The 576,716-nt window shown below is 42.5% G+C and overlaps 4 protein-coding genes across 6 annotated transcripts in view; 2 read left to right on the top strand and 2 right to left on the bottom strand.

Moving 5' to 3' along the window:
* Positions 1-50,430: 50,430 nt before the first annotated feature.
* Positions 50,431-121,205, bottom strand: fam219aa (family with sequence similarity 219 member Aa). Of its 2 annotated transcripts, none has more exons than XM_080215890.1 (6): positions 121,034-121,205; positions 110,088-110,187; positions 78,452-78,554; positions 62,550-62,630; positions 57,884-57,938; positions 50,431-56,089 (listed from the first exon to the last, which is right to left on the bottom strand). In XM_080215890.1, exons 1-6 carry the CDS (start codon positions 121,091-121,093, stop codon positions 55,937-55,939), a joined length of 552 nt encoding a protein of 183 aa, XP_080072016.1. In that variant the 5' UTR covers positions 121,094-121,205; the 3' UTR covers positions 50,431-55,936. The 2 variants fall into 2 exon arrangements, with proteins under 2 accessions (XP_080072016.1, XP_080071928.1); XM_080215802.1 differs by having other exon boundaries at positions 50,431-56,092.
* A 648-nt stretch (positions 121,206-121,853) lies between these two features.
* On the top strand, positions 121,854-380,196 carry dnai1.2 (dynein, axonemal, intermediate chain 1, paralog 2). The gene is made up of 20 exons (XM_080215680.1): positions 121,854-122,316; positions 130,904-130,960; positions 138,850-138,945; positions 147,559-147,639; positions 158,369-158,495; positions 164,621-164,718; positions 168,766-168,879; positions 176,355-176,414; positions 181,457-181,582; positions 185,064-185,148; positions 188,417-188,534; positions 194,172-194,215; positions 228,672-228,919; positions 240,988-241,077; positions 248,995-249,082; positions 255,377-255,456; positions 267,997-268,145; positions 295,684-295,783; positions 352,380-352,565; positions 379,775-380,196. Exons 1-20 carry the CDS (start codon positions 122,290-122,292, stop codon positions 379,874-379,876), a joined length of 2,076 nt encoding a protein of 691 aa, XP_080071806.1. The 5' UTR covers positions 121,854-122,289; the 3' UTR covers positions 379,877-380,196.
* Positions 380,197-556,046: 175,850 nt separating this feature from the next.
* rpp25l (ribonuclease P/MRP 25 subunit-like) lies at positions 556,047-559,405 on the bottom strand. Of its 2 annotated transcripts, none has more exons than XM_080197690.1 (2): positions 559,313-559,405; positions 556,047-556,701 (listed from the first exon to the last, which is right to left on the bottom strand). In XM_080197690.1, exon 2 carries the CDS (start codon positions 556,656-556,658, stop codon positions 556,104-556,106), a length of 555 nt encoding a protein of 184 aa, XP_080053816.1. In that variant the 5' UTR covers positions 556,659-556,701; positions 559,313-559,405; the 3' UTR covers positions 556,047-556,103. The 2 variants fall into 2 exon arrangements, with proteins under 2 accessions (XP_080053816.1, XP_080053825.1); XM_080197699.1 differs by having other exon boundaries at positions 559,370-559,385.
* A 102-nt stretch (positions 559,406-559,507) lies between these two features.
* dctn3 (dynactin 3 (p22)) overlaps positions 559,508-576,716 on the top strand; it is a 17,306-nt gene continuing 97 nt past the window's right edge. The window contains exons 1-7 of the mRNA XM_080215999.1: positions 559,508-559,614; positions 564,706-564,790; positions 567,914-568,000; positions 573,559-573,642; positions 573,977-574,035; positions 574,303-574,362; positions 575,016-576,716. The exon at positions 575,016-576,716 is cut by the window's right edge and continues 97 nt beyond it. Of these exons, the coding sequence (XP_080072125.1) occupies positions 559,531-559,614; positions 564,706-564,790; positions 567,914-568,000; positions 573,559-573,642; positions 573,977-574,035; positions 574,303-574,362; positions 575,016-575,105 (549 nt within the window). The 5' untranslated portion in view covers positions 559,508-559,530 and the 3' untranslated portion in view covers positions 575,106-576,716. The remainder of the gene's footprint in view (positions 559,615-564,705; positions 564,791-567,913; positions 568,001-573,558; positions 573,643-573,976; positions 574,036-574,302; positions 574,363-575,015) is intronic.

Consider the following 576,716-nt stretch of genomic DNA (forward strand, 5'->3'; position numbering starts at 1 on the left):
AGGAGATCATAACAAGACCAGAGAGATTGGTTGAGACACCTCAGAGATTGAGCATGTGAAGTCTGAGACTGTGCAGGGGAAATATAGGAGGATGTAAATATAATAGGGATAGAGACTTGAGGGATGATGTAGAGTGAAGAGTTAACATCAAAAGCACACATGAAGCCAATTGAATATGCTTTTCTTCATTTTCTCACAGGATGTGAGCATCCCTGGCAAGGCTGGTATTTTTTGCCCATCGCTAATTGCCCTTGAATGGAGCAACTTGCTAGGCTATTTCAGAGGAAAGTTAAGAGCCAACCACCAATATTGTGAATTTGGAGCCATATGTAGGCCAGGCCAGATAAGGAAGTCAGATTTCCTCCCTTAAAGGGCATTAGAGAAGCAGGTAAGCCTACAACAATCAATGATAGTTTCATGGTCACTATTAAAACCATAGAACTGTAGAACAATGCAGAAGGAGGCCATTTGGCCCATTGAGCCTGCACCGACTCATTGAAAGAGCATCTTACCCAGCTCCAACCTTGTGTGGAGGTCCAAATGTGAAAATAGTCACTGTAAATAAAGAGTCGTGAGTTTGAGAAACTTCAGACTCAAAGAGCATACTTTAGAAGAACAGACAATCCCCAAATTGTCTGTCTAAACCCTGATTACACAACAAAACAATTACCGTCTCCTGAGCAACCTCTCAAAAAGGTTTGAAAGTCTTAGGTTTCTCTCATGGCAAACCTGATTCAAGACACCCAGTATCTCTGTTTACTGTGATGTTAACTTTGGCTCCATCAGGTAAGCTGGTGTGGCTTTCCCAGCAGCTGAGGAGTGATGTGAAGAGGATCAGAAGTTTGAAAAGGCCCTTCAGATATGCTTGTTTCTTTTGTGTGTGGATCAGGAGGACACCTCAAGGAAGATTTAAGCCTTGCCAGTCCTGGACTTCCTTCCCTCCAACTCTGCCAGTCTCCCTCTGGTGAAAACCTCCAGATTCCCTTCCACTATATTTGCCTGAGAGCCATTTAATGTGGGTCTTAAATCCCTTGTTGAGCGCAATTCTGCAACTGAAAGTGCAGCAGGTCAGGATTTCCTCTAGCCAACCTGCCCAGCGCTGGCCAATGCCAAATTTTAAGGTTGGGCTCAGTAGTATGAAGCAGGCTGATACCCATATTATGCAGGAAGGGGGCTGGAATTTTTCACTGGCACTTTTGTTGCCATGTATGTGAGGGGGCATAGATTGATCTACTACTGTTGATCTCTTAAAATAAATGCTGCTCTTTCCTCACATTAGAAAACTAGCAGGGTGGGTATGGCATGTAACTACATCTGCAATAAGCTGGAGCTCGCAGGAGCTATTCTCCCAGATCAGGACTTACCCAACTTCGTGATCCTGGCCTGGGAAAAAGATGCCAGGAAGGTTAAATTTTCATTCCAAGTTGTGCGTCGGGGAGAGAAGCAGGGAGCCAAGCTGATATAAAGTCAAATTGCCTATTGATGACAAAAAGGGAAATGTTGGGTGGCATAGTGGCATACAGTGGTTAGCACTGCTGACTGAGAGCATCAGGGTCCCAGGTTCGAATTCAGGCTTGGGTCACTGTCTGTGTGGAGTTTGCACATTCTCCCGGTGTCTGCGTGGGCTTCCTCCGGTTGCTCCAGTTTCCTCCCACAGTTCAAAGATGTGCGGGTTAGGTTGATTGATCACGCTGAATTGACCCTCAGTGTCAGGGGGTCTAGCTAGGGTAAATATATGGGGTTATGGGAAAAGGGTCTGGGTTTGTGGCCGGTGCAGACTTGATGGGCCAAATGGCCTCCTTCTGCACTGCAGGGTTCTATGATTCTACGATTCTGTGACATCACTACTAAATAACAAACCAAAAGAGAAAATGCTGGAAAATCTCAGCAGGTCTGGCAGCATCTGCAAGGAGAGAAAAGAACTGACGTTTCGAGACCAGATGACCCTTTGTCAAAGCTTTGAAGGGTGTGAACAATGAGAAAACCATTGGCTGCTGTGGAACTGGAAGATCCCACTGCTGGTCAATGATGGGCCAACTCTGCCACAGCAAGACACGCCAAAGTGAGCGGCAGATTACGCAATGGACAGAAACTTGAACACTAACTTCACTTCAGAAACTTGAACATTTGGTGGGATTTTCCAGTGCTCGCCCCCAAAGCCGGAAAAGCCCACCTGAAGTCAACGGACTATTGCATTGTCTGCACTGACCCCGCCCACTAAGATTCCTGTGGCGTCTGGGATGGGAAAATGTCCCCCAATAACTTCGCTCCAAAAAACTAGCACAGTTGTGAGCACAATTTGTGCTTAGAATGCTGAATGCATTCAAAGTGCCCCGGCTTAACCTTAAATTGTTGAGTGCTCCAGCGAATCTTGTGATGTAGTGATTGCCCTTTTTCAGTGTAAACAGCGTGCAAATGAAAATCCCTCAATCTCCTATTTTATATTAATGCTACTAAGTAAAGAATGAGAAAAGGAATGAGATGCTAAAAAAAAAATTGGCCATCAAACCCAGTCCTCCCACAGATGATATAGGATCTGTCCTCCAAGTAAAATAGTTTTGCTAAGGAACATAGATAATATTTGCAACTTCAGTTGCACTAAAAATAGACAATATTTTGAGTACCATCCTTGCTTATCTGAGTCAGGAAGTTACAATTTCAGGATCCACTTCAGGATTCGAGTGCATAAACCAAACTCTCAGTTCAGTGCAGTGGTAAAAATACTGCAAGGATTAAAGAGGTTTCCTGAGGATAAGATATTAAACAGAAGTCACAATCTGACTGCAATGGTGGACGTGACCAATCTCCTGTCAGTATTTAAAGACCAGGGGGTTTTGGTGTTCTGCTTTGATGTCTTGAAAAATTTTCTCATTGCAAAATTTACAATTGCTGTAACCTGGGTGGACAAGGGAAGAGATCTGTAGAAGCTTCCCAACTTCATGTGCCTTCAGGAATCAATTAGGTAGTTGAGAAGAAATAGAGGAGTCATAGAGGTTTATAGCATGGAAGCAGGCCCTTCAGCCCAATTTGTCCATGCCATCCCTTTTTTAAAATCACTAAGCTAGTCCCAATTGCCTGCATTTAGCCCCTATCCCGATTACCATCTAACCCATGGAACGCTTTTTAAAAGACAAAATTGTACCCGCCTCTATTACTACCTCTGACAGCTTGTTCCAGATGCCCACCAACCTCTGTGTGAAAAAGCTGCTCTTCTGGATCCTATTGTATCTCTCCCTTCTCACCTTAAACCTATTCCCTCTGGATAGGAGGAGGCATGAACAGAGCATAAAGCTAACATGGACCAGTACCCGCCCTACGACAACGGATGAATGAACAACGCTCGACAAACACCAGGCAAGACTGTACCTTTCCTGTTGGGGAGCACTTCAGCGGTCATGGGTGTTTGGCCACTGATCTTCAGGTAAACATTCTTCAAGGCGGCCTTCACGACACACGACAGTGCAGAGTCGCTGAGCAGAGACTGATAGCCAGGTTCCGCACACTTGAGGATGGCCTCAACCAGGATCTTGGATTCATGTCACACTATCTGTAACCCCCATGACTTGCCTGGGCTTGCAACATCTCACTCACTGTCCTGTCTGGAGACAATACACATCTCTTTAACCTATGCTTAATACTGTCTCCACTCGTGTTGTCTGCACTTTTAAGAATTGATTACCTGTAAAGACTCGCATTCTAATCAGTAATCTGTAAACTCTGTGTGCCTTTATACGCTCTGTTTGAGACCAGAATTCTCCATTCACCTGACGAAGGGGCAAACCCCGAAAGCTTGTGGGTTTACTATCAGATAAACTGGTTGGACTCTAACCTGGTGTTGTGAGACTTCTTACTGTGTTTACCCCAGTCCAACGCCGGCATCTCCACATCAAGGGGCATGGACAGGATGGATAGGGAGCTGCAGTTCCCCTCAAAACTGAAGGGTCAGTTACGAGGGGACAGAAGTTAAATGTGAGGGGTGGGAGGTTTAAGGAGATTTAAGGAAAAACATTTTTACTCAGAAGATGCTAATGGTCTGGAATGCATTCCCTGGGAGGGTGATGGAGGCAACACCTCACATCCTTTAAAAAGTACCTGGACGAGATTTTGGCATGCTATAACATTCAAGGCTATGGACCAAGTGCTGGCAAATGGGATTAGGTGGGCTGGTCAGGGCCTTTCATGTATTAGTGATGACTTGTTGGGCTGAAGGACCTCTTCTGCACTGTAGTATTATGTGATTCTGTGCTTTGTGATATGATAAAGTATTAGCCCAAATATGGATGAGTGCATTATAAATAGAAGCAAATGATAAAAGTTGGCATACCACACATTTTTACTGTAGAAATGCTGGTCATAAGGAACACCTATGTATTCCTGATATCCAGTAATTCTAAGGGCTACAGTGCAGGTTACATTTTAAGTGACTACTTTCTCCTTATGAATTTCTACAATCAATTGTGTTGACTAAACTCTGAAATCTAAATGTTCTTCAGAGGGCTGTAACTTCCCCTGTGCCACCTGGCTCTGGAAATGTATACTTTGGAGCTATTAATGGGGTGGCATGATGGCACAGTGGTCAGCAGAGCTGCCTCACAGCACCTGCATCAGGTTCAATTCCCAGCTTGGGTCACTGTCTGCACGAGTCTGTGTGGGTTTCCTCCGGATGCTCTTGTTTTCTCCCACAGTCCAAAAGATGTGCTGGTTAAATGCATTGGCCTTGCTAAATTCTCCCTCGGTGTACCAGAGTGTGGTGACTAGGGGATTTTCACAATAACTCCATTGCAGTGTTAATGTAAGCCTACTTGTGATCTTTATGTTTTACACCAAAAAAAAGAGCTAATGTTTCTTGTGAGGTCCTATATCAATTGTCATTTCCAATCTCCTCTATCATGGATTCCACCTTATTTGTTTAATCATCCATTAATTATTGTACAGTTAGGATGCAAAACATTTTGCTATCCGTATTTGTGTATTCCAGTAAGAACTTTAATGTAAACCTGCACTTAAGGGATTCCAATTGTAAAAGTATCCACATTTCCTTCCAGTTAGCCATTACACTGGTGGGTGGCACCACAAAATCATGTCCTGCCAGTAACTTCGTTTTACAAGTGGAAGTTGAGGGGAAGAGCCTCAAGATAAAGGGGGGGCGGTTCAGAACGGAGTTGAGGAGGAACTTCTTCACTCAAAGGGTGGTGAATCTCTGGAATTCTCTGCCCGTTGAAGTGGTGGAGGCTGCCTCGCTAAATATTTTTAAGAAGCGGGTTGATGGGTTTTTGATAAGAGAGGGGATTAAGGGTTATGGGGAGAGGGCGGGAAAGTGGAACTGAGCCACGACAGATCAGCCATGATCTTATTGAATGGCGGGGCAGGCTCGAAGGGCCAGATGGCCTACTCCTGCTCCTATTTCTTATGTTCTTATGTACTTTCAGTTTGCATGCAATTGCAGACTAAGGTCACATGGTGGCGCTGCAAGTATAAGGAATCAGAAACACATTGCGGGTCGCAGAGATTCTTGAAGGACAAGTAAACAGACTCTTCAGCCAAGATTCTCCAAAGGGGAATTAAAGCTTCTCTCTAAATGCGTGGATACTCAGGTGCCCTTGTGCATCAGTCACTCAAAGTAAGATGCAAGTACAGCACGTAATAAAGAAGGCAAATCTTATGTTGGCCTTCACAGCAAGAGGATTTAAGTATAGGGATAGGGATGTTTTGCTGCAATTGTATATGGTGTGTGCAGTTTTGGTGTTCTTATTTGAGGAAAGATATCCTTGCTATGATGGGGATAGAGCAAAGGTTTACTAGGCTGATTCCTGGGGTGGCAGGTCTGTCATATGAGGAGAGACTAAGTCGGCTAGGATTATATTATATTAGAAGAGTGTGAGGGGATCTCATTGAAGCTTATAAAATTCTAACAGGATTAGACAGAGTAGATTCAGAAAGAATGTTCCTGATGGTGGGGGCGTCCAGAACTATGGGTCATAGTTTGAGGATACGGGGTAAATCTTTTAGAACTGAGGTGAAGAGAAATTTCTTCACCCAGAGGGTGGTGAATGTGTGGAATTCACTACCACAGAAAGTAGTTGAGGCCAAAATGCTGCATGATTTCAATAAGTAGTTAGATGTAGCTCTTGGGGCTAAAGGGATCAAGGATTATGGGGAGTATGCAGGATCAGGATGTTGAATTTGATGATCAGCCATGATCAAAATGGCCTAGTCCTGCTTCCAGTTTCTATTTTTCAACTCTCCCACCAGTCTTGGTGCTAACTTGCAACACAGGGCAGGCTTCCATGAGTATGCCTGCTGACAAGAAACAGTCCACAAGTGGGCATGTGGAAAATCCTGAGGCATCCCACAGCATATGGTAGCTGGTGACATTACCAGAAGGGGCAGTGAGAGACCTTAAAAAAAGCAAAGCTTCAACAAAAATTACAGCCTGCTGAGGCTCAATTTGGGTTCCACTAGAACCACTCACCTCTCGACAATATCACAGCCTTGGTTCATACATGGACAAAACAGCTGAACCCCCGGGGTGAGGTGAGCATGATTGCCCTTGACATCAAGGCAGCACTTGCTCGCATGTGCATCAAGGAGCCCTAGCAAAACTGGAGTCAGTGGGAATCAGGGGAAAACTCACCACTGGTTGGAGTCATATCTACTACAAAGGAAGATACTTGTGGTTATTGGAGGCCAATCATTTTTGTTCCAGGACATTGCAGCAGGAGTTCCTCCCCGCTCCAACCAGACAACGGTCGGCTATCCCCACACCAGACAACGATCGCCCCTTCCCTCCCCCACCACCAACAGACAACAATTGGCCCTCCCCCCAACCAGACAGCGATTTGACCTCACTGCCCTCCACCCCCCCCCGCAACCAGAGAATGATCTGACCTGCCTCCGCCTCCCCCCCACCACTGATCTGAGTCAGAGGACCATTGGAAGCTCTGAACGCTCTCTCCAGCAGCTGGAGCGCCCGATTCAGACATTTATTCAGCTGGTTCATTTTGCGATTCTGGATTGGTAAACGCGACGGTAAAGGGGGAAATGCTGATAGAGTTGGGCGGGCAGTTCATTAATTCAATTTAAATGCATGCAAATGCATTTAAATTGCCGTTGCGCCCGTTTCGGGCGCGAATCGGATCGTAGACATTTTCAGGCCTTGGTAAAGTCTGCACGGACACGGATAGCCTCACACCCAACTTTACCATGTTTTCGCACCTCAAAATGGGCACGGGCAATGGTAAAATAAGCTCCTGGTCTACAGATTGAGTTGTAACTGTTGCAATGAAGCAGAAGCAGTAAAGTAAAAGATTCATGGAATAGGAAGCCTTGGTCAATTATTTTCACAACCAAAAAGCACAAAAGGCTGTGAAGTACTGAGCGAAATTAGCACCCGCAGTAACTGTGACATATCTGATTTGTATGGCTCCATGTAATAACAGATATGCCATTGGTCTATTGAGCATCGAGAAGCTTAGAAATAAGTAAAAGTTAAATAAAGTTTATTCATTAGTCACAAATAAGGCTTACATTAACACTGCAATGAAGTTACAGTGAAATTCCTCTGGTTGCCACAGTCCGGCACCTGTTCAGGTCAGTGCACCTAACCAGCACATCTTTTAGATTGTGGAAGGAGACCGGAGCATCCGGAGGAAATCTACACAGATATGCGGGGATTGTGTGAATTCCACACATACAGTGACCCAAGCCAGGAACTGAACCCAAGTCCCTGGCGTGCCAATCACTGTGCTACTGTGCTGTCCCCACATATGTGTATGTGTAAATGACACATACTGCTTTTTGATTTGATTTGATTTATAATTGTCACATGTGTTAGTAAACAGTGAAATATATTGGGGGGAATTCTCCCAAAAAATTCAAAGTGTCGAATCGGCCTGATAATTGGAGCAATTCGTGGTGTTTTTTTCAGTGGGAGTTCAGAGAAGAATCTCCCACACTCTGTGCACTGCAAAGGCCACCAGCATGAATATCATTAATTTGTTCACACAGAGAGTGCTGAGTGTCTGGAACAAGCTCCAGAGGTAGTAGTAGAGGCGGGTACAATTTTGTCTTTTAAAAAGCATTTAGACAGTTACATGTGTAAGACGGCTATAGAGGGATATGGGCCAAATGCGGGCAATTGGGATTAGCCTAAGGGTTTAAAAAAAAGGCGGCCTGGACAAGTTGGGCCGAAGGGCCTGTTTCCATGCTGTAAACGTTTATGACTCTGTTTCAGGGGGTGAGGCCTATCCACACTGAAGAGGGTGAAATCAGTGTGCTGAGCAGGCCATTGAGCTGTGCCAATCTGTCAGTGCTGAGATCGGCGCATGTGCAGTGGTCCTGCATTGATGGCCTCGCTGTTTGCTCGATCACTGGCCAGTCCTGCAACCCCCACAATGTCAGCTGTCTGCCCCCACCACAGCCTGATTGCCCCCTCCCTCCCGGCCCACCCTGATCTCTAGCCTTCCCCACCCACCGATTCGTCCCCCCTGACAGTTACCCCACCCCCCCCCCCCCCCCCCAACACACACACACAGAGTCCCAGCCTCTCCCCCATCGCAGTGCCGTTTCCTCCAGCAGGCTGACTGTAACCACAGCCTCCCCACCCCGGCCCCCTCCCACCGCCCCCCTACCTGGGCTGACCACCTCCCAAACACATCCAATTGCTGTCCTCCCTCTTTCCCCCACTGATCCCAATGCAGAAGGGCAGCGGGTCTTCCCCACCCCCATCGATCACCCCCTGGGCCTCACCCCATCAGGCCCTGCCCCCCGAGGCCACACCCCCATATGCCCCATCCCCTTGACACCGTCACATGTCCGATAGGCAGTGCCAAGGTGTCCCCTTGGCGTTGGCACTGTGCCTCTTGGGCAGTGCTGGGAGCACAGGCTGGCCGACCTTCTACCTCGTCATTGTTTGAGATGCGATCCACTCTGGTGGTATCTATGTTGAAAATTAAGTTGGACGGGTATTTGACCTCACAGTCATACATTTTTGCCAAAGACCGCAAGAAACTACAAAAGGTTGCGAATGCAGCCCAAACCATTAGGCAAACCAGCCTCCCATCCATTAACTCTGTCCATACTTGCCGTTGCCTCGGCGAAACAGCCAGAATAACAACTGCACGCACACCAGGCATTCTCTCTTCCACCTTTTCTGTCAGGAAGAAAATACAGAAGTCTGAGATCACAGACTCAAGAACAGCTTCCTCCCTGCTGCCATCAGACTTTTGAACGGACCTATCTCGCATTAAATTGATCTTTCTCCACACCCTGGCTATGACTGTAGCACCACATTCTGCACTCTCTCCTTTCCTTCTCCATGAACGGTATGCTCTATCTGTCGAGCTGTAGATCTGTAGAAGCAATTTGTATGCTAATACGTGTGACAATAATAAATCAAATCAAATCAAATTAAAAGAGCCTGTTACACAGGAAAAGCAGCTGTGAGGAGAGGCCAGAAAGCGCAAGGTTGTGAGGAATGGTTTCCATGATGCAATGGAAACATTTCTAAATCCAGAGAAGTGATATGAGAGGAGTGGCGATGCCGAAGGAACTGATTGATTTTAGTTATAATTTAACCAAGTGTATAATTTATCATACAATTACATGAAGTGTTTCATTAATCAAATCTAGGGGGATTTATTTAAAATTAACCAAATAGGGTGTCGCAACATTAAAGGATTTGGAATTTCCATTAAATTAATGTCTGACAGAAGCAGACGGTAAGAATTAAATAATTATTGAAGCTGACGCACAAAAGAAAGAGCAGAGCAATATAAAAGAATGGATTACAAAGCAGTTTCAAACGAGTCCCTGATTTAATTTTAATTTTAATTAAATAATGCATTAACTAAATAGATAAAACAGGATACACAGGGATGCCAGTGCAGGTGGGGGGGCGGGGGGGGGAGGCTGCTGCTGTGACTGCAGTATGTGTGAAGTTGTGAGAAGTATTAAGATCCCACAGTACCACATCTGCAATGTCTGTATCTTAAGAAACTTTAGCACAGACCTGCTGAGCTTGTGTTTGAGATGCAGATATTGGAGGGCATCGTGGAGAGGGAAATTTACCTAGAAAGTCAGGAGAGGATTTTTCAGGTGGCAGGACTGCCATCCTCCAATGCCCCCACTACCTGAAGAGGCTACGTGGAATGCACCCAACCACCAGTCACAGTAGCCCCGTCTCTTACTCAGGCACAAGGACCACGGCGGAGAGGGGCCAGTCAGCAGCTTTGAAGTCCCAGTACTGCCAGTGATAGCAGTGACCAGACAAGCAATCTTGGAGTCCTGGACCAGATAAGTGCAGGGGGTCTGATGGTGGGGAAGGGTTGCGATGCATGTCAGGAGATAGGGATAGGGGCATGTGGGTCTTTGTGGGAGAAGGAGCACCCATAACAGGCAGGCCTTGTGGGAAGGAGATGCTTGATGTGGAAAGGTGGCCCTTGAAGGAGCTACACTAATACTTCTCACTCGAGGTCCGAGTAGGGTGACTCCACCCCTGAATTTCTCCCACCGGACTCAAAAATGGGACCCACTAAAAAGTGGATCTTAAGTAGCCGTTCATTGGCCACTCATGGACCTCAGATGAGACAAGGGCCTATCCTCTATAAAATTTGGAGAGGCGATGTCCTAGTGGCTAGACTATTAATGCACAAACTCAGCTAATATTCTGGGGACCTGGGTTTCAATCCTATCACGACAGGTAGTAGAATGTAAATTCAATAAAAAAAATCTAAGATTAAGAATCTACTCATGACCATGAAACCATTGTAGACTGCTACATAAGATAAAGGTGCACAGTGGTATGGGTAATGTGATAGCATGGATAGAGGATTGGTTAACTAACAGAAAGGAAAGAGTGGGGGTAAATGGGTGTTTTTCTGGTTGGTGATCAGTGACTAGTGGTGTGCCTCAGGGATCAGTGTTGGGACCGCAATTGTTTATGATTTACATAGATGATTTGGAGTTGGGGACCAAGTATAGTGTGTCATAATTTGTAAATGACACTAAGATGGGTGACAGAGCAAAGTGTGCAGAGGACACTGAAAGTCTAGATATAGATAGTCTAAGTGAGTGGGCGAGGGTCTGGCAGATGAAGTACAATGTTGGGAAATGTGAGGTCATCCATTCTGGTAGGAATAACAGCAAAATGGACTATTATTTAAATGGTAAATAATTGCAGCATGCTGCTGTGCAGAGGGAACTGGGTGTCCTTGTGCAGGAATCTCAAGGAGTTGGTTTGCAGGTACAGCAGAGAATTAAGAAGGCAAATGGAATTTTGTCCTTCATTGCTAGACGGATGGAGTTTAAAAACAGCGAGGTTATGTTGCAGCTGTATAAGGTGCTGGTGAGGCCACACCTGGAGTACTGTGTACAGTTTTGGTCTCCTTACTTGAGAAAGGATATACTGGCACTGGAGGGTGCAGAGGAGATTCACTAGGTTGATTTGGGAGTTGAGAGAGTTGGCTTATGAGGAGAGACTGAGTAGACTGGAGCTATACTCATTGGAATTCAGAGGAATGAGGGGAAATCTTGTAGAAACATATAAGATTGTGAAGGGAATAGATAAGATAGAAGCAGGGAAGTTGTTTCCACTGGCAGGTGAAACTAGAACTAGGGGCATAGCCTCAAAATAAGGGGAAGCAGATTTAGGACTGAGTTGAGAAGGAACTTCTTCACACAAAGGATTGTGAATCTGTGGAATTCCCTGCCCAGTGAAGCAGTTGAGGCTACCTCATTGAATGGTTTTAAGGCAAGGATAGATACATTTTGAACAGTAAAGGAATTAAGGGTTATGGTGAGCGGGTGGATAAGTGGAGCTGAATCCACAAAAAGATTAGCCATGATCTTATTGAATGGTGGAGCAGGCTTGAAGAGCCAGGTGGCCTACTCCTGCTTCTAGTTCTTATGTTCTCATGTTCTTAAAGCCCATCTCAGGGCGCTAGGGACCCGCTTCAGTTCCGGCCTCTAGTCATGGTGCAGAGTTTGCACTTTCACCCTGTGGCTGCAAGGGTTTCCCCCGGGTGCTCCGGTTTCTTCCCACAGTCCAAAGATGTGCGGGTTACGTTGATTAGCCATGCTGAATTGATCCTAGTTTCAGGGGATTAGCAGGGTAAGTGTGTGGGATTAAGGGAAACATGGCCTGGGTGGGCTTGGTGGGCCATCTTCTGTATTATTGGGATTCTATGATAATGTTGTTTGGGGATGGAAATCTGTTGACCTTAACTGGTCTGGCCTAATGTGACTCTAGAACCACAGTAATGTGTTTGACTCCCAACTGCCCTCCAAGGGCAACAATGGATAGGCAATGAATGCTGGCCAGCCAGCAACATCCTTGCCCCACATCTGAATTTTAAAAAATAAGACAAGTTTTGGGTAAGCAGGGTCATCTGGAGAATTCTATGGGCTAATCCACCTGCAAATGCAGGAGACAATAAAATTCTGCCTTTTGACCTAGGAAGCAGCCACAATCCTTAGATTAAGCAATGGCGCAACTCAAGTTGGTGATCAAGCTAAGGAGTGTGTGACTGCATGTCAAGCAGGTAAAGGGACTCCAAGTGCAGTGCTGGAGACATGTGAGCCTTTTAGCTTATCCAGCAGGTATGAGTTTCTTGCTGCCTGTGTGGAAAAGGGTATAGTCTGTAGGGTAGCTTAGCAAACTGTCCATGATATTATAGTACAGGAGGCCATTCAAGTGCAAAGGATGAAACGTTGGGGACAGAACGGTCAAGAAGTTAGATATTTTTCTCTGCAGCAGCGATCAGGTGTTCTGAAGCTTTTGTCCTATTTTGCATCTCCATTGGGTAAAGCTAATCATCTAATTTACCTTTAAATGGTGGGTATCCATAAAGACAAAGTGAAGATACTGGCAAAGCTTGACAGTTAAAAGGGCTAACTCTGTATCAGGCTAGAAACTGTGGAAGCAGCAAAGAACAGGATGTGCAGCTATGGAACAAACATGGGAATTTATTGAACAGTGGCTGTTGCTAAGCCTTGAACAGACAGTGATTGAACACAAATCCCTGTGTGCCATATTCCTGAAAGAATTTTTGCCTCCTGACAGAGGCACAGCTCTCAGTATTTGAGTAAAAAGACAGTGAATGATTTATGCTTCTCCTTGAAACACGGACTGGAAGCATGATCAGTGCCAATAGGATCTCGATAAGGAGAGGAAATAAAAAGACAGCAGTAACCCAGGATTCACCACTGTAGAAGGAGCAACAAGACCTGAGTCTGAGAATCGGAGACATCGGAAGAAATCCATTAGCAGGGAATCTGGTCAGTTCACCTGACCACAGGTCATATCTCTCTACGTCAAACTCATGAGTTTGGAGATTTTGTTAAGTTTTGATACATTTTGAATACTTGTGTGTAACAGAGGTCAGTTCTTTGTATGCAGTGAAGTAAGTTAGATGTTAAATACTTTGTGTACAACAAAGTTTGATGCCTGTCATAATTTTGTGGTAACTTGGTACAATATTATCAAGGAGATTTGTTGTACAATAATTCAAAAGTTTGAGTATCTTTCTTCACGGCATCAGTTGACCAAGTTTGAGGGCAACATACCCTAATGAGTAAGCAACTGCAGTTTGTACTCTGCCTATTACAAACACCAAAGAAACATGCCATTTGTTTTGATTAGTCAGTAACTGGGATATACAACCTACGCGCCTGGCATCTGTCATTGGGAATACGTTAGAGTCCATTACCAAGGATGTAATGGCAAAGCTCTGAGAAATACATAATGTAATCAAGCAGAGTCAGCATATCTTCATGGAGAGGAAATTATGTCTGACAAATTTGGTAGAATTCTTTGAGGTGGTAATGAGCAATGCAGATAAAGGAGAACCAGTAGATGTAAGGTATTTAGATTTCCAAAAAGTACTTAAGAGTTTACCGCTAAGCTAGTCCCAATTGCCCACATGTGGCCTATGTCCCGCTATATCCATGCTTTTTAAAAGACTAAATTATACCCACATCTACTACTGCTCTGGCAGCTCGTTTAGGGCACTCACCGCCCTCTAGTAAAAAAATTGCCCCTCTGGACCTTTTTTATCTCTCCCCTCTCATCTTAAACCTAGTAAATAGTCTCACAACACCAGGTTAAAATCCAACAAGTTTATTTGGTTGCACGAGCTTTTGGAGCACCACTCCTTCATCAGGTGAGTGCCACTCCTTCATCAGTACTCACCTGATGAAGGAGCAGCGCTCCAAAAGTTTGTGCTACCAAATAAACCTATTGGACTTTAACTGGTGTTGTGCCTACCCCAGTCCAACACCGGCAACTCCACATCACCTTAAACCTATATCCTCTAGTTTCAGACTCCCCTATCTTTGGGAAAAGATGTTGACTATCAAACTGTTTTGTGCTCCTAATTATTTTATAGATCCTACAAGATCGCCCCAAGCCTTCTACAGTTCAGGGAAAAAAGTCCTAGTCTATTCAGCCTCTCCTTAATAATATAAGCGTCCATGGTGCTGGGGGCAGCATATTAGCATGGATAGAGGATTGGTTAACTGATAGAAGACAGAGAATTGGGGTAATAGGGGCATTTTCAGGATGCCAACATGTAACTAGTGGAGTGGCACAGGGATCAGAGCCATAATTATTTACAGTATATATTAATGAACAGCTACTACCAAAAAGTGTATTTTGAACCCTTTTCGTCTGTCTAGCACTTGCATCTTATTCATATCAGAGTCAATGGGCTGAACGTTAATACAAAAACTGTGGATCAGTTGTGTCACTGGCATACTATTGAGTTAAAACTCACCAGTTTGTGGGGGGATCCCGAATTGTGGGTTTCCCATCATTTTCTGACTGGTCCATTCCTATGGGTCAACCAAAAATTCTCATCATTTGTTCTACCAAGATTATTGTTATTTTGGGAGCATGTGTAGTTCATGTTTTGCCTTGGAAATGCTCGTTAAATGAAGTACTCATTCCTTTTGTTAACTGTCTTTTGTTCATCCTCTGTTTGAACTCTATTTCACCTTCATAGTGCTTATGGCTTCTCTGTTCTGTACTCATATGGTGAAAGTACTGAATCAATTTTTTTGCTGTTATGATTTGTTTTGGAGCTATACAATATTCTACTTCCAGACCTTGCCAAAGACTTTAGCCATGATCTTACCATTTTGTCTTACTGACTGATGGGCGGCGGGAGCCAGTAAGATCTGGAGATAGCCAAGAAATCAGGTTCACGGCTGATTTCTCATCTTCATGATCTTACTGGCACTGGATATGTGGCAAGATCAGCCTTTTTGGGCGTGAGGGTGATTGTAATAGTAATGTTTAAATCCAATATTCCAATTACTCATAATTTAAATGTTACAATTGCACTTGTCTCCACGGCCTCGCCGGTGTAGGTTCTCTGTGGTGAGAATTACATATGGTCCCCGTCAATGGGTTGCTCATTAAATAGCATTTAGATAATATTCCTTTTAGTTCATTTCAGACAAGCCATAAAGCTTGAAATTTTCTCATGTGAACCAGTTCGTCACCGAAGATTCAAATATCTTTTCCAAAGCAGTTGGTCTTTACAGAGATTATAAGAACGTGTAGAACCTGGATCTGTGCTTGCAGGTATGTCATCAAGGAGGAGCATACAGATTGTGAAGAGGCAACATTTCTTCCCAGATATCTTACTCTGCTTTGAAATATGAAAGGAAATTGCATGTCCCAGTTATCACAAACTTTGTATACCCTAGGGATGTCTTCAGTGTGCTTCAGCTGTGCACTTTTCCCCTTGTGAAACCACCTTCCCTGCATCTTCTCCTTCCCGACCATTCTTTGTGTTTTCCAAGTGATGTAAAGAAACAGCCAGAATGACTGTTTCTTGGATTGGAGGTGACCCAGGCCCTCTTTGCATTGAGTCAGCAAATGACTGTAGAGCTAAAGGCTCTGCAGTAGTCGATACAGTTGTTCTCTGAGACTTACCTGTGGTTATTTGTTGCTCAGGCATTTGCTAACATCCAGCCAATAACAATACACATCATGACCTAATGGGATTTCACCTGTTATTAATTGTAGAACATTCAACAGTGAAAATAATTCCCACCAAATTGAACCCACGTGACACTTGTCCAAATCTGAGAAATCCCTTATGTCTGCTTACCACCTGCATTATCAACTTACATAAGAACATAAGAAATAGGAGCAGGAGTAGGCCATCTAGCCCTTCGAGCCTGCCCCACCATTCAATAAGATCATGGCTGATCTGAAGTGGATCAGTTCCACTTTCCCACTTTCTCCCCATAACCCTTAATTCCCTTGTCTATCAAAAACCTATCTACCCGTGCCTTAAATATATTCAGCGAGGTAGCCTCCACCACTTCAATGGGCAGAGAATTCCAGAGATTCACCACCCTTTGAGTAAAGAAGTTCCTCCTCAACTCCGATCTAAACTGCACCCCCCCCCCCCCCGCCCCCCCCACTTATCTTGAGGCTGTGCCCTCTAGTTCTGCTATCCTTTCTAAGCAGGAAGAATCTCTCTACCTCTACCCTATCTATCCCCTTCATTATCTTATACGTCTCTATAAGATCCTCCCCTCAGCCTTCTAAACTCCAACGAGTACAGACCCAGTCTATTCAATCTCTCCTCATAGGCTAACTCCCTCATCAACTTGGAGCTGTATAGCCCTATTCATCAAATTGGCATTAGTCACCATCTTGTTCCTGACAACTGCTGATAATGTGGCCTGCTTTCAATACAACTATTGTTTCTTGAATACCTCTCTCACCAAGCCCTGCTGCTTATTGTCATTGACTGAAGCTTCACAAAATGTCACTAAAAGCAAACCACATCCATTTTATAAATTCAAAATACATGTTTTAAATGAGAAATACTCATTATTCATATACAGCTATTCATGTAGACCCAAAAGTTAAAATTCTAAATTGGGGCAAGGCCAATTTTGATGGTTTCAGGCAGGAACTTTCAAAAGTTAATTGGGGGAGTCTGTAGGAAGGCAAATGGACATCTAATAAGTGGGAAGCTTTCAAAAGTGTGTTAACCAGAGTTCAGGATAAGCACATTTCTCCTAGAGTGAAGGGCAAGGTTAGTAGAAGTAGGGAACCCGGATGACTCAGGGTTTTGGGATCCTGGTCAAAAAGAAGAAGGAGGCACATGACATGCATAGGCAGCTGGGATCAAATGAATCCCCTGAAGAGTATAGGGGGTGTAGGAGTAGAGTTAAGAGAGAAATCAGGAGGGCAAAAAGGGGACACAAGATTGTTTTGGCAGATAAGGCAAAGGAGAATCCAAAGAGCTTCTACAAATACATAGAAGCCAAAAGAGTAACCAGGGAGAGGTAGAGCTGTTAAAGATCAACAAGGTCATCTATGTGTGGATCCAGAAGAGATGGGTGAGATCCTAAATGAATATTTCTCATCAGTATTTCCTGTTGAGAAAAGCATGGATATTAGGGAACTTGGAGAAATAAATAGTGATGTCTTGAGGACTGTACATATTACAGAGAAGGAGGTGCTGGAAGTCTTAAAGCGCATCAAGGTTGATAAATCCCTGGGACCTGATGAAGTGTATCCCAGGACATTGTGGGTTCCCCAGCAGAGATATTTGCATCATTGATAGTCACAGGTGAGGTGCCTGAAGATTGGAGAGTGGCAAATGTTGTGCCTTTGTTTAAAAAGGGCTGCAGGGAAAAGCCTGGGAATTATAGGCCAGTGAGCCTCATATCTGTGGTGGGTAAGTTGCTGGAAAGTATTTTGAGAGACAGGATCTATAAGCATTTCGTGATGCAAGAACTGATTAGGAATAGTCAGCATGGCTTTGTGAGCAGAAAATCATTTCTCACAAATTTGAGTTTTTTGAAGGGGTAACCAAGAAGGTAGATGAGGGCAGTGCAGTTGATGTTGTCTACATGGACTTTAGCAAGGCCCTTGACAAGGTACCACGTGGTAGGTTGTTGCATAAGGTTAAATCTCACAGGGTCCAGGATGAGGTAGATGAATGGGTACAAAATTGGCTTACTGACAGAAGCCAGAGGGCGGTTATAGAGGTTTTTTTCCAAACTGGAGAACTGTGACCAGCAGGGTGCCTTAGGGATCAGTGCTGGGTCCACTGTTATTTGTCATTTATATTAATAATTTGGATGAGAATATAGAAGGCATGGTTTGTAAGTTTGCAGATGACACCAAAATTGGTGGCATAGTGGACAGTGAAGAAGGTTATCTTGGATTGCAACGGAATCTTGATCAATTGGGCCAGTGGGCTGACGAATGGCGGATGGAATTTAATTTAGATAAATAAGAGGTGATGCATTTTGGTAAATTGAACCAGGGCAGTTAATGGTAGGGCACTGGGGAGAGTTACAGAACAAAGAGATCGAGGGTACAGGTACATAGCTCCTTGAAATTGGAGTCATAGGTGGACAGAGTGGTGAAGAAAGCATTCAGCATGCTTGGATTCATTGGTCAGAACATTGAATACAGGAGTTGGGGCATTTTATTGAAGTTATACAAGGCCACACTTGTAAGGCCACACTTGGAATACTGTGTGCAGTTCTGGTTCTCCTGTTATAGAAAGGATATTATTAAACTAGAAAGAGTGCAGAAGAGATTTACTAGGATGTTACCAGAACTTGATGGTTTGAGTTATAAGACTGGAACTTTTTTCTCTGGAGCATAGGCGGCTAAGGGGTGATTTATAGAGGTCTATAAAATAATGAGGGGCATTGATCAGCTAGATAGTCAATATCTTTTCCCAAATGTAGGGGAGTCTAAAAGTAGAGGGCATATGTTTAAGGTGAGAGGAGAGAGATACAAAAGGGTCCAGAGGGACAATTTTTTCACACAGACAGTGGTGAGTGTTTGGAACAAGCTGCCAGAGGTAGTAGTAGAGGTGGGTACAACCTTGTCTTTTAAAAAGCGTTTAGACAATTACATGGGTAAGATGTGTATAGAGGGATATGGGCCAAATTTGGGCAATTGGGATTAGCTTAGGGGTTTAAAAAAAAGGGCAGCATGGACAAGTTGGGCCGAAGGGCCTGTTTTCCCTTCTGTAAACCTCTATGAGAGAACATAAGAAATAGGAGCAGGAGTAGGCCATCTAGCCCCTCGAGCCTGCCCCACCATTCAATAAGATCATGGCTGATCTGTCATGGCTCAGTTCCACATTCCCGCCTTCTCCCCATAACCCTTAATCCCCCCTCTTATCAAAAACCCATCAACCTGCGTCTTAAAAATATTTAGCGAGGTAGCCTCCACCACCTCAACCACTTCAACGGGCAGAGAATTCCAGAGATTCACCACCCTTGGAGAGCTGTCTTCTATAGCAGCAGCCCTTGATCAAGATCATTCACTCTTAAGTCAATATTATGTTCGCGTTCCTAAACATGGTTATGTTTTTATTAGCCTAATTAGCCCCCACACATCACTATACTGCTATGTTGAGATGCTGATGATCCAGAATGACTTCACGGATCATGGCTTCTCATGACAACTCTCATAAGACGGAGCAGATTCAAGCTTCCCTGAGTATATTCATAATGAATTTGAGTGAGAAACACAAAGTGATTCACAATATTACAGGAAATCAACTGGAGGTGACCGGAACAGGTGAAGCTAGCAGCCCACAATAGTTGTTTTCTCTTGGGGGTGAGGGATGGGAACTCTAATTGACCTGTGCTCTGATCAGAGGAAGTCCTTAAGATACTTGAGTGAAGTATAGCAGAATACACTCTACTGCACTGCAAGCCTGGCTGGCTGGATCCAACAGGCTATGTGATCACTTGGAATGAGTGTTGACAGCAGGCTTTACTGACATGGGAGAAATCTTAGTGTCTCTCCTGCTGGTTGCTGATTATCCAGCAGCAACGAGGTAGGGTTCTCGCGTCCACCCACTCCAACCAATCCCCTCTAGAAATGATGAGGTGCCAGTGAGGCAAACACAATGGCAGCAGAGTTGATGCAGAGCATGTACTGCGGCAAAACGTTTAGTTGCTCTTTCATTAAATTGACATCCTCTCAGCAGGTGAGCCAATTATTAACTGGTCTTTTGGATTCTCTCAAGTGGAAAATTGAGGCATCATTCTCTAAAAGCTCATTAACAAAGATTTATGCCGGAATTCCACTGTGTCACCACCCGAAGCTCATAAGATCCCGCCTGAGGCCAACAGAGAATGCCACTCTGCCAGCCTCGCCCACCCCGATTCTGGGCCGAACATGGTGGTAAAATTTGGGCCCTAATACCTCAGTTTTTGGGCAGTACCTGGAAGCAGGAGAGAAGAGGATAAAAAGTGCTGGTTTTAGCTGACCCTATCAAGTCCTGTCTGTTTTAATGCTCATCTCTGTGGCATTTAATAACAGCAGAAAGTACCCTGATTGTATATTTCTGTGTTTCATTCAGTTTGTATTTTCTTACCACTTTGAACTGGATTTTGGGAGACTTTAACTTATCAGAGATCAGTACAAAGAGATTTTAGATGACGTCACAAAAAAGTTTTTTAAAACTTTTAAAACTGACTGGAAATTCTGCATTTTAAAATGAGTCAGCACCAATTGTTTTAGCATGTGATGTCACCCACCTAGGTGAAGGTGAGCAAAGCAAACAAGAACCCTGCAACAATGACTACAGCCGCCACATTAATCAAATTCCTTTGGAATATACAGACAGCAGGACTGTACAACTGGTTTTGCCAAGCCGAATTCAGTAGTCGTCAAAGGAGTTCATCTGAAGTTGCCAGTAGAGCAGTAGGCAATCTTTCTCTTTCTCCTGGAATAAGAAATCAGCATATTGAAATCTACCAATGAACCAATATCTCATAGGATTTGCAACATTTCCTATATCTGACCACATCCAAGGAACCAGTTAATTTAAAACAGCCGCAACATTCAACAATCTACATCTCAAAGGCAAGCAAAGAACATAACTGTATATTCTTTTGATGTTTTATTTAGAAACATAGAACCTAGAAGCAGGCATAGGCCATTTGACCCTTCGAGCCTGCTCCACCATTCATTGTGATCTTGGCTGATCATCAATTTCAATATTCTGATTTGGTCTCTAATTTTTCTTACTCCTGATAATCTTGTATATGTAGTGTTACGTCTTTTATTATTTTCTCCCTCCGGTTCTGTAGCTAATAAACTTACTCTTTCTTTGACTCAAAAAACCCTCCTGACGAGTCTTGTTGTTGTTCCCTAGATAGTAAAAACCACATGTGGAAAAAGCAGCTGGAGGGGTTTGTGGGGAGGTGGGGGGGGGGGTGGAAACACACATTAAAAAACCTTTGTTGTGATCAATCGGGGAGAACAAATGCAGGGGAGTTAGTTCACTGCTCACCTGGAGAAACAATGAACAGTTTTATTCAATTGAAGCCAATAACTTCATATAAACAAGTGCCTTTGAGAATGTCAGGGGAATGTGTTTATATAGTAGATTTGACTGTGAAGTTTTTCAGTGTATATCCCAATGCTGATAATTCAGTGATCAGATAAGATGATGAATGGGATGGATAGGATAGAGGTGGAGAGACTCTTCCCGCTCAAAAAGGACAGTAGGACTGGGGGGCACAGCCTCAAGATAAAGGGGGGGCAGTTTAGAACGGAGTTGAGGAGGAACTTCTTCACTCAAAGGGTGGTGAATCTCTGGAATTCTCTGCCCGTTGAAGTGGTGGAGGCCGCCTCGCTAAATATTTTTAAGACGCGGGTTGATGGGTTTTTGATAAGCGAGGGGATTAAGGGTTATGGGGAGAGGGCGGGAAAGTGGAACTGAGCCACGACAGATCAGCCATGATCTTATTGAATGGCGGGGCAGGCTCGAAGGGCTAGATGGCCTACTCCTGCTCCTATTTCTTATGTTCTTATGTTCTTAGATCGAATTTGAGCTGCAACCGGGATTTTCCACTTGGGTAAAATTCTGAAGGAAGAGAACAATTTGTACCTGGCTGATTCATTGTAGATTTTGGGCTCAGCATGAGTGCAGTGCTCAGGGTGAACTCCCAGCATTATGAATGAGAAAATGCTGTTTGAAGGTTGGGGACCAGCAGGCTGCTATAAAATTTAAAGGCCTGTAGCAATTGAGAGATCTGCAGGAGAGCAGATTCAATGGTGGAGCTGTGGAATTGTTTCTGAGAGAAGTTAAAAGGAGGGTGACAAAAATTTGGTCATAACAGCATGAATCACTTAAAAGATGCAGCTCTGTAACAGTGACAGGAGATGACCAAGACCTTATACATCAATTTCATGCTGAATAAAAGTTTTATGACCCTATCACAGCAGACAAGGTACAAGGAGTGTTACAAACCCTGCTGATGTTATAGTATAGCAAGAGTACCCCAACCTGAAACACTGAATCGTAGTGGTGTATATTCATTTGGATCAATATGAGGAAACCCATGCGGCAGGCAACCCAGTGAGACAACAGTTCAGATTTTATGTAAGCAATTAATAAAGAGTATTTATTCAGGTAAAATAAAGCAAGAAAAACACATGACAGGAAAGGTCTATAATACACTATGGCACTTAAATGTACGAATAGTTAAATGCACACCATTTCTGTGAGATTATTTCTCCTATGTTCCCTGAACTCACTGAGACCCCCTTCCAAACAATATCCAGTATTGTAATTCTATAAATAGTCAAATCCAATTAATAGTTACCACACAATATAACTTAGATGACCATGTCTGGGAAGCTGTCTTTTGTTGGTTCAGTGAAGGTACAAAACTGCCTTGTAGAGGAGAATATCTGCACCGTGTCTTGGCTCTGAATCTTAGATAGAGCAGGTCTCACTGAGGATTTTGGCCTGTTTGGCTGCTGAATGGAATCTAGCCTCTCGGGCTGTTGGATGTAACAAGCCTTTCTCAGGCATTCAGATTATTGATCTTTCAGGCTCTGAGGTGCTGGCCATTATACCACTGAGCTTCTTTGATTCCATCTGTGGATTTGGCTGTCTGTATCTTTCAAATTCCTTAACTCTAGAAATTAGTATATGTATACCTTCACTGATCTCTCAATTGTCTAAATAAGCTCTTTCTACTGATAGATTTTGTCCTGATGCCTGCTAATTTTGTTACTGAGCAAATTGCATCTCATCATGTCTTTGGAAAGCTGGATACTGCTATCACCAGGCAGATGTCTACTTGTTGCTGGGCAAATCACATCCTACCATACTTCTCATGGGGAAGGCGAAAGCCTAATGGTATTATTGTTAGGCTATTAATCCAGAAACTCAGCTAATGTTCTGGGGACCTGGGTTTAAATCCCACCATGGCAGCTGGTGGAATTTGAATTTCATAGAAACATAGAAGAAACATAGAAAAACTACAGCACAATGCAGGCCCTTCGGCCCACAAAGTTGTGCCGACATGTCCTACCTTAGAGATTACTAGGCTTAGCTATAACCCTCTATCTTACTAAGTTCCATGTACTTATCTAAAAGTCTCTTAAAAGACCCTATCGAATCCGCCTCTACCACATTGCTGGCAGCCCATTCCACTCACCCACCACCCTCTGAGTGAAAAACTTACCTCTGACATCTCCTCTGTACCTACTCCCCAGCACCTTAAATCTGTGTTCTCTTGTGGCAACCATTTCAGCCCTGGGAAAAAACCTCTGACTATCCACTCGATCAGTACCTCTCAACATCTTATACACCTCTATCAGGTCACCCCCCATCCTTCGTCTCTCCAAGGAGAAAAGGCCAAGCTCCCTCAACCTATCCTCATAAGGCATGCTCCCTAATCAGGCAACATCCTTGTAAATCTCCTCTGCATCCTTTCTATGGCTTCCACATCTTTCCTGTAATGAGGTGACTAGAACTGAGCACACCACTCCAAGTGGGGTCTGACCAGGGTCCTGCAACATTATTTCTCGACTCCTAAACTCAGTTCCTTGATTGATGAAGGCTAGTACACCAGATGCCTTCTTAACCACAGCTTCAACCTGCGCAGCTGTTTTGAGCATCCTATGAACTCGGACCCCAAGATCCTTCTGATCTTCCACACTGCCAAGAGTCCTACTATTAATATTATATTCTGCCATCCTATTTGACCTGCCAAAATGAACCACTTCACACTTATCTGGGTTGAACTCCATCTGCCAGTTCTCTGCCCAGTCTTGCATCCTATCAATGTATTGCTGCAACTTCTGACATCCCTCCACACTATCCACAACACCTCCAACCTTTGTGTCATCGGCAAACTTACCAACCCATCCCTCCACTTCCTTATCCAAGTCATTTATAAAAATCACAAAGAGTAAGGGTCCCAGAACACTCCACTGCATATGAGACTTATTAATAAGATTAAAGAACATTTTAAACATTTCATAAAACTATATGGAATTAAGAATGTACTGATGACAATGAAACCACTGTCAATTGCCTGAAAAACCTATCTGGTTCACTAATGTCCTTAGGGAAGGAAATCTGTTGTCCTTATCTGGTCTGGCCTACATGTGACACCAGACCCACAGCAATGTGGTTGACTCTGAGTTGCCATCTGAAGAAGGGCAACTAGGGATGGGCAATAAATGCTGGCCAGCCAGCAAGTCTATGTTCCATGAATGACCAAAAAAAAAATGTTGGCTACTGCTGTCACTAGGCACATCCCAGACAGGAGTCAGCTGGACATCCTAATCATACATGATATTAAACTTACAGTAGCCCCCCTCACTTAGTTTTAAAATACTTGGCAAATTATTCATGTCTTTGAGATGACACAAAGCCCTGAAAATGTTCTTTAATTTTATTAATTAGTCTCATATGCAACAATTTTGCTTGCATGCATCTTGCGTTCATGCTGACAGTTCATTTCATTGGGTCCTATGGCAACTAAAGTAATTTTCACATTTAACAGCCTTTTAAAAGGACATGACAAACTGTAACAGCAGAAAGAACTTGAACAGATGGTGAACCCCCAAACCTACACCATCTAGCCTCCTGTGAGCAGGCAACAGATGGAGCTTTGAAATGACATTTTGCTTCTCTTCGTTCTCACCCAATTATATCCCACATTAATATATCATGACACTGAAAAGTCAGTTTATTTACTAAATGTCACAGGTGTATTCTTCTCCTCAGCAGCTCATTCTGCCTTCCTCCTCCAGACGTGCCGTGAGGGAAAAAAGGAGGGGGAAAGAAACAAATCTCATTGCATCTTGCCCTGCCAACTCATCACTGCAAACGCTGTCACTCACCCGATCCTTGCCAAGGAACAATCCAGAGATACAAACCTCCTGGGGAATTGGGATGAGTGTGCCAGAATGGAGTGGGAACAGAACATGTGGAAAAAGACATTGCCAGACAAAGGGCTGAGAGAACTGGGGTCTCGGCAGAATAATAAGAAGCTCAAAATCTCATGCCTCCTCCTTTTTAAAAGAATCTTGTGGAACATCAAAGGTAGATGCCAGCAATAGTGAATGTGTCAAACACTGTGTTGTAAATGTCACTGTGAATATGTCCACGCTCAGATTTAATGGTTCTCTGTGTGGCAGCTCCAGTAAAGAGCAGACAGATTTCCTCCACAGAGACCCAGACTATTAAAGAAAGGTCCGTGCTGCCTGTTTGGAGAGGATTTCTTTGACTGTCTTGGAGTCAGAAAATGTTTTAAGGTCAAAGTTTATTTATTTAGCAGTCACATTAAAACTGCAAAGAAGTTATTGTTAAATTCCCCTAATCGCCATGCTCCGGCGCCTGTTCAGGTCACCTAACCAGCACATCTTTCATGTGGGAGGGAACCAGAGCACTTGGAGGAAACCCACACAAACACAGGAGAATGTGCAAACTCTACATAGACAGTAACCCAAGGCGGGAATTGAACCTGGCGCTGTGAGGCAGCAGTGCTAACCACTGTGCCACAGTGCTGCCAATTGAGCAAATGTTTCAGATTTTAGTCCAGCAACTTTTATTTATATAGGCCACTTAGCGTATCACAACATCTCTAAGTGCTTCACAGAAGTAATACAAAACAAAGTTGACACCGAAACACAGGAAATATTCAGCCAGGTGACCAAAAGCTTGGTCAAAGAGACAGGATTTAGGGAGTATCCTAAAGGAGAAAGTGAGGTAGGGAGGTAGAAAGGTGTAGGGAGGAAATTCCAAAGCTTGGGGTCAAGGCAACTGAAGGTCTCACCACCAATGGTGGACAGTTAAATTGTGGAAACTCGAGAGGCCTGAATTAATGAGCTTAGATATTTGATTTGATTTGTTATTTTCACATGCATTAGTATAATGTGAAAAGTATTGTTTCTTGCATGCTGTATAGACAAAGCATACCATACAAAGATAAGGAAAGGAGAGGGTGCAGAATATAGTGTTAGAGCCATAGCTAGGATGTAGAGAAAGATCAACTTAGTGCAAGGTAGGTCCATTCAAAAGTCTGAAGGCAGCAGGGAAGAAGCTGTTCTTGAGTCAATCGGTACATAATCTCAGACTTTTGTATCATTTTCCCGATGGAAGAAGATAGAAGAGAGAATCTCAAAGGGCTTTGGGGTTGGGGAAGACAATGTCTCACAACACCAGGTTAAAGTCCAACCAGTTTATTTGATAGTAAACCCACAAGCTTTCAGGGTTTGCCCCTTTGTCAGGTGAGTGGAGGGTTCTGGTCTCTGACAGAGCATTTAACAGCACAGACAGTTTACAGAATACTGATTAGAATGTGAGTCTTTACAGCTAACCTGCTGTTCCATTCTTAAAGACGCAGACAGTGTGAGTGGAAAGAGCATTAGGCATAGGTTAAAGAGATGTGTATTGTCTCCAGACAGTACAGTAAGTGAGGTTTTGCAAACCCAGGCAAGTCACAGGGGTTACAGATAGTGTGACATGAACCCAAGATCCTGGTTGAGACCGTCCTCATGTGTGTGGAACTTGGCTATCAGTCTCTGCTCAGCAACTCTGCGCTTTCGTGTGTCGTGAAGGCCGCCCTTGGAGAACGCTTACGCGAAGATCAGAGGCTGAATGCCCATGATCGCTGAAGTGTTCGCCAACAGGAAGGGAACGGTCTTGCCCGGTGATTGTCAAATGATGTTTTTTCATCCGTTGTCATAGCGTCTGCATGGTCTCCCCAGTGCACCATGCTTCGGGACATCCTTTCCTGCAGCGTATTAGGTAGACAACGTTCGCCGAGTTGCAAGAGTATTTACCGTGTACCTGGTGGATGGTGTTCTCACGTGAGATGATGTCATCCATGTCAATGATCCAGCATGTCTTGCAGAGGTTGCTGTGGCAGGGTTGCATGGTGTTGTGGTCACTGTTCTCCTGAAGGCTGGATGGTTTGTTGCGGACAATGGTCTGTTTGAAGGCAAGAAGCGGGGGTGTGGAGGATGGCCCTGACGAGATGTTCGTCTTCATCAATGATATGTTGGAGACTCCGGAGAAGATGTCATAGCTTCTCCACTCCAGGAAAGTACTGGACGACGAAGGGTACTCTGTCCACCGTGTCCCGTGTTTGTCTTCTGAGGAGGTCAGTGCGGTTTTTCACTGTGGCGCGTCAGAACTGTCGATCTATGAGTCGAGCGCCATATCCTGAAAGAGGGCATCTTTCAGCGTCTGGAGGTGTCTGTCACGATCCTCCTCATCTGAGCAGATCCTGTGTATGCAGAGGACTTGTCCATAGGGGATGGCTTCTTTAACATGTTTAGGGTGGAAGCTGGAGAAGTGGAGCATTGTGAGATTGTCTGTGGGCTTGCGGTACAGTGAGGTGCTGAGGTGACCGTCCTTAATGGAGATGCGTGTGTCCAAGAATGCAACCAATTCCGGAGAATAGTCCATGGTGAGCTGGGATGGAACTTGTTGATGTCATCATATAGTTGTTTCAGTGATTGTTCACCATGAGTCCAAAGGAAGAAAATGGCATTGATGTATCTAGTGTATAGCATCGGCTGAAGGTTCTGTGCAGTGAAGAAGTCTTGTTTGAGCCTATGCATGAAGATGTTGGCATATTGAGGTGCGAATTTGGTCCCCATGGCTGTCCCGTGTGTCTGGGTGAAGAACTGCTTGTTGAAGGTGAAGACATTGTGGTTCAGGATAAAGCGGATGAGTTGTAAAATTGTATCTGGAAACTGGCAATTATCGGCATTGAGTACTGAGGCAATTGCAGCAATGCCATCATTGTGGGGGATGTTGGTGTAGAGCGCCGAGACATCCATTGTGACGAGGAATGTCCCTGGTTCAACTGCTCCATGTGTGCTGAGCTTCCGTTGGAGAAGATAGACAGGCACAAGGCCATGGAGGGATTCAAAAATAAGATTGAAAATTTTAAGACTATGATGTTGTTTGACTGAACACAGCATGGGGTGGATGGGACTTGGTGTGAATTAGAACACAGGCGACAGATCTTTTGATGACTTCATGTTTAAGAGGTAGAATGAGGAAGACCAGCCAGAAGTGCACAAGAATGATCAAGTCTAGAGGTAATAAAAGCATGAATGAGGGTTTTGACAGCGGAGGAGCTAAGGCAGAGATTAAGTTGGACAAGGTTACAGTGGTGAAAATAGGTGATCTTTGTAATGATGCAAATATGTGGTCAGAAGTTCATATCAGGGTCAAATAGAATATCAAAGTGATGCAAAGTTTGGTTTAGTCTCAGAAAATTGCCAGGGAGAGAGATTGAATTAGTAGCTAGGGAAGTTGAACAATAAGCCTAGGATCTTTTTTTTTATTTAGTTGTTCATGGTTTGTGACTAATGCTGGCTAGAAGAGCATTTATTGCACATTCCAATTGCCCTTGAGAAGGCAGTGGTGTGAATTGTTTTCTTGAACCGTTGTTGTCCACGTGATGCCAATACACCCACAGTGCTGTGAGGAAGGGAGTTCCATCGTTTTGACCCTGCAAAAGTGAAGGAACAGCAATATATTTCTAAATCAGGATGGTGAGTGGCTTGGAAGGAATCTTTTGGGTGATGGCGTTCCCATGCATCAGTTGCCTTTGTCCTTCCAGATGGTAATAGTTGTGGGTTTGGGAGATGCAGCCTAAGGAGTGTTGGTGACTTCCTGCAGTGTATCTTTTAGATGGAACATATACAGCTGCCACTGTGCATTAGTGGTGAAGGGAGTGAACGCTTATGGATTGGGTGCCAATCCAACAGCTTGCTTTGTCCTGAGTGGTGTCAAACTTCATGAGTGTTGTCGCAGCTGCAACCATCCAGGTAAGTGGAATTATTCCATCACACTTCTCACTTGTGGACAGGCTTTGGGGAGTCAGGAGGTGTGTTACTTGCTCTAGAATTATAGAATTCCCTATTATGTAGAATTCCCTATTATTTCCTCCCACAAGAAAGATGTGTTGGCATTCCCTATTATGATGAAGGCATGTAAAATCGCTGGCTCCAATGCACCCCTACCTGATGAGTCAATGCATTCTATGCCTGCTTTGAGCAAAAGGTCAGCAAGAGCATGCCCTCCATCCTGGAAGCCCTGGATATACCTATATCCGGGATCACCGTTGCAGATGTCAGGGCAGCTTTCTCAAAGGTTAACCCATGGAAAGTGACTAGCGTGGATGGGGTACCCAGACGAGCACTCAGATCCTGCGTGGATCAGCTGGCAGGGGATTCACAGTCATCTTCAACCTCTCTTTACAACAATCTGAGGCCCTTATCTGCTTCAAGAAGATGGCAATCATCCTGGTACCTAAGAAAAACCAAGAAGTGTGCCTTAATGACTATTGGCCGATGGTTCTGACATCCATCATTATGAAGTGATTCGAAAGGTTAGTCATGGCATGAATCAATTCCAGCCTCCTGGACTATCTGGATCCATTACAGTTTGTCTACTGCCACAACAGGTCCACAGCAGACGCCATCTCCCTGGCCCTGCACTCAACTCTGGAATGTGTAGATAATAAGGACACAATGTCAGACTCTTATTTATTGACTACAGCTCAGTCTTCAACATCATTATTCCTACAAAACTCATCTCCAAGAGATTCCGTGGCCTGGGCCTCGGCACCTCTCTCTGTGACTAGATCCTGAACTTCCTAACTCACAGACCATAATCAGTAAGGATATGCAAAAACACCTCCTCCACGATCATCCTCAACACCTATGCCCCACAAGGCTATGTTCTCAGCCCCTTACTATACTCCTTATACACCTATTACTATGTGGCCAAATTCCCTTCCAATTCGATTTTCAAGTTTGTTGACGACACCACCTTTTCCCTCCACCCAACAGCCTCACTCAATAGCTTGGGATTCATTTCATTCAGCCCTGGAGATTTATCTACTTTTAAGCCTGTCAGAGCAGTCAGAATATCCTCTTTATCCATGAAAATTTCTTCAATTGTATCACAGTCCTTCTCCCTGATTTCTATTCCCACATCGTCCTTCTTACTGGTGAGCACTGATAAAGTAACCATTTAGCACTCCACCACTCTACATCCCAGTTACCATTGTGGTCCTTAATGGGCCTACTCTTTCCTTAGTTAACCCTTTACCCTTAATGTACTTGTACAATAATTTAGGATTTTCCTTTATTCTATCTGTCAATATGCTGTCATGTCCTCTTTTTGCTCTTCTGATTTCCTTTCTAATTTCCTTCTTGCATATTCGATACTCCTCTGAGCCTTGGTACCTGCCATTAACATCTCTTTTTCTCTTTATCCAATGCCATATATCCCCCAGGGTTCACTGGATTTGTTGGTTCCACCCCTTTTCTTTATTGGAAAATGTTATTCCTGTTCTCTCCCTATTTCCTTTCGAATGCATCCCACTGCTCTGTCACAGATTTACCTAAAAGTGTCTGCTCCCAATCCACTCTGGCCAAATCAAATCTGACCTTATTAAAATCAGCCTTCCCCCAGTTAAGAACTTTGATTTCAGGCCCAACCTTATCCTTTCCCATAATAATCTTAAATCTGACAGAGTTATGATCACTGTCTGCAAAATGCTCCCTCACAAATGCCTCAACCACTTGCCTGGATTCATTACCTAAACTTAAATCCAGGACAATCCCCACTTCTGTATGATCTTTTACGTACTGGCTTAAAAAATTCTCCTAGATGCACTTTAAGAATTCTATTCTCTCTAACATTTTCACACTCTGACTACCCCAGTTAATGTTGTGGAAGTTGAAATGCCCCGCTATCACTACCCTATTACTTTTAACTTCTCTGAAATTTGCCTCCATATCTGCTCTTCTTTTTCTTTTGGACTGTTTGCACAGTGGTTAGCACTGCTGCCTCAGAGCACAAGGACCTGGGTTTGATTCCCGGCTTGAACCCTGGGAATTGTCTGTGGAGTTTGTACGTTCTTCCTGCGTCTGGCGGGTTTCCTCCTGGTACTCTGCTTTCCTCCCACAGTCTGAAAGACATGCTAGTTAGGTGCATTATCCTCATTATATTATTTGGTTGAGGACTCTGGAGGACTCCTCATTGGGGTTTAGAAGGATGAGGGGGCATCTTATTGAAACTTACAGGGTACTGCGAGGCCTAGATAGAATGGACTTGGAGAGGATGTTTCCACTAGTGGGAAAAACTAGAACCAGAGGACATAACCTTAGACTAAAGGGACGATCCTTTAAAACAGTGGTGAGGAGGAATTTATTCGGCCAGAGAATGGTGAGTCTGTGGAACTCTTTGCCGCAAAAGGCTGTGGAGACCAGGTCATTGAGTGTTTTAAAGACAGAGATAGATAGGTTCTTGATTGATAAAGGGATCAGGGGTGATGGGGAAAAAGAGGATGAGGATGTGAAAAGAAAATCAGCCATGACTGAATGCCAGAGCAGACTCTATGGGCCGAATGGCTCCTATGTCTTATGGTTTTATTAGCCCGAACAGGTGCCGGAGTGTGGCGACTAGGGGAATTTCATACTAACTTCATTGCAGTGTCAATGTAAGTCTTACTTGTGACTAATAAATAAACTACTTTTTACTTTACTGTTAGGGACCCTATAGAACATCCCCAGCAATGTGATTGCTCCTGTTTGGTTTTTTAAGTTCTACTCTAATGGCTTCATTTGAGTAGCCTTCTAAGATGCCATTCCTCCTCACTGCTATAATTGATGCCCTGATTAAAATTGCGACACCAACCATTGCTCCCACTCCCCCTACCCCTCACCCCCACCTCTTTAACATCCTTCCTTGTCTAGCTTGAAGATCCGATATCCTGGAATATTGAGCAGCCAACCTTGTTCCTTTCTCAACCATGGCTCAGTGACACCAATCAACATCATATCCCCATGTTTTAAGTTGTGCCCTCAATTTATCTGTCAGACCCCTTGCATTAAAATAAATACTATCCAATCTTGCCAATCTCCATTGTGCCTTAACTGGCTTGCAACTTCTATTTCCTCCAGACTCACTCGCTATCTCTTCTAATTTTGGCTGTTCATCTCCTCTGTTGAACCTTGTCTCAGGATCCCACCCCCTCGCCATGTTCATTTTAACTCTCCCTAACAGCACTCGTAAACCTCCCTTCAAGAATACTGGTCCCATTTCGGTTCAGGTACAGGTCCCAATGTTCCAGAAATCTAACTCATGCTCTCCCTCATGCACCATCTCTTCAGCCACACGTTCATCTAGACTAACCTCCTATTTCTAAACGTACTAGCTCATGGCTGTAGTACGTGATTACCTGAGGTAATTCAGAGATTTCTACCTTCAGGCTAAATCTATGTCTTATCTCCCTACGTTCTGCTTGCAGGATCTCATCACCTTTCCTGCCTATATCGTTGGTACCAATATATACCACAATCACAATCTGTTTGCACTCAATGTTCTAAATGCCCTGCAGCTGTTCAGTGACATCCCTGACCTTGGAAGCAGAGAGATAACCGGACTCTCTTTTGCAGCTGCAGAAATGCCCGCATTTCAGTGTTGAACTGCAGTTCTTTGAAACCCATTACTGCATCCACTCTGTCATTTTAGGACTAAATCCTACTGGAATGGGAAATTGTAACGCTTTGAATACATAATAAGCAATTGCTCAGTCGTTGAGGTGGTGTGATGCAACTACACATTGGAATGCAAATACTTGCTGCAAAAAAGAAGCAGAATGTGATATTGAACATTTAAATTTTTCACCACTGCGCCCTATGCCCTAATTTATATTTGCCTCTGTAACCCTACAACCCACTGTGTGTGCCTCCAACTTGGCCATCCTCTATATCCCTCACTCCCTTTGCCCCACCATTGGCAACCACACATTTAGCCATGGATGGTCAAACCTCTGGATTTCCCATTCTCCGCCTCTGTTTGTCGCCCCTTTGACTTCTCCCTTAAAACCTATCTCTTGTCAAGTTTTTCATGAACCCTTTGGATATTTCCTGCAATAATTCAGTGTCAATTTTTGGCTAATCAAATACCTGTGATGTCTCTTGCGACACTTTGCGATGTCAAAGCTGCTGTAGAATTTAAGCTGTTGATTTTGGTATCATCAAAAGCTCTCAAGCTGGGTGCATTTTAACCAGATATAGAATAAAGCTGGGGCAGCACAATAACACAGTAGTTAGCATTCTGCTTCACAGTGCCAGAGGTCGTCGTTCGATTCCCAGCTTGGGTCACTGTGTGTGTGTGTGTGTGTGTGTGTGTGTGGAGTTTGCACGTTCTCCCTGTGGCTGCAAGGGTTTCCGCCAGGTGTTCTGGTTTTCTCCCACATTCTGAAAGACATGCTGGTTAGGTGCATTGACCTGAACAGGTGCCGGACTGTGACAACTCAGGAAATTTCACAGTAACTTCATTGCAGTAGTAATGTAAGCCTTACATGTGACTAATAAATAAGCTTTACTTTTACTTTACCTTTTAGCTGGTAAAAGCAAATTTCTGTGATAGCGGAATCAGAAAAACAAAAACAGAATTCTAGAAAATCTCAGCAGCTCTGAAAGCATCTGTGAAGAGACAACAGAGTTAATGTTTCAAGTCTGGATGGAGAGAGTCGTCCAGACTTAAGTTCATAAGATATAGGAGCAGAATTAAGCCATCTGGCCCATTGATTCCGCTCCACCATTCGATAATGATTGATGGGCCTTCTCCCCATAACCCTTCAACCCATTATCAATTAAAAATGTTTCTAACTCATCCTTCAATTTACTCACTGTTCCAGCATCCAACGCACTTTGGGGTAGCAAATTCTCAGATTCACAACCCTTTGGGAGAAGTAATTTCTCCTTAAATCTGTTTTAAATTTGCTACCCCTTATCCTAAGCCTATGACCTCTCATCCTAGAATGCTCCTCCAGCAGAAGCATCCACTCCACATCTACTTTATCAATACATTTCATCATCTTGTATACTTCAATTTGATCTCCCCTCATTCTTCTAAATTCCAGATAGCATAGGCCTAAACTGTTCAATCTCTCTTTATATGACAAACCCCTCATCTCTGGAATCAATCTAGTGAACCTCCTCTGAACTGTCTCCAATGCCATTACACCTTTCCTCAAATGAGGGCACCAAAACTGCATAATACTCCAGGTGCAATTTCACCCATGCTTTATATAGTTGCAACAATACTTCCTTATCTTTATATTCTATTCCTTTAGCTATAAATGCCAATATTCCATTCATTTTCTTTATTATCTGCTGTACCTGCATGCTAGTTTTCTCTGTCTCATGAACGAGAACACCCAGATCCCTCTGCACTGAAGTACTCCAAGGTCTCTCCCCATTTAGAAAATAAGTTGCCTTCCCATTTTTCCAACCAAACTGCATGAACCAACCAAACTAACCTCCCATCCATTGACTCTGTCTACACTTCCCACTGCCTTGGCAAAGCAGCCAGCATAATGAGGGACCCCAACCCGGATATTCTGCCTTCCACCTTCTTCCTTTGGGAAAAGTCTGAGGTCATGTACCAACTGACTCAAGAACAGCTTCTTCCTTGCTGCTGTCAGACTTTTGAATGGACCTACCTTGCATTAAGTTGATCTTTCTCTACACCCTATGACCATAACACTACATTTTGCACTCTCTTGTTTCCTTCTCTCCAAATGGCATTTTTTTTTTGTATAGCACGCAAGAAACAATACTTTTCACGTGTTAATACATGTGACAATAATAAATCAAATTAAAAATCTCACACTTGTAGCTTGTAACATTAACACAGAATAAAGCTGTTTCTATTCTGTCTCAGACCCAAACTCAGGAAAGGAATCATTATTGTATCACTGTGACTTTTTACCATTTTGCAGACCAATTATCCTGTGGTCTTGTTGATTGAGATTACCTATTAGTGTCAAATTAAGGACTGTTTCATGTTTGAGGTCCAGGTGATTGGAAACTGGATTAAGATGTGTTGAACTCAATGCACCACAAATCCTCAAGTCAGCAGATAAGGAAATGTTAATGCAGTCAGTCTGGATTTGCACAAAGATCCTAGAGGCTAAAAGCCCTAACCCATGCGTCAATTCCCTTGGAGTCTTTCTTCAATAAAAGTACCACCTAGAAAGCAATTTGGCATCAAACATAATATGATATTTTACTCAAGAATGTCAAGTCTTCATTAGTTAAAATGTGAATAATTGAAAGCCATCTGCTGCTTCTTAACATTTCCGCAACCAAGTTACAGATCATATAATTAGGTTAACAGTGCTCCCCATCTTTATAAAACTTGCATCACCATCATCATGAAACACTTGTGCTTCTATTTTAACGAAGGGTCAAATTTTGTAATTTCAGAAGCACTCAGCTGGTGAGCTTGGTGTACTTTCACTCTTTTATTTTCAGACATCACTAATTAGGATATCTTGCAGTAAAAATTGAAAATCAGAGATAAACTCCCTGACAAACAACAGCATGGCAAATGATTTACCTGTTGAAACTTAAGACCTTGCTTCACACCAATACACTCCATACTTAAATCATTTTCATTAGTTTTTCCATATATCCTACTTGGCCTTATTGGGAGGCTTCTCCCCAGTCTGTTGTCTTTTTACTTTATTCTGTCAGGGGATGTCAGCATCACTGACAGGGATAGCATTTGTTGCCCATCCCCACATGTCCTTGAAATGAATGCTTACTCAGCTGTTTCAGAGGGCAATTAAGTGTCAATCACACAATCATGGATCTGGAGTTACATAATAGACCATGTTGTATACAGTCCAAAGATGTGCAAGTTAGGTTGGTTGGCCATGCTAAATTGCCCTTTAAGATCGGGGGCGGGGGCTAGCAGGATAAATACATGGGGTTATGGGCATAGAGCCTGGGTAGAATTGTTGTTGGTGTAGGCTCTATGGGCCGAATGGCCTCCTTCTGCACATAGAACATAGAATCATAGAATCCTAGAAGATGCTATGTTCTGACATGAGGCCATTGTTCAACAGCTATAGATCTGAGATCAATGCTCCCGTATAGTGTGATGTATGGCTAGCAGATCTGGACTGAGCTGTTGTTTTCATATTGCACTCCTCTTAGGGTACAAACACAGACATACAAACATATGAATTAGGAGCAGCAGGCGGCCACATGGCCCTTTGAGCCTGCTCCTCCATTCAATAAGATCATGGCTGATCTGATTGTGATCATCATCCTACTCCTTTCATCCTCTTGTTTATTGAGAATCTATCTACCTTTCCCTTAAAAATGTTCAAAGACTTTGCTTCTACTGACCTTAAGGACTTCTAAAGACTCACTAACCTCAGAGTAAAATGTACTCTGTACATCTTGTAAAATGTACATCTTGGGCTTAAATGACCGACCCTCGATTCTGTCACAAATGAAAGCATCACAAAAACCCTACAGTGCAGAAGGAGGCCATTCAGCCCATTGAGTCTGCAACAATCCCACCCAGGCACTATCCCTGTAATCGCACATATTTACCCCACTAATTCCTCTCACCTATTCACCTTAGACACTAAGAGGCAATTTAGCTTGCCCAATGCACCTAACCTACACACCTTTGGATTGTGGGAGGAATCCGGAGGGAATTCACACAGACATGGGGAGAACATGTAGACTCTACACAGACAATGACCCAAGTCGGGAATTGGACCCGGGTCCCTGGAGCTGTGAGGCAGCAGTGCTAACCACTGTGCACAGCATCCTCTCCACATCCACCATATCAAAAACCCTCAGGATCTTAAAGGTTTTAGTCGAGTTGTCTCTTACTCTTCTAAATAAGGGCAACCATGTGGAAGCTGAGCTAGTTGAAGTGAGCTGGGATACGAGACTAGAAAATAGACCATAGAGAAGCAATGGCAGACTTTGAAAGAAATATTTCAGAATCTAAGCCATGATCCCCAAAGCTTCCAATTAGATAACCCATATTCTGGTTGTACTCAATAATTGTTATATACAATATGCCAACCATTTCAGAACATGATGACACAGGAACTTACTGGGGGTTGGGAGTATCTCTGCCTTCTGCTACACATTTGGCATTGCTTGGGATGGGCAAAGGCCCCAAAGAGATAACAGATTTTCAGCCCATTTGGTTGCTGTCTCTGGCCTATTTCCATTCAGTACAATAAAAATGTGAATTTATATACTGCAGTTAATGCAAAAAGATCCAAACAAACAAGTAAGGAAAGTGGATGCCTTGCAACAAGGGAGGTTTGGAGGAAGTATTGACATTGTCTGGAGGCTTTTAAATGTGGAGAAATGTATGTCAAGTCTTTCAATCAGGCATTGAGTGAACAATTAATCCTTCAAATGAAGCAGATTATCTGGTATTTATTACATTGCTGTTTACTGTGTGCAAATTGGCTGTTGCATTCTCTACTTTAGAATGGTGATTCTGCTTCAAAACTACTTTAGCAAAGCATTTTAGAAGATCCTGCAATGTGCTGCATAAGTGATTTATTTCCTTCGTTCTAATTCCACTGCTGGAAAATTCATTCTAACTTTGAAAACTTCAAGAAGCAATCATTTTGGGACAAAATTAACAGTCACATGGACAAATATGGAGTAATTGAAGACAGCTAATACAGGTTTCTTAAGGGAAAGTCACATTTAATTTGCTGGGGTTTTTTGAAGACAGAACAGAGAGGGTTGATTAGGGTAATGCCGTTGACATGGTCTACCTGGTTCTCCAAGAGTCATTTAGTACAGTGCCAGACTTGAGCAAAGTTAAATATCACAGGATAAAGGGACAGTAGCAACAGAATCACAGAATTGTTTCGGCACAGGAACTGGCCATTTGGTCCTTCATGGCTGCATGAACTCTCCAAACAAGCATCATGACTTAGTGTCCTTCCCCAGCCTTTTCTGTTCTCCTGCACTCTGTTTCTATTCAAATATTATCTAATGCTCTCTTGAATGCCTCCATTGAACCTGCCTCAACCACACTTCCATACAATGCAATCTAGGCCCAAACTATTCATTCGGTGAAAACATTTGTTCTTGTATCACATTTGCTTATTTTGCAAATCACCTTAAATCTGTGCCCTCTCATTCTTGATCCTTTTATGTGTAGGAAAAGTTTCTTCCTGTCTACTCTGTCCAGCCCCTCATGATTTTGAGCATCCATATCAAATCTCCTCTGAACCTTCTGGCCAAGGAGAACAGTCCCAACTTCTCAAATCTATTCTCATAACTGACGCTTCTCATCCCTAGAGCCATTCTTGTAGATGTCTTCTGCATTCTTTCCATTGCATTCATATCTTTCCTGTAGTACAGCACCCAGAAATGTACAATATTCCAGCTGAGGTCTAACTAATGTTCCATATAAATTCAGCATATTCTCCTTCCTCTTGTAGCTTTTGCCCCTGTTATTAACTCCTGAAATATTAAATACTTTATTAGCTGCTCTCTCCACCTGTCCTGCCACTTTCAATGATCTATGCACATGTAAACCCAGGTTCATTCCTTTCTGCATCCCTTTAAAAATTTTACCCCTTATTTCACATTGTCCAAGTTCTTTTGATCAAAATGCATTCTCATACTTCTTCTCGTTGAAGTTTGTCAGTCACCTACCTGGTCACTAATCAACTTGCTTAGAAGAACAGAAAATGCTGGAAAATCTCAGCAAGTCTGACAACATCTGTGGAGAAAGAATAGAGCCAATGTTGAGTCTTGATGACCTGAGCTCCAAACATTCGCTCTATTCTCTTTCCACAGATGCTGTCAGATCTGCTGAGATTTTCCCACATTTTCTGTTTTTGTTTCAGCAGTATATTGCTTTCACCAACTTGTTCGTCTTTCTGAAGTTTGACGCTGTCAACTTCACAGTTTACAATGCTTTCATACCAACAGTCTATTCAACACTTCCTCATCAATTTTGGTTGCTCCTAGGGACAGACTTTTCTCATCCTGGGTAGCATCTACCTCCTTGGTAAAGACAGCTGCAAAGTATTCATTTAATACCTCAGCTATGCCCCCCGCCTCCATTTGTAAATTCCCTTCTTGGTTCTTAATTGGCCCAACTCCTTTTACCACTCTTTTACTATTTATCTGCTGAAAGATGATTTTGTGATTACGCTTTATGTTGGTTGCCAGTCTCTTCTCATAATCCCAAATAGCCAGCTTCTCCTGCAAGCAGGGCAAGACCACTGTCTTAAGCGTGAAATAGAAAGCAAAATAAGCACCTCTTTCCCCGTGCACTCAATTCCCACTGGGATTCAAATTCCCAAGCACACTCAGTCACATTGCATCTCACTCAGGATGAGGTCTGTCTCATTGCTGTTGCACCACTTCATGATCATGTGCTTGAAAAGTGTGTTCTTTATAAATATATCTGAGAAGAACTTCCTGAAATTGGCTGAGTGACTGAGATGAATGGATGTAGTCAAGTTTTCCTGAAGTCAGTGTTGAGATCCTGGCTTTTCCTGATGTACAAGGCACAATTTCAAAACTTGCACATGAAATGAAATTTGGAAGTGGTGTGAACGCTCAGGATGACAGTGCAGAACTTCAAAGCACATAGATAATGTGGTGGAATGGATGGCAGATGAAGTTTAATGTAAAGTTAAAGTTTATTTATTCAAACAAAGAGCAGTACAGTACAGGAACAGGCCTTGTGGCCCTCCAAGCCTGTGCCTGTTAGGTTGTCCTATCTGGACCAACTGCTTATATCACCTCAATTTCCCATTTATTCATATGCCTGTCTTAAAGTCTTAAATGTTGCTAACATAACTGCATCAACCACCTCGCTTGGCAGTGCATTCCAGGCCCCCACCACCCTGTGTAAAACATCCCCCCCCCCCACGTCTCTACTGAACCATTCTGCCCTTACTTTGACGTTGTGCCCCCTTGTAATTGTAATTTCTTCCCTGGGAAAAAGCTTCCAACTGTTCACCCTATCTATACCTCTAATAATTGTATAAACTTCTATCAGGTTGGCCCTCAGTCTCCATCTTTCCAGAGAGAACAATCTCAGTTTATTCAATTACTCCTCATAGCTAGTACCGGGCAACATCTTGGTAAACCTTTTCTGTACTTCCTCCAAAGCCTTCACATCCTTCTGAAAGTGTCGTGTCCAGAATTGGACGCAGTATTCCAAATGTGGTCCAACCAATCATTTATATAATTAACAATTTACCAATTTTTATATGTGATGCCCCATCTGATAAAGGCAAGCATACCATATGCTTTCTTCACCAACTTTTCCACCTGTGCTGCCACTTTTAAGGATCTGTGGACCTGTATCCCAGATCTGTGTGTCTATGCTCTTAATGGTTCTGCCATTTATTTAATAGCACCCACCTGAATTGGATCCACCAAAAAGCATCACCTCATATTTGTCTGAATTAAATTCCATCTGTCATTTCTCCACCCAATTTTCTAGCCTATATCCTGCTGTATTCTCTGACAATCTTCATCCGCAACTCAGCCAATCTTAACATTGTCTGCAAACTTGCTAATCAGACCAGCTATGTTTTCTTCCAAGTCATTTGTATATATTACAAACAGAGGGGTCCCAGCACTGGAACATCACTAGTTGCAGACCTCCTTTCAGAGAAACACCCTTCCACCACTACCCTCTGTCTTCTTTAGCCAAGCCAGTTCTGAACCCATCTAGCTACTTCACCCCAATTACAAGATTTAATCTTTTGCCCCAGCCTCTCACGAGGGACCTTGTTGAATGTTTTACTAAAGTCCATGTAGATAACATCTGCAGCCCTTGCCTCAATCAATTTTGTCACCTCCTAAAAAACTCAATTAAATTAGTGACACACGACCCCCTTCATACAATGTTGTCTATCACTAACAATACTATTCAATTCTAAATGTATATAGATCCCATTCCTAAGAATCTTCTCCAACAATTTCACTACCACTGACAGCAAACTCACTAGCCTATACTCAGGTTATCCTTGTTACTGTTCTCAACAGGACAACATTGGCTATCCTCCAATCCTCTGGGACCTTTGAGATTCAGTATTACAGGCCTGGCTGGATTCACTCTGTCCTTTGGGACTCAGTGTCACAGATCCAGTGATTAGTGGTCAACAAAGAAGCAAATATTTGTGTTAGAGGCTGAGCAATTTCAGTTCTTGTCGCCCTTTGTAATCTGGGATAGATACCATCTAGCCCTGGGGATTTGTCTACCTTACTGCTTTTTAATTCACCTAAAACTTCCTCCCACATAATGACGACTTGTTCCTGAGGGTTCACACACCCCTCCAAGACAACATCAATTGACATGTCCATCTCCTTTGTGAGAATACTTATGCAAAGGACTCATTAAGGATCTCACCCACTTGCTTTGGTTCTATACATAATTTCTCTCCTTTGTCCTTAAGTGGGCAAAGTATTCATCACAAGTAGGCTTACATTAACATTGCAATGCAGTTATTGCAAAAATCCTCTCATCACCACAGTTCAGATGCACTGAGGGAGAATGTAGCATGGCCAATGCACCTAATCAGCACGTCTTTCAGACTATGGGAAGAAACTGAAGCACTCGGAGGAAACCCATGCAGACTCAGAACATGCAGGTTCAGACAGTGACCCAAGCCGGGCATAGAACATGGGTCCCTGGTGCTATGAAGTAGCAGTGCTAATCACTGTGCCAGCATGCAAAGAAGTGCAAAATGATTCACCTTTGTAGGGCAAGCACAGATAACATAAAATAAAGAGTACAATTCTTAAAGAGGGTGCAGGAGCAGAGGTGTATACATTGAAGGTGGCAGGACAGGTTGAGAGAAAGTTAATTAAGCGTACAATATCTTGGGTTTTAATAGGCATAGAGTATAAGAGCAAGAAAACTGTTAAACTTGTATGAAACACCCCTTTGCTGTCAAGAGTAGTATGTGCAGTTCTGACTATCACAATTTAGGAAAGATGTGAAGGCACTGGAGCAAGTGCAGAAAAGATTCATGAGAATGGTTCCACAAATGAGAAACTTTAATTATAGAACATATAGAACATTACAGCGCCGTACAGGCCCTTCGGCCCTTGATGTTGCACCGACCAGTGGAACCAATCTAATGACCCTCTAACCTAAACTATTCCAATGTTATCCATATGCCTATCCACTGACCATTTGAACGCCCTTAAAGTTGGCGAGTCCACAACTGCTGCAGGCAGGGCATTCCATGCCCTTACTACCCTGAGTAAAGAACCTACCTCTGACATCCGCCCTATAATTACCATCCCTTAATTTAAAGCTATGTCCCCTCGTGTTAGCCATCACCATCCGAGGAAAAAGGCTCTCACTATCCACCCTATCTAACCCTCTGATCATCTTGTATGCCTCAATTAGGTCACCTCGTAACCTTCTTCTCTCTAATGAAAATAACCTCAAGTCCCTCAGCCTTTCCTCATAAGACCTTCCCACCATACCAGGCAACATCCTGGTAAACCTCCCCTGCACCCTTTCCAATGCCTCCACATCTTTCTTATAATGCGGCGACCAGAACTGTACGCTATACTCCAAATGCAGCCGCACCAGAGTTTTGTACAGTTGCAACATGACCTCACGGCTCTGAAATTCAATCCCTCTACCAATAAAAGCTAACACACCGTACGCCTTCTTAACAACCTTATCAACCTGGGTGCCAACTTTCAGGGAGCTATGCACATGTGCACTTATGAAGATAGATTGGAGAAGATAAGACTTTCCTTGGAGAAAAGAAGGTTGAGAGAGATTTGATAGAGCTGTTCAAAACCATAATGACTCCAAACAGAGTAGATAGGGAGACATTGCACCCACTCATGAAATGATCAAGAGCACGAAGGAACAGATTTAAAATAATTGGTAAAAGAAAAAGAGACACGGGACATTTTTACACAGCAAGTGGTTGCCTGAGAAACTGGTGGAGGCAGGTTCAAAAGGAATTAGACTGTTACCTGAAAAGGAAGAACATGCAGGGTTACGGAGAGAAGGTGAGAGAATGGTGTGAATTGTTTATATGGAGAGGCAGTGCTGGAGTAAATAGCCTCTTGTGCTGCAACAATTGTGTGAAGTGATATGACTCAGCTGTTGCTGTAACCGTATCAATTGATTACATAATAGAAAATCATTATGGTAAAACTTCAATTATTTTGTCATTGCTTACTTCAAAAAAGCAGACCGATCTTGATTAGTGTAATAAATCTTGATTACTTCAACAATAAATTTTGATTACTTCAGGGCTTCAGTTTCCTAATATTGATGAAAAGCCAGTGAGAGTGTAGGGTAGGGAAACATACATGAATGGTAGCAAATAAATGCATCAAGAAAGCATGTGTTTGTATATTATGTCTTTCCACCCGCAATGTCCCTAAAGCACTTTATAGATATTGTTTTGCACAGATTAGCTGTAAAGATAAATGACCAGTTATTTTACGGTGGAGAGATATATTCTGGTCTTTTCTTTGCCGCTGCTTCTGCAAAGCAGCCAGCATAATTAAGGACCCCAAGCATCCTGGACATTCCCTCCATTGGGAAAAAGGTACAAAAGTCTGAGGGTCACGTACCAACCAACTCAAGAACAGCTTCTTCCCTGCTGCTGTCAGACTTTTGACTAGACGTACCTTGCATTAAGTAGATCTTTTTCTACACCCTAGCTATAACTGTAGCACTACATTCTACACACATTTCCTTCTCTATGAATGGTATGCTCTGTCTGTACAGCACGCAAGAAATAATACTTTTCACTGTACACTAATAGTTGTGACAATAATAAATCAAGTACAAAGGGATTCCGTGCATTGACCTGAACAGGTAGGAACAATTGAATGGGCATGCACTTGAAGAGTGCTCTATATCCCAAGTGTGCAGGGGTAAATCAGCCTAGATTTAAGTAGTAAGGATCTAAAGTGAGGCTCGAACCGATGATCTTTTGATGCATTCCCATCAGGTTTAGCTATCACTTAAGTCGCGCCGTTCAATTTACCTTAACTTATTGCTTTAGCCTATTTGTCCAAAAACAGCTAAGTTTCAGTGCTTGTATAGGTGGAACCAAATGGCATTTGCTGTTAGATTTGCACCCACATGATTGAACTGCAAAGCAATCTACAGTGGCCAGCACTAGATAGGTGCTAACCTTAGTAAGATACAATCTGTGACAATTGCAGTGTGTGTGTTTGCAGAGTTTAGTAAACCTTCTCTGAATTGTGTCCAATGCTTTTACATCCTCACTTTCAGGTCTAAATGAATCTTGTGCAGAACTCTCCACAGATGCTGCTAGACCTGTTGAATTTATGCAGTAGTTTATTTTTATTTCAAATTTGCAGCATCCACAAAATCTAACTTGATGTCACATATTAGTAGAAGTGAAAAGTATTGTTTCTTGTACGCTATACAGACAAGGCATACCATTTAAAGTGAAGGAGAGAGTGCAGAATTTAGTGTTACAGTCGTAGTAGGGTGTAGAGGAAGATCAACTCAGTGCAAGGTAAGTCCATTCAAAAGTCTGATGGCAACGGGAAGAAGCTGTTGTTGAGTGGGTTGGTACGTGACTTCAGACTTTGTACTTGCTTGCCTGGATGAGTGCAGTGCCACGAACACTCAAGAAGTTTAATGCCATTGAGGACCAAGTAGCCCAATTGATTGCTACCTTATCTACATTCATCCCTTCAACACCAGCAAACATGCCTATGGGCACATTCCATTTACAAGATGCACTGCAGAAACACACCAAGGCAGCGTCTTCCAAACCCACAAGTGCTGTCGTCTAAATGAACAGGGGCAGCAGGCATCTGGAAATTCCCCTCCAAGTCACTCACCATTCTGCCACGGAAATATATCACCGTTCCTTCATTGTCACTGGGTCAAAATCCTGGAACTTACTCCTTAACAGCAATGTGGGTGTATCTACAGTACAGCGGTTCAAGGGGCCAACTCACCATCACTACTTCAAGGGCAGTTAGGGATGGACAATAATGATGGCTCAGCCAGCAATGCTCTCGTTTTGTAAATGAATTTTAAAAATTATCTTAAGTTTGACAAATGTCAATTTATGAATTTACCCAATTAGAGAAAGATAACATTTTGAAAAGATGTTGGGCATAAAGCCACTTAGTGTTTGAGAATTGCTTTATTCTTTATGTGGTGACGAGTCACTTCATTGATTTGTTGCAGTCTGCGAGGGGAGGGTAATCCCAAAGTGCTGGTAGGCATGGAGTTGCAGGACTTTGATTCACGGAGATTTAATAAACAGAATAGACTTGGACAAGGCAAAATGTTTCCAATTAACTAGCAGTACAAGGGTGAGGGAGTACAAGTTTAAAACTTAAAGGCTTTAGGGGAAGAGAGTTAGTACCATTGCACGTCAAAGGCAATTGATTAGAATTGCTCTTGGTGAAGATCACTTCTCCACATATGTGGAGATGAGTCATACTTTCTCTTACTTACCCAAAACTGAATATAGCACAGAAGGGTGACATTTGGCCTGAAGATATGGTACTCTGCAAGATTATCACAGCAAATCCCACTACCACCACCCCCCAACCCCTTCCCTGTAGACTTGCATTTATTCAAATAATTATCCAATTCTCTTTTGAAAGCCACAATTGTCTTCATCATACTTTCAAGTGGTGCATTTTAGATCCTAACCACAATACAAAAAAAAAGTTAATTTGCAATTGATGTTTTTGTCTCCTTAAATCTGGGTACCAAATCTTCTAATAGGAAGTTTCCATCTAATCTGTCCAAACTATTCTATCAAATCACTTCTCAATTTTATCTTGTCCATGAACAGCTTCAACGTCGCCACTCTATCCACATTACTGACATCCCTCATTCCATTTATACATATATTTTACAAAGTTTGCTGGACATAATTTGCTTTGATGTGTAATTATCAGCAAACATACTCACTTCTGACCATTTTATGGTGGGAAGATCATTCACGAAGCAGCTGAAAATGTTTGGACCGAGAGCACTGCTTCTAGTGATTGTCCTGCAGCTGAGATGATTGGTTTCCATCAAAGTACAATTCTATTCTGTGCTAGTTACAACTCCAGCTAGTGGAGAGGTTTGCCCACACTTCCAACTGTTTTATAGTCTCTCAGGAAGCAGCTATCTTAACTTGCAAAGGTGATTTTTCTAATCGGTTACAACTTGTATTTAGAAAATTGCTTAAAGTCTGAAATGGGGTTGGCAGAAACCCTGCTGCCAGCAACTGTGATCATTAATCTCTAAATAATCCTGTTGATTACATAGAAAGCGTTGGGGGTAAAAAACCTTGGGCAAATGGGTTTCTTGCATTCATATTACACCTTCTTCTTTTCCACTCAAAGTAGGAAATGGGGGAGACAGATAGAAACGCATTTTGCCATGTAGCTGCTGAGCTGGGTTACTTGAAGGAACTTAGTATTAGAATCTTGCATCAAGTTCACTGTCAGCTTCAGTGAACTTGACATCTGAGATTTTATTAAGTTCCTTAGGTCTTAGAATCTGGATTCTTGACCAACGAGCTCTTGCCACAGAATAAGTAATTGCGTTATCCGCACACACCAAAAGCACCCATCCAAGGACCCCAGTTTAATTGTATTACATTGTATCCTTTTTACTAGAGTCTGGGATTCTATGGGAATAGTTAAGACAAGAATGACTGCTGCATGTCAGAATAAAAAGAAACTTTTTAGAGTTGGAAAGTAAACAATTTTCAGGGAAGTGGGTGTGTACTTGAAGAGTGAAACATCTATTGAAGCAGGTGTTCAATTCAGGAGCGTAAATAATGGCTTTGACAGGGAAGAGGAGGAACATCTTATTATCAGGCTGTGTGGCAAGGCAGAGAGCAGAAGATAGTAGAAGTAGCATGGAGTGGGGCAGGGCCTTAGGGAGAAAAAAAATTATCCATATCTGGGAGAATCATGTTGTAAAGCTACATATCTGCCAATTCATAAGTACTTTTTAAAAAATTATACAAAAATATATTCTCACTTTAGGTTTGCAGGTTAAAAGTATATTTCAGATAATGAACGAATATTCCCACAGTCCAAAGATGTGAAGGTTAGGAGAAATTATAAGGGTAAATGCAGTGCTAGGGCCTGGGTAAGATGCTCTGTCAGAGTCAGTGCAGACATGGGCTGAATGGCCTCCTTCTGCACTGTAGTGATTCTATGATTGTTGTAATAATTAGACAACATACTGGGTTTCACATGTATATTTTTATTGATGAGTTACACTACAATGATCAAATACTGCATTGTAAATGTTAAAAAAAGGCTATACACATTCCTATTTCCAAAAATGTTAGAAATAAATTACACTTGGTAATAAATAAAAATCATATTGAACTAAACACTTAAGGCATTATCTACTTGCAAAACAAGTCAATGCAAAAGAATGATGAGTTTCAAAAAATACTTGGAAAGCAGAAGTTAAGTGTTCTCCCTTCCAAACAGTTTTTGAAGCAAATGTAAACAGACAATGGCCACCATATGTGGGATTCATAGCTTCCACTTGTGATGCTGCCAATATTGACTACAAAACATCCTTAAAGAATGCATAGTACAGGAGCTGCTCAATGTGGTACAGACATTTAAAATAAAATTGTTTAATGTAACACCCACCAAGGGACTTCAAATTTAATCCCTCCCCATCTTTTTTAAATATGAGAAATGTGTCACGTCTTAATTGGATAAAGCTGGTAGGAAGAGACAACCAATGTGATCACCGTCCAAAGAAAAAAAACATTCACGCAAAACACCGCTACTGAATTAACTGGCTAAATTCTTTAAATTAATTGTTAATTCCCAATCAGAGAAGATCAGACAATGAAGAATCCCCTAGTCTTAGCACAAACTGCAGCAATCCTTCACAAACTTTCAGCTCATGCACTAAATGGTTATAATAAATTGACTATTTGGTATGTTACAAGAGTATAGATTGGACAAACGTTGAAACTAAAATTTTGGGTCAGTTTGCATACACAGCTGTATTTTCAGGTTCTAAGAATGAAACTGCTGAAGCACACTAGGTAAAGTACTGTTTAGCCTTGAAATCATGGCTTCATTTTTATCATTTAAATCTAAGTACCTTACATATTTTTAGTTTCATGTAAGTCAAAACATTCTATAGAGACAAATTTTACTGTTAGGTGCAAAATTGTTCATACAGAACTAACTAAATAGCTCATTTTCTTTTATACACACTAGCAATTTTAAATATTCATGTTCAACGTGATGTTGATAGTATATACCTTATCCACGACACAATGATAACCAAAAGAAAAGTGTGAATGGTGAAAAATGAAAAAAAACAGAACACCCTGCCAATGCATAAAACATTCATCAATTCCTGAAGGGCAAAAGACAGGTTAATGTTTTGGATTGCAGCCTTCACCTGAAACATTAACCTTTTCTTTCAGACATTGGTGCATTACTGTATGTCTACTATTATGAAACAGAAAATGTGCTGTGGAGATCATAAATTTAATGTTACTGCATCTTCTATAGTAAACTTGAATTTTGGCACAATAATTAATTATGCTGTCTATACCAAATTGGCAACTAACATTTCTACAAGTCACAAATGAGAACATTATTGTGCCAGTTTCAACGTGGTATAGTTTTGTAGACCATTTTTTTTGTCTGGAAGGTGTTGCTTTGTAAAAGGATCACACATATTATAGTTAAAGACAACAACCAATCTCCCACATACATTAATAACCATGATAGATCTAGATCTCCCTTTTCGGTACTCGTAAAATGTTTTGCTTTTTCCTAACAATGCTATCTTTGTTCACAAACAGTAGAAATCATGTAACTAACAAGTCATAATAGGGGAATTTCACAGTAACTTCATTTCAGTGTTAACGTAAGCCTTACTTTTGACTGATGAATAAACTTTAAACTTCAAATGTCCAGAAATTCAGGTACAAAGTTTGTGTAATCACCCCAATGTTTCTTAAAATTGCAAATTTTAATGGAATAATTTAGATGACTTGAATATTGCACTGTTGATAATAAATTTACCCAAGGAAAAAAAAGTCAGTGGCCAATAACTTGATGGGCGCATTTCAACTTTCTAGTCTTCAGATTCAAGGGTCCATATCCCATTCCTGTAATGTGCAATTTATTTGCCATCAACCGTTAGCTTTCAAACAATTAAAGTAAAAGATGTTGGAAATACACAAGCAGTGTGGGTGGCAGTTACAGCTCAATGCTGAGTAATGTTAAGCAGGACATTTTTGGAAACCAGAAAAGCTATTAATAGAGAAATGGATGAGCAAGATCCAGGGGTACAGCGTTCTTTTAAAAATGAAATGCAGAAAACATCACAAACAGGATTTTGGGTTTTATACATAAATATAAATGCAAAGAGCCTTGCATTTGCGAGTTTGAACAAAACAATTACAACTTGCATTTATGTAAGGACTTAAAGTGGAATAAAAATGTTAAGGTGCTCCAGTGAAGTATGAAAAAAACTAAGTCATAAGATATTAAAAGGGCTTACTAAAACCTTGGTCAAACTGGGGGATTTTATGGAAGGTCTTAAAGGAGAGAGAGATGGTGTAGTATATATAAATGACTTGGAAGAGGGAGTAAGTGGTGTGATCAGCAAATTTGCAGATGACACTAAGATGGCTGGATTGGCGGGCAGTGAGGAGCAGTGTCTGGCAATACAATGGGATATAGATAGGCTGGTATATTGGGCAGATATATGGCAAATGGAGTTTAATCCTGATAAATGTGAGGTGATGTATTTTGGCCAGAATAATGTAGGGGGGAGTTATATGATAAAGGGAAAACCTATAAAGAGTATAGAAACACTGAGACCTGGGGGTGCAAGTGCACAAGTCTTTGAAGGTGGCAGTACAAGTGGAGAAGGTTGTGAAGAAAGCTTATGGTACGTTAGCCTTTATAGGAAGGGGTATAGAGTATAAGAGCTGGAGTCTAATGTTGCAGTTGTATAGAACATTGGTTAGGTCGCATTTGGAGTACTGCGTCCAGTTCTGGTCGCCTTACTATCGGAAGGACGTGGAGACGCTGGACAGAGTGCAGAGGAGGTTTACCAGGATGTTGCCTGGTATGGAAGGACTGGGTTATGAGGAAAGATTGAGCAAATTGGGGCTGTTTTCCCTTGAAAGACGGCAACTGAGGTGGGATCTAATAGAGGTATGTAAGATTATGAAGGGTATAGAGTGAATAGTGATAAGCTATTTCCTGTGTTAGAGGCACACAGTACGAGGGGCCACAGGCTTAGGGTGAGGGAGGGGGGGGGGGGGGGGGAGAGGTATAACACGGATATCAGAGGGAAGTTTTTCACAGAGGGTAGTGGGGGTATGGAATGCTCTGCCGAGCAAGGTGGTGGAGGCAGGCACGCTGGAGTTGTTTGAGTGTAACTTAGACAGGCACGAGTGGGTTGGAGATGGAGGATATAGGAGATTGTTTTAAATAAGGTTCATTAGCATTGGGACATCCCTGGTAATGTATAAGGATGTGGAATGATAATGTTTTTCTCTTTTAATTCACAGGTTTTAAGTCGGTCCACCTTGTTGTCCGAGGGGCATACACGCGATGGGTCGTATTAGGGCTGCTCTTGGATGTTTGAGAATAGCCTAGTACTTCACGTCGTTAGTGTGCGGTTAAACTGGACCAGATGCTGGGCAACACGACAGCTCAGTGACTATCACTGTTCGCTGTGCAGACATGGATTTGGGCCAGTGTCTGTGGGAGTTTGCGCATTCTCCCCGTGCTTGCGTGGGTTTTCTCCAGGTGCTCTGGTTTCCTCCCACACCCCAAAGATGTGCTATTAGGCTGACTGGAGGTAATAAATTGTCCCTAAATTAGTTTTCCCTCAATGTGGAATGCCATAAGCATAAATAAGGGTCATGGGTGGAGGGGGGACTGGTAATGTTAAAATGGCAGTGTGGGCTCATTGGGCCGAAGGGCCTGTTTCCCAGGCTGTTTTTGTTCTTTGTGAGGCAGAGGGTTAAGGACAGAATTCCACAGAAGCTAGGCAGCTGGACTGACTGTCATCCACGGAGAAGTGAAGTGGGCAGGAGGAGTGGGGTGCAATACACGTCACAAATCAGTTAGACAGTTTGGGTTTCTTTTTTAAAGTTTATTAGTGTCACAAGTAGGCTTACATTAACAAGGCAGTGAAGTTACTGAGAAATCTGCACTCCGACACCTGTCGGGTACATTTGAAGGAGAATTTAACATGGCCAAAACACCTAACCAGCACATCTTTTGGACTGTGGGAAGAAACCCACACAGGCACAGGGAGAACATGCAAACTCCATAAAGGCAGCGGACCCAAGCTGTGAACTGAACCTAGGTCCCGGTCACTAACAGTGCTGCCTCTAATTGGTTATATCGGAGAGACTAGGCCACGATGGGATTAAAACACAAGGATGAGAAATTAAAATTTGAGACACAGTGGGGGATCAATATTGACCAACAAGCACAGGCAAGATGGGAGAGCAAGACTGTGGATATAAATGGACAGCTGAGTTTTGGGCAGGTTAAAATTGATGAAAAATGGAAGTACTGAGGTTGGATGGGACATAAGTAGTGGTGATGCGAGTTTCATTAGAAATGGACTGGGGACGTTGGATCAGTGTTGTAGTGGGCTGTGATGTAATGAAGATCAAAGCAGACAGACTTTGATGGACACATACATGGGATCAGACTTCAGCTTGAAATTCAGTAGGGTCACCTCAATGGGTTGGTCGTTTTTTTAAAAATACTTTCTGCTTTGTTATTCAAATCAAAGTTCCAACAATGGCCTGATTTTCAAAGATGATTTTGTGGACCTTTAGAAATGCAAGCAGGACCCAAATATGGAGTCCTGCCCCATTTGCGACTGATCTCAATTATAGTAGTTGCAGAATAAGGTGGAACATGACTCATGAGGGAAACCTGAACTCAGCAGAGCTAATATGAACTCAGTTCTGGGCCAAGGGCCTTAACCCACAGTGTGGGAGTTATGAATATTTGGAGTCGATGCAACTCGTCTTGAAGTGAGAAAAAATTTGTAGAACTATCAAGTCTTGAGATTATTTAAATCGCAAAATTAAAAAGTACAAACTGTTAGTGCAAAGTAAAACAAAACTCTGTTCCAGTAGTTTTAATAACTAGACTGAAATAATTATTTAGATCTTTTTTTTATCTCAGCATGTCTCCTAAAGCCTGCCTATGGTGGCTATGGGGGAGTTGACATGGAGGGTGCAAGGGCGAAGGGGTGGTGGGATCAGCATGAGTTGGCATATGAGGCATCACTGGGGTAAGTGGAGTTGTGAGTTGGTATAGATTGGGCATTAAGGTTCGAGGATTATAGGGCCTAAAACATAAGCAAACTAGAACCAAGTCCCACTTTTAAACGGTCTGCCTTGGCACTTGGCAGCCTGTGGTCACCTTCGATCGACATCCTGGGCTCAGGGTCTAACTCTATTCTGGATATGGCCCTTTTCCTGGACCAGAGATCTTAAACTGGGTGTGGCAAGTCTGGAAATTCCCTGATTTGAGCTACATGCTTTGAAAATACGGGTCAGATGGGAAAAAGCTTGTTGAGCTTGAAACATTAGCCAAGGAGGAGGCAGAATAAATGGTGATGATGTACAATTTGTGCCAGGGCTCAAAGACAATGCTTTCATTTATTTTGACAATTCTAGTTTAACTAGAATAGTGCCTCATTTAAGACCAGATATCAGACAAGCAGTCAAAAACAGTGGGAATTCACATTACTTAAGCATAGCAAAGGTTAGGAGAATGTTGCAGTGGAATAAAAGTTGAGGGAATTAGTTAAAAAAGTTGAGGGGAACATGCAGCATGGATAGGATTTTGAATAAAGTGCACAAAAAAGTTTTTTTTAAATGAAGTCTGTGGTGAAGCAGTGGCCGTAATACCTTTTTTAAAGAAAGAAAAAGATATGGAAAGGTATCGAGAAGGTCAGGGAAATAAGATTTACATCAAATAGCACCTCCTGAGAGTTGGCACAAGCTACAGATTATCACAACAAAATGCTTCACTGCAACTGGCTATTGGGATTGAGACCTATAAATTAAAAGGAATTGGGAGGATAAAACAGGACATGAAAAAAGGGTAAGGAAATGGTTTTAGATTAAAACCACAGCCAAATGCTCTATGCTATAATTTTTATGAATTGAAATGGAAAAACAGGTAGGTTTTAAGACAAGGCCTCTAATTCATGCAAAAACATTGACATGTTTTCTTATTCAGACGCTAGATTTGGGATTCGTCAGAATTTGCTGTTTTATTCCAGATTTCCAATATTTAGTTTTGATTTTTGAATGCAGAGAATTGAGAATATTTCTAGAAGCTGATATTAACTTGAATTGGTCCAAATAAGGTTGGTTAAATAGGCAAGAAGCACCTCAAACATTTTAATATTTCAATAAGGTTGCAAGACAAAAATCCGACACATGGTGAACATTTTTGTATTGAAATGATCGTAGTGCAACGGTTTCACATGTATTGGAATAGGGTATTTTGTTAACTGGAAGCTTTAACAAAGAGCAGCATCAACCTGGAAGGCAAAGACTGAGTAATTCAGACAAGTCACTGTTTGCGTGGAGTGTTAGCGCAGGACACGTGCATACCAGAACATACACAATACAACATTGTAATATTGAAACAACAATTAGCAATAATTAATTTCTCAAAGATCGTGAAGGAGGGGTGGGAGTAAGAGATTAGTAACTTCTGCGCTGGATTTATTGACGCTTTGGTGGCAACACACTGAGCATATAATTGACTCCTTTAATTACTGCTTAAATTACACAACTTGAATCGAGTCTTGCACCAGCAAATTTTTAGTTTGATGTCAAAAATTCTTCACTTTAGTGTTATCACAAACTCAGACTTCTTATTCATACTAATACCCACCAAAGCTGGGTAGAAATACATTATTGTTCTCTTAATTTTTGACCACAGGCGCCATATGGATAAAATATATTAATGCCTTATTTTTCTTTATAAATACATATACATACATATACAAACTAAAGTAAACAACAACCATTAGCTTTTAAATCAGACAGCAAGTTATTTAGACTAGATTCCCTGATCAAATATGAATTTGTTATTCTGATTGAAATATTTCCACTGAAATATGATATTTAATTGGCTGAATTAAGAATTTTCACTCATTAAGCTTCTGGCTCAAAGATGCTGTTCAAGGTAACCATCTAATTTTTGTGATAGCAGTATTAGATCATCTCCGAAGGGCCAGATTTGAATCTGTCTTTTTATATTTGTACTTTCCTAACAATTGGCTTGGTTATTTTATAGGCTTCAGTGTTTTGTTTTGGAAGGTGTATATGGAATGAAAGATAGATTATGAAATGTATGGAAACCTTTTTTTAACCAAATAAATCAGCCAAGTTACACTTCCATATCCCACTAAATTGCCTGGAACTTTCACCCCCTTCCTGCTTAATGAGGGCCTCTAGTGACAGCATACTGGGAGAATTTAAAATAACAATTTCTACTCAATTGGCACATATTTCATAATGATTATAACTTATTTGGACAAGAGCATGCATTGATTTTTACTAATTAAAAATGAAATGTGTAGTGCTGAGAATGACCAGAACAAAGACTTCAACCAAGTTTCCTTAAGTTAAACTTCCTAAAATTTGAAGACATAAATTAAATGAATTTTAAATATTGCCATATTATAGCTACAACTATCCCTATAGTTTTAGCAATTGCTAAATGCTTCAAGTGCAGGACAGTAAATACACATTTCAGCTCCATTTCACATGTGTTGTCCATACAACACCCTTTTTGCACCTCTGCTCGTTTCTGATGCCAAATTTGAAATGAATTATTCACTTGTATCATGGTTTTCATTTTGTCAATTCTCCAACATTCCTTTAACTGAGGAAGCACACATTAACCATCTTTAGGCAGAGTTATACAACCTCCCTTCCTCTCAAACAAATGGAACATCAATCTGCCCACAAAAACCCTACAAAGTTTTTTATATTTCCATGATTTCTTTTTAAATCAAAAAAGACAAAACAAAAATATTTTTCCTTTTTCAAAACAATAACTTCAAGGGGGAAATAACCTTGAATGTAAGACCTTGTGTTTACAAGAATAGTCCAAAACTTGTGTATAGCACAACAGTATGAAGTGTACTTTGGCTTCACTCAGCAGAGTGATATGTAAAATCAAAAGGTTGATATATGAAAAATCTTTAACAAAAAGCTATGTTAGTGTTATCAAATTCTGAATGGTAGTGAAGTTAGAAACCTCTAACAAATTATTAACCTGATATACATTAGAAAGACAATGAGATTTTCATGCTTTAAAACCTCAATCACTTTTAGGTCAAATATCATTGTCTCTAAATGCAATAGTAAACATGTATATAAAGATAAACTAGTACCCTTCAAATACAAACAGCCAAATATTGGTAGACAGAAAAACTGCTGGATTTTGCTTTCAGTTCATGATAGTGGAGCTTTGAATCATGCCTGAAATAGTATTCCATTTCGTCCCTTTCCCCCCCACCCCACCCCAAAAAGCAGATGGGGAAAAAAAAAATCAGGATTACACAATACAACCACTGCTAAGCAGTAGGATTAATTGTCACCTTCTATCACACACAAATTCAGCACTGCATTCACATCCACTTATGAATGCCACAATGATGGTCTGCTTTTTGTTTGAAACACGGACACTAAGTGCATGTCCTACCATAGGAGGAAGCAATGGCTGTTAGTTTTACAATTACAGTGGAAAGCATCAGTCACATTATTGAACATTGCAAGTGGTGGAGGTGGCCTGGCAACACATGCAGGTGGGATTTACTGATTTGGGGGGAATAAGATCCAGGTCTTCATCATCTGGAATTTCATCTAACCGATAGCCATCCTTCAAGAGCTGGATATTCAAGTCTTGATTAATCTGCTATAAAGAGGAAAAATGTCAGTAACTCAGGTGGGATTTTCTTGGTCATGTGGAAATGCTATTGTTAATACCTTGTAGCATTGTCAGATAAAAACAAGAAAAAAGGATCAGGATGCTAACCATCTTCCCCAAATCTTCCAAGTTAATTTGCAAAAATAAAAGTAATTTTTCTAAGCTTAGATTTATTCAAAACATCTATTTCACATCAAGAAAAGCAAGCAAAGCTCACAAAATATCTTCTATATTCACAATACTTAAGAAAAGATTAATGGGAGAACAGGGTAATAGTCTGCAAATTAAACTCTGTTAAAGACAAGGATGACAGATTAGAAAGGTTGCTTTAAGTACAGAAAGGAGGACTTCCACATTAAGGTGGTGTGATCCGATAGCCGAGTACAAAAAGTAGTTACACCTACATATCAACATCTATCCACAAACTGAAACCATGTCTGTGGTGGTGGGAAGTTCAGAATTTTACACGAAGACTAAAGTCAGTTTATCTTTCCCTACTGCAGAGGTTTTCAAACAGGGCACACTGCAGATGCAATATTGTACTATAAATCATGATCACAATGCAGGTCACAAAAAAGTAGCAATACTACTTTGTGTTAGATGGCTTGTTTGGATTAGAACATTTAACTTTTAACAAAATTAAGACGACAATGATCTTTTATACACCACATAAGAGGCCACTCAGTTTGTTGTCTCATTGAGTTTTGAGGAGCAATTATCAATTAGTTTCAATTTCCTGCTCTTTTTCCACTATCTCAATTCTCTCACTTAAGATCTATCCAATATCCCTTTGAAAGTTAATGAATCTTCTCTCATTTCACTGTGATGGAACATAACCTAACACTGTTTTTATAAAAATATATCCTTATTACTATTTCTTAACTTTAAACTCTTGATGGAACAAAGTCCATCAAGATGGCTGTGGTCTGAGTCACCAGAACAAGATAAAACGTTTTGTAGGTTCAGAAATGTCACACTATTATTTCTAAGGAGCGACTAACAGACCAGCTAGGCACTGCAAAGCCAACTTCAAACAGACCTACATTAAGGCCATCTGTATTTGATAGACTAGCAAAGTGCTGCTTTGGAGACAATGTCTTCTCAAACACCAGACCCTGAACAATAGTACTTTTGTCAACAGTGACTGAAATGTCCTAAGTTTGGACCACATAACATCCAAACAGCAGATAAACTGTTTTGTAAAAATATTGTGAAGGGAAGGTCATATGACCTAAAACTCTGGCTTGACGAACAGGTTAATATGATCACCTCTGCTGAAAGTTTTGCATAAAATAATCCTCAACTCACCGCTAGCTCCTTTGCCGATTTTAAAATCTATGTCCTCTGGTTAGCAACCATTCTACCACGGGAATCAATTTATCCTATTCTGCTATGGGCATGAACTTATCAAATTTTTTTTAAACATTAAGTGCATTGTCATAGCACTTTGCATATTCAACTTGGATGCTACATTTTCAGAGGAATTTAGAAGGTTGGTTAGACATGATCAGAGGATCATCCAGTGCTGCGAGGTCATGCTCTGGCTCAATATCAGAACCATGGACATCCTAAACAGGCTGAGGACTTAAAACACGAGTGCTAAAATAAACTAGATTTATGAACTCATGACAACCTGTTAGCCAATGAATCTGGAGATAGCAGTAGAATGGAAACAGACCATTGAGGCTCCTTATATATTAAAGGATATTTTACACCAGTCTCAACTCTGCTCCATGTGAAATAATAAAATCAATTCTGTCATTGGTACATATAACTCACCTCAGCTGAAGAATAACCTGATGAAGAGTACCTTGACATGTCAAAATCATCATCACTGCAAGGAAATAAAAAGTTTCACTTTTCAATAACAATTGCAGATCTTGAGAGGCCTCTCTGCAATATGTGTTCTACTATAGATTTAATGTCATGCAGGATTTTATCTTTAAAGTAACAGGTAATTAGAACAAAGAAAATTACAGCAAAGGAACAGGCCTTTCAGCCCTCCAAGCCTACACCAACTATTGCCCCACAGAACTAAACTAGTTGGAAATCAGTTTGATTTTGTAGAAGTAGCTACATTTTTTAGAAAACAGATGCATGACTTACAATGGTGAGATAATATCTTAAGTGATGAAATAGGTTTTACAAAGAAATTGATTTCATAAAACCAGCTAAGGCTAACTTTTTTATTTTGTAGAGAAAATAGAACACCACTCAGTGGCCTTTTAAAATTTTACCAGTTAAAAACATACCTTGGCTTGCATCCCCTGCAGAGAAACTCTGTCCAGTTAGAATTAAAATTTGTAGTTAAAACAATAAAATTTTCATGGGTATAATTATAAATGTCTATAAAGTTAAACCTATACAACTTTAGAAAAGGTAATGTGTTAGGAACATTGCTTTATCACCAATGGAAGGATTAGACATTTTTATTAGCTGCTACCATGGTAATCAGCTGAGCAGACAGAAGGATTAGTCAGCTATGATGCTGTGATATGGCAAACACCACAATGTTGGAGCGTTTTTTCAATTAAAACAGACTCCTTCCAATTTTATGCTCCAAAACAACATTCACAAACCATTTTAAGTCTAATGGTTTCCTCTCACAGTCCGGAAGATGTGCTGGTTAGGTGCATTGGCCATGCTAAATTCCCTCTCAGTGTAGTCGAACAGTGTGGCGACAAGGGGATTTTCACAGTAATTTCATTGCAATGTTAATGTAAGCTTCCTTGAGGCACAACAATAAACTGTAAAAAATAATTAGATATGCTGGAATGGAAAGCAAGCAATGGGTAGCTACCATTTACTTTACTAGACAAGTGCGACAGCAAGACAGACAGGCATTCTGTGGTATGCAACTTTTGACTTCCAGAACCTTTCCACCATTTATGGTGCACAGTCAGGAATGTGATGGAATACTTTCCATTTGCCCGGATGAGCGAGTTTCCAATAATTTCAAAATTCAACACCATCAAGGACAATACAGAGGCAACTCTTCCACTACCTCAAATATTTATTCCCTCCACACTGTCTCCAGAGTGTACTATCTACAGGATGCTCTGCGACAACTTGCCCAAATTCCTTCTCAGCAGCAGCTCCCAAACCTGTGACTTCAACTGCCGACAAGAACAGGTGAACGTGAACACCACCACTTCCAAGTTTCTTTCCAAACTCCACACCGTACTGACTTGGAAAGTAGAAATTTAAACGTAGGGCCAAACAGGTAGATGCAAGATGGGACACTGGTTTTGAATTCAACCTTACACAAGAACCGTGGAAAGGAGAAAAAAGCAGTGGAGTGATTAGTAAGGATAGTGGGATTGAGAGTGGGTTTTTTTTTGGAGACGGTAGCAAAAACAGTTTTAGAAACATAGAACAGTACAGCACAGTACAGGCCCTCATTGTTGTGCCAAGCTATGTCCAAACCCAAGATCAAGCTATCCCACTCCCCATCATTCTGGTGTGCTCCATGTGCCTATCCAAAAACCACTTGAAAGTTCCTGAAGTGTCCAACTCTATCACAGCAAGCAGTGTATTCCACACCCCAACCACTCAGTGAAGAATCGACCTCAGACATCCCTTCTATACCTGCCACCATAAACCTTATAGTTATGCGCCCTACTAACAGCTACATCCACCCGAGGAAATAGTCTCTGCACATCCACTCTATCTATCCCCCTCGTCATCTTATAAACTTCTATTAAATCATCTCATCCTCCTCCGCTCTAAAGAGAAAAGACCCAGCTCCCTCAACCTTTTCTCATAAGACCTATCCTCCAAACCAGACAGCATCCTGGTAAATCTCCTCTGCACTCTCTCCAATGCTTCCACAACCTTCTTATAGTGAGGTGACCAGAACTGCACACAATATTCCAAATGTGACCTCAACAAGGTCAGGTATAGTTGCAGCATAACTCCACAGCTCAAACTCAAACTCCCTCTTAATAAACGCTAACACACTTCTAAGAGCCTTCTTCATGGCTCTATCCATTTGAATGGCAACCTTCAGAGATCTGTGGATATGAACCCCAAGATCTCTGTTCCTCCACACTCCTCAGAACCCTGCCATTAACCCTGTAATCCGCATTCAAGTTTGTCCTACCAAAATGAATCAACTCGCACTTATCAGGGTTAATTTAAACTCCATCTGCCCCTTTTCTGCCCAGCTCTGCATCCTATCAATGTCTCTTTGCAGCCTACAAGAGCCCTCCACCTCATCCACTACTCCACCAATCTTAGTCTCATCAGCAAATTTACTAACCCACTCTTCAACCCCCTCTCCCAAGTCATTGACAAAAATCACAAATAAGTTTTTTTCAGTTTTAAAAAGGAAATGCCCAAGAAGGAACTATTTACAAGATCTGCTGGTATGGGTGTGAGGTAGAGCAGTTGGATTGACTGGAATTCTATAGGAAAGAGGTTGAAGAAAGCAGGTGGGTCTTACAGATTAGATGAGTTTGGAGAGAATGGAGAGAGATAAGTAAGAAAACAGGATTCACGCAAGGTGTAGTTCAATAATAAAGGAGGCAGAAAGATGCTGAACTAAATCTCCAATATGGAGGCAAAAAAATTCATGAACTTCTTGTTGAGTGGAGGGGGTAGATCTCAGATGTTTAAGGAAATGGTTGGTAGCAGATATATGAGACCATGATTATCTTTGTCCATAGGATGATCCTATAGTTGTGCATGATTTTTGCAAGGAAAGCTAAGTCTAATAGAACTTGACATGGTTGAGTCAGATTTGGTGACAAATGGCTGTGTTCTTAACTTTAATCATGTGGAGATGCTGGCATTGGACTGGGCTGGGCACATGAAGTCTCACATCAAGTTAAAGTGCAAGTTTATTTGGTATCAAAAGCTTTTGGAGTGCTGCTCCTTCATCAGGTGAATGGAGTTGGGTTCACAACTCAGCATATATACACACAGATTCACTTGCAAGATAATGATTGGAATGAGAGTCTTTATAGGTAATCAAGTCGCAAAAGGTACAGACAGTACAAGTGGAGAGAGGGATAATAAGTTATAAAGAGGTGTGAATTGTCTCGAGCCAGGGCAGTTAGGATTTTGCAAGCCCAGTCCAAATGGTGGGGGACATGAACCCAAGATCCCAGGTGAGGCCACCCTCATGCGTTATGGAACTTGGTTATCAGTTTCTGCTCAGCTATTCCGCGTTGAGATGTGTCTTGAAGGCTGCCCTAGAGAACACATCCGAAGATAGAGGTCAAATGCCCTTGACTGAAGTGTTCCCCAACTGGAAGCGAACACTCCTGCCTGGTGATCATCATGCAATGTTCATTCATTCATTATTGTAGTGTCTCCACACTCTTACTGATGTACCTCGGGACATTCTTTCCTGCAAAGTATCAGGTAGACAACGTTGGCTGAGGCGCATGACTACGTACTGTGTACCTGGTAGATGGTGTTCTCACGTGATGGTGGCATCCATGTCGATGATCCGGCATATCTTGCAGAGACTGCTACGGCAAAGTTGTGTGTTCTCCTGAAGGCTAGGTAGTTTGCTGCAAACAATGGTTTGTTTGCATGGTTGTTTAAAGGCAAGTAGTGGGGGAAGCCTTGACGAGATGCCCGCCTTCATGATGACATGTTGAAGGCTCCGCAGGTGGTGTTATAGTTTTTCCGCTCCAGGGAAGTATGGACGACGAAGGGTACCCTGTCGGTTGTGTCCTGCATTTGTCTTCTGAGGTCATCGGTGCATTTTGCTGTGGCACGATGGAACTGTCAATTGATAAGTCAAGTGCCACAGTCTGTTCTTACGAGGGCGATGAACAGATACATGAACAATTACCAGGCAGGAGTGCTTCCTTCCCATCGGGGAAGACTTCAGCAGTCAAGACATTCAACCTCCAAGCTTCGGGTCAGTGTTCTCCAAGACGGCCTTCAAGACACGTGACAACACAGAATTTACAGCCTCAACTGGGATCTTGGATTCATGTTATACTAAAATCCTACTAACTGTCCTGGCTTGAGACAGATCATAGCTCTTTAACCTGTGAGTATCTTGCTCTCCACTCATTGTTTGTATCTGTAAAGACTTGATTAACTTAAGAGTTGCATGCCAACCATTATGCTACAACTGAGCCTCTGTCTATACATGCCATGTTTGCGAACCCAACTCTCCACTCACCTGATGGAAGGGGCACACTTCAAAAGCTTGTGTAACCAAATAAACCTGTTTGACTTTAACCTGGTGTTGAGACTTCTTACTGCATTGGATTAAAGCAGTGGTCTATGACTATCTCAAGTATAGCTGGGGTTAGACAAATAAATACTGGCCTTATCATCGATTTAACAATTAAAAATGGTACAGCAATTCAGTAAAATCAAACGTCTTTCCAGTGAAAATTTACTTTTGCAGATGTCAAAGACCATTGCCCTGAAGTTGATTTTTTTCTTAAATTTAAAGACAACTGGTGAACGAACATACCTGTCGGTATCCAGCGCAACCAAAGGTTTTTCATCTGGGCTTTGATCTAGGGAGGAATATCCTTTGTTTGGTACAACCAGCCTGCCAAAATAATACAAATTAGAATTTAACTTATTTTTGAACACTTTGTCAAACTTGTTTTTCCAATAGTAAATGACAAGGTACCACATGGAAGGCTGACTGAGAATTCAGGGAAACTTAGCAAGACGAATAAGAAACTGGCTTAATAATAAGAGTCATGATGTGGAGATGCTGGCGTTGGACTGGGGTAAACACAGTAAGAAATCTGACAACACCTGACGAAGGGAGAAACCCCGAAAGCTTGAGAGTTTACTATCAAATAAATCAGTTGGACTTAACCTGGTGTTGTCAGATTTCTTACTTAAGACAGAGGGCAACTTTCTTAAAAAGCTTCTAAGTGTTGAATTCATAGGAAAACTGAAGTAATTCATGCTTTTTCCAGTGGGAGTTCACACTAGAATCTTCATGCAATGCAGGGACCACCAATCTGAATATTAAATTTCAGGAGAAGGGGCTATTCCCACCTGGGAGGCAGAAACCAGCAGGCCTCTGCACATGCGCAAATTGCCCTGAACGGTCAGCCTCCCATTTTCTGGCAGTTCAATCAGCCCAGGATACCCACAGTGCTCCACCCACCCCGAACCACCTCAATCTCCAGCCCCACATGCCCACAGCAGTGCCAAACCCTCCCCCACCCCTTGCATACAGACATAGCCCCCAGTTAACTGCAATGGGCAGTGCCAAGGTGGCCCCAGACATGCGCACTTTGGTCTTTGGGCTGTGCCAGGGCAGAGGTTGGCACTGCCAGGGTGCCCATGCCTGGGGGCACACCACCCACCACTCAACCCTCTGGGACTTTCCATCGCCCTCCTTTCACTACAGCAGGATCAGGCCAATAGCTCCCTGAAAGTGGGGAGCGACTGTAATGCCCGCTAGAGTGAAACACTCTGGTGCAGTGGGAGAGGCTAGCGGACCCAGAGAATTCAGTCCCGGGCCCGCAAATCACATTAAAATGACATTAAAAATAGATATAAATTACTTACCTAGTGTTCCCACTGGCTTCCAACACAGACCTGAGAGCACCAGAAATCTGACACTGGGAGATGTGTGTGAAGCGAGAACATGCACAAATCCCATGCATGCCTGAATGCAAGATTTTCTCACCACTCCCACTAGAAAACTAGCTTGGCAGGGTGGGAGAACTGCTCCCAAAGGTAGTGGCAGAAGGCTGTTTGAGTGACTGTTGGCTAGTGTCTAGTGGTTTACCACAAGGATCAGCACTCAAACCCTTGTTTGTTATACACAAATGATATAGATGAAAATGTGGCAGGTGGGGAGGTTTGCAGAGGACATCAAGATTGGTAATAGTGAAGATGCTTGCAGGTTAAAGGAAGTTATAGTAGGTTGGTCAGAAGGGCAGAACAGTGGCAGAGGCAGATGGTATTTAACCCTAATAAATGTGAGATTATACATTTTGGAAGAAAAACAAGGGAGTACTTAATGATCGGCAGGACACAGGGAAGCTCAGGGGAACAGATGGACCTTGGGGTACTTATTCCCTGAAGGCAGAACAGGTTAAAAAGGCATATGAGACACTTGTTTTTATCAGTCGTGGTATAGAGTACAAGAACAAGGTGGTGATGTTGGAGTTGTAGAGAGCATTGGGTAGGCTGCAGCTAAAGTACTGTATGCATTTCTGGTCACCTCACTATAGAAAGGATGTGATTACACTAGAGGGGATACAGAGGTTCACCAAGATTTTGGCTGGAGTGGAGCTATAAGGGGAGTTTAAATAAACTTGGAATGTTTTCTTTAGAGCAGAGAAGGCTAAGGGGGGACATTATTGAGAAGTACAAGATTAAGAGCGGTATGGATAGGGTGAGGACAGAGCAGCTTTTGCTCTTGGTTGAGGGGTCAATCACGATGGGCATAGGATAAGGGGCAGAAGATTAAGAGGGGATTTAAGAAAACTTCTCACTTGCTCAGAGGGTGGTGGGAATCTGGAATGTACAGCCTGGGAAGATAACTGAGGCCAGAACCTTACAACTGTTAACAAAATATTTGGCTGAGCACTCGAAATATCATACCTTTCAAGCATATGGGACAAGTGCAGGAAAATGGGATTTGCCTGACTTTAGTAGTTGCCACTGCAAACCTGATGGGCCAAAGGGCCTTTTCTGCATTGTATGACTCTGGCTCAATGTCTCCACAAACATCAGATTGCACACTCATGCATCAGTTTCCAGTCCTCAATTACAATCCTTTTGATTTTATTGCAAAGCCATTGCATATTAAAGAAATAAACGCAACATTTGATCAGTGACTTGTAACATATAATGCATGTTTGGGGTTATAATGCTTGAGATGGGTCTGATTGTTGCTATATACCACAAATATTAATTTAATCGATAGCATGCTATAAAAACTAGATAATACATTAGCCACTAAAACCACAATTTGGCATAGATACTTTGATTATACTATATAAATTGTGCATTGAATATAATTTAGTAGTATAGGGATGCAACATTGCTTCAATAACCTAATTGCCCAAAGAACATTTAAACTACGCTTTTCAAACTCATTTTTCAATTTCAGTGTTTACGCTACATTTTGCTATCCATTACCTCTGTCGCATTCTCCACTTGGCTCATATTCTGTGGGTAACTCCTTTTCAAAATGCATTTTTAAATTTTTTTTTAAAAACATCTTTAAGAAACAATTCAAAGAGGCAAGGAAATTCAAAACAAGCAAAGACAATTCAATCCAAGTTTGTCCCAGCCACAGTCCATGTATGGATTATTCCTGTATATTTTTTGCCCACAGCAGTGACTGATCCTTTAGCAACTGTACTTCAACAACCTCCCTGAAAATCTTCAAGCAGCCCTCAATTTTTTTTAGAACAAATATTGATTTGGTTTCTTAAACAATGGAGTTAACTGGAATTGACTCAATTACTGACTTTGAGAATTTTGTTCCATGTATCATTGTCCTATAGGAAAAGAAAGTTTGATTCCCTAATAGCTAACCTTACGTAAGGCATCTATTGTATAGTATCCTCTAGTTTTTGTTGCTGATTGTCTGAGTAACTTATTTAGTCTCATATAAATCATTGATTTGTACCATCAGGTTATTTTTCTCCTGAATAAATACATTTAACTCAAACATTTTATTCTAATTCATACTTAAACTTGGAACCGTATTTTGAGAATTCCATATTCTTTGAGGTAATCAGAATTGATGGCCTATTACTATCACTGCAAAATAGATCCATGTGAAACACCACATTTTTTTTCCCCAAGACTGGTAATAATATGCCAAGCTGTGTTACTGTTACAAATATGGGTCTATTTCAGGTGAATACATTTTTGGGTTCAGCAGGGCCAGTCACCTGAGCATCTTCCATTCATGGGAGTGAGCTCACATTGTTCTCACTCAATTATACAGGAGTATGGATCCAGGAGTGTAATAATTCTGCGCCCATGCCCTGAACGATCATCAGTAGATTTGGCTAATGTATTTCTACAAATGCTTGTTCTACTTTGGAGAGATTGGTGATTTGACGCTGGAATGAAATATTAAATTGCTGAGCATGTGAAACTGTCACCCAATTAAACTTGTCTTTGGGTATTAACGTAATGAACATGTTATGCTCAGTTGGTTGCCTCACTGATCCTTTGCCAGTTTCCTGACAACTCAGGGCACAACTTCTTTACTCCAGAGTTTCTGGGACTAACTGGATTACTCCAGAATCTGTGCAGACTTGATATCAAGAGGCTTCCTCCGATGCTGTCATAACTGTAATTACGTGAAATTTAGGATGGAGGTGAGGAGACATTTCGTCACCCAAAGTGGTGAGCCTGTGGAATTCATCACTACAGGAAGTAGTTGGTGCCAAAACATTGAATGTATTCAAGGAGCAGTTGGATATAGCACTTGAGGCGATTGGGATCAAAGGTTACGGGGAAAAAACAGGATTAGGCTATTGAGTTGGACATTCAACCAAGATCATATTGAATGGCAGAGCAGACTCGAAGGGTCAAATGGCCTCCTCCTGCTGCTATCTTCTATGTTTCTATAATTAATGACCAATTGATTGCATCTTATAGACGAATCTTAAAGTTCCAAGACAAGTCAAACAACATAAAATAATCATAGAATCCCACAGTGCAGAAAGAGGCCCTTCGACCCATCAGTTCTGCACCGAACACAATCCCACACAGGCCCTTCCCCCATATCCCTACATATTATACACACTAATCCCTCTAACCTATGCATCCCTAGACACTAAGGGGCAATTTCTGAGCGTGGCCAATCAACCTAACCTGCACATCTTTGGACTGTGGGAGAAAATTAGACTACCCAGAGGAAACTCATGCAGGCACAAGGACAACATGCAAACTCCACACAGACAATGACCTGAGCCAGGAATCGAACCCAGGACTCTGAAGCTGTGAAGTAGCTGTGCTACATGCGACTAAAAAATTAAACTATTTCTTGTCCTTCTTGACATGCCTGCAACCTTTGACGGTGCTGATCCACCATCATCTTCTGATACCTCTACACTGTCATTCAGCTGCATGGAACTGAACTCATTTTTTTTAAATCAGATAAGAATGGAGACAATATCATTTGTTCCGTTGGAGCAGAGTCGAGAGGCAGCGATTTTAGCGAGTAAGGAGGCAGTAAAAAGGTGCGTTTTTTTTTCTGTTTATTTTGCTTAACTGTTTAATTCTAGTTTCAGTTGCGAGTTTTTTCGGCGGTTTTACCGGAAGTCGTCACTAGGGCGTTGACCGGTAGTTGTAGTTTTTTTTTCGGGTTTAAAAGCACTCACCACTGCGAATCGGCCTCATTGTTCCGTTGGAGCAGAGTCGAGAGGCAGCGATTTTAGCGAGTAAGGAGGCAGTAAAAAGGTGCGTTTTTTTTTTCTGTTTATTTTGCTTAACTGTTTAATTCTAGTTTCAGTTGCGAGTTTTTTCGGCGGTTTTTTTTAAAATTAGTTAGAAACCGGAAGTCGTCACTAGGGCGTCGACCGGTAGTTGTAGTTTTTTTTTCGGGTTTAAAAGCACTCACCACTGCGAATCGGCCTCATTGTTCCGTTGGAGCAGAGTCGAGAGGCAGCGATTTTAGCGAGTAAGGAGGCAGTAAAAAGGTGCGTTTTTTTTTTCTGTTTATTTTGCTTAACTGTTTAATTCTAGTTTCAGTTGCGAGTTTTTTCGGCGGTTTTTTTTTAAATTAGTTAGAAACCGGAAGTCGTCACTAGGGCGTCGACCGGTAGTTGTAGTTTTTTTTTCGGGTTTAAAAGCACTCACCACTGCGAATCGGCCTCATTGTTCCGTTGGAGCAGAGTCGAGAGGCAGCGATTTTAGCGAGTAAGGAGGCAGTAAAAAGGTGCGTTTTTTTTTTCTGTTTATTTTGCTTAACTGTTTAATTCTAGTTTCAGTTGCGAGTTTTTTCGGCGGTTTTTTTTAAAATTAGTTAGAAACCGGAAGTCGTTACTAGGGCGTCGACCGGTAGTTGTAGTTTTTTTTTTCGGGTTTAAAAGCACTCACCACTGCGAATCGGCCTCATTGTTCCGTTGGAGCAGAGTCGAGAGGCAGCGATTTTAGCGAGTAAGGAGGCAGTAAAAAGGTGCGTTTTTTTTTCTGTTTATTTTGCTTAACTGTTTAATTCTAGTTTCAGTTGCGAGTTTTTTCGGCGGTTTTTTTTTAAATTAGTTAGAAACCGGAAGTCGTCACTAGGGCGTCGACCGGTAGTTGTAGTTTTTTTTTTGGCTAGGAGGGAGTTGAAGAGGGAGTTAAGAAGGGCTAGAAGAGGGCATGAGATGACTAGGAGGGATTGGCTAGGAGGGAGTTGAAGAGGGAGTTAAGAAGGGCTAGAAGAGGGCATGAGATGACTTTGGCTGATAGGATTAAGGAGAATCCTAAGGCGTTCTATAGGTATGTCAAGAATAGAAGGTTGGTCAGGGCAAGATTAGGGCCAGTTACAGACAGTAGGGGGAAGTTGTGTGTGGAACCGGAAGAGATTGGAGAGGCATTGAACCATTATTTCTCTTCGGTGTTCACACAGGACGATATGAATGTAGCTGAGGAGGTCACTGGGGTGAAGGGGTGTAAAATAGAAAGTATTGTAGTTGATACAGAGGATGTGTTGGATATTCTAGAAGGGTTGAAAATAGATAAGTCCCCTGGTCATGACGGGATTTACCCTAGGATTCTATGGGAGGCAAGAGAGGTGATTGCAGAGCCACTGGCTCTGATCTTCAGGTCGTCGTTGGTCTCTGGTATAGTACCGGATGATTGGAGGACAGCGAATGTTGTCCCATTGTTTAAGAAGGGGAGCAGAGACTTCCCTGGGAATTATAGACCAGTGAGTCTTACTTCTGTAGTGGGCAAGGTTTTAGAAAGAATTATTAGGGATAGGATTTATAGTTATTTGGAGAGTAATGAATTGATTAGAGATAGTCAGCATGGTTTTGTAGCGGGAAGGTCGTGCCTTACTAACCTTATTGAGTTCTTTGAGAAGGTGACCAAAGAGGTGGATAGGGGTAAGGCAGTAGATGTGGTATATATGGATTTTAGTAAGGCGTTTGATAAGGTTCACCATGGTATGCTTCTGCAGAAAATGCAGATGTATGGGATTGGTGGTAATTTAGGTACTTGGATCAGGAATTGGTTAGCAGATAGGAGACAGAGGGTGGTGGTTGATGGTAATTATTCATCATGGAGTTCGGTTACGAGTGGTGTGCCTCAGGGATCTGTTTTGGGGCCACTGCTGTTCGTAATCTTTATTAATGATCTGGATGAGGGTATAGTTGGGTGGATTAGTAAGTTTGCTGATGACACCAAAGTCGGAGGTGTGGTAGATTGTGAGGAAGGGTGTCGAAGTTTGCAGGGTGACTTGGACATGTTGCAGAGCTGGGCCGCGAGGTGGCGGATGGAGTTTAATGCGGAGAAGTGTGAGGTAATCCATTTCGGTAGGAATAACAGATGTGTTGAGTATAGGGCTAACGGGAGGACTTTGAATAGAGTGGAGGAGCAGAGGGATCTAGGTGTATGTGTACATAGATCCCTGAAAGTTGGGAATCAAGTAGATAAGGTTGTTAAGAAGGCATACGGTGTCTTGGCGTTTATTGGTAGGGGGATTGAATTTAGGAGTCGCAGCGTCATGTTGCAACTGTACACAACTCTGGTGCGGCCGCACTTGGAGTACTGTGTGCAGTTCTGGTCCCCACATTACAGGAAGGATGTGGAGGCTTTGGAGAGGGTGCAGAGGAGGTTTACCAGGATGTTGCCTGGTATGCAGGGGAGGTCCTATGAGGAGAGACTGAGGGATTTGGGGTTGTTTTCACTGGAAAGAAGGCGGCTAAGAGGGGATCTTATAGAAACATATAAGATGATTAGAGGTTTAGATAGGGTGGATGGTGATAGCCTGTTTCCTCGGATGGAGAAATCTAGCACGAGGGGGCATGGCTTTAAATTAAGGGGGGGTAGTTATAGGACGGATGTCAGGGGCAGGTTCTTTACCCAGAGGGTGGTGAGGGACTGGAATGCCCTGCCTGCTGCAGTTGTAAATGCGCCTAGTTTGGGGGCGTTTAAGAGATTGGTGGATAGGTTTATGGACGAAAAAGGAGTGGTTTAGATTAGTGGGTCAATGTTTTTTTTTAAAAATAAGACTGGTCGGCGCAACATTGTGGGCCGAAGGGCCTGTTCCGCGCTGTAATGTTCTATGTTCAATGGCTTCTATTTCTATACCTACACCAGTACCCCTGGTGTCCCCCAAGGGTACCTTCTTAATCTCCTCCCATTTCTCATCTACAAGCTGCCTCTCGGCAACAAGTTTTACTTTTCACATGTACACTGATAGCAATCAGCTCTGGTTCATCACCACCTCTCAGCTCTCCCACTTGTGCTAAATCAGACTGCTGGTCTGATATCCAGTACTGGTTGGCAGTAATTTCCTCTAATTAAATATTGGAAATCCCAAAGACAGCAGCACAATGGTTAGCACTGTTGCCTCTCAGCACCAGGGAGCTAGGTTTGATTCCAGCCTCATAGTTTGAGCGTTCACCCCATGTTTGTGTGGGTTTCCTCTAGGTGCTCCGGCTTCCTCCCACAGTCCAAAGGTGTGTAGGTTAGGTAGATTAGCCATAGCAAATGCGTGGGGTTATGGAGATAAGGTGAGGGAGCATGCCAGGGTAAGATGCTCTTTTAGGGAGTTGAAGACTTCTGCACTGTAGAGATTTTATGGCAAGGCACGGCTTTTGATTCCCAGGTGAATGCCATTTCCTAGTTGTTTACTCAATCCCTCTCCCTGGTAATCGTATGAGGCTAAATCCATCTACCTACAAACTTGGTATTATTTTGGATTTTGTGTTGAAACTCTGACCATATATCAGTGCCATCACTAAGATCATTTATTTCAAACTCCACAACATCACTTAACTCTGCTTCTCACCTAGTCTATGTGACTTCAGATCTACAGCAATGTGGGTGATTGTCTGAAATGGCCCAGCAGGTTATTCAGTTCAATGGCAGGCATGGTAAAATTCTGTCCTGTGTGGGCTCACCAAAAGTACATACACAGGCAAAATAGAAGTTGCCCAATTTCAGCCTCAGGGGCTACTCTGCCAATAAATATTATGGATTATCTGATTGTGTTGAATTCCACAAATCCATCCACCCAGATAACCTTTCATTTCCTTGGGTAATAATCTACCTCTCCCTTAAAAATATTCCGTTTTTCCTTCTGAGGCAGTATTCCAAAGTCCAATAACCTCAAAACATTTCTTCTTGTCTCTGCACTCTAAAGGGTGACTCCTAATTTTAGAACTGTGCCCCCTAGTTCTAGACTCCCCCACAAGAGGCTTTCACGTCCACGTCCATCTTTTCAAGACAACTCAGGATTTTATATACTTCAAGTCACCCCTCATACAGAAAACAAACCCAGCCATGTCCAACATATCCTCATAGGACAACCCACTCATTCTAGTTACCAATCTAGTAAACCTTCTTTGAATGACCTCCAAGGCATTTGCATTCTCCTTTAAATGGAGGCCAAAACTATACACACCATTCGAGATGCAGTCCCACCAATGCCCTGTATAACTAAAGCACATCACCCTTACATTGATGTTCAATTATTTATGTAAGGATAGCATTCCATTTGCCTTTTTGATTACATACTCACCTGCTAACTAACACGTGAACACCTAGATCCCTCTGCACATCAGAATTCTGCTATCATTCTCTGTAATACTCTGCTTTTTTATTTTCTGCCAAAGTGAACAACTAAACACTTATCCACATGATACTTCATCTGCCTGATATTTGCACACAAAAACATAAGAAATAGGAACAGGAGTAGGCCATCTAGCCCTTCAAACCTGCTCCGCCATTCAATAAGATCATGGCTGATCTGAAGTGGATCAGTTTCACTTTCCTGGCTGCTCCCCATAACCCTTAATTCCCTTGTCTATCAGAAATCTATTTACCCGTGACTTAAATATATTCAACGAGGTAGCCTCCACCACTTCAACGGGCAGAGAATTCTAGAGATTCACCACCCTTTGAGTGAAGAAGTTCCTCCTCAACTCTCCTAACCTGCACCCCCACACCCCCTCTAGTTCTGGTTTCCTTTCTAAGCAGAAAGAATCTCTCTACCTCTACCCTCTTCATTATCTTGTAAGTCTCTATAAGATCCCCCCTCAGCCATCTAAACTCCGAGTTCTAAACACTCACTCAACCTACTTATATCCATTCTTGTGTCTTCTTTACAACATTCTTTTGTACCTATGTTGTGTTGTCTGCCAATTTAGCTGCCATGCCTTCATTCTCCTCACCTAAATCATGGATGTAAATTACAAACAGTCGAGGCCCAAGCACAGACCTTCAGGGCTGCCAATAAGACCAAGACCCAGTTATGCATAAATGGATTTCTGCCAGCCAATCTTCTATCCAGGCTAATATGTTACCCCCATAACATGAGTTTTACTTTCCATGATAACCTATGATGTGGCATCTTATCAAATGTTTTCTGGAAATTTGCCTACAGGGTCCCCTCTAACTTCAATACATATTACTCCTTCAAATAATTCAAAAAAGTGAAACATAATTTCCCTTTCACAGAATCATGCTGATCCTTTGAGTGCCCAGCTATAACCTCCTTAATGATGGGCTTCAACACCTTCCCCACAACAGATGTCAAGCTAACTGGCCTATATTTTGTGTCCCCCTCCCTTCTTCAATACCAACAGGAGAGTAAGAACCAACTCCTACAGGATGAAAACGATAGAGAAAAGAAACCAACACCTCTTTCCCCCCAGCAATCTATTCACCAAGCCTGCACTCAGCTTCCTCAGCTGTACTCTGTTCGCCTTGGCTACATTAAAGAATCCTGAACTTGGAGTAAACTGAACTGGGATACAGTAGCCAGATTAAACCAAGCAGCTAATTAACTGCTCAGCTCCTACAACTGAGTGAGTCTAAACTGCAAGAATGAATGAATTTAGCCTGCTTACAAAGTACTTTCCAGTTACTGCCAATTATAAACTAGATTAGATCTTAATTAGATTAGTAAAATTGCAGAAAAAAACTTTTGTTCTTGGATTCAAAAGCCCCAAAGGTGACATAATATTTGCCTTCCTAATTACTTGCTGTACCTGCATGTAACTTTAGAACACCCAAATCGCTCTTCAGATCAACATAATAGTTTCTTGCCATTTCAAAAATATTCTTTTCCTATGCTTTCCACTTGTGAATAATCTCATTTCCTAACATTATACACCAGCAACTGCCAATTTCTTGCCCATGCAGTTAACCTATTTACATCCATTTGCAGACTTGTTATACCATCCTCACATTACTTTCCTCCCTAGCTTTGTCTCACCAGCAAACCTGAATACACCACTTAGATTTAGATAAAGGGACTAAGTTATTAATATAGGTAGCAAATTGCCTCAACATTGATTTTTATGCCTTTTCATTCTAACAGTCTGCAAAGATGAAAATGATATGTATGTTCCTATTTTACTTTTTGACTTTGACACTGGTGTAACTAGCTCTCCCTTGTCATTGATTCCATCTTTTCCTCATTCACTCGGGCTGAACCAGACCATTTTTAATATTTAATCCCAAACTAATTTTCAAAACCCATGCCAGATTTATCACTAAAATTGCCAACTCCTTCCTATTAGCCCAGGTGTACAAGTTTACGTGTTCCTAAAATCCCCATTTCATCTTCAGAATCCCAATGGCTTGTTTATCCTATCTCCACAAGCTCCTCCAACTTTACAATCCCTTTGCACATGATATTTTTCTGCTGCTAATCACGTTCACTTCCCTCCTTTCATCAAATGTGACACCACTGTTACAACTGTGACGCCACTGTTTGAAAAAGGAGGTAGACGAATGGCGGATAACTATTGACCAGTTAGCTTAACTTTTGTCTGGAATTGCCAACATTGGACTAGGGTGGGCACAGTAAGTAGCCTCACAACACGAGGTTAAAGTCCAACAGGTTTATTTGGAATCATGGGCTTTCACAGCACTGCTCCATCAGGTGAGTGCTCCAAAAGCTCAAGCTACCAAATAAACCTGTTTAACTTCTGTAGTAGGAAAAATGCTTGAATCTATCAAGGAAGAAATAGCGAGACATCTGGATATAAATTGTTCCATTGGGAAAACGGAGTATGTGTTCATGAAGGACAGGTCATGTTTGACTAGTTTGGTAGAATTCTTTGAGAACATTACGTGTGCAGTGGACAATGGGGAACCTGTTGATGTGGCGTATCTGGATTTCCAGAAAGCACTTGACAACATGCCATACCAAAGGCTGCTGCATAAGATAAAGGTGCACAGTGTTATGAGTAATGTATTAGCATGGCTAGAGGATTGGTTAACTAACAGAATGCAAAGACTGGGAGTAAACAGGTGTTTTTCAGGTTGGCAATCAGTAACTAGTGGTGTACCTCTGGGATCAGTATTGGGACCACAATTGTTTACGACTTTGGAGTTGAGGACCAAGTGTCAAAATTCGCAGATGACATTAAGATGAGTGGCAAAGTGTGCAAAGGATGCTGAAAGTTTGCAAAGGGATATAGATAGTCTAATTGAGTGGGCAAGGATCTGGCAGATGGAGTACAATGTTGGTAATATAAGAACATAAGTAGGAGGAGTAGGCCATCTAGCCCTTTGAGCCTGCCCTGCCCTGCCATTCAATAAGATCATGGCTGATCTGAAGTGGCTCAGTTCCACTTTCCTGCTTTCTCCCCATAACCCTTAATTCCCTTGCCTACCAAAAACCTATCTACCCGTGTCTTAAATATATTTAACGAGGTAGCCTCCACCACTTCAACGGGCAGCAAATTCCAGAGATTCACCACCCTTTGAGTGAAGAAGTTCCTCCTCAACTCCATTCTAAACTGCATTCCCCCCCGCCACCGGCCCTTATCTTGAGGCTATGCCCTCTAGTCCTGTTGTCCTTTTTGAGCGGGAAGAATCTCTCTACCTCTACCCTATCCATCCCTTTCATCATCTTATATGTCTCTATAAGATCCCCCCTCATCCTTCTAAACTCCAAGTACAGACTCAGTCTATTTAGTCTCTCTTCATAGTCCAACCCCCTCATCTCCGGTATCAGCCTAGTGAACCTCCTCTGCACCCCCTCCAAAGCCAAAATATCCTTGCGCAAGTGTGGCGACCAAAACTGCACACACTACTCCAGCTGCAGCCTCACCAGTGCCCTGTACAGTCGCAGCAAGACCTCCCTGCTTTTATATTCTATCCCCCTCGCTATAAAGGCCAGCATCCCATTCGCCTTCTTGATCACCTGCTGCACCTGCAGACTGGGTTTTTGCAACTCATGCACAAGGACCCCCAGGTCCCTCTGCACTGTAGCACGCTGCAGCTTTTCGCCCTTTAAATAGTAATCCCACTTATTATTCTTGCCGAAGTGGATAACCTCACACTTGCTAACATTGTACTCCATCTGCCAGGTCCTCGCCCACTCACTCAGCCTATCTAGATCCCTCTGCAGACTTTCCACACCCTCCGCACAATTTGCTTTTCCACTTATTTGTCTCATCAGCAAATTTCATCACACTACACTCAGCCCCCTCCTCCAGATCATCTATATAAATGGTAAATAGCTGAGGCCCCAGCACCAATCCCTGCAGCACTCCACTAGTCACCAACCGCCAATCAGAATAGCACCCATTGATACCAACACTCTGCCTCCTATTAGACAACCAGTCCTCTATCCACGCTAACACCTTACCCCCAACTCCATGCCCCCTAACCTTCTGAAGCAACCTTTTGTGCGGCACCTTATCAAACGCCTTTTGAAAATTGAGAAACACTACATCCACCGGTTCCCCTCTGTCTACCGCACTAATCACATCCTCATTGAATTCCAATACATTCATCAAACACGACTTCCCCTTAACGAATCTGTGCTGCGTCTGCTCTATCGTACAATTCTTCTCTAGGTGCCTTGCTATTTCTTCTTTGATGACAGATTCAAGCATTTTTCCAACAAGACGTTAAACTAACCGGCCTATAATTCCCTGCCTTTTGCCTGCTACCTTTTTTAAACAGCAGCGTAACATTAGCTGTTTTCCAATCTTCCGGCACTTCCCCGGAATCCAGCGAAGTTTGGTAAATAATTACTAAGGCATCCACTATCACCTCTGCCATTTCCTTCAGAACCCTGGGATGCATTCCATCTGGTCCTGGGTACTTGTCCACTATCAGTCCTGCTAGTTGATCAAGCACTACCTCTCTAGTGACAGTAATCGCATTCAGGCCCTCAACTCCTACCATCCTTCTATCTTTAATATCTGGCAAACTATTCGCGTCCTCCTCCGTGAAGACCAAGGCAAAAAACTTAAAAGCCTCAGCCATTTCCTCATCTCCCACCACTAAATCCCCCCTTCTCATCCTCTAAGGGTCCAAATTCACTAGCCAGCCTCCTCCTCTTTATATATTTGTAAAAACTCTTACTGTCCTTTTTTATATTTAGTGCTAGTTTAGCTTCATAGTCTATCCTTCCTTTCTTTATCAACTTCTTAGTCAATCTTTGTTGATTTTTAAATCTCTCCCAATCTTCTACTCGCCCACTACTTTTAGCCACTCTAAACGCATCAGCTTTTAATTTAATACTCTCCTTTATTTCCTTCGATAACCATGGCTGATTATCCCTTCTCCTACATTCCTTCTTTACCATTGGAATATATTTCTGCTGAGCACCAAAAAAGATCTCCTTAAAGATCCTCCACTGTTCCTCAGCAGTCCTATCGACCAATCTGCGCCCCCAATCTACATTTGCCAATTCCTCTCTCATCCTATCGTACTCCCCTCTGTTCAAACAGAGGACACAGGTTCGGGACCCTACTTTCTCATTCTCCATCTGCATCAAAAACTCTACCATACAATGATCGCTCGTCCCAAGACGATCCCTCACAACAAGAACCCTAATTCTTCCTGCCTCGTTACATAACACCAGATCTAAGATAGCTCGCTCCCTCATTGGTAAATATGAAATCTATTTTGGTAGGAACAACAGCAAATGGACTATTCCTTAAATGGTAAAAATTGCAGCATGCTGCTGCGCAACAATTAAAAAAGGCAAATGGAATTTTGTCTTTCATTACTACAGGGATGAAGTTTAAAAACAGCGATGTTATGTTGCAGCTGTGTAAGGTGCTGATGACACCACACCGAGTACCATGTACAGTTTTGGCCTCCTTACTTGAGGAAGGATATACTGGCACTGGTGGGGGTAGAGGAGATTCACTAGGTTGATTCCAGAGTTGGCTTATGAGAGACTGAGTAGACTGGGGCTATACTCATTGGAATTCAGAAGAATGAGCAGAGATCTTATACAAAGATAAGATTATGAAAGGAATAGATAAGATAGAAGGAAGTTGTTTCCACTGGCAGGTGAAAATAGAACTAAGGACATGGCCTCCAAAAAAGGCGGAGTAGATTTAGAACTGAATTGAGGGTGAACTTCTTCACAAAGGGTTGTGAATCTGTGGAATTCCCTGTCCAGTGAAGCAGCTGAGGCTATCCCATTGAATGTTTTTAAGGCAAGGACAGATACATTTTTGAACATTAAGTGCACAGACAGATAAGTGGAGCTGAGTCCACAAAAAGATCAGCCATGATCATATTGAATGGCCAGATGGCCTACTTCTAGCTCTTATGTTAAATCAATGGGACTGCATCTTCAGCCACGCAGCTTTGGACACTCTCTGCTAACCTCTACCCCATCTCGTTACCTTGATAAATTCTCAAAATACAACTCTTCAAGCGAACTTTTCAGCCTATCTCCTCACACCATTTTTTCCTGGCTTATTCCTAAAAGCTATTTGTAAGCAAAAACATTTGGTTATAGTGCAGGAGGCAGTCATTTGGCCCATTCTCTAAATAAGCATTATACCTTGGTGTCATTTCCCTGTAGCCCTGCACTTTTTTTATTCAAGCAATCTAATGCCCTCTTGAATGCCTTAATTTGAACCCATCTCTACCATATCAGCAGGCACGGGCAGCCATCCACACCTCAAACTGTTATCCATGTTAAAGTGATACAAACGCAAGTTGCTTGATGTTTGTACAGCACAAGAAAAGGTGCCTTCAACATGTCAACTGCTTACAGAAGTACCCAATTCTTTTAAAGTATATTAGTCCAAATATTTTTTCTTACTTTCAGCTCAGTCCTTACATTTAATTAATGAAATGGGCATTGATACGTGGTATCAGATTGTAGGATTACAGAATGTTCCATAGAACCATAAAAGATCAGCATTGGATCTTCTGTGCTAGGACATTCTACAAACTATTGCTATTGTATTCAAGAATTAAATAAATCTAACTCTGTACCTTGTTCTTGCCATCACATTGTTCTTTTTTGGCTGTTGATTGACAGGACTTCCAACAGTGCCATTCTTCAGTGACCCCTTCCTGGCTAGTTCTCGTTGCTTCTCTGTAAACAGTCAAATTAAGTATTTATTCCTTCGATGGCACTCAGCATTAATGATTTAACTTATCATAAATATTGGTTCAAACATTTCAAAAGCTCAAAGTCACTATTTGATTTGGCTAATACAAAAAATTACACTCAAATCAAGAATCTCACTTTGGAAAAAAAAATCAGATATGTTCTATAGGTTTGGGACGAGTTTTAATGGGAGCATTCTCTGTGTCCCTTGTTTCCCATTATATGCAATCCCCAATGCTGAGAAGACCACAGTGGGGATTCACTTTTGGTGGGACCAGAAAATTTTGGCAGTGAGAATCACTGGAAAATTCCAGCCGTAAAGTTAATCTAGAGGTAATAAGCCGTGGATAACGAAGGAGGTGAAGGAAAGTGTTAAATTAAAAGCGGAGGAATTTAGAGTAGCTAAGAGCAGTGGGCGAGAAGAGGATTGGGAAAGGTTTAAATGTCAACAAAGATTGACAAAAAAGTTGATAAAGGAGGGTAGAAGAAGCTATGAAGCTGGGCTAGCACTTAATATAAAAAAGGATAGCAAGAGTTTTTATAAATATATAAAAAGGAAGAGGCTGGCTAGGGTGAACGTTGGTCCCTTAGCGGATGAGAAAGGGGACCTAGTGGTAGGGGATGGGGATATGGCTAAGGTCTTGAATAACTTTTTTGTTTCTGTCTTCACGGAGGAGGACGTGAATAATTTGCCGGGTGTTAGCGATGGAAAGGTGGTAGGACTGGAGGGTCTTAATGACATTACTGTTACTAGAGAGGTGGTGCGCGACAGACTGGAGGGGCTGATTGTGGACAAGTCCCCAGGACCGGATGGAATGCATCCGAGGGTTCTGAAAGAAATGGCGGAGGTGATAGTGGATGCCTTGGTGGTTATTTTCCAGACGTCGCTGGATTCCGGGGAAGTGCCGGAGGATTGGAAAACGGCTAATGTTACGCCGTTGTTTAAGAAGGGTGCCAGGCAAAAGGCGGGGAATTACAGGCCGGTTAGTTTAACGTCTGTGGTAGGTAAAATGTTAGAATCCGTCATTAAGGAGGAAATTGCGAGGCATCTTGAAGGGAATTGCTTGATAGGGCAGACGCAACATGGTTTCATTAAAGGGAAGTCGTGTCTGACAAATTTACTGGAGTTCTATGAGGATGTGTCTAGGGCGGTGGATAGAGGAGAGCCGGTGGATGTGGTCTTTCTGGATTTTCAGAAGGCGTTTGATAAGGTACCTCACAAGAGGTTACTGCAGAAGGTCAGAGGACATGGAGTTGGGGGTAGGGTGTTAGCGTGGATAGAGGATTGGTTGTCAAATAGGAGGCAGAGAGTGGGGGTCAATGGGTGCTATTCGGATTGGCGGTTGGTGACTAGTGGGGTGCCCCAGGGGTCGGTGCTGGGGCCTCAGCTATTTACCATTTATATAGATGATCTGGAGGAGGGAACCGAGTGTAGGGTGTCGAAATTTGCTGATGACACCAAGATTGGGGGAAAGGCAAATTGTGCGGAGGGTGTGGAGAGTCTGCAGAAGGATCTAGATAGGCTGGGTGAATGGGCCAGGAAATGGCAAATGGAATTTAATGTTGGCAAGTGTGAGGTGGTCCACTTTGGTAGGAAGAATGGTAGGAAGGACTATTACTTACGTGGCGAAAAACTGCAGCAGGCGACGGTGCAGAGGGACCTCGGGGTCCTTGTGCATGAGTCGCAAAAACCCAGCCTGCAGGTGCAGCAGGTGGTCAGGAAGGCGAATGGGATGCTGGCCTTCATAGCGAGGGGGATTGAATATAAAAGTAGGGAGGTCTTGCTGCAGCTGTATAGGGCATTGGTGAGGCCGCAGCTGGAGTACTGTGTGCAGTTTTGGGCGCCGCACCTGCGCAAGGATATTTTGGCCTTGGAGGGAGTGCAGAGGAGGTTTACTAGGCTGATACCGGAGTTGAGGGGGTTGAGCTATGAGGAGAGGCTGAATAAACTAGGCTTGTACTCGTTAGAGTTTAGAAGAATGAGGGGAGATCTCATTGAGACGTATAAGATGATGAATGGGATGGATAGGATAGAGGTGGAAAGACTCTTCCCGCTCAAAAAAGACAGTAGGACTAGGGGGCACAGCCTCAAGATAAAGGGGGGGCAGTTCAGAACGGAGTTGAGGAGGAACTTCTTCACTCAAAGGGTGGTGAATCTCTGGAATTCTCTGCCCGTTGAAGTGGTGGAGGCTGCCTCGCTAAATATTTTTAAGAAGCGGGTTGATGGGTTTTTGATAAGAGAGGGGATTAAGGGTTATGGGGAGAGGGCGGGAAAGTGGAACTGAGCCACGACAGATCAGCCATGATCTTATTGAATGGCGGGGCAGGCTCGAAGGGCCAGATGGCCTACTCCTGCTCCTATTTCTTATGTTCTTATGTTCTTATGACTAGCATTAAAGCTGAAGCCAGAGCTTCAAGTACATCAAAATGATTTTTTTAAAAACATGAAGTACTTTTAATTAATATTCAAACCCTGGAAATAACAGGTATTGCACCTGCAATACCAATAGCCTGACTCAGCAAAATAGATGACAAAGGGTCATCTGGACTCGACATCAGCTCTCCTCTCCATATAGATGCTGTCAGACCTGAGATTTTTCAGCATTGTTTTCTTTAGGTTTCAGCAAAATATAATTTGGATTTTAGTGAGCAGCACTAGAAAATGATTATTTTTTAAGTGGAAATGTATTTCTGCAAACCAATTTTTTTTAAAAACATGGTAGTGCTTCAGTAAATGATCAGAGTAATGCACTAGATTGGTGACCCACATTGTGGGGGGTTACATGATATTAAAATACAAATTGCAGTCTACAATTTCCAATTACTTAAGCCTTGATTACAGAAAATCAATATTTTCCTACAGGAAGTGAAGAAAAAGTTTAGAACATTCCATTACCCTGAGGTTCAGGAGCAGCACTGACAAGCGCCAGGGGTTACTTGTCCTGACATCTCACCGACAAGGAACTTAAGTCAGTTAGGCATCCATTTACATCAAGGTGCTTAAGGGACTCCAACCCAAGCTATGGATAGCAAGAGTTTCCATAGGTATTTAAGAAGGTAAAAAGTAAAATGAGTGCAGGTCCGAGTGTAAGAATGGGGAGTTAATTGCAGATAAGGAAAAGGCAGATGAAATGAACAAATATTTTCTATCTTCACTACAGAGGCTACACAAAACATTTGAGTAACATTTGTAAATTAAGAGGTGGAAGGAAAAGGAGTCTCGTGAAATTAGAGGAGTACAGAGCAAACTGATGGAACCATAAGCTGACAAGTTTCAGTCCTGATGGACTCCACCCTAGGGTATTAAAAGGAGTGGCTAATGAGCTAGTAGGTGCATCAGTGTCAATTTTCCAAAATTAATTAGATTCTACAAGAGGTCCAATCAGACTGGAACAAAATATAAATTCTCTATTCAAGGAGGCAGGAAGGTAGTTAGCAGGAAACCACAGGCAAATTAGCTTGACATCTGTCATGGGAAGGTGATTAATAATTTTTTAGAAGTTTATTTTTCTGCAAAAATACACAATTGATCATTTATCAGGTTGACTGGACTGGTGACTGGAATGACAGCATTGTCTCATCAGGAAAGGCTATTCAGACAGCTTGCTTCCATTGAAGTTTGGAAGAGTGAGGGATGACTAGATTTATGTTTACAAGATCCAAAAGAAACTAAATAAAAGGCAACTGGAAGACACTGAGAAAGGTGTAAAACAAAACTGTTTAAAAAGTTATTTCTGAAATGGCTTTTTCAACTTTAAAAAAGGAATGCAGTTGTGGTATTGTGTCAAGAATGTACAAATTAATAACCTGGCTGTGTACTAACACTAAAACAACAGGTGGTTGACATTTAGGAGCTGACAAATCTGTTCACGTGCTAACAAGAGATATACAAGCAAAGAATGCTGGAAGAAAGTACTAATATGTTTTAATATTGCTCTAACCATTCTTTTCCTGTGAATACAATTTTACTTCTGTGCTCATTTGTGTTGTTATTGGGCTGAGATGTGAGATGTTAGCAATCTAACACAGAATAATAAACTGCAATCAATGGATACATCTGTGTGTATTTAGGCTATTTTAACTAGGAAAAGCACAATGTGGCTCAAATCAAGGCTAGGACTACAGCACTTAGGAAATTCAAGCGTTGAGGGGTGGGTAATATCAGGATACCAGAAAATGTACAATTACAGTTGCTTCTCAACTCATTCCCCACATCAACAAGAATTGGTTTGCAAATAGATCACCAAATGGTAGGCAAGCACAGTTTTTAATATCCGTCTACACTTATCCGGTCCATTGATTGACAAGCATCTGGTCAGGTTCACATAAAATCAGAAACCAGAGTAATTATCTATTCGATTGCAAAATTTAGAATATTACATTTGTCTAGTTTTAGGTATTCATCAGCACAACAATCTTCTCCAGGAAATTCACTTTCAATTGCAAAATTTGAAAACAATGTTAATTCTTCATAATTGTCATGTAACAGCAATGGTACTTTCCTTGAAACTCACACCCAATGATTTCTTAAACGAGATTGAGAATTAATATACAACTTAATGATTTTCCAAAATCAATAATCAGACTGCTGCAGTCCCTGGGTGTGAATCATTTATTGATTTCTAAGTTGTCTCTAGTGCACTGAAAATGCTGTATTTCTTGTAATGTTAAATTGCTCTACATAGGATGTTTGCAAATTTGTTTGTTGAGATGCTGGCATCTACTTCTTTCACCTTTCCCATTTTACTTGTGGTTGCCACATATCAATGTATTTGTTTCAATGCACCAAGGAGTAAATATATTAATTCTCTATCATATATATTTTGCCATTCATTATAGTTAAGTTTTCTGTATGCACTGATACCAAGTTTAAAAAAATATGTCCAGTTATATAATTTTGGGATAGAGAGAAAGTAATGAGTCAAAGGGTTTTTTCCAGTTCCTCAACAATACTGTAAACGCTCTGGCACTTATTTAACCAAAAACGTTCTGGAGTCTGGTAATATTCCCACGTAAGTCCTGGTCCTAACTAATTTGTTTTACTGGCAAAGCTGCATCACACAGACTATCACATGGCAAAAATACAGAAATTATGATGCAACTGGCTTGCACCACTTCTGATGCACAGCAAAGGTGAGAAGCTAAAGACCCATACTCCTTCCTACTAAACTGATTGAAAATTATAGTTTAACATAACTTGTGTCCTTGCTGTTGCTTAGACAGAAATAATGGCACAGGCCAGCTGCAAAAAATATTGATTTTAAACAGTCCACTGCTTCATTAGTTTAAACTGCTTGTTTTCACATGTTAGAACTGCAAGAAAGAAATGTGCATGCAATTTTTATGTTTTCAAATTGCTGTGTTATTAGACATTTAGTAATTAGCCTGTTATGGATGAATTTGATAGTGCTGTGGCTTTATTTCAATTTAATTACATTTATCTTTATCTGGCAATGTGTCCTAAGGCCAATTTCTTTAACATGAATTAGAAGTGTTTTATTTGTCAATAGCATAAACGACTGAAAACTACTGAGTTCTAAGCAGAGGAAATTAAGTGCTAATTGCTGGCTTGCATTATTTGAAAGTACAGGTCGTCAGGAAAAAGCCTGTGTTTACAGGATCAGCAAAATAACTGCGCAATTTTGTTTTAGTTTGCTTATGCTACATTAAAGCAACTAAAGTAAACTCAAAGCATCAAAACTTTGAAAAATTGTCAAATAAAGGATGATAGTGAAATAAATTTTGTGCAAAAACAACTGAGGTTTACACCTACGGGTTTAGTATGATCAGATTTAGCAGACAACTAATTCACTCTTCAAGCTTGTTCTGTGGCATTCTGAGCAAAACCAAATGCATGGACTAAAACCTGAGAGAGCTTCACTAAAGTATGTGCAGTTAAATTCATCTGTTATATTAACCAGTTGGCATTCTAATAGGCCCGATCCTGTAATAGGTAAAGAATGGACCTAATGAAACTAAGTTATCCAAAGCAACATTTGATTCCTATCATCCTGTCACTGACCTCCTACTAAACCCCTACTGGATGCCCTACAGATTTTACACTTAGCAGCTTTAAAATTTAAAAATATTTTACAACATTGCTATATTTTTCTGTTCAAATGAATTTGGATGATTAAACTTCAATTTCAAAATATGCAGTAAAGTTGATGAAACCAACACGAGAAACAACATTTTTCACTGTATATCAATCATAAGAACTGGACACTTTACAACATTTCGCTTCCAAATTTTGACTAGCACGACTGCAGAGACATGTGCCACAGCTGTAAGGTATTAAGCAGCCCCAGTCCTTTATGATTGAGCTTTCAGTGCTACTTCAATACCATGGTATTGAATTATTGATTTGCCAATTATTAAAGCAGCCAACATTATTTTACAATGACTTCTGCATTTGTTTTTTGTATCTTGGGAGAGTCTGCAAGCTCACTTTTCATTGTATCTGTGCATTATATAATGACAATAAAGTTGAATTGAATGTTCTGTCTAAGTTGGATGGAACTGAAACTATCAAAGAGCATTTACGTAACTTTAATTCCTCATATGTCACATTTTTGTGGTAGGTAAGTAATTACACTACAGAGTAACTGTGCTCATTTTCACAAGCAGTTGTCTAGCTGATATGAATTATCTTCACACCACTTTAGAGAAAACCTTTGTTATGCTTTGCATTACTGAGTTTGGTCTCAACATCTTGAAGATGGTGAGGAAAACGCAGCCTTTAAAGTACTCCAGATTTGTATGATTGTAATTCTGTTCTCATCACTTCAGCATGGTGCATCTGTATTTTTCAAAGCCATGGAAGTGATTGGAGTTGTCAGATTGCTCTACTAAATTAAAATATCGAATGGTGGGAGAGAATAGCACAGGCACTTATATCTAATCTATATTTTCACTTAATTTCATTTGGAATTCAGGCAGAAATGGTCATCATACTCAACTTATACAATCAGTAAGGTAACTACAGTGTATTCTCATGAGAACTTGAAGTTTGTAGATACAGCCTGGTGGTTTAGCAGCACGAAACAAGAATATCTGTCAGCATAGTGTTTTCAATTCCACTCCAGAACTTGAGCACATGGCAACTAGGTCAAAAACCCTCAGGAAAGTGGATGGCATGATAATTGAGTGAGGGGGCAAGACAGGGAGAGAGAGTAGACCATTTTCCATGCAGGCTTCTGAACCGAAGCCGATTTTTCTGGGATGCCCAATTAATAATTAAAGGTCATTCTCTATCCTGCCTTGCCCCTCATCCCTCTACTTCAAATTGTTTTGCTCTTCATTGCTACATTGCTTAAATAGGGCTACTGCAACTTCCACAAGTCCTTGCTTTAAATAGCTTAATTTTTCTCACTCAAGCTTTTTACTACTTTAGAACATCTTGCTTTGGGTATGACAATGCAGTTTAATGATAATCATAAATAATTTCAAAGAGTAGCCAAATCATTAGCAACTGTTACACTGTAATTATGTTGCACTGTACTTGAATTTGATGAGGTCACATTAAGTGGCCTTGGATCCCCGCAGTCAAGCAACAAAATCATAATTTTAACAGGAACCAGCCAGGCTGCAGTCACAGGTCATACTGTAGGCTGTCTGGTACTGTTGTAATTATTCCCTTAGCACTGCAAGTACAAATAGCTGCAATAAAACTAGCTTAGTCAGGTGGTTTTCTTGGAAGTAAAATATTGCAAGTTATATTCAGATAGATCTAGTGATATTTTCTTTGAAGTCACAAATACAACTGGTTCGAACAAAAAGCTGCACATTCAAATTTTTACTGAAATGTTAACTTCAAGGGTATATGCTGATTTTTTTTCAAGTAATGTTCTTCTATCTCCCCCTTTTCAATTAGATAAAGATAATCCAGGCTTTGTGATTCTCAGTGGCTATCAACATTGCTCAATATCAAAAAAGATATTGCACCTTTCTTTATTGAGTTTCCCCACCTTTTAAAGCTTCTACATCCATCATGATATTCAGAAAAATCAATAAACATTTTCATAATCTGCAATAGGCAGACATAAATCAAACTAAATCTTGCCATGTTGGTTTGATTCTAGAGTCACATGAGACTGGGCTAGGACAGCAGGTTTCTCTTACATCAGAAATAGGAGTAGACCATCTAGCCCCTTGAGCCTGCCCTGCCATTCAATAAGATCATGGCTGATCTGGAAGTGGTTCAGTTCCACTTATCCGCCTGCTCCCTATAACCCTTAATTCCCTTATTTGTCAAAAATCTGTCTTAAACACATTTAACGAGATGGCCTCCACTGCTTCAATGGGCAGAGAATTCCAAAGATTCACTTCCCTCTGGGAGAAGTTCCCCCTCATCAATCTTCTAAACTGACTCTGTTATTTTGAAGCTGTGCCCTCTAGTTCTTGTTTCCATTCTAAGTGGAAATAATCTCTCTGCTTCTACCCTGTCTAGCCCTTTCATTATCTGATGTCTCTATATAAGATCTCCCCTCAGCCTACTAAACTCCAATGAGTACAGGCCCAGTCTACTCAATCTCTCCTCATAAGCTAACCCCCTCATCTCCTGAATCAACCTGGTGAACCTTCTCTGCACTCCCTCCAAAGCTAATATATCCTTTCTCAAATAAGGGGACCAAAATTGCACACTCTAGGTGCGGCCTCACCAGTACCTGTACCTTGTACAATTGCAGCAAGACCTCCCTTCTTTTATACGCCATCCCTTTCGCGATAAAGGCCAACATTCCATTTGCCTTCTTGATCACCTGCTGCACCTGCAAACTGAGTTTGAGATTCATGCACAAGGACCCCCAGGTCCCTCTGCACAGCAGCATGTTGTAATGTATCACCATTTAAATAAGTCCATTTTACTATTATTCCTTCCAAAGTGGATAATCTCTCAGTTGCCAACGTTATATTCCATCTGCCAGATCCTTGCCCACTCACTTAGCCTATCCAAATCCCTCTGCAGACTTTGTGTCCTCCATGCAATTTGCTTTCTCACTCATCTTTGTGTCATCCACAAACTTTGTTACCCTACACTCGGTCCCCTTCTCCAGATCGTCTATGAAAATGGTAAACAGTTGAGGCCCCAGCACCAATCCCTGCGGCACACCACTAGTCACCAACTGCCAACTGGAAAAGCACCCATTTATTCTGACTTTCTGCTTTCTGTTAGATAGCTAATCCTCAATCCATGCTAATACTTTACCCTCAACTCCGTGTACCTTAATCTTACGCAGTAACCTTTTAAGGCACCTTATCGAATGCCTTCTGGAAATCTAAAAACACATCTACCGGTTCCCCTCTGTCAACCGCACTTGTTACACCTTCATAAAATCCAATAAACTCGTCAAACATGACTTTCCCTTCATGAATCCATGCTGCGTCTGCTTGATTGAATCATTCTTTTCCAGTTGTCCCGCTATTTCTTCCTTAATGATGATGCCAGCATTTTCCCAACTACAGATGTTAAGCTAACTGGCCTGTAGTTACCCGCCTTTTGTTGACTTTTTTTTAAAAAGGAGTGGAATACAGCTAATGTAATGCCAATCAGCTGGCACCTCCCCAGAACCCAGCGAATTTTGATAAATTACAACTAATGCATCTGCTATTACTTCTGCCGTTTCTTGAAAACAATTAACACAATTCAATAACTTTTCATTTCTTTTACTAATGCCTTTTTTTTAAAATTTATGGGCAAAAAATGAAATTCTTAATCCACCTGCCACAAGGACCACAGGGTGGAAAGCAGCAATGGAATGGCAAAATCTATTCATTCAGAAATTAGAAAGGTCTCTAGCAAAAACCAAGCTGCTTTTGTGGGAAAGTTTAATTTCCCATACAGATTGGGGAGAGCAGCATTCCTCAAGTTTGGAAAGTAGTGAATTTCTGGAATGCATCAGGAACAATTTGTTCCAGAAAAACAGGTTCCAACAGCGATCATAAAATGATTAAGCTCAAATGTTAAATGGAAAAAGGAGAAAGTTAGCATAGTTCCAAGATTCTAAATTTTGCTATGATTAACTTTAATGTGATGAGACATAGACGGACCATAGCAAACTGGCCAAAATTCATTGGGTAAAATTACTGATGAAAAGTGTTCAAAAAACTGTTGAATACAAATGTACGCTTAAAGGGGATAGACTTCTATCAAATAAAATAATTCAGGTTTGAGATAACACAGCTAACCAAATACATAAGAGTCCAAAGAATAGCATAAAGCCAGAGACTTGGAGATACAAAGCAAACAAAAATAGAAGCAGCAAAAGACAAGAAAACAAACATGCAAGGGATATCAAAATTAAGATCAAGATAGAAGACTTTTAGAATAACAGTCAAGGTAACACTCGCTCTTCAAAAACAAATACTGGGATAATGCATGCTTTCCCTTTATTCTTTGGCAAGATGTGGACATTACTGACAAGGCCAACATTTGTTGCCCTTTCCTAATTACCCTTGAATTGAGTGGCTTGCTTGGCCTTTTCAATGAACAGCTAAGAGTCAACCACATTGTTGAGAAATCTGGAACACATGTAGCCCTGACTGGGTAGGGTTGGTAGATTTCCTTCCATAAAAGGAAATCAGCATGACTGTGGAGCATCAAATCCCACTTGACTTCTGCTTTATTATTGCTGATAAACTTGGAGTTTGAAATGCACCACAGGTGTACAAAATGGAAATAATGATTGCAAGTTAAAACAAGCATGTTGGAAAGGCTTGGTGAAGGCAATGTCCAACAAGCTCAGTAATTTGATTCTTGATTTGATTATCACATGTACAATATATAGTGAAAAATACTGTTCCTTGTGCACTAAACAGAGTATACCATTCATAGAGAAGGAAGTGAGTGCAGAATGTAATGTTATTGTCATATCTAAGGTGTAGGGAAAGATCAACTTAATGCAGGGTAGGTCCACCCTTGGGTGGATGTGGCTGTTACAAGGGGGCGTAACTATAAGGTTCATGGTGGGAGATATAGGAGGGATGTCCGAGGTAGGTTCTTCACCGAGTGTGGTTGGGTGTGGAATAGACTGCCTGCTGAGATAGTGGAGTCAGACACTTTAGGAACTTTTAAACAGTTATTGAATAGGCACACAGAGCACTCCAGAATTATAGGGAGGGGAAGCTTGATCTTGGAATTGGACATAGCTCAACAACATTGAGGGCCTGTACTGTGCTGTTATGTTCTATGTTCTAAAAGTCTGATGGTAGCAGGGAAGAAGCTGTTAAGTTGGTGTGTGACCTCAGACTTTCGTATCTTTTTCCCGACAGAAAAAAGGGGAAGAAAGAATGTCTGGGGTCCTTAATTATGCTGGCTGCTTTGCCAAGGCAGCAAGAAGTGTAGTCAGAGTCAATGGATGGAAGGCTGGTTTGAGACACAGATTGGGCTACATTCACAATCTTTTATAGTTTCTAGTGGTCTTGGATAGAGCAAGAGCTATACCAAGCTGTAATACAACTAGAAAGAATGCTTTCTATGGTGCATCTGTACAAGTTGGAGTTGTAGCCAGCATGCCAAATGTCCATAGTTTTCTGAGAAAGTAGAGGCACTGTTGGGCTTTCTTAACTGTAGTGTTGGCATGGGGGGAACCAAGACAGGCTGTTGGTGTTTTGGACACCTAAAACCTGGAAGCTCTTGACCCTTTCTACTTTGCCCCGTTGATGTAGACAGGGACATGTTCTCCTTTACGCTTCCTGAAGTCAATGACAATCTCCTTCGTTTTGTTGACATCAAGGGAGAGATTGTCACCGCAACAGTAAGCCCAGAGTCACAGCATCAAACCTCACATTGCATGCTAATTTTTAAAACCCAATAATGTTGAATTTAATATTGTTTATTATTTAATGAGGAACATACCCATTTGATAGCATCAGCAAAAAGTCCTATTGAAAAAGCAATATAGGTAAAATTGATTGGAAATTTAATACAGACTGACAAATGAACATAATATTTTGGGGAACAGTAAATCCTGACAACTACGCTTTAGTTTACTCCCTGATGTCAGGTTTCAGTTTCCAACTTAAAACCTAATTTAGAGCATCTAAATGTAAATTATAAAGTCAGAGTGATGCACTGCAACTGTCAGTGCACCTGTGCATTTGTATGAAGTGCTCCCCCTAGCGTTGCAGCACAAATACAGTTATTCCAAAAAACTTAAGGGCTATTCCCAGTATCCTGGCCAATCTTTATCCCTGCCCACAGGTCTGCTACGAGAGAGGCTGAAACAACTCCAGCTTGTAAATGGATTTTCTTCCCCTTCATCTACTCCTTATACGCATGAGATTCTTAATATTGGTTCATGGGAGTCCAAGTGAATTGCTTTCACAGACTCTGCAGCCTCTGAACTGCTGTCGTAGCCAGTGTTTATATGACTGGTCCAGTTTAGTATCCAATCAATGCTTACCCCCAGGATGTTGGTAGGAGATTCAGCAATAATAATGCCATTAAACGTCAAGAGAAGATAGACAGATTCTCTTGTTGGTAATGCTCATTGCCTGGCACTTGGGGTGCAAAATCATTTGCCACTTCGCAGCCCAAGTCTGAACAATATTCCAAGTCTTGCTGCAAATGTTGAACAATCCCATTTGTGACCTTATGATGGACGGAACTTCATTAATGAAGCAGTTGAAGATGGTTGGGCCTGAGACACTACCCTGAGGAATTCATGCAGTGATGTCCTAGGACTGAGATTGCATGCAAGATAACTTGTGGAATTTTCCCATCCTGCCCACCATGGGAATCATAGGGGAATAGGACATGGACCATACAAAAGGTCCGTTGACCTTGCGTGAGATTTTCCAGCATTGGGTTTTCTAGCTGCGCATGACCCAATGTGTTTAGACTTCTGAGACAAATAGTGTGCCAATAAATAACGTTCTATATTTGTAAATTAACAAGGAACTAGCTGCTGAAATCATTTCAATTGGATAAACGGCTCCCAAGGGGAAGAAAACACATTAGAACACTTTAACCGCAGAACAACAATGCAGCATCCGTGACACTATACCGAAATGTCAACATTTTCCCAGATTTGCTTTTAGATGTTTGTGACAGATAGAATTAGGACAGGTAAAGTGAAATACACAAATATTTAGATTGCAAGTTTAAAACTAAAGCGCGAAGCAGCTGAATTATGGACATCGATATTGTCCTGACATATGAAATAATTTTTGAATTTTGTTCTCCCCATGCTCAAGGCATCTAGCTGAGTCTAAGACTGAGCCACAATATTTTTTCCATTGAAGATATTTGTGCATTTTGGGCAGCTTTTTTAAATACTTGGGTAAACAGTGGTCAATGTTACAAAAATTTCTGGTTTCTTTCATATACATCTGAGATGTGGCTTCATAGAAACATTCTCAGTATGTTCAGTATTTTATGTTTTTGATAAAACATCTATATCATCACTATGATATTGGTTTTGTTTATGGACACTGCAATGTAGTCACCAACTAGAAAGAGAGAGTTAAGGAAAAGCTAAAATGCAACGGTATGAGGTAAAAAGGCAAAAAACTGTCATAGCCCCAATTCACCATAGACTAGTGATAATTTAAGCTGAGGATCACCACATTCAGGCGATGGGCAAGATTGAAGTAAGCCTTCATGGGAATTGAACCTGTGCTGTTGGGGTTTCTCTGCATTGCAAACCAGTCATCCAGCCAACTGAGTTAACTGGATAAAGGCAATAAGACTGACAGGAGCATTTAATTACATCAGTGTCCACGAAGGAATTTTAAAACGCTTCTGTATAAATTACCAAGATAATCCAAACATCCTGCTCGCTGACTTCCAAGGCACTTTTGATAACTGAATGCACTAATATTTCTTCCACATAGAAGAAAGTTTCTTTGGCAGCAGGATGTTACAAGAGGGCAACCTCAAATCAGAATGAATGCACATCAGGAGAGTAACGAGTTTACAATATTCATGTGCATGCAGTGCTCAATGTAGTATGGTAAAGGATACCATAGCAGCCATTGCTTATTTGTTTATGGCACCTTTGATAAAGCCCAACTGTAAACCATTTTTATCTAAATAGATGGGTCAATGGTGCAAAATTAAGTCAACATCAAATAGTTGACAAGAGGCCTTTTGTGCAATTTCATTACCACAAATTATATTGGTTCATTTACAATCAGACCATGATTTAACCTCAGGCTATAACTCAATTCTGGTCATTTCCCATCATGTGTTCAATGCAAGTTAGTTGTCTCTAATCCTGTTCACTTTGTTCAGCATGACACAAAGTAAACTGACTGAAATGGGTCAATTTCAAGGCAATGTACCACCGCTTAAGACATCCAGATGAAGAAATAATGATCTTCTGCAATAACATTTATTACTGTATTGTAATTTTCAAAGTCTTCAGGGCTTTAGAGTTTCCCTGCAAATTACTGGCTTGGAAAGTAGTTGCAATTTCAATTTAGTGTTCTCTAGGATATAGTGCACCAGCATTACATCCAAGCAGTTCAAATAATTATCACTTGAATTTTCCCAAGTTTAAATGATACAAATAAAAGCTAAGTCAATTGGTTCTCCACTTTCATTTGAATACAGCTAGCAAAAAACAAAAAGTGTTGTGATTAAAATTTTCCACTTTGCTTGGTTGTAGCAGCTAATGTATTATTACAGAGACTCAAAGTTCATGCCTTTGCTTCAGAATCAAAAACAATATGAAACACGGTGTCACTGAAGGACAACTTAATTGCCCAGCCAACATAAAATATCCCCAAGGTATTTCCATGTAACACTAATAAATTAGACAATAAGTCATTTTGTCAGAGAACTTCTGACAAATGTTCCTATATGAGCACAATTCTCCAGAAACCAGAATGCTGGTTGGAAGTGATAGCAATGTAAGGACCACATGTAATTAATTATAAGAATATGTCTTTTAAAAAAGTTAAAGCTCAAAAATATGCAAGATTTTGGCAGGTATTGTGGTAATTCAAAATAGTTTAGTTTGGGGGGTTTAGTAGTAATTAAATATACTTTAGTTTAGGCTACTTCCTAATAATTTTATTTTGAACTTAGTGAAAAAGCTTCATCGGTGGCACAGTGGTTAGAACTGCTGCCTCAGCTCCAGAGACCTGGGTTCAATTCCCAGCTTGGGTCACTGTCTGTGCGGAGTTTGCACATTCTCCCCGTGTCTGCATGGGTTTCCTTCAGGTGCTTCAGTTTCCTCCCACAGTCTGAAAGACGTGCCAGTTGGGTGCATTAACCCAAACAGGAGCCAAAGTGTGGCGACTAGGGGAATTTCACTGTAGCTTCATTGCAGTGTTAATGTAGGCCTTACTTGTAACTAATAAATAAACTTCAACATAAGCAGGTCAAGTTTCTCATGAATTGAGATTTGTAACGGGATCACAGGCTGCACAATGAAAAATTCACCAATTTCATAGTTTGCATTGGAAATCACTGCTATATTCTTGTGCCTCTTTAGAAAAGGTAAATGTCGCCAGTGTCAGATCTGCAAATGTTAAAAAGGTGAAATTAACAGCATAATATATAACAGTGAAAAACAGATTTTACGTAGAAAATTGTCCACCCTTGCAACATTTTCTTACAGCTGAATATTCAGCAAGACTTTTTAAACAAAGTAATCTTTTGCAGACTTGTGCTGTAATATTGTAAAACGTAAAAGATAGAATTAAGAATCAACCATGATTACACTGAAGTGCCAAATGAGCTACGACTGCCTCTTGTGTCTCTATTATGCTTTTACAGATGTGGCTCCTAGCTGATCACAAGCATTCAGATTCTTTAGCAAACAGGGTCAAGGAGAATCAAAAGGCCTTTTATGCATATTAGGAGCAAGAGGGTAGGAGAAAGAGTAGGCCCACTCGAGGACAATAGAGGGAAGTTATAACAAAGCAATACAGCATAGGATCAGGCCCTTCGGCCCACCAACTTTGTGCTGACACAGATGCCACTAATATTTTCTTGTATCTACAGGGTCCATGTCCCTCTATTCCCTGCCTATTCATCTATCCAGATGCCCCTTGAACGTTATAGAACTTGCTCCACCACTTCATCCGGCAGTGCGTTCTAGACAATCAACACCCTCTAAAATTTGCTCTTTACATCTCTTTTAAACTTTTCCCCTCACTCTCAACCGATGCCCAAGTAATTGATCCTAGGGGAAAAAACTGACTGTCCACTCTATCCAAGTCTGTCATAATCTTGTAAACCTCGATAAGGTCCCTCCTCATCCTCCAATACCCCAAGAAAACAACCCAAGTTTGCTCAACTTTCTTCATATCCTCTAAACCAGAGCAACATCTTCTGCATCCTTTCGGTAGTGTGGCGATCTGAATTGTAAACAACACTCCAAATGCAACCTAATAGAGTCTTATACAGCTGCAATGTGATTTTCCAATTTCTATACTCGACATCCCGACCGATGAAGGCCAGCATACCATATGCCTTCTTGACTGCCTTGTCCACCCAAGTTGCCACCTTTAGGGAATGGTGAATCTGCATTCCTAGATCCTTCTCTGTGTGCCAATATTTCTAAGGGCTCTACCATTTACTTCATACTCTCCTTCTGCAGTAGACCCCCTAAATCACATCACCTCACATTGGTCCAAATTAAATTCATCTGCCATCTTTCGGCCCAGGTCTCCAGCTGATTTATATTCTGCTGTATCCTCTGACAATCCTCCTCCCTATCTGCTACTCCCCAATTTTTGTATCATCTGCAAATTTACTAATCAGACTTTCTGCATTTTCCCATACATCCTGCCCCTAACAATCTTCTCCAATAATGTCCCCACCACTGATGGAAGGCGCAAAAACCTGCAATTTCCTGGATTGTCTCTTCTGCCCTTCTTAAACGGAGGAACAATGTTAGCTACTCCCCCATCCTCTGGTACAGCTGACTTTTAATTGGATATGATTTACTCTTAAACAGCCACCCCCAGTCTACATTTCCTCAACTCCTGGAATTTAATCCAGATAAATGCGAGGTGATGTATTTTGGAAGAACTAATGTAAGGGGAGCTATACAATAAATGCAGGGCCATCAAGAGTATAGAAACAGAGGGACCTAGGTGTGCAAGTCCACAAATCCCTGAAGGTGGCAGCTTGCATTCTACACAGCATTGTTTGGAATTCATTTTTTGGTTTTAAACAAAAGGTGAGTTATTGAATAGAAACTCTGTTGGAACTTAAACTTTTATAGACCTCCTAAAAGTTCTAGAGAGGTTGAGGAAAGGATTGCGGAGACGATCCTGGTTAGGAGTGAAAGTAATAGCGTAATTGTTATGGGGGACTTTAACTTTACTAATATTGATTGGAATTGCTATAGCTCTAGCTCGTTAGAGGGGTCAGTTTTTGTACAAAGCGTGCAGGAAGGTTTTTTGACTCAGTATGTAGATAGGCCAACTAGAGGTGAGGCTATATTGGATTTGGTGCTGGGAAATGAGCCAGACCAGGTGCTAGACTTGGAAGTTGGTGTGCATTTTGGTGATAGTGACCACAATTCGGTTACGTTCACCTTAGTGACGGAAAGGGATAGGCATGAACCTTGGGTCAGTAGTTTTAGCTGGGGGAAGGGTAATTATGAGGCTATTAGGAGAGAATTAGGAAGCATAGGTTGGACTAGGAGACTACAGGGACTGGGAACGTCCGAAATGTGGAGTTTTTTCAAGGAGCAGCTACTGCGAGTCCTTGATATGTATGTCCCTGTCAGGCAAGGAGGAAATGGTCAAGCTAGGGAACCGTGGTGCACTAAAAAAGTTGATTCGCTGGTTAAAAAAAGGAGGCTTATGTTCGGATGAGACTTGAGGGCTCAGGTAGTGCACTAGAAAGCTTTAGATTGGCTAGGAGGGAGTTGAAGAGTGAGTTAAGAAGGGCTAAAAGAGGACATGAGAAGACTTTGGCTGATAGGATTAAGGAGAATCCTAAGGCATTCTATAGATATGTTAAGAACAGAAGGTTGGTTAGGGCAAGATTAGGGCCAGTTACAGACAGCAGAGGGAAGTTGTGTGTGGAACCGGAAGAGATTGGAGAGGCATTGAACCAATATTTCTCTTCGGTATTCACGCAGGGGGACATAAATGTAGCTGAGGAGAACACTGGGTTACAGGGGTGTAAACTAGACAGTTTTGCAGTTGATAAGGGGGATGTGCTGGGTATTCTTGAGGGTTTGAAAATAGATAAATCCCCTGGGCTGGACGGGATTTACCCTAGGATTCTCTGGGAGGCAAGAGAGGCGATTGCAGAGCCTCTGGCTCTGATCTTCAGGTCGTCGTTGGTCTCAGGTATAGTGCCGGAAGATTGGAGGTTAGCGAATGTTGTTCCATTGTTTAAGAAGGGGAACAGAGACTTCCCCGGGAATTATAGACCGGTGAGTCTTACTTCTGTTGTGGCAAGGTTTTAGAAAAAATTATTAGGGATAGGATTTATAGTTATTTGGAGGGTAATGAATTGATTGGAGATAGTCAGCATGGTTTTGTAGTGGGTAGGTCGTGCCTTACTAACCTTATTGAGTTTTTTGAGAAAGTGACCAAAGAGGTGGATGGGGGTAAGGCAGTTGATGTGGTATATATGGATTTTAGTAAGGTGTTTGATAAGGTTCACCATGGAAGGCTTCTGCAGAAAATGCAGATGTATGGGATTGGGGGTAATCTAGGTAATTGGATCAGGAATTGGCTAGCAGATAGGAGACAGAAGGTGGTGGTTGATGGTAAGTATTCGTCATGGAGTTCAGTTACGAGTGGTGTGCCTCAGGGATCTGTTTTGGGGCCACTGCTGTTTGTAATTTTTATGATCTGGATGAGGGTATAGTTGGGTGTATTAGTAAATTTGCTGATGACACCAAAGTCGGAGGTGTGGTAGATAGTGAGGAAGAGTGTCAGTTTGCAGGGAGACTTGGACAGGTTGCAGAGCTGGGCCGAGAAGTGGCAGATGGAGTTTAATGCGGAGAAGTGTGAGGTAATTCACTTTGGCAGGAATAACAGATGTGTCGAGTATAGGGCTAATGGGAGGACTTTGAATAGTGTGGATGAACAGAGGGATCTAGGTGTATGTGTACATGGATCCCTGAAGGTTGGGAATCAAGTAGATAAGGTTGTTAAGAAGGCATACGGTGTCTTGGCGTTTATTGGGTAGGGGGATTGAATTTAGGAGTCGCAGTCATGTTGCAACTGTACACAACTCTGGTGCGGCCGCACTTGGAGTATTGTGCGCAGTTCTGGTCCCCACATTATAGGAAGGATGTGGAGGCTTTGGAGAGGGTGCAGAGGAGGTTTACCAGGATGTTGCCTGGTATGGAGGAGAGGTCCTATGAGGAGAGACTGAGGGATTTGGGGTTGTTTTCGTTAGAAAGAAGGCAGCTAAGAGGAGATCATATTGAAACATATAAGATGACTAGAGGTTTAGATAGGGTGGACAGTGATAGCCTTTTTCCTTGGATGGAGAAAGCTAGCATGAGGGGGCATGGCTTTAAATTAAGGGGGGGGATAGTTATAGGACAGATGTCAGGGGTAGGTTCTTTACCCAGAGGGTGGTGAGGGATTGGAATGCCCTGCCTGCTGCAGTTGTAAATGCGCCTAGTTTGGGGGGGCGTTTAAGAGATCCGTGGATAGGTTTATGGATAGAAAAGGATTGGTTTAGGCTAGAGGGTCATTGTTTTTTAACTGGTCGGCGCAACATCGTGGGCCGAAGGGCCTGTTCTGCGCTGTAATGTTCTATGCTCTATTAAACTCTCAACTCATTAATGGTCCACGGCCTATCTTTTCTCCATTGGAGCCTAGTTTCAGATCTGGCTCAGAGTTTAAAGGTCTCCTTTCCTTGAATCCGACCCTGTTTTTCCTGTCAAATGAGTCCACTTGTTGAAAGGATATTCATTTTAAGTGTCCTAAGTGAAATTAGTTCCTAGTCGCAGCTAGGTGGGTATATCATGAGGCTATGTGAATTGTCTTCAAGTTGGAGATGTATAGGCAATATTCAAGTCAACCACATTCTTGTGGTTTTGGAGTCACATGGATGCCAGACCAGGTAAGGATGGCAGATTTCCTTCCTTGAAGAACATCAGGTGAACCATATGGGTCTTTACAACAATGAATGATAGTTTCATGGTCACCATTGCTGAGACTAATTTACTCTGCCACGGTAGGATTTGAATCTATATCCTCAGAGCTTTGGCCTGAGCCTCTGGACTGCTAATCTAGTGACACTTACATTGTTCCACTGCTTCCGCATGTGTAGTTGAACACCAGCTAAGTATCGAGTTAAAGGCAAGTATTATGTCATCCAGCACTGGTGGGTCTCACCTTGGTGATATTTCCCCTTCATTCTCTATTCCAACCGCTCACTCCCCCACCCACCCACCCAGTCGAGTCCCAGCTGAAGCATTTTGTCTATGTACAAAATTTAAGAAGTTTACAAATTGTCACTTGGTAGTACAGAACATGAGTATGGCTGAAAAAAGAGACGTTTTGTGAAGAGGGGTGTCATAGTTTACAGAGAGACTTGGACAAGTTGCAGAGCTGGACCGAGAGGTGGCAAATGGAGTTTAATGCAGAAAAGTGTGAGATAATTCACTTTGGCAGGAATAACAAATGTGTAGAGTATAGGGCTAACGGTAGGACTCAATAGTGTTGAACAGAGGGATCTAGGTGCATATGTGCATAGATCCCTGAAAGGTGGAAATCAAGTCGATAAGGCTGTTAGGAAGGCATACGGTGTCTTGGCGTTTATTGGTAGGGGGATTGAATTTCGGAGCCGCAACGTCATGTTGCAACTGTACAAAACTCTGGTGAGGCCGCACTTGGAGTATTGTGTACAGTTCTGGTCCCCACATTATAAGAAAGATGTGGAGGCATTGGAGAGGGTGTAGAGGAGGTTTACCAGGATGTTGCCTGGTAAGGAGGGAAGGTCCTATGAGGAGAGGCTGAGGGATTTGAGGTTGTTTTTGTTAGAAAGAAGGCGGCTAAGAGGAGACCTTATTGAAACGTACATGATTAGAGGTTTAGATAGGGTGGACAGTGATAGCCTTTTTCCTCGGATGGAGAAAGCTAGCACGAGGGGACATAGCTTTAAATTAAGGGGTGGCAGTTATAGGACGGATGTCAGAGGTAGGTTCTTTACCCAGAGGGTGGTAAGGGTATGGAATGCCCTGCCTGCTGCAGTTGTAGATGCGCCAAGTTTGGGGGCGTTTAAGAGGTCCGTGGATAGGTTTATGGATGGAAAGGGAATGGTTTAGGTTAGAGGGTCATTGCTTTTTTCTTAATTGGTCGGTGCAACACTGAGGGCCAAAGGGCCTGTTCTGCGCTGTAACGTTCTATGTTCTATGTTCTAAAAAGGTGGTGAAGGCGGCATATGGTATGCTTACCTTTATAGGACAGGGTATAGACTATAAAAGCTGGAGTCTGATGTTGCAGCTGTATAGAACACTGGTTAGGCCACATTTGGAGTACTGTGTCCAATTCTGGTCACCGCACTACCAGAAGGACGTGGAGGCTTTAGAGAGGCTGCAGAGAAGGTTTACCAGGATGTTGCCTGGTATGGAGGGTCTTAGCTATGAGAGATTGGGTAGACTGGGGTTGTTCTCCCTGGAAAGATGGAGAATGAGGGGAGACCCAAGGTGTACAGAATTATGAAGGGTCTAGATAGGGTGAATAGTGGGAAGCTTTTTCCCAGGTCAGAGGTGACGATCATGAGGGGTCACAGGCTCAAGGTGAGAGGAGCGAGGTATAACTCCGATATCAGAGGGACTTTTTTTTAAAAAGAGGATGGTGGGGGCCTGGAATGTGCTGCCAAGTAGGTGGTGGAGGCAGACACGCTGGCATCATTTAAGAATTACCTGGATAGTCACATGAGCAGCCTGGGAATGGAAGGATACAAACAAATGGTCTAGTTGGACCAATGCATGGCACAGGCATGGAGGGCTAAAGGGCCCGTTTCCTGTGCCGTACTATTTTTTATTCTTTAATACTGTTGTGGTTAGCTTTCCCCCAGTTTAGTACCTTAACTCTAGGACTACTTCTATCCTTTTATATATTTTGAAACTTAGAATTGTGATCACTGTTCCCAAAATGGTCCCTCACTGAGTTATTAATCACCTGTCCAGACTTGTTTCTCAGAACCAGGTCTAAAGATTGTCCAACTTGGGAAGCAGCTACCTACACACTGCGTCAAGAACAACTCTTGGACACTGGTCAAGCTCTGCCTCGTCCAAGCCCTTCGCACTAAAGGAATTCCAGACTATGTTGGGGAAGTTTAAAGCACCCATCACAATAACCCTGTTTTTACATCTTCCCATAATCTGCTGATATATCAGTTCCTCCACTTCAGCTGGCTACTGGAAGATCTGTAGTACAACACCAGCACTCCTGTTCCTGAGTTCTATCCACATGGCCTGACTACATGATACCAAGGTGTCCTCCCTCTGTATAGTTGTGATATTCTCCTTATTCAGTAAAACACCCCCCAATCTCTTCTGACACCTCTCTACCTGACCTGAAGCAGCTAAGTCCTGGAATGCTAAGCTGCCAGTCCTGGCCTTCTTTCATCCAGGTCCCCATAATTGCCATTTCATAGTTCCATGTAATAATCCAAGCTTTAAGTTCAGCCTTATCAGTCATGCTCTTTGCGTTAAAGCAAACACATCTCAGCTCTGTCCTGTCCTGTTTTGTACACACACGTTTTTTATTTCGCTTAACCTTACTGGACCCATTCACTAAGTTAGCCAGAGTCTTTGTACTGCAGTCCTGATTTTTACCTTTGGTTTCTCTACCTTCCACTTTTCGTCTTACTGCATTTTCTGTCCCCACCTTACTTCCTGCTTTGGTTTCTACCCCCCTGCCAAACTGGTTTAAACCCTCTCTAACCACACTATCAAAAACACACCCTAGGACACTGGTTCCAGTCCTGCCCAGATGTACACCGTTTGATTTGTATTTGTCCCATCCCCCTGGTGGGACAATCCTGCCCTTTCGCACCGTCCCTCAAGCCACATTCATCTTAGTTATCCCAACATTCCCACTCTGCCTAGCACCTGGTACTGAAAGCAATCCTGACAATACTACCTTGAGGTCCTTCTTCTTAGTCTAACTCTTAAGTTCCTAAATTTAGCTTGTAGGACCTCATCCCATTTTTATCTATACCACTGGTACCTAAATGCACCATGACAGCTGACTGTTCACCTTTCCCCTACAGAATGCCCTGCAGCTGCTCCGAAAACATCCTTGATCCTTGCACCAGACATACCATCCTGGAGTCTCATTTGCATCCACGGAAACTATCCTCCTTACGATTGAATGCCCTATCGCTATAGCTCTGTCACTCTTTTGCGTGGAGCCACAGGAAGTGGGGGAGATCCTTAATGAGTACTTTGTACCGGTATTCACCAAGATAAAGGACGTAAAGTCAGGGATAGGTGTGTGAACATGCTAGAGAATATCAATGTATCGAAGGAGGAAATGAGAGATATCCAATTTACTTTGCAGGGACCAGATGGGATCTATGTTAAGTTACTGCAAGAGACAAGGAGAGAAATAAAGGGGCCTTAACAGATATCTTCACATCCTCTCTGACCACAGGTGAGGTTCCAAATGACTGGAGGATAGCTAAAGTTGTTCCCTTGTTTAAGGAAGGTAGCAGGGATAATCCAGAAAATTATAGGCCAGTGAGCCTGATGTCAGTAGTGGGGAAGCTTTTGGAGAAGATATTGAGGATCAGGGTATGCACAAATTTGGAAGAAAACAGGCTAGTGACAGGCAGCATGGTTTTTGTACGGGAAGGTCTCATGCCTCACCAACGGGACCGAGTTTTGAAGAGATGACAAAGATAATTGATGTGGGACAGGCTGTGGATGTAGTTTATATGGGATTTACTAAGGCATTGATAAAGTCTCATATGGCAGACTAATATATGATGGGCAGCATGGTAGCACAGTGGTTAGCACTGCTGCTTCACAGCTCCAGGGACCTGGGTTCGATTCCTGGTTTGGGTCACTGTCTGTGTGGACTCTGCACATTCTCCTCGTGTCTGCGTGAGTTTCCTCCGAATGCTCCAGTTTCTTCCCACAGTCCAAAGATGTGCGGGTTTGATTGGCCATGCTAAAAATTGCTCTTGGAATTCTGAGATGCATAGGTTAGAGGGATTAGTGGGTAAACGTGTGGGGATATGGGAGGGATTGTGGTCCAGTGCAGACTCAATGGGCCAAATGGCCTCTTGCTGTACTATAGGATTTCTATGATACAAAAACTAAAATCACATGGAATTTGGGGTGGGGTGGCTAGACGGATACAGAATTGGCTTGGTTATAGACCGTAGCAGCGGAAGGGTGTTTTACAGAATGGAGATCCATAGCTAGTGGTGTTTCACAGTGCTAGGACCTCTATTTATGTAATATATAAATTTAGGTGTGACTTATACTGTAAATGGCAGAACCCTTAGGAATGTTAACAGAGGTTTGGGCATGCAGGCCCACAGTTCCCTAAAAGTGGCAACACAGGTGGCCAAGGTGATTGAGAAGGTATATGGCGTACTTGTCTTCATCAGCCAGGGTATTGAGTACAAGAGTTGGGAAATCATGTTGCAGCTATATGAAATCTTGATTAGGGTGCATTTGGAGTATTGTATGCAGTTCTGGTTACCACAACCAGAAGGACATGGAAGCTTTGGAGAGAGTGCAAAGAAGGTTCACCAGGATGTTGGCTATGAGGAGAGGTTGAATAAACTAGGATGGTTTTCATTGGAAAGACAGAGGCTGAGGGGAGACCTGATAGAGGTCTACAAAATTATGAGGGGCCTGGACAGCTGTATAGTCAGACTTCTTCCTAGGGTGGAAGTGTCAATTACAAGTTCAAAGTGGGAGGGGGGAAATTTAAGGGAGACGTGTGATGTTTTTCACGAAGGATGTGGGTGCCTGGAATTCGCTCGCAGAGGATGTGGTGGAAGCAGGCACATTAGCAACATTTAAGAGGTATCTGGATGGATACATGAGGGATGGAAGGGGGGATACGGACCGTCCGGTGGGGTGGCGGGGGGGGGGGGGTTTAAGTCTAGTTCAGGCATCGTGATTTGCGCAGGCTTGGAGAGCCGAAAGGCCTGGTCTTGTGCTGTAACTTTTGTTCTATAACAAAGAAAGACCATCTGCATTATGATTTATAGAACAGGATTGTGAAGTTGCTTTGTGCACCGTGGGAGGTGTATGTTAAATGTCTTGCTCAAACCATGCTTTAAGGCCTCAACAGTAGAGACATAATTAATATGAGAGATATCTGCAATTGTTGGAGGTTCAGTCTCAGGGCATTGTAGCAAGAGCTCAGAGGGTGCCCTAGGGCAACCTCCTTCAGCTGCTTCCTCAATGACCTTTCTTCCACTACAAGGTCAGAAGGGAGATGTTTCCTGAAGATTGCACAATATTGAGTACTACTTTCAAATTCTCAGATGTCTGTGCAAGCAAAGCACAAGCTAGGACAGGCAGGCTTAGGCTAACAAGTGGTAAGTAAAATTGAAGCCACTCAAGTATCAGATAATTAGCATCTCCAAAGAGAGAATCTAACAATCTTCCAGTGATATCCAACGGCATTACCACTGCAGAATTCTCCACTATCATCTTGGAGTTACCACTAACAGACACTGAACTGAATCTGCTCTATAAATATTTAGGCTGGAGGTCAGAGGCTGGGAATCCTGCAGCAAGTAGCTCACTTCCTGATTCCTCAAAGCCTAGTGCACCTAGTGATACCACAAGTCAGATGTGAGATGGAATACACTCCACTCGGTTGAGTGCGGCTTCAGCAACATTCAATAAGTTTGATACCATCCAGGATATAGCAGCCTCTTGGTCAGCATCCCATCCATCAAATTTAAACATTCAGATCATGTATCACTGATGCAGTGGCAGCATTGTGCATCATCTACAAGATGCATGGCTCCTTCAACAGCTAGATGGATAAAAGCAGCAGATGCATGGGAACACCACCACATTCATGTTTCCCTCCAAGTCACACACCATCCTGATGAGGAACTATATCACCATGTCTTTACTGGGTCAAAATCCTGGAACTCCTTTCTTACCAGCACCGTGGATGTTCCGACAACACATTAACTGCAGCAGTTTAAGCAAGCGGATCACCAGCACCTTCTTGAGGGCAATTACGAATGGACAATAAATGTTGGCTTTGCCAGTGACACACACATCCCATGAACAAAAAAATTCCAACGGATCAATGTGCATGTCCCACAGAAGTACTTTTCATTCCACTGCTCACTTGGTTACTTTATTCAATTTCTCCTTAATGCACCTATAAATGCAAAATAATCAATATCTGCAAATTAGTGTCAAGTGTTCAGAAAATACAAACAGGAAATTCAAGTGGTCTACAACTAGCATCTATAGCCTGAAATTTTACTATGCCCTTAACCACCTGAAATGCCTTAACATACATAGTCTCAGCTTTACATGAAATCTTATTTAGTACTCAAATGGGGTGCCAATGTGTTTTGTAGTCTGAGTATTCATCACAACTCAGGATACTAAGATGTAGTTGATTCAACTGTTGAACTGAAGTGGCTTTCATTATTTTGACAGCACTTAACTGTGTAGCAAGTAGACTAAAAAAAACTTGTTTCCAGATGTGATGGTAATGTCACATTTCCCTGGGCTGTTTTTAATTTTTACTCCATTCTTAAAGTTATAAAGTCAATGCTCAGAGCAGCCCGGACAAACCCAAATCCATCCTCGTTTCCTCCAAAAGCCAAATTCAAATTGAATGCAAATTAATGGTCCCCATAAGACATACAAGATCCAAGTTGACAATATACGACATTGCACCTCATCTTGGGGTTGATCTGGTGGAAGTTCAAAATACAGGCCGACTAGCTGCCATTGGAAAATTCTTCAGTGAGTCAGTTGGTTTTAATGGTGGCCAATATAGCAATTTGTTTTGCTCGTCACCTCACTGGATTTACTGAATTCTATTTTAAGTGGCATGATTTGAATTCAGACTCTAGATTGGCAACTTAGCATCATGACACAATGCTACCTACATTCAGTGCACAAATATGCCAGCAATCAGGGCAAGCAAACAAAAATATACAGCAGAAAAATCAAATTTTACACTCATGCCAATGTGTTTTTTATTTTTTAAATAGTCATAAGTAAGGCTTACATTAACACTGTGAAATTCCCCTAGTTGCTAAAGTCTGGTACCTGCTTGGGTCAACAATGTGATCATTAAGTGGGTTTATAGCCCATTTGGATTTATGGGTCCAGGAATCTGTCGTCTGGAAGCATGAAGTTCATCAACCAGCCACAAAAATGCAAGCAATACACCCAAGCAACAAGAACAGCTAATGAAGTCTTCTACACAAATCAAGGAATCCCACATAGTACAGCCAACTGATTTGACCTATAAAATAAACAATATTTTTCACTTAATACATGTGACAGTAATAAATTTTCTTGCACTCTAGACAGACAAAACATATTGTTCATTGAGAAGGAAACGAGAGAGTGCAGAATGTAATGTTACAGTTGTAGCTAGGGTGCAGCGCAAGATCAACTTAATGCAAGGTAGGTCCATTCAAAAGTCTGATGGCAGCAGGGAAGAAGCTGTTCTTGAGTCGATTGGTATGTGACCTCAGACTTCTGTATCTTTTTCCTGAAGGAAGAAAGTGGAAGAAAGCATATCCGGGCTGCGTGGGTCCTTAATTATGCTGACTGCTTTGCTGAGGCAGCAGGAAGTGTAGACAGAGTCAATGGATGGGAGGCTGGTTTGCATGCTGGATTGGGCTAGATTCACAATCCTCTGTAGTTCTGTGGTCTTGGGCACAGCAGGAGCCGTACCAAGCTGTAATACAACCAGAAAGAATGCTTTCTATGGTGCATCTGTAATAGTTGGAGAGAACCGTAGCTGACATGTCAAATTTCCTTAGTCTTCCGAGAAAGCAGAGGTATTGGTGAGTTTTAACTATAGTGTTGGTATGAAGAGGACTAGGTTGGTGGTGATCTGGACACCTAAAAACTTGAAGCTCTCGACGCTTTCTACTTCATCCCCATTGATCGAGACAGACATGTCCTCCTTTATGCTTCCTGAAGTCGATGACAATCTCCTTTGCTTAGTTGAGGGAGATTGCTGCCACACCCGTTCACCAAATTCTCTCTCATTCCTGTACTCTGTTTTGTCGCTGTTTGAGATCCCAAAGACTACAGTGGTGTTGTCAGCAACTTTGAAAATTGAATTGGAGGGGAATTTGGCTGCACAGTCATAGGTGTACAAGGAGTATAATAGGGGCTGAGAACAGAGCCTTGTGGGGCACCAGTGCTGAGGGTGATCATGGAGGTGTTGTTGCCTATTCTTACTGATTGTAGTTTGAGAGTTAGGAAATTCAGATCCAGTCACAGAGGGAGGTGCTGAAGTCCAGGCCATGGAGTTTGGAGATTAATTTTGTGGGAGAAAGTGTTGAAGGCTGAGCTGCAGTCAATAAATAGGAGTCTGACAAAGGTGTCCTTGTTATTTAGGTGTTTCAAGATTGAGTGCAGGGCCAGGAAAATGGCATCTGCTGTGTAGACGCCATTTTGCAGTGGTAGGCAAACTGTAGTGGATCCAGATAGTCCAGGAGGCTTGAATTGTTTCACGCCATGTCTAACCTTTCGAAGCACTTACAATGATGCATCTGAACATCAGTTGAGTGAACTACGGGAACAAGATACTGCAATCTATTCTGACACAAGTCCCTTGCGACATTAACTACTTGTTACTGGTGATATCCTTGAAACAGATTTAGTACTTAAGTGAAAGAGTGGTCCGAGTATGTATTGCTACATTATTGAAGCGGTTCAACAATCCAAGTCTCCATAATTGGATGGCAAAGGATTTGTTGCTTTAGTGAGCCGCATTTCAAATATTAGATTAGATAGTTACAGTAGAGTGCTCAGATGTAAGAATAGGCTTGAGTCTAAATACAGCATTTTGTACAGGTAGGGCCTAAGATGGCAGCCATTTTTGTCACTTGTTACAATCCCTCCAAATGATTGCATCCTAAGCTGCCATTATTGCTGATAAGTGGATCTCACCTTATCCAAAGAATCTGCTGCAACTGCACTGTGTAAGGTAGAACAGCTGCAGGTGTGCATAAATTGTGCATGTGACATAGTAATAGCTGCCTAAGCAGTACCAAAATATGGATGGGGTCATACGAGCTTTTGACTTTTAGAAATTGCACTGAAACTGCTCAAATACTATTTGGCTTGGAATGTTTGCAGCTGATAGAGAAACCTTTTAGAAGAATGAGAGAAACTATGAAATAGTCCATTTAACCTATCATTTTCACTTACTCCACAAAACAAAATATATGCTCTTTTCTGAAATCTATTTCATCTAAATTTGAGGGCTGTGACAGACAAGTAACAACTAAAAATTAAGCTCAGTGAAATTTCTCCCTGCCCCTATTACCACCCCCCCCTCAATCAAATGAATCTAGTAAATTTGATATCAGAATGAACTGATAATCAACAATTTGATCCTGGTCAATTTCATTCCATAGTTGCATCCAGGGTACCAGTTGTAAAAGGGCTAACATGTTCTCCAAAAACATTCACCTCATGAATCTGGATTGTATTTAGAACAAACACTTGCCTTAAAAACATTCAATGAGGCAGCCTCAACTGCTTCACTGTGCAGGAAACTTGAGATTCACAATCCTTAGGGTGAAGAGGTTCCACCTCAACTCAGTCCTAAATCTGCTCTCTTATTGAGGCTATACTCCCCTAATTCTCATTTCACCTGCCAGTGGAAACAACTTCCCTGCTTCTATCTTATGTATTTCCTTCATAATCTTACATGTTTCTATAATATCTCCAGCAAAGAACAAAATTCCTTCCTTCCAATGAGGGACAAAAGCAGAGAGCACATTTTTTCCTGTAAGAGGCAAGCTTGAAAAACATCACTCCATATCAAGCATGGCTGACATGGACACTCTCCTAGGCGAGATGGTGGCACAGTGATTAGCATTGCTGTTGCAGCGCCAAGGACCAGGGTTCAATTCCCGGCTTGGGTCACTGTCTGTGTGGAGTCTTCACTTTCTCCCCATGTCTGTGTGGGTTTCCTCCGAGTGCTCCGGTTTCCTCCCACAGTCTGAAAGATGTGCTGGTAAGGTGTACTGGCTATGCTAAATTCTCCCTCAGTATACTCAAACAAGCAATGGAGTGCAGTGGCTAGGGGATTTTCAGTAACTTCATCACAGTATTAATGTAAGCCTATTCGTGACATTAATAAACTTTAAACTACTTTTACCACCTAGCATAGGCATATTGAAAGGATTTACGGGTTGATAATCAACCTGTTTTAGCACACTTAGAACCTCCTTAGGCCATCAAGTCCTAAAGTGGGGAAGAACCTGGAACTTCTGGTTCAGAGGCAGGGGTGCTAACCACTATAACATAAACCCACCTCACTCTAGGTTACTTGGCGAGGAGGACGAGACAGGCAAAGTACTTGTACGTACTAAGAAAAGAAATTGCTTTAAGAATATAAAGGTTATCATAACCAGAAGACATTTACAAAAATGAACAAGTTTCTAAAATATTGACTGTAAAATAATTCTTGTATTGCACAACACAAAATTACTAGCTGAGGGGAGCAGGAGAGTATTCCAAATTCTGTCAGTTTTTAAGAAACAGTGAACAGATTATTTTTCATGTTTTGTGATCCACCTTTATCAACCAATTCTGTATGGGTTTGAAGACAATACATCCAAATGTTCAACATTTGTTTCCCATTCTTCCCTCTTCCATAATATTGTCCTCAAATGGGATGAAACACTTTGTAATTACAAAACAATCACATTCAGAAAATCTACAGCGCATTCTACAAAACTAACAATTCAAATATCATCAAGATTCAGAGATCGATCTAACCCTTAAGCACATGCTTGATTGCTTGGACTGTCAGGGATTTGTATCAACTTCTGTCATGTTAGAAAAATGGTCAAGAATGTTTTGTTGGACAAGGCAATCCTGATCCATCTATAATAGTTACAGAAAACGTCAGCACAAATACTCTATAAAATACATCATTTGGTAAAACACAAAATATAAGTGAAGTAAATATTTTGCCTGAATCAGCAAAACTCAAATGTTTATACTTAAGGTATTCTGTATTACATTAATTAAGCTGGATATTGTGTACTAAAAATCATAAATTTTGTATTTTACCATGTTGGATAAATAGAAGTGGAATTACAGAAAATTATTTAAATTTCTATAATCACACTTGGTAAAGCCACTTCAGGGCTGGGATTTTCTTTTTTATTCGGTCAACTAAATCTAGAGCCATTTTACAGCATTAAATGTGTGTACTGTGCCCTTGCAGATGAAACTAAAGCAAATCTGTGCCATAATAAAATATACTAACAAGCAGATTGTACTATGTTCAGTTCAACTGTTGAGTGTCATTATATTAATGACAGTTCAATATTGAACGTTAACAAGGAAGTAACCAATGATTTGCCAATAACAGAAAGAGTATTAAATAAAACGAATGCTGGACAATATAGCTCACCTATTTTCATCTGCAGTGGGGATGGCTTGTAATTCATTGTCACAGTCTCGCCCTCTCGGGTGTCACACTCACCTTCAGAGATGGCTGTGGCTGTGGGATCCTGTGTGGAATGACAAAGTGCATTATTATTACACTAAAAGTATGTCACGCAATATTTTAAAGTGTGTCAAGAGAAATTAGACAATCACACTGCTTATTCGGCTTGTGCTGCACAAACTAATTTTGAAGCTGAGTGAAGCTTGCATAAACTTAACCAGATCGAATTCCAGAGGAACTGGAATCAGGCATTCAGCTTTTGGAGCCTTGCTGCCATTCAGTTAGCTCTTGACTGATCTATACCTCAACCCAATTTACCTGTCTTTACTCTATATTCGAGAGCCTTAACTAAATAAAAACATTTGTTCTGACAAAGTCTTGATAAATGTTAACTCTGCTTTCTCCACAAATGCTGCTAGTCCTGAGTATTTCCAGGACTTTGTTTTTATTTCAGATATCCATCATCTGGAGTATTCCGTTTTTATGAAAATCTGGCCGTGTCTTGAAAGGTCCAGTGTCATATCCACTGCAGAATTTAGGGTAAAAAGCTGTCTACTCAAGTTGGTCTGAAGATATGCTTTCTGATTTTGCTCTAGAGTGGCCTAGCTTTAAAAGAAAGCTTATGCTCCCACTCCCTTTTTTGATTGCTTCAGCAAAAGAAATAGTTTATCTTCATTTTTGCGAATTCAACATGCTAATTAGAATATCCTTCAGTCTTCTATCTTCAAGGGAATAAAAGCCAATGCAACAATACAACGTGCCCTCATAACGTAATTCACAAACCATTGACGTCTGTCTAGTGAATCTGCAATCACCCTCCAAACCAGTGAATCCTTCAGGAGATGTGGCCCCAAGATCTGTGTTTGCACATGCCAGAGTTTCCCAAACTTTTGTCAGGTAACACCCCATTCTAATGTCTCAGAATCATTTGACCCAGGTTGAAAATTTGGTGGGTATGAATTGTTGGATGGGAGGTGGTGGACCTTCACTGGAGTGGGGGAGGGATGGATGCAGAAAAAGAGGAGGGGAACTGAGCATACTCTATCTCCCCTCTCCTCCAGCTCCCCCCTTTCTTTTCTTTCCTCTCCCTCGTTGCAGGGAATTGAAGACAGGGGTTCTCCAAAAATAAATTAACACCTACCTATCCACAGGTCTTTCTGCATAGCAAGCATCTCAGATTGCATTCCATTAGGTCATGCTCACCAAGTAACAAGGTTTTAAAAGTCGCAAAGACTTTAAGGAGCCTCAAATCAGTCTGAGCTCCACAGCTACTGTTGCTGCCTGAGCCCCCAACCTCCAATCTCATCTCACAACCCAAAGCTCTGCCATATGTGGTCTGTGCAAGGCTCTGTACAAATTGTGGCAAATAACTAGTTCATCGTTCATATTAACATGTAAAGTCATTTTTCATTCTTGAAAGATTAAAGGTTTAAGGTAATTAAAATGTTGGGCTTTATAGATTGCCAGAACACCTAAAGAAATGGAAGTTCAAAAGGTGACCCATGTTTGTTTAAAATTTTGGGGCATCCCAGGACAGCTACATTGTCATGGAGGTGGGTGGAAATTCTTTCATTCATTCATGGGACATGGGCATCGTTGGCTAGCCAGCATTTATTGCCCATCCCTAGTTGCCTGATGGCAGTTGAGAATAAACCACACTGCTATGGCTCTGCAGTCACATGTAGGCCAGACCAGGTAAGTATGACAGATTTCCTTCCTGAAAGGCCATTAGGGAATCAGATGGATTTTTCCAATCATCAATGGTTTCATGCTCATCAGTAGATTCTTAATTCCAGATTTTATTGAATTCAAACTCCACCACCTGTTGTGGTAGCTCTCTGGTTTCAATTCACCTGCGGTGTTTTTGCTCAGTTTACAGTTCACTAAGATAGCCAAAAGTAGACAACAGTTTAATATACTTGCACTGTAAACAGAGCAAAAACAAACTTCATAATTGACTACATTGAGCATGGATGAAGCATAACTTTAGTTATAACTTTCTGAAGAAACAAAGCTGCAAGATTATCAAACTTGAAATTAGTGGAAAAACTTAGTGTATTCTGAATCTCTACAGTAGTAGAGAAGTTTTTGTTATCTCCAGAGACTTGTGGCAGAGAAAGTAACAAACAGTTAGCTTGGAAGCGTTGGAAAAGCAACCAGAACAAGGGACTGAGGTATCCAGTCAAAACATGGTAACTGAAAATTTAATCTGAGAATAGCTGCAGCTGAAGAGAATTCTGAAGACTGGGCCATACTTCTGCAGGGACCAACCGTAAGTAAATGATTTTAGATTGAACTGTATTCTTTGGGATGACAGTAAGAAGTCTCAACACCATGTTAAAGTCCAACAGGTTTATCTGGTAGCAAGAGCTTTTGGAGCACTGCCCCTTCATCAGTTGAGTCATTTGGGATAATGCCATGGAATCTTTTACACCCACTTGAAGTGATACATAGGGTATGGTTTGACTGTACATCTGAGAGTCTTTTGATTGTCTTTTTTGTGCCATTCTAATAGCTTTCAATGATTTGTGAATTTGGACTCCCAAATTTCATTGCTTATTTACAGTTCTTGGTGAGATCATTTGGCAAAAAATCCTCCAATTTGTCTTCCGTGTTCAAATTCCTGACGCTTCTTCACATCACTATTTCCCTACTACTACAGCAGAGATTAAAATTGAGAGTGTACAAAAAGCTGGAAATGGAGGGAAGCAATAATTTTACCCACTCAATCAATTATTCTACATCAGGTTCTTGCATTTTTAAAGAATGATTTATCCACTCTTTCCCCACTGGTGGTGGTGGTGGGGAAAGGAGTCATCAAACTTGTTTAACATTGCAAAAACCCACATTAATTTAAATGCAACTCAGTCTACTTATGCAATCACAATTAAACTTCCAGAAGTTTATATTTTTAAAAGGAGGAATTTTGTTGCTTTCAGTGATCAAAACAGCATTTGAAGTGATGAAACAGTGATGAAATAGTTGCTTGGAAAATTCCTTACCAAAAGCATTCTAGATAATGTTTAGTTACACACTTGACTTGTATTCATCATTTTATTCAGTTATTTATAGAAACACAAATGAGCAGTTTAGGTCAGTGAAATTAAAAAACGACAAAATTGAAGTGAAAATATAATTGTAGCCTCACTGTTTTTTCTTTAAGCAACTTGCATTTAGTAAGCTTCTTGAAACATGGGAAAACATTCCAAGAGACCTGAGGTGCATTATCAGACAAAGGTCAACGCAAATCCAAAGGAGATGCTTGGATAGATGAAAAATCTGGTCAAAGAGGCTGTCCAATCTCCCATCTTCCACCTTCATGAACACAAGCTCATTCAAAACCCAGTTGCCCTTATCCTAATTCACAGTGGGTCTCATACCCATCCCCCCTGTGCTTGAGCTGTAATGGTTCCTGGTTAAGAAAGGTCTCAATTTAAAAATTCACATCCATGTCTTCAAATCTTTCCATGGACTTGCTCTTTACATCTGTAATCTATTCCAGCCTGATAACCATCCTCCAATTTTGGCCTTTTCAACATTTCCATTGTTAATCCCTCCTCCATTGGTAGCCATGCCTTTAACTGTTTGTGGTCTAAGCTTATGGAATTCCCTAAACCTCTCCTTCTTACCTCCTTTAATATGCACCTTAAAATTAATCCAATATGCAAGATAGCTTGTGTAGCTTGGTATAAAATTTTGGTTCATAATGCTTTTGTGATCTGCTTTATGACATTTCATAATATTAAACTGTAACAAAAGTTGTCATCTTAAAAGGAGAGGAGAGGCGCAGAGGACTTTACTCATTTCATTCCAGAGCTTAGGCCCTCAATATGGAAAAGCATGTGTATGGACAGTGATGCAAAGAGAGTGGGGGCTGCACAAGACCAGTACAAGGGGATCACAGCTTATGGTGGATTGTAAACCTGGAGGAGTGCACAGAGATAGGAAGCAGCAAAGCTGTGAATGGATTTGAATAAAAGAAAATCAAGTTTTTGTTTAAAAGACTTGATTCCTTCTCCCCACGTACACTCTAAACAGCATGCTTTGTCTGTCTAGTGTGCAAACAATACTTTTCATTATGTAATACATGTGACAAAATCAAAATGATGCATCTTAGTTTTTTTTCCTTTTTTTCAGGTAAATCTTTGCTCAAAGTTATTAAATACCTCAATAAAAGACTGCCACTTCACCTCTACAGTTTTTTTTTGTCCTAACTTCTATTGCACTTAAGCTACATCTGCTTTAATACCTGACAAATACTTTATTCAGGTTTAAAATCTGATAACAATAGCTTATGAATTGAAACACCTGATTTCTGTAAAACAAAGCAGCATCCATAATTAAGGCTGTACAAGTTAAACCACAACCAATATCGACTTAATTTCAGCATTTCAGCAAGTGGGGATTTTTAGCCATACTTAATACCTAGATGTCAGTTGGAAGCATACATCTCCTAGGGACAGAATGTGACTTTTTGCTCCCCACTGGGAAGATGGGTCCTAAAGAACAGTGTGCCATTGCATGCATCACCTGCTGAATGGGGCATAAATCCAAGGTCATTGCTCATTCACATTCACAGCATATACCTGACAGAACCCATTGGTCTGAACTCTATCACAAACGTTTAAACATTTTCTTGGAATTGGTATCTGAGGCAGATTTGGCTCACATTGAGTAGAGGCCAATGACCACAATGGTGAGTGCAGATTTAATCACTGTCTTCTTGAGACCATGCCCATTGTCAGTGGTGGTGGAGTTATTGAGGTTTGTCAGTTTCCCTAAATGTAAAACTTTTCAACAGTGGTGACAGCATGAACCATTTATTTGGCTCTCAAAATAAAAATGGCAAATAGAAGACTTAAAAACAATATTTTTAAAATCACAAATAAATCTGCAATAATGGCCGCAAAAGCAAAATACTGATGCTAGAAAATGAATAAAAAGGTATTTCCAGCATTTTCTGTTTGCAATAATGGTTATTGGCAACAGTGATCGTTGCATTTTGGCATTTCAATCCCAGGTACTTTCCTTAAGTTAGGCATCACTGGTATTTTTAAGTGGACTTTGCATCCTTGATAAATGATGTAGCTCTAGCTATTCAAAATCTAGGTAGGTGTTACAAAACCTATACATAGTAAATCCTTGTCATTGTATTCCACTAAGTATTCCAATGTAGTGAAACATTTTATGCGTCACTGCTTGATTGACATCAGTAGGTGGAGGAATACATGCGGCACTAATTTCACTAGAAGTTCAAATATTCATAAAAATTTTTAAACAGACTTTCCTGCACAAATAGTTAGCAAAAATACATGAATTGTAGAACAAACAGCCCAACATGATGGTTGTAACTGAAAGGAATGGCTTGACCCTAGGTCTATTCCAAACACTTGTAACAACCAAAATTGGCAGGGTATTAGCACATTTTCAGATAGTTGCTTGGAATTTTGTTGATCATAACTGCTCTAAACAGTTTATATTAGAATATTAAACAATGTTTTCTAGAACAGTCTATAGATGTATACTGGTACTAATGGTGCAGTCACATATTTCTTACAGCTGGATCTGCTTAAGCAAATCTACAGTTCAATGAGGAAAAAAGTGCTGATTTTTCTAATTACCGGATATTACAATTTATCAGCCAGCAGAATCACAATCCAAGCAGTCGGTATAGTCTGATCTGATAGCTGTTCACTTGGGAAACCGCAGAATAGCCCTCTGAGCAAGGAGGTAATCAGCAAATGTTATAACTTTGTTAAATTACAGTGACTTTGCTGGAAAGCATGCCTGTGGATAGTGGCAAAATGGCCAACCTCAGTGGTGATGTCTCAAAGTCATGGATGTGGGAGGTTAATTTTGTTTCTCTCTCAAAAAAGATTGCTGCTGGACTTGAGTTTTTCCAGCATTATGTTTTTGTTTTAGGATAATTATATATTTTGCTTCACAGAATCTGTAGTGCAGGAGGCTACCACTTGGCTAATCAAATCTGCACTGGCTCTCCAAAACAGCATTTGACCTAGTCTCACTACCCTGTCTTATTCCCATAACCCTGCACATTTTTAGATAGCAATCCAATTCACTTATGACTACTTCGAGTGAATCTGCCTCCACCACCATCAGCAGACTCCAGCCACCCTCAAAGTGAAGACCTTTTACCATACAACACTTCTACTACTGCTGCCAATTATTTTTTAATCTGTGACGTCAAGTAGACATTATGAACTACTGTCTCAACATGCCCTGCCATCTTCAATGACTCAAGTAAATATACAGCAAGGTCCCTCTGTTCTGCACCCCCTTTGGCATTTCTCTTCATTTTATATTGTTTCTTCACATTTTTCCTGCCAAAATGAACCACCTCAGCTCTGGGCATTGAACTTCATCTACCACTTGTCTGTCCAATCACCAACATGTCTATACCCTTTTGAAGTTCGAGACTATCCTCATCACAGCTGAATGTTTGCAATCTTCGTATCACCTGCAAATTTTGAAACCATGTCCTGGACATCGCAGTCTAGATTATTAACATACATCAGGAGGAGCAAGAATCCCAACATGATCCCTGGAGAACTCCACTACAAACCTGCCTATAATCTGAAAAATAAGCATGAGTACTGTTTCCTGTCAGTCACAAAATGTGTTGTGGGGCACTGTATCAAATCAATTTTGAAAATCCATATTCACATCAACAGTGTTGTCCTTACTTCCTGTTATCTCCTCAAAGAATCCCAGCAACTTTTCCCTTTAATTAATCCATGCTGGCTTGTCTTAATTATCCTGCATTTGCCTAAGTGTCTATTGATTTTGTCTTGAATTATAGTTTCCAGAAGTTTCCCTACCGTTGAAGTCAAACTGACCTGTGGTTGCTGGCTTTATCCTAGTATCCCCTTTTGAACACGGGTCTAGCATTTGTGATTCTCCAGTCTTCTACCACCACCACTGTCTAAGGAAGACTGATTATCACTAGCGTTGCTGCAATTGCCATTCTCACTTCCCTCAGCACCCCTAGATGTACCTCATCTAGTTCTGGTACTTTTTCAATGTTAAAGATAGCTTTCCAATACCTCTTCTAATGTACAGTTACCTCCTCTCACATCTCAGCCTGGCCTTCCTTTGTAAAGACGGATGCAAAGTACTTGTTTAATACCACCATTATTTCTCCTGCCACCATGTGCAAGCTCCCCCCCTCCCTCCTTTTCAATCCCTAATCAACCTTTATAATCTACAGATGATTTAGTACAGTAATTTCTTTAAAATATTTATCAATGGGTGAAGTGTTCCCAAGCAAAGTGAACTTTGAAAACCTAAAAAAAATGAGGTAATAAATCTCTGCTTCCACCTGAAAGTCACAGACTGAATTTGCAACAGTTTAAGTTTCTATTTTAAATTAATTATAGATCAGTTTTTCTCTAGGATAATTTACACACTGCAATATCCACAGACTGCTTTGAAATTGCCATATTGAAAATTATGAACATATGAATTAAATGGGGAAGGCTAACCAACTCACCCCTCAAATCTGCTCCACTGTTCAATCAGGCAGGCTGATCTGATTGTAACTTCAATCCCACATTCTTGCCTACCCAGATAACTTTTAACCTTCTTAATCATCAAGAATCTACTGATTTAAAAATAGTCAGAGACTCCATTTTGAGGAAGAGTTCCAGAGACTCAATAGAAAATTTATTATTTTTCTTAACTGAGCAGCCCCTTACTTTTAAGCAATGGACCCTAATTCTAGATTATCTGATACGAGGAAACATTCTGTCCACATCCACCCCTCAGGATCATAAAGTTTTCGCTCTTACTCTTCTGAACTTGAGTGGATACAAACCTAATCTTTCCACATAAGACAACCTGCCCATTTAGTACTAGTCTAGTAAACATTCTCTGATTTGCTTCTAATGCATTTACATCTTTCCCTAAAGAAAGGAGATATCATATATAATACTCCAGGGTCTCACCAGTTACCTGTACAAATGAAACATACCTCCTTATTTTTGTAATCAATTCCCCTTACAACAAATGACGACTTCTATTAGCCTTACTAATTACTTGCTACACCTGTACACTGGCCTTTTGTAATTCATGCACCTGAACACAGATCACTCTGCAATCTCTCACCATTTAGATAATATGCTTATTTTTATTCTTCCTGCCAAAATGGACAATTTCACAATTGCCTACATTATACTCCATTTGCCAGAGGCAGCACAGTGGCAGCGGTTAGCACTGCTGCCTCTCAGCACCAGGGACTTGGGATCAATTTCAGCCTCAGGTCACTGTCTGTGTGGAATGTGCACATTCTCCTTGGGTCTAAGTGGGTTTCCTCCTGGGTGCTCCAGTTTCCTCCCACAGTCCAAAGATGTGTCAATTAGGTTGACTAGCTATGCTAAATTAACCACAGTGTCAGGAGATTAGTTGGGTAAAAACGTGGGGTTGTGGGAATAGGGCCTGGGGAGGATTGTGGTTGGCACAGACTCAATGGGCCAAATAGCCTCCTTCTGCATTGTGGGGAATTCTATAATTTTTCCCCATTCAATTAAGCTATGCTGCTTTGAAGCATCATGTTCTCTTCACAATTTATTTTTCTGTCCATTTTTGTTTCACATTTGTGACCATACCATCAGTCCCTTCACCTAAGTCATATTTATAAATTGTAAAATGTTGAGACCCCAGCACTGATCTGTGACACATCACTCATCACATCCTAGCAAATAAAAATGGGCCCATTGCGTCAACTTTTTCTTGTTAGTTAGCCAATCTTGAATTGATGCAAATATGTTAGCCCCTAATTTATGCAATGTTGATCACTGTTTTATTAAAAGTAGTCAAGTGGATTTCAAATACACTAGGGGGAGGCAAAGTGTTGTGGTATTGTCACTGGACTAGTAATCCAGAGCCTCAGTGTAATGCTCTGGGGACCACAGTTTGAACCCCACCGTGGCAAATGATGCAGTTTGCATTCAGTAGATCTCTAGAATTAAAAGTCTAATGATGACCATGAAACAATTGCCAATTGATGTAAAAATCCATCTGGTTCACTAATGTTCTTTAAGGAAAGAAATCTGTCGTCTTTACCTAGTCCAGCCTCCATGCGACTCCAGATCCACAGCCACGTGGTTGACTCTTAAATGTCCTCAAGGATGGGCCAATAAATGCTGGCCTAGCTAGTGATACCCACATCCCATGAAAAAAATTAAAAAATAATAATTTGGCACAGCTTATAGCACACTCACCTCTCAAGTCAGAAGTTTTAATTCAGAAGGTCTTATGTGTTTGAATGCATAATCTCATACTTCAGTACAGCACTGAGGAAGTGCTGCATGGTCAGAAATATTGTGCTATAAGCAAGATCGATCTGTTCAAATGGACAAAGATCCAATAGGAGCAAAGAGCCTTGTAACATGACCAATATTTATCCAAGTAACATCACAAAATGGATTAACTATTCATCTCAATTATTACTTGTGGGACCTAGCTGACATGCTTGTTTGAACAGTGATTTCACTTCAAAAGTAATTCACTAGCTATGAAGTTTTTTGTAATACTGAGGATGTGATGAAGAATATAGAAATATTAAGCTTTTTTCCCTCAATCTTATAACTTTTATAGAAAAGGTATTCATCAAAGGAGGGCTTGAAGTGTTATCCATAATAGTAACTGACTATCACAAAAATATTTTTAAAAAGTAGTTTGGATTTAATAAAACACATTTGTGAAAACACTGCAAAGCAGGACTCTTGCCTGCAGCTGCACACTGTACCATTTCCATAAATTTATTGGGCCACCAGGACAGCTATTAATTAATTCACGCTGGTCAATTTTTGGATGTGCTGATCATAGCTCAATTTTGTGCCCTGGTAAAACTATGATATAATGATCAAGCAACCCAAATTCTTGTCAAGTCTATATTGTTATACATATAGAGAGTTTGAATATATTCAAGAGCTATGAAAACAATGGATTACACATGAACTAAATTACAAGTTTCTCATTCCCTGAAATATGTAAAATAGGCATGCATTCAGCATGGCTTACAGCTATAACATAAGGTTCCAGGGAATTAGAATTACAATATCTGCCCCGAAAGTTGATTACATAATTATTGTTCTATTTGAATGAAATTCATAAACGCCAAGTGTTTGGTGTCAAATGAAATAAACAGCACTGCTTAAAATTTTAACCCACAACTATTACAATGCGCCTGGTGTGGAAGGCAAGGTTTTGAAATATTAAGAACAAAATTAAGTAACTTTATTATTCATTAAAATTACACATCTTCTATAAAACTACCTAATTCTTCCTTCACTTTTAGGTGTACAAATAAAGAGAAAACAAACAAGTCATTTGGGATACACCACTACAATTTTCTGCACGTTTGGCTTCCCCACCCTGCAATTAATGGCTGGGAGAGGAGGCAAAAGTGAACGTGAATTCATGGGCCTAACCGGTCGCTGCATCACTTAAAACTTGTGCAGATACGTTAAAATGCGCATTTTTGCTGACTGAAAAGCAGGGAGTTCGCGCGTCAGAGCAAAGACAGTGGGATCAAAATGACGGAGCAATATTGAAAAGAGGGGAAATAAACAATAAAGGCTTTTGAATCCCCCACCCACTAAACAGATATATTAATAAAATCACCAGGGAATCGCCTGAAGCTGCAAACAGCTGGGAAGCCGGGAGTGGAAAGGAGGCTTACAGAAACTATTGAGAAATAAAACGACAGAGATAGAGATTATTATTGAAAGACAAATTCCACCCCCCCCCCCCGCGCCTTATACTAAGACAAACAGGGAGAGACAATTTTTTTTGGGGGAAAAAAAACAAAACCCTCCCTTACCAGCGGCTATAATAAGACAGAAATAGATCTTTTTTGAACAACAAAAAAAAACAAAATCCTCCCTTACCAGCGGCTGTATTTCTGAGCGGGCTGTGGGCACTTGAAACCGATCGATTTCTTCCATCATTTTGAATGAGGAAATCGAGGCGATTCTGCGGCCTTGTCCAGTGTGTTTTTATATATATATTGAAGTGATTCCCCCCACCCCTAGCACACAGTTGAGTATTGAGTCAGGCGATGATGACTAGCTGCCTGTCTCCCCCCCCGTCTCCCTCCCTCCCGAGCCACCGCTCTCATTAACTCATCCTCTCCCCGGACTGACTGAATGAGTAACCGCCTGCCGCGAGCACCAACCGCTCGCGCAACTCCCCGCAGCGACAGTGACTCAACCCCAGCTTCCGGCTCCGGAAGTGACGTCCACCAACCACCTCGCAGGACCTCCCCGTTCTCCTTCCTCCTGATCGCCAAAAACCCAACACACACATCCTCACGACCATTATCTCATTTTTCCTCGGTGGGAGAGCCTGTATAATAATTACTGGGGAATATATATGTATATATAATCGGGTCCACTGAAATTCTTCTTTTCAATTCCTCGGAATTTCAATTCCCCCATTCAGGCATCTCTGCAGGCAGCCCGGTTGCCCCCGGTTACCGCCGGCTGCTCATTCCCCACCCCCCCCCCCCCGCCCCCGGCGGATTTAACCATTGGGTATTTTGCCCCGATCATCCAGCGGATTGGTCTCATTGATACCCTTTCATTGTTTGCATTTGGAAAAAGGTATCGCTATCGCACTTTCTGAACTGGACATGGATTGTTTGGGCGGCGGATGGTGGAGGCTGCGGTTGCCAAGGTGACGAGATTCAACTTCCGGCTCTGCTGCAGCAGGGCGACAGATAGAGTTACTGATGAGAGTTAGAGAAACACTTAGTATTAGAGAGTTAGAGTTAGATTCACTTACTGTTCGGATTAGATTAACCTCTATTCACTGTTAGAGTAATCTCTGATCACACTTACTGTTAGAATAACTCTTGCTGTTAGAGACTGAGAGAAACCTCTATTCACTGTTAGAATTAGATTCGTTCTTACTGTTAGAGAGTTAGATTTAAATTCACTCTGTTCACTCTTACTGTCAAATGTAGACGAACCTCTGTTCGCTCCTACTGTTAGAGAGTTAGGGTTAGATTAATCTCTCTTCACTCTTACTGTTAGAGTTCGATTCACTTTCCTCACTGTTACTGTTACAGTTTGAGTTAGATTCATTCTCCTTAGTTTTATTGTTAGAGTTAAATTCTGCATTCTTATATTGGCCTGACATCAAGATGCCACCGAAAACGAAACCCAGATCGGTAATTGCAACAAACTTTTCTCATTATTTTTGTTGTACTTGTGAAATTTTTTTTGCTTTCTTTTATTTAAAATAATAATGACCTAATGTTAACTGGGATCCAGTATGATTTAAAGCTGTTAAGGGTGCAGGATCCAGGAGAATGTATTTTAGCCGGGATACAATGAGCTCTATATTTGGGGGAGGGGGGCATTGTGTGCTGGGGACAGGTGGTGGGTGATGGAAGTGTTTGTAAGGAATGAAGCTGGACAAGTGGGAGGGAGCACTTAGCTGGCAGTGATCTTAATTCAGATAGGATTAGAGAATTATGGAAAAGGATGAATGTAAACCCAGAATAAAAGTTTTCATTTGGGCAAATGCTGATTTTTATTAAACTGAGAGATGATCAATCTAAAGTGGGCTTTAGCTGAAAATAGTTACTTGAAGGTAAGTCAATATCAGAAAAAGAGGGTTCAGAACAAATTTCTTCCCAATAATCATGCAGGGTAACGGGGATTGAGTAAGGGAATGGGGCTGACTAGATTGATCTGCATAGAGCTGGCATGTATTCAAAGGGTTGAATGGCCTCTCTGCCTTAAATGATGTTGTGGATCTATATATTTACAGGACACTGATTTCATCTATGAGGGCTTTCTCCACAGTGTGGAAATGGGCAATTGTTTAACCTGAGTGGGCAACTTCCACAGAGTGGCAATCAGCATTGGAGTCAGAGCTCAGGTGGGGTGGAGTCTTGATGGGTTGAGGATGGGCAGTCAGTGGTGGAGGAGGAGGGTCAGGTCAGGCCTGAGGAAGATAGTCGGGGGTAGCTGTTGGCTTAGGGGGAGTTGCTTGGCGTTTGAAGTTTGGGGGCCCTCACATGGGGTTGGGAGCAGTCCCAGTAGGGAGGTTGGGGTTGTGCTAAAGGCTGTAGGAGTTTAAAGTTTATTTATTAGTATCACAAGTAGGCTTACATTAACACTGCAATGAAGTTACTGTGAAAATCCCCTAGTTGTCACACTCTGGCATCTGTTTGGTTACACTGAGGGAGAAATTAGCGTGGCCAATGCACCTAACCAGCACATCTTTCAGACTGTGGGAGGAAACTGGAGTGCCCAGAGGAAACCCACACAGATACGGGGAGAACATGCAAACTCCACATAGGCAGTGACCCAAGCCAAGAATCAAACCGGGATGCCTGATGCTGTGAGCCAGCAATGCTTATCACTGTGCCAACGTGCCATTCTCTAGGGACCTGGGATGGGGAAGGGGCAGGGTAGACTATCTTCCAGAAAATTCAACTTTGAAGGGCAGACTATATCTCCCACATGGCTGACTACATAATACCCAAGCAGATCTTCTATGGATAACCATTACATGGCAAACAGAATCAATGTCTCAGTGCAAAAGTTACAAGAACGCCATTAAAAAGGAAGCCTTTCAAACTTGTGCATTGCAGACCATTTCTTTTGAGAAAACTACAGCTGACTGGCTCAATGGAGGCAAATAGTGAAGTTTGGTGCAGCATGATTCAAGGACTATCTGTGCCAAACCTGCAATAGATATTGTGCCTGGATGAAGAGCATTGGTAGGACAATTTCAAAGGATCTCCCAAGTACCAACAGGGACAACTTGAATTGCCACTTCTGAGGACATTCATATCAATCTTGCATTAAACAGTTCAGTCATGATAGGGAGACCCACAGAAGACAAGACTACAGATTGGACATTCTTGAATACCAAAGAATCTACCACCACTGTTATCCTTCTGGAAACACTGAAATGTGAAGAAGGTAGCTCTGTTTTGGTAGGCCTAGCCTCTCTCTTTTGGAGATTCGATGCAGACTTGATGGTCCAAATGGCTTCCTTCTGCATTGTAAGAAGTCTCACAACACCAGTTAAAGTCCAACAGGTTTATTTGGTAGTAAACACCACTAGCTTTCAGAGCGGTGCTCCTTCATCAGGTGAGTGGGGGAGCAGCGCTCCCAAGGCTAGTGGCGTTCTTAATGTGGCGTTCTTACTGTTCTTACTTCTTTCTGTGTTTACTCCAGTCCAGTGCCGGCATCTCCACATCATTCCTTCTGTGTTGTCAGGGTTCTTTGATTCTATGACAATTTACTCTGCACAAGCATCAACTCCCTTTCCCAGTTTCCATTTTGACCATTAGCAGCCAATTACCTCATAGGCTTCAGTTCACAGTGCGTAGGAGCAACAAAACTGGGTAGCTGGAACTAACATACACACAAAGCTTGCAGCACATTCATAGCAGTTGGAGAGTTGCAATAATACACTGATTTAGAAAAGTTTGGAAAAGCAGAAGAATCATTAGAAAAGATTGTTGTGGAATATATTGTGAGTCATGCTGATTATCATTTATTGCAAAGGTAAGGAAAATTGGTGTGTGTACTGAGAAGGAAAGGATTCTTTGTTCACTATCATGATAGGAAAGAAAGACAAAAACAACTTCTTTCCTCTCATCAACAGTCCATAAGCAGAAGGTGCTTTTAAATTATTTTTTTAAGTGGACTGTGGTGTATTTTCCCAAACCCCAATTTTTGTGTTCAATTTACTAATAACTCTAATAATCCGACAAATGATAATTGCTGTGCAAACCAAATCCCAGATGGAACTTGATCCATGCATCAAAATAATGAGAAGATAAATTTACTGAATTCAGAAGCCACCAATTCCAGTAACATTTTGGGATTTTAAACATTAAATTAAAACATTTATTAACAAAAGAAAATAAAACTTAAATGTATAGGCTTATATTTACAGTTAAAATTCATCTCATAAAGCATTCCCCCAAGTAGACTTGCTACTTGGTTCGACTTACAAGTAAACACCTTTTAGGCAACAATCCCTTATAGATGTTTAATTGTAAAAATTCCAGTAATATTGCCACAAGGGAAATCTGCTGTTGCTGTATTTCAGGACTTCTTACTCACTCGCACTTTGCTGTGGAAACTCAAGAAATTTCAAAACAATACCCTGTTTTCTGAAAAATATGATGTGGCGATGCCAGCGTTGGACTGGGGTAAGCACAGTAGGAAGTCTCACAACACAAGATTAAAGTCCAACAGGTTTATTTGGCAGCACTAGCTTTCGGGGACTCAAGCTTCTTCATCAAGTGAGTGAGGACTTGTGTTCACAAACAGGGCATATAAAGACATTAACTCAATTTACAAGACAATGGTTGGAATGCGAGTCTTTACAGGTAATCAAATCTTAAAACGTACAGATAGGAGAGAGGGCCAAGCACACGTTAAAGAGGTGTGTATTGTCTCCAGCCAGGACAGTTAGTGAGAATTTGCAAACCCAGACAAGTTGTGGGGGTTACAGATAGTGTGACATGAACCTAAGATCCCATTTGAGGCCGTCCTCATGTGTGCGGAACTTGGCTATCAGTTTCTGCTCAGTGATTCTGCGTTGTCATGTTTCGTGGAGGCCATCTTGGAGAATGCTTACCCAAAGGTCAGAGGCTGAATGCCCGTGACTGCTGAGGTGTTCCACGACTGGGAAAGTGAACACTCCTGCCTGGTGATTGTCAAGCAGTGTTCATTCATTAGTTGTCATAGCGTCTGCACGGTCTCCCCATTCTTCGGGGTATCCTTTCCTGCAGCATATCAGGTAGATAACGTTGGCTGTGTACCTGGTGGATGGTGTTCTCAGGTGAGATGATGGCAACCATGTCAATGATCCGGCATGTCTTGCAGAGGTAGCAGTGGCAGGGTTGTGTGGTGTCATGTTCTCCTGAAGGCTAGGTAGTTTGCTGCGGACAATGGTCTGTTTGAGGTTGTCTTCAGGAGAACAGTGACCATGACACCATACAACTCTGCCACAGCAACCTCTTTAACCTGTGCTTGGCCCTTTCTCCACTCATATTGTCTGTACCTTTTAAGATTTGATTACCTGTAAAGACTTGCATTCCAACCATTATCTTGTAAATTGAATTTGTGGGTTTATATGCCCTGTTTGTGAACATAAGTCCTCACTCACCTGATGAAGGAGCTTGAGACTCCGAAAGCTAGTGCTGCCAAATAAACCCATTGGACTTTAACCTGATGTTGTGAGACTTCTTACTGTTCTGAAAAATAGACACTTTTCTGATTTGGCTGGGAAGCTTTTTCACTTTGCCCCTTCGCAACTCATTACCCAGCACAGAGTGACATCCCTGAAGGTCTCGCATCACAAGCCCCAAATACAGCTGTCTTCTGAAGTATTCTTTTTGCCTCTTTCACTTTGGTTCCACTATCCATGGCCCCTCCACGAAATTTAACTTCCCAGAATATAAAAACTTTCATGTTTTCCTTATTTTCCCTGACTTCTGCATCAAATATAATTTAGTAATCTTGCCTTATTTACTTGTGACCTTTTCCAGGTTGTAAACTCTTTTTCTCTGCTTTGAAATTCAACAATTAAAATTCCAAATCTCACTTCTCTCTTAACACAAATTTCTATGTACTGCTTATTTACATATAGAAAATTCACTCGTTATCCTACTTCAAACGCTTGCAGTTTAATTAAATCATTTTCACACACAGTCTTAGCAGTTTGTTTCGCAGAATAACAGAATAGATCCCCCTATATTAAATATAACGCCATCTTTAATCAAATAACCAGGAGTAATCTTGTCTTATGATCAACTCAGAAGACTGATTTATTTACCTGCAAACTCAGGGAGAAGTGTTCACAATATCCCACTCTATTACAGAGTAAGAGGGGAAGAATAGGAAAAATAAGAACATAAGAACATAAGAAATAGGAGCAGGAGTAGGCCATCTAGCCCTTCGAGCCTGCCCTGCCATTCGATAAGATCATGGCTGATCTGAAGTGGCTCAGTTCCACTTTCCCGCTTTCTCCCCATAACCCTTAATCCCCTTGCCTACCAAAAACCTATCTACCCGCGTCTTAAATATATTAAGCGAGGTAGCCTCCACCACTTCAACGGGCAGAGAATTCCAGAGATACACCACCCTATGAGTGAAGAAGTTCCTCCTCAACTCTGTTCTAAACTGCCCCCCCCTTTATCTTGAGGCTGTGCCCTCTAGTCCTGCTGTCCTTTCTGAGCGGGAAGAACCTCTCCACCTCTCCCCTATCCATCCCTTTCATCATCTTAAACGTCTCAATAAGATCCCCCCTCATCCTTCTAAACTCTAACGAGTACAAGCCCAGTCTATTCAGCCTCTCTTCATAGCTCAACCCCCTCAACTCCGGTATCAGCCTAATGAACCTCCTCTGCACTCCCTCCAAGGCCAAAATATCCTTGCACAAGTGCGGTGACCAAAACTGCACACAGTACTCCAGCTGTGGCCTCACCGGTGCCCTGTACAGTTGCAGCAAGACCTTCCTACTTTTATATTCAATCCCCCTCGCTATGAAGGCCAGCATCCCATTTGCCTTCCTGACTACCTGCTGCACCTGTAGGCTGGGTTTTTGCGACTCATGCACAAGGACCCCCAGGTCCCTCTGCACCGTAGCATGCTGCAGCCTTTCGCCCTGTAAGTAGTAGTCCTTCCTACTATTATGCCTGCCAAAGTGGATAACCTCACACTTGCCAACATTGTATTTCAACTGCCAGGTCCTTGCCCACTCGCTCAGCCTATCTAGATCCCTCTGCAGACTTTCTACACCCTCCGCACAATTTGCTGTTCCACTTACCTTTGTGTCATCAGCAAATTTTGACACCTTACACTCTGCTCCCTCCTCCAGATCATCTATATAAATGGTAAATAGCTGAGGCCCCAGCACCGATCCCTGGGGCACTCCACTAGTCACCAACCGCCAATCCGAATAGCACCCATTGACACCCACTCTCTGCGTCCTATTTGACAGCCAATCCCCTATCCACGCTAACACCTTACCCCCAACTCCATGCCCCCTAACCTTCTGTAACAACCTATTGTGTGGCACCTTATCAAACGCCTTCTAAAAATCGAGAAACACCACATCCACTGGTTCCCCTCCATCCACCGCACTAGACATATCCTCATAGAACTCCAATAAATTCGTTAGACACGATTTCCCCTTAACGAATCTGTGCTGCATCTGCTCTATCAAACAATTCTTCTCAAGATGCCTCGCTATTTCCTCTTTGATGATGGATTCAAGCATTTTTCCCACAACAGGCGTTAAACTAACCGGCCTATAATTCCCTGCCTTTTGCCTGCTACCCTTGCATTCCAACCATTATCTTGTAAATTGAATTTATGGGTTTATATGCCCTGTTTGTGAACATAAGTCCTCACTCACCTGATGAAGGAGATTGAGACTCCGAAAGCTAGTGCTGCCAAATAAACCCATTGGACTTTAACCTGATGTTGTGAGACATTAGCCGTTTTCCAATCTTCCGGCACTTCCCCGGAATCCAGCGAGGTTTGGAAAACAATCAGTAAGGCATCCACTATCACCTCCGCCATTTCATTCAGAACCCTGGGATGCATTCCATCCGGTCCTGGGGACTTGTCCACCATCAGTCCCACTAGTCTGTCGAGCACTACCTCTCTAGTAACAATGATCTCATTCAGGCCCTCCACTCCTACCATCTTTCCATCGTTAACACCCGGCAAACTATTCGCATCCTCCTTTGTGAAGACCGAAGCAAAAAACTTATTCAAGGCCTCAGCCATTTCCTCATCCCCCACCACTAAATCCCCGCTCTCATCCTCTAAGGGTCCAACATTCACCCTAGCCAGCCTCCTCCTTTTTATATATTTGTAAAAACTCTTACTATCCTTTTTTATATTTAGCGCTAGCCTAGATTCATAGTCTATCCTTCCTTTCTTTATCAACTTCTTTGTCATTCTTTGTTGATATTTGAACCTCTCCCAATCCTCTTCTCGCCCACTACTTTTAGCCACTCTAAACGCATCAGCTTTTAATTTAATACTCTATCTCCTTCGTTATCCATGGCTGATTATCTCTTCTCCTACGATCCTTCTTTACCATTGGAATAAATTTCTGCTGGGCACCAAGAAAGATCTCCTTAAAGATCCTCCACTGTTCCTCAGCAGACCTACCTCCTAATCTGCGCCCCCAATCTACATTCGCCAATTCCTCTCTCATCCTATCGTACTCCCCTCTGTTCAAACAAAAGACACAGGTCCGGGATCCTACTTTCTCATCCTCCATCTGCATCAAAAACTCCACCATACAATGATCACTCTTCCCAAGAGGATCCCTCACAACAAGGTCCCTAATTCTACCTGCCTCATTACATAACACCAGGTCTAAGATAGCTCGCTCCCTCGTCGGCTCCAGCATACATTGTTCAAGGAAACTATCCTGGCAGCATTCCAAGAACTCTTCCTCAAGCCCATCGCGTCCAACATGGGTCGACCAATCAATATGTAGATTGAAATCCCCCATAATTATTGCCGTTCCATTCCTGCACGCATCATTTATTTGCGCATTTATAGCCCGCCCCACCTCCAGGTCATTATTTGGGGGCCTATAGACCACACCCACCAGCGTCTTCCTCCCCTTGCTGTTCCTAATCTCCACCCACAATGATTCCACGTTCTGCTCTTTGGCGCCTATATCTTCCCTTACTACCACCCTGATACTATCCTTAATCAGCAGAGCTACCCCACCGCCCCCCCCCCCCCAACTTTTTCCTCCCGTCTATCCTTCCTAAACACTTGATACCCCGGGACATTCAGCTCCCAGTCCCTGTCACCTTGCAACCACGTCTCTGTAATGGCCACCAGATCATATCCATTTGTGCTGATCTGCGCCACCAGCTCATTCACTTTGTTCCGAATGCTTCGTTGAAAGCTTTACAACTATGATATTAAGAACAAATGAATATTAGTTCATGTGATTATCGGCATCAGAGTCCAATGAGGCGTTTAGTAGGAACTCAAATTTAGTTCACTGAAGACCAGAGTTAAAGAGTTTTCTTTACATTTGGTACTGCCACTGCAAGATGAAGTTGGTACACAGCGACAGGATCAGTTCTTTAGGCGACGGTAGGAAATCATAGTCAGGGTTTCCTCTGGGAGCTCCGGTTTCCTCCCACACTCCAAAAATGTGTGGGTTAGGTGGATTGGCCATGCTAAATTGCCCCTTAGTGTCCTGAGATGTGTAGATTAGAGGGATTAGTGGGTAAATATGTAGGAATATGGGGGTAGGGCCTGGGTGGGATTGTGGCCAGTGCAGACTCGATGGGCCAAATGGCCTCTTTCTGCACTGTAGGGTATCTATCTATGATTTCAGCTACTGAGTTGCGTAGAAGGTGTCAACCAAGATAGTAGTGGCCACTGGTGGCAATAAGAAACTTTTATTAACATGAGTGATAAAAGTTAGGTGTTATGGCAGACTGATGAGAAATAATGTTACGACTGCTGCCTGGGAATTTAGCTAATGTTTATATTATTCTGTGATAATTTTTGCACACTGGCCAGACATTAACTGATTAGTAGCCTTTGCAGTGCATTAGTTGTTCTCCTGCCAAGGTGTGAATGAAGGTCTACAGGTATCATATCCTATCTATTAGCATCTCCCTGTACTTAAGAAAATCTTTAATTTGAGTTCCTTAAGTAATTGCGATTTTACATTTTTGTGATATAATGTTACACTAATATCAATAATTTACAATATCTTCCCAACAGGTTAGTGTCCCACCTCCAGTTCAGTCTGCTAAAGCTATATCAAAGAAGTCCAAGAAGGTAAGGAAGTTTGATTGATAAGTTAATTTGAAAATGAACATTTTAATATCACCAGTGTAAATAATTAATCTCACATTAAAAGCACTATTATTCAGAAAAATATTATCCATCGAGAATGAGACTAGCTAAGAAACTAATTCAGAGATAACTTGTTAAAAGTGACAACCCAGAAATGAGATTATCTTGTACCCATTTTTTGTGTAGTAATAAGTGCTTCCAAAATGACAGGCAGGAAACTCATGTTTATTATGACTGGAGTTGTACTGCCAACATGTTGGATTGTGCTTGTATATAGGTCTTCAGTGCCCATGCTAAAACAATGGAAAATGCTGTATAATTTTATAAATAAAGGTGGTACACTTGTTGCAGGACTCAGCACTTGCTTCAGCATGTGTTAAAGTTGCGTAGCGATTTGTGGCATTAACAACTCTTATTATTTATTCATTAGTCACAAGTAGGCTTACATTCACTCTGCAATGAAGGTACTGGTGAAATCCCCTAGTCTCCACAACCCCAGGCCTGTTCGGGTACTCTGAGGGAGAATTTAGCATGCCCAATTCATCTAACCTGCGCATCTTTGGATTGTGGGAGGAAACTGGAGCACTGGGAGGAAACACACGCTGACTTGGGGCGAATGTGCAAACTCCACACGAGCAGTGACCCAAGCTGGGAATCAAACCTGGGTCCCTAGCGCTGTGAAACAGCAGTGCTAACCACGGTGCCTCCAAAGGACCATTGCACGGAATTACTTCAAAGGTTAAGAATTTAAAAAGATTTGTAATTTCAGGCTGCTGACTTACCTTCGTAGAAGTCATAGAAAATTTACACCACTGATGAAATTAAATAAGAAAAGAAAAAAAAATGAGGGGGCAGTAAACAGAAGGTTGTACTTATAGATTTTGATGAGGAAAAATGGGCATGCACAGCACTGTATGTGAGTATCCTGGTCACTATGGTCACTTTCAGGATACAAATTGATATCAGTGACATATTGCAGTTTGCAAAACACCTCTGCATCGGGGTGTAAATGAGCTACAATCAACCATCACCATTTCACCTTAATTTATGATTTGCGATCTTTTCTCTAGCTTCCTGGGGTCCAGGCTTTGACATTTTTTCCCTAATCTCCTCTTCCACATTTAAGTTTGACCTCAAAAAACTCAATTTTGTTTCAGCTTTTGTTCACTTCTTCTAAGAATTCCATTTTTGATTTGCTCCATTTAGTTTGGAAATTTGCTGGCTAAATAATGGTGTAATATTTAGAAGGAATTTTGTTATAACACCTAGGGCCCGATTCTTCCCCAAAAAATTCTAAGTGCTGGACTGGCGGGAAAAATGGTGTAACTTTTTCAGTGGTTTTTTTTCAGTGCTTCTTCAGACTCGACTCTCCCACACTCTGTGCAATGCAGAAGCAACAATCGTGAATATCATCAAAAGGGCCTATTCATGCCAAAGAGACTGAAATCAACAGGATGAGCGGGAAATCGTGCATGCGCACATCCTTGAGCGATCACTGAAAAACCTCACAGCATCAAGATCACTGCCCCCCCCCCAACCCATGCACAGACATCACTGCTCCCCTCCATGCTCCCCATACAGACATTGCTGCCCACCCGTGCCCTCCATACAGACATCGCTGACTCCCCCCCTCCCCATACAGACATCGCTGGGCACTCCCACACAGACATGGCTGCCCACTCACCTCGTGCCCCCACAGATCCGATAACATGGGTACCCCACTCTTCCATTTCTTGAAAATACTGACCTCACTGCTGTCCTGCAGAGAACTTGAGCTGTGCTGCCATGCACACCCCCAGCTTGCGAGCATCCCCACCGCCCCCGCCCGAGGGATACATGACACTCAACTGAAACCAGCCTTCAAAAATTCTCAAAGGATTTGTTGCCATCTGATCCTTGACTGGCTGAAGGCACTGCAACGCCACACGCCTAATAATCCAGAACTGTATATAAGCTGCAGAAATGGACACACAGCCAAACATGCCACAAAGATGTCTTTGAGGAAACCTTGAGGCACCGGCATCTACCACACAACCCAGCAACATAGAGACTGTCACTATCTGTGAGGGCAAGGACAGGATTCACAGTGAGGTATTTTCAATGTTGAGGCTTCTGACTCACTTACTGATGAGCACATGACAGACACTGATGCATATTGGGTGGAGTGGACACATCTGAGGACTCGGGCAATGGAGACCTGCCGGAAGTGAAAATTCAGCTATCCCCATGCCAGATGCTGGGCCTCGGGATTCATCCATCCCAAGGCTAGTGGAGTTACATCAGCAAACCCAGGGAGTTGTGGAAGGGCAGTCAGCAACCATGCTGTGACTTCAAGGCTGTTTAGGGGAGTTCAACAGAATGCTACTGCAGGAGGTGGTACCAACACAGCATGCAAACCAGGCCAACACTGCAAGGATGGTGACCGCAGTAGAAAGTCTGGCTCAGGGATCTGTCCTCATGGGTGACAGGGTCCAGGCCATCCAAAAGGCACATGGTTCCATGGCCATGGATATCAGGGGAATATGGGAGACACTGCCTGCCATGGCTGGGACTCTCGCTGGCATCCTGGAGGCACAGCAGGCCATGACTAGGACTCTTGCTGCATTCTGGAGACACAACAAGCTGTGGCTGTGAGCCTCAACAACTTAGCCCAGTCTCAGAGGGCTAATGCTGAAGGGTTCCAGAGCCTGGCTCGTTCACAGAATGCTGTAGCAGAGGGGCTTCAGAGCCTGGCCCAGTCTCAGAGGGCCAAGGCTAAGGGATCACAGAGCTTGGGTCAGAAACATCTGGGCCTCCAGGTCTGGCGGAGCCAGGTGAAGCCAGAGCTTCTGGAACTCAGTCCAACTATCCTGGAGTCCCATGGAGTGCCCCGGGGCCTCTAGGCATCCCAAGGGAGGAGGAGGGGCTCAACCCCTTGCTGAGATCTTCTAACCAGGAGATCTAGGACATCCCGAAACCTTCCGATTCTCCTCTTCCTCACTTCTGGAGCATTTCAGGGCCACCTTAACGTCCACAGGAGGCGAGGTGCCAGGTGTGCTCTTGGAGATCCGTAGCTGGCAATGGCACGTCATCTCCGAGAGGGCCTCAGATGAATTCCGGTGCTTGTTTTTTTTTGTTCATTTGTGGGTCATGAGTGTCACTGGCTGGCCAGCATTTATTGCCCATCCCTATTGCCCTTGAGAAGGTGCTGATGAGCTGCCTTCTTGAATTGCTGTAAGAAGTCTCACAACACCAGGTTAAAGTCCAACAGGTTTATTTGGTAGCTAAATCCACTAGCTTTCGGAGCACTGCCCCTTCATCAGGTGAGTGGGAGTTCTATTCACACCATGTCTATACATCATGACTACCATCGACGCTGCATTCTTGAATTGCTGCAGTCCATGCTGTTAGGGAGGGAATTTCAGGATTTTGACCCAGCAACTGCGAAGAAATAGTGATATATTTCCAAGTCAGGATGGTGAGAGGCTTGGAAGGGAACTTGCAGGTGGTGGTGTTACCATTTATCTGCTGCCCTTTCTAGATGGAAGTGGTCGTGGATCTGTAAGGTGCTGTCTAAGGATCTTTGGTGAATTGCTGCAGTGCATCCTGTAGATAGCACACACTGCTGCTGCTGAGCGTCAGTAGTGGAGGGATTGAATGTTTGTAGATGTGGTGCCAATCAAGCGGACTGCTTTGTCCTGGATGGTGTCAAACTTCTTGAGTGTTGTTGGAGCTGCATCCATTCCAGGTGAGTGGGGAGTATTCCATCACATTCCTGACTTGTGCCTTGTAGATGGTGGATAGGTTTTGAGAAGTCAGGAGGTGAGTTACACGCTGCTGTATCCCTAGTCACTGACCAGCTCTTGTAACCACTGTGTTTATGTGGTAAGTCCAGTTGAATTTCTGGTCAATGGTAACACCAAGGATGTTGACAGTGGGTGATTCAGTGAATGTCAAGGGGTGGTGGTTAGAGTGTTTCTTCTTGGTGATGAGCATTACCTGGCATTTGTGTGGCGCAAATGTTATTTGCCCCTTGTTAGCCTAAGCCTGGATATTGTCCAGATCTTGTTGCATTTGAACATGGACTGCCTCAGTATCTGAGGAGTCGCAAATGGTGCTGAGCATTGTGCAATCATCAGCGAATATCCCCACTTCTGACTTTATGACGGAGAGAAGGTCAAGTAGCTGAAGATTGCTGGGCCTAGGACACTACCCTCAAGGACTCCTGCAGAGATGGCCTGGAGCTGAGATGACTGACCCTCCTCAACTTACCCCCTGATACCCATTGATTCTAGTTTCACCAGGGCTCCTTGATGCCACACTCAGTCAAACGTGGCCTCGACGTCAAGGGCTGTCACTCTCACCTCACCTCTGGAATTCAACTCTTCTGTCCATGTTTGAACCAAGGCTGTAGTGAAGTCAGGAGCTGAGTGACCCTGGCGAAACCCAAACTGGGCGTCACCGAGCAGGTTATTGCTGAACTGGTGCTGCTTGATGACCCCTTCCATTACTTTACTGACAATTGAGAGTAGACTGACTGGGTGGTAATTGGCCGGGTTGGATTTGTCCCGCTTTTTGTGTACAGGACATACCTGGGCAATTTTCCACGTTGCTGGGTAGATGCTGGTGTTGTAACTGTTCTGGAAGAGCTTGGCTAGGGGAATGGCAAGTTCTGGAACACAAGTCTTCAGTACTATTGTCGGAGTCTTATCAGGGCCTTCCAACCGTTTCTTGATATCACGTGGAGTGAATTGAACTGGCTGGAGGCCGGCACCTGAGATTCTGCGGACTGCTGGGGGAGGCCGAGATGGATCATCCACTGGGCACTTCTGGCTGAAGATTGTTGCAAATAATTCAGCCTTACCTTTTGCACAGATGCGCTGGGCTCCTCCGTCATTTAGGCTGGGAATATTTGTGGAGCCTTCTCCTCCAATGTATTGTTTAATTGTCGACCACCATTCATGACTGGATGTGGAAGGACTGCAGATCGCTTAGCTCTGTCAATCACTTGCTGTTTTTGCCGGTTGGCATGCAAGTAGTCCTGTTTGGTAACTTCACCAGGTTGACACCTCATTTTTAGGTATGCCTGGTGCAGCTCCTGGCATGCCCTCCTGCACTCTGCATTTATTTGGGTCGATCCCCTGGCGTGATGATAATTTGTTGAGTGGGCAATATGCAGGGCCATGAGGTTGCATATTGTGCTGGGATACAATTTCACTGCTGCTGATGGCCCACAGTGCGTCATGGATGCCCAGACTTGATTTGTTAGATTGCTTCGAAATCTTTCCCATTTAGCATGATGATAGTGCCACACAACACGATGGAGGTTATTCTCAGTGTGAAGGCAAGACTTCATCTCCACAAGGACTGTGCAGTGGTCACTCTTACTGATACTATCATGGACAAATGCATCTGCAACCGGCAGATTTGTAAGGATGAGGTCCTCTTTTTGGTTCCTTCACCACTTGCTGCAGACCCAGTCTAGCAGTTATATTCTTTAGAACTCGACCAGCACGATCAGTGGTGTGGCTGCCGAGCCACTCATGGTGGTGGATAATGAAATACCACAAATGCTGTTTCATGTGGAGGAACGCTGATTCATCGGCCAAAGGAGGACAATATGTGGTAACCGGTAAGAGGTTTCCTTGCCCATATTTAACCTGAAGCTATGAGACTTCATGTGGCCCAGACTCGATGTTAAGGATTCCCAGGGCAACACCCTCCCGACTGTATACCACTGTGTCGCCATCTTTGTTGGGTCTGACCTGCTGGTGGGACAGGACATATCCTGGGATGGTAATGGAGTTGTCTGGGGTGTTATCTGTGAGGTATTATTCCGTAAGAATGACTATGTCACGGTGTTGCTTGACTCATCTGTGAGACAGCTCTCCCAATTTTGGCACTAGCCCCCAGGTGTCAGCAAGGGGGACTTTGCAGGATCGACAGAGCTGTTTGTTTTGTCATTGTCTTTTCCGGTGCTTAGGTCAATGCCAGGTGGTCTGTTTGGTTTCAATTCTTTTTTGAGACTTTGTTGCGATTGCTACAACTGAGTGGCTTGCTAGGCTATTTCAGAGAGCAGTATAATCAAAGCCATTGCTGTGGCTCTGGAGTCACATGTAGGTCATACGAGGTAAGGACATTAGTCAACCTCCTTGCCTTCGCATCCTCTGCCTCCTGTGCACCCTTTCAGGAGATTGCTCACCCACATCCTGGCCCTTAGTAGCAGCCCCTATCCTCCTTCCTAAGGGACTGTTATTGGCTGTTCCTGTGGTGGTCTCTCCACACCTACCAATCCTAAGTCGCCGCCTCCTCTGTCACTATAATGGCCAGCTCCAAATCGAACCAGCCTCCTATCCATTGACTCTGTCTACACTTCCCACTGCCTCCGCAAAGCATCTAGCATAATTTAGGATCCCGCATACCTTGGACATTCATTCTTCCACTTTCTTCAGTCAGGAAAAAAGATACAAAAGTCTGAGGTCACGTACCAACCAACTCAAGAACAGCTTCTTCTCTGCTGCCAAGAGACTTCAGAATGGACCTACCTTGCATTAAGTTGATCTTTCTTTACATCCTAGCTATGACTGTAACACTACATTCTGCACTCTTTTGTTTCCTTCTCTATGAACAGTATGCTTTGTCTCTATAGCATGCAAGAAACAATACTTTTTACTGTATACTAAACATGTGACAATGATAAATCAAATTAAATCAAAATCAAATCAGACCCATCTGAACAGTGAAATTTGGAAGGAGCAAAGAATGACAGATTAATGTCTTTGGCTGCATCGATTCAGCATCACTCCAATCCCTCATTGGGCTCATACCCCCACTTGGCAACACCACACAATCCATGGTGTCATGCGTGACCTGTTTAGGTTGTGTGAAATTCCCATCATGACAAATGTTGGCACAAATTACGCAGGTCAGTGTGCAGCCGTGGGCAAAGCGCACCCTTGACCCTTGCCATGTGTGCAGCTGTAACATCCATTACATGCGTGTGTTGCTGGTCTGTGTCACAGGGCAGGGACAGACTGCAATTAATTGCCAGATGGTGACTGCAGATTCCATGTCTGAAACTCGGCACCCTGGCCCAGAGCAGCAGTTGCTTCATCTGGTTAGTCCTCAGTCACGACATGGTGCACTCCTCCATTGCCCCGCCCCCCCAAACCTGAACCCCTGCACTCAGTGCTGTCCCTGACCACAGCCCCTTGCCAGGCAATGCCACCGGACAGTACCTAGAAGGGAAAGGCTGAGCAGGACTCCTGTGAGGATGCTCCCCCACAGAGCTCTGAGAAAATAGAAGTTCCTGCCACCACCACCACCACCACCACCACCACCACCTCCCCCCAATCCCACCCCAGATATCACTGCTCCACTGCCAGCACCTGAAGATAGCCAGGAGGAAACCCAGCAAGCTTCTCCAGGGTCCGCCTGCAACATCCTCCACACTCCACTTGCAGCACTTACCTCCTCCCGCAAGTTCAAGGCTACCAAGCAAGGTTGAGACCTTTGTATACGTACTCTGATTCGCACCAAAGTGATATCATGCCAAAGAGGTTGGAGGCGCTAATGCGTGTGGAGATTGCTGCGTCAATCCTGATAATGGCATGCTAAAGTATGGTAAGTGATGCAAATCAGCAATATGCTGGTTTTCAGCGCAGTCCCAATGGTGCCATTTTCTTCCAGTTGGGAGATGCGTGTGGGTCACAGATGCCCGCAGGGATCCCACAAAATGGCTGTCATACAAAAATTTGCACATCGCGATGGAAGAATCAGGCCCCTTGTTTATTCTCAAGAGATTTTGATTATGCCCATTAAGCCATGTCACTTTGTGTTTTTTGCATGAATATTTCTCAAAGAATTAAAGCTATGCCATTTTGTTATTATAGGATGATGATGATGGAACTGATATGGGAGATGCGGATGACTGGAATTTGGGGAAGTCACTTATTAAACCTCCTGATCAGCTGGAGCTTACTGAACAAGTAAGTACATTGTATGATTTAAGTATATATTTCATGGAAAATTGGAGCCTATGGTGATCTAAAATTGTGCAGGAAACTTCCTTTAAGATATAGGAATTAAATATGTTCTAATAACTCATTTGCTACAGCTTTTAAATCTTTGCTGGGAACTGTAATTCTTGTTGGGTTTAGATGTTTAAGTTGAAATTGGTAGGGGGATTGAATTTAGGAGTCGCAGCGTCATGTTGCAATTGTACACAACTCTGGTGCGGCCGCACTTGGAGTTCTGTGTGCAGTTCTGGTCCCCACATTACAGGAAGGATGTGGAGGCTTTGGAGAGGGTGCAGAGGAGGTTTACCAGGATGTTGCCTGGTATGGAGGGGAGGTCCTATGAGGAGAGACTGAGGGATTTGGGGTTGTTTTCGCTAGAAAGAAGGCGGCTAAGAGGGAATCTTATTGAAACATATAAGATGATTAGAGATTTAGATAGGGTGGATAGTGATAGCCTTTTTCCTCGGATGGAGAAAGCTAGCATGAGGGGGCATGGCTTTAAATTAAGGGGGGGTAGTTATAGGATGGATGTCAGGGGTAGGTTCTTTACCCAGAGGGTGGTGAGGGATTGGAATGCCCTGCCTGCTGCAGTTGTAAATGCGCCTAGTTTGGGAGCGTTGAAGAGATCCGTGGATAGGTTTATGGACGAAAAGGGATTGGTTTAGACTAGTGGGTCATTGTTTTTTTTTTAACTGGTCGGCGCAACATCGTGGGCCGAAGGGCCTGTTCTGCGCTGTAATGTTCTATGTTCTATGTTCTAAAGGTACGCAGGGTATATTTCTAGCATCTCCCCCCACCCCAGCCGCATCTATCTGTTTGTTGTCCATTATCTCTCTATTTTCAGAATGTCAACTCTTGCTAGGGTAAAATTCCATTGTCATTAACAGTATATTGGTACCTCTCTAAATAGACATTCTTTATTTAGAAATTTAGAAAACTGCAATTACCACAGTTATCAGATTGGCTAATTCAGCATCAGCCAGTATTTGAACTTCTTTTAACTTTTCCAAGTCACTGTTTTCCATCTATGATTGAGAGCCATTTAATCAGAGCTGAAAAGCTACAGCGTTCTCTGCTAGAGGACAAAGTATAAGGCAACAGAAAGACGGATTGAACAAGATGTAATTGGATGACGGATGTTACAGAGTCGTTGCAGACGAACTATGGATGTATGAGGAAGATGCAAGATAGACAAGCATTATGCACCATGACAGCAAATATCCTGATCTACAAGCAGTAGAGAGAGAGAGAGAGAGGGTTAAAGGTAACTATTACAGGCTTTCAAAGATTTATAAATGACTTCGTTTGGAAATTTAGAAATGGAAGAAGCAATATTGAAAAAAGACACAATTACAGCGGTGGAAACATGGGATTTCAATAAGGGTAATCAAGTAGTCGAAAATTTACGCACAAAGTTAAAGAACAGCAAAGGATGCTAGTCTCTAGTGGGAGTTGTCTATAGACAGTGATGAAACAGAAGATTGTTTAAAATATGGATGGCAAGGAAGTATGCTACAACAATAATATGCTATAGTTGGAGATTTAATTTTGTTGTAGATTGGGAGAAGCAGAGTAACTCAGTGGGGAAATTAATATATTTCTAGAATGCACATAGGAAAGTTTATCTAGAATAATGTTTTGAGTTAAAATGCAGTCATGCTAGATTTAGTGATGGATAAGGAAGCAGAATGTGTAGTGGAAGTAGTGTTATATTATGATTGAATTTCATGTTAAGCTTTGAGGAAGAAGCTAGTATCCTAAGTCAGGTAAACTAAATTAGGTTGAACTTCTGATAGGCAAACATACAAATAAGAATTCAGCAAAACATTTGGTGCAATTTATTTATTTATTTCGCAAATGCAAATCCCCAAAGCTAAACAGTAACCTTCTCATTTGCTGACTTCAATACAAAATAATACATAACCTTAACAGTTAAAGACTGCACTCAAGTTTAGCAAATGAGAAAGACATTGTATCATTGTAAAATTAAAGGCTTGCACAAGTACAAGGAAAAATGATAATCCAACAGACGGAAGAAGGTTTCCTTTCATTCCATTCCTTTCCTAGCCTAGCAATGGACTGGGTGAGATGCATCCAAGGATACTAAGGGAATTGAGAATGGAAGTTGCAGAGACACAGACCATGATCTTTCAATCTTTCTTAGACTCAGGTGTGGTGCCAGAGGACTGGAGAATTGAAAATTTTACACTCTTCAGAAAACCGGTCCAATCATGGCTTTAAAAAGAAATGAAGGATAGTGTTTGATCACTCAGTCTCACTGGAACAAGGGAGGTTGAGGGGCAACCTGATAGAAGTTTACAAGATTATGAGGGGCCTGCGCAGAGTGGATAGTCAGAAGCTTTTTCCCAGAGTGGAAGATTCAGTTACTAGGGGGGCATAGACTTAATGTGCGAGGGGCAAGGTTTAAAGGAGATGTACGAGGTAACTTTTTTACACAGAGGGTGGTGGTTGCCTGGAATTCGCACTGGGGGAGGTGGTGGACGCAGATATGATATTGAGTTTTAAGGGGCATCTGAACAAATACATGAATAGGATGGGAATAGAGGAATATGATCTCCAGAAGTGTCGGGGGTTCTAGTTCAGTCAGGTAGCATGGTCGGCGCAGGCTTAGAGGGCCAAAGGGCCTGTTCCATTGCTGTAATTTTTTTTGTTCTTTGTTCTTTGAAGACACATATAACTTCCCAGAAATGCTAAGGAATTGGGGATCTAATGTGTAGGAGGAATTGAAGGAAATTAATATTATTAGGAAAATAGTGTTGGGGAAATAAATGGGACTGAAAGCCAATAAATCCCCAGACCCTGATGAACTACATCCCAGGGTACGAAAGGAGGTGGTCATGGAAATAGTGGATGCATTGGCTGTCACCTTCCAGAATTCTGTAGATTCTGAAATGTTCTTGGCAGCTTGGAGGGTGGCAAATGTAACCCTGCCATTTAAAACAGGAGGGAGGGAGAAAACAGGGAATTGCAGAGTGGTTATCTGAACATCAGTAGTGGGCAAAATCCTTGATTCCATTATTAAGGATGCAATAACAGGATACCTAGAAAACATCAATGGGATTAGATAAAGTCAACATGGACTTATGAAAGGCAAATCATGTTTGATAAATTCAGAGGTTTTTGAGGATGTAACAAGTAGAATGGATAAAGGAGAATCAGAGAATGTGGTCTATTTGAATTTTCAAGAAACTTTTGATAAAGTGCCCCATAAGAGGTTAGTTTACAAAATTAAATTTCATGGGATTGGGGGTGCTATATTGGCATGGATTGACAATTGGTTAGACAGGAAACAGAGAGTAGGAATAAATGAGTCTTTTTTGAAGTGGCAGTTGGTGACTAGTGGGGTCCTGCAGAAATCAGTGTTTGGGCCTCAACTGTTCACAATATGCATCAATGATTTGGATGATGGAACCAAAAATAACATTTCCAAGTTTGCTGATGACAGGAAACTTGGTGGGAATATGAGTGCTGAGGAGGATATTAAAAGGATTTCAAAATGATTTAGATAATTTCAGTGAGTGGGCAAATATTTTGCAGATGCAACATAATGTGAAGTTATCCACTTTGGGTAGAGAAACAGAATGGCAGAGTAGTGTTTAAATGGTCACTGATTAGGAAATGTCGACATACAAAGGAACCTGGGTGTCCTTGTACTCCATTCACTGAAAGCAAGCAAAGCATTTAGGAAGGCAAATGGTATATTCACCTTCACTGCAAGAAGATTGGAGTAAAGGAGTAAGGATGACTACTGAAGCTGTACTGGGCCTTGGTAAGATCACATGTAAAGTATTTAGTGCAGTTTGGGTTGCTGTATCAAAGAAAAGATATACTTGACATTGAGAGAGTGCAGCGAAGGTTCATTAGACTGATTCCTGGATTGGCAGGATTGTCGTATGAAGAGAAATTGTGTCAACTGAGCCTATATTCACTATAATTTAGAAAAATGAGAGGGGATCTCATTGAAATGCGGAACATTGTGACAGGGCTGGATGGACTGGATGCATGAAGTTGTTTCTTCCTGCTGGGGGCATCTAGAACTACGGGTCACACTTTTAGGATGCGAGGTAGGCCATGTAGGACTGAGATGAAAACCTTTTTCAATCAATCGGTGGTGTACCTTGGAATTCTCCACCACAGAAGGCTATGGAGGCCAAATCACTGAATACACTTAAGAAGGAAACCAGCATGCCACGGGAATTGTAACAGGCAGGATAGGATCATGCAAAGGCCCTTTGACCTCAGACAGAATTTTTCAGTCTTGGGTGAGCACGGCCAGAAGATCCCACTCCTAGTATATGCAAACTGAAATTGCACAATATGGGTATAAAAAAAAGATTTGACGACAATGGGAGAGAATTTCCCATGACCCCCTCCCTTTTGCAGACTTAATGGGTTGGGGTGGGGATGGGAAGAGGGGAGTTGAATGTAGCAAGAGGTACAAATATTTGTTTTATACTGTGTAAAATGTGAGCAGGATCTGCCACTACTGCTCAGCATGGCGTGAAATCAATTTGTATCCTGGTGCTGAGATGCACTTAAATGCCCGACTGGACTCACTCCCCACATACTCAATCATCCATGACCCAAGACTTGAAAATTATGCTTTAAGCCTTGGAAGTAACTGTACCTTTGTTTCTGTGGGCAATTAGACAATCGGAACAATTAACTCCAGAAGAAAGATCTGTTGCGCTCTAATGTCTGTTCAAAGTAATATATCAGAAACGTTGTTTAGATTTTAATACCCTAACCAGACAAGCAGGCTAATTCCAGCACTGGACAGTTTCATATATTTGCAGACAAAGGGACAAGCTCACCTGACATTATCTTGACTTGATCTTGTGTTAAGGAAAATGGTCAATTTATATTTTCTTTTAGTGTTTCGTAAATTGGTGGGCATAACTATGTAAAACCCTCATCAACTCCTCTGTTACCTCATTAAAAACTTCCAGCAAAACAGTTACAGAAGATTTTCCCTTAACAAATCTATACTAGCTTTCCTTAATTAAACAACATTTGACGAAGTAGTGTTATCTCCACCCTGAATTATTATTTCTAGAAGGATTTCTAGCAAAAATCAAGCTGACATGACATGTAAAAGTCTGTCCACAAGGGCAGCTTGTGGAGATCTTAAGTGAAGATGGAGGTCTCCGGCCTCTGGACCCTGGAACACAATGTTCACCACCATGTGAATGGAGTATCAATCAGATGGATCTTTCTCCATGCAGCAGCATCCAGGAGATGGTTGTTCTCAGCACAACAACTTTGCCCAGGAATCAAACCTTCATCCAGACACCTCATCCAGGAATCAGACTACATCCAGAGATTTTGCTCAAGGATTGGACTTTCATCCAAAGACTTCACCAGAAATCTCCTGCCCTCCACCTAGTCGATGAGAACATCCAGTGATGAGTCACTAAATGTTTGTGCTGCAGCTTCCTATCCTCTTGTGATCTCTATTCACTTGTTAATAAGTTGTGTCTGGAGGCCTTTCAAACATGGTGTCCAGATTTGGTGGCAGGGTGCATGCCATCTAGCCTGCCCCACCACTTGATACATTGAAAAATCCCTGACTGCAAAATTAATGAGGCTGGCATTGCATATTACCTTCTGAATTCCCAGCAGCCTCTGCGGAAGAAACCCCATATTGTCCCTGCCATGGGACCTCATCCTAGGAGTAATAATCCCACCCAATGAGATGCAAGTGGCTGAGATACAAACTCCATACTGTGTCTATGCCAACATTATCAGGATCTTTAAAGTGGACAATGTAAACAGTGTTACTGTGATCACATGACAAAAACTAGTTTATGCTAAGAAACACCTTAGTAATTCACAGCTTGAGGAGCCAATTTCAGTTAGGCTGGGAGACAAAGAACACAGAGGGCAGATGTCCTCTCTTGATAAAATATCCTGCCTGGCACCCCTTTCCTCACAGAGGGCTAGCTTTATTTTTTCTGCTGTGTTGCAAAAGTAAGCTAGAAATCTACAGTTGCCAGGTGTAAAGTACTATTAATAAATCGGCAGAAACTTCCAACCTCCAATACTTTCAATGAACAATGAAAGAATCCTCCATTCTGCAAGATTTCCAGCTATCATCTTGTTAAGAGAGAATTTGGTCAGAGTGAATTTTGGCCTCTTTGGACAACCTAAATGCTATCTCACTTGTAATCACTTTTTCTAATGTGTTTGCATTTTGTGTGATTGACTGAATGGGTGCTATTATGATTAGATTATAGGTATTGAGGTAATAACTGTATAGTCTTTCTTAAAAATTCAATCTTGATTTAAACTGGAATTTCAGTATGTGTGAAAGTATATTTGAATTTATGCAAGTTTCTTGACCATGAATGTAAAAAAGTATACCATAAATAAATGATGAGCTGACTCACTGTCCAGCTATTGATACCTGTTGAAGTGCAGGTGATTCTACATGAGATATTTATGTGTGAGCACACAAATAATATTGGACAGGAAAAGATCCCTTCAAACCTGTGCAACATAGCTGTAGCGTCTTATGCCTCTTATGGAGTAATCTTCATCGGTCACCATTGCAATGCATCTGGAAAGAGTAAGAGTCAAATTCTAAGTTATTACAAATGTTATTTTAATTGGATCAACTAATCCTATGGTGCCTGGGAACTGTGGTTGTTCTATATTCAATGGCACAACTTACACTAAGATCTGTCAAGATAGCTATACTAAGGCCAGCAGATAAGGTTGATGACTAAGATAGGGGACAAATGTGGGCAATTAGGACTAGCTTAATGGTAAAAGTGGCATTGACAAGTTGTGCTGAAGGACTTGTTTACATGCTGTAAACCTCTATGACTCTAAGTATTTTGTGTGATCACTCAGGTAGGTGATTACCCTGTTATGATCGCTTTATTGAAAGTATAACATACTTGATTAAGTTACTGCAAAAAAAGCACCCGAGGTTAATTAATTAGGTATTCATATATCTTATATAGCCTGCCACTCAACATTCAGATCGAAACAGTCCCTATCAAAAAATATAGATTTAGCCTTGGTTCAGTTGTAGTACTCTTACCTCTGAGTCAGTAGGCTGTTAAGTCAAGCCTCACTCCAGAAGCTTGACACATAATCAATACTTCAGCAGAGTACTGAGGAATTGCTGTGTTGTTGGAGATGTTGACTATCAGATGAGACATTAAATCAAGGCCCAAGTAAACATAAATCAATTTTTGAACAAAAGCAGATTGTTCTTCTGGTATCTAGACCATAATTTAAAACCTGATCACTTATATTACGCTTCTAGAAACTTGCTTTGTGAAATTTAGCTGCTACATTCCCCTACATTAAAACATGAGTACTCCATTATTTGTGAATCCATTAATTATGAAGCATTTTAGGATGGCTTGAAAGGCAAAACTTGAATAGAATAGAATCCTAACAGTGCAGAAGGAGGCTGCTCAGCTCATCGAAACTGCATTGGCTCTCTTCCGAAAGAGTATCTTACCCAGGTCCATCTTCCTGCCCTACGCCTGTAATCCAATTAGGTGGCTATTCCATCTAACTTACACATCATTGGACACTAAGGGAAAATTTAGCATGGCCAATTCTACGAACCTGTAAATTTTTGGACTGTGGGAAGAAACCGGAGCACTCAGAGCAAACTCATGCAGACCTGGGGAGAACATGTAGATTCCACATAGACAAACCATCCAAAACTGGAATGGAATCAAACCCAGGTCCCTGATGCTATGAGGCAGCAGTGCAAACCACTGTGCCACCATGCTGCTTCACTTTAATGCAAGCACTTACCTTCCTGATATCTCATTATCTCTTGGGAATGGAGCCTCCCTGTGCACTAATTGTGCAGAAGTAGAATGTAGCACCAGTTTTCTACAACATTGGTGCCTGAAATTAGAAAAGTAATCTCCGACTCTCTCAGCAAGAAGTACTGTAAGAAGTTTCCTTCTTCTAAATAGAAATGAATTCGAGTTGTACAATGGTTCTCAAGGTTCATGAGCACCTAAGTACCAGCGTAAAACAAATGACCAAAAACAGTTAGACACAGGACACACATTTCAGATTGGCATCCTTTAGAAGTAATGCCTTGCAAGCTTAAATGCAACGAAATGGTATGTTTGTCATTCCCATGTTAAATGTAGAAACTTTTTGAGATGAATGTTTCCAATGATGTGAAACCCTGCAGTCCCAGAAATAAACTGTTGATACTGGACATAGCTGTCCATCTTTTGCTCCTAGCTGCCCTATTTATGATGTAACTGGTGACTAGTAATGGGAAGTCTGGATGTAAATGTTCTTGTGTATGAGGTGAAGAACTTCCAAAATAAATACTGTGAATTGCCATAAATACCTGCAATTTTGTTACTATACGGGCAAATTTACCAAAGTTTTACTTGTGCACATCCAGAAAGATGTGCTTGTCCGCATGATTGATTTGGGAAGGAGTGAACACAGTACTGTGGATCCTGTGGGCGTTTTATTTGAACATTGCACATTTTCTCATTGAGAAGCAATCAGTGACTTTCACTCTGTATATAAGTCTTAACAACATACCATATGATCATCTTTTAGGAATTGAAGGAAGAAATTACTCGTGTTCTTACAGCCGACAACCCCCATGCTCCTCAGAACATCGTGAGATTCAGCTTTAAAGTGAGTAATATAATTATGTCAATGGCATCTTTTGAGGAAACGTATTCTGAAGTATTTGACAGAAAATCCCATCAAAAACTGACATCAGCTGTTAGGTTGGAACTCTGAAAGTACCATATGATTCAATATGTCACAAATTAAATAATCTAATTTATTTCCCAAAGTCAACACAAATGATGGGTGAGAAGTTGACCTTAATGATACCTGTTTTGGGCACTCTAAGTGCTGCTAGAGATCCAACATGGTATGTATATGCATTGTGCACAAACACTTTGGATGTGAAATGTGCTGCATACCATCTTGGCACTGGCATTAATGCTCGTGCAGTGACTGTCTGCTCAAAGAATGCAGAACAGGGAGATCATGAAGTGCTGATTTGATTCCAGCACTGCCATTTTGGATCTCCACACTCAAGCTGACACATGTGACCTGATGTCAAGCAGCAAGAAGGACCTCCCCCCACCACCTATGTAAAATATCATAAAGTACTTACAGGTTTGATGTTTGTTGATTTGTTCTAGTTGTTGCTACACTTTTATAAGTGTTTCTTGCTTTCTTCAGTTCTTTCAAGTTGCAAAAGTCTACAAAGCGTGGTGTGGCAAATGCTGAATGACTTTTGGCTGACTTCAGCTCTTCTACACAGAAGAATTGCTTCCTACATGGATGCACTGTTAAGAGAATGAGCAGAGATCAAGCAGAACAGGACAAACTGCTAGAACAGAGAGCTGTAAGAAAGAGAGAACTGCCCTCTACAAGAGATCTCTTCCCAGAGTATTCAGGGAGCAATTATCCTACTTGAACCTCAATGAGGAATGATGAGTCTGATGTTTCTGCTTCATTAAGGCAAATAAGAACATCAATAGGCTATTTGTATTTATGGACCTGCTCCCCATTCATTAAAATCATGGCTACTCTTCAACCTAACCTCACGGCCCTGCCCCTGTTCCCCTGGAACTCAAAAATCTATCAATATCTCACTTGAATATACTCAATCACAGAGCATCCACTGCCCTGTGAGGAAGGATATTCCAAAGATTCACAAAAACATAAAAAATAGGAGCAGGAGTAGACCAAATGGCCCTTGAGACCCAGTAATCTCTGGACCTTCATTCCACCTTTCTTCTGAGTCCCCAATTTCCCCTTTTGTGACACCCCAGGCAATCCCAACCCTCCCTCCCTTGGAAGCTGTCCTTTGGTCCTGGGCCTTGGTTCCATGCAGCTCTGTGTGCTGTGCTGTGGCTGGAGGGACTTCCTCCTGAGTGAGGGCAGAATTCTGCTTTATGTCAATCAATGCTCCCCAGGGCATTATATGGATCAAGGCTATTGTTGGTAGGGATATGTTGTCTAAAAATTCAGGCCAGGTTCCAGTTGTGGTCTCACCAAAACTCCGTACAATTGTAGCAAGACTTCTTTACTCCTGTACTAAACCCACTTACAATAAAGACCAGCATGTTATTTGCTTTCCAAATTGTTAGTTGTACCTGCATGCTAATTTTCTGTTTTTTAGTATGGGCACAACCAAATCATTTTCAAGATCAATGTTTACAAATGTTACAACTTTTAAAAAATATTCTGGGCTCTATTCTTTTAACCAAATTGAATAGCTTCACATTTCCCCATTTGTCATTCTGTTGCCCACTCAGTTAACCTGTTTAGACCTCTTTGCAGTCTCTGGGACTGGTTTTACCATTTTGATTCTAAATGCTGAATTTGGGAGTGTTTCAGATCTGACTTTTAGACCCATTCTCCGGCACCCCCATACGCATTCTGCCTGAAAAAAAAGCAGCAATTTTGAATCGTGCTGCAGAAGCCTGTGGGTGGTGCTTATAAGAACATAAGAACATAAGAAATAGGAGCAGGAGTAGGCCATCTAGCCCTTCGAGCCTGCCCTGCCATTCAATAAGATCATGGCTGATCTGTCGTGGCTCAGCTCCACATTCCCGCCCTCTCCCCATAACCCTTAATCCCCTCGCTTATCAAAAACCCATCAACCCGCGTCTTAAAAATATTGAGCGAGGCAGCCTCCACCACTTCAACAGGCAGAGAATTCCAGAGATTCACCACCCTTTGAGTGAAGAAGTTCCTCCTCAACTCCGTTCTAAACCGCCCCCCCTTTATCTTGAGGTTTGCAGCTCCAATTGGAGCCTTCAACTGCGTATGCGCAGTAAAAATAAATAGGAGGACGCTCCCCTGCCACATCATTCCCAGCCTGATAATGCCTCCCCCCGGCTCCCACAGACATTGCCCCACCCTCACAATTCCCCCTTATCCGCGGTACTCAGACCGATCCTGGCCATCTGCCCTTCTTCCCGCCCACCAATTGCATGTAGAGTGGCAGCAGATCCTTCCCTGACCCCCCCACCAGAGAGCTATCTGACCAACCTCCCTCCCCCTCCCAACCAGAGAACCACCTGATCCACCTCTCTCCCCCAACTACCAGAGAGCGATCTGACCCACCTCCGTCCTGCCTCTACCAGAGAGCAATCTGACCCGCTCCCCTCCTCTCACAGAGAGCCATGTGACTTATCTCCCTCCTCCTCCTCCCCACCAGAGAACAATCTGACACCCCCTACCTCTCCAGCTTCCATCCCTTTCTACACCGCACCCCCCCCTCCCCGAGTTAGAGAGCCGCCGGAAACTCTGAACTTACCTCCTCAGAAGCTGGAGTATCCGAATCTGGACGGCCAAACGCAGTGGCAAAGGGAGAAGTGCCGGCAAGGTTGGGTGTGCAGCCCATTAAGTCGTGCCCGTTTTGGGCACTGTCTAGACAGCAGCCATTTATGGCAATTGGCAAAGGGGGAACGGGTGCAGAGGCGGATATAGATTGCACTACTTGTCTCACGCCCGACTTTTCAAAGTTTTCATGCCCGAAATCAGGTGCAACATGATGCTGAAATTGGGCCCCCTGTGTATCTTCTCCACAGTTTACCTTTCCACCTAGTCTTGTACCATAAACAAACTTAGAAATATTATTCTTTTCCTCTAATGTGTTAATATAGATTGTAAATCGCGAAGTCCCTAGCACTGATCCTTGCAGCACTACTTGTCGTTATCAGAGGCTGCCAATTTGAAAATGAATCTTTTATGTCCACTTTCTCTTCCTGTCTGTTAAGCAATCCTCTATCCATGCTAATATATTACATCAACTCCATGAACCCTCATCTTGCCTATTAACCTTCTGAGTTATTGTATCAGCCTTATCGAATGCCTTATGAAAATCTAGGTAAATTACATCTATTGTTCCCCTCTATCTATCCAACTAATTACAGCTTCAAAAAACTCCAATAAATTTGTCAGACAGGATTTGCCTTTCATAAAATCATACTGACCTGTTGCAGTCATATTATGTTTATCGAAGTGCATCTTTAAGGCTTTCCTTAGTAGATTACAGCACTTGTTTTTTATTCATTTGTGGAACGTGGGCATCACTGGCTGGCCAGCATTGATTGCCCATCCTAGTTGCCTTTGAGAAGGTGGCAGTGAGCTGCCTTCTTGAACAGCTGCAGTCCATGTTCTGTGGGTTGACCCACAATACCGTTTGGCAGTGAGTTCTAGGATTTTAACCTTGGGAGTGGTCGTGGGTTTCATAGGTACAGTCTAGGGATCTTTGGTGAATTGCTGCAATGCATCTTGTAGATAGTACACACTGCTGCTACTGAATGTCAGTGGTGAAGGGGTGGATGTTTGTGGATGTGGTGCCAATCAGCCCAAATTTAAGGGACCAAAATCCAACAAATCCCTCGGCCTAATGAGCCTCAACAAGGCTTTTTAGACAACACCCTCCAAACAAATAGTCATTACCACCTTGAAGAACAAGTTTAGTAGATAGATGAGAACACTACCAACTAAAATTCCCCTTCAAGCCACTCACCATCATTATTTGGAAATATATCATAGTTCCTTCCCTATCACTGAATCAAAATCCTGGAACTCCCTCTCTAACAGCACTGTGGGTGCGTTTATACCACATAGACTGCAGCTGTTCAAGAAGGCATCTCATCACCACCTTCTCAAGGACAATTTGGTATCACCAATAACTGCTGGCATTGTCATTGGAGCCCAAAAAGCGTGAATGTATAACCCTAGGATTTTAAAAGCTAGCCACAAAGATCATAGGTATACTAGCTATGACTTTCCAAAATTCCTTAGATCCAGGAACGGACCATTAGTTTGGACATTAGCAAGCTTAACATGTTTTTTTTAAAAAGGAGAGAGAGAGTGAATAAGAGGGAACTGCAGACCCATTAGTCTTGCACAGTTGTTGGCAAAATATCCAGGCTTGGGCTGACAAGTGACAAATAACATTCGCGTCACACAAATGCCAGGCAATGATTATCAGCAAAGAACAAAGAACAAAAGAACAAAGAACAACACAGCACAGGAAACAGGCCCTTCGGCCCAACGAGCCCGTGCCGCCATTTTAACATTGTGCTTTTCCTCTTCCACCTTGACCCATGTCTATGTTTATGGCACCCACATTGGAAACCAGATTGAGGGGAGAATAATTTAGGGATTGAGGGGAGATTAATTTAGCGATAACAGATACTCTAACATCTTGGTGTTAACATTGACCAACTCAACTGGACTCACCACATAAACACAGTAGTTACAAGAGCAAGTCAGAATCTAGGAATACTGCAGTGAGCTGCTTTGTCCTGAATAGTGTCAAGCTTCTTGAATGTTGTTGCACCCATCCAGGCAAGTGAGAATATTCCATCACACTCCTGACTTGTGCCTTGTAGATGGTGGGCCGTCAGGAGGTGAGTTACTCGATGCAGTATTCCTAGCTTTTTACCTGCTGTTATAACTACCATGTTAATGTGGTGAGTCCAGTTGAGTTTCTGGTCAATGTTAACCCCAAGATGTTGACAGTAGGGGGATTCAGTGATGGCAACACCATTGAATGTAAAAGGGCAGTGGTTAGAGTGTCTCTTGTTGGTGACAGGAGCTGCACTTATTCCAAGAGAGAGAGAGAGATTCCTTATTGCTCTATTAGCAGCTTTGTAGGTTCTTCTGCATTTATTTGGCAAATCCAGTTCTTGTAATCCTACACACTGTATATTCCAAAGGAATTTAATTACCATATGTGCTGTAGTCATTGTAGAATAAGTAATCAATTTTGATGTTCCGTCTCAGAAACTTCTGTCACATTTCTAGATAGTAGAATCCAACAGGAGATTGGGTACCTTTATTCTTCACAGATGGTTTAAATATCTGTTAGTTATATGTCTTGGCTGGCTAATAGTTCACCATTGTCTTTATAGTTAGCACTGTCTGGCTGGGAGTTGCTCCATTTGCTTTGTGGTTGCAGTATTGACTTCATCAGCAGTCGTTGGAGTTGGAGGTTGAGGCTGTTTTGGTTGTTAGTTATTCTCTTACCTGTGCTTCACTGGAGATGTTATGGTAACCGTCAGAGTAGTTGGTTGCTCTGACCACCGTGGGTCTTCTGTCGCCTGCAACGAAAATGGACAAACCACATTTGAGTGACCCTAGTGGAACCCAAATTAAGTGTTTCTGAACATTACCGCTGAGTAAATGCCACTTGATATGCTGTTAATGACCTCTTCCATCACTCTACAAATGTCTGTGCAGGTTGGCTGAAGACTGTGAGTACAGATACCTAAGAACTAAACTTATTGGGCGTAGAGTAGCAGATGACGCACTGTTAAGAGGGGCAATTGCACAGCAGAGCGCTTGCGCAATTCCCATGTTATTCGGGCAATGTTAGATCTTTTCAATAACAAAACGGGAACAACTTGTCCATCAAGCTTCTTCATACTCCGAATTACAATATCTTAGAATCATAGAATCCTCTCTGTGGAGTCTGCACCGACCACAATCCCGCCCAGGCACTATTCCCGTAACCCCATATATTTATCCTGCTAATCCCCTTTGACACTAGAGCCAATTTAGCATAGCCAGTCAATCTGACAGAACTCCAACTTACCTGACGAAGGAGCAGCATTCCGAAAGCTAGTGGCTTTTGCTAGCAAATAAGCCAGTTAGACTTTAACCTGGTGTGAGACTTCTTATTTTGAGGACAATCAGGGTTATACATTCATCTCTGTTCAAGAGGGAAAAAGACTAGTTACAGATGATGTACGTTGCTACTATACCTTAGTGGTTCCAGAACTATGCCTGGAAATTGGATTCCTCTGAACCCATAAAGTGTGTGTCTGTTGTTCAAAGTCAAAGGTCTGATTGGATCGTAACACTGTCTTTTGTGCCCAATTTAAAATTTGCAAAAAGGCTGTTAACTGAAATGTCTGCATTTCAATATGAAAAGCCAGGATTGTTAACCTCATCAAGAAGCATAGCTGTGTGTCATCTGAGTGAACAGTTTCAGCCTCATGAAACATCTTTGTGTTTCTGTGCATTTAGATGTTTAGATGCCTTGCACAGTATGATAAAATGCCCAGTTTTGTCACATTGAAAGCATTGAGCTGAAAATTGCAGGATATTTATCTCTCAGAGATGCTTTGCTCCAATGCGCTGAGATTAGACTGGTTGGTTCGGGTTTTTTTCTCTTGGCTGGAGTTTTCCTGTTTCTGGGCCATTTAACTAAATGAACTATGGGGTTTCCTTTGTGCCATTGTTTACTTTCTTCTCTTAGAAGGAACCAGGGTTACATCACAGTGTTCAAACTGCCCAACAACCTAGTTAATCAAGGGTTAGACTTTCCTTTGCTTACAGCATGTCTGACAACACATCATCAGTTTGGGGTTCTACTAGGTCACTCAGCTCCTAACCTCATCACAGCCTTGGTTCAAATGTGGACAAAAGAGTTGAATACCAGAGTTGTCGTGAGAGTGGCTGCCTTTGACACCAAGGCAACATTTGACTGAGTATGGCATCAAAGAGCAATAGTAAAACTAGAGTCTTACAGCATGGAAACAGGCCCTTTGCCCAACTTGTCCATGTTGCCCCCTTTTTTTAACTCCTAAGCTAATCCCATATGCCCATGTTTAGCCCATATCCCTCTACACCACTTTAGCCATGAAACTGTCTAAATGCTTTTTAAAAGACAAAATTGTACCCGCCTCTATTACTACCTCTAGTAGCTTGTTCCAGACACTCGCCACCCTTCATGTGAAAAAATTGCCCCTCTGGATCCTTTTGTATTTCTCCCCTCTCACCTTAAACCTATGCCCTCTAATTTTAGACTGCCCTACCGTTGGGAAAAAATGGTGACTATCTAACTGGTCTATGTCTCTCATTATTTTATAGATCTCTATAAGATCATCCTAAGTCTCCTACACTCCAGGGGAATAAAATCCCAGTCTATCCAGCCTCTCCTTATAACCCAAACCATCAAGTCACGGTAGCATCCTAATAAATCTTTTCTGCATTCTTTTTGTTTAATAATATCCTTTCTATAATATGGTGACCAGAACTGTACACAATATTCGAAGGGTAGTCTTATCAATGCCTTGTACAGCTTCAACAAGATGTCCCAATTCTTGTATTCAATCAACGGGAGTCAGTAGGAATCAGGGAAATACGTCTGTTGGTTGGAGTTATACCTGGCACAAAGGAAATTGTTTTGGTAGTGGAAGATCAATAATCTCGGCTTCAGGACATCTTTGTGGGAGTTCCATAGTGTAGTGTCCTAGGTCTTTAAATTCTTCAGCAGTAATCTTCTTTCCATCTTAGGGTCAGAAGTGGGGTTGTCTGCTGATGACTGCATAATGTTTGCCATTTGAAACTCCTCAGATATTGAAGCAATCCATGTCCAAATGCAGCAAGACCTAGACAATATCCAGTCTTGGGCTGACAAATAGCAAGTAATATTTGTGCCACACAAGTGCCAGCCAATGGTCATCTCTAACAAGATAGGATCTAACCATCACCCCTTGACATTCAGTGCTGAATCCCCCACTATTAACATCCTAGGGATTTTCATTGACCAGAAAGTGAACTGAACTTGCTATATAAACATGTGGTTGCTAGATCTAAGAATCTTGTGGCGAGTTACTCACCTGCTGACTTCCAAAGACTGTCAACTATTTACAGGGCACAGGTCAGGAGTGTATGGAATAGCAGCACAGTGGCACAGTGCCAGGGACCCGGGTTCGACTCCCGGCTTGGGCCACTGTCTGTGTGGAGTTTGCACGTTCTCCCAGTGCCTGCTTGGTTTCCTCCGGGTGCTCCGGTTTCCTCTCACAGTCCAAAGACATGCTGGTTAGATGAATTGGCCATGTTAAATTCTTCCTCAATGTACCTGAACAGATGCTAGAGTGTGGCGATGAGGGGATTCTCGCAGTAACTTCATAGCAGTGTTAATGTAAGACTACTTCTAACGAATAAAACTTTGTTCTCCATTTGTATGGATGAGTGCAGATCCAACAACACGCAAGAAGCTTGACGACATCCAGAACAAAGTGGTCTGCTTGTTTGCGACCCAACAGTGGCAACCATGAGTTCCATCTACAAGATGTGCTGCAGGAATTCACCAAGGTTCCTTCAGCAATACCTTCCAAACTCACACCATTACTATCCGTGAGGACAAGAGTAACAGATACTTGGGAACCACCTGGAGGTTCCCTTTCAAGTCACTCACCATCCTCATTTGGAAATGTATCGCTGCTGCTCCACTGTCATTGGGTCAACATATAGAAATGTAGAAACTAGAGGCAGGAGTAGGCCATCTGGCCCTTTGTACCTGTTCTGCCATTAATTTTGATCGTGGCTGATCATCAAAGTCGTCTCTTTAGCTATATCTAATTTCTTCTTGAAATCAGACAACATTTTGATTCTAGAATTCCCTCCCTATCAGTACTGTTGGTGTACCAACACGTCAGAGATTGTAGCAGTTTAAGAAGGCAGCTCACCACCATCTACTGAAAGACAACTAGGGATGGACAATAAATGCTGGCCTAGCCCACATCCCGTAAAATGAATTAAAAAAATGAATGAATTGACAAATTCTCTTTTTTGGTGGATGCACTTATTAAATTTAGCTTATTTGAGTATTTTGTTACTTCTTCAGTTAAAATAAACAACCAATGATTTTAATACTTGCCAAGCAATAATATTGTTTAGTATTGGGCGTACCAAATAAAGCAGTGTGTTTTTATTCAGATCTGAAAGTAATCATATCAATGGAATCTTTTTCCTCAAGTTTCCCAATTATGCAACTGATCTGGGCCTTGGATAAGTGCAAAACTGACCTGAAACATTGGATTTCTGATTTATGGTTAAAAATTCTGAAGTGTAAGTTCAGCTTGAAGAAGTTGTTGAAATTCATGATCGCACCCCTGTTTGTTTGAAGACAAAGGGTTTACCTGCCTCTGTCTTGAAAACATTTAAACAACATCTGTTTGGGTCAACTGATTGCCAACTTCTCTGTTTCAGTCTTTTGCTTTAGGGTGTCTAATCCTTACCTTTGCTGATCTTTCAAACTGATTCTTTAGTTGTGATTCTTCCAAATTAATTATTTTTCTTTTCTTTTCTGGAATGAGCACATATTACGGTACTTGGGAAGGTGTTTTTTCCCAATTTAATTTTTTAAACAACCCTTTCTTATCACTGAACTATTAAAAAAAAGGTGCTGAGGGCTTATTTTATCCTGGAATTTAAATGTTCTAGCTCATCCTTGCTAGGTCTGCTGACTCTGCACTCTGGTCCAGCATGCTGGACTTCCAAGAAATCTGATGGAGTTTTCTGCTGCAGTGAGGAATTTTAATTATCTGCCTTCAGCTTTCAGGCTTTTCTTTGGAGCTTTTCCTTGTCAATTTTCCTCTGTGTATCTACTTTTCATGCTTTTCTTCAGAACAGAATGTTTCTTCAAATTTTTCTTTAGTTTTGCAGGATTTTAGTTTTCCTCTCTGCAATTTTGTGAGGTTTTGAGTTTTTCCATTTGCTGCCACCATGTTAAAGGGTGTTGGTTACCATTCTTTAATTCTTAATGATGTTTTTGTTGTCATAAATAGATTAACTGTATGTATTTATTAGCTACGGTTTTGGGTTTTTCTATTTGCTGCTGTCATGTTGTAGGGTGTTGGTTTCTGTTTGGCAGTTGTTAATGATGTTTTTGTTATGAGTAGATTAACTGTATGTAGTTATCAACTACAAGTACTACAGTAAAGTGATATACAGTATATACAGTAAAGGGATCAGACTAGTTGCTATCTCCATGATTGCTTGTGCACAGGGCTCTGTCCAACATTAGACTGACCCCTAGTTGTGAGTCATATGTTCTCTTACCTCTTACCAGCACTGTACTTATTCCCATATTAATCCTATATGTGTCAGACAGCTAAACTACAGTCCAAGTCTCTAAAGCGTATAACAGTGCAGAGATCTGCTGCTTGTTAAACCATTATCTTAACGTTAGGTTTGAGATTCCGGTCCTCAAATACTCTTTTCCTCAGTCAGCTGAAGGCTGAATGATGGGAAAGTAATTTTAGACCATACATCTAGTCAAGAGTTGACTATTTAGATTTTTTTTCTTTCTACATCTGTGTTTTGAAAATGTTGATAAAGACTAGAATTTTTTTTATTTCTGTAATTGTGATTTTGTTTATGGTAGCATATTTTACATAATAAATGTATCTATTTTTCCTGGAAGTTCTACTGTTTAATTTTCATAGTGAAAAATCATGAATGCCTACTTTATAAATGCATTTTTGATTTTGCTACCATTTGTTCATAAAGGCATTATTCATCTTTATATTTTATTTTACCAATTAAGAAAATTCTTAACTCACCATTCTTTTATATATTAAAGGAAAGAGCTTACAAACCAGTCCAAATAATTAGCCAGATGGCCATTCATTTTTCACGGGATGGAAACTTATTGCACAAGGATTCAGATGAAGCAAAGCGTCAGCAATCTAGAGGGAAGTTTCCTGAAGGTATTTGATTTTTTTTCAGTTGAACACCAAAGAAAACCTCAAAATTTCTGGCTTCGAGGTCTGTGCAGTGGAGTGGTTTGGCATTGAGTCTTTTTAGCTAATGGTCATGTTATAGAACATAGAACATTACAGCGCAGAACAGGCCCTTCGGCCCACGATGTTGCACCGACCAGTTAAAAAAAAACAATGACCCACTAATCTAAACCAATCCCTTTTCGTCCATAAACCTATCCACGGATCTCTTCAACGCCCCCAAACTAGGCGCATTTACAACCGCAGCAGGCAGGGCATTCCAATCCCTCACCACCCTCTGGGTAAAGAACCTACCCCTGACATCCGTCCTATAACTACCCCCCCTTAATTTAAAGCCATGCCCCCTCGTGCTAGCTTTCTCCATCCGAGGAAAAAGGCTATCACTATCCACCCTATCTAAACCTCTAATCATCTTATATGTTTCAATAAGATCCCCTCTTAGCCGCCTTCTTTCTAGCGAAAACAACCCCAAATCCCTCAGTCTCTCCTCATAGGACCTCCCCTCCATACCAGACAACATCCTGGTAAACCTCCTCTGCACCCTCTCCAAAGCCTCCACATCCTTCCTGTAATGTGGGGATCAGAACTGCACACAGAACTCCAAGTGCGGCCGCACCAGAGTTGTGTACAGTTGCAACATGACGCTGCGACTCCTAAATTCAATCCCCCTACCAATAAACACCAAGACACCGTATGCCTTCTTAACAACCTTATCTACTTGATTCCCAACTTTCAGGGATCTATGTACACATACACCTAGATCCCTCTGTTCATCCACACTATTCAAAGTCCTCCCGTTAGCCCTATACTCAACACATCTGTTATTCCTACCAAAGTGAATCACCTCACACTTCTCCGCATTAAACTCCACCTGCCACCTCTCGGCCCAGCTCTGCAACCTGTCTAAGTCTCCCTGCAAACTATGACACCCTTCCTCAAAATCTACCACACCTCCAACTTCGGTGTCATCAGCAAATTTACTAATCCACCCAGCTATACCCTCATCCAGATCATTAATAAAAATTACAAACAGCAGTGGCCCCAAAACAGATCCCTGAGGCACACCACTCGTAACCGAACTCCATGACGAATATTTACCATCAACCACCACCCTCTGTCTCCTATCTGCTAGCCAATTCCTGATCCAATTTCCTAGACTACCCTCAATCCCATACATCTGCATTTTCTGCAGAAGCCTACCATGGTGAACCTTATCAAACGCCTTACTAAAATCCATATATACCACGTCAACTGCCTTACTCCCATCCACCTCTTTGGTCACTTTCTCAAAAAACTCAATAAGGTTAGTAAGGCACGACCTACCCACTACAAAACCATGCTGACTATCTCCAATCAATTCATTACTCTCCAAATAACTATAAATCCTATCCCTAATAATTTTTTCTAAAACCTTGCCCACAACAGAAGTAAGACTCACCGGTCTATAATTCCCGGGGAAGTCTCTGTTCCCCTTCTTAAACAATGGGACAACATTCGCTATCCTCCAATCTTCCGGTACTATACCAGAGGCCAACGACGACCTGAAGATCAGAGCCAGAGGCTCTGCAATCACCTCTCTTGCCTCCCAGAGAATCCTAGGGTAAATCCCATCCGGACCAGGGGACTTATCTATTTTCAAACCCTCTAGAATATCCAGCACATCCCCCTTATCAACTGCAATACTGTCTATTTTACACCCCTGCAACCCAGTGTCCTCCTCAGCTATATTCATGTCCCCCTGCGTGAACACCGAAGAGAAATATTGGTTCAATGCCTCACCAATCTCTTCCGGTTCCACACACAATTTCCCTCTACTGTCTGTAACTGGCCCTAATCTTGCCCTAACCAACCTTCTGTTCTTGACATACCTATAGAACGCCTTAGGATTCTCCTTAATCCTATCAGCCAAAGTCTTCTCATGTCCTCTTTTAGCCCTTCTTAACTCACTCTTCAACTCCCTCCTAGCCAATCTAAAGCTTTCTAATGCTAATCAAATTTATAGTAATCAAATTGTTACGACCATACAGGTCACAGGGGATCATCAATACATTTACCTTTGGGCTTCGTGAAGTACGAACTGCCTTACTGAGCGAGCAGAGACATTGGGAAGCAGCCAGTGGGGTTTTTAGGTCTGTAACTTTATCTGCATCAGTGTTGTAGGTCCCAAGGTAAAGACTGTAAGTTGTAGGAGCAGCCTTTTCCATCAGTGCACAATAAAGGGTGACGGGCAACTGGCAATTGGCTGAATTACCACACAGTTGAAAGTTTATCTTTTGCTTATACTAAGGATCTTAAATTAATGAGTTCTGGCAGCTTCAACCCAATACTTAGTAGGCTTGTGTTGATATAAAATGGATAACAATTCTCCATTGTAAAGCACCTAGCACTTGCATCTTCCATTATTCGGGTATTAATTATTACTGCCTTCTGGTGTTGTTTTCTCTGATGTCTTCTTTTTTGGTGTGTAGGAATGAGTAGAGTTCCTTTTCATCATTTGGGGTAATGTACTCAGTTTGCCTTAATACACCAGTTGCTAAAAGATTGGAAATGATTTAGAAAAGGACAATAAAGACAACACAGTTTGTTAAATAAACTAATTCCGATGACAGACTGAAATGACTATTTTGTTTGGAAACAAATTCTAAGGGACAAAAAACTACATGGTTTAAAATTATCTGTATAGCCAGAATTATGAATATCCTTCACACAGAATGACTCATTGAGAACAAGGGGACATGATTACAGTGTGAAATCAGTGTGCCTGTACGCTAAGCAGGGTACTGAACTCTAAGAGAAAAGTCTGTTGGATAACTAAAGTTTTTGCTTTGTAGTTCTACCTTCAAACTGTGCTTTCTCCCTTTCAGTGATAGGTCCTTATTGAGAGTTTTGGAGCACCAAATTTACTTTTACAAGGCAGCAGAGAACTTAGAGATGTGACTGCCATCTAGTGCTATATATGTGGATTTGGTTTAAGAATCCCACAATTAAACAAATCCCAGTTTAACGAGGAGAGGCAGACAGGTTTATTATATGTGGAAACAGGAGGTGGAGAGGATCTGAGTGGATTTTGAACAATGACTTAAACAGCAACATTAATGGAAAAATTGAATATTTTTCTAGCTCTTAGCAACTAATGTCCTTTTTTTTCAATAGTGAATTTGTTTAACGGAAACAACAATGACAAGATCTAACACCATTCACAGATTCAAATTTTTAGTGGAACCAATGATTTGATCTGGATTAATTTATTCTTAAATTAGCAATATTGGCTGAATGGCAAAAGTGGGAAATGGGTCAGTGGCATCACCTATTCAATCACAGGCCCTGACAAGACAGCTTCACCATCGATGGTTGATGTTGGAGAGAAATTAGTAATTTGGAATTTTTGCTGCAATTGTTCTTGTTAGTGCAAAGTTAGATTTTATGGTCTAGAAATTTGAGAACAATTTGCTTGTTAGCAAATTTGAAACAACCTCCTTTGCATCCAGCATTGTGTGCAGGAAATGTGTGGACATTTCCAGGTATAATTGTGCATCTGCAATATAATTTATTCCTTCATGGGATTTGGGCGTTGTTAGAGAGGACAACATTTGTTGCCCAGCTCTAATTGCCCTTGATCTGAGTGGTTTAGTGGGCCATTTCAGAGAGCAGTTAAGAATCAACCACATTGCTGTGGATCTGGGATCAGTAGGCCAGATCAGATAAGGGTGGCAGATTTTCTTCCCTAAAGGTGATTGGTGAACCAGTTGGGATTTTACAACAATCAATGATAGCTTCCTGGTCAACATTACTGAGACTAACTTTCAATTCCAGATCCAATATAGGCAAATCCTGTTTTTACGGAGTGGATCTGGGCCGATTAAAAAAAGATTTTCCTTAAAAACCAGTATTATTCACCCTGGATGGATCAGCAGCCACCAGCCTCCTGCTTTGCTACATGGATGGGGACAAAGAGGTTAACTGTAATCTAGCTGGGAAACACAAGGCTGGGAAATTAACCGATTTCTATTGCTCCCCTAAACAATAAAATGAGAAAGTATATTAGCTGAAAGGGAGGAGGTTGGATCTTAGGACACGACCAAAACTCAATATCATTGATTGTAGGCGCAGCGTCCTCCATTGCTGCTGCATCCTTGCACCCAGGCACAGCTGTCTCCAAGAGCTGAGCTATGCTGAGAAAAAGTTGAGAGGCGGCGGCTAAGGAGATGGGCAAGGAGGTGGTGGCTACAGCAGTAAGCCTCATGGGGATGCAGCTACAAACAGGGATGGGGAGACGACAGCTACAAAGGACACAGCTCGTACAGTTGCTCTGTTCATTCTCTAACCACCATAATCAAATTACGTTCAATACCTCCATTCCTACTTTACTATCTGCACCAGAACCTTAATGTCTCAGAAAACCAGGTGATATGAAATGCATGTCTAGCAGCTGGTTTTCAATTGTTTACCTGGTGAGTGCAGCCATAGTAAAAAAGGAACTAGTTGCCCTTAAGAGGCTACCTGAGTGAACACACAAACACATATTGTCCTTCAACCTTGCTCCACAATTAAATAAAGTTTATTTATTAGTCACAAGTAAGGCTTACTTACACTGCAATGAAGTTTCTGAGAAATTCCCCCAGCTGCCACAGTCCTGCTCCTGTTTGATCAATACACCTAACCAGCACATCTTTCAAAATTGGGAGGAAACCGGAGCACCTGGAGGAAACCCACGCAGACACAAGGGGCGCATACAAACTCCACACAGACGGTGACCCAAGCTGGGAATCAAACCCAGGTCCCTGGCGTTGTGAGGCAGCAGTGCTAACCACTGTGCCACTGTGCTGCCCCCAAATAATGGCTGATCTTGGACTTCTACTCCAATCCCCTGCCTTTTCTCCATAATGCCTTGATTCTTTGAGTTATTTGAGATCCAGATTTCCAGATGGACACAAGAATAACATGGACAGTACAGGCTGCACCCTGCTGTGATGATAATTAACAGACAACAGATATTATTTGCTGCTGTGACAGCACTAACAGATACATTTAAATTTATTTATACCCCTCCAGCACACCAGATATTGTCTGTTGCTGTGGCAGCACTAACAGATGCGATCAAATTTATAGGCCTATGACCATTGAGTTCCAAACCATAGTATGTATTTTAAGTTATTTTCTTTCATTTTGCCCAATTCCCTTCTCACTCCTATGTAGATGGATGAATCTACACCCAGGTTTCTGCTGTTTCAACTCTGCACCAGCTGCTGGGTGGTGTGAAAAGTCCCATCATGGCTCTTCCAGTAAACACAGTAAAGAGTCTCACAACATCAGGTTAAAGTCCAACAGGTTTATTTGGTTGCATAAGCCACAAGCTTTCAGAGTGCTGCCCCTTTGTCAGGTGGGTGGGAGTTCTATTCACAAACAAGGCATATAAAGTCACAAACTCAATTTACAAAATAATGGTTGGAATGTGAATCTTTGCAGGGAATCAAGTCTTAAAGCACAGACAATGTAAGTGGAGAGAGCATTAAGTACAGGTTAAAGAGATGTGTATTGTCTCCAGACAGGACAGTTAGTGATATTTTGCAAGCCCAAGTAAGTCATGGGGATTAGTGATAGTGTGACATGAATCCAAGATCATAGTTTGTGAATAGAATGCCCACTCACCTGACTAAGGGGCAGCACTCTGAAAGCCAGTAGCTTTTGCTACCAAATAAACCTGTTGGACTTTAACCTGATGTTGTGAGACTTCTTACTGTGTTTACCCCAGTCCAATGCCGGCATCTCTACTTCATGTCTTCCAATAAATCCACTGTAATGAAACTGAGTTCAGAAATGCAATATGGTGACCCTCAAATCCAAATGAGCACCTTGTGAGCCCACTAAATCATTACTATTAAAAACATACGTGCATTAATATAATTTCAAAAATACTTGCACAAGTAGTAGGGTTGTACGTTATCTATAATACAGCAGATTTTGAGTTTGAATTCTTGCCTTCACTGACATTTATATGTGACTAGACTGAGGCTGAGCATTGTGCCGCTTTTCTTCATGCATTTGAGAGAAGGCAAAGGTAACTTTAGTCCATTTTCTACTCTATCATCTAGAAAGCGAAACTGAAGAGATCGGTACACCCACTGAAACCCTTCCTTCTGAAAGTACAGAGAAAATAGATACAGAAGAAGAAGAACCCCCAGATGCAAAGGTACAAACATGTAATTTGAACAATCTCTTTGTACATATCCAAACAATGGATATAATAATGATCCGTCTCATTCATTGGCATTAAAACACACACTAAGGATTCAAAGAGCTGACGATCTTGGTGTTCTCCAGCAACAGATGTCTAAAAAAAAATGAAGTGAAAAGAAAAATGAACTGAAACATAGATATTCCTGGGAATTTCTTTGATTTTGAAGTGGGTGGAGGGAAGTTTTCCCCAATGTCCTGGCCAATAGTTATCCCTCAACAAACATCATAATAAACAGATTGACTAATCAAGAATCACATGGTTGTTTGTGAAACTAACTGAACGTAAAAATTGAGATAAACAAGATCTAATGGCTATTACAGAGACATGGCTGCAGGATGGCAGAGATAGGGACCTGAAGGGGATGTGCCATTTCAGAAAGACAGGAAGCTAGGCAAACATGGAGGGGTGGCCCTATGAATTGAAGATGACATTTGCACAAGAGAGAGGGATGACCTAAGTTCAAGAAACTAGGATTTAGAATGGTCCAGGTACAGATAACAAGTGGTAAAAACAAGAAGACACTTGCGAGGGTAGCATACAGGGCACCTAAAAGTACCCACACAGTAAAATAGGACATAGAGTCGTGGAGGTTTACAGCATGGAAACAGGCCCTTCGGCCCAACTTGTCCATCCCAATTGCCTGCATTTGGCCCATATCCCTCCATACCCTTCGTACCCCTGTTACTATCTAAATGCTTTTTAATATCAAAGAAGAAATAATGGGAGCTTGTCAGAAGGGTACAACAATTATCATGTGATTTTTATTAAGATGGGCAAAGGTAACCTAGATAAGGAATTCATAGAATGTTGTCAAGATAGTTTCTCAGAACAGCATGTTTTGACAACAATCAGAGAGCAGACTATTCTTGACTAGGTATTGTGCAACAAGTTGGGACGATTTAATGACTTCATTGTGAAGGCACCCCTAAGTGGCAGTGACTATAACATGATTGATTTTACATTCAGTTTGAGGGAGAGAAGAGTGTGCCCAAGAATAATATTTAACTTAAATAAGGGTACCGAACTGGCTACTTAAGTTTGGTTAAGGGATCGGTCAATAGAGATGCATACTGGGTATTTAAGGGAATATTTCAGAATATATAGAATAGATGCATTCCAACAAGAAAGAAAAGTTCCAAAGAATGACCCATCATCCATGGTTAAGTAAAAAAGTTAAATACAGTATCACACTTAAGAGAAAAAAACATATTACTTTGCAAAGATGAATGGAGGGTCAGAAGATGGGACAGCATATAAAAAACAATAAAGAATTACCAAAGTATTAATAAGGGGGAAAATTAGAGTACAAGAAAAAGCAAGATGGAAGTATAAAGAAAAATAGTAAGAGTTTCTATAGACATTGAAAGAAAGAAAAGTGTTAACAAAGTGAGCATTAATCCTATAGAAAACGAGCTTTGGGAATTAATAATAGAGAATAAGGAAATAGCAGATGAATTGAACAGGATTTTCAGTGTAACAGATACAAATGATATTCCAGAAGAGGTTGGAAATGAGGAAATGGAAGGGAGGGAGAAACTCAGGAAAATTACAATCACCAGAAAAGTGGTACTTAGCAAATTGTTGGAACTGCAGTCTGACAAGTTCCATGTCCTAATGGATTTAAAAGAAATTACTATTGAGGTATTTGATGCATTGATTTTAATTCTCTAGAATTGGGCAAGGTTCCATTAGATTAGAAAATAGTGAATGTAACTCCTTAATTCAAAAAGGGAGGGAAATGGAAAGCAGGAACTTATTGACTGATTAGCTTAACATGTGTCATAGGAAAATGTTGAAAGATATAGTGGGACTCATAGATGAATTTAAGATAATCAGGCCATGTCAACATGGTTTTGTGAAAGGGGATAAAGAGGAACTATTAGATGTTCTGCACTTGGATTTTCAGAGGGCAATTGATAAAATGCCACATCAAAGGTTATTTCACAAAATATAAGGGGTGACATATTGGAATGGATAGAAAATTAGTTAGGTAACAGCCAATTCAACAAATGCCCTTCAATGGCCTCTTACCAAGCCCTCTTAATATCAGCCCTCTTCAATGTCAATGCAGAAGCAATGATAAAGGAGTGTTTGAAGACACTGTGTCTGGCTTTAAGATTTGTGGTGTTGGTGTTAACATTGCGGATGCAGGGGGAAGAGAAGAGCAGCAGCAGCAAATGATAACAGTTTTGCTGATGAAAAAACACATAACAAGCACAAAAGAAAGATTGAAAAAAATGATAGATTAATAACATTTGGTATAAACTTTGGAATAAAAGCAAACATTAACAAAATAAAAATATGCATATCTGAAAATCACCAACATATGTTTGCTGTTCACAGAAGGAAAAGATGCACAAACTCAAGTATATAGGAAGCATAATATATGCAGGTGGAAAGTGCAAATGAAAGAGTTAAGAACAAGGATAGGAATAGGAGAGACAGTATTCAGTAAGAAGAGACAGTTATATACATAGGAACATTCATAGAAAATAGAATCAGGAGTAGGCCACTTGACCCTTCCGCCATGGCTGATCGTCAAATTTAATACCCTGATCCAGCCTTCTCCCATATGCCTTGATCCCAACAGTCAAATCTAATTTCTTCTTGAAATCAAACAACCTTTTGACCTCAAGTACTTTCTATGGTCGCGAATTCCACACATTCGCCAGCCTCTGGGTGAAGAAATTTCTCCTCACCTCAGTTTATCCCTTGTTCTCTAACTACGATTTCTAGTTCAGGACTTCCCAACCATTGGGTCAGTTGCTGACTTAAAAACTGAAAATACAACTTAAAGGGCATCTCGTGAAGAGCTTGATTTGGGTTTTGTTTTGTGTGGATTCGAGACTTGGATTTTATGGAAAGAGGAGACCAACTTATTTCCTTCAGAAAGAACTCTTCAAATGTAGACAATAAAAACATAACAACATTTACTCCAACTTATAAATCAAAGCAAAGATTTAATAAAGAAACTTCATTACTCTAAACTTGGGCCAATCCAAGTTGCCCACAATTCCAACAGGTTCTTACTTATGGTGAGTCAGCTGGTCAGCTGATCGTCACATCCTCCTGTAATTGGTTCCATGGTTGACTGGGTCAGTTGACCCTTATAGCTTGTTACCTTTTGTCACATTACGTCCAATACAAAATTGTCACCGGTTATATTCTAACTCAACTTGCTAAATAACTTTGAAATATGTGTCAGGAGGATAATAGAAAGGAACAGCAGGGAGAAAAAGTAACAAATTATGAAATCCAGAGGAGAGAGAACTAATAAAGAAATTTGCTGAATGCAATTCAGAAAAGGCAGAGAGACTGGGCAGTACACATTTTAAGAAGAATGTCTCTTTGGGGTGGGTATCCAACTCTTTTCATAGCCCAGTGCTGGGAAATTTCCCTGAGCCAGAATTGTGGCAGTTCACTGTCCTGAGATGGCTCTTCCCTTTTCTTCCTGGCCCCACCATCACCAACCTTGTCTCCATGGGGTTGGGAAAAATAAACTAACGACACTGTGCCCATGTGTGCCCATCATATGACAGAGCCACTCCATCAGGACCTGAATATTATCAACCTTTCAATGTGGAAGGACTTCAGAAGTTCAGTGGTGGAAGGCAAAAAACTCAAGCAAAACATCGCAGCAGCATCTGACGCTATCGCCTAAATAATTGTAATCTGAATATTATTGTAATTTGACAGGTATCTCAGACAAGTGACCTGTACTGCAGATGTGACAATCTGCAACAGTTTTACCGTCTATGAATATTGTCTGGGACAGTTAATATGCATTTCAGTATGCAGATATAGCCTTGGTTTAGTAGCTCATTGGTAAAATTGCTTCTTTGATAATACTTCACTTCCTCAGTATTATGTACTTTTCACTATTTTAGAAATTGCTTCTAACAAAATAAGTTCATTGAATTTTAATTTAAATCCTAATTAGGTGATTCTATTGTATAAATCTATGGCTGAAATGCATTTATTTTCTTTGTGATTTTGTAGGCGGCTGAAGAGGAAGAAGAGAAGGAAGTAATAATACCAAGACAGGAACGAAAGATTCCCAATCAGTTCAACTTCAGTGAAAGAGCTTCTCAGACTTTCAACAACCCTGTGAGGGTAAGCTAGTACAACTTGTTCGCAGAGCACCCAGCTTTAAGTCACTGCCAGCCACCCTGCCACCATCCTACCCACTCATCCCCCTAACCACCCCACTCCCCCACTCCACCCCACCCCAGTAATGTAACTACTTGCAGAAGCAGGCTAAACGTGTTGGGAACCAGACCATGTGCCAGAAGAGACCCAGTATGTAAGTTTGAAAAGTATAGGGGATGATTTTCTGCTCTTCCCGCCAATAGGATCTTCTGGTTCTGTTGACAGTGATCCCTGCTGATGGCAAACCCCGCTGTGGGTTTCGCAGTGGTGGGGGATGGAATCAATGGGAAATCCCACTAACAGCAGTGGGACCAGAAGATCCGGCCAATGGTGGGCTCCCTCTCGCCACTGGGAAACACACCATGGGGGCACTCTTATAGTGACACTGTCGCTTTATGGATAATAAGCAGAGAAAATAGAAGCAGGAGTAGGTCATTTGGCCCTTTGAGCTTGTGCCACCATTCATTATGAGCATGGCTGATCCACAATCTCAATACCATACTCCAGTGTTCTTGCCATACCCCTTGACACCTTTAAAGTGTAGAAATCTAACTATTTCTTTCTCAATTACATTCAGTGATTTGGCTTCCACAGCCTTCTGTGGTAGAGAATTCTACAGGTTCACCACCCTTTGAAAGAAGAGGTTTCCCCTCATCTCAGTCCTAAATGGTCTATCCCATATTCTCAAACTGTGAGCCCTTTCCTAGACACTACCGCCAGAGGGAATCACAGTAAGAAGTCTGAAAACACCAGGTTTAAGTCCAACCGATTTATTTGATAGTAAACTCACAAGCTTTCGGGGTTTCCCCCTTCGTCAGGTGAATGGAGGGTTCTCATTCACCTGACAAAGGGAGAAACCCCGAAAGCTTGTGAGTTTACTATCAAATAAATCGGTTGGACTTAAACCTGGTTTTGTCAGACTTCTTACTGTGTTTACCCCAGTCCAACGCCAGCATCTCCACATCATGGCCAGAGGGAATAACATCCCTGCATTCTGTCTGTCCAGTCCTGTCAGAATTTTAAATGTTTCAATTAGTTTCCCTCTTCTTCTAAACTCCAGTGCATAGAGGCTAAGTTGACCCAATCTCTCCTTATATGGCAACCCCGCCATCCCGGAATCAGTCTGGTGAATCGTCAGTGCATTCTGTCAATGGCAAGTATTCTTAAGTAAAGAGAACATAACAGCATAGAATGTTCCTGGTGTGATCTCATCAAGGTTCTATACAGCTACAGTAAGACATTCTTGCTGCTGAAGTAATCATTTTCTAGTAGGCTCATGAAGAAGGTAAGGAGGTGTGGGATTGAAGGAAATTTGGCCAATTGGATAAGTAACTGGCTATCTCATAGAAGACAGAGGGTGGTGGTGGAGGTAAAATTTTCAGACTGGAGGCCAGCTACCAGCGGTGTACCACAGGGATCAGTGATCTTTATTAATGACTTGGAAGAGGGGGCTGAAGGGTGGGTTAGTAAATTTGCTGATGACACCGAGATTGGTGGAGTAGTGGATGAGGTGAAGGACTCTTGCAGGCTGCAAAGAGACATTGATAGGATGCAGAGCTGGGCCAAAAAGTGGCAGATGGAGTTTAACCCTGATAAGTGCGAGGTGATTCATTTTGCTAGGACAAACTTGAATGTGGATTACAGGCTCAACGACAGGGCTCTGAGGAATGTGAAGGAACAGAGAGATCTTGGGGTTCATATTCACAGATCTCTGAAGGTTGCCACTCAAGTGGATAGAGCCATGAGGAAGGCTTATAGTGTGTTAGCATTTATTAACAGGGAGTTTGAGTTTAAGAGCCGTTGGGTTATGCTGCAACTATACAGGACCTTGGTGAGACCACATTTGGGTTATTGTGTGCGGCTCTGGTCACCTCACTAAAAGAAGGATATAGAAGCATTGGAGAGAGTGCAGAGGAGATTTACCAGGATTAAGGGTTATGGGGAGAGGGCGGGAAAGTGGAACTGAGCAGCGACAGATCAGCCATGATCTTATTGAATGGCGGGGCAGGCTCGAAGGGCTGGATGGCCTACTCCTGCTCCTATTTCTTATGTTCTTATGTTCTAATGCTGCCTGGTTTGCAGGGTAGGTCTTTTGTGGAAAGGTTGAGGGAGCTGGGGCTTTTCTCTTTAGAGCAGAGGAAGATGAGAGACAATTTAATAGAAGTTTATAAGATGATGAGGGGGATAGATAGAGTGGACATGCAGAGACTATTTCCTCGGGTGGCTGCAGCTGTTACTATGGGGCATAACTATAAGGTTCATGGTCGGAGCTATAGGAGGGATCTCCGAGGTAGGTTCTTTACTCAGAGAGTGGTTGGGGTGTGGAATGCACTGCCTGCTATGATAGTGGAGTCGGACACTTTAGGAACTTTCAAGCGGTTATTGGACAGGCACATGGAGCACACCAGAATGATAGGGAATGGGATAGCTTGATCTTGGGTTCGGACATAGCTCAGCACAATATCAAGGGCCGAAGGGCCTGTACTGTTCTATGTATGTTTCTGCACAAGGATATTTTGGCCCTGGAGGGAGTGCAGAGGAGGTTTACTAGGCTGATACCGGAGTTGAGGGGATTGAGCTATGAGGAGAGGCTGAATAAACTAGGCTTGTACTCGTTAGAGTTTAGAAGAATGAGGGGAGATCTCATTGAGACGTATAAGATGATGTATGGGATGGATAGGATAGAGGTGGAGAGACTCTTCCCGCTCAAAAAAGACAGTAGGACTAGGGGGCACAGCCTCAAGATAAAGGGGAGGCGGTTTAGAACGGAGTTGAGGAGGAACTTCTTCACTCAAAGGGTGGTGAATCTCTGGAATTCTCTGCCCGTTGAAGTGGTGGAGGCTGCCTCGCTAAATATTTTTAAGAAGCGGGTTGATGGGTTCTTGATAAGAGAGGGGATTAAGGGTTATGGGGAGAGGGCGGGAAAGTGGAACTGAGCCACAACAGATCAGCCATGATCTTATTGAATGGCGGGGCAGGCTCGAAGGGCTAGATGGCCTACTCCTGCTCCTATTTCTTATGTTCTTATGTTCTATAGACAGAATATCAGCTGCCAAGCGGTAGGGTCTTTTTGTGTGCTGATTATGTTGAAAGCCCTGAAATTTGCCAGTGGGGTTATTATGATCAATGGCTAACGAACAAAGAAAGGACTGTAGACCAATTGCTGCTTCCAACAAATGCAATGGATAGAAATAAGATCATTGTTATCATAAATATTTGAGTTCCAGTCAAATTAATATTTAACTAGTCATTTGGGACTACAGAGCTTGAGTATTACTGGAAAAAGTGACATGTTCAAGCTTTTTATCTTATTCTCATTAAGGCACTTTGCAAGAAGACTAAGGGAAAATAACAAATTATACTATATGAGAAGAAAGTGCTAATTGGTTGGCAAATAGACTCTGTGTTGCCATGAAGAATGCACCAGGTGCATTAATTAATAGAAGTGTTATGAGAGGTTTTCATAGAGTAGGTAGAGAGAAACTGTTTTCATTGGCAAGGACATTAGTAATGAGAGATTTAAGATAGTAAGATGAGAATTGTCTTTTTACCCTGTGAGTTTGTTATAGCAATTCCAGTTGTAATACACCTGGAATGTATTGTTTGGAAGAATGGTGACAGCAGATTCAAAGTTTAAGTTTAAAGTTTATTAATGTCACAAGTAAGGCTTACATTAACATTGCAATGAAGTTACTGTGAAATTCTCCTGCTCGCCATAGTACAGCGCCTGTTTGCATCAATGCACCTAACCAGCACATCTTTCGGAATGTGGGAGGAAATTGGAGCACCCAGAGGAAACCCATGCAGACACGGGAAGAATGTGCAAACTCCACATAGGCAGTGACCCAAGCCAGGAATTGAACCCGAATCCCTGGAGCTGTGAGGCAGCAGTGCTAATCACTGTGCTACCGTGCATTGCTAAATGGAAATTGTTTCAAATCCATTGAAGGGATGTGGGACAAAACAGGATAGTGGGATTAACTGATAGTTCTTTCAGAGAGCTGGAACAGGCACAATGGGCTGAGTGGCCTTCTTCTGTACTGTAGGATTCTATGATATTGATGAAAGAGCTCAGCACAAGAGTGCAAAAGGTAAGGCTAAAGCATTTGCAAACATCTTTAGCCGTAAATGCTGAGTGGATGATCCATCTGGACCTCACCATCATAATCTTCAATCAATTTGTTTCATGCCACATGATGTAAAGTTTATTTACTTATTAGTCACAAGTAGGCTTACATTAACACTGCAGTTAAGTTCCTGTGAAAATCCCCTAGTTGCCATACTCCGGCACCTATTCAGGTACACTGAGGGAGAATTTAGCTTGGCCAAAGCACGTGTTAAATTAAAAGCGGAGGCGTTTAGAGTAGCTAAGAGTAGTGGGCGAGAAGAGGATTGGGAGAGGTTTAAATGTCAACAAAGATTGACAAAGAAATTGATAAAGAAGGGTAGGAGAAACTATGAAGCTGGGCTAGCGCTTAATATAAAAAAGGATAGCAAGAGTTTTTATAAGTATATAAAAAGGAAGAGGCTGGCTAGGGTGAACATTGGACCCTTAGAGGATGAGAAAGGGGACTTAGTGGTAGGGGATGGGGAAATGGCTGAGGTCTTGAATAACTTTTTTGTTTCGGTCTTCACGGAGGAGGACGTGAATAATTTGCCGGGTGTTAGAGATGGAAAGGTGGTAGGACTGGAGGGTCTCAATGACATTACTGTTACTAGAGAGGCGGTGCTCGACAGACTGGAGGGGCTGATTGTGGACAAGTCCCCAGGACCGATGGAATGCATCCGAGGGTTCTGAAAGAAATGGCGGAGGTGATAGTGGATGCCTTGGTGGTTATTTTCCAGACGTCGCTGGATTCCGGGGAAGTGCCGGAAGATTGGAAAGTGGCTAATGTTACGCCGTTGTTTAAGAAGGGTGCCAGGCAAAAGGCGGGGAATTATAGGCCGGTTAGTTTGACGTCTGTTGTAGGTAAAATGTTAGAATCCGTCATCAAGGAGGAAATAGCGAGGCATCTTAAGGGGAATTGCTTGATAGAGCAGACGCAGCACGGTTTCGTTAAGGGGAAGTCGTGTCTGACAAATTTACTGGAGTTCTATGAGGATGTGTCTAGGGCGGTGGATAGAGGAGAGCCAGTGGATGTGGTCTTTCTTGATTTTCAGAAGGCGTTTGACAAGGTACCTCACAAGAGGTTATTGCAGAAGGTCAGGGGACGTGGAGTTGGGGCTAGGGTGTTAGCGTGGATAGAGGACTGGTTGTCAAATAGGAGGCAGAGAGTGGGGGTCAATGGGTGCTATTGGGATTGGCGGTTGGTGACTAGTGGAGTGCCCCAGGGGTCGGTGCTGGGGCCTCAGCTATTTACCATTTATATAGATGATCTGGAGGAGGGAACCGAGTGCATGGTGTCGAAATTTGCTGATGACACCAAGATTGGTGGAACGGCAAATTGCACGGAGGGTGTGGAGAGTCTGCAGAAGGATCTAGATAGGCTGGGCGAATGGGCCAGGAACTGGCAAATGGAATTTAATGTTGGCAAGTGCGAGGTGGTCCACTTTGGTAGGAATAAATACAAGGAGAAAAACTGCAGCAGGCGACGGTGCAGAGGGACCTCGGGGTCCTTGTGCATGAGTTGCAAAAACCCAGCTTGCAGGTGCAGCAGGTGGTCAGGAAGGCGAATGGGATGCTGGCCTTCATAGCGAGGGGGATTGAATATAAAAGTAGGGAGGTCTTGCTGCGGCTATATAGGGCATTGGTGAGGCCACAGCTGGAGTACTGTGTGCAGTTTTGGGCGCCGTACTTACGCAAGGATGTTTTGGCCTTGGAGGGAGTGCAGAGAAGGTTTACTAGGCTGATGCCGGAGTTGAGGGGGTTGAGCTATGAGGAGAGGCTGAATAAACTAGGCTTGTACTCGTTAGAGTTTAGAAGAATGAGGGGAGATCTCATTGAGACATATAAGATGATGAATGGGATGGATAGGATAGAGGTGGAGAGACTCTTCCCGCTCAGAAAGAACAGTAGGACTAGGGGGCACAGCCTCAAGATAAAGGGGGGGGGGGGGGCGGTTTAGAATGGAGTTGAGGAAGAACTTCTTCACTCAAAGGGTGGTGAATCTCTGGAATTCTCTGCCCGTTGAAGTGGTGGAGGCTACCTCGCTAAATATTTTTAAGATGGGTTGATGGGTTTTTGATAAGAGAGGGGATTAAGGGTTATGGGGAGAGGGCGGGAATGTGGAACTGAGCCACGACAGATCAGCCATGATCTTATTGAATGGTGGGGCAGGCTCGAAGGGCCAGATGGCCTACTGCTGCTCCTATTTCTTATGTTCTTATGTCTTTTGGAAATTCCAGAGGAAATCCACGCAGACACGGAAAGAACGTTAGACTCCACACAGACAGTGACCTAACCCAGGAATCGAACCCGGGAACCTGGCGCTGTGTGGCAGTACTGCAAACCATTGCCTCCCACCATGCTGCCCCTATCAAGACATGGCTGAAGACACTGGATACTGCAAAAGCTATGGGTCCTGACAATATTCTGGCAATAGTATTGAGGATTTGTATTCCAGAATCTGATGCATTCCGAGCCAAGCTATTCCAGTACAACTACAGCACCTCTTCTACCACAACATTTCTCTGATTAGCTGTTGAATGTCTCAATTTCAACCGAAACTTAATCCGTAACTTCTTCCAGTTTAGGGGAGAGTGGGTGGTGGGCGAGAGGCGGTTGACCTTTTTAAAATGTTGTCCAGCCTCTTCTGCTGCTGTGACATGATCCTACTATTCGCACCACTTGGATTTTTCTGACACCAGCAGGAACTTGACCAATGATTATATAATGTTCTCCAACCCAGGAAACGAAGCCTGAACATTGGTGATCATGGTGTTGGGCAGAGGTTTCATGCTGAAGTCCAGATGGATAAAGAAAAATTGGTTTAATATTCCAGTCAGTAGACAGTGCTCTACTCTCCTGGTGTTACATTGAGATGTCCAATCTATATGCTCAAGCCTCTGAACTTGGATTTAAAACCATGAGCTTCTGACTCAGAGATGAGAGTGCTATCACTAAGCCACAACTAACGAAGACATAACTGTTAAGGATATTATGGCACAGCAGGATGTACTGTTCAGGAGATCTAGGGGACACAGCACATGGCCAACCTTAAAGATATAGCACAGCCAACTCCACAATAAAAACTGAACCTGCCTTTCATCTGGGTCATTCTCTTGGCTACCGAATATTGCAAATTGCTAAGCTGCAGTCTCCATCCATTTGCTGCTTCCAGCTTTCCAATAGGATAATGATGGAACCTAATTCTCAAATAGATCAGGTCACCAGTGTACTGAATAAGGCAGAAAATAACAAAACATAATTATCTGTCAGAGAATAATCCACAATCAATAATGACAGTCTGTTTAATGTAACCATGCTATTATTCCCACAGGAAAATGGATGTCAAACAGAACCACCTCCAAGAGCAAGTTTTTCTGCTACAGCTAATCAGGTGATAATGCGCATGTATATTTTTTCCATAAGTTCTCAATGATAAACGTTGTGCAAATACTCATAAATACCATTGAGAGAAGACTTGGACAGCATTTTTACTATGTGGAAAGTATATCATTCAGCAGCTGTCTAATGTGTAGACTGTTATGATGCATGAATATACGATGACAACATTAATTTTATTGTCTATTTTGTTTTGCTGTCACGTCCTTATAGGGGTAAGATACCATGTTCAAAAGTCGGTAAAACATTTTGGGATCTTTCTTGCTTCATTGAGATACATCTTTATTTCTATCCTAATTAATCTGATTTGTTTAACTATCTTCAATTATTGTTTGTTGGAACTCCATTTCTTACTTAATGACAGGATTTTACAACCCATCCCACCTCGTGGGATATTGTGGTCCTGTCGAAGTGAATGGCAACTTAAACAGCCCGCCACATCTGCTGGGGATAGACGCGCGGTATAATCCTGGCCAATATTTCCTTACATCTTTTAAAGTATTTTTGCTTAGTCTTGTAGCCAACAGCTACAAGTCTAGGTCTTGCAGTGCTTTTCAAGGCAGAATTAAATCACTCATGCCATGCAATAACTGAACGTATTTACTTCTAGTTCTTTTTTTTTGTATTTCTGATTATTATTAAAACATTTCTTATGGTTCAAAGGTTAGATTTTTCAAATTCTTGTATAAGTCCTTGGTCTTTAAAAAAAATGCCCTTGAGATATGAATATTGTTACCTTTCCTTAATTGTCTTTGCAAACATACAAATTAGGGGCAGGAGTAGGCCACCCTAGACCTCGAGTCTGCTCCGCCATTCAACAAGATCATGGCTGATCTGATTTCCCCACATTCCACTCTACCCTCTATAACTTTTCATACACGGCTCCCCCATTGAGCTCCTTGAGTATTGTTGCACCTGCACTCATTTAGATGAGTGGAGTGTGTTAAATCATACTCCTGATTTGTACCTTGCAGACTTTGGAAGGTCAGGAAATGAGTTATTTGCTGTAGAATTCCCTGCTTCTGACCTGCTCTTACAAGGTAATGATAAATATGATTACAAGCAGGATATTGAGTCCATTCAGCCTGCTCTATGAGTTCCTCCCAGACTGAACCGATTTTCCTGATTTTGGAAGACACCATTTTTCCTTTATGTCAATGTGGCGTTCTTATATCTGTAGTACAGAATGGACCTTGATGCTCCCTCTTTCAATGTCCATGTGCCTCCTGTTACCTGGACTCTTACGGTGTACATCTCAGGTAGAGATGTCACTTATTATTCTCTGGCCTTCTCAGCTAATACTGAACCCTGGCATTGTGCTGGTAGATATAGTGCTGCTTCCTTCCCAATCTCATCACCTGCAAGGCACCCATGCCAAATGTGAACCTGTATCCACTACCTGGAGGCCATGCGCATTGTGACTTAGAGGGGTTCCTCCTCCCCATGCTAGCTTCACATACCTCCATATGTAATATAAAGACTGCAGATGTCCCTGTGACTATACCCTTTGTGGCCCAGTACAGAATTGGCCACACCCAGAAACGTTGACCAGAGGACAGTCTGGTATACCAAGTTATGCGTTTTTTTCTTTGGAGCACACAGTCTTTGCTTCTCCCTGAAGCTGGGGTACACCATGCTTCCAATGATTGCTCCTGCTGTTCTTTTGCACTGTCTCCTATCTCTGACTTCAGACTGTGAAGTCTGAATAGCTCCTGGGCTGTCTATCATCTATGACTCCTTTCCATTTCGCAGCAGGAATGTGTCTGCATTCTCTGATTTCTGTCTGCCAGCTCTAAACTTTAACAGGGGCCATTAGATAATTCCCATTTTCAAAGAAAGCCGTGGACAACGGTCACCTTCACAAACCATTGCAGCCCCGAACTGTTTAGTGTTCGTGCATCCCTAATGCACCACTCCATAATCTGCAGTTTGTATACATCTCCTTCCAGTAATACATGTACTAGCACTTTGACCCCCTTGTTTCTGTTTCATTCAGCCTTTTTGGTGTTGCGCTTCTCTCCCTTTGGTCTTGCCTATGCCTTCCATTCCTCATCTTCTTCATCCACCTTCTTGCTCCTCTGTCTGCAGTGATGAGCTCTCAACCCCACCTCATTGCACAGCCCTCCTTCCACATAGCCAGCCCCTATCCCTGGCCTCACCTCGCACCCCACCTACATAGAAACATAGCAGCAGGATAATCACTAACCTCAGTGAGCACTTCCCCAGAGACCAAAGCATCTTCCTGATATTAAAGGCTAGGTGTTTTGTCACAAATAATGTCCATTTCCTGATATTGCAGATGTTGAAATAAAGGCTACTCACTGTGGGGAGATCGTGAGAGAATTTATGCAACTGAAGAACTAAGGGAGTTCATTTGGGGGCTACATTTTTGACTCTTAAATGACCATGGGGCATTGAATCAAATTGAATATCAACTGAACCTTTGAGATTTGGAGTCTTGTTGCACTCCACTGGTTATGGTTTGCCAACCTGAAAATTCCCCATTTATCCCAACTCTGTTTCCTGTTAGTTAACCAATCCTCTATCTTTTGAATATATCACTTCCAACGCCATGAATTTTTTTTTTGTGCAGTAAGTTTTTATAGTTAAAAGTTTATTTATTAGTCACAAGTAAGGCTTACATTAACACTGCAATGAAGTTACTATGAAATGCCCCTAGTCACCACAATCCGGTGCCTGTTCAGGTCAATGAACCTAACCAGTAACCTTTCAGACTGTGGGAGGAAACTGGAGCGCCCGAAGGAAAGCCAGACACAGGGAGAACATGCAGACTCCACACAGACAGTGATCCAAGTCAGGAATCAAACCCAGGTTGCTGGTACTGTGAGGCAGCAGTACTAACCACTGTGTGCCATCTGTGGCACCTTACTGAATGCTTTTGGAGATCCAAATATCCTACAGCTACTGATCTCTCTTTATGCACCCTGCTTGCTACATCTTCAAAGAACTCTAAAAATTTATGTAGATTCTGCCTGCTTATATTATGATGATGTAAATGTCTTGACATTGCATTAATAATAATGGATTCTGCATTTTCCCTGTGACAAATGTTAGATTAACTGAAAGTTTTCTGCTTTCTGTTTTCTCTTTTCTTGAATCACAGTGTTTTATTTAAAGTTTTCCAATTCTCTGGGGCCTCTCCAGAATCTAGGGAAATTTGAAAATTACAACCAATACAACTATCTCTGCAGCCGCTTATTTAAGACCCTAGATTGGAGACAATTTTACTTTCTCTTTTCAATTACTATCTGCCCATCATAGTGTTTGGATCAAAGCTGTAATGAAGTCTGGAGTTGAGTGAACCTGGCTGAATCCAAACTGAGCATCAGGGAGAGATACTTGATAGCACTGTCAAAGTCCACACTGCTGATGACTGAGAGTAGACAAGTGTGGCAGTATTTGGTTGGATTGGATTTTTCTTGCTTTTGATGGACAGAACATAACTGGACAATTTTCTGCATTGTCTGGTAGATGCCAGTATTGTAGCTGTAATGGAGCAGTTAGCTAAGTATGCAGCTTGTTCAGGAGTTCCTGTCTTCAATATTATACTTGGGATATTGTCAGGGCCCATAGCGTTTCCAGTTATGCTTTCAGCTGTTTTTTGATCATTTGAATTAAATGTATTAGTTGAAAACTGGCATCAATTTGCCCAACACTTGTGGCTGAAGATAATTGGAAATATTTCAGCCTGGTCTGTTGTATTGGCATATGCTGGGCTTCCTCATCATTGAGGGTGTGGATCTTTTATGAAACTTTCTTCTCCAGCTAGTTGTTTAACTGTCTACCATCTTTCAAAACTAGATGTGGCAAGACTAGAGAGCTTTTGTGCGACAGTTGGTTATGAGATCACTTAGCTCTGTCCATTGTATGCAGCTTCTGATGTTTAGTATGCATGTATGCATGTGCTTTACCAGGTTAGCACCTTAATTTCAGGTTTCCCTGGTACTGCTCCTGACATGCTCTCCTACACTCCTCATTGAACCGGATTTGGCTCTGGTTTTATAGTAAGGATATGCTAGCCATGAAGTTGCAGACTGTAGTTGAATATAATTCTGTTGCTAGTCCATAGCACCTCATGGATGCTCAGTTTGATTGCTGGATTTGTTCTGATTCAACTGCTGAAATCCCCTGCTCCCTGTAATTCTGTTCACCTTATGTTGTTGGATATAGCATTTAGCAATTAATGATTTGCCGTCATTATTATTATCTGTTTCTATCCATTTTAATTTAAATGTTGAACTGATTTGATTCATTTAGCATGGTGGTATGCCACACAACACAACGGAGGGCGTCATCAATGTGAAGATATAACCTTTTCTCCACAAATGCTGTAAGATGACCATTCTCCTTCCAGTAGTGTCATTGGAAGATGCATCTGTGATAAATAGATCAGTGATGATGAAGTCAGGTAGTTTTATCCCCTTTATGGGTTCTCTTACCATCTGGTCAAATTGACAGATATTTCATACTGAAAATAGCCAGTTTAGTCAGTGGATGTGCTAATGAGCCACTTTTGGTGATGAACATTGCAGTACCACAACCCGATAATGATATCAAATCTGCCAATATGATCTTAAGGTCCAAAGTTCTCTGCAATGCTCACTTCACTATGGTGAATTGGAAACTACTAAATCCAACTTGATTCCTCTCATAATCTGTGTGGGACATCAATCCATGAATGCCTTTATATTCTTCCCCTTCCTTTCAAGTGGCTCCTGATTGCCCAACTGCTGAAATCCCCCGCTCCCTGTCATTCTATTCATCTTATGTTGCTGGATATAGCACAGAGCAATTAATGATTTGCTGTTTTTATCATTATCTGTTTCTGTCCATTTTATTTAAATGGTGTCCTGATCTATGACTATGTTCTATTTTTTGATGGCTGATAGACCTGACTTTATGAAATATTTTATACTTTTCAAACTCCACTTTTAGACATTGTCTGCTGTCAACAATGCTTCTAAGATGCCAATGATATTAATATTCTGAATACTTGACATATTTTATTAATCTTAGTGGGAAATCTTTGATGCCTACGAAGAAGTATTAGCAAAACAAGTGGTCAAGAAAGAGAAATCAAAACCACAAACTACAAAAAAAGATGAAGGATCTAAGAAAAAGTTTTCACTTGTTGAAAGCATGGTAAGTGTTCTGACATTCCAAAATCCTAATCAATGCTATCCATAAGCTCTGGTGCAATATTCAAAAATCAGCTGGAAAGCAGAAGTAATCACGGATTTGTTATTTTTCTATTATCAATCATTGACTTTAATTTCTGTTCCCTGCCCAATGTCTCGTTCCACAACAACAAGGAGCTGATGGACTCCTTTGCCACAAAGATTGAAATTAGGCTGGTGCATTTGCTGCCTTATTCCTTCCATTTGCAACCAAGCAAAATTTCCCTTAAGTATCTTCCTGTTAGGAAGACTTGTTCAAGCATACCTGGGATTTAAAAAATTTGCTCATGTTGTTGCAAAAAGTACAGGTGTAGCTGGGGCAACAAGACATTGGAATCTAAGTAAAAAACTGGGCAAACAGTATATCTTCTTAACCAATGAGATTTTAAAACTTTGCGTGTAGTTAAGATTGCTGAGGGAAGTAAGAGTAGAAATTGTGAAGGTTCTGGTCACAATCACCATGGGGCAGCATGGTGATATAGTGCTTAGCACCGCTGTCTCACAGTACCAGGGACCCGGGTTCAATTCCCAGCTTGGGCCACTGTTGGTGTAGAGTTTGCACATTCTTCGCGTGTCTGCGTGGGTTTCCCTCAGGTGCTCCAGTTTCCTCCCACAGTCCAAAGATGTGCAGGTTAGGTTGATTGACCATGCTAAATTGCTCCTTAGTATCAGGGGGACTAGTGAGAGTAAATATATGGGGTTAACACAGTCGGGCCTGGGTGGGATTGTGGTTGATGCATACCCATTGGATCAAATGGCCGCCTTCTGCACTATACAGATTGTATGATTCTTGCAATCCTTCCTCATAATGTTGGTGTCAGAGAATTGAAGGAATACAAATGTTGTTCCAAAAATTGGAGAAGATTTAACTTGGCAATTACAGGCCAGTCAGTTCAATGTTGGCAGTAGGGAAGCTTCTTCCCTCATAGAATCACAGGGGTGGATTTTATGGTTTGCAAATAGGATGTGCTGTGCCCCTCCCATTCCAAATCACATCCCAAAACCACAGACTGATGTAATATTCAGTGTGATAATGTCATGCTAGCAACCCAACTAATCATATCTATCTTCAATATATGGAAGTGTTAGGAAAATGAAGGTAGTTTTAAGGGATTTATGTTTGTATCAGTAAATATTAGAAACAAGATATAATTTTAAGTGTGTTTAATTGAAAGTTTCTGTGCCTGGAAAGCCTATTTTAGATTCATGCTGGACAAATACGTTTGCATGTCTGGACATTGATTTCAATTTCAACAGTGGCCAGAATTTTCTCATAATGTTTGAGAGTGTCAGGCCCTGACTGAAAACTGGCGTGTATCTCTCCAGACACACTGCAGAGTTTTCAGACCAGCTCTTGAGCCACTCTGACAAAAAGAATTGGGAGGATGTGGTTTATGTCGTCAGTCTGGCCTGACGACATAAGAGAGATCACAGTGCCATCTTTAAAGGGCACCTGCTCAGAAGTGAGATGAAAATCCCTCCAGCCACCCCTCACCACAAAGGTATCGGAGGCTCTCCACCCCCCATTCCACCACAGCACAATTATCAGCGGCTCTCCTGCTCCTCATGGCACAATTATCGGGGCATCCTCACTCTATTCCCCGCAACCTTCCTCATCACCAGGTTCCCCCCACTCAATACCAGGACCACCCATCATTGCCATGTCCACCTTTCAAAGGTCCTGGCACTCTCTTCACGCATCATTCACAATGGGAGCCCCACTCCTCCCCCATTGGGCTCCCAAATGTGCCTGCATCTGGAACTGCCCCCAAGTGTCTGCTGTGACTGCCAGCTCAGCACTGGTTGGCAATGCTAGTTGGCACTGCCAGATTGTCACTGCCTAGGTATGCCCTTTACTGGGCAGGAAAAGGGAGTTGAAGAGAGGCAGACTTTCCAAAGATCTAGATATAGTCTAAATAACCAGGGAATTGGGATAGAGAGAATACCTTAGGAAGACTGAAGTTAAGAAAACAGAGACAAAGGGGGCAATCTGAACAAAAACCTTTGAAGTGCTGAGCGACCGTGAAAACGCGAGAGAATCATGCGGTTTTTGCGGCGGATTCCCCATCAGTGCGACCAGCAAACGATGCAAGTGGCCATTGAATTTAGCAGGACCAGAAGATATCACCAGTGACCAATGGTGAGCCACCTCCATGTAACATGAGAGGGCTAGAAAACCCCAGTCCAAATAAAGCATGCATACGAGTCAGATTTGCCTTACGATCACGTATATTTTGCATGTAGACTTTTGCATTGCTATGGTAAAAATAATAGTCATAGTCCCAAGATAAGAAAACCAAAGCCACTATAGTTGGAAGAAAACCTTGATACTCAGCTCAAGCAACAGTTCCTGGAATATATTCCCCATAATCTGGCAAGTGAATGCATCATCAGCATTGTCAAAATTTGTTTGAAAGTCTTTATATCACAGATGATTTGGCTCCCTGTATCATCTATAAAGCATCCCTAAAGTGGTGCTACTTCTGCATGCAATGGTAAAACATATCCATATGTTGGTGCACTTTAATCATTGTATTCCTGATGGTTTTCAAGTCAAACTATGCATGCCAGTGTTATATCATGAGATTGCGAAAGCAAAACGCTACTGCACCTCCCATTTTGTCTTACTGACATCCCTCACAAAATGAATACAAGAGATTATTCTCATTTGTACTTAAAAACAAGGTCAAAAGAAATACACTTTGAAATGCAACAATTCAAATGGGTTTATTATTCACAACTCATCTGGTAAACATGTTCTTGACTCACTGCAAAAAAATTTGGTTTGCAACTATGTAAAATATTCACTTGTAGATAATTCTTTTAGCAATTTGTTAAATTATAATACATAACGTACAATGGCTGTGATTTTCCGACCATTCATGCTGGTGAGACCTTCCAGTTCCACTAATGGTGCACCCCCGCCACGGTTTCCAGGCAGCAAGGGGTGCATTCAATGAGAAACCTGTTGGCAATGACAGGACTAGAAGATCCTGCTGTCGGTCAGTGGCCGGCTACTACCATCGCCACAAAACATGTGTCGGGTTGCACGGAAAAACACACCCAGTTGGTCCCCTGTCTTTAATGCAACCAATGTATATATAACATTTTTAAAATATATATTTGTCATCTTTTGAAATGTTAAAATTCAAATGGCCTTTTCTTATATTTTCAGTCAAATATGTAATGAATGAATATAATTATTAACTTAGAATATAGGTATGAAGTTTTATTCACTTACAGATAGTGGAAACATATTCAATCTTTTCTTTTATGCTTTGCCTGTCTTTGTTACATTTTTCTATTTCCTAGTAATTTAAAATGATATGCATTGGAACAGGGTGCTTTGAAATTTGCTAATTATTGATAATTGTGTTAAATAATCATAACACTTCTTCTGATCACTATTTATTATTTAATTTATTTATTAATGTTTCATATTACAGGGTGATGATATTTCCAGGGTTGGTAAAGTTGCCAAAATAGTGGAACGAATGGTGAACCAGAACTCCTTTGATGACATTCTACAAGGTAACCTGGAAATTTTAAATTTAAAAATTATTAAAATTAAGGATAAAATATTGTTACCTTCGCCTAATCCAAAAAAATGTTTTTATTCAAAGAGAGCCCCTGATACAATAGTGGTGGGCAGGGAAGAGGGGAGTGCCCCTGATATGTTTGTGGTGGAAGAGTTTGGGGAGAGCCCTGGATACCTTTGTGCTGGGGGAGCAGGGATCACCACGATGATTGTGGATGGATTCTCTGTGTACCAGAAGTGGAGGAAGTATATTGGCAGACCTGATTGGGTGCCCTTTAAAGATGGCGCCTCAATCTCTATGGAACCGGGCTTGCCAGAGAGCATAACCACGTCCCCAGATTTGTTTTTTGCCACAGTAACTCAAGATCTGCTCTGAAAACTCAGCTGTGCAGCTGGAGAGATGTATGCAGATTTTCAGTCAGAGTATGACACTTTGATCAATTATGGGAAAATTTTGTCCAATATGAAAGGAAATTGAATGGAATTTATGGGCCTATGGTGATCGAGCAATGGAATGCAACTGACTAGATTGCTCTATAGAGAATCTGCTTTAGTGCTCAACAGGCAAAATAACCTTCTTCTGTGCCATGGTAATTCTTTGACTCTAAGTTGAAATATGACTTTATAGGTTAAATTCCTATTTTACATCCTGGGTATAGTGGGGAATTCTTTTTTGGTGACCGGATTATTTTAGAAGTTCTAAAAAGTAATTCTGATTAATAAATCTTGCAAAGGTAAATGAAGCTCAGTTTTAAAACGTAATGAATTTATTTTCAGAACTTGTTTTGTAATAAACACACAAAAATATTCAATGAGCAGAAAACGTACAATAGGTAAACAAAATATTTTGGCCTAAGGGGGAACCTGTGATGCAACAAAACTTTGAGTTGTCTCTGCAGATCTCCACTTTCGTGGCAGAAACTTGAGCAATTATACAATTTAGTTATCTTAGATACAACCCAGCAATTAACTTAACATGATCTCATTTAATATTTGACTTGTCAATCTATTCATTACAACATTCTTAAATCAAATTACAATCTGACACCTTAAATAGTAGTTTGCCATTTGTTCATTCAACTGTCGGAAGCATACTCCTCAAATGAAATAGTTTCCTGGTTACTTAGCAATACAAAACTATCATTTTAATTTACTCACCATTTTGTGGGGTAGCCAAAACTGGTTCCTCTGCTGGATGAAGGCTCAGACATCTGGCAGAATTCCCAAGTTGGACTTCTTGTTGCCAAATGTAAAATTATATTATTTCTTCCTTTAAACAATGCATGATTTCATAACTATATCAAATTCAAGTTACATTGTAGCAAAGTTTCATGTTTTAGCAAATTACTGACACAATCAGTCCTGGAGTTTTACAATTTAATATTGGCAGGCTAATTAGCTTTACATTTATTTTGAAAATATTATTTAAATGTTCATTTTATTCTAAAATATTATATTAAACTATTAGCTACTAGATATCCTTATGTGGAGTAATATATAAGTAAATATTCCCTTAATTACTGAGATTTAACAGAAATTTGCATCCTTCAAATGCAGAGCCTGGTCGCTCATTTCTCTGCTGCGACAGCTAAGATGCCCATGGTGTATATCCTCTGTGTTTTGAAACATGTGTGAACCTTGCTATAGACTGCCCGAGTTCACTCATGGCAGGGGCAGATCTGGTCATTGGGACAGTAAGAAGGATTTGGTGTTTGACTGAGGGAAGGGATATAAATAGGATCATGTTAAGCACTCCCATGTGCCCTTCTTCCATTTTCCTTCCAAGGCCCATCTCTATGACTCTGCTAGTCAAGAGCAGACTGGGGTAAACGCAGTAAAAAGTCTCACTAGCTTTTGAGGGGATTCCTTCTTCTTCAGGTGACTCTCCATTCACCTGAAGAAGAGGGAATCCCCTCGAAAGCTAGTGAGTTTACTATCAAATAAATCGGTTGGACTAAAACCTGGTGTTGTCAGACTTTTTACAGTCAAGAGCAGAACAGCAGTTTTAGTGCTCTGTAGGGCACTGATTGGCCAAGGTATGGCATTCTTCTGTTTTGTTTAAAATGTAAGATGCCAGCCATTGTTGAGGGCAAGGATGAACTTGCACTTGGTTGCCTGTTACATCTGATGCTCCGTGCCAGTAGTTACTCTTTCCTGGAAGTAAACATCAGCATATATGCCTAAGCTTTTCTAATTATGACAGATAATTCTCAAGTATATTTCATTTGCATTACCACTCTCAGCAATTTTACAATTTATTTGGAATGGAAATGGTCCAAGTCAGCAATTTGAAGTGGGCTTTTGTAAATTGGCAGTCTGTTATACACTGTGCAAGTTTTTGTTTTCCATTGTCATGGAAAATATTCCCAAGGTTTTATATGGAGTGCAGAGGAGGTTTACTAGGCTGATACCGGAGTTGAGGGGGTTGAGCTGTGAGGAGAGGCTGAATAAACTAGGCTTGTACTCGTTAGAGTTTAGAAGAATGAGGGGAGATCTCATTGAGACATATAAGATGACGAATAGGATGGATAGGATAGAGGTGGAGAGACTCTTCCTGCTCAGAAAGGACAGTAGGACTAGGGGGCACAGCCTCAAGATAAAGGAGGGGCGGTTTAGAACGGAGTTGAGGAGGAACTTCTTCACTCAAAGGGTGGTGAATCTCTGGAATTCTCTGCCCGTTGAAGTGGTGGAGGCTGCCTTGCTAAATATTTTTAAGACGCGGGTTGATGGGTTTTTGATAAGCAAGGGGATTAAGGGTTATGGGGAGAGGGCGGGGATGTGGAACTGAGCCACGACAGATCAGCCATGATCTTATTGAATGGTGGGGCAGGCTCGAAGGACTAGATGGCCTACTCCTGCTCCTATTTCTTATGTTCTTATGTTATGTTCTAATTGAACCTGACAATAAGACAAGAAAACAAATATCATATACAGGCTGAACTATTGTTCTGTGAACTTCAGTGAAAAGAAGACTGGATGCAGTGATAAATTGACTGCAAATTCGCTATGAGCCCATATGTAGCTGGCATAAACCACCTTCATTCCTAACAAGGAATGCAATATCTCCACTAAAAAAATAAAAACAAGGAAATATCAGTTTTTATTTATTAGACCATAAGACTATGTTCTATCTCAGTTGCCTGGCCTTGAATATTCAATGTACAAATAAGAATTCTGAATTTTTTAATGACAAACTATTATCTTTGAAGCATTATTTAAATATAATAATAATTGAATTCAATTTTCATTTTATTTATGTAGACTTTAAGTATTTTGAAGATCCCTCTGATGAATTTAGGGATCAAGAAGGCACTGTCTTGCCTCTGTGGAAATATTTTTATGAAAAAGCTAAGAAGTTGTCAGTTACTGGCATGTGCTGGTGAGTATTAAAATGTAAATGGAATATAAGTACAACAAGTGGCAGTGAAAGAAAAAAATTCAGGAAAAAAGACTAGAAGGGACATGAGGAAAATAGTTTACACCTAGAGGAAGATGAGAGCCAGGAGTTCACTGCTTGAATTGATGGTTCAAGCTTAAACCCTTTTGAAAGCTATCTGGATTTGCACATAAGTGCTGTAACCTACAAGACTATGGACCAGATGATGGGGAGTGGAGCTAAAATGAGCAGCTAGTTCTGAGGCGGGATTGGGAGAACATAAAATTGTGTAGCTGGGATTCCCTTATGGATCCCGCCTGTCCTGACCCAGATGTCATTTTATAATGTGGCAGGCAAGGTCTCGGATGTGAAGCATTCCCTTGCACCTACTAAGGTCCCTCTGGACTCCAAAGGGTACTTCTTACCTCCATTCCCCAAGGCCTTTGTGCTTATCTGAAATGCAGTCCTGGGACTCAAGAACAGTACCTCTTCTGGCAACCGCAGCGCTGTGCCTGGAGGGGCTGGAGAGCTGGCAGCCAATCTGACTGGCCAAAACAAAAAACAGAAAATGCTGGAAAATCTCAGCAGGTTTGACAGCATCTGTGGAGAGAGAACAGAGCTAACGTTTTGAGTCAGTAAAGATTCATTCTAACTTGAAACATTGACTCTACTCTCTCTCCACAGATGCTGTCAGACCTGTTGAGATCTTCTAGCATTTTCTGTTTTTGTTTCAGATTCCAGCATCCACAGTATTTTGCTTTTGTCTTGATTTGCCAAATAGCTCTTCAAGGCAGAACCTCCATTCAAAGATAACACCTTTAACAGTATTTTACTGATTGGCTATTGCCTGCATTATCAGCCTTGATTATGTACTCAAGTTCAGGAATGAGACTTGAAACCAATTCTTCTTCAGAGTGGTTCGACAGAAAGAAAGGGAAAGTCACTACATTGATTAAAGAAACAATATGAACAATGAGAAGGGGTGGTATTCTAGAAGGATCACCAAATTAAGCACTGGGTTGAACTGGAGAACCAAAGAAGGGCAATCAAGATCCTGGGACAACCCCAAAAAGTGAGAGGGACAGAGAATATAGAATACCAAATATATACTCAAATTGTTGGTTGATGCGGAAACAAAAGTCATGGATTTCAACTCATAGAGCCATTGATGTTTACAGTATGAAAACAGGCCCTTCAGCTCAACTTGTCAATGTTGCTCTTTTTTTTAAACCCTTAAGCTAATTCCAATTGCCCGCATTTGGCCCATATCCCTCCAGAACCATAGAAAATTACAGCTCAGAAACAGGCCTTTTGGCCCTTCTTGTCTGTGCCAATCCATTTTTTGCCTGGTCCCACCGACCTGCACTTGGAACATATCCCTCCACACCCCTCTCATCCATGAATCCATCCATGTTTCTCTTAAATGTTAAAAGTGACCCCACATTTACCACTTTATTTGGCAGCTCATTTCACACTCCTACCACTCTCTGCGTGAAGAATTCCTCCCTAATATTCCCTGCCTGTCCCGACCCTAATGTCATTTTATAATGTGGCAGGCAAGTCTCAGATGTAAAGCATCCCCTTGCGCCTACTAAGATCCCTTCTGGACTCCAAAGGGTACCTCTTACCTCCGTTCCCCAGGGCCTTTGTGCTTATCTGAAATGCAGTCCTGGGACTGCTTGTGCTTATCTGAAATGCGGTCCTGGGACTCTATACCCATCTTATCCGCGTAACTATCTAAATGCTTTTTAAAAGACAAAATTGTACCTGCCACTATCACAACCTCTGGCAGCTTGCTCCAGACTCTCACTACCCTCTGTGTGAAAAAAATGCCCCTTTGGACTCTTTTGAATCTCTCCCCTCTCACCTTAAACATATGTCCTCTAATTTTAGATTCCCCTACCTTTGGACAAAGATTTTGGCTACCTAGCTGATCTGTGCCCCTCATTATTTTATTGACCTATAAGATCAACCCTCAGCCTCCTACAGTCCAGAGAAAAAAGTCCCAATCTACCCAGCCTCTCCTTATAAGTCAAACTATCAAGTCCCGATAGGATCCTATTAAATCTTTTCTGCACTCTTTCTAGTTTAATAATATCCTTTCTATAATAGGGTGAACAGATTACACACAACATTCCAAGTGTGATCTTACCAATGTCTTGTACAACTTCAACAAGATGTACCAACTCCAGTATTCAATGTCCTGACTGATGGAACCAAGCATGCCGAATGCCTTCTTCACCACTCTGTCAACCTGTGACTCATAAGAACATAAGAAATAGGAGCAGGAGTAGGCCATCTAGCCCTTCAGGCCTGCCCCGCCATTCAATATGACTCCACTTTCAAGGAGCTATGAACATGTATCCCTAGACCTCTTTGTTCTGTAACTCTCCCCAGTGCCCTACCATTAATTGAGTAAGTCCTGCCGTGGTTTAATCTACCAAAATGCATTATCTTGCATTTGTCTAAATTAAACTCCATCTGTCATTCATCGGCCCACTGGCCCAATTGATCAAGATCCCGTTGCAATCGGAGATAGCTTTCTTCACTGTCCATTATGCCACCAATCTTGGTGTCATCTGTAAACTTACTAACCACGCTTTCTATATTCTCATCCAAATCATTAATATAAATGACAAGTAACTGAACATAGCTCAGATCCCTGAGGCACACTGCTGGTCACAGGCCTCCAGTTTGAGAAACAACCCTCTACAACCACCCTCTGGCTTCTATCAAGGAGCCAATTTTGTATCTATTTAGGTACCTCACACTAAACCCTGTGAAATTTAACCTTGTGCAACAACCTACCTTGCAATACCTTGTCAAAGGCCTTGCTAAAGTCCATGTCGACAACGTCAACTGCACTGCCCTCATCTGCCTGCTTGGTTATCCCTCCAAAAAATTCAATCAAATTTGTGAGACATGATTTTTCTTTCACAAAGCCATGCTGACTGTCCCTAATCAGCCCTTGCATCTCTTAATGCCTGTAGATCCTGTCTCTCAAAATACCTACCAACAACTGACCCACCATAGATGTAAGGCTCACTGGCCTGTAGTTGCCAGGTTTTTCCCTGCAGCACTTTTTAAATAAAGGCACAACATTTGCCACTCTCCAATCTTCAGGCGCCTCAGCTGTGACTATTGATGATCCAAATATCTCGGCTATGGGACCTGCAATATCCTCCCTGGACTCCCACAGTGTCCTGGGATACACCATTAGGTCCTGGGGATTTATTTACCTTGAACTACCCAAATATTAATTGGGATAAATTAATTATGAAAGGCACAGAGGGTGCAGAATTCTTAAAATATATTCAGGAATACATTGTTAGGCAGCACATGGCAAATTCAACAAGAGAAGGGACAATTCTGATTTTAGCTTTAGGAAATGAGTCTGAGTAGATGGAAAGGGTATCAGTGGGAGAACATTTTTGGGATGGCATAGTAGCACAGGGACCTGGGTTCAATTCTCGACTTGGGTCACAGACTATGCGGAGTCTGCACATTCTCTCCGAGTCTGCATGGGCTTCCTCTGGATGCTCCAGTTTCCTCCCACACTCTGAAAGGTGGGCTGGTTAGGTGCATTGGCCATGTTAAATTCTCCTCACTGTATCCGAACAGGCCCTGGAGTGTGGCGACTAGGGGATTTTCACAGTAACTTAATTGCCATGTGAATGTAAGTCTAATTGTGATAAATAAATAAATTAAACCAACCATTTTTAGAGGTCATGATCATAATTAGGTTAGATGCAGAGTAGTTATGCAAAAGAATAGAGGTAATCCAAGAGTTGAAGTTTTAAATTTTAATGAGCTAATATGTAAATTGACAAAAGTGGACTGTAAACAGTGACTTGAAGGTAAATTCATTTCTGAATTTCAATTCAGTGTTCCCACAAAAAAAGTTGAGACTCACAAATTCAACCCATCTGGATTTCAAAGTGCATACAGTGTAGGATAAGACAAAAAAGGAAAGGTGTATCAAATTCCAAGGGCTCAATACTGCAGAAAATCTGGAACAATGTTGAAAGTGGAGGGGTGAAATTAAAAAAGGAAATTTGGAAAACAAAGAAAGGGTGTGAAAAAATATAAATAAGTAAAAGCAAAGAGAGCCCAAAAATGTTTTAGAATATATGAAGAGCAAGAAGGAAACTAAGATGAGAGCAAGACCAATAAGAGCCCAAAAGATAATTTAATCAAGGCTTTAAAGCCAACTGCTCTCTCTGCCTGATTGGCCTGATCAATTTTGAACTTGATATACTGGCCAACCTGACTATACAAAGCATCCATGCCCTCTTTATGCAGTGATGATTCGCTGCTTGAGAGATGCCTCATAGATCTCCAGATGATTCCTGGAACGAATGACAGGTAAAACAGTTGTGTCAAATTCACTTTTAAGGTTACAGGCAGGTATTCAACACTCCCCATTGGCATCAGCTCTTGTTCCAGCATACCATATAGCTTCACCATCACCTGTTAATTGTATACCAATTGTGTAATCCTATGCAGATCAAGGACATTAATTTGAGTTTCAATTGAGCATGCAAAATGATACACTTTACTGAAACTGTGGTGTAGTTAAGTTAGGAAGTACATGCTTAAACTACTTAATTCTTAAATAAAAGACTAAATAAAGGTTGCCTCCAGTATTGTCCTTCACCAATTGCTTTTCATTATAGCCTGGAGAGATGCAATGCTCATAGACATTGATGATTGGTCATTTTGATGAAGCTGAACCTCTCATAATTTGAGTTCAATGGCTGCCATCGTGTCCCCACATTCAATAGCTTTCTAAGGTTGTTTTCACACACCTGGTTGCTGCAAAGCTGTTCCACTTGGCTGTACCTTACCTTTGTACCACTCCCCTGCTCACTGGAGGAGTCAGAGTCAATAGCCAGGCTGAAGCCTCCACTGTGAAGATCCTCTCAAGAACTTTGTGCTGCTTCCAGTTTTCCACTGGCAGGACTTCATTTTTGCCTCATCCCATACAATTCTTCTAAACACAATAATGTCACTTCAAGATACAGCCTGTAACAGATTCACAGTATGGTTAATAGCCCTCTCCGCATCATCTGCTGCTGAGATCTTATGTTGTTTAAGTAAACAAGACTCTGAGCTTCTGTATGTCACATGTGACATTGTTTAAATGGAAAATGGTCAGAAAATAGCTGATGATTGGCTGTTTATTGATTTCCTGTCCACCACCAATCTGTCAGTCACTGATCCATCCCATTTCCTATATCTGATAAAATTGGCCAACAATAAGAAAACCTTGAGGAGTCAATCTAATGTGGGCCCAGACCAGGGGACAAATGATGGCACATAATATTTTGACTTCTAATGTGCTGTGCTACGTAGTGATGCAATACAAGTTCATTTTCATAAAACTAAATTATCAATCAAACCACCTTGCCATGGAAACGCATAGAGCAAATGATATCCCATAGGAAGTAACGAAAAACAGGTGAAGCATTTACTCAGTGAAATACAAGAGGTTGGCCAGGAACAGCATTAGCAGTGACCAAAATGTCTCCACCCCGTATCTACAACTAGAGCAGCTATTTTGTAGCAGGATGTAACAAGAGTTGAAATAAAGAATAAAAAAAAGAAAAGTAATTTGTCATTTTTGTTTGTAATTTTCAGGAATCCAAGATACCATGACCTTTTTGCAATTGCACATGGCTCCTGTAAGTTGAAATTTAAGATGCCTTGTCCTACATGTGGTTAGAGTAATTTGTGGGTATTTTGTTTGTATAATGCAAATAATTTAGGTATGAGTTTTGAGATCAGTTGCAGGAAATTTTAATTCAAACATTTGCTACTATTCTAAACATTTATTCTAACCCTGATCTGAATCCCAATCCAGAAAAGGGGAAGGTTCCTAGTTCTACCTGGCTGGGGTTGGAAGTCAAAATCAGCATTGTGAGCTCCTTTTAATCAATAAAGGCCAGTACAATCTTAATTTCACAATATAATTTTTGGTAAATATTATTTGAGCTCAGTCATGGAATGATCTCAAAAAGATTTGACTAATTTGATTAATTATAATGTCCTATGTTAGGGGTTGAGAGTTTTCAACAACAAGAAAAAGATGTGGTTTGCACGTGTAGATTTAAAGTAACACACAACATGTTTATTGAAAAAAATATTCTCTGCACAGAACAGAAAACAAAATGTGAAGCACCCAATGACATCATGATCAAATCATGTGGCTGGCTCTTAATGCAATTATGCGACCACTTAAATATATAACTTTTCATAGAAATTTCCAGCCTTCCAACCTGCTCTGCCATTTATTTTGATCAAGCTGAGCATCAAGTTCAATATCCTAATCCCCCTTCAGAGACCACTGAAAGTCTGCAAAGGGATATAGATAGTCTAAGTGAGTAGCGAGGGTCTGGCAGATGGAGTATAATGTTGGTAAATGTGAAGTCATCCATTTTGGTAGGAATGACAGCAAATGGGCTATTATTTAAATGATAAAAAATTGCAGCATGCTGCTGTGCAAAGGGACCTGGGTGTCCTTGTGCAAAAGTCTCAAGGAGTTGGTTTGCAGGTGCAGCAGGTAATTAAGAAGGCAAATGGAATTTTGTCCTTCATTGCTAAAGGGATTAAGTTTAAAAACAACAAAGTTATGTTGCAGCTGTACAAGATACTGGTGAAGCCACACCTGGGGTACAATGTACAGCTTTGTCTCCTTACTTGAGAAAGAATATATTGGCACTGGAAGGGTGCAGAGGAGATTCACTAGGTTGATTCTAGAATTGAGAGGGTTGCCTTATGAGGAGAGACTGAGTAGAGTGGGGGCTATACTCAGTGGAATTCAGAAGAATGAGAGGAGATCTTATAGAAACATATAAGATTATGAAGGGAATAGATAAGATAGAAGCAGAGAAGTTGTTGTCCACTAGCGGGCAAAACTAGAACCATATGGTATTGTCTCAAAATAAGAGGGAGCAGCTTTAGGACTGAGTTGAGGAGTAACTTCTTCACACAAAAAGCTGTGAATCTGTGGAATTCCCTGCCCAATGAAGCAGTTGAGGCTACCTCATTGAATGTTTTAAGGCAAGGATGGATACATTTTTGAACAGTAAAGAAATTAAGGGCTATGATGAGCGGGTGGGTAAGCAGAGCTGAGTCCACAAAAAGATCAGCCATGATCTTAGTGAATGGTAGCGCAAGCTCGAGGAGCCAGATGGCCTACTCTTGCTCCTAGTTCTTATGTTCCCTCTATCTCTTGATCCCTTTAGCCCCTAGAGCTACATCTAATTTCTTCTTGAAATCAGACAACATTTTGGCCTCAATTACATTGCATGGTAGTGAATTCCACACATTCACCACCCTTTGGGTGAAGAAATTTCTCTTCACCTCAATTCTAAGAAGTTTACCCCTTATTCTCAAACTATGACCCCTAGTTCTGGACTCCCCCATCTTTGGAAACATACTTTCTGAATCTATTCTGTCCAACCCTGTTAGAATTTTATAAGTTTCTACAAGATCCCCTCTCACTCTTCTAAACTCCAGTGAATATAATCCTAACCAACTTAGTCTCTCCTTATATGACAGACCTGCCATACCAGGAATCAGCTTGGCACTCCCTGTATAGCAAGGATATTTTTCTTCAGATAAGGATACCAAAACACACAACAGTCCAGGTGTGGCTTCACCAACACCCTATACAATTGCAGTAAACATCCCTATCCCTATACTAAAATACTGTTGTTATAAAGGTCAACATACTATTTGCCTTCTTTACTGCCTGCTGTACTTGTGCACTTACTTTCAGCGACTGATGCACGAGGACACAAAGTCTCGCTGAGTATCCACTTCTCTCAATTTACATCCATTCAAGTAATAATCTGTCTTCCTATTATTGCTACCAAAGTGGATAACCTCACAATCATCCACATTATGCTGCATCTGCCATGCATATGCCCACATACTCAGCCTATCAAAATTATACTGAAGCATCTCTGCATCCTCCCCACAGCTCACTCTCCAATCCAACTTTGTTTCATCTGCAAACTTGAGAGATAACTCATCCAGTTCCATCTTCTAAATCATTAATATATGATGTGAACACATTAATCATGAATATATAATGTGGAGGGTTGGAGGGTGAGTTGTGGGGAGGATGCAGAGATCCCTGCGGAACCCCACTAGTCACTGAATGCCAATCAGAAAAAGGCCCAGTTGTTGCCAACTCTTTGTTTCCTATCTGCTAACCAGCTTTCTATCCATCTCAAGACATTACCTGCAATGCCATGTGCTTTGGGACAACAAATTACTACAATGCTACACATAGGAGCAATAATACTCTAGATACAGTACTATGTACCATTAATCATTACACACAAAGTCAATAAGAAACATGATCAGGAGGATGTCTGTTCTTCTTTGGCTATGTCAACGTTTTGGCATTTGGCTGTCCTTGTAGTTGTAGAATGTGGTTTGGAACTTTAGTCGGCATTTCTTCTCTTGGAACTAGTCTTGCGTGGTAATGTGGAATTTTGCCGCTGTCTAGCAAAATATGTACTTTGCATCCTAATAAACAATACAAGACAAAGCTTCTGGAGTTTTAAATCAACATTTATTCAAGTTATTGTGAGAAAGTCTGCCTCCCACAAGGTGGCGTACAGACTTCCTGAGTGATACATGGCATGGGTAGATATATTTATATAATGGAGCAGCACAGTGGCAGTGGTTAGCACTGCTGCCTCACAGCGCCAGGATTTTGGGTTCAATTCCTGGCTTGGGTCACTATCTGTGTGGAGTCTACATGTTCTGCCCGTGTCTGTGTGGGTTTCCTCTGGGTTCTCTGGTTTCCTTCCGCACTTTGAAAGACATGCTGGTTAGGTGCATTGCCCATGTTAAATTCTCCCTCTATTCATTGCAGTGTTAATGAAAGTCTATTTGTGACTAATAAACTAACTTTACTTCTTTTTTGCTTATTTTACAAGTGATTTGCATATGCCAGTTACAAGAATACCTTTGTTCTGAAGTCATTGATATCAAATTACAACTAATAGTTCAGATTACTTCATGACTGTAGTTAATCAGTTACAACCACTATACGGTTGTCTAATGATAGTGATTGATCATTAATGAAATACATCGACATCATCCAAATATGACACCTGCTGTTGGGGCTATTAGAGTTCTCAACCTCTCCCCCCACCACCTGATGTCCTTTGGTTAACTTATTTGTGCAGTCCATCTGTGAGTGTGAGAACATATTCATAGCAGCTTCCCAGGGAACAATGTGCTGTACTCAACTGTAGTCATGATGTGGAGACGCCGGTATTGGACTGGGCTAAACACAGTAAGAAGTCTCACAACACCAGGTTAAAGTCCAACAGGTTTATTTGGTAGCAAAGGCCACTAGTTTTTGGAGTGCTGCCCCTTCATCAGGTAAGTGGGAGTTCTGTTCATAAACAAGGCATATAAAGACACAAACTCAATTTACAAAATACTGATTGGAATGCAAATTTTTACAGGTAATCAAGTCTTCAAGGTACAGACAATGTGAGTGGAGAGAGCATTAAGCGCAGTTAAAGAGATGTGTATTGTCTCCAGACAGGACAGTTAGTGAGATTTTGCAAATCCAGGCAAGTCGTGGGAGTTACAAATAGTATGACATGAACCCAGGATCCCGGTTGAGGCTGTCCTCATGTGTGCAGAACTTGGCTACCAGTCTCTGCTCAGCGACTCTGCGATGTCGTGTGTCGTGAAGGCTGCCTTGGAGAATGCTTACCTGAAGATCAGAAGCTGATTGCCCATGACTGCTGAAGTGTTCCCCAACAGGAAGAGAACAATCACATGGCTAGATTGTCGAGCGGTGTTCTTTCATCCATTGTTGTAGCGTCTGCATGGTCTCCCCAATGTACCATGCCTCGGGACATCCTTTCCTGCAGAATTTTATGGACTCACTATGGAAAGGATGTCCCGAGGCATGGTACATTGGGGAGATGATGCAGATGCTATGACAACAGATGAATGAACGCCGCTTGACAATCACTAGGCAAGACTGTTCTCTTCATGTTCAGGAACACTTCAGCGATCATGGGCATTTGGCCTCTGATCTTCGGGTAAGCATCCCCCAAGGTGGCCTTTTCGACATACGACAGCGCAGAGTCGCTGAGTAGAGACTGATAGCCAAGTTCTGCACACATGAGGATGGCCTCAATCGGGATCTTGGGTTCATGTCACATTTTCTGTAACCCCCACAACTTGCCTGGACTTGCAAAATCTCATTAACTGTCCTGTCTGGAGACAATACACATCTCTCTAACCTTAATGCTTAATGCCCTCTCCACTCACATTGTCTGTACCTTTAAAACTTGATTAGCTGTTAAGATTTGCATTCCAATCAGTATTCTGTAAATTGAGTTTGTGTCTTTATATGCCCTGTTTGTGAACAGAACTCCCGCTTACCTGACGAAGGAGCAGCGCTCCGAAAGCTAGTGGCATTTGCTACCAAGTAAACCTGTTGGACTTTAACCTGGTGTTGTGAGTCTTCTTACTGTACTCAATTCATGGGGAACTCTGCAGCATTCAGTGACTTCTTTGTTTTTAACTCTTTCACATGATACAGTAGCATAAGCACAATCATTAGGCAACTCAGATTCAGCTAAGTCTTCCTTAGTAGTATTCGCAACATTAGGGCTAAAGAAGTTGGTACTTCTGGAGATGATTTGGAGAATTCAATTCAAGATGACAATAAATGGTCATGCATGGTGTCATTAAATTAGTTCATCTTTGGTTTGAAATGTGTAAAAAATTGAACCTTTTTTTGCTACAATTGTAGCTGGTACCCACTTCTCACTCGTAGCATAATTACGCTCTAACACTCAGTCTCCTTGTTGGAATTCATATTGTTTTGCCCTCACTTTTCATCTAGCAACTTGATATTGTTGTTGGCACTCTACTATCTCTGAAGTTTCTGGAGGTAATAACAAATCAAACTTAGTTCTCAACTTTCTCTTTAAGAGTAATAATGCAGATCAACTTTGAGTAATCTTTTTGTAACATGCCAAAAATCTATTCACATGACATGATATTGAACTTTTCTCTCTTGAAGCTTTTAAAGCTGTGGTCTAATCAAAATTTTGTACAACTCCAAAATAACCTCCCTGCTGTTATAATTTATGCCGCGACTGATAAAGGCAAGTATCCCATATGCTTTCTTAGCGACCCTATTAACCTGTCCTGCCACATTCAGAATATCCCCAGATGCTTCTGTTCCTTTGAGCTTCCTAGTGTTCAGTCATTGACTTAGTACTCCCTTGTCTTGTTGCTCCTTCCAAACTGTCACTCTTCAGGGTTAAATTCCATCTGCCACTGATCTGCCTCACCGACCGACCTGTCTATATCTTCTTGCAACCTAAGACCTCTTCCTCAATATTACTGCCCTGCCAATCATCTGAAACATGGAAATATGTGTTTCCCAAAGTCCTGCAGGATCTCTTTCTTTTGTAGGTTACCTGCCCATTGCCAGCCTGATTTACAGCTGCCCTTTGGACAGTAAATTCTGCAGCTGAGCTGACAACAGGCAGATCGAGTTGCGGGCAAAACAATTTGTGTGTGACCTTGTCTTCTATTGAGCTGGCACCTATGCAACCATTTCCCCCTGAACTGGCAGCAGGTCATTCGTGCCTGGTGTTTTAGCACATTAAGATCTCACCTTTAAGCTATCTTCTAAAGCATCTTCACTGTTAGCATCTGAGTTCATACACTTTTGAGAGCAAGTGGCATTGTTTCATCTTCATCATTGTCTTCCTGATCTTCCACTTCATTTTTTTCATCATTGTCTGATATGTGGCAGTTCTTGCATACCTAAAACGAGAAAGGCACATAAAGGTAGGGCTGTGATGAATAGAGATAGGGAAACTAAGAGAACTGTACTTCGATCTACATAACTCACCTTCATTGCTTCACCTCACTCTCTCACACACAAGATTACTGCTAGTCCACATCTCGTAGCTCAGTTAATATATGAGACCAGACAATGGAATAAGGGCTTGAGGAAAGGAGGAAAAGGTATGAGCCTACGTCATCTTTGATGATTTCAGCCCTGCTGTTGGCCATGACATTAATGATGGCTACTCCAGTGATGGTGAGCACCATCTCCTTCATCAATGTAAGGACATGCAACCATGCCTATCCTCTTCTGGTTATGTGCTGCTGCCCACTGTTGTTCATTATGGCAGGAAGGAAGAAGTGTGTCAGTGAGTATGATGTAATGTGTTTGGGTGGGTGTCAAATAGCTGACTGTGTTTAAGCAGCAATCCTGTGTGTGAGGGAGTGAGGTGAAGCAATGTAAGTGAGGTATATATCTTGATGGATGGAGATTGATGATAGGTGAATGAAGGAGTATGGTGCATTGAACAGTCTACATTGTTGATGGTACGTTGTTGGTTGTACAGTGACAAAACCACTTACTTACACCTCTGTCACATCATAGGAACAGATTAGTCTATTTAGTCCCTTAAAGCTGTTCGACCATTCAGTTCAATTGTGTCTGATATGTCTTTCAACTCTGCTTACTAGCCATTTTTCTAATCATACTTTACCCTGAAAAGAAGAATCAAGAGCACGCTATCCAATTACTTAGATTGCTTATTAAGCTTGTACTTCATTAACTGGGTTTTGTTGTGGAACCAAACATAGAAACAAGTTTAGTCCATTCAACCCCTTAAGCCACCATTCAATTAGATCATGGATGACCTGTACTCGAACTCTATTTGCCAGCTTTTGCTCTATACACTATTATACGTTTCCTCAGGGAAATCCATCAATCTTAGTCTTGAAAATTTCAATTTAAAACTACATTGATGCAATCCTGTTAGCCCTCATAATTCTGATACACAGGAACATAGGAGCAAGAAAACACTCTTTAGCCTATTGATCTTGCTCCACCATTCAGTTATATCATGGCTGATCATCTACCTCCACACAGTTTTCTCACACTATCCCCAAATCCCTTGATGTCATTCATGCCCAGAAATGTATTGATTTCTGTGTGGAACATGCTCAGTGAGCACAGTTCTTTGGGTAGAGAATTCCAAAGATTCACCACCCTTGAAGAGATTCCTCCTCATCTCAGTCAGAAATGGCCTGCCCCTTACTTTGAGACTGTGTACAGTGGTTGCAGACTCACCATTCAGGGAAAATATCCTAGAACCAGAGAAAATTATAGCCCTTGTTGTCTATGCCGAACCATTTTTTGCCTAGTCTCACTGACCTGCACTTGGACCATATCCCTCCACACCCCTCTCATCCATGAACCCGTCCAAGTTTTTCTTAAATGTTAAAAGTGACCCCGCATTTACCACTTTATCCGGCAGCTCATTCCACATCCCACCACTCTCTGTGTGAAGAAGCCCCCCCGTAATATTCCCTTTAAACTTTTCTCCTTTCACCCTTAACCCAAGCCCTCTGGTTTTTTTCTCCCCTAGCCTCAGTGGAAAAAGTCTGCTTGCATTCACTCTATCTTTACCCATCAAAATCTTACACACCTCTATCAAATCTCCCTTCATTCTTCTACGCTCCAGTGAATAAAGTCCTAACCTATTCAATCTCTCTCTGTAACTCAGCTTCTCAAGTCCCGGCAACATCCTCTGCACTCTTTCAACCTTATTTACATCCTTCCTGTAACTAGATGACCAAAACTGTACACAATACTCTAAATTTGGCCTCACCAATGCCTTATACAACTTACCATGACACTCCAACTTTTATACTCGATACTCCGATTTATAAAGGCCAATGTACCAAAAGCACTCTTTACAATCCTATCCACCTGTGATGCCACTTTTAGGGAATTCTGTACCTGTATTTCCAGATCCCTCTGTTCAACTGCACTCTTCAGAGTCCTACCATTTACCCTGTACATTCTACTTTGGTTTGTCCTTCCAAAGTGCAATAGCTCATACTTGTCTGCGTTAAATTCCATTTGCCATTTTTCAGCCCATTTTTTTAGTTGATCCAAATCCCTCTGCAAGTGTTGAAAACCTTCCTTACTGTCCACTACACCTCCAATCTTTGTCTCATCAGCAAATTTGCTGATCCAATTTACCACATTATCATCCAGACCATTGATATAGATGACAAACAACAATGGACCCAACATTGATCCCTGTGGCACACCACTAGTCACAGGCCCCTGGCTTCTTCCATTGAGCTGGTGCCTAATCCAATTTACTACCTCCCCATGTATACCTAGCGACTCAACCTTCCTAACTAATCTCCCATGAGGGACCTTGTCAAAGGCCTTGCTGAAATCCAGGTAGACAACATCCACCGCCTTCCATTCATCCACTTTCCTGGTAACCTCCTCGAAAAACTCTAATAGGTTGGTCAAACATGACCTACCACGCACAAAGCCATGTTGACTCTCCCTAATAAGTCCCTGTCCATCCAAATATTTGTAGATCCTATCCCTTATCACACCTTCCAATAACTTGCCTATCACCGACATCAAACTTACTGGCCTATAATTTCCCAGATTTCTTTTGGAACCTTTTTTAAACAACGGAACAACATGAGCCACCCTCCAATCATCCGGCACCTCCCCCATGGATACTGACATTTTAAATATGTCTGCCAGGGCCCCTGCAAGTTTAACACTAGCCTCCCTCAAGGTCCGTGGGAATACCCTGTCCGGTCTTGGGGATTTATCCAGTCTGATTTGCTTCAAGACAGCCAGCACCTCCTCTCCTTTAATCTGTAAAGGTTCCATGACCTTCCTGCCTGTTTGCTCTCTTTCTGTAGACTCCATGGCCGTTTTCTCAGTAAATATGAATGCAAAAAACCCATTTAGTATCTCCCCCATCTCTTTTGGTTCCATACACAGTCTCCCACTCTGGTCTTCAAGAGGACCAATTTTATCCCTTACTATCCTTTGGAGGGGGGAGGTAGGGCATATTCGCACTGGAGTTTGACATTCTGGGGTCTGACTCCACCTCCCCCAACCCCGCCAGAGGCCGACATACCACCCAATAGCCTCCCACACTCAATCGCTGCCCTCCCTCCATCCCAGACTGACCCTGTCTGCAGATTGGCAGCTGGATCCCCCATACCCCCACCGATCACCTTTAGGCTCCACCCACAATAGGTCCTGCCCCCTCAGCACTGTCCGATGCCTGATAGGCAGTGCCAAGGTGCCCCCTGGGCATGGACACTTTGCCCCTTGGACATTGCCAAGGGCACAGACTGGCACTGCCAAGGTGCCAATGCCCAGGGGCCATCTCCTTACTGCCTGACCCCAGGGGCCCCCGATTGCCCGACCTTCATTCCAGTGGGGTCTCCCGCTAGTTCCCTGAACATGGGGAGTTAGTCTAAACCCTTCCAGAACGAAGCACTCCTGGCGGGGTGGGAGATTCAATCAGGACCTGAAAATTCCCCTTTATGAACTGATAAACATATTTAAAATACATTTTAAAAAGATTCAAATTACTTACCTGCCTTCCCATCGGCTTCCAGCGTAGACTGACCGGCGACTGTTTGCCGGCTCTGGTAGATGCGCATGTGTTCCCGGCACGTGTGCAAATCCTGGTTCAAGGCCGGTGACCTGCATCTCCAACCTCGATCTGCCAGAAAAGTTGTGCGTCGCAGTAGGAGAATCGCGGCCTATGTATCAACACAGGCTTGGTGGATTGGAGGTCTTGTTCCTATGTTGTATTGTTCTTTGTTCTTTTTATTCTTTGTTCATGTTGCAACTGTGTCAAACTTGGGTTAGGCCACATTTAGAATTTTGTGTGCAGTTCTTGTTGCCACACTACGAGAAGGATGTGGAGACTGGAGAGGGTACAGTGAAGGTTTACCAGGATGTTGCCTGTTTTAGCAGGTATTAGCTATGAGGAGAGATTTGACAAATTTGGCTTGGTTTTGCTTAAACGTTGGAGCTCTGGGGCAACCTGGTAGAAGTTTACAAAATTATGACAGGCATGGATAGAATGGGTAGACAGAGTATTTTTCCCAGGGTAGAAATGTCAATTACTAGGGGACATATGTTTAAGGTAAAAGGAGGAAAATTTAAAAGAGATAAGTTTTTTACACGGAGAGATAGTAAGTGCCTGCAATGTGCTGCCAGAGGAGGTGGTAGAAGCAGCTGTTTAAGAGTCATCTTGACAGATACGTGAATAAGCAGGGAATAGAGGGATATGAACCATGTAGAGGCAAAAGGTCTTTAGGTTAGAAAGATGTCATGTGTTGGCACAGGCTTGGTGGGCTGAAGGGCCTGCTCGTGTGCCTTAGTGCTCTTTGTTCTACCTCACCAGGAACAGCCTGCCATCCTGAGAATGACTCGTTTATTCCAACTTTGTTTATTGTCTGTTCACAGTCAATACCAATATATTCCCCCCATCCCATGTGCTCTAATTTTGTTTCCTAACCTTCTGTTTGGGACCTAATGCGCTTCCTGAAAATCCAGATGTAATGCAATGGATTGCCTTTATCGATGTGACAGTTAAAATTGAAAATTTCAACAGGTTTGTCTAATGATTTCCCTTTCATAAATCCATGTTGACTTTGCTCAGTCATAACATTATTTCCCAAGTGTCTAGTTTTTTTTTGCATTCTTTACGAAAGCTTCTAATATTTTCCCACAACTGATGTCAAACAAACAGGCCTCTGTTTTCTCTCTTCCTCCCTTCTTACAGTGGTGTTACATTTGCTACTTTCCAGTCTGCAGGAACTTTTCCACAAAGTTAATGCATCTACTATCTCTATAGCCGTCATCAGGTCCATGGAATTCATTAACGTCAATCCAATTAATTTTTCAAATTCTGCCTCTTTATTAATACTAATTTCTGACAGTTCTTTATTTCTAGAAGCCCCTTGGTTCTCTATTATTTCTGGGAGATTTTCTGTAACTTCCTCTGTGAAGACAGGAACAAAGTAATTGTTTAGCTTCTCTGCTATTTCACTATTTTCCATTATAAATTCTTCTGGCTCTGTCAGATCTGTCAAATCAAGTAAGTACAATATTGGAAGTCAACTATTCAAGACGCGTTTTCTTTAAGTATGTCTCCAATATGTAGGTACTTTCCTTGTTGTTATGGAACTTTGAAAATTTTCAATCAAAGCATCATTACTTTTATTCTTTATTCCTTGCTAGTTCAAAGATGCAGCCCACCTAGCAAAGTTTCTTGTTGATAATTAACCCAGTTTCAGTGTAAAAGAAGTATACTTATGATGGATCATAAGTCTGGTGGGACCTGATGTCTGACCCCTCTGTATAAAAATTGAAAAAGCCAGCCAGTATGCTGCACAGATAGAACGACTTTATAAACCAGTTAAATAGGATGAAGTGGACACCATGCTGTGCCACCCACCTGACTATAAGACAGCAGACAGAGACTCTATTTATTCCCTATTTCATAAAAGTTGCTTTCATTGATCATTGTTGGGAGTTGAAAATGGCTGTATGCTTTCAAAAACTGCTTTTATGATGTGGTGTTATATTTTTGAGCAGGATTTTTTTGACACATTCATCCTCTTGGTGCTCCAGAGTGCAATCACGGAGGAGGAATTAAGTAAATCTTAAAGCTGCCAAACAGCCTACTCATCAATAACTCCAGTTGTAGCAGCAACCATAATGAATAGTGTGGACGTTCTTGGAATAAAAGTAACAGCTTAAATGTAAAAATAGAAATGGATAATTAAGATTCAGAGGCAAAGGTACATAACTAAAAAAGTACAGTGAAATAAGAGATATGACCCAAATTAACCAGACTCAAATATTTGCAAACAGAATAATAGACCATCAATGCAAAATCTTCAGCTATGAAACAGATTGTATGCAGAACGGGATTCCCATGAGGAAAATATCAGCTTGAGCAGAAGATGGAGTGCCTCGAATAAATGAGCTAAACAAAAAAAAATAAGGGGGAGGAATATGTTGAAAGCAAGCCTGAAATAAACTAAAGAAAGTCATGAAAAGGAGGTGGCAGTACTGATCAGGGTTGACAGGAGTAATCTAGTTGTGAAGACAAAAATATGAAATATTTTGCAAATGTTAGTGGGATTGGGAATGGAATTGTATGAGAGGAAGGAATGCTAACTGCAAAAAAGGATTTGGATCTGAAACAAAAAGCGAGCACAACTTAAATATGGACAGGGCATTAAGTCTATCCGGTATCACAAAGGAGATAACCAGGGCTCCAATCATAATTAATTATGCTTGTGTTATTGGGCTGGTGGTCAGTTAAGAGAAAAACAAATGAGATCACCATAGCCCAGTTTGGGTATGCACATGGAATTCATAATTTGAAATTGAATTAGTAAGTAGTAAAAGACTTACTACTTACAGGCATTATGTTATTATTATTTGACAATTTTAATAGGTTTTGTTCAGGTAATATGCTAAGTAGGACTAGTATTCTGATTGACCTGCTCAGCTAGTGAATGTCTAATGGAAGGGGGGGCATAGTGTGGATAGTTGTGGAAGCTCAGAACTCATCTCAAATAATTACGCAATTTGCAAACTCTAAGCATGCTGTACAGTAGTAAGGATGCTTCAATGATGCTCTCCTCTTTCCACCAACATTAGAGTTAAAACAGTGCCATAATTTTGCAGTGGAAAAGAGGAAGCTGAGAAGGGCCCAAGAAAATTGATATTTTGAAGTTTTCAGCTCCAAAGGGATCAATGGTGTTCCGTTTCAACAAATTGGATGTTTGGACAAAGGAAACTGTCATATACAGTTCATTCCAAAGAGCTTGTCTCAAAATCTAGGATCATTCATTATGTTCTGGTGTCCGTATAGTCTGATGTCTTTTGCTGTTCGAGTATTCCCTGTCAGGTTGGAATCCTTTGATTGAGTTGATAGTGTCTCTTGTGAATATTGTTGTTCAGTAAGATCATAAAAATATACAATATCACATTAATTGAAATCACTGATCTGTTCTTCGGTATGATTTACCAATGAAATGAATGGGAATCATGAAGTACCCTGTTACTTAAGTAAAGCTGCAATGTAACAACATCACTAACTATATTGTTCGCTTTTCTTGTTTTAAAAAATATTTTATTCTTTTTATTAAAACTTCATCAGCAAACTCCTATGAATTTGTTCAATAACTTATCTCTATGGTTTCTAAAAAATGCCCGACTTGGAACAATATGTGGAGATATCACAGTATCACAATATCACAGTCCCTTCACAGTCACTGGATCAATATCCTAGAACTCCTTTTCAATAACACTAATACAGTGTAGCTGTATCAAATGGACTACAACACTTCAAAAGGACAGCTCACTGCTACCTACTCATGAGCAATTAGCATCGTGGTTAGGTTGCTGGTCTGGTAATCCAGAAATCCAAAGTAATCCTTTGGATACTGTTACAATCGCAATTGCTGTTAATAGTGGACGAATTGGATCCCTGGGTAAAACCTGGCTTGATAGATCCTAACCTTTCTTTTTGAAACCATGCAGGTAAGTTACTGAACAAATTTGCAGGAGTCTGCTGATAAACTTTTAACGTAGAGAACAAAATACTTATTAAAACATATAGATAGTAAACTTGCAGATGACACAAAGATTGGTGGCAAAGTGAAGAGGATATCTCAGATTGCAAAGGAATCTTGATCATTTGGGCCAGTGGGCTGACGAGTGGCAGATGGAGTTTAATTTAGATAAATGCGAGGTGATGCATTTTGATAGATCAAACCAGGGCAGGACTTACTCAGTTATTGGTAGGGCACTGGGGAGAGTTACAGAACCAAGAGATCTAGGGGTACATGTTCATAATTCATTGAAAGTGGAGTCACAGGTGGACAGAGTAGTGAAGAAGGCGTTTGGCAAGTTTGGTTTCATTGGTTGGAATATTAAATACAGGAGTAGGGATGTCTTGTTGAAATTGTACATGACATTGGTAAGGTCACTCTTAGAATATTATGTACAGTCCTGGTCACCCTGTTCTTCAGAAGGAACTCTTCAAAAACGCAGATAACGAAAACTTACTCCAACTTATAAATCAAAGAAAGGGTTTAATAAAGGAATATCATTACTCCCAACTCGGGGCCTCACCCTGGCCCCTCCAAGCTCTCTACAATTCTACATAGTTTCTGATTTATAGTGAGCCAAGAATGCATCTTTCTGGTAAAACTTATCTAAGTGTCGTAGTAGGAGCGGTAGCCCTTTTTTATTCAGGGCATTTGCTGTCCAATAGGAAAATATTTTGCTTCTTACCTTGCTCCTAATTGGAAGCTAATGCCACGCCTTGCTTTTTTTTGTATTGTGATGACAAGGGTTTACATTTCTACCTCTGCCTTCCATTGCTGATATGGTTCAGCATCGGAAAAGACAGGGGGACAATCAAATCCCACTGGTTTACTTTTACTTTCTGCCTTTCTTCTAAAACAAACAGCAAGTTACGATGGGTTTTCTTCTGCTACTAGTGTTTCTTCAGAAAGAACTCTTCAAAAATGCAAACAACGAAAATATAACAAAACTTACTCCAACTTATAAATCAAAGAAAGGGTTTAATAAAGAAACATCATTACTCCAACCTTGGAGCCTCACCCTGGGCCACTCTAAGCTCTCTACAATTCTGCATAATTTCGTCTTTCTAGTGAGTCAGCTTGGTCAGCTGACTATTACATCACGCTAATTGGTTTACATGACATTGGTAAGGTCACTCTTAGAATATTGTGTACAGTCCTGGTCACCCTGTTCTTCAGAAGGAACTCTTCAAAAATGCAGATAACGAAAACTTACTCCAACTTATAAATCAAAGAAAGGGTTTAATAAAGGAATATCATTACTCCCAACTCGGGGCCTCACCCAAGCTCTCTACAATTCTACACAGTTTCTGATTTATAGTGAGCCAAGAACGCATCTTTCTGGTAAAACTTATCTAAGTATCGTAGTAGGAGCTGACCCTTCCACTTTGTTTCCGTTGTCACATGACATCCAATACAAAGTTGTCGCCAGTTACGTTCCAACAACCCTATTATAGAACGAATATTACTGAGCCAGAAAGAGTGCAGAAAAGATTTACTAGAATGTTACCGGGACTTGATGATTTGAGTTATAAGGAGAGACTGGATAGACTGGGACTTTTTTCTCTGGAGCGCAGGAAATTTAGGGGTGATCTTATGGAAGTCTATAAAATAATGAGGGGCATATATCACCTAGTTAGTCAATTTCTTTTCCCAAAGGGAGGGAAGTCTAAAACTAGAGGGCGTAGTTTAAGCTGAGAGGGGAGAGATACAAAAGAGATAGGAGGAGCAATTTTTTCACACGGAGAGTGGTGAGTGTCTGGAACAAGCTGCCAGAGGTAGTAGTAAAGGCAGGTACAATGTTGTCTTTTAAAAAGCATACATGAGTAAGATGGCTATTGAGGGATATGGACCAAGCATGGACAACAGGGCTTGCTTAGCGGTTAAAAAAAAAGGTGTGAACAAGTTGCTGAAGGGCCTGTTTCCATGCTGTAAATAAAAACTTGACAAGTGAACAGCAAAGGATGAATTCTCCAAAGAAAATTCAAAGTGCCAAATTCACGTAAAAACTGGAGTAAATCCCTCTGTTTTTTTCAGTGGTATTTTCAAAATGAATCTCTTGCACTCTGCATCACAGAAAGCTCTAGTGTGAATCATGCTACAAATCAGTGGGTGGCACCTATTCCCGCTGTAGAGGTCGGCAGCATAATGCTGAGCAGGCCACTGTGCATGTGCTATAGCCCTCACTGCTGGCTTCCTGATTGCTGCCCAGCCTGAGCGCTGGCCAACACAGCAACTCCGCATCGTTGGCTTATAGTCTCCTTCATGGTCTAATCGGTAGCCTTCTGGATGTGTTCGGGCCAGCCTCTCCCCACCGGCCTGCCTCGATCCCACTACTACCACCCCCTCCCCCTTGGCAGTCCTGATCTCCTGATTTCCCCACTCCCACCCTGCAGCCCCGACCACCCCCTCCAACAATCCCAACCCCACCCTGATGGCCAGCCCCGATGATTGACCTCCCTCCTTCTGTCATCCACTGAATGTAGAGTGGAAGTGGGACCACTCACCATTATTGATTTCCCTCCAGAGGCCCCATTTGCTCTGGCCCCATCTCCTTGGCACTGCCTGATGCCTGATGGGCAGTCCAAGTACCACCTGGACATTGTCACTTTGCCCTTTGGGCAGTGCCGGGAGCCAGGCTGGCATTGCCAAGGTATCAATGCCCAGGGGGCAGCCCCCTTTCCTTCAATTTCCTGGGGGAGCCCTCTATGCCCCCCCCCCCCCCCCCCCCCACCCTCCAGCAGGGTTAGGCCGCCAGCTCTCCACGAGTGAAACACTCCTAGCGGGGAAGCGGGGGGAGAGCACAATGGCAGATGGAGTACAATGTTAGCAAGTGTGAGGTTATCCACTTTGGCAGAAATAATAGTAGGAGGGATTATTATTTAAAGGGCAAAAAGCTGCAGCATGCTACAGTGCAGAGGGACCTGGGGGTCCTTGTGCATGAGTAGCAAAAACTCAGTCTGCAGGTGCAGCAGGTGATCACGAAGACGAATGGAATGCTGGCCTTTACAGTGAGGGGGATAGAATATAAAAGCAGGGAGGTCTTGCTGCAACTGTACAGGGCACTGGTGAGGCCGCAGCTGGAGTACAGTGTGCAGTTTTGGTTGCCGCACTTGTGCAAAGATATTTTGGCCTTGGAGGGAGTGCAGAGGAGGTTCACTAGGCTGATGCCGGAGATGAGGGGGTTGGACTATGAAGAGAGACTAAATAGACTGGGTCTGTACTCGTTGGAGTTTAGAAGGATGAGGGGGGATCTTATAGAGACGTATAAGATAATGACAGGGATGAATAGGGTAGAGGTAGAGAGATTCTTCACGCTCAGAAAGGACAGCAGGACTGGAGGGCACAGCCTCAAGAGAAGGGGGGGGGCGCAGTTTAGAACGGAGTTGAGGAGGAACTTCTTCACTCAAAGGGTGGTGAATCTCTGGTAATCTCTGCCCATTGAAGTGGTGGAAGCTACCTCGCTGAATATATTTATGTCATGGGTAGATAGGTTTTTGACAGACAAGGGAATTAAGGGTTATGGGGAGAAAGCGGGAAAGTGGAACTGATGTACTTCAGATCAGCCATGATCTTATTGAATGGCAGGGCAGGCTCGAAGGGCTAGATGGCCTACTCCTGCTCCTATTTCTTATGTTCTTATGAGAGGCTAGCTGGTCTGGAGACTTCAGATCCAGGCCTGCTAATCAAATGCAAATGAATATTAGCATAATTTATACAGTTCTGTGCCAATTTCTGGTGTGGAGCTGATGACGTCGGAAACGCACAGAGGCCATGGCGCCCAGAGGGAAGCCCACTACATGGCCTTCCCTTGAATCTCCTGGTCCAGGCTGGGAGAATTGCCCCCAAAAGGTTAAAAAAAACCTCAGCACAAATACAAATAGATGATTCAACTTCCCACTATTTCTTTACCCTCGCAATATCTTTACAGGCGCATCAACTAGTGAAGATTACTACTAGCTTCACACAAAGCTTCTTGCTTGGGGCTGACACAATTGCAAACAGTTTCCTTCTGATGAATTCCTGGGCATTCGCTTAGTGCTTTTCTTTCAACTCATATCTGTCCCCGAGGCCCCTAAAAATGAGCATTCTCAACCCAATGTTTCATCAACTGCAGGGCAAACAGATGATTCCCTTAATTCAGTTTTCAGCAGCACCTTTGCTGCACTTTACTGAGTCATGTAACTGATTATTCATTTGTCTACCATCCCGATACCTTTATAATTTTCTTCTCAAGAAGTTTAAAAGTCTTATCTTTTCTCTCTGACACACACTGAATACTCTTCCTATGAACTTCTGCCTTTACTGTGTCTGTGTCACTGAATCGCTGTAACTGGAACAGAAAAGTTTTTCTACTTTCTTTTGCTTTTTCCAGAATCACTGAACTTTCAAATTGCCTATTCCTGCTCACATTTCTTATGATGTTATGACTTTGTGAAAAAGCTGATCTAATTAATAATATCAATGAAGCTACTGGATTGTCATAAAAAAAACTTGTTCACTAATTTCTTACAGGGGAGGAAATCTGCCATCCTTACCCAAACTGGCCTACGTGTGACTCCAACCCACAACAATCGTCAGAGGCTTATCTCAGGGTCAAACATAAGGCTGAATATATGAGCAATCTTGCTCAACTTAAGACAGTTACCAGAGGTGGAAACAGTAGACTGGGAATGGAGCTTGTGGCAGGGGTCAAAGTCAACTGAAAAAATAATTCCAACCTAGTGGTTGATTGTGACAGAAATCTAATTTAACTGTTGAAATGCTGCGCAAAGTGATCTGGAATGAGAAATGTGAGATTTATATGTGTTTTCTTAGATACAGTAAAAAGTCTGACAACACCAGGTTTTAGTCCAACCTATTTATTTGATAATATTCTCACTAGCTTTCGAGGGGACAGCCTCTTCGTCAGGTGAATGGAGAGTTCTGGCCTCAGACAGAGCATATAAAGCACAGACAGTTTAGAGATTACTGATTAAAATGCGAATCCTTACACCTAACCTGCTGTTCAAGACCTGAAGTGGCTGACAATGTGAGTGGTAGGAGCACTGATCACAGTTTAAAGAGATGTGTATTGTCTCCAGACAGTACAGTAAGTGAGGTTTTGCAAACCCAGGCAAGTCACGGGGGTTACAGATAGTGCGACATGAACCCAAGATCCCTGTTGAGACCGTCCTCATGTGTGCGGAACTTGGCTATCAGTCTCTGCTCAGCGACTCTGCGCTGTCGTGTGTCGTGAAGGCCGCCTTGGAGAATGCTTACCCGAAGGTCAGAGGCTGAATGCCCGTGACCACTGAAGTGTTCGCCAACAGGAAGGGAACAGTCTTGCCTGGTGACTGTCGAGCGATGTTCATTCATCCGTTGTCGTAGCGTCTGCATGGTCTCCCCAATGTACCATGCTTCGGGACATCCTTTCTTGCAACGTATCAGGTAGACAATGTTGGCCGAGTTGCAAGAGTATTTACCATGTACCTGGTGGATGGTATTCTCACGTGTGATGATGGTGTCCATGTCGATGATCCGGCGTGTCTTGCAGAGGTTGCTGTGACAGGGTTGTGTGGTATTGTGGTCACTGTTCTCCTGAAGGCTGGGTAGTTTGCTGCGAACAATGGTCTGTTTGAGGTTGTGTGGTTGTCTGAAAGCAAGAAGTGGGGGTGTGGGGATGGCCCTGGCGAGATGTTCGTCTTCATCAATGATATGTTGATATCTTAGATATGCATGGGAAGATGAGGAATCAAATGTGTGGTGAATAATCTTTTAAGGAACTCTTCCTGTGTGGGAATATAACTAAGTGCTGAAAAGTATTGATGGTCTTTTGGTTATTCCCATGATTAAAACACCATATGTAATTTTATCACTGATAAAATATTTTGTCCTACTGCTGTGAAATCAGCAGTATATCTTCACAATTAAGCTGCTATTGATAAATTGATTTCCTTTTCTGTCTGTGAATTACAAAACATAATTTTCAAATTTGTTAAAATAAGTTTTGAATGTACTGAATTGATGAATTATTGTGATAGATTAATTAGTACAAAATTGCTTCCCAAGTGGTTAATCATCACAGATTATCCTGAAATATGATATCTGTTCCACAATGTTACTTTTTAAAAATAATTCAACTGGCAAAGAAATACCTGGGGTGATTTGAAATATTGCCTCAATTCACTAAACCTTATTGCTTGTGGATAATCTAATGAAGTGTAGAACAAAATAAATCTAAATCAAACATACCATTTGTTCTCTAGCACTGTGGGAATTCCGGCTGATGCCGGAAGGGAATGAGACAGCCAGTGAACTGGATTGTATCTAATAAGTGTCAACCCAGGCATCTCTAGTGAAAGGATTAATAAGTATTTTTGTAGATGCTGACAGCTTGATACTAGGGTTTTGACCCATTGAAATTTAAGTAACGTATGAAATATCCTCTCTGATGGTAGGCTTTACCACTTTCCATCAGATTTACAGCTGTCATGCAAAATCTTTTAGTTCAAAACGGTCATGTGAAAAGTGCTTATCTGTATAATTTACTTTTAATTCTTTCGTAAAATGTCAGCGTCATTGGCAAAGCCAGCATTTGTTTCTCATCCCTTATTTCCCTTGAGCTGAGTGGCTTGCTAAACCAGCTCAAAACATTATTACACGTCAACTACATTTTGCTAGTTCCAGAGTCACATATTGGCCAGGCCAGGTAAGGACTGTAGATTTCTTTAAAGACATCATCATGGAGGCAAATTTTCAATTACAGGTTTTATTAATTATTTAAACCACTAGCTAGCAGAGTCAGATTTGAACTTATTAGTCCAGTGACATTGCTACTATGCAACCATCTCCATATTATCAGCTGTTTAGAAGTCATGTGTGAAATTGATTAGGCAGGTTGAAGTAATGTCGTTTCAATTTCCCTCTGAAATACTGCCAATTTTGTGGCAAATTGGAGATAGTAAATTGGTAAAATGTATTCTGAAAGGCTATTACCACAAAATTCATCACAAAATATCAACCTGAATTAGCCTTTTCAAAAGTCCTTTACGGCATACTTGTGATGCCAGAAGCAATGCCAATCACTGGAGGGACCATGGTATATTTATGTCATGCAAACTCAACTATATGCTAGGTCTTGAGAAACCTAACCAGTATTCATTCACAAGTCCATTGGAGGCCACACAACATCTTTACATTTGTGGCATTTGAAGATTAGGAAGCGCTCGTCCTAAATTCACGGTTACACTGTGGACTCTGCTAGCTGGTGCAAAAAGAAATGACTGCTCCAGGACCGTATTGATAGGATATTACATATGCATATTGATGAAAATTAGCTGATGAATAAGCAAACTGATTTTTTAAGAAGTCTAGTTCTTTCTGAGACATCGGGTTGAAAATATGATCACAATTCTAATGATTAAACAGAGCTGTGTGGTTCAGAATATACACATGTGAATTACAATTCTGAGTAAAATTTGCACAATACATTGGCCACATTTTAAGGGTGCATTTGTGAAGCAGCTACAAATTTGACCTTCTGTTTAAGTTTCAGCCAGGAGGAACATAAGAACATAAGAAATAGGAACAGGAGTAGGCCAACTAGCCCTTCGAGCCTGCCCCGCCATTCAATAAGATCATGGCTGACCTGTCGTGGCTCAGTTCCACATTCCCGCCCTCTCCCCATAACCCTTAATCCCCTCTCTTATCAAAAACCCATCAACCCGCTTCTTAAAAATATTTAGCGAGGTAGCCTCCACCACTTCAACGGGCAGAGAATTCCAGAGATTCACCACCCTTTGAGTGAAGAAGTTCCTCCTCAACTCTGTTCTAAACCGTCCCCCCTTTATCTTGAGGCCGTGCCCCCTAGTCCTACTGTCCTTTCTGAGCGGGAAGAGTCTCTCCACCTCTATCCTATCCATCCCATTCATCATCTTATACGTCTCAATGAGATCTCCCCTCATTCTTCTAAACTCTAACGAGTACAAGCCTAGTTTATTCAGCCTCTCCTCATAGCTCAACCACCTCAACTCCGGCATCAGCCTAGTAAACCTCCTCTGCATTCCCTCCAAGGCCAAAATATCCTTGCATAAGTACGGCGCCCAAAACTGCACACAGTACTCCAGCTGCGGCCTCACCAATGCCCTATACAGCTGCAGCAAGACCTCCCTACTTTTATATTCAATCCCCCTCGCTATGAAGGCCAGCATCCCATTCGCCTTCCTGACCACCTGCTGCACCTGCAGGCTGGGTTTTTGCGACTCATGCACAAGGACCCCGAGGTCCCTCTGCACCGTCGCCTGCTGCAGTTTTTCTCCACGTAAGTAATAATGCTTCCTACCATTATTCCTACCAAAGTGGACCACCTCGCACTTGCCAACATTAAATTCCATTTGCCATTTCCTGGCCCATTCGCCCAGCCTATCTAGATCCTTCTGTAGACTCTCCCCACCCTCCGCACAATTTGCCTTTCCACCAATTTTGGTGTCATCAGCAAATTTCGACACCCTACACTCGGTTCCCTCCTCCAGATCATCTATATAAATGGTAAATAGCTGAGGCCCCAGCACCGACCCCTGGGGCACTCCACTAGTCACCATCCGCCAATCCGAATAGCACCCGTTGACCCCCACTCTCTGCCTCCTATTTGACAACCAGTCCTCTATCCACGCTAACACCCTACCCCCAACTCCATGCCCCCTGACCTTCTGCAATATCCTCTTGTGAGGTACTTTGTCAAACGCCTTCTGAAAATCAAGAAAGACCACATCCACCGGCTCTCCTCTATCCACCGCCCTAGACACATCCTCACAGAACTCCAGTAAATTTGTCAGACACGACTTCCCTTTAACAAAACCGTGCTGCGTCTGCTCTATCAAGCAGTTCCCCTCAAGATGCCTCGCTATTTCCTCCTTGATGACGGATTCTAACATTTTACCTACAGCAGACATTAAACTAACCGGCCTATAATTCCCCGCCTTTTGCCTGGCACCCTTCTTAAACAACGGCGTAACATTAGCCGTTTTCCAATCTTCCGGAACTCTGCTGCCTAGATGGACTCTCAACTGTCCTGTTTGGGATGGGACTCCTGCCATGCCTTCATTCTTGCATGAATTTATACTCTGTAATGTCAAACTATGGTACCACTATTTAAGAAGGGAGGAAGGGATAAACTAGGAAATTACAGTTTATCCTTAGTGGTAAGGAAACAATTGGAAGCAATTCTGAGAAACAGAATTAACCTGCATTTGGGGAGGCAGGTTAAGAACAGTCATCATGGTTCCGTTTGGGGGAGGTCATGACTCACTAACTTGATTGAATTTTTCGATAAGATGACCAGATGTGTAGATGAGGAGAATACATTTGACGTAGTCTACTTGGATTTCAGCAAGGTTTTTGATGATGCTCACAAGGTCCTTTACCTTCACTGTCAGATAGTGATAGTGAAGGTAAGGGCCCTTGGAATCCAAGGAAATTTGGCAAATTTGATCCAGAATTGGCTGAGTTGCAGGAAACAGAGGGTGATGATCGAGAGGTGTTTTCCTGACTGGAAGACTGTGTCCAGTGGGATCCCTCAGGAATCAGTGTTGGGACACTTGCTGTTTGTGGTTTATATAAATGATTTAGACTTGAATGTAGAAGGGTTGATCAGTAAGTTCGTGGATGATATGAAAATTGGTAGGGTAAATAGTGAGGATAGCCTTAGATTACAGGAGGATATAATCAGAAGGCCTGATCAGTGGCAAATTGAATTCAGTAAAAAGTCTGACAACACCAGGTTTTAGTCCAACCTATTTATTTGATAATATACTCGCAAGCTTTCGAGGGGTTACCCTCTTCGTCAGGTGAATTCACCTGACGAAGAGGGTAACCCCTCGAAAGCTTGCGAGTATATTATCAAATAAATAGGTTGGACTAAAACCTGGTGTTGTCAGACTTTTTACTGTGTTTACGCCAGTCCAACGCCGGCATACCCACAAATTGAATTCAATCAGGATGAGAGCAAGGTGATGCACTAGGGCAGACAACAAGGCAAGGGAATACATGATGAATGGCAGGACCATGGGAAGTACCAAGGATCAAAGAGGGGCCTTGGTGTGCATGTATACTGGCCCCTTAAGGTAGCAGGACAGATGAATAAAGCAGCTAAGAAGGCATATGATATACTTGCCTTATTAGCCGAGGCATAGAGTTTTTGAGCCAGGGAGGTTATGCTGGAACTATAAAACATTGGTAGGGCACAGCTAGAGTATTGTGTGCAGTTTCTAGAATCCACATTATAGGAGCGATAGCACTGAAAAGGGTGCAGTGAAGATTTATCAGGATGTTGCCTGGGCTGGAGGGTTTTGGTTATGATGAGAGATTGGGTAGACTGGGATTGTTTTCCTTGAAGCAGAGGAGACTGAAAGGGGACATGGTTGAGATGTATAAAATTATGAAGGACATTGATAAAGTAGGAAGAAATTTTGGTAGACTGTCAATGACTGGGAGGGCGTAGATTTAAGATAAGGGGCAGGAGGTTTAGGAGGGATGTGAGGAAAAACGTTTTAACACAAAGGGAGGTGAAAGTCTGAAACTCACTGCCTGAAAGGGTGGTGGAGGCAGAGACCCTCATAGCATTTAAAAAGTATTTAAATGTGCACTTGTGATGCCAAGACATTCAAGGCTATGGGCCAAGTGCTGGGAAATGGGATTAGAATAGTTAGGTAGCATCTCTTTGAAAGGTAGAGAAATGATGGGCCGAAGGATCTTTTTCTGTGCTGTAAAAATCTATGGCTGTATGGATGGGATTTTCTGGTTGCGTTCACTTCAAAACTGGGAAATCCTGCTCGAGTTCAATGGGCCTTCGTATGGTCCGCCCCCCATCGCTCCTGCTACGATTCCTGTGGTGGGTGGGATGGGAGAAATTCCCCCATGACTCAAATTACAGTGAGTACTAATGGGGAGTTTTCAACTTCACTCTGAAGCCAGGCAAAATACTGGACTCCAGATTTACACTGCCACTTTAACAGCCAACATTAAACTGTCAGGGGAATTGATCTCATGACTTCCCTGAAATCAAGTATACTTTTGGCTGTATAATCATTGAATGATTCTGCACTAAAGGACCCCATTGGCCCATTATAACCCCCCTACTCTTTCTGCTTCTGCAGAAAATGCAGATGTATGGGATTGGTGGTAATTTAGGTACTTGGATCAGGAATCGGTTAGCAGATAGGAGACAGAGGGTGGTGGTTGATGGTAATTATTCATCATGGAGTTCGGTTACGAGTGGTGTGCCTCAGGGATCTGTTTTGGGGCCACTGCTGTTTGTAATCTTTATTAATGATCTGGATGAGGGTATAGTTGGGTGGATTAGTAAGTTTGCTGATGACACCAAAGTCGGAGGTGTGGTAGATTGTGAGGAAGGGTGTCGAAGTTTGCAGGATGACTTGGACAGGTTGCAGAGCTGGGCCGCGAGGTGGCGGATGGAGTTTAATGCGGAGAAGTGTGAGGTAATCCATTTCGGTAGGAATAACAGATGTGTTGAGTATAGGGCTAACGGGAGGACTTTGAATAGAGTGGAGGAGCAGAGGGATCTAGGTGTATGTGTACATAGATCCCTGAAAGTTGGGAATCAAGTAGATAAGGTTGTTAAGAAGGCGTACGGTGTCTTGGCGTTTATTGGTAGGGGGATTGAATTTAGGAGTCGCAGCGTCATGTTGCAACTGTACACAACTCTGGTGCGGCCGCACTTGGAGTACTGTGTGCAGTTCTGGTCCCCACATTACAGGAAGGATGTGGAGGCTTTGGAGAGGGTGCAGAGGAGGTTTACCAGGATGTTGCCTGGTATGCAGGGGAGGTCCTATGAGGAGAGACAGAGGGATTTGGGGTTGTTTTCACTGGAAAGAAGGCGGCTAAGAGGGGATCTTATAGAAACATATAAGATGATTAGAGGTTTAGATAGGGTGGATGGTGATAGCCTGTTTCCTCGGATGGAGAAAGCTAGCACGAGGGGGCATGGCTTTAAATTAAGGGGGGGTAGTTATAGGACGGATGTCAGGGGCAGGTTCTTTACCCAGAGGGTGGTGAGGGACTGGAATGCCCTGCCTGCTGCAGTTGTAAATGCACCTAGTTTGGGGGCGTTTAAGAGATTGGTGGATAGGTTTATGGACGAAAAGGGATTGGTTTAGATTAGTGGGTCAATGTTTTTTTTAAAAATAAGACTGGTCGGCGCATCATTGTGGGCCGAAGGGCCTGTTCTGCGCTGTAATGTTCTATGTTCTATGTTCTACTCTTTTGATAGAATAATCCAGTTAATTTCACTACTTGCTCTTTTGCCATCTTTTGGCCTTCAGTTTCTTTTCTGAGAATTCTTTTTGCCCATCAAAATGAGGGGTGTTTATTATAGCAAGTGAAAACATTTCCTCTCTCAGGCATGCAATGTCAACCAGTACTGGTGTTCCACAAGGGGGAGCATGGCAGTGTACTACACTAATTCTGTTTTCTATTTTGCCTAAATGTGCAATTTTCTTTTGAATGTAACTATGGAACCTGTCGCTTTACAATTCATTGTGTAAAATAATGTTTCGTCATGGCTCTGGTTGATTTGCCAATTCCTTACACCTGTGTCCTCTTGCTGCTAACCCTTCCACTAATAAAAACAATTTCTCATCATTTACTCAATGAAAGCCATTTATGATTTTAAACATTTCTATCAGGAGCGGGGTGGTGGGGTGGTGGTGGGGGGTGGAATTCTCCCATCCTGCCTGCCATGGGAATCGTAATGGATGGGGGCAGGGGGGACTATTCAAAGGTCCATTGAGCTTGGGCAGGATTCTCTGGTTTTGGGGTGAGCACAGCCAGAGATTCCCACCCCAGATCTCTTGACATCTGATGTAAGAAAAGAAGGCTAGATTCTTCTGTGTCTCCATATGATTGAAATCCCTCAACCCTGTTACCATTCTCATAAATCTCTCTGACATCTTCCTTTCTTGATGTACTTATGAAAGATTGATGCCCAGAACTGAACACAGTATTCCAGCTGAGACCTAACAGTGTTCCAGAATATTTTAGTATAACCCGCTTGCTTTTGTACTCTATTTGTTTATAAATAATGCCATGCATTTTGAGTGCTTTTTAAAACCCTAACCTTCTCGATTTCTCTTACTGCCTTCAAAAATTTGTGTACGTGTACCCCAAATCTCGATGTTAAAATTGGACCATTTAGAAGCCTAACGTGAGACTTTTCGATCCTAAGACATCGTATTCCTGAGACAGAACGTGTACTCACTGCCTGTCATACACATCCCTTGCTTACAGGCAAAAATGCTTGAACAGGGTTCTATTTTTAAAACAGTTACAGCCAAGTCTAAAATCAGTTACCAATAGTACGCACATTTCAGAAGGGGACAATCTGACAATGGGACTTGACTTCAATAATTCTGTTTTCTAGTTTGCTTTCTATTTTGCCCCAACAGTCTACTCAATTATCAGAAAAGTGATGAAAGATGTCAACAACAATGCTATCAAGCAGCACCTACTCAACAATCACCTATTTTCATTTGAATTTTGTCAGGCACACATGGCTGCAGACATCATTACAGCCTTGGTCCAAACATAGTTTAAAGCTTATTTATTAATCACAAGTAGAGTTTACATTCATGCTGCGACAAAGTTACTATGAACATCCCCTTGCCTCTATACTTCGGCGCCTGTTCAGGTACACTGAGGGAGAATTTAGCATGGCCAATGCACCTGACCTTCATGTCTTTGGACTGTGGGAGGGAAATCGGAGCATCTGGAGAAAACCCATGCAGACATAGGGAGAATGTGCAAACCCGACACAGACAGTGATCCAAGCCAGGAATTGAACCCAGATCCCTAGCACTGTGAGGCAGCAGTGCTAACTGCTGCACCACCATGCGGCCCAGCATGATATGAACTAAAGAGCTGAATTCAGGTGATGAGGTGAGGGTGACCGCCTTTAGCATCAAGGTGGACTTTGACTAAGTATTTCATCAAGGAATCTGGGCAAAATTAAAGTCAATAGGAATTGGGAAAACATCCCCACGATTGGAGATGATTCATCCTTCATAAAGTCAGAAATGGGGATGTTCATTGAAGATTGCACAGTGTTCAGTACCATTTGCAATCCTTCCAATATTAAAGTAACCAATGCACATGCTGAAAGCCCTGAATCACTGTTGGGCTTAGACTGATTAGGGACAAGAAACATTCATTCCAGAGAAGTGCAAGCAATGGTCATCTCCAACTGGAGCATATCTAACCAAATGCCCTTGATGGTCAACAAAATTTCACCCCTCACCATCAACATCCTGGTAGTTACCTTTGACCAGAACTCTAAGTGGACCAGCCATGTAAATACTATGGCTCCAAGAGCAGTGAGCAGCTGGGAATTATGTGGTGAGTAACTCACTTCCTGACTCCCCAATGCTTTTCGCCATCTACAAGGATTAAGTGAATGATGGAATACATTTGCCTGGATGGGCGCAGCTCCAACAAAACTCAACAAATGTGATGCCATCCAGGGCAAAGCAACCCACTTCTTTTGTACCCCATCCTCTTTTTTCAGGTTGTCGGCAGCGGCTGTGGTGATCCCTCAAAATCAAAGATAATGTCCATCAGGCTTAGTGAGACTTCAGAGGACTGAAGAGCCAAATCTGGATCCAGAAGTTCATCCACAGTGTGGGCATGTTGTTCGTATGGGAGAGTGGAATTCACAACCCTAAATTGGCTTCTTTCTCTTTCCTCTGCGACTGCCATTCCTTCTCACTGTCAAGGCTTAAGGACCAGGTAGAGCCATGCTGAGCAATCCACAGCCTTTTCCTCCCATTCAGTGGTGTTAATGCCTTTGTATTTTAGGGTGCCATGGAGTGTTTCCTTCCATGTTTTCCTTTTGCTACCCATAGAGCTCTGGCATTGGAGAGCTGGGATTTGAGGACTTGCTGAGAGAGGGGGTTTCCAGGTATCTGGATGCAATGGTCTGTCCATTGGAGTTGATTGCACAGGAGCAGGGCTTCAATCCTGGTAGAAGCAGCTACATCATGGAGGCTGCTAGCATTAGTCTGGCAGTCCTCCCATTTGATCCTGAGAATTCAATGCAAGCACCACTGATAGGAAGCTCTCAACAATCTTAACATGGTATCAATGGACAGTCCAGTTTCACTACAATAGAAAGTGGTCAACACAATGACCTTATAAACCAGGACCCTTGTGGGCTTCCAAAGGTCCCCGTTGTCAAAGAAAGTTCGGCACAGCATGAAGAAGGTAGTACTTGGCGCTGGACATCCTTATCGATGGTGGTCCTTTGGCAAATGGTTGCCAAGATATAGGAAGTGCTGCACATTCTCCAGACCCAGCTATCTACATAGATTGTATGCCAGATGTTCATCTGGTCTGGGGAAATTTGGTGAAGGTCTTCATCTTGGCAATGTGTAAAGATAGTTGAAGAGATCAAGCACTCATTGCATGTCCTGTTCAGAATGAGCTATAATGTGGTGGTCATCTGCAAACTGAAGATCTTGGATGTCCATGGTGGTTAGTTTTGATTTTGCCCAGAAGTAACCAAGGCTGAAAAGTTTCTTGTACAGATGATACTGTCAGCACATTGGGTGGTATGTCATCTTGGATTTGGTGGACAATGATCGCCAAATAAATGATGAACAAGGTGAGAGTGATCGCATAATCCTGTTTAACCACAAGTTAAACACAGGAAGTCAGTTTCAGACCCTCCACTCAGGATAGTGGTGGTTATATTGTCATGCTTAAGTCTCAGGATGGTGACAAAGCATTGGAGGACATCCAAAACATTTCACAATTTAAAGAATCAATTGCCTTGATCAGATCAATGAAGGCAAGGAACAATTCTTGGTTTGGCTCCCAGCACTTTTCCTGGATCTGCCTAGTCACAAAGACTATGTCCCAGTATTCCGGGATGGTCAGAAGCCACACTGGATTTTTGGGAGGATCTCATCAGTAAAAGGACAAAGTTGATTCAGGAGGACATGGGCCAGGATTTTACCTGTGATCAACAGGAGGGGAATCCCCCCGTAGCTTTTCCAATTACATTTATTCTCCTTCTTGTGGATAGTAATGATGGTCACGTTCTTGAGATCCAGGAAAAAGTCATCTTTGTCAGAGGCAAAGGATAAACTGGTAGGGTTGGGACATGAGCAAATAGCATGGCAGATATCTGTAGGTATACAGCCTGGCCCGCAAACTTTAATGGCTTTCATGTGTTGGATGGCTTGCTTAAGCTCATTGATGGGGCAGCACAGTGCCTCACAGCATTGCTGCCTCACAGCGCCAGGGACCCAGGTTCAATTCTGGTGTCAGATCACTGTCTGTGTGAAGTTTGCACATTCTCCCCATTCTGAATGGGTTTTGTCCGGGTGTTGTGGCATCCACTCACAATCCAAAGATGTGTGGGTTAGGTGGATTGGCCATGCTAAATTGACCCTAGGGTTAGGGAGATTAGCAGGGTAAATAAGTGGGGTTACGGGAATAGGGCCTGGGTGGGATTGTGGTTGGTGCAGACTTGATGAGCTGAATGGCCCCCTTCTGCACTGTAGGGATTCTAAGAATAGGGATTCTATGATGGTTGAGAGATTGCCAAGGGAATCCTTCATAGGATGTTGTCGGACGGCTTGGATGGTCTCCAATATGGTGGACAATTGGTTGAGGAACAGTTCGAAGTGCTCCTTCCAACACTGGTGAACTGCATCATGTGCTTGAGGCACCAGGAGCTAGACTTGGCTAAAAGTGAATTTGCAAAAGCGCAAGTTACATTTTAGGCCATGCTTTGAACATAGTCATGTGGGCCCATGATATGCAAAAGTTAAAGCCATTGCCCACTACAAAATGGGAAGTTTTGAAATTTCTAGCATGTGGATTTTACTGGAAGTTTGTGGCAAATCTTAACAGTGTGATTTACTGAATTATTAAAAAGAACAGAACATTTGAATAGATCCAGGATTGTCAGGTGTACTTGACAGCATGATGATTGTACAAACCACTATGTCTGTTCTAGCAGTGCCTAATTATCCAACATAATTTAAATTGGCTATTGGCTCCAGTGGTGTGGATGCTGTGTTATTATAAGATGAACTAGGAAGTGAAAAGCCAGTAGAATGTTCCTCACAAAGTTGAATGTATATGAGAAGTGTTACGATATAGCTGGTAGTAATCGCCCAAATCCCAAAGGGATTCTTGGACATGCTATAATAACACTTGGCAACTGGTATTGTATTTTGAAATTGCACTGAAGTTGGAAGCAAAAACTAAAAACCAGTTCTGGAGATTTTAAATATTAAATTTAAACATTTATTTGAAAAAGACTTAGGCACACTAGATTACATTTACACCGTTATCAGTAGTTCTACCACCATTTCCCAAGAAACTTCTGTTTAGTTAAACACAGAGCTCAACAACCCTTTTGGCAACAGTTCTCCTAGATTTTAGCCCAGAAAGAATTCCAGTCAAATTCAAAACACCTGCTGTTATTACAGGGAAACATTTCACAGCCTTCTCTCTCTCTCAGTTGCTCCTGGAAAAAAACAAAACTTGCATCAAAACCTTGCAAAGATAACACTTGTCTTCTCTAAAGGTGGCTATAGGCTGCTTTCTTCACAGGTCTGCTTCAGCCCACCTGCACTTCAGGATCTCATAGCCACATCCACCTATACAGCATTCAAGCTCTCTTTAAATATGTTTTCCCCCTTTCATCTTTAAATGTATTGTTATTACATCCCTTTTGAAATTCCTTTTCCCAGAATATACAGATCTTTCGTGTTATTTCTATTGTCACCACTTCTAGGAAAAGCGAAACATAATATTTTATTAATTTATGATCTTTGTCAATTGTTCATTTGCATTCTGAAATACAATAGTGAAACTTCCATCCTCCATATCTTCCTGATGCAAATTTCCATTCATGCTGCTTGCTCACTGTTCCCATCTTAGACCTACTCATGTCCACTTCAACATACTTGCTTTTACACTTAATTTCTTTTTGGTGTTTTTTGCCTTGCAGTCTGTCTTTAGTCTAATTAAATTAATCACACCCATACTCACACACAAAAGCTTGTTTCACAGTGATATTGGGAAGATATTGAAAAATATGATATTTTGGTCACAGAAGAAATATTCAACTGTCAAAACATAGACTTTAAGTTTAGTTTTAGCCTTGCTGCATTTTGAAATTTATGTTGCAAGTAATTCTTCAGAAACAATTATATATGTACTGACCACAATCTTCTCAAATTTCTGGAAGAGTTTTCAAACCAGAGTGCCGGTATGTTCAGGTGGAGTTTATTTCTGCAACCGTTTAATTTACAAATTAGACATGTGGCTGGATGAGAAAATTTAATTACAGATGTGTTTAAAAATCAAAGGAACTTGGACACTTTGGAAAATGGAGAATGAACTGGAATGAGCTCTATTTTTACAAAATACTTGCATACATTTTCTTGATTGATGAATATACTCTATAATGTAATAGTTTTGTGTATATAGATAAATATACTAAGTAAGACAAAATAGGTTGAGAAAATGAAATCTTCTTTTTGGAATTATGATAATTCATTTTTCCATGAGGTTGGAAGTGTGAAGAAAAGGATATTACTTTTTAGATCATTTGTGTTCTATTGTGTTATGCAGGGAAACAGCTTGTGGTTGTGGTTATATGTCTGCATGTGTGACTAATTTAGTTATCTGGGGACTGGATGTCTGCAGGGTTGAGGACATCTGTTACGATGACCACAAAGGCCATGGGGATCGCAAATAGATTTACCCGTCAGCTTTGTGGAGGACAAGCTGCCTTATTGAGCGTGCAGAGATTCACTAATGGGAAATAGCCAGTGAAGGTTTTTAAACCTGTACCTTTACCCATACCAGAGTTGTAGGTCCCAAAGTGAAGACTACCTGATTAAGCTGCAGGAGTGGCCTTCTCTTTCAGCACAGAACAAAGGGTGTTGGTACAGAACTTGACCTCCACGAGGACTGTGTTGTGATCACTCTCACCAATCCTATCATGAAAAGATATATGAAAAGAGCAGGTTTAATAGATTTTCCCCTTGTGTTAGTTTACTCATCACCTACCCCAGGCCAATCTGGCAAAAATGTCTTTAATTACTCGAAGAAGTCAAAGTCCAACAGGTTTATTTGGTAGCAAAATAATTTTGATACCAAATAAATCTGTTGGACTTTAACCTGATGTTGTGAGACTTCTTACTGTGTTTACCCCAGTCCAGTGCCGGCATCTCCACATCTTAATTACTCAACCAGCTTGATCAGTAGTGGTGATATTGTGCCATCTTGGTAATGAACATTAATATTGGTAATGAACATTAATATTAGTTCCCCCAACCCACAGTTCATTCTGTGTTCCTGCTATCCTCAGTTTTTCTCAGCAGTGTTCAATGTGGATTGATACATTTATTCATAACTAAGGGAGGGAAGTAGGCAGTAATCAGTTGGAGATTTCCTTGGCTATTTTTGTTGCCATGAGACTTCATGGGGTTCAGAGTCAAATTTTGATTTGATTTGATTTATTATTATCACATGTATTAGCATACAGTGAAAAGTATTTTTTTGTATGCATTATGGACAAAGCATACCATTCATAGAGAAGGAAATGAGAAAGTGGATAATGTAGTGTTACAGTCATAGCTAGGGTGTAGAGTTACAGACTCCCCCGCCTCTATACCACAGTGTCACTGCCAACACTGTTTAATCTGTTCTGCTGGTGGGACAGCACAGATATCAGGAGCTTGGATCATAACAAGATATGATTCAGTGAATATTAATATGGAAGACTGTTACTCGTCTGTAGGGCACCTTTCCCAATGTGGCACAAGTCCCCAGATATCAGTGGGAAGACTTTTCAGGATCAACTGAGAAACATGTGCCTTTGTCATTTGTGGTGTCTAGATATTATTATTTTTGAATTTTTCATTAGTTATTTGATATAAGTGCTAAGCAATTTCAGCGGATAATTAAGAGTCAACCACATTGCTGTGGGTCTTGAGTCACAATTAGATCAGAGCAGATAAGGGCAGCTGCTTTCCTCTTCTGAATTATATTAAAACAGATGGGTTTTTATAACAAACCACCAATATTGTAAAGAAGTCCTACCTCTCCATTCGCCAATATTGTGGAGAAGTCCTGCCTCTCTCTCTGCCAATATCATGGGGAAGTTCTGCCTCCCTCTCCAGCAATATCATGGGGAATCTTTGCCTCTGCCAATATTGTGGGGAAGTCCCGTCTCTCTCTGCTAATATCATGGAAAAGTCCTGCCTTTCTAAACGGCAGTATTATGGAGGAATCCTGCCTCTTTATCTGCCAATTACATGGAAAGGTCCTGCCTCTCTATCCGGCAGTATTATGGAGGAATCCTGCCTCTTTAACTGCCAATAACATGGAAAGGTCCAGCCTCTCTATCTGCCAATATCATGGAGAGCTTCTGCCTCTCTATCCGCAATATCATGGAAAGGTCCTGTTTCTCTATCCATCAATATCATGGGTAAGTCCTGCCTCTCGTCCACTGAAGAGCAGGATCTCCCCCCTTTTGGCAAAATCTCACCCTACATCCATGTAATTAAGGTCATTTATTTGTTGCTTTTGTTAATGAGTTTTTTTTCCCTTTACCCTTAGATGATTTTATGAAACAGAACCGTGGCATGCTTCTAGTTCACTCGCTGAAAAATCCATCTTACCCTGAATACCAATATAGTACAGAATGCAGTGTCTTGTGCCTGGATATCCACAATATGTATCCACACCTGATAGCTGTTGGTTTGTATGATGGTTGTGTTGCTGTCTACAACATCATGGAACACAGTTCAAAACCTGCTTACAAGAGTTCCACTAAATCTGGAAAGCATACTGATCCTGTTTGGGAGGTGGGTTCTAGATCTTTCTAATAAGTTTCACAAATATGCAGAAGATTAATAATTATTATTTTTGCTACATTTCTAATAATTTGTTGACATATTCTTAAATGTAAATGTTTGTTTCCCACATAGTCTAAGAGCTGTATTAGTATTTGTTGGCCAACCAACCAGAGAACCTTAGTTAGCTGTATAAATGTCTATCCTTGCAAATGGCTCGACCAACAAATGCAGGAAAAAAATGACACATTCAGTAGAGAAGGAATCTGAATCGCGCTGTGGGTGGGGCTTATGTCTCACAGACATCCCCCCACCCCCACAACAGAACTGTCCCCCTCATCCACCCACAACCCCCCCCCACTACCCAGACCGATCACGACCCCCTGCCTCACTACCCCCTCACCCCCACAACGATCACCCACAGAGTGGCAGTGGACCTTCTCTTACCCCCATTGATCGCCTGCAGAGTGGCAGCGGATCTCTCCTGCCCTTGCCCCTCCCCACATGCTCCCCACCAGAGAATGATCTGACCTCCCTCCGCCTCCCCCTCCCACCATAGATGCATCTGACCTGCCTCTTTCTCCCCCACTATCCACCAGAGAATGATCTGACCCGCCTTTCCCCCATCAGAGAACAAGCTGGATTCCTTTCCCACCAACGCTCCCCTCCCCCTCTCCCACATCAGAGAGTGATCTGGCCTCCTTCCTCCCTTCCCCATCTCCCCCCCACCAGAGATACATCTGAACCATACCCCACGCCCCCCCCAACAGAGAATGATCTGGCCTGCCTCCCTCCTCCACTCCACCCACCACCATCGATCTGAGTCAGAGAGCCACTGGAAGCTCTGAACTTATTTCTTCAGAAGCTGGAGCACCCAAAACAGACTTTTGCTGAGCATGTCTGTTTTGCATCAAATCTGGATGGGCAAACACGATGGTAAAGAGGGAAATGCAGGTCAGTTTGGGCATCCAGCTCATTAAGTCAATTTAAATGCATACAAATGCATTTAAATTGACGTCACACCCATTTCAGGTGCAGTCCCCATTGCGTCCATTTTCAAATCTTGGTAAAGGGGGAATCGGTGCAAACTCAAGCGCGGATTACGCTATTTGCCTCACACCCGATTTTACCAAGTTTTCACGCCCACAAATGGGTACAACGCAATGGTAAAATCAGGTCCAATGAGTCTTGTTTATGGATCTTAATGCATTGGAAGCAGACAGGATTGTGGGCGATGAGGTTGGATGCTGTGAAGAGGTGAACTCCAGAGGAGATGGTCTCATTGACAATCCTGGAGACAATGACCTGGATTTTTGCAATGTAAGTGAGTTTCTCCATTGTTGTAAAAAAGACAGATAAGTCCAAAAATTGGATGTCCCATCCCTGACCCCAGCACCTACCATTTTTGCAGGGGCAGGAATGGGCCCAGGTGGGGTTCATGCATGCGCATTTCACCTAGGCAGCTGCCCTTTCAAATCGGCAGTCGCCTCCACTTGTGTGATTTTGGTGACTCAGTTGTGTGAAACACGATATACACTGGTTAGATCAAGTACGCATGATGTGGAGATGCCAGCGTTGGACTGGCGTAAACACAGTAAGAAGTCTGACGACACCAGGGTTAAGTCCAACCGATTTATTTATTTACTTGATCTAACCAATTGATATCAAATAAATCGGTTGGACTTAAACCTGGTGTTGTCAGACTTCTTACTAGATCAAGTAGGAGCAGGTTTGAACTTTGTGGAGTCCTTTGGAGAAGTCATAGAGTCATAGAGTCACAGAGGTTTACAGCATAGAAACAGCCCCTTTGGTCCAACTTCTTCATGCTGCCCTTTTTTTAAAACCCCTAAGCTAGTCCCAATTGCCCGCTTTTGGCCCATGGTAGACTATTCCATTGAATATTGTCCTTTGGCACAGATCTGGTTTCCTTTGAAGGAGGTTATGCGGCCTTTGGGAAAAATAAAATGTTCATTGGGATTGTTAAAAGTAGGCATGGATGTGTGTAAAAAGTGCATAACTTTCAAGCTCAGTGGAACTATCAAAAGAGTCAAAATGAATCATCAACTACAATTGTCAAAACTGCCAAAATGAATTCTCAAAGCCAGCTGCCAAAAGTATCAAAATGAGCTGAAAAAGACAACTGTCAAAATTGCCAAAATGAACAGTCAAAGGCAAACGTTAAGCTGTCTTGGCATTTAAAACTCCTGTCTGCTAAATCTTAGGAATAAAATGCCTGGAATGTTTCAATAAAATAATTACTTGCTATTTTACTGAAAAAGGAGGGTTAGTGTTCAGTTGGATAAAATATTGGCTTAAGAATAGAAAATAGTGAGTCATATAGGAAATGGGTACTTTTCAGACTGAAAGGTGGTAAACAATGATGTTTCCCTTGGGTCAGTGCTCGGATAACTGGGTTTTTGAGATAAGAATTTCAAAATTTGCCAATGATATCAAACTTGAAACAGGGATCAACAGTAAAGGTGATACAAATTGCAGGACTTAAATAAGCCAATAGAATGGGCAGACAAATTTTGACTGGGCCAAAATCCTGGAACCCTATTCCTAACAACACCCTTTGGAACTGTGCCATTAAAGTCTCTAACCCATCTGCCAAAATGCATCATTTCATACTGCTCTGTATTAATCTGGAGAATTTATCACACAGGAAGTTCTATGATCAAATAATACCATCATGTTAGCCAGCTTTGCAGGTAGAACTTGTAATGTCCTAAGTATGTCAGAGATTGAGTGTTATAACAAAAGGAAAATGACCTGGTTCGCACATGTAGATTCAAACTAGCACGTAACATTATTGAAAGTAATGTTCTCTACACTGCACAAAGTACAAGCTAAAATAAAACTGCAGCCTCCAGTACCCTAATGACGTCACCATCAAATCATGTGATCAGCTTTTAAAGCAATTTGTAACCCCTTTAAATATATCACAGAAATAAAGGGCAAAGTTTTCTAAAAATTGACAACATATCATTTTTGGCAAAAAAATCAATTCCTCCTGGCCCTGGTGACACAGTCTGGATCACAATTTTCAGGCACTCTGATTTTTTTTATCCTCTGTGACCAATGCCAGCCTGATTTGCCCTCCCTGGGGATCATCTGAACATTTCTAGCCTTCATTAATCGAAGGATTGAGTTTAGGAGTCGGGAGGTAGTGCTGTAACCTTGTCAGACACCACTTGGAGTACTATGCACAGTTCTGGTCACCTCACTACAAGAAGGATGTGGAAGCTATTGAAAGGGTGCAGAGGAGATTTACAAGGATGTTGCCTGGATTGGGTGGCATGCCTTATGAAGATAAGTTGAGGGAGCTAGGTCTTTTCTCCCTGGAGAGACGAAGGTTGAGAGACGACCCGATAGAGGTTTGTAAAATGTTGAGAGGTACAGATAGGGTGGATTCTCGGAGGCTATTTCCCAGGGCTGAAATGGTCGCTACGAGAGGACACAGGTTTAAGGTGCTAGGGAGCAGGCACAGAGAGGGATAAGCTTTTCACTCAGAGGGTGGTGAGTGATGGAATCGGCTGCCATCGGTAGTGGTAGAGGCGATCTCGTTAGGGTCTTTTAAGAGACTTCTGGATGAGTACATGGGATTTAATGGGATTGAGAGTTATAGATAGGCCTGGTAGGTATGGATATGATTGGCGCAACTTGTGGGCCGAAGGGCCTGTTTGTGCTGTAGTGTTCTATGTTCTATTTCAATATAGGGGGTGCTTAATTTAAACAGCTCCACAGCACTTGATCTGGTTCAAGACAAGAGGATGGCATCTAGAAAACCAGCTCCTTGATTTATGGAGGGGGCCCTCAGCCATTTTCCGAATGCTGTGAAGGACAGCTGGGCTATAATATACCCTCAGCTGGCAGGAGACCTTGCTGAAACGTAATGAATCCTGCCTGGAAGATGGTGGCAGCATTGGTCAGTGCCAATAACCTGACCAAGAGGATGGATGTGCAATGTCAGAAAAAGGTGAATGACTGACTAGAATCAGCAAGGACAAATGCTGCTGAACTCCTCCCTGCACTCCATCTTCTGTCAGACCTCCAAATGTCACCTGGAACTCACATGCTGCTACCTCACAGGTCCCCAGCACCAAATCTCCCACCAGCATCTTCAAAGCTTCCAGCAGTAACCTTCCCTGCTTAGATGCAGTGTCCATCAATCTGCCAGAACATTTGTGTTCCTGCAGGAGAAGACTGCTCACAACTGCCAAGAGCGAGAGAAAACTGGCAGTGGGATGTTCAAGCTAAGGATCCTGACTCCATATGAGGCATAACTGATAGGCACCCTTCTTAATCAGATTGCCTAATTCCAAATCTCATTGCTGTCAGGCCTTTACACTTAAACCTCCTGGACATCCATTCCATTTAATTTTACCCATGCACAGCCCCCCTACCATCATTTAAAAAATCAAGGGGCAATTAGGTTCAACTGAATTGTTTACTATTTTTCAATGAAATGAGGGTGCCACAACATAAGGTCTGCATTTATTGCCCATTCCTAAATGCTCTTGAGGAGCTCATGATGAGCTGTGCTGTTGGCTCGTTGCAGTCTTTGTGGTGACGACAATGCCACTGCATTGCTCGGTAACGAGTTCTAGGATTTTAACTCAGTGATGATGAAGAAGTGGTAGTATATTTCAAAGCCACAATGGTATGTTACATGAAGGGGATAGCAGGACTAGAGGGCACAGCCTCAAGATAAGGGGTTTAGATCGGAGTTGAGAAGGAACTTCTTCACTCAAAGGGTGGTGAATCTCTGGAATTCTTTGCCCGTTGAAGTGGTGGAGGCTACCTCGCTAAATGTATTTAAGTCATGGATAGATAGATTTTTGATAGACAAGGGAATTAAGGGTTATGGGGAGAAAGCGGGAAAGTGGAACTGATCCACTTCAGATCAGCCATGATCTCACTGAATGGCAGGGCTGGCTCGAAGGGCTAGATGGCCTACTCCTGCTCCTATTTCTTATGTTCTTATGTTCTTATGATCTGAAGTAAACTACAAATTGGAAAACCAAGGGATGTTGGGAATTAGATACTGACCTATCACAGATTTAACTTGCAATCAAATCCAGCTCAGAGTGATGCCATTAAAGCATACTTCACAATGAAATTAATGATCAATTAGAAATCCATGGGTTAATTAAGGACAGCTGGCATTGATTGTGAAAGACAGTCTTGTTTGATAAGATATTAATAACCATTTTGAAGTCATACCTGATAAAGCAGATAATGCAGAAGTGCAGGTTCTCTCTCGTTGGAAATGATTATCACCAGGCACTTGAATGATGTGACTGTTACTTGCCACTTATGAGCTGAAGCCTGAATGTTGTCCAGGTCTTGTTGCATGCAGAAATGAAATATCTTGTTACCTGAGGAGTTGTGAATAGAAATGGTAAATGTCAAATATCAGCAAACACCTCCATGTCTGATCTTTATGGAGTTAAAGTCATGGATGAAATAGCTGAAGATGGTTGGGGCAAGGACACGTCTCTGAGAAAATCCTGCAGCAAAGTTCTGGGCCAAGGATTGCCCACCAACAACAATTATTTTCCTTTGTGCTATGTACTGGAGAGTTTTACTCTTATTTACGTGGATAAAATATTGGTTGACAATGTGCACTAAGTTAAATGTGTATCATTTTTAATTGAGAAGGCTTGAAATTGGCCCACTCTGCTAATAGATCCATAGTTGTTCTTTGTGGACATAGATGATTTGTGCTTGAGTAGGTGGCATATACAGTGGATATGGATTAAGGGAACATGGAATTCATTTTCTGGAAGGAGTAACACCATGAAACAAAAGACCCTGAATTTACAATAAATATAAAAATTTGCTAATAACACTAAGCTTTGGACTAGGTAATACCCAAAAGGGAAATTTGATTTGATTTGATTTATTATTGTCACATATATTCGTATACACTGAAAAGTATTGTTTCTTGTGCACTATACAGACAAAGCATATCACACATAGGGAAGGAAAGGAGAGAGTGCAGAATGTACTGTTACAGTCATAGCTAGGGTGTGTAGAAAGATCAACTTAATGTGAGGTCCATTCAAAAGTCTGATGGCAGCAGGGAAGAAGCTATTTTTGAGTCGGTTGGTACATGGTACTTTTGTATTTTCTTCCCGACGGAAGAAGGGGTAAGAGAGTATGCCCAGGATCATTGATTATGCTGGCTGTTTTTCCAAGGCAGCGGGAAGTGTAGACAGTGTCAATGAATGGGAGGCTGATTTGAGTAATGGGCTTCATTCACGACCTTTTGTAGTTTCTCGTGGCCTTGACCAGAGCAGGAGCCATACAGCCATCAGAATGCTTTCTATGGTGCATCTGTAGAAGTTAATGAGAGTTGTAGCAGACATGCCAAATTTCCTTCGTCTGTTGAGAAAGTAGAGGCATTGGTAGGCTTTCTGAACTATAGTGTCCTCATGGAGGGACCAGGACAAGAAGCAGGATCAATTATGAGTGGCCAGTGGATTTTAATGATAAATTTAACACAGTGGGTGGAATTTTCCACTGTTGGGTTTTTTGCTCTGAGCAAAGATTTTTGAATGGTTTGCCATATTTTCCAGCCCCACCCCCTCTATGATGGGGCCATAAAATTGATATTGCAACAAGAAAAAGCAAACTTCTTGAATCAACAGACCAAGGGTGGACAAAAGAAAGAATCTTAATTAACAATAACAGCTAATCAAATAAAAAACTTCTCATGCATTATAAAATCCTGAGGGTTATTCAAATAGCTTTTCATCAATGAATTAGTATTGAATTTCTAAATGTAAACGTGGCAACCAATTTGTTAGTTTGTTACAAACACTTCCTGGTCCCCAGCATTGGATTTGGGGTGTACCCCAAAGATGCACTGAGGACTCCGACTTGGTAGTTCCCAGGGCAGGATTTACGCGGCAATTGTTCAAAAGTGTTAACTTCCCTTCGACAATTGCACTCAGTTGGGAACCATTTGAAAAAGTGATTTGAATTGCCAACTTAAGGTAGGTCTTTTTTACACCAACAGTCACTTGAAAGAGTTAGACAGAATCATCCTGCGCTCACATGCCTTAACAACTTCACCGGTGAAGATCATGTATAGTCCTCATCAAAGGGGACCTGACATAGTGGCTTTGCTGGTAGGAATGGAGGCCATGGAGGCCCCCCGGGTGGTCAGGGGCAGGGGGTAGTGCCCCTTGGCCACTGCTAGTCGGGGACCCTGGCACTGCCTACTGGACAGAGGCTAGGGGGGGTGGGGAGCGGAGGGGGTGAGAGGGGCATTTGACCAGGGAGAGTATCAAGGGCTAATCATGTAGGGGTGGGGAGGGTGGCGCTCTGTGCATGTGCATTAGCACCCTCTAGTGTGAGCAGCCGGCTTTCCGATTAGAATAGATTCTGCCATTCCCTCTACTGGCAGGAATCAGATCATGCATCATCTGCACTAAGTGATATAAGATTTCACTTGTGACCTCACTAAAAAATTGCATCTGAAACTCTCCTGTTTTCATGCTCGTTTGGTACTTAGAATTGTTTTGGTAAGATTACCTTCTATATCTTTTCTGAAGTTTGTTGTCCAAAACTGAAAGCAGTATTCAGATGACTTGGTACAACTGAATCATCATTTCTTCAGTTTAAATTTTTTGAGAGAAAGGCTTTTAGTCTTTTTAATTTATTTTATACATTTGTGTAGTAGTATTGGAGTGCTGCACCAGGTCCCCAACTTACACTTGAAAGCCAGCCTACAGCCGAACAATTTTTCTATTTTGGCATAAATGTGAGGATAGGACATATCACTCCAGCAGTAATTCCACTGACAAATTAGGGATCTTTTATAGTAAAACAAACTTCATTTAATTACACAGTTTAAATATAACTCTAATAAATGAATCAGCTTAACCCCTAACAGTTGAACAATATTTGAAAATGATAGTTTACTTTCTGGTTTATGACTGTCCCAGTACCAAATAAGCCAAATTAACGCATAACTCAAATCACTTTTAAAGAAATACAGCTAGCAAATCCAGATATACTTGCTTTCAAAGAGAGACAGTGTTCCAGAAGTCTAAAAAATCCTTCTAACTTCAATCAGGCTTCAGCTGCAACAACCTTTCTCCAAAAGCTTTTTTTTTGCTACAGACCCAGGTCTGCACATAAACTAAATCATCGAATGACCCTATCAGTCGCTCTAATCGGAAATCCCATTTAACTAATTTAACTAAACAGAATTCGGCCTGGTGGCACAGTGATTAGCACTCCACCTCACAGCGCCAGGGACCTGGGTTTGATTCCTGGCTTTGGTCACCATCTGTGCGGAGTCTGCACATTCTCCCCGTGTTTGCATGCATTTCCTCCATGTGCTGCAGTTTCCTTTAGCAGGTTGGAAGATGTGCTGGTTAGGTACATTGGTCATGCTAAATTCTCCCTCAGTGTACCCGAACAAGTGCCGCAATGTGGCGACTAGGGGACATTTGCAGTAACTTTGTTGCAGTGTTACTATTAAGTGGACCTGTGACAGTAGTAAATAATCTTTCAAAAAAAAACTTTCTATTAGCTCTACTTAAAATTAACAGTTGCAAGGCTGAAATGAGTAATTATCCTGCTCGCTGAACATCCTTTACGGGTACCCTTTGCCACTGAGGAGCAAACCCTGAATCTTGTATGTCCGAGCAAAGATGTGTGAGATCTACAGCTTACTCAAGAGGTAGAAATTATGTAGCTTCCTGGGTATTTGGTGCAAACCTGCACACTTTGTTTCTTGTGATTACGGAGGGAGTGAAATCCTTTCCTTTTGATACATTGCACTGCCTGTTGCCAGGGAGCTCTCATCGTCACATGAATGCAATCAGTAGCACCCTGCACTTGTGAGAATCCTGAGAAAGCAGTGCAGCTCACTGCTGTGTTTGCCTGGCTAGCTTAATCTCTGGCAAAGTGTATGTAATTGTGGGCATTGGTTGAAAGGAGGTCTGTTACCTCCTGCATGCACTTGAGAGTGGACATTTCAGAGATTCCGCAAAGCTCCCAGTGGAGCTCTGGAATGGGCCATTCATGTAGAAGTTAAGCTCAATAATTGACTGTCAACGGCTGTATTCCTGCAGAGTGTGGCAGATCTGAGACACCAGATCCCTGGACATGCAGAGGCACCAATGAAACTGATTGTCACGCATCCAGAGAAAAGACATGCCTCCTTCACGCATTCTCAGTCTTGACAGTTATCCGTGCAATGTTTCTGGGTCCGGAGCCCTTTGCTTATCGGGGTTAAGCTTCTTCCTGTGGCAAACCACTGCTGTAGCACTCTTCTATGCATTTGCTCCTGCCTGCAACGATGATGTAGGCAACATTAAATGCAGCTTCCACCTTCATCAAGTTGTCCTCCCTGTAAAATAATTGTAAAGAAAAATAGTGAACACTCGCCTCCAAAAATCTCCTTTCTGTCTCTACCTATTGTATCACTGTGAGTTCGAGGACTTGGTGAGAATCTAGGTACATATTCACTACTGCAATCCTGGACAGCACACCATAACACAGCATCCTTCACTGCTCTCCAACTTCCATTCTCCCACCATTTCACTAGAAATACTGCTATGATGTCAATTTGATGAGATTCTTGGATGCCCAGCAACTACTCCATGCCCTAGATTTCTCATCCAGTACCTCCTTTGGAAAACACCTTAGGCCCAATATTCAGTCAAGGAATGAAATTAATTTAGTGATTTTGGGGTTCCCATCTCTATATCTGCCAGTTGCAAGGTTTAGAGGTGCTGTTTTGAAATAGTATTTGCTATTTCTGCAGGTGCCCACTCCACACTGGAGAATTAGCATGATTGGGACAAGGGGTTATTGCAAACAGATCAATGATTGGAACTGATCAGGATTAATATCACATGAATGCTCTTTAAGATTTAAGTTCCCAGATTCCTTCTATAGATATTGAATTCTCCTGATATTCCTCAGCCATGCATTCCTCCTCATTTAGAAATACAAATGAAGATGGGTGCCCCTTTAATTGGCTCTTCAGCGCAATATTTCACTCCATCTAGAATCCCTTAAGATTGTCCCAAGCAACATTGCTTTTCAGTTTCATTTTCTATTGTGACAATCTACAGGTTGCAAAATGGTGGTTGTCAGACTTTATTACCAAACCAATTTTGACCCTCCCCAAGAAACTGTGCAAATCCCTCCTGTCATCTTGGAGGAGTATAATGTTCAGGTTTTCCTCCCCCTCCACTAACTTTAAGGCCAGGATTCCCCCTCCCCCACCCATGACATGTTTGCTGGCAGTGGAGGCAGCTAGCCGTCCTGCTGAAATCATTTTGAATGGCTCACATTCCCCGATGTCAGGGAACCCCATCTTAAGTCTTCCTCCTGTAATCCCTGATCCCATTCTAATTGTGATTGATATCCCTATGTTACCCCATGAGTTGCTTGAGGGGAATGTTGCTCATGTTGGCATTATCCAACCCCATTACTGTTCTGAAATATTTAGAGACTATCCCTGCCACCTCCCCTCCCTTCCCAAGAGAACATGGGGTGCCCACCCTACACTTCCTGTTCCCAATTTTTTTTTCAATTAATTCATGGATTTGGTCATGGCTGTGTGGGCCTGCATTTATTGCCCATTCCTAATTATCCCTGAAGGGTAGTTAAGAGTCGACCACATTGGTGTGGGTCTGGAATCACATGTAGGCCAGACCAGGTAAGGACAACAGATTTCCTTCCCTCAAGGACATTAGTGAACTAGAAAGGGTTTTTAAAATGAAAATTTACAGTGGTTTTATGATCATCATTAGACTTTTAATTCCATATTGATATTGAATTCAAATTTCACCATCTGCTGTAACGAGATTCAAACCCGGGTCCCCAGAGCATTACTCTGGGTCTCTGGATTTCTGGTCCAATGAGAATACCACCACACCACTGCCTCCCCTGACTATGACTACATTCTAGTACTATGCCAAAACCTACCAGGTCAATGTTCTTGAGATGATATCCATGCCCTAGGCACACCATGCTGGGTACAGACTGACATGCACTGTCTCCGCTCCCTGGACTGGGACAAAGACAGACTTTGTAAGCCCAGCTGTATAAACTGAAACTTCGCTTGTTTGGCTCCCTTGCCAATCAGACCACAAGGACTTTTATCTTCTCCTCCCCCTCTCGTGTCAATGTGCATCCTTCCCTAGTCCTCCCCCAACTCTCAGGCCTGTGACTATGTGCACATTCCTCAGTCTTGACCTTCCTGCCACCCAGACAAACCTTTCCTCTCCAATGCTTTCAACACATTCCCCACCCCACCTGACTTGCTTGTCGGATGCGTACTCCTTTATTTGTGAAATCCCCCTGAAATTGATGTACCTTTGCCTGCACAACCTGGGACGGAATTGGAGGAGCTCAAATTCAGCCATATCTCCAAGTGTAGTTTTCCTTGTGCATATTGCTCATATCCAATTGTGAACCAAACCAGTCTAATTAGATGCGAACATGGACTTTCAATCCTGTACGGGAGAGTGACTCCCGTGAGATGCCTTCATAATCAGCTTTCCTGACAATCTAAAGTATTCAAATGGTGTTCCCAACATGGCTCAATGTTAAACACACTCCACTAATGAAGTCTGCAAAACACAGTTGCACCTGTTTTCACGCCAACAGGAAAGTGACTTTTTCACTCCGATGACATTTTTTTGTCCCACCTGGTGTTACGTCCACTGCAACCGGAAAATCCAAGCCTTAGTGTCTCACCATTATGAAAGTACTTTGCTTTACCTTTAATAATCCATAATGAAAAATCTCGCACTTCGCCACATTGAACTTCATTTGAATACTGACTACTTCCTTTGTCTTTGTCCCATTAAAATTAAATAAACTAACTAATCTTAGATCAGCTTTCATTGCTTTGGATGTAAATTGCCTTGTCATTCAATGCACAAACAAAAAAATGCTTCCTGTTCTACAAGACAGCAAGTGCCCTGACTGATCTTTAATACTTAATAACAAGCAAAGCCTTGATGCTAAAGCAAATATTTTGCATGTCTGTTTCCATTTTTAACTGCTTTAAACTCTAAACAATTGTTTGCTTTTTGCAGGTGAAGTGGCAAAAAGATGATCTGGACAACAATGTCAACTTTTTTTCCGTCTCATCAGATGGACGAGTTGTTTGCTGGGCTTTAATTAAGGCAAGTATTTTCTTGTGGATCTTTTTATTGGTATTTACGTTGTTAAGCCTGATATCAAGGAGGCAGTTTGATTATTTGTTGCCAGTTTCACATCATCTACTGATTCAGGGTAAATTGGAAATTTGCAATCAACTCAGGTTTTTTTTACTCACTGCATATTGCCAGCCTTACTTACAAAGTGTAAATTATAACATAATTGATAATATTCATTGTGAGAATGTTACATCACTATTCATAATAAGTAGGTAAAGAAGGTGTGACTGCTCAAAATTGAAACAAAACAAAAAAATGCCCATACATAATTAGGAAAATGAAGAAAGGACGCTATAATCCAGTGAGCCAAATGTCAGTAGTGGGGAAGTTATTGGAAACTGTTGTCAGGGCAAAATAATCTTTTGTTCAGAAATGAGATATTAAGGAATCAAAGGCATACTGTATGTAACTATCACAAAATCACAGAATTTTTAGAGAAACATAGAATTATAGAAAAGTAGGAGCAGGAGTAGGCCATTCAACCCTTTGAGCCTGTTCACAATTAATTTTGATCATGGCTGATCATCAAATTCAATATCCTGATCCCGCCTTGCCCCCATATCCCTTGGGCCCCAAGAGCTATATTTAATATAGTGGTGCAGGAGGTCATTCAGCTTATCATGTCTACCTTGACTCTCCGAATGAGTATCATGACTAAGTGCCATTCTCCTGCCATTTCCCCATAACCCTTCACATTATTTGAATAGAAACAATCAGCTAATGCCTCAATTGAACCTGCTTCCACCACACTTCCAGGCAATGCATTCGAGATCTGAAGCAAGAAGTTTTTCTTTCATATTGCATTTGCTTCTTTTTACAATCAATTTAAAATCTTTCCTCTCATTCTCAATCCTTTTATGGTTTCTCCCCATTTATTATGTCCCTTTAAAATAGTATCCCTTATTACATTTTGTCTCTCCATGTTGTTCCTAACAAAAGGAATCACCTCACACTTCTCCATATTGAACTTTGCCTGCCACTTAACTGCTCACTCCTCCAACTTGTCAATATCTTTTCGAAGTTCTACATTGTACTCCACAGTTTACGATGCTTGCATGTTCTGTACATCCGCAAACTTTGAAAATGTCCTCTGCACACCAAGATCTAGATCATTAACATATATCAGGATAAGCAAGGCTCCTAATACTAACCTGAGTAATTCCACTGCAAAGCTTCCTCTGAAAAATATCCATTGACCATTTTACTCAGTGTTTTGGATTACTCGACCAATTCAATATCCACTTACCTACTGTCCCTTTTATTCCATGAGCTATAACTTTTCTCAGTGCTGAGTGGCACTGGATTGAATGCCTTTGAAAGTCCATGCATACTACATCAACAACTTTACCATCATCAAGTGCCTAAGGCCCAACCATCTTCTGCTGCTTCATCAAAGACCTTCTGTCCATCATTGGGTCAGCCAGTATATTCATTGTCAATTGCACCATGTTCACCATCATTCCTGAGTAGTCAAATGTTGAAGCAGTCATTGTCCATATGCAGCAAGACATGGAAAACATTCAGGCTCAGACATTGTTCGGGTTCCTGCCCCCTGCTGGAAAAATGCCAGAGACTTTGGAAACACTGTCATTCCCATTACTGGGAAACTTCACTCATGGCAGCACTCTGTCAGTTAACCATTCTGATGTAGCACTCTGGTATTTTACCAGCTCCCCACTCTCTTCTTCTGCTATCTGAAGGCAAGTAAAATGCTACTCTGCATTTCAAGATGCAGCAACCTATCTCGGTCATAGTAGAATCAGAGTCATACCAGTTTACAGCATGGAAACAGGCTCTGCGGCCCAACTTGTCCATGCTCCCCTTTTAGTTTAAACAACTAAGCTAGTCCCAATTGCCCGCACTTGGCCCATATCTCTCGATAGCCATCTTACTCATATAACTGTCTAAACACCTTTTAAAAGACCCGCCTCTACTACTACCTCTGGCAGGTTGTTCCAGATGCTCACCACCCTCTGTGTAAAAAAAGTTGCCCCTCTGTACCCTTTTGTATCTCTCCCCCCTCAACTTAAATCTATGCCTTGAAAGTTTTAGACTTCCCTACCTTTGGGAAAAGATATTGACTATCTAGCTGATCTATGCCCCTCATTATTTTATAGATCTCTACAAGATCAACCCTAAGCCTTCTACGCTCCAAGAAAAAAAATTCCTGTCTATCCAACCTCTCCTTATAACTCAAACTATCAAGTCTTGGTAGCATCCTTGTAAATCTTTTCTGCACTCTTTCTAGTTTAATAATATCCTTTCTATAATAGGATGCCCAGAACTGTACACAGTATTCCAAGTCTGGCCTTACCAATGTTTTGTAAAACTGCAACAAGACGCCTCAACTCCTGTATTCAGTGTTCTGGCCAACGAAACAAGCATGCCAAATACCTCCTTCACCACTCTGTCCACTTGTGACTCCACTTTGAAGGAGCTATGAACATGTACCCCGAGATAAATCTTCCCAACGCCCTACCATTAACTGAGTAAGTCCTGCCCTAATTCAATCTATCAAAATGCATCACCTTGCAATGACCTAAATTAAACTTTATCTGCCATTCGTCAGCTCACTGGCCCAAACTGATCAAGATCCCATTGCAATATGAGATAATCTTCTTCACTGTCCACTATGCCACCATCTTGGTGTCATCAGCAAACTTACTAACGATGCCTCTTAAATTCTCATCCCAATCATTAATATAAAAAACAAATAACGGTGGACCCAACAACAATCTTTGAGACTCACCGCTGGTCACAGGCCTCCAGTTTGAAAAACAACTCTCTACAACATGCCTCTGTCGCCAAACCAATTTTGTATTCATTTGGCTACATCACCCTGAATCCCATGAGATTTAACCTTATGCAACAATCTACCATGCAATACCTTGTCAAAAGCCTTTCTAAAGTCCATGGAGACAACATAAATTTGCACTGCCCTTATCTACCTCCTTGGTTACCTCTTCAAAAAACTCAAAATTGTGAGACCTGATTTTCCACTCACAAAGCCATGCTGACTGTCCCTAACCAGTCCTTGGCTCTCTAAATGTCTGTAGATCCTGCCTTTCAAAATACCTTCTAACAGCTTACACACTACAGATGTGAGGCTCATTGGCCTGCAGTTCCCAGTGCTTACCCTGAACCCTTGTTAACACACTTTTGAAAGTTCCCTACTTACCAGACGTCCCTTTGCCTGCCTATAGACTCCCCCTAATTAACTTTTGAAAGTTCTTGTCTGATACCATCAAAGTTGGCCTTTCCCCAATTTAGAATTTTAACTTTTGGGCCAGACCTATCATTCTCCATAGCTATCTTAAAACTAATGGATGAGTGATCACTGGCCCCAGAGTGATCCCTCCCTAACACTCCTGTCACCTGCCCTTCCTTATTTCCCAAGAGGAGGTCAAGTTTTGCCCCCTCTCTAGTTATACTGAATGTCTCATGTCCACATGAGAAATTCCTCCTGAATACATTCAACAAATTTCTCTCCGTCCAAGCCTCTGATACTATGGCTGTCCCAGTCACGTTGGGAAAGTTAAAATCCCCTGCTGTTACTACCCTATAGTTCTTGGGGTATCAGTATTCTCCTTACATGTTTGCTTCTCAATTTCTTGCTGACTATTTGGGGGCCTATAGTACAACCCTATCAAAGTGATTTCATCCTTCTTATTTCTCAGTTCTACCCATATATACTCAGAGGGCGAGCCCTCGGATATAACCCCTCTCAGAACTGCCGTGATGTTTTTCCTAATCAAAACAGCAGCTCCCCCTCCTCTCTTACCTCCTGTTCTATCTTTCCTATAGTATCTGTACCCTGGAACATTGAGCTGCCAGTCCTGCTGCTCCCTTAGCCATGTTTCAGTAATAGCTATAATATCCCAATCCCACGTAACCATCCATGCCTTGAATTCATCTGTCTTGCCCGTCTTGCCTCTTGCACTGAAATAAATGCATTTTAATCTGGACTTCTCTTGCTCTTTGCCTTGCTTTTGCCTGACCTGTCTAGTACTAGGATTAGTAACACTGCCTTTATTATTTTGAGAATACCACCACACCACTGCCTTCACAACCGCTTCGAGGGCAGTGGCAGTCATGTTGAGAGCTCGAGCGTGCTTAAAGGATCTGATGGGAAGTGCTGTTCTCACCACTAGCCAAGCCAGGTCTTGGTGCTTGTTTATGAGTTCTGGTGATGAGGCATTCTGCCAGATGACACTGACAGTCTGCTCAGGGAACCATCCGACAGGATCTTCCAACATTTCACCATCTCCGAAGTTAAGGAGTGGTGAGAGGAAGCCTCCTCGTAGCAGATGTCACTTACAAGAACTGCCCTCTCAGGCTGATTAATGTGTATGCCCCTGCTGTCAAGACCGAGCGGCTGGCAGTTTTTGAACAGCTGCCACTGTTGCTCACCACCTCCAGGCCAATCATTCTGAGTGAGAACTTTAACTGCATTATAGATACGGCCGGCCGATTCAGCAGGGCTGAAAACAAACTGGATGCAACGTCCAGACTCCTGCTGAAAACAGTCAAAGATGCCAAGCTGCACGATGGAGCGCAGTGTAGATACATGTGGTCACGGCCACACAGGTCTGTCCGCTCCAGGATTGACTTCATGTTTGTATCCCTCATGCTCACGATCAGGTCCACTGATGTCAAGCTGGTGTTCTTTTCTGCCTCCTGCTGGCTGACTATCAGCTGGAGGAAAACCAGAAAGTGGGCAGGGGGTCCTGGAAGCTAAATGTAGAGCTGTTGACCCCAGAGATCCTTGAGGAACTCAAAAGGGTTTACCACGGTTGGAGAACCGTGAAACCCTTCTTTGAGTCTCCATCGCTCTGGTGGGAAACCATCAAGGACAACATCAAGAGGTTCTTCATCCACAAAGGGGTTCAGAAAGCCAGGGAGAGATGAGGAGAAATGTCCTGACTCCAGAAAAGCACGCAGAATTTATTCCAACTGTAGTCGATGGGGATTGATTTCAAGGAGGATCTCCGGGAGGTGGAGAGCCAGCAAGCCCTGCTCTTTGCCTCGGAGGCCTCCAACGTCATCTTCCAATCCAGGGTCCGGTCCATGGAGCAGGATGAAACGTGCTTGCGTTTCTTCTTCCAAAAGGTGCACAGAGAAACCTCTGTGAACAGCAGCTTGAAGGGAGATGGCTCTGTAAGGTCATCGCATTCTGACATTCTGAGGATCTGCAAATCCTTCTATGCCACACTGTATGACGGAACCCAACAGACAGCACAGCCTCCCAGTCTTTCCTGTCATCTAACATGCAGGTCTTAGATGACAGCAAGCGGGACAGCCTGGACAGACCGTTATCTCTGAATGAGCTGACAAAGGCCATCAAGTCCTTTCAGAAGGATAAAATTCCTGGAAGCGACAGCTTACCAGTTGCATTTTACTCATCATTTTTGGAGTTGATGGGCCCGGACCTACTGGAAGTATATGAGAGTATGCTTCTGGAAAGCAGCATGTCAGAATCCTTGAGAAAAAGCATCATTATCCTCATCAACAAGCAGAAAGGGGAAAGGGAAGAAATTAGAAATTGGCGACCCATTTCACCATTGAACGTGGACTGTAAATTCTAGCCAAGGTCATTGCCAAACAGGTCAAGTCCGTTCTGGGGTCAGTGATCCATCTTAATCAAACCTGTGCTGTACCTGGCAAGAAGATCGCTGATAGTCTTGCGCTACTCAGGGATATGATCGCCTACGTGCAGGACAGGCAGGTGAATACCTGCCTCACCAGCCGATTTATTTGATAATAGACTCACAAGCTCTCCATTCACCTGACGAAGGGGCTAACCCCGAAAGCTTGTGAGTTTATTATCAAATAAATCGGTTGGACTAAAACCCGGTGTTGTCAGACTTTTTACTGTGTCACCAGCCAAGACCAGGAGAAGGCGTTTGACAGAATATCGCAAAGCTACATGATGGATGTGCTCTCCAAAATGGGCTTGGGGAGCGAATCTGCAATTGAATCCAACTGCGCTACACAGACATCAGTAACGCAGTTTCAAACAATGGGTGGGAATCAGATAGGTTTCAGATCAGGTCTGGAGTTAGGCAGGGCCACCATCTCTCCTCTGTCCTTTTTGTGTATTGCATTGAACCCTTTGCTGAGACTCTCAGAAGAGACCCAAGCATCAAAGGGGTTACAATCCCAGGCAGCTTGGACCTCTCGTTTGGCAACAGGCTCCTTCAAGTCTGTCAGCAGTTTGAGCTGGCCTCGGGAGCCAAAGTTAACCGGGGCAAGAGTCAGACCATGTTTTTTGGGAACTGGGCTGACAGATCCTTTGTTCCCATTCACCGTCAGGGTAGACTGCCTTAAGATGCTGGGTATATGGTTTGGAGCAGCAGGGGCATGCGCCAAAAACTGGGAAGAGCGCATCACCAAAGCGAGGCAAAAATTGGGCTTGTGGGAGCAATGCTCCCTCTCTATCACCGGAAAAAATCTGATGCGAGGTACTGTACGTGTTGTTGTATGTGGCACAGGTCTGGCCTAACCCCAAATCCTACACAGCAGCAGTGACCAGGCCATCTTTAAATTTATCTGGAGAACAAAGATGGATTGTGTCTGGAGGGAAGCAATGCATAAATCTTAGAAAAGATAAAAATGTCCCTAATGCCACCCTCATCCTGATGGCCACCTTTGTGTGTGGCTGCATCAAGCTGTGAATAGATCCTCGGTACGCTAACACCAAGTGCCACTACTTTTTGAGGTTCTACCTATCCGAAGTGTGGAGGATGCATCTGGCCACACTACTGCAGAATTCTCCAAGTAGTTGGACTGTACCGCAGCACCTGTCCTTTGTGGAGAAATTTTTCTGGAAACATATCTTTGACCACATGGTGATTAAGCAGTGGTCAGCACATAATGTCCTTGAGGCCCTGACAGAAAAGGAGATGGAGGATCCTGTCAGATTTTCCAGCACTTTTTCTTTTGGTTTCAGTAGCACCACTCTGCTGCCCTCTGCTGGACACTTGAACACAAAGAGTGTCTTCTGGAAGTCGACCTTCCAGTAGCAGTGACTGCACCTATGCAAATCTTCCCTGCAACAGCCAATCAGCATCACCACTCTGCTGCCCTCTGCCGATAGGTTACTTTGAAAATGTAAAATACTCTAGCAGCATCTTGATAAAATATAATTTGCCACAATAATATTGGGCTTGGGCTGATAAGTGGCAAGTAAAATTTCCACCATATAAGTTCCTGGCTATGAGCATCTATGGGAGAAAATCTCACCACGTACCCCTGATATTCAATGAAATTATGTGGGGAAAACATCTGCTACATGGAGCTGGCCTCCTAGAGGCTTTAGGGATAGGGAAAACAACAAGAGAGAAAGGGACATCACCATCAGAGGTTCAGGCTCAGAGAGGGGGCCACTGTCAGGAAAGGCTGTGTTAGAAGCCCCAATCATGCCATTGGAAGGATATGCCATCTGTTCTCTGTGCCTGTCTGCTGGCCCTATTTTAAAAATGTGCATAATGCTTACTTCTATGAGGGCACCTGCATTTTGAGGTACCCTCCTGTTCTCTCTCCCTCAGCAGCAGCCACTGCTCTCAGCAATGTTACTGTGGCTCCAGAACTGCCAGTCCTCTGGTTAGGCCAGCAATGTGGAAGGTCCTCCCACTGACCTCCATTGGCCATCTCTCCCATCTGCAAGTTGTTAATTGCTTCCTCCTGTCTATATCATAGGCGAAGTCCCATTTCCAGCTCAAGTTGACTGACAGTCCAGACACCCACCTTGGCAAATCTTGCCCATGGGGTTGAGGAGCCACAGAAAATTTTAGAAATATAATCTGTCGTTTTCCATCATAATGTGACAAGCATTTAGTTTGAATAATACAGTCACTGACGTGACTATATTTTTCCTATTTCCAGGATGAACTTGTTCGTACAGATATTATCAAACTTACAATGGAAGGAATTTGCAAAGATGCACTGGAAAATTTGCAGCTGCAAATTATGGGTAAGCCATAACATTCAATTATATCATCTATCAGACAACTAATTGCAAACAAACGGGTATTAATTATTTCTTTCCTTTCTAAGAATTTTAAAGCAGAACTAATGTAGAATTTCCTGCACTCAGTTTTCTTATTCAACTAAATTAGAACCTGAGAACAAATAATTATGTTTCTCACATGTCAGCTGTGGTATATAGAGTTATAGAGCGTATTAACAAGTTCTTCTCCAGTTAAATTTTATGATCCTCCACATTATAATCGCTGACAAGATGTTAAGTTTTTTTCAAATTTCTACCTGATAACATGTTATAAAAAATATTTTGGGTGTCGAAGGGGAGTAGAGACCATCCTGGGAATTATAGACCAGTGACCCTTACTTCTGTTGTGGGCAAAGTTTTGGAAAGAATTATAAGGGATAGGATTTATAAACATCTAGAGGGAAATAAATTGATTAGGGATAGTCAACACGGTTTTGTGAAGGGTAGGTCGTTAAACCTTTTTTGAAAAGGTGACCAAAGAGGTGGATAAGGGTAAGGCATGGTGTATATTCATTTTAGCAAAGTGTTTGATAAGGTTCCCCATGGTAGGCTATTGCAGAAAATGCAGATGCATGGGATTGAGGGTGATTTAGCAGTTTGGATCAGGAATTGGCTAGCTGATAGAAGACAGAGGGTGGTAGTTGATGGGAAATATTCAACCTGGAGTGCAGTTACAAGTGGTGTACCTCAAGGATCTGTTTTGGGGCCACTGCTGTTTGTCATTTTTATAAATGACCTAGATGAGGGTATAGAAGGATGGATTAGTAAATTTGCTGATGACACCAAAGTTGGAGGAGTTGTAGACAGTGAGGATGGATGTTACAGTTTGCAGAGGGACATAGATAAGCTGCAGAGCTGGGCCGAGAGGTGGCAGATGGAGTTTAATACGGAAAAGTGTGAGGGGATTCACTTTGGTAAGAATAACAGGAGTACAGAATATAGGGCTAATGGAAGGACTCTTAGTAGTGTTGACGAGCAGAGAGATCTCGGGGTACGTGTGCATAGCTCCCTGAAAGTTGGCACCCAGGTTGGTAAGGTTGTTAAGAAGGCATACGATGTGTTAGCTTTTATTGGTAGAGGGATTGAATTTCGGAGCCGTGAGGTCATGTTACAACTGTACAAAACTCTGGTGTGGCCGCACTTGGAGTATTGCGTACAGTTCTGGTCGCCGCATTGTAAGAAAGATGTGGAGGCATTGGAAAGGGCACAGAGGAGGTTTACCAGGATGTTGCCTGGTATGGTGGGAAGGTCTTATGAGGAAAGGCTGAGGGACTTGAGGTTATTTTCATTGGAGAGAAGAAGGTTACGAGGTGACCTGATTGAGGCATACAAGATGATCAAAGGATTGGGTAGGGTGGATAGTGAGAGCCTTTTACTTCGGATGGTGATGGCTAACACAAGGGGACATAGCTTTAAGTTAAGGGGTGGTAATTATAGGACGGATGTAAGATGTAGGTTCTTTACTCAGAGGGTAGTAAGGTCATGGAATGTCCTGTCTGCAGCAGTTGTGGACTCGCCAACTTTAAGGGCGTTCAAATGGTCAGTGGATAGGCATATGGATAACATTGGAATCGTTTAGGTTAGAGGGTCATTAGATTGGTTCCACTGGTCTGCGCAACATCGAGGGCTGAAGGGCCTGTACTGCGCTGTCATGTTCTATGTTCTATGTTCTAAAAAGAACTGGATACAGAAATGTAAAATGCTCACTGTTGTAAGGTAGGAAAATGTAGCAGCCAATTTGTGTACAGCAAGGTCCCATAAATAGAAATTATATAACGACTGGATCCTCTGTTTTTCACATTGGTTTATGAATAAGTGTTAGTCAAGATGGTGGCATGGAGGCTCAATGGTTAGCACTGCTGCCTCACAGTGCCAGGCTCCAGGGTTCACTTCCAGCCTTGGGTGAATGTCTGTGAAGAGTTTACATGTTCTGTCCGTGTCTGTGTGGATTTCCTTAGGAAGCTTTAGTTTCTCCCACACTCGGAAGAGGTGCAGGTTAGGTTGATTACAATGCTAAATCGACCCTTAATGTCAGGGGAATTAGCAGAATAAGGCCTGGGTAGAATTATTGTTGGTGCAAGCTCAATGGCCTTCTTCTGCATCGTAGGGATTATGTCATTCTATGAAGACACATAGGATATCAAAAAGGTCAGAAGATCAAAAAGGAGGAGGTATTGGGGTTCTTGAAAAATATTAGACAAGTCCCCAGGGCCTGATGGGATATACCCCAGAAAACTGAGCGAGGCAAGGGAGGAAATTGCTGGGGCCTTTAGAGAAATCTTTGTATCCTCACTGGCTACAGGGAAAGTCCCAGAGAATTGGAGAATAGCCAATGTTCTTCCTTTGTTTGAGAAGTAAAGCAAGAATAATGCAGGTAATTATAGGCCGGTGACCCTTATCAGTGGTAGGGAAATTATTGGAGAGGATTCTTTGAGGCAGGTTTTACTCCCACTTGGAAATAAGTGGTTGGATTAGTGAGAGACAACATGGTTTTGTGAAGGCGAGGTTGTGCCTCACTAACTTGATTGAGTTTTTTGAGGAAGTGACGAAGATGATTGATGAGGATAGGGCTGTGGATGCTATCTACATGGACTTCAGTAAGGTCTTTGACAAGATCCCTTATAGCAGACTGGTGCAGAAGGTGAAGTCGCATGGATTAGAGGTGAGCTGGTAAGGTGGATACAGAACTGCTCGGTCATAGAAAACAGAGGGTAATGGTAAAAGGGAGTGTTTCTGAATGAAGGGCTGTGATAAGTGGTGTTCCTCAGGGATCAGTGCTGGGACTTTTGCTGTTTGTAATATATATAAATGATTTGGAGGGATATAGATCGGTTGGAGACTTGGATGGAGAGATGGCAGATCAAGTTTAATCTGGACAACTGTGAAGTAATGCATTTTGGAAGGTCTAATACTGATCGGAAATATACAGCAAATGGCAAAACCCTTAACAGTATTGATAGGCAAAGGAATCTGGGTATACAGTTACACTGGTCACTAAAAGTGACAACTCAGTTGAAGAAGGTAGTTTAAAGGCATACCTTCATTGAGTTTAAAAATTGGCAAGTCATGTTACAGCTTTATTGAACCTTGGTTAGGCCGCATTTGGAATATAGTGTTCAATTCTGGTCACCACACTATCAGAAGGATGTGGAGGCTTTGGAGAGGGTACAGAAAAGATTGTTGCCTGGTATGGAGGGCATTAGCTATGAGGAGAGGTTGGAGAAACTTGGTTTGTTCTCACTGGAATGACAGGGTTTGAGGGATGACCTGATAGAAGTCTACAAGATTATGACGGGCATGGACAGAGTGGATAGTCAGAAGCTTTTTCCCAGGATGGAAGAGTCAATTACTAAGGGGCGTAGGAGTAAGCTGCAAGGGGCAAGGTTGAAAGGAAATGTACAAGACAAGTTTTTTACACAGAGGGTGGTGGGTGCCTGGAACTCAATGAAGGTAGCAGAAGCAGATATGATAATGACTTTCAAGTGGCATCTTGACAAATACAGGAAAAGGATGCGAAGGGAAGAATATGGCCCTCGGAATGGTAGGGGGTTTTAGTTCAGTCGAGCAACATGATTGGTGCAGGCTTGGAGGGCCGAAGGGACTGTTCCTGTACTGTAATTGTCTTTGTTCTTTGATAAAAGAGATAAAAGAAGGAATAGGTCATACAAATCCTCAAACCTCCTCTGCCATTCAATAAGGTCAGATTTCCCACTCTAGCCCCATATTGGAATGAACTTCTTCAAATAGTGTTGGTTTTTTACACCACCTGAGATGGCCTTGCTTTTACCTTCAAGCAAAAGATAGTACCTCAGTACTGCACTATGGTGTTAAACCAGATTGTGTGCTGAAGTCAATGGAGAGGGTCATGAACGCCCAAATTCATCTTTGGGTGGAAAACTGTCCAAGAGGCAAGGCTAGAAGTTATAAAATTCATCTAATCATGCCAATACAGTTTCTGTCTTAGTTTAACCTATAGTCACAGCTCCATGAGGTTGTTGAATCTAAATGGTCCATTCCTCATGAATAGTCAACACACTTAGGAAGGCAATTTTAGCTCTAGACCAAGTCCTTGTGATTGGAAAATAGTAAAATTGTTAGATGGGTTGTGTGCTGTGAGGCGATCTTTCCTTCATCATAAGGTCAGAAGTGATGATGTTCAAGATGATTGCATAGTCTTCAATTCCATTTGCAACTTGTTAGATAGTAAAGTAGTCTTTGTCCACCTGCAGCAAGACCTGGATAACATTCAGACTTACCCCGAAAAGAGGTAAGTAATATGCATACCATAAAAATGCCAGGCAATGTCCATCTCCAATGGTGGGAGTCTAACCATCTCTCCATTACATTCAGTGACTTTTCCATCTCTGAATTCCCCACCGTCACAATACTATGGGTCATGATTGCCTTGAAACTTAACTGCAGCATTCACATAAATGCAGTTGCTAAAATAACAAGTCTAAAATTTTGTGGCAAGTAACTCATCTCCTATCTCCCAAATACTTTTCACCATCTGAAAAGGCACAAAGAGTGAGGTGGAATTGTCCCCATTTTCGTGGATGAATGCAGCTACAACAATGCTCAAGGCCATTGAAATCATTCAGGATAAAGCAGCCTGCTTGGTTGGCACCCTATCCACAACCTTAAACATTTGCTCGCTCCACCACTGGTGTATAATGGTAGACACATGTCCATCATTTAAAAGATGCACTGCAGTAAGTCACCAAGGCTCATTCAATAGTAACTTACAAACCAGGAGCCAAACCATCCAGAAAAACAGGGTAGCAGATCCATGAAAACACCACCATCTCCAAATCCCTTCCAAGCCACACACCATTCTTACTTGGATATTACCATTTCTTTAAAACCCTGTCACCCTTTCTAGCAGTACTATGGATGTGACTATACCATATGGACTGTCGTAGATCAAAATTATGGCCCCACCATCTTCTCAAGGATAGTCAGGAATGAGCAATAAATGTTGACCTAGCCAGCGGTGCCCACATTCCATACAAATGTTTAGGTGACGGACATCATTTCTGACGTTGGAATATTTTCCTCAACAGAGACTGAAGCTCTCAAACTTTTTGGGCAGTTGACAAAAGCTGTGTGTCAGGGTCGCAAACTTCTTCTACTTAGTCACCTTTTAAGTTTATCCTTGTACAAACAAAAGAGTATTTCTTAGAAGCACCAAACCTTCCACTATGTACAAACAATGGACCACTGCTTAAGACAGTCTTACTAAACCAACAGAGAAATACGATAGATAGTTGAATTCACAATTGAAATCCAGAAAAAGCTTCCCTTTTCTGCTCTCACCAAGGACTTATACTTTTAGTTGAAACCATTCATCTTACACACATCATTTTACCCAACTCCAACTATGCTTGCATGAAGAAGGATCTGGAGGACTTCATTCCCAAAGTTTATCACATTTTCCCATCATCTTGTGACATTTCTCTGCAAATACTGTCAATTATCTTTTGCATCATTTATTAAGTGATTTTTAGCTTAAATTAATTTTTAAAGATTCATCAAAGGCAATTTCAGCAAATCACTAAACTGCTGATGCAATGTCTTAACCTTCACAATAGCATCTGTCTTCAGCCTTTTAGCATGCCACATGGTTGGTGTCTGGGACAAGCCATTGGTCATGCCATCTAGAAGGGCTCTGAATTATTACTGACTTCATTATGGCAATAATAGAGTTCATTATGCAACAAACAATTCCAGAATATTATTTATTTTGTTCCTTGTTTCTGTGCCATGATGATACATTGCTTAGAACTGCCACTTCACAGAGCCAGGGGCCCAGGTTTGATTGTGGCCTTGGTTGACTGTCAGTGTGAAGTTTGCATGTTCTCACTATATCTGCATGGGTTTCCTCTGGGTGCTTCGATTTCCACCCACAGTCCAAAGATGAGCAGGTTAGGTGGATTGACCATAATAAATTGCCCCTCAGTGTCCAAATATGTGTAGGTTAGATGAATTAGTCAAGGTAAATGCACAGAGTTATGGGGATAGGGTGGAGGGGAGAATAGGGTGGAGAGGGGATGTTCTTTTGGAGAGTCAGTGCAGACTGAATGGGCTTGAGTGGCTTCTTCTGTATTTTCGGGTTTTTATGGTTCTTTGACATTTAAATGATTGTTCTTAAGTGATCTATATTGCAGTGTGTTCCAGCTACACCAAGAGGAGCGATGGTATGAAAATAAAACTCTGGACTTTCAAACATGAATCTCTCATTTTGTATATCTTAACTAGGATGTGGAACTTCTTTTGACTTTCATAAAGAGAAGGACAACTTATTTCTTGTGGGTACAGAAGAAGGAAAAATACATAAGGTAGGATCAACATAAATACAATGTTCTAGATTGTTAAAACAGAACAGAACATTGGGATGAATAGCAAAGTGCAAAACATATAATCTGATGACATTTTAGAACCACACTTTGATTTAAAATTGTCACATGTATTAGTAGACAGTGAAAGGTATTGTTTCTTGCGCACATACAAACAAAGCATGCCGTACATAGGGAAGGAAAGGAGAGAGTGCAGAATGTAGCGTTACTGTCATGGCTAGGGTGTGGAGAAAGATTAACTTAGAACCATAGAAAATTACAGCTCAGAAACAGGCCTTTTGGCCCTTCTTGTCTGTGCCAAACCATTTTTTGCCTAGTCCCACTGACCTGCACTTGGACCATATCCCTCCACATCCCTCTCATCCATGAACCTGTCCAAGTTTTTCTTAAATGTTAAAAGTGACCCCGCATTTACCACTTTATCCGGCAGCTCATTCCACACTCCCACCACTCTCTGCGTGAAGAAGCCCCCCCTAATATTCCCTTTAAATTTTTCTCCTTTCACCCTTAACCGATGCCCTCTGGTTTTTTTCTCCCCTAGCCTCAGTGGAAAAAGCCTGCTTGCATTCACTCTATCTAAACCCATCAAAATCTCATACACCTCTATCAAATCTCCCCTCATTCTTCTACGCTCCAGGGAACAAAGTCCTACCCAATTCAATCTCTGTCTGTAACTCAGCTTCTCAAGTGCCGGTGTGAGCAATAGGTAAAGATGCTGTTAACACATATATCTGTAGAGCATAGAGAAATAGCTTAAAGTTAAATAGATTGGATATAGTCAGGCACATTGATAACCCACTTTATGGAAACAACTGTGAGTTTAGTCACAAACATAGGACATAAGGTTCGATGCTGCTAACACAGCAATAATTAGGGATAATAAAAAGACTGCCTGTAATGTAGAGATAACATCAGAGATGTGATGTGCAGTGAAGCATACACCACATCCTGCAGGAATGTAAGAGGCCCACGTTATAAAAAGCAAATGGTCTGCAAGATGTGTTGTTTCTACAACTAAGCATAAAAGGGGAAAAGGTCACTGAGATAGTTGGGACAGCAGTGATTAAATTGGCAAAGGATTGATTACCGCCAATCTGAACTGGACATGTAACAGTATTGGATAAGATGGATGAGTTTGCTAATGCACTCTTGTGATAACAGGAGACATTGTTGGATGGGGGTAGAGGGGATGACACCTCGAGCCAATAGGGGAATGACAACACATAGATGGGACAGGGACCACCAATTAGGGGAGAACAACATATTGCAAAGCCATTACAATGCTTGTAAAAAAAAAAGTATAAAATGTGCTGCCAATTTATGTAAAGTGTGCCTATTTCGCTAGACACCCGGTCTTGCAAGAACGTCAAATAAAATCTTGCTCCTTCAGAACTTGACTTGACTAAATTGTTTAACTGTGAGCTGTGTTTCTCACACCGGCAACATCCTTGTGAATCTTCTCTGTACTCTTTCAACAAAGAACAAAGAACAACCCAGCACGGGAAACAGGCCCTTCGGCCTAACGAGCCCGCGCCGCCGCATCACCCACACCTATTCTACCCTACATGTCTACGAATGGAACCCCTAACTTAGCCAGATTCAGGGGAGAATAGTGTCAATTTGGTAAAACCAATCAGCCTAAGAGCACATCTTTGGGGTGTGGGAGGAAACCGGAGCGCCTGGAGGAAACCCACGCAACCACAGGGAGAATGCGCAAACTCCCACAGACACAGGCCCAAATCCATGTATCTGCACAGCTAGCAGTGCTAGTCACCGAGCTGTTGCGGCGCCCGTCTACCGGTCCAGGATCAAGCACACACACTGACACGAAGTACTAGGCCACTCCCGGAACTTCCAAGAGCAGCCCTCGCACGACCCATTGTGTGCATGCCCCTCATTTGACACGAGGTGGACCTCCACCTGCGGAATAAAAAGACAAAAACGTTAATCTTACAAGCCTGCTTTTCCGGTGTCTCCCGAGGTTCTAACCTTATTTAATAGCCCCTACCATAACCCTCCATCCTCGTTTCACTCATGTGTCTATCTAACTGAACCTTAAACGAGTCCAACGTTCCTGCCTCCACCACCCTACTCGGTAGCGCGTTCCATACCCCCACAACTCACTTCGTAAAGAACCTTCCTCTCACTTCCAAATTATACCTCTCTCCCCTCACCCTTAAATCATAACCTCTCGTGTTTGTACCCAGTCTAGGGAGCAGTCTCTCAGTATTAACTCTATCTATTCCCTTCAGTATCTTATATACCTCTATCATGTCCCCCCTCAATCTCCGTCTTTCCAAGGAGAATAGTCCCAGTTTCTCCAACCTTTCCTCGTAACCCAGCCCCTCCATGCCAGGCAACATCCTGGTAAACCTCCTCTGCACCCTTTCCAGAGACTCCACGTCCTTCCGGTAGTAAGGTGACCAGAACTGGACGCAGTACTCCAAATGCGGTCTAACCAACGTTCTGTACAACTGAAGCATTAGACGGCAGCTTTTATACTCTATACCCCTTCCTATAAAGGCTAACATTCCATAAGCTTTCCTAACAACCTTCTCCACTTGTGACGCAACCTTCATGGATTTGTGAACCTGTACTCCCAGGTCCCTCTGTATGTCTATACTCCTAATCTGTCTACCTTTTATCACATAGCTCCTCTCTGCATTATTCCTTCCAAAATGCATCACCTCGCATTTGTCAGGATTAAATTCCATCTGCCACCTATCTGCCCAATGCACCAACCTATCTATATCCTGTTGTATCACCTGACAATCCAGTTCAGTACCTGCCAACCCTGCCATCTTGGTGTCATCAGCAAACTTGCTGATCACACCACCTACGCTCTCTTCCAAGTCATTTATGTATACTACAAAGAGGAGAGGTCCCAGTACTGAGCCCTGCGGCACACCACTGGTCACTGGCCTCCAGCCCGACAAGGTCCCCTCCACAACTACCCTCTGTCTCCTATTACCCAGCCAGTTCTCAATCCACCTAGCTACCTGGCCTCGTATCTCATGCGCCTTAACCTTTTCTACCAGCCTACCATGAGGGACTTTGTCAAACGCCTTACTGAAATCCATATAGATGACATCAACGGCTCTCCCATCGTCAACCGTTTTTGTCACCTCCTCAAAGAATTCCACCAGATCCGTAAGGCAAGACCTCCCTCTAACAAAGCCATGTTGCGTATCCCTAATCAGATCGCAACGCTCCAAATGCTCATACATCCTACCCCTAAGTATTTTTTCCATTAATTTCCCTACCACCGATGTCAAACTCACCGGTCTATAATTTCCAGGGTTATCCCTACTACCTTTTTTGAACAGCGGTACCACATTTGCTACCCTCCAGTCCTCTGGGACCTCACCTGTGTCCAAAGAAGAGACAAAGATTTGTGCCAGAGGCCCAGCAATTTCATCTTTCACCTCCCTAAGCAGCCTGGGATAAATACCATCAGGCCCCGGAGCTTTATCCGTCCTTACGCTACCTAAAAGCCCTAGCACTTCCTCCCTCGTAATAGATATCTCCTGCAACTGATCCTCAGCTCCCTTCAAGAGACCGCACGATTCCGAACCCCTCTCCTTCGTGAATACCGACGCAAAGTATTCATTCAGGAGCTCCCCCATTCCCTCCGACTCAATACATACCTTATTTACATCCTTCCTGTAACTAGATGACCAAAACTGTACACAATACTCTAAATTCAGCCTCACCATAACACTCCAACTTCTATACTCGATACTCCGATTTATAAAAGCCAGTGTACCAAAAGCACTCTTTACGACCCTATCCACCTATGACGTCACTTTGAGGGAATTCTGTACCTGTATTCCCAGATCCCTCTGTTCAACTGCACTCTTTAGAGCCTACCATTTACCCTGTACGTTCTACTTTGCTTTGTCCTTCCAAAGTGCAATACTTCACATTTGTCTGCATTAAATTCCATTTGCCATTTTTCAGTCCATTTTTCTAGGTGGTCCAAATCCCTCTGCAAGCTTTAAAAACCTTCCTTACTGTCCACTACACCTCTAATCTTTGTCTCATCAGCAAATTTGCTGATCCAATTTACCACATTATCATCCAGATCATTGATATTGATGGTAAACAACAATGGACCCAACACCGATCCCTGCAGCACACCACTAGTCACAGGCCTCCACTCAGAGAAGCAATCCTCCACAACCACTCTCCACCTTCTTCCATTGAGCCAGTGTCTAATCCAATTTACTACCTCCCCATATATACCTAGTGACTGAACCTTCCTAACTAACCTCCCATGAGGGACCCTAATACGAGAGAAGTCTGATGGCAGCAGGGAAAATGCTGTTTTTGATTTGGTTGTTACATGATCTCAGATTTTTGTAGCTTCTTCCCTTCAGAGGAAGGTAGAAGAGAGTTTGTCCAGAGTGTGGGGAGTCCTTGATTATGCTGGCTACTTTTCCGAGGCAGTGGGAAATGTAGACAATGTCAATGGATGGGGGGCTGGTTTGAGTAATGGACTCGACTTCATTCATGACCCTTTGTAGTTTCTTGTGGTCATGCACAGAGCAGGAGCATACCAACCTGTGATACAACCAGAAAGAATGCTTTCTATGGTGCATCTGTAGAATTTGGTAAGAGTTCTAGCAGGCATGCCAAATTTCCTCAGTCTCCACAGAAAGTAGAGACACTGATGGGCTTTCTTAACTATAGCATCAGCATGAGAGGATCAGGACAAGTTGGTGATCTGGACATCTAAAAATTTGAATCTCTTGACGTTTTGTAGTTCATCCACATTGGCGTAGACAAGTGCATACCCTCCCTTACACTTCCTGAAGTCTATGACTGTCTCCTTCATTTTGTTGACATTGAGAGATTATAGTCGTCGCATTAGTTCACCAGATTCTTTATCCCTTTCCAGTACTGTGTCTCATCATTGTTTGAGACCCAATCCACGACAATAGTGTCATCGGCAAACATGAAAATTGAGTTGGAGAGGAATTTGGCCATACAGTCAGAGATGTATAAGGAGTCTGGTAGGGGCTAGGACACAGCGTTACGGGGCACCAGTCTTGACGATGATCATGGAAGAGGTGTTGTGGCCTATCCTCACTGACTGTGGTCTGTAGATTAGAAAGTCTAGGATCCAGTTGCAGAGGGAGGAGCCGAGCCCCAGGCCATGAAGTTTGGAAATGAGTCTTTAGGAATAATGGTGTTAAAAGCTGTGCTATAATCGATGAATAGGAGTCTGAGATAAGTGTCTTTGTTATGTAGATGTTCCAGGGTTGAGTGCAGGGGCAGGGAAATGGCTTCTGCTTGGACCTGTTGTGGTAATAGGTGAAATGTAGTGGATCCAGGCAGTCTGGGAGGCAGGAATTGATTTGTGCCATGACTAACCTTTTGAAGCACATCATAATAGTGGATGTCAGAGCCATTGGACAATAAATAAAAAAAGAAGCATCTGGTCTTGACAATTTTCCCTATCTCAAAAAGGACATTCAGTAATTGGGGATGGTACAGAGAAAGGCTACACAGTTGACACAGAATTTGATTTTATTTTGATTTGATTTATTATTATCACATTTATTAGTATACAGTGAAAAGTATTGTTTTTTGCACGCTGTATAGAGAATATGAGGAAGTGAGGCCTTTGACAAGGTGCCACATCAAAGGCTATTGCAGAAAACAAAGGACATGATTTAGGGGGTAACCTATTGACGTTGATAAAAGATTGGCTCGTTAACAGGAAACAGAGGATAGGCATATGTATTTTTTCCCTGGTTGGCAAGATGTAATAAGTGGTACGTCACAGCGATCAGTGATGGGGCATCAACTTTTTACAGTTTGTATAATGACTTGGAAGGACCAAATGTAAATTGTTAAATTTACTGATGATGTGTTGAGCCTTCAACCAGGTTACAAAGGGATATTAATAGGTTAAGTGAGTGGCAAATGGGGTATAATGTGGAAAAGTGGGAAATTGTCCATTTTAATATGAAAACTAAAAAAAAAGAATATTATCTAAATTATAGAAGTTTTCAGAGTTCTGCGATGGAAAGGAATCTTGGTGTCCTGGTGCAAGAATTGCAAAAGACTAGTATGCAGGTACAGCAAGTAATTAGGAAAGATAACAACAGATTGCTATCGTTGATTGTGAGGGGCATTGAATACAAAGGCAAGGAGGTCATGCTTCAGTTATACAAGGCATTAGTGAGACCGCATCTGGAATACTGTGTACATTCTTGGTCTCCTAATTTAGGGAAGGATGTACATGCATTGGAAATAGTTCAGGGATTAGTTCAGTAATTTTTTTCTCGATTGGCCAGTTGTCCAATGAAAAAAGGTTGGACAGGCAGTCAGTGGGAGAATATTTAGCAGATAGTGATCATTATATTGTAAGGTTTAGGATTTATTTTATTTGTTCATGGAACGTGGGTGTCACTGGCTGGGTGAACATTTATTGCCCATCCATAATTGCCCTTGAAGGGGCAGTCAAGAGTCAACCACATTGTTTTGGGTTCAAAATCACATATAGGTCAGACCTGGTGAGGCTGGCAGACTTTCTTCCCTAAAGGACACTAGTGAACCAGATGGCTTTTTACAACAGTGGTTTCATGGTCATCATTAAACTTTTAATTTCAGATCTTATTGAATTCAAATTTCACCAATTGCAATGGCAGGATTTGAACCTGGGTCTCTGGATTGCTAATTACCAATTGCTACATTACCACTATATTACTGCCTCTCCCCAGGATGATGATTGGAAAGAAAAATAGATAATTCAGAGTTAAAATAATTAATGGGGAGAGAGCTGACTTCAATGGGGCAAGAACAAAGCTGGGCCGGTTAGACGGGAATGAAAGTTTGGTAGGAAAAACTGTGGCTGAAGAATGAATTACCTTCAAAATAGAAATGGTCCTGACACAGTCAAGGTATATTCCCTTAAAAAGAAAAGGTAGGGCAAACAAATTCAGAGCTCCCTGGGAGGAAAATGAAATAGAGGTTATGATAAGGAAATAAAAACAGTGCTAAAGACAAGTGTCAGGTAGAAAATACATTTGAGAACCAAAGGGAATACAGAAAGTACAGAAAAAGCACAATAGAGAAATGAAGCAGAGAAAAGACTGGCAGCCAAAATAAAGTGGAATCCCAAAGTCTTCTGCAGGCATATAAATAGTAAAAGGGTGATAAAAGGAGGATTAGGGCTGATTAGAGATCAAACAGGGAAGTTATACATGGAGGCTGAGGACATTGAACCATAGAATCCCTACTGTGCAGAAGGAGGCCATTTGGCCCATTAAGTCTGCACCAACTCTCTGATGTTGTCAGACTTTTTACTGTGCCAACTCTCTGACCCAGACCCTCTCAGCCGACTCCATCCCCGTAACCCTGCACAGTTACCGTGACTAATCTATCCAACCCATACATCTTGGGACACTGAGCGACCTTTTAGCATGGTCAATCCACCTAACCTGCATATCTTTGGACTGTAAGAGGAAACTGGAACATCTGGAGGAAACCCACATAGACACAGGGAGAATGTACAAACATCATATAGTCAATCACCCAAGGCAGGAATCGAACGCTTGTCCTAAGTGCTGTGAGGCAGCAGTGCTAACCACTATGCCACTGTGCCGCTGTAATAGATGAATTACACCCTCTTTACCGAAGAGGTAGATGCTGCCCAGGGCATAACATTCTATCCCTAGAAGGGTTCAAAATTGATAAAGAGGAAGTGTTGAATAGATTGTTGGTACTGAAAGTCGACAAGGAACCTGGACCAGATGAAATGCACACATGGTTATTGAAGGAAGTAAGAATTGAAATTGCAGGGACATAGGCAATAATCTTCTAGTCTTCACTAGACACAGGGGAGGTGCCAGATATTATTCCCAAAGATTCATCTCTTCTATATAAATATGTAATGGCAACTAAACATGAACATATATTATAAATAATTACAATTATTTGGAAGGGGAGAAAATATCTTTAAAAAGTAACAGGCATGTTGCAATGTGACATTAACAGGTAGTAGCATGACATCACTAGAAAGGAAATTATTACATGATCCAGTTTTACTTTCACTTTTGCTTTCAACACACATACAACTCTGCAGCCCTGATGTCTTCAAGCATATATATATGTTCACATGTGCCTAGTCTTTATAACTGAATCCACAATGTGTTACCTAATCTCTGGTGCCTATGTAGCATTATAAAAACATGACAATTGAGTGGTTGAAAGAATAGAAAAGCCAAATATTTTTTAAAAGCTGAGAAATGTCTCAGTGTTGATGTTCAAAGACTTGGGTGTCCTCATACAAGGAACATTGAAAGTTCAGATACAGTTACAGTTAGGAAGGCAGGTGGTACTTTGGCCTTTATAGGGGTTAGAGTACAGGAATAAAAAGTCTTGCTAGAGTTGTACAGGAATTTGGTGTCACCACATCTGGAGTATTGTGTGGAATTTTGGCCCTCAGATTTAAGAAAATGTGCACTTATATTAGAAGGCGGTACAGCAAAGGCAACTGAACTGGTCCATGGGATGGGGTTATTGGCCTCTGATGACAGGCTGAACAAATTGGTCCATTTTCTCTATAGTTTAGAAGAAGAAGAGACAACTTCATGGAAACCTACAAGATTTTGAAAGGTCGTGATGTGGATGCTGAGAGATGATTTCTGCTGGTGCTTCAGTAATCGGTTACAGTGCCTGCAGCGACATGTAAATCATGATAATCATTAATCTGCCTGAACATTGTACACTGAATCCACCCTTTCAAACAGGCATTTCTTATTAGCATAACAGCTATTTCACACCAATTTTTATCCTTCATCCTTCTAAAACCCCCTGCATTTTAGAATGTTGTTAAACTGACAAAAATGTGACTTGAGACAGTGGGCCAGATTTTACCAATCGGAGGCTAAGTGCTGGATCCGGACGTAAAATGGATCCAAGTGTGGAATCCTTGTTCCATCACGCCCATACACTTTTTGCTGGCTCCGGTCCGGTCCACGCTGTGGGCGGGGCTTAGCGCTGCTGGAACGATTGGAAAAAAAACTGAAACAACGCGCCTCGGCATGAAAGACAGACAGAACAGAGAAAGAGTGGGGGAGGGGTGGGGAGAATGAGCTGCAATCAGATCCCTCTGGGAGGCAGCCCCCCTCCACCCGGATCCAACTCCCTTGGGAGGCAGCCCCCACCCCCGCAACCAGACCACTCCGGGAGGCAGCCCCCCGGCAGACCCCACCCCCCTCAGTCAGACCCCCCCAAGCCCCACTCCCGGCAGAGCACACTCCCAACCTACCTGGATTGCTGCTGTCCCTGCACCATCCTTCTGACCTCCACTCGTTGATGTGGAGATGCAGTTGGACTGAGGTAAACACAGTAAGACGCCGGAAGGAGGGATGGACTCAGATGGATCTCTGGTTGGGGGGGTGGGGGGGCTGGTGGTGGAGGATGGGGAAGAATGGACTTGGGAGAACCACCACCACCACCCCCCCCACCCAGAGATCCATCTGAGCCCACCACCCCCCCTTCTGGAAGACATCAGTGGAAGGCCAGGAAGGTGCTGCAGGCTGTCCAATGACTGCAGTAAGAAGTCTCACAACACCAGGTTAAAGTCCAACAGGACTTTAACCTGGTGTTGTGAGACTTCTTACTGTGTTTACCCCAGTCCATCGCCGGCATCTCCACATCAACGAGTGCAGGTCAGAAGGATGGTGGAGGGACAGCAGCAATCCAGGTAGGTGCTCTGCCGAGGGGGGTGCCTGCTTCCTGGGAGGTTTGGATCGCTTGGGGACGGGTCTGCCGGGGTGGTTAGCGAAGGGTCTGCAAACAGTGTTCAAGGAGGATGGGCTTTGGAGGTTCCCCTGCAGAATAGGAATCCACTTCGGATTTTTATTCTGCAGGTGGATAGCAGCGCAGATCCGCAATGGATACAAAGACAGTAAAATAGGATTTGGCGGTAGAGTTGGGCATGCGGTTCATTAAGTAGATTTAAATGCATGCTAATACATTTAAATCATCGGGCCACCCGGTTGGGGCGCAGACCGGATCCGCGCCCAAATCAGGTGTCAGTAAAGGCGCAATCTGCTCGGTTTCAGGTGCAGATCACGTTACAGGCCCGACGCCCGAATTTACCATGATTTCATGCCCGAAAATGGGCGTAAATTTTTGGTAAAATTGGGCCCACTATGTAAAAATTCCAAAATTTAAGTAATGGGCTCATATTTTCCAGGGTAAAAGTAACAGTAATTTGGACACGTGTGGATTGACTGAGGAAAGCATGCATGAATTTGTTAAGGGAAAATGGTGTTTAATTTATTTTTCAGTGAAGTAACAGATGAGGGAATGTTGTTGACGTGGCATAAATAGACTTCCAAAAGGCTTTTAGTAAAGTACCACATAACAAGCTTCTCAGAAAAGTTGAAGACCATGCAGGAAAAGGGACAGTGGCAGTCTGAATTTGAAATTGACTGAATGAAAAGACTGTTGTCCAGACTGGAGCAAGATTTATCATGGGGTTCCCAGGGGTCACTATTAAGAGCATTATTTTCTTCGTCTTTATGAGTGACCTAGATTTGATATTTAGGGCATTGTTTCAAAACTTGCAGATAAAGCAATATTTGGAAAGATTGTGAACTGTGAAGAGGATAATGATAGCCTGCGAGAGGATAAAGGCTGGTGGAATGGGTAGATGAAATTTACTGTACTGAATTATGAATTGAAGCATTTTGGGAGGAGGAACAAGGAGAATAAAATTCTAAAAGGTACGCAAGAATAGAGTAACTTGGAAGTATATGTTCACCTATTGTTGTTGAAGGTTGAAAGACTGGTTGAAAAAATGGTTAAAAGGAATAGAGGATCCTGGGCTTTTTAAATAGGGGCACAAATTATAAAAGGAAGGAGGTTATGGTGAACCTTTATAGAATACTGCTTCTGCCACAGCTATAGCATTGTGTCTAATTCTGGGCACTACATTTTTGGAATGGTGTGCAGACATTAGACAGGGGGCTGAAAAGGTTTACAAGAATGGTTCTGGGAATTAGGGATTCAGTTATATTGATAAATTGGCAAAGCTGGGCTGTTCTCCTGAGAGAATTGAAGGTTGGAAGGAAATCTGAGGGAGGTGCTCAAAAGTAAGGGGCCAAGATAAAGTACTCAGAGAGTAACTGTTTGTATTGGTCACAAACCCGAGGACGCCAAATTAGGATGAATGGCAAAAGAAGCAACAACAACATAAGGATGGCCAGTTTTACACAGCGAACCATTGGGTTCTGGAATTCAATGCGTACAAGTTTAGTGGAGACAAATTAAATCAGGACTTTCAGTCAATTAGCTGAAGAGAATATTTGCATAAGAACATAAGAAATAGGAACAGGAGTAAGCCATCTAGCCCTTCAAGCCTGCCCCACCATTCAATAAGATCATGGCTGATCTGAAGTAGATGAGTTCCACTTTCCCGCTTTCTCCCCATAACCCTTAATTCCCTTGTCTGTCAAAAACCTATCTACCCGTGACTTAAATATATTTAGCGAGGTAGCCTCCACCACTTCAACAGGCAGAGAATTCCAGAGATTCACCACCCTTTGAGTGAAGAAGTTCCTCCTCAACTCCGTTCTAAACTGCGCCCCCCCCCCCCCCCCCCCCGCCTTATCTTGAGGCTGTGTCCTCTAGTCCTGCTGTCCTTTCTGAGCGGGAAGAATCTCTCTACATCTGCCCTATCCACCCCTTTCATTATCTTATATGTCTCTATAAGATCCCCCTTCATCCTTCTAAACTCCAACGAGTACAGACCCAGTCTATTTAGTCTCTCTTCATAGTCTAACCCCCTCATCTCTGGTATCAGCCTAGTGAACCTCCTCTGCACTCCCTCCAAGGCCAAAATATCCTTGTGCAAGTGCGGCGACCAAAACTGCACACTGTACTCTAGTTGCGGCCTCACCAGTGCCCTGTACAGTTGCAGCAAGACCTCCCTGCTTTTATATTCTATCCCCCTCGCTATAAAGGCCAACGTTCCATTCGCCTTCTTGATCACCTGCTGCACCTGCAGACTGGGTTTTTGCAACTCATGCACAAGGACCCCCAGGTCCCTCTGCACCGTAGCATGCTGCAGCTTTTTGCCCTTTAAATAGTAATCCCTCCCACTATTATTTCTGCCAAAGTGGATAACCTCACACTTGCTAACATTGTACTCCATCTGCCTAATTGCAGGCTATGAGGAAAAGGCAAAAGAATGAAAATGGCTGAGTAGCTCTTATAGAGAACCAGCAAGGACATAATGAGCTGACTGGCTTCCTTCTGTGCTGTAAACATTCTATGATTTTATGAGTTCCATATTCTTGTAACATCCACACTTCAATATAAAGAGAACTCAACAAAATTAACATAAATCACGTTCAGTGTTGTTTGTTTTCTGAATCAATTGCAAGTCACTAAAATACTTCAGAGCTAATAACTACTTAGGTTTGTATTATTATTTTGTTAGTTCGGGTATGTTGTCCAAACGTGTGTTAATTAATTCATTATTGTTGTATTCATCAGTGCTCCAAGGCCTATTCAAGTGAATTTTTGGATACTTATGAAGCCCATCATATGGCAGTAGATGCCTTACACTGGAATACCTTCCACCCAGATATCTTCATTTCCTGTAGTTCTGATTGGACAGTAAAGATTTGGGATCACAATTTGAAGTAAGTGAAAGTTAAGAAATGGAGTGCTGTAGCATTACTCAACTGCACCATTTAATATGTAGTCTTGTCTCACTGATTTAAAAGGCCTCTCAATCTGTTTGCTTCAAAGATTAAACCTTTCATTCTTGAAAATGAATATTAATTCAATTATTTGTAGAATTTGTCATTTATCCTGCTCTTTGTCATCATGGATTTCATTCTTAGGTTTGAATTCTCCTGGCCTTAGGTTGGCAGGCTATGAATTGAGGGAATTGGGGGTGGGGTACAGGAAGATAGCGGGAAGCCATGTCAGCATGCCTCCCAACATATTCCTGCTGCCAGGCGATTTTCTTAGATGTTGGCGGCACCGCAGATTGGCTGCCCATGAGGTAGGCCACCAAATGTATAAGGCCCAAAATAAGAACCAAGAACCATTTAGAGAACTCACTCGCCAGTGGCAAAGTGGCTGCCCTCCCCGCCACATCTGAAGACCGTTACTTTAATGATGACGGCCTTACTGTGGCAATGTCAGGGATGGGATGAGGGGTGGGGCCTGGGCATGAAGGGTGAGGCACTTGATTCAGACTCCAATCCCCAGAGAAGAGGCTACCAACAGGAATATGTTTAAGGTTTCATTAACAGAGAAGGCTGCCGACACGTAAGGCTACTCCCATGGCTCCAACATGATATGGAGGTGCCAGCGTTGGACTGGGGTAAACACAGTAAGAAGTCTCACAACACCAGGTTAAAGTCCAACAAGTTTATTTGATAGTAAACCCACAAGCTTTCGGGGTTTGCCCCTTCATCAGGTGAGTGGAGAGTTCTGGTCTCAAACAGAGCGTATAAAGGCACACAGAGTTTACAGAATACTGCACATTGGCTGCAGCTTTAAGAATTGATTAGCTGTAAAGATTCTTATTCTAATCAGTATTTTGTAAACTGTGTGTGCCTTTATATGCTTGGTTTGAGACCATTCCACTCTCCACTCATCTGACGAAGGGGCAAACCCCAAAATCTTGTGGGTTTACTATCAAATAAACTTGTTGGACTTTAACCTGGTGTTGTGAGACTTCTTATTGTGTCCAGCATGATATCCAGGGGAGCTTCCCCTCTAGTCAGAGAGGCCTATCTGGTTGATGCCTCAACAATATCATTTCAAGATTAACCTCTTGAATTACTATCTACTTCAGCAGTGAAAGTCGTATGTTAAAAATAAGAGATCTCCCAAATAAGGCAGATTTGAGGAGATTTATTTCTTCTCAGAAGACAGTGCATGTGTAGAATTCTCTTCCCTCCAGAGCAGTGGAGGATCGATCATTGAATATATTTAAGGCTGTATTAGATACATCTTTGACTGACAAGGAAATCAAAGGTTATGGGAGACTGGCATGAAAGTGGATTTAAGGCCACAATCGGGTCAACCATAATCCCATTCATTGGTTGAGCAGGCTTGATGGGCCGAACGGCCTCTTCCTGTTCCTATTTCTTATGATTTCATGTCCAGCTCTCCAGATGAGGCTGGCAAAGAGGCAAAAGCTGCTGGCCTTCTGATCATACCAGTAGCATCATGGCTCACCTGCTGTCCTTAATCAGTTGGCACACATGAAGGCTAATTAGGAGGTCACCTCTGGGACTATGTGTCAGCCTTGCTATTTGGCAGGTGCAGGCTCAGGACCCCTATTCAATCCTGGCATCGGGGTCTGAAGCCGATGGGAAAATCATGCACCTGATGTTTCTTTAGCTTTGACAGCTTGGCAATAATAAAGCAATGAACAATACAGAATACAAAAGTTCCAAGGTGTCAGTTTTGATTTTTGCTGGGTTAACTGTTTTTTAGAGTGCGTTTTTTTAAGCATTCATGGATTTGAGCATCACTGACAAGGCCATAATTTATTGTTCACTAATTCTCCTTGGGAAAATGATGGTAGCCTGCCTTCTTGAATAACTGTAATCCATGAGTTAAAGTTGGATATAGAACAAATTAAACAAAGCAAGTGGTAAGTTAACACTATAGCCAATAACTACGTATGCTGAGACTGAGCTTTATTCCCCTGAGGATTCTCTTATAAGGTACATCACTTCTATAGGGTCCACTCAGAAGTATGTCACAGTTCCATGGAGAATCCTCCTCAGCTTCAGCTGCACTCAGGAGTAAAACTTTCATTTTCCTTCTCTTGACTTTGGATGCCTCAGTTCCTTGTTCTGTTTTTTCTTAATACTTCCAAACTGATTATTTTCTTTGTAATGAGGCGCTGTGAAGCACGCCGTAGATTCTACCACGAGCAATCGGTAGAAGCTGGATGAGGCAATCTTCCAACTTCAGTTCCTTTACAACATTCAAACTGAGAGTCAGCCTCACCCGCATTCCACACAGTCGATGATGATATTTTTTACTCTGTTTATACTGCAAGGTTATCATTCCTTTTGATTAGCTTCTCCCTGTGAGCTGCAAACTGCATCAGATTCAAACTGCAAATAAACTCTCTCAGAAAAGCCCAGATAAGTTAAAACGAATAGGTTCCATAAGTTCCACTCTTCTCCATAATACCATAGCCTGTCCTCAAACCAACCTTTAGATTAACAATCCTTCATTTACGACTTCTTTGATTTGCTGAAGTTAATGGGTTTTGCAAATTTTCAGAGTTTTCTTAATGCTTTTCAAGTAATTTAGCTGTATCTCCCAACATAAAAAAGTCTTTCTTGAATGCCTTTCTTCGCAAGCATTGCAAAAATTATGAGGGCGATTCTCCCAAAAAAATTCAAAGTGCCAAATTCACATGAAAATTGGAGTAAATCGCGTTTGTTTTTTCAGTGGGAGTTTCAAAATGAATCTCCCATACTATGCACTGCAGAGTGCACGAGACTAATTTATACTGAAAATCAGTGGGCGGGGCCTATTCCCACTGGAGAGGCTGGCAGCAGCCAGTGCGCAAGTGTTGATCTGTCAGCACTACGATTGGTGCATGTGCAGAGACCTGTCTGCCAGACTGCCGATCGCTGGCTAACTTGATTGCTGGCCAGCCTCACAACTTGCGCATTGCTAGCCAGACGACCCCACATGACTGGATCACTGGCCTCCCAACCATGTCCAGGCTCAGCCACAAATACCTCCCTCCTGATCCAACCCTCCAACTGTGCAGTCCTGACTCCTCCCACCCAAGCCCCAACCCTGCCTCTCGCAGACCCGCCCCATCAGCCTGCCCCAATCGCTGGCCTCCCTCCTTCTCCCACCAGTGCCGTCTACATGCTAGTGTGAAACTCCCCAACCCCACTGATCATCCCACCGGGCCCCATCTCTTCGAACCACATCCCAGACCCTAGTCCTATTGGCCCCACCGCTTCCTTTGCCCTATGGGCAATGCCCCCTGGGCACCTGCACTTTGCCCTTTCAGCAGTGCCCCGGGGATCCTGAATGCCCTCCTTTCACTCCAGCAGGGACAGGCCGCTAGTTCACCGAAAATGAGGAGCTACTCTAAATCCCACTGGAGTGAACCATTCCTATTGGGGGGGAACGGGTGGATATGTGTGTGTGTGTGTGTGTATATGTGTGGAGGGGTGAGAGGCTAGCAGGCCCTGAGTCCCAGCCCGCTAATCATATTTAAATTATATTAAAATCCCCCCTGTATACCTAATGCAGCTCTGTGCCTATTTCCGGCATGGAACTGATAGCACCAGAAATCAGTTCCAAAAAATCAGTTCCAGAGGCGCTTAGGTCTGGAAGCTCAGCATGGATTGGGCTAATCTGGCCACGCTGAAATGTCCCAGCCCATTGCACTAATAAATTAGCGTTGCAGGATGGGAGAATTGACCCCCCCACCTTTCACTTCCAGCACTTTAGCTAAGTGAGCTTATTTGCTGTTTATATCTCCACAATGCTAACTTCAACTTTCCTGTTAATGCTATTGATTTAACCTTTGTTAATAATTGCAAATCACTCGAGGATAAATCTTCCTTCTCCTGAAAAGTTTTAGCAATTGACAATACCGTAACTGCTCTTCAATTAATTCAGTAAAAGTTCCTTGTCAAATCTTGTTATCTTAAACCTTAACCAATTTCCCAGATCACCTTGTAGTGGTTTGTGGATTTGAAGACCCAATAAGAGCCCCAATTTTCCATAAATATTAATTTGTTTACTTGTTTAGTTACAGGAGTAGAGAAAAACTTCTCCTTTGAAGACAAAAGGTCTGTAATCTTTATTAACCTGACTCCCCTTATTGGTATCTAAGGAAGAATCCCCTTCGTTACTCTGAGCCATATTCAGCGTTCACTGAGGGAACAATTTTCAGTTGTACTATTGTTACTATTTCATCACCATAAAACCATAAGACATAGGAGCAGAATTAGGCCACTCAGCCCATCGAGCCTGCTCTGCCATTCAATTATGGCTGATGTTTTTCTCATCCCCATTCTCCTGCCTTTTCCCCATAGCCCCTGATACCCTTATCAATCAAGAACCTATTTATCTCTGTCTTAAGGACACTCAATTACTTGGTCTCCACAGCCTTCTGCAGAAAAGAGTCCACAATTCACCACTCTCTGGCTGAAGAAAACTTTCCTACTCTGTTTTAAAGAATCGTCCCTTTAATCTGAGATTGTGTCCTCTGATTCTACTCTTTCCTACTAGTGGAAACATCCTCTCCAGTCCACTCTATCCAAACTTTGCAGTATCCTGTAAGTTTCAATAAGATCTTCCCTCATTCATCTAAACTCCAACGAGGTCAGACTCAGAGTCCTCAACCGTCCCTCATATGACAAGCTCTTCATTCCAGGGATTATTCTTGTGAACCTCCTCCAGACTCTTTCCAAGGCCAGCACATCCTTCCTAAACTATGGGGCCCAAAACTGCTCACAATAATTCAAATGAGCCTTATACAGACCAGAGCCTTATACAGTATCAGAGGTACATCCCTGCTCTTGTATTCTCACCCTCTCGGCATGAATGCTAACATTGCCTTTGCCTTCCTAACTGCTGACCAAACCCGCATGTTAACCTTAAGAGAGTCTTGAACAATGATTCCCAAGTCCCTTTGTGTTTCTGATTTCCTAAGCATTTTCCCATTTAGAAAATAGTCTATGCCTCCATTTCTCCTTCCAAAGTGCATAACCTCACACTTTTCTACACTGTATTACATCTGCCACTTCTTTGCCCACTTTCCTAGCCTGTCCAAGTCCTTCTGCAGCCTCCCTGCTTCCTCAATACTACCTGTCCCTCTACACATCTTTGTACCATCTGCAAACTTAGCAACAGTGCCTTCAGTTCCTTCCTCCAAATCATTAATGCATGCGGTGAAAAGTTGTGGTCCCAGCACTGACCTTTGAGATATACCACTTGTCACTGGCTGTCAACCTGAAAAAGACCCCTTTATCCCCACTTTCTGCCTTCTTCTCGTCAGCCAATCCTCTATCCATGCCAGGATCTTACCCGTAACACCATGGACACTTAACTTATTTAACAGTCTCTTATGTGCCACCTTGTCAAAGGCCTTCTGGAATTCTAAATAAATCACGTCAAACGTTTCCCCTTTATCTAACTTCCTTGTTACCTCCTCAAAGAACTCTAACAGATTTGTCAAACATGACCTCCCCTTGAAAAAGCCGTGTTGACTCAGTCCTACATTATCATGCACTGCCAAGTAATTTGCGATCTCATTTTAATCTTGCCAATGACTAAAGTCAGGCCAACCAACCTATAATTTCCAGTCTGCTGCCTCCCTCCCTTCTTAAATAGCAGTGTTACATTAGCTACTTTCCAGTCCTCCAGTACCCTCTCTGCCTCCAGTTATTCCTGAAAGATGAAGAAATTTCCTCAGCTAGCTCCTTTAGAACCCTGGGCTGTAGTCCATCCAGTCCAGGTGATTTATCCATCTTCAGACCTTTCAGTTTCCCCTCAGTGATGGCCACTATACTCACCTGTGCCCCCTGACTTTCCTGAAGCTCTGGCATCTCACTAGTGTCTTCCACCATGAAGACTGATGCAAAGTAATTATTCAATTCCTCTGCCATTTCTTTGTTTCCTATTATTATTTCTCCAGCCTCATTTTCCAATGGTCCAATGACTATTTTTGCCTCTCTCTTACCTTTTGTATATTGAAAAAAGCTCTTTCTATCTTCTTTTATATTGCTCGCTAACTTATGCTCATATTTCATCTTCTCCCCTCCCTATTGCCTTTTTAGTTGTCCTATGCTCGCTTTTAAAGGCCTCCCAATCCTCTTTCCTCCCACTAATCCTCGCCACTTTGTATGCTTTCTCTTTTGCTTTTTTGCTGTCCTTGATTTCCCTCATCAGCCATGGACATCTCATCCTCCCCTTAGCATGTTTCTCCTCCTTGGGATAAATTTTTGTTGTGCCTCCCGAATAACTCTTAAAGCCTCCTGCCATTGCTGTTCCACTGTCTTCCCTGCTAGGCTCCCTTTCCAATCAACTCTGGCCAGCTCCTCCCTCATGTCTTTGTAGTTATCTTTATCTAATTGTAATACTGTTACATCTGATCTCAGCTTCTCCCTCTCAAACTGCAGGATAAATTCTATTATATTGTGACCACTGTCCCTAAGGATTCCTTCACCTTAAATACGGGCGGCACGGTAGCATAGTGGTTAGCACTGCTACTTCACAGCTCCAGGGTCCTGGGTTTGATTCTCGGCTTGGGTCACTGTCTGTGTGGAGTTTGCACATTCTCCTCATGTCTGCATGGGTTTCCTCCGGGTGCTCCGGTTTCCTCCCACAGTCCAAAGATGTGCGGGTTAGGTTGATTGGCCATGCCAGGAAATTGCCCCTCAGTGTCCAGGGTAGCAGAGGTTAAAGGGATTAGTGGGTATAATATGTAGGGATATGGGGGTTAAATCTGGGGTGGGATTGTGTTTGGTGCAGACTTGATGGGCCGAAGGGCCTCTTTCTGCACTGTAGGGTTCTATGAAATTCCCTAATCAAGTCTGCCTCATTACACATCACAAAATCCAGAATTGCCTGTTTGCTAGTAAGCCCTGTTACAAACAGCTGCAAAAAAAACTTAGACATTCCACAAATTCCTTTTCTTGGCATCCACTACCTATCTGATTTTCCCGATCCACCTGCACATTGACGTCCCCCCATGATTATTGTAATATTACCTTTTTTATATGCCTTTTCTATCTCCTGATTTATTTTATGCCCCATACCTTACTACTGCTAGGGGGCCTGTACATAACTCCAATCAGGGTCTTTTTACCTTTGTGATTCCTCAACTATGCCCACAGAGATCCTATGCTTTCTGACCCTATATCACTATGCTATTGATTTAACTTCTTGCTATTGATTTAACTTCATTCCTTACTAACAATGCAACCTGCCCCTTTTGCCCACTTGCATGTCCTTCCCATGGGATACATATTCTTGGATATTTAGATCTCAGCCCTGATCCCCTTGCAGCCACGTATCTGTGATGCCCATAACATCGAATGAGCCAATTTCAGTGTGTGCATTTAGGTACAACACCCTTAGTCCTGCTTGACCACCTCCCTTCTCATACTTGTCATCTTTTTTGCTCTGCCTGCAGTTAGATTCCTGGCCCCTTCTATACTGTCTGTTCTATTACGTGGTCTGGAGACTTTACTAACTTCCCCTGAGCCCTCAGCTCCATTAACCTGTACTTCGACCCTCTCCTTTAACTTTGACTTTCTAATTCTCCATACAACTGAATTGTGTTCCCCCCCCCCGTCCCAGCACAATTCAGATGAAGACCAGATCCCATCGGAACAGGTCCCCTCGTTTCCAATACGTGCCAATGTCCCATGAATTCAAACCCATTCCTCCCACACCAATCTTTTAGCCATGCATTTCACCCATTTTCTTTACTTGTGCATCTTTTCTGAAGACTCTGCTATTGATTTAACTTTCAGATTCCAATAATTTTATTTTGCATGCCCCATTTTACAACAATGAAATCACCATTTTTTATGTCCCCTCTATACTCTATACTCTCATTGTTTTTGATTGGCACAGCTCCTCTCAAAAGCCAGAATCTTTTCTATTGTTCCATTTCCAATGAAATCCAAAGTCGATGAGTCACAATCTTTTTAAGATGGAAAAATGTTACCGGGCTCAGACGTTTTCATTTCTAAATCTAAATGCTGTGTTATTACCTCAATTATGCCTGCTTTTTTTGAAGCTTGCTTTTCTGTTTTCGCTTCTTTAAACAAACGTGGGTAACCTTTTGACCTGTAATTTCTTTAGCTGTTCTGGCAATCACCAAGGCCTATCACCATTTTATTTTTACACAAATAATTTTCCCAGAACTAAAGTTCACTTCTGAAATATTAATATAAAACGTGAGCCATATATTCGCTACAGCACCCACAGAACTGATAGGGAAGAGAGTTCCAGGATTTTGACCGAGCGACATTGATGGAGCAAAGACGTAGTTCCAAGTTAGGAACAGGACCTGCATCTGGCGGTGATTCTAAGCATGACTGTCCTTCTTGGTGGTACTGGTTGGGGCTTTGGAAGGTGCTATCAAAGGAACCTTGGCAATTTACTGCAGTGCGTCTTGTAGATGATACACACTGCTGCCACAGTGTGTCCCTGAAAGAGAGAGTGAATGCTTAAGAATACAGATCAAGCAGGTTGCTTTTTCCTGCATATGCCAAGCTTCTTGAATGTTGTTGGAGATAGATTCATCCAGGCAAGTGGAGAATATTCCTCCCATATCTGACTTGTGCCTTTTTATGATGAATAGGCTTTGAAGAGTGTGAAACTTAGTTACTCAGCACAGAATCCTCAGTGTCTGATCTGCTCTTGAAGCCGTAACAGTTACACGACTGGTCCAGATAAGTTTCTAGATGATGGTAACTCCTATGATGTTGACGCTGGTGGATTCGGTTGTGGTTGTGCTGTCGAACATCAAGGTTAGATAGTTTGATAGTAGCTAATGTTGTTCCTCTGTTCAAGAAAGAACAAAGGACTAATCCAGGAAATTATAGACTGTGAGTTCTATTCCAGACAACCAGGCAGTGAAGGATAAAGCTGTAATCTTTATACGCTTGATAAGCTTTTGGTTTAGGGATACATAGTACAAACAAGCAACTTCAACCCAAGGGACAGTTTCAATCTGCTGCTACGTATAGGAGCACAAATGAATCCCAAATTAATGTCCACGAAACGAATACAGTGAAAAACTGAATTAATTTCCAATTAAAGATTTGATCTAACTTCAACAAAGTTTTAGACAAAAAAAAGTCTTTGTGGCAAGATATTGCATCCAAATGTCTGCAATTGTGAGTTTGGCTGGGATTTTCCATTCCCATTCATGTTGGGTGGGTTTGGCAATGAGAGCAGAAAACATTGTGTGAAGTCGAAAGTCACATTTTACGTCGGCGTGAAAACTTGCTGTGATCATCCCCTCCCTCTGTCAGTGGCAGGCTTCGTTTCCTGCTGTTCATTGTCAGGAACATTATTGTAATATATTTGCATCTCATTATCGTGCAAGTGCATTGTAATCACACTAACCGACCATAAAAAATCTTTCCACGGGGGTGTGATGTCAGAATGGCGTAAATCACAACTGATTTTGAAAGGCATGCACCTGGCAAGCATACCATAGAGGGGAGTACCTCCACATAATGAGGGAGTTGACTTGGGATACCAGGTTTGACGCAGGCCATACCATACTTGACTCATGGGTACCAATGTTGACTCAGGGATAATGGGGTCTATCTCTGGGGTACTTGGGTTGACTCTGAAGAAGACTAGGCTAATATTAGAGGGAAACCTGGGGAACACTCAAAGGATTATGGGGTAACACTTGAGGGTACTGGGGTAAGACTCCAAGGGATCAGAATAACACTGAAAAGTTGGTAGGGTAACACTCGAAGGGTATTCAGGTAAGACTCCAAGGGAGACTGGAATAGCACTCAAGAGAGATCAGTATAACACTCAAGGGAGACTGGGGTTACATTCAAGGGGTACCATGATAACACTGGACAGGTACTTGGAGGTTTACTACAGGGTACCAGGGTACCATCAACTGCACTCACAAGGTACTCCAAGCTGTGAACTATATGATCTGCAAGGGCCTTCATTCACTGAATGTTTGGCTGGTCTGCACCACACCAAAGGCATCCTGTGGGTGTGTGCTCAGTTCCAGGGAGTGTGCATGACTGCTACATTCTGAGCCACTCTCAGATCTCAGGGTCCATAGAGGCTGCAGGCTTGGCCCCTCAGGGACAAGAGTTAAGCACTGAAGAGGCACTGGATGATGTCTGTGCAGAGGCCGTAGTGCAATTGAGGCAAGATATAATGAAACTCATGCCGCAACTTACACTTTGGTGGAGCAGACCATAGGGATCCTGAAGACGAAGTTCCAGTGTCTAGGTCAGTCTGGTGAAGCCCTGCAGTATAATCCATGGAGGGTGTCACACATCATGGTCGTCTGCTGCACCTTCATAACCTGGCACTGAAACCATGGGAACAATTGCCTCTGGGGGAGTGGCACATTTCCTCCAATGAGGAGGACGTCAAAAGGGTTGAGGTTGAGGAACACTTCAAGGGAGCGGATGTCAGTCATGAGGCAATGGCAATATCCAGATTAGGCAGATAAGCCTGGGACGTGCTCATTAGAACATAGAACACTACAGCACAAACAGGCCCTTCGGCCCACAAGTTGCGCCGATCACATCAACACCTACCAATCCATAGACCTATCTATAACCTCCAATCCCATTAAATCCCATATACTCATCCAGAAGTCTTTTAAAAGACCCCAGCGAGTTCGCCTCCACCACCACTGACGGCAGCCGATTCCATTCACTCACCACCCTCTGAGTGAAAAACTTACCCCTAACATCACCTCTGTACTTGCCTCCCCGCACCTTAAATCTGTGTCCTCTCGTAGCGACAATTTAAACCCGGGGAAATAGCCTCTGAGAATCCACCCTATCTATTCCTTTCAACATTTTATAAACCTCTATCAGGTTGCCTCTCAACCTACGCCTCTCCAGGGAGAAGAGTCCCAGCTCCCTCAACCTATCTTCATAAGGCATGCCTCCCAATCCAGGCAGCATCCTTGTAAATCTCCTCTGCACCCTTTCTATAGCTTCTACGTCCTTCCTATAGTGAGACGACCAGAACTGCGCACAGTACTCCAAGTGGGGCCTGACAAGGGACTTATAAAGTTGCAGCATTACCTCCCGACTCCTAAACTCAATCCCCCGATTAATGAAGGTCAGTACACCATACGCCTTCTTGACCACATCCTCCACCTGCGAGGCCGATTTAAGAGTCCTGTGGACCCGGACCCCAAGGTCCTTCTGCTCTTCAACACTGCTAAGACTCCTGCCCTTGATAGTGTACTCGTTCATCCCATTGGTCCTGCCAAAATGGACCACTACACATTTATCCGCATTGAAGTCCATCTGCCACTTCTCCGCCCGGTCTTGCATCCTATTTATGTCCTGCTGCAACTTCTGACATCCTTCCAGACCATCCACAACACCACCGACCTTCGTGTCATCGGCAAACTTACTAACCCATCCCTGCACTTCTTCATCTAGGTCATTTATGAAAATGACAAACAGCAAGGGTCCTAGAACAGATCCCTGGGGCACTCCACTGGTGACCGACCTCCATGCAGAAAAAGACCCATCCACAACCACTCTCTGCCTTCTGCAGGCAAGCCAGTTCTGGATCCACAAGGCCAAAGCCCCTTGGATCCCATGCCCTCTCACCTTCTCAAGAAGTCTTGCATGGGGGACCTTATCAAACGCCTTGCTGAAGTCCATGTACACCACGTCCACTGCTCTTCCTTCGTCAATGTGTTCAGTCACATTTTCGAAGAACTCAACTAGGCTCATAAGGCACGACCTGCCCTTGACAAAACCATGCTGACTATTTCTGATCATGCTAAACCTCTCCAAATGCTCACAAATCCTGTCCCTCAGAAGCCTTTCCATCAGCTTACCAACCACTGAGGTCAGACTCACCAGTCGGTAATTTCCCGGGCTATCCCTGTTCCCTTTCTTGAAAATAGGAACCACATCCGCAATCCTCCAATCCTCCGGAACCTCTCCCGTCTCCATCGACGACGCAAAGATCATCGCCAGGGGCTCTGCAATCACCTCCCTCATCTCCCACAGTAACCTGAGGTACATCCCATCTGGTCCCAGCGACTTGTCTATCTTGATAGAATTCAAAAGTTCTAACACATCCTCTTCCTTAATATCCACATACTCCATCTTTTCCATCTGATGCAAACCTGTAGCAAAATCTCCCAGATCAGTTTCCACCGTGAATACTGAGGCAAAGTACTCATTAAGCACCTCTGCCATTTCTTCTGGTTCCACACAGACCTTCCCCCCTTCACCTTTTATAGGTCCTATCCCTTCTCTCCTCATCCTTTTACTTTTCACATATTTGCAGAAGGCCTTGGGATTCTCCTTAATCTTACCCGCCAAGGCCTTCTCATGACCCCTTCTGGCTCTCCTAATTTCCCTTTTAAGCTCCTTTCTACAATCCTTATACTCCTCTAAATCCTTAACATCTCCTAGCTCCCTGAACCTTTTGTACACCTTCCTTTTCTTCCTGACTAGGTTCACCACAGCCTTTGTGCACCACGGTTCCCGCGACCTACTAAAACCTCCTTGTCTCATCGGAACGTTGTCGTGCAGAGCTCCAGACAAACATTCCTTGAATATCCGCCACCTTCCTTCTGTACTTTTCCCCAAGAATGCCTCCTTCCAGTTTATTTGTCCAATTAACTGCCTGATGTCTTCGTATTTCCCCTTACTCCAGACAAACACCTTCCTAGCCTGCCTGATCCTATCTCGTTCCAATGCAATTGTGAAGGAGGTAGAATTATGATCACCATTCCCAAGATGCTCTCCTACCGAGAGATCCATCACCTGTCCTGGTTCATTCGCCAGTACCAGGTCAAGTACAGCCTCTCCTCTCGTAGGCTTATCCACGTACTGTGTCAGGAAACCTTGCTGAACACACCTAACAAACTCCTCCCATCCAAACCCCTTACCCTTGGGATATTCCAATCGATGTTTGGGAAATTGAAGTCTCCCATCACGTTAACTCTGTTATTACTACATCTCTCTAGGATCTGTTTCCCTATCTGCATCTCAACTTCCCTGTCACTATTGGGCGGCCTATAGAATACGCCCAGCAAAGTTATCGACCCTTTGCTGTTCCTAACTTCCACCCACAGAGTCTCCGTAGACAGTCCCGCCACAGCATCCTCCTTCTCTGCAGCCATGACACTGTCCCTGATCAACAGTGCCACTCCGCCACCTCTTTTGCCCCCCTCCCTGTCCTTCCTGAAGCATCTGAATCCTGGCATCTGAAGTACCCAGTCCTGTCCCTGAGACATCCAAGTCTCTGTAATGGCCACCACATCACATTCCCAAGCAGCAATCCACACCCTAAGCTCATCTACCTTATTTACTACACTCCTGGCATTAAAATAGATACACTTCAGCCACTCAGTCTGGACATTTCCCTTCTCCGCCACCCGTCTAACCTCCCTCTCATACTGCCTGCAGTCCTTCCTTACCTGGGAGCTAACCTCCTCGGTCCCAGTCTCCCTATCACTATTCCCTCTCCCCATCCTTTCTAGTTTAAAGTCCCCCCAGTAGCCCTAGCCAGTCTTCCCACCAAGATATTAGTCCCCCTGGGATTCAAGTGCCACCCGTCTTTACTGTACAGGTCACACCTGCCCCTAAAGAGGTCCCAATGATCTAGGAACCGAAATCCCTGCCCCCTGCTCCAGTCCCTCAGCCACGCATTCAGCCTCCACCTCATTCCATTCCTGCCCTCATTCTCCCGTGGCACAGGCTGCAATCCTGAGATTACTACCTTCGCTTTCCTCTTCCTCAGCTGCCTACCCAGTTCCCTATAGTCCCTTTTCATGACTGCCTCCCTCTTCTTGCCTACGTCAGCAGTACCTATATGCACTACAACCTCTGGTTCCTCACCCTCCCCTTTCAGGATGTCTGGGACACGCCCAGAGACATCCCGGATCCCAGCCCCAGGGAGACAAACCACCATCCGCGACTCACGTCTACGTCCACAAAAACGCCTGTCCACCCCCCTCACTGTGGAGTCCCCTATTCGTACTACCTTTTTGCTCTCTTTTTTAATTTTTTGACATACTGGCTCAGCTCCAGAGACCGGGCCACTGCTGCCTCCCTCGGATGAGCTGTCCCCCCCAGTAGTACTCAGGCAGGAGTACTTATTTTGAAGGGGGACATCCACCGGCGTGCTCTCCATCACCTGAGGTTTCCCCTTCCTAATAGTTACCCACGTGCCTTCTTCTCGTTGCCCTGGTGTGACTACTTGCTGATAGCTCCTGTCAATTATCTCCTCACTCTCTCTAATGAGCTGATGGTCCTCGAGCTGCATTTGCAGCTCCTTAACCTGGTTCCGTAGGGACTGCAGCTCCACACACCGAGCACAGGTGTGGATGTCTGGTAGACCAGGAGCCTCCAAGACCTCCCACATGTTGCACTGGCAACAACATACTGGCCTCACACCCATACTTGCCCCTTTTTAGTAACCCAGAGGAAAAAGTGAAAAAAAAGTAAAAAAAGTAAAAAAAAGTAAAAAAAAACTTATAACTTACCTTGCCTCACCCTTATCTCTTTGGCCCTGTGAGCCAAAGCCCTTAGAGCACACTCAAAAACAAAAACAAACTTACCTGCTCTCAGTCAGAGCCCTTCTCTGTCTCTCTCTCTTTTTTAGGTTAGAGGAGGAGGGAGGGTTGGGATATTCTACCTATGTAGAGTATCGGGATTCCTCACCACTCTAATTTATAGTAAGGTTAAAAAAAAAACTCTACCCGAGTGTCTTTGCAACTGCTTCCGGTGTAAAATTTAAAGAAAAAACTAGTAAAAAGTTAGCTTTAAAAAATCGCTCTACTCACCCACAAGCTCTCCACTTGCAAATCGCTGCCTCTCTTCAGTGCTCCCAAGGAACAATGAGGTCGAATCCCCGAGGTGAGTAAACTTTTAAATGTAAAAAAAAATTCTACCCGAGTGTCTTTGCAACTGCTTCATTGATGCTAGATTGATGGAGGGTCATGAGGGCTTCCAGTGAGGATCTCCCAATTTCTTCAAATGGCTTCTATGAACATTGTTCTTCCATCTGACTGATGACAGTGCACAATCTCTGTGATAAGGCTCCTGTCATGGGGACATGGTGGTTGTTCATAATCCCCACATTGCAGAAGGGTGATGTCCATTTGCAGTAGGGGCAGTACATAAATCCTTACGGACCTTCTATGAATGTCTGCCTGTCTGGTTGAGGCAGTTTCCTTGCTGTCAATGACTAGGGTCATACTATGGTGACGCAGTGGCGAAAGTTACACTTCTCCTGATCCAATGAGGCTGAAGCAGATGGTTGGGGGGGGTGGGGGGTTGGGGGGAGGGGAGGCTGAAGCAGATGGTGGGGGCTAGGGGGGGTTGGGGGAGGGGAGGCTGAAGCAGATGGTTGGGGGGTGGGGGGGGGCGCAGTATGGGGCAGCCACACCTCAAATGTGCAAAGAGTACATATTGATATCAACTGGAATGAGGGATGCTAGCCCTGTACAATGTTGAAAACATCCTCATTCCCGATGAGATACATGCATGACTGATGTGTTTGGTTACTGTGGAGGGAGACCACTAATGTGCTGAGAATATTGAACAAAGCATGTGGAGAACTGGACTGAGCACCCTGCCTTTATCATGAGCATAAATCAGGTTTTCAGATTGGAAATACAGACACACAGTTCTTCAGGCAAGGAATCATAGAGAGGGTGCAGTGCAGGACAAATTCTTGCACCAAGGACCCACAGCAGCTGACACCCTTGCTGTGCTGAACTCTTTGTGTTGGTGAATCAGCATAACCATCTTAAACATAAGGCAGATGGACTCCTCCATGTGACCTTTCAATCCAAGGAGCATACCGGACATCCCTTCCTGACTTTCCCGAGTTTGCCTTTGGAGCTTCAGCAATTGAGCAATAACCAAGTTTAGAGGCTAAGGTCTTTGACTTTGCGCTGGTGGAGGGTGTGGGCAAGCTCTGTAATGGTTCTTCTATTTCTGGGTCCGTGAATCCCTCCTCTGTGTTGCTCCTGGGCTGGAGTCAGGGACCTCTCCACTGGACTCCTGTGGCTGCTTCCCAGATGTACCTGTGAAAGAAAGGAGAGTTCACTGGTACATGGCAGGGGCCCGGGAAACAGAGACATGACTCATCTTTTTCTGATGAATATTGCAGTGCAAGTTTATTGCCGCCACATCAGCACAGGAGGGGTTGGAATTCTGCCTGACCAGCTGGATGGTGCTCTCCTCAAAGTCTGAGGAACTTCAGATCCAGTATCCCTTTACCCATCTGAAGTCTATCCCTCTTGTTGTATGCCAGTTTGTTCTGCATGAAAAGAGATGGAGAGAATATAAACAGGGTAATGCCAGGACAGTTGCTAAGGATGCCTGGCATAAGAACATAAGAAATAGGAGCAGGAGTCCCCACCATTCAATAAGATCATGGCTGATCTGAAGTGGATCAGTTCCACTTTCCCGCTTTTACCCCATAACCCTTAATTCCCTTGTCTATCAAAAACCTATCTACCCGTGACTTAAATATATTCAGTGAGGTAGCCTCCACCACTTCAATGGGCAGAGAATTCCAGAGATTCACCACCCTTTGAGTGAAGAAGTTCCTTCTCAACTCTGATCTAAACTGCCCCCTCCTTATCTTGAGGCTGTGCCCTCTAGTCCTGCTATCCTTTCTAAGCGGGAAGAATCTCTCTACCTCCACCCTATCTATCCCCTTCATTATCTTATATGTATCTATAAGATCCCCCCTCAGCCTTCTAAACTCCAACGAGTACAGACCCAGTCTATTCAGTCTCTCTTCAGAGGCAAACCCCCTCATCTCCAGTATCAGCCGAGTGATCCTTCTCTGTACTCCCTCCAAGGCCAATATTTCCTTCCGCAAGTGCGGCGACCAAAACTGCACACAGTACTCCAGCTGCGGCCTTACCAGTACCCTGTACAGTTGCAGCAAGACCTCCCTGCTTTTATATTCTAACCCCCTCGCTATAAAGGCCAACATTCCATTCGCCTTCTTGATCACCTGCTGCACCTGCAGACTGGGTTTTTGCGATTCGTGCACAAGGACCCCCAGGTCCCTCTGCACCGTAGCATGCTGCAGCTTTTCGCCTTTTAAATAATAATCCCTTCTACTATTATTTCTACCAAAGTGGATAACCTCACACTTGTTAACATTATACTCCATCTGCCAGGTCCTTGCCCACTCACTCAGCCTATCCAGATCTCTGCAGACTTTCCACACCCTCCATGCAATTTGCTTTTCCACTCATCTTCGTGTCATCAGCAAATTTCATTACCCTACACTCAGCCCCCTTCTCCAGATCACCTATATAAATGGTAAACAGTTGAGGCCCCAGCACTGATCCCTGCGGCACTCCACTAGTCACCAACTGCCAACCAGAATAGCACCCATTGATTCCAACTCTCTGCTTCCTATTAGACAGCCAATCCTCTATCCACGCTAATACCTTACCCCCAACTCCATGCACCCCAACCTTTTGCAGCAACCTTTTGTGAGGCACCTTATCAAATGCCTTTTGGAAATCTAAAAACACCACATCCACCGGTTCCCCTCTGTCTACCACACTAGTCACATCCTCATAGAAATCCAATAAATTTGTTAAACACGACTTCCCCTTAATGAATCTGTGCTGCGTCTGCTAAATCAAACCATTCTTTTCTAGGTGCCTCGCTATTTCTTCTTTGATGACGGATTCTAACATTTTTCCAACTACAGACGTTAAACTAACTGGCCTATAATTCCCTGCCTTTTGTCTGCTACCTTTTTTAAACAGCGGCGTAACATTAGCCGTTTTCCAATCTTCCGGCACTTCCCCAGAGTCCAGCGAATTTTGATAAATAATTACTAAGGCATCCGCTATCACCTCTGCCATTTCTTTCAGAACCCTGGGATGCATTCCATCCGGTCCTGGGGACTTGTCTACCTTCAGTCCCGTTAGTCTATCAAGCACTACCTCTCTAGTGGCAGCAATTGCATTCAGGCCCTCATCTCCTACCATCCTTCTATCTTTAATATCCAGCAAACTATTTGTGTCCTCCTCCGTGAAGACCGAGGCAAAAAACTTATTTAAAGCCTCAGCCATTTCCTCATTGCCCACCGCTAAATCTCCCCTCTCATCCTCCAAGGGTCCAACATTCATTCTAACCAGTCTCTTCTTCTTTATATATTTGTAAAAACTTTTCCTGTCATTTTTTATATTTAGAGCTAGTTTAGCTTCACACTCTATCTTTCCTTTCTTTATCACCTTCTTAGTCATTCTTTGTTGATATTTAAACCTTTCCCAATCTTCTAATCGCCCACTATTTTTAGCCGCTCTGAACGCATCAGCTTTTAATTTAATACTCTCCTTTATTTCCTTAGGTAACCACGGCTTGTTATCCCTTCTCCTACAGTCCTTCTTTACCATCAGAATATATTTCTGCTGAGTACTGAGAAAGATCTCCTTAAAAATCCTCCACTGTTCCTCAGCCGTCCCACCAACCAATCTGTGCCCCCAGTCTACATTCGCCAATTCCGCTCTCATCCTATCATACTCCCCTCTGTTCAAACAGAGGACACAGGTTTGGGACCCTAATTTCTCATATTCCATCTGCATCAGAAATTCAATCATACTATGATCACTCGTCCCAAAAGGATCCCTCACTAGAAGATCCCTAATTCTACCTGCCTCGTTACACAGCACCAGATCTAAGATAGCTCGCTCTCTCGTAGGTTCCTTTACATACTGTTCAAGGAAACTATCCTGACAGCATTCCAAGAACTCTTCCTCAAGTCCACCGCGTCCGACTTGGGTCATCCAATCAATATACAGATTAAAATCCCCAATACTTATCACCGTTCCGTTTTTGCACACATCAATTATTTGCTTGTTTATAGCCCGCCCCACCGCAAAGTTATTATTTGGGGGCCTATAGACCACACCCACCATTGTCTTCCTCCCCTTAGTATTCCTTATCTCCACCCACAACGATTCCATGTTTTGCTCTTTGGAGCCTATATCTTCTCTTACTACCACCCTGATATTATCCTTAATTAACAGAGTCACCCCACCCCTTTTTTCCTCCTGTCTATCCTTCCTAAACACCTGATACCCCCGGACATTCAGCTCCCAGTCCCTGTAACCCTGCAACCACGTTTCCATAATGGCCAATAGATCATATCCATTTGTGCTGATTTGTGCCAACAGCTCATTCACTTTGTTCCGAATGCATTCAGGTAAAGTGTCTTTATACCAGCCTTTATCTGGACCTTATTTGTAGAAACGCTACTGACCTCTCTCATGCCCCCTTCTCCTTTCATTAGTGGGACATCCTCAACATTTACCTGCACACGTACCCTCTCCTTTACTTTAGATTTTGTAAGTTCCCCCACCCCTGCACACCGCCCCCCCCCCCCCCCCCCCACCCAATTAGATTAAAGCCCTATCTACTGTCCTAGTTATACGATTTGCCAGGACTCTGGTCCCGGCATGATTCAGCATGTGTGGGTGGTAAATAGGACCAGTGAGGTGATGAGGACTTGACTTGCAGGGGAGAAGATGTGTGTGGGTGAGTGTGTGTGTGGATACTGTCCCTTGAGCTGGCACTGAGTGAAGTCCCTGTGGATTATGATGGATGTGTGAGTTGAGAGGGATGAGAGTGACGTACCCTGGCAGAACTGAGGAGGTCATTCATCATCTTCTGGCACTGGATAGCTGTCCTCTGCAGCAGGGGGTGAGCTACCACCTCCCATGCTGGATTTGTCATCTTGCTGGCTGGTGTTTTTCCTGAGCATGGTACAGCACATCATGGTGAGCCTTTGAAGCATCAAGCAGTCTTCCCAGGGAAGCATCCAGAAACTTAGAAGTGGATTTCTTGGCTACCATCATTTCCCTGCAGCCACACTTCGCAGGTTGCCATGTCCTGGGGTGACCTTTAGATGTGGCGCCCCAACGATTGCAGCGCTGACATGATGGCAGATGAATGAATCAGGGGCCACCTGTCAGCGGTATGGCATGGAACCCGTGCATGAAAACATTTGGCACTAAGTGATGTGTTATATAATGGGTTCAACACCGCTTTTCCTGTCTATTATTGGCCTTTACTGATTTCCCCTAAAACCTCGTCTTTTGTGTGTTAAAGAATGCAATGTGGCTTGTGGGGACCCAGTTCAACTTTCAGGGTCTGCAAATTTGAACTTTGGTACCATTTGTTGTGGTATAGCATGAAGAAAGTGCAAACTGAAGCAAAAAATCATTTACAGAATCGCTCTGATCTATGCTACCCAGTGAAATAGAAAAGGTGACTATTTAACCTTTGCCGCTGTTCCATTGCCAGCCATCATCTTGACAATCTTGGCTGCCAGGATTGCAACATTATTACTATGATGTTAATGATAGGAAATCTGTCAGAAGATTCCTTCCAATCATCCTTACAAATTGTGTCAATCCATCCAAATGTAGAACGTAGAACATTACAGTGCAGTACACACCCTTCGGCCCTCAATGTTGCGCTGACCAGTGGAACGAATCTAATGACCCTCTAACTTAAACTATTCCAATGTTATCCATGTGCCGATCCACTGACCATTTGAACGCCCTTAAAGTTGGCGAGTCCACAACTGCTGCAAGCAGGGCATTCCACACCCTTACTACTCTCTGAGTAAAGAACCTACCTCTGACATCCATCCTATAATTATCACCCCTCAATTTAAAGCTTGTCCCCTCGTGTTAGCCATCACCGTCCGAGGAAAAAGGCTCTCACTGTCCACCCTATCTAATCCTCTGATCATCATGTATGCCTCAATTAGGTCACCTCTTAACCTTCTTTTCGCTAACGAAAACAACCTCAAGTCCCTTAGCCTTTCCTCATAAGACCTTTGCACCATACCAGGCAACATCCTGGTAAACCTCCTCTGCACCCTTTCCAGTGCTTCCACATCTTTCTTATAATGCAGCGACCAGAACTGTACGCTATACTCCAAGTGCAGCCGCACCAGAGTTTTGTACAGTTGCAACATGATCTCACAGCTCTGAAATTCAATCCCTCTACCAATAAAAGCAAACACATCGTACGCCTTCTTAACAACCTTATCAACCTGGATGCCAACTTTCAGGGCTCTATGCACGTGTACACCGAGATCTCTCTGCTCGTCGACACTACCAAGAGTCCTTCCATTAGCCCTATATTCTGTAATCCTGTTACTCTTTCCAAAGTGAATCACCTCACACTTTTCCGCATTAAACTCCATTTGCCACCTCTCAGCCCAGCTCTGCAGCTTATCTATGTCCCTCTGCAAACTGTAACACCCATCCTCACTGTCTACCACTCCTCTGACTTTAGTGTTGTCAGCAAATTTACTAACCCATCCTTCTATACCCTCACCTAGGTCATTTATAAAAATGACAAACAGCAGAGGTCCCAAAATAGATCCCTGCAGTACACCATTAGTAACTGAACTCCAGGTTGAATATTTCCCATCAACCACCACCCTCTGTCTTCTATCAGCTAGCCAATTCCTGATCCAAACTACTAAATCACCCTCAATCCCATGCATCCATATTTTCTGCAGTAGCTTACCATGGGGAACCTTATCAAATGCTTTGCTAAAATCCATATACACCACATCAACTGCTTTACCCTTAATCGCCTCTTTGGTCACCTTCTCAAAGAACTCAATAAGGTTTGTGAGGCACGACCTACCCTTCACAAAACTGTGTTGACTATCCTTAATCAAATTATTTCTCTCTAGATGATTATAAATCCTATCTCTTATAATCCTTTCCAAAACTTTGCCCACAACAGAAGTAAGGCTCACCGGTCTATAATTCCCAGGATGGTCTCTACTCCCCTTCTTGAACAAGGGGACAACATTTGCTATCCTCCAGTCTTCCGGCACTATACCTGTAGCCAATGACAACATAAAGATCAAAGCCAAAGGCTCTGCTATCTCCTCCCTAGTCTCCCAGAGAATCCTAGGATAAATCCCATCCGGCCCAGGGGACTTATCTATTTTCATACTCTCAAGAATTGCTAACACCTCCTCATTATGTACCTCAATCCCATCTAGTCTAAAAGCCTGTATCTCAGTATTCTCCTCGACTACATTGACATTTTCCTGCGTGAATACTGACGAAGAATATTCATTTAGTGCCTCTCCTATTTCTTCGGGCTCCACGCACAACTTCCCACTACTGTCCCTGACTGGCCCTAATCTTGCCCTAATCAATCTTTTATTCCTGACATACCTATAGAAAGCTTTAGGGTTCTCCTTGATCCTACCTGCCAAAGTCTTCTCATGTCCTCTTCTAGCTCTTCTTAACTCTCTCTTTAGCTCCTTCCTGGCGAATTTCTAACTTTCCAGTGCCCTAACTGAACCTTCACTTCTCATCTTTACATAAGCCGCCTCCTTCCACTTCACCAGAGGTTCAACTTCCTTAGTACACCACGGTTCCCTCACTCGACCACTTCCTCCCTGCCTGACAGGTACATATTTATCAAGGACTCACAGTAGCTGCTCCTTGAACAAGCTCCACATTTCAGTTATTCCCAGCCCCTGCAGTTTCCTACTCCAACCTATGTATCCTAAATCTCACCTAATCGTCTCATAATTTCCTTTCCCCCAGCTATAACTTCTGCCCTTCGGTATATACCTATCCCTTTCCATCACTAAGGTAAACGTAACCGAATTGTGGTCACTATCACCAAAGTGCTCACCTACCTCCAAGTCTAACACCTGGTCTGGTTCATTGCCCAGTACCAAATCCAATGTGGCCTCACCTCTTGTTGGCCTATCTACATACTGTGTCAGGAAACCTTCCTGCACACACTGGACAGAAACTGACTCCTCCAACGTACTTGAACTATAGCTTTTCCAATCAATATTTGTAAAGTTAAAGTTGCCCATATCAACTACTCTCTTACTTTCGCTGCTATCCAGGATCGTCTTTGTAATCCTTTCCTCTACATCTCTGGAACTTTTTGGAGGCCTATAAAAAACTCCCATCAGGGTGACCTCTCCTTTCCTGTTTCTAATCTCAGCCGAAAATCCCTCAATAGACGAGTCCACATCAAACGTCCTTTCTCCCACCGTAATACTGTCCTTGACTAACAATGCCACACCTCCCCCTCTTCTACCACCTTCTCTGCTCTGACTGAAACATCTGAATTCCGGAGCCTGCAACAACCATTCCTGTCCCTGCTCTATCCATGTCTCCAAAATGGCCACAACATCGAAGTCCCAGTTACCAATCCGGGCTGCAAGTTCATCCACCTTATTGCGTATGCTCCTAGCATTAAAGTATACACATTTCAAACCACCCTCCCGCCTGCCAATACACTGCTGTGACCTTGAAACCTTATTCATGACTTCCCTATTCTCAACCTCCTGTACATTGGAGCTACAATTCAGGTTCCCATCGCCCTTCTGAATCAGTTTAAACACCCCCGAATAGCATTGGCAAATTTTCCCCCCAAGATATTGGTACCCCTCTGGTTCAGGTGCAGACCATCCCTTTTGTAGAGGTCCCACCTACCCCAGAATGAGCCCCAATTGTCTAGGTATCTGAAACCCTCCCTCCTGCACCATCCCTTTAGCCACGAGTTCTTATGTTCTCTCTCTCTATTCTTCTCCATGCTATCCCGTGGCACGGGTAACAAACCAGAGATAATAACTCTGTTTGTTTTAGCCCTAAGCTTCCACCCTCACTCCCTGAATTTCTGTCTTACATCCCCATCCCTTTTCTTACCTATGTCATGGGTGCCTATGTGAACCACGACTTGGGGCTGGTTCCCCTCCCCCTTAAGGATCTCGAACACTCGATCAGAGACATCATGGACCCTGGCACCTGGGAGGCAACATACCAACCGCGAGTCTCGCTTGTTCCCACAGATTCTCCTATCTGTCCCCTTAACTATGGAATTCCCAATCACTAATCCTGTACTCTTCTTCCTCCTTCCCACCTGAGCATCAAGGACAGGCTCTGCTCCTGAGACCTGTACCCCATGACTTACCCCCGTTGAGTCGTCCTCCCCAGCAGCATCCAAACAGAGTACTTGTTTTGCAGAGGAACTGCCATGGCGGATCGCTGCTCTGACTGCTTCTTACCCCTTCTAGCAGTCACCCACGTATCACTTTTAGGAGTAACTATCTCTCTGTAGCTCTTATCAATAACTGCCTCTGCTTCCCGAATGATCCTTAGTTCCTGCAGTTCATGAAAGATATACACTTGGAAACAGTGGACATGTCTGAGTAATCTTTTTCTTATTGTTCGCTCATGGGTTGTGGACACTGCTGGCGAAGCCAGCATTTATTGATCACCCCTACTTGCCCTTGAAAAGTTTGTGATGAGCTGCTTTCTTGAATGTGATATCATCCTAATTCCTATGCAGTGGACAAATGTTTCCTTTACATATTCTCCTCTCCCATCTTATTGAGTTCTTTGAGAAAGTGACCAAAGAGGTGGATGGGAGTAAGGCAGTTGACGTGGTATATATGGACTTTAGTAAGGCGTTTGATAAGGTTCACCGTGGAAGGCTTCTGCAGAAAATGCAGATGTATGGGATTAAGGGTGATTTAAGTAATTGGATCAGGAATTGGCTAGCAGATAGGAGACAGAGGGTGGTGGTTGATGGTAAGTATTCATCATGGAGTTCAGTTACAAGTGGTGTGCCTCAGGGATCTGTTTTGGGGCCACTGCTGTTTGTAATTTTTATAAATGATCTGGATGAGGGTATAGTTGGGTGGATTAGTAAATTTGCTGATGACACCAAAGTCGGAGGTGTGGTAGATAGTGAGGAAGAGTGTCATAGTTTACAGGGAGACTTGGACAAGTTGCAGAGCTGGGCCGAGAGGTGGCGGATGGAGTTTAATGCGGAAAAGTGTGAGGTAATTCACTTTGGCAGGAATAACAGATGTGTAGAGTATAGGGCTAACGGTAGGACTCTGAATAGTGTGGATGAACAGAGGGATCTAGGTGTATGTGTACATAGATCCCTGAAAGTTGGGAATCAAGTAGATAGGGTTACATAAGAACATAAGAAATAGGAGCAGGAGTAGGCCATCTAGCCCTTCGAGCCTGCCCCGCCATCCAATAAGATCATGGCTGATCTGTCGTGGCTCAGTTCCACTTTTCCGCCCTCTCCCCATAACCCTTAATCCCCTCTCTTATCAAGAACCCATCAACCCGCTTCTTAAAAATATTTAGCGAGGCAGCCTCCACCACTTCAATGGGCAGAGAATTCCAGAGATTCACCACCCTTTGAGTGAAGAAGTTCCTCCTCAACTCCGTTCTAAACCGCCTCCCCTTTATCTTGAGGCTGTGCCCCCTAGTCCTACTGTCTTTTTTGAGCGGGAAGAGTCTCTCCACCTCTATCCTATCCATCCCATTCATCATCTTATACGTCTCAATGAGATCTCCCCTCATTCTTCTAAACTCTAACGAGTACAAGCCTAGTTTATTCAACCTCTCCTCATAGCTCAACCCCCTCAACTCCGGTATCAGCCTAGTAAACCTCCTCTGCACTCCCTCCAAGGCCAAAATATCCTTGCGCAGGTGCGGCGCCCAAAACTGCACACAGTACTCCAGCTGCGGCCTCACCAATGCCCTATACAGCTGCAGCAAGACCTCCCTACTTTTACATTCAATCCCCCTCGCTATGAAGGCCAGCATCCCATTCGCCTTCCTGACCACCTGCTGCACCTGCAAGCTGGGTTTTTGCGACTCATGCACAAGGACCCCGAGGTCCCTCTGCACCGTCGCCTGCTGCAGTTTTTCGCCACGTAAGTAATAGTCCTTCCTACCATTCTTCCTACCAAAGTGGACCACCTCACACTTGCCAACATTAAATTCCATTTGCCATTTCCTGGCCCATTCGCCCAGCCTAGCTAGATCCTTCTGCAGACTCTCCACACCCTCCGCACAATTTGCCTTTCCCCCAATCTTGGTGTCATCAGCAAATTTCAACACCCTACACTCGGTTCCCTCCTCCAGATCATCTATATAAATGGTAAATAGCTGAGGCCCCAGCACCGACCCCTGGGGCACCCCACTAGTCACCAACCGCCAATCCGAATAGCACCCATTGACCCCCACTCTCTGCCTCCTATTTGACAACCAATCCTCTATCCACGCTAACACCCTACCCCCAACTCCATGTCCCCTGACCTTCTGCAATAACCTCTTGTGAGGTACCTTGTCAAACGCCTTCTGAAAATCCAGAAAGACCACATCCACCGGCTCTCCTCTATCCACTGCCCTAGACACATCCTCATAGAACTCCAGTAAATTTGTCAGACACGACTTCCCTTTAATGAAACCTGTTAGGAAGGCATACGGTATCTTGGCGTTTATTGGTAGGGGGATTGAATTTAGGAGTCTCAGCGTCATGTTGCAACTGTACAAAACTCTGGTGCAGCCGCACTTGGAGTATTGTGTGCAGTTCTGGTCCCCACATTATAGGAAGGATGTGGAGGCTTTGGAGAGGGTGCAGAGGAGGTTTACCAGGATGTTGCCTGGTATGGAGGGGAGGTCCTATGAGGAGAGACTGAGGGATTTGAGGTTGTTTTCGTTAGAAAGAAGGCGGCTAAGAGGGGACCTTATTGAAACATATAAGATGATTAGAGGTTTAGATAGGGTGGACAGTGATAGCCTTTTTCCTCGGATGGAGAAAGCTAGCACGAGGGGGCGTAGCTTTAAATTAAGGGGTGGTTGTTATAGGACGGATGTCAGGGGTAGGTTCTTTACCCAGAGGGTGGTGAGGGATTGGAATGCCCTGCCTGCTGCAGTTATAAATGCGCCTAGTTTGGGGGGCGTTTAAGAGATCCGTGGATAGGTTTATGGGTGGAAAGGGATTGGTTTAGGTTAGAGGGTCATTGCTTTTTAACTGGTCGGCGCAACATCGTGGGCCGAAGGGCCTGTTCTGCGCTGTAATGTTCTATGTTCTATGTTCCATCTGCCCATGAGCTGACAATGTATTCTGTCTGTTGTATAAAATGGGCACAGAGACAAGAAAATTCATGTTACAAAATAAATGTAAGTCGATGAGGCAAACTTAATTTGGCCATGTCATTCAATTACCTGAAAAATAACAACATTTATAAATTAATCACTTTCATATATTGGATAAAATGGCAATTTTTTTTTGTAAATGTTACAAAATATGATCCAATTAAACTAACTAAGTGGAATAAATGTCTGTTACTATTTCGAAAACCACTTTTAAACAAACAGTAATTTAATTTGCGCAAATTCAGCAGAATGTATTCACATAATGCATCACAAATTCACTGTGCTAATACAATTCTGAATGAAATTTTAAAACGCTGGTGTTCTTACGAAACTTCAGTCTAGTTGTGTACAGTGACAGATATCGACTCTGCTAAGAAAGAGTTCTAGGAACAGATGAATTCAATAACTGAGACAACCCAAGAAATCTATAAATGTTTTTGTGTAAGTTTAAATTACTTTAATCATGGTTGATGTGTGCTTTCTTTCAGGAACCCAATGTTCACTTTTGATCTTAACTCACCAGTTGGAGATGTAAGTTGGTCACCGTACTCTTCAACTGTGTTTGCAGCAGTTACAACAAATGGAAAGGTAATTACCTTTTTTTGCATTTATATAAGGTCTTCCTTACTGTCAAATTTTTCAAGTTATTATACACGTACTGTGTTAAAAGTGCTATTTAAAACAAATTGTTATAGCAGGCTGATAATTCAGTAAACAATGCTGGAGAACAGATACATTTTTCTCTGTAATTTCAGTAACATAGGCAATCATTGTGGCATGATGTATGATGAGACATCTTGATCAAATTCAGGATATCCCAGAATTGGTGTAACAATCTAAATATCAATCTTCCAGCATCTTGCTTTGACTGAAGTCTACTGGAGACTACTGAGATCTATTGCATAATGAGGGGACTTCAACTATTTTAATTGAGATTGGGATTATAATAGTAGAAAGAGCAGAAAGTAGAAAAAATTCTGAAGTGTGTTCAATGATATGTTCTTGATCAATACATTTCTGGCCCAATAAGGAGGAAGACTTTGCTTGATCTGGAGAATGAGATGGATCACGTGATGGAAATAGCCATTGAACCATAGAATCCCTACAGTGCAGAAGAAGGCCATTTGGCTCATCGAGTCTGCACCGACTTTCTGGAAGTGCATTAGAAGATTTAGGGAACAGTGGTTATAGTATCATAAGGTTCAGATTAGCTATAGAAAAAAACAAGGAGAAAACTAAAGTAAAAATACTTAATTGAAGCAGGTTAATTTCAGTAAGTTGAGAATGTATCTGGCACAGATAGATTGGATTCAGATTTGAAGGCAGAAATATAATCAAATAATGACAGCCTTTAAAGAGGTATATTCCCATGTGGAAGAAAATAGGAAACTACAACCACTACGCTCTGTGTGATGGAAGAGATGGAGAATAAGATGAAACAGCAAAGAGAAGTGTATGACATGGTTGATAATACAAATCATTGTCATTGTCAGTTCCTCAGATCAAAGATGAGACTGTCTGGTTTCATGATTTGTGTGCCGTCAAGTAACTTAACAGAACAATTCTTTACATAGAGTGCGTATGAGTTGTCCTGAAGAAATGAGGTTCTCCATTTAGTGCTCTCTGTCTTTCTGCTTTATCACTTCTCTAAAGCAGAGTTTATGCAGTCAGTTTCCAACTGTGTGGTGGTTGCATGAGGTACATATGATACAGTTTGTAACAAGCTCCCCCTGTGCACAGCTGCATGTGAGAACCAGGCTGAGTCCAGACAGTTCAGAGGGAAAACCAAAAGGGAAGTAAAGAGGCAAAGATGGAGTATGAAAACAGATTAAAGCTAACATAAAAGAGAATTCAAAGTCCTCCAAATGCAATTAAACAGATGGATGGTGGAACCAATTAGGGGCTTAATGAAAGATATACACTTGGAAGCAGTGGACATGTCTGAGTAATCTTTTTCTTATTGTTCATTCATGGGTTGTGGATACTGCTGGCTAAGCCAACATTTATTGATCATCCCTAATAGCCCTTGAAAAGTTTGTGATGAGCTGCTTTCTTGAATTTCTGCAATCTATGTGGTATGGGTACATCCACAGTGCTGTTAGAGAAAAAATTCCAGGGTTTTGACTCACTAACAGTTAAGGAATAGTGATATATTTCCAAATCAAGATGTTGAGTGTCTTAGAGAGGATCTTTCAATCTGAGGTCCTTACCTGCTTCAAGAAGACGTCCATCATCTTTGTACCAAAGAAAAGCCAGGCAGTGTGCCTTAATGATTTTCACCCTGTGGCCCTGACATGCATCATTATGAAGTGCTTTGAAAGATTAGTCAAGGCATGGGTCATCTCCGGCCTCCAAGATTTCCTGGATCCACGACAATTTGATGATTGTCCCACAGCAGATACAATCTTCCTTGTCATCTTCTCAACCCTGGAACACCTGTATAACAAAGACTTTTATGTCAAACTCCTATTTATTGACTACAGGTTCAACATGATTAATCCTACAAAACTCATCTCCAAGTTCCATGGCCTATGGCTCAGCTCCTCCCTCTCCAACTGTATCCGAGACTTCCTAACCTACAAACCATAATCATTAAGGATAATCAACTACACCTCCTGCATGATTATCCAAAACACCGGTGCTGCACAAGGCTGTATCCTCCGCCCCTTCTATATTCCTTATACACTTATGATGGTATGGCCAAATTCCCCTTCAACTCCATTTTCAAGTTAGCTGATTACGCCACCGTTGTGGGTCAGATCTCAAACAATGATGAGACGGAGTACAGGAAAGAGACAGAGAATGTGGTGAAATGGTGCAATCACAATAATCTCTCCCTCAATGTCAGCAAAATGAAGGAGATAGTGACCAACTTCGGGAGATGTAGTGGAGGACATGCCCCTGTCTACATCAATGAGGATGAAGTGGAAATGGTCAAGAGCTTCACATTTCTATCACCAATAACCTGTCCTCGTCCTTCCATACCAAAGCTATGGTTAAGAAAGCCCACCAACGCCTCTACTTTCTCAGGGCGCTAAGGAAATTCGGCATGTCAAATTCGGCATGTCCACTATGACTTTCACCAATCTTTACCAATGCACCATAAAAAAAGTCCTTTCTGGATGTATCACAGCTTGGTGTGGCTCCTGCTCTGACCAAGATTGCAAGAAACTACAAAGGGTTGTGAATGTAGCCCAGTCCATCATGCATATGAGCCTCCCATCCATTGACTCTGCCTACACTTCCCACTGCCTCAGAAAAGCAGCCAGCATAATCAAGGACTCCTCACTCCAGGCATATTTTCTTCCACCTACTTCCATCGGGAAAAAGATACAAAAGTCTGAGGTCTCATACCAATCGACTGAAGAACAGCTTCTTTGCTGCTACCAACTTACCTCATATTAAGTCGATCTTTCTCCACACCCTAGCTATAACTGCAATGCTTTATTCTGCACCCTCTCCTTTCCTTCTCCTCTACTATATGAACAGTATGCTTTGTCTGTGTAACACACATGAAACAGTACTTTTTACTGTATACCAATACATGTGACAAAAAATCAAATCAAATAGATGGTAGCGGTCATGGGTTCAGAAGGGGCTGTCTAAGGAGGCTTGGTGAATTTGCACAGTGCATCTTGTAAATGGTATACACTCCTGTCACTGTGCATTGGTGGTAGAGGGTGTAAATGTTTGTGGATGGGGTGTCAATAATGTGATGAAAGCAAATTACTGTAGATGTTGGGATCTGAAATAAAAATGGAAAATCTCAGCAGGTCTGACGGCATCTGTGGAGAGAGAACCTCTTTGTGAGGTTGTCATTAACAAATAAAAAGCAAAGGGAAAATGGAAAGTTAATTGCATTGGAGTTGGGTGAGCCTGTGATTTCTGCTTAGAGGTTAAGAACACATTGAGAGTTCATACAAAAGAAGAAACAAGCAAAGCTCTCTCTAGAAAGAACCCCTTTTACTTGACAGCCTTTGAACAGATTCTGGTGTTGAAGTGGATCATTGAGAATAGAACAGAAACTGTGGTACTGTCTGTATTAAACAGTTAGAAAGAGCAGAGAGCTGAAGACAGAAAGAGTAATGAGTTGTGAATTGAACAAGGCCTATTGCTGTTGTTTCAGTGTTGCCAGAACTCACCAGACATTTAAATGTTCAGGGAAGGGAATCGCTAGGGAGTTTGTGCTGTCTGGACTATCATGACCCATTGCTGTGTAACTTGTCAATGGTAACCCTAGCCAAAGACTTTGGATGGTGAATCCGACTGAAGGGTTAAAATGATTGAGTGGGAAGTGAGAGATCTTACGTACCTGAGGCCGAGTTGGAAAGATTGAGAGACTGTTTTTTATTCATTCGTGGAACATGGGCATTGCTGGCTGGCCAGCATTTATTGCCCATCCCTAGTTGCCCGACAGCATTTGAGAGTCAACCACATTGCTGTGGCTTGGAGTCATGTGTAGGCCAGACCAGGTAAGGATAGCAGATTTCCTTCCCTAAAAGACATTCATGAGCCAGATGGTTTTTCCCAACAATCAACAATGTTTCACGATCATCAGTAGATTCTTAATTCCAGATAGTTTTTACAGAATTCAAATTCCACCATCTGCCGTGGCGGGATTCAAACCCAGGTCTCCAGAACTTTAGCTGAGTTTCTGGATTAATAGTCTTGTGATAGTACCACTAAGCCATCACATGGTCTTATGTTTGTCAAGAAGTGATTTGAGCGCCTGTAACTATGTGAGGTGTATCTTAGTTGTATCGGCTACTAGAAGAGAAATTTAATTTTTTATTTCAAATATCCTTCACCTTTTAATTAATGTTTGAATTGTGTTGATATTGTTGCTTTACAGTAAAAATTTTAAAAGATTCAACTGTATACAAAGGTTTTATTTCCATTTTCCTTCGTATTGGGGAATTCCTTTTTTATTTAAAAGTTCAATTTCAACAGGAACTGTAACAACTGCTGGAATTTTTGGAACCATTTTCTGCCTGTTTTGCCCAAGGCTTAGCAGTTTGTGCGATTACAGGTCTAATGGAGAGCTAACATTTGTTTGTAGCTGTATTGACTGTAATAGTATTTGGATTTATGTGGATGTATTGGAATTGCAACTGAGGCTGCAAAATAGGAAAGCACAACTCTCGAATCACAAAGGTGAGGCAAGGAAAGAGTCACCTAAGTGCAATTCTCTGTGCTTTGTCTCTCTCCTTATTTACTTATTCTGGTGCTTCTATGAAGTGGTTCCCCTGCCACTGAAGCCTGAGTGAGAAAAGGTTGCTGATCACACAATGAAATCACTTAAGAGGTATTGGATAACCCCAATAGCTCTGACTAATGAGAACCAAACTTCAGTGCTATGTTTCAGCCAACTAGGTTGACATGCTGCCATCCTGAGAAAGGACATCACAAGCCTGTGCAATGGAGTCAGCATCACTGTCATGGAAGTTGGGCCTCAGCACATTTTTTGCTATATGTAATAACAATGAAAGAGTATAATGCTACTCTGGAAGCCCCTGTCCATTTTCCCCCTACCTCCATGCATGTCCTTCATCACACTTTGAAAATGTGAGGAGCACAAAGCTGTTCAATTGTTGTAAGATCTCAGTTGATTCACTCTTGTCCTTCTGGGAAGTAAATATGTCTGCCAAAGTCTTGCTTTCATTCACACCGGCAGGATCTTACAATCCCACTGAAAGCACACTCTTGCCACAGTTTTCCTGGTGATGAGGGGTGCATTCAGTAGGAAACTCCACTGACAATGATGGGACTATAAGATCCCGCCGCCAGCAAGTGGCATGATGTCTCCTGCTGCCTCAAAACATACTACAGAGAGAAAATTCACATCCATCATTTTTATGCAGTCTGGTCCATTTGTGACTTCAGTTCCACATCAAAATAGTCGGCTCTCAATAGTCCTTTGAAAAGGCCCAGCAAGTTACTCAATTGTTTCAAACCATTAAAAACCCAGGAACAATTTTTCAGGACAACCTGGGATAAGTAATTATTATTTTTCTTGCCAGCAAAGCAAACATTCTGAAAATGGAAAAAAGCTCTTACTGAAGTGGTCTTCTTTCTTCTTTCAGGTAACTTCAGGAGCATAAGCTATTGCCACAGTTTTAGTGTCCAATTCCTTAACCAGCCCAGTGTCCTTCGAGAAAGGTCTTGCTCTCAAACTTGAGTTGAGGGCAAGACGTTATATGCTCCATGGTTTAATCAGGGTTTCCACAATCACAGCCACATGACTGTCATAAAAACCCATCTACCAGTTTAGCAAAAGATTGAGTTTAGGGCATTCATCTGTTTGCTCTAAAGTTGAAGAAACAGTGAGTTTAGTGCAGTTTCTGTGTCTCAAAAAGTGATATGGGTTTGGTGAGAAACATCAACCGAATGCTCCAGAGCTCACCAGGAGAAAACCATTTATAATGGTGTGAATGTCAAGCAAGAAACCTTTGTGTCAAGCTAGTGGTAACTCTTTACTGGTTGATATGTCTGTAAAGATTTTGCTGGGGTAAATGAACAGTAAATTTTTGAATCGTCTTCTTGTTTTTAGATGGAGATGTTTCTGATCATTTTATATGGTGTAAGCATTTTTCTTGTTTAATGTATATTTATTCTTTGTGTTAAAAGTTCATCAGCAGACTCCTGTGAATTTGTTCAATAACGTTCCTCCATGGTTTCTGAAAAACTGTTAGGATCAATCAAGCCAGGTTTTACTCTTGGTTCTGACTTGTCCACTATTTAATATCAGCTGGGATTGTAATAGTACAAAATGAACCCACTCACCAATTATCTCCCATCTTATTCCTCAATTCATTAAGTCTCACTCAATCTCATCACAGTGAATCACCATGGTTCCACATTCGAGACATGAACGAAGGCACTTTTTTGTGAAAACAATCACTGGACGATACACATGTAACCCTTGCATCTCAGGCAGACATTACTTGACCTCAGGAGAATTGTTTATCAAGGTTAGTGATAGTCCAGTGATAATCCAGGTGCTGTCGCATTGACATCTGTAGTTTGTAGATGGTTGATCAATGTTAGAATCCTTTCACCCTAGTGTATTTGGCAATGGAGTTTACTTTATGACTGAGTTTTTGAAAAGTTGTATTCATTAACAAGCACCTTTCATGCCTCCCTACAGCTATTTTCCCTCAGTGTATAAGGCTGGACATTATTCCTTCACTTTTTAAAATTCATTCCTGGGCATAAGCATCGTTGGCTGGCCAGCATTTATTGACCATCCTAGTTGCCCTTGAGAAGGTGGTGGTGAGCTGCATTCTTGAAATGCTGCAGTCCACATGCTGTGGGTTCACCCACAATGTCATTAGGGAGTGACTGTGAAAGAATGGTGATATATTTGCAAGTCGGCATGGTGAGTGGCTTGGAGAGGCACTTGCAGCTGGTGGTGTTTCCATGTATCTGCTGCCCTGTTCCCTCTAAATGGAAATGGTTGTGAGTTTGGATGGTGCTGTCTAAGGATCTTTGGTGAATTGCTGCAGTGCATCTTGTAGATTGTACATATTGCTGCTACTGAGCATTGGTTGTGGAGGGAGTTCCCACATTCCCCGTGCATGATGCTGGCCAGTTCAAGTTGTTTGATGTTTGAAATGTCTGTGAAAGGGGCATGAATGTGTGATGTCAGAGGTGCATGCTCATCCTGCTAAACCTGACGACTTACCCGTGTTGATGTTACTTTGCTTCTGAATGGCTGCCTAGTGATGGTTCATGGAATCCCTGTATAAATTCACAGAACATAAATCAGTATGTGTTGATGGGGATTTTCTCTTGAGGCTATGTATTGTTAAACTTAAGCTAATACAGAGACTCATGAAACACAGCATACTGATTTTAAGATGTGCCATTATTAACCAAATAACTGAATGGGAGAATGGTACAAAGTAGCCCAGCACAAGGTATAGAATGCGGCAGCCCAATATCACAATGAAAAGCAATGCCTCCATGAGGCAATTATACATTTCCAAAATCATATTGCCCTCTATTATCCAGTAATACACATCAGTCAATAATTAACTCCAACCAATAACAATATACTTCCTGACCTCATGGGATCTGATTTGTCATTAATTATGGAGGATACCTCCTTTCTGTTGCCCAACAACACAGAATGCTGGACAATGAGACGGGAGAATGATTCCCACCAACTCGAGCCTACATGACACTTGTCCGACCCTGAGAAATCCCTTATGTCTGCCTTGCACCTGTGTTATCATCTTGGAGCTTTATAGTTCTATTTGTCAAACTAGCATTGATAGCCATCTCGTTCCCAACAACTGCTGATGGCATAGCCGCATTCAGTATAACTATTGTCCCCTTGAATGCAGGCACTGTCTCCTGCCTCATCCCATTAAGCCTTGCTGTATTTTGCTGTTGTCACTAAAATTAAACTGCATCCATTTTATAAATTCAAAAGCATGTTTTAAATGAGAAATGTTTGTTATTCATATAGAGTTGTCTTCTATAACAGCAGCTCTTGTCAGCGGTCTCCATAGCCGAAGGTCATTCATTCTTAAGTCAGCAATGTGTTATGTATTTTGTTAGCCATATTTAGCCCCCTATATCAGTATGGCATTCATTGCATGACTGTGCATCATTGATTTCAGATTCAGAGAAAGGATTTACCTATGTCCATGTTGAGAACTATAATTCTATGAAACCAATGCTCCTAATTGTTCAATAAGATCATTGAAGGGAATAAGTTATCATTGTCTGCTTTGTCAAAACTGACTGGGCCACATTGCTCCCAAATTCCAAGGCAATGCAGGGTGCAAACTTGGCAGGCTTTCTATGAATGCATGGTAGTGAGTGCTTGTCAATAATCTAATGATGGCCCTGTGAACCACTCTGTGAGGACAGTGCTAACATAACTCCCAGCTTTGGTTGCACCCTGTCACAGAACAGATCACTGCTTCCTGATATCCTATGTCATGTCGGCGTCAGTATCAAGCTATGCTACACAAATCATGCATGAGAGCTGGCAGTTGGAGAGGTAGTGCTAACAGATGTAGCTCTCCCTTGAACTGATCCAGCACTAACCATTGATAATTTTTTTAATGTTAGAGCTGCTTTGTTAAGCTGCTGTCATACTTGCATGAGTGCATCCTTGTGTGCAACTGTGTTTCAGTCTCTTGAAGGATATAACTTGTTACTGTCATGGTTGAAACGTTTAAGGGTGTGCGCTAATAGAGTGCTGAACCTCCATAGCCCCTCTGGGACAGAGAATCCAAAGATTCAACACCCTCTGAGGGAAAAAATTCCTACTCATCTAAATCCTGAATGGCCTGCTCATTCTTTTGAGACTGTGTCCCTGGTTCTAGACCATATGATAGTGGCTCAGGCACATCTGTTACACCATACCTGTGCAATGACATCCACATATGGCTTGGACTAAATCATTGCTCTCTTCAGATTCATCCCCTTCCAAGTTTTCCTCAACACATCACATTCCTCCTTAAAGTGGGACATTGTGTAGGTGCAGCAAACAACAATGAATTTTAACACCTTCTATGGTGAGTATTTGAGAACCCCACCTGAATGCCTCACTTGACCAATCCAAATTTGTGAACTACAACTTCCAGAAACCAATAGTCTGCTTTATTAAGGATCTTGTGACCAAATGTGCATCATAGTATCTCTCCTCAAATGCATTCTGTGTCTGGGAATATGCATCTTCTGGTAGTATCCCTTATCACCGACAAACCAATTCTTTAAGACTGAACTCCTTCAAGTATCTTTGGTATCTGAAAATAGCTCAAGTTTTCAAGTCATGTGAGTTCCTTAGGTACCTAGCACAAACATGCTGGGTCTAGTTTCTCTGATCACATATTAGCTGAATGTTCAGAGAGTGAAGTCTCTTTCTAATAATGAATGTCACAGGCAGCTGCCAGAGAGCTCGCAAGGCCATGTGTGTCTAGTCAATGGAGCCCTGCATTTGTTGGAATCGGGAGATTGCAGTGAATCCCACAGCTTTGCCAGTTTAAGAGATCTGAATGATCTAAACAGAAGCTCTGAGCACCATTCTCAGCCTTTATCATCACCATTTACATTCCTTTGTCTATTTGTCTCTGCTATTCCTATCAATTACAGGCTCCCCCATTCCCCTTACTTTCACAGTATAAATCTTGTCTGACATTCCTTGTGTGCAATGTAAATGTGGTTCCCAACAAACATCAGTGGGAAACCTTTTAACCCATCATGTAAGGCAGAAGACAAAATTCTAAATTAATATCCTGACAATGGGAAAAACACTTTCTCCATCACCTCAACATTACCCCTCCCAAGTAGCATATAAATACATTTCTTAAAGGCACACTGTTATCATACTTCTGATTTTCAAGCTGGAATGCAGAGATGATGGGCTTGGCTGGGAGCGGTAAATGTGAGTGAGATCTTTCCATACACTGGTTTGTTTAAAGCCTATAAATTTTCTTACCAGAGTGAAAGTCTGCTTAAATATTAGACTGCAAAACATTGTAAAAATATTTGCAGTGACATGAAAAAAAATGGTTTACAAATGTTGGTTAGTATATTCCACCTAAAATGGTAATTAAAATAATAAAAACTGGAAAAATCATGCTGATTCACACTCATATGCTGCATCTTGATGAAAGATATGAACACAATGGGATGTTATTCCTGCATGCTGTTTCTGTGATCTGTTGTACAAAGGAAATAGAATTAAGTTAAGAGGTAAGGAATTGTTTATTTGTTTCATCAACTGCCAGCAGTAAGTGCTCTTAAGCATATCTTTTGCTGCCCACATATGTGGGTGGCAGGAAAGATTCAAGCAGATAAAGTAAAAGATTATCAATCTTTCAAGTTCTGGGTAAAACAGGGTGGGGATTCCACTGTGAATCTCTGTTGTGTTTGTAATGCAGCTTGAAACAACATATAATTACTTTTTTCACCACTATGTCAACGAAAGGTAGAAGTATTTTCTGGTTCCATCTTATCTATTTGAGTGGCAAAATGTTCTAGTTTTGTGTGATTTGCAAGAACTATCATTTCCTTCTTCAATAATTAATTTTTAAATCTCCACTTTCCTATCAGAATTTGGTTATTCTTTCTGATAAGAACAATAAGAACATAAGGAATAGGAACACAAGTGGACTTTGTGCCCTTTCGAACCATATCCGCCATTCAATAAGGTCAAAGCTGGTCATCTGCTTCAACTCAATTTTCCCACCCACTCTCCATATCGAGAGACTAGTGCTACTCTATGTTACTATGATGTGGAGTTGCCAGCTTTGGACTGGGGTAGGCATTTTAAGTAGTCTCACAATACCAGGTTAAAGTCCAACAGGTTTATTTGGTAGCACGAGGTTTTGGAGCATTGCACCTGATGAAGGAGCAGTGCTCCGAAAGCTCATGCTACCAAATAAACCTGTTGAACTTTAACCTGGTGTTGTGAGACGACTTACTACGTTATTATGCACATTATGTATATTGGACAAGGCATTATGTGTTATTGATATGTTGACATTATGTTGATTTCACAAAGGCTCTGTTTTATAAACAGTTGTGTATATTATGTTATTAATTTAATTAAGCCAATATTTATCTTCCGATGAGGGGTTCCAGAATAAAATCATAGAATGGTTACAGCATAAAAGGAGGCTGCTCAACTTGCTAAGCCCATGTCACCTGTCTGCAAGTGTCCTTTCCACATAGAACTGCAGTTTCTTTCCATCAGTTGCTTATGCCTTTGATGGCCACTATTGAATCTGCCTCCATCCCACTTTCAGAGATCCTAATCACTCACTGTGTGAAACAGTTTTTCCTCATGTCACATTTGGTTCTTTTGCCAATCAGCTTAAGTCTGTTTAAGGCTATAAATCGTTTAGTCATACAGCTCAGGGTGATCACAAGTGTGTTGAGTTAAATAATTTTAAACAAAAGTATATTGTATGCTACATTTAGAGTTTATGTATTATCTGAGCTGGAAGGGAGGGAAAAAGGGAGGTTTAAAAGCTGAAACAGAAATTATTGGAGTAGACTTTTGTCTTTATTGACAGCATTCATAATTGGTTAGGCAATATAAATAAAGGAAAAACTGCCAGGGAGAATCATACTTACTGATGCCAGGCTGTGTAACATCTCTGCCATTTCTTTATTCCCATCATAATTTCTCCTGTCTCTGCCTATCAGGGACCCATCCTTATTTTTGCAAGTCTCTTCCTTTTTACAATCTGATTTTATATTACTTGCTGGTTTACTCTTGGATTCTATTTTCTCTTAGTTTCTTGGTTATTCTTTGCTGATTTTTAAAACCCTCCAGAATCTTGAGCTTGTTACTCTTTCTGACAACATTGTAAGCTGCTTTTTAAAATAAAACTCTATCCTTAACTGTAGTTCACACTGATTGTATCACATTTTTGGTAAGCTTTCATGCTCCAAGGTAACCTGTTCGCATTTAAAGAAATAATTCATGATTTTCAATGTTTGTCTTTGCTTATCTACTGTCCTTTGTTTTATTTTCCAATTTACCATCACCAACTCTCTCCTCATATCCCTTTTAATTTAAAACCCTAGTTTCAGATCTAATTTGAAATTCTATAATTCTGTAATCATGAGTACACCCTGTCTCAGTACACATACTAGATCTAAAATAATCTATTCTCCAGTTGGTTTCATGACATATTATTTGAGAAAACTGCCTCAAGTACATTCCATTAACTCATCCCTCAATCTCATTTTGGGTTGTCCATTCTATATGAAAATTAAAGACCCCACAATTATGGCAATACCCTTGGTACACGCTCCCCTAAATTCCTAATTTAGAGCTGAATTTCCAGGCTTCACTGGAGGTGTGAACAGAGACAGACAGGGCCATAAAGTACCAGTGCCAACCAGCATTCTGGTTCTTTGATACTGTTCCAGGCTGCTGCTATGTCCACCAGGGTGGCTAGAGGGTAGGACAGTGATGCCACCTGAGCCCCATTTAAATACAGTTAAGGTGTTTGAAGAGAGCCCAAAGAATTCGTCAATAGAGTTTCATGAAGGCGGATGGGCAACCCATGCTATTTGTGGCAACAGTTGAAGATACATAGACAGTAGTTAGACAATCATGGCTGCACTCCAAATTACCCCATAGCAATAAAAGCTTTGATTGTGTAGTGGTGGATTTGGCATTTGGAACAGAGAGAGTGGGCATTCAGTGCCTAGGCATTGAACAATGTCAGTGCCCCCGGCATCATGCATATAGAAGGGCAGGGGACAATTAGGTGGCCACTTGTCCTGAAAGAAGGCTGCAGTAAGTAATGTGGGGAGGGCGATTCTCCCAAAAGTGCTGAATCGGCGAGAAAACTAGTCGCGATCATGACTAATTTTCAGAGTAACTTTGGACCCAAATCTCCGCACTCTGTGCAATGCAGAGGTCACAATTGTGAATCTTATTAAAAACCCAGAGGGGCGGGGCCTACTTGTGCCAGAGTCTGACAGCTCTGGAACTCGTGCAGGAATGGGACGGCCGTAGTTATGGGGGATTTCAATCTGCATATTGATTGGTCGACCCATGTTGGACGCGGGGGGCTCGAGGAAGAGTTCTTGGAATGCTGCCGGGATAGTTTCCTTGAACAGTGTGTGTTGGAGCCGATGAGGGAGCGAGCTATCTTGGATCTGGTGCTATGTAATGAGGTGGGTAGAATTAGGGACCTTGTGGTGAAGGATCCTCTTGGGGAGAGTGATCATTGTATGGTGGAGTTTCTGGTGCAGATGGAGGAGGAGAAAGTGGGTTCCCGGACACGCGTCCTTTGTTTGAATAGAGGGGAGTACGGTAGGATGAGAGAAGAATTGGCGAATGTGGACTGGGGGAGCACGTTGGAGGGAGGGTCTGTTGAGGAGCAGTGGAGGATCTTTAAGGAGATCTTTCTTGGTGCTCAGCAGAAATTTATTCCGATGGTCAAAAAGGATAGTAGGAGGAGAGGTAATAAGCCATGGATAACGAAGGAGGTGAAGGAAAGTGTTAAACTAAAAGCGGAGGAATTTAGAGTAGCTAAGAGTAGTGGGCGAGAAGAGGATTGGGAGAGGTTTAAATGTCAACAAAGATTGACAAAGAAGTTGATAAAGAAGGGTAGGAGAAACTATGAAGCTGGGCTAGCGCTTAATATAAAAAAGGATAGCAAGAGTTTTTATAAATATATAAAAAGGAAGAGGCTGGCTAGGGTGAATGTTGGTCCTTTAGAGGATGAGAAAGGGGACCTAGTGGTAGGGGATGGGGATATGGCTAAGGTATTGAATAACTTTTTTGTTTCCGTCTTCACGGAGGAGGACGTGAATAATTTGCCGGGTGTTAGCGATGGAAAGGTGCTAGGACTGGAGGGTCTTAATGACATTACTGTTACTAGAGAGGCGGTGCTCGACAGACTGGAGGGGCTGATTGTGGACAAGTCCCCAGGACCGGATGGAATGCATCCGAGGGTTCTGAAAGAAATGGCGGAGGTGATAGTGGATGCCTTGGTGGTTATTTTCCAGACGTCACTGGATTCCGGGGAAGTGCCGGAAGATTGGAAAACGGCTAATGTTACGCCGTTGTTTAAAAAGGGTGGCAGGCAAAAGATGGGGAATTATAGGCCTGTTAGTTTAACGTCTGTTGTAGGAAAAATGTTAGAATCTGTCATTAAGGAGGAAATTGCGAGGCATCTTGAAGGGAATTGCTTGATAGAGCAGACGCAGCACGGTTTCATTAAAGGGAAGTCGTGTCTGACAAATTTACTGGAGTTCTATGAGGATGTGTCTAGGGCAGTGGATAGAGGAGAGCCGGTGGATGTGGTCTTTCTAGATTTTCAGAAGGCGTTTGACAAAGTACCTCACAAGAGGTTATTGCAGAAGGTCGAGGGACATGGAGTTGGGGGTAGGGTGTTAGCGTGGATAGAGGATTGGTTGTCAAATAGGAGGCAGAGAGTGGGGGTCAACGGGTGCTATTCGGATTGGCGGTTGGTGACTAGTGGAGTGCCCCAGGGGTCGGTGCTGGGGCCTCAGCTTCTTACCATTTATATAGATGATCTGGAGGAGGGAACCGAGTGTAGGGTGTCGAAATTTGCTGATGACACCAAGATTGGGGGAAAGGCAAATTGTGCGGAGGGTGTGGAGAGTCTGCAGAAGGATCTAGATAGGCTGGGCGAATGGGCCAGGAAATGGCAAATGGAATTTAATGTTGGCAAGTGTGAGGTGGTCCACTTTGGTAGGAAGAATGGTAGGAAGGACTATTACTTACGTGGCGAAAAACTGCAGCAGGCGACGGTGCAGAGGGACCTCGGGGTCCTTGTGCATGAGTCGCAAAAACCCAGCTTGCAGGTGCAGCAGGTGGTCAGGAAGGCGAATGGGATGCTGGCCTTCATAGCGAGGGGGATTGAATATAAAAGTAGGGAGGTCTAGGGCATTGGTGAGGCCGCAGCTGGAGTACTGTGTGCAGTTTTGGGCGCCGCACCTGCGCAAGGATATTTTGGCCTTGGAGGGAGTGCAGAGGAGGTTTACTAGGCTGATACCGGAGTTGAGGGGGTTGAGCTATGAGGAGAGGCTGAATAAACTGGGCTTGTACTCATTAGAGTTTAGAAGAATGAGGGGAGATCTCATTGAGACGTATAAGATGATGAATGGGATGGATAGGATAGAGGTGGAGAGACTCTTCCCGCTCAAAAAAGACAGTAGGACTAGGGGGCACAGCCTCATGATAAAAGGGGGGCGGTTTAGAACGGAGTTGAGGAGGAACTTCTTCACTCAAAGGGTGGTGAATCTCTGGAATTCTCTGCCCGTTGAAGTGGTGGAGGCTGCCTCGCTAAATATTTTTAAGACGCGGGTTGATGGGTTTTTGATAAGAGAGGGGATTAAGGGTTATGGGGAGAGGGCGGGAAAGTGGAACTGAGCAGCGACAGATCAGCCATGATCTTATTGAATGGCGGGGCAGGCTCGAAGGGCTAGATGGCCTACTCCTGCTCCTATTTCTTATGTTCTTATGTTCTTATGCATATGTGCTGTGGCCCCAATCTGTCAGTCTTCCAATTTGCTGGCCAGCTCAATTGCTGGCCAGCTTGGGACCCCCGCAGGGCTGCCCTTCCAACCGAACGTGGCCTCACAACAATTCCTGGGTCAGCCCCGACCTCCCTCCACCCCGTCCCGGAACACCCCGACTGTCCAGTCCCCCATACCGTTGTTTAAAAAGGGTAGGAGGGATAACCCTAGTAACTAAAGGCCGGTGAGTTTGACGTCAGTGGTCGGCAAGTTGATGGAGAGGATTCTTAGGGATAGGATGTATGAGCACTTAGAGCGTTGCAATCCGATTAGGGATACGCAGCATGGCTTTGTAAAGGGGAAGTCTTGCCTTACGAATCTGGTAGAATTTTTTGAGGAGATGACAAAAACGGTCGACGAAGGACGAGCCGTTGATGTCGCCTATATGGATTTCAGTAAGGTGTTTGACAAAGTCCCTCATGGTAGGTTGGTTGAAAAGATTAAGGCTCATGGGATACAAGGCCAGGTATCTAGATGGGTTGAGAACTGGCTTGGTAAGAGGAGACAGAGAGTAGTAGTGGAAGTGTCCTTTTCCAGCTGGAGGTCTGTCGCTAGTGGTATGCCGCAGGGCTCAGTACTGGGACCTCTTCTTTTTGTAGTATATATAAATGACTTGGAAGAGGGAGTAAGTGGCGTGATCAGCAAATTTGCAGATGACACTAAGATGGCTGGATTGGCGGGCAGTGAGGAGCAGTGTCTGGCAATACAACAGGATATTGATAGGCTGGTATATTGGGCAGATATATGGCAAATGGAGTTTAATCCAGATAAATGTGAGGTGATGCATTTTGGCCGGAATAATGTAGGGGGGAGTTATATGATAAAGGGTAAACCTATAAAGAGTAGAAACGCAGCGGGACCTGGGGGTGCAAGTGCACAAGTCTTTGAAGGTGGCAGTACAAGTGGAAGAGGCTGTGAAGAAAGCTTATGGTATGTTAGCCTTTATAGGAAGGGGTATAGATTCTCAGAGCTGGAGTCTAATGTTGCAGTTGTATAGAACATTGGTTAGGCCGCATTTGGAGTACTGCGTCCTGTTCTGGTCGCCTTACTACCGGAAGGACGTGGAGAGTCTGGAGAGAGTGCAGAGGAGGTTTACCAGGATGTTGCCTGGTATGGAAGGACTGGGTTATGAGGAAAGATTGAGCAAATTGGGGCTGTTTTCCCTTGAAAGACGACGACTGAGGGGGGATCTAATAGAGGTATATAAGATTATGAAGGGTATAGATAGAGTAAACAGTGGTAAGCTATTTCCTATGTTAGAGACACACAGTACGAGGGGCCAAGGGCTTAGGGTGAGGGGGGAGAGGTATAACACGGATATTAGAGGGAGGTTTTTCATACAGAGGGTAGTGGGGGTATGGAATGCTCTGCCAAGCAAGGTGGTGGAGGCAAACACGCTGGAGTTGTTTAAGAGTTACTTAGACAGGCACATGATTGAGTTGGAGATGGGAGGGTAGAGGAGATTGTTTTGAATAAGGTTTATTAGCATTGGGACGTCCCTGGTAATGTATAAGGATATGGAATGATACTAAAGCTTTTCTCTTTTAATTCACAGGTTTTAAGTCGGTCTGCCTTGTTGTCCAACGAGGGGCATACACGCGATGGGTCGTACTAGGGCTGCTCTTGGATGTTCGAGTATATCCTAGTGCTTCAAGTCGTTTGTGTGTGCTTAAACTGGACCAGATGCTGGGCAACACGACAGCTCAGTGACTATCACTGTTTGCTGTGCAGACACATGGATTTGGGCCAGTGTCTGTGGGAGTTTGCGCATTCTCCCCGTGTTTGTGTGGGTTTTCTCCAGGTGCTCCAGTTTCCTCCCACACCCCAAAGATGTGCTATTAGGCTGATTGGAAGTAATAAATTGTCCCTAAATTAGTTTCCCTCAATGTGGAATGCCATAAGCATAGATAAGGGTCATGGGTGGAGGTGGGACTGGTAATGTTAAAATGGCGGCGCAGGCTCGTTGGGCTGAAGGGCCTGTTTCCCAGGCTGTTTTTGTTTTTTGTTCTTTGTTCTTTGTTCATACCCAGCAGTGACGATCCCCCCACTCCCCTCACCCTAGAAGACCCCCCTCCTCCCTCCCTAAGGCTTTTGTTTGGGTTGATATTGGTATAGATATTTCAGGGAGTAACTTTCTGATGTAGTCAACTGAATCTTCAGCAGCCACCTCAGAATGTCTCATCTCCCTATTGCTACCATCTGATGGAGGCACAGCCAACATTATATGTGCTATTCAGCAACTCTGTATGGCAACATTTTCAGCAGAAAACATTTATATGACTTCCTAAGTGATATTCTGAGAACAAACAGCAAAAGGCTATTCATCCTGGATGACCTCAGTGCGTGTGTTGGGACAGCCAATGATCCATCACCAATGTACTTCAGTTGCATTGGGTTGGACAAGATTGACAATGATAAATGTCTTCTCAAGCTTTGTGTTCTGAATTAATTCTGATTCAGCGACACCTTCTTTCAGGGCAGACATAGCTGTGAGATATCATGTTGCCATCCAAGGTCAGGACATTGGCAGCAACTGGAGCTGATCATAAGGCATGATCTGGCCAGTGTTCTTCACATCTGTAGCTATCACAGCGTAGATTATGACACCGACCGTTCCTTTGCCGGCAGAGGAGTGAAGGTGCATTCCCCCAAAATTTCACAACTTCAAATACCATGACTTGCCACACATGAACCTTCCTGATGCCAAATAACTGCACTTTGCACTGTCACTGGAAGGATCGCTACCCACCAAAGGTTTACTAGTAAGTGCCAATGCTGGTATCAATGAAGCCTGGAATTCACTAAGCTTAATCATCTGAGAAGCAGTAAAAGCATCATTTGGTAAAGGCAGAACCTGCAACAAAGACTTGATCTGATTTGATTTATTTTTGTCACATGTATTTATATACAGTGAAAAATATTGTTTCTTGCGTCCTATATGACAAAGCATATCAAACATAGAGAAAGGAGAGAGTGCAGAACGTAATGTTACAGTCATAGCCAGGGTGTAGAAAAAGATCAATGTTATTTAAGGTAAGTCCATTGCAAAATCTGACAGCAGCAGGAAAGAAGCTGTTCTTTGAGACTTGCTCAGCTGGGATGACACGAATCATAGATGGAAAAAGTAATGTATTTTACATCATGAGCAAAGAAGGACTTTACAAGACCTTGGGGGAAATTGGCTGTCCACCAAAGATCCTTAGTCTCATCCACTCCTTCCATGACAACATGCGCTGCATTGTACAGTTTGATGTCTTTACCTGCAACAGTTTCAGAATGAAGAATAGTATGAAGCAGGGTTATATCTCAGTTCCAACTCTGTCCTGCACTTTCTTTGCCATGCCACCAACCTTTACTTTCCTGCAGACATGGAAAGAGACTACTTGCATACTAGGTCAGATGCTAGATTCTACAGTTTATCTAAAGACTGAAAGTAATGTCAAAAACTCCATTGTGCCCTGACTAAGGAATTCCTTTACACTGGTGATGTATGCTAGCTGACTACACAGAAACTCAGATACAAAGACTCATGAACTGTCTCTCCCATGCTTATAATTTTTTTCCACCTGACTATAAACTTCAGGAAAACAATGGTCATGGGACAAGGGCTTGCATCTCCACCCTGATCATACTAAAAGAAAACCCTGCTAGAAGCAGTTAGCAAATGCTGCTATCTCTGGTCCATGATAACAAGTCTGTCCCTTGATGCAGAACTTGATACGCAGATTGGGAAAGCAGCAATCACCTTTGATTGACTTGCAAAACAGGTATGGAGTCATATCAAGCTGACCTTGCAAGTCCGGTCCTGTGAAATTAATCTTAGTTGCCTGCCTAGGTCAATTCCAAGAAGAATGTAAGAAGTAGAATCTGACAAATAACACCTCCATAAGAGTTGCTGCTTGAATTCAAAAGGGAGAGGTATTTTTGACAGGCAAAAAATTACTCTTCAGTGGAGCGAGCCAGCAACTTGCTCATGATGGCTCCATTTAAGGAGGATGCCATGGAATTCCTGCTTAAGACCATGTTTCAAAAGCCCTGCTGAAGACTTTGTTTGAAGTCTGTGGTATAGAATATCTGAATGGCTGTGACTGGCAAATTGACATGGTTTCTTCATGGAAACAAATGAGGGAAAAAAAGTAATTATCAGGAACCTGAAAAGTTTCAACTTGAAGATGATTGTGATTAAGCCACATCATGTGAAGAGTACTTTACCCTTAAACTGACAAGAAGCACTTTGCCTCAGATCCACCACCAACAAGCTAGCATTTGAAGCAAGGAGACAAACTTTGCAAATCTTGCACACAAACAACCTTGTGTACAAGATTTGTTTGCTGCATTATTACTCTAAATTTTATGAGCAGCACAATAATAGATTCTATTGGTGCTCTTAATCCTGTAAGATGTACTGCAACCTGAACCAACACAAATCCTACATCTGATTAGAAAATGGGGGCAAACATATTCAATTTTAGGGTACACTGTCCTGTGCCCCAAAGGCTTTTGCATGATATCTCATCCCATATTAGGCCAAGTCATATTCAGTTGACTCTAGAAGCAGCCTAAAACGAGTGTTAGGTCACTTGAATATGTTAGGATGCAAGACTGGGCAGAGAAGTGGCAGATAGACTTCAACCCAGATAAGTGAGTAGTTGTCCATTTTGCAGGTCCAATGGGATGAAGGAGTATAATATCAAGGGTAAGACTCTTAGCAGTGTAGAGGATTAGAAGGACCTTGGGGTCCAGGTCCATAGGACTCTTAAATCGGCCCCACAGGTGGAGGATGTGGTCAAGAAGGCGTATGGTGTCCTAGCCTTCATTAATTGAGGGTTTGAGTTTAGGAGTCGGGAGATAATGCTGTAGCTTTATAAGACCCTAGTCAGCTCCCACTTGGAGTACTGTGTGCAGTTCTGGTCGTCTCATTACAAGAAAGATGTGGAAGCTATTGAAAGGGTGCAGACGAGATTTACAAGGATGTTGCCTGGATTGGGTGCCTTATGAGGATAGGCTGAGGGAGCTAGCTCTTTTCTCCCTGGAGAGACAAAGGATGAGAGGTGACCTGATACAGGTTTATAAGAAGTTGAGAGGTATAGATCAGGTGGATTCTCAGAGGCTATTTCCCAGGGCTGAAATGGTCGCTACGAGAGGTCACAGGTTTAATGTGCTGGGGAGTAGGTACAGAGGAGATGTCAAGGGTAAGTTTTTCACTCAGAGGGTGGTGGGTGAGTGGAATCGGCTGCCATCAGTGGTGGTGGAGGCAAACTCGTTGGGGTCTTTTAAGAGACTTCTGGATGAGTACATGGGATCTAATGAGATTGAGGGTTATAGATAGGCCTAGTAGGTAGGGATATGATCGGTGCAACTTGTGGGCCGAAGGGCCTGTTTGTGCTGTGGTTTTCTTTGTTCTTTGTTAATGTGGAGCCTTACATATTTTTCTGTACATTTCTTCTCCCACCTCTTGGATTTAACTTGGGGACACTACCACTTAGGGTCGTTTGGACTGTTAGTGCTGCACCAAAGGACTTGAATATAATTTTAACAAGACAGGATACGTTTACGGGGTTACATTGTGTCAATACCGTATCTTTAAGAAATGTATTTTAATCATGTTTCACATGATTAAAAACACAGTGGTTAGCTTCACAGCTCCAGAGACCTGTGTTCGATTTCTGGCTCGGTCACTGTGTGGAGATTGCACATTCTCTTTGTGTCTGCATAGGTTTCCTCCAGGTATTCCAGTTTCCTCCCACAGTCCAAAGATGTGCAGGTTAGGTTGATTCGCCATGCTAAAATTGCCCCTTAGTGTCCTGAGATGCATAGGATAGAGGGATTAGCAGGTAAAATATGTAAGAATATGGCGTTATGGCCTGGGTGGGATTGTGGTCGGTGTAGACTTGATGGGCCAAAGGGCCTCCTTCTGCACTGTAGTGTTCTATGATTCTAAGGTTTTTCAAGTAGGTCCTAGTCATAGAATCATAGAATCCTAGAATCCCTACAGTGCAAAAAGAAGCCATTCGACCCTTTGAGTCTGCACTGACCACAATCCCACCCAGCCCCATTCCCAAAAACTCAGCCTAGCTAGTCCTTCTGACACTAAGGGACAATTTAGCATAGCCAATCCATCTAACCTGCACATCTTTGGACATCTATTTTACTGGTGTCGTGATGTCTGTAACCAGTGTCCTCTAATTATCACTGAGTCAATATAATGGACATCATGCAGATTTTAGTTTAGACTAATGCAGTGTTGTGTGATTTAATGGTCCTTTGGGGTTTGCTGAGTGGAACTTGATTTGGGGAAGATTGACAGGTCAGACAATATGCCTGGGGGCAGCTATGCTTCAGATAAAAGTTCAGCTTTTAGTTTTGGTTCTCAGTTGCTGGTGGAAGAAGGCAGTGTCTCTGTCTGTCTGTCTGTCTGTCTCTAGAAACTTGCTGAAAGTTCCAGGATTGGGATGTCTCAGAGATTCAATCCAACATTCAAAGGACCAATTCACAGCAGGTATTAACAAGCTGAAAACCCAGCATCACGTGAGCATACATGTTTCTGTGCCAAGTCTGAAGAGGGGTGTGTCAGTGGCATGATATTTAATTTGGAATATCAGAGATAGTTAGCTATTAGGAGTTATACTGTGTCATGTTTAATTCTTAAAATTGTTAAAAGTTATACTAAATTTTTTCCTTATAATTTAACTGAGTTCTTCAATAAACTTTGTTTGATAATAGCTTCCTAGTGGTTCATTTGAATCAAAGTTGGCATGCTCACCCATGCCAAAATCAGATGTAAAACTTAGGGCCAAGGCTATCTTCATAAAACATTTTGGAGTTTCTGGCCTGGTTCTTAACAACATGAAGGGTGGAAAGGGAATTATGTGGAGAATAAATACTTTCATAGCCTTGGGAAGAATAATGGCCTGTTTCAGTGCTGCAAATATTTTGGAATGCTTTATAACTTTGAAAAGCTTCAAATAAAAGTTTAGAAACATAGAAACTAGAAGCTGGAATAGGTCTTTCAACTCTTTGAGCCTGCTCCGCCATTCATTTTGATCATTGCTGATCATCGAATTGAATATCCTGATTCCCCCTTTCTCCATATTCCTTGGTCCCTTTAGCTCTTGAAGCGATATCTAATTTCTTCTTGAAATCAGACAAAGTTTTGACCTCAGTAGAAAGTTTAAAAGAAAAGGATATGTATTTCCCACTATAGTGGACAATTACTTTGGTCCGGACCCCCTACTCTTAGAATAATAACAGAGAAATTATTGTTTCAACTTACACATATGTAGTAGTGCCTTAGTTACAGAAAACAGTAATTAGTAGTTGCTCAGTGTATGTGTGCTGGATCTCAGCCCAGGTGGTCATTCTGTCAACAACTTATCCTCATACATCTTCCAGTGACTTACAAGTCACTCCTTCCTTGCTGCTTTTTTCATGCTCTGCCTTTTTAATTACTTGATTTGATTTGATTTATCATTGTCACGTGTTAACATACAATGAAAAACATTGTTTCTTGCGCGCTATACAGACAAAACTTCATAGGGAAGAAACGGCACAAAACTTCATAGGGACGAAATGAGAGAGTGCAGAATGTAGTGTTACAGTCATAGCTAGGGTGTAGGGAAAGATCAACTTAATGCAAGGTAAGTCCAATCAAAAGTCTGACAGCAGCAGGGAAGAAACTGTTCTTGAGTCGGTCAGTACATGATCTCAGACTTTTGTACATTTTTCCTGACGGAAGAAGGTGGAAAAGAGAATATCCAGGGTGCACACGGCCCTTAATTATGCTGGCTGCTTTGCCGAGGCAGTGGGAAGTGTAGCCAGAGTCAATGGAGGGGAAGCTGGTTTGCGTGATGGACTGGACTACATTCACGACCTTTTGTAGTTTTTTGCGGTCTTGGGCAGAGCAGGAGCCATACCAAGCTGTGATATAACCAGAAAGAATGCTTTCTATGGTGCATCTGTAAAAGTTGATAAGAGTCGTAGCTGACATGCCAAATTTCCTTAGTATTCTGAGAAAGTAGAGGCGTTGGTGGGCTTTCTTAACTATAGTGTCGGCAGGGGGGGACCAGGACAGGTTGTTGGTGATCTGAACACCTAAAACCTGAAGCCCTCGGCCCTTTCTACTTCGTCCCCGTTGATGTAGACAGGAGCCTGTTCTCCTTTATGTTTCCTGAAGTCGATGACAATCTCCTTTGTTTTGTTGACATTGAGGGAGAGGTTATTGTTGCCACACCAGTTCACCATATTCATCTCATTCCTGTACTCTGTCTCATTATTGTTTGAGATTCGACCCACTATGGTGGTGTCGTCAGCAAACTTGAAAATCAAATTCGAAGGGAATTTGGCCACACAGGCATAACGTGTATAAGGAGTATTATAGTGGCTGAGAACACAGCCTTGTGGGGCACCAGTGTTGAGGATTATCATGGCAGAGGTGTTGTTGCCTATCCTTACTGACTGTGGTCTGTGAGTTAGGAAGTTCAGGATCCAGTCACAGAGGGAGGTGCCAAGGTTCTGGCCACAGAGTTTGGAGTTGAGTTTTGTGGGAATAATGGTGATGAAGGCTGAGCAGTAGTCAATAATCTTTGTTATCTAGGTGTTCCAGAGTTGAGTGAAGGACCAGGGAGATGGTGTCTGCTGTGGACCTGTTGCAGTGATAGGCAAACTATAATGGATCCAGGTAGTCCAGGAGGCTGGAATTGATTTGTGCCATGACTAGCCTTTCGAAACACTTATTTCCTGCATTATAAGTACTGTGCAGCCAGCATGTCTGCTGTCTCTGATCATGTTTGGTCAAAAGCCAATTTCAGTTCACCTGCATGGTTTTCAATCATTATTTGGCCATTGCAGGAAAGACTTGACTGACCACATGTCTCTTTGTCTTAACACTGATTAAATCAGTCCAGTTCATTATATGTTCCAATTTGTTATTGCACCTATGGCTCCCATAATCCTTTGCATTGATGTCCTCTCTAATCCCTTATTTCATAGCTCACCCCCCGCCCCCTGCTTTTGCATGTATGGTTGTACCATAACCGGTTTTTTCAATGCATCTATTTCAGCATTTGTAAATCACCTTACGTGAGTAATGAAAGGTTAATTCACTTCTTTAAATAGAACGAATAAGATGCTCAATGTCATTGCAATTGAAGTGAATAGAAGAATATGGAAATGAGATGAAGAAATTCTATGTTGTGTAAAATAGAATTTTTTTCATACAAAATAGTGGATTTGTAGAAAAGATTCTTGAAAATTGAGTTATGTTGTGTTGGTTCATTCCTTCAAAAGATAAATATATAAGAATGACTGGGATTAAGGTTTATAATTCTGCTGAGCATGTGGAAGTGCCATCTGTGGAAAGCAACTTTAAGAAGGGAGCTATAGATGGGGATTGATATTGTGGAGTGTTTACTTATATATCTCAATGAGTTAGGGAGAAATCACTGAATAAAGTTTATTTATTAGTCACAAGTGAGGCTTGCATTAACTCTGCAATTAAATTACTGTGAAATTCCCCTAGTCACCAAATTCTGGCGCCTGTTCGGATCAATGCACCTAACCAGCACGTCTTTCAGACTGTAGGAGGAAACAGGAGCACCTGGAGGAAATCCAGGCAGTCACAGGGAGAATGTGCAAACTGCACACAGACAGCGACCCAAGACAGGAATCGAATCCAGGTCCCTGGTGCTGTGAGGCAGCAGTGCTATGAATCGCATAATAGTCACAGAACAGAAGGAAGGCAAGCAGTTCACTCTGTTTGCACTGGCACTCCTAAGAAGCAATTTATCTTGTGCCCCTTCCCAGCCCTGTTTGTGTAGCCCTGTACATTCTTCCTTTTCAGATAACAATCCGATTCCCAACTGAATGCCGCAATTAAATTTTCCTCACCAATCTTTCAGGCAGTCCATTCCAGATATCAATGTGTGAAACAGTTTTTCCTCATGTCTCATTGCTTCTTTTACCAGTTACCTTAAATCTGTGCTCTCTGGTTCTCAATTCCTTCATCAGTGGGAACAGTTTATCACAGAACTTTCTATCTGAAGATTAAGCAACAGGAATGGAACTGTTAATACAGTAGATTTTATATGATTTGTGAAAAGAGAGAGCTTGATGGCCTTCTCAAATTCACTTTTTTTCTGATGATGCAAATTTCACAAATTAGAGTTCCCACTGCCTAGCAAAATATTGAAAATTCAAGGACAGAGGTCACGTCCCTTTGCATGATTCACTCTCTAATTTGACAGAGTGCACTGACCGTGTAATTTCTGCAAAGTTCTGCGCCAAGAGCACAAATTCAGAGAAACATACAAACTAGGAGCAGGAATAGGCAATTCAGCCCTTCAAGCCTATTCTGCCATTCAATATGATCACGGCTAATCCTCTGGCTCAATGCTGTTTTCCTATTTTCGCCCAGTGCTCCTTGATGTCATTAAAGGGTGCGGTAGCTAAATGGATACAAAATTGGCTTAATGATAGAAGCCAGAGTGTGGTTGTATAGGGTTGCTTTTCAAACTGGAGGCCTGTGAACAGTGGTGTGCCTCAGGGATCAATGCTGGGTTCACTGTTATTTGTCATTTATACTAATGATTTGGATGAGAGTACAGTAGGCATGGTTAGTAAGTTTGCAAATGACACCAAAATTGGTGAAGAAGGTTATCTTGGATTGCAACGGGATCTTGATCAATGGGGCCAGTGGGCTGATGAATGGCAGACGGAGTTTAATTTAGATAAATGCAAGGTGATGCATTTTGGTAGATTGAACTAGGACACGACTTACTCAGTTAATGGTAGGGCACTGGGGAAGTTACAGAACAAAGAGATCTAGGGGTACATGTTCATAGTCCTTGAAAGTGGAGTCACAGAGAGGTGAAGAAGGCATTCAGCATGCTTGGTTTCATTGGTCAGAACATTGAAGACAGGAGTTGGGATGTCTTGTTGAAGTTGAACAAGACTTTGGTAAGGCCAACCCTGGAACACTGTGTACAGTTCTGGTCACCCTATTATAGAAAAGATATTATTAAAATAGAAAAAGTGCAGAGAGGATTTACTAGGATGCTACCAGAACGTGATGGTTTGTGTTATAAGGAGGTGGAATAGACTGGGACTTTTTTTCTCTGGAGCATAGAAGGCTGAGGGGTGATCTTATAGAACATAGAACATTACAGCACAGTACAGGCCCTTTGGTCCTCAATGTTGCGCCGACCTGTGAAACCAATCTAAAGCCCATCCATCCATATGTTTATCCAATGACCATTTAAAGGCCCTTAATGTTGGTGAATCCACTACTGTTGCAGGCAGGGCATTCCACACTCTTACTACTGAGTAAAAAACCTACCTCTGACATCTGTCCTATATCTATCACCCCTCAATTTAAAGCTATATCCCCTCATGCTAGCCATCTCCATCCGAGGAAAAAGGCTCTCACTGTCCATCCTATCCAATCCTCTGATCATCTTATATGCCTCTATTAAGTCACCTCTTAACCTTCTTCTAACGAAAACAGCCTCAAGTCCCTCAGCCTTTCCTCATAAGACCTTCCCACCATAACCAGGCAACATCCTGGTAAATCTCCTCTGCACCCTTTCCATTGCTTCTACATCCTTCCTATAATGCAGTGACCAGAACTGTACACAGTACTCCAAGTGCGGCAGCATCAGAGTTTTGTACATTTGCAACATGACCTCATGGCTCCTAAACTGAATCCCTTTACCAATAAAAATGAACACATCATATGCCTTCTTAACAAGCCTATCAACCTAGGTGCCAACTTTCAAGGATCTATGCACATGGACACCGAGATCTCTCTGCTCAACCATACAACCAAGTAACTTACCATTAGCCCAGTACTCTGTATTCCTGTTACTCCTTCCAAAGTGAATCGCTTCACACATTTCTGCATTAAACACCATTTGCCACCTCTCAGCCCAGCCCTGCAGCTTATCTATGTCCCTCTGTAACCTGCAACATCCTTCTGCACTGTCCACAACTCTACGACCTTTAGTGTCATCTGCAAATCTACTAACCCATCCTTTTACGCCCTCATCCAGGCCATTTATAATAATGACAAACAGCAGTGGTCCCAAAACAGATCCTTGCGGTACACCACTAGTAACTGAACTCCAGGATGAATGTTTCCCATCAACCATCACCCTCTGTCTTCTTGCAGCTAGCCAATTACTGATCCAAACTGCTAAATCACCCTCAAACCCATGCCTCCATATCGTCTGCAATAGCTTACCATGGGGAACCTTATCAAATGCTTTACTGAAATCCATGTACACCACATCAACTGCTTTACCTTCATCAACATCCTTGGTCACCTTCTCAAAGAACTCAATAAGGTTTGTGAGGCATGACCTACCCTTCACAAAACTGTGCTGACTATCCCTAATCAAATGATTCCTTTCTAGATGATTATAAATCCTACTTCTTATAATCCTTTCCAAAACTTTGCCCACAACAGAAGTAAGGCTCACTGGCCTATAATTACCAGGGTTGTCTCTACTCCCCTTCTTGAACAAGGGGGCAACATTTGCTATCCTCCAGCCTTCTGGCACTATTCCTATAGACAATGATGACCTAAAGATCAAAGCCAAAGAATCAGAAGAATTGTTTGATAGAGCAGACGCAGCACGGATTCGTTAAGGGGAAGCCGTGTCTTACAAATTTATTGGAATTCTATGAGGATGTGTCTAGTGCGGTGGATAGAGGGGAACCGGTGGATGTGGTATTTCTCGATTTTCAGAAGGCGTTTGATAAGGTGCCGCACAAAAGGTTGTTACAGAAGGTTAGGGGGCATGGAGTTGGGGGTAAGGTGTTAGCGTGGATAGGGGATTGGCTGTCAAATAGGAGGCAGAGAGTGGGTGTCAATGGGTGCTATTCGGATTGGCGGTTGGTGACTAGTGGAGTGCCCCAGGGATCAGTGCTGTGGCCTCAGCTATTTACCATTTATATAGATGATCTGGAGGAGGGAGCCGAGTGTAAGGTGTCGAAATTTGCTGATGACACAAAGATAAGTGGAACAGCAAATTGTGCGGAGGGTGTGGAAAGTCTGCAGAGGGATCTAGATAGGCTGAGCGAGTGGGCGAGGACCTGGCAGATGGAATACAATGTTGGCAAGTGTGAGGTTATCCACTTTGGTAGGAATAATACTAGGAAGGACTACTACTTACAGGGCGAAAAGCTGCAGCATGCGACGGTACAGAGGGACCTCGGGGTCCTTGTGCATGAGTCGCAAAAACCCAGCTGACAGGTGGTCAGGAAGGCAAATGGGATGCTGGCCTTCATAGCAAGGGGGATTGAATATAAAAGTAGGGAGGTGTTGCTGCAACTGTACAGGGCACTGGTGAGGCCGCAGCTGGAGTACTGTGTGCAGTTTTGGCCGCCGCACTTGCGCAAGGATATTTTGGCCTTGGAGGGAGTGCAGAGGAGGTTCACTAGGCTGATACCAGAGTTGAGGGGGTTGAGCTACGAGGAGAGGCTGAATAGACTGGGCTAGTACTAGTTAGAATTTAGAAGGATGAGGGGGGATCTCATTGAGATGTATAAGATGATGAAAGGGATGGATAGGGTAGAGGTGGAGAGGTTCTTCCCGGTCAGAAAGGACAGCAGGACTAGAGGGCACAGCCTCAAGATAAGGCGGGGGGGCAGTTTAGAACAGAGTTGAGGAGGAACTTCTTCACTCAAAGGGTGGTGAATCTCTGGAATTCTCTGCCCGTTGAAGTGGTGGAGGCTACCTCGCTAAGTATATTTAAGACGCGGGTAGATAGGTTTTTGGTAGGCAAGGGGATTAAGGGTTATGGGGAGAAAGCGGGAAAGTGGAACTGAGCCACTTCAGATCAGCCGTGATCTTATTGAATGGCGGGGCAGGCTCGAAGGGCTAGATAGCCTACTCCTGCTCCTATTTCTTATGTTCTTATGTTCTTATTATCTGCAATCTCCTCCCTAACCTCCCAGAGAATCTAGGATATCCTAGGATAAATCCCATCCGGCCCGGGGACTTACCTATTTTCATACTTTCCAGAATTGCTATAGAGGGCTATAAAATAATAATAGATCAGTGATAGTCATTTCCCAAAGGTAGGGAAGTCTAAAACTAGGGAGCTTAAGTTTAAGGTGAGAGGGGAGAGATACAAAAGTCTCCAGAGAGGCAATTTTTTCACACGGAGGGTGGTGAGTGTTTGGAACAAGCTGCCAGAGGTAGTAGTAGAGGCAGGTACAATTTTGTCTTTTCAAAAGCATTTAGACAATTACTTGGATAAGATGGGTATAGAGGGATATGGGCCAAATGCGGGCAAATGGGACTGGCTTTGTGGTTTAAAAAAAAAGGACGGCATGGACAAGTTGGGCCGAATGGACTGTTTCCATGGTGTGACTCTATGACTCAAAGTCTAAACAAAACTATCTATCTCTTTTTTGAATACATTCAGTGACTTGGTCTCCCAGCCTTCTGTGGTAGAGAATTAAATAGATTCACTACCCTTATTCATTGGTTCTAGATTCCCCAACTAGGGAAAATGTGCACTCTGTGCCTGGGATGTCCCACCCTGTTAGAATTTTATATGTTTCAATCAGATCTCCTCTCATGCTTCTAAACTCTAGTGAATCCAGACCCAGTCGAACCAATCTTTCCTCATAGGACAATTTCACCAACCCCAGAATCAGCCTTGTGAATCTTCACTGCACTCTCTCTATGGCAAGGGGGGAGGTGATGGCCTAATGGTATTATCACTAGACTATTAATCCAGAAACTCAGTTAATTTTCTGGGGACCTGGATTCAAATCCCACCGCAGCAACTGGTGGCATTTGAATTCAATAAAAAAACTTGGAATTAAGAATCTACTGGTGATTGAAACCGTTGTTGATTGTCGGAAAAACACACTGGATCGCTTAGGGAAAGAATCTGCCATTCTTACCTGGTCTGGCCTTCAGGTGACACCAGAGACACAGCAATGTATCCACAGGCAACTGGGGATGGGCAATAAATGTTGGCCAGTCAGTGATGCCCCATGTCCCACGAATGGACTGAAAAAAGGTATATCCTTTCTTAGGTAGGGGAGACCAAAACTGCTCACAGTTATCTAAATGTGGTCTCACCGAGGCCCTGTGTAACTGCACTAAGACATCTCTACTTCTGAATTTAAATCCTTTTGCAATGAAGACCAATATACTATTTGCCTTCTTAATTGTTTGCTGCACCTGCCTCTCCACTTTCATTGACTGATATACAAGAACCCCAGATCCCTTTGTACATGCACCTTCCCAATATATCACCATTTAAATAATACTCTTCCTTTCTGTTTTTCACCGATATATATAACTTCACATTTGGCCACATTGTGCTGCATCTGCCACATGCTTGCCCATCATGTAACTTGCCTAAATCACCTTGAAGCCTCCTTGCAGCCCCCTCACAACTCTTGAATTCCTCTTTAGTCATCAACAAACACGGAAATGTTGATCATTCACTTTAACCTGCAGCCCCCTTGTTCTTATAAGTGGTGGATCATATGAACCTTCCATGTTGTATACCCAGCCACCCATGATAATATCCTTGATGGTCTGGCCTCAGAGATCATAGGCAATGTCCAACTACACTGCTTATGTTCTGAAGGCTAACAAGGGCTCAAACTTCCACTCATATTGTTTAATATTGGTCTGCCTAACTAAGGAATGATATAAATGCAGTAGAAACTGTTCAGAGTATTACTAGAGTAATATCAGGAATGGGCGGGTTGTCTTATAAGGAAAGATTAGAGGTTAGGGTTGTACTCACTAGTGTAAGAGGTGATACAGTTGAGACCTTTAAGATCCTGAGGGGTGTTGGCAGGGTGGATTTGGAGAAAATGTTTCCTCTTGTCAGAGAATCTAGAATTAGAGGTCACTGTTTCAAAATAAAGGAAGAAGTCTCACAACACCAGGTTAAAGTCCAACAGGTTAATTTGGTAGCAAACGCCACTAGCTCTTGGAGCACTGCTCAGAAAGCTAGTGGTGTTTGCTACCAAATAAACCTGTTGGACTTTAACCTGGTATTGTGAGACTTCTTACTGTGTTTACCCCAGTCCAACACCGGCATCTCCACATCAAAATAAAGGGTCAGTCATTTTTTGACACAAAATGAAGAGAATTTTTTTCTCAGAGGGTTGTATTTCTCTGGAACTTTCTTCCTCAAAAGGCAGAGGAAGCAGAGTCTTTAAATATTTTTAAGGCAGAGTTAGATTCTTGGTTAACAAAGAGATGAAAGGTTATGGGGGGTAGGCAACAATGTACAATCAGATCAGCTGTGAATAGGTTCAAGTGACCTACTCTTATTGCTAATTTGCATGTTCACCTGTTTGTTTGTTATTATTTTCAATGGTCTCCACCCATCACTGGTCACGGCCTTAATATGGTCCAATGCTGCTGCCTGCAGTTATGCAGCCAACTTGCCTGCAAGGGAGAAAGAAGTATGACATTGAACGTGATGCCTAATGTTTGGATGAAGTGCCTGTCATTGTTGAATAGCTGCAAGTGCATATAAGATGTGTGATGCTGGTGTGAGGCTTGGTGAGATAATACTATGACCATGAAATATGAGTCATTTAAAGAAGTTGTGAGTAGGTGAATGGTGGGCTGGGTGGTGAATTAATCAATATTTGAGGAGACTGTGAACCTTTCACTTATATTGAAGGAAATTTTTGAAAATGATTTTGCTTCATTATGTGAATGACAGACAATGAGGACGGTTAATGGCACAGAAGGATAAGCAGTTAACATTTTGACCTAAGCAAGAATCATAAGGGACATAATATAGAATAGATGGGTCAGTGTAATGAGCAAACATTCTGTTACAAAGCAAGTTCCATGGTAAGCATGCTAATTTGGCTCAGTTGCATGGTGTGCTCTGACATTTTAATGTGGTTATTTTGCTTATGCTGATTTTTGGCAGAAATCATAATTAATTTAATGAAATGAAATACAATATGCATTATATACCCCACCACCAGCTGACTGGTTCTTAGTGAATTATTCAGAATGCAGATTCTTGCTTTTATTAAAGATATATTTCTTTGTGACACAACCTTGGACCTATTGATAACAAATTATGTGTTTCAGCTGGCATATCTACCTTCAAGAACATCTTGTAGCAGCTCAGTTTACGATTATTGATTGACTTCCTAATTGAGTAATCTGATTCCTCATACTTTCCTCCAGCAGTTTTAAAGTGGGTTGCTGCAGGTTTCTAGTACCTCCTGAAATGAGCTTTTTTTTGTCCTGATTGCAAAAATAATGGTGTGTAAACTATCTGACATTTCTCGATTGACTTGGATTTTTACCCTTTTACTATAATTTTACTTTAGAAAGTATTTTCAATTAATATTAATGCTCCAATTCTCCTAAGATATGGATGCTGCCAAAGGACTGGAGAATTACAAATGTCACACCTTGTTCAATAGATGGTGTAAGGTTAAGTCCAGCAGCTGCAGGTCTGTCAGTTAAAAGCTCCAAACAAAAATGTGGGACAAAATTATTGGTCAAGTAGACAAATGTGGATTAATTGTGGAAAGCCAGCATGGCTTTATTAAATTGTGTTGAACTACCCTGATTGAATTTTTGATGAGGTAGCAGAGAGGGTCAATGAGGGTAATGCCGTTGATGTGGTGTACAGGGACTTCCAAAGCACACTTGATGAAGTATCATATGACAGCCTTGTCAGCAAAATTCAAACCTGTGTAATAAAAAAGACAGTGGCATCATGGATACAATTATTTGATTTGATTTATTATTGTCATATGTATTAACATACAGTGAAAAGTATTGTTTCTTGCATGCTATACAGACACTGCATGCCGTTCATAGAGAAGGAAATGAGAGAGTGCAGAATGTAGTGTTTCAGTCATAGCTGGGGTGTAGAGAAAGATCAACTTGATACAGGGCAGGTCCTTCAAAAGTCTGATGGCAGCAGGGAAGAAACGATTCTTGTGTCGGTTGGTACATGACCTCAGACTTTTATATCTTAATCCCAACAGAAGAAGGTGGAAGAGAGAATGTCTGGGGTGCGTGTGGTCCTTAATTATGTTGGCTGCTTTGCCAAAGCAGTGGGAAGTGTAGACAGAGTCAATGGATGGGAGGCTGGTTTGCGTGGCAGACTGAGCTACATTCACAATGTTTTGCAGTTTCTTGTGATCTTGGGCAGAGCAGGAGCCATCACAAGCCAGAAACAATGCTTTCTCTGATGCATTTATACATCATAAGGCATTTTATACATATGTTAGGAATAAGAGAGTTGTCAGGGAAAGGATCGGACCTCTCAGGGACAAAGGAGGGGAATTATGCTTAGAACCCAAAGAAGTAGGTAAGATCCTAAATGAATACTTTGCATCAGTATTCACACAGGAAAGGAACTTGTTGTCTTGGAGAGATGTGTTGAACCGTTAGAAAAAGTCTCAATTACAAGGGAGGAAGTGTTAGGATTTTTAGGGAACATTAAGACAGACAAATCACCAGGGAGACAAGGGATGAAACTGCTGGGCCTCTAACTGAAATCTTCGTCTCTTTACTGGACACAGGTTAGGTCCCAGAGGATTGGAGGATAGCAGATGTGATCCCGTTATTTAAAGAGGGTAGCAAAGATAACCCGGGTAATTATAGGCCAGTGAGCTTGATGTCCATGGTAGGGAAATTGTTGGAGAAGATTCTTAGAGATAGGATATATGCACATTTAAAACGGAATAATCTCATTAGCGATACACAGCATGGTTTTGTACAAGGGAGGTCATGCCTCACAAACTTGGTTGAGTTTTTTGAGGAGGTGACAAAAACGATTGACGAGGGAAGGGCTGTGGATGTCGTCTGCATGGATTTTAGTGAAGTGTTTGACAAGATCCCTCATGGCAGACTGGTGCAAAAGGTTAAATCTCATGGGATAAAAGGTGAGCTAGCTAGATGGGTGAAGAACTGGCTTGGCCATAGAAGACAGAGGGTAGAAGTGGAGGGGTCTTTTTCCGTTTGGAGGCCTGTGACTAGTGGTGTTCCGCAGGGCTCTGTACTGGGACCTCTGCTGTTTGTGATATATGTAAATATTTGGAAGAAGATGTAGCTGGTGTGATCAGTAAGTTTGCGAACAACACAAAGATTGCTGGACTTGCAGATAGTGATGAACATTGTCAGAGAATACAGCAGGATATAGATAGGCTGGAAAATTGGGCGGAGAAATGGCAAATGGAATTTAATCCAGATAAATGCAAAGTGATGCATTTTGGTAGATCTAATCTAGGGAGGAGCTGTACAATAAATGGCAGAACCATCAGGAGTATTGACACACAGAGGGACCTGGGTGTGCAAGTCCACAGATCCCTAAAGGTGGCAGCACAGGTGGGTGGTGAAGAAGACATATGGAATGCTTGCCTTTATTGGACGGGGCGTATAGAAGTTGGTATATGATGTTGCAGCTATATAGAATGTTGGTTAGGCTACATTTGGAATACTGTGTCCAGTTCTGGTTGCCACACTACCAGAAGGACGTGGAGGCTTTGGAGAGAGTACAGAAAAGGTTTACCAGGATGTTGCCTGATATGGAGGGTCTTAGCTATGAGGAGAGATTGGGCAAACTGGGGTTGTTCTCCCTGGAAAGACGGAGGATGAGGGGTGACCTAATAGAGATGTATAAAATTGTGAAGGGCATAGATAGGATGAACAGTGAGAAGCTTTTTCCCAGGTCGGAGGTGACGAACACAAGGGGTCACCACGGTAGCACAGTGGTTAGCACTGCTGCTTCATAGCTCCAGGGTCCTGGGTTCGATTCCCGGCTCGGGTCACTGTCTGTGTGGAGTTTGCACACTCTCCTCGTGTCTGCGTGCATTTCCTCCAGGTACTCCGGTTTCCTCCCACAGTCCAAAGATGTGCGGGTTAGGTTGATTGGCTATGCTAAGAAATTGCCCCTTAGTGCCCAGGGATATGTAGGTTACAGGGAATTAGTGGGTATAGTATATGGGGGTACGGCCTGGGTGGGATTGTGTTTGGTGCAGACTTCATGGGCCGAAGGGCCTCTTTCTGCGCTGTAGGGTTCTATGATCTATGAACTATGGTCACAAGTTCAAGGTTAAGGAGGCAAGGTTCAACACGGATGTCAGGGGGACGTATATTACACAAAGGGTGGTGGGGGCCTGGAATGCGCTGCCAAGCAAGATGGTTGAGGCGGACACACTGGGATCATTTAAGACTTATCTAGATAGCCACATGTACAGACTGGGAATAGAGGGATACAAACGAATGGTCTTGTTGGGTGCATGAGCGGCACAGGCTTGAAGGGCCTGTTCCTGTGCTGTACTGTTCTTTGTTGTTTGTTCTTTGCCAATTTATCAACATAACTGAAGTCCCTAATTCCCAGAACCATTCTTGTAAATCTTTTCAGCCCCCTGTCTAATGTCTGCACACCATTCCAAAAATGTAGAGCCCAGAATTAGACACAATACTCTAGTTGTGGTGGAACCAGTATTTATAAAGGTTCACCATAACCTCCTTCCTTTTGTACTTTGTGTCCCTATTTATAAAGCCCAGGATCCTTTATTCTTTTTAACTATTTTCTCAATCAGCCTTTCTATCGTGAACAATAGATGAACATATGCTTCCGGGTTCCTCTGCTCTTGTCTACCTTTTAGAATTTTATCCTCCTCATCTTTTCTCCCAAAATGCTTCAATTTACAATTCAGTACATTAAATTTTATCTGCCATGTCCTGCCCATTCCACCAGCCCTTGTCCTCTCGCAGTCTAACATTGTGAACTGTGAAGAGGACACTCTTTCCAAATATTGTATCATCTGCAAATTTTGAAGGCATGCCCTAAACATCAAATCTATATCATTCATACAGATGAAGAAAACAATGGTCCTAGAAGTGAACCCTGGGAACCCCATGATAAATCTTGCTCCAGTCCGGACAACAACCAGTCTTCGTATCATCACTCAGCCAATTTCAAATTCAGGCTCCAGCTATCTCTTTTACTGCATGGTCTTCAACTTTTCTACGAAGCTTGTTATGTGATATTTTATTAAAAGCCTTTTCAAAGTCTAATTATGCCACATCAATGACATTCCCTCAACTGTTACTTCACTTAAAAACAAATTAGTTAAACACCATTTTCCCTTAACAAATTCATGTATGCTTTCTTCAGTCAATCCACATTTGCCCAAATGACTGTTAATTTTAATCTGAAAAATACAAGCCCATGGCTTAATTTTTGGAATTTTTACATAGTGTCTCAAGTGATATTTTTGTCAGTTTAACAACATTCTAAAATGCAAGGGGTATTTTGGCTGAAGGATAAAAATTTGTCCTTAGTAAGTGCTGTGCTAATAAGAAATGCTTTTCTGAAAGGATGGATTCAGTGTACAACATTCAGGCAGATTGATAATTATCATGATTTATATGTAGCTGCAAGCACTGTAACCGATTACTGAAGGTTCAGTATTCAAGCATTGAATGCAGACAATTTTCTTTGAACTGTACACGTTAACTACACTTGACCAGTTCCAATAAAAGGTGTGGGGCACCTTGGGAGGGAAGACAAAGTGAAAGGATGTGTTTAAGGACCTATAGAAACTGCCTTCGTCCATTGGAGAAGGTGCAGAGGAGGAGGAATGTCCTCTACCTGTTGTGGGCAAGAGGTCCACCCTCCTGTTCCTCCTGCTCTTCCTGCCCATTTCTGTTGCAAAGGCTGGTCTTCTACTTCATGGCTGCAGATGCTGAAAACTAAGAACTCTCTTTTGCCTGTTGATTCTGAGAAAATAAGTTTCCAATTAAGATAGAGTTTTAAATGTTCATTGTATTTCTATAATGTGTTGAAGTTTGACTAAGTGGCCCAGAAAGTTGCCAGTGTGTTTCAAAAACCCACTGCAAAGCTCCAGCAGCAAATGGAAAAGCTGATATCCTCAAAACACAAGCACAGATTTCTCCCAATCAGCCAGTTGTTGTTAAGAGAGGCTATTAGTCCAAGAGCTAGCTGCCAAAACGTTGTACAGCCTCCTTCATCAGCACTAGCAGGAATTTTAATGATTCTTTGAATATTCCTTGTGCAAGCTTCAAGATCGTACATTGCACTAACTATAGTCTTAACCAGTGTTTTAGCTAAAGACCCCAGCTTGGCCAACTAGGAGGTTCTTTTACACAACAACACAAGAACTAGGAGCAGGAGTAGGCATATGGACCATTAAACTTGATCCTCTGTTCAATATAATCACGGTTGATCTTGAGCTTCAACTTTAATTTCCTGTCCGTCCCCACATCGCTCAGTTCCCTGCGAGAGCAAAACTCTGTCTATCCTAACCTTAAATGTGTTTAACAATGAAGCATTTGCAGTCTTTCAAAGCAAAGAATTGCAAAGCTTCACAACCCTTTGAGTGAAGTAATTTTTCCTCATCCCTGTCCTAAATGATTAACTCTTTATTCTGAGACTGTGCCCTTTCGACCAGCAGATATAATCTCTCAGCATCCACCACATCAAGACCTTTCAGAACCATATAAGTTTCCATGAAATTGTCTCTCATTCCTTTAATCTCTAGACAAAACGGAACCAATTTGCCCAGCTTCTCATCATAGGACAACCGCCCCATCCCAGGGACCAATTCAGTTGCCTTTGCTGTACCACCTTCTAATGTAAGTATATATTTTCTTAAATCTAAAGACCAAAACTGCACACAGTACTCCAGAGGTGGTGTCACCAAAACCCTGTGCAACTCGAGTAAGACTTCTTTATTCCTGCACTCCAACCCCTTTATACTAACCAAAGTGCCACCTGCCTTCCTAATTGCTTACTTGATTTGATTTGATTTATTATTGGTACATGTTTTAGCCTACAGTGTTTCTTGCGCACTATATACAGACAAAGCATACCATTCATAGAGAAGGAAACAAGAGTACAGAATGTAATGTTACATTCATAGCTAGGGTGTAGAGAAAGATTCATTCAATGCAAGATCGATCCATTCAAATGTCTGATGGCAGCAGGGAAGAAACTGTTCTTGAGTCGGTTGGTACATGACCTCAGCCTTTTGTATCTTATTCCCAATCGAAGAAGGTAGAAGAGAGTTTATCCCAGGTGACTGGGATCCTTAATTATGCTAGCTGTTTGCCAAGGCAGCAGGAAGTGTAGACAGAGTCAAATAATGGGAGTCTGGTTTGCGTGATGGCGTGGGTTACATTCACGACCTTTTGTAGTTTCTTGCAGTCTTGGGAAGAGCAGGAGCCATACCAAGCTGTGATGCAGCCAGAAAGAATGCTTTCCATGGTGCATCTGTAAACGTTGGTGAAGAGAGTAGCTGACATGCCAAATTTGCTTAGCCTTCTGAGAAAGTAGAGGGGTTGATGGGCTTTCTCAGCTATAGTGTCGGCATTGGAGAACCAGGACAGGTTGTTGATGATCTGGACACCTAAAAACTTGAAACCCTCGACCCTTTACAATTCATCCCCATTAATGTTGATAGGGGCATGATCTCCTCTACGCTTTCTGAAGTCGATATTAATCTCCTTCATTTTGTTGACATTGAGGGAGAGATTATTATCGCCGCACCAGTTCACCAGATTCTCCATCTCATTCTTGTGCTCCGTCCCATCATTGTTTGAGATCCAACCCACTACAATGGTGTCGTCATCAAACTTGAAAATCGAGTTAGAGGGGAATTTGCCACACAGTCATAAGTATATAATGAGTATAGTAGGGGGCCAAGAACACAGTCTTGTGGGGCACCAGTGCTGAGGATGATCATGGAGGAGGTGTGGTCTGCGAGTTCGAAAGTTCGGGATTCAGTCACAGCGAGAGGAGCTGAGGCCCAGGCCATGGAGTTTGGAGATGAGTTTCATCAGAGTAATGGTGTTGAAGGCTGAGCTGTAGTCAATGAATAAGAGTCTGACATTGGTGTCTTTGTTATCTAAGTGTTCCAGGGTTGAGTGCAAGACCAGGGAGATGCTGTGGACCTGTTGCAGCAGTAGGCAAACTTTAGTGGATCCAGGCAATCGGGGGGCCTGAAATTGATTTGTTCCACGAATAGTCTTTTGAAGCACTTCATAATGATAGAGTCAGAGCCATCGGACAATAGACATTAAGGCATGCTACTTGGCTTTTATTTGGTACTGGTACTTTTCTTTGGTACAATGTTGGCTTGTTGAAGGAAAAATAAATTAGTGGTGAATGGTTCTTTTAGACGAGAGGCTGGAAGTGGGTGGGGAGGCAGTGAACTCCTTATCTATGACATTTTACATGGCTCCTCACCCAGCAAAAGTGTGTGTGTGTGTGTGTGTGTGTGTGTGTGCGCGCGCACGTGCATGTCGGGGGGGGGTTGTTTGCAGGGCCATATAATCCAACCCCCTGCATCATCATCCTGTATCACACTGCTGAAATCTATGTGCAAAAGAAGCCAGAACTCATTATTTTGGAAGAATTTCTTGAGGTTTATGGGACAGGCTGCTTCTATACATGATATGGAAAGAGACACCTAAGACAAAGATGAAATGGAATGCAAAAAAAAACTGAAAGATAATGGGGGAATGAGAAAGGTAAAGGTCTGAATGTGAGGCCAAAGAAGGGAGGAAATCAAAGTTGAATAGTGTATCCAGTTCTGGTCATCAAGACATACAACAAATACAAAGAAGAGTTACAGACTGATAAATGGATTTAGATGGAATGGGGTTAGAAGGTCAGAGACAATTAGATGCACAATGAAAAGAGGACAGCAATGCTGAGTGCCAATATAAGAAGGTACCACAGGTAAATTGGATGGAGAAAGGAAAGCAGATTTAAAGTGGACAGTAAGTAGAAAATAGCTGTGAGGTGTTGGAGGCAAGTCAGAAAGTACAACAGAATTGAAGCTTGCAGGGAAAGTGTACTAAAGAATTAGAGACTGAAGAGCAAAAGAGGGTCAAGCATGTTTAGTGTTTGAGCGGTCAGAGAGATATAGAAGTGTTAGAATCCAAATACAAGAAAGAAGGTAGAATAAAAGCAAAATACTATGGATGCTGGAAATCTGAAACAAAAACAGAAAATGATGGAAGAACGTAGCAGGAATGGCAGCAGAGAGAATGTTTCACCCCTCACAATAGATTTGGAGGAAAAGAAGTGGATTGAAGTAGAACACGCTGAAGCTAGTAAAAGTGTCAATCATCCACACCATTTCATATGTCAGTAAAGAAAACCACAAACCCTTGAAACCACATATATTTTGTAAACAAACATTGTGAAGTTGGTAACAGAGATCAAAGAACCTGAATTGTCAATCAAAAAATGTTTTAGTATTCTAATACTTGTTTGGACTCTTAGCGAAACATATATAATTAGGTCATGTCTGGAATGCTGGATACAAGCTTTCAATAGGAATCAGCCTGCACCCTGTAAAAGCACTCCCAAAAATCAGACAACCTGGGAATCAGGATCCATCGAACATTTCTAAAGGATCTGCAAGTCATAACACCTCAGCGAAAATCAAGGCCTTTAATGAAATAAAAAGGAGGATATATGCTGCATTTCAGGTAATTCTTCAAATGAGAACCAACTTAAATACAATAGCATGAGAGGGGACGTGAAGAGGCAAATAAAATTGAAAAGCGAAAATATGAGCGGGTGCAGATTAGAATACCCAAAATAATTCCAGGAATTAGGGCTTTTAGTTACAAGTTAGATTGGAAAGGTTGAGATTGTTTTCCTTAGAGCAAAGGAGACTTTTCATGGGAAATTAAATAGAGGTGTACAAGATTTTGACAGGCTTAGATCAAGTAGACAAGAAATAACTCTTCTCATTTGCTAATGGTCCAAGAATGAGAAGAAGCAGATTTAAGATTTTGGACAAAAGATGGTGGGGAAGAATTTTTCTAATGGAACAAGTGATAATGACCTGGAGCTCACTGCCCACAAGGGTGGTGGAAATGGAAATAATCATTGAGTTTAAAAGGAAATTGAATGAGCACTTTAAAGAAATAACTTTGCAGGGCTACCAGAATCAAACAGCAGAATGGACTGATTGGATTGCTGTATAGGGAGCTAGCATGGACTTAATGGACTGATTGGCACCTTTCTGTGCCATAAATTAGTGATCAATAATGACCAAGCCAGCAAGCAGCCAACAAGGTGGGAAAATGAAGCAGCAGTTACAAGTCACACATGGGAGGAGCAGAAAGTGTTTTGATCAGTGGTCTTGTCACTTCAATCTCTTACAAAGGCTTGTTTCACAGCCAGCAACAGATTTTGTGGAGATTCAAGGAATTTCTATGTCAGTGGTGGCCCAAAGCCATTAATAGGAGTAGCCAACTGGCAAGGGCAGTGTGAACTGCAGCTGAATACTATTTTCTGTCCCTATTGACAGAAAGCTTCAGTTGGCATGCACAATCCAGCCTAGAGTTCAAATGCATAATTAAAAAGGCGAACCTTATGAAAACTGACAACAGTAGGACAGCATGAGTTTGGCCTTCAGATTGGAAACTTTACCTCCAGAAATACATCACTGGTCATAAAGTGCTTTGCAACAATCTGCGGTTGTGAAAAGTGCTATATAATTTTTTACTGGATTAGGTCAATCGTTAACACACACACAGTTGACAATGTTATCTCATAATACCAAATATATATATGAATCTGTTGTGTCAGTTATCATTTCTTAAAACATTTCTGCAGTCCAATAATTACATCTAATTTAGTGTTAAATAAAACTTATAATTTACAGTGGCTTTCTGCATGCAGATGTATATATTCTACTAATTGTGGATTACTTCCCAATACTTCTTATGTAAATCATGCCAGTTAATTTTTTGAGAAGGACTGGAAATTGTTATTGTTCAGGAGCCTAATGTACAAAAATGCATTGATGAATTAATTAATATTACCATATTGTCATGAGGAAGGGTGAATGATGCATTTTAAAAAGATGAGCGCTGGTGTACTCAGTATGGGTATGTGCTTTGCTCAAGTTGATTTTATTTTCCTTAAAGGAACAAATAGAATGAATTTTATAAATTGTAATTTTAGTGTGATATACATGCTCTGCATTTAAAGTGTGTTTCTTACATATCATTTATGTTAACAATAAAAATAACAAAAACTCTACCATACTCTTACCAGTCAGGCAGGATCTGTGGAGAGAACACCGCAGGGGCAAACTTAGCCAATAAGGTTGTTAAAAAGCACAAGAGATAGGATCACTCATAATATTCAAAAAGGGGCTCAGAGTCAAGGAGAGAGAGAGAGAACACTTAATCGGTGTTTTGATTTGCAACCTATTACTAATTGGTGCATTTGTCAAAGTGATGGCCAAGATGGAATAAAAGCCCCACTTCTATATATCATAATATCAATCTAGTTAATGGCCACTCATGTTCGTGCACATCTAACAGTTTGAATGCTCCCTAATGATTCAGTAAATTTATCTACTGAACACCAAAGTCATGCAGCATATGAAGGTCACAGGTTCAAACCTTGGTTTACGCTTAGCCATACGATCAAAGCTGGCACAGTGGGAATGTTGATGCAATTGGCTGCAGATCCCAAGGGATGAGGGGCGAATACCAAGTATAAACTCCTGATTGCAATTCAATAATCTATGCAGGAATTGACTGCCTGAATGTTGCACACGTTCATGGTTTACTTAGATGCTTTGCCTCCACACTTAAATGCTCACCGATGATGCTCATTATGAAAATGATTAGCATTATGTTGTTGCACAAGAAAGTACTTGAGGTATTTAAGAGGAATATATTAGTCTTGCCCGTGCATTTATTGAATAATCATGTTTTTAAGTAAGACGTCCAGGATTGTGTTCAGAATCCACATTATGATTTGGGGAAAATATTAGTACTGACCAATATAACAAAGAAATAAGAGTATGTTGCAATACTTTTATTGAGGAAAGAAAAACAAGAGACATATCTTTAGCAGATGTACTCATAAAGGCTAAATCCAACTCATTACTGTTGCCTTATTGAATTTATATTAAAACTAGATCATCAATATACACTAGTGTCTTGGCCACATCTTGCTAGAAGCAGTAAATTTGTTAATTATATCATAAAGCAGCTGGAACACAGCTGCTGAGGGATTTTAAGAAACATAGGAGCATACAAAATAGGATTAGGCCTCTCAAGCCTGCTCCGCCATTCCGCATGATCAAGGATGATCTTCAATGTCATTTTCACACATATTCCTCAATATTTGTAATAACAAGAAGTCAATAGATCTCAAATATACTCGATGACTGAGCCTCCACACTCCAGTCAAGTACAGAAGTAGAAAAGATTCACCACCATCTATTTGAAGGAATTCCTCCTCATCTCAGTCCTAAACGGCCTATCTCTTATTTTGAGATTGTGTCTCCTTGTTCTTGTAGCCCAGCCAGGGTAAACATACTATATTCATCCTGTAAGCTCATGCCAACCTATGCCAGCCAATCACCATCCTTTGCTCTTGCACTTTCCATACCAAATCATCCAATAAACATCATGCAAAGATCTCAAAAGATAAAACGAGATTAATTCTAAGTATTGATTACAGACTTCACTATATTAAAAACAAACACTAATTGATAAAACCCATCCATTATATTTAAATCCTTTCAAATGCTTAATCCCTTAGAAAAACAAATATTTGTATTCATGGCCTCATATCAAAAACAGTTAATCATTTTATAATCACTTGGAACTGTAATGAATGTTTCTATTATCCTTACCAGCTATGACTGAAACACAACATTCTATACCCTTTCCTTTCCTTCTCTATGTACACTATGAACAAAGCACAAAGAAAATTACAGCGCAGGAACAGGCCATGGTAGCACAGCGATTAGCACTGCTGCTTCACAGCTCCAAGAACCTGGGTTTGATTCCCAGCTGGGGTCATTGTCTGTGTGGAGTTTGCACATTTTCCTCGTGTCTGGGTGGGTTTCCTCTGGATGCTCCAGTTTCCTCCCACAGTCCAAAGATGTGCGGGTTAGGTTGATTCGCTGTGTTAAAATTGCCCCTTCGTGTCCTGAGATGCATAGGTTAGAGGGGTTAGTGGGTAAATATGTAGGGATATGGAGGTAGGGCCTGGGTGGGATTGTGGTTGGTGCAGAGTTGATGGGCCAAATGGCCTCTTTCTACACTGTAGGGTTCTATGATTCTATGCTTAGGCCCTTCGGCCCTCCAAGCCTGCATCGACCATGCTGCCCAACTGAATTAAACCCCCTATCCTTCCGGGGATCGTATCCTCTATTCCCATCCTATTCATGTATTTGTCCAGACAACCCTTAAATATCACTATTGTATCTGCTTCCACTACCTTCCCCGACAGCGAGTTCCAGGCACCCACCACCCTCTAGATAAAACATTTGGCTCGTACATCTCCTTTAAATCTTGCCCCTCGCATCTTAAACCTATGGCCCCTCGTAATTAACTCTTCAACCCTGGGAAAAAGTTTCTGACTATCCACTCTATTGATGCCCGTCATAACCTTGTAGACATTTATCAGGTCGCCCCTCAACCTCCGTCATTCCAGTGAGAACAAACCAAGTTCCTCCAATCTTTCCTCATAGCTAATGCCCTCCATACCAGGCAACATCCTGGCAAATCATCCTGGCAAAACTTACCTTGTAATTACTTTTGCCACCTCTATTCATATTATTTCAAGTATATTATGTCAAGTTTAAAAGTAAAGGAACATTGAGGATTTCTAAAGTGAACCTTTAAAAATACAATGCAGTATTACATTATTTAAAAGCATTTTCGCAGGCTTTTTGTGTTTACCGCTTTAAGAATTCAAAGGGAGTGGATAGCAGGGATTTGTGGGTAAGCAGGCTTTTAAACAGCGCCAGGTTTAAAAGGAGGCCTGGTGTAGACAGCGGGCAGCGTCGGAGCAGGCAGCGGAGTGAGAGGGAAGCAGAGTGAGCTACTAGGGCTTAGGTTCAAAGGGCTAGGGAGAAAAGGGCCAGGTAAGTTTGCATTGAATTCGTTCAATATTACTACAGGGAATAATGGAGTGGCATGTGATGTGCTGTTTCTGTATGATGTGGGAGCTGGTGGACCCCAGGGTCCTTCCATGTGACCATGTCTGCAGTAAGTGCTGGTTGCTGAAGGGGCTCCAGCTCAAGGTAGATGAGCTGGCCTCTGAGTTTCAGACACTGAGGCTCATCAGGGGGAGGGAGGGTGCCATTGACAATGGGGTGCAAGAGACATCCACCCCTGCTAGACTGGCTAACTCTAAGGGTCAGGAACAGGAGGGTGGGGACCAGAGGAAGGAGGGTGGGGACCAGAGGAAGGAGGGTGGGGACCAAATGCCTCAGTCTCTCAATCTGCATAACAGGCTTGAGGTTCTTGCTTCCAGTGTGGACAAGAACTGGGCGGTGAGGTTGGTGAGCAAACTGCACACGGTGCAGTGACACAGACACAGGTCATAGGCAAAGAGAAGGTGAAAAGGAACGTAGTAGTAATTGGGGATAGTGTGGTTAAGGGTATTGACACTGTCCTTTGTCACAATGACAAAGTGCACAGAAGGGTGTGTTGTCTGCCTGGTGCTCGGGTACGGGATGTCGCATCTGGGCTGCAGAGGAACCTGGAGTGGGAGGGTGAGAATCCGGTTGTTGTAGTACATGTGGGTGCCAATGCCATAGGCAAAATGCGAACTGAGGATCTGGGGAGGGAGTTTGAAAAGCTGGGAATGGAATTAAAAAGTAGAACCAACAAGGTGGTTATCTCCGGACTACTGCCTGAACCGAGTGCAGACGGGCATAGGGTTGATAAGATTAAGGAAGTGAATGGGTGGCTCAGGGATTGGTGTGGGAGGAATGGGTTTGAATTTATGGGGCATTGCCATCAGTATTGGGGTAGGTGGGACCTGTTCAGGTGGGATGGAGTTGGTCTGAACCGTGCTGGGTTTGAATTTATGGGGCATTGGCATCAGTATTGGGGTAGGTGGGACCTGTTCAGGTGGGATGGAGTTGGTCTGAACCGTGCTGGGTTTGAATTTATGGGGCATTGGCATCAGTATTGGGGTAGGTGGGACCTGTTCAGGTGGGATGGGGTTGGTCTGAACCATGCTGGGACCAGAGTCCTGGCTAATCGTGTAAATAGGACTGTAGTTAGGGCTTTAAACTAATTAGGGGGGGAAGGGTGCGAGGGTAGGTGACATTACGGGGTCTAAAGTAAAGGAGAGGGTGAAGGTAAGGGAGGAGGCTAAGGATGTCCCAATAATAAAAGGAGTAGGGGGCGTGAGTATGGTTGGTGGCGTTCTGGCAAATAGGGTACAGGCGAAGGCTGGGATGAAGGCACTTTATCTGAATGCGCGAAGCATTTGGAATAAAGTGGATGAGCTGGTGGTGCAGATCAGCACAAATGGATATGATCTGGTGGCCATTACAGAGACGTGGCTGCAAGGTGACAGGGACTGGGAGCTGAATGTCCAGGGGTATCAAGTGTTTAGGAAGGATAGGCAGGAGGAAAAAGGGGGGGGTGGCGTAGCTCTGCTGATTAAGGATAGCATCAGGGTGGTAGTAAGGGATGATATAGGAACCAAAGAGCAGAACGTGGAATCGTTGTGGGTGGAGATTAGGAACAGCAAAGGGAGGAAGACGCTGGTGGATGTCATTTATAGGCCCCCGAATAATGATCTGGAGGTGGGGCGGGCTGTTAACGCGCAAATAAATGCGGTGTGCAGGAATGGGACAGCGATAATTATGGGGGATTTCAATCTACATATTGATTGGTCAACCCATGTTGGACGCGGTGGGCTCGAGGAGGAGTTCTTGGAATGCTGCCGGGATAGTTTCCTCGAACAATGTGTGTTGGAGCCGACGAGGGAGCGAGCTATCTTGGATCTGGTGTTATGTAATGAGGCAGGTAGAATTAGGGACCTTGTGGTGAAGGATCCTCTTGGGAAGAGTGATCATTGTATGGTGGAGTTTCTGATGCAGATGGAGGAGGAGAAAGTGGGTTCCCAGACATGTGTCCTTTGTTTGAACAGAGGGGAGTATGGTAGGATGAGAGAGGAATTGGCGAATGTTGATTGGGGGAGTACGTTGGAAGGTAGGTCTGCTGAGGAACAGTGGAGGATCTTTAAGGAGATCTTTCTTGGTGCTCAGCAGAAATTTATTCCGATGGCTAAAAAGGATCGTAGGAGGAGACATAATCAGCCGTGGATAACGAAGGAGGTGAAGGAAAGTGTTAAATTAAAAGCGGATGCGTTTAGAGTGGCTAAGAGTAGTGGGCAAGAAGAGGATTGGGAGAGGTTTAAATGTCAACAAAGAATGACAAAGAAGTTGATAAAGAAGGGTAGGATAAACTATGAAGCTGGGCTAGCGCTTAATATAAAAAAGGATAGCAAGAGTTTTTATAAATACATAAAAAGGAAGAGGCTGGCTAGGGTGAACGTTGGACCCTTAGAGGATGAGAGGGGGGACTTAGTGGTAGGGGATGGGGAAATGGCTGAGGCCCTGAATAACTTTTTTGTTTCAGTCTTCACGGAGGAGGACGTGAATAATTTGCCAGGTGTTAGTGATGGAAAGATGGTAGGAGTGGAGGGCCTGAATGACATTATTGTTACTAGAGAGGCGGTGCTCGACAGACTGGAGGGACTGATTGTGGACAAGTCCCCAGGACCGGATGGAATATATCCAAGGGTTCTGAAGGAAATGGCGGAGGTAATAGTGGATGCCTTGGTGATTATTTTCCAAACGTCGCTGGATTCCGGGGAAGTGCCGGAAGATTGGAAAACGGCTAATGTTACGCCGTTGTTTAAAAAGGGTGGCAGGCAAAAGGCGGGGAATTATAGGCCTGTTAGTTTAACGTCTGTTGTAGGTAAAATGTTAGAATCCGTGATCAAGGAGAAAATAGCAAGGCATCTTGAGGAGAATTGTTTGGTAGAGCAATTGCAGCACGGTTTCGTTAAGGGGAAGTCGTGTCTGACGAATTTATTGGAGTTCTATGAGGATGTGTCTAGGGCGGTGGTTAGAGGAGAGCTGGTGGATGTGGTGTTTCTTGATTTTCAGAAGGCGTTTGACAAGGTGCCTCACAAGAGGTTATTACAGAAGGTCGGGGGCATGGAGTTGGGGGTAGGGTGTTAGCGTGGATAGAGGATTGGCTGTCAAATAGGAGGCAGAGAGTGGGGGTCAATGGGTGCTATTCGGATTGGCGGTTGGTGACTAGTGGAGTGCCCCAGGGGTCGGTGCTGGGGCCTCAGCTATTCACCATTTATATAGATGATCTGGTGGAGGGAACCGAGTGTATGGTGTCGAAATTTGCTGATGACACCAAGATTGGTGGAACGGCAAATTGTGCGGAAGGTATGGAGAGTCTGCAGAAGGATCTAGATAGGCTGGGCGAATGGGCCAGGAAATGGCAAATGGAATTTAATGTTGGCAAATGTGAGGTTGTCCACTTTGGTAGGAATAATGGTAGGAAGGACTATTACTTACGTGGCGAAAAACTGCATCATGAGACGGTGCAGAGGGACCTCGGGGTCCTTGTGCATGAGTCGCAAAATCCCAGCCTGCAGGTGCAGCAGGTGGTCAGGAAGGCGAATGGGATGCTGGCCTTCATAGTGAGGGGGATTGAATATAAAAGTAGGGAGGTCTTGCTGCAGCTGTATAGGGCACTGGTGAGGCCGCAGCTGGAGTATTGTGTGTAGTTTTGGTCGCCGTACTTACGCAAGGATATTTTGGCCTTGGAGGGAGTGCAGAGGAGGTTTACTAGGCTGATTCTGGAGTTGAGAGGTTGAACTATGAAGAGAGGCTGAATAAACTAGGCTTGTACTCGTTAGAGTTTAGAAGAATGAGGGGAGATCTCATTGAGACGTATAAGATGTTGAATGGGATGGATAGGATAGAGGTGGAGAGGCTCTTCCCGCTCAGAAAGGACAGCAGGACTAGAGGGCACAGCCTCAAGATAAAGGGGGGGCGGTTTAGATTGGAGTTGAGGAGGAACTTCTTCACTCAAAGGGTGGTGAATCTCTGGAATTCTCTGCCCGTTGAAGTGGTGGAGGCTGCCTCGCTAAATATATTTAAGACGCGGGTTGATAGGTTTTTGATAGGCAAGGGGATTAAGGGTTATGGGGAGAGGGCAGGAATGTGGAACTGAGCCACGACAGATCAGCCATGATCTTATTGAATGGCGGGGCAGGCTCGAGGGGCTAAATGGCCTACCCCTGCTCCTATTTCTTATGTTCTTATGTTCTTTTCTGCACCCTCTCCAAAGCCTCTGCATCCTTCTGGTAGTGTGGCGACCAGAATTGAACATTATATTCCAAGTGCAGCCTAACTAAGGTTCTATAAAGCTGCAATATGACTTGCCAATTTTTAAACTCAATGGCCTGGCCAGATTCCTCTGCCTATCAATACTCTTAAAAGTTCTGCCATTTACTGTATATTTCCTAAATGTATTAGACCTTCCAAAATGCATTTCCTCACATCTGTCTGGATTAAATTCCATCTGCCATCTCTCTGCCCAATTCTCCAACCGGTCTATATCCTGATGTATCCTCATGATCCTCATCACTATCTGCAAATCCACCAACATTTGAGTCATCTGCAAGCGTATTAATCAAACCAGTTACATTTTCCTCCAAATCATTTATATACATTACAAACAGTAAAGGTCCGAGCACTGATCCCTGAGGAATGCCATTTATTACAGCCCTCCATTCAGAAACGCACCTTTCCATTGCTACCCTCTGTCTTCTGCGACCAAGCCAGTTCTGTATCCACCTTGCCAGCTCACCTCTGATCCCATGCGACTTCACCTTCTGCACCAGTCTGCCACGAGGGACCTTGTCAGAGATCTTACTGAAGTCCATGTAAACAATATTCACTGCCCGACCCTCATCAGTCACCTTCGTCACTTCCTCAAAAAGCTCGATCAATTTAGTTAGACACCCTGTCTCCTTCACAAAACCCTTTGTCTGTATAGCATGCAAGAATCAATACTTCACACTCTATACTAATATATGTGATAATCATAAATCAAATCAAATCAAATTAAATCAAACCCTGCAAGATAAACCTATCCAGTCAAATTTATTGTAATCTTAAAGCCGCAACTAAGAGGAATTTCTGATCATAAAAGGAAGTTAATCAGCTTTACCAGCTAAAGACTGAGTCCTGCAATGAAATGTCCTCCTTCCTAGGAATTTTTAAACCAGCAGAATTATCTCAGGATGGAATATATCTAGAGGTATATTTTTGAAGAAACGATTCTTTGTAAGTTTACTAATATCCGACATTGTTATCTGTTCGTAGCTCATTAGGATATAATTATGATGTTGCAACTTATTTACATTTGCTTATGAATATTTAATATAAGAATCAATTATAGATTATGTTATAGTGATGAATACGATATTATAGAATATATAGTACTTAAAACACTTTTACAGAGAGAAACTAATCTTAGAGAAGTAAATATTCACAACTGTATTGCCTTAGTAATATGTTAGCTATAGTCTATCAAAGATGATTATAACATGATTATTATATTTTAAATTTACATATAATGTCTAAATTCACCTTAATTAATAATTATGTATTCAAACAAATATTTATTTCAAGAAGTTTATGTTCATTATCCAGTATGTTTTCTTTAGGGTGTCTTGTATCAACCGTTAAGGGTAACCTCAACCCTTTTCATCCTAAAGTTGGCTGAAGTATTTACTATTTCTGTTTCTGTGTGCCTGAATGTTGGCATTGTTGAAGACATGGACCTTGTGTCTGTGATTCATTAAAACCAGCTGATTGATCAGTCTTATCAGTCATTTTTTAGCTATATTTATGTGAAATTTTGAGGGTCATTTTTTTACTGTCTGGCTCCTTCTGCATGTTTGGCTTTCTTCTAACAGTAAGGCAGATGTGTTTGTTTTTAATGAGTTCCATTACTTTCTGTGTAGTCTGTTGATTATCTTCTGGCAATGATTCAAATGCTGCATAACATGGTTTATTTTTTATCTTTATTAATTTTATTAACACCTCCCTTTCTTCATTAAATTAGTCACTTCCTTTACACTGTCGATCAAACTGAATTTACAGGCTTCCGCTGTGATAATGATAGATACTGGAAGCAGGCATCAGCACTAATTCTACAATGATAAGCCTCAAGCCATATGTTGATAAACAGCTATTGAAATCGCAAGTGCTGATTTTTTTTTAAACTGAGGGCTTTTTTTTTCAAACTATAAAGAGCAGGGGATTTAAATGACTTGACAGTTTGACAGTTCTACAGATTTTATCTACTTTTTACGCACATTAAATTCTATTCTTAACAACATTAAATTCTATTCTTAACAATCCCAAACAAGTTCCTGACTTTTCCAAAAGAGCAGTAGACCTCTCCAGAGGACTACAGCAACTTTAAGCCTTCTCCTTCAATTGGTAAAACCCAAGAGTTTTACTAATTGAAACTCTACCAAGTTTTGGAAATCCTGGTAAAGAAAATTGCTTCTGAATGAAGGCAGCTGCACTTTTAAATGTGCTTTAATAGTGCAGCTGCCTCTATGAACTTCAGATGTATGAAATACATCTTACCCAAATATGCACCTCCCGGTTTGAGGGAGAATCAGGGCTCTGGTGCGATCTTGGCTGAGTCATGGAGCCATTTTTTCCAATAATTCAGGTGTTAGTGTGATAAGCAAACCTAGTGTACTTTATTCCTTCTTCCAAGATATTTATAAATGTACTGAAAAGTTAAGATTGTAGAATAGATCCCTTTAGAATATCACTAGTTGCCTCCTCTCAATCAGAGTACATAGTCATTAACCTTGCTCACTTGGCATGAAATTGCACTTGGTCGGAGCACTGTTTGGGTGCTACAGGTGCCATATGTACCATTGTGTAGTCCACTGTGTGTACCCACACTTCTACCTTGAGCCGTGTCAGATGCCCTTTCCACTGAAAGTATGCAGAATACGCAGATAGTGATGGCAATCACAATTCATCCTTGCTCCATTCTCCAACTAATAACCCTTCACAATCTTGCGCAGCTTAACATGCATTAAACCACATGAACACCACCTTTGCTTAAAAAGACCATTGATTGTTTTAAGGTCAGACATCCATTAATTTCTTCAGACTGTTGAAATAATTGTATGAGTATTTGGTACTTTAAATAATTGCTTTCAGTTGTAAAGATCAATGGGTGAGGCAAATGCTGAAATACTTTTTGCTGACTCCAAGGTTTCTATGTAAACAGGTTGTTCCCAGAATTAAGTGTATTAGTTGGCCTTCCCCTTTGAATAGAAAATGGATATGAAAATGAGCATAGGTCACACAGAACAGGACAAGCTGCTGGGAAGGTGAGGTGGAAGGTGGAGAAGGGCTCTCGGCAGGAGGACATTTCCACCAGGTATTTAGAAAGGAGTTCTCCTACCCTGAACCTCAGCAAGAAACAATGGCCCTGGTTTTAACGGCATGGCCACCCCAAAATCAAGATGGGCGAGGCTCACAAAACAGCATTCCCCCTTGGCCTCGGGTGCGATCTTACAAGCCTCAGGTGGCTGGGCTAGTAAAATCAGGGCCAATGTGTGTGACGTCTGCACTTAAATAAACATGTGCTCACTAAAATATGCCAACTTCTGCGACCACAACTGCAACCTCAGAGCAAGATAAGGACCATGTTCCTAGTGGCTGTGAAGATAATTATGGGGTAAACTTCTATGCATTCACCTCCTTCCAGGCACTAGAGATACCAAAAATATCTCGCAGTTTGTTGCTTACTGTTGAATAAGGGAAGTTGCTAAGGTTCTCTGTTCAAAGAGGATTAACTGCATTTCATTCTCGCTTGCCAGAAACCAGCAGGCAAAGCAAGAGTAGTTTTTTGCTCAGGTTGTAAGCTTCCCAACATACAGGATGCTATTGGCTGTATGCATATTACTTTCTGGGTGCCATATGTCAATGCTATCTCTTATCACATACTAAAAGAGATTTCAGTCCCTTAGCATTCAGCCATTTGTGATCACAGGCATCAATGCAGGCCAATGTTGGTATCCTGGTAACAGTTCTGATGCCTGCATTCTGGGACAGTCAACTATAACTGCTGCATTTCTATCACCAAAACAAACCGAAGGGTGGTTACTCATTGACAAGGGCTATCTGCTGATAACATGGTTCATGATTTCTGTTTGCAACTTGTGCACACATTTGCAACCTGCATTGAATGTGAACCCACTGCCGCAAGAAAAGGAATGAAGCAGACTGTGGGCATGATGAAACAATACTCCTCTGTCAAGGTGGCTTTGAGAAGCCCTCTGTAAAGGGCTAAGCGGTCCTCAGGGTTCACAGTGTTCTGCTGCAATTCTGTGCGGTTAGCCCTTCTCATCAGCTATCAGACAAACAGCTGATAAAGAACAGTACAAGGAGGAGGAAGAGAAGAAAGAGGAAGGGTGGTATCAAACCATATAGCCTATTTCTGGCTTGGCTATCTGTGAAAAAAATAATTTGAATGTGATATCATAACCGCAACTCTAATTCTCCTTTCAACAACAACCCCACACTCTTTACCTTCCTCCTGTCATTAACCAATGCATTGTCCTGCTGGCCATAATGCAAGAACAAATGCCACCACAAAATAAGATCATGCTATGTTGTATACATAATTAAAATAATCACCCTTGTACATTTCCTTAGTGTCTGATCCCTGCACATATTTTTACTGGCCACCCAATTTAGCCCCTGGTGTTTTCTAACCAATTTACTTCTAGTTCCAAATACTTCCATTCTTCTTAACAGCTCCTTGTGTAATGTTAGGCATAAACCATTGTTTTGGGCATAGATTTCTTCATGCTGTTTTCTTTATGCTGCGTTTCCTGGTGTTCAGTATTTTCAGAATGTATCTTTTGGCAGTTTAAACGGTGGTATACATAAGAGTCAATGCAGTTATTGCTTCTGTTGTTTATTTGAAATTCAAATCAGATTTTAACTTTATTCATCTAAACAAAAACCTCATTAATTATACATGAATGCTAATCCTCAAAATCACTCTGTGGAATGAAGGTAATAATCTGGATTCTTCCCAAGAAGAGGTATATAGTCTGATGAGGAATCAGTGCCAGCAAATTGCCTGGTTCATGCCATTTTATGGTCTAGGCACTTTCCTGGCATATGCCAGGAAGAGCCTGGCACTGAAGATCTCTGGAAGAGCCTGGCACTGAAAGCAAGGTATTGAAATCAAAGCACAGCCACAAACACTTGGAACTGCCAAGTTCAGGGCATTATTATTCTTCCTCCCCTTCTCGATCTATTCTATTTTTATTCAGTTAATTCTACCTGTCTATTTAATGTAGATAGGAACATAGGAACAGAGGAATTAGGAGCAGAAGTAGGCAAATTGAACCGTTCAAGTCTGCTGCACCATCCAGTCAGATCATGGCTGATCTCTTCCTAATCTCAAATCCACCTCCCCATCTATTCCCCATATCCCTTTTTTTAAAATTAGAAATTTATCTATCTCCTTCTTTAAACCATTCAATGATTCAGAATCCACTGTGCTATGGGGCAGCGAGTTTGACAAATTCATCACTCTCTGCGAGAAGTAGTGCCTCCTCATCTCAGTTTTAAAACTACTGCCTCGCAAGTCTATACCTGTGACCTTGTTCAAGATTGTCCCGTAAGAGAAAACATTTGGTCTACAGTTACTTTATCAATCCCTTTTAGAATTGTATATGCTTTGATCAGATCTCCTCTCACACTCGCTGGAGTTTAGAAGGATAAGTCCAAACCGTTTCATCTCTTCTCATACGTTAACCCTTCCATCCCCAGCATTGATTTGGTAAACCTCCTCTGAACTGCCTCCAGTGGCACCACGTCCTTCCTCATAAATGGAGATCAAAACTGGATACAGTACTCCAGATGTGGTCTCACCAACACCCTACACAATTGCAACAACACTTCTCTACTTTTATATTCCAGTCCCTTTGCAATAAATGGCAACATTCCGTTTTTCTTTTTTATGCTGCACCTTCATATTGACTTTCTGCAATTCATGAACATCGACACCCAGATCCCTTTGCCTGGGCACATTTTGAAACTGCTTGAATCTGTTTGAATCTGCGGCATGGTAGCACAGTGGTTAGCACTGCTGCTTCACAGCGCCATGGACCTGGGTTTGATTCCCAGCTTGGATCACTTTCTGTGTGGAGTTTGCGCATTCTCCCAGTGTCTGCGAGGTTTCCTCCTGGTGCTCTAATTTCCTCCCACTTTCTGGAAGATGTGCTGGTTAGGTGCATTAACCCGAACAGGTGCCGGACTGTGACAATTAGGGTAATTTAATTGCAGTTAATTTAAGCCTCACTTATGACTAATAAATTAATTTTAACTTTACTTTTCCATTTAAATAATAACTTGCCTTTCTATTTTTTCTGCCTAAATAGACAATCTCATCCACCTGCCAAATTTTGGCCATTCTTGTAGCCTATCTATATCCATCAGTGAAATCTTTATATCCCCTTCACTGCCTGCTTTCCCACCTATTTCAGTATCATCCACAAATTTTGCCAAATTACACTCTATCCCTGCTTGCAGATCATTTATATAGATTGTGAACAGTTGAGGTCCAAGGACTGACCCATGCGGCAACCCACTAGTTATATTTTGCCAGCCAGAGAAGGACCCATTTATCCCAATGTTCTGTTTTCTGTCAGTCAGCCAATCCTCAATCCAATCCCATAGTCTACCCCCAACCCCTGCGATCTCACCTTCTGAATCAATCTCCTGTGCAGCACCTTGTCAAACACCTTCTAGAAATCTAGATATACCACATCCACAGGTTCCCCACTATCGACCTTGCTGCTATGTCGTTAAAGAACTCAAGCAAGGTTGTCAAGCATTATTTTCCCTTCATAAAATCATGCTGACAATGGTAGATTGAGCTTTTCTTTCCAAATGCTCATTCATCTCCTCCTTAATGATTGATTCCAACAACTTCCTCATCACAGAGGTCAGGCAAGATCTTCCATAATCTTTTTCTCCTTAAACATGTCATGAGCCCCACAGCCTCATTAGCGCCCAAACAAGTAAATAAATCAATGGACAATTTTATTTTATTCTGCCAACTGCTGTCTCCATCATGACAATTCAGTATTCTTTAGCCAAAAACCAAATCTGTCAGCTACTTTCATTGAGTATTCATTTTATTGAGAAATGGGCTCTATGTTTTATCCTACATTAATTTTTCAACTTCTTTTCTCCTTACTAGATTCATGTGTTTGACTTGAATGTGAACAAATATGAACCAATCTGCAAGCAAACGATTGTGAATAAGAAGAAAAATAAACTCACACATATTGAGTTCAATCCAACCTACCCTATTATAATGGTAGGAGATGAGCGTGGTGGTGTGTCAATCTTGAAACTCTCTCCAAACCTCCGAAAACAACCTAAGGTAAGATAGTTCCTTAAAAGTCCAATTAAATGTGCAATAGAGTACCACTATTTTAAATAAGTAAAATATTAAATCTGTTATTGTTCAGGGCATTGATGAGATCACATGTAAAGTACTTTGTACAGTTTTATTCCTCTTATTTAAGAAAGGATATAAATGCACTAGAAGCAGTTCAAAAAAGGTTCACCCGACTGACACTTGGAATGGACAGTAAGAAGTCTCACCATACCAGGTTAAAGATCAACGGGTTTATATGGTAGCAAAAGCCACTAGCTTTTGGGGCTTTTCCCCTTCGTCAGGTGAGTGGGGAGTTCTGATCACAAACAGAGCATAAAAAGGCACATACCCAGTTTACAGAACACTGATTAGAATGCGAGTCTTTACAGCTATTCAAATCTTAAAAGGTGCAGACAATGTGAGTGGAGATAGCATTAAGCATACGTTAAAGAAATGTGTATTGGCTCCAGACAGGACAATAAGTGAGATGTTGCAAGCCCGAGCAAGTCATGGGGTTGCAAATAGTGTGACATGAACCTAAGATCCCGGTTGAGGCCGTCCTCATGTGTGCAGAACTTGGCTATTAGTTTCTGCTCAGTGACTCTGCGCTGTCATATGTCGTGAAGGCCACTTTGGAGAGCGCTTACCCGAAGATCAGAAGCCGAATGCTCATGACTGCTGAAGTGTTGACCAACAGGAAGAGAACAGTCTTGCCTGGTGATTGTCGAGCGGTGTTCATTCATCCATTGTCGTAGCATCTACATGGTCTCCCCAGTGTACCATGCCTTGGGACATCCTTTCCTGCAGCATATCAGGTAGACAATGTTGGCCAAGTTGAGAGAGTATGTACCATGTACCTGGTGGATGGTGTTCTCACGTGAGATGATGGCATCCGTGTCGATGATCCGGCATGGCTTGCAAAGGTTGCTGTGGCAGGGTTGTGTGGTGTTGTAGTCACTGTTCTACAATGCTACGACAATGGACATCCATCCACTGTCGTAGCATTTGCAGGGTCTTCCCCAGTGTACCATGTTCGGGACATCCTTTCCTGCAGCATATCAGGTAGACTTCTTCAGCTGTGACATCTTCTCCGGAGTCTTCAACATGTCATTGATGAAACTGAATGTCTCGCCAAGGCCTATCCTAAAACCCCCACTTCTTGCCTTCAACAACTGCACAACTTCAAACAGACCATTGTCCGCAGCAAACTATCCAGCCATCAGGAGAACAGTGACCACAACACCATACAACCCTGCCACAGCAACCTCTGCAAGACATGCTGGATCATCAACACGGATGCCATCATCTCATGTGAGAACACCATCCACCAGGTACACGGTACATACTCTTGCAACTCGGCCAACATTGTCTACCTGATATGCTACAGGAAAGGATGTCCCGAGGCATGGTACATTGAGGAGACTATGCAGATGCAACAACAACGGATGAATCAACACCGCTCGACAATCACCAGGCAAGACTGTTCTCTTCCTGTTGGTGAACACTCCAGTGGTCACGGGCATTCGGCCTCTGATCTTCAGGTAAACGTTCTCCAAGGCAGCCTTCATGACATACGACAGCACAGAGTCGCTGAGCAGAAACTGATAGCCAAGTTCCGCACACGTGAGGACAGCCTCAACCGGGATCTTAGGTTCATGTCACACTATTTGTAACCCCTATGACTTGCCTGGGCTTGCAACATCTTACTTATTGTCCTGTCTGGAGCCAATACACATCTCTTTAACCTATGTTTAATGCTATCTCCACTCACGTTGTCTGCATCTTTAAGACTTGAATAGCTGTAAAAACTCACATTCTAATCAGTATTCTGTAAACTGAGTGTGTGCCTTTATATGCTCTGTTTGTGATCCAAACTCCCCACTCACCTGACGAAGCCCTGAAAGTTCGTGGTGTTTGCTACAAAATAAATCTGTTGGACTTTAACCCGGTGTTGTGAGACTTTTTACTGTGTTTACCCTGGTCCAATGCTGGCATCTCCACATCATGACCTGGAATGCAGTCAGGGTTGGGGGAGGTGGGGGGAAGGAGAAAGGAAAATGTCAGGGAGTGGGATGGAGGAGTGGGAGGGGGAAATCTTATGAGGAAAGGTTGGTCAGGCTGGACCTGTGTCCATTGTGGTTCAGAAGATTCAGCAGTGATGTTATTGAACACGTGAGATCCTGAAGAGACTTAACAAAGGTGGATGCTGAAAGGATGTTTTCCTTTGGAAGAGACTGGCACTAGGGAGCATAGATTAAAAATGGTCTTCCATTTAAGATGGCGATGAGAACAAATTATTTCCCTCAAGAGGGTTGTCAATTTTTGGAACTCTCTTCCCCAGAGAATGATGGAGGCAGGGTCAATTAATATTTTTAAGGAAGTGGTATATAGATTCTTTACTAACAAAGGAATCAAAGGTTATCAAGGACAGGCTGAATGTGGAGTTGAAACCACAATTAAATCAGCCATGATCTTATTGAATAATAGAGCAGGCCTGAGAGGACAAAGGGTTTACTCCTATTCCACCATTTGTATGTTTATGTATATCTTTGAAAGTTATTTGAATATTCTTTTGATAAAAGTTATGAACATAGGGGCTTGTAGGGCACACTTTAACACTCAGAGCATTAGGGGCTAGCTGACATGCAGGGTGCTGAATATGCGCAATGCGGGACAGCACAAACCAGAACTGTCTCTTAAGATGTGTGCAAGACCTGATAAAGCTCTTATTTTGATGAAAATGAGAGAAGGTCTTTGTCAAATGAGTAGTGTGGTCTTGGTTGAAAACCTTACATCTGACTTCACAAAAAAGAGTGATGATGTAAACAATGTAGTTAAAGAGGCAGATTGAAATAGTGAATAGGTTAGATGTCTTGAGAGAGAAAGTTTCAAGTTGTTGAGTTTCTTTCAAAGTAGCAAAATCATTAAGCCTAAATGAAATGTGTCTTAAAAGATTCAAAGCATTAAATAGCAGAGGATCTGATTATCATTTTCCAGTCCTCTCTGGTTATAGGCATGGTGGCAGACATTTACAGGATTGTTAACATTGTACCACTATTTAAAAGAGCTGAAAGGAATAATTTGAGTAACATCAGGCCAAGCTCAAGAGCATACTGCCAAGTTACTGCCTGTTCCACCAGAGGCCCAAACGTCCTAGACCGCTGCTACACAAATATCAAACATATCTACTGCTCTATTACCCGCCCACACTTTGGCAAATCAGACTTCAAGGCTGTTCTCCTGCTCCTGTTTACAAGCAAAAACTAAAGCAGGAGAATGTCAAAGAAACTCATGCAATGTTGTCTGAAGAATCAGATGATTTTCTTTGGGACTGCTTAGAGTTGGTGGATTGGTTAGTATTTAAAAACTCTGCGACCAGCCTGAATGAATACATCACTCCAGTAACTGACTTTATTAGTAAGTGTGTAGAAGACTGTGTGCCAAACAAGCAAATCCACATGTTTCCCAACTAGAAACCATGGATGAACAGGGATATCCACTAAAGTCTAGGACTGAGGTGTTCAAGTCAGGTGACCCTGACCTATATAAGAAAGTCAGATATGATCTAAGGAGATCCATCAAAGATACCAGTAGACAGCAACAGACCAAACTAGAATCCCGGGCTAGCCAGACAGACCCCGCCAACTATGGCAAGGTCTGCAAGACATAACAGGCTACAAGATGAAGGCATGTAAAACCACCAGCTCCAACCCACCCCTCCCTGATGAGCTCAGTGCACCCTATGCCCGTTTTGAGCAAGAGGTCAGTGAGAGCACGCCAGAAGCCTCAGATGAACCTGTATCTGAGGTCATCATTGCAGATGTCAGAACAGCCTTCTTGACAGTCAACCCACGAAAAAGTGACTAGTCCGGATGGGATACCTGAATGAGCACTCAAATCCTGCATGGATCAGCTGGCAGGAGTATTCGCAGACATCTTCAACCACTCTTTACACCAATCTGAGGTCCCTGTCTGCTTCAAGAAGATGGCCATCACCCCGATATCAAAGAAAAGCCAAGCAGCGTGCCCTATTGACTATTTTCTGGTGGCTCTGGCATACATCAAAAGGTTAGCCATGGCACATCAATTCCAGCCTCCTGGATTGTCTGAATCCACTACAGTTCTCCTACTGTTGCAACAGGTACACAACAGCCATTTCTCTGGCCCTGCACTCAATCCTGGAACAAAGATAACAAAGACACCTATGTCAGACACCTACTTATTGACTACAGCTCAGCCTTCAACACCATTATTCCCACAAAACTCATCTCCAAACTCCCTGGCCTGGGCTTTTCCCTCTGCGACTGGATCCTGAAGTTTCTAACCCACAGACCGCAATCAGTAAGGATAGGCAACTATGCTCCCTCCATCCTCAACACTGGTGCCCCACAGCCTACTATTATACTCCTAATACACCTATGACTGTGTGGCCAAATTCCCCCCAACTTGATTTTCGAGTTTGCTGATGAAACCATCGTAATGGCTATGATGATGAGACAGAGCACAGCAATGAGATAGAGAATCTGGTGAACTGGTACGACAACAATAATCTCTGCCTCAATGTCAACAAAACAAAAGGAGATTGTCATCGACTTCAGGAAACATAAAAAAGAATATGCCCCTGCCTACATCAACAGGGACGAAGTAGAAATGGTCAAGAGCTTCAAGGTTTTAGGTGTCCAGATCACCGACAACCTGTCCTGGTCCCCCCATGCTGACATTATAGTTAAGAAAGCCCACCAACACCTCTACTTTCTTAGAAGACTAAGAAAATTTGGCATGTCAGCTATGACTCTCACCAACTTTTGCAGAAGCACAGTCAAAAGCATTCTTTCTGGTTGTATCACATCTTCGTATGGCTCCTGCTCTGCCCAAGACTGCAGGATATGGCAAAAGATCATAAATGAAGTCCAGTCCTTCATGCAAACCAGCCTCCCATCCATTGACCCTGTCTACATTTCTCACTGCCTTGGCAAAGTAGCCAGTATAATTAAGGACCCAACCCACCCCGGACATTCTCTCTTCCACCATCTTCCGTCGGGAAAAAGATACAAAAGTCTCAGACACGTACCAACTCGCTCAAAAATATCTATGACTGTTACACCACGTTCTGCACTCTCTCCTTTCCTTCTCTATGAATGGTATACTTTGTCTGTATAATACACAAGAAACAATATTTTCACTGTATACTAATACATGTGACAATAATAGATCAAATCAAAACCAATCAGCCTTGGTACTGGGATAATGGAAAAAAATTCCAAGGGACAGTATAAATGTCACTTTAAAAGCACAGATTAATCAAGCAAAGTCAGTGTAGATTTTTTTCAGTGTAGATTTTTTAAAGATTTTGTTAATGTGAGACTACTTGTGACTAATAAATAAACTTTACTTTAAGGGAGGAGCATATTTATGTAGCTTATAGATGATACAAACATAATAATGTGATTGCTAGTGAAGATGATGGCTGCATATTGTGTGAAGATAGTAATAGGCTAGCTAGCTGGCCAGAAAAGTGACAAATGGAATTCAATCCAAAGAAGTGTGAGGTAATAATGGGGGGTGGGTGCAAACAAAGCATAAGAATATATAATTGAAAACTGTGGAGAAGTGTAAGGTCATTGGAGTGCAATTCCACTGATCCCTGAATGTAGCAGGGCAGATAAATAAGGAGGTTAAAAAGGCATGCAAGATACTTTCCTTTATTAGCTGAGGCACAGAACACAAGTGCAAAATTTCTATCCATTTATCTTAATGGTTTGATAACCAGTAGCTTTGCTACAGGAAACTCCTTTTGTAGGTGGCATGGTGGCACAGTGGTTAGCACTACTGCCTCACAGTGCTAGGGACCTGGGTTCGATTCCTAGCTTGGGTCACTGTCTGTGTGGAGTTTGCATGTACCCCCGTGTCTGCATGGGTTTCTTCCAGATGCTCCGGTTTCCTCCCACAGTTTGAAACAGGTGCTGGTTAGGTGCATTGACCCAGACTGTGGTGACTAGGGTGATTTCACAGCAACTTAATTGCAGTGTTAATGTAAGCCTTACTTGTGACTGATAAATAAAGTTTAAAACTTGTTTTGTCTTGCCTGATTTTCTTGAATCTTTCCCCCATTTAAAAGTGAAAACTCTACCTGTGAATTCTTATGGGGAGAGGGCGGGAAAGTGGAACTGAGCAGCGACGGATCAGCCATGATCTTATTGAATGGCGGGGCAGGCTCGAAGGGCTAGATGGCCTACTCCTGCTCCTATTTCTTATGTTCTTATGTTCTTATGTATTTTCAGGAACGTTTGTGGTTTTTCAATTGTTTTCCATCAATAGCGGATCAAACAATTTATATATACGCTGTGACATCACCAGCTATCTACTCGTTTTGTCCATATTTTAATAGATTTCAGAAACTTCAGGAGTCTGAAGTTATCACAAATGACAAAATACTGGACAAGCTCATTATTATCCAGTTATTCTTTGTTTCATATTTTTCAAGCCTTTTTACTCTGTTTTCAGCCCATCAATTTAATTGCATGATTCTGAACTTTTTATCTGAACTACCTATTTCGTCTGGGCTCAGTGAACTGTATTTATTTTCTGATTTATGTTATTCTTATTTGCCCCTGAATAATGATTTATTTCCCATAAAAGGTTATATACAAATTAATGCGTCGTATATTGAAAATTCTATTTCATTGGTGAAAAAGGGCTGCACATACTGAATCTGTAAAGACATTTATAGATAAGGAGAATTGAAATACACTCAACTTAATTTTTTTTAAGAGAAGTCTCAAGATTTTACCACTGAATGTGATTTTAAAAATAGTAGGAATCATGCAAACAAGTATCTGAGAACTGCTTACTTTGGGGGAAAATGGAGAAATGGATGTACAGAGTGAGCAACCATAATCTTTCATTTTCTTTGTTGCTTCATTTTCATTTGTTTTGTTTAACTCGAACCTTCTTGTATTTTTATTTTTCCATTTCAATCAAGAGCACAGGAACATCACAGTTTTTGTTATGGTAATTCCCTCTTTGTTATTCCATTTAAAAAAAAATTGTTCCTTCCAGGATCCCATAGGTCTCCCCCCCGACATACAGTCATCTTCTACAAAGGATTGCTCCATCTAGTCACTTGTCTACTTGAGTTAATTGAATTGGAATGTGCCAGAAAAAAATAAGTGGGCTGGCAAGCTGGAAGCACAATAAAAACTCAATCAAAAAGACTAATTGAATATGACCTTTATGTCAAGGGGATGGGATTATAAAGAAAATTAGATTATTTCCCCAGCCGAATGGAACCTTGATCACGTATTGTGTTCAGTTTTCGGTACTGTATCTTAGCACTGAGTAGTTCAGATAGGAGCAGAATGCTGTAAAGGACACCGACTGATGAAATGATCAGGGAAATCAATAGCAGTTGAAGTTTAATATGGGAAAGCGTGAGGCCAAATCTGAAAATAAATCGTGTTTTCTAAATTGCAAGAAATTAGGAAATGTAGAGTAGCTAAGAATTTTGTAAGTCCAAGTTCACTATCATTCTGATACAAAATTTAATCAAGAATACTAGCTGAATATGATTTTCATTTCAAGCAGATTGGATTGCAGCAAAGGATGCTATTCTTTAATTGAATGGAGTATTGGTCAGATTCTATTTTGAGGACCACAGGCCATGACTCCACAATAATTAAACATGTGTCAAGTTCATTATGGGTTTCTCAGTAACTTCACAACTAACAGTATGTCAGATACTTAACATAAACATTCTTCCTGCAACAGGTTACACATGCAATAAAAAACAGAAAATTTTGCAATACTTAGATCAGACAGCATCTCTGTGTGAGGAACAAAATTAAAGTTTCAGGTCAATGTGTGGAGTTAGCAAATTCTCCCAGTGTCTGCGTGAATTTCCTCCAGGTTCTCCAGTTTCTTCCCTCAGTCCAAATGTGCAGGTGAGGTGGATTGGCCATGCTAAATTGCCCCTTAGTGTCCCAAGAAGATGTATAGCTTAGATGGATTAACAGAGTAAATACGTGGAGTTACAGAAATAGGGTGGGGGTGTGAGGGTGCTGTGTAAGCTGCTGTTTTGGAGAGTCAGCACCGTCTGAATGTTCAAAAGGCTTCCTTTTATACTGTATGGATTCTATGATTAATTCAATGAAACTTCTTCCAAAAATAAAGGGGAGGTAAGAATGTATTTGTTGTTGTCAGGGGTTTATAAATAAATACAGGCAACTGGGGTTAAACCTACATTGTAGGTTAAAATAAAAGTTACCAGCCTCATCAAATTATTTAAAATACCAAGTTGTCCCTTGGCTATGTCTGTTAAATTAAATTGTGGTTTTTAAAATTTAACATCTCACCCAACACAACTCACCTGAACTGGTAAAAATTTATCCCTCTGTTTTTTTTCTCCTGATATTGGATTCTTCCCAGATTCCATCTGATCATATTTTTAAATGTTTCATGTTACACATTACCAAACAATTGTTTTTTTTAATCAAGTGACATCAGAAAGCTCCCATGATTTAACAATTCAAAACTCATAAATCTCTAGTTCCTCTGGTGCTTTTTTTCAACGCCTGTATATTTTCCAATATATTCTATTAAACTCTAAATGTTGTTGTCTTTTGGAGCTGAAAAAGGTTATTTTTGTGCCAAGTGATAGATTGGCAAAGCTAATACCAATAATGGGTTCAGTCAAAAAATTGGTCGCATCATATATCAGATGTTATTTTTTCATATTGTGCTTCAATGTCATTGTTTTACTAGTTAATTTTGGATTGAGTGACATAAAATTTACTTTGATTTTCAATTGAATGATTTAACATGCAAGGAATTGGTTTATGGTAATTCTTTTTGTTGTGGCGTTCATAATTCGTAATTCATCCCCACCCATTGCAATGGATGTAGGCAGCATGCAATCTTGACGCTGTTATATATTGAAGTGGTTGCATGATTGCTTTAAGAGCCTGTCACATAATTTGACAGTGATGTCACTGGGGTGATTCACAAATTCCTGCCTTAGTTTTATTTTCTACTCTGTCCAGGTAACAGCTCCGACAATAAATTTGCTGTCGTTATTTTGAAACTATGAGCCTGATTTTACCATTGCGTTGCACCTGTTTGTTTCTGGGCGCAAAAACTTGGTAAAGTTGGGTGTGAGATGAGAAGTGCAATCTCCACCCACGTCCGCGCTGAAAGGCCTGAAAATGGCCAAACATGCATTTAAATTGTCTTAATCGGCTGCACATCCAACTTTACCAGCACTTCCCCCTTTACCACCATGTTTGCCCATCCAGAATTGGTACTAAATAGACATGCTCCATAGAAGTCCCACATGGACGCTCCAGTTAGTGAGGTGGTATGTGCCGAGCATCCAACGGCTTCCGACGGGGAAGGTGGGAGGTAGGAGGGGAGTGTGTGTGTGTTGGGGGGGAGGGGGCATGGGTCTGCTGCCACTCTGCTTGAGATCCGTGGGGGGAGAGGGAAGGGGGTTCCATTACCACTCTGCTTGAGATCGGTGGAGGGGGCAAGGGGGATCGACTGCCACTCTGCCTGTGATCAGTGGAGTAAAAGGGAATCTGCTGCCACTCTGCCTGTGATCAATGGGGGTGAAAGAGGATCTGCTGCCACTCTGCCTAAGATCAGTGGGGATGAAAGGGGATCTGCTGCCACTCTGCCTGAGATTAGTGGGAGGAAAGAGGGGGAGAGGCTCGCGATCAGTCTGGGTGGTGGGGAGATGGGGGCTAAGAGTGTGAGTAATGTTGTCGGGTTGAGACAACATCTTTTAGGGGCCAGAGGAGGCATTATCTGGCCCTGGAAGAACGTGGCAGGGGAGTAGCAATCTACCATTTTGTTTCTGCACATACGCAGTTGGAGGGTCCGATCAGAGCTGCATGGTTTTGGGTGCGTTAAGCCCCATCCACAGGTTTGTGCAACGCGATTCGGAATCACTAGTATTTTTGCAGGCAGAGTGTGTATGGGGTCACCTCAGAATGAGTCTAAAAGTCAGATCTGAAGCATTCCGAGTTTCAAGTCCGCCCAGCACTTAGAATCAAAATGGTAAAACAGGGCCGTATGTGTGTCTATCAAAACTATTTTTTGTTTAAAATCCACAAACCTGAACATAGTTAGGATATTGCAAAACGAAAACTGGCGACAAGTCAGGATTATTTTTATTCCAGAACATTGAGAAAAGATCCTAAATAGGGAAAAAAACTTTGTATATCCTTGCACTTTGAATATTAGAAGGCTGGGAAAAATCAACAACAGGATTAAAGATTGAAGTGCCAGTGAAGGAAACCAAGTAAGAAAAAAGAAAAGAAATAAAAATATTGTGTTTCTTATCAGAAAATAAATTGGGTAGACTCCTGTAAGCTGCAGGGTGTGCGCATGTGTTGCAGTATATATAGACAGAGTGGGAAACTCACTATGCAGTTGACAAAGGGTGGACGCTCTCTGTGTGGTTTTAAAAGAGGGTGTTTTCTGATCAGAGAAGGATGAGATTCCAAGCAGCATCTGTCATAATTGAAAAGAAGGGATGCTCTGTTGTATGGCTGGAGTTGTTTGAAAAAGAATACATCAAGTAAAGGTCCCTTGGGTAAAAAGGGGAATACTGGGAAGACAAAAAATATGTATATGCTGAAAAGGCTCGAGCTGCTAGTGCCCGCAAGCAAAATGGGTCTTTTCAATCAAAAAAATGAATCATGAAATTCCTCTGCAGTGTAGTTTCAGTACTTTGCACAGACCGACAGAACCTTCTAAATAAATACAAGAGTGCATTTGATGAGACACTTGGCTCAAAGAAGGAAGTACAAGTGGAACTCAAGATAAAGCCTAACAGTCAACCAAAAAGACTCAAATCAAGAGAGATGCCATATGCAATTCATCCTAAGGCTGAAGAAGAATTAGTATACTTGTTAACACTGGTGTGTTGGAGCCAGTTACAATCAGTGACTTGGGGACCCTCACCACACTTGTCATGAAACCAAATGGTTCAATTTGTGTTTGTGTTTTTTTTTTAAACAACCATAAATCTAGTGTTGTGTGTTGATGAATATCCACTTCCTTTAATTGAAGATTGGTTTTCAGGGTTATCAGGTGGGCAGAAAATCAGCAAGATTGATCTTTCACAGGCATATTTACAGATGAATATAACCACTGTATGTCAACCATTGCTTATTGTTGTTACTCATGAAGACCTTTTATAAAAGATTGCCTTTTGGAATAAGAGCACCAGCCCTATTCCAAAGGTCAATATATCAGATTTTACGTGGTTTCTCAGTCATACAATGTCACCTGGATGAGATTCTAATTATAGTGTCCAGTGAACAAGAGCAATTGAATAATTTAAAAGTAGCATTGGAATGTCTTCAAGCACATGGTCCACATATGAAGAAAGAAAAGTGTGATTTTTTTTAGACATTAGTCCAGTATTTGGGTCATGTTATTGATAGTAAATTCCTGCATCAGGCACCTAAAAAGATAGAAGCTATTTTAGAAGTACCATGTCTAACGAATGTGATGCAATTGAGATCCGTTCTAAGATTAGAAAACTATTATGGCAAATTTGTTCCTAAGTTAGCTACATTATTGAAGCTATTGCAAAATTTACTATGTGTGAAACAATCATTGGACTGGACAACAGAATGTGAGAAACTGTACAAGGATATCAAAAATGCTTTACAGAAATCTAAGAATTGGTTCATTTTAATTCGAGCTACCATGACAGCTTGCTTGTGACGCTTCATCTAATGGAGTTGGGGTAGTCATTTCACATATTATGCCTTTAGGAGCAGGTGAGCGAATAGCTTTAGTTTTGCATATTCTGACTCGTGCTGAATCTAACTACACTCAGCTAGAAAAAGAAGTATTGAGTATAATTTCTGACTTATAAAGATTTCATCATTATTTACATAGTCATCATTTCACATTATTGACTGATCAGTGACCCTTAAATACTGCTCTGGGCCATGTAAAGACATACCTATATTAGCTGCAAGCAATCGTAAAGATGCTCACTGATCTTATCTGCGCTGTCCTATGATATTAAATATTATCAATCAATGTCATGCTAATGCTGATGCATTATCATGCTTACCTTTACTTATTGAGCAGATGCACCAACTTGTCTTGCTAATCTTTATTTTTCAATAGTAGATTATTTGCCTATGACAGTTTCTCTAGGTCAGAGACACATCAGAAATTATCCTGCAATGGGGAATGGTAATGATATTAATGGTGATGAATATGGTAATGAAAGGAACAATAATTTTGCTTTTTAGTTGGATTTCATCACCCGCATCCTGATTTGAAAATGTGTGTCAAGAAAGCTTGTGTTGACCATCCAAATTGGATGTCTTTGAAGGGAATCTGAGTGATCATTCTGCCTAATCTGCATGGAAAAGTTCTTGAACAACTACATGATGGACATCCTGGTATAGTCTTGATGAAGAAATTAGCTCATTGTTATTTTTGGTGGCTGGGTCTCGATGCTCAGATTGGAGAGTAAGTGGAACATTGTAAATCCTGTGCATGAATAGGAAAGATACCTCCATTGTCTCCCTTACACCCTTGGGAGTAGCCTAAAATGTCATGGCAATGATTGCATCTAGATTTTGATTGGCCATTTGAGGGTTATTTGTTCTTAGTTAAAATTGATTCACATCCACAGTGGCCAGGTGTTGTTCTCATCAGGTCTACTGTAACTGATTTGGTTTCTGCCAGGTCCTCTGGTTTCCTCCCAAAGTCCAAAATATGCAGGCTAGTTGCCTCTTAGTGTCCAAAGCTGTGTAGTTTAGGTGGATTAGCCATGGTAAATACGTAGAGATTAGGAAATAGGACAGAGGGAAGGGCCTGGGTGGCCCAGGAGAGTTAATGAAGACTTGATGGGTCAGATTGCCTCTTTCTGCACTCTGAGGATTCTATGATTCTATCATGTCATATGAATAGCTTTTTGGCATCTTAACGAAACACTACTAATGTGATTACCCAAAGTTCACCTGCATTAGAACTCTTGAGAACTAAGTTTGATTTATCATTACCTTCAGAAACCTCAGAGATAGTACAGTATCAACAATAATCTCAAGTTTCTGGATGAGACATAAGAAAAAGAACACTCATTTCAACAAGGAGATCGAATGTTAGTATGTAATTATATCATGATGGGTACTAGACATAGTTTTAGCAAAAGCTGGTCCAATTACTTACACGGTTCAAACCAAAGTTAAACTAGTTTAGCAACGCCATGCTACCAACTGTTGTCATCTCGAAATGATTTCTCCGAATCATTTCAAGAAGTACCAACTTTTGTAATCCTTGTGTAGTGAATATCAGTACAGAAGACTTAGTTGAATTTAAGTTGTGTCTTTGCTACTATAGCATGTGAGAATGATGCAGAATTAGTTCCAAAGAGGAAGCGTCTACTGAAGTTCCAAGCTATACTCCTGGTAGGGTCAAGGACAATCAAATTCCAGAACATTGTATACAGTGGGGATTTTCAGTTGCAATGTTAATGTAATCCTTACTTGTGACTAATAAATAACCTCTAACTTTAGCTTAAAAGAGGAATAGCATCCTCCTCATCGACTTTCTTATTGACTATCTGCATAGTACTGTGTACATATTATTGATCCTCTAAATAACATCACAGTAATTTGTTTTTTATGGCTACAGAAGTAAAAGTGTATGTGTGTGTTTTGGGGGGAAATGTTATATATTTAAGTGGTTACATGATTGCTTTAAGAGCTAGTCACATGATTTGGTGGTGTTGTCATTAGGGTATTCCACAGGCTTTAGTTTCATTTTCTACTCAGGTAGCTGCTCCTACGATAAATCTGTTGTCATTTTGAATCTACATGTACAAACCACGGGGGCGATTCTCTCAGCCCACTGCTAGAGCAGTGCAACAGGCCAGGAAACTCAAGCAGAGGGCATGTAGCAGGCTTCCTGCTGAGTGCCAGGACTTCCATGAATCTCCAGCTGCTGGATTTCCAGTGACATCAGCTCCATGCCCAGAAATCAGCGCGGAGCTGTATAATTTATTCTAATGAGGATTTCAATCTCATTATCGGGCCCGGGGACTGAAATATCAGGGCCCGCTATTGTCTTCCTTTTTGGGAGAATCCCACCCCAGATCTTTCTCTTTTTGTTTAAAACCCACAACCCCTAACATAGTTAGGACATTACATTTATAAGGTTAGAATCTGTGCATTGTGAGTATGCACCAGTATGAGTGAGCTGCAGTCAGGCTAGGGGAAAGATTACTTTTGTCCCAGCTCGCTGGAGGGTAAGATTGCAGATGAATTACGCTACAGGGACTCAGTTATTAAAGGGGTGGTATATCAGAGAATGTTACTGAGGACACATACCAAGATACTGGATGCATTAGCTGGTCTTCCAGGTGGCTTCTTGTTACTATCAAGGAGAAGCTAGGCAAAGGGCATTGCTCAGAATTTGTCCTCTCCACAGTTTCTGTTCCATCTCCCTATTGTGCTCTGACCCCAAGTCACTGCAATTGTAAGCTCTATTCCTGGTATATCCTTTATTGGAGCAAGTCACCAAATTTCTTGTCTTCTCTGTGAAATTGCAGCAAAATTCCATGCCAAATCAGGAGTCACATGGCCCTGGTAGACTCCAAAATAAGCATCAGTGAGCAGGTTATTGTCATGTAAGTGTCATCTGATCACACTGTTGACGACTTGATCATCAGCAAAGTGATGGAAAGTAAGTAAACCTAGGGGTCAGCAATTGCCTGGATTGGATTTATCCTTTTGTAGACAGAACATAGCTGGACAATCTCTCACCTTGTTATTTAGATGTTAGTGCTGTAGCTGTGCTGGACATTACAACCCTTGCTGGCATGAAAACACAAAAAAAGTGGACCAGCAATGTATAACAAAATTAACTAAGGATAGTATGAGACAAAAAGAGGAGTCATGTAAAGTTGTTAAAAAAATGGCAAGCCTCAGGATTAAAAATGGTTCAGAATTCAGCAAAGAAGGACTGATAGATTGAAATAGAGCTTGGAATGTAAGTAACATAAAAACAGGCTGTAAAAACTTCTATAAATATATAAAAAGAAAAAGATTACTGAAGACAAATGCAGGTTCCTTACAGTCAAAGGTGTGTAGTTTAATTGAATTAGCCATAGTAAATATATAGAGATTAGGAAATGGGGCAGAGGAAAGGACCTGGGTGGCCCAGGAGAGTTGATGAGTCAAATCCTAACATCAGTAGCAGGGAAAATGTTGGCGTCTATAATGAAGGATACGAAGGCAGGACACTTAGAAAATATAAATGAAATTAAACCAAGTCATTGTGGACTTATGAAAGGGAAATCATGTTTGGCAAACTTATTGGAGTTTTTTGAAGGTGTAACTAGTAGAATAGATCACAGTGAACCACTGGATGTGATGCATTTGAATTTTCAGAAAGCTATTGATAAAGTCCCATGTAAAAGGTTTGCAAAATTAAAGCACATGGGATTGGTGGGAGGGAGGTAATATATTGACATGGATTGAGATTCATTAATAACAGAGAGTTGGAATAAATGAGTATTTTTCAAAGTGGCAGGCAGTGACTAGTGGGGTCTCACAGGAATCAGTGCTCGGGTCCGAGCTCTTCACAATATACATCAGTGATTTGGATGAATGAACCAAAAGCAATATTTCCAAGTTTGCTGACAACACAAAACTTGGTGGGAACGTGAATGGTGTGAAGTACGTTAAGAGGCTTCCGGGTGATTTAGACAAGTTGAGTGAGTGGGCAATTAAAAGCGGAGGAATTTAGAGTAGCTAAGAGCAGTGGGCGAGAAGAGGATTGGGAAAGGTTTAAATGTCAACAAAGATTGACAAAGAAGTTGATAAAGGAGGGTAGGAGAAGCTATGAAGCTGGGCTAGCGCTTAATATAAAAAAGGATAGCAAGAGTTTTTATAAATATATAAAAAGGAAGAGGCTGGCTAGGGTGAACATTGGTCCTTTAGAGGATGAGAAAGGGAACCTAGTGGTAGGGGATGGGGATATGGCTAAGGTCTTGAATAACGTTTTTGTTTCTGTCTTCACGGAGGAGGACGTGAATAATTTGCCGGGTGTTAGCGATGGAAAGGTGGTAGGACTGGAGGGTCTTAATGACATTACTGTTACTAGAGAGGTGGTGCTCGACAGACTGGAGGGGCTGATTGTGGACAAGTCCCCAGGACCGGATGGAATGCATCCGAGGGTTCCGAAAGAAATGGCGGAGGTTATAGTGGATGCCTTGGTGGTTATTTTCCAGACGTCGCTGGATTCCGGGGAAGTGCCGGAAGATTGGAAAACGGCTAATGTTACGCCGTTGTTTAAGAAGGGTGCCAGGCAAAAGGCGGGGAATTATAGGCCGGTTAGTTTAACGTCTGTGGTAGGTAAAATGTTAGAATCCGTCATTAAGGAGGAAATTGCGAGGCATCTTGAAGGGAATTGCTTGATAGGGCAGACGCAACACGGTTTCATTAAAGGGAAGTTGTGTCTGACAAATTTACTGGAGTTCTATGAGGATGTGTCTAGGGCAGTGGATAGAGGAGAGCCGGTGGATGTGGTCTTTCTGGATTTTCAGAAGGCGTTTGACAAGGTACCTCACAAGAGGTTATTGCAGAAGGTCAGGGGACATGGAGTTGGGGGTAGGGTGTTAGCGTGGATAGAGGATTGGTTGTCAAATAGGAGGCAGAGAGTGGGGGTCAATGGGTGCTATTCGGATTGGCAGTTGGTGACTAGTGGGGTGCCCCAGGGGTCGGTGCTGGGGCCTCAGCTATTTACCATTTATATAGATGATCTGGAGGAGGGAACTGAGTGTAGGGTGTCGAAATTTGCTGATGACACCAAGATTGGGGGAACGGCAAATTGTGCGGAGGGTGTGGAGAGTCTGCAGAAGGATCTAGATAGGCTGGGCGAATGGGCCAGGAAATGGCAAATGGAATTTAATGTTGGCAAGTGTGAGGTGGTCCACTTTGGTAGGAAGAATGGTAGGAAGGACTATTACTTACGTGGCGAAAAACTGCAGCAGGCGACGGTGCAGAGGGACCTCGGGGTCCTTGTGCATGAGTCGCAAAAACCCAGCTTGCAGGTGCAGCAGGTGGTCAGGAAGGCGAATGGGATGCTGGCCTTCATAGCGAGGGGGATTGAATATAAAAGTAGGGAGGTCTTGCTGCAGCTGTATAGGGCATTGGTGAGGCTGCAGCTGGAGTACTGTGTGCAGTTTTGGGCGCCGCACCTGCGCAAGGATATTTTGGCCTTGGAGGGAGTGCAGAGGAGGTTTACTAGGCTGATACCGGAGTTGAGGGGGTTGAGCTATGAGGAGAGGCTGAATAAACTAGGCTTGTACTCGTTAGAGTTTAGAAGAATGAGGGGAGATCTCATTGAGACGTATAAGATGATGAATGGGATGGATAGGATAGAGGTGGAGAGACTCTTCCCGCTCAAAAAAGACAGCAGGACTAGGGGGCACAGCCTCAAGATAAAGGGGAGGCGGTTTAGAACGGAGTTGAGGAGGAACTTCTTCACTCAAAGGGTGGTGAATCTCTGGAATTCTCTGCCCGTTGAAGTAGTAGAGGCTGCCTCGCTAAATATTTTTAAGAAGCGGGTTGATGGGTTCTTGATAAGAGAGGGGATTAAGGGTTATGGGGAGAGGGCGGGAAAGTGGAACTGAGCCACGACAGATCAGCCAAGATCTTATTGAATGGCGGGGCAGGCTCAAAGGGCTAGATGGCCTACTCCTGCTCCTATTTCTTATGTTCTTATGTTCAAATACATGGCAGACATAGTATTATGTGGATAAATGTGAAGTTATCCAACAAAGTTTTTAGACGGCGACAGATTGGGAAATGTTGACTTACAAATGGACCTGGGTGTACTTGTACATCAGTCACTGACAGCAAGCAAGTAGATATGAAGACAAATGGTATATTGGCCTTCATTGTAAGAGGACTTGAGTACAAAGGCAAGGATGTCTTTTTGCAACTTCATAGGACTTCGATGAGACCACACCTGGAGCAGTTTTGGTCTCATTGGACCTGATGTTACCATTTTCATTCTAAATGCTGAATCCGGGCACAATTCAGATCCAACTTGGAAAACTGTTCTCATCCGTTTTCTGTTCTCTTAGCCTGAAAGAAAAATCGCGAGTCTGAATCGTGCTGTGAGCAGGGCTTATTGCATTCAAAATAATCGGAACTCTGAACTGCACATGTGCAGTTAGAAAAAAAATGAAAATCGTGCCCTGTCGCATTGCTGCGGCCCAGGACCATTGGCCCTCACAGACATCGCCCCACCCCCACAACATAACTGTCCCACTTATTCACCCGTGCCCCCCCCCCCCCCACTACCCAGACCGATCGCGACCCCCTGCTCCTCTTTGTCCCTCAACGATCACCTGCAGAGTGGCAGCAGACCCCTCCCCCGTCACCTCCCCCACCAGAGATTCATCTGGCCTCCCCACACCCCCCCAGACAATGATCGGGCATCCCCGCCCCTACCAGAGATAAATCTGACCTGACTCTCTTCCTGCCCCCACCAGAGACTGGGCCCGCCTCCCCTCCCCTGAGCCTGCCACCAGACAACAATCTGGCCTCCCTCTGCCCTCCACCCCCACCAAAGAACAATTTGTCCTCCCTCCCCCCCATCAACCAGAGATATGTCTGACCACCTCCTGCCCCTCCACTAGAGGTTGATCTGGCCTCCCTTCTCCCACCCGCCCTCCCCCACCACCAGAGAATGATCTAACCTGCCTCCCTCCCTCCTTTCCACCACCAATCTGAGTCAGAGAGCCATTGGAATCTCTGAATTTATCTCTTCAATAGTTGGAGCACCCGAAAGAGACTTTTGCAAGCATGTCTGTTTCATGCCAAATCTGGGCACATGAATGTGATGGTAAGGGGGAAATGCTGGTAAAGTTGGACGGGTAGCCTAGTAATTCAATTTAAATGCATGCTGTTGCGCCCATTTCTGGCGCGAATTGGATCGCGGCCAAACCTGGGCCTCGGTAAAGTGGACGTCTGCACGGGTGCAGGCATGGATCATGTTAATGGCCTCACACCCGATTTTACCACGTTTTTGCACTCGAAAACAGACGCGACGCAAAGGTAAAATCCGGCCCATTATCTAAGAAAGGAGTTGCCAAAGGAGAGCAGTAAATGTTCACCAGACTGATTCCTGGTAAGGCAGGATAGTCGTATGAGGTGAGATTGAATTGACTGGGCCTGTATTTACTGGAATTTAGAAAAATGAGAGAGGACTAAATGAAACATAAGGAGTGGGATTTTTCTGCCCCGCTGCGCCGGTTGAGTAGCGTCGCGAGGTAGGAAATTTGAGCAAGAGGTGAAAACAATCAGGCTTGCACCCGATTTCTCCACTCTCCCGATCTCACTGGTCCCATTCTACCGCAGGCTGATTTAAATATTAATGACATGCTGTGCATGTCATTAACGAGCCCAGGATGCAACAGTCCCAGGTTCAGTTACCTTTCCAACCTTGGCTGGTTTAGTAAGAATTGTCTAATGAAGTCTATGCCACACCTCCTGAATAAAACATAGGTATGAATACTATTAGCAAGTGTGTTAAATTTTTGTGATGGAAAGTACATTTAGTATAGGAAGCATTCAGGATATAGTTTGTGTCTGTGTTTGCAGTTGAATGTTAAGGGCCACTGCCTGGCCCTCACCCCAACCACCCGGAGTGCTTCAATGGCCTCAGGTCCCACTGGGCAGGCCATCACATCTGGTGGGCACCATCTGTGATCCTCACCAATGAGGAATTTTCATCGGTGAGGATCACAGATGGTGTCCGCCAGATGTGATGGCCTGCCCAGTGGGACCTGAGGCCATTGAAGCACTCCGGGTGGTTGGGGGAAGGGCCAGGCAGTGGCCCTTTGCATTCAACTGCAAATACAGACACAAACTATATCCTGAATGTTTCCTATACTAAATGTACTTTCCATCACAAAAATTTAACACACTTGCTAATAGTATTCATACCTATGTTTTATTCAGGAGGTGTGGCATAGACTTCATTAGACAATTCTTACTAAACCAGCTTTTTATTTATTAATATTCATTCTTTGGAAGTGGGTGTTCTGACAAAGCTGGCATCTATCACCTTCCCACATTTGATAAACTTGCTCGATCAATAGAAATCAATTATGAGTCACATCAGTGACATGGAATTTGAGTCACATATGGGTCACACCAGACCAGGACATTAAGAAAACAGATTTATGACTATTCAACAGCTGCCTGTTAGCTTTTGCTGAAATCAAATTATTCTTAATGGAAATTTCAACATAAATGTCTGCATAGCTTTGCATTCCCTATAACCCTGTCGGTGAAACTGCAGTTGGATTTTTGAGCGTTGATTTTAACTCAGTCTTTCCAGTGGCTGGCTCTTCTAGCATCATCATGATTTCAAATTCTATTGCAATTACCTTAAAAAAAAAAGGCACCCTGTAGTTACGTGTTTTTGCTTATGGTTCGCTAGTGTGCATGGGGCTCTGAAAGCCAGGAAGCCAAACGAAGAATGGGAAAGGAAGGGAAACTGAAGGTGGGGGAATATTCACAGGGGGAAAATTAGAGGTGAGAAGAACTTTATATTCACCAGTAACCAAAAGTAACTCACTGAAACTGCATTAGTAACTAATAGAAACTAATACTGACAACATGTAGATTCTCAAAGCCAACGTAAGTACCATAACTCAGTCATAGCATTGAACTTTATAGGAGCAGACATCTGAAAGTGGGCTAGAAAGCTCAGTGGCCATCAATCAATTAATATCCTGGTATCAAGACTCTCATTTCTTTAATGGTGGACATTCACCTCCAAGAGCTGCCAGCCGGTTGAAAGGCTGTAGCTCTTTAGTCCCAGCAGCACCAGGAGCAATGGTCGCCTGCTGAGACTGCACTCAGCTGAGAGCAGCAGCATAGAGATGGCCTTCAAATCCAGCTGAATGTGTCTGGGGTCACCAGGCCAAGTAAGGCAGTCCCCAGCATGGAGACCTTTGCAGACTCTGTGTATCCTCCTCACAACTTGCTCCCTTCCCTCTTTGTATCGTCAACAAGTCTGGCTACAATGCTATTCGCTTCATCCAGGTCATTAGTGTAGATCATAAATAGTTAAGGGCTGATTACTGATCCCTGTGGAATTCCTTTACTTATAGTTTGCCAACCTGAAAATGACCCCAACTCTTATTAACCAATCTTCTATCCATGGTAAGATATCACCCCCAACATAATGAGCTCAACTTTTGCACTAAACTTTCATGTGGTACCTAGCAAATGCCTTTTGGAAATCCAAATACATTACATCTTTTAAAATTCATTTTACAGAATGTGGACATCATTGGCTAAGCCAGCATTTATTATCCATCACTAGTTGCCTTTCAGAAGGTGGTGGTGAGCTCCCTTCTTGAACTGCTACAGTTCCTGAGGTGTAGATACACCCACAGTCTCCAGATGCAATTTTACAACTCATCCGCTTCATCCTGGATCACAGTGTCTTCACCTTCAAACAGGACTTTAACCTGGTGTTGTGAGACTTCTCACTGTGTTTACCCCAGTCCAACGCCGGCATCTCCACACCTTCACCTTCAACAAGCAGTTCTTCATCCATACGGAACAGCCATGGGGACCAAATTCGCACCTCAATATGCCAACATTTTCATGCACAGGTTCGAACAAGACCTCTTCACCGCACAGGACCTTCAACCGATGCTATACACTAGTTACATCAATGACATTTTCTTCCTTTAGACTCATGGTGAACAATCGTTGAAACAACTATATGATGACATCAATAAGTTCCATCCCTGCATCAGACTCACCATGGACTACTCTCTGAAATTGGTTGCATTCTTGGACACACGCATCTCCATCAAGGACGGTCACCTCAGCACTTCACTCTACCACAAGCCCACAGATAACCTCATGATGCTCCACTTCTCCAGCTTCCACCATAAACACGTTAAAGAAGCCATTCCCTATGGACAAGCACTCCGTATACACAGGATCTGCTCAGATGAGGAGGTTCGCAACAGACACCTCCAGACGCTGAAAGATGCTCTCATAAGAGCAGGATATGGCACTCAACTCATCGATCGACAGTTCTGACGCACCACAGCGCAAAACCGCACCACCTCCTCAGAAGGCAAACACAGGACACGGTGGACAGAGTACCCTTCGTCATCTAGCACTTCCCCGGAGCGGAGAAGCTACAACATCTTCTCTGGAGCCTTCAACATGTCGTTGATGAAGATGAACATCTCGCCAAAGCCATCCCCACCACCCCCACTTCTTGCCTTCAAACAACCGCACAACCTCAAACAGACCATTGTCCGCAGCAAATTGCCCAGCCTTCAGGAGAACACTGATCATGACACCACACAACCGTGCTACACTGAATGTTAAAATGGCGGCGCGGGTTTGTTGGGCTGAAGGGCCTGTTTCCTGTGCTGTGTTGTTCTCTGTTCTTTGTACAGCAACCTCTGCAAGACATGTCGGATCATCGACACGGACGCTATCATCTCACATGAGAACACCATCCACCAGGAACACGGTACATACACTTGCAACTCAGCCAATATTGTCTACCTGATATGCTGCACGAAAGGATGTCCCAAGACATGGTACATTGGGGAGACCATGCAAATGCTATGACAACGGATGAATGAACACCGCTCGACAATCACCAGGCAAGAGTGTTTTTTCCTGTTGGAGAACACTTCAGTAGTCACAGGCATTTGGTCTCTGATCTTCGGGTAAGCGTTCTCCAAGGCAGCCTTCACAACACACAACAGCACAGAATCACTGAGCAGAGACTGATAGCCAAGTTCCGCGCACATAAAGATGGCCCCAACCAGGATCTTGGATTCATGTCACACTATCTGTAACATCCATGACTTGCCTGAACTTGCAAAATCTCACTAAATGTCCTAGCTAGAGACAATACACATCTCTTTAACCTGTGCTTAATCCTCTCTCCATTCACATTGTCTGTACTTTTAAGACTTGATTACCTGTAGACTCGCATTCCAACCATTATTTTGTAAATTGAGTTTGTGTCTTTATATGCCCTGTTTGTAAATAGAACTCCCACTCACCTGATGAAGGGGCAGTGCTCCGAAAGCTAGTGGCTTTTGCTATCAAATAAATCTGTTGGACTTTTAACCTGGTGTTGTGAGACTTCTTACTGTGTTTACCCCAGTAAACGCCAGCACCTCCACATCATTTTTTTTTAAACGCCTCTTCAAAGAACTCAATCAAGTTTGTGAGACATGACTTCCCCTTCACAAAACCATGCTGCCTAACGCTAATAAGCCTATTCTCTTCCAGGTATGAGTACATCCTGACCCAAAGAATCTTCTCCAATACTTTCCCCACCACTGATAAGGTTGATATCATTGGTTTATAAGACCTCTCTATGCCCTAATTAATTATTTGGATTTTATAAATGTATTTATTTACTTTGTTTGTTTAATTAGCACCTATACTCACCCTTGCATCAACTTGCCACTCACCAAATTTCCATTACCACTCTTTTTAACAAATCACTCCATTCAGCACATTTATCCAGCTTTGTGTACACACTACTTGGGTCGATGGGCCAAAGGAGCTAAAATAGCTGAAATGGCCTTTCTTGTCTGCATCTATCTGGTGAGTCGATGCACAAAGGAGTTTTTTTTTAAACTGTGTGCCATTTTTAAAGAGTAAAAATTGGTGGTTTACTTATTAAAGCATGAACTCCTTATTTTCAGTGACTACTAAGAGTAAGCATCGTTATCAAAATCAATTTTCTTTCAAATCCAAACTGTTGAAAATGAGTTTGAATATAATATGGAGACATATCTTACTTTCTACAGAACAAAACAGTTTGTATTTCACAGGAAAATACTTTGTACATGTAAGTGAGAAAGAAATGAGGGTTATGTTTTTGCCTTTGCTGGTGGCCCACTTAATATCCCATTAGTAGACAGTGAATTATGAAGTGTAATTATGAATTATGCAGACGCAGCACGGTTTCGTTAAGGGGAAGTCGTGTCTGACGAATTTATTGGAGTTCTATGAGGATGTGTCTAGGGCGGTGGATAGAGGCGAGCCGGTGGATGTGGTGTTTCTTGATTTTCTGAAGGCATTTGATAAGGTGCCGCACAAGAGGTTATTACAGAAGGTCAGGGGGCATGAAGTTGGGGGTAGGGTGTTAGCGTGGATAGAGGATTGGCTGTCAAATAGGAGACAGAGAGTGGGGGTCAATGGGTGCTATTCGGATTGGCGGTTGGTGACTAGTGGAGTGCCCCAGGGGTCGGTGCTGGGGCCTCAGCTATTTACCATTTATATAGATGATCTGGAGGAGGGAACCGAGTGTATGGTGTCGAAATTTGCTGATGACACCAAGATTGGTGGAACAGCAAATTGTGCGGAGGGTGTGGAAAGTCTGCAGAGGGATCTAGATAGGCTGGGCGAATGGGCCAGGAACTGGCAAATGGAATTTAATGTTGGCAAGTGTGAAGTTGTCCACTTTGGTAGGAATAATGGTAGGAAGGACTATTACTTACATGGCGAAAAACTGCAGCATGCGACGGTGCAGAGGGACCTCGGGGTCCTTGTGCATGAGTCGCAAAAACCCAGCCTGCAGGTGCAGCAGGTGGTCAGGAAGGCGAATGGGATGCTGGCCTTCATAGCGAGGGGGATTGAATATAAAAGTTGGGAGGTCTTGCTGCAGCTGTATAGGGCATTGGTGAGGCCGCAGCTGGAGTACTGTGTGCAGTTTTGGTCGCCGCACTTACGCAAGGATATTTTGGCCTTGGAGGGAGTGCAGAGGAGGTTTACTAGGCTGATACCGGAGTTGAGGGGGTTGAACTATGAGGAGAGGCTGAATAAACTAGGCTTGTACTCGTTAGAGTTTAGAAGAATGAGGGGAGATCTCATTGAGACATATAAGATGATGAATGGGATGGATAGGATAGAGGTGGAGAGACTCTTCCCGCTCAGAAAGGACAGTAGGACTAGAGGGCACAGCCTCAAGATAAAGGGTGGGCGGTTTGGAACGGAGTTGAGGAGGAACTTCTTCACTCAAAGAGTGGTGAATCTCAGGAATTCTCTGCCCGTTGAAGTGGTGGAGGCTGCCTCACTAAATATATTTAAGACGCGGGTTGATAGGTTTTTGGTAAGAGAGGGGATTAAGGGTTATGGGGAGAGGGCGGGAAGGTGGAACTGAGACACGACAGATCAGCCATGATCTTATTGAATGGCGGGGCAGGCTCGAAGGGCTAGATGGCCTACTCCTGCTTCTATTTCTTATGTTCTTATGTTGTTATGTTCTTATGAACCTGAACAGGCAAGTTATAACAAACCATCTTCAAACTAGTCATTCTCAATGCATGTGGCTCATTAGGGAAATATCTTTTTTGAATAATAAAAAATATATCTCAAGCTACATTATAACAGTGACTATAGTCCCAGAGGTACCTAATGATTGCAAAGCACTTGGGAGTGTCCTGAGGGTGCAAAAGGTTCTATTTGAATGCAACTCTCTCTCCATTTCATTAATACTTAGCATAATTCCTAACAATTTAATTGTTTGCATACTTTGGTTCAACACTTTCAGATTTCAGTGGGCCAAAAGGCCCACTTGCTCCCTGGTTTTTGCCTTTTTTTGTTAAATTTATTAATTCAATTATCAATTAAAAAAAGCTTTAAAATCATGTTTGCTGTAGTATTTATTTTGTATTCCACCATGTATCTGTCTGAATTATTTCAAATCTCCACTGTGACTTGCTGAATTACAGCATTGCCTTTAAGATCAGACCTCACACAAATACTGCTTGGACTCTACAGCTGCCATTTTTGCACTATTGTGAGGTTTGCAGAAGAGAATCTGCTTTAGTTCAGGTCTAAATATAAGTTAGTTCCTGCTTGCAGCCAAGAAAACAACTAAAATCTATTGTGAACCTGCAGCAGTCTTTTTATAATGCTGTATTTGTCCACTTTGTCATTTAGATTGCAACCTGTCTTTTTTTTAAGATTTTGACTAGGAAATTACTAAGTAAAAATGTTGTAGAATATAGGAAAAAAGAAATTGTCACAGAAGCTTAGTCTTTTGTTTTGAAACCTAATGAGTAAATGCTTGTCATAATAGCTAAAACAACAATTAAAAGAAATTGGTTAAATCCAGGGCTCTTTTTTCTAGAATTAACAAGGAATATTCCCCAGATGTATGAGTTTTGATGGCAACTGTGGGTCAGCCAGGGTAGGATAAAGTTGAAAGGTTAAAGTGGTCCTTTCAAAACAATTCAAGCCCAATTTATGATGGTTTGATAAAGAAACTGTGAGATGGCATACATTGCCAGCATGAAGATCAGTTTACAATGGGTTCATTGTAGGGTAACACTTGTCCCATTCTGTATCACCAATGGACAAGATTACTTCTCTATGCTAGCAGAATTGTACACACACTGAAGGACAGGTTTATGATTTCATTACAATCTACCATATCACCCAAACAGATAAAATCCTCCCCAATATATGTGAACTCCCAACTCCAGATCAACTTCTGCAGATTACACTTTCATTTCCATTTCTCACTGTTAAAAGGCAAGTCATTTATTTTTTGCTGTGAATTTGCATTGATGATCAAACTATTTTGTTTAGCAAAGAAACAATTCTCTCCTCAACTTAGTCTGGATTTCAAACTGGATCTCAGAAATGAAATAGAGACATTTTTGAACAATAAAGGAACTAAGGTAAGTGGAGCTGAGTCCACAGAAAGGTCAGCCATGATCTTATTGAATGGCGGAGCAGGCTCGAGGGGTCAGGTGGCCTATTCCTGCTCCTAGTTCTTATGTTTTTACAAAATGACAATTTCACTGATCTACATACCACCATTTTTGTTCTTCTATTAAAGATAATCTGAATACTGAAAAATAATTGGCAAACTTTAAATTTGACAAGGGTGTAAAACAGCTGTGAATGTATTAGCCACCTATTATACACCACATTTGGTTTTCCTTACTATTGAAGGGTATCTCCTGGGCAGAAAATCTGATCTAGCCAATTTTACACTTCTGTTTTGGTTGTAAATTCTTTCAAATATGTGACGTTTCACCATGTAATTTATTGTACAATTCTACTGAAAATTTCAAATGGTTTCTCCAGCAGTGCTACTAATCATATTGTTGTGTTCTAAACTATTATTATCCCATTCAATTTTAGGCAAAGAAAGGACAAGAAGTACAAAGAGGACCTGAAGTGGAAGTAGCTAAAATGGACAAGCTGCTGAGCCTGGTTAGAGACCCTGACACTAAGCAGAAGTAATTTGACTTCTTCTGAGAGAATAATTGATCACCAAGTCCAAGTGCATCAGCATTCATGCTTAGGTCATACGGAAACATCCCTATCTCTTGCCAGCCACTCACAGAAATGAGGCACCAGATACTTTTTGTCACAATGTTTTTGAAAATACAACACAACCTCCTCACAGGATGCAGTGATTTCACATTCATATATTCAGCAAAACCTATTCAACACATTGCATTTATAACTAAACTTATATTTTTCTACTGCTTCAAGGTAGTTCTCCTGATAATCTGTCAAAATATAAAGATTTGTTAAAATTGCAGCTATCTTTATTTTGATGCATCTTATAAATAAAATTCTGTGTGTTATTTGGTTGTGGAGAAATGTTTACTTATATATAAAATATATATATTTTCCATTTGTATAGTAATTCTGCAGTTGAATTCATTAAAACATCAGTATATTAATTCCAGTTTACAAGGGAAACTAAAGCTTTTTAATATCTGATTCACAAAGTCCTTTAGATTGCAGGACTGTGTGTGACCAACAAAGACACAGTCAATAATCGTCAAAGATTTTAGTTTCAAATACCCACCCCCCACACACACTGTAGGTAATGATTTTAGTAAGTTTGTTCGTATTATTTACATCATTTATGTATATCTGCAAAAAAAAATTCTCTGATGCACTTTCAAATGAACTGTTCCTATTTTTCCTCTATTTTCCTTAGCACTACTGATTTGTCTATGGTGAAATACAGCGACAGGTCTGTTAACAGCCAGTCATCTCTGCTATTTTCTGAGCTCTGTTTTTTTTTGTAAACTGTTCATCTTCCAGTACTGCAGGGTCGGCAACCTGGTACATTAACCCAACCTTCCTCTGTGCAGGTTCTGCCTAACCTGCCAAGTATTTACAGCAATTTTTTTTAAAAAAGAAAGCAATTTACAACTATAAGATGTTTTAGAAAAGTCAAGTGAACCTTTATCTGCATTAACGTAGGATGTCAGGGCTAGGTACTGAAGATGAAATACTTATCCACTTTAGGCACAGAGCCAGATTTACCACCCAGGTTACGCTGGCTCTATGGTGTAACATGAACATATTTTAATGTCTTCAGAAATCATAGAACATAGAACACTACAGCACAAACAGGCCCTTCGGCCCACGAGTTGCGCCGATCACATCAACACCTACCAATCTATAGACCTATCTATAACCCCCAATCCCATTAAACCCCATATACTCATCCAGAAGTCTTTTAAAAGACCCCAGCGAGTTCGCCTCCACCACCACTGACGGCAGCCGATTCCATTCACTCACCACCCTCAGTGAAAAACTTACCCCTAACATCACTTCTGTACTTTCCTCCCTGCACCTTAAATCTGTGTCCTCTCGTAGCGACCATTTCAACCTGGGGAAATAGCCTCTGAGAATCCACCCTATCTATTCCTCTCAACATTTTATAAACTTCTATCAGGTCGCCTCTCAACCTTCGTCTCTCCAGGGAGAAGAGTCCCAGCTCCCTCAAGGCATGCCTCCCAGTCCAGGCAACATCCTTGTAAATCTCCTCTGTACCCTTTCAATAGCTTCAACGTCTTTCCTATAGTGAGGTGACCAGAACTGCGCACAGTACTCCAAATGAGGCCTGACTAGGGTCTTATAAAGTTGCAGCATTACCTCCCGATTCCTAAACTCAATCCCTCGATTAATGAAGGCCAGTACACCATACGCCTTCTTGACCACATCCTCCACCTGTGAGGCCGATTTAAGAGTCCTGTGGACCCGGACCCCAAGATCCTTCTGCTCTTCAACACTACTAAGACTCCTGCTCTTGATAGTGTACTCGTTCATCCCGTTGGCTCTGCCAAAATGGACGACTACACATTTATCCGCGTTGAAGTCCATCTGCCACTTCTCCGCCCAGTCCTGCATCCTATTTATGTCCTGCTGCAACTTTTGACATCCTTCCAGACCATCCACAACACCACCGACCTTCGTGTCATCAGCGAACTTACTTACCCATCCCTCCACTTCCTCATCCAGGTCATTTATGAAAATGACAAACAGCAAGGGTCCTAGAACAGATCCCTGGGGTGCTCCACTGGTGACTGACCTCCATGCCGAATAAGACCCATCCACAACCACTCTCTGCCTTCTGCAGGCAAGCCAGTTCTGGATCCACAAGGCCAAAGGCCCTTGGATCCCATGCCCTCTCACCTTCTCAAGAAGTCTTGCATGGGGGACCTTATCAAACGCCTTGCTGAAGTCCATGTACACCACGTCCACTGCACTTCCTTCGTCAATGTGTTCAGTCACATTATCGAAGAACTCAACTAGGCTCGTAAGGCACGACCTGCCCTTGACAAATCCATGCTGACTATTCCTGATCATGTCAAACCTCTCCAAATGCTCGTAAATCTTGTCCCTCAGTAGCCTCTCCATCAGCTTACCAACCACTGAGGTCAGACTCACTGGTCGGTAATTTCCTGGGCTATCTCTGTTCCCTTTCTTGAAAATAGGAACTACATCCGCAATCCTCCAATCTTCCGGAACCTCTCCCGTCTCCATTGACGACGCAAAGATCATCGCCAGGGGCTCTGCAATCACTTCCCTCGCCTCCCACAGTATCCTGGGGTACATCCCATCTGGTCCCGGCGACTTATCTATCTTGATAGAATTCAAAAGTTCTAACATATCCTCCTCCTTAATATCCACATACTCAATCTTTTCCATCTGATGCAAATCCGTAGCAAAATCTCCCAGATCAGCTTCCACTGTGAATACTGAGGCAAAGTACTCATTAAGCACCTCCGCCATTTCTTCTGGTTCCACACAGACCTTTCCCCCTTCCCCTTTTATAGGACCTATCCCTTCTCTTCTCATCCTTTTACCTTTCACATATTTATAGAAGGCCTTGGGATTCTCCTTAATCTTACCCGCCAAGGTCTTCTCATGACCCCTTCTGGCTCTCCTAATTTCCCTTTTAAGCTCCTTTCTACAGTCCTTATACTCCTCAAGATCTTTAACATCTCCTAGTTCCCTGAACCTTATGTACACCTTCCTTTTCCTCCTGACTAGACTAAATCACTCTGCTGGATCACTACTTATCCACCACTTTCAATATTCTCTATTTGACATGACATCAGATATGAGGTCAGCATTTTATAGTTGCATGTAAATATTGGGAATATATTTAAAAATATTATTTCCTATCATTTGTGCTTTCTCACTGCTGGGTATGAGAGGCATATCTGTGTCTCCAACAGCCAAAGTTGCTATGGGCACTAGATGGGAGATTTAAATTGAAAATACCTTGAAGATATTTACTCCAATCATGAAACAGTCAATTGAACAGTACAGTTCAGCTGTTTGAAGTTTGTATTAAAAATATTTTCTATCTTTTCCATTGCCACAGAAGCTGTCAAACAAATTACACCATGGTAGGTTTCCAAATCCTGCTGCAATCCGTTCTCCACACTCCCTTTGCCTTCTGTTGATTGAGTCCCTGGTAAAGGCTGACAGACTGCCCAAAATGTTTAAAAATGTCTTTCCTCAGAAAAATCTAAATGGTTACAGGAGTTATCTGCATGACAGGCAAATAATTTCAGAGTGAAAAATCCCAGCTCCGCTGTCAAAATAATTATGCAATATCAAGTATAAATGTCTACATGCAGAGCTCCTTCTATTCCTTTCAGATAACATGTCTTAACTTCCATTCTTACAGGCTCATTCTTCACTTCCACTGACCCTGGTAGAATTGTTCTGTCTGCTGTCCTTCATTGCCTGTCTCAGTAAAGTTAACTTTTTGTGTCACTCTGTGCCTGTAGACCCCACACTTTATAGTGTAGAAGTTAAAAGTTTTCTTTTGTTTAAGTCAAGCAAACGGGGGTAGTATAGCATGTTCATTAGTTTGTGTTATTACCCAAAGTCAAGTTGCACTGACTACATTAAGTGACTTTGAGCATAACTGTTGGTCAGTGTGTTTATTTTCTGTGAAACAGGCAACTTAATGACTCGTGACAGCCTTTGTCATTCCATGCACCTTCATTCCAACTTCTAAAACTAACTGAAGATTCACACTTCAGGGAATGTGCAACATCTAGTTTGTATAATAACTGAATTACATTATTATATAATTGATATTGGACAATGCGAGTGAGCCCTCACATGACATCTGCAAATGGAGTGATTATTGCCAGGAATGTATCAATGGCAAAAAGGAATTTCTAACAATCCCTAATTGACAGCCACAGATTCAATCCTGCCAATTCTACATCTTGAAATTCCTGCATATGCCCAAACCCCACCCCCCTCCCCCCCCAATTCTGACAATCCTGGCACCCAATGCCTGCCATTTTGCTGTGTATCGTAGGCATTGAGTACATCTATAAATGTGAGAGCAACATAGATATTGAAGATATTCAGCCTCCCCCCCCCCCCCCCAGAGATTTATCTGTTAACAAACTTGTTAACAAAATGTTAAAGGCAAAAAAAATTCAGGCAAAGTGCCAGAAGTTATGATAAATTTATACTTAAAATGAGATACAAAATATGATTAAATGAAAGATACATACAAGAGCAAGTTGTGACAGTTACAGAAAGAGATACAATTAGTAACATGCCAGAACATTGATTATTTTAACATATTGAGAATAAAGTTAGTCTTGACAGTGTATAAAATAATAGCAAATTGGCAAATCTGGACAGCAACTTCCAAACCCTCAACCTCTACCGTCTAAAAAAGCCCAAGGGCACCAGAAGCAAGTTCCCTTCCAAGATGCCACTCAAAACTAGAACTGGGGGCTGGGGGCGGGTGGTGGGCATGGCCACAAAAATAGGGGGAGAGCAGATTTAGGTCTGAGTTGAGAAGGAAATTCTTCACCAAAGGGTTGTGAATCTGTAGAATTCCCGACCCAGCAAAGCAGTTGAGGCTACCTCATTGAATGTTTTTTTTTAAGGCAAGGATAGATAACTTTAATTCCTTTACTGTTCAAAAAGTTATGGTGAGTGGACGGGTAAGTGGAGCTGAGTCCATGAAAAGATCAGCTATGATCTTATTGAATACTGGAGCAGATTCGAGGAGCTAAATGGTCTACTTCTAGTTCTTATAATTCTTTCTCCAAATTGGAACTATATCCCTGGTTCTTCACTGTTGCTGCATCAAAATCCTGGAATTCCCTTCCTAACAGCACGGTGGGTGTACCTACACCACATGGACTGCAGCTGTTTAAGAGTAATTCATCATCAGTTTGTCAAGGACAATTTTGGGCTAACAACAAATGATGGCCAATCCAGCAACACACATCCCAAAGCAAATGATTACCTTTCATCCACTGAAGTAGATGGGAAAGAAAATGGGATAGAGTGAAAAATAGTTAATCAATTTGCTGTCTCCCTGATTTGTGCTACCAAGCAAGAACAATTTTATCCCGTTCTGTTTTGCATGGTTTCATACTCCTTCCATTAAACAGTGGCTCCTTCAACGCAATGTGAAGGGTGCAATGGAAGATTCGCTCATGTTTAAACTTTTTTCTAATTCATGGGGTGTGGCGTCGCTGGCTGAAAAATATCCCTAATTGCCATTGAAATGAATGGCTTTCTAGACGAGATCATGGGGCATTTTAGTGTGTGGGAAAGCTTAGGTTATGCGCGTTACTCTTGCTGTCAATTCAGATTCGTATCAGCGCAATCTGCCTGCATCAGATTGTATATTACTGCTGGGACAGAAGGTCGGGAAACCGTGAACGCGACCTAATCTGTACATCTGCATTTTATAAACCGAGACTAAACTATTTTCAACTGCTCCAATCTATCTTTTCATTAAAGAGGAAACAGGGCTAAGTATAGACATGGATCTTCAATGGCTTAACAGTTAATAATCACAAGTGATAAAGCCTCACGTCTTTGTTAAATAAGATTTCCTTATGTTTGGCGATGTTGTGGCGTAGAACAAGAGACGGTATCTTTATTAGATATTTGATGCATACATTCAACTTAATCCAACTAACTTGGCAGACTCCACCAAAACAGACCTGAGCACTGCAACCTTCAGCGTTCTAGTGGTCTTCCACTTCCAGTGTGTTCCTCACAGCGCGACGGCAGCACAGACACAGCATTTAATGCAGACAATTCACCAGCCGGGTGACCAGCTTGTTACCGTTCTTAACCGGCAACATTAGTGTCACATTCCAACATCAAAATCCCCCCTCAATGGTCGTTTTCTTATTAAGAATCCCGCCCCCCGCGCCCCATAACCCTTTCAAGTTTATACAACAAACCCGCGTGTTTTTAAAAAAGAGAAAATAAGTTTTCTTGATGACCGTGTCATATATATATTTATGCTGTAACACTAAACATGGTGAAACAATCAAAGTAAAATGCGGAGCTACAAAAAAAGTTATCAAATGTTGGTGAAATATCATTGAAGATGTTAGACTTTTTAAAAAAAGAGACAGAATTAAGCTGGGTTATACAGAAGCTGGGGCGGGGGAGGGGCACACCTGAGGATGGGGGAAACAGGACCTCAGTCTGCTTCTGGAAGCACAATCTCTGGGTTTGGTGTTTAACCTCCCCAAAGCCCAGCCCCGCATGATGCTACACTCAACAGCGGCTACAATAAAGGTATAAGGCATTTTCCGTTCAATCCTATTCTACACGGCGCTTGGGACTGATCTTTCACTGCTTGCTTATTGCGATTCATTGTTTTTAGTAAAACAGATTTTACGCCTGTCCCTCCGTCTATGGATCCAAACCCTGGCATTGGATTCTTCTAGTTCCGAGAGTCAATGTCCCAGATTTCCAAGTTTTTAACTAAGTGAGTTAATTTTTTTAAGTGATCCTTTATTTGGTTCCCGTTTCCTTGCTGCGTTATTTCTCGTTCGCTTGTAAGTTTTCAATTTGTGAAAAACAAACCCCGACTTCATATTTCCTGGTGGCATTCTAGCTGGATGCCTTTCTTAAGAGAGTTGCATGTTTGGTCTTGGAGATTTTTTTTTCCGCCCACCTTTCAGCGACACTCGCATGTTGAACTGAGGTCAAGGGTTCAGTAAGTATTTCTCCTCGCTTTTGATTTGCCGGGAGTCTGCGATCGGGGTCTTCTCCTCAGCTGTGGAGGGCTGTTTGCAGGCTTTGTACAGGATGGCCAGCAGCACCAACACCAGCAGTGCCAATATGCAGTTGAAGACGATGGCAATGATGGCTCCGGTAGATAAAGGAGCGCTCATGGCGGCTTGGAAGGAAATGGAGAGAGAGAGAGGGGAGTCTATCAACCGGGAGTGCCCGGGTTTGGCTTTGTCCCGCTCTGGGTGAGAAACCTATGGGACACGGGGCGACCCATCCAACATTCAAGTTGCAGCGTGGCGCTCCACAGAAAGCTCTCCCGGGGCTGAGCTGGGCTCCTCCTGACAAATCCAGACCCTGCTCACAGCAGCGGCTGGCAGCAGATCCCGAGCCGTGGCTATGGCCGATGCTGCCCTCCAATATTCCATAAACCGGCGTGTTTATTCATTTACTCGCGCCGACGGGGCAACTTGTCCAGCCCTGCGCCCACGGAGCAAACAGGGGGAAGCAGCAACCCTGAACCACTTTCCCCAGTGCACCGTTGTTGCACCTTGTCCCGGCTTTTGATTTAGCTCAGGCTGAGGGTGATGAGGGTCCACAGTTCCCACTTTCTGGAGTTAGGGATTGCATTCGGCTTCTCCAGACTGTGGACCGGCACCGTCCCCGGGCAGCTGTTGCTCTGAGTGTATGAGAAGCTGCGCTCCGCAAGGCTGCACTTGCACTGCTGTGCCTCCAGCCCCGCTCTGCTGCACTGCTGTGCCTCCAGCCCCGCTCCGCTGCACTGCACTGCTCTGCTGCTAACCCCGCTCCGCTGCCAGTCCTGGCGAGCACTGAAAATGAGGATGGCAACCTGTCAGTGTCAGGGACACAGCCCCGCCCCCTCTCTCTCCCATTGGACACTCAGCGGCCGACGTTCTGTTTTGGAATGTTGCATTTGTTTTGGAACGTTTGTCCTGCAAAGCTCGGCGCTCATTAGTTGGGGGCGCTGTCAATCACATCATCCACACCCCCGCCCTGATTCAGACATGCGTGAAATTTTGAGGGAGGAAAGGGGCTAGGGGAGTACAACATCTAACATGCACTAATAAATTCCTGGAAAACAGATTGCACATCTCCACTTTAAAGTGGAGTTGAAGGTCATCACTTGAATGGTGGAGCACACTCGGTGGGCTGAATGGCCTACTTCTGCTGCACAGTGGTTAGCACTGCTGCCTCACAGCCCCGGGGATCTGGGTTCAGTTCCCAGCTTGGGTCATTGTTGTGGGGCATCTGCACGTTCTCCCTGTGTCTGTGTGGGTTTCCTCCAACTGCTCCAGCTTCCTCCCACAGTCTGAATGACGTGCTGGTTAGGTGCATTGGCCGTGCTGAATTTGCCCTCAGGACAGGTGCCGGAGTGTGGCGACTGGGGGATTTTCACAGAAACTTCATTGAAGTATTAATGTAAGCCTACTTGTGACACTGATAAATAAACTAATGGTCTAGTATCAAACTGGCAATGCTGCTTTCAAAAAAATCAAAGGCTTACCTGTGAAAGGACAGACTCTGTTTAAAATGACATTCTGCAGTTTTGATAGTTCTACGTTCACTAAGGGCCACACATTATAATTGTTTGATAAATGTAGCTTCAGTGCAATCTAAGTTTGGGGGAATTGTAAAAATGTGAAGAATGCTTGTAAATTTCTTCGATCCAATTTATAAGTGTGACATTGGTATCAAGACTTCTGAAGTATGACAGATGACCCAGAATTTCCTGATTAACATTGCTGTTGAACCTTGTGAAAATATCACACCTGTCAGTTGCCTCTGTGTCTATTTGTTAATATTTCCATAAACATTATGTAAATGAATTGCAAAAAGCAGATTAACAATCTGGAAATATCTGTGTGGCTTTTAGAAACACTGTACACCCTGCAACTCTATTTCTAAATCTCAAGCCACTTTGAGAAGGTGTCATAGGCACTCACGCAGTTTGCTATCAGAGATGGTGAATGCGCCGGTTGTTTGGTGCTGGTAAGATTGTGAGAGGCGAGAAATCAGGAGCGAGCCTGAATCATCCCTGATGTCTTCAAATTCTAGTCAGGCGGTCGAACAAGGCTGTGTGATAGCCCCTATATCATTTACAATCTGCCCTACAGTAGCTATTCACTTCATCAAAGATCACCTGTCCTCCAGTATTAGTACATCTAAATGGAAAATGTCTTAATCATAGTCATCTCAATACCAAAATTAGACTTATGTGATCTACAGATTGTAAATGGTTGGAGTATCATTGCCTATTCTGCACCAGATTTGCAAGTTACTCTTAACCGCTTTGATTCTGCATGCAAGAAACTCAGCCTGCCTTTGAATATTGCCAGAATATAATTCGTATGTCAACCCACCACCTGTTCAGCTAAATATTCCACCTCCAATATATGTTGAAGGAGTGAGTATGAGCGAGCACTTCCCAAACTTTGGCAGCCACCTCTATCTCAAAAGACAACCACTGACGATAATATCTAATATGGGATCAGCTGCGCCATTTCAACCTTCTATGAACAATGAAAGGAGCTTTTGACAACAAAGACCTCTGCAAGTTAGCAAAGTCTTAAGTTGTTGTCACCATGCTCCTGTATTACAATCAGGCCTGGACTTCGTTTCAGCAATACATAAAAGTGCTGGCAAAATTCCATTAGCAATGCCTCCACCACATCCTCTAGATTCAATGGGAGGACCACTGAAAAAGTATATTCCTTCATTCAAACTAGGTCCACAACATTGCGGCAAAACACCTGCAAAATCAACTTTGATGGACCGAACACTATGCCGGAATAGCTGAAATCATATCCTCCAGCATGCGATGGTCTTTCAAATTTCAAACGGTCAATGCCCCAGGTAAGGGCAAAGAAAATACTTAAAAGACACTCTGAAGCTCTTCTGGAAGTATGGCAGCATTGATATTAATAAGTGAGGAGCTTGCTACTAATTGCTCAAAATGGTGACAACTTGTTCACCAAACTGCATTGTGCTTCGAGTCCCAGCATCTTAATGATAGAGTAATAGACTCCTTACAGTACAGAAGCAGGCCATTTGGCTCATGAGTCTGTATCAACCACAATCCCACCCAGGCCCGTATTCCAGTAACCCTCACTTTTCCTGCTAATCCCCCTGATACTGGGGTCAATTTAGCATGACCAATCAATGTAATCCACACACTTTTGGACTAATGATGAGACAGTGAAGGAAAGAATACTGCACTGCCAATTCCATTACCTCATGGGACATCCTGCTTCATGTATTTTTGTACATTCATGGGATGTGAACATTGGTGATTCTGACAGTATTTGTTGCCTATCCCTAATTGCCCTTGAGAACATGATGGTGAGCCACCACCACCTTGAACTGCTGCAAAGCAGGTACATTCACAATGTTACTAGGAAGGAGAGTGTTAGGAGGTGCCCAACAAATCTCAACAGTTGAAAATTGGCCTGCTCAATCACACAAAGAGCCTTGGCAAAAACCATGGCTAGGATATAAGGGTGAAGACAGCCCTGGCTGAAAATCATATTGGCAAGCTACAGATCAGCAACTCAGTTTGAAACAGGAGAGAATTCCCAGCATGAAGTCTTCCATCACCTCTGCTTTATTTTGGATTGCATGGATGCTCTGGCCCCAATAAAATCCTCAGGAAACTACCATCCTTGGAATTTACGTCATTGCTGTACAATCCCAATGAGGCTACGAGATGCAACTACCTTGAGTCTACCAGAATAGGCAAACAATTTTGTCCCCAAGCTTCCTGACTCACAACATGATTTCTTTTTCTGCACTGTGTGTAGCTTATAATTAGTATATGTAGCAACAGTTTAGTATTAATGCATGATAATTGAAAGCACCATTTCTGAAGCACTTACTATTTTGACTGTGGCATAATGTTATGGTAAGGTGAAGTGGTGTGATTCTATATATTTTGTCATTAGTTTAAGGTTGTTGCCTAAAAGAGGAGATTATATATACATAGATGGATAGATAGATATAGCACAAGGAGAGCTAGAAAGTGATAACCGTTTGGGAATTGTGCATGTGGTGTAATAACTAGTCTTGCCCCTTCATAAGCATCATCACAATAATTTTCCTGATGCATTTGGTAACCTTGTGTTCCTCCTTATAATGGTAATGCATCATAATAAGTCCTAGTAAGTACTTGTAGGAAGCTTATATCAACAACCGTAAACCACGCAATGAATTTTCCATGGTAACTTCCAAGTCATACTTCATTTCATATGCATGGCCAGCATTGACTTTGAAATCAAATGAGTTCTGTGATGTTGAAAATGCAGCAGCCATTTAAAAGTAGATATAGTTTTGGTGAATTTAAGATTTTGTACAATCTGGAAGTGTCTCTCGTGCTGTTATGGAACAGTGTGATCGATGGCACCATCCAGGAGTTCTCAGTTGAGCTAGCATTGTGTGAGGTGAAGATAAAGAGGATTACTCTATTACACAACGTCCCTCTTGCTTATCTTCAGACCCACACATTTTTACCCATTGGGGAAAAGCTGGGATAGGGGGAGGGGTAGGAGAAGGTAGTTTTGGAAGGATTTCCGTGCTGATTATCAGCCTGTTGAACCATGAAGAATGGTGTTTCACAGCCTAGGCCATCAACATAGATGCCTCCAGGAGTTTACAGTGATGGTGAATACTGAGTTAACTTAGAGACAGACTCATAAATAGTTGTCAGAGGTCAGAAATCTGCCAAGATAAGACCATCAAAATTTCTGTTTTATAAGTAGATGCGTGGCACTGTGTTACATAGATAAAGTCATAGAGGTTTACAGCACGGAAACAGGCCCTTCAGTCCAACTTGTCCATGCTGCCCTTTTTTTTAAACCTCTAAGCTAATCCCAGTTGCCCGCATTTGACCCATATCTCTCTATACACATCGTACCTGCGTAACTATCTGAATGCTTTTTAAAAGATAAAGTTGTACCTGCCTCTACTACTACCTCTGGCAGCTTGTTCCAGACACTCACCACCCACTGTGTGAAAAAATTGCCCTTCTTTACACTTTTGTATCCCCTCTGACCTTAAATCTATGCTTTTGAGTTTTAGATTCCCCTACCTTTGGGAAAAGATATTGACTATCTACCTTGTCTATGCCCCTCTGTCACATATTGGCTCTGCACCATCAAAAACATTCACACAGCTTTTTGATTGATCACAAGGCTTTCCATAGTGTAGAGGTACATATTTACCAGTCACAAATTACAACTGGAACTCTTGTTATACTGACGCTTTTAAAGGCGTACTATAGCATGCGAGGCAAGTACCTGGAATATTTTGCTTCCAGGATGTGATATCAGTGTTGTATTATTGCCCATACTAGTTGCCATGAGAAGATGCCTTCCTGAGGGTAATGTGGCTTCTTGAACTGCTACAGTTCTTGGTACTACAATAATAATGTTTGGTAGGGATTTGCAAGATATTTATACTGTAATGATGGAGCAATGGCGGCACATATCCAACTCAGGATTATATGTGATTTGGTGGGGAACTTTGAGTTGATGGTGGCCTCTGACATTGCTGGTTTTGTCCTTCTCAGTGGTAGAGATTGAGTGATCTCAAAACTACTTTCTTGTTTGCAGGGTAAGATGCCAGGAAGATTGCAGTCCAGTGTGGTGCACATGACAGTTCCATAGGAATCTAGAACCATAGAAATGATACAGCTTATAAGGGAGCCATTCAGCCCATTCTGTCCATGCTGACCCAAAAACAGCCAGAAGCCCTTTCTACATTGAGTCCGCCTGCAGCTCCAGCTCCGAAATGCTGCTAGCCAGGAGCTGCAGCTGGACATACCTCCTGCCCATGTGGTTGTTAGAGAAACTAGAAACACCCCTTTATTTCCCACATTGCACAAGAGGAGCACACCGCGGATCTGAGGTCTCCTGCCATGACTTCTCTCCAGCCTAAGCCAATTACTCCCTTTAAGAAAATTGAATTAAACTCAGGGCCCTCTTTTGTTTCAAACACTTCTGCCCCTACCTTTATGAAGCCAATATATTAAACTTTTAAAACCTTAAGAAAATATTCTACAGCTGTTTCTGTTGGGATCATGTCATTTTCTGAAGTGTAACAGCACCTCTGAAAGGCACAGTTATGGGCCCAGATTGTCACTGCTGCATGGGTGCCGCTCACCTTTCTGAGGATGGGTGGAAAAGGAAAGGCGCAGCTCATTCCCTCAGTCACCAAATTCCCTCAATGAAGAAATTCCAACTTAAGCACTCTATTGCAACCAAAAGTAGCACTCCAGTGCAAAAATCAGTGCTCCAATTCTTAGTGATTCTGAGTGAAGTAGAAACATTGATTATAAATATTCACATCTCCGTCAGGCTCCATTCTGCAACAGTCTTAGTTATCCAGCTTTGACATTTGAATTGTGGTTGCAGCACATGAGACCATCAGATCAATCAAGTCTTGCCAGTTCTCTCCAAGAACAATTTAATCCCACTGCCCAGCTTTTCTCAATAACACTGTATTTTTTCTCCTTTCTGGTTGGGATTTAACTGTTTGAGTGCACTGGATCTTCCACGTTTTTGAAAATCGCCAGTGAAAGGAGGACATAGTGACAATTCAGGTGGCTGAAGAAATGAGAAGTGAGAGAACATTTCTGTAAGTACTGAAACCTCATGGCTAATGTCTTGCTTAATGATTGTGAAAACCTTCTCAAGGGCAATTAGGGATGGGCAATAAAAATGCTGGCCTCATGGGCAATGCCCATATTCTACAAAGTTTGCCTTGGCACAGTTTCAGGTGGAGCAGGGTTTGATGGGAGCTTTCTGAGCTTCAAAACCCAGAGGATATTAGCCAAGAGTATCTCAGCCATTAGAGTGCCGAATTAAGGAGCATGTCTCTACCTATCTTGATTCCTAAGACACCATTCACCTAGAATCCTGAGTCCCCACTTCAGCACCAATTCACAAATGCAATTTAAGTTTTTTAGGTGTGCTGAGGAGAACTCTAATACTCCAAAGGTTTACCTTTACTCCAAAGACCTGCAGCCGGAATTACCAATCTACTGTTTTTTTTCATCTTCCAGGGCTTCTCCTAAGCCCTTGCTATTTAGAGCCAGCTAACCGCAGAACTTGGAGCCTCTTTTCTTGCTCCACTCCCTGGTAGCTCCCACCATTCATCTCTTCCCCGATTCTCTTTTTCTGGAATCTCTCCCTGTCTCCCCTCTTGCTGAGTTATATGTTTAGTACCATTTCCTGTCCCCTCTCACTACCCTCTATCTGGGATTCTGTGCCAGTATGGTGACCCGTGCCTCTTCTCGTGATCCAAGATTTTCATGCCATTTGCTGTTGTTCCACACAGGCATGCTGAATCCTCATCTTTGGCACAAAGAGCTCTAAGGGCTGGGCAGCACATGCGCAGAAACCTCTGGGGCATGCTGAGATCTGTGATTCCCAGCTCCGTCTCGAAAATAAGATAGGTCGGGGTCCCTAATACAGCTGAGAAAGTAAACAGATCCTCTGTTTAACATTGAATTAAAAGATGGCACCTCCAACAATGCAGCACTCCCACAATATCACACTGGAGTTTCAGCCTTGAACTCCCAACCTTCTGACTTGATCTCTTTGCTGGGAGGCACTGTGCGGTTGGAAAGCTGACCAGAGCATTGCTGAATCCTTGCTGCTGCTCCAGAAGTATCTTCTCCTTTGACAGCCACTGAATGCATGGGCAACTGAGCAGAGTTTGAAGCATCTGGCCCATCGATTCTGCTCCACCATTCAATGAGATCATGACTGATTTGCTATGATAATCCCCAGCTCCACTTTTCTGCCTTCTCCCTGTAACGCTTGATCCCTTTACTGATTAAAAATCTGTCTATCTTATGCCTTGATGTATTATGTAGGAGACCATTTCACACCAGTCAAAAGGCTGGCCACAAAATAACATGCAGCATGTTTTCACTGGGGAACCACCGAAACACACTGCGGCCTAATTTTTCCATTCACCCATTTTTATGTTTCCACCGAGCAGAACGTCAACTCACACAAGTTCACATACTGAATAAATAAGTCACATCCCAAAGGTCTGTATAATATATTCTGTGTATGCCACATGTTGAAAAGCTAATTAGGTGAAAGCTAATTATGGGAAGAAGATGAGTTTAATGGTTCACTTCAAAATTTTCCGGTGAAGTTGAGTTCAGTTGAAGCACCGTGGGAGCTAATTGTGGGTGTCGATTTTCAATAATACCTTTGAATTAAATTATGAAGAAAAAGTCTTCTCAGTAATTAGAACATGAAGTTGCCTCCAAATTCTGTTTTCCTTTCAAAGTCTTTGGAGATGTTGTCTTCTCCCTAATCCCTGGGATTTTCCTCACAATTCCATGTTTGAATCGCCCCAGACCACAACTCCATCCTTGTCAGGAATGAAATGGTCCTTACCACAATCACCAGAGTCACAAATGACATGACTATGTGATTGTAACATGACAAAGCATCCCTTCCCGAACCTCTCGCCTGCATAGTAGACAATGTCATCCTCCCCAAATGCCTCTCTTCCCTTGTCCAGCTGGGTGGAATAGCTTTGACTGGTTCAATTCCTATCTCTCCCATCATTGGCGAAGAATCACCTCCAAAGTGTTCTTTCAGCTTCATTATCCTTGGAAATTGTCAAGGAACTATCCTTGTCATGTTTCTCGTTCAGTCATCAGTGATGGATGAGCTGAAACTTCCTCGAATTAATATTGGGAAGAGCTAGTTATTGTCTTCTGTTCTCACTACAAACTCCATTGCCAAGCTATCATCTCAATTCATCTGTCTGATCACTGCCAGACGCAGAGCCAGAACATTCACAACCTTGGCAAACTATTTGAATTGCGATGAACTTCCAATCCCATATCTCCTCCGTTATAAGACTGATTAACTCCAGCTTCATAACATTGCCCATCCCCTTTGCTTTTTCAGTGTATTTACTGTGCTAACCCTGATCCATGCCTTTTCCACTTGTAAACTTAATTATTCCAATGCTGTCTTGGGTGACCTGCATCCTCTCTAAACTTGAGCTCACTGAAATTGTAGCCCATATCTTAAATTGCACCATGTCCTGAACTTACATTACCTCCATGTTGACCATATTATATTTTTTCCTCACCTGACAGTGCCTCAATTTTAAAATCCTCATCCTTATTTCCAAATCCCTCTTGGTCTCACCTTTTCCCATCTCTGTAACTGTCTTAAGCCCTACAAAGCACCGACATCTCTGCAGTAGTCCAATCCTGGCCTCTTGTGCATCCCTGATTTTCTTTCCTTCATTAGTGGTGGTTCTCAAGCTGTGTAGGCCTTAGGGTCTGGATTTCCTTCCCCAAAGCTCTTTGTCCCTCTACCTCTCCTCCCTCTAGAGGCCCCTCAAACTCCTTTTTTCTGCACCAACCCTGATACTTCATTCTTTATCTCAATGTCAAATTATGTTTCAATGAAGCACCTTGGCATGTTTCACTATATTAAAGGTGCTATAACAATGCATGTTGCTGTTGTAAGGGACACAAGGCCAGCTTCGTTTAAGGTTCTGAATTTAAACTGCTTCCAAATGAATAACATAAACCAAGAGTTCTGACAGTTCTGGAACTCTCCCCATTTGTTGGCCAACTCGATCACTGGCCAGCCTGAGGCCCCTGCAGTGCTGTCCCGCCAGTTCCCTCCCATGGTCCGATTGTAGTCCCCACAACAATTCCCGGGCCAACCCTGCCCCCCACCCCCTCCCACCCCAGAGCGCCCTGATGTCCAGCTCAACCCCTCCCACCAACAGTGGCAATTTCCCCCCACACCCTTCACTCCGGCAGACCCAGCTCCCTCACTGACCCCCCCCTCCCTCACCACCAGGATCAGACATCCCCCCCCTCCCCGGGAGGCTGGCCTCATCCCCACCCCCTATCTCCAGCAGACCACCCCATCGCTCCCGGTCTGCCCCAATCCTGCCCTTCATCCCAGACCAATTGCCATGCAGAATGGCAGCGGGACCCCCCCCAACCCCACCAATCACCCCTAGGCCCTGCCCACATTAGGCCCCACTCCCTTGGCACTGCCCGATGCCCAATGGACAGTGCCAAGGTGCCCCCTGGGCATGGGCACTTTGCCCCTTGAACAGTGCCAGGAGGCACAGACTGGCACTGTCAGAGTGCACAAGCCCAGGAGCACCACATCCCACCGCCCGATCCCCTGGGGGACCCTGATTATCCCACCCTTCATTCCAGGGGGGTCTCCCATTAGTTCCCTGAAGATGGAAGCTACTCTAAATCCCACCGGATTGAAGAACACCCGGCGAGGTGGTAGATTCAATTGGGACTGGCAAGTTCCCGATAATGGCATTGAAAACATATTCAAAACATTAAAAAAAATCAAATCACTTACCTGTCTTCCCTCCAGTTTCCAACATTATTTGGTCTCCGACTGTTCTCCAGCTCTGGGAGATGCGCATGCATTCCTGGCACACAGACAAATCCCGGAACAAGGCTGGAAAAGTTGCGGGTTGGGATGGGAGAATTGCCCCTAATGTTTCAGGTCTATATTTTTTTTGCATCAGTGCGTCCTTTAAAAAATGTGCCCGAATCTTGAAAGAACCAAGCTGCTGGTGGAGCCTCCTTTGCTGGTGTGACAATGTGCAATCCATCCTTGTCTTTCAGGCTCATGATACATTGGAGAATGACATGGTTAGTGCTGAAGGATTCAACTGCCCACTGCAACACACTGCATATTTTCAGGGAAATTCCGCTGTCTTTTAAGATAGTTATAAAAACTTTTTCTTTTAATTTTGAAAGCTCTTGCAAGTTGTTTTCAAACTCCCTTTCCACCTGTTACTTTCTTTGCATTAATTTTCTGCATTTTAACTTGATCCCAATCCCTAGGATTTCCACTTATTTGCATTAATTCAAAGTCTTTGTTCTAGCTTAATCCTGTACTTTATCTTATTAACCATGGTTGTTTATGGACACAATTGTTGTTTTTGCCTTCAAGCGTCATGCATAGATTCTCTTTCATGCCAAATACCAATCAATTTACTTATCGTCTCTTCTAATGTTATCTTACTTTAATTTATAACCTTCATTTGTGACTCTTGCCTTCCCTTCTCAAAACTAACATCAAATGCAATCATTTATGTCACTATTTGCATGATGTTCTCTTGCAATTAAATTGTTAACAAATTCTGATTTTGGTACTTATCACTAAATTTAAATCCCTTGTCAGTTCTGAAACATATTGTTCCAGAAATCTTTGCACACTGCATTGCAGAGAGAAGTTGCCTTTGTTGTTTGAGCTATTTTAGTCCACTCCATTCATGTGAAAAGTAAAATCTTCAGTTGTAACCACAGTATTTTTGCCACATATTTCCCTACTCTTTAGATAGATAATTGTTCAGTCTGACTATATTCTACATGTCTATAATATTCTCTCCAGCATCCTGCATCCTCCTGTTCCTTTGTTTTAATCATACTCTTCTCACTGTCTGTTCTTCTTTACAAAATCCTTTTTCTCCACTGCATTCAAGGGATGTGGGAATCACTGGCTAGGCCAGCACTGGCCACCCATCCCTAGTCGCCATTTTCCTCATAGATTTTCTAATCTACAGTTTCAGTGGTGATAAACTGGCTTCTTGAACCAGTGCAGTCACCATGCTGTTGGTGCATCCGTAGGGATGTTAAGGAGCAAGTTCCAGGATTTTGACCCAGTAACAGTGAAACAATTTATTTGCCTTCAATGACAATTTATTTCCAAGTCAGGGTGGTGAGTGGCTTGGAGGGGAGCTCCTAGATGCTGGTGTTCCCATGCATCTGCTGCCCTTGTCCATCTAGGTAGTAAAGATCATGGGGTTTGGGTGGTGCTGTCGAAGGAGCCTTGGTGACTTTTTGTAGTGCATATAAATGTTACATGCTGCTGTAATTCTTCATCAGTGGTGGAAGAAGTGAATGTTTATGGATGAGGTGCCAATCAAGTAGACTGCATCGTCCTGGAGGGTGTTTTGACACAGAAGATGGCAAGCGCTGAACTTCCCAGATCCCAAAGTGAATCTTGAAACAACTGCCAGAACTGTTTTGCAATTTATGTATTATGAGGAAGTTTTTGGAAATCAGGAATTTACTTTTGGGAACTGAATCATAGAATCCCTACAGCAGAAGGAGGCCATTCAGCCCATTGAGTCTGCACTGACAACAATCCAATCCAGGCTCTATTCCCGTAACCCCACTTATTTACCCTACTTGTGCCTCTGACACTAAGGGTCAAGTTAGCATGGCCAATCAACCTAACCAGCACATTTTTGGACTGTGGGAGAAAACTGGAGCCCCCCATGATGAAATCCATGCAATACAAGGAGAACATGCAAACTCCACACCGACAATAACCCGACACCAGAATTGAACCCGGTCCATGCTGCTATGAGGCAACAGTGCCAAGCAGTATGCCACCCCAAAATTACAGCACAGAAGGAAGCCATTTGGTCCATCTTGTCAATACCAGCTGTCCTTTCCAATCCCACCCAATAATTATGATGATTTTATATTAAAGTGAAACATTTATTAAAATAAAGATTTTTCTTAAAATTACACTTGGAATATAAGAACACCTTGACTCAATGAACAATCCTTGTAAAGCATTTCCTAAAAGATCTTAGAGCTAACCCCCTTCTGATGGCAGTTGTTCTCATAGATTTTCTAATCTACATAATTTACCACACAATGTCCTGCTGCACTTAGGTACTCTGAGTGTGACAGGAAACTGATTCTCCTGGACTGACCTTGTCCACATTCTTCCATCTTTGAGATCTTACCACACACAGTTTTCAATGTTTTCATAAATGGGTTTCTCCCCATTGTTCTTACTCTCTATTGTTTCCTACAATCCTTTAGAAGTTCCCTTTTTCCATAATTAATCAACCCCTTTTTTAACTTTATGGCTACAATACTTTTAAAGACAACAAGAAACTACAAAATGTTGAGAATGTAGCCCAATCCATCACACAAACCCATCTCTCATACATTGGCTTGATCTACACTTCCCTTTGCCTCAGAAAAGCAGCCACATAATTAAGGATCCCATGCACCCCGGACATTCTCTCTTCCACGTTTTTCCGCCGGGAAAAAGATACAAAAGTCTGAGTTCTGAGGGAAGAAGCTATTCTTGAGTCGGTTGGTACATGACCTCAGAATTTAGTATCTTCTTCCTGATGGAAGAAGGTGGAAGAGAGAATGTCAGGGATGCGTGGGGTCCTTAATTATGCTGGCTGCTTTGCCGAGGCAGTGGGAAGTGTAGACTGAGTCAATGGATGGGAAGATGGTTTGCGTGATGGATTGGGCTACATTCACAACCTTTGGTAGTTCCTTGCAGTCTTGGCAGAGCAGGAGCCATACCAAGCTGTGATACAACCAGGAAGAATGCTTTCTATGGTGCATCTGTAAAGGTTGGTGAGAGTCGTAGCTGACATGCCAAATTTCCTTAGAAAATTTCCTGAGAATATAGAGGCATTGGTGGGCTTTCTTAATAGTGTCAGCGTGGGGGACTGGTTGTTGGTGACCTAAAAACTTGAAGCTCCTGACCCTTTCTACTTCATCCCCATTAATGAATACAGGGGCAAGTTCTCCTTTACACATTCTGAAATTGATGATAATCTCCTTCATTTTGTTGACATTGAGGGAGAGATTACTGTTGCGACACCAGTTCATTAGATTCTCTATCTCATTAGTGTACTCTGTCTCATCATTGTTTGAGATCTGACCCACTCCAGTGTTGTTGTCAGGAAGCTTGAAAGTTGAATTGGAGGAGAATTTGGCCACACAGTCATAGATGTATAAGGAGTATAGTAGGGGGCTGAGAACACAGCCTTGTGGGGCATTGATGTTGAGGATGATCATGGAGGAGGTGTTGCCTATCCTTACTGATTGTGGTCTGTGAGTTAGGAAGCTCAGGATCCAATCGCAGAGAGAGGCCAAGGCCAAGCCACAGAGTTTGGAGATGAGTTTTGTGGGAACAATGGTGTTGAAGGTTGAGCTGTAGTCAATAAATAGGAGTCTGACATAGGTGTCTTTGTTATCTATGTGTTCCAGGGTTGAGTGCAGGACAAGGGAGATGGGCACTGTGGCAATAGGCACACTGTAGTGGATCCTGGTTGTGACTAGCCTTTCAAATCACTTTGTAATGATGGATGTCAAAGGTTCACTGATGATTGTGCAATGTTATCAAGAGCAGGTACTCTCACCTCACTTCTGGAATTCAGTTCTTTTGTCCATGTTTGAACCAAGTCTGTAATGAGGTCAGGAGCTGAGTGACCCTGGCACAACCCAAACCGAGCATCCGTCAGCAGGTTAGTGCAAGGCAAGTTCCACTTGATAGCACTGTTGAGGACTCCTTCCATCATTTTACTAAAGGGCATTAGTGAACAAGATATGCCCTTGCAAAAATCGGCAATGATGTCATGGTCGTCGTTAGACTTTTAATTCAGGATATTTTAATTATTGAATTCAATTTCAAATAAGGCCTGGGTGGGATTGTGGTCAGTGCAGACTCGATGGGCCAAATGGCCTCCTTCTGCACTGTAGGGATTCTATGACTCTATGAAATTCCATCACCTGCCTTGATGAGATTCAAACCTGGGTCACCAGAGCATTTCCCTGGGTTTCTGGATTACAAGTCCAGTGACAATACCACTATACCACAGCACAGTGCAGCCCTTCGAGTTCATGCTGGCTCTCTGTGGGGAATCCAGTCACTTTCACTTCCACACTCGATCTCTGTAGCCTTGCAAGTTTATTTCCTCCCAATCTCCTTTTCAAATCGTTGATTTTGTTTCTGCTTCCACGCCCTCAAGGGAAGAGAGTTCAAAGCTATTATCACTCATTGCATAAAAATTTATATTTCCTCTGTGCCTTTATAAAAATTCAGTGTAGCTTCCCCGCTTTTGTACTCATTGGCTTTATTTATGAAACCCAAATCCCATATACTTTGTTATTATGTCCTGCAACCTTGTAAATTCAATGCAGATACATCCCCAGGTCCCTCTATACCCATGCATTATTCAGAATTGTTTCACTCCTCTCTGTTTGGGATCGTCGGTACATTTTGAAATTTAACTCTGTAGTTGTAGCAAAAAAGCAATTGTCCTAGCTTTGACTTTTAGGAAATGACTCTCCAGTCGGATAAACAGCCATCTATGATAACTCACTGCTTTGTGTCCTGAAGCTATTTTTAAAATCCAATTGGATACTGACCTTCCTACTCCATACAATCTGTTAATCAGCTTTCTGGGTGGTACTTTATCGACACTTTCTTAAAATCCATATAGACAACATCCACCACATTCTGTTCATCAACCTTCCCTGTTCCCTTTCTATTCCTTCATTAAAGAATTCAGTTTGTTTAATAAAGTATGCTCTGCCTTTCACAAATCCATGCTGGTTCTCCCTAATTACCTAGACCTCTCCAAGTTACCTTTGATTTTTTTTCCCTGGTTAAGGGCACCACTGATGTCAAACTGAATGCCTGGCGGTTCCTAGAACTGACCATGATCCTCCCTTGAATAAGAGTGTAATATTTGCCACTCTCTGCTTATATCTTTTATCAATATATTTTCTACTTTCTCAGTTTTCTTGTTCTTTCTGAAGTTCCTAAAGCCTGGAAGATTTAGTTCCCCATTTTGCACAGTGTTTGTGTTCGCTTTCTATAGTGACTACAATGGCATCATATCCATTAAGCTGAATTTGTACATCTAACTTGCTTATTTAATTTCTTATGCTAGGTAACTCTTATGTGGCCAATTGGCCACACATTACCCATATGAACTGATGGTGAATTGTTCACATTCTTCACTTATCACACTTTGTTGCTGCTGATGAGGCATTAAGGATAATGTCATCGACTTCAGGAAGCATAGAGGAGAACATGCCTCTGACTACATCAACTGGGATAAAGTAGAAAGGGTTGAGAGCTTCAAGCTTTTAGGTGTCCAGATCACCAACAACCTGTCCTGGTTCTCCCATGTCAAAACTACAGCTAGGAAAGCCCATCAACACCTCTGCTTTCTCAGAAGACGAAGGAAATTTGGCATGTACTTTATGACTTTCACCAACTTTTACAGATGCACCATAGAAAGCATTCTTCCTGGTTGTACCACAGCTTGGCATGGCTCCTGCCCTGACCAAGACTACAAGAAACTACAAAAGTTTGTGAATATAGCCCAATCCATCATGCAAATAAGCCTCCCACCCACTGACTCTATCTACACTTCCCGCTGCCTCAGCAGTCAGCATAATTAAGGACTCCACATGCCCCAGACATTCTCTCTTCCATCTTCTTTCATCGGGAAAAGATCCAAAAGTCTGAGGTCATGTATCAACTGACTCAAGAACAGCTTCTTCCCTGCTGCCATCAGACTTTTGAATGGACCTACCTTGCATTATGTTGATATTTCTCTACACCCTAGCTATGATTGTAACACTGCATTCTCCATTGTCTCATTTCCTTCTCTATGAACGGTATGCTTTGCCTATATAGCGTGCAAAAAACAATACTTTTCATTGTATACTAATACATGTGACAATAATAAATCAAATCAAATCAAAATCAAATGATGCTTTCAATATTGCCATATGTTTGTAGTTTTCATCACTCCTATTTTTAGCAGGCATGTTATTGCTTTCTGTGTTTTCTGTTCCCAGGGTATTTATATTAGGCTGGATTTTGCCAGAGGAGAAACAATGGGGCTAAAGATGATCACCACTAATATAGATTAGATCAGACAGCAGTGTCTGACGCCTGCACATGAGCAGTTAATCAAAATATTCTTCGGGTAGCACAGCTTCTCCAGAAGCTTGTTTCTGACTGAGAGACTCAGCATTCAAAAACATGAAAGGCATGATAGAGTCAGAGACTCATAGAGGTTTACAGCATGGAAACAGGCCCTTTGGCCCAACTTGTCCATGCCTTTTTTTTAAAATCCTTAAGCTAATCCCAACTGCCTTCTATACCCATCGTACCCATGTAACTATTGTTATTGTATTTAATGATTAAACACCCACAAACATGTCATAAACTGTGAGATTTTGTCCATTCCACACTAAGTGAATTTTTTAGTGGCATGATCAGTCTTAATTCAGTCTGTATGGAATTTGCACATTCTCACCATGTCTGCGTGGGTTTCCTCTGGGTGCCCCAGTTTGCTCCACACTCCAAAGATGTGAAGATTAGGTGCATTGGCCTTGCTAAATTGCCCCGTTAGTGTCCTAGCATGTGTAAGTTAGGCGGATTAGTGGGGTAAATGCGTGGGGCTAGGGGATAGGGCAGGGGCAGGATGGGGTGGTGGGCCTGGGGAAGATGCTCTGTTGGAGAGTCAGTGCAAACTCTATGGGCTGAAAGGCCTCCTTCTGCATTGTACGGTTTCAATGAACATTACAACTCTGGAAAATACTGCCACAGGATCTCTCTGGCACTAAAAATGAATGCTTACATGTGTGGAATGTAGACTAATGGGTTAATAAATATGTTAATGAGGCCATGATTATATTAACGATGCATCTATGACATTAGTAGTCAGATGATCGCTGTGGTCTAAAAGAACAAGGAGCTGAACAGGTTGTCTCCATGTATTTACTGTGATGCTTTTGTAAATAGTTCTGTATAAAAGGTTTGAAATTAAACTATGCCAACTATCTCAAGTCTGTCAAACAAAACTAATGTGCCATCAAGGCTAGGTATGACAGGGAACATGGTATTAGTAAAACCACCTTAAATTTTAGCTGTAGCAGCAAACAACGCTCAAACATAGGGTCCAATTTTACCATTTTCATTCTAAGTGCTGAATCTGGGCGTAATGCAGATCCGACGATCTGCTTTCAGGCGCCCCCAATATGCACTTAGCCTGAAAATAAAATCGCTAGTCCCATTTGTGCTGTAGGCGGGCCTTAGCATGCCCGAAACGATTGGAGTTCTGAACATGCGCAGTTAGAAAAAAATTTGAAAATGCGCGCCCATGGCAGATCCCCCCGGGCCGCAGAAAGCAGCTGGGGAGTGAAAGGTGGAGTGATGGCCCCCTGAGACATCACTGCCCCCCTTATCGAACCCCCTACTACCCACACATATATCACTGTCTCCCTTATCCAACCACCCGCATGCATCACTGTTCCCCCTTATCCAACCTCCCACTACCCACACACATCACTGTCCCCCTTACCCACCCCTCCACTACCCACACACATTGCTCTTCCCCCTTATCAACCCCCCCCGGTACCCTGACCGATCGCCCTCCCTACCCTCCACCGCAGAAAGGCAGCGGATCCCCCTGCCCAACCCCTACCAGAGATCCATCTGCCCCCACCCCCCCAACCCCCCACCAGCGAGCGATTGAGCCACCCGCCCCACCAGAGATGCATGTTACCCGCCTCCTCCACACCCCCACCTGAGAATGGCCTGGCCTCACTCACCGCCCTCCCCTCCCCACCAGACAACGATCTGGCCTCACTCCTCTCCCCCCCACCTCACTCCCCCAGAGGATGGTCTGGCCTCACTCACTCCGTCCTTCCTCCAGACAATGATCAGGCCTCACTCACTCCCTCCCCTCTCCAGACAACGATCTGGCCTCACTCATTCCCCCCCGCCCCCCCCCCAAGAGAATGATCAGGCCTCACTCACTCCCTCCCCTCTCCAGACAACGATCTGGCCTCACTCATTCCCCGCCCCCCCCCCCAAGAGAATGATCTGGCCTCATTCATCGCCCCCGCCTCCTCTTCCCTTCCCCCCAGACAATGATCAACCCGCCACCTCGCATCACCAGAGATACATCTGACCTGCCTCCTCCTCCTGTCCCCTTCAACCATACAATGGTCTGGCTTCACTCCCCTCTCCCACCCCCCAATCAGAGAATATTCTGACCCACCTCCGTCCTTACCCCCCCCCCCAATCTGAGTCAGAGAGCCTTTGGAAGAACTGAACTCGCCTCTTCAGCAGCTGGAGTGCCCAATTCAGATTTTTATTCAGCAGATTTATTTTGGCGCGATTCCAGATTGGCGAACGCAGTGGTAAAGGGGGAAATGCTGGTAAAGTTGGGTGGGCAGTTCATTAATTCAATTTAGATGCATGCAAATGTATTTAAATCGCTGTTGCACTCATTTTGGACACGAATTGAATCATTGCCATTCCCCAGTTTCAGTAAAGTGGGTGTCTGCGCAGACGCGGGTGCAGATCGCGTTAATGGCCTCATGCCTGACTTTACCACATTTTCGTGCCCAAAAACAGCTGTGATGCAATGGTAAAATGGGGGCCATAGTGACAGATGTGGTGCAAAACAGTTAGCTCTGAGCAGGGGGAAGTACGGTAAGCCTGGTCACTTTAAACAGTTCTGGAAATCAAGAACAGCATTTAAGGGACAAAAATTACAACATGTTATGAAATCCCAGGAGTAGATTTCCCAGGGGAGACAAATGAAACCAATAAACAGCTCTGGTCTATGGAATGAAAAGTTCAATGAGTGGAATTTATACTTGACACCAGTGCAGAAGTCTCTATCTTATTGGTCTGATTGGACTGACTTCCAAATTAGCTTAAGTAAGTCAAAATTCAACATCTGATTTAAAGTTAGAGGCCTGAGGGGTCAAACCTCCGACTGAAGGTTTGTTTCAATACCATCCTTTGTCGTGAAGGAAAATAAGTTAATGAAACACTCTTTATTTTGCAAAATTTTCTGTTTGGCAGGTCAGCGTATTTACAGAAGTTTGCTGAGGCCTCAGTAGGAGAGCTTCTAGATTTAGCTTAGCTCTTTCCTGACAAGGGTTATCAGAAGGAGGTGGCTACAGAAATGGGTGAGCCATTGGAAGATGTGGCCCCAGAGATCCTTACACTCCTTGACTCCATTGTCAAAGCACATGATGTCTCTGTTGTCTGTTTTGAGAAGGCAGCTGTGTTTTCTGATGAAGAACACAATTCATATTTGTCACAAAAAGCTAGCAGGCAGGTCCAACAAATAGTTACTTAGGCCAATGGCATTTTGACCTTTATTGCAAAGGGGTTTGGAGTTTAAAAATTGGGAGGTCTTGTTGCAATAGTACAGGATGTTGATGAGGCCTCACCCAGAATACTGTGCAGTTTTAATCCCCTTACCTAAAAAAAGGATACAGTAAGATTGGAGACAGTCCAAAGGAGATTCACCAGGTTAATCCTGGACTGAGATGGTTGTCCTATCAAACAAGGGGACAAGATAAAGGGCTGATCGTTTAAAACTGAGGTGTGTAGAAATTTATTTTATTTTCACAGATAGAGGTGAATCTCAGAGACTCTCTGCCCAAAGGAAAGTGGAGACTGGATCATTGGAAGTATTTAAAGTGGAGGTGAATAAATATTTGATGGATCAAGGAATAGAGGGCTATGGGAAAAAGGCACAGAAAAGGTGCTGAGGCCAGCACAGATCAGCCATGATTATATTGAATGGTGGGGCAAGCTTGTTGGGCCTGATGGCCCGTCCTGCTTCTATTTCTTGTGTTATGTATGGCTGTGTTATTCATTCACAACTAACCACAAACTCTGGGCAAATAATTCCTCTTTCAGGCTTTGACCTTTGTCTTATCCCCTCCTTTTTAACTTTAGTTTATTATTTTTTCACCTCGACTCTCACTCTCTTCATTAGTTTAAAGTCCCTTCCGCAGACCTAATCATCTTTTCCAAATGTGAAGTGTGGCAGACAGAAGTACAAGTTAGACATACTAGCCCAATATTCCTCTCATTTGACAAAATGGAGAGAGGAGGAGAAGTTACTATAATGAGAACTTGCTTTCGAAGCTCCAGTTCCCTTTCCTGTGTCATGCAATTTCCTTTGCAAATGATGGTAAGTGTACTTGCTCATGTTATAATTGAAAAATAGATTTACTTTCATTAATAGCTTATCAACAATAGTTAGTAATGTCTTGTGTCACACTATCTACCATTGCTAAGGTGTGGAAGCTTTCTAAATTAAATAACTGATAAGGAAAGGAAAACGATCTTGATCAGTGCCAAATTTAAAAATTTAAAACATTTCACTTTCATTTCCAACCGCCCTCGGGCAGCCACTGCTGGTACTTAATGCACACAGGAGATAAATTCACTGGAATTCATGGTTGGGTTCAAAGCCCATTTCGCTGTTACTCTAGCAGAATTCCTGTCACAGAGGAAAATCTAGGTTCTCATTATTTTAAAATATTATTGGATGGATGGATGGATGGACACATTAACATCACAGAAAACTCTGCTGAATTTTATTCCGTTTGATGCCACTGTGAACCATGGACACATAATTAGAAATGGATTATGTGATTTTCAAAGAACAAAGAACAATACAGCACAGGAACAGGCCCTTTGGCCCTCCAAGCCTGCATTGATCACTAGACCATCCATTTGTATCCCTCTATTCCCAGTCCATGTGGCTATCAAGATGAGTCTTAAATGATCCCAGCTTGTCTGCCTCAACCACCTTGCTTGGTAGTGCATTCCAGGCCCCCACCACCCTCCGTGTAAAATACTTCCCCTACATACCTGTATTGAACCTTGCCCCCCCTTACCTACCTCAGAAGATCTTTTTCATCACATATGTTTTGATCTTTCTTATTCCTAATTCTGACAACCTTTTGTCTTTTACATCCACCTGAGCAGACAGATGGGGTCACAGATTATTGTGAAAGATGGCACCTCCAATCAGGCAGTAGCCCCTTGATACTGGGGATGGAGTGAGAGTCTAGATTTTTGTGCTCAAGTACGACTTGAACAGTATGACTTAGGTGCAAGAGCGCTCTGAATTGGGTTTCGGTTGACACTGTAAAGAAACGGGCTTCCAGGGTATTAAGCAATTTAATATTTTACAACAAATAGTGCATTTATTATACACAAAGAACAAAGAACAGCACAGCATAGTGTGATGATACCGTGCCTTTAAGAAATGTATCTTGAGTCATGTATCTTGTGCAGGATTGTTTTTCTAATAGTCTGTTCGAACTGGTGCATCCATTTAAGTTTATTTATTAGTGTCACAAGTAGGCTTACATTAACACTGCAATGAAGCTACTGTGAAACCCCCCTAATTGCCACACTCCAGCACCTGTTCGGGTACACTATGGGAGAACTTAGCACGGCAAATGCACCTAACCAGTATGTCTTTCAGACTGTGAGAGGAAACTGGAGCGTATAGAGGAAACCAACAGCATTGTGTCATTGTTACAGCAGCATAACAGCTCCTAATTGCTGGAATGTTTCTTTAAATCTGAATTCTGTTATTTTAGCCCTTTGGCCCACCAAGCCTGCAAAGACACAGGTTGCCTTTCTAAACTAAAGACCTTTTGTTTCTTTGTGACACATATCCCTCTATTCCCAGCCTATTCAAAGTGAATAAAACAATTGAACAGGAACTTAATTGCGAAAGATCAGATAAAGCAAATTTAAAAAACCTCTGCACTTGCGACTGAACCAATGTTTCTCTGCACACAAGCCTTGAGCTGTGACTACCCATTATCAATAGTTACACTGTTCTGTCACAACAAAACTAACATTACTCTCTGGTATCTAAACCACGATATAGGAGAACATATTTTACAGCAGCATTGACATGTACAAGGACTGTGATTCAGGCTGGTACATATTCATTCATCATGTACTCTAAAAAAAACTGAGCTTGCTTTTAGCTAATCCGTCAAAAAATTCTTGGGTGGTTTTATTTTAGCAGAAAGAAAGACTCTTTGCCAATATTAAATTAATGAAAATCCTCACAACTGACTAATCGAATACCTGTAAAATAAACAAATTCATGTGTAGTTCCAGTCTGAAATTCCTCCATGTGGGCTCATGTCACTCAGCAGACATGGTTAGGATCATAGAAAGTTTACAACACAGAAAGAGGGTACTTCGGCCATCGTGTCTGTGCTGGAAAAAAAGCAGCCACCCAGCCCGATTCAACTTTCCCGTGTTTGGTCCGTAGCCCTGCAGGTTACAGCACTTCAGCTAAATATCCAGACATTTCTTAAATCCTGCGCAGAACGTTGCAGAACTTAAAAAGTTCACTGAACATTGCGAATTTGGCAGTCTTCTGTGATGTTGGTGGTGAGGATCTTTACTTCTATTACCCTCTCAGGCAGTACGTTCCAGACTTCCACCACGCTCTGGATGAAAAAAATCTTCCCTCAACTCCCCTTCAATCTTTCTACCAATCACTTTAAATGTAGTCACTAACCAAGGATGGCACAGTGGTTAGCACTGCTGCCTCAGCGCACCAGGAACTCAGGTTCGATTCCCAGCTTGGGTCACTGTGTGGAGTCTGAACATTCTCCTTGTGCCTGTGTGGATTTCCTCAGGCTATTCCGGTTTCCTCCCACAGTCTGAATGACGTGCTGGTTAGGTGTATTGACCCTAACAGGTGCTGGAGTATGGTGACGAGGAGATTTTCACAGTAACTTCATTGCAGTGTTAATGTAAGCCTACTGTGACAGTAATAAATAAACTTTAAATTCTGCTATCAATATTGTGTTGAGTTATCGTGTTTGTGTTGATCCAAAGTCAAAAACATGAGAGTCTTGCACAAACTCTGATGCATAATTGCTTCATTACTTACATTTATTCTTAAGGGCATGATTCCCATCTACCTCCCACCCTGTTCTTTAAGTGTGTTGGGAAGTAAATGGGTCAACAATATTCTTAAACAAACTTTATACTGAACTCACGTCCAAGGGTAACTTGATGTGAATATTGTAATCAGCCACTACTCCCTTCCAAAATAGGTGACCTCCTGTAAGTACGCCATATACCATTTTGGTTGTCACCAATATTGCCATTGACAACTGCTCAACTAGCCCATTCACGAAGCATGGGCATTATTCACGATCATTAGGGTTCTGACCGCTGATTTTTTTTAAGGATTCTGAACGCTGGATTCTAATATCTACCAGGTGAAAAGTTCACTTCTCCTTTAGGAACTATTGATCACCTTTAGGGCTGGATATTAAACTCAATCATTAGTAGGGAGAATGACACTTGCTGGTATCTTACCCAAGGTATTAAAATGAAGCCTAATCTTGAAAATGGAGCTAGGCTGCACCATGTCAGGATAATAACTGATATGTTATTTAAATCAATGGTTCTTAATCAAGAACTTTAGCCCTTACATTCAAATCCAGTTTTAACAGCCTTGGAAGGTAGCCAGGGCCTCTGCTCCCTTCCCTTGCACCCTCCATCTGGGTGAATGGCAACCACCTCCTACTTCTAGTAGTCGTCTCCCTTTACTCCTGCAAGTAATGAGGCCTAGCCTTCCTGTTCCTGTAATTCCTCCTCCAGCTCCTCCTCCACAGCTCCAGCAGCAAAGAAAGAAAAGCAAGATCAATTGGTTGCATCGCTAAAGCCATCTTGTCATTTTGAAGGGGGGGGGTGGGGCGTGAGGAAGTTTAGAGATGGTGAGGAATACATGTAGAAGTTATGGAGTCCTGCTTGCCCCTAGCCTATCAACAGTCACTGTCCATACTGCCCATTCCCCCACCCACATGCTCCCCAGAATCACGGCTCCTTGAAAAGTTCAGAGGCTGCCGCAGTACAATTTGCAAGGGCTTTGGGCACATCCTTCAGCTGGCATAGTGCTAAGTGCACGAGGACCCAGCAGCATCCACGAGATCCGAGGTTAGTGCTGAGACCCGGTCTGTGTTGCAAATTGGACATGAGACTCCCTGTTGAGCACCAGCCTCCCCACCTCCATACACACTCGCAGACCTGCCATTGACCTGAGAAAAAGAATGGCCACAACAAAAGGACCCCCATTAGCAGCAGAGAGCGGTTGGATGCTACACACTTACCTCCTCACTGACCCTCACTGATGGAGCGCAGGAGTCAGACTTTTATGGAGCATGTCTGTTTTGCACTGATTCTGGATGGATGAACATGGTGGTAAGGGGGAAATGCTGATAGGATTGGACGTACAGCCCATTAAGTCAATTTAAATGTATGCAAATATATTTAAATTGCCATCACAGCTGTTTCAGGCCAATACTTGGAAAAAGAACAGAGGAATTATCCCTCCCAGTGCATTGACCAAGATTTATCTCTCAATTAGCGCCTAAAGTACATGATTTGCTTATTAATTCCATAACTATTTGAGGGATGGTGCTGAGTGCATATTTGTCTGCATAGTTCCTACATTGCAATGGTATGTGCATTTCAAAATTAGTACATTCCCAGAAGGAAAAAATAGCTCACATTAGATTTCTTATTTCCCAATTTTTAACTTTTTTACTTCCTGGGTTTATTCTAAAAGTGATTTGGGACATCCTAAGGTTGTGAAAGGCATTACATGCATGCAAGTTCTTTTACCAGGTTTTTCCTGACAGCCAGCATTTACAAATCTGGTACAGATTAAAAGTCTGGCTTGGAAGTGCTGCTGACTGCATGAGGCCCACTGAGCACAAACTGAAATTATTAACCAGCACCACCAAGCACTTGCTTGATAAAGGTTTTTTTTAAAAGCATATTTTATTCATCACAAGTAGGCTTACATTGACACTGCAATGAAGTTACTGTGAAAATCCCCTAGTCACCACACTCCGGCACCTTGTTTGGATACACTGAGGGAGAATTGAGCATGGTCAATGCTCCTAACCATCAGTTGGATTGTGGGAGGAAACCGGAGTGCCTGAGGAAACCCACAGGCACAGGGAGAACATGCAGACTCCACACAGACAGTGACCCAAGCCAGGAATCGCACCCATGTCCCTGGTACCATGAGGCAGCAGTGCTAACCATTGTGCCACCTTGTGTGGTGAATCCAAATACTTGGTTGAAGAGGTAGGTTTTATGGAGCATCTTAAAGGCAAACAGAGACACTGGCCATAATTTTACTGGTATGCTGATCCCAATTCCAGTAAAATTCCACTCACAGAATGGCAAAAATGGAATTTAATAGCTTGGGGCCCAGATGGCTAAAGGCATATAGATCATTGGTGGGGGTAAAGATAGTTGGGGATGAGCAGCAAAAAAATTTGTATAAAAACAACTTTGTCAGGACAGTAGAATTGCGCTATATCTGTTAAGATTCAACATTGCAAGCATTGAGGTTATATCATCTGGATCAGGCACCTAAATAGAATCATGTATTCTCTGTTCAATTTGTCTTGTGGCTCAGTAGATACCTTACAGCCTAAATAACAAGGCGTTTTTTTTCCAAGTCAGTTAGACTTTTATTACTCTCAGCTTCACGTACCTCGAATACAAACTGTTAGGCTTTGATATGTTCTGTTGCAAATGTCGGATGACGTGGGTGGAATATGAATAATGCCTCAGCCTTTTGAGAAACCAGTTTTTGTCTGCAGAAATGGAAGCAGCAGCTGTTTTATATACATCAACGTTCACAGCGCATGTTCCTCTACCAATCCAAAATCATTAAGGAAATACTTTTTCATGGTAATTAGCCAATATTTCACCAGAATTTGGCTGTCTCTTAAACTAGCAAGGTGGGTGTGCAATTCTCACATTCCTGGAAATTTCATGATCTATCCTCTCTGGCAATATTTACTAAGCGCATAATTTTGTTTATTACGTTAATGAGCCAGAAGTATGTGTGTCACATTGCCACCTGTTAACAATCCACACTAAACTATTATCAGAAATTAAGACCTTGAAAGACGGATGATGTGATGTGAGTGATTTAAACTGGGTTAGCCTGGAGCTGGGGAGGATGGTGGGCAGGATATTGAGTTTGAGGTCTGGCTTCATTTTGGAACATAAAAGAAAAATGCATTTATATAGCGCCCTCCAGCCTCTAGATGTCCCAAAGTTCTTTAGAGCAGAGGTTTCCAAACTGGGGCCTGCTGGCCACCGGAGGTCCATGTAGGGTCTCCAGGTGATCCCCGGAGCCCCCTCACGACTTGCAAATATTGGTTCGAAAGCAGCAGTCGACCAATTCCAAAAATAATTGCACCAATGAAACAGGTCAATCAGATCAGGCCTCTTTACGTTTGTTTAGTAATGTCATAAAACATTACTAAACAAACACTGCAATAAAGTTACTGTGAAAATACCCAGTGAAAGTCGCCACACTCTGGGGCCAGTTCGAGTGCGTTGAGGAAGAATTTAGCATGGCTAATGCACCTAATCAGACTGTGGGAGGAGACCGGAGCACCTGGAGGAAACCCACACAGACATCGGGAAAAAAATGCAAACTCTGCACAGACAATGATCCAAGCCAGGAATCGAATTCAGGTCTCTGGCACTGTGAGGCAGCAGTGCTAATCGAATGTGTTGCCCATAGTGTGTCTGGGTAGCACATTTGAACACAACCATCAGTCTCCAGGGGGATGCCTTTTTAAATTTTATTTCATCCCCTCCTGGATGAGTAGGTTAGAAGGATTAGCGGGGCAATATATGGGGTTACGGGGATAGGGCCTGAGTGGGGTTGTTGTCGATGCAGACTTGGATGGGCTGAATGGCCTTCTCCTGCACCGTAGGGATTCTATGATTCCATGGATGAAGGTTTAAACTAAAATGTAAAGACTCCTGGCCAATCAGTCCACCCACCGAGGCATTGCTTGAGTGGATGGGTGCGATGAGTTTGGGACGTGCACCAAACATCTTCACACACCACTCCAGGATGGGACCCCCGCACTGATCCGAGCAGTGTAAAATTCTGGCCATTGGAGCCCCGGATGCTGATAGGCTGACTAGTGATCCAAGACGCTATTCACTGATTATTTTCATTTGATCTATTTGATTTGTGCTGTTGCTTAGCAGGAAAGACTGAGGCCAACAGCAAGGATGGATCCTGAGAATGGAAACAGTGGCAAAAAGAGGCAGAAAGAAGCAATGAGTGGCCTCAGAGGGATATGTGTGATACAGTTCAGGACTCAGAGAGCCGTGTGAGAGAGAGAGAGAGAGAGAGAGTGGTGGGGGTTTGGGTCTCGGAGTGATATGTGTCTGAGAGAGAGAGAGAAAGAGAAAGAGGTGGGGCTTTGGGCCTCAGAGCTGTATGTATGTGTGTGTGAGAGAGAGAGAGAGAGAGAGAGTTGGGGGGTGGGCCTCGGAGCGGTATGTGTGTGAGAGAGATGGTGAAACATAGAAATTAGAAGCAGAAGTAGCCCATTCTGCCCTCTGAGCCTGCTCCACTATTCATTCTGATCATGGCTGATCATCAAATTGAATGTGCTGATCTCTGCTTCCCCCAAATCCCTTGATCCCTTTAGCCCCAAGAGTTATATCTAATTTCTTTTTGAAATCAGACAACATTTTGGCCTCAATTACATTCTGTGGTGGTGAATTCCACACATTCACCATGCTCTGTGTGAAGAAATTTCTCCTCATCTCAGTTCTAAAAGATTTATCATTTATCCTCAAACTATGATCCCTAGTTTTGAACTCTCCCACCATTGGGAACATTCTTTCTGAATCTACTCTGTATAACTCTGTTAAAATTTGATAAGTTGCTATGAGAACCCATCTCACTCTTCTAAACTCCAATGAGTACAATCCTAACTGACTCAGTCTCTCCTCATAGACTTTACAGACCATCAAATGACAGACCTGCCATTTGAGGAATCAGCCTGGTAAAACTTTGCTGTTCTTCCAAAACAAGGACATCCTTCCTCACATGAAGTACACCAAAACTGCACACAATCTCCAGGTGAGCGTGTGTATGAGTGTGGAGGCTGAATGTATGAGTGAGAGAGGTGATTGAGTAAGTGTGAGAGAGAGGGGGGGGATGAGTGAATATGAGAGAAGGGTGATTGAGAGAGAGGTGAGAGGTCACACCAGGTTATTGCCCAACAGATTTATTTGAAATCACAATCTCTTGGAGCGCTGCTCCTTCATCGGGTGAAGTGGTGCAAGGTGCTCAGGCACGGAATATATAGGCGGAGTGAGGGCTATCATCATTCTGCCTATATATTCTGTGCCTGCACACCCCAGTCCATTTCACCTGACCTGTCAGGAAAAAGATACAAAAGTCTGGGATCACGCACCAACTGGCTCAAGAACAGCTTCTTCCCTGCTGCCATCAGACTTTTGAATGGACCTACCTCACATTATGTTGATCTTTCTCTACACCCTAGCTATGACTGTAACATTACATTCTGTACTCTTTCCTTCCCTATGTACGGTATGCTTTGTCTGTATAGCATGCAAGAAACAATACTTTTCACTGTATGCTAATACATGTGACAATAATAGGTCAAATCAAACAATGTGATAATGACATCTGTGATTGAGTCATAGAGCCTCTACAGTACAGAAGCAGGCCATTCAGCCCATCGAATATATACTGCCCACAATCCACCTAGGCCCTTTACCAGTAACCCCGCACATTTACCCTGCTAATCTCCCTGACACTAAGGGTCAATTTAGCATGGCCAATCAATCTAACCTGCACATATTTGGAGTGTGGGAGGAAACCGGAGCACTCAGAGGAAACTCACACTGACACGGGGGAGAATTTGCAAGTTCCATACAGATAGTGACCCAGGGCTGGAATTGAACCTGGGTCCCTGGCGCCATGAGCCATGTGCTGTCCTTGTCATCGGAAATTGTTAGAATCCATTATAAAGGGAGTAACAACAGGACATTTGGAAAGTTAAAATGCAATCCATCAGAGTCAGCGTGGGTTAATGAAGGGTAGATCGTATTTGACTAATTTGCTCAAGTTATTCACCAGCAAGGTGGATAATGGGGATCCTGTAGATATAGTATATCTGTACTTTCAGAGGCATTTGATGAGATGCCACACCAAAGGTTAGTTTGTTTGGGATGTGGGGTATAAGCTTGGATAAAGGATTGGCTGACCAACAGAAAACAGAGAGTCTGGATAAATGTGCCTCATTCTGGTTGGCAAGATGTAACTAGTGGGTTGCCTCAGGGTTCAGTTCTTGGTTGCTAGTTTTTTACAATCTATATTAATGAGTTAGATGCAGGGATAGTAGGTGCCATCGCCAAATTTGCAGATGACACTAAAATAATTGGGATAGCAAGTTGTGATGGTGAAATAAACAATTTATCAATGGATAAGGATAAGGTAGAGTGGTTCAAAATTTGACAGATTGAGTTTAGTGTGGCTCAGTGTGAGGTTATCAGTTTTGGTCAGAAAAAATAGAAAGGCAACTTATCCATATAAATAAGGTAAAAGTTAAAGTTTATTTAATAGTCACAAGGCTTACATTAACATTGCAATGAAGTTTCTGTGAAATTCCCCCAGTCGCCACATTCCAGCACCTGTTCGGGTCAATGCACCTAACTAGCATGTCTTTCAGAATGTGGGAGGTAACCAGAGCAAACCCATGCAGACACGGGGAGAATGTGCAAACTTCACACAGACTGTGACCCAAATCAGAATCGAACCCAAATCCCTGGCGCTGAGGCAGCAGTGCTAACCACTGTGCCAGAAACGTTGGAGTGCTGCAGTGCAGAGGGATCTGGGCGTCCTCATGCATAAGAACATAAGAACATAAGAAATAGGAGCAGGAGTAGGCCATCTAGCCCTTCGAGCCTGCCCCGCCATTCAATAAGATCATGGCTGATCTGTCATGGCTCAGTTCCACTTTCCCGCCCTCTCCCCATAACCCTTAATCCCCTCTCTTATCAAGAACCCATCAACCCGCTTCTTAAAAATATTTAGCGAGGCAGCCTCCACCACTTCAACGGGCAGAGAATTCCAGAGATTCACCACCCTTTGAGTGAAGAAGTTCCTCCTCAACTCTGTTCTAAACCGCCTCCCCTTTATCTTGAGGCTGTGCCCCCTAGTCCTACTGTCTTTTTTGAGTGGGAAGAGTCTCTCCACCTCTATCCTATCCATCCCATTCATCATCTTATACGTCTCAATGAGATCTCCCCTCATTCTTCTAAACTCTAACGAGTACAAGCCTAGTTTATTCAGCCTCTCCTCATAGCTCAATCCCCTCAACTCCGGTATCAGCCTAGTAAACCTCCTCTGCACTCCCTCCAGGGCCAAAATATCCTTGCGCAGGTGCGGCGCCCAAAACTGCACACAGTACTCCAGCTGCGGCCTCACCAATGCCCTATACAGCTGCAGCAAGACCTCCCTACTTTTATATTTATATTTATATTATATTTATAAATCGCAGAAAACCAGTTTGCAGGTGCAGCAGGTAGTAAGGAAGGCAAATGGAATCTTGGTGTTTATTATTGAAGGAATCAAATACAAAAGTAATAAAGTGTTGTTGCATTGGTGAGACCATACTTAGAATATTGTGTGCACATTAGGTTGTGTGCACTTATTGCTGCACTTGAGGAGGGATGTAGTTGCATTGGAGGCAGTTCAGAGGAGGTTTACTAGATTGATTCCAGAAATGAGGGATTTGCCTTGCAAAGAGATACTGGGCAGTTTAGGCCTACACTCCCTGGAAAGAATGAGAAGAAATCTAACTGAGGTGTACAAGATTATAAAAATGGATTGACAAGTTACACGTAGAGCAGATGTTTCCTCTTGTAGGGAATAAGAGGCCATAGTTTTAGGATAAGAGGTAGCAGATTTAAAATAGAGATGAGGAGAAATTATTTCTCTCAAAGGGTCAAGAATCTGTGGAATTCTATAGTGGATGTTGGGACTCTGAGTAAATTTAACGAGGAGTGGACAGATTTTTAATGAGTGAGGGGTTTGAAGGGCTCTGATGAATGGACAGGAAAGTGAAGTTGAGGTGGAGATGAAATCAGTCATGATCGTAATAAATGGCAGTGTTCAAGGGGCTGAATTGCCTACTCCTGCTCTTAGTTCTTATGGTTCTTATGAATGACTGTTCTAGTGATGCTGGTTGAATGATAAATATTGGCTGGGCACTTCAGGATAAATCCCCTGCTCTTGTTCAAAGAGTGCTGTGGAATTATTTGTATCTACCTAAGAGGGAAAACGGGGGTCATTTATCAATGCATCTGAAAGACAGTGCCACTGCTAAGACAGCATACTCTCAGTACTGCACGGGAGTGTCAGCTTAACTTTTGTGCTCATGTGTCTGGAATGCAATTGAAATTATTAAGTTTTAATGAGTTTGATTCTGTCTTACTAATTGCACTTTGCTATAGCAGCACATAACCTGACAGCTATAGATCCATCAGCATAATAAGCCAAGGGAAAAATGATCTGGATACAGTAGCAATCAAAATGCAGAGCAGACTGTGTATTCATTCAGAACCAAGTTTCAGTTGCAACCCTTCTATATACCTAGCCTGGCATTTGGTGTAAGACTTGTTCAGTCTTCATGTCTGCTCTCAATCAGGTCCTTAGCTATTTCATCCTGAGCTTGTTTTTATTTGCAGTACTTGCCAGTAGTGATTTGCCATTAGGTTCCACTATCAGACGCAGGGTAAGAGGTCAGGTCCCAAGTCTATCTCAGCTGCAGCATGAATGGAATTCAACCCATGGCATTAATGCTGAGAAAACCACCTCCCCTCCCCCCTCCTTGCTGAAACTCGTGGGAAGAAATGTAATTTGTACAACTTATAAACACAAATTAAATTGTAATTTATTACACTGTTGATATCTCTGGAAGTGCCAATCTATTAGCCATCTATAAATCATTTTCAACAGAGGAGATTGTTATGGACGGTAAGGGAGTTAATTTAAACAGCGCTATTTTTTCCTCTCACCACCTGTCCATAAACAGAAAGGTGCTTTCGATTTGCTTCTTTCTTTATAAGCAGTGGCATATTTCCCGATCCCTCAACTCTGATGTGATCTAATTAATAGAGCTGTTAAAAAAAGAGAGGTGGCATGGACAAGTAGGGCCGAAGGAGCTGTTTCCATGCTGTAAACCTCTATGACTGTGACTCCATCCCCACAACAAACTCAAAATAGGATGAACTGAAAGGATTAGTTTGAGTGGAGCTGCACTCACCTGGCAATTGGACACACATCTGACTTGTGGCTTTGGGGATTCAGGAGGTGAATTACTTGCCACAGGGCTCCTGACCTCTGATCTGCTTTTGTAGCCACAGTTTTTATATGACTACTCCAGAGTTTCTGATCAATGTTAACCCCTGGAATTTGATAGTGGGGATTCAGCAATGATAATGTTATTGAATGTCAAGGGGCAATGGTTAAAATCTCTCTTGTTGGAGATAGTCATTGCCTGGCATTTGTGTAGTATGAATGTTACTTGGCACTTGTCAGCCTAAGCCTGAATGTTGTCCATCTCTTGCTGCATTTGGACTTGAACTGCTTCAGTATCTGAGGGGTCAAATGGTGCTGAACATTGTGCAGTCATCAGTGATCACCCCACTTCTGGTGTTATGATGAAGCAGCTGAAGATGTTTAGGCCTGAGAAACGCCTGTAGTGATATCCTTGAATTAAGATGATTGTCTTCCAACAACCACAACTGTCTTCCTTTTGGCCATCTATGATTCTACCCAGCTGAGAGTCATTCCCCCTGATTCCTGTTGACTCCAGTTTTGCTAGATCTCCTTCATCCCACAATCAGACAAATGCTGCCTTGATGTCAAACCTCGGCTAAACTGAATTTCACAAGCTAGAGCTCCATGTTACATGACTCCCATCACCTCACAATATATTTGTCTCCCTGAGGTGGCTAAATTACCATGAAAATGCTGAAGGGTCGAGAGCTCTGCCCAAGATTGCAAGGAACTACAAAAGGTTGTGAATGTAGCCCAATCCATCGTGCAAAGCAGCCTTCCATCTATTGACTCTGTCTATACTTCCCGCTGCCTTGGCAAATCAGCCAGCATAATCAAGGACCCCACGCAACCCAGACATTCTCTCTTCCACCTTCTTCCATCAGGAAAAAGATACAAAAGTCTGAGGTCACGTACCCATCAACTCAAGAACAGCTTCTTCCCTGCTGCTGTCAGAATTTTTGAATGGACTTACCTTGCATCAAGTTCAGCTTTCTCTACACCCTAGCTATGACTGTAACACTGCATTCTGCACTCTATTTCCTTCTCTATGAATGGTATGTTTTGTCTGTATAAGGTGCAAGAAACAATACTTTTCACTGTATGTTAATACAATCGACAATAATAAATCGAATCGAATCAAATCAAACCGTTGTAAAAAACCACCTGGTTCACTAATATTCTTTAAAAAAGGAAGCTAATTGTATTGACTATGGCTGATCCATATATGAATGTTGTTTCAATGTGACTGCCTCTTAACTGTACTCTGAAATGACCTAGCAAGCCATTCAAGCTGCTATAATGAAGATTAATAAGAATACAACAAAGCACCAACTTGCGAATCTGATTTGGACACCACATAGTTTCCTTAGTAATGTCTGGGAACTTGTACTGGGAGTGCTGTCCCATAGATTAGTTAGCCGAACGTATGCATGCTTACAGTATCGTACTTCCAAAACTCTTCCATCACTTTCCCTAGATGTGTCCACAAGCAGGATAGACCCAGTGGAGGCAGCAGCACAGTGATAAAAAAGAGAAGTGTTTCCCTGGGAGTTCTCAACATTGGCTTCCAGCCCGATGAGTATCGTAGCATCAGGTCAAACATCAGCAAGGAAACTGCCTGTTACTTACCACCTACCGTCCCCCCCTCATCTAATAGATCAGTATTTCTCCATGCTAAAAGCAGTCGGAAGAATGACTTGAAACTAACACAAAATGAACTGTGGGTTGGAGACTTCAGTGTCTAACAACAAGAGTGGCTCAGTACATCACTGCTGACCAGCAGGTGCTGAGTGAAAGGAAGAACCTCTTGTGCTGCCTTAGAGGATGGCAGAAGCAGGTTGTCTCACATTCTTTAAAAGGTACCTGAATGACCACTCAACATGTCATAACATTCTGGGTTATGGGCCAAATGCAGGCAGATGGGATTAGGTGGGAGTTCAGGTGTTGCTCAAGTGCAGACTCAATGGGCTGAAGGGAATGGCTTGGTGGCACAGTGGTTAGCACTGCTCCCTCATAGCGCCAGGGACCAAGTTTGATTCCCGGCTTGGGCCACAGTCTGTGTGGAGTTTGCACAAATTTCCCTGTGTCTGAGTGGGTTTCCTCCAGGAGCTCCAGTTTCCTCCCACAGTCTGAAAGATGTGCTGGTTAGGTGCATTGATCCGAACAGGCGCCGGAATCTGGCAACTAGGGGAATTTCACAGTAACTTCATTGCAGTGTTAATGTAAGCCTTGCTTGTGACTAATAGATAAACTTTAACTTTTTTCTGCACTGACTAACCAATGACTCAGGTAAATTGAGTATTATATTTAATTGTTTTAGTGTTTCATTTCTATGACTATGGGCTCCCAGGACTGATGCAGGAGTGTTTGTTCTGGGCCCACTGGGAAATGTTGGGCCTTGCCTGGCCTGAATGTTCTTCCCTGAACCTTGATTGCATCACTTCAATATTTCCCAGCCCCTTGAATATTTGGAACATTTATTTACTATATTCATTGCTTTGTCTTATGTTCAGGGTTTGGATGGGATTCTTGAAAGTCTGACTGTTTCCCAGGAAAGCCACTTGAGACAGTAGTTTGTAAAGCCATTATTATTTATTCACAGCACTACGTCCATCTCAGTAACTCTACACAAGGCCTCTCTCTAGATTTCTGTTATTTGGCCATGCAACATTGCATTATAATCCTTATCAGGTGTTTCTAATGCTTTAATCTACCCTTATCTCCTGCAGCCTGCCTGCTCTTACAAGCCAAGTGAATAATCCTGTCGGGGTCAGGTACGAATCCCAGCCCCTGCATCCCAAAAGAGAAACGAGGTGTGAGAGACTCATAATGATGATGCCCTGGGGTGGACAGGGGCAGTTTCCTTCCCACATTTGCTGCACTCCCATCCTGCAGTTGAATTTATGAGGATGAAATGAAGGCAATGGAAGGAAATTTAGAAATTAACTTAATACCACGTTTGCCAATTGCTCAGACGTGACAGAAATAATAAGTGGCACAACTTTCAAATGCATGAGCTCACAAAGAACATTACATGACAGGAGGGTCCTAATTCATTGGGGCTATCATAAATAAATCACATTTCAAATTGAGTTATTGTACAACAAAAATGATTAGATTGTGTCAGCCTGTAAGAGGAATTATAATATTAAAATAATCAATCAAAGTCATTTCAGAATGGAAAAGTGCAGTGCAAGTGCTAGAGGAACGATATTTTGGCTACAAATGATGACCTGGAGAAAAGCACAGAATGCAAAACAGGCAAAATGTCAATCATGAAAGAATAAATTGTAATTTTAAGCACTGAGTACAGTCTGCAAAGACAGGATTGAGTTCCAGTGACAATTTCCAAATAACAATAGAGTACTTCTCAAAATTCTTCAAAATAGCCAAATTGACAAATATATAGCACACATTTGTCATAACACAGTTTAAAGCTCAGTTTCCTAGATCCTGGGTAATATCTGACGATGAACCTTGATTTAACAATGATTGTGATAATGAAAAAATCACCTTAGGTACTTGTGCAAAACAAATTGGACACCACTGGCTGTCAGTTTAACAGTTTAGTGTCCTAGCTGGGCTGCATGGTGGCACAGTGGTTAGCACTGTTGCCTCACAGTGCCAGGAACCTGCGTTTGATTCCAGGCTTGGGTCATTTCTATGTGGAGTTTGCACATTCTCCCTGTGTCTATGTGGGTTTCCTTCAGATGCTCTGGTTTCCTCTTACAGTCCAAAGATGTGCAGGTTAGGTTGATTGGCTATTCTAAATTGCCCCTTAGTGTCCCAGGATGCATAGGTTAGAGGGATTAGTGGGTCAATATGTAGGGATATGGGGATAGGGCCTAGGTGGGATTGTGGTTGGTGCAGACTCGATGGGCCGAATGCCCTCTTTCTGTACTGTAGGATTCTATGAAATGAAGGCAAGGGGAGAAAATTCAGAAATTAACTTAATATCACATTTGCCAATTGCTCAGATGTGACAGAAATAATAAGTGGCACAACTTTCAAATGCATGAGCTCACAAAGAACATTACATGACAGGAGAATCCTAATTCATTGAGACTATCATAAATAAATCACATTTCAAATTGAGTTATTGTACAACAAAAATGATTAGATTGTGTCAGCCTGTAAGAGAAATTATAATATTAAAATAATCAATCAAAGTCATTTCAGAATGGAAAAGTGCAGTGCAAGTGCTAGAGGAACGATATTTTGGCTACAAATGATGACCTGGAGAAAAGCACAGAATGCAAAACAGGCAAAATGTCAATCATGAAAGAATAAATTGTAATTTTAAGCACTGAGTACAGTCTGCAAAAAGACAGGATTAAGTTCCAGTGACAATTTCCGAATAACAATAGAGTACTTCTCAAAATTCTTCAAAATAGCCCAAATTGACAAATATATAGCACACATTTGTCATAGCACAGTTTAAAGCTCGGTTTCCTAGATCCTGGGTAATATCTGACGATGAACCTTGATTTAACAATGATTGTGATAATGAAAAAATCACCTTAGGTATTTGTGCAAAACAAATTGTACACCACTGGCTGTCAGTTTAACAGTTTAGTGTCCTAGCTGGGCTGCATGGTGGCACAGTGGTTAGCACTGTTACCTCACAGTGCCAGGAGCCTGTGTTTGATTCCCAGCTTAGGTCATTGACTGTGTGGAGTTTGCATGTACTCCCTGTGTCTGCGTGGGTTTCCTCTGGGTGCTCCAGTTTCCTCCCACATGCTGGTTAGGTGCATTGACCTGAACAGGTGTCAGAATGTGGTGACTGGGGGAATTTCATGGTAACTTCATTGCAGTGTTAAGCAAACCTTACTTGTGTCAAATAAATAAGCTGTAAACTTCAGCTAACATACAGTCAAGTTGATGTAAGAAGAGAGATTGACTAGGTTAGGATTGTTTTCGCTGAAGTTCAGATAAATAAAGGGGGTTTTCATAGAGATATATAAAATTCTAACATCACAAGACATGGTAGATACAGGGAAGATGTTTCTGATAGTGGGTGAGTCCAGACCCAGGGGTCACAGTGTGAGGATTCGGGTAGATTTAGGACAGAGATGAGATATTTCTTCACCAAAAGAGCGGTGAGCCTGTGGAATTCATTACCACAGGAAGTAGTTAAAGTTAAAGTTTATTTATTAGTCACAAGTAAAGCTTACATAAGAACATAAGAAATAGGAGCAGGAGTAGGCCATCTAGCCCTGCGAGCCTGCCCCACCATTCAATAAGATCATGGCTGATCTGAAGTGGCTCAGTTCCACTTTCCTGCTTTCTCCTCATAACCCTTAATCCCCTTGCCTACCAAAAACCTATCTACCCGTGTCTTAAATATATTTAGTGAGGTAGCCTCCACCACTTCAACGGGCAGAGAATTCCAGAGATTCACCACCCTTTGAGTGAAGAAGTTCCTCCTCAACTCTGTTCTAAACTGCACCCCCCCCTTATCTTGAAGCTGTGCCCCCTAGTCCTGCTGTCCTTTCTGAGCGGGAAGAACCTCTCAACCTCTACCCTATCCATCCCCTTACATTAACACTGCAATGAAGTTACTGTGAAATTCCCCTAGTTGCCCACACTCTGGTGCTTGTTTGGGTCAATTCACCTAACCAGCATGTCTTTCGGACTGTGGGAGGAAACTGGAGCACCTGGAGGAAATCCATGCAGACATGGGGAGAATGTGCAAACTCCACACAGACAGTGAGTGGCCCAAGCTGGGAATTGAACCCAAGGCCCTGGTGCTGTGAAGCAGCAGTGCTAACCACTATGCCACTGTGCATCCTCCCCACCCCCAACAACAGGTTGATGCCAAAACATTGAATGTATTCAAGAGGTGGCTGGATATAGCGCTTGGGGTGAATGAGATCAAAGGTTATAGGGAGGAAGCAGGATTAGACCATTGAGTTGAATGATCAACCATGATCGTGATGAATGGCAGAGCAGGCTCAATGGGCCAAATGGCCTTCTCCTGTGTGATAACTTCAGCTAGGCCAATGAGGCTTTGTATAATTGGTTGGTACACAAAAAGAGCGACCTGATAGTCGTAATTGATGGTTAAATCAGGGAGCATTATGCTCGCTGTTTAAAGCAGGTGTGTCAGCCTGCTTTCAGCAGGGAGCACCGGGAGAACTGGCTGTGTGGGTGCAGAGAGAAATTTGCCGTTGCCGTTGCCGTGAAGAAGGCTCTTTTACTTCCCTTCAAGGAAGATTTCCAGAAGAAGGAAGGCCAGGAAGGAGGAACCATCCCCCTACCCCTCCTCCACCTGCATGGGGAATCATCAGAAGCTGCTCTCTCTAAGCCTGGGAGGAGAGAGAGAAAGAGACATTCTCCGCCTACAGGAGGGAGGACAGCATTCCACAGAGGCAGGCTTTCAACATTAAAGGACTGAGTTGTTGGGCTGATGCCCCAAATTATCAGAAGTCTGTGCCTAAAAGCGGGGGGAAGAACATCGTTCTTCATCTATCTACGCAGGGGTGAAGACATCCCGAACTTTTTTCATTGCTGGCCCACAGGGCTGAAGATTAGAAGTCCCCCAGCCGCCCCCCTACCCATGGCTGCTGCCCCCAACACTGGCACCCACCTCCTTCCTCCTGACTGGGGCACCAGCCCTCCTTTAGTGCCCTGTCCCCCATCCTCCCTCCTGCTCCTCTCTGACTTCAGGGGAGAGAGTACCTGGACTCTCACCCTCCCTCATTCCCTCTCTGTCCCACAATCCTTGGGCAGAGACACCCCTCCACCCACCCACCACATGCATACTCCTTTCCTTCTTTACCCCCACCCCCTCTCTGTGCCTCACAAAGACCAGAGAAGCCTCTCACCCAACCCTCCCTGCACCCGCCACTCCACAGATAACTCATGACAAGTACGCCCTGCTGTACATCTGAGCAGTCCCGGGGTGGGTGTAGCACTTACATTAGCATCATGGTGACAGCAACACCGTCACCGGTGGCAGTGCCCTCTAGGTCTACCTATGCAGGTGTGGCAGCAGCCAAGGCCCTTGCCACTCTTAAGGCCCTGCCACCTTTTAAATTGCTCGCAAAGCAACTTTGAAGTGCTATGCCCACCCTGACATGACCATCGAGGTGTGCGTTCAGGCAACGGCTGGGGCTGTCAGCCCCTCAGCCATTGTAGCAGCCTCCAAAATGTATGGCAAGGCCGTATTCCTTCTGAAGGCTGAGCGGTGGTCCACCTTGCCCTGGAAAATGGGCTGACGGTAGGTGGGATGTTCTTGGTGGTGGACCCTCTTGAGGCCACTGCCCATTGGTTGGTCATCTCGAATGTCCCGTGGAGCTCCTCCACCTACTGGCAGAGGTCAGGTCGGGGGTGGCGCTGACCCTGCTTGGCCTTCGTGACCCCACTCCTTCTGGCCCGGGAGGAGTGCCCTGAATGAGGCTTTAATTAGGTCTTCTGGTCCGTGGATGGTTTGCAGTGCCGTGCCTGTAAGGAGGTGAGGCATGCTTTTAAAAAACTGCCTCGCCTCCAAGGTCGCCAACCCAATCCAAGGCGGCCGCAGCTGGCTCTGCAGCCCCCTCTCTCCCCCCATAACTGAGTGCCACCTGGCTCCCTGCAAGGGGAGGCCACGCTGGCAGCAGCTGTCACCTTGGCTGCCAGCAGGGAAGGAGTGGAGCCTCCGCGTGGCCAGAAGACCCCAGGAAAAGCAAAAGGCAAGAAAAGGGGGGAGGACGGAACCCAACCCCCACCACCCCAGTCACCCCGGCTGCCAACTCGGGGAGAAAAAGAACACCACCGACCCCTCTCCAAAACCATCTACCAGGCCCATGGGTGCCTGAGCACCAAGTGCTGGGCCTGGTGTCGCAGGTGCGTGTACCCCGGGTCCGGGCTGGGGGAGTATGCGACCCTGAGTTGGCGGATGCTGTACCTCCCAGGAGGGGAAAGGGAAAGCCAAGGGGCAGGGCAGAAAGGAGAGCCTTATGCTGTTTATTTAAAGCAGGTGTGTCAGACTCCCAGCCTGCATTCAGCAGGGAGCACCTGGAGAGCTGGCTGTGTACAGATGTATGGTTAAATAAAGTAACTTGGTGACGGGACACTCACCTCCTGCTCCTATCTTCTAAGTTACCATCCAAGATCATTTTGAGATTCCTAGTACAGAAATAGGCCATGTATTCCAACATGCTTGTGTCAGTTCCTTGAATGTGCTAATATATCTCATAAAGTTTATAAGAAGAATAATGCCTGGAGATTACTTCATCACAGATTTTCCTCACAATCCACTTAACTCTTTGGTTCAAATTCTCTCCAATGCACTCTCTCAATGCAGCCTCAAGGTGTTTGCATTTCCCTGACTGATTCTTGTTTTCGCCCTTTACCCAATCTCTAGATGGTTCTGATATCTTAATCCCTGCAGCCGTGCAAGTGGAAAAAGAAGACCCAGTCTCTCACCAGCAGCAGGGCTCCTGGCAGAGGCATGTGGAGAATTTACTTTGGCATGAATCAAAAAGATCCGTATCCTGGTGCCAAAGAAATGGTTTGGATTCTTCCAACTTTTCAAGACAGATTAAAAGATGATCAATTTATCCGCTGAGTCAACTTGCAACTTGCTCCCCTCCAAATTAAGTTCCCCGCCACTGGCTCATTAGAAGGTTCTGTTTTGTAACTGTATATAAGTGGGTGCACCTAGAGAGTTTGATTTCATTCACGACCAGGTCAGTAGACCTTGTTTTCATCTTCCTTTTATAGTATCACTGATCCTTACCGGGTGCTTGCAGCACATTAGCTGGCATGGGAGGTGCACACAGTAAGAAGTCTCAACACCAGCTTAAAATCCAACAGGCTTATTTGGTAGCAAACACCACTAGCTTTCGGGGCTTTGTCCCTTCATCAGGTGAGTGGGGAGTTCTGATCACAAACAGAGCATATATAGGCACACACTCAGTTTACAGAAAACTGATTAGAATGCGAGTCTTTACAGCTAATCAAGTCTGAAAGATGCAGACAATGTGAGTGGAGACATCATGGGAGGTACAGCCAGTGGGGAGGGGTGAGTCTTGATTTGATTTATTTTATTATTGCTTCATGCATTAAATAAAATGAAAAGTATTGCTTTTTGTTTACTGTACAGACAAAGAACAAAGAAAATTACAGCACAGGAACAGGCCTATTGGCCCTCAAAGCCTACACTGATTATGCTGCCTGATTGAACTAAAACCCCCTACCCCTCCGGGGATCATATCCTTCTATTCCCATTCTATTCATGTATTTTTCCAGACACCCCTTAAAACTCGCTATTGTATCTGCTTCCACTACCTCCCCTGGCAACGAGTTCCAGGCACCCACCACCCTCTGTGCAAAACACTTGCATCACACATTTAAACCTTGCCCCTCACACGTAAAACCTATGCCCCTAGTAATTGACTCTTCCACCCTGGGGAAAAATGTCTGACTATCCACTCTGTCCATGCCTCCCATAATCCTGTAGACTTCTATCAGGTTGCCCCTCAACCTCCATCATTCCAGGTGAAAACAAACCAAGTTTCTCCTCCTAGCTAATGCCCTCGATACCAGGCAACATCCTGGTAAGTCTTTTCTGTACCCGCTCCAAAGCCTCCACATCTTTCTGTTCGTGTGGTGACCAGAATTAAACACTATATTCTAAGTGTGGCCTAACTAAGGTTCTATAAAGCTGCAACATGACTTGTCAATTTTTAAACTCAATACCCTGGCCGATGAAGGCAAGCATGCCGTATGCCTTCTTGACTACCTTCTCCATCTGCGTTGCCACTTCAGTGACCTGTGTGCCTGTACACCCAGATCCCTCTGCCTGTCAGTATTCTAAAGGGTTCTGGCATTTACTGCATATGTCCTGTCTTTATTAAACCTTCCAAAATGCATTATCTCACATTTGTCTGGATTTGACTCCACTTGCCATCTCTCTGCCCAAGCCTCTAGCCGATCTATATCCTGCTATATCCTCTGATAGTTCTCATCCCTATCTGCAAATCCACCTACCTTTGTGTCATCTGCACACTTACTAATCAAAGCAGTTACATTTCCTTCCAAATCATTTATATATATTACAAACAGCAATTACTGATCCCTGAAGAACACCACTTGTCACGGCCCCCCATTCAGAAACACACCCTTCCACTGCTACCGTGTATCTTCTTTGACCGAGCCAATTCTGTATCCGACAAAGCATGCCGTCCATAGAGAGGGAAAGGAGAGAGTGCGGAATGTAGTGTTACAGTCATAGCTAGTGTGGAGAGAAAGATCAACTTAATGCGAGGTAGGTCCATTCAAAAGTCTGATGGTAGCACAGAATGCAGGGTCTGCAGCTGTACTGTCCGTGCTAATGGTGTTAACAAACATAACGGAAGGGAATAAAGCTGTTCTTGAGTTAGTTGGTAAGTGACCTCAGACTTTTGAATCTTTTTTCTGATGGATAAAGGTGGAAGAGAGAATGTGTGGTGCGCAGGGTCCTGGCTGCTTTGCCGAAACAGCGGGAAGTGTAATCAGAGTCAATGGGTGGAAAGCTGGTTTGCGTGATGGATTGGGCTCCATTCATGACCTTTTGTAGTTTATTCAGTCTTGGGCAGAACAGGAGCTGTACCAAGCTGTGATACAACCAGAAAGAATGGTTTCTATAATGCATCTGTAGAATTTGGTGAGAGTTATAGCTGATATGCCAGATTTCCTTAGTCTTCACAATGAAGGGGAGAAAAAGAAACAGAGGGCAAGGGTGAGCCAGAGGCATGACTGGGGATAGGAGGAGGGGGAGTGAAAGACTAGAGGGGAAAGTTAAGGCACAGGTATGACCATAGATCCAAAATTGAGGATGGAGGGGAACCAGCAGGGAAGGCTGAGACACAAGCAGGACCAGGAGAGAGAAGAACCAGAAGGGAAGAGTGAAAGATTGTCCAAAAAGTGTTCAAGATCCTATTTTGGAAATTAGGCTATACTAACAGGACCAACTTAGTGGGCCCCATAGGGCTCACATATCTTAGTCCTGTTGTTGGATGGGGAAAGTCTATTTGGGCAGTGATAGTTGTGCACAGAACTGTGTTTAGGATGTGGGCAGCCATTTAAGGCATTTGGTCTGGGGCTTTGGTGTATTGTACTGGGACATAGAGGGCACAGTCACATTCAGGGGAGGCATTTGGATGTTGTAGAGTGTTAACTCTAAGATCATGGGAGTATTGGAAAGTAACGGTACAGGTGGCTTGAGAAGAGGAGAGGACAGATTAACAAATGGGCATTGGGATATGAAATGTTGAAAGGGACATGGGGGTACCCTGCAATCATTGCAAGCCTGACATGTCCCTGTCCTTGAATCTCCCAATTGCCAAGGTGATCTATCAGCAGTCATTTTGGATACACTAACCAATGAGTAATTGTCTCCTGCGTAACCACTGCAGAGACATAAAGAGAGCCACATTAGCATTGAATTGAGTGTCACTGTCCTCAAGACTGTACAGTGTACAGGCTATTCCTGTCTCTCTGTCCTAAGTCACTGTCAGGCAATGCTTCCCTATTTGAATAGAGTGCTGTGTCTTTACTCAAGAACTGTTTAAACCCTTGCTCAGGAACTGAACAAATAAACATCACGAGAGCTCAGGAAGCAGCATGCACATCTTAAATCACACACTCTAACCACTTTTGAAGTCAATTCGAAGGTGCTACATTATACCTTTACTTGTCTAGTCAGCATCACACTGACAGAGAATGACAAATCATCAAAATACGTTCAGCATTTAAAACAGACATTGCATCTTCCTCGTGACAGGTGTGGAAGCCTCTGAGCGTCGAAGCATAACACATTACAGTGCTCAAAAACAGTTTCTCATTGCTGAAAAGTCAATTGAACAACATGTTGGACAAATGATTCTAATTGACAGGACTACTTGTGCTATCAACAAATACTTGATATCAGCGCAGTAGCATCATAACATCAAACAGCGCTATAGATGTGGGGGGAGTGGCAAACTGAGTTGTTTTAATTTTCTTGCAGAGGCATTCTATTTTTTTGAAAGAGTGGAGCGTGTTTCCTCAAACCCACTATTTGTGAAGTCAATCTTAAAGCGACTTGCAGCAAACTCTCTTCAGGGTTAAATCAGAAGTATTGTTTGTTCATACATTCAAACCCAAGGGGATGGCTTTCACATGCTCACGTGCTCACACGAAGAAGGGAGTATTACAGCTGGGCATAATTTAAAAGAAAAGATATTAATTCATGTGCCTGTCAGAGTCCAATGTGCATTCCTTCAGGTTGGAGTTAAAGTTCAGGTAGCTGAAAGCTGCAGTTGCAAAACTTCTTGAAAGTTGGATAGAGTAGCAAGATGAGTTTGTTATACAGTGACTTGGTCTGCTCTATACATCACAGCAGGTATCTTCCAGAGAATCAGGTCAACCCCCATGAGGTGACAGTATGGTGGGAAACTTCCTGCCCGCCCTGTCATGAGATACACCGAACCCCTCGCAGCAAGTGGAAGATCATCAATGTACAACCGAACCATCACCCAGCGGGAATCACAACTTTCCCGCCATCTCAGGGCTTAGTTTCCAGGGTGGATGATTTCATCCACGCATCAGCAATATGAATGTGGTAGACTGTGAATTAGAATGGTCTGCACAGGGACAATGATAAATGAGGAGATAACTTGTTTGGCTCTTCCAGTGAAGGCTACAATTGACTAATGTTTTCTATTGCACATATTTTCAACAATGAAAATGCTGCATGTGCAGTCCTTTTAATGCAGGAATTGCATATTGATGTTCCTTGTTTGAAGAACAACATTTTATGTGCAATCAAATAATGACAGTACAAGATAATCTAAGAGTTCATGCAATTTACTTGATTGTGTAGTGCTTATGGTGTATGAATTCAATATACTTTGCTTCCTTATTTTGTCCTTTGCATTTCATGCAATTCCCTGTGAAGTTTATGTATGGCATTTTAGTTAGTGAAAAAATTACCTGCACGTCTAACTGACGGCTGCGACAAGTTGACCTAAAGAATTATTTCAGGGTGAGGTATCTCACCCACTCACAATCAATTGGTGATGAATCTCACTATGCAGATTGAGCTCAATTCTGCTCATAAAAGCATACACAAAAATTAAAGCAATAAGGAGATGGGCGGTAAGTTTAAGTTTATTTATTAGTGTCACAAGTAGGCTTACATAAACACTGCAATGGAGTTACTGTGAAAATCCCCTAGCCAATTGTTCAAGTGCACTGAGGGAGAATTTAGCATGGCCAACGCATGTAACCCGCACATCTTTCGGATTGAAAGGAAACTGGAGCATCTGGAGGAAACCCATGCAGACACAGGGAGAACATGCAGACTTCACATAGGCAGTGAGCCCCCGGGAATCGAATCTAGGTTCCTGGCACTGTAAGACAGCAGTGCATAGTGATTTGCTGCCTCACAGTGCCAGGGCTTTGTGTTCGATTCCTGGCTTGGGGTCACTGTCTGTGGAGTGTCTGCACATTCTCCATGTGTGTCTGTGCGGGTTTCCTCCAGTCGCTCTGGTTTCCTCCCACAGTCTGAAAGATGTGCTGGCTAGATGCATTGGCCACACAAAATTCTTCCTCAGTGTATCTGAACAGATGCCGGAATGTGGTGACGAGAGGATTTTCATTGCAGTGTTAATGTAAGCCGATTTGTGACACAAATATATAAACTTTAAAATATACAATAGGTGTGGTGTGTTTTGTTAAGAAAAAGCTGCATGGTAGGAATCAGTGCCAGGTATTACAAAAAACATAGAAAAGTAAAACATAGTAACAGGCTACATGGGCCCTCCAAGCCTGTCCTGAATATAATGCCCTAACTAAACTTCCTGCCTTTACTCAGTCCACATCCTTCTATTCCCTCCTTATTCATGTACCATCTAGATTCCTCTTAAATGTTGTTAATGTTCCTGCTTCCACCATATCCTCTGGCAGTGCTTTCCAGGCACCCCCCAATCTCTGCATAAAAAACTCCTCCCGCACATCTCCCTTAAACTTCCCTCCCCTCACCTTGAACCTGTGCCCCCTTTTAATTGACACTTCCACCCCGGGAAAAAGTTCCTGATTATTGTCTCGATGGTGTATTTAAATTATTCGGAGGTGGGAGTAGGCTGTCTAACTTTGCAGTAAATGTCAAATTGAGGGCATGAGTTTCCAATAGTAGGAATAAGAAAATCAAATGTAAAGTGATAGGTTAGAAAATTGAGCTGGCTGAGTTGATTAGTGCTAAATGGTAGTTAAATAGACAAGTGCAATGTCTTGATTTTAAAATTGTGATCTTTGTTTTCAAATCCCCCCACGACCTCATCCATTCTCTATGTATGTAACCTCATCCAGTACTGCAGTTTCTGGGGCCCCTGCCCTTATTCAATTCTGGCCATTCACCCAAAGCATATTTTCATTGGTCCATCATTGGCAGTCGTCTGCACCTGGCTAAGCTATAAGATCAGGACCTTAAGTTTGATTTTAAACAAGCACATCGATCAATTTCAATGTTTCTCAAACCAAGTAGCCATTTGTTGACTCATGCACATTCCCCAAGGCCAAAACTGAAAGTAATTCTTTCCATGTCACCACTTCATAAACCTTAAAAAATAAATGGAGATAGTGGCCTGAATTCTAAGACTTTACTGGTGGCTGGAATTCTCCAGTCCTGCTGCAGCAGTCCTGCTGAGTGCCAAATTCTCCATTCTCATTTGCAGTGGCAGTGGGACAAACAACACTGATGAATTCCAGCCAGAATTACTCTGTGGTATTTATCAAGTAAGAAGTCTCATGACACCAGGCTAAAGTCCAACAGGTTTATTTGGTAGTAAACACCACCAGCTTTCAGAATGATGACAAAGGAACAGCATCCTGAAAGCTAGTGGCGTTTACTACCAAATAAAACTGTTGGACTTCAACCTGGTGTTGTGAGACTTCTTACTGTGTTTCCCCCAGTCCAATGCCGGCATCTCCACATTGTATTTATCAAGGACAGTTCAAGAACTGCTGGCATTAACAACATTTAGCAGAAAGGCTCATTCTAAAGAAAGCCTATGGGCAATTTTTTTTCTTTCCGCCTGCTATGGGAATCTTAATGGGCAGGTGAGAACCATGCAAATGTCCATTGACCTCAGGCAGGATTTTCCAGTCTTGGGGCCAGCGTGGCCAGAAAATCCCACCCTGTAAATTTGCTTTTCTTGCAGGAGACTATCCCGATGGAATGCAAAGCTTTCCAGTCATGTACCCTGTAGGATCTTGAGCAATTCCAAAATGGGAAGCAAATGTGGCATGTCAGTTTCTCTCTTTAAGAGTGGAGGTTATCAAAAACCATTCTTATGTTAAATTAGTCATCCAGTATGACAAAAGATCCACGTGCCAGATGGGGTTGCTGAACCTCTGTGTTACTGTTGTGTTAATCTGATTTCCCAACACAAAGGGAGTGAAGTCATCAGAGCCAAAGGCAGGAGTCAGAAAACTGAGGAAAAAGTGAATGAATTCTTCACTGAGTATGTGGTGGGAAGCAAATTCAGCAAGCGTTGGGTTCACAAGTTGAGATTACCAATAATAACTAGAAGCCTAAGGCCAGTAGAGTAAAGGTTGAATCAATAAAAGTGATGGATTCCAATAGCTTCATATGTAACTATTTTGTACATTCTTTTGTTCTTTTGATTTCCTGGGATAGAAATGTCAATTACTCGGGGATATGGTAAAGGATAAAGTGTATTTATTGATCACAAGTAAGGCTTACATTAACACCGCAATGAAGTTACTGTGAAATTCCCCTAGTCACCACATTCCAGTGCCTGTTTGGGTCAATACGCCTAACCAGCACGTGTTTCAGACTGTGGGGGGAAGCTGGAGCACCCGGAGGAAATCCATGCGGACATAAGGAGAATGTGCAAATTCCACACAGACAGTGACCCAAGCCATGAATTGAACTCGGGTCCCTGGTGCTGTGAGGCAGCAGTGCTAACCACTGTGGTTTAAAGAAAAATGGGGAAAGTTTAAAGGAGATGTAAAAAGCAAGTTTTTTACATGGGGGTGTTAAGTGCCTGGAATGTGCTGCCAGAGGAGGTGGTAGAAGCAGATACAATAGCAACATTGACAGATACATGAAAAGGCAGGGAATACGGGGTGGACCCTATACAGGCAAAAAGCCTTTAGTTTAAAAAGCCGTCATGTGTTGATGCAGGCTTGGTGGACTGTAGGGCCTATTCTTGTGCTGTACTGTTCTTTGTCCTTTGATCTCTTTGTTCACTCTTCATTATTCATTTTATTCTTCATTTTAATTTTACTGGGGATGACCTTTGCCCTTTGGTCTTTTGTCACTCGTCCCCTCCCTATCCCAATAACATTCATTTTGTTGAGTCCTATTAAGTGTGAGGTCATCCATTTTGGATCTAATAGGATAGATCCAAGTATTATTTAATTGGTGAAAAGCTAGGAACTGTTGAGTTCACTCGAGATCTGGGGTTCATGCAAACCTTTCCACGTAGATTACTGTCTGATAATAGCTTTAGAAGTCATCTACAAACTCTGTCCAGTCCTTGGCATCCTTCATTGATAAAATGTCTAAAGGGAGATAATAATGTCGATTGGTTTCTCTCAAGATCTTAGTCCAGTAGAATCAACCATTTATGGTCATGGTATATTACACTACCCGAGAGTCCAAGTTACTGTGGCAACATACACTCTCAATGCAATGTTGTGGCTTGGGGCTATGAACAGTGACGTTGGAGGCTCCAACTGTCTTTCCATAAGACCATAAGATATCAGAGTAAAATTAGCCCACACAACCCATCAGATCTGCTCTGCCATTCAATCGTGACTATTAAGTTTCTCAACCCCCTTCTTCTGTCTTTTCCCCAATCAAGAACCTATCTATCTCAGTCTTAAATATACTCAATGACCTGGCCTCCATAGCCTTTCCATCACATTGCTAAGCAAGAATCTCCTCACCCCTTACCACTTGCCATTGGTGTGTGTTGGGAGGATTTGCAAGCTGATATTCAATCCAGCCACATTAACATTTTTGGCTTCCAAGTCATAGAGGAAGATTTGTACATGTGGTTTCTGGCTTAGGAGAAGACATCCTCTATTGTAATCAGCAAAGTAATTGTTTTTTAACAGGGTGAAATGAATGTCATTAGCTGAAGAAAACAAGATAATGAAAACATGGCAGATGGGGCTGACCTTGCTGCTAATAAATACTGAAGTTGTTAAAGGCCAAATTCTGACACCAAACAGGGCAGAGCTGCAGTAATCTTCCCCACAGATTAAACACAATCCATTTTATGTTTCTGCCGTCTTCAAAACCCTCTTGTAACCACAGTACTTGATGCCTAAAAGAAATTAGAGAATTCTAAATTGAATACTTATTGCAGTCAAGAAACCCTGCCAGAACATATAAATCTAGTTAATGACTAAAGGGATAAATATTTGAAAACTTTAAACAATGCGATTGTGGCCAATTGCAAGAATTCAATGCTTGTTTTTGTTGTCAAGCTTCACACACAGCTAAAAATTATACTTTGCTTCAGCACCACTAATCAATCTATTGTCTCTGTGATGGTTTTCACATTGGGTTGAAGGGCAGTTGACAATGATAGATTGCTGGTATATTTTTAGGTTCAATCAAAGTGGACGGAACAACAACATGACTTTAAGGCCAGATTTTGTCAATACCAAGATGTCAGTCTGGTTCAACCTTCTTTGTGTTTGATTTTGATATGTACTTTCTCAAGTTTTATATATCCGATATGGCAAGTGGTATACATGCACCTATCCCATGCTGAAAGAATGCTGCCTGCCATATTGGATAGGACTCCTCCATAGACATCCATGGTGCAAATATTCCTGCATCAGTACCAGTAAGGCTAATGCTGCCCACCATTACTTACGTGCAAATTGCACAGCAGCTTCAGCTGAGTGCAGCTGAGCAGGGGCAGAATGGTGGCCCAGTGGTTAGCACTGCTACCTCACAGTGCCAGGATTCCAGGTACAATTCTAGTCTTGGGTCACTGTCTGTGTGGAGCTTGCACTTTCTCCCCTTGTCTGCGTGGGTTTCCTCCGGGTGCTCCGGTTTCCTCCCACAGTCCAAAGGTGTACTGGTCAGGTTGATTGACCACACTAAATGGATCCTTAGTGTCGGGGGATTAACAGGGTAAATGGGTGGGGTTACAGAGTAGAGCCTGGGTGGGATTGAGGTCAGTGCAGACTCGATGGGCTGAATGGCCCCTTTCTGCACTGCAGGGATTCTAAATGAAAGGATTCAAAATTTCCTGTCCGACATGTGCTACCCCTTTGGTAAGCTGTGTGAAAATGCCATTTTGCCATCTGACTGCACAAAGAAATATATGAAATGATGTAAATCCCTAGGCTTGCATAGTAGATGTGGACTTAATTCCCACAGAAAGTTAGAGCTAGTCCATTTCATTCTAAGGGAGTGGCTTTCAGTCCACATTAACCATCAGTGAATACAGTGACATGGGAGCAATATGTGGCAAGCATCAGGATTCAGATTTGGCATCTTGGAGTGCGTGGTGCTGTAGCCACAAGCTTTAGCAGCCCATCACAGCTGTGAGCCTTTAGGCTTCTGGGGTTCTGCTGCTGATTTTCAGGCAGTGCTTCCCATTCCTCCTGTGGCAATATCACCGCTGAGGGATTTCCCTTCTAGACTGGCAGCTGGAAAGTGGTTGGGACCAGGTGAATCCACAGGGTCAGCACTGGGAGTGACTATAAGATTGCTGATTGGGGTCCTGTGAATGTCAGGCAGCATTGGAAGAGTGGGGCACTCTGACGAGTGGCGGTCCCCAACCTCATGAGGGCTGAAGACCTTCACACAGAGGGGGAGAACGCGCACAATCGAAATGGCTCCCCATACTCAGGCTGCACTTTCAAACCTGAGGCCATGAGCTGTCTGGAAGGTCAAGGCCACTGGTTATGGAAGCCAGGCTATCAGGGATTAGTGTCTGGGTGGCTGGCTGTTCAAATTGGTTCTCAAGGATCAAAGAGCATCATACAGATGGAGTTGAGCGGGGCAATTATGAGGAAGTGGCTATTGTGTGAAAAATGAGGGAATGAGTCTCATTAAAATCTCTCAGACAGCTATGAAAAATATAAGCAGACCAGTGTGCCAGGGCCCGAACCTTTCAGCCAGGAGTCTATGGGCAAGAAATTTTGGCCGTGCCTATCGGTGCAATCATTTGGTGCCACCAATGGCAAAGCCCACTGCAGGTTCCCTGACAGTGGAGGGTGTAAACAACAGGAAATCCCATTGACAGCAGCGGAGATGAAAGAGTTCATCACTGGCTGATGGCAGGCCACCTCCACTGGCATGAAACTGCCATAGGAGGGGGACGGAAAATCTCGGCCCATCTGCTAATGCTCCTTAAAAGCCTGGTTCAGTGGCCTATAGAGAAGCAGAGAGGCTTAGGGAGCTTCTAACTCAGAGCCCAAATTGAAGGAAAGAACAAAGGCTGTGTCACCTTAACATGATAAAGCAATTTTCCAACTGAGAAGAGGACATGCGGGTATTAATCTGTCCCATTACCACCAACCTAGAGGATGATGGTAACAGAGGCGATGAATTAGAGTGGGGTGCAGGTGATGACCATATTGAAATGTGATTGCAGACGCCTTCTCCAGAACTTAGAGATCTGGTTAAAACTGAAAAGATATGATTGACTAAGGCTAGGAAAATGAACGTGTGTGTGTGTGTGTGTGTGTGTGTGTTAGATATTTAATTCTTTTTCTCCTTTTAACCCAACAAAAGCCTGGTTAAGTTGGCTGGTTTTGAAACATAACACTGTGCTGGGAAAAAAGGGGAAGGGGTTTGAATAAAGAAGGGGAGCCAGTTCAGCCCTCCTCACCTGGGTGCATAACAATGTGGGGGCACCTTGTTCTGAATCAAAAAAGACGGAGGCTTCTCCCAGAAACCAGTCTTAGCAGTTCCTGCACAGATCTGAGCTTCAACAAATAACACTAACAGTGTTACCAGTAAATAAATGCTGAAAGCAATGAAACATTCAAGACTTCAGAATTGTAATCAAGTTGTCTTAAAAAAAGTCTGGGTGATATGAGCTGGACAATCATTGGCAACTGAGCCTTGGAGCTGAGTACACAGGGGAATGCATATTTTGTGGACAAATTAAAGCAATGTTATCAGACAGTGAATCAGGGACATGCTGAAGGCAAGAATTGTCCCTTGTGAATAATTTTATTGCTCCAAATTGTGCGAAAATAATTATTCTTCAGGAATTAGCCTTTATTGCAAAGGGACTAGAATATAAAAATTGGGCTGTTTTGCTAGTTTTATTTGGTATTGTTAGAACACGTCTAGAGTACCATGTACAGCTTTGACCTCTATTTTAAGGAAGGACATAATGTCAAAGAAGGTTCACTGGGCTGAATTCTGGAATTAGGGGAATTAGAGGAAAGGTTGGATGGCTAGGCCTATGTCCACTGGTCTTCAGAAGGATGAAAGGCAAACTGATTGAAATATTTAAGATCCAACGGGGACTTGATAAGGTGGATGCTGAAATGTTTCCCCTCTGTGCGAAAGACTAGGACACAGCTTAGAAAGAAGTGGTCTCCCATTTATGAGAGATGTCCAGCAACAATCTCTGTCCACACAGCTCGTTACCCCACCCACATGCTCCCCAGAATCACAAACCCCCATTCCCCCACCCACATGCTCCCCAGAATCACAGACCCACCATTCCCCCACCCACATGCTCCCCAGAATCACAGGCCCTATACATCTTAAAGTACTTATAAATTGCATATTAACAAAAACTTCTCATGACGATTGAAAATTTGAATGTTGCTATGGAAATTTGCAAGGTTAACCTATCTGTCCTTGTTTAACTGTGATGTGGGTGGCACGGTGGCACAATGGTTAACACTGCTGCCTCACAGCACCAAGGACCCGGGTTCTATTCCCAACTTAGGTTACTGTCTGTGTGGAGTTTTCACGTTCTCCTTGTGTCTGCGTAGCTTTCCTCCGGGTGTTCCGGTTTCCTCCCACAATCCGAAAGACATGCTGGTAAGGTGCATTGACCCGAACAGGTGCTGGAACGTGGCGACTAGGGGAATTTCACAGTAACTTCACTGCAGTGTTAATGTAAGCCTTATTTGTGAGTAATACATAAATAAAATGCATGGTCTTAGAAAAGATTGTAAAAGCAATTACTCTCCTATTAAGGTGGGGGTGAAGAGGCTGCAGAGGAATGCAGTAGAATGGGGTAAATCAGGCAAGGCAGGGAAAGTGAACACCAAGGTTGATGTCAATGACAGCACTTCATAGAATTTGGACTCCCAGCCAATAGACAATTAAATTGACAGCCTGGCTCAATTCAACATCCAGCAGGAGGGATGCAGCAACCATCTGAAGTGACAAGGATTTGTATAGAGATGAGGTCAAAGAGGTCATTACACCCAGTGGTGCAGTAGTGAAATGGAACACAAGACTAATTAGGGAAGTGTCAAGACTTCAAACATCATGCAACTCCACTGCATTAAGTCCAAGATCCAAAGCAAAATCCAGAGCAACATCCAAGAATGACACTCCCCCAGGCCACATGAGAAAACTCAACAATCTCAAGCAAACATTACCATCACTAAGTTGGGGCATTGAAGCTTCCAGAAGTTGTAAGTCTATGGGCCCAATTTTACCACCATGTTGTGCCTGTTTTCCGCCCAGCAGGAGGAGGAGGAAGAGGAGGAGCACACTGAGCAATACCACCCACTGCTGGAGGGCGGGCAGCTCCTATGAGGCATGTGAGGGCAGCTAGGGAGGCTCTGATCACCAGGCGCTGGAGTCACCAGGGGCCTGTATCTGTGCACATGGGTTCCAATTCCACCCCCCCCCCCCAAATCCTGCTATCTCCTGCAACATCACACGAGTGGTGGGCCTCGGTACATTGTGTTATTGAATGTTTTTGTCAGGCAAGAGGGTGGAAGGATGATGACAACTCAATAAGCACCATCACTAAGCTGTTTGTAATACATATAAATGATTTGGAGGAAATTGTAACTGGATTGATTAGCAAGTTTGCGGATGACACAAAGGTTGGTGGATTTGTGGATAGTGATGAGGGCCATCAGAGGATACAGCAGGATATAGATCAGTTGGAGACTTGGGCAGAGAGATGGCAGATGGAGGTTAATCTGACAAATGTGAGATAATGCATTTTGGGAGGTCTAATACAAATAGGAAATATATAGTAAATGGCAGAACTCTTAAGACTATTGATAGGCAGAGGGATCTGGGTGTATAGGCACACAGGGTCACTGAAAGTGGCAATGCAGGTGAAGAAAGTAGTCAAGAAGGCATACGGCATGCTTGCCTTCTTTGGCCAGGGCACTGAGTTTAAAAATTGGCAAGTCATCTTGAAGCTTTATCGAACCTTAGTTAGGCCACACTTAGGATATAGTGTTCAATTCTGGTCACCACACTACCAGAAAGATGTGGAGGCTTTGGAGAGGGTACAGAAAAGATTTACCAGGATGTTGCCTGGTATGGAGGGCATTAACTATGAGGAGAGGTTGGAGAAACTTGGTTTGTTCTCACTGGAATGACAGAGGTTAAGGGGTGACCTGATAGAAGTCTACAAGATTATGAGAGGCATGGACAGAGTGGATAGTCAGAAGCTTTCTCCCAGGGTGAAAGAGTCAATTACTAGGGGGCACAGGTTTAAGATGTGAGGGGCAAGGTTTAAAGGAGATGTATGAGGCAAGTTTTTTACACAGAATTTGGTGGGTGCCTGGAGATCGTTCCCTGGGGGTGGGGCGGGGGGGGGAGGGGGGTGGGTAGTGGAAGCAGATACAACAGTGAGTTTTAAGGGGCATCTGGACAAATAAATGAATAGAATGGGAATAGAGAGTTATGGTCCCTGGAAGGGTAGGGAGTTTTAGTTAAGTGGGGCAGCATAGTCAGTGCAGGCTTGGCGGGCTGAGGGGTCTGTAATTTTCTTTGCTCTTTGTACTTTGTTATGATGATGTTCTGGTGCAAACTAGTCTGACTCCTCCTGAGCTCTGCATGCACTCTGGCACATGGGCCTATGTCTGTGTAGTGGGTAAGGGATTTGAAACTCCCATACAGGGCACCGGGGTGGGTGGAATGGGGGAGAGGAGAGAATCGATCATGGGTTCTGGGGAACCAATGGCTTCATTTTCTCAGAGACACAGCACTGAGGGGCCTCCCCAACTGACATCAACATGAAGCATCCCTCCAGTGATCACCAATGAAAGAGGATTCCTATTCAAGACAAATCTGAAACAAGTTAGTCACAGATGGATAGTGAATAAACATTTAATGGTTACAATACGGTGTTTAAATAATAAGTTCTAACATAAAAACATGTAAATGGAAAACATTAAGGTGCTTAAAGATCTATCTAACTACTGCAGCCTTTACCTGTGCCATCTTAGTGCAGCAATAACTCCCTAACCTTATGTGGCCTACCGCTACGTCTCAGTGTCTCCCCAGAACGTACATGGGCGGCGAATGGAACCAGCTGCCTACCTCGCCCCGTGACCTGTGATGCACATGGCGGCCTTCCTTTGGAGGTCCTGGACCTTAAGGGCCTTGGCTGGTTTCTAGATATCTGGCATGTTTCCATGACACCCTTGTCATCCAGCTGGGGTATTTATTTATAGATCCCTGAAAGTGGCAGAGAATGTGAATAGGTACTATTAAGAAGGCATATGGGACACTGGCTTTTACCATTTGTGGCACCATAGAATCCCTACAGTGCAGAAAGAAGCCATTTGTCCCATTTTAGTCTGCATCAATCACAATCCCTCCCAGGCCCTATCCCCATAACCCCACTTATTCACACGCTCTGCCACTTTCAGGGATTTATAAATAAGTACCCCAACATCCATCTGTTTCCCTGAGCTTCCCAGCATCTTGCCATTCATTAAGTATTCCTCTGTCTTGATTCTTCTTGCAACGTGCATCACTTCACACTTTTCAGGGTTAAATGCAGTTTTGGGCGCCGCACCTGCGCAAAGATATTTTGGCCTTGGAGGGAGTGCAGAGGAGGTTTACTAGGCTGATACCGGAGTTGAGGGGGTTGAGCTATGAGGAGAGGCTGAATAAACTAGGCTTGTACTCGTTGGAGTTTAGAAGAATGAGGGGAGATCTCATTGAGACGTATAAGATGATGAATGGGATGGATAGGATAGAGGTGGAGAGACTCTTCCCGCTCAGAAAAGACAGTAGGACTAGGGGCACAGCCTCAAGATAAAGGGGGGCGGTTTAGAACGGAGTTGAGGAGGAACTTCTTCACTCAAAGGGTGGTGAATCTCTGGAATTCTCTGCCCATTGAAGTGGTGGAGGCTGCCTCGCTAAATATTTTTAAGACGCGGGTTGATGGGTTTTTGATAAGAGAGGGGATTAAGGGTTATGGGGAGAGGGCGGGAAAGTGGAACTGAGCAGCGACAGATCAGCCATGATCTTATTGAATGGCGGGGCAGGCTCGAAGGGCTAGATGGCCTACTCCTGCTCCTATTTCTTATGTTCTTACGTTCTTAAATAACCATCTGCCACTTCTCTGCCCATCTGACCAACCCAGCTATAACTTCCTGAAACCTCTGACCATCTTCTTCATTATTAACCACCCTACCAATCTTGCAAATTTGCTTAACATTCCCCCCATATTTTCATCTATATCATTTGTGTACGTAACAAACAATAAGTGCCCCAGTACTGAGCCTTGTGGTGAGTCTCCAGTCACTCAAACAGCCTTTATCACTATACTTTGTATCCTATTTCTAAGCCATTTTCTGATCCATCTCACCAATTTTCCCCGAATTCCATTTTCTTTAACCTTCTCAATAAATCTCCTATGTGGGACCTTGTCAAAGGCTTTTTTAAAATCCATATAAATATCAACTGAACTTCCCTCCCAGGCCTCTCCCTGTAACACCACTTATTTACTCTGACACTAAGGGGCAATTTAGCATATCAATTTACCTAAACTGGACTTGGAAACCGGAGCTTCCGGAGGAAACGCAGACAGACACGGGGAGAATGTGCAAACTCTGCACAGACACTCACCCAAGTCAGGAATCGAGCCCGGGCCGCTGGCTCTATGAAGCAGCAGTGCTAACCGCTGTGCCACTGTGTCTAGGGTATAAGAGCAAGGAGATAATATTGGAATGGTTGTTGGTTAGGACACGGTAGAAGTACTGTGTGCAGTTTGATCATCTCACTATAGGAAGGATGTGAGGGGGTGCAGTGGAGGTTCACCAGGATGTTGGCTGGAATGGAGCATTTGAATTAAGAATCTAGATTCTTAATTTTTTTCTTTTCTTTAGGATTCTTTTCTTTAGAGCAGAGAAGGCTAAGGGGAAGACATGGCTAAAGTGCATATGATTATGAGGTATATGGACAGGGTGAGGAGAGAGCAGTTGTTCCCCTTGGTTGAGAGGTCAATCACGAGGGGCATAATTTTAGGGTAAAGTGTGGGAGATTCAGAGGGGATTTGAGAAAAAAATAGTTTCACTCAGAAGTTGGTGGAATCTGGAATGCATTGTTTGGGAAGGTAGTGGAGGCCGGAAACCTTACAACTGTTGAAAAAAATATTTGAATGATTACTTGAAACATCATATAATTCAAGGAAACGGGATTGGCATGCCTTTAGTGGTAGTTATTGTTGGTACAGACTCGATGGGCCAAAGGGCCTTTTCTGCGCAGTACGACTTTACACATTAGCTGCTTTGATCGATTGCTGGAGCAGCCACCATCACTGCAGGCTGCCTCTCAACTAATCCTGTCATCAGGTCACAGATTTTGAATGCTAATTAAGCTCTTACCTTCCCTTAACATGATCCTCATCAACAGCATGATGTAAGTGCATAAAAAACTGTAAATGGTAGGCTTGCTGAATCTTGATATTTTGTTAATCCTGGGTGTGTCCCACCCCTTGGAAATTGAAATGAATGCACTTGTTTCAATTGTAGCATCACCAGTTCTGCTGAGGTGAGTTAATTTGTCTCTGCACAGACTGAAGATTAATCCCGTGGCTATCTGATTTGTGTGGCTCCTGGTCCTAGATGAGGGTTTTTTTCACTGGAAACATTAAGCCAGTTTTGATCTTTTGAATTTAATGTGTATTTTCTGTTTCATCTCTGATTTCTGGCATGTTTTGTTTTGATCTCCTGGGGCTGTGTGTGTGTGTGTGTGTAAGGAGATAAAGAGAATAGCTCATTAGTTTTGCAGATAGCTGCTTCACATTGCCATGATACTTAATCTCTGAAAGGACATTGACTTGTGTCTGTGGTAAGGATGCTTTTAAACATATCGTTGTATTTATTCATTCTGATTGCTTTATAACTGAAAATTTCCACTTGATAACACTTGTACATATGCACTCAGAGAACATCACACTACTGTTAAAATTTATTAATGCCTTTGCAATCTCTATCTTGCGTTCATATCTTGCTTTTCTCACTACACTGAGCATGCCGTTCAGTAAGTCTGTTGAAATAAAACCACAGTTTTGATATATAGTGTTGCAAAATTGTACAAGTTTAAATGATCCGAGTAACTGTGCAAATACATGACCTTGAAATGGTGTTCGATGTAACTGAAAAACAGAATACTGCAAATACTGGAAATCTGAAATAAAAACAGAAATGCTGGAAACACCCAATGAGTTATGGCTGCATCTGTGGAACAAAACAGTCGATGACTTTTCATCAGAACTGATAAAACTTTGGGCACAGCACGGTAGCACAGTTGTTAGCCCTGCTGCCTCACAGTGCAAGGGACCCGCATTCAATTCTGGCCTTGGGTGACTGTCTATGTGGAGTTTGCACGTTCTTCCCATGTCTGTGTGGGTTTTTCTGGTGCTTTGGTTTCCTCCCACACTCCAAAGATGTGTGGATAACGTTGATTGACCATGTTGAATTGTTCCTTTGTATCAGGGAAATTAGTTGGGTAAATACATGGGGTTACGGGAATAAGGGCTGGGTGCAATTGTTGATGGTGCAGGCTCAATGGGACAAGTGGCTTCCTTCTGCTCTGCAGGGATTCTATTCTATGATTTGACTTGAACCCCCATCCTCAACTACTTTTCCAGTATGTTTCTGAATGTATCCGTTCTGTGTCCTGGTCTGGCCCTGAATTGGAAAACTTCAGCTTTCCTTTCAATTTCCACCCTTTCCTCAGTTTCACATAGCTCATCCCTGACTCTTCCCTTTATTAATTGGCTATCAACAGACATTCATTATAAGCTTCCTGACTTGCACAGCTACCTCAACTGCACATCCTCATACCCTTTAGTCTGTAAGAGCTCCAAACCAACTAGAACAAAAAGTGTTTAACATATCCTACAAAAATCTCGGACCCATGGGGGTACCCACAAGTTAAAGGAGAAATTGTTCAATGAGAAAACAAGTTCAGCCCAACAATTTGCTGCTCATTTGTAAGTATATGAGTCTTTGGGGAATTCAACAATTTGTTACTGTTTTTAATTTGGATTATTCATGCAGCTCATGTCAGATCTTTGTTCTTTGCTCAAGATCTTTTGACAACTGAATAAAATTGTGTTACACAGATGTAAATGTGCCAGACAGATAGTTTCTATGTTTCACTGCACCAGCTATAAACCATACAACTCACTACTTTGTGTTTGAGTAAGCTGAATGCTCCCTGATAACATAGAACATAGAACACTACAGCACAAACAGGCCCTTCGGCCCACAAGTTGCGCCGATCACATCAACACCTACCAATCTATAGACCTATCTATAACCCCCAATCCCATTAAACCCCATATACTCATCCAGAAGCCTTTTCAAAGACCCCAGCGAGTTCGCCTCCACCACCACTGACGGCAGCCGATTCCATTCATTTACCACCCTCTGAGTGAAAAACTTACCCCTAACATCACTTCTGTACTTTCCTCCCCGCACCTTAAATCTGTGTCCTCTCGTAGCGACAATTTCAACCCGGGGAAATAGCCTCTGAGAATCCACCCTATCTATTCCTCTCAACATTTTATAAACTTCTATCAGGTCGCCTCTCAGCCTTCGTCTCTCCAGGGAAAAGAGTCCCAGCTCCCTCAACCTAACTTCATAAGGCATGCCTCCCAGTCCAGGCAACATCCTTGTAAATCTCCTCTGTACCCTTTCAATAGCTTCTACGTCTTTCCTATAGTGAGACGACCAGAACTGCGCACAGTATTCCAAATGAGGCCTGACAAGGGTCTTATAAAGTTGCAGCATTACCTCCCGACTCCTAAACTCAATCCCTCGATTAATGAAGGCCAGTACACCATACACCTTCTTGACCACCTCCTCCACCTGCGAGGCCGATTTAAGAGTCCTGTGGACCCGGACCCCAAGATCCTTCTGCTCTTCAACACTACTAAGACTCCTGCCCTTGATAGTGTACTCGTTCATCCCATTGGTTCTGCCAAAATGGACGACTACACATTTATCCGCGTTGAAATCCATCTGCCACTTCTCCGCCCAGTCCTGCATCCTATTTATGTCCTGCTGCAACTTTTGACATCCTTCCAGACCATCCACAACACCACCGACCTTCGTGTCATCCGCGAACTTACTTACCCATCCCTCCACTTCCTCATCTAGGTCATTTATGAAAATGACAAACAGCAAGGGTCCTAGAACAGATCCCTGGGGCACTCCACTGGTGACTGACCTCCATTCAGAAAAAGACCCATCCACAACCACTCTCTGCCTTCTGCAGGCAAGCCAGTTCTGGATCCACAAGGCCAAAGGCCCTTGGATCCCATGCCCTCTCACCTTCTCAAGAAGTCTTGCATGGGGGACCTTATCAAACGCCTTGCTGAAGTCCATGTACACCATGTCCACTGCACTTCCTTCGTCAATGTGTTCAGTCACATTATCGAAGAACTCAACTAGGCTCAACTAACCTCTGACCAAATGCCTTTGTTAGTTTCACACAGCAAACTATCTCAGACTCTCTTGGCCGAAGTCAAGACACAGCATTTTGCAGCCAAAACCACAAGACCAGGAGCAGCTCAAATGTCCTCTGTAGATCTCCAGTGCAGTGTTCAATGGTTCATTTTTCTGAATTTGATTATATGAGTCTGTTTACTATTGATGCTCACTGTGCTTGCTTGGTTAAGTTTGGGTGTGGACTCAGTGAAAAGGGAAATAATCTGTAGAAAGAGCTGGAAGCCAGAGCCTATGTATGGAGTAAATGTTTTAAAGCTTAGCAAATAATAGTTACATGCTTAGAAACTAATGTCATTTCTCCATGGGTCTGAGATATAAAATGAACAATATTTGGCAGCCTACTGCATTGAGGGAAAGAAGAGCGGGAATGTTGGGCTCAAACACCTGCAGCATGTTTTCTTCTATAGAAAAGTATTAATTGTAATCTTGACGTCGGCTAAGAATATGCATGTTCATTTACTTTTCCTTTTTCTTTCATGTGATGAGGGCACCGCTGGCAAGATCAGCATCCCTAATTGCCCCTGAACTAAATGACATTTCAGAGTCACCTATATTACTATTGATCTAGAGTCGCAAGTAGACCAAACCAGGTGAGGATGGCAAATTTCCTTTCGTGAAGGATATTAAGGGATCAGATAGTTTTTTATGACAATTGATGATAGTTTGAAGGTCATCAATACTGAGACTAACCTTCAATTCCAAACTTAATAGCTGTGGTGGTGGGATTTGAAACCCAGTCCCTAGAGCAATCTTCATCAACAGGAACAAAGTAGAAAGGGTCAGAGCTTCAGGTTTTTAGGTGTTCAGATCCCCAACAATCTGTCCTGGAGTTGGGACATTATGTTACAACTGTACAAGACATCGATAAGACCACATTTGGTGTACTACATAAAATTCTGGTCACCCTGCTATAGGAAGGATGTTAATAAACTGAAAAAGATGCAGAAAAGATTTACAAGGATGTCACTGAGACTGGGAGGTTTGAATTATAAGGAGTGGCTGGATAGGTTGAGATATTTCTCCCTGGAGTGTAGGAATATGAGGGGTGACCTTACTGAGGTTTATAAAATCATGAGGGGCATGGATAAGGTGAATAGCCAAGGTCTTTCCCCAAAGTAGAGGATTCCAAAACTAGAGAGCATAGGTTCAAGCTGAGAGAGAAAAGATTTAAAAGGAATCTGAGGGCGAACTTTTTCCTCAGAGTATGGTGCGTAAATGGAATAAACTGGTAGAGGGGGATAAATTACAACATTTAAAAGACATGTGGACAAGTACAGATGGGAGAGATTTAGAGGAATATGGATGTGCCAAATACAGGCAAATGGGACTAGTTCAGTTTAAGAAACTTGGTCAGCAAGGATGAGTTGGGCCAAAGGGCCTGTTTCCATGCTATATGTCTCAACGACTCTATGCCTCTGGTGTAGCGATCCAAGGAATCAGCCTGATACCTACTAGTCTGAACCAAAAACCAGGCCTATTGAGGTCTGGAGAAGTATAAGGCCAGCGTTAATACTGCTAGGGAAAATGACACAGACATGCATTATTCATTACATGTTATTGGAGACCAACTGAACATTCAAATATCTAACCATTTGTCATTATCAAGGATGGCTAGTTCTTTAAGAGGCCATAGTAAATGTGGAATTCAGCAATATGGGCAAATCCCAAAGCTTCCTTCTCCTGATTAGCAGCAGGAAGATAATGTGAGATAATACCTGTCACCCTTTGGAACGTATTTTGGAATACTAAGATAGGGGATGTAATCTACTTTACTAAGAATCAATTCAAGACGTGGAGTCATAAGAACATAAGAAATAATAGCTGCTCTGCCATTTAATATGATAGTCACTGAACTTGGGTTTCAACTCTGTTTTCCCATCTGCCCCCCCATGTCCCTTAATTCCCTAAAATAGCAAATATCTTGTCTATTCCTGCCATAAATATATTCATCCATAACTTTCTGGGGTAGAGACTTCCAAAGATTCCTGACCCTAAGTCAAGTAATTTCTCCGCATCTCAGTGCTAAATGATCAGCCCCCTTTCCTGAAAGTGTGCCCCTGTATTTTTTAGAATCTCTGGCAAATGGAAACAATCTCTCAGCCTCGACCCTCTTCGGAATTTTGTAGGTTCTGTTGAGATCGCCTCTCATTCTTTTCAACTCCAGACAATATAAGACCAATTTAGTCAGCTCCTCATTATTGGACAACTTCCTCATCCCAGGGAGAAATTTAGTGAATCTTTGCTGTACCACTTCCATTACATGCATATCCTTTCTTAAATGTGGGGACCAAAACTGCACACAGTACTCCAGATGGGGGGTGGGAATTTCCAGGCACGCTCACCCCAAGGTCAGAAAATCCCATCCAAGGTCAATGGGCCTTCGCACGGCCTGTGTCCCATCTGCTACAATTCCCGTGGTGGGTGCGACAATAAGATTCCCACCCTGTGATTTCATCAAAACCCTGTACAACTTGCAGCAAGAAACACTTAACAGTCACTTATGAGTCAAACACTTATCTCTTTATTTATAGTTACAAGAACATTTTTTTTCACAGGCAGTAAACGCTGATTTTTTTTGGGAGAAGATTACATATTACTATAGTATAGCTCGACTTTCTAGATATTTTCCTTCTGTTTCATTGTCAAACCTCACAGTACAATGTCACCATTTTGATGTCTTTATTGATGTTATTTTTATGCATTTTATTCTAGTTCCCATCATGCTTTATGAAGATATATAGACATTCTAATCATTCAGGCTCCAAGACTCCTTGTCTGACTTGTCAGGCTCTCAAAGGATCTTGATGCTTAGACTCTGTTGTTGAGTGTATTTATTTGGTTTCATTACCGGTGGTTTAATCTCTAAATATATTTGAGAGGGTTCAGAGTTAAAAGTGAACAATGGGCTGTTGAGTCTCGAGCTCAAGCTGCTTGTGATCTGTATAATTGGGTGCAAGCATCTGTGATCATTTCTTAATGCAAGGTCCATTCTACACTTACTGCTGACCCCTAACTATCTGTCAGTGGGCGAGATTCTCCCCTCCCCTCATCATCTTTCCTGGCAGTGGGAGGTAGTGCGCCATTCAGCGGCGGCAGGATTTGCTGGTCCCACACTATCAATGGGAATTCCCATGGAGGTTGCCCCATGCTGCTGAGAAAACCAGGGCACGGGATATGCTGCCAGCGGGACCAGGGAATCCCGCGGGCATGCATGGCTAGAGAATTCCTGCCAGTCTAATGTTGTTGATGTCACATGCTGTGGCCTGAAATGAGCCTGTGGAGAGACAGAATCCCCACAGTGCAGAAGGAGGCCATTCGGCCCATTCAAGGCTGCACTGACAACAATCCCATGTTCTATTCCTGTAACCCCATGTATTTACCCTGCTCATCCCCCTGACACCAAGGAGCAATTTAGCATGGCCAATCAACCTAACCCACCCATCTTTGGGCAGGGTGTGGAAGTTATCTTCACAGGCACAGGTGGTGCTGCATGTACTCTGGTTTTTGACTGGCGTTTCATGATAATGGATAAAGAAACACAAGATGTATCCAGGTGATGGGTGGACGGCTTCTTTCTTTTTTTATCCCTTCAATTTGTATTTGTGTGGCTGTTATCCGGCCGGTCACACCTCATCTGGACATATCTTTAGTTTCTTTACTCATTAGCTTCGAATGCTTTGTTATCTAATCTCTCCTGCACCCCCATCATAGCACATTCCTTCCCCTTTGTTCTCCCCTCCACCCTTTCACTTGCTCAAAACCTGCTACATCTCTAACCAAAAGAGAAAATGCTGGAAAGTCTCAGCAGGTCTGACAGCATCTGTAAGGAGAGAAAAAGAGCTGATGTTTTGAGTCCAGGCAACCCTTTGGTGACACCTTTATCTTTCCTCAGTTCTGAAGGCGCAACGGTCATTTAAATGCATTTGCATGCATTTAAATTGACTAAATGGGCTACAAGCCCAACTTTACCGGCACTTCCCCCTTTACCACCTCGTTTGCCCATCCAGAATCGGCGCAAAACAGACATGCTCCATAGAAGTCTGATCCGGGTACTCCAGTTAGTGAGGAGGTAGGTGTTTAGGCTCTCTACTTGAGATGGGTGAGGTCATCATCCACCTGAAACATTAAATCTGTTTCTCTTTGGTGCTGCTGGACCTGCTGAGTATTTCCAGCATTGTCCATTTGTACTTCTAGCCCAGCACCACCTTCCTTGATCCATCTTTAGGCTGGCACAGATGCAGTGAGCTCAGTAATATCCTCTGTGTCAGAGATTTTCCATGTTTCTAAGACCACTCCACTGCCCCTATATTGTCAAGCTACTTTGTCCAACATCCCTTACTGAAGTGGACAGTGGGGGATGCGTGGCAGGAGAATGGGGCAGGAGTCCTGGCACCCAAATCCCCAAATTCCTGTGGGGTGATACATTTAATCAGGGAAGGGTGCAGATGAAGGAACCACAACTGCTGGCCTCTGGTGATAGCAGCTTGTCAATAGGCGCATTAATGAACCACTTTAAAGCATTTAACTCTAGGGATTTAATGGTGGTTTAGGGATTTAACAGGATCCTGTTGAGTTTGCTTGCAGCCTTATAGGGGGTTCCATTGTTCATGGGCACACAGTGATCAATCGAGGGGCATGGCCTCAGGAGGAGGGGGGGCCTGCTAAAAGCCACTTAGCAGTCTATGTACCCAATCCCCCTGCTCACTGGAGACACCTTGTCCATGTCTCCCATGCTGACTACCTGTAATGAGGGATTCAGCGTTTGTTCCTGGTGAAGGTTTCAGTGCATTACTAGCAGCAGTCACTTCTCCTTGTGATGCTGCTGCTACTGTAGGGCTACTGGCTGATTCTCGCTGGGCCCAGTTAAGCAAATGCTGGGTTTTAAAGTTCTCATTCTTGTTTCCAAACCCATACATGAACTTTCTCCTCACTATCTCTGTAACCTCCTGCAGCTCCTCAACCTTCCGAGATAACTGTGCTGCTCTAATTCTGGCTCCTTGAATAATTGCTCCATCATTCGTGGTGGTGCCTTTAATTGTTTAGGCCCAAAGCTCTTGCATTCCCTCCCCAAACCACTTCTCCCCATCTCCCTTATCTTCATCAAGGCACTGCTTAAAACCTTCTTTAACCACGTTTTTCGTCTTCTGCCCGTACGTGCTTCAGTGTCATATTTAGTTTTATAATGTGCCTAGGAAATGCTTTCAACCATTTTGTTACATTTAAAGGCACTATATAAATACAACTTATTGTTGTTGTTTTCCAGTTATCCTTCAGAGAATGAAGTTGAATAGGGCAGTTGTAGACTAAACCTAGGGTGTGTTATCCCAAATAAACTGTTAAAATAGCCAAATATTGGCTCCAAAAATCCCAGTAACCTAATTAGCCTCAAAGACGTGAAACTCCTTAAATATCACTATTTGAACCATAGTCCCAAGTATTTGTGCCATGTCTTTCTGAGCAAGTGAAATTCTCCCAGAGACTACATTCTAAGAAAGGATCCCTGTACAAATGCAAATGCTACTTATAGAGAACGATTTTACCATAGCATTGCACTGTTTACGGGCGTGAAAACTTGGTAAAGTCGGGCATAAAGCGGGTAGCTTGATCTATGCCCGCCTCCGTGCCGGTTCCCTCTTTACCAAGGCCTGAAAATGGCTGCGATTGGGACTGCACCCAAAACGGATGCAACGGCCATTTAAATGTATTTGCATACATTTAAATTGGCTTAATGGATTGCATGCCCAACCTTACCAGCGCTTCTCTTTTTACCACTGTATTTGTCCATCCAGAATCAGTGCAAAGCAGACATGCTCCATAGAAGTCCGATTTGGGCGCTGCAGTTAATGAGGAGATAGTTGTTGAGTGTACGATGACTCTCTGCTTGAGGTCAGCGGGGAAGGGGAAGGTGGGCCCATTGACGCTCTGCTTGAGATCGGTGGGGGTTGGGGAGTCCACTGCCATTCTGCCTAAGATTGGTGGGAGGGGAGGGGAGGTCTGCTGCCACTCTGCCTGAGATCAATAAAGGGGAAGGGGGGGTCCAGTGCCACTTTGCCTGAGTTCAGTGGGGGGTGGGGAGGGGGAAAGGGGCCCACGATCGGTCTTGATAGTGGAGGTGGGGCAATGTCTGTGGGGGCCAGGGGGAGGCATTATTCGGCCTGGGAGGGATGTGGCAGGGGAGCAGCATTCTATCCTTTTTTTCTGTGCATGAGCAATTGGAGGTGCCGATCGGAGCTGCAGTGGTTTGGGCGCATTTGGGTCTAAAAGTCGGATCTGAAACACTCCCAGTTTCAAGTCCACCCTGCACTTAGGGTCCATAGAGTTTAATGAGCCTACTGTTCATTTTAGGGGCCTTAAGAAATATGGCAAAAGACATATGTGAAAATCCAGTGTGTAATATCTCACCACAAAGTTGGTAAGTGGAGAATAAATTTCCCGCTTGACAACTACAATAATCTTTTTCGCAATATCAGTAAAACGAAGGAGATAGCAGATTCAGGAAATGTACTGGAGGACAGTTCAACTGGGGTTCGAACTGGAAGTGGTCGAGAGCTTCACGTTTCTGGGTGGCCAGACCACCAACAACCTATCCTGTCCCTCCATGTCAACACTATCGTTATGAAAGCCCACCAACGCCTCTACTTTCTCAGGAGGCTGAAGAAATTTGGCATGTCCACTATGACTCTCACCAACTTTTACAGATGCGCCATAGAAAGCTGATCTTTCTCTAAACCCTAGCTGTGACTGTAACACAGTATTCTGCACCCTCTCCTTTTCTTCCCCAATGTATCCTATGAACAGTATTATTTTAGCACGCAAGAAACAATGCTTTTCACTGTATACTAATGCATGTCACAATAATAAATCAAATCACTCAGAAACTTGGTGAAATGTAAGTGAGCTTCTATATTACAGATAAGAGACCTATACCCTGAGATTTGATGATAGATTATGACCTCTGTCATGATTGCTTTCTTGTCCTGATGGCGGGGTGGTGTGTGACTTGAATATTTCAGAGCAGCAATATTCTGGTGGGATATTGGCTCTGCTCTGAAGTGGGTCCCTATGGGGTTCAGTTTTTGAATTTTCATGTAGACTGCTTGAATGATGAGCAAATGAGCATCTGGAATCCTATCCTGCTGAGTTCACTGCTCCAGCTGTGCTGAAGGCTAAAATATTATTCTTAAAGAACTTTTGCTGCCTGGCACAGTCTTAAATCTTAGATACCAGTGGGTTATTCTAGAGCATTCCAGGTATCGTGCTCCAGCCATTTCTAAAAATAATAGCTCACATGTTTGGAATTTTTACAACACAGTAATAACATTACTTTAATCACGCTAATAGATTTGGCGCTGCAGAATTAATCTGTAGACTGCTGGTCAGTTCAGATCAATTTCTGTCTGAATGGACTGAATAGTTTTGTCTGTTTTCAGTTCATAAGCTAAGGAAAAAGAACCTAGAAATGCTGCCTCTTATTTCCGTGCAGCAGATTTTTTTCTCATTAAAATCCTTGGTCTCAGAAGGTTACATTTTATGAATTCCTGCTTCCCTTATCAAGCTAGTCCAATGAGTCCAGCAAGATTTGTTGTCTATTCATTTCAACCCAGCATTATTTCCAGTCCACCATTTTCCAGTTCTTTTTTAAACTAATTTTCAAGCCGGTTTACTGACCTGCTTCCTTTTTAGCTTTCTACATTTCTCTGAAGCCCTGATATACTTATGGTCGCTCTGTTTCCTCTTGCTCCTCTTGTTTACATTTCCTCTACTGCCATGGGTTCACCAAATTTGACTTACATCAACAAAGTGGCCTCTCCTTGAGGATCATACCCTCAGGTTATTACTAAAGGAATCATTGTAGCCTTCAACTCCGATAGTTGCCGACGTTAGATGCAATTTGTGTTGTGTCAAAACCAGTAACGAGTTAGCGTGGCTGAGTTTTCTGCAAGGCAATTAGCACCAACAAATTTGAATGACACAGTGTCAGCACAGCAGCATCTGTGATTCTCAGCATTGAATGAAGTTTTCTTTTCCTCTTAAGAAGTGGAGGATATTCTATAATGTCGGTTAACAATAAGCTTCCTTATGCACAGAGACAACAGCCTCCGCTTCTGATTCTGAAGGTTAAATGGAGGTTATATTTCTATTTCAATGGAAATGTAAATCAGTATTTAAATCGAATCATTTCCCTATTTACTTTCACATCGTGCCATCAATGAAGTAGCTGTGCTTGTATTACTGACTGAGGGCAAAAAGTGAATCTCTGTCATAATGGATATGGGCATGGCAATGTGCAATTAGTCCAACTGCGTTCAAGGTGATGCAGAATCTGCTGTCTGCTCATTATAACGATTGCTGCCTGTAAGCCAGCACTGAGTGTATGGCTGAATGGCTGAATTTATCAGCAGGGGATTCAAGATCATGTAAAACCAGCATCAATTAAAACTAGCCGGCACTGCTGAACACCAGATTGATGGTAATGGGAAAAGTTGAGGTGTATTCTGCTTGCAGCAGTGTATGAAAGTGCTTGGACAAGATTTGGAGACCTGGAGAAAGGAGCAGGAATGGCAGAACAGATCTCTGGCTTCCGGACACATTGTGCTAGAGTGGAACTGGAGCAGCAAGTGGACAGGGGCAAAATATTCCGTCCATTCAGAGCAGTGGGAGGCTGTCCAGACAAGACTTCAGAAGCCACTGAGTGGGTGGGCCGGCAATTAGTGTTACCAGTCTGGCACTGAGGGCCTAGTTGCAGTGTGACAATATGGTCAAGATTAGTGAAAACATCCCTAATCCCTTCTCAAGCACAATGGTTAGATCCTCTCTTGCTGGGGATGGTCATTACCTGGCACTTGCACAGCTTGAACATTACTTATCACTTGTCAGCTCATACCTGGATATTGTTCAGGTTTTGCTGCATTCGGACATGGATTGCTTCAGTGTCTGGGGAGTCATGAATGGTGCAGAACATTGTTTATCATCAGCAAACATCTCCACTTCTGACCTTGTCTTGGAGGGAAGGTCATTGATGAAGCAGTTAAAGATGGTTGTGCCTAGGACACTACCCTGAGGGATTCCAGCATTGATGACCTGGAGCTGAAATGATTGACCTCCAACAACCATTACTGTCTTTCTTTGTGCAGGTATGATTCCACCCAACAGAGAGTTTTCCCTCTAATTAGCATTGACCCAATTTTGCTCAGGCTCCTTGATGCCATGCTCGGTCATGACATCAAGATAGCATTTGAATAGAGAAATGCTCTGGATATCACCTCATGACAATCACATCCAATTAGTGCTGTACTCCATCAGTTGATCCATGAGGCTTGCCGGCCTCTTAATGGAGGACATCATATGACTATACAGCAGAAATGTAGAGCCAGTCATCTGATGGATGGAGTCCTCCACTGTTTGTTCATGGGACTTCACTGTCTCTGTAAACTGCAATATCTCTTTGTACATTGGTTGTGTGAGATGGAGTGTTTGCTGTTTTGCTGATGATAGCTGAGGCTTACCATCTGTATGGAGCCTATCAGAGCTAGGCTGACATAGAGATCAAGATATATCAATTATATCAGGAGAAGCAAGGGTGACAGCACTGATCTTCGAGGTATCCCACAACAAACCTTGTATCAGCAGTAAAAGCATTCGTTCACCATTGCTCTCTGTTTTCTGTCATGCAGCCAATTTTGTATCAATGTTGCCACTGTCTCTTTTTATTCCATGAGCTATAATTTTGCTCACAAACTTGGCATTGTATCAAATGCCTTTTGGAAATCCATGTGCACCACATTAACAGCATCACCCTTATCAACCTTCTCTGTTACCTTCTCAAAAGAACTTCAGCACGTTAGTCAAAGATGATTGTCCTTTAAGCAATACATGCTGACTTTCCTTAATTAACACACATTTGTCTATGTGACTGGTAATTTTGACCCAAAGTATTCTTTTCAGATTGTTAAACAGGTTATCTAACTCAAAGAAGATATTATCTTAAGTGTTCGAACTGATGGTATATGTATAGCGGTAGAAAACCAGGGCCAAGGAAAGAAATCACAGGTCCTTGTTCTTCTCCTATTTTTGGGCTCCCTATTCACTGCTTCCCCAGCCTTTAACCTTCACTTTGATTATTCGTGCTATTTCCTTTCCCTTTTCAAGGTCCACTAATCAATTCAGAAAGAGCATTGATGATACAGTGCAGTGATGGTTCGTGTGTGTCCTATAGGTGATCTCACCATGACTATTAAACAAACCAGAGAGTACAAATTTTACTTTAACAGCGTCATGCATTATTAATTTGACAGGAAAATATTTATAGCACTGTACAGATGATAACACTGTTATTGGTGACTGCCTCATGTTCTGTACATTGCATCCTAAATAAACGATGACAGTAAATTCATATTTGGGAGACAATTCAATACTTACAACCCAGATGGCAAGAAAACCTCTCTGGTTTTGTTTTCCATATTTTGAGTAACTGAGAGAAAAGAGATACTGGCGGGAATTCTCCCATCCCAGCTGCCCCTGTTACTGTAGTGGGTGGGGGATGGGGATGGACCATGAAAAGATCCATTGACCACAAGCGGGATTCTCCAGTTTTGAAGTGAGCGCAGCCAGAGAATCCTGCCCACTGTCTCAATGCTGAAGGGAAAGAGGCAGGGAGGTAGAAAGGGAGGGAGGATTTCAGCGCATGATTCCTCTTGATCTCCTCTGGGGTTCTCCGGTATGATGTGGAGATGTCAGCGTTGGACTGGGGCAAACACAGTAAGAAGTCTCACAACACCAGGTTAAAGTCCAACAGGTTTATTTGGTAGCAAAATCCACTAGCATTCGGAGCGCTTGCTGCTCCCTTGTCAGGTGAGTGGTCACTGTTACTGTGTTCTCCAGTATCACAGATGTCAGTCTTCAGCCAATTTGATTCACTCCATGTGATATCAAGAAACAACTCAAGGCACTGGATATAGCAAAGGCTATGGACCCTGACTATCTTTTGGCAATTATACTGAAGACCTGACCTCCAGAGTAGCCATGCTGTTATCCAAACCATTGCAGCTTAAAGAATGCAATGGCATAGTGGTATTGTCACTGGACTCGTAAGCCAGAGACTCAGAGTAATACTCTGGGGACATGGTTTTGAATCACACCATGGCAATTGCAAGATTTGAATTCAACAAAAATTTGGAATTAAAAGTCTAACAATGACAATGAAACAATTGTCAATTGTCATAAAAACCTATCTAGTTCTATGTCCTTTGGGGAAGAAAATCTGCCAACGTTGGCTGGTCTGGCCTACTTGTGACTCCAGATCCACAGAAATGTGGTTGACTCTTAAATGCCTTCTGCAAGTCATTGATGCCCACCTCCCATGAATGAAAATAAAATACAGCTGTAACATAGACATCCACCCAGCCCTGTGGAAATTTGCTCAGGTATGTCCTGTTTCCACAAAGCAGGACAAATCCAACTCAGGCAATTACCACCCCATCAGTCTACTCTCGATCATCAGTACAGTGATGGGTAGGGTCATCAAAGATACTTCCGGGAGGCACTTGCTCAGCAATAACCTGCTCACTAACTCTTAATTTGGGTTGCACCAGAACTTCTTAGCTCTCGACTTTATGACAGCAGTGATCTAAATATGGAGAAAAGAACTGAACTCCAGAGATAAGTTGAAAGTGACTGCCCTAGACATCAAGGCAATATTTGACCACATTTTGCATCAAGGAGACCTAGCAAAACTGCAGGCAATGGGAATCAGGAAGAAAAACCTCTGCTCTAACCTCTGCTGGTTGAAGTCATATCTGGCACAAAAGAAGATAGTTGTGGTTATTGGAGGTCAATCATCTCGGTTATCATTTCAGGATTTCCTTGAGGTAGTGTCCTTGGTCCAACCATGTTCAGCTGCTTCGTCAATGACCTTCCCTCCATCATAAGGTCAGAATTGGGGATGTTCACTGATGTTCAACACTATTTGTGAGTCCTCAGATACTGAAGCGGTCTGTTTCCGTATGCAGCAAGATCTGGACAACATTCAGGCTTGGGCTGACAAGTGGCAAGTAACTTTTGCACCACAGAAGTGCCAGACAATGACCATCTCCAGTAAGAGGGAGTCTATCATTGGCCAGAAACTGAACTGGGGTCATCATAAAAATGCTATGGCTACAAGAGCAGATCAGAAGCTGGGAATCCTGTGGTGAGTAACTTACTTCCTGACTCTCCAAAGCCTCTTCAACCACCTACAAGGCACAAGTCAGAGGTGTGAAGGAATATCCTCCACTTGCCTGCATGAGTGCAGCTCCAGCAAAACCCTAACATACGCCACATGGACTGTGGTTTAAGAAGAAAGTGCACTTCCACCTTCAAGGATAATTACAAATGGGTAATAGATGTTAATTTAGTCAGTAATGCTGTATGATGAAAAAAATTTGAAAATCATCAGAAATAAAAAAACAAAAGGAAGATCTTGCACATATCAGGTGGATCATGTCAGTAAACAGCAGCCTTAACCTCCACTGGAAGGAAGCAGTAGGGATTGCTGCAGTGGATCTATTTTTGTACAATGCATGATTATTTCCTTGATTTGATCTATTTCAAGTTACAAGGACATTGAGTATTATTACAATTCCTTGCAGCGACACTATTAGTACAGTGATCATTTCTATGCTCAGTGTTTGCATGTTGACTGCAAATGCATTGTACCCGAACTGAAATGTAGGAACAGGTGAAATCCCAGAAATTTATTTCCGTCTGCCCACAGCTGCAAATCTCTCAGTCGAAACAAATAATCCCAATAATAATCCCAACAGAAGACATTTTTCAACAATAATCTATTCACTTGTCTATTACTGTAATTACAATATTTCACAGCTTTGTCCTTTTCTAAAGAATGGTCTATGCAGGTCCCCGTGTTAGGGACTGATTTCAGTTCAAAGGGTGAAAGAAGAGTTTGCAGAGTTTGGAGAGTGTTGGGCTGAGTCACCCATTATACACTCTGTCTTCTATTTAGTACCACTTCAGAAGAAGTTAAGATTGGGGAGTAGTATAATGAGAAGCTAAAATGATTTCTCCTGCTTTCTGGCCCTGAACAAGGCCCCTTTCATCCCCATGGTTTAGTTCTGTAGGGATCAGTGCTGGAGCCTCTGTTGTTTGTAGTATATATAGATGATCTGAAGGAAAATGTGGATGGGTCTGATTAGTAAGTCTGTGGATGTCACAAAGATTGGTGGAGTTGCTGAAAACACCAAGGATTAACAGAGGATACAACAGAATATATATAGATTGGAGGCTTGGACACAGAAATGGCAGGTGGAGTTTAATCCAGACAAATGAGCCAAAGCAGCTGGTGGAATTTAAATTTAGTCAATTAATTTGAGAGTAACTGCCCTTAACATCAAGGCACCATTTGACTGAGTGTGGCATCAAGGAACCTAACAAAATCAGGGACAATGAGAATTGGGGAAAAGCTCTGCACAGATTGGAGTCATACCTAGCACAAAGGAAAATGGTCATGGTCCTTGGAGATCGATCACCTCTGTCCCACGGCATCACTGAAGGAACAGTCCCCTACGTCCCACCACCTTCAGCTTCTTCATCTATGACCTTCCTTTCATCATAAGATCAGAAGATGGAAGTGTAACGTCTTAAATATCTTAGGGGTTGTGGTTTTAAACAAAAATAATAAAGATTTAGTAGATTCACGTAGATTCAAAATAACAAAGGCAGATTTATTGCAGGAACTGCTTACTGCCTGTGCAATTTTGAAAATGAAACGCCTCAATGACATCACCATCAAATTATGTGATCAATTCTTAAAGCAATTATGCATCCCTTAAATATATAACAGGGATGTTCACTGATGATTGCACAATGTTCAGCACCATTCGCAACCCCTCAGATACTAAAGTAGTCTGTGTCCTGATAAAAGACAAGTAACTTTTGCACCACATTAGTGTCAGGTAATGATAATCCCCAACAGGAGAGAATCCGATCATCTGCCTTTGGCATTTAAAAGCATTACCATCGCTGAATCCCACACTATGAGGTTGCCATTGATCAGAAACTGAACTGGACTAGCCATTTAAATACTATGGCTTAAAGATCAGGTTAGAGGTTGAGAATTCTGCAGAGGGTAACTCGCCTTATGGCTCCCCAAAGCCTTTCCCCCATTTGCAAGACTGAAGTCAGGAATGTGATTAAATACTCTTCATTTGCAGCTCCAACAACACTTCAAGAGGCTTGACACTATCCAGGGCAAAGGAGCCCACTTGATTGACAACCTGTCCACCAGCTTCAATATTCACTCCCTCCACAACCAACAAACAGTGGCAGCAGTATTTACCATCTACAAGATGCACTGCAGAATCTTCCCAAAATTCCTTCAACAGACCTTCCAAACCTGTGACTTCTACATATGTATGTACTTTATTATATAGAGAGAAAGTGCTTGCATCTGTATGTCACTTCCTCATGATGCTTTAAAACATTTCACTGCCAACATAGTCCATTTTGAATTGTGGCCATTGTTGTATCGTAAGCAAATGCAGTATCTGGTATACAGAGAACAGAGATGAATGGTGTTGTTTAAAGAATAAATGGGAAGCTCTCCTGTTCTTCAAAAAATGTCACGGGGTCTTTATATTGTTGCTTGGGGTATCTCTAGGACCCTGCTGACTCACTTAACCAGCACTGCATGTAATGGGTTTTACCCAAACACCTCTGCATATGTCAGGCAAAAGCACTATGCACACAAACCAATGGTAATTCACCAATTCTCAACTTTAACCAAACAGTATCAGATTTAAGTTCTACTATTTTAACAATTCTCTCTAACTATATGATCATTTAGAAATCCATATACTACCCGGATTCTCGTGTTTCCGTCAGTTTGTTAAACTCGAGTCCATTTTGTTGTCTCTTTCTCTCTCTCTCTCTCTCCCTGTCTCATTGCGAGGTGAACTGCTGCAGTCTCTGCCATGTCCAGACATGCTTCAGGGAAGGCTGGAGAGGGGATCAGGTTGAAATCTGCCAGCACAGGATTCCTATAACTTTCTGGCCACCTTCTGGAATCTTCAGTGAATCCAGCCTATCAGATACTTTGATCTGATTAATTTCACCTCGTTGTTGATGGATTTCAGTGGGGTTAATGAGTTTCAATGGGGGACCCTTTGTGTTTGATTTTTATTATTGTTGTTATTATTATTATTGTCACATGTATAACATACAGTGAAAAGTTTTGTTTCTTGCGTGCGCTACAGACAAAGCATACCGTTCATAGAGAAGGAAATGAGAGAGTGCAGAATGTAGTGTTACAGTTATAGCTAGAGTGAGGAGAAAGATCAACTTAATGCAAGGTAAGTCCATTCAAAAGTCTGACAGCAGCAGGGAAGAAGCTGTTCTTGATACATTGGTATGTGACCTCAGACTTTTTTATGAAGGAAGAAGGCAAGGACAGATAAATTTTTGAACAGTAAAGGAATTAAGGGTTATGATGAGCGGGCGGGTAAGTGGAGCTGAGTCCACAAAAAGATCAGCCATGATCTTATTGAATGGTGGAGTAGGCTCGAGGGGCCGGATGGCCTATTCCGGATCCTAGTTTTTATGTTCTTATGTTCTTAAGTTAAGAAGGTGGAACAGAGAGTGTCCATGGTGCATGGGTTCTTAACTATGCTGGCTGCTTTGCCGAGGCAGTGGGAAGTGTAGACAGAGCCAATGGATGGGAGGCTGGTTTCTGTGATAAATTGGGCTACATTTATGATCTTTTGTAGTTACTTGCAGTCTTGGGCAGAGCAGGAGGCAATACCAAGCTGTGATACAGCCAGAAAGAATGCTTTCTGTGGTGCATCTGTAAAAGTTGGTGAGAGTCGTAGCTGACATGCCAAATTTCCTTAGTCTTCTGAGAAAGTAGAGGTGTTGGTGGGCTTTCTTAACTATAGTGTCAGCATGGAGGGACCAGGACAGGTTGTTGGTCACCTGGACGCCTAAAAACTTGGAGCTCCAGACCCTTTCTACTTCATCCCCGTTGATGTAGACAGGGGCATGTTCTCCTTTACGCTTCCTGAAGTGAATGACAATCTCTTTCGTTTTGTTGACATTGAGGGAGAGATTATTGTTGCCGCACCAATTTACCGGATTCTCTCTCTCATTCCTGTACTCTGTCTCATCATTGTTTGAGATCCGACCCACTATGGTGGTGTCGTCAGCAAACTTGGAAATGTGTGATGTGATGCTGTTGTACGGTATACCTGGATGTCTAGTTTCACCTTCTAACATGCACTTAGTATTTTTGTTTAACTGACTCACATCTGCCCCAGGTATCTAGTGGTGATTTGTTTGTCAGGAAGTGTACAACTGCCCTTTTACACATGCTAATGTGTTCTGGTGCATCTCTGGTTTGTAAATGCCTGAGCTTGAATCTTGCAATAGCCTGTCTCCAGGCAGAATTGTCTCTTGTGTGTTTGGACTAAGTTAATCCCAGCATATCTTGCGTTTGGGCCAGTTTCTGTGCCCTGTTTTTATGTCAGCTTGCTGTGCTTATATTTCTGGCCCCATGGCTGTCTGCAGTTGGCTCTTTTCCGATGAATCTATTTTACTCAAGCAGTCGCAGGCTGCTACAATATCAATCTCAGCAGCCAGACGGTTCTTCTGTCTAACATTTCATTTGAAAGATAGCACCTTTCTGCGTCCTGTATTGAAATGCCACTTGAATTATATACTCAAGCTCTGGGGTGGGTTTGACCCACAACCTTTGAACTTCAAAGCACTGTGCTAAAACTGTCATTTACATAAGCAAATAATATTCACCATCGGATTATTTGTAGAGCTTGTTAACAGTCTATTTGTCTACTTTTCTTGTTTTGGCAAACAAGACGTCAGATTTGTTCATCATTGCCCCTTTCATGCAGCTGAATTTGGAATCATAGTTATGTCTGCCAATGGATCTTGTCTATGCAATCTCGTTTTGTTTCCATTCATCTCTCATACAACCCTACCACCCAGCTCTCACATTCCCCATCTCGCATGTTTGTGATTAGGGATAAATACTAACAATGGCCAGGCTAATAAGATGCAACACATCAAAATGGAATCACCTAAGTTAAAAAAAAGACTGAACAAAATTCTGATTCGGGATTCCAGTGTTATATCTGGATTGTAATTATTTACAACATGGCAAGACTTCCAACTGCAACATTGTGAAAAGTAATGAAAGCTGATTTGAGAAGTAAGTGATCTTAAATGTAAGGAGTAGGGAAAGCACAGCAGCGTATATCCCTGCAGGTAGTGATAAAACTGAGTTGGCAAGGCTAATAAATGAGCAACAGATAAAGATTTGAACCAAACTTTAATAGACTTGGGATGGCAGCTCAGTTGAAAACTCGAGAGCACAGTGGCCAAAGGGAAGTTATATTATTGCAATTTCAGTCTATTATCTGTCCTGAGTACCACCTTGGGGAAGATGACTCATGATGAGTCGATCTTTCTCTCACATCAAACAGGAGGGAAAGTGAATTGGGGAGTATTTATATTTACCATTAATGCTCAGAGAGGAGGCAAGGCTCGTATGTAGAATGCCATGAGAGTAGAAAAGAATAAGTATATTCTTTAAGTATAAAGAATAAGAATAAATCATTCATGATTTAGTGATACTGACAGCTGTTAGAGTATCACAAGCATCAGTAGAGTACCATGTGTATAGGAATAGAAATTAAGGAATTATTACATGCTGCAATAAGGTAGACAAGGAAAAGCTGTTTCCATTTGCAGATGGCAAAATGACACGAATAGGATTTGGACATGAAACACCAGGGGAATGTGAGGAAGTACTTTCTTTAGGCAGTGAGTAAGTGGTAATGACTTGGAACTCACTGCCCATGACACAGTGATACCAGCAGAGAGGATGAATAATTTCAAAAAGAAATTGGATGGGCATTTGAAAGAAATAGACTTGCAATGGTAAGGGATAAAGAGGAGGAATAGGACAGTATGAAGGACAGAAGGAAAGTATGCAATAAATAGTAGAGCCCTTAGAAATAGAAAGAAAGCCCACCAACACCTCTACTTTCTCAGAAGACTAAGGAAATTTGACCGGTCAGCTCCGATTATCACCAACTTTTACAGATGCACTACAGAAAGCATTCTTTCTGGTTGTACCACAGTCTGGTATGGCTCCTGCTCTGCCCAAGAGGGCAAGGAAATACAAAATGTTGTGAATGTAGCCCAATCCATCATGCAAACCAGCCTCCCATCCATTGACTCTGTCTACACTTCCCACTGCCTTGGAAAAGCAGCCAGCATAATTAAGGACTATGCTGGACATTCTCTCTCTTTCACCTTTTTCCTTCGGGAAAAAGATACAGAAGTCTGAGGTCACGTACCAACCGACTCAAGAACAGCTTCTTCCAGACTTTTGAATGAACAGCTGCTGTCAGACTTTTGAATAGACTTACCTTGCATTAAGTTGATCTTCTCTACACCCTAGTTATAACTGTAACACTACATTCTGCGCTCTCTCATTTCCTTCTCTACGAATGGTATGTTTTGTCTGTAGAGCATGCAACAAACAATACTTTTCATTGTATGGTAATACATGTGACAATAATAAATCAAATTTCTTTTGTTTATTTTGTTACTGTCAAAAGGAGGCTTGCATTAACAGTGCAATGAAATTACTGTGAAAATCCCTGAGTCGCTACACTCCAGTGCCTGTTCAGGTACACTGAGGGAGGATTTAGCATGGGCAATGCACCTAACCAGCACATCTTTGGACTGTAGGAGGAAACCAAAGCACTCAGAGGAAACCCATGCAGACACAGGGAGAATATGCAGACTGCACACAGACAATGACCCAAGCTGGGGATTGAACCTGGATCCCTGTTGTTGTGAGGCAGCAGTGCTAACCATATTAACACACAGAGGAATCTAGGCACGCAGATCCACAGTTTCCTGAAGGTGGCAACTCAGGTGGACAAGGTGGTTAAGAAGGTGTAAGGAATGCTGGCTTTCATCGATCAGAGTGTTGAGAATAGGAATTGGAAAAATCATGTTGCAGCTGTATAAGACTTCAGTTAGGCCACATTTAAAGTATTGTGTACAAATCTGGTTGCCATAATACCGAAGGGATGTTGCTGCATTGGAAAGGGTGCAGAAGAGATTTACCTGGATATTGCCTGATTCGAAGGATATGGACTATGAAGAAAGGTTGAACAAACTTGGAGTGTTTTCATTGGAGTGTCGGAGGATGATGGGGGGATTTGACAGAGGTTTACAAGATTATGACAGGGTTGGATGTAGTGGATAATCAGAGTCTTTTTCACAGGGTTGAAGGGTCAATTACTCAGCAGCATAGGTTGAAAGTGAAAGGGGTAACATTTAAAAGAGATGTAAGGGGCAAGTTTTTCACAGACAGGATGGTGAATGCCTGGAACACACTGGCAGAGAAGGCGGTGGAAGAAGATTCTATAACAATGTTCAAGAGGCATCTGGATAAATACATGAATAGGCAGAGAATAGGGAGATATGAGTCATGTGTAGGCAAGAAAATAGTAGATTAGGGAGGCATCTGTTTCAGCACAGACTTGGTAGGCCTAAGGGCCTGTTCTTGTGCTGTATTGTTCTTTGTTTCTTTGTTTGACTGATTGGATTGCTTCACAGGGACCTAGCCTGTGACTCAGTGAACTGCATGATTTCTTCCTGTGCCATAAATGACTCTATGGGCAGAATTCATACATGTACGTATCCAACCCAGAGACTTATTAAATACCATGTGATGATGTTGGGTGTGCATTTTGATGTCACCTGCCGACAATTATGTATCAGTTGAGGGGTTTACCTCCCCAATACATGTATTACGTTGCCCGTGTGATTTAAGCTCACCACATGGGCAACAAGGGCAGCCAGACCAACTACTATTGCACTGTTTTGAATTAGGGCTGTGATAACGGGGGACTGAAGCAGACTGAGGAATTAGGAGTTTCTGAGCTCAATTCCAGGTTACTGTCTGTGTGGAGTTTACACATTCTCCCCATGTCTGCATGGGTTTCCTCCACGTGCTCTTGTTTTCCCCCACACTCCAAAAATGTGCAGGTTATGTGAATTAACCATGATAAATTGTCCTTTAGTGTCCAACGATGTATAGTTTAGGTGGATTAGCCTTGTAAATGTGAGAGGGGTGGGGAGGTGACATGGAGGGATGCTGTTTTGGCAAGTCAGTGCAGACTTGATGGAACAAATAGCCTTTCTGCACTGTAGTCATTCAAATGGGGAACCCTTTATCTATTCTGCTCATTACCATCTTATAGAATTGTAATAAATTTGTCAGGCATGATTTCTTCTTCATGAAGCCATGCTGACTCTACTTGCTTATATTATGTATTTCCAAATGCTCTGCTGTTACATCCTTTATAATGTACTATATTAAGATGATCTTTCTCTACACCCTAGCTATGACTGTGACTCTACATTCCCTCCCCTTTCCTTCTCTATGTATGGTGTACTTTGTCTGTATAGCACACAATAAACAATACTTTTCACTGAGGGAGAATTTAGCATGGCCAATACACCTAACCAGCACGTCGTTCAGACTGAGAGAGGAAACCGGAGCATGCAGAGGAAACCCACACAGACCGAGGGAGAATGTGCAGAGGCAGTGACCCAAGTTGGGAATCGAGCCTGCATCCCTGGCACTGTGAGGCAACAGCGCAATCCTTGTGCTCCCAAATGAACTAATACATGTGACAATAATAAAACAAATCAAATCTAGCATTTTCGCGATGACATATGTTAAGCTAATTGGTCTATAGATACTTGTTACTTATCTCCTTCACTTTTGTCTCAGGATGTCACTTCATTTGTTTCCCTGCTGCTATTGCTGCTATTTGGCCACACAGGGAATGGAAAGACAAAGCTGGTGAAGAGTCTTCCTCTGAATCCAAGCAACATTCTTCAATATCAGTGCTGCAAGCCTAACTACTAAATACATTGGAGATGGAGAAAAGTTAGTGAGAGCTCTCTTTTCAACAGCCAGAGAGCTTCAACCATCCATCATTATCATTACCACTTTCCCCCAACAGCCCACCCCCACTCCCCACACCCTGTCCCATGATTATTTAGTATTTTTGGAATGCTATTAGTGTCTTCTATCTGAACGCTGATACAAAGTATTTATTTTAATCTTCTACCATTTCCTGGTTCTCCATTATTATCACCCCAGTCTCATTCTCTTAGGGGTCTTTGACCTCTCTCTTAATTTTTATATATTTGAAGAAGCTCTTACACTCTATTTTTATATTACGTTGCAGTTTACCCTCACACTTTACCTACCCCCTCTTTTTTATGGTCAGCTTTTCTTGGTTTTTAAAGCTTCCCAATTTCCCACTAACCTTTGCAACATTGTGTGTCTTTTTTCTTTCAGTTTAAATGCTATCCTTAAATTCCTTGGTTAACCATGGTTGATTTATCCCCTTCCTAGAATGCTTCATAGAACATAAAACATAGAACATTACAACCCTCCCTGGAATATATCCTGGTTTTGAGTCATGAACTATTTTTCAAAAGCATCTGTCATTGCTGGTCAACCGTCCTTTCTATTCAACTCAGTTCCTAATGCACTCCTGCCCACTCTGCCCTCGTTCCTTTATAATTGCCCTCATTTAGTTTCAGCAAAGTTGTTTGTGATCCAAGTTTCTGATTCTAAATACTGAATTCTTCCATGGTAACTTTTTACTACAAGAGATTGTTTATTAAACCGGCTGCATTACACACTATTAGTTCCAAAATAACCTGATCCCTGATTGGATCCACCACATTTTGTTCCAGGAAACTTTTCTAAATAAACTCCATTGCTATCTCTGTCAATTTGGCTTTTCCAGTCAATGCGAAGATTAAAGCTGCCCATGATTAAAGTGCTGCCTTTTTTACATGCGCTCATTATCTCCTGATGTATTGTCCAGATTACAGTGTAGTTACTGCTCGGGGGCCTATAGTCTACTCTTGCCTGTGTCTCCTTCCCCTTGTTATTTCTTACTTCCACCTATATGGACTCTACATCTTCTGAACCAAGATTTCTTGCTATTATATTTATTCTATCTTGTAATAATAAAGTGGCACTTTCCTTCTTGCCTGTCCTTATGAAAAGTTACTTGCCCCTGTATATTTAGTTCCCAGCTTTGATCTCCTCGTAACTATTTCCCTGTATTGGCTAGAAGATCATATCATATTCATTAATCGCAATTTGTGTCATTAATTCATTTATTTTATGCTAAATATTATGTGCATTTAGATAAGGAGCCATTAGTTTTATTTTTCTACAATCTCATTTCCTCTTTGACCCTATTTGCTGCCTTTTTGTGACGTTTGTACAGACGGTGCCTTTCATGTCACACTTCAGGTATCATCTCCTGGAATCTGAAGCATATGTTATATTTAAATTGTATAGAATCAACAGCAGTGTGTTTGAATGGAAGACAATTCTTTCAGTGCACATTTTCAATTATCATCCATCCCTGCATCCCCCAAGAACAATTTAATGAAATCAATATGACATTGCTGCCACATGTATATATATAATGAAATGAGATAGCGTACATGCTCAAGGGCATTTCGGTAACAGTAATCAATTATAGAAAAGGGAAAATGTGCATCAATTTCAAGGACTAGCTGACATTTCAGCCTTTCTCTTCGATTATTCGGAGTTCAGAGCAGCTGAAATAGAATTAGGCGAGAGGATCGCGAACAAAAATTGATTTGGCTGAGGTATACACTTCCCAGTGAGGAAAGGGTCGACAGTATAGTTGAGGGCCCACTCCAAGACAAAGAACAAAGAACAAAGATAATTACAGCACAGGAACAGGCCTTTTGGCCCTCCAAGCCTGCACCGATCATGTTGCCCGACTAAACTAATACCCCCTATCCTTCCAGGGACTGTATCTCTCTATTCCCAACCTATTCATGTATTTGTCAAGATGCCCTTTAAAAGTCATTAGCGTATCTGCTTCCACTACCTTCCCTGGCAGCGAGTTCCAGGTACCCACCACTCTCTGTGTAAAAAATCTGCCTCGTACATCTCCTTTAAAGCTTGCCTCTCATATCTTAAACCTATGTCCCCTAGTAATTGACTCTTCCACCCTGGGAAAAAGCTTCTGACTATTCATTCTGTCCATGCCCCTCATAATCTTGTAGACTTCTACCAGGCTGCTCCTCAACCTCCATCATTCCAGTGAGAACAAACCAAGTTTCTCCAACCTCTCCTCATAGCTAACGCCCTCCATACCAGGCAACATCCTAGTAAATCTTTTCTCTATCCGCTCCAAAGCCTCCACATCCTTCTGGAAGTGTGGCGACCAGAATTGAACACTATATTCCAAGTGCAGCCTAACTAAGGTTCTATAAAGCTGCAACATGACTTGCCAATTTTTAAACTCAATGCCTTGGCCGATGAAGGCAAACATGCTGTATGCCTTCATGACTACCTTCTCCACCTGCATTGCCACTTTCAGTGACCTGTGTACCTGTACAGCCAGATCTCTCTGCCTATCAATACTCTTAAGAGTTCTGTCATTTACTGTATATTTTCTATCTGTATTAGACCTTTCAAAATGCATTACCTCACATTTGTCCGGATTAAACTCTGGACAAAGACTTGAGTGTGTAATCTAGCTTTGTTCTGGATGACAGTGACGAAAGTCAGTCTGGTATACTTGCATTCTTTATTCAATCTTGTGACTGTTTCTCTCAAGATAATCAGCCGGCTTCTCCACTCAGACACTTAGCTCAACTTATATATGACATATTGAATTTATCTGTCTACCCTGGACAATGGAGCTCTTAAGCTTCTCTAAACTCCCGTAACCTCTCTTAATATGATACCTGTCATATTGGTTTATACTTAAAAAAGGTTTGTCTTGACTGTTTCATGATATTTAAAGTGAAAGATACTCTGATGCTGCCTAAGTGATATGTTAACCCTTCAAAGAAAGAAAAGATTTCTGAAAAGTGAACAATATCTCCCCTACTATAAATCCTTCCAAGATTAATGCAGAATCTGGTTCTTAATACTACTCACTTCAGGTTTGAAAGAGTTTGTCAGAGGACAATGCTTCATCCTCCAATATCTGACACTTCTAAGCAACAAACATATTGCTGGATGTGGACGTGGGGCACCCATACATAACAGCTCATGAAACACCACTAACTCCATCCATGCCTGACTAACACAAATATAATCAGGACCAAGCAATGAACAGGTACATTGTTATGTTGTACAGAAGCAGAGGTTCAGGGGCCTCCAGAGGAATGGAAGGCTCCCTTCAATATGTTCTATAATGATGCATCCACTTTGACTGGCTATGCTGCAGCCTAAGCAAACTCACATAACACAAAGTCTACATTTTGACAAAGTACAGTAAAATAGTGCTCTTCTTTGAACAATGAAGATCAGAGGAAGATGGGAATCAGCTGATGGAGGAGGGCCATCATTTAAATGTGTGTTGTTAAACCATAGTTTCATAATAACTTCACTGAGTGTTAATGTAAGCCTTACTTGCGATTAATAAATAACTTTACTCTTTACTTAAATATGAGGAATGAACTAATTCCAGTGATCCATTCAATCCCCTGGCCTCAAACCAAGTTTCTTAGCATTTTTGCAACATTCTTCACGCTCCCTTCATCCTGCATTAAAAGAAATCCAAACCATTCCGATCAATTATATGTGACACATTTTGATTTGATTTGATTTATTATTGTCACATGTATTAGTATACAGTGAAAAGTATTGTCTCTTGTGCTACACAGACAATGCATACCGTACATAGAGAAGGAAAGGAGAGAGTGCAAAATACAGTGTTACAGTCATAGCTAGGGTGTAGAGAAAGATCAGTTCAGTCAGAAGTCTGAAGGCAGCAGGGAAGAAGCTGTTCTTGAGTTGGCTGGTACTTGACCTCAGATTTTAGTGTCTTTTTCCTGATGGAAGAAGACGGAAGAGAAAATGTCCAGGGTGCATGGGGTCCTTAATTATGCTGGCTGCTTTGCCAAGGCAGCAGGAAGCATAGACAGAATCAATGGATGGGAGGCTGGTTTGCGTGATGGATTGGGCTACATTCTAGTCATTTTGTAGCTTCTTGCGGTCTTGGGCAGAACAGGAGCCATACCAAGCTGTGATACAACCAGAAAGAATGCTTTCTATGGATCATATTGATGATTTAGACTCAGAAGTTGTTACTAAGCAGTGGTCTACAATCAGGGGCAAATCTGATCATGTTTAATTTATGGCAGACACAACAATTGGCTTTCATTAATTTCATATGCATGTGACCAACTCATTGTGTTTTTTCTGATAAGAAATTTTGTTAACTCTGCTTGTCCAACAAGTTGTCCCTTGAGTAGCCTCAGTAAAATTCCTGGAAGGATTGTTCCTCATACTGGGACTCCTGAGGTACTCATGGACATGGCTTTTGGTCCTCAAACCTATGAGGCCCTTGCTGCACGCAGACTGCTACCCCTTGGTTGAATTCCTGGCACCATGGCAGGTTAAGTTGCTGGAGGTTGATATTTGAGAGAGGTAGATGCTGGTGGTGCTATAATACAGCTATCAGTTGGGCTGGGAATCAGAACTTCACTAATTCATGGTGGAGCAGACAAGACAATCTGTCTACCAATTTCTCCAAGTGAACCCCAGAGCCAGGACTGCATTTCTCCATTCTTTCTTCGAAGATTATATTGGCTCCTTTTGAAAGGGTATGATTGCAGACAAAAAGCCTTTCAGGTTTACTTCAGAAATTACGCCATACAGGCTGAAAGTGGACTCCATGACATGCCTTCCAATATCTGGGATCTACGTGATGCCAGCAGTTCTCTTTCCCTAGTTCATCCCTGATTTCCACATCTCCATCCTCATCAGCAAGGCTGGGAGAGGACCTCATCTACGAAAAAGCTCTCTGTTGGGATATCCCTGTCACCAGTGCCCATTGCTATCCACTTGCGCTTGGTGTTTCATGCCATAGGGGGGGTCTCTAACTTGTCAGCTAGCCAATACATTGATCCAAAATGTGAGCTGGTCTTTGGGTGAGATGGACTGTATTTTGGTGCATCCTCAGAATGATTGTGCTCTTCTTCATGATGTTGAGAAAGTCCAAAGGACAGAGAAAAGGGGCAAGAGCATGGATGGCAGAGAGAAATTGGTCATGAGAAAGCAACAATTAGGAGAAGGCAGTTTGAAGTTGTGAACATTGCTGCATATTTGCTGAGTTAATGAAGGGTAAAATTCAGACATGCTGCAGATACAGGGCACTGGTCTCATCTTTCCTGATTGGTGCTTATTAATTTGTCCATCCATGAGTTCTTCAGGCCTCCTTTTCCGCTTGGCCGTGGGTGGTCTAGTTTGTACTCCTCTGACTGTCTTGTTCCTGAGCTTCGCATTGCACGCTGACTAATTCTGCAAAGACGTTGATAGTTATTGAGATGCTGTTGAAAAGTTAAATGTGGATGTGTGGGGCTTGTGCATATGGCAGCTGTGTAGGGTGGGAGGTGATGAAGGAGAGCTGGAACAGGCTGTTGATTGTGCAAGTGAAATTATGTGTGAGAATGGGGGTTGTATGTCATTAGAACAACTCTATGAATGGGACAGTGCGAAAAGAGGGTTGTGAGGCGCTGCTGAGAGGGATTGGAAAATGAAAGGTGTGCCGACCCTTGCAGTTTTGTGAAGTAAATGGAACTTATTGAAACCATGATCTTAGGGTGAAGAGGCATTAGGAACATGATGGACAGATCTTCTGCTTATATCAGAACTCAGCTTCCCAACTGAACAGCCAGAAATCAAAGTTGAGGCAACTTTGCTTTCAGTGGTGTGTTGCTTCTTTAAATAGGTGTTGGTGGTGACTGAGAAATCATGCAGGTTGATGAGCTGCCTGATTCCATGAGGTCTGGGGGGTTAAACTGGATCAGGCTTCATAGGTCTTATGTGTGAGTTTGTCTTTTACCCTGTCCTCATTTCTTTTCATTCAGTCTTGGGATGTTGGGCATCGCTGCCTGGTCAGCACTTATTGCTAGTTGCCCTTGGGAGGGCAGTTGAGAGTCAACCACATTGTTGTGGCTTTGGAATAATATGTAGGCCAGACTGGGTAAGGACAGCAGATTTCTTTCTCTAAAGAAAATTAGTGAACTAAAGGGGTTTGTACGACAATCGACAATGGTTTCAAGGTCATCAGTAGATTCTGAATTAATAGTCTAGTGATAACACTACTAGGCTGTCCACCCACAACCCAGTACAGATTGATGCTATTAACTTTTAAACATTTGTCTCAAAACAGAAATTCCTTAATATCAGGGAATCTCAGCACAACTCTTCTCATTTTTTATGTCTAAGCCTTTGACAGTAGCAGAGATTCTCAGTTAATTCCAGTTAAAACAGTAAGTTGTTCTCATCTGATGGCAGCTATCCTCTCAAATAAAAGCAAAAATCCCTCAGGTCAACTTATGAAGTTTGCATTAAATCTATGCTAAATCATACTCCAAAGAACCACGTTAATAACATGCGGAATGATAAGCGCAGATGACACCAAGGTTGGTGGCATAGTGGATAGTGAAGAAAGTTATCTTCGACTGCAACAGATCTTGATAAATTGGGCCAGTGGGCTCTCGAATGGCAGATGGAGTTTAATTTAGATAAATGCGAGGTGATGCATTTTGGTAGATTGAACCAGGATAGGACTTGCTCAGTTAATGGTAGGGCATTGGGGAGCATACAGAACAAAGAGATGTTGGAGTACATGTTTATAGATCCTTGAAAGTGGAATCACAGGTGGACAGAATGGTGAAGAAGGCATTCAGCATGCTTGGTTCCATTGTTCAGAACATTGAATACAGGAATTGGGACATCTTGTTGAAGTTGTACAAGATATTGGTAACATACATAAGAACATAAGAAATAGGAGCAGGAGTAGGCCATCTAGCCCTTCGAGCCTGCCCTGCCATTCAATAAGATCATGGCTGATCTGTCATGGCTCAGTTCCACTTTCCCGCCCTCTCCCCATAACCCTTAATCCCCTCGCTTATCAAAAACCCATCAACGCGCGTCTTAAAAATATTTAGCAAGGCAGCCTCCACCACTTCAACGGGCAGAGAATTCCAGAGATTCACCACCCTTTGAGTGAAGAAGTTCCTCCTCAACTCCGTTCTAAACTGCCCTTGGAATACTGTGTGCAGTTCTGTTCACCCTATTATAGAAAGGATATTATTAAACCAGAAAGAGTGCAAAAAAGATTTACTAGGATGCTACCGGGACTTGATCGTTTGGGTTATAAGGAGAAACTGGATAGACTGGGACTTTTTTCTCTGGAGCGTAGAAGGCTGAGAGGCGACCTTTATAGAGGCCTATAAAATAATGAGGGGCTTAGACAAGTTAGATAGTCAATATCTTTTCCCAGAGGTAGGGGTGTCTAAAACTAGAGGGCATAGGTTTAAGGTGTGAGGGAGAGATTCAAAAGTGTCCAGAGGGGCAATTTTTTCACACAGACAGTGGTGAGTGTCTGGAACAAGCAGCAAGAGGTAGCAGTAGAGCCGGGTACAGTGTTATCTTTTAAAAAGCATTTAAATAGTTACGTGGGTAAGATGGGTATAAAGGGATATGGGCCAAATGCGGGCAATTGGAATTAGCTTCGGTGTTCGAAAAAAAGGGTGGCATGGACAAGTTTCCATGTTGCAAACCTCTATGATTCTATGAGGGGATAAATAGTCTGGCTACAAAACTGCAATCAGAAAGTAGGGATTCACTGTTGTTCTTCAGGCTGGCAAAAGTTGGGAAGTCATGTTGAACTGCTGGATTTTGACTGGCTTTTTTGGAGCAGGAACCAGGCCTCAAAGATCAGTTAATTAAGAAATGCCTGCCTTTGGAACGAACTGTCGGAATTAAAGGGTTACACTGTTAACAGTGTATCTGTTAATATTCAGTCCAATCATTGCACCCTTGGAGCTTGTAACTCCAAAATCGTGTCTCAGACCCACAATTTGAGAAATCCAAATTAGAGAAAGAGTGGAATCTTGGGTACAGTTACATAAATTACACAGTGTAATGATGCAGTTTTATAACACCATAAAAAGCAAGCAAAACACTGGACTTCAGTTCTACAGAATTAATTATATTAATCCTGTACAGAGTTTTGGTCAGACCACACTTGGAGCCCTGTGAACAGTTTTCTTCTCCATATAATTAAAGAAAGATATAGAAGCCCTTGAAAAGGTGTAGAAATGATATAAATGATGAAAGCAGAACAGTTTTTTATTCTTTCACAGAACATGGGCATCACTGGATAGTCCAACATTTTTATTGCCCATCCCTATTGGCCTTGAAGTTTATCGCTTATTTATTAGTGTCACAATTATGCTTACATTATCATTGCAATGAAGCTACTGTGAAAATCCTCCAGTCGCCACACTCCAACGCCTGTTCAGGTACACTGACAGAGAATTTAGCATGGTCAATGCACCTAACCAGACTGTGGGAGGAAACCAGAGCACCCAGAGGCAACCCAAGCAGACATGGGGAGAACATGCAGACTCTACACACATAGTGACCCAAGCCAGGAATCAAACCCAGGTCCCTGGTGCTGTGAGGCAGAAGTGCTAACCGCTGCTGCCTCATGAGACCATGAGAAGGTGATTGTGAGCTGCCTATTTGAACTGCTGCAGCCCATATGGTGCAAATACACCCATTGTGCTGTTAGGAAGTGAGTTCCAAGATTTTAGCTCACAGTGGTGGAACGGCAAAATAGTTCCAAGCCAGGATGGTGTGTGACTTGGAGAGAAACTTGCAGATGTTCTTATGCAGTTGCTGCCTTTTGCCCTCCTTATTGTTTAGAAGTACTATGGAGTAGCACTTAATACTTGCACACTGTTCATGGTTTGCTATTAAAAAAATCTGTACTGAAGCTGTGTGCAGAGAGTATTCTTCATGAGGACTATGATAGTGACATTTGTAAGTTTATTTAATTTATTTATTAGTCATAAGTAAGGCTTACATTAACGCTGCAATGAAGTTACTGTGAAATTCCCCTAGTCGCCATAGTCCGGCACCTGTTCGGTCAATGCATCTAACCAGCACATCTTTCAGAATGCGGGAGGAAACTGGAGCACTTGAAGGAAACCCAAGCAGGTGCAGGAAGAACATACAAATTCCACCCAAACAGTGACCCAAGCCAAGAATTGAACCCGGGTCCCTGACACTGTGAAGCAACAGTGCTAATCACTGTGCCACCCTGAAATAGGCAGTATATGGAAATTAAGAAGGGAGGCTTGTCAGGCAAGATTCAATGGAGTCAGTCCAATTTAATCTGAATGAAAACAACTTCAAATCTGCCAAACTCTGAATGGAGATTGGTAAGTGTAATGATAATAGAGTTCTGCTGAACTCTACTGTGATGTTTTCTGCCTAGTAAAAAGTCTGACGACACCAGGTTTTAGTCCAACCAAAACACCAAAACCTGGTGTTGTCAGACTTTTTACTGCGTTTACGCCAGTCCAACGCCGGCATACCCACATCATGTTTTCTGCCTGTCAGCTTTCTGACAGCAGAGGTTCTGCGTCATGATAACACAGATACTAAATTGCAAACAAATTGGAAAATACAAAAATAAGATAAAAGAGGATCAGAAGGTGAAATCACTGTCTTCTAAAATGCTTATCTCCTTTTTGACCTCCAAGAAAACTCTACTGGTTTGCCCGTAGCCAAGTGTCACAAGAATTTGCAAATCACTAAGGATAACATTCAGGAAGGCAGACATTGACATGTGTTAACCCAATAGTGAAGTCAATTTGGATGAAGGATTCAAAGCAGTCTCCTGCCTTTTGATGCTGACGCATACGTTACATTCCCTGAATTTCAATTCTTTTTCAGATTTTTACCATTCATAGATTTTTTTCTCGAATAAGTAATCCATACCTTGTTCCATTTGTCCATCATCATTATGCTCACCAATCCCTAATGCCTGCATTTGGTGTCTCGACAGGCGCGAGGGTCTGCATTTTCACTCCTGAGACAGGTGCAAAACTCAGGGCATGGGAGGATGGTGTAGTGCATGCTGGGGTCAGGATTGCAGCCTTAGAATCAGTCTTGGCATCAATAGGGGGAAAATACAATTCAGGATGTTTAGGGTGCAGTGATTTACAAGGATGTTGCCTGGATTGGGAGGCATGCTGGCCTTTATCGCGAGGGGGATTGAATATAAAAGTAGGGAGGTCTTGCTGCGGCTGTATAGGGCATTGGTGAGGCCGCAGCTGGAGTACTGTGTGCAGTTTTGGGCGCCGTACTTACGCAAGTATATTTTGGCCTTGGAGGGAGTGCAGAGGAGGTTTACTAGGCTGATGCCGGAGTTGAGGGGGTTGAGCTATGAGGAGAGGCTGAATAAATTAGGCTTGTACTCGTTAGAGTTTAGAAGAATGAGGGGAGATCTCATTGAGACGTATAAGATGATGAATGGGATGGATAGGATAGAGGTGGAGAGACTCTTCCCGCTCAGAAAGGACAGTAGGACTAGGGGGCACAGCCTCAAGATAAAGGGGGGTGCGGTTTAGAACGGAGTTGAGGAGGAACTTCTTCACTCAAAGGGTGGTGAATCTCTGGAATTCTCTGCCTGTTGAAGTGGTGGAGGCTACCTCGCTAAATATTTTTAAGACGCGGGTTGATGGGTTTTTGATAAGAGAGGGGATTAAGGGTTATGGGGAGAGGGCGGGAATGTGGAACTGAGCCAAGACAGATCAGCCATGATCTTATTGAATGGCGGGGCAGGCTCGAAGGGCTAGTTGGCCTACTCCTGCTCCTATTTCTTATGTTCTTAAGATAGGTTGAGGGAGCTGGGACTCTTCTCCCTGGAGAGACGAAGGTTGAGAGGCGACCTGATAGAGGTTTATAAAATGTTGAGAGGAATAGATAGGGTGGATTCTCGGAGGCTATTTCCCAGGGTTGGAATGGTCGCTACGAGAGGACACAGGTTTAAGGTGCTGGGAAGCAAGTACAGAGGAGATGTCAGGAGTAAGTTTTTCACTCAGAGGGTGGTGAGTGAGTCGAATTGGCTGCTGTCGGTGGTGGTAGAGGCAAACTCGCTGGGGTCTTTTAAAAGACTTCTGGATGAGTACATGGGATTTAATGGGATTGGGAGTTACAGATAGTTCTATGGCACAGTAGGTATGGATGTGACCGGCGCAACTTGTGGGCTGAAGGGCCTGTTTGTGCTGTAGTGTTCTATGTTCTATGTTGCGTGATTTGGTGAGGAACTTGCAGATGGTGGTGCTTCCATGCATCTGTTGGTCTTCTCTTTCTAGCTGGTAGATGTCGCAAGTTTGGAAGATGCTGTTGAAGGAGTCTCGGTGAGTCCCTGTAGTGCATCTTGTTGGTGGCATACTATACTACCACTGTGTCAGTGGTGGAGGGAGTGAATGGTGAATGTGACGAATGGCTTGCCAATAAAGCAGGCTGTATTTTTCTGGATAGATCCAGGTGCGTACATGAATAGGGGTGAATAGAGGGATACAGAACAAGTAAGGGCAGAAGGTTTTTTATTAGTTTAATTAGGGCATCATGATCGGCGTGGGCTTCAAGGGATGAATAGCCTGTTCCTGTGCTGTACTTTTGTTGTTCTTTGTGTTGAACTTCCTGACTATTGTTGGAGGTACACCCATAGAAACTTGACCATCAGTCAGAGCATTGAATACAGGAGTTGGGATGTCTTGTTGAAGATGGACAAGACATTGGTAAGGTCACACTTGGAGTACTGTGTGTAATTCTGGTCACCTTATTATAGGAAGGGTATTATTAAATTTGAAAGAGTGCAGAAAAAATTTACTAGGATGCTACAAGACTTGATGGATTGAGTTATAAGGAGAGGCTGAATAGATTGGGACTTTTTCCTCTGGAGTGTAGAAGGCTGAGGGGTGACCTTACAGAGGTCTATAAAATAATGAGCGCCACAGACAAGGTAGATAGTCAATATCTTTTCCCAAAGATAGGGGAGTCTAAAACTAGAGAGCAGAGGTTTAAGGTGAGAGGGGAGAGATACAGAAGCGTCCAGAAGGGAATTTTTTCACACAAAGGGTGGTGAGTGTCTGGAACAAGTTGCCAGTGGTAGTAATAGAGACGGGTACAATTTTATCTTTTAAAAAGCATTTAGTTACATAGGTATGATGGGTACAGAGAGGTATGGGCCAAATGTGGGCAATTGTGATTAGTTTAGGGTTTTTTTAAAAAAAGGGCAGCGTGGACAAGTTGGGCTGAAGGGCCTGTGTCCATGCTGTAACCTCTGTGACTCTATGACTATGACTCTATCTGCAACAAGGGAGAATCTAACCATCTCCACTTCATATTAAATGGCATTATCATTGCTGAAACCCCCACCATAAATAAATTGGGCATTACCATTGACCAGAAACTGGACTGGACCAACCATATAAATACAGTGGCAGATGGGGCATTCCCTGACACTTCCCTGACACTTGTGAGGTGCAAATGTTATTTGCCACTTATCAGCCCTTGTCCAGGTCATGCTGCATATGGACACCATAAATTCTAATAGTGCAGAAAGAGGCTATTTAGCTTACCAAGTCTGCACCAATTTGCCAAAAGAGCATTTTGTCTAATTTAAAAGGCAGTGGATTTAGATAACTTGACAGCTTGATATTTCCACAAAACTCATCCGCCTTTTCTGAGCAATCATCTCTACTCTTAAAAATTGTAAGTCACACGTTCTGAGATGCAGACCACATGCCAACAAAAATGAAGTCTTAAAGTTTATTTAATCATCACAAGGAAGGCTTACATTAACACTACAATGAAGTTACTGTAAAATTCCCCGAATTATCACACTCTGGCACCTGTTCAGGTACATGGCCAATGAATCTAACCAGTGCATCTTTCAGACAATGGGAGGCAGACATTCTACCTTAATATATCAGGTAGGACACAGGTTCTTAGATGTAGTTGTGGAAAGAGTGCTGGAGGAAGTCAGATAGGGTAAGAAGGCTCTTTTGGGTGCAGTGTATGGTAGGACCTTAAGGCTGTCATCACAGCAGCAATGGGATAGGGTGCCAGTGTAGTCAGTATGTGCCCATCAATCTCAAATAAAACAAGGTAGTGTAGGAAAAGGTTTAATGACTTTGTCACATCTGGCAAGGTAAGAGAAGCCAGCCACACCTTCCAAGAATACACTACATAAAGCTGTCCATCAGTTATAGTGGACCTACCTGTTGTAAGGGTTTATTCATTAGATCTCACTTAGAGGTTCAGAGACTGGTAAGGTTGAACTGTAGTGTTTATTGGCGACACGTGTGACTAAACACATTGACGAAGGAAGAGCAGTGGAGGTCGTTTATATGGACTTCAGCAAGGCGTTCAATAAGGTCCACCCTGCAAGGCTTATTGCGAAAGTGAGGGGGCATGGGATCCAAGGGGACGTTGCTTTGTGGATCCAGAAATGGCTTGCCCGCAGAAGGCAGAGAGTGGTTGTAGAGGTCAGTGTGGAGGTCAGTCACCAGTGGAGTGCCCCAGGGATCTGTTCTGGGACCCTTGCTGTTTGTGATTTTTATAAATGACCTGGATGAGGAAGTGGAGGGATGGGTTGGTAAGTTTGCCGATGACATGAAGGTCAGATAGTTTGGAGGGATGTCAGAAGTTGCAGCGTGACATAGATAGGATGTAAGACTGGGCAGAGAAGTGGCAGATGGACTTCAACCCGGATAAATGTGTAGTGGTACGTTTTGGCAGGTCAAATGGGATGAAGGTATATAATATTAAGGGTAAGACTCTTAGCAGTGTGGAAGGTCAGAGGATCTTGGGGTCCGGGTTCATAGGACTCTCAAATTGGCTTGGCAGGTAGAGGATGTGGTTAAAAAGGCATATGGTGTACTGGCCTTCATCAATCGAGGAATTGAGTTTAGGAGTTGGGAGATAATGCTGCAGCTGTATAAGACCCTGGTCAGATCCCACTTGGCGTACTGTGCTCAGTTCTGGTCGCCTCATTACAGGAAGGGTGTGGAAGCCATTGAAAGGAGCTTTACAAGGATATTACCTGAATTGGGTGGCATGCCTTATGAGGATAGGTTGAGAGAGCTCGATCTTTCTCCTTAGAAAGACAAGAGGAGACCTGATAGAGGTGTATACGATGATGAGAGGTATTGATCAGGTGGACTCTCAGAGGCTTTTCCTCAGGGCTGAAATGGCTGCCACAAGAGGACACAGGTTTAAGGTGCCAAGGAGTAGGTACAGAGGAGATGTCAGGGGTAAGCTTTTCACTCAGAGGGTAGTGAGTGAGTGGAATTGGCTGCCGTCAGTGGTGGTGGAGGCAAATTCATTAGGGTCTTTTAAGTGAGTTCTGGATGAGTACATGGGACTTAATAGGATTGAGGGTTATAGGTAAGCCTAGTAGGTGGAGAGAAGATTGGCGCAACTTGTGGGCTGACGCACCAGTTTATGCTGTAGTTTTTCTATGATTCTATAGCTATATATATAGAACAAAATATATGGCTCTATGCTTACTTTTACACAGATCTCACCCTACTCGGGTGGCACGGTAGCACAGTGGTTAGCACTGCTGCTTCACAGCTCCAGGGTCCTGGGTTCGATTCCTGGCTTGGGTCACTGTCTGTGTGGAGTTTGCATATTCTCCTTGAGTCTGTGTGGGTTTCCTCCGGGTGCTCTGGTTTCCTCCCACAGTCCAAAGATGTGCGGGTCAGGTTGATTGGCCATGCTAAGAAATTGCCCCTTAGTGTCCTGGGACATGTAGGTTAGAGGGATTAGTGGGCAAGTGTGTAGGGATATGGGGATAGGGCCTGGGTGGGATTGTGGTTGGTGCAGAGGCGATGGGCCAAAGGGCCTGTTTCTGCACTGTAGAGTTTCTGTACTCTGAAACTGATATGGCTAACTTCTCATGTGATCCTTTACATTACACTGTTCCCCCATACTACATTAACCCTTGTTACATCAAATACCCTTATCCTACACTATCCTCACAGTGTATTAAACTGTTTGGTTGCTTATCAGCAATGATCAGTAGCCATCTGGGTGTCCATTACATCTTCAGCCTTCAATTAGAAATGTCCCTTCAGTTCTAAGATCACAATTTATTCAGCCACTTACATGAAAGGTATATCACTGCCCATTGCATAACCATCTTTACCACAACCAGACAAAAGCAAAATACTGTGGATGCCAGAAATCAGGAATAAAATTATTGATCATAATGGGTGGATGTGTCTATAAAACAGGAGAAATGCTAATGGAAATTGGGATGAACAGTTAACTGAGAAATTTATTACTGCTGCCTACACTTAATCAGTGTGCAAATGTGGAAAATCTAAGCTAATTGTTTTTTTACCCTGAATCAAATGTCATTACAGAAATACCCCTGTACAGAATCAAACAGCAAGGAGGAACTTGCCAAAATCTTGATGACCACACCAGCATTTATAGGGTAGACTAAGCTGTAACCAAGTGCAGTTGCTGTGTAGGAGTATTTCCAAATGTCCCTTTCACTCCTGCAACTATTTCAGGCTTTCACATAATATAAAGCACACATTGTTTCATTCTTCTGCATGAATAAATATCCCAATTCTACCCCAAGTCTCTTACCATGAGTTAGATTCCACCGCTCTTTGTGCTGACGGTATTATATAAGTTAAAGTGCTATCAAATGATTTACTGTTGCTGCTTTCAATTCCTGAACACTGTGGGAAGTTGGAAAACACATTAGGATTTAGTCTGACATCATTAAGCCCTCTGTTGATAATGCATGAACAGTTCAAGTTGCTTAGAAACTAATTATGCAAGCCTTCAGCTCGCATTGAGTAGAACTCAAAGGGAGCCTCATTAACAGGTTTTAGCCTTTTCAGAGACAGAAATCATACTCTGCAACCTTATCCCCAGACCTCCCTCACCTACTACATTTTACATTTAGATGCAATGTAATTCAAAACTTAGAAATTCTTCTCTTTGCATTAATCTTACGGCAACCAAAGTGGTGTATAATATGACAGGAAGTTTTCATGGCAGAATGTATAGGCATGTTGCTCTGTGTTCTGTACGAGTGGAAGATAATAGCATTTCAGTATTATCATCTATACATTATTTATCAGCCCTCAACAGCAGTGTTCGTCTCATATCATTCTGGCAATCACTATTATTTGAATACAGATGATGAGGCACAAAAAGGTTTGGTTTGCACTTTCAAAAAATATGCATTTTAAAACTGCTGGAACAAGCAATCCTTAGAAAGAGAACCAAGTCTTTTTCAACTGACTTTATGAATAGACCCTTTTGCAAAATGGCAATCAAAAGATACAGAACATAACTGCAGCTGAAATTCTTCTGCCAACTCTCTAGGGCTCATATTAACCCAGTGCTCCAGGTGGGCCCACAGAATAGGTCCTATCCCTGTAACCCCACGTATTTACCCTGCAAATCCCTCTGACGCTAAGGACAATTTAGCATGGCCAAACAACTTAAAGCAGAGTGTGGGAGGAAATCAGAGCACCAGGAGCCCAGTTAAACTGTCCACAGGGATTCACCCTTTGGAATTGTAAATTGCAAGTGCAACATCCAAACGAAGGTGGTATTTAAGGCAGGTACTATATAAGGAAGCCACTTGGATGGATAGCTGACTGACTGCATACTGCCAAGATTGGAGTTGGTTATGATGGGAGGGCAGAGTGGAGTTCAACTTTCCCTGACTACTCAAATCCTTCTCAAAGTTAAGATTGAAGCTTTCTATTGTGAGAAAAGAATGACATGTTTTGGAAGTCTATAGATTTTGTTGCAATTGCAAATATCATACTTCTGGATTGCTACTGATAGGTACCAAATGCATTTTGTAATATTTAAAAGGCACTTAATATTTTCTGAAAAGAATATTTGAGGAATGTGAGCTCCATTTATGAAGTTTTATTCGATGCAGCTAAAGTGCTCTGCTGCAACAAAACATACCGTGAGGGGACAGAAAATTCTGCTCATAGTTATCCTTGTTCCTGATACAAGCTTCTGACCACATAAACATGCCATCACTAAGATCCTCCAAGTTCAAGGACCCACCCTAGACATACTCTTCTTCCACCTTGTTCTGTCGAGAAAAAGATGCAAAAATCTAAGGTCACATACCAACCTACTCAAGAACAGCTTCTTCCCTGCTGCCATTGGACTTTTAAATGGACCTCATGTTATCTTTCTGTACACCCTAGCTATGGCTATAACACTACATTCTGCACCCTCTCTTTTCCTTCTCTGTGTGTGGTATGCTCTGTCTGTACAGAGTGTAAGAGACAATACTTTTCACTACATATGACGTGACAAAAATAAATCAAAATCAAATCAAAATTCCATCTCCGTAACAGTCTCCTGACTCTGCCCCTCTGCTCATCTGCTGCTGAAAACCTCATCTGTACCATTGTTGCATCTTGATACTCTAATGTACTGCTGGCCAATTTCCCAGTCTAGATAAGAACATAGGGCCATCGAAAAGTTATGGCACAGAATGAGGCTCATTCAGCTCATCATCAGTGATCCAGCTTAACCCCACTTTCCAGCTCTGTGACCTTGTAGCACTTAAGTTTCATTTATCTGATAAAGTGAGGAAAGGGGAGTGGTAAATGACACACATAGCTCTCTAACTCTGTTCAGCCCTATGAGTACACCAACTGAGCACACTGGACACCATAGTCTGCTCAAGTCTCTTAAATCAATTGACCACTAAACATCATATTGGGGAAAATGGATAGGGAGCATCAATGAATGCTGCCCCTCGTGTGGATGACATGCTGGAATAGATGAGGGAGGGCAACCTACTTCCTCTCTTCCTCCGACAGGAGAAGAGAGTGTATAACTCATGGAAGGTGTCTCAGATTGATTGTGATTTGTTGAACCTCGACATTCTGACTCCATTCGAAGAGGGCACAATAGCGAGGCACGTCCTCAGTGCAGAAAGCCATGATGTGGAAATGGTTTGAGATATGGTAATTGCAAAAAGTTGCCAGTGAGAGTCATGTGCAGGCCCCCTAACAGTAACCACATGGTAAAGTGCAGCATAAATGCAAAAATAATTGGAGCTGGTCAGGGAGACAAAATGATAATCTTAGTGGATTTTATTCTACTTATAGATTGGAAAAGTCAGATGGGCAAAGGTAGCCTAGAATATTGTTCTTTCTGGGAATAGTTTCTTAAAATACTGTGCTTGGAGCCAACCAAGAGAGTAGAATATACTAGGCCTGATATTGTGCAATGAGGTAGGATTAATTAATGTTCTGATGGTGAAGGCGAAGTGACCATAATTCAGTTTGAGGGAGGTTGGAATGTGTCTGACACTCTGGAGGCAGAGCTGACTTAAGTGAATTGGCAAATTAGGTGAAGGGGCAGGTCAATAGAGATGCAGTGGCAAACATTTAAGGAAATATTTCAGAATACTTAGAATGAATACATTCCAACCAGTGAGAAAGTATCAGCACAGACCCACTATCCATGCTTAACTAGAGAGATTAAAGATATTACCAAACTGAAAGAAAAAGCATATAATTGTGCAAAGACAGGTAGCAGCGAAACAGATTGGACAGAATATAATGAGTAACGAAAGATGACAGAAAGATTAATAAAGAGAGAAATGTTAGAGTATGAAAGAAAGCTAACCAGAAACATAAAAACAGATAGTAAGAGTGTTTATAGAAAAGAGTTAACAAGATGAGTGTTGGTCTGTAGAAAGTGAGTCAGGGCAATTGTTAATGGAAAACAAGGTGATAATAGGTGAATTGAACAGGTGTTTCATATCAGTTTTCACTATAGAGGATAGAAGTATCATCCCAGAAGTTGCTACAAATCAGGAAATGGAAGGAAAGGAGGAACTCTTGAAAATTAGAGAATTAAGTGGTGCTGAGTAAATTGTTGGAGCTGTGTGCTGGGTCCTGATGGAATTCTTCCCAGGGTTTTAAAATAAGTGGCTAGTGAAATAGTTGATGCATTGATTTCAATTTTCCAGAACTCCCTGGATTCAGGAAAGTCCCATTAGATCGGAAGATAGAAAATGTAACTCCATTATTCAAAAAGAGAGGGAGGTAGAAAAGAAGAAACCAAAGGCCAGTTAGGTTAACATCTGTTGTAGGGAAAATTTGAGAAGCTATTTTTAAAGAAGTTATAGCAGAGCACTTGGATAAGCTCAAGGTAATCAGGCAGCTTCAACATGGATTTGTGAAAAGGAACTTTTGCTCCAACTTACTGGACAACAGAAGTGCACCTTTGAAATGCCAATGAGCTGTTCAATGCAGGTTTGTGTTAATAGATGGCCCTGGTTGGAATACATTTCTGCATCTGTGTCTAGGTTCCAGAAGAGCATCAGGAGCTATCTCTTCAGGAAATAACCCTCACCCTCTAGCAGCCACTCACAGAGTCTGATGTTCTCCTGAAGAGATTTGGTACTTGGGACTGTGGAATAATTAAGCAAGCTGCTCAGGATCTGAGTGCATACCTACAACATGCACTTTATGTGATCACAGATCAGCTTCTTGTTCATTGGGTGGAAGCTTATTCTGTTCAGGAATCTGGCTGCTTATTCTGTTGGTGCCTTGATTGTTACATGGGGTCAATCGATGGCCCCCTGGACTTGGGGGAATCCATCAATATTGACAAAGGCCAATGCTCTCTGTGCCTATAATGGCACATTGCTCACAAAATGGATGTATTCCCTGGCCTATGAAATAGGGCACTTGTAAGACCTTAAGAAATTGGAACAGGAGTAGGCCATTAAGCCTCTTGAACCTACTCTGCCATTCAATAGGGTCGTGGCTGACCTGACATTCCTCAAGTCCACTTTTCAGACCTTTCCTCGTAGCCCTTGATTATCTTACTGATCAAAAATCTATCTATCTCAGTCTTAAATATACACAAGAAATCAACTTCCACAGCATTCTGTGGCAACAAGTTCCAAAGAATCCCAACCCTCTAAGAGAAGAAATTCCTCCTTATCTCTGCCCTAAATTGGCACCCCTTTATTCTGAGACTATATCTTTGTTCTCCCTTCCAAAATGAACAACTTCACATTTTCTTTCACATGTTAGGTTTTATTGGTAGAGGGATTGAGTTTAGAAGTCATGAGGTCATGTTGCAGCTGTACAAAACTCTGGTGCGGCTGCACTTGGAGTACTTCATACAGTTCTGGTCACCACATTATAGAAGGATGTGGAAGCATTGGAAAGGGCGCAGAGGAGATTTACCAGGATGTTGCCTGGTATGGTGGGAAGGTTTTATGAGGAAAGGTTGAGGGACTTGAGGCTGTTTTCGTTAGAGAGAAGAAGGTTAAGAGGTGACCTAATTGAGGCATACAAGATGATCAGAGAATTAGATAGGGTGGACCGTGAGAGCCTTTTTCCTCGGATCGTGATGGCTAACATGAGGGGATATAGCTTTAAACTGAGGGGTGATAGATATAGGTCAGATGGCAGAGGTAGGTTCTTTACTCAGAGTAGTAAGGGCGTGGAATGCCTTGCCTGCAACAGTTGTGGACTCGCCAACATTAAGGGCATTTAAATGATCATTGGATAAACATATGGATGATATTGGAATAATGTAGGTTAGATGGGCTTTAGATTGGTTTCACAGGTCAGTGCAACATCGAGGGCCAAAGGGCCTGTACTGTTCTGTAATGTTCTATGTTCTACATTCTACTCTATTTGCCATCTTTTTGTCCACACATTTAACCTTTCAATATTCCTTTGTAAACTGTTTGTTCCCTCTAGCAACTTGCCTTTCCATCTACCTTTGACCTGGCTGACAGTGTTATGAGCTGCCAACTGTGAGATGTCACCCACGCTGGCAGCTGATCTCTGGAACAACTCAAATGTATAAAAATTCAGCACCACGGTGAACACGACATGGGAAAACACAAAGTGTTTACAGTGCAAAAGGTGGCCCTTGGCCCAGCAGGTATGCCCAGATTCTCTGAAAGAGTGCTCCACCTAGACGTACTCCCCTGTCATATTCCCACAACCCTGCACGTTCTTCCTTTTCAAACAACAATCTAATTCCCTTTTAAATACCCTGATCAAACCTGCCTGCAACTTGGTCTCAGGAAGTTTGTTCCACACTCCAACCACCCTCTGGGTAAAAAATAAAATTCTTTCACATCACTCTTCTTCCTTTTGCTAACTATATTGAATCTGTGTCCTTTAGTTCTTCTTTAGTGGAAACTGTTCCTCACTATTTACCCTATCCACACCCTTCAGGTTCTTGAACACCTCTATCAAGCATCCTCTTGGCCTTCTTTTCTCCCAGTCCAAACCTCTCCAATCTAAGTACATAGCTACAGTCCTTTATCCCTGGAATCAGTCTTGTGAATCTATGTACTCTCTCCAATGCCTTCACATCCTTCCTCAAGAATGGCACCCAGAACTTGATGCAGTACTCCAGATGAAGCCTAACTAATGTCTTATAGACAATCAATATGCCTCTCACTTGAAAACTTAAATCTGCTGCTCAAAAGCTTTTTAATGAATGCTACAAATGATCTTAATTACCACTTAATTGAAGATGGAACCCTTACTTTGAAACTCACCTCATGTTCTGGAGATATTTGGATGCAGAGTTGCCATCCATGAATGTGATTTTCCAATCGCACTTGCACCTGAAGTAGGTCTCACAGGCGATTGGAAACCCAACTCATTGCTTGAGAAATTCTAAAATATAAACTCCAACAATTCAAGAACATCAGATACATTTTATCCCTTCCATCCCTGCTGAACCTTCTTAACATGGACACGTCACCAGATTGGGTTTGATAATTACCTGTCATGATGAGTGTCCATAAGACATATTAATTTGCTTTAATGTTTCACATAGCCTAGCCCTAAGTATATCAACATATATTTATATATACATGACTGGTCTGAATCTTAACGCCATCTACCTGCCTTAGTTCCAAATCCTTTAACGTCCTTACCTAACAAAAGTCTATTAGTCCCTGTTCCAAAACTTTGAATTGATCTTAATCTCAGTAGTTTTTCAAATTTTCACTACCCTTTGTGTGACGAAAGGCCCGATTTTACCATTGCATCGGGCATGAAAATGTGGTAAAGTTGGATGTGAGGCCATTAATGTGATTCGCGCCCGCATCCGTGCAGATTGCCACTTTACCAGAACTCGGGAATGGCAGCAATTCGATCTGTGCCCAAAACGGGCGCGATGGCGATTTAAATGCATTTGCAAGTATTTAAGTTGAATTAATGAACTGCCCGCCCAACTCTATCAGCATTTCCCCCTTTACCGCTGTGTTTGCCAATCCAGAACCGTGCCATAATGGACCTGCTGAATAGAAGTCTGAATCAAGAACTCCAGCTGCTAAAGAGTGTGTTTAGTGTTTCCTGGCTCTCTGACTCAGATCAGTGGTGAGGGGTGGGGGTGGGGGGGAGGGGTGGGGGGGGGGGTAAGGAGGGAGGCAGGTCAGATATTCTCTAGTTGGTGGTGGAAGGGAGTGATGCAAGATCCTTGTCTGGTTGCGGGGGGGGAGGGGGGGGAGGAGGAGGTGGGGGGGGTGGTGAGGAGGAGGCGGGTCAGATGTTCCTCTGGGGGTTGAGGGGGTGAGTGAGTCCACATCATTCTCTGTGTGGGGGGGCGGGTGGGAATGATGGCTCTCCAGTGGGGGGGCGGGGGGGGGGGGGAGGGGGGGGTAGCAGGGGCAGGGGCATCTGCTGCCATACTGCGGGCGATCACTGAGGGGGAGGGGGCAGGGGTGGCTATCAGTCTGGGTCTTGGGGGTTGGATAAGGGGGGACAGTGATGTCAGTGGGTAGTAGAGGAGTGGATAAGGGGGACAGTGATGTCTGTAGGTAGATGGGGAGGATGGATAAGGGGGACAGTTGTATGTGTGGGTAGTGAGGGAGCTGTGGATAAGGGAGACAGTGATGTGTGTGGTAGTGGGGGGTGGATAAGGCAGGCAGAGATGTCTGTGGATAGTGGGGGGGTGGATAAGGGGGCACTGATGTGTGTGGGTAGTGAGGGGGTGGATAAAGGGGACAGTGATGTGTCTGGGTAGCGGTGGGGGGTTGATAAGGGGGACCGTGAAATCTGCAGGGGCCATCGCTCCTGCTTTTTGCTCCTGAGCCGCTTTCTCCACTTTCTGCAGCCTGGGAGCGATCTGACATGGGCACACTTTTTCAAATTTTTTTCTAATTGCTCATGCACAGTTCAGAGCTCCGATCGTTCCAGCAGCGCTAAGCCCCACCCACAGTGCGAATTTGATTGGAGGTGGCTAAGTACATATGGGGGCGCCTGGAAGCAGATCTCTAAGTCAGGCCTGCATTACGCCCAGATTCAGCACTTAAAATGAAAATGGTAAAATCAGGCCCAAAGTGTCTCCTGACATCGCCCATGAATGGCCTGGCTCCAACTTTTTGAATTAAGCCCCTTTATTCTGGATTCACCTGCCAGAGGAAATATCTATCCTATCTACCCTACCTAATCCTTTGATCATTTTAAACAGCTCAGTTAGATTAATTTTCTAATCTTCTTTACACAAGGAAATACAGGTCTAGGTTATGAATCCTCTTTTCATAACTTAACTCTTTTAGCCCTTAATATTCTGCATTGCACTCACTTAGAATACAATAGTGAGTTTTAAGTGGTGTCTGGACAAACACATGAATAGGATGGGAATGGAGGGATTTGGTCCCCGGAAGGGTAGGATGTTTTAATTCAGTCGGCCAGCATGGTTGGTGTAGGCTTGGAGGGCCAAAGGGCCTGTTCCTATGCTGTAATTTTCTTTGTTCTTTATTGAAGACAGAATTTTAAGCTCCTCTTCACAAGTAGGGTGGGAGGTGGAGATTTGTAAAATCAGATGGCAAGGTGCTCACACTCCACCCATCACATGGCGGCACGATAGCACAGTGGCTAGCACTGTTGTCTCACAGCAGCGGGGACTTGGATTCAATTCAGACATTGAGTTACTGTCTGTGGAATTTGCATGTTTTTCCTGTGTCTCTGTGTGTTTCTTCCCATTGTTCAATGATGTGCAGGTTAGGTAGATTGGCCATGCTAAATTGTCCCTGTGTCCAAAGATGGATAGGTTAGATGGATTAGGTATGATAAAAGTGCAGGATTATGGTTATAGGGTGGAGGGAAGACCCTGTGTGATAAGCTGTTTTGGGCAGTTAGTACAGACTTGATGGGCCGAATGGCCATTTTCTGCGCTGTATGGATTCTATGATTCTATCTGTAGCCGCTTGTACTTTGCCAGTGGCAGGGTAGAGCTGAAGAACTCACCCACCTGTAGGCCAATTGGTGCTCTTTGTTGCCCAATTAATTGCAACGTAAAGGCATCCAACCAGCTCTGTTGGTATTTGACTAGAGATGGGGGCAGCCCATGCTACCTTGTTGGTAACATGGGCGTGACCCTTCTGTTTAGGTACTCTAATGGATGCCCCACCCTCCCAGTCCTTGTGCTCCAGCCCACCCATTCAGTCCTGGGCATCCCATCCCTCCACTCGCCTAATTTGGTTCCAGTAATGATGGCACTGCTGGGATTAGAAAGCTGCTGGCACTTTGATTGACTGACAGCTCTTGGAGGCAGGACTTACTCCCAGGGGGATGGGGGGCTGAGCTCATTAATGGCCACAAAATCAGCTCAGCTTTTTCCAGCCACGCAGAAGTGGGATTCCCCCAAGCTCTTGAGTCCAGGGGCAAGATCACCATCTCTGGGTAGAATTCCACCCAATATATCCTTCCTGAGGTGGCAACACCTCAAACTGAAATCCAGTGCCCTAAATGAGTCTAACCAGAGACTTACATAGTGGAGCATAACTTCCATGCCTTTGCATTGCATTTCTCTTTCAATTCAATCAAACATTGTACTCATTTGTTAAATTATATTTTGTTCCAGTCTTATACTTTAAAAGAGAAACAAACACAAAACTATGGGGAAAGAGCAATATAGTTGCATAATCTGATAACTCTTTCAAAGAGACACAGAGAGCCAAATGGTGTCCCCCACGCTGTATGATTTATGATCTCCTGCTGGAATATGGTTTCATGAATACAGCTGCCGTACATTATTTCAGTAAAAAGTCTGACAACACCAGGTCGGCATTCCCACATCATGTACATTATTTCAGCCATTCTTCAGGTATGAGAAAAATAGATTATTTTCCAGTAGAGATATTACAGTTGAACCTGCTCTCGAGCTGAGTCAGAGGCACCAAGTGGTAATGAGGAGTAAAATCACAGCCAACCTTTCCCCTTTCTGACACAAAGGTGCTGAGACCAATTTTATTGCCCTTAATATTATTCTGGCTCAGAGGATGCTAACTGGATGTTAACACTGCTGCCTCACAGTGCTGGTTCAATTCCGGCCTCGGGTCACTGTCTGTGTGGAGTTTGCACATTCTCCCCATGTCTGCGTGGGTTTCCTCTGGGTGCTCTGGTTCCCTCCCACAGTCCAAAGATGTGCAGGTTAGGTGGATTGGCCATGCTAAATTGACCCTAGTGTCAGGAGGATTAGCAGGGTAAATAAGAGGAGTTACAGCAATAGGGACCTGGGTGAGATTGTGGTCAGTGCAGACTCGCTGGGCTGAATGGCCTCCTTCTGGACTGTAAGGATTCTATGAATTCAACAGACCTTCGGAAAGGACAGAGCCTTTTTCGGTTTGAAGTTGTGGTATCATGCTAAGCTGTCAGGAAAGAAAATAACCTCACTTTTGCATCCACGTGGTCACTGAGTGATTACCTGGGTGGGTAGAACATTTTCAATTCATGAACCTGTGAAACACAGTCTCAGCTTCAATACTAGAGAGTGATTTAAAATAAATAAGGTTAGGTTGATTGGCCATGTTAAATTCAGTGTAGCCAAACAGACGGCGGGCGGAGTGTGGCAACTAGAGGATTTTCGCAGCATCTTCACTGCAGTGTCAATGTAAGCCTACTTGTGACACTAATAAATAAACTTAAACTTACGGTGCATTCCATAACTGAGATTGACTACTCCAGTGAGAGAAGATGTATCGATTAAATGCTCCATCTCCCCTAACACTCAGGGCACCAGTGGCTACATGTCATATGTCACTTGTAAATTTTGGAGAATTTCTAGGTGCCTTATTACACACGCCACCTGCAGCACTCATGTGGCATGAATGGATTTGCTACACATCAACCCAAGTCTGAACGTTGTCCCGTTCTTGCTACATGCAGGCAGGGACTGCTTCAGCACCTCAGAAGTTTTGTGATTGGAAGCGAACACTTGTGCAACCACAGCAAAGTTCCCCATAGACTCCAATTTTATAAGGGGTCCATGCCAATGCATTTGGCCAAATGCTCCTTTGTTATCACCGGTAGGCACTCTCGCCTTAAACCTATGCCCTCTGGTTTTAGACTCCTCTACCTTTGGGAAAAGATGTTGACTATCTAGCTGTTCTATGTCCCTCATTATTTTATTTTATAATCTCCATAATATCACCCTTCAGTCTCCTACACTCCATGGAAAAAAGTCCTAGTCTATCTAACCTCCCATTATAACTCAAACCATCAAGTACGATTGCATCCTACTAATTCTTTTCTGCACTCTTTCTAGTTTAATATTATCCTTTCTATAATCGGGTAACCAGAACTATACACAGTATTCTAAGTGTGGTCTTACCAACGTCTTGTGCAGTTTCAACAAGACATCCCAACTCCTGTAATCAATGTTCTGACCGATGAAACAAAGCATGTTGAATGTCTTTCACCACTCTGTCCACCTGTGACTCCACTTTCAATGACTATGAACCTGTACCCCTCATTGTTCTGTAACTCTTCCCAACACCCTACCAGAAACAGTAGAAGAGAGTATGTCCAGGGTGCATGGGGTCCTTAATTATGCTGGCTGCTTTGCCGAGGGAAGTGTAGACAGAGTCAATGGATAGGAGGCTGGATTGCTGGGCTTCATTCACAATCCTTTATAGTTTCTTGAAGTCTTGGGCAGAGCAGAAGCCATATGAAGCTGTGATACAGCCATAAAGAATGCTTTCTACAGTGTATCTGTAAAAGTTGGTGAGAGCCATAAACTGACATGCCAAATTTTCTTAGTCTTCTGAGAAAGTAGAGGCATTGGAAGGCTTTCTTAACCATATTGTCGGCATGGAGCCACCAGGACAGGTTGTTGGTGATCTGGGCGCCTAAAAACTTGAAGCTCCTGACTATTTCTGCTTCATCCCCATTGATGTAGACAGGGGCATGTTCTCCACTCCACTTTCTGAATTTGATAACTATCTCTAGTTTTGTTTACATTGAGGGAGAGATTATTGTTGTCGCACCAGTTCATAAGATCCTCTACCTCATTCCTGTACTTTATCTTGTCATTGTTTGAGATCTCACCCACTACAATGGCATTGTTGGCAAACTTGAAAATCGAGTTGCAGGGGAATTTGGCCACAGTCATAGTGCATAAGAAGTACAGTAGTTCTTTATACTTCTGTTCTTAATCTATTTATTTATTATCTATTAGTGTCACAAATAGGCTTACATTAACATTACAATGAAGTTACTGTGAAAATTCCCTAGTTGCCACATTTCAACACCTGTTTGGGTGCACTAAGAAGCATGGCCAATGCACCTAACTAGAACATCTTTCAGACTATGGGAGGAAACTGGAGCACCCGGAGAACCATTTGGGGGAATGTGCAGGCTCTGCCCAAATAGTGACCCAAGCCAGGAATTGAACCATGGTCCCTGGCGCTGTGAGGCAGCAGTATTAACAATTGTGCCACCATGCCACCAATCTATTCCATTCAGCTCAGAGGTAGTGCCATAAGACATGATGGAGATGTTATAAAGGCAAGATTTTGTCTCAACAAGGATATGAAATGATCAGTGCAACCAATACTGTCATGGACATCTGTACCTGTGACTAGTAAATTGGTGAGGCTGATGTCAAATAGGACACTCCCTCCTGTTTGTTGTTTAATCACCCAAAGCAGACCCATTTCCAGATGTGACTCAGAAGGCTTTTGATTAGGTCCCGTATAAAAGGTTAGTAAGCAAAGTTAGAGCGGATGGGATTGGGGAAGTCTGCCATAATGGATTGAGAATTGGTTTTCAGAGAGTTCTTATTCATGAGTTACTAAAAGCTAGCATGCAGATGCAGTAAACAATTTGGAAGGCCAATGACATGTTGGCTTTCATTGAGAAGGAATTTGAGTATAGAAATAAGGAAGACTTGCTACAGTTATATGGAGCCTAGCCTTGATGAGCCTTCACCTGGAGTATTGTGCACCATTTTGACCCCCTTACCTTAGGAAGTATATACTTGCCATTGAAGGACCGCAGTGGAGGTTCTGCAGATTAATTCCTGGGATGGCAGCATTATTTTATGAGGAGAGATTGAGGAGATTGTGTCCGTACTCTTGAGAGTTTCAAAGAATAAGAGGTGACTTCATTGAAACTTACAAAACTCTTGGAGAGTATGACAGAGTGGATGGATGTAGTTACAGTGTGGGATTCCCCAACCATCAGCAAGATTCTCCTGTCCTGCTGCAGTGAACGGAGATTTGGCTGAACACCAAATTCTCCATCCTCACTGGAGTAGTGGCAGGGCTTGAGCATCTGGAGAATTCCAGCCATTATGTTTTTCCTAGCTGGTAAGTCTAAAACCAGGGAACATAATCTCACAATAAGGAGCAGGACATTTAATATTGAGATCAGGAGGATTTTCTTCACTCAGAGGGTGGTGAATCTTTGGAATTCTCTACTCCAGTTCAATCATTGAGCATACTCAAGACCGAAATCAATAGATATTTGGAGACCAAAAGCACAAAAGTACATGGAAATCATGTGGGAAAGTGACATTGGTAGTGACAGATGTATATGATCAGCCATGATCAAGTTGAATGGCGGAGCAGAATTGATGGGTCAAATGGTCTAGTCCTGCTCCTATGCTCCTATGTCCTTCAGGGCACGGTCAGCTAGATCAGTAGCAGTGCTACTGAGCCACTCTTAGTGACAGACCTTAAATCCTCCACCCAGATTATATTCTGTGTCTTTATTACCTTCAGTGCTTCTTCCAAGTGATGTTCAACACAGATAACTGATTCATCAGCATTGAGGAGGGTGCTAAATGACTTCCCTACTCATTTGATCTATTAACATCACTTTGTAATGTTATACATCTGTTTAGACAAATTGCAACATTATAAGTCTCATGATATTATTAAAAGAACAGCAAATCCTCTGAATGTCCTGCTCAAGATAATGCCCTCATTCACGATATCAAAAACACATCATCCATCTTTGAGACTCTGCCACACACTTTGCACATTACTGCACATAACATCATAACTCTAATCTAAGTAATTCATCGTATATGCAACATCTTGGGGCTTTTTGAGAGTTGCGCTTAAGTGCATTCCAAGTATTCTAAATCTGCCTGGACTTCCTGTGGCCTGAAAGCTTGCTGCTATGAGCTCTCACTGGGGGAAGTGGAGACAATGTAGTGTGTTGTAAATCCCATGGTTAAAATGATGACTGCATCTAAATGCTATAATTGAAATTGACACTGTCATTGAAATTAGGTCAACGTGACTCTGGAGCCAGTGGCCTTGCTATGCCTAAGTACAAACAAGTAAAAATATGAGATCCATCTGTTGCACATATTCTATAACAATTCGATGCAAAGATGAGACCAGTTTCTATGTATAACAGGTTTTTATTTACAGTATTTTAAAATGTCAACTCCATACATCTAGCTGCAGCTTCCAGCTCTCTAAAGTTTATTTATTAGTGTTACATTAACACTGCAATGAAGTTACTGTGAAAATCCCCTCGTTGCCCATTTGGGTACACTGAGGGAAAATTTAGCATGACCAATACACCTAACTGCAGGTCTTTCAGGCTGTGGGAGGAAAGCAAAGCACCTGGAGGAAATCCACGCTGACACAGGGAGAACATGCAGAATCCTCACAGACAACGACCCAAGCCAGGATTTGAACCCAGGTCCCTAGCACAGTGAGGCAGCAGTGCTAACCATTGTGCCACCATGATCTCTTTTTACAGCACTGATCACATCCAGACCCAACCAATCAAGCATAGTGAGACTCAATAGTAAATAGGCTCATATTATTTTGATTTGATTTATTATTGTCCCATGTGTTGGCATACAGTGAAAAGTATTGTTTTTTGCGTGCTATACCGAGCATACCATTCATAGAGAAAGAAACAAGACAATGCAGAATATAGTTTTACAGTCATAGAGAGGAAGTAGAAAACGATCAACCTCATGTAAGGTAGATTAATACAAAAGTCTGACAGCAGCAGGGAAGAAGCTGTTCTTGAGTCGATTGGTATGTGACCCTCAGCCTTTTGTATCTTTTTCACGACGGAAGAAGGTGGAAAAGAGAATGTTCAGAGTGTGTGGGGTCTGTAATTATGCTGGCTACTTTACCGATGCACAGGAAGTGTAGATAGAGTCAATGGATGGGAGGCTGGTTTGACTGATGGATTGGGCTACTTTCACAACCTTGTGGTCTTGGGCAGAGCAGGAGCAATACCAAGCTGTAATACAACCAGAAAGAATGCTTTCTATGGTGCATCTGTAAAAGTTGGTAAGAGTCTTAGCCGACTTGCCAAATTTCCTTAGGCTTCTGAGGAAGTAAAGGTGTTGGTGGGTTTTCTTAACTATAGTGTCAACATAACAGGACCAAAACAGGTTGTTGGTGACCTGGATGCCTAAAAATTTGAAGCTCTTGACCCTTTCCACTTCATCTCCATTGAAGTAAACAGGGGCATGTTCCACTCTATGCCTTCTAAAGTTATTGACAACCTCTTTTGTTTTGTTGACATTGAGGGAGAGATTATTGTTGCCGCACCAGTTCACCAGATTCTCTGTCTCATTCCTGTAATCTGACTTGTCATTGTTTTGAGATCCAACCCACTGCAGTTGTGTCGTCAGCAACATAACACAACATCATCCCACCAGTTTATACATGTGCAACATTCTTACCAGATTAGGTGGGGTTAAAATTGACCCAGTTGTCTTCAACTGACATCAGCAGCCTATTTAATTAAGGCAATAATTCTTAGTTAATTTATATTAGATGACAACAGAGCCAAACCACTCAAGATAGCTTTGTTCTCAAATATAGCTGCGGCAGATGGCGCATGAATGCAGATAACCAAAAGTTATATAACAAATAATGACTTCAATTTAGCGGCAAACACAATTTTGTTCTTCTCTTGAGGTCCCGCTTAATCAGACTCCCTCAATTTTTTTCCTTATAATTTTCATTTACAATCGCGCTATTGCCCAATGGGAGGTAACTACACCAGCTGCATCTGCTCTGCTTATTGCATTTGTTTAAAAACTACACAGATAGGGGCCCTGAGCAATAATTAACGTACCATCATCCAAGTGCTCAGTGGAAGTTTCAGAATGACAGTAGAGCTTACTGTCAGAGCTCTATTAATATAAACAATTTTCCCAGGGTGAGCGCTGATGACTTTCATTCAAGGTATTACCCTCAGGAACTCATTATGATCTGATCTCAGAACTCAGACTGCAAATTTTTGCTCAGTACAGCAATGAAAGCCGTGCTCAAAGCTAGGAAATGACAGGCATTCATGGTATTCATCACTGTGTGATGATACTGTATCTTTAAGAAATATATGTATAACATGTTTCTTGGAAGAGGTATGTTTAGAATTCAAATCTGTTTTGCAGGGAACTGATTTGTCTAGCGAAACCTTTAAAATATTAGCTGGAAGGACAGGATAGTGTTTGTTTAAGCAGGGCTAATGCCTTTGTGATTACTTAGGTTTCCCTGAGGTTTCAGAAGAGTTTTAATTAGGTTGATTGACAGGGTCAATTGACATGTGTTTATTGAGAGGAGCTAACTGTGCAAGGAAAACACAGTTTTTCTTTCATTTTTAAAACAAGCAGTTACTGCTTGGTGCTGAATGAAGCAAGATATCTCTTTCTCTCTCTCTCTCTCTTTCTCTCCAGTAGTGTTCTGAAAGCACTAGGACAATTAACCTGGGGCAAGAAAGATTGCCTACATTTTGCTTTATAGTTTAAAAGAGGGACTCATGCCTAGAAGAGGAATATTGTTTCATTTGGAACTAATAGTGAGATATTAGCAATTAATAATTGTAACTTGTCCTGTTTAAGTATTGTTCAATTGTTAAAAGTTAAGCTAATTCATTTGTTATAGTTAAACTGTGCTGTTAAATAAAATTTTGATAAAAGCTTCCTAATGTGCTAGTAGAACCATGACTGTAGTGAACATTATGTCCTCATATTAATCCCAGAATAGCAATTTGTTGGGTCGACTTCATAACATACCTTGGAATTTCTGATCTGATGTCCTAACAACTGTTATGGGCAAGTGGCAAGCTTATAGTAGCGGAGACAATAAAAATATGAATGTAATGGCAGATATTTTCCGTGCAGCCAAATCCTGGCTTGTAGTAAGTGCCGAGACATGAAAATGTGTAGGAAGACATTTCTGGACCATTTTCTGTACTCGCCCACTCCACTCAGAGAATCAGCAGAGGGAGAGAAAGAACACTTGAGTAGTCTACTCAACCATGGAAAAAAATCAAAGCCAAGCATGAATGAAGAGATAATGATCAAGACCAGTCGCCACACTCTGGCGCCTGTTCGGGTCAATGCACCTAACCAGCACGTCTTTCAGACTGTGCGAGGAAAGTGGAGCACCCGGAGGAAACCCACACAGACATGGGGAGAACATGCAAACTCCACACAGAGAATGACCCAAGCCAGAATCGAACTGGGGTCCCTGGCAGCAGTGCTGATCACTGTGCCACGATGCCGCCCCAACCTGATGTCCAGACAAATTTCACGTCCCAACCTCATATCACAACTGTGTCAACTCTGGTGACATGATTCCTTCATTTAAATGTGCTATTTGGGGCAGGATGTGATTTGATACCCAGCTGGTGATGCCGAGCACCTCCTACAGGCAGTAGCTGCCTGCCCAGCGGCACCATGCTGCAGGCTGTTGCTGCATTGCTGAACAGAGCAGACAGCTCATCAGAAGGTCAGGAAGATGAATGCGGGAAGCAATCATGGATGACAAGTTGAAGTACAGCACTGTCTTAGTGCCAGTAGGCCCCTCAAGTCTGACTTTGAAACAAATATAGACAAACTTGCATAGGTCCGCTGGTGAAGCTAATAGAAGCTCATTGTACATGCACAAACTGTGTGACCTTGCCAGATATAAACAATGAAAATTGCAGAGACCATACTCTTAACAAGCTCCTTAAGAAGTTTATGGAGATGGTGGTGCCCATGTATCCTGTCCCTCCCCTATAAGTCCGAGTTACATCGAGATTTCAACAGTTAGTCATAGCTGAGTTTCTAAATGCCACAATATTTTAGTGCAAAGAAAATGATACACATCTGTATGGGTAAAATAAATTAATTTCCACTAGCCATCATAAATATTGATATGCATGCTTGCATCTAGACTTAGATTTAATTGAAGTATTTATTTACATAAGCAGAATAAGCCTTTAATTGAGTCACCACAATAAGGCACTATATTCGATTACTATTGTGTTAGGTGATTTTCATGGAAAAATAAGCTTCAGTGAATCACTGGTACCTTTCATGGTTGGTAGATCTTAGTTACTTTTGTCTTTCAGTTGTTGCTTTTACTGAAATGTTGACCCCTCACTATCAGTTTGAGATGTAAGCAAGCAAACAGGCCATTTATCATTTGAGTATAAGTTTTTTGCAATGTGGCAACCAAATGCAGACTGGGTGACTGTTTAATGCAATACCTCTCTTCAGACTGGAAGCATTACCCTAAACTTTCAGTTGCCTATAATTATTATTCTCTGATTTGTTCCAACCCTGGTTTTTCTGTCCATGGCCTGCTGCGTTGTTCCACTGAATCTCAATGCAAGGTCTTTCAATTGGTCATTTTAGAGCTTGGTTCAATAATTATAACCTATAGACTCATTGAACAAACAAAAAAACAAAGAACAAAGAACAGTACAGCACAAGAACAAGCCCTTCGGCCCTCCAAGTCTGCGCCGATCATATTTACTTATTTAACTGACAGGGAATCCCTCTATTCCCTGTTTGTTCATATGGCTATCAAGATAAGTTTTAAATCAGACTAATGTAACTGCCTCAACCATCTCACTTGGCACATACCCTCTATGTAAAAAAATGTACCCTGCACATCTCCACTGAACCTTTCCCCCCTATCGTGAACTTGTGATTTTTTTTTAGACAGAATCTATTTGGCTTGAGCTCAGGAACAAAATGTGCAATTACATTGCTCTGTGTGGTCTGTAAATCGCCAACCAGTGGGCAGGATGTCAGGGAAAAAACTTGCAAGGAACTTAAGTATTTTCAGGAGAATTATTTACAGCAGTATTTTTTGAGAAAGGAGGCATAGCTGGACCTGGTTCTTGAGACTTGGGGGAACCGAGTGGATCATAGTTGGGGAACATTTGTTCAGTAGTCTATTCATTTGTTCATTTGTTCTGAACATTTGTTCAGTTGGGGAACATTTAGCAAACAGTGATTATTGTGTTGGTTGCTTATAGAAAAGGACATGGAGCAAGGCAGCATAAGAATAATTAACTGGGGGAAATCCAACTTCAATGGGCTGAGAATGGATCCGACTCAGATGAATGGCTTCTACGGAGAGCAGGCACTGACGTGACAGGCCGAATGGCCTCTTCCTTTACTGTAGCAATTCTGTGATTCTGTGATAATCTTTGCCTCCATTTTGTATTGCCTTCCTTGCTGAATTTTCTCTCTTCCTATCACTTTACATTAGATGGCAGCTATGCCATGAGTCACATCTCTCCAAGACACATCTGTTGTTTCTTAACTTGTCCCATTATTACTTCCTTTGGAGGGGGAAAATGCTGGAAAATCTCAGCAGGTTTGGCAGTATCTGTAAGGAGAGAAAAGAGCTGACATTTCGAGTCCAGATGATTCTTTGTCAAAGCTTTCTAAAACCTTTGACAAAGGGTCATGTGGACTTGAAATGTTAGCTCTTTTCTCCCCTTATAGATGCTGCCAGCCCTCCTGAGATTTTCCAGCATTTTCTCTTTTGGCTTTAGATTCCAGCATCCACAGTAATTTGCTTTTATCACTTCCCTTGGGCTTGCACTACCGAACATTTTTGTCATTTAATCCCTCCTACTGACAATCCAGTCACAGACCTTCCCTTTTGTCCTTTATCCCATCTTTGTCTTTTCACAAGTTCCAAGCCTGATACAGTTCAAACTATTTTAAGTTGGGTGAAATTTGAAACACTAATTCTTTTTCTCTGCAGTTGCTAACAGATCGATTGATTGTATCCAGCGTTTTCTGATTGTATATCACTTGACCTTAGTTACTCGGATTTTTTAAATTAAAGTTAAAATTTATTTATCAATTAGTCACAAGTTAGGCTTACACTAACACTGCAATTAAGTTACTGTGAAATTTCCCTAGTCGCCATACTCTGGCACCTGTTTGGGTCAATGCATCTAATCTAAATTCCATTTTATTGATCTTTTTCTTGACATGTGTTTGCTAAATACTTAGAGAGGAATGTAGAGGAAGTAATTGAATTCAATAAAAGATATTACATGAAATTACCCTACAAAGGTTAAAAGTAACCTTTAAATGGAGCCAGAATTTATGTCTTCAAGAAATGAGTGTAAATAAGGATGCATAAAGTAATCGCCTGGATTTAATGGTCCGAGGTGAGAGAATGGAGCTGCTTGTTCTCTTCACCGGCATCCGGTTGAAATCCAGCAGAATTGTACTCAATCACAATTTGCAATCTCATGACCTGCCATATCTCCCTCTCTATCATTGCCATAAAGCCAGGGGATCAACTCTGATTCAATGGTGAATCCAAGACCTCATGATAGGTTTAAAAGTTTATTTATTAGTGTCACAAGAAGGTTTATACTAATACTGCAATGACGTTACTGTGAAAATCCCCTAGTCTCCACCCTCCAGTGCCTGTTTGAATATACTGAGGGAGAATTTAGCATGGCCAATGCACCTAATCTTTCAGACCATGAGAGAAAACTGGAGTGTCCAGTTGAAACCCATGCAGACACAAGCATCCGGGATCAAGTGGATCCTTTGAAATGCACAGAGGGTGGTGGAACAGAGTTAAGAGAGAAATCAGGAGGGCAAAAAGGGGACATGAGATTGCTTTGGCAGATAAGGCAAGGGAGAATCCAAAAAGATTCTACGAATACATAAAGGGCAAAAAAAGTAGCTGGGGAGAGAAGAGGGTCTCTTAAGGATTAATAAGGTCATCTATGTGCGGATCCACAAGAGATGGGTGAGATACTAAATTAATATTTCTCATCGGTATTTACTGTTGAGAAAGGCATGGATGTTACGGAACTTGGGGAAATAAATAGTGATGACTGGAGGAGTGTACATATAATAGAGAAGGAGATGCTGGAAATTTCAAAGCGCATCAGGGTAGATAAATCCCCGGGACCTGATGAAGTGTACCCAGGACATTGTGGGAGGCTAGGGAGGAAATTGTGGGTCCCCAAGCAGAGATATTTGAATCATTGATAGCCACGGGTGAGGTGCCTGAAGATTGGAGAGTGGCAAATGTCGTGCCTTTGTTTAAAAAGGCTACAGGAAAAAGCCTGGGAACTATAGGCCTGTGAGCTGTATCGTGGGTAAGCTGTTAGAAGTTATTTTGAGAAATAGGATCTACAGGCATTTAGAGATGCAAGGACTGATTTGAGCAGTCAGCAGTGGAAAATCATGAGTGGAAAATCATGTCTCACAAATTTGATTACATTTTTTGAAGAGCTAACCAAGAAGGTTGATGATGGCAGTGCGGTTGATGTTGTCTACGTGGACTTCAGTAAGGCCTTTGACAAGCTACCAGATGGTAGGTTGTTGCATAAGGTTAAACCTCACTAGATCTACGGTGAGGTAGCCAAATGGATACAAAATTGGCTGGATAACAGAAGACAGAAGGTGGTTGTAAAGGGCTGTTTTTCAAACTGGAGACTTGTGACCAGCAGTGTGCCTCACAAGTGTTTGTTCCACTGTTATTTGTCATTTATATTAATGATTTGGATGAGAATTTAGAAAGCATGGTAAGTAAATTTGCAGATGACACCAAGCTTGGTGGCGCAGTGGACAGTGAAGAAGGTTATAGAGGATTGCAATAGGATCTTGATCAATTGAGTCAGGGGGTTGATGAATGGCAGATAAAGCGAGGTAATGCATTCTGGTAGATCGAACCAGGGCAGTGCTTAGTTAATGGTAGGCCGTTGGGGAGTGTTATAGAATAAAGAGATCTTGAGGTACAGGTTCATAGCTCCTTGAAAGTGGAGTCACCGGTGAACAGTGTAGTGAAGAAGATTCAATATGCTTAGTTTCATTGATCAGAACAACAAATACAGGAGTTGGGATGTCTTGTTGAAGGCATTGGTAAGGCCACAATTGGAATACTGTGTATAGCCCTGGTCAGCCTATTATAGAAATGATATTATTAAACTAGAAAGAGTGCAGAAAAGATTTATTCAGATGCTACTGGGACTTGATGGCCTGAGTTATAAGGAGAGGCTGGACAAACTGGCACTTTTTTCTCTGGAGTGTAGAAGGTTGAAGAGTGATCTTATAGAAGTCTATAAAATAATGAGGGGCATAGATCAGCTAGATGGTCAATATTTTTTTCCCAAAGGTGGGGGAATCTAAAACTAGAGGGTGTACGTTTAAGACGAGAGAGATACAAAAGTGTCTAAAGAGGCAATTTTTTCATACAGAGAAGTGGTGAGTGTCTGGAACAAGCTGCCAGAGGTAATAGTAGAGGAGGGTACAATTTTACCTTTTAAAAAGCATAGTAAAATGGCTATAGAGGAATATGGGCCAAACACAGGAAATTGGGACTAGCTTAGTAGCTAAAAGCAAAGGGATGGCATGGACAAGTTGGCTCAAAGGGCCTGTTTCCATGCTGTAAACTTCGATGATTCTATGACTCCTACACAGCACTGCAGATTTAACAAATCTTGAAGGGCAATCTTGCATTTCAGATTGTTCCAAACAAAGATTCTCGGAGATCCTCTTTGATTAAACTTTTAACATTTTAAAATCTTTCCCTGCTGACTTTGCAAAGTGTGACACTCTTTTAACCCCATTGGTGAAAATAGAGGGAGAAAATAATTGCAAGGCTTTTTCTTACTTTAATTTTGAAAGAAGCAAGAAAACACTGCCTGTTTGTAATCTTATTGCCAGCTACCTGCTTGGGTGCTACCTTATGCAGATGGTGCAACCATACTCCAGAGAGATTTGATCCACCTTTTCAAAAGTGTTTTTGAACAAATAAAATAAGCTATATTGTGCAAAGTCATAAAGTAAAAAAAAACAATACCTATTTTGTACCCTACATTCAGAATTAACATTCTGTGCCTGTAAATTAACAGTCACACTGCATAACAAATGGTAGATGTGATCAAGACAGACCTCATGGTGTTGTCAGCATCCTACCCAGATATCAGTATGCATGTGAGATACACAATCTCATTAAAACTCTGCCACCCTCCTGAGGAATTCCAAGCTTTTCTTTTTTGAAGATTAAACCTCTGAATTTTCACAAAGCCGCTCCAACTTGGACTGCTTCAATAACTCACTTCCTAAGGTTTCAATCTTGTCTCCCGAGATTACATTCCTCTAAGTTCCCAAGTGCACACTCCAACAACAACTCACAGGCACAACTTCAGCTCTTCAACCCAATGTGGGGTAGAACCCAACTGCTTCAGAGGATAACCTTTGCCCCAGTGGCCAACAAAGCAGAGACCCCAACTTTCTAATGCCTGGTGACTAGGGGATTTTCACAATAACTTAATTGAAGTATTAATGCCAGGCAAAAGGCAGGGAATTATAGGCCGGTTAGTTTAACGTCTGTTGAAGGTAAAATGTTAGAATCCGTCATCAAGGAGGAAATAGCGAGGCATCTTGAGGGGAATTGCTTGATAGAGCAGACACAGCATGGTTTCGTTAAGGGGAAGTCGTGTCTGACAAACTTATTGGAGTTCTAGGAGGATGTGTCTAGGGCGGTGGATAGAGAAGAGCCGGTGGATGTGGTCTTTCTTGATTTTCAGAAGGCATTTGACAAGGTACCTCACAAGAGGTTATTGCAGAAGGTAAGGGGTCATGGAGTTGGGGGTAGGGTGTTAGCGTGGATAGGGGATTGGTTGTCAAATAGGAGGCAGAGAGTGGGGGTCAACGGGTGCTATTCGGATTGGCGGTTGGTGACTAGTGGAGTGCCCCAGGGGCCGGTGCTGGGGCCTCAGCTATTTACCATTTATATACATGATCTGGAGGAGGGAACCGAGTGTATGGTGTCGAAATTTGCTGATGACACCAAGGTTGGTGGAACGGCAAATTGTGCGGAGGGTGTGGAGAGTCTGCAGAAGGATTTAGATAGGCTGGGTGAATGGGCCAGGAAATGGCAAACGGAATTTAATGTTGGCAAGTGCGAGGTGGTCCACTTTGGTAGGAATAATGGTAGGAAGGACTATTACTTACGGGGCGAAAAACTGCAGCAGGCGACGGTGCAGAGGGACCTCGGGGTCCTTGTGCATGAGTCGCAAAAACCCAGCCTGCAGGTGCAGCAGGTGGTCAGGAAGGCTGATGGGATGCTGGCCTTCATAGCAAGGGGGATTGAATGTAAAAGTAGGGAGGTCTTGCTGCAGCTGTATAGGGCACTGGTGAGGCCGCAGCTGGAGTACTGTGTGCAGTTTTGGTCGCCGCACTTACACAAGGATATTTTGGCCTTGGAGGGAGTGCAGAGGAGGTTTACTAGGCTGATACCGGAGTTGAGGTGGTTGAGCTATGAGGAGAGGCTGAATAAACTAGGCTTGTACTCGTTAGAGTTTAGAAGAATGAGGGGAGATCTCATTGAGACGTATAAGATGATGAATGGGATGGATAGGGTAGAGGTGGAGAGGCTCTTCCCGCTCAGAAAGGACAGTAGGGCTAGGGGGCACAGCCTCAAGATAAAGGGGGGACGGTTTAGAACGGAGTTGAGGAGGAACTTCTTCACTCAAAGGGTGGTGAATCTCTGGAATTCTCTGCCCGTTGAGGTGGTGGAGGCTACCTCGCTAAATATTTTTAAGACGTGGGTTGATGGGTTTTTGATAAGCGAGGGGATTAAGGGTTATGGGGAGAGGGGGGGAAAGTGGAACTGAGCCACCTCAGATCAGCCATGATCTTATTGAATGGCGGGGCAGGCTCGAAGGGCTGGATGGCCTACTCCTGCTCCTATTTCTTATGTTCTTATGTTCTCATGTTCTCAGTTCTTCGATGCTTCTCTCGAGCCTGTACTACTTGGTGCTTGCCAACCCAACTCCTCAAAGCTAGTAACAACACTTTCGCTGCAGAAAGCTTCTTCTGCTGCTCCTAATTCTCTCTGACAAAAACTGACTGATGCTTAAAGTGCCCTTCACAGATAATTGATTTTTTTTCATTCAAAGGATATGAGCATCACCGACTGGGTCGGCATTTATTGTCCATCCCCAATTGCCCTTGAGAGGTGGTGGTGAGCTTTCTCCTTGAACTGCAGCACTCCACGTGGTGTAGGTATACCCACAGTGCTCATAGCCAGGGATTTCCAGTATTTTGGCCCAGCAACAGTGAAGGAACGACAATATATTTCCAAATCAGGATGGTGATTTGGAGGAGAACTTCCAGGTGATAGTGTTCACTATTATTTGTTGTCCTCATCCTACTAGATTCTAGTGGTTGTGGGTATGGAAGGTGCTGTCTGAAGAGTCTTGGTGAAGTCCTACGGTGCATCTTGTAGATGGTACATGCAGCTTTGCATCGGTGGTGGAGAGAGTGAACTGGTCTTGGTGACCCATCAAAACATTCCAAGAGGATCCCATCTTTGTTACTAGGCAGACCAGGTGTTGGGTATTAGATCCTTGAATGTGATAATTTCCACAAGTGCTAACTTACAAGGGCAAAAAAATTGGCTCCACTTCACATTGTCATGAAATCAGTGTTAAAACGTGACAGTTGTTAAATTATAGGCCACAATCCCAGTAGCTATGTTGGGATCACAGCTCTTAATATCTTCCAGCTGTAATACCAAAAGCAGGAGAGGTATTTGTGCCCTTCAGGAGGCTGGGTGTCTCATCCCAGTGGATGTACAGCCCTTTAAACTTAGGCTACATCCCACTGAATCTGGTCAACCGAAAGCTCCCATGGTTGACCGTCCTCAACTCTTCTAATATAAAGGTACCTGCCTGGGATTGATGGGCTTTTACCCCAGACAGGCTTACCCCAGTAACCATGAGAAACCTGGCAAACTTTGATCCTGTTTCCACTGGACTTTGCCAGCATAATGTCCAAATACATCAAATTTACCAGGATGTTGCCTGGTATGGAAGGGCTGTCTTACGAGGAAAGATTGGATGAACTTGGGCTGTTTTCCCTTGAGAGACGTCGGCTGAGGGGGGATCTAATAGAGGTTTATAAGATTATGAAGGGGATAGATAGAGTAAATGGTGGTAAGCTTTTTCCGCTACAAGAAATGGATAGAACGAGGGGTCACGGGCTTAGGGTGAGGGGGGCTAGGTATAAGACAAATATTAGAGGGCAGTTTTTCACGCAAAGGGTAGTGGGGGTGTGGAATGCACTGCCGAGTAAGGTGGTGGAAGCAGGCACGCTAGGGTTGTTTAAGAGTCACTTAGACAGCCATATGAGCGGGCTACATATAGGGGGATATAGTAGGCCTTACTGAACATTGTAGGCTTGGGAATACGTTTTGCCTCAGGAATGTTAGTCTTTGCCTGTTTAATAATGAATTTTTTTGTCTCCACAGGCATTTAAGTCCAGCAAGGGGCATGCAGGCGGCAGGTTGTAGTGGGCTGCTCTTGGATGTTGCTTCGGGAGTTGCCTATTGCTTCATGTCGTTAGTGTGCTTAAACTGGACCATCTCGAGGGCAACATGACAGCTCAGAGACTATCTCTGTTGCTGTGCGGACACATGGATTTGGGCCTGTGTCTGTGGGAGTTTGCACGTTCTCCCCGTGGTTGCGTGGGTTTCCTCCGGGTGCTCCGGTTTCCTCCCACATCCCCCAAAGATGTGCTTTTAGGCTGATTGATTGGGTACTAAAATTGTCCCTAAATTGGACCTCCCTGATCCTCGCACGTTAGGCGTAGACTAAAATCATGAATAGGTCACTGAGATAGTGGGACGGCGGCGCGGGCTCGTTGGGCCGAAGGGCCTGTTTCCCGTGCTGTGTTGTTCTTTGTTCTTTGTTCTAAATGGCTTGAAATTGGAATAACTACCAGGCATTATTTGAAAGTTGAAACAAGGCAGCTTTAGTTTGGTTGGTCAATGCATTGCCCTGAAGATTGAACCAGTGAATGGCTATCACTTATTTTGTTTAGCTGAAACAGGCACAATGTGTGTACCTGTCCTTTCTATCTGCAAAGAACAGAGCCCAATGTATTTATATACAATGCTTCCAGAAATGCACTGCAGTATGAGCCTGACTGCCAATCTTAAATTGTTCTCAGCATAACACACTGAGGATTATTAAATAAGTATTGTCCAATCCCTGATTGCATCTAATATTGGGCATTCTGGGCTGGATTTTCTGGTTCTGCTCACCACGGGAATCATAATGGGTGAGACAGGAAGTTCAGCGGATGATTTAAAAGTCCATTGACCTCGGGCAGAATGGTGAATGAGATATGGAAAAATTATGAGGCCTCCATACTAGGAACATAGGAAATTTGTTTGCACCTATAATGTCATGGACTTGAAGAGTGGGGGGAGATGGAGTAGGGAGAAGGATGGTGTTCTCATGTGAGATGACGGCATCCATGTCGATGATCTGGTACATCTTGCAGAGGTTGCTGTGGCAGGGTTGTGTGGTGTTGTGGTCACTGTTCTCCTGAAGGCTGGGTAGTTTGCTGCAGACAATGGTCTGTTTGAGGTTGTGCAGTTGTTTGAACGCACTAAGTAGGGGTGTGGGGATGGCCTTTATGAGATAATCATCTTCATTGATGACATATTGAAGGCTCCAGAGAAGATGTCGCAGCTTCTCCGCTCAGGGGAATAAATGCTAGCCAGTCAGCGATGCCCCTGTCCCACAAAGGAATAAAAAAAAACTGACAAATGTTCACAGTAGCTAACTTTATTTGTGTTTCCAGCATTTTTCTGTATTTATTTCTTAAGCATAGAATTCAACTCCCAAAACATCAATATGAATTCCAGAATACAATTAATAAAATACAGTTTCACTCATTCAATCACTGTAAACCAGTGACACGTCATCTAGTATAACTCATATGGCTAATAACAGCCCATTATTATAAGGCAACCTGTCTATTCACTGACTGTCACTGCTACTCCATATATAAATGGAATATATCTTGCACACTTTATGCATTAAATTTCAGTCTTTATACCTATCTATGTAAAATATTAGTGTCCTGCTTTCAGCTGATTGACTCAAATTTCACATTAATAAAACAGCAACAGATCACAACTGAACAGTTAAGGAACATATCAAATTGTGCAGCTCAAAAAAATTGTGAATTTATGCCATCACAAAATGTAACATTAAAATGTGGCCTAGATGCATCTGGGAAAACATCATTAAATGCTCACTTAGGAAATCCAAACAAGCGATGCTGGCTTGTAGAAAAAAAACTTATGTAACACCTTTCACAACTTGAGACCCTGACTTGCCCTCTCAGGTGGGTATAAAAGATCCAACTCTGTCATTTTGAAGACAAATGTGGGAGTTCTCCCATGTATCCTTGTCAATATTTATCCCATAACCAACGCCATTAAAACAGATTATCTGATCATTATCATATTGTGGTATGTGGAACTTTGCTATGCGAAAATTAGTGATTAAATGCCTGATCTACCAAATTAGCTGCAAAATCCATTGGGACATCCTGAGCTTTTCGAAAGCGTGCTATGTAAGTGCATTCGTATTGTAACGTGGCAGCCAATTTGAGCACAGCAAAGTCCCACAGACAGTAATGCAATAAAAGATCAGATTTCTTTCCCCATACATTCATGGGATGTGAGTGTGGGCCAGTATTTATCATCCATCCCTAATTGCCCTTAAGCTGAATGGCTTGCTTGGCCATATCAGAGGACAATTGAGAGTCAACTACATTGCTGTGGATCTGGAGTCACTTGCAGGCCAAACCAGATAAATACGACAAATTCCCTCCCCTAAAGGACATTAGCGAACCACATGGGTTTTTACAACAATCAACAATGGTTTTATTGTCATCATTAGACTTTTAGTCCCACCATTTGCCATGGTGGGATTCAAACCCAGGCCCCGAAAGCAATAACCTGTAAGTCTAGATTACTAGTCCAACGACAATGCCACTATATCACTGCCTTCCCTTAAGTAGTAATTAGTGGTGTTCTTGAATGACAATCATGGCTAGAGTAGTTTTGAAATTAATGGGTACGTCCATTATGTCCAATTGAAAGAGCAGAGGGGCCTTGGTTTCACCTCTCATCTGGAGGATGACTCTTCCGCTGGTGCGGTTTAATACTGCACTCTCTCAATTATCAGACTAGACATTGGACTCAAGTCAATGGAAGGGACTTGAACCCACAATTTACTAACTCTAAAACAATGCTGCAAACTGAGCCACTGCTGACACATTGGCTGGAATTTTATGCCTTGCTCGCCCTGGAATCGGGACAGCCGAGGCTCACAGAATGGAATTCTCCATTGGCTTCGGGCAAGCAAAGTTGTAAAATCCCGGTCATTGTCACAAGCAATTGCATACATTCCTAACCTTGCATTTCATATTATTCTGTTAATTGGACCAGCATTGCTGTGTATAATGAATCCTACAAGCTGGAAATGTGTCGAGAATTGAATTTTGTGTTAAATCTTAAATGTTCTGTGTTATATATTGAACAGTACAGTTGTTGTAAAGAAACAGGTATTTAGAGGTTATTAACAAATGAGTGGTTGTCCCAGCAATACTATAAGATTCCACACCTTCCAAACACTCCACAGAAATCAATTGCACCTCACAGTGCAAAGTATTTCCGGTTGGTTATTATTCCTCCTGCATTTGTTAAGAGCCTGCTAGTGAGTGCAATCTGCTCCTCAGTTGTCCTTTTAACACAGGCAAAGTTTTCTTTTCCCTGATATTCAAGTTCTTTGTTGAGAGATTACAACTGCTCAATAACTTCTTTCCTTGCTTTTCTCAAGGCTGGAGAGACCTGAGTATAAATTATATCGATAACATCCAAAATGTGCTTCAATTGAATGGGTACTTGAACTTGAGGATTCTGTGGTTCCCAATGGTTCTCTTTTGCTGAATTGATGGAAAGGAGAATAGGGGTCAGTGGGTGTTAGTGGGCAAGACTTGGTAGGCCAGCAGCAGTGGTAATGGACTAATCCACAATTGCATCCACATCCTCTCCAACTCCAATGGTCTTTCTCCTGGAATCTCAAGGAGTTTGTTGACTCTCTGTCCAATCTGAGGGCTAAGACGTAAGCACTAAAGTTTCCTCTGTTGGATGCCATTGCAATCTAATGGGGACCCAATGTGCAATATGGATTTTAGCAATGGGCCACATCTAGACTGAAGGCCCAATTTCATTCTGACCAAATATATGTAAACTAACTCTTAAAAGTATACTTTGATTTGGTAACTAAATCACATGAGAACAGGGAAAGATCGGTCCTTACGGATCAGCATTAGAAATTAGGCAGCTTACAAAATTTATTTCCCATAGAAGTCTAACCCCATCAGTCCTGAGGGAAAGCACAGAATGAGCAAGGGGATGTTGTGAACCTGGAAAAGTAGGAAGGGCTGCTGTTTGCCTATGAGAAAAGCCTTGAAATTAATCATGGAGGTCAGAGAAGAGCAGAAATCCATGCAGAGAATGAAAAGAGCAATGGTGCCATTGGAAGGTTGTGCTGCATGGTGCTGGAGATCAGAAGTCAGGGCAGGGAGATAGTGGAGGCATAATATGTGATAAAATCAGTCAGAATGATATTTGGTGGGGAAAGAGGGAGAGGAAAGCAACAAGAAGAATGGGAACACGTTCTGGGGATTCAAATTTCCCCTTTAACATGTGAAGTCAGTTGGACTCAATCAGTTTCTACATTTAACTAAACTTCATTAAGTTTAAGCTTATTTATTAGTGTCACAAGTGGACTTACATTAACACTGCAATGACGTTACTATGAAAATCCCCTAGTCTCCACACTCCGGTGCCTGTTCGAGTACACTGAGGGAGAATTTAGTATGGCCAATGCATGGAGGAAATCCATGCAGACATGGGGAGAATGTGCAAAGTTCACACAGGCAGTGACCCAAACATGGAATCGAATCCAGATCTCTGATAATGTGAGGCAGCAGTGCTAACCACTGTGCCACTGTGCTGCCCCAGTGATCCCAGTACAATGCTACTTGTAACATTACTTGCATTCAAGGGCTATATGTTCCTCTGGTTTTGATGAAAGAAATCAGACATTGGATGTACAGGAGAACAGGAGCAAGAGAAAATAGTAATGTGTTTGCTAGTCACCTTGAAACATACATAAAATCAATGGGGGGAGATGAAGTTTATTTATTACTCATAAATAGGCTTACATTAACATTGCAATGAAGTGGCCATGAAAATCCCCTAGTCGCCACACACCAGCGGCTGTTCGGGAACACTGAGGGAGAATTTATCATTGCCAATCAACCTAACCAGCACGTCTTTTGGGCTGTGGGAGGAAACTGGAGACCTGGAGGAAATCCAGGCAGACATGGGGAGAATATGCAACTCCACACAGACACTGACCCAAGCCAGGAATCAAATCCAGGGCCCTGACGCTGTGAGGCAGCAGTGCTGACCACTGTGTTACCATGTGTGGATATGTGGGATCAGGTGGATTAGGTTTATTTATAACTTGTTAAAAGCCAAATAGAAAGAAACTTTAGCAGGACTATGCAGGGATGAGTATAAATAAAAAGAAACTTCTAACTTCCAGGTTACAACAGTCATTAAGTACCTACTTGAACCAAGTATAAGATTTTGAAACATCACAACAGCAGGGACAGAATTGAAGAGGAGAGAAATGTTGTTTTGCTTAATATCACTGGTGCAGCAACTGCTGCTGGATATCTTGAGGATGAGGAGAATGCAACCTGAGAGAACACTGAGCACATTACACACATTACTCACCAAAATAAAAACTGTCAAAGTAAGTGCTTGGAAATAATGAAGACGCAGGGGAGGAGGAGGTTTAACTGTTGTGCTCACTGACTGTTCCCGGATTTGAGAATGATGTCTACTCAGCCTTGTGAGTTCCTGCCTTGGACTTCAGGTCAATTCTCAGCTGCCATCCCTTTGAGATCGAGGGAATCTGGAGTGCAAGATGTATTTCCATTTCTTTCCTTCTCTGCAGCTGCTCTGCCTCATCATTAAGGCATCCTGTACACTTAAGGGTCATCAAACAATTGGTATTTCTTCAAACTTTACACCTCAGGTTCTTTCGAGGCACCCACAGAGCACAATACACTCCTCAGGCTGCATGTACAGATACTTTATTGGGGATTGTGCCTTGCTTTGACATGTAATTAACCAATGTTGAGGAAGATTTTGAGTTGCTCAGACACTAACCCTGTCCCCCTGGTGTTCCTGCTAGACAGTATAATTTGCAAGAGGAATTTCATATTGCTCTGTGCAAAGACCTGCTGTGTCTCTCTGCGTTAGATGTTTCAGAAAACAGACAAGCTGCCAGGGCAGTCAGGCTTTTAAACAGAGAGCTGCAAAAACAATAGCAGGCCCACCAGGTCAGGAATGTTGGAGGAATACTTGGGAATATACCTTAACCGGGATGTTTTGGGATATGATGGAAAAGGGGGAGGAGAACTGATGGCAAGTGTAGAGTAATGAGTTAATGGATATGTTGAAGAGACCAGGATGCTGTTAATGATTTAACTGGGACGTTCACAGTCAGATAACTAAGAGGCTCCAAGAGAGCGAGGAACAGAACAGTCTGTGATCTGTACAGCATGCGCTTACCCTGTGGTCTTTGTATATAGTTCAGAATAAATTGTTTGAAGTTAAATCATATCGACGATCTCAATCTGCTGAAGGAGAACAAAACCCAGTCAAAGAAGGGCAAGAAGCATGGTATTATTGAAAGCTCATTAAGACTTGGCAACAACATTGAGAAGGCATCAAAAAAAAGCTAGCAGAGGCCGATAGCAATTTCATGCTGGCAAGCCAATTAATGGCTGACTGATAGGATGGCCAACCACTCAGCCTCCAGAGGTGTGGATTGATTTGGCAGCCACATCATCACCTTGCCCCATGTTCAAAAGGTCGACAACACCCGAGCCCTGCTGCAAATGGTCTTTGACTTAGTGATTCCCCTGAAAACCATCCTGAAGAATCGACAAACTGCAAGATTCCAGGAGCTTTTAACTCCTCCCACTCCCAGCATCCATGGGGCAACTTTGGGTCACGGTCTGTATGGAGTTTGCACATTCTCCCTGTGTCTGCATGCGTTTCCTCCGGCTGCTTCAGTTTCCTCCCATAGTCCAAATGTGTTAGGTTGATTGGCCACAGTAAATTGACCCTAGATTAAGGGGGATTAGCAGGGTAAATATGTGGGGTTCCAGGAATAAGGCCTGGGTGGGATTGTGGTCAGTGCAGACTTGATGGGTCTCCTTCTGCACTGTAGGGATTTTATTCTTCTACCCAAGGCCCAGCGATTTCCCCAGCATCCTTGCAAGAAAAGTAGCAAACTGCTATGGATGTGGCAGAAGCGAGATTCTGGGTGGCTCCAGGGATCAGTGATGATTCTCTGCATGTTCTCCTTGAGGCTATAGGGTTAAGGTGGGAGCTCATCTTCCCCAGGATCATATGGAGATGACTTCTTTGCCTAACCAAACACATCTGGACAGAGGTTGCAGAGGAGTTCAGCAAGCATTGGATCTTATGGAAAACCAAGCTGCGGTACCACAAGCAATGAAAAAAAAGTTTCATTAGGGTGAGTATCCCACATACCTCAGGTCCCTCAGGGAACAGCCAACAAATAAATGTGAAGGTATGGATACTGGGTGGATAAAAGGAGGCTTCACCAATTTTTTTCAATCATTTGTGGGACATGGGCGTCGCCGGCAGCCCAGCATTTATTGCCCAACCTTGAGAAGGTGGTAGTGAGCTGCCTTCTTGAACAACTGAATGGCTTGCTCGGCCATTTCAGAGAATCAACCACAATGTTGTGGTTCTGGAGTCGCATGCATGCCAGTCCAGGTAAGGACGGCAGATTTCATTCCCTAAAGGACATTAGCAAAGAACAAAGAACAGTGGAGCACAGGAACAGGCCCTTGGCCCTCCGAGCCTGCACCGATCATGATGCCTGCCTAAACTAAAACGGTATGCACTCACGGAGTCCATATCCTTCCATTCCCATCCTATTTATGTATTCATCCAGATGCCCCTTGAATGCTGCTTTCATACCTGACCCCACCACCTCCCTGGCAGTGCCATTAATGAACCAAATGAGGTTTTACAGCAATCAACAATTGTTTCATGGTCATCTGTATTTTCATAATTCCAGATATTTTTACCGAATTCAAATTCCACCTTCTGGAAGATTTGAACCCAGGTCCCCAGAACATTGGCTGAGTTTCTGGATTAATAGTTTAGCAATAATACCACGAGGCTATCTCCTCCCCCTTTCTCCTAGGAAAGAAATGCCTGAGGCTCTGCCAGTGGATGGAACCCTGGAACTCCCTTGCAAAGTTGCATGCCATTGGCCACTGATGCAGGAACATGCATGCAATGCGATTAAATTTTGTGTTTGTTCTAGTGTCGTGACCAAGGTTATTGTTCTTTGTTCTCATAGGAGGAGAGAGCCACCTCATCACTGGGCACAAGGAAAAACTATGGTGATTGCAACAGACAGGAGAGAGAGACAGACTGAACCCTCTAATTCTTCTGACCTTCAGAGTGTACTTGCACCAGAACACACAAGCATGCATAAGAACATAAGAACATAAGAAATGGGAGTAGGAGTAGGCCATCTAGCCCTTCGAGCCTACCCCACCATTCAATAAGATCATGGCTGATCTGAAGTGGATCAGTTCCACTTTCCCGCTTTCTCCCCATAACCCTTATTTCCCTTGTCTATCAGAAACCTATCTATCCGTGACTTAAGTATATTCAGCGAGGTAGCCTCCACCACTCCAACGGGCAGAGAATTCCAGAGATTCACCACCCTTTGAGTGGAGAAGTTCCTTCTCAACTCCGATCCAAACTGCTCCCCTCTTATCTTGAGTCTGTGCCCTTTGGTCCTGCTATCCTTTCTAAGCGGGAAGAGTCTCTCTACCTCTACCCTATCTAACTCCTTCATTATCTTATATGTCTCTATAAGATCCCCCCTTAGCCTTCTAAACTCCAACGAGTACAGACCCAGTCTATTCAGTCTCTCTTCATAGGCTAGCCCCCTCATCTCCAGTATCAGCCTAGTGAACCTTCTCTGCACTCCCTCCAAGGCCAATATATCCTTCCATAAGTGCAGCGACCAAAACTGCACACAGTACTCCAGCTGCGGCCTCACCAGTACCCTGTACAGTTGCAGCAAGACCTCCCTGCTTTTATATTCTATCCCCCTTGCTATAAAGGCCAGCATTCCATTCGCCTTCTTGATCACCTGCTGCACCTGCAGACTGGGTTTTTGCGATTCGTAGGCAGGCATACGTGTACACACACACACACACACAAAACAAAACTGTTAACAAGTCAGGTAAATCTCATTAAAACCCAAATGAATCTAGGCAGCTGAAGACCTGATTTCCGGAGTTTTCTTTGGAAGAAGAGAAGCAAGCTGAGAGGGGCAGCTTGTAGCCAGAGGACCAATTCTTTTTTCCAGGTGAATTTAAGATCTCTTGTTATCAAGTTTTGCGGAGGCTTTAAACTTTAAGGCTTGGTGCTTGTGAAAAAAAGATAGGTGTTATAGCCAGGTTTTATACAGTGATTGTTACTTTTATATTTTTCATTGTTGTCTTGTTTGCAGGATTTGAATAAAATAGGCTTTCAGATAGTAAGTAGTTTTAGTCATGTGACAGCTGGCAATGACGCAAGATGGGAAACAATCAATAGTCTGTTTTTATTAATGAGGTAGCTTCCATTTCCTATGGTCAAAACCATTGGCAGATAGGCGTTTTTAGCACTTCCTTTTGCATAATTTGTTTTGGTCATTTCCCTTTGCTATTTGGCTGTTCTGGAAACAGGATGATTGACACTTTATCGGCCTTGCTATTTTGGGATGTTTTCAGTCAATGGCCGGTACAACATTGCAGAGCACTGTTGTCAATGTAATATATTTTTAGCATTTTCAGTGGCTTGGCTAACTTGCGACTCCAAAAGTCAAGTGAAATGTGGCAGCCATTTTTTAAATCCAGCAATGTCCCTTTTTAAAAGAAAGTTCAATTTTATATAACGTTTGCAGATCATTTGGCATGACATGAGTATTAGGGATGGTGTTTATGTGTTCTTCAATGTGCAGTCAATGATGTGACGCTCCCATCTAGACCAGTGAGTAAAGTTAATTATTCTCTTCTCTCTTTCAGGTCAATCACAGGAACAGTCAGTGCCATTGCTGGAGGACACTTATCCTCTGGAAGAGAGGATCTCAGAAGGTTCAGTGTCACACCATCCACCAGCTGTCACACCAGTGGATATGCATTTGCAAATAGACTCATGGTCCAACTTGGTATGAGCTCCACACACTTGCCTGAGCAGCTTTCAGAGTTGTGATATCTGAAGCCATTGGCAATCAGAGGAATGCGGAAGTCCAACACAAGAGCCCCAGGCTAATGATGCAGCTCTGGAGTCAACTGAGTGGGAGGAAGCTGAAAGTATAATGTGAACTGTGTGAAATCCGATCAAGCTGTCAGAGGGTATCCACACCTTGGCTCAGACAGTGAACGTATCCACCAAAATCAGGAGGGCTGTGATCTTCCTCTCCTCTGTGTGGATAGTCTCCTCCATTGGTGTCTCTCCGAGTCGACCAGATTCAGCAGAGCAGTCAATACATGCTGGAGATGAATGGAGACCTCTAAATCATCACCTTGACTCACTGGACTGGTAACAAGGTGGTAACGAGGTGCCTGAAGTCTCCGTCAGGTCCTCATCATTCTCAGGCCAATGGGAAGTGTCATTGACACAGGAAGGTTAGCAGCCGGCCACCACCACAGCTGGCAATGAACCGGGAGCCCCACATGTAAATGAATTAAGAAAAGTACACTGGATGCAAATGGTCCTCATGGGCAATTAGAAAGCTAATGATTCTTTATGCGTGATGATTAATAAATGTCTGATTTGGTTTCTATAAGTTTCCATCCGGTACTGACAGCCTCTGGTGTTGTATGAATGGCTAGGAGTAAACATACCTTGCGTGCTTATCACTTTTACAATGCAGCACACCAGGTTAGTGGCTGATGCAGACTGGGTTTATAGCAGAGGTGATTGGTGTTAGTGTTAATGGAATGCAAATCTTTATTTGGCTGGATGGCTGAAGTGGGAAGAAACAGCCAACACAGGTGAAAAAACAAGAATTAGGAGCAGGAATAGGCTATTTGACCCACTTGAGCCTGCTCTGCCATTCGATAAGATCATGGCTGATCTGATTGTGGTCTCAACTCCACTTTCCTGGAGGCTAGCCCCATCGTGATTGACTCCCTTGGCGGTCAAAGATTTATCTAACTTATCCTTGAATATACTTAATGACCCACTCTCCGCTAAGGAAAGAGAATTCCACAAACTAAAGACCCTGTGAGAGAAACAAATTCTCCTTGTCTCAATCTTATTTTTTTTTGAACTGTGTACCTTGACTCTAGACTCTCCCACAAGGGAAACATGATTGGCCTTCCTGAAGAGGGATTCGGGGATGAGAGTAGGATGTGATTTGGGGAGGCAGTGGTGGTCTACCCCTTACCACCCACCCATTCAATTTCACAGCCCCACCCTTTCTCCATAACCATCCATCTCTGTAGCATGAATCCCTGACTTGTATAATTCAGATAACTCACTAGTGTGGGGAAGCGTGGCATGATCTGTTATCTCACAGAATCACAGAATACTACAATGCAGAAGAGGCTTTTTGGCCCATCAAGACGGCACCAACGCATCAAATGCCCTGACCTGCCCACCTAATCCCAATTGCCAGCACTTGGCCCATAGCCTTGAATGTTATGACATGCCAAGTACTCATCCAGATACTTTTTAAAGGATGTGAGGCATCCTGCCTACACCACCCTCCCAGGCAATGCATTCCAGACCGTCACCACCCTCTGGGTAAGAAGGGTTTTCCCTCAAATTCCCCCTTAAACTTTCACCCCTCACTTTTAATTTGTGTCTGCTCACAACTAAGGGGAACAGCTGCTCCCTATCTATCCTGTCCATGCCCCTTCAACACCTCAAGCAGGTTGTCTCTCAGTCTTCTCTGCTCCAATGAAAACAACTCAAAGCTACCCAAAAGAGAAAACACTGGAAAATCTCAGTAGGACTGGCAGTATCTGTAAGGAGAGACAAAAGCTGACCTTTCAAGTCCAGATTATCCTTTGTCAAAGCTGGACTCTGGGGAGGTGCCAGCTAATTGGAAAATGTAACACCACTGTTTAAAAAAGGAGGTAGACAAAAGACAGGTAACTACAGGCTGGTTAGCTTAACATCTGTAGTTGGGAAAATGCTGGAATCTATCAATAAGGAAGAAATAGCGGGACAGCTGGAAAAGAATGGTTCAATCAAGCAGATGCAGCATGAATTCATGAAGGGAAAGTCATGTTTGACTAATTTACCGGAATTTTATGAGGATATAATGAGTGCGGTTGACAGAGGGGAACCGGTAGATGTGGTGTATTTAGATTCTAGAAGGCATTCGATAAAATGCCTCACAAAAAGGTTGCTGCATAAGATTAAGGTACACGGAGTTGGAGGTAAAGTGTTAGTGTGGATTGAGGAATGGCTATCTAACAGAAAGCAGAAAGTCAGAATAAATGGGTGCTTTTCTGGTTGGCAGTTGGTGACTAGTGGCGTGCCGCAGGGATTGGTGCTGGGGCCTCAACTATTTACCATATTCATAGACGATCTGGAGGAGGGAACCAAGTGTAGGGTAACAAAGTTTGCGGATGACACAAAGATGAGTGGGAAACCAAATTGCATGGAGGACGCAGAAAGTCTGCAGAGAGATTTGGATAGGCTAAGTGAGTGGGCAAGGATGCGGCAGATGGATTATAACATTGGCAAGTGTGAGGTTATCCACTTTGGAAGGAATAATAGTAAAATGGATTATTATTTAAACAGTGAAAAATTACAACATGCTACTGTGCAGAGGGACCTGGGGGTCCTTGTGTGCAGGTGCAGCAGGTGATCAAGAAGACAAAAGGAATGTTGGCCTTTATCGCGAGGGGGGTGGAATATAAAAGCAGGGAGGTCTTGCTGCAACTGTACAAGGTACCGGTGAGGCTGCACCTAGAGTGTACAATTTTGGTCCCCTTATTTAAGAAAGGATATATTGGCCTTGGAGGGAGTACAGAGAAGGTTCACCTGGTTGATTCAGGAGATGAGGGGGTTAGCTTATGAGGAGAGATTGAGTAGACTGGGCCTGTACTCATTAAAGTTTAGAAGGTTGAGGGGAGATCTTATAGAGACATATAAGATAATAAAGGGGCTAGACAGGGTAGAAGCAGCGAGGCTATTTCCACTTACAATGGAAACAAGAAATAGGGGGCACAGCCTCAAAATATGGGGGTCAGTTTAGAGCAGGAGGAGGAACTTCTTCTCCCAGAGGGTAGTGAATCTTTGGAATTCTCTGCCCAATGAAGCAGTAGAGGCTGCCTCGTTAAATGTGTTTAAGTCACAGATAGATAGATTTTTAACCAATAAGGGAATTAAGGGTTATGAGGAGCGGGCGGGTAAGTGGAACTGAACCCACTATCAAATCAGCCATGATCTTATTGAATGATGGAGCAGGCTTGAGGGGCTAGATGGCCTACTCCTGCTCCTATTTCTTATGTTCTTTGTCAAAGCTTTGTCGGAGCTTTGACAAAGGGTCATCTGGACTCGAAACATCAGCTCTTTTCTCTCCTTACAGATGCTGCCAGATCTGCTGAGATTTTCCAGCGTTTTCTCTTTTGGTTTCAGAATCCAGCTTCCACAGTAATTTGCTTTTGTCAAGCTTATCCAACCTTTCTTCATAACTTAAATGTTGCAGCCCAGGAAGCATCTTGGTAAATCTCCTCTGCACCTCTTCCAGTGCGTTCACATCCTTCCTATAATGTGGTGCCCAAACTGCACACAGTACTCCAGCTGTGGCCTCACCAAAGTTCTATACAACTCCATCATGACCTCTCTGCTTTTGTAATCTATACCCTGATTGATAAAGGCAAGTGTGCCATATGCCTTTTTTACCAGTCTATTTACTTGCCTTTCCACCTTCAGAGATCTATGGACAAACAAGGTCCCTTTGTTCTTCGGAGCTTCCCAGTGTCAGACCTTTCATTGTATACTTCCTTGTCAAATTATTCCTTCCAAAGTGTATCACCTCACACTTTTCAGGGTTAAATTCCATCTGCCACTTATCCGCCCATTTAACCATCTCATCAATATCTTCCTGTAACCTAAAACACTTAACCTCACTGTTAACCATCCGGCCAATCTTTGTGTCATCGGCAAACTTACCGATCCTATCCCTCGTAGTCATATATGTCATTTATATAAATGATGAACAATAGGGGGTCCAGCACGGATCCCTGGGGTACGTTACTGATCACTGGCCTCCAATCACTAAAGCAAATGTCTGTCACCACCCTCTGTCTCCTACTGCTAAGCCAGTTATGAATCCACCTTGTCAGATCAGCATGAATCGCATGTGCATTAGCCTTTTTAATAAGTCTCCCATGTGGGACTTTGTCAAAGGCTTTGCTGAAATCCATGTAAACTACATCAACTGCACTACCCTCATCCACACACTTGGTTACATACTCAAAAAATTCCATCAAATTTAGGCATGACTTCCTCCCGACAATACCGTGCTCATTATCCCTGATCAAACCTTACCTCTCTAAATGGAAATAGATTCTGTCCCTCAGCATTTTCTACAGTAGTTTCCCAACCACAGACTTGAGACTTGTTGGTCTGTAGTTTCTTGGCTTGTCTCTACAACATTTTTAAATAGTGGGAACACATTAGCTGTTCCCCAGTCTTCTGGCATCTCGCCAGTGGTCAGGGAGGAATTAAAATTTTGGGTCAGAGCCCCTGCCATTTCCTCCCTTGTCTCTCACAACAGCCTGGTTATAATGCAAAGATTACTTACACTGATTGATCTGAGAGTATCTATTCTGTATTTCCACTCACTGTAACCTGAACAGCTTCACTTAGTGTTAATTCAATCTGCCTCTGGAGAGATTGAAAAATATATGCAATTTAGCACATTACATTCCTAGATTACATCATTATACACATGGCTGTTTAACCAAATGATTCAACTCCCATGAAATTAAAGTTGTCACTTCTGAGAGAGACTGATGCATTTCCCATTCTCAGGTTATCTGAAGATGATATGCAGCCAGTGAAATGCTTTTGGAGTGTAGTCGTAACATGGTAGCCAATCTGTACAGAGCTAGAACCCACCAACAGGAAAAAGAGTTAAACCAGTTCATAAGTATTTTTATTGGTGTTAAAAACATAGAAACTAAAAGGGGGAGTAGGCCATTCAGCCCTTCGATCTTGCTCTGCCATTCATTTTGATCATGGCTGATCATCAAATTCAATATTCTGATCCCACCTTTCCCTGCCCCCATATCCTTTATAAACATAATAGAAACATAGAACACTACAGCACAGTACAGGCCCTTCGGCCCTCAATGTTGTGCCGTGCTATGTCCAATCCCAAGATCAAGCTATCCCCTCCCAATAATTCTGGAGTGCTCCATGTGCCTATCCAATAACCGCTTGAAAGTTCCTAAAGTGTCCGACTAATAGAAACATAAATGTTGGTGATGTTGGTTGAGGGATAAAAAGGCAAGAACACTGGGAGTGCTCCCTTGTTCTTTCTGAAAAGATCCCATGGGATCCTTAGTAAACAAATGAAAAGTTGAGCATTCATTTAATGCCTCATCTGAAAGATTGACCATTCTGACAATGTCATACCCCCTCAGTGTGGCATTGGAATGTTAGCCTATATTACATGCTCAATTTCTGCAATGATGCTTGAATCAAACAACTGTCTGTCTCAGAGGCACAAAAGTTATCCTCGAGGCTGAGAATATATCCGCAGCAGATCCATATTTATAATAACAAGGAATCCCCAAGATATTGACCCAATGGCAGTGGTATATTCTTCGAGACATCTATCACTTTTTGAGAGAGGATTTTTTCCAATATCAGTTTTGAAATCATTTCTTGCTGTAAGAGGGAAATAAAATGAGTTGAGCCTTGGAGACCGTGTTGAACTTCAAGTTTTTATTCCACGAGGGAGCATGAGGGAGAAATGGATTCAGGCCTGAAATCTCAGGTTGCCTGCGGGTTCTCTCTGTCCATCTCGGATTCATACAGTCTATTATACTTTTCTGAGTCACAATGTTTTACATTATCATATTAATTCCTTGAGTTGGATACAAGATGGTTCTTCTAATCCCATTATGCAAAATATATTGTTCAGTACATCCCTGTTAGTCATTTCTCTGGATATTTCCATTTACCCGATTATAATGTCAAAGCTTTGTGCTTGCCCAGCTGATCTACAATGATGTGTTATCCGCTCCCCCCATCTGCTAGTTGATCATGTTTTCCAGAAGACTGTTTCCTCCCCAGACTGTATGGAGCCTGGCTGTCTGAATGCCGGTTCTCCGATTGTTGTGATAACGCAGAAAGATCTCCTGCACATGACTTTTGTTCGAAGTTGATATCATACGTTAATTGTTATCTGTCAGCAGTGCAGGTGTCTAACTTAACACTTTTCTTCCCTCTGGTGAATCCTGGCTCTCTGGACTTGCCCTATGTAACTCTGCATGTATTACATTGAAATCAAACAAAAGATGAACGGACATATAAATTAAAATATAAAAGACATGATCCCTGATATTGCCCTGCAACAATTCCCCCTGATGGTTCTTGGTCATACCCAAGAAAGCCTTTAACAGACATCTATTGGTGTCCATGTACCTTTTTGTATTCAAAACTATACCTCGTGGATATCATTGCCTTTCCTCATGGAAGCTCTCCTGCCTTGGTCATTGTTGAGGACACGGTACCGGATCCTTCAGGTGGCCAACCCTCCAGATCACAGAAAGTGTCCTAAAGCACCCTGCTGTGAGTAACAGCCACTAGTTTCTCCCCTTCCCGTATGCTGAGGGCTGCTGGTGGGTTATGTTGAAGGACAGTCTGAGTTTTACCTGCTTCCCGTTGCAGACAGCGCATAACTGTGGTCCACACCAGCATTATGCCCAGACCGATAGTCATCCCTTTTCTATCCATCTGTTAATCAGTTACCTGCTGGCTCTGGAATGAATGTATCCCAACAGTGTTCTTTCACGGAGAGTCCCACCCGGGTGGCAGTCTGGATAGCTAAGTCCACCTGATTCTTCCCTTGCTTAACTGATCTGTTGATTGCCTGACATAGTCCTGAGTGAGCTCTGTTGCTTTGTGCAGAGCCTGTTGGATTATTCTGCTCAGTTTTGTCAATGTGCAGTGAGTCATCTCACCAGGCCCCAAATACGTAGCCTGACATTTGTCCAGGAAGGTGAAATTCCCCCACTGTTAAAGAGTCTGTTACTTGCAGACAAAAGCTGTGACTGCTACCACACAGGACACCCCCGTGATTATCTCCATCTCTGGTGTGATGAAACACCACTGTGTCAGGCTGACCTGTATAACTTTAAAAGCTTCTTTTAAAGGCAGAACATCAACTATTCCTGACCTTCAGGCTGGGTTCCCATACAAAGGGAGGGAGATCAGCCCATTCCACTGTTAAATTTAAATATGGACCAAATATCCACATTCCCCGTCCTGGTCCCGTAATGTGACTTGTATAAGCCCACATACCCAACCCAATGTGTGTTTAATAACCAAGTGTCCCTCTGAGCCCATTTCTATTTTTAGTCCCATTTCAGAAGGTGAGGGGAACTAATATCTGCTTCATATTTCATGCATGAAGCGCTATATTGTAGACTATCTCACAACGTCCGATCCCCAGTCTGTGTTGGCTCATCCGCAGCCCAGGTTTTTGATCCTAATTGGCCTTCCAGGTCTCTTGAGAGGCATGTAGGCAGTGCATTTTAGCATGGTTTTTCCTCATTCTGGCATGATCACTTGCACCTGGTGGCTAGCAGGGGTCACTTGGTCCGAAATCCAGGTGTCTGGTTTCTTAATCCATTCACCTGACCTCCTCGTGGGGAGCTGGATATATTGTCCCAGACGCAGGCATGTCCCCCTCCATGTGGGCCGTTGGTGTCTCCCATGCCCCCTATGACTCATCAACGAAAGCAATGAATCTGGGAGAAAAGGGTAACATTATCCCTACCAGTCGGGGGAAAGTTAGGTCTGTTTGGATTATTTCTGTGGTTTTAATTGGGCATAGTGCTTCCACCTCAGTGAAACCTTCATATCTACCATTTAGATATGAATCCCCTGAAACAATCCCTCATAGGGTCCAACTCATCGGGGCTGCAGACCTGCTCTTTCTGGAAGAACTTCAACCATTACCTTATCCCCTGCCTTGGGGTTCTGGGTTCAGCTACATTCCTTCTCTCTTTTCCAGTCCCTGATTCTCTGAGTCTCTATCACCTCTCCTTTTAAACTGTGCAGCTGTACAGCCAGGTACTGGACAAAATTGAACACCCTTTCCCTTGCATTACAAACCTCTGCGCTCCTGGTCACTACTTCCTTGGGAAGCACCATGACCTTCCCAGTCATTAATTCAAAGGGCATCAGTCCCATCTCTCTAGCCAGGGTTGTTCGCATTTTGTTAGTATAGCGGGCAAGACTTTGACCCAACTTTGTCTTGTCTCCACTAAGGCCTTTGTCAGACTATTTTTAAGATTCCTGTTCATCTTTTCTGTTATCCCTGAACTCTGTGGACGGTATGGGACATTGAGTTGCTGCCTGATTCCCTGCAGGGCACAAGCCTGCTTCATCACTCTCCCCGTAAAATAGGTGTTTTGGTCTGAGACTAATTGAAGTGGAACACTCCACCATGATATTCCTTCCTCTGCTTCTTCCCCTTCTACTGTTAGTTACACTTTCCCTGTGTGACCTGAATCTTGCTTGTATGCAGCAACTGGTTTTTCATTTTCCCCCTGGGAAGAGTGTGCAACTCCTGGTGGACAAGCGCACACAAATAGTACAGGACTCTGGCCTCAACCTCGCATCCATTGTGGTGGAGACTCTCTGAATCTGTGCTGTGAGGGCTTTGGCTGCTCCGTCTGCATAATCATTACCCTGCTGCTGTGGTGTCTGTGTCTTTTTGTGTGCACTTTTCTTAATTACTGCAGTTTCCTCTGGTGCTTTGGCTGCCTTTTTTACACAGTTACATGGGTCATAGAGTCATAGTCATACAGTCATAGAGGTTTACAGCATGGAAACAGGCCCTTCCGCCCAACTTGTCCATGCTGCCCTTTTTTTTCAACCCCTAAACTAATCCCAATTGCCTGCATTTGGCCCATATCCCTCTATACCCATGTAACTATCTGAATGCTTTTTAAAAGACAAAATTGTACCCATCTCTACTACCTCTGGCAGCTTGTTCCAGACACTCACCACCCTCTGTGTGAAAAAATCTGGACACTTTTGTATCTCTCCCCTCTCATCTTAAACGTATGCCCTCTATTTTTAGACTCCCCCACCTTTAGGAAAAGACATTGACTATCTTGATGATCTGTGCCTCTCATTATTTTATAGGCCTCTGTAATATCACCCCTCAGCCTCCTATGCTCCAAAGAAAAAAGTCCCAGTCTATCCAGTCTAACCATCAAGTCCCGGTAGCATCCTAGTAAATCTTTTCTGCACTCTTTCTAGTTTAATAATATCCTTTCTATAATAGGGTGATCAGAACTGCACACGGTATTCCAAGTATGGCCTTACCAATGTTTTGTACAACTTCAACAAGATGTCCCAACTCTTTATTCAATGTTCTGACTGATGAAACCAAGAATGCCAAATGCCTCCTTCACCATTCCATCCATCTGTGACTCCACTTTCAAGGAGCTATGAAAACGTACCCCTAGATCCCTTTGTTCTGTAACTCTCCTCAACACCCTACCATTAACTGAGTAAGTCCTTTCCTGGTTCAATCTATCAAAATGCATTTCCTCGCATGTGTCTAAATTAAACTCTATCTACCATTCGTCAGCCCACTGGCCCAATTGATTAAGGTCCTGTTGCAATTGGAGATAACTTTTTTCATTGTCTGCTCTGCCACCAATCTTGTTGTCATCTGCAAACTTATTAACCATGCTTCCTATATTCTCATCCAAATCATTAACATAAATGTTAAATAACACTGAGACAGTGGGACGGCGGCGCGGGCTCGTTGGGCCGAAGGGCCTGTTTCCCGTGCTGTGTTGTTCTTTGTTCTTTATAACAGAGGACCCAGTACTGATCCCTGAGGCACACCGCTGGTCACAGGCCTCCAGTTTGAAAACCAACCCTCTACAACCACCCTCTGGCTTCTGTCAAGGTAAGGGTAAGATAGCTATAGAAGGATATGGGCCAAATTGGGACTGGCTTAGTGGTTAAAAACAAAGGGGTGGCATGGGCAAGTTGGGCCTGTTTCCATGCTGTAAACCTCTATGACTCTAATAGATTGTGGACGACTCAATGCAGATTTAACAATAAAGGTTTTATGCCAACAGAATGAATATCAATATATATATAGAAGAAGGTAAAGCTAGATTACAAATGTGACTGCTCTTCTTTACTTCCTGGCTCCAACTGCCAGTTTTGCCTTGATCTGTGGGCTGTGCTGTCCTGCTGACTGATCCAGCTTCCCATCGAGGTGATCCATAGGATCTTCGTCAATTTTGTAGTCCCTGGGAAATGCCCTCCCCACTCCTCTGCCTAATTACTTGTGCCATTGTTTCCTCACTCTTATTCACCAGTACAGGCTCCTTTCCCTGGGAAAAGTAATGATGGTGATGGCTAACACAAGGGGAGATAGCTTTAAATTAAGGGGTGGTAATTACAATAAGTGTGCAGGAAAGACCAGGGACATCCAGCCCAGGTATCTGCCCAATGTTCAGGGTCAGGCACATTCACGGATGGGGCAGCAGGGAATCAGCCTACTGAACATTTAAACTTGCCCGGCAATTGACGTTGGTGCGTCCGGAAGGACAAAGAGGATAATTTATCTTTGTCATAGTTATACAACTATGTGATTTTGCCAAGGATCATTTTGGTACTGTGACAGTGGCAGAACTCTGATTTAAACATGGAGTACTGGAGAAGATATGCATGAATTTGGGAGCTGATAACATCTCCAAGCACCTTGGAAAGCAAAGGGAGGTTGGAGATGGGGTAACAATTTGCAAGGACAGAGGGGTCAAATCTTGTTTAGGAGTGAGGAGATGATGACAGATCTAAAGGAGAGAAGGAGCAGTAAAATCTCAGTCAGCTAACATGGGGTCCGAAGAGGAAGTGGGGTGGTCAACAGTTCAGTGGGAAAAGGCTCAGGAAGAGTCTCACGGACAAAGTGAGTTCAGACAGCACATAAAAGAGATGGGAAAGAAACTGGAGAAGGGTAAACATTCGGGGCTGGGGAAAGGGAATATTTAGAGGAAACTTAGTCCAGTGGGTTAGGGAAAGGGATGAAAATAGCAACAGCAGCTGATTGGATGGTCTCAATCTTAATGACAAAGTTCATGAGCTGCTTTACTTCTGCTGGAGTTGAGGGTGAAGGAGACATGAGAGAATGATTAAAGAAATTCAAAGGGTTTTAAAATTAAGATTAAGCTGCAGTGTTACATACGATCTATTTGTCATGCATGTTGATTAACTGCTGAGTAAATCAAGGAATTATTTGTTTTAACTATGACTTGTTTCTAACTATGACTTGCAAAGCCTAAAGAAGTGAGTTTTAAAGATTTAACTGCTCAAAGTATAAACATATAATTAATGAAGTATAGATTAGCTGGTTAGACAAAGCAATACAATTAATAAGCTTAAAATACAGCAGATATTAGCAATGACAAAGAATGCCACTTTGATTCTCTAGTGCTGCTAAGGGATGCTGAGAATTAATATACAGTCGTCTCTCAAAAGTCAAAACATCAAGACTAAAGAAAATGTTTTGGACAATGTTGATGGATAGATGATCTTGGTTGTTTTGGCAGTCATTGCATTAATGGGGACAGCTGACGTGGGCACTGCAGTCACCTTGAATGATCTCAACTATGTGAAACACTCCAAATGCTTATGCAAATTGACACAATTTCTGTGGTTAAATTTAACACAGGGCATTGCACTCAGCAATCTACACTTCCCATTTTGACCATTGCCCCAACTATTTCTCCCAATCATCCCAACTCATCCCTCGATCCCCATCCACATCCTCTCACTGATCCCAACTACTCCCCGTTCCCCCGATATCTACCCACTCCCCCATTCCCCCACCCAGTTGTCGCAGTGCCGCAGTGCTGAATGGCAGCTAGTTTATATGCTGATCTGTACACAAAATGATGATCGATTTGTACTTACCATCTTGCAGATCAGCAATAGAGCTGTGAAGTTATTCACTGTGGCTTACAGATTTTCAGCAAGGCTGCTTGAGGAAAGGGCAGAAATATAGTTGGGAAGGAGAAAGCAATGGATATCAACACTAGTACTTTTGACTCCATTTTATGATAACATTAGGAAGCATTCAGCAGCAGAATGAAAGACAGACTAACATTTAGCACTTTCTCTTCACAGTCAGTTAACTTCACTGCATGTCTTAGGAATTTTTTTTGCCACTGAAACAGTATATCAGAGGACAGAAAAACAGGGTTGGTCCAAGGGACTTAACTTTAATGATTCAGGTCTCTGAGAAAAATAGCCAGCTGGCACAGACTGCTCTCTATGAATGCCAAGAAGCCTCCAAATAAAATAACTCTTGTTGGCTAGATGGTGCCTACCCCCTCATCCCTCAGGCTGCAGATATTCATTCTCAAGTTTACCAACCTCGCCAGGATTGACAAAGTAACAAACGGGGCATTCTCTCTTTTTCCTCCTTGCCCATCCTGCCCCAACCCAACCTTCATGCTGTCAGAACAGCAATTCCTCATTGAATTTTTCACACCACACTCTGGTAAAGGGTGACTCGAATTCTGATCCATGGAAGCGCTCCTTCCTGTCAACATTGGCTACAGGTATAGTGCCTGAAGACTGGAGGATAGCAAATGTTGTCCCCTTGTTCAAGAAGGGGAGTAGAGACCATTCTGGACATTAAAGACAGGTGAGCCTTACTTCTGTTGTGGGCAAAGTTTTGAAAAGGGTTATAAGTGATAGGATTTATAATCATCTAGAGAGAAATAATTTGATTAGGGATAGTCAACACGGTTTTGTGAGGGGTAGGTCGTGCCTCACAAACCTTATTGAGTTCTTTGAGAAGGTGACCAAAGAGGTGGATAAGGGTAAAGCAATTGATGTGGTGTATTTGGATTTCAGCAAAGCGTTTGATAAGGTTGCCCATGGTAAGCTACTGCAGAAATTACAGATGCATTGAGGGTGATTTAGTGGTTTGGATCAGGAATTGGCTGGCTGATAGAAGACAGAGGGTGGTGGTTGATGGGAAATATTCAACCTGGAGTTCAGTTATTAGTGGTGTACCGCAGGGATCTGTTTTGGGGCCACTGCTGTTTGTCACTTTTATAAATGACCTAGATGAGGATGTAGAAGGATGGGATAGTAAATTTGCAGACGACACGAAAGTCGGAGGAGTTGTAGACAGTGAGGATGGATGTTACAGTTTGCAGAGGGACATGGATAAGCTGCAGAGCTGGGCTGAGAGGTGGCAAATGGAGGTTAATGCGGAAAAGTGTGAGGTGATTCACTTTGGAAGGAGTAACAGGATTACAGAGTATTGGGCTAATGGAAAGATCGTGGTAGTGTGGATGAGCAGAGGGATCTCAGTGTACATGTGCATAGATCCCTGAAAATTGGCACCAGGTTGATAAGGTTGTTAAGAAGGCGTGCGGCGTGTTAGCTTTTATTGGTAGAGGGATTGAATTTCGAAGCCATGAGATCATGTTACAACTGTACAAAACTCTGGTGCGGCCGCACTTGGAGTATTGGGTACAGTTCTGGTCGCCGCATTATAAGAAAGATGTGGAAGCATTGGACAGGGTGCAGAGGAGATCTACCAGGATGTTGCCTGGCATGGTGGGAAGATCTTATGAGGAAAGGCTGAGGGACTTGAGGTTGTTTTCATTGGAGAGAAGAAGGTTAAGAGGTGACTTAATTGAGGCATACAAGATGATGAGATGATTAGATAAGGTGGACTGTGAGAGCATTTTCCCTCAGATGGTGATGGCTAACACAAGGGGACATAGCTTTAAATTAAGGGGTGGTAATTATAGGACAGATGTCAGAGGTAGGTTCTTTACTCAGACGGTAGTAAGGGCGTGGAATGCCTGCCTGCGGTAAAGGTGGACTCACCAACGTTAAGGACGTTCAAATGGTCAGTGGATAGGCATATGGATAACATTGGAATAGTTTAGGTTAGAGGGTCATTAGTTTGGTTCCACTGGTCAGCGCAACATCGAGGGCCGAAAGGCCTGTACTGCACTGTAATGTTCTATGTTCCACGACAACAGTCTCAGAACCTACATCTCTGACGTCACTTCCGACATTCCACTTTTTGTGCACTCACCACCCTCAAGAGCCCTATCTCTGTGTGATTCATATTGTCATATCCTTCTGTCAAAAGCAGGCAATCAAAGGAGTCCTCCCATCCTCTATACTTTTACCCCTTGCTAGGAACAGGTTGGAGAATATAGCTTCCTTGTCATTATATGACAATGATGAGGATGAGGATGTGAGAACTGAAACACCTTTGCACAGCTACTGTACTCTGCCCTGTTCTCCTGTCTCAGCTACTGCCTAATTACTTGTGCCATTGTTTCCTCACTCTTATTCACCAGTACAGGCTCCTTTCCCTGGGAAAAGTAATGATAGTAAGCACGTGACGCAGATCATTCACAGAATAAGAGCAATTGGCTGGGAATGTGCTTACTTCCCACTAAAGTCTGAGGGAAGACATGCCTACAGATTTGGCACTATGGGACACAACCTTGCCTGAGAAGAAGGATGATTGAGGGAGAACGTATCCCCATGCAGGCTGTTGGATCAGTCACTGAAGATACACTGCAATTCAAAATTTTATAGTTGTCATGTATGGCAACGTCACAGAAACTTTGTCTTCTTTTGTAGGGGCCAATAATGTGAATGGCAGCTTCACTGGAATGCACAACAAATGCAGGAAGGATGTGGGAGCTATTGAGAGGGTGCAGAGGAGATTTACAAGGATGTTGCCTGGATTGGGAGGCATGCCTTATGAAGATAGGTTGAGGGAGCTGGGACTCTTATCCCTGGGGAGACGAGGGGTGAAAGGTGACCTGATAGAGGTTTATAAGATATTGAGAGGAATAGATAGGGTGGATTCTCGGAGGCTATTTCCCAGGGCTGAAATGGTCGCTACGAGAGGACACAGGTTTAAGGTGCAGGGAAGCAAGTACAGAGGAGATGTTAGGGGTAAGTTTTTCACTCAGAGGGTGGTGAGTGAGTGGAATCGGCTACCATCAGTGGTGGTAGAGATGAACTCACTGGGGTCTTTTAAAAGATTTCTGGATGAGTATATGGGATCTAATGGCATTGGAAGTTACAGATAGTTCTATGGCTTGGTGGGTATAGATATGATCGGTGCAACTTGTGGGCCGAAGGGCCTGTTTGTGCTGTGGTGTTCTATGTTCTATGTTCTAAATGCCCAGTTAAGAAGCAGTTGGTGTCTACACCTCTATAGAGAATAAGCTACAGTTCTGGAGATAAGAGAGAACAGATGTGGAGTGCATTATGAACAGTGGCTCCCACAACATGGTGGTAACTGTCTCTCAGGGCTCCCAAGTTCTAATAGCTTCTATTAGACCAACTATTGAAAAATGATCAAAGTAAATTACTGCAGATGCTGGAATCTGTGGACGGCACGGTGGTACAATGGTTAGCACTGCTGCCTTACAGCTCCAGGGACCTGGGTTCAATTCCTGGCTTGGATCACTGTCTGTGTGGAGTTTGCACATTCTCCCTGTTGCTGCGTGGGTTTCCTTCGGGTGATCTGGTTTCCTCCCACAGTCTGAAAGGCATGCTGGTTAGATGCATTGACCCGAACAGGTGCCGGACTGTGGCGACTAGGGTAATTTCACAGTAACCTCATTGCAGTGTTAATGTAAGTCTTGCTTGTGGCTAATAAATAAACTTTAAATAAATAAATATGAAACAAAAACAGAAAATGCTGCAAAATCTCAGCAGGTCTGACAGCATGTGTGGAGAGAGAATAGAGTCAATGTTTCGAGTCTGGATGACTCCTTTGACAGAGCTAAAAGGCAGTTGAAAGTAGGATGAGATTTATGCTGTTAGAGTGAGGAAGGAGGGAGGGAGGGGAAATTGACAAAAATGTCATTGAGAAAAAGACATTTTTAAATGGTGGTAATTATGGTTAAGAAGGGGGCTGCTGGCGACCATTAAGAGATCAGAGTGTGTAAATGGCAGGGTCAAAGGACAACCTGAGACATGTGACAGGTGGCTCTGCTGGGGCGGGGGAGGTGGAGGGGAGACCATTGGGAGTTAAAAAAGATAGAAAATTAGATTTTTAAAAATTTGAAAAATGAAACAATGAAAGAAATACGTTTTAAAAAAATACATAAATAGGATAACATGAAATGAAATAAAATAAATAGAAATGGGATAAACGTGGAAGAGAGGATTCATGGTTTGAGGTTGTTGAACTCAATGCTAAGACCAAAAGGCTGTCAAGTGCTTAATCGAAAGATCAGCTGCTGTTCATCCAGTTTGCGTTGGGCTTCACTGGAACATTGCCACAGGCCAAGGACAGATATGTTGGCAGGAGAGCAGTGTGGTGTGTTGAAATGTCAAGTAACAGGAAGGTCAGGGTCTGCTTGCAGACGGACCAAAGGTGTTCTGCAGAATGATTGCCCAGTGTGTGTTTGGTCTCTTTGATGTAGAGTAGATCGCATTGGGAACAGGGAGTGCAATAGGCTAGATTAAAGGAGGTACACATGAAGAACTGTCTCTTCTGAAAGAAGTGTTTAGGCCCTTGGATGGTGAGCAAGGAGGAGGTGAAGGAGCAGGTGTTGCACCTTCAGTGATTGAAAAGGAAGGTGCCGTGGGCAAGGGGTAAGGTGTTGGGAGTGATGGATGAGTGGAACAGGGAATCTCAGAGGGAACAGTCCCCATGGAATGCTGAGAGGAGGAGGGGAAGAAGCATTTGGTGATTGCACTGTGCTGGACTTGGCAGAAATGGTGGAATATGATCCTTTGAATACAGAATGAGAGTGGAATTAGGTGGGAGGTCAGGTGTTTCTCACATGTCAGTGCAGACTCGATGGACCAAACAGCCTCTTAGAAACATGGAAAATACAAGCAGGAAGAGGCCATTCAGACCTTTGAGCATGCTGCACCATTCATTTTGATCATGACTCATCATCAATTTCAATATCTTGATCCCACTTTCCCCCATATCACTTGATCCCTTTAGCCCCAAGAGATATTGCGCTGTATGATTCTATTTTCTAGGGTTATCTAGACTCAAAACATTGGCTCTACTCTCTCTCCACAGATGCTATTAGACCTGCTGAGGTTTTCTAGCATTTTCTCTTTTTGTTGGTATTGCACTGATAAGTGGGGTCACAAAGGCTAACTCCTCCTGATTAATGGAGACGGGGAGTCAATGGGAACAGGACAGTAAATGGAACTAGATTGGACTCACTGCTCCAGGTGAGGCTGAACTCATGATGGAAAATCACTGAGTGTGTGGGGAAGGGAAACTGGATGAACAGTTCCAAAGTTCTCCTGAATCCAGCAATGGAGAAAGGTTCAAAGCCTGAAGGGAGATAAGGAAATCCTATGTGAAAATGCACATGGGTACCAAAGTTGAATAAAATACTGAAAGAAATGCAGGAGAGACACTCTGAAAGCTTATGCTGCCAAATAAACCTGTTGGACTTTAACCTGGTGTTGTGACACTCCTTACTGTGCTTACCCGAGTCCAACGCCGGCATCTCCACATCATGGGGTCACAAATGCAGGGCCAATAGATTGCTGACAACTGCAGTCCTCTTGGATGATTACCATCATTTGGAAGAGCAGTGCCCCATCCTGTTCATAACTCTGAATCTTTGTTCTGTAGGTACCATTTCAGTAATGTGGGAGCTTTGATTGTACGCTGAGCCTTGAGGAAATCAGCTTCTGCATAACGTTGTCTGGTTGTATTTTGTTAGTCTTATGGATTTCTTACTGGACTTATTCTGAACAGAACAACAATGAAGTAACAAACCTACGTCCACACTGCTCCCAGGCTGAAGTTGCAGGCAGGTTGTCAGTCATAGCTGCTCTGGAATGACCCTGTGCAGTAGAAGTGAAGAGCCAGAAATGTTTGTCATTTGAATTTCAAAGATTCCTTGTACCAATTCTGAATAGTAATTGCACAAAAGTGGTGAGATATATCACCTCATGTTGATTTGTATTCCAAGATTCAGTTTATTCAAGTGAATTCAAGTTGATAGGGTAATATTCAGGGCTTTTCAGAAGGAAGAATGTTGTGTAGCTGTAAACTTCAACCAGTTACAAGGCTGTCTGTTACCATGTCGGCTGTATGGCGGAATAACTGATCATAGCTCATATGCTGCCACCTTCAGGACAATGCAATACTTGCTGTGAAGCTTTTAGTCTGCAGCATCATTGCAATGTTTGAAGAAAGGCTAATTGACCAATGAAGATCAAAGGGAACTAGAAGAGTCAGGTGTGGTGGGATTTTGGAGGGAAGGCCAAAGGAATCAGAGGAAGAAAATTGGCAAAGCAGGACCTTGAGAGGAAGAGAGGAAGGTTGAGGTCAACACATGGGACACAACAGGCCCAATGTTTGAGCATAAGTAGTCAGGTAGCAAAGAAGCAGGCAGACGCGGAGATCATTAAAAGCTGAGATAGAAGGAATAGAAGGAGATTTTTTTAACATATAGAAATTAAATGTATGCAGATTTTCTTGAAGGTATGCTTTGATGGATGGTGTTTGGGGATTCTTCTGCAGCTGGCTGATGACAGATTTTCCTTCCTCAGTCTGATTTCTGATTTTTTTTTAGAGAATGTGAGGGCATATTTTCTTGACATTTGATTTTACCTTTCTCTGCTCATTAAAGTTTATCCCGGGGATAGAAAGCATCACTTTAAGAGGTACATTGAATCTTTAGATAGACTTCTTGCTGTCACATTGGAAATCACACTCCTGGAATGGACATATTTTCCAGCAGGTCAGCAAGTTGGTTTGGAAATCCATCTGTGAGATTTTTATGATGCCTGGGTATCTCTGTTTTCAAAAGCACCAATGAGTTTTGAGATACCTATTCATGATCCATCCTCCTTAAAACCACTGGATTTAAAATTATTCACCGAAAACGATATCAGAATTGAGATTGTGCATTTTATTTTTTAATGAACCTGCCTTTAAATTGCTTGTTTAAACTATATCTTGAGCTGTTCATTATTGATAGTGGGTTGTCACACATTATGAGAATTTAGTTCTCAGTACTGTTTCAATATGACTTAGTAATAATAGAAATTGCAAACAGTAGTAATGAGCTGTACCAGCAAGCTTATATTAAGGGTAGTGAAAATATAGGGAGCATATCATTATATCAAATTTACAAGTACATAGGACTATGTAGAAAAAGGAAAATCCTGTAGGTCAAACAATCTGGTCAATGAGGCGAGAAAGGGAGGGAGAAGAAGCATGATGTGAGGGACAGATACAGAAGTGAGTGGGGAGAGTTCTAAGTTTATTTAGATACAGGGAGAATGTACAGACTCTGCACGGACAGTGACCCAAACCAGGAATTGAACCTGGGTCCCTGGCACTGTGAGACAGCAGTGCTAACCACTGTGTCAGCATGCTGTGGTAAATCAAAAAAAAAGAGGTAAGTTTTATGGAGCATATTAAAGGGGAGACACAGAGTGGCAAAAATGGAATTCAAGAACCAAGCTATTAGTTCTCATAGATCTGTCTTAATCAAAAAGGATTGCCAACAAGAAAAGCCAGATACCATCAAGCAAAACACATGCTGCAGGCTAAATTAAGAGAGATGAAAAAACAATGGTGGGAGAAGAAGGCTGCAAAATTTCTGCCAATAAGCACAACCTGAAGGCCTCCTGTCTGTGTGGACCCAAAAACAACACATCGTCTCAGCAGAAGGCAATCTGAATAAGTAGGCATAGGATTCTCTCACATTGGTCAAGAAATGATAGCATTTGATGATGCCATTAAATCACTTCCACAACATCACATTCTGGATGATCTTGCCCTTGGTCCATCTCAAATTGAACACTCCAATGTCATAAAAGGAATTGTCTGTGAGTTAACATCTGGAAACTGATGACATTCCACTTGAAGGATTAACATATGGTGGAGCTCACATGGTTCAAAAACTCAGGAACCTCTTCTGCAGAATCTGGATCCAGGGCTTAGTGCCCCAGGACTGAAAAGATGCTTCCATAACTTGCCTATATAATCAGAAGGGAAACAAGCCCACTTGTGGCAATCATTGTGATATTCACAGCAGGAAAAATTCTTGCAACGGTTATTCCCAACGGGTGTGCCCAGAATCACAATGTGGCTGTCAGGCTGCTTGAGGGACAGTTGACACAATCTTCACAGTACATGTTTCATGAACCATGAAGGCCTGTGGAAGCAGCTATACAAATATGGCTGCCCTGAAAAGATGATCAAGGTCATCCATACATTTCATGATAGCATGACGGCTAGTGTGATGCAGAATGGTGTTTTATTAGATGTCTTTTCTGTCATCAATAGCACCAACAGGGGCTGTATAGTGGCTCCAATTCTATTTAGGATCTACTTTTCATCCAAGCTCTTGTGTGCTCTCAAGATCTCCAGATAGGAGTACACATTCAGTTCAGGTCAGACGACAACCTCGTCAACCTGCAAAGGCTCAAGGCTCACACTAACATCACAGGCCAAATGCAAAGTGAAACCTTATTTGCTCATGATTGCTCTCATTGAGGATATCCAACTGCTTATGGATCACTTTTCTCAAGCCTCAGGATGCTTCAGACTTACAATAAGTCTTAAATTGCAGAAATCTTGGCTGCAAACTCCAAAACCCTATAGTTGCAATCAGCCACATACGCCCCTCAAACTCAATTCAGGAATGCTGCCATCTTAGGAGTATCCAACACCATGTTTGATGATGAAATCACCCATTGCCTGGCAAAAGCAAGTTCCATTTTCAGCAAGCTCATCCACAGATTTTAGAGAGAACATAGACTTTGTCTCAAAACAAGGATCAAAGTTAATTAGACCCTGGTTGTCACATAGAACATAGACCACTACAGCACAAACAGGCCCTTCGGCCCACAAGTTGCGCTGATCATATCCCTACCTACTAGGTCTATCTATAACCCTCAATCCCATTAAATCCCATGTACTCATCCAGAAGTCTCTTAAAAGACCCCAGCGAGTTCACCTCCACCACTACTGACGACAGCCGATTCCACTTACTCACCACCCTCTGAGTGAAAACCTTACCCCTACATCTCCTCTGTACCTACTCCCCAGCACCTTAAACCTGTGTCCTCTCGTAGTGACCATTTCAGCCCTGGGAAATAGCCTCTGAGAATCCACCCTAGCTATACCTCTCAACATCTTATAAACATCTTATAAAAGAGGACATGAGAAGACTTTGGCTGATAGGATTAAGGAGAATCCTAAGGCGTTCTATAGGTATGTCAAGAACAGAAGCTTGGTCAGGGCAAGATTAGGGCCAGTTACAGACAGCAGGGGGAAGTTGTGTGTGGAACCGGAGGAGATTGGAGAAGTATTGAACCAATATTTCTCTTCAGTGTTCACGCAGGGGGACATGAATATAGCTGCGGAGGACATTGGGTTGCAGGGGTGTAAAATAGACAGTATTACGGTTGATAAGGGGGATGTGCTGGAAATTCTTGAGGGGCTGAAAATAGATAAGTCCCCTGGTCCGGATGGGATCTACCCTAGGATTCTCTGGGAGGCTAGAGAGGTGATTGCAGAGCCTCTGGCTCTGATCTTCAGGTCATCATTGGTCTCTGGTGTAGTCCCGGAGGATTGGAGGATAGCGAATGTTGTCCCATTGTTTAAGAAGGGGAACAGAGACTTTGCCGGGAATTATAGACCGGTGAGTCTTACTTCTGTTGTGGGCAAGGTTTTAGAAAAAATTATTAGGGATAGGATTTATAGTTATTTGGAGTGTAATGAATTGATTAGAAATAGTCAGCATGGTTTTGTAGCGGGTAGGTCGTGCCTTACTAACCTTATTGAGTTTTTTGAGAAGGTGACCAAAGAGGTGGATGGGGGCAAGGCAGTTGACGTGGTATATATGGATTTTAGTAAGGCGTTCGATAAGGTTCACCATGGTAGGCTTCTGCAGAAAATGCAGATGTATGGGATTGTGGGTAATCTAGGAAGTTGGATCAGGAATTGGCTATCAGATAGGAGACAGAGGGTGGTGGTTGATGGTAAATATTCATCATGGAGTTCAGTTACGAGTGGTGTGCCTCAGGGATCTGTTTTGGGGCCACTGTTGTTTGTAATTTTTATGAATGATCTGGATGAGGGTATAGTTGGGTGGATTAGTAAATTTGCTGATGACACCAAAGTTGGAGGTGTGGTAGATTGTGAGGAAGGGTGTCATAGTCTACAGGGAGACTTAGACAGGTTGCAGAGCTGGGCCGAGAGGTGGCGGATGGAATTTAATGCGGAGAAGTGTGAGGTAATTCACTTTGGTAGGAGCAACAGATGTGTCGAGTATAGGGCTAACGGGAGGACTTTGAATAGTGTGGATGAACAGAGGGATCTAGGTGTATGTGTACATAGATCCCTGAAAGTTGGGAATCAAGTAGATAAGGTTGTTAAGAAGGCGTACGGTGTCTTGGCGTTTATTGGTAGGGGGATTGAATTTAGGAGTTGCAGCGTCATGTTGCAACTGTACACTACTCTAGTGCAGCCGCACTTGGAGTACTGTGTGCAGTTCTGGTCCCCGCATTACAAGAAGGATGTGGAGGCGTTGGAGAGGGTGCAGAGGAGGTTTACTAGGATGTTGCCTGGTATGGTGGGGAGGTCCTATGAGGAGAGACTGAGGGATTTAGGGTTGTTTTCGTTGGAAAGAAGGCGGCTAAGAGGGGATCTTATTGAAACATATAAGATGGTTAGAGGTTTAAATAGGGTGGATAGTGATAGCCTTTTTCCTCAGATGGAGAAAGCTAGCACGAGGGGGCATGGCTTTAAATTAAGGGGGGGTAGCTACAGGACGGATGTCAGGGGTAGGTTCTTTACCCAGCGGGTGGTGAGGGATTGGAATGCCCTGCCTGCTGCAGTTGTAAATGCGTCTAGTTTGGGGGCGTTTAAGAGATCTCTGGATAGGTTTATGGATGAAAAGGGATTGGTATAGGCTAGTGGGTCATTGTTTTTGTAACTGGTCGGCGCAACATCGTGGGCCGAAGGGCCTGTTCTGCGCTGTAATGTTCTATGTTCTATGTTCTATGTTAAACCTCTATCAGGCCACCTCTCATCCTTTGTCTCTCCATGGAGAAAAGACCTAGCTCCCTCAACCTATCCTCATAAGGCATGCCACCCAATCCAGGCAACATCCTTGTAAGTCTCCTCTGCACCCTTTCAATATCGTCCACATCTTTCTTGTAACGAGGCAACCAGAACTGCACACAGTACTCCAAGTGGGGTCTGACAAGGGTCTTATAAAGTTACAGCATTATCTCCTGACTCCTAAACTCAATCCCTCGATTAATGAAGGCTAGTACACCATACGCCTTCTTGACCGCATCCTCCACCTGCGAGGCCGACTTAAGAGTTCTATGAACCTGGACCCTGAGGTCCTTCTGATCCTCTACACTGCTAAGAGTCCTACCCTTGATATTATACTCCTCTTTATGACTGTAAGATTTGGACAACTTACCAGCACAACGTCCAGGAACTAGACGCATTCCACCTTTGTAACTTAAGATCTAACTGCAATATTAACTGGCAGGACAAAATCCCTGACACCAAAGTCCTCGTGACGTACTACATAGCTGGCATACAGAGCATGAAGATCAGAGCTCAACTTTGCTGGCTGGTTCGAATAAACAGTTCATGTTTCAGATTTTCACATGCTTAATGTGGCCAATTGAACATGGACACCATAGGATGTCCCAAACTCAGATACAAAGACACTCTGAAAGCCAATCTCAGAACCTGTAAATCTGACCCCACTACATAAAAAAAAAGCTTTAGACAGATCCAAATGGAGAAGTGTCTGTCATCAAGCAATCTTGACTTTTGAGGACAACTAATTTAGGCCCTTAGAGAACAAGTGCTGAAATGCCAGTGTCTTCACCCACCCCTCTGAAACTTATTCAAATGTAATATTTGCAATCAGATCTGAAAATTATGGTTTGGCATCACAGTAGAGGAAATATAATCTAGACAATGATCAATTGGTCTCCTTGCTGAATGTGCATCTGAAGTGATGGGAGAATTCACACTGTGATGTTGACTTCAATGATGCACAGCTCTTATAGCAGACAAACTAATAATAACCATCTAATTAATACAGCATAGAAGGCCATTCAATCCAGTCTGAGTTCAAACAGCAATGCAGTTAGCCTCACTTCCCAACTCTTTTCCCATAGTTTCGCAATTCTTTTCTCTTTGAAGGATTTGTCCAATTCCCTTTTGAAAGCTATTGATTCTGTCTCCATCACCGTCTGAGGCAGTGCATTTCAAATTTGAACCACACATCGTGACTTTAGAGCCGTATATCAAATCTCTACTTATCTCTCTGCTCTGAAGAAAATAATCCCAATTTCTTCAGTCTGCACATGTAACCGTGATCCCTCGGTCCTGGAACCAATTTAGAAAAAACTTCTGTACCATCTCCAAAGCCTTTACGTCCTTCCCAAAGGATTCTATGCCAGTCAGGAGTGAAATGGTCATGTAACAGCTGCAAAGGAAAACGCTACTGCATGTCTACTTTGTCAATATTCAAACAATGAAGACTGAAGGCTGATGAAGGCCTGGCCGTTGGCCCAACCTTGTATGTCCAGGAACATGAGAGAATAGAACAAATCAACATTTATTTCTACTGATTCCAATTAGACTGAAAAGGCAGTGAATACAATGCTGTTAACTATAATTACTAAATGAGTGAATGAGTGTGTTATCAATTATATCTTCAGTGACATAACTTTAATCATTACTGCAGAAACCATGCAGCAAATCAAAAAAAAAGCTGGAAATGAAGGAATATCCTCACTAGTGTACAATTATGCAATACCATATTTACATTTGAATGAGAAATCATTCAGCCTCTTGTTCATTGTTCCCTCTTGGCCTCCGCTGAGCACTGATGTGCAGAGCTGAATTAATGAGAAGATTCAGAACGCGGAATTAGCTGGTGCAGACTTTATTACGGTGTCTAGTGGGAATCAGAATGCTGTTATGCAGGCAACTTTTCAAGAAGGCGAAGGCTGTCAATGAAGAAGAATTTAACATTTTTCCACAAGAGAAACACAGGGATATAAGAACAGCAACAGGCCATTTAGCCACTTAAGTAACTTTATTTATTAGTCACAAGTAACATTTACATTAACACTGCGATGAAGTTACTGTGAAATTCCCCTCGTCACCACACTCTGGCACCTGTTCGGGTCAATGTGCCTAACCAGCATGTCTTTCAGATTGTGGGAGGAAATGGGAGCACCTGGAGGAAACCCACAGAGGCATGGGGAGAACGTGCAAATTCCACGCTGACAGCAACCTAAGCCAGGAATCGAACCCGGGTCCCTGGCACTGTGAGGCAGCAGTGCTAATCACTGTGCCACCGTGCCACCCACTTGAACCTGTTCCACAATTCAATGAGATTGTGGCTGATTTGCAGCCTGACTCAATATGACTGCCTAATCCTTATATCTCTTGATACCTTTCGTTAATAAATCTATTAATCTTACGTTTAAAATTTACAACTGATCTCGCACCAATTATCATTTTCAGAAAAAGTTCCAAACTTCAACTACCCTTTGCTTGTAGTATTCCCTAAATTTCATTCCTGAAAAGTTTAGCTCTAATGATTAGACTAAGTCCTCCAGTCCTAGACTGACAATTTCACTTAATATCTTGAAAACACCAATCAAATCACTCCTTAACTTCCAAAATTCCAGGGAAGTTTGCATAATCTCTCCATGGGATTAAATACTTGGAATCCAGCTATCATTCTGCTAAATAAATTCTGCACTTCTTCCAAGGTCAGTATTTATTTGCCAAAATGTGGTGGTCAGAACTGCTCACAGTATTCTAGCTGTGGTCTAACCAGGTCTTTATATAGCATTAGTATTACATCCAACTGCCCTACATTCCCTCCTCACCAACCCCCAAAGTTGCCCTTGTATTCTAGTTCTTCACATACAAAGGCCAGTGTTTATCTTTTTGTGTATGTTCATGATTTTTAACGACCTACAGACAAGAAACCTAAGTTTCTTTGGATCTCCACGGTTTCTAACTTTTTATGTGTGCTCTGCTTCATTCTTGTTAGGAAACAGCCATAAATGTCTAAAGAATCATAGAATCACTAGAGTGCAGGAGGCTATTTGCCCATCGAGTCTGTACTGACTCTCCGACAGAGCATCTCGCCCAGGCCCTATCCTGTAACCCCACATATTTATTCCATTAAACCCCAACCTACAAATCTTTGGACTCTAAGGGGAAATTTATAATGGCCAATTCACCTAACCTGCACACCTTTGGACTTTCGGAGGAAGCAGGAGTGCCTAGAGGAAACCCACGCATACATGGGGAGAATGTGACCCAAGCCAGGAATTGAATCCAGGTCCCTGATGGAGTGAGGCAGCGTTGCCAAATTAAAGTACAACATAAAAGTAAAAGAACAAACATGCAGAAGTATAAATTTGGAGGAGATGGTGGCATAGTGGTAATGGCATTGGACTAATCCGATGGCCCAGGCTAATACTCTGGGACATGGGCCCAAATCTCACTATGGCAGCTGGCGAGTTTAAATTCAGTTGATAATACAAATCTGTGCCAGGATTGGGGGATGGGGCAAGCAGAAAATTGCATGGCTGGGATTCCCTTCAGGATTCTGCCTGCCTTGTCCACATCATGATTTTACACCAAGGCGGGCAAGGTCTCGGATGGGAAGCCCAATCTTTCCCCAATTAAGGCCCGTAAGTGGCTAATATAGGATCTTTTCCTGCTCAACCTCCATCTTTAGGCTAGTAGGTGGACGACAAATTGGGATGGGGTGGGGAGGAACACAATTGAACAAAGGTAAATCTTAAGTGGGAAGGTAGGGTGCCATCTCCATGAGAAGCCCACTTCTGACTGGGTGCGCCCTTCCCTTAGTGATCTTCACATCTCCAACTCTCTGCCTCCAAACTATCCTTTGAGACCCCAGAATTTTCCCTCATTTTTTTTCAAAATTTCCCCAGGCCTTCCCCACACTCCTCCCTTGATCCCTGCCACTGAGCTTTCCTCTGGTTCCCTGCACTTTGTTCCAGGGAGCTAGCTGCTTTGTCTTTCTGCTCACTGTAGCATGGTTCTCGGAAAGAGCTGCCATTCAATATGATTTGTCAGCAGCTCTCCAAGGCTGGATTTTATCTTGGTGATGGGCTGAAGTCCTGCCTTCTGTTAATCAATGCTTATTCGAGCTCTGAAATGACCTAGAGAGCCAACTAGTTCAACCGCAATGTGGGATGGGCAACAAATTGTAGCCTTACCAGGTGTGCTCACAGTCCATGCAAGTATAAAGACAAAAAACAATATTTTTTTTAAAAAGCACAGATCCTGAGGCCTTGGAGAGACACAAAGAACAGAAAGGGTGACTAAATACATAGTAAGAACTACCAAAACGAAGCATGAAACAAAACTTATATGAGATGTAAAAGTCAACACAAACATTTTGAAAATTTTATTGAGAAAAAGACAATAGTGGAAAAAATGTGGACTTCCTGAAAACTAGTCACTGTGAAAAGTTTAACAAAAATAAGCAAACAGCAGACATGCTGTGTAACTATATTGTCAGCATTTACATCATAGGAACAGGATAGCATGTTGGCCATCCCAAGAGAACTTAATATTGAATTTGGGCCAGGGTTTCGCCTGCAAGTAGGATGCCAATGGATTCACAAGATCCCACATCAAAACAGAGCATGAAATGACTTTAAAATGAAGCGTTCAGTGCTAACTATGAATACAGAATCTATAAACTGGCGAACATTAAAATGGAATGACTTAATCAAGATGACTGAAAACGGAGGCTTACTGTGTTGTTGTTTTGAACTATATAATACATCATCTTTTGACAACACCCTTTTGCATTTTTACTAAGCTTTAAGCTCAGTAGATAGTTGCAGCATTGTTTTTTGTGGTGTATGACTAAAGGTTACATGAATATTGGGTAGGATGCAGGCATTTTAGGGCGTGGTCCAAAAGGCTCCAACTGGGATTAAAATTTAACAATTAGCTCACATTGCTCATTCACCAGTGCATCTGACAATTCACAGCTGTCAAAAATAGTTGCTCTGTTGCCTTATTTTCTGCAAATGTTTTTATTTAAAATCAAGATGAAAAGCAGGCATTTTATTACAAATGTAACTGCAACTCCCTCTCCTAGTCTTGGTTCACATTCTGTGAGGAAAGGGCAAAAACACTACCAGTCATAATCAAAACATGATGTTCAGTCTCTTAATTGGAATATATAAACTCTGACATTTGAAACATACTTTCGTGCAAAAACAAATTTTCAAAAACAAATGTTTGGACTGCATCTTTCAGGATTTGCTCCAAAAAATGTTGTTTGATTCGAATGTTACATTTAAATGAAACAAGTTGTTATAAAACACCATTCCAATGATATTGAGTTCACAGCCTCAAAGAATTGGTATTTTGTATTTTGTTTGCAAGCCTCCATTTTTAAGAAGGGCTACTTTGTTTGTGCTTGAAAGTAAATGTTCTTCATGTATATTGCTGGTAGCTATTATCTTTTTATAGTAAAAAAGGGACAACTGATCGAACAACATTTGGAACAAAGCACGAGTTTCAACTCATCCCTGCGTATATCATGTGATAATGTCAGCCTTTCAATTCTATTCTAATCAGGGCAAACTGGCAAAGTTCAGCAAAATTCAGTGTACAGTGAAATAACCAGCAGCAACAGAGCAGGTGAAAAGAGAACACAGAGGCAGTCAGCAGTACATGAAAGAGCAAGTGAAAGGAGGACAAAGAGGTATATTTTATATATACCATCATTGATTCTTGGCTTTTTGGCCAAGATCAAATATTGGATCAAGCCCAAGATGGGATATAATGCCATATCTTGTCACGTTGGATCTTGTTGTCTCTGAGAGGAACCTTGAATGGGACTCAATTGGATTTTGAATTTGATCTTTGGAGCAAGGAATGAATTTGGGTATGCCCAATCCACTCTGAGCATTGGCTTTATAACTATAAGGCTAGAGTAAAACATTTTTTAAAAATCATTGATTCTTGGCCTTTTGGCTAAGATCAAGCATCAGATCAAGCCCAAGATGGGGTGAAATGCCTTATCTTGTCAGCTTGGATCTTGTTTGTCTCCCTTGTGGGAACTATGAATTGGATTCAATTGGAATTTTATTTTTGGACCAAGCAAGGAATGGATTTGGTCCACCAGGTCCACTCCATACATTGGCTTTGTAACTTTAAGAATGGAGTTTTTTTTTTAAATAATTGATACTTCAAATTGTTGGACCATGTTGTACTACCTAGATTATCCTCAACATCAGTGTCCCACAAGGCTGTGTTCTCAGCTCCTTTTCATACTCCTTATATGCCTATGACTGTGTGGCAAAATTTCCCTCCAACTCAATTTTCAAGTTTGATAATGACACCACCGTAGTGCTTCAGATCTCAAGCAATGACAAGATGGAATACAGGAAAGAGAGAATCGGGTGAACTGGTACAGCAACAATAATCTCTCCCTCAATGTTAGTAAAACAAAGGAGATCGTCATCGACTTCAGGGAGCGTAGAGGAGAACATGTCCCTGTCTACATCAATGGGGATGAAGTGGAAGTGGTCGAGAGCTTCAGGTTTCTAAGTGTCTAGATCACTAACGACCTGTCCTGGTCCCTCCATGCCAATGCTATAATTAAGAAAGTTCATCAATGCCTCTACTTTCTCAGAAGACTAAGGAAATTTGGCATGTCAGCTACGACTCTTACCAACTTTTACAGATGCACCATAGAAAGCATTCTTTCTGACAATATCACAACATAGCATGGCCCCTGCTCTGTCCAATACTGCAAGAAACTACAAAGGATCATGAATGAAGCCCAGTCCATCACATGAAACAACCTTCCATCCATTGACACTGTCTACACTTCGTGCTGTCTTGATAAAGCAGCCAGTATAATCAAGGATTCCACGCATCCTGAACATACTCTCTTCCATTTTCTTCCATCACAGTACTCGGTGATGACCTAGTGATATTATTAGTGATATTAGACTATTAATCCAGAAACTCAGCAATGTTCTGGGGACCCGTGTTCAAATCCCGCCATGGCAGAAGTTGATTGTCGGAAAAACCCATTAGGACTAAAAGCTGACAAGTCCCTGGGTCCTGATGGATTCACCCTACAGTCATAAAAGAATTGGCTGCTAAGATTGTAGATATGTTGGCTTTAATTTTCCAAAATTCCCCAGATTCTGTAAAAGTCCTAACAGATTGGAAAATAGCAAATGTGACTTCTATGTTCAAGAAAAGAATGAGACAGAGAGCAGAAAATAATAGGTCAGTTAGCTTAACATTGTATTTAGGGAAATTGATGGAATCCATTATTAAAGAGGTCACAACAGAACACTTTGGAAATCTCAATACAGTCAAGCAGAGTGAACATGGTTTGTGAAGGGGAAATCACGTTTGACTAACTTGCTGGAGTTCTTTGAGGAAGTAACCAGCAACTTGGATAAAGCCTGTGGATGTGGCAGACTTAGGTTTCTAGAGCACACTTGACAAGGTACCACAAGAAAAGTTACTATACAAAATAAGAATTCATGATGTAGGTAGTAAGATATTGGCACGGGTAGAGAATTGGTTAGCTAACAGGAAGTAAAGAGTTGGCATAAATAGGTTTTTGATTTGATTTATTATTGTCACATGTATTAGTATACAGTAACAAGTATTGTTTCTTGCATGCTATACAGATAAAGCATAAAATACATAGAGAAAGAAAGGAGAGTGCAGAATGTAGTGTTACAGTCATAGATAAGGTGTAGCGAAAGATTAGCTTAATGCAGGGTAGGTCCAATCAGAAATCTGATGACAGTAGGATAGAAGCTATTTTTGAGTCAGTTGGTAATGACCTCAGACTTTTATATCTTTTTCCCGATGGAAGAGGGTGGCACAGTGTGTGTTCGGGGAGTGAGGATCCTTAATTACGCTGGCTGCTTTTCTGAGGCAGTGGGAGGTGTAGACAGAGTCAATGGATGGGCCTTTTCAGGTTGATAAGGTGTAGCGAGTGCAATGTCAAAAGAATCAGTACTGAGGCTTGAACTGTTTACAATTGATACTAATGATTTGGATGAATGGGCCAAATGTATGGTTATTAAATTTGCTGATGACAGATATAGGTAGAAAGGTAAGTTGTGGAAGAGGGCATAGTCTGCAAAGGGACATAGATAGCTAGATTAAGTGCATTGGAAAAACTTTGTCAGATTGAGAACCATCTGCGAAAATATAAACTTATCTCCTTTAGCAGGAAAAGAGAAAAGCAGCATATTTTTAAAATGAATAGACAGAATGGGCAGAACTCTGAGGAAGTGGGATCTGAGTGTCCTAGCACAAAAATCAGGAAATGCTAGTATGCATGTACTGCAAGTGGTTAGTAAGTCTATGGAATGTTGTAATTTATTGGAACATAAAAGTCAGGATGTTTTATGATATATGTACTGAGTGTTAGTGAGACTGCATCTAAAGTACTGCGTACAGTTTTGGTTTTCTTATACAAGAAAGGATGTAAATGTGTTAGAAGCAGCTGATAGAAAGTTCACCCAAATGATACCTGAGATGAGTCAGGGGTTATCTTATGAGGAATGGTTGGACAGGCTGGGCTCACATGAAGTATAGAAGATTGAGATGTGATCTTGTTGAAACATGTAAGATCTTGAGGAGACTAGATAAGGTGGATCCTAATAAGACGTTTTCACTTGTGGGAGAGACTAGTGGAGGATGAGAGAACAAAGAGATTTAGGGATACAGGTTCATAGCTCCTTGAAAGTGGAATCACAGGTGGACAAGATGGTGAAGAAAGCATTCGAGATGCTTGGTTTCATTGGTCAGAATATTAAATAAAGGAGTTGGGACGTAAAAGTAAGGGGCTGCTCAGTTAAGAAAAATAATAAATTTTCTATTGAGTCTCTGGAACTCTTCCTCAAAATGGAGTCTTTGACTATTTTTAAATCAGTAGATTCTTGATGATTAAGAAGGTTAAAAGTTATCTGGGTAGGCAAGAATGTGGGATTGAAGTTACAATCAGATCAGCCTGCCTGATTGAACAGTGGAGCAGATTTGAGGGGTGAGTTGGTTAGCCATCCCCATTTAATTCATATGTTCATAATTTTCAATATGGCAATTTCAAAGCAGTCTGTGGATATTGCAGAGTATAAATTATTCTAGAGGAAAACTGATCTATAATTAATTTAAAATAGAAACTTAAACTGTTGCAAATTCAGTCTGTGACTTTCAGGTGGAAGCAGAGATTTATTACCTGATTTTTTTGTTAGGTGTGTGCAGTTTTGGGCACCGTACATACGCAAGGATATTTTGGCCTTGGAGGGAGTGCAGAGGAGGTTTACTAGGCTGATGCCAGAGTTGAGGGGGTTGAGCTATGAGAAGAGGCTGAATAAACTAGGCTTGTACTCGTTAGAGTTTAGAAGAATGAGGGGAAATCTCATTGAGACATATAAGATGATGAATGGGATGGATAGGATAGAGGTGAGAGACTCTTCCCGCTCAGAAAGGACAGTAGGACTAGGGGGCACAGCCTCAAGCGGAGTTGAGGAAGAACTTCTTCATTCAAAGGGTGGTGAATCTCTGGAATTCTCTGCCCATTGAAGTGGTGGAGGCTACCTCGCTAAATATTTTTAAGACGCGGGTTGATGGGTTTTTGATAAGAGAGGGGATTAAGGGTTATGGGGAGAGGGCGGGAATGTGGAACTGAGCCACGACAGATCAGCCATGATCTTATTGAATGGCGGGGCAGGCTCGAAGGGCTAGATGGCCTACTCCTGCTCCTATTTCTTATGTTCTTATGTCTTGTTTAAGTTGTACAAGACATTGCTAAGGCCACACTTTGAGAACTGTGTGCAGTTCTGATCACATTATTATAGAAAGGATGTTATTAAACTAGAAAGACTGTACGAAAGATTTACTAGGATGCTACCAGGATGTGATGGTTTGAGTTTGAGTTATAAGGAAAGGCTGGGATAAACTGGGGCTTTTTTCCCTGGACATCAGGAGGCTTAGAGGTGATCTTATACAGATCTATAAAATAATGAAGGGCATAGATAATGCACATAATCAACAACTTCTCCTAAAGGTAGGGGAGTCTAAAACTAGGGGGCATAAGTTTAAGGTGAGAGGACAGAGATACAAAAGGGTCTAGAGGGACAATTCTTTCACAGAAGGTGGTGAGTGGCTGGAACAAGCTGCCAGAGGTAGTAGTAGAGGCAGATGCAATTTTGTCTTTTAAAAAGCATTTAGACATTTACATGGGTGAGTATAGAGGGATATGGGCCAAAGGCAGGCAATTGGGATTAGCTTAATGGTAAAAACTGAACAGCATGGACAAGTTGGACCGAGGTCTTGTCTTCATGCTGTAATTCTCTATAGTTCTATAACTCTATCTCCCATTTAAGACAGATGAGAGATTTTTCGCTGAGGATTGTGAATCTTTGGAACTCTCTTCCGTAAAGCGCGGTGGACGGAGGGTCAATTAATATTTCTGAGGCAGAGGGAGCTAGATTCCTGACGAACAAGGGAGTCAAAGGTAATACGAGGCACACAATGTTAAGGCCATAATCCAATCTGCTTGATCTTATTGAAATGGAGAGCGAGCTCCAGGGGCTGATCCTAATTCATGTGCTGAAACAACTTAGTTTGTTCTGAATAAAACCCAGTTCTTGCTGTGTTAATAATCTCTAACAGGCAAAGTCCATGAATTTGAATACCAAGGCAGGCCGGATCAGAATTTGCTGTGAAAATATGGTTGAATAACTAAACCTGAGAGCTCTATCTCTTAAAACATCAAGGGTGGCCTGTAACCTCACCAGCTGAATGCCCCCACCAACTCACATACTACCCTGGCCTGGAAATATGTCACCATTTGTTAACTCTGAAAATCCTCAAAGTTTACCCTAGCAGTACTTTGGGTGTAGCTACATGGCAAGAACTGCAGTAAAAGTTTAAAGTTTATTTATTAGTCACAAGTAAGGCTTACGTTAACGCTGCAATCAAGTTACTGTGAAATCTCCCTAGTCGCCACACGATGGATGTTCGGGTCAATACACCTAACCAGCATGGCTTTCAGACTACGTCAGGAAACTGGATAATCCGGAGGAAACCCACGCAGACATGGGGAGAACGTGCAAACTCCACACAGATAGTGACCCAAGCTGGCAATTGAACCTAGGTCGCTGGCACTGTGGACCAGCAGCGCTAACCACTGTGCCACGGCTGTCATGAGTAGTCCTGGAAGGTGGTTCATCACCATCATTCTTGAGGGCAGTTAGAGATGGGCAATTAATGCTGGTTTTGCCAGAGGTGCAGTCACCCAATTAACAAAAAAAAGCCCACTGTCACAGATAAAATTTAACACATTAAGAATGACCATTTGATAAAAAAAACTACTGTAGTGCCACACAGTGGAATTCCAGAATGAAATGTTTTGCCTTTTAAAGATATGCACCATGTGATTCTGGTTGATCACTGGATTAGAAAGGGCTAATTCAGTCTACTGTGTTTTCAGGAAAGAAAGGAATAAATTGAAGTAGACACAACAAACTGAAGCTACTTGATGAGATTTTAATTTGAAAATAAAATTACAGCATTGCTCCGTCCCTCAGCTTCTGGATTTCTTGGGCCTCTCTCCTCTTCCAGATCCAGGATGCTTACCCCCTTTACCCAGCCCATCTCCTCCATGTCTTTTCTTCTTTTGAGTCAGTGCCTCCTCTTTTAAAGAATGTATCCACAAAGCATCAAAAGATCCAGGAGCCTGGTAGCCTGGCTCATTGGCATGCAGATTGTCTTTAGACAACAGAACACTAATGGCAGGCAAGTTTCTTTTTACAGTTAAACTGTCCAATCCTGCCTCTGAAACAATAGGTTCCCAGAGTTCTTCAACCTGTTTATAAAACAGTTTAGTAATTTGATGGAGGCCTTTTAATCTTCTCTTCATGATTTCCACACAGGTGATCGTTTTGCTGACTGCTTTTCCTGTGCCAGTGAAAAGGATCTCTTTGGTATTGGCAGATTCCATCTTTCCAATTGCATATCCCATGAGATTTCTTATTTTGCTACCTTCCTTTACCTTCATTTCAATTATGTCTTTTGGAAGGTTGGCAATTGGCTGCGGACAAGGTAGTTCCGTGATTTTTGTCTTTTGGTAGTTTTCCATTTGAAGAATCTTCTTATAATTATGAGTTGATGGAAATCAGAACCTGTAATTATAAATGTATAAATATCAATTAGTTACAACTGCAAAATTAAGAATCTGGAGGATTCAGTTTGTCTGTCGCTCAAGTTATTGTAAAATAGTCAAAAATGCATTCTATTTTTGTCCCTTTCCCAAAACGCTATCTTATCCTAAGCAGACATTGACAATGTTCCAGCAGTTAATTTAGGTGGCTATGTCATGTGAAACGGCAAGTTACTTGACAATGAATGCATCATACAAAACCTAACTCTGTTCTCAGCTGACATCCATATATACATATGTGAACTGAAGTTAGGAGGTAACAATTGGTTATGCTAGATGTTTTCCCAACCTACCCAGGAGATTAAAGGCAACAATTCTATCCGTTCTGCTGCAGGAACAGATCAACAGCACAACACAATAGATTGAATTAGCCCCTTCTGATATCTAGTGTTCAAAAATCAAGTGATGCATACCTTTAAAAGGGAAAACATTTCATTCTGGAATTCCATTGTGTGGCACAACAGTGGTAGAAAGTACTCTGTGTATACTATTCACATTACATCCCTTTCACCCAGGCCATATTTTAAATTTTGCGAATGTCAATTGTACCTCTGTAGCCATTGGAAATTTTCCATTTTCTAATCGCCAATTTTACAGCCAATCCATTTGCTTTCCACTTTCCTACATCCTATAGAATGACTGAATTGTATATTCTGTTTATTTTACAGAAATTGCTGAGTATGAATTGTTCATGTTTTACTGTTCACACTCCTGCCTTAGAGTCAGAATGTCGTGTGTCCAAACCCCAGAGAATCATAGAATTCCTACAGTGCAGAAGGCCATTCAGTCCATTAAGTCTGCATTGACTCTCTGACACCAAACCTTAACCAGGCCCTTGCACCATCCTATAACCATAACCCCACATGTTTACTTTGGTTAATCCATCTAACCTACACATCTTTGGACATGAAGGGGAAATTTAGCATAACCAATCCACCTAACCTGCACGTCTTTGGAAGAAACTGGAGCAGCCAGAGGAAACTCATGCAGACATGGGGAGGACATGCAGACTCCAGACAGTCAAGGTCTGAATTGAACCAGGGTTCCTGACACTGTCAGGCAGCAATGCTAACCACTGTGCCACCACAGACTTTCTCAGTTTTCTAATTCACACAGTGCTTGGGATCCATATTCAGATAACCTATTGCCAACAGTGTCAACTAATGAGCTGGAAGTGAGGTTTGACATAAATCAGTGCACAACAGCAAAACACATGAAAGATAACTCATCACCAAACTGCAGCAACTCCTCCTGATAGAACAGTGACTTTGCCAACAAAATGACGTGGAGAATAATTACGTACAATTACATCAGTGAAGTAATAAATCCCAGTCACATAACTGTGTTCTACAGGCATAGCTGACACATAATTACCCAATAATTTTTGCATTTGAGTCAGGAATAGTGCTGAATCTATACAAGGCCGCAAATATAAAAGCAGCTCCCCTCCTGTTCTCTGATAAAGGTAAATAAAATCCTTTACCCACAGATAATCAATCAGGGACTTGATTTAATATCTTACTGAAAAGGCAGTAGCACTGACTTGCTAAGTACTAATGTGGAGATGGAATGTCAGTTTGGACATTAAGCTCAAATAAATGGAGAGGGACTGGAACCTACATCCTTCTAACTCTGAGATTGAACCATGGTTGGCACTTAAATAAAAGTGCTATGAATACTTCTTATTTAAAGTAATAAAAAATATTGGAAACATTCAGCAGATCAAGCTGTAGAAAGATAAAGAAAGTTAACGTTTCAAGTAAAATTCCTTTCTTCAAAAGTGGCAAAAGTTGGAGATGTAAAATCAGATTTGAGTATGCTTAGAGGCAAGGAAAGGAAAAGAGAGCAAAAATGGACAGATGAGATGGGGGGCCAGCAGGAGAGATTAAACGACCAAGAAAAACGAGTGGTATGGTACAACAAAAAATGGGTCTGGAAGTGAAAATGGTATCAGAATTATGATCAGTTTGCGGTATCTGAAAAAAGGGAATAATGTTAATGATCTGCAATTGATACTACCAGAAAGCAGTAAACTGCCTAATCAAATATAATAATTTGCAGTTCATCGAGCTTCCTTAAAGCACTGTAGGATGGTGGTGATGATCAAATGGAAGAATTAAAATGAAGGGTGATCGAAGGCTTCTGGTCTTGCTTGTGGACTGAGTTGTCCAAAGTGGCCACACGATGTGCATCCATGCACCCTTATGTGGAGAGAAATGCGGTGAGCAGCAATCACAGGACACTAAATTGTTTCACCTGGTAGGGGGTTTCGAGTTTTGCACATTGGGAGAGCGGGTGGTTCATCTCCAATATATGGGAAGGTGCACTGGGATGGGGAGGGAGTGACTGAGTGGACCAGGATGTCATTTAATCCTCCTTAAGACTCACATTTCGTTTCTTTACTTACTTACTGTTACCACCTGCCTTTCTCCTTGTGCCACTGAAACTGTCTTACTTCTCATCCCATCAGAGACCTCCCCTTTCCGGCCTCAATCCTCCACATCTTTAGCCTTCCTCGTTTCTACTGAAACGTTACCGCCCTGAACCATTAATTCGCTCTCTACCTAACTCACAGGATATTTCCCGTTTCGGATTCAATTACTGGGCTGTTTCCACAGAGTTTCAGTCGCCTTAATCCAGTCCCAGTCCCAGTCCCAGGCTCGGCTCGGCCCAACAGTCTGCCGCACGCATGCGCACCCGGGTGCTTTCCCCTCGCCGCTCCGCGAGCCGGTCTGTCCCAGTGACGTCATTTCCCGTGCGCCGCGCAGGCGGGCCGGAAGTGGCGGTGACAATGGCGGAGCTGAAGAAGCTGCAGAACCGGCTGGCGAAGCTGGAGACTCGGCTGTACGGAGAGAGAACGAGACAGGCCGGCCAGGTAAAAGGGGAGAAAACATTGGAAGGCGAGCTTGGCCAGGGAAAGATGGAGAGGAGGGGCCGGTCTGTGCAATTCCTTGCTCAGTGAAGCAGTTGAGGCTACCTCATTGAATGTTTTTAAGACAAGGATAGATAAGTTTTTGAACAGTAAAGGAATTAAGGGTTATGGTGAGCTGACAGATAAGTGGAGCTGAGTCCACAAAACTATCAACCATGATCTTATTGAATGGCAGAGCAGGCTCGAAGGGCCAGATGGCCTACACCGGATCCTAGTTTTATGTTCCTATAAGAATGGGCTGGATATGGAGCAATAGCGTGTGGTTGGGTAGAATTACTGAAAAGGAGTAATCTGGGTTAGTCAAATACTGAGGGGGTAGATGGAAAGAAGGAAAAGTGAGGTTTGAGCTGCATTCAGTTTGAATTGGTATTTGGAGTAAACATGGAGATGGATTAAGGTCTTGCCGAGCCTATCAAAACCCATCCAAATCCAGTATGCTTCAATGAGAATGTTTCATTCTTCTAGACTCTGCAGAATATAGACCCAATTAATTCAGCCTCTGATAAGAGAGGGGATTAAGGGTTATGGGGAGAGGGCGGGAAAGTGGAACTGAGCCACGACAGATCAGCCATGATCTTATTGAATGGCGGGGCAGGCTCGAAGGGCCAGATGGCCTACTCCTGCTCCTATTTCTTATGTTCTTATTAGACAGTCCTCTCATCCCAGGGACCAATCTCTTGATCCTTTGCTGTATTACCTCCAACGCAGCTTTCCTTCCTGAAATATTTTTTCTTGACCTTGGTCACCTTGCAACCATGTCTCTGTAAAGACATTTTAGTCAAATCCATTTATTTTTATTTACTAGTTCATCTGGTTATGAATACTTCATTCATTCAGAGAATGTTCCTTTTCATTTCATTTTCTTACACCCTTTGCTTGGATTTTATAGAGCCGTAGAGTTTTGAAGCATGGAAATTTGCTGATGTACTATTGCAGCTAAATTCTGACCCTTCTTGGCCACTCTGATCATCTTTGTACCCAAGTTGCTACACTGCTCCATTTTCTTCACCTGACCCTCTTCCCCCCTCTGTAGTTTATAATCCTCTACACAGTCTATTGCACTTTATATCTATTATTTGTCAGGACTAGGATCCCATCCAAACAGCTTCCTTTTTTCTTGGTACTGCTACCAATGTCCCACACATGAAGATCCCTGCTTACATCACCCTGATTGATTCTCTGTTTTACCATGTGCCAGTAGGCTCGTGGATCATGTAACAATGCAGAGATCACCACCTTTAGCAATCTGCATTTGAATCTTGGGTAACCAAAGTTGTTTGTTCGGATGTGGGCTATGATAACTGGATCCTCCTCCCACAGAGCTACAGAGACATACCTTTAAACCTGGCACTTGACAAACAACATAAACTTCAGCACTCCCATTTGCAGCTACAGAGAACGGCGCTCTCAAATAACAGTTTTAATAGGTGACTTCAGTGAATGGTTTATTTGTTATGAAAGGACAATAGATACATAATTACCCAGGGATATTTATATGGATGGATTTTTTTGTAAGCCATTTTTCTGATTTTCCTATTTTATTTGCTATGTTGCATTACACTCCATTAATTCTGAAAGTAAAATGTTTATCTTGTTTACAGCTCACTTGCAGGCTCTTGTGGCCACAGCTAAGTATTGCAGCTTTATAAGATTGTCTTCATTTGTCAGTTTATGATCTTTTCCGCACTTGGGGTTTGTGCACCAATATACCTTAACAAATAATTCCAGAGGAGGAAGCTAAATTTACTTAAGAATGAGAAACCATACGCGGATCACCTTATACTGTCATTTGGAAGCCTCAGTGAATTTTGTATCTAAAGTTTATTTATTATGACAAATAGGCTACATTAACACTGCAATGAAATTACTGTGAAAATTCCCTAGTTGCACCTGTTCGAGTACACAGAAGGATCATTTAACATGGCTAATACGTCTAACCAGCACACCTTTTGCAAAATTTATATCAAACCCTGAAAGGAAAAGGAACGTGTTGGGATACATTTTGTTAATATCAAAAATGTAATTACCATAAAAAGGTACTTCTGTTAAAGGATTTTCAAATGCCTTTTGGAAAGTCCAGATTGTATAACAGAGGCTGCCTATTAGTTTCAGAGTCGGTGTGTGTTTTGACTTTCAATGTTTTTTCTATCACTTACTAATGGAATAAGTGAATAAAATTATAAAAGAATAAGGATGTGAAACGTGTGCCAACTAAACTTAAGGAATTTTGTGACCATAGCTAGTGTCAGTGCTGAGCAAGCCAGATATCTTGAAATGTATCTTGGTTGATCAGTAATTTTTGATATTGTAGAAATGGAGAGGGATAGCTACTGAACATAAAAACACACGACCTCAGTGATAACTTCAATAATTTAAGAATTAAAATGTTAACTAAAATAAAAAATTTAAACACACAAGATAAAGGACACAGTTAGAAAAATCTTTCAAAACAGCCCCAAAATATTTTATCAATAGTATACAATACAACATCTTTTCTGTCAACAGCGCTTATGGATTCTTAACCATAAAATTCAGGAAATATTATCCAAGTTGATAAATTGTTCTTGTTTTAAACAGAACTGTAATCCACGACTTCCCAGAATAAATGCATACTGAAGTGATTTGCCAAAATGCGACTCAAAGCTGACCTTTTCTCAGATCAAGTAGTTTCCTGGCCCAAGACTTGAGTTAGTTTTCTTTAATTAAAATACTTCCACAGCACACTGCAAAGGCACAGGAGGTGGCTTTCAGCAGGACTTCCCTACAACAGCTCTGCAGCTCGAGACCCTGATGTGATAAAATATCCTCTTTCTTTACCTCTTTCATCTTAGCTTTTCATAGTCTTTAAAAAACTCTCTGAAAACTCAGGTTCTTAAATATTAAAACTGTTTTTGTTCCAATTTTCAATAAAATTTAAAATGCCTACTCTTGCTCACAAATCTCCTTTAAAATGCAACTGTTCTTAATCATCTCTGACTTCTTTGATGTGCAACAGCTTGACACGATGGGCCAAAGGACCTCTTTCTGTGCCCAATCACTCTGAACTAAACATCAATTTCAATACCTATCCCCAATGCCAGTTTTAAATTTACTGTTTACTTCTAAGTTAAAATGCCTCATTAAAAAATATAAAAAGATAAAAGGGTGGCATGGTAGCGCATTGGTTAGCACTGCTGCTTCACAGCTCCAGGGTCCTGGGTTCGAGACCTGGCTCGGGTCACTGTCTGTGTGGAGTTTGCACATTCTCCTCATGTCTGCATGGGTTTCCTCCGAGTCCTCCGAGTACTCCGGTTTCCTCCCACAGTCCAAAGATGTGTGGGTTAGGTTGATTGACCATGCTAAGAAATTGCCCCTTAGTATCCAGGGATGTGTAGGTTAGAGGGATTAGTGGTATAATATGTAGGGATATGGGGGTAGGGCCTGGGTGGGATTGTATTTGGTGCAGACTCGATGGGCCGAAGGGTCTCTTTCTGCACTGTAGGGTTCTATGATTCTATGATAAGTTTTAGCCTTTCATCCCTTAGACTCTACAGACAATCTGATTCCAGCTATCTCTTATTAACCAGAGCATGTGTGCACAGTTTTACCCTTTTCTATACAGACTAAATAAGTAAGCTTAGAAATATATAAATATATACATATCATCACAAATAGGAATAGGCCATTAGTTTCTTCTAATTCACACACTTCTGCTCTAACTCTCTTCCCCTGTTTCCCAGAGTCACAATAGATTGCTGAACCCCTCATCCTCAACCCACCAATCTACATAGTCAGTGCGTCTTCTGCCATTTCTATCACATCCTGTGTGATGCCCCTGCCAACACGTCTTCCCCTCTGCTTTCCTTCATGACACCCTGGCCCACCTTTCAGTCACACTCTCACCTTTCCATGCAGGTACGGGAGATACACTACCTGCCCTTTTACCTCCTTCCTTCCTTACCATTCAAGGCCCCAAACACTTCTCCAAGTGAAACAGTCAATTACTTGTTATCATTCTTATTACAATCAGAATACTGTGCTCACTGCTGAAGTCTCCTCTGCACTGGGGAGACCAAACACAGACTGGGTGACAGCTTTGCAGAACATTTTCATTCAGTCTATAATCTTGATGCTGAGTTTTCCTGTCCCCTGTCATTTCAATTCACTATCTTGCACCTCTACTGTCTTCACGCTCAATACTAGCTCGATGAACAGTTTGACACTTTACAGCTTTCTGGATTCAACAGTGATTGAACAATTTTAGATTATGAGCTTGGTCCCATTTTCTTCCCTGGACTGTTTTTCCGCCCCCCCCCCTCGATATTTTATATTTGGGTACCTGCTATCCTGCCACCTCATCTAGACACCTTGTTTGTTCTTAACTTGTCACATTGCCACTTCCTTTGACTTTTTATAATGAAACAGGTTTGTCAGTTAATCTACCCTTCCCTCCAACATAGCACAGACTGAAGAAGAGACATATTGGACTCAATGTGAATACTGTTTCTCTTCACAAATTCTGCCAAACCAGTTATCTCTCCCATTTCCTGTTTTCTATCACAGACTTACCCTTTCAGTCTTCTCTCATTCTGCTTGCTTTCCCATCCTTAAAATTGTTATACCCCGAACTCACCCGGTTCTGATGAAAGGTCACAAAACTGAAACATTGCCTCTGTTTTTCTGTCCTCCAATGTTGAGTATTTCCAGCATTTTCTGTTTCTCTTTGTTTTCCAGCATCTACGGTATTCTGCTTTTGTATAATGTTAGACTATAACTGCGTGAATCTGCTCCGCCATTCATGGATCATAGCTGACCTTCTACCTCAGCTTCACTTCTCCCTCCCCCAGTGCCCTTACCCTCAATTGTCTTCAAATTAATGCAGTTGCAGAGGAGTGGGGCAGATTGGTTGGCTTCAGTGTTGGGCAAAGATCAGTCTTGGCTGCATGACAAAGATTACAGGGAAAAAATTAAATTAAATTTAATGTTAGAATAAAAAATAGCCTTGACCCAAGATTTATTGTGCTTATTCATCCAGTATGCTACCTTGTTTTCCAGTTTACAGATGCTATTGTAAAAGTCCAGGCTTCTCTGGGGAATATTTCCAGCAAAAGAGAGAGGATAAAAACCTTGTATAAGAAGAGTAAGTACAGGCTACTGTATTCAAAGCAAGATTGAGTAATGTAGGTTATGCTTGTATCAAAGCTTACAATTTTCGTTTTCGAGTTTTTTTACTCTTAAATTTGAAATCCTTTCTTATGCTAGGAAAAGTATCTCCAGATCCACTTTCTTTGAAAAAACCTTCTTCTATTTCGACGTTAAGGTGAAGAGCAGTGGGCACATTGCAGTACACCACATGAGTTTAAAAAGAGTGAATGAAAGAAAATTGAGAGAAATTGCGAAAACGTAGATTGTTTTTTTTATTCATTCATGGGACATGGGCAATTGAGAGTCAACCACATTGCAGTGGCTTTGGAGTCACATGTAGGCCAGACCAGGTAAGGACAGCAGATTTCCTTCCCTAAAGGACGTCAGTGAGCCAGATGAGTTTTTCCGACAATCGACAATGGTATGATGGTCATCAGTAGATTCTTAATTCCAGATATTTTCCATTGAATTCAAATTCCACCATTTGTTGTGGTGGGATTCGAACCTGGGTCCCCAGAACATTAGCTAAGATTCTGGATTAATAGTCTAGCAATAATGCCACTGGGCCATCGCCTCCCCCGAAATAGTCAAGTAACCCTGCAAATTTGGATTTGAAAACCTGATGGAAATGTAGGCACAAAAGGCAATGATTCTGAGATCCTGAGGAAAAGAATTTGGAAGTCTGTGCAGTCGAATGATGTTAATCTCCTTGGACCTAAAACCAATATTCGCCAGTTTTAATCTTTCTAGAGAACTGAAGATTGGGGATTAACCTGTAGATGGCAACCTTAGTGGAGCAGATGTTGGAAATTTGTTTTAAGGCCAGGAGATAGTAAAGCCAAGGGTAGGAGTTGGCTGGTGTTAGACTTGCTAGAGGGATGAAGAAACTGGATCTACTTGAGACAAGTAGATTGGATAAACCTACTAAGTGGAGATACTGCAAGAAAGGTGAAATACCTTTATGATATTGCAAAGGAAGTCATCTTAGCCATTGAATTCTTGAAGGGTTCCTCATGGCAAATTCAGGTGGGAACTGTGGATACAGTAAAGATTTTTGAAGTTCAGTTAATGCATTGGAAAAGATACACTTAAGTCCTACATAGTACTAGGCATCTCTGAGACTGGGCCTTTCAGGATTTACTCAGTGGACAAAAATTAGGAGCTAATGTGAACAGCTTCTCTTTGTCCACCTTTATTGAAACCTGTCACCATCTTGTACACCTCAGTTGGATTGCACCTGTACCTGCCTTGCTCCAAAGAGATCAATCTAACCTTGCAGATAAAAGTTAATTTCCCTCCTCCCTGGAACAACTCTGATCTCTGCTCCCTTTTCAAGGTACTTCGAGTCCACTAAGATAGTGATACGGCACTCTAGCTCTAGTTTGATCAGAGCTTTAGAAAGCTTCAGCACAACTTCCCTGCTTTTGTACTCATTATTTTAGCTAGCATCTCTTCTCCCGCCAATATTTTGTGAGCATCCTCTTTGTTGGTAAACACTGATACAAAGTACTTGTGGTATTCTAGTCTTCCCCATGCCTCTTAAGTATATATATTCAACAACTTGTTACGTTTGCTGTTATATGTGCCCAGAAAGCAAGAGAGGGATTCAGTGGTGGTTCAGAAACACCTAGCTGTCTCCCTAATTATGGAATCTCTTATTACCTTTCAGCTGTTTTGCACCCCACCCTTGAATCCTTTATGTATTCCCTCTCCAACTGTTGCCATGATTGAGGCTGCATTACTTCAAGTGGCATCATTCATTGTCTTCAATGCTGTGTATAAGTTTGAGTGGTGCACTCTCTGAAGACTTTTACACTTCCTCCTGCATCTTACTCTTCTAGGTGGCTATCCATCAACTATTCTGAGTTCCTGCTGCCTGTGGGGTGGCCAGCTCTTGGAACATAGAATCCAGGCCAATCCTCACTCTTCCTGTGACTTCCATCTGCACCTCAAATTGGGAAATCCTAAGCTTGTGCTCAGGCATTTGTAGACATTTCAACATCTAGTCTCCCAATGCACATGAAGTGATCTGAAGTTCACATGTGGCACAGGAATTGAAAGCAACAGCTCTCAGCCATCTATCCATGATCTGAAGAGAAAGAAATCTCCATTTGCTCTTTTAGAATCCAGTTAGTACCTTGTTTAAATCTTTTACAAAGTTGCTCCGTAACAGCCATGTTAGTAGAGAGTTCAGTTTCTTCATACAGGACACTATTTTAGAAAGATTTTTTTCAGTTTCAGCACTGAAAAAAATCAGTGTTTTGCAGTCCAACGTAGAGCAACAATTTATCTTATAATCTCTGGTAACCATTTATTTTATTGTATAATGCATATTACAGTTTAGCCATGATGTGGAGATGCTGTCGTTGGACTGGGGTGGACACAGTAAGAAGTCTCAGAACACCAGGTTAAAGTCCAGTTGGCTTATTTGATATCATGAGCTTTCAAAGCACTGCTCCTTCATCAGGTGAGTAACTTGCCTGATGAAGGAGCCGTGTTCGAAAAGCTCATGATACCAAATAAACTTGGACTTTAATCTGGTAGTGTTGAAGTTCTTACTGTATTACAGTTTATACATTTTATTATAAGGGTTCAGGGAGTGGTATAGGAGCTGTGGTATTTGGCGAATCTCATCTTTTATTTAAATATGCACATTAGTTAATTTTACTCAATTTTAATTTTGAGTTTTTGCACATTGATACATGATTTCTTGGAACATGCAAGAAGCTGGGCACAGTTTTAGTCTGCATGCTATTTCTGATCTGAATAGATTCAAGGGACTTGATGGCATTTTTCTGTTTCTGTGGTCATCTAGTAATATTTGTTCATCAAAGCAAATTAAGTTGAAGCCTTAGCTTATGACATGTAATCAACCAAGTGACTTTTCAACTATGCCTGTTGCCACTTGTAGAAGCAAAATCTTGGCCACAGCTATCATTGTCTAATGATAATTTGGGCATCTTTAAGGTTTGATCATACTTCATTCGATCTTGAGTTTGCTGTTTTAAAAGTAATGAAAGCACTATTTGTTTCTGGAAACAAATGTAATTTTGTTACATTTTATCCTTTCCCTTTAATATAGAATTTGACTATTTATTGTAGTTTTCTATATTTTCAGTTGATGACCTGATAAAGTACTTGGACCCTCAATACATTGACAGAATTGCAATCCCAGATGCCATGAAACTAGAGTTCATCCTAGCAGGTAACTATGCTAGCAGGTATCAGTAACTAAGTCTGAAAGGTTAAGTGGTGCAGAAATAATACTTATTAAGCCAATTGGAAGTATATTTTAATTGAGGAAACTGATACAGAAAACAAATTTCTAAAGCACATTTAAAACATTTTAAAATGTCAAAAAGCACTCACAATTTTCTTATTCGTTCACAGGATGTGGGTGTTGCTAGATAGGCCAGCATTTATTGCTCCATCCCTAATTGTCCTAGGGGAAATGGTGATCCACTTCTTTGAACCACAACAGTCAGAGTGGTATGGAATGCCCATAGTTCTATGATTTTGACCCAGTATTAGTGAAGAAACAGCGCTATAGTCCAAAGTCAGGATGGTGAGTGAATTGAAGGGGAACTTAAGGTGTTGGTGTTCCCATGCATCTGCTGCTTTTGTCCTTCTAGGTGGGTGAGGGCACTGGTTTGGGAAATGCTGTCGAAGGAGTCTTGGTGAGTGCTGCAGTGCATCTTGTAGATGGTATATGCTGCTGCAACTATCCATTGGTGTTGGAAGGACTGAATGTTAAAGATGATGGATGGGGTGCCAATCAAGCAGGCTGCTTTGTTCAGAATGATGTCCCAGGACTGAGACGATTGATCTCCAATAACTGAAACCATCTTCCTTTGAGCTAGGTATGACTGCAACCAGTGGAGTATCCCTGTGATTCACATTTACTTCCATTTTATTAGGTGTCCTTAATGCTCCACTTTGCCAAATGTTGCCTTGGTGTCGAGGGCAATCACTCACTACACCTCTCAAGATAAGCTCTTTGTCCATATTTGGACTAAGGCTATAATGAGGTGTGGAGTTGAGTGACTGATGAATCTCAAACTGAGCATTAGTGAGCAGATTATTGTTGAGTTTAGTGTTGCTTGTTGGCACTGTCATTGACACCTTCCATTATTTTACTGATGATCGAATAGACTAGGGCAACAATTGGCTGGATTGGATTTATCCTGCTTTTTGTGGACAGGGCACAACTGGGCAATCTTCCACATTATCAGGTCGATATCAGTGGTGTGGCTGTGCTGGAACAGCTTGGTTTGGGGGTTGTTGGGGCAGCGTGTTCTGGTGTACCAGTCTTCAGTACAATTGTTAGAATGTTGTCAGGGTCCATAGCCTTAGTGGCATCAAATATCTTGATCTGTTTTCTGATATCATGTGGAATAAATCAAATCGGCTAAAGTCGGGATGAACCATCCACCTGGCAATCCTTTGCAACCACTCATTCATGTTGAGTTTGATTTGATTTATTATTGTCACATGTATTATACAGTGAAAAATATTATTTGCACGCTATACAGACAAAGCATACTGTTCATAGAGAAGTAAACGAGAGAATGCAAAATGCAGTGTTACAGTCATGTTGAGATGTAGAGAAAGATCAGCTTAGTGCACAGTAGGTCCATTCAAAAGTCTGACGGCAGCAGGGAAGAAGCTGTTCTTGAGTAAGTTGGTATGTGATCTCAGACTTTTGCATCTTTTTCCCGACGGAAGAAGGTGGAAGAGAGTATGTCTGGAGGGCGTGGGGTCCTTAATTATGCTGGCTGCTTTTCCGAGGCAGCAGAAAGTGTAGATACTGTCAGTGGATGAGAGGCTGGTTTGAGTGATGGACTGGGCTACATTCACAACCTTTTGTAATTTCTTGTGGTCTTGTACAAAGAACTTTGCTTTCAGAGATTATTGTCTACTTGAGAGTTTACTTCAAAATAATTTCAAACAAATTATTATTTGATCCTTTGAGTTCATACAATAAAGTAAATAAAAATGTTTCTTCATAGTGAAAATTCACTGAGGCCTTACAGTAACAGGCACATCAAGGGACATCAATAAGGAGATAAGGAAAAGCAGCAGGAGTGGAACGCAGTACCTTTCAAACGTGCTCCGCTAAACAGTAAAATCATAGCTGTTCATCTACTTCAACTTCATTTATCCGCCATATCCTCACATTCCTTTTTTTATTAAACCTCCGGTTTCTTCCCACACTCCAAATATGTTCAGGGTAGGTTGATTGGCCATGATAAATTGCCCCTCAATGTCAGGAGGACTAGGAGGGTAAGTATGTGGGGTTACAGAGTAAGGACCTGTTTGGGATTGTTGTCAGTGCAGGCTCGATGGACCAAATGGTGGCCTCCTGCACTGTAGATTCTATGTTCTAGTATTTAGAAATTTTCCAATCTAGATACTAAATACATTCATGAAATGTGAGCAGTCACAGCTTTCTCGGGTAGAGAATTTTAAAAATTCACAATTCTCACCTGAGACCTAAATGACCATGTTCTTACTTTGAATATATTGATAATTCTAACAGCTACCAAGCCCCTTAAGAATTTTATATGAATCAAATATTCATTGTAGGACATTCATAAATTGTCGTAAATGTAATGCAGCAAATACAAAACGTGGTATGTACCAGGACTACTGTGATATTCTTAGCAAGCTGCAGTCAATCATAATTTGACAGTGGATTTACTCTGAGGGCTTACTACTTATACTTGTGGTGTTATGGCTGAGTCTGGCAGAGTATTCAGTAAAAAGTCTGACAACACCAGGTTTTAGTCCAACCTATTTATTTGATAATATACTCGCAAGCTTTCGAGGGGTTACCCTCTTCGTCAGGTGAAAAAGATTCACCTGACGAAGAGGGTAACCCCTCGAAAGCTTGCGAGTATATTATCAAATAAATAGGTTGGACTAAAACCTGGTGTTGTCAGACTTTTTACTGTGTTCACGCCAGTCCAACGCCGGCATACCCACATCAAGAGTATTCAGTGACAGCCGTGCACAGCAAAACATCATATCTGCAAACATTTCAGTTGTAGTCAGAAATTTTTTTTATTTATTCGTGGAACATGAGCATTGCTGGCATAGCCAGCAATGCTCATTGCTAGGTCTGCAAGTCGCCGCACTTGCAGAAGGACATATTGGCCTTGGAGGGAGTGCAGAGGAGGTTCACTAGGCTGATACTGGAGATGAGGGGGTTGGTCTATGAAGAGAGACTAAATAGACTGGCTTTGTACTGGTTGGAGTTTAGAAGGATGAGAGGGGATCTTATAGAGACGTATAAGATTATGAAGGGGATGGATAGGGTAGAGGTAGAGAGATTCTTCCCGCTTAGAAGGGAGAGCAGGACCAGAGGACACAGCCCCAAGGTAAGGGGGGGGCCGTTTAGATCAGAGTTGAGGAGGAACTTCTTCACTCAAAGGGTGGTGAATCTCTGGAATTCTCTGCCCGTTGAAGTGGTGGAGGCTACCTCGCTAAGTATATTAAGTCATGGGTAGATAGGTTTTTGATAGACAAGGGGAATTAAGGGTTATGGGGAGAAAGTGGGAAAGTAGAACTGATCCACTTCAGATAAGCCATGATCTTATTGAATGGCGGGACAGGCTCGAAGGGCTGGATGACCTACTCCTGCTCCTATTTCTTCTGTTCTTATTTCTTGCCCCATTCTGAGTTGCCCTTGGGAAGGTGGTGGTGAAGTCGCTGGATTCCGGGGAAGTGCCGGATGATTGGAAAACGGCTAATGTTACGCCGTTGTTTAAGAAGGGTGCCAGGCAAAAGGCGGGGAATTATAGGCCGGTTAGTTTAACGTCTGTGGTAGGTAAAATGTTAGAATCTGTCATTAAGGAGGAAATTGCAAGGCATCTTGAAGGGAATTGCTTGATAGAGCAGACGCAGCACGGTTTCATTAAAGGGAAGTTGTGTCTGACAAATTTACTGGAGTTCTATGAGGATGTGTCTAGGGCGGTGGATAGAGGAGAGCCGGTGGATGTGGTCTTTCTAGATTTTCAGAAGGCGTTTGACAAAGTACCTCAAGAGGTTATTGCAGAAGGTCGAGGGACATGGAGTTGGGGGTAGGGTGTTAGTGTGGATAGAGGATTGGTTGTCAAATAGGAGGCAGAGAGTGGGGCTCAATGGGTGCTATTCGGATTGGCGGATGGTGACTAGTGGAGTGCCCCAGGGGTCGGTGCTGGGGCCTCAGCTTTTTACCATTTATATAGATGATCTGGAGGAGGGAACCGAGTGTAGGGTGTCGAAATTTGCTGATGACACCAAGATTGGGGGAACGGCAAATTGTGCGGAGGGTGTGGAGAGTCTGCAGAAGGATCTAGATAGGCTGGGCGAATGGGCCAGGAAATGGCAAATGGAATTTAATGTTGGCAAGTGTGAGGTGGTCCACTTTGGTAGGAAGAATGGTAGGAAGGACTATTACTTACGGGGCGAAAAACTGCAGCAGGCGACGGTGCAGAGGGACCTCGGGGTCCTTGTGCATGAGTCGCAAAAACCCAGCTTGCAGGTGCAGCAGGTGGTCAGGAAGGCGAATGGGATGCTGGCCTTCATAGCGAGGGAGATTGAACATAAAAGTAGGGAGGTCTTGCTGTGGCTGTATAGGGCATTGGTGAGGCTGCAGCTGGAGTACTGTGTACAGTTTTGGGTGCCGCACCTGCGCAAAGATATTTTGGCCTTGGAGGGAGTGCAGAGGAGGTTTACTAGGCTGATACCGGAGTTGAGGGGGTTGAGCTATGAGGAGAGACTGAATAAACTGGGCTTGTACTCGTTAGAGTTTAGAAGAATGAGGGGAGATCTCATTGAGACGTATAAGATGATGAATGGGATGGATAGGATAGAGGTGGAGAGACTCTTCCCGCTCAAAAAAGACAGTAGGACTAGGGGGCACAGCCTCAAGATAAAAGGGGGGCGGTTTAGAACGGAGTTGAGGAGGAACTTCTTCACTCAAAGGGTGGTGAATCTCTGGAATTCTCTGCCTGTTGAAGTGGTGGAGGCTGCCTCGCTAAATATTTTTAAGACGCGGGTTGATGGGTTTTTGATAAGAGGGGATTAAGGGTTATGGGGAGAGGGCGGGAAAGTGGAACTGAGCAGCGACAGATCAGCCATGATCTTATTGAATGGCGGGGCAGGCTCGAAGGGCTGGATGGCCTACTCCTGCTCCTATTTCTTATGTTCTTATGAACTGTCTTTTTGAATCCTGAAGTCCATGTGCTGTGGATTGATCCACAATGCCATTAGGGAAGGAATTTCAGGATTTTGACCCAGTGACTGCGAAGGAATGGCAATATATTTCCAAGTCAGGATGGTGAGTGGCTTAGAGGGGAGCTCACAAGTGATAGTGTTCCTGAGTATCTGCTGCTGTGCTAATTATTTATTACCTCCTTCCAGATGTTAGTGAAATTGAACGGGGCAGTGAACTGATGAGTAGTTGCGGCCATAGCACTGCCAGTACAACTGAACTTTGAGGGATAGAGCATGCGTTCATTCACTGTAGTAGTGCACTACAGCAAGAGTATAATGTAGCTTTTCACCATCTCCCCTGATTATTAAACCAAATTGGCAACATGAAAATTGCATCCTAAGCATTTCCAATTCAAGTTACTATTATGAATAAAATGTACACTTCTTGGTTTCTATGCAGTATGAGTTTAAATATGAAAATATTTGGCATTTTATTCTGAGGAAAGAGTGTGCTGTGGAGTACTTGGAAGAAACATTCTTAACTTTGTTTTTCTTTCACTATAGAGGAGCATTTTATCCATTCCCAAGTGCGTCTTTTAGAATCTGTGAAAAAACATCAGCCATATCTTGAGAGTGAGCACATTAAAGGTAGGTTTGAGAGAAACCATTCCATCCATTGCAATCCTTTTAATCATTGTCTGGATAAATCAAGTGGCACCACATGTCTGATTTTCTTCACTGTGTCCTGAGCACTAGTCTGTTTTTAAAACCACAATTTGAGAATATGAAGACGTTAGTTAGCACAGAAACGGTCTTCACCGTCTCCCACTCTTCCCTTCAGCCTCCTGTCTCTCCATCCTCCTCTTGCTCTCATTTCCACCCCACACTGTTGTGAATATTTGGGGTGTAATCTCCTGAACATAACGGGATATAAGTTTGTATATTATGCAAAAATCCAATTTGTTGTTTGGTATTTCTGCAGCTGTTCCAAACTACTCCTCAAAGGTGCAAGCACTGACCCAGGTTCAAATTCAGGAGCAGGTACTGTGTGCTCTGCAAATATTTAGCAGTTCTCAAATCACTTTTATTGCATGGCGTGAATTTTCATGATTAACTCTAATTAAAATTGTGCTGCAATAAACTTTCTTGTGCTTTTTTAATTATTTTAATTCTTTTGAAATTAAGATAATGCAACCAATGAGTAAACTAATCTGCCAGTTCTTTGATCATTTTTATTGATCACTTCATTTTCCTCAGTATAGATGAGTTTTTAATACCCATATATTTTTTCTTCATGTTTTTATGTAGGATCAATGTAATGCAATCACAGAGGATGTAAGCAAGATGCTTGATGAGTATAACAAAATGGTATCCTTTGGTTTCTATGATCCATATTTTCATTTGGTCCTCCAGATTATGTTAGCTATATAGAATTCATTTTCATTCAATGCAGTTTCATTAACTCCTTTCTGCAGTTTAAAGGTTGGCTGTCCCTTTGAACAATTGGAGTAGTTTGGATTGGGGTGGATTTTTGTTTTAAGTCTTGAATTTGTAACTTTGCATTTCTTGCAAACCTAAAGGTCCTGGTAAGAGACTGATCACCCTATGTTTTGTATTTGAGTTGAAAAAAAAACATATTTACCTTAAATTATCCAGAATTTGATTTGATTTATTATTGTCACATGTATTAACATACAGTGAAAAGTATCGTTTCTTGCACGCTATACAGACAAAACATACCGTTCATAGAGAAACAAACTAGAGAGTGCGGTATGTAGTGGAGTTATTTTCTCCTGTGCCTAACTCCATATTTTTCTGCATAGTATTTTTCAAATTTCAGCCACCATTAACATGTAACTAATTTGGATGCCAATTAGTTAATTTGGAAATGAATTTCTCAATAACAAATAAGTGCGGAACTTTATCATCTTGGTTTATTAAATGTTGGATTAAACATTTGAAGTTAAAATTCAAGTTCTTTAAGATTCTGCAGCAACCTTTACCTTAACAGTGACTGTCAGATTCTGCTCCTCTCAAAGCAGTTTGTTCAATGGGAAGAACTGCTAACCAAACTTGAAGCCGCAAAGCAAATAAAGCCACTTGCTGACTGATGTTGCATAGCACAGGAAGATCGAAATGTTATGTGGTGGTGGAGCAAACCATTCTTTTTGCTATCTATATAGTATTGTAAATGTAATTAGTAATATTAAAAATAATATTGTTTGAAAATATATTCCCTACAATGATATATTTTAAAGTCTCCTGCGATGGGAGAGCTAGCATTGTATGATAGTAATCAGAGTGGCAAGATGAATGTCCTGATTCTGAGCGTCACAACCCTAGATTTACATTCTAATATTTAAAACTTTAAGCTGACCATAAAATGTAATTTTATTCATATTCAAAAAAAATTGGTTGTTAACATTTGCCAATTATTGCCATTCTTTTACAGTGTTAAAAGACTGGTGATTAGTGCAGATATGATGCAAAGCTTTTCTTGTGCAACCTATGTAACATAGAATTTTTGCAGTTTACTATCTCTTTGGATGAATTTGTGAAGAGGATTGTATATGTATATACTAAATCCTTGCCCGTTTTGTGTATCACTTTGGTAATTGATATGTATTCTCTGAGAACCAATACAATGGTATGGACAGGGGAAATGAACAAAAGTTCCAGTAATTGTGGGCAGACACTACGAAGATCTACTGAATATAATTTGAAAGGGTATTGGTTTTGAGCTAAGCACAACATCACCAGAATACACCAAATGCTTCCTCTTAAAATCTTGAACAAAAAATAGCTAATAAAGCCACGGGATGATGCTAAGAAAGGATTGTCTTTGAATTAGATACTGTCAAGAAATTCTACATTGTCCACTCTCATGGGTATATATCAGGTGCCTCCTCTAACAGAGGGCATTCCTGAGTAAATCAAGAAGTTTTGAAAATTTGATACCAGCAGAGTGGTAACTAACCCTGACCAAGCTCAGATTTTAAGACCAGAGCAAGCATTCTCCATGTAGCAGTCACGGATTAACATGAAAGGATCCTATTTTAAAATTGGCCTATGGGAATAGTGGAATTAATCCAATTTTGCAGTGATACATCTAGTGTTACCTATTGGGATAAAAACACTAAACACTTGTGAAGTGGTTATTACCAACATAATCTAGCTTTAAATAAAACAAATAAAAAATAACAACCAAGTTATTATAATAATTGCATGATTCCCAATAGTCATTGAGGAATTCTGTTTACTGAATCCACTAGATTCAGTAATTGTGGTGACGGCCTGTAAAAGGCTGCCATTACAAAAGTTCTAGCCAGTAAACCACGAGGCATCTATTGAGTTTATAGGTGCTGCATGTGACACTTTAGGGTCAACTAGGTATAATATATACGTTTGAGAAAAAAGTAAGACCAGCTGGTGAATTAAACAATTGTCTGTATGGGCTTGGTGTAGCTTCTTGCAGATCATCATCCCACCTCCTCCCCATCCAGGCAGACATGTTACAAAATAAGAGACCACAACCTGGACTCCCAAAGCAGGAACAGAAATCCTTGAGGTCCTGGCCATTGTTATTATGTCCCTGCTTAATTCTTTCTCTTTCCTCTGTACTGTACCATCCATTTAAAATGCAAAGTATGATAAACTAGATGAAGAAATATTAAAGGTGTGAAGGAGTGGTGCCACAATGGGATGTCAGTCCTCTAGCAACT

The sequence above is a fragment of the Carcharhinus amblyrhynchos genome, chromosome 1 (assembly GCF_965287045.1).
Source record: "Carcharhinus amblyrhynchos chromosome 1, sCarAmb.v2.hapA, whole genome shotgun sequence".
In the NCBI taxonomy this organism is placed as follows: Eukaryota; Metazoa; Chordata; class Chondrichthyes; order Carcharhiniformes; family Carcharhinidae; genus Carcharhinus; species Carcharhinus amblyrhynchos.

What these genes read in the sequence shown, in the direction of transcription:
- fam219aa (XM_080215802.1), bottom strand. Translation starts at nt 121,093, where the DNA reads ATGATGGAAGAAATCGATCGGTTTCAAGTGCCCACAGCCCGCTCAGAA. An exon ending in GCTCAGAAATACAGCCGCTG is followed by an intron (nt 110,188 to 121,033) that starts GTAAGGGAGGAT and finishes CATTCCACACAG; the next exon opens with GATCCCACAGCCACAGCCAT. An exon ending in AATGTGATGGCAAGAACAAG is followed by an intron (nt 62,631 to 78,451) that starts GTACAGAGTTAG and finishes TTATTTTGGCAG; the next exon opens with GCTGGTTGTACCAAACAAAG.
- dnai1.2 (XM_080215680.1), top strand. Translation starts at nt 122,290, where the DNA reads ATGCCACCGAAAACGAAACCCAGATCG. An exon ending in AGCTGGAGCTTACTGAACAA is followed by an intron (nt 138,946 to 147,558) that starts GTAAGTACATTG and finishes ATCATCTTTTAG; the next exon opens with GAATTGAAGGAAGAAATTAC. An exon ending in ATACTGATCCTGTTTGGGAG is followed by an intron (nt 228,920 to 240,987) that starts GTGGGTTCTAGA and finishes TGCTTTTTGCAG; the next exon opens with GTGAAGTGGCAAAAAGATGA.
- rpp25l (XM_080197690.1), bottom strand. Translation starts at nt 556,658, where the DNA reads ATGGAAAACTACCAAAAGACAAAAATCACGGAACTACCTTGTCCGCAG.